The 543,093-nt window shown below is 45.3% G+C and overlaps 1 protein-coding gene and 1 pseudogene across 15 annotated transcripts; one reads left to right on the top strand and one right to left on the bottom strand.

Moving 5' to 3' along the window:
- Positions 1-63,236: 63,236 nt before the first annotated feature.
- R3HDM2 (R3H domain containing 2) lies at positions 63,237-525,512 on the bottom strand. 15 transcript variants are annotated; one of them, XM_033936669.1, is made up of 26 exons: positions 391,406-391,427; positions 355,385-355,582; positions 321,605-321,646; positions 299,650-299,736; positions 296,253-296,379; positions 266,584-266,662; positions 251,526-251,585; positions 250,038-250,178; positions 247,480-247,588; positions 235,466-235,561; positions 233,915-233,946; positions 233,717-233,770; positions 227,764-227,993; positions 227,021-227,163; positions 226,235-226,336; positions 204,251-204,493; positions 162,389-162,515; positions 136,859-137,016; positions 116,900-117,060; positions 113,573-113,676; positions 109,213-109,394; positions 108,712-108,856; positions 66,673-66,770; positions 65,567-65,651; positions 64,645-64,784; positions 63,914-64,052 (listed from the first exon to the last, which is right to left on the bottom strand). In XM_033936669.1, exons 1-25 carry the CDS (start codon positions 391,412-391,414, stop codon positions 64,678-64,680), a joined length of 2,919 nt encoding a protein of 972 aa, XP_033792560.1. In that variant the 5' UTR covers positions 391,415-391,427; the 3' UTR covers positions 63,914-64,052; positions 64,645-64,677. The 15 variants fall into 15 exon arrangements, with proteins under 15 accessions (XP_033792556.1, XP_033792555.1, XP_033792554.1 ...); XM_033936670.1 differs by having other exon boundaries at positions 64,645-64,754; XM_033936665.1 differs by lacking the exons at positions 64,645-64,784; positions 391,406-391,427 and adding an exon at positions 525,408-525,512 and having other exon boundaries at positions 63,237-64,052.
- On the top strand, positions 476,147-476,527 carry LOC117356861 (annotated as a pseudogene).
- Positions 525,513-543,093: the final 17,581 nt, after the last annotated feature.

Below are 543,093 nucleotides of genomic sequence, written 5' to 3'. Positions count from 1 at the left end.
GCCTTAGGAAGGGCTTCCCCAGATCAAGCACAAAAACAAAGATACTTAATTTCCGAGGCACTGACTTCGCACGCATGGGTGATTTCGTCCATTGGACGCTGCAGGACCAAGCTGAGACAGGTAATGTGGAAACTATGTGGTCAACCCTGAAATCAGCCTTACACGAAGCAACTTACCGCTACGTAAAATCGGTACATAAACGGCTAAGAAACAATAAACCCCAATGATTCACCGCAGAGATCTCGCACCTTGTTAAGGAGCAGAAAAAAGCATTTCTTTCCTACAAGCGTACGGAAACAAGAGAAGCTAACATAGAATATAGGACCAGGTCTACAGCGGCCAAAACAACAATTAGGGAGGCCAAACTTCGTGTGGAAGAAACTCTAGCAAAGAATTAGGAAAGGGGACAAATCCTTCTTCAGGTATATTAGTGATAGGAAAAGGAACACAGACGGGATAGTACGCCTTGGCAAACCGGATGGGAATTACTTAGAAGCAGATTCAGATAAAGCTGAACTACTGAATGAATACTTCTACTCAGTCTTCACTTGCGAGGCAACAGGACACGGTCCTCAGTTAGAGGCTAAGTCAAGCGCGGATGACCCGTTTCAGAATTTTGAGTTCACACTAGGTGAAGTTTACAGCGAACTGTCAAGACTCAAGGTAAATAAAGCCATGGGACCAGACAATCTGCACCCAAGAGTGCTCAAAGAGTTGTGTGATGTCCTGGCGGAACCACTAGCCGCGCTCTTCAATCTCTCCCTAAGCACGGGGAGAGTACCCTTGGACTGGAAAACAGCCAACGTCATTCCTCTGCACAAAAAGGGTTGCAGGACAGAGGCTGCGAATTCCAGACTGGTGAGTCTCACATCAATAGTGTGTAAACTCATGGAAACATTAATCAAACGCAAATTAGACACGATCCTGAATGCAGAACATACTCCTTGAATGGAGAAACGCTAGCTAGGACTTCAGAGGAACGGGACTTGGGGGTAATCATCAGTGTAAACATGAAGGCTGCCAAACAAGTAGAGAAGGCTTCATCTAAGGCAAGGCAAATGATGGGATGTATCAATAGAAGCTTTGTCAGCCGCAAACCTGAAGTCATAATGCCACTCTACAGAACCATGGTGAGACCTCATCTGGAATACTGTGTGCAATTCTGGAGGCCACATTACCAGAAAGATGTGCTTCGAGCTGAATCGGTCCAGCGGATGGCCACTAGGATGGTCGCCGGACTCAAGGGTCTCTCATACGAAAAAAGACTGGGCAAACTGCAGCTCTATACCCTGGAGGAGCGCAGAGAAAGGGGTGACATGATTGAGACATTTAAGTACGTCACAGGTCGTGTCGAGGTGGAAAAAGATATATTCTTTCCAAAGGGACCTTCAGTCACAAGGGGGCACTCGCTCAAACTCAGAGGGGGGAAATTTAGTGGTGACACCAGGAAGTATTTCTTCACGGAAAGGGTGGTAGATCACTGGAACAAACTTCCGGTGCAGGTGATCAAGGCCACCAGCGTGCTCGATTTTAAGAATAAATGGGACATCTACGTGGGATCCCTACGAGGGTCAAGTCAAGGTCACTAGCACTCAGACTCAAGGGGGTGGGTTAATAGAGTGGGCAGACTTGATGAGCTGTGGCCCTTTTCTGCTGTCATCTTCTATGTTTCTATGAGGGGAATCTACGGGATCCCAATCAACATGGATTCACCAAGGGTAGGTCCTGCCAATCCAATCTCATCAGCTTCTTTGACTGGGTGACAAGGAAGCTGGACTTGGGAGAGTCTATGGGCGTCGTGTACCTGGACTTCAGTAAAGCTCTTGACAGCGTCCCACACCGCAGGCTGTTGAGCAAAATGAAATCGATGGGTTAGGAGAGACACTAACGGCTTGGGTTAATGATTGGCTAAGTGGAAGACTTCAAAGGGTGGTGGTTAACGGTACCCTCTCTAAAACATCAGAGGTGACCAGCGGAGTGCCGCAGGGTTCAGTCCTGGGCCCACTCCTTTTCAACATATTCATAGGGGATCTGACTCAGGGCCTTCAGGGTAAAATAACATTATTTACCGACGACGCCAAACTATGTAATATAGTAAGTGAATGTAGTTTGCAGGATAGTATGGCACAGGACCTGCTTACATTGGAAAGATGGTCCTCGACCTAGCAGCTGGGCTTCAACGCTAGGAAATGTAAGGTTATGCACCTCGGTAGCGGTAATCCATGCAGAAATTACACCTTGAATGGAGAAACTTTAACTAGTACTTCGGCAGAACGAGATTTAGGAGTAATCATCAGTGCAGACATGAAAACTGCCAATTAAGTGGAGAAGGCTTCATCTAAAGCAAGACAGATGATGGGATGTATCAATAGAAGCTTCGTCAGCAGGAAGCCTGAAGTCATAATGCCATTGTACATAACCATGGTGAGACCTCATCTGGAATACTGTGTACAATTCTGGAGGCCACATTACCGTAAAGATGTGCTCAGAATCGAGTCGGTTCAATGGATGGCCACCAGGAGGATCTCGGGGCTCAAGGGTCTCTCGTACGAAGAGAGACTAAACAAACTACAGCTCTACACTCTGGAAGAACGTAGAGAGAGGGGAGACATGACTGAGACATTTAAATACATCACAGGACGTATAGAAACATAGAAAGATGACGGCAGAAAAGGGCTTCAGCCCATCAAGTCTGCCCACTCTATTGACCCACCTCATTAAGTCTGAGTGCTAATGACCTAGTTCCTTAACTTGATCCTCATAGGGATCCCACGTGGATGTCCCATTTATTCTTAAAGTCGAGCACGCTAGTGGCCTTGATCACCTGCACCGGAAGTTTGTTCCAGTGATCCACCACCCTTTCTGTGAAGAAATACTTCCTGGTGTCACCACTAAATTTCCCTCCTCTGAGTTTGAGCGGGTGCCCCCTTGTGACCGAGGGTCCCTTGGGAAAGAATATGTCATTTTCCACCTCGACACAACCTGTGACGTACTTAAATGTCTCAATCATGTCACCCCTTTCCCTGCGCTCCTCTAGAGTATAGAGCTGCAATTTGCCCAGTCTTTCTTCGTATGAGAGACCCTTGAGTCCGGAGATCATCCTAGTGGTCATCCGCTGGACCGACTCAGCTCGAAGCACATCTTTACGGTAATGTGGCCTCCAGAATTGCACACAGTATTCCAGATGAGGTCTCACCATGGTTCTATAAAGTGGCATTATGACTTCAGGTTTGCGGCTGATGAAGCTTCTATTGATACATCCCATCATTTACCTTGCCTTGGATGAGGCCTTCTCTACTTGTTTGGCAGCCTTCATGTCTGCACTGATGATTACTCCTAAGTCCCGTTCTTCTGAAGTCCTAGCTAGTGTTTCTCCATTCAAGGTGTATGTTCTGCATGGATTTCTGCTGCCGAGATGCATGATCTTACACTTCTTAGCGTTGAAGCCCAGCTGCCATGTCGAGGACCAGTTTTCCAACGTGATCAGATCCTGCGTCATACTATCCTAGAGGTGGAAGATGATATCTTCTGTCTCTGGGGACCCTCGGCCACTAGAGGGCATCTGCTCAAACTCAGGGGCAGGAAATTTCATGGCGACATCAGGAAGTATTTCTTCACAGAAAGGGTGGTTGACCGTTGGAATAGGCTTCCAGCGCAGGTGATCGAGGCCAGCAGTGTGCTGGACTTTAAGAATAAATGGGATACCTATGTGGGATCCCTACGAGGGTCGAACTGAAACATCAGTCACTAGGTATAGACTTAAGAGGAAGGGTCAGTAGGGTGGGCAGACTTGATGGGCTATAGCACTTTTCTGCCGTCATCTTTTCTATGTTTCTATGTTTCATTCGCCACTTTAAGATCTTAGAAAGTTTGCGATAGCCCAAACTGCACATGCGTGAGTGCCTTCCTGCCTGACATAGGGCGCACAGTCCCTCAGTTAAGATAAGCCAGCTAAGAAGACAACCCGGGGAGGTGGGTGGGTTGTGAGAATATCTGCCTGCTGTCCCTGGATAACACCTGTTATGGTAAGTAACTGTGCTTTATCCCAGGACAAGCAGGTAGCATATTCTCACTTAACGGTGACCTCCAAGCTAACAGAAACGAGATGGTGGGAGAGATGGCCTTAAGAAAATAAATTTTATAATACAGATTGTCCTAAGTGCCGATTCCATCTGGAAAAAGACTCCAGACAATAGTGAGAAGTGAAGGTATGATCTGAGGACCAGGTAGCAGCTTTACAGACATCCTCAATGAGAGTAGATCTGAGGAAAGCCACAGAAGCCACCATAGCTCTAATTTTGTGGGCTGCGACATGACTCTCTAGTGCTAGACCAGTCTGAGCATAACAGAGTGAGATGCAGGCAGCCAGCCAGTTAGAAATCATTCTTTTGGAAACAGGATGCCACAACTTGTTTGGATCAAAAGAGAAGAACAAATCGAGTGATGGTCGATCAGGCTTTGTCCGGTCAATGTAACAGGCTAAAACTTGTTTACAGTCCAAGGTATGCAAAGCGTTTTCTCCAGCATGAGAATGAGGCAGTCCAAGGTATGCAAAACGGTTTCTCCAGCATGAGAATGAGGTTTAGAAAACTAAAAAAAAAAAAACCCACTGGTAGAACAATTGACTGATTGAGGTGAAATTCAGTGACAACTTTTGGAAGAAACTTTGGATGTGTGCGCAGAACCACTGTGTCATGATGAAAAATGGTGAAGGGTGGATCTGTGACTAATAATTGTAACTCACTGACCCTTCTGGGAGAGGTGAGAGCAATAAGGAAAACCACTTTACAGGTAATAAACTGAAGAAGAGCTGTGGCCATTGGTTCAAATGGTGGCTTCATTAAACTGGAAAGGACTACATTAAGGTCCCAGACGACAGGTGGAGGTTTGAGAAGTGGATTCAGATTGAAAAGTCCCTTCATGAATCTAGAGAGCAAAGGTTTTCCCTCAACTGGCATATGAAAAATTGTAAAAGCGCTGAGATGAACTCTTGACAGATGTAGATTAGAGGCCAGAGTCAGAGAGATGAAGCAGATAATCCAACACCTAATCCACTGATAAAGAAGTTGGATTATGATGATGAAGACACCAGGAAGAGAACAGAGTCCACTTTTGTTGATAACATTATTGAGTGGCTGGTTTCCTGGATACATCAAGAATTTGACGAACAGGCTGAGAAAGATTTAAGTGAGATGGATTCAGCCCGAGAGAAACCAAGCTGTGAGGTATAAAGATTGCAGGTTGAGATGTAGAAGTGATTACTGATTCTGAGTAAGCAGAGTAGGGGAAATACTTGAAAAGGTATGGACTCCCTGGAGCTGAGTTGAAGCAGAAGGGAGAACCAATGTTGCCTGGGCCACCATGGGGAAATAAGAATCATGGTGGCTGTTCTCTTGAGCTTGAACAGAATTCCGAACATGAGAGGAATTGGAGGGCATGCATATAGAAACAGGCCCGTCCAATCCAGGAGAAATGTATCTGTTTCCAGACAAAGAGGGAAGTAGAGTCTGGAGCAACTGGTGATTATGAGAAGCTGCAAACAAGGCAATTTGAGGGGTGCCCCATTGAGCAAAGATGGAGAGTTGCAGAGTTGAGAGTCCATTCATGAGGCTGAAGAATGCTGCTGAGGTTGTCTGCTAGGGAATTCTTCTCCCCTTGAATATAGACAGCCTACAAGAACAGATTGCAATCTGTCGCCCAAGTCCAGATGTTTTGGGCCTCCAGACACAACAGCAGAGAGCCCGTGCCTCCTTGCTTGTTTATTTAGTACATTGCTACTTGATTGTCTGTGTGAAGGAGGAGGACTTGATGATGAGTAGATGATGAAAAGCCTTGAGGGCATAAAAAATTGCTCTGAGTTCCAGGAAATTGATGTGAAAGTCCGATCCCTGGTGGTACAAAGATCCCGAGTCTGAAGATCGTCCATGTGACCCACCAAGCATCTGATGTGATGACCTTGTGATGAGGGGGCAAGTGAAAAGGAGACCTCTGGGGAGATTGGAAAGAGGACATCCACCAGTGAAGCGACAGGAGAAGAGATGATGTCACAGATATATGTTGGAAGAGACAATTTGTCATTGAGACCACTGAGAAGCAAGAGTTCACTGAGGAGTGCGAAGATGCAGTTGTCAATGGTATTACATGGACAGTTGAGGCCATGTGGCCTAAAAGAACCATCATGTGTCTGGCGGAGATGGATTGAAGAGGAAGCAATTGCTGACACAGTTGGATGAGAGCCTGAAGTCAATCTGGAGGAAGAAACGCTCTCATGAGAGTGGTGTCTAGGATTGCCCCAATGAACTGCAGATGTTGAGTCGGAATGAGATGTGAATTGGGAAAGTTGACTTCGAAGCCTAAAATCTGAAGAAAAGAAACAGACTGAGACGTTGCTTGGACCAGTTCCTGAGATGAGACAGCTTTGATTAACCAGTCATCCAGATAAGGAAAGACTGGAAGGTTGTGTGATCAGAGAGATGCGACAACCACTATGTGAAGGAGACACTACGTGAAGGCTCTGGGAGTAGATGCCATGCCGAAAGGAAGTACCTTGTATTGGTATTGGTAATGACACCGATTGAGTTGGAAGGTACCTTCTGGAAACCAGAGGGATTGGGATATGCGTAGAGGCTTCCTTGAGATCCAGAGAGCAGATCCAGTCATTCCGATTGAAGAGAGGAGAAAGCAGGGCAAGGAAGATCATCTTGAATTTCTCCTGGACTAGAAATTTGTTGAGAACTCTGAGATCCAGGATGGATCTCAGGCCTCCTGTCTGCTTGGGGATCAGGAAGTAACGGGAGCAAAAAAACCTTACCTTGCTGATTGAAGGGAACTTCCTCGATGGCATTCAGCAGGAGAAGAGATTGAACCTTCTGAAGAAAAAGGGAGGTGTGGGATCCAAAACAGACGCGCTGGAAAGATGGGCTGAAGGCAGGGTGTGAAAATTGAGTATTTAACCCTGCCGTATGATGGTAAGAACCCAGAGAACTGAGATGATGAGCTCCTAGTGATCATGAAGAACTGAAGATAGCCATCAATGCGTTGAGGCATAGAGTAGGGAATGGGGATGTTGAACATGTTCTGAAGAAACACGGCAAAAAAAGCTGCGTTGATTGTGACGGAGCAGCCTATGGCTTGTGTTGCCTATGTCTGCTGAACTGAGACTGGAATGGAGTCAAAGATTTTGTAGGAAATCTTCGTTGAGAAGAAGATGGTAGTCATTTTGGGCTGGAGCAGAGTGTCCCACGTGGTCTCATGGGTAGACAACTTCTGAGTAGCCGTGTCCATGGAAGAGCCAAGAGTTTGTCCCCCAAACAAGGTGTATATGCTAGCCTATCCTGGTAGTAAATGTGGATCTGAGACCCTCTAAACCAGGCAAGGCGCTTCTTAACAGCTGACAGTGCTGCTGCAGGAGAGATCAATTCAAGGGTGGCATAAACTGATCTGACCATGCACTTGCAGAGTTGAAGCAAGTCTGATATGAAATGGAAAACTGAGAGCTTATGTTCCAGAAGATATTTAGGAATGTGGCCTGTTTCCTCAAATGCTTCAGATAGAAGGAAAAAATGGAAAGTATAAATGCCTGACTAGTTGGCCAACGTATCATTCTAAGATAGATGTGTGCCAAACCGATCCATAGGCTTGCCCGCTCTACCAGGAGGTACAGAGGCATAGACCCTCACTCTGAAGAGATTCATGAGGAAGCTGTGGGTTATCAAACCTGGAAAGGAGACCATCCTGTATAGTGAGTCCAAATTGCGTGGAGTTTCAAAGTTTGAGGAACTCCTTGGGTGGCTGATCACCTCCAAAAGAATGGAGAAAAAAAAACTCCAGACATCCCCTGGATAAATGAGGTAAAGAAGCTGCCTGAGAAGAAAGGCAAGTAGAATTACCCCCTAAGGAACCCTCGATATCGGAAAGCAAAAGGTCCTGTTCAGAAAGCCCCTAGAGATATGATTCTCTAACCGTGCAGGATGGTGTCGAACAGACGGTACCGAAGACTCCAAATGCTTTGACTTGCGAGACTTCACTGATATTGGTGAAGCAGAGTATCAGCGTTGGGAGGCCGTCGATGTCGGTTCCCGTACCAAAATCAGTGCCGCTACTGGAGACTCCTGGGCAGGGGCAACTGGAGTCGATGGCTCAGACTGTACCGGCACCGAAAGAGTCGATGTCGACATGGGAGTCGGCATAAGTAGCCGAAAATCCACCCGTAAATCCTCTTGCAGCAATGCTGTTGCATTAGAGAAAAGCACTGGTACCATTGGAGTGTTAGCCGGTACCTTCAGCACCGGTCTAAGCTCCGAAGATGAGAATGCCCGTATCGAGGCATTCATCGATACCAGAGTGGAGCTATAGTTGGGGCTGCTAGAGGTCAGCAGGACTAGACTCACTGCTACTATGACCGGAAGCTCAGAGGGAGTAGGGAAAAGGTTGGCAGCCAGCTTACCTACTGTGAGGTGCGACACCGCAGACAGCAGAGGGAGATCCACTCTTGGCAGGATATTGAGGGCGCTCTGAGAGGTTCTGGCGGGTCCTCTTAAAGATTTGTTCAATAGATCTATAGAGACGGGAGAGGTTCCGCGGGACTGAAGAAGAGACGAAGCGGAAAACTACTCACTTCGGTTATTGGAAAAATAATGAAAACGTTGAAGGAAAGGATAGTGAAATTCTTAAAATCTAATGGATTACAAGATCCGAGGCAACATGGATTTACCAAAGGTAAATCATACCAAATGAATCTGATTGAATTCTTTGACTAGGTGACAAGAGAATTGGATCAAGTACGTGCGCTAATTGTAATTTACTTAGAGAGTGGTAGAAATCTAGAACGCTCTTCCAGAGGCTGTTATAGGGGAAAGCACCCTCCAGGAATTCAAGAAAAGGTTAGATAAATTCCTGCTGAACCAGAACATATGCAGGTAAGGCTAGACTCAAATAGGGCACTGGTCTTTGAACTAAGGGCCACCGCGGACTGCTGGGCACGATTGACCACAGCAGTGGCAATTGTTATGTTCAGCAAAGCCTTTGACACGGTTCCTCATAGGAGGCTCTTAAACTCCATGGGCTGAAGTTAGGGCCCAAAGTGGTGAACTAGATTAGAAGCTGGTTGACGGACAGATGCCAGAGGGTGGTGGTTAATGGAATTCGCTTGGAGGGCAAGGTGACTAGTGGTGTGCAGGGCAGGATTAATTCATCGAGGGCCCCTAGGCACACAAGTACACTGGGCCCCCTGCCCCGCCCCACCCTATCATGTGCCCAGGCAGAAACAGGAAGCTGCGTCAGAGGGAAGCTTTGGGCAAGCAGCACCACTTGCACAATTACAGTTCCCGTTGCCTTTCTTACCCACGTTGCTTGCTTGTCTTACTTTCCGTTGATGGGGGACTGCGTTGCCGATCGGGGTGGGGCCCACATTGCCGATCAGGGGGGGGCCCGCATTGCCAATCGATGCTGGAGGGACCCATTGCCGTTTGGAAAAAAACAATGTTGATGCCCTCCTTCATCGGGCCCTAGGCATTTGCCTACTTGGCCTATTGGTTAATTCTGCCCTGGTGGTGTGCCTCAGGGATCAGTGTTAGGACCGATTCTGTTTAATATGTTTGTGAGTGACATTGGTGAAGGATTGGAAGGTAAGGTTAGCCTTTTTGTGGATACCAAGATTTGTAACAGAGTGGACAACCCAGAGGGAGTGGAAAACATGAAAAAGGATCTGCAAAAGTTAGAATGGTCTAATGTCTGGCAACTAAAATTCAATGCGAAGAAGTGCAGAGTGATGCATTTGGGGGTAGAAATCCGAGGGAACCGTATGTGTTGGGAGGTGATAGGCTGATAAGTACTGACGGAGAGAGGGTCCTTGGGGTGATTGTGTCTGAGGATCTAAAGGCATCTAAACAATGTGATAAGGCGGTGGCTGTAGCCAGAAGGATGTTAGGCTGTATAGAAAGAGGAATAACCAGCAGAAGGGAGGTATTGATGCCCCTGTATAGGTTGTTGGTGAGGCCACACTTGGAGTATTGTGTTCAGTTCTGGAGGCTGTGTCTGGTGAAGGATATAAAAAGACTTGAAGCGGTCCAGAGGAAGGCAACGAAAATGGTAAGGGGTTTGAACCAAAAGAAGTATGAAGAGACTGGAAGACCTAAATTTGTATACTCTGGAGGAAAGGAGGGACAGGGAACATGAGACAGACGTTTAAATACTTTAAAGATATTAATATAGAACCAAATCTTTTCCAGAGAAGAGAAAATGGTAAAACTAGAGGGCATAATTTGAGGTCATATGGAGGAAGACTCAGGAGCAATGTTAGGAAATTCTTTTTTATGGAGAGGGTAGTAGATGCCTGGAATGCCCTCCTGAGGGAAGTGGTGGAGAGGAAAATGGTGATGGAATTAAAAAAAGTATGGGATAAACATAGAGGATCTCTAATTAGAAAACGAAGAATGTAAATTAAAGAGCTAGGGCCGGTACTGGACAGACTTTTACTATCTGTGTCCCATTTGTGATGATTTGGTGTAGGATTGGGCTGGGGAGGACATCAATGGGAACTCCACTAACTTGGACCATGAGGATGTTACTAGAGGAGAGGCAAAGGGAGCGCGAGGAGAACAGCGGCGGTGAGGAGCGGGTAGCGGCGAGAGTTAGCTCCGCCCACCCGCGTCACCAGCCGCGACAGGAGGATCGGCGCCCGGACTCCCCCTTAAGAGAAGGGAGCCGGGCGAGGAGGAAGCCACAGCAGCCGCGTGGCAGAGGGCGAGGAGAGGCAAAGGAAGCGCGAGGAGAACAGCGGCGGTGAGGAGCGGGTAGCGGCGAGAGTTAGCTCCGCCCACCCGCGTCACCAGCCGCGACAGGAGGATCGGCGCCCGGACTCCCCCTTAAGAGGGGGAGTGCCAATGGCGCGCGGCCGTTCGGCGCACGGCGAAGGCGAGCGGCAAAGGCGCTCGCCTTAGCGAGATCGCCTTTGCGTAGGAGCCTTGGAAGGAGCCCGAGCAGCCCAACAGCGAATCCCAAACTTCTAACTAAAAAACTTCTAACTAAAAAACTTCTAACTAAAAAAAAAAAAAAAAAAAAACAACAAAAACAAAACAAAACACTTTTTTCTTCTGTTGTCATTCTTCTCTTCTCTCTCTATTCTTTCAGATAGCTGCACGCAGAGTTAACTCACACTCAGCCAACCCTTTCAGATACCCTCAGCTCCTAACTTCGTATTCTCTCAGACACCCAAATCTGTCATAATCTCGCACTAGCTCTCAGTAGGATTTTTTTTTTTTTTTTTCTAACTCTCTTTTCTTTTTCTAATTACTGACAGGCAGATCTCATTTGCAACTCGGAAATGGCAGGGAGGACTAGAAGCGTCAAGGCTACAATCAAATCCAGCATTCCAACCACCATGGGGACCCTGGAAGAGATCACGGACGGCGTACAGAGGGAGGAGGACTTAGGACGGTGGACAGAGGTCTCCGTGCAGACCGAATCCACCCCCGGGCACTACACTACAGTCTCCACGCAAACAGAGGAGGCCGCTCAGCTGGATGGAGCCCTCATGCAGGAACTGTGGAGCCTCAGGGAGGAGGTGGTCCGCCTGAGAAGCATCCGAGAGGATGAAGCCTAAATCGACGGAGTCGTCCAGGAGTTGTCCCAAATTACAGAGCAGACCCACGACAATTCAATTCTAGAGACACCCAAATCATCAGCTTTGAAGCCTACATTTGGGATACAGGAAATGGCTGGCGGCAATGACACCTGGCAGTTGGTGACCTCTTCCACAGGTAAACATAGAAGATCCCCCCCATTTTTCAACCTCTTCATCCTCTTCTTTTTTTTCCCAACAGGCCAACCCTACATCAACCCCTCAACTCGTCCTGAAGAATAGATTCCAGATTCTTCAGGAAGAAGCCGCCGACAAGGTACAGGAGCAGGCCCAGCACGAAGAACTCAAAGAACAGGAGCAGGCCCAACACGCAACCCCATCTGCAGACCGAATTCCCCCTCCACAACGGAAGAAGCGCAGAGTTATAGTCATTGGGGACTCCATGCTGAGGGGCACCGAGGGACCAATCTGCAGACCGGATGCTCACTCAAGAGAGGTTTGCTGTCTGCCTGGAGTCAAAATACGGGACGTCACCACCAGCCTGGGTAAACTACTTACACCTCATGACCATTTTCCTATGCTTCTTATCCATATAGGTACGAATGACACTGCCAGGAACACCCCAGAGACCATCACCAGAGACTTCGGAGCCTTGGGAGAGAGGCTGAAGCAGACAAGTGCGCAGGTAGTCTTCTCATCAATCCTCCCAGTTAGAGGCAAGGGAAGAGCCAGAGATGAATGCATCCGGAGAACAAACGAATGGCTACAAGGATGGTGTCGAGATATGAACTTCGGATTCCTGGATCATAAAGAGGCGCTGCAGGGACTACAGGGACCAGATGGACTCCATTTGACCAGCAGAGGTAAGAACGTCTTCGGACACCGACTAGCCCGCCTGCTTCGCAGGGCTTTAAACTAGGTAAGTTGGGGGAGGGGACCTACTCATATACTGGTGTGGAAAGGAACTATCCTGATGGGACGAGTCGACACTCTGTTTCCGAAGTAAGGACCCGATATGCAAACAGTTCTCTAGGAGCCACACAGACTCAGTCAGGAATAGCCTTACAGGGACTCAGCAAACACAAAGTGTGGAGGGCCATGTATGTTAATGCACACAGTTTAGGCAATAAAATTCTAGAACTGGAAACTGAAATAAGGGATGCCAACCTGGACGTAGTGGCAATATCCGAGACTTGGTTCACGGACGCACATGGGTGAGATATGGCTATACCGGGGTACAATTACTTCGTCAGGACAGAGAGGGGCAGGTTAGGAGGAGGGGTAGCACTATACATTAAAGAGGACATCAAGACCACCAGGATCACTGATGTCAAGTATACCGGGGAATCCCTCTGGGTAAACCTGGCAAGAGGTGGCAAAAAATGCCTGTATCTTGGAGTGGTATACAGACCTCCAAGACAACCGGAAGACATGGACGCAGAATTAATTGAAGACATAGAGAATATAACTCTACGGGGCGAAACTGTACTGCTAGGGGACTTCAACATACCTGATGCAGACTGGAACACATTTTCAGCAACAACCAGCAGCAGCAGGAGGCTTTTGACCTCCATAAAAGGAGTACATCTCAGACAGATGGTAACGGAACCCACTAGAGCCCAGGCAATCCTAGACCTAGTACTCACCAACGGGGAAAGCGTCTCAGAGGTCTCGGTAGGAGATACGCTAGCCTCCAGCGACCATAACATGGTATGGTTCAACCTTGGGAAAGGATCCCCTAAATCAATTACAAAAACAAAGGTGCTCCAATTCCGGGGCACCGACTTCGCACGCATGGGCGATTTCGTTCATCAGAAGCTACAGGACCAAGCAGAGACCGGCAATGTGGAAACCATGTGGTCGTATCTGAAATCATCCATACACGAAGCAACTAATCGCTACATAAAATCAGTAGATAAACGACAAAGAAACAACAAACCCCAATGGTTCACTGAAGAGATCTCGCACCTCATTAAAGAGAAGAAAAAAGCATTTCTTTCCTACAAACGTACGCAGAGAAGAGAAACTAAAGTAGAATATAAGACCAGATCTGCAATGGTCAAAAGAGCAGTTAGGGAGGCCAAACTTCGAGTGGAAGAAACTCTGGCAAAGAACATTAAAAAAGGGGACAAATCCTTCTTTAGGTATATCAGTGATAGGAAAAGGAACACAGACGGTATAGTACGCCTTAGACAACCGGACGGAAACTACACGGTGGCGGATTCAGAAAAAGCAGAACTACTAAATGAATATTTCTGCTCAGTCTTCACCTGCGAAGCACCGGGACACGGACCACAGTTGATGATAAAACAAGACGTGGATGACCCGTTTCAGAATTTTGAGTTCACACCTGGGGACGTTTACAACGAACTGGCAAGGCTAAAGGTAAACAAGGCCATGGGACCGGACAATTTACACCCAAGAGTGCTCAGAGAATTGAGAGACGTTCTGGCAGAACCGTTGGCAGTGCTCTTCAATCTCTCACTAAGTACGGGGAAAGTTCTGTTAGACTGGAAAACAGCCAACGTCGTTCCTCTACATAAAAAGGGCTGCAAGGCTGAGGCTGCAAACTATAGACCGGTAAGCCTCACCTCAATTGTGTGTAAACTCATGGAAACACTAATTAAGTATAAATTAGATACGATCCTGAACGAGGGAAATCTCCGGGATCCCAACCAACATGGATTCACCAAGGGTAGGTCATGCCAGTCAAATCTAATCAACTTCTTTGACTGGGTAACAAGAAGACTGGAATCAGGAGAGTCTTTGGACGTTGTGTACCTAGACTTCAGCAAAGCGTTCGACAGTGTCCCACACCGCAGGCTGCTGAACAAGATGAAATCGATGGGATTAGGAGAGACTCTAGCTGCATGGGTTAAAGATTGGCTTAATGGCAGACTTCAGAGGGTGGTAGTTAACGGTACCCTCTCTAAAATGTCAGAGGTGACTAGCGGAGTACCACAGGGTTCGGTCCTGGGCCCACTCCTCTTCAACATATTCATTGGGGATCTGACTCAAGGGCTTCAAGGCAAAGTAACCTTATTCGCTGATGACGCCAAACTATGCAATATAGTAAACGGATATAAACTACAGGATGCTATGGAACAAGACCTGCGTACTTTAGAAAATTGGTCCTTGACATGGCAGCTGGGCTTTAACGCCAAGAAATGTAAGGTCATGCATCTCGGTAACGGAAATCCTTGCAAAACTTACACCTTGAATGGAGAAACTTTAACCAGAACTACGGCAGAACGAGACTTGGGAGTAATCATCAGTGCTGACATGAAAGCAGCCACTCAAGTGGAGAAGGCTTCATCTAAAGCACGGCAGATGATAGGTTGTATCAAGAGAAGCTTCGTTAACAGGAAACCTGAAGTCATGATGCCATTGTATAGAGCCATGGTGAGACCTCATCTGGAGTACTGTGTGCAATTCTGGAGGCCACATTACCGTAAGGATGTGCTCAGAATTGAATCGGTTCAGCGGATGGCCACCAGGATGGTCTCGGGGCTAAAGGGTCTCCCGTACGAGGAAAGACTGAGCAAATTGCAGCTCTACACTCTTGAAGAGCGTAGGGAGAGGGGAGACATGATTGAGACATTTAAGTACATCACAGGACGGGTCGAGGTGGAAGACGATATCTTTCTTCTCAAGGGGACCCTCGACCACAAGAGGACATCCGCTCAAACTCAGGGGAGGGAAGTTTCGTGGAGACGTCAGGAAGTACTTCTTCACGGAGAGAGTGATCGAGCATTGGAACAAGCTTCCAGTGCAGGTGGTCGAGGCACGCAGCATCCCAGACTTCAAGAACAAATGGGATACCCACGTGGGATCCCTACGAGGTCATGCCAAGGATAGGGTCACTAGGACTTGAATGAGCGGGTCAGTAGAGTGACGGTATAATTACAATGAGCAGGTCAGTAGAGTGACTGTATAATTACAATTATACTTAAGAGGTCAGAAGACCTAAGAGGGTGGGTAAATAGTGTGGGCAGACTTGATGGGCTATATGGCCCTTATCTGCCGTCATTTTTCTATGTTTCTATGTTTCTAGACTTTATGATAGATATCCTGCAAACAGGATGGTTGGATAGGATGGCAACTTCAGCATTTGGAACCTAGGACAATACCAGGTGGGCTTTACAGTCTATGACCCAGAAATATCAAATTAGAGAAGTTAATTTAATCATGTATTTTTAATGGGTATAACTAATGGGCAGACTGGATGGACAGTTCAGGTCTTTATCTGCCATCATTTACTATGTTACCATCCATAATAGCTGCCAGCAAAGCTGTCAATTTGAAGAGGTGGTGTACTAATGAGTCCTCCCCTTGATCAAAAGCCACCACTGTCTCCTGACAAGCAGCCTCTGCTTGAGACCCTGAATCTCCTAAAAGCAAAGATTCATTCTGGGGCAGTAAAGGTATGGACTGTGATCCACAGTCTCCCCAGTTCTTCTGGTTCAAAATCGGAAATCTTCTCTGGGAGAAGCTCACTATAAGAGGCCAGACTCTCTTGCACGGTCACAGGTACACCTTGCATGGGTGCAGACAGACCCCGACAATAAGCATCCATATAAGACTTAAAAATCAGGGGTAAAGCCCTGAGTAGGAAGCTCAGAGGACCCCTTCAGGGACTAACCTTGTCATCTCTTGGGCTTTCCTCTGCAGGGGTTGGAAAGGATTTTCTCCCTGGCAAACAAGCTCCATGTAACTCCCCAGCCCTAGAGGTAGAGGGGGGGGGGGGCTAAGCCCAGGACCCCTGCCTCACACACATGCACCACAGAATGTGGCACATGGATGGCTCCTCAGCTGACCATCTGGCACAAACCTGGCATGATACAGGAGTAGAAAAGTCTGAGAAATTAATAAAAATTGATTGTAAACAAAATCGAGGTGTTTTGACCCAGCGACTTTTTAATTAAAATTGAGAAATACAAGATGACTGCCTTGGCAGCGTGTTGGCACGGTTCATAGTCAGTCATGCGCAAGACACCAGTGCACCGACAATTGAGCGCTGACAATTTGGTGCAAGAAAGAAGTGTACCGCGGGAAAACTTAGTTTTAAAGAGCTCTGAAGCGGGGTGAGTGGGGAACCCCCACCACTTTACTGTATAGTGTTTGCGCTGTTGTTGGGGGGAGGGTTTGGAACCCTCCATTATAGAGAAAATGGAACTTTTTCTGATTTTTTTGAGAAAAGTTCTGTTTTCTCTATAATGTGGGGGGTTGCACCCTCACACACCCCCAACGGCAGTGCAAACACTATGCAGTAAAGTGGGCCCTCCCACACCCTCCGTCAGAGCTCTTTAAAACTAAGTTTTCCCACAGCGCGCTTCTTTCTTGTGCTCGATTGTCAGCGCGCTGGTGTCTGGCGCACGATTTTAGAGACTTCCTCGATTTCCCCATAAGCTGTAATGGCCTTACTCACTGTGATGTGTTGTACTGGTGCTGTAGCCTGCTTCAGCTCTCACTGCAGTTGGATAGTGGAGAAGAGCAGCACAACAAAGAAAAATGGGGAGACCCAATGATACACAGTGAAAACAATCCACCGATGAAAACAAAAACAAAAAACTGTGGATATAAATGTTCTGGAGATAATTTATTATACATTGACATATAAAAACATGAAAATTCAATGAAAAAAGTACATTGATATAAAATACAGTGGTAAAAATCTAACCGGACCCTACACAGTCTGTGTTTCGGCGAACACGCCTTCCTCAGGGGTCCTAAAAGGAAGAGGTAATGATGAATAATGATAAAGAGAAAGATGAAAAGATAAGAAATTACTGTGATGCCAATCTGGAGCATGCATATTAGTGTCTATACTCGACTGCAGGATAAAACGAGTGAGCCAAGTGTGATCATGCTATATAGAGAGGCTTGAAACATCGACAAGAGACACAAGGAAATAAAGTGTGCCAAAAAAGGCATGTTCATGTAGTATATGGCTACTTGGTTGTCTGCTTAGATGACAGAAGAGGCAATTTTGAAAAGTATGGAAAGCATTGCATTGATGTGGAGAGGTTTTTCTTGGGTTCCAGCTACTTTGAATATGGAGGCCATTAAGATGGGCTTCCCATCTGAATATGGAACTATCCGTTGTCAATATTTCCTTATGAAGCAGGGTGTGGAAGAGTAGGCCTCTGGATAGATTGGTTGGTGTTCACCACCACTGAAGGGGCTAACAAAGTGATGAGGTTACCTGCAGTCTCTGGGAGAGTGGATGTAAGGCTTAAGACCATTGGGGTGAGGTTCTCCAAGATGAAGATGGGTGAATGGAGTTACATGAACCGTTGATACCATGTGACCTAGAAGATGCATCATTTGGTGTGTGGTAATGTGTTAGAGTGGAACTTTCTGGCAAATTTGAGTCAAAGCATCAAGTCTCTGTTGTGGTAAAAATGCCCAAGATTGAGTTGTGTCTAGAAGGGCTCCAAAAAAACTCCAGAGTTTGAGTTGATTGGAGATGAGATTTCTGGTAACTCACTGCAAATCCCAGAAGCTCTAGAAGACATACTGTTGAACTGACAATTAACTGAGCTGCCTGAGAGGAAGGGGCCTTGATCAACCAGTCATCTAGATAATGGAATACATGAATGCTGCAAGAGCAGAGTGAAACATTTTGTGAAAACTTTGAGTGCTGAAGATATACCAAATGGAAGTGATGTGTACCCATTCAAAACTGAAGATATTTCCTGTGGGTTGGGAGAATAGGAATGTGAGTGTAGGCCTCCTTGAATTTTTCTTCAAGTGAGGTAACAAGGTTTCCAGACAGACCATTTTGAAATTCTCCTTTAGTATTTGTTGAGAGCACAGAGATCTAGGATTGGACGAAGACCTCCGTCTTCTTCGGTATTAGAAAATAAGAACATAAGAATAGCCTTACTGGGTCAGACTAATGGTCCATCAAGCCCAGTAGCCCATTCTCACAGTGGCCAATTCAGGTCCCCAGTACCTGGCCAAAACCCAAAGAGCATCAACATTCCATGCTACCGATCAAGGGTAAGTGGCTTCCCCCATGTCTTTCTCAACGACTATAGAAACATAGAAGATGACGGCAGAAAAGAGCTATAGCCCATCAAGTCTGCCCACTCTAACAACCCCATCCCCTTGAATTTACCCCCCTAGAGATACCACATGTGTATCCCATTTCCTTTTAAAATCCGGCTCGCTGCTGGCCTGAATCACCTGAAGCGGAAGTTCATTCCAGGAATTTTTCCAAACCTTTCTTAAAATCAGCTACGCTATTCGCTCTTACTACAAACCCTAGTAATGCGTTCCAGACCTTAACTATTCTCTGAGTGAAAATATTGGTTTTAAAAGTATTTCCCTGTAACTTCAAGTGTCCCCTAGCCTTTGTAATTTTTGATGGAGTGAAAAATTGATCCACTCAGGATTAGTAGACTTCAATCATATCTCCCCTCAGCCATCTCTTTTCCAAGCTGAAGAGCCCTAACCTTTTAAGTTTTTCCTCATACCACAGGAGTTCCATCCTCTTTATCATCTTGGTCGCTCTTCTTTGAACCTTTTCTAGTGCCACTATATCTTTCTTGAGATAAGGAGCCCAGAACTGAGCGCAATACTCCAGATGAGGTCACACCATGGAGCAATACAAAGGCATTATAACATTCTTAGTCTTATTAATCATCCCTTTTAAAATTATTCCTAGCATCTTGTTTGCTTTTTTGGATGCTGCCGCACATTGAGCAGAAGGTTTCATTGTATTGTCTACAATGACACCCAGATCTTTTTCTTAGGCACTAACTTCCAAGGTGGAACCTAGCATCTGGTAAATGTGATTTGGCTTATTCTTTCCTATATGCATCACTTTTGCATTTGTCCACTTAAAATTTCATCTGCCACTTGGATGCCCAGGCTTCCAATTTCCTAAGGTCTGCCTGCAATTTTTCGCAATCCACATGTTTAAACAACTTTGAACAGTTTAGCGTCATCTGCATATTTAATCACCTCACTCATCGTTCCAATTTCCAGATTATTTATAAATAAGTTAAATAACACTAGACCCAGTAGTGATCTCTGCGGCACGTGTGTTTACTCTCCTCCATCAATAAAAATGACCATTTAACCCTACCCTCTATTTTCTATCTGATAACCAATTCCTAATCCACAACTGAACCATGATCCTTTAATTCTCTCAGGAGCCTCTCATGAGGAACTTTGTCAAAAGTTTTCTGAAAATCTAGGTAAACTACATCAACTTGCTCACCTTTATCCACATGTTTATTCACACCTTCAAAGAAGTCAAGCAAATTGGTGAGGCAAGATCTCCCTTGACTGAACTCATGCTGACTGTCTGATTACATTGTTTGTCTATGTGTTCCACAATTATTTTTTTATAATAGATTTCAGCATTTTGCCCTGTACTGAAGTCAGGCTTACTGGTCTGTATATTTCCAGATCTCCCCTGGAACTCTTTTTTAAAAAGCAGCATAACAATGGCCACCCTCCAGTCTTAAAGTACTAAAGACGATTTTAGTGACAGCTTACACATAACTAACAGGACAGTAATTTCTTATTTGAGTTCTTTTAGTACCCTGGGATGTAATACCATCTATTCCAGGTGATTTATCACTTAACTTGTCAATTTGCCTTAGTACATCTTCCAGATTCACTGAGATTTCTTTCAGTTCCTCTGCATCATCACCCTTGAAAACTATTTCCGGCTCAGGTAGATCTTCCATAAAGACCGAAGCAAAGAATTCATTCAGTCTCTCCGCTATGGCCTTATGTTCCCTGAGCGCTCCTTTTGCTCCTTAAACATCTAATGGTCCCACCGATTCCCTCTCAAGTTTTCTGATGTACCTAAAAAAATTGTTATGAGTTTTTGCCTCTTTGGCAATTTTCTATTCATATCCTTTCTTAGCTTTCTTTATCAATGTTTTTCATCTAACTTGCCAGTGCTTGTGTCTCTTATTTTCTTCACACCCAAACAGGAGATCCTACCTCCTCAAGGTAGAGCAAAGAAAACCAAACATAAGAACATAAGAACATAAGCAATGCCTCTCCTGGGTCAGACCTGAGGTCCATCATTACCAGAAGTCCGCTCACGCGGCGGCCCAACAGGTCCAGGACCTGTGCAGTAATCCTCTATTTATACCCTTCTATCCCCTTTTCCAGCAGGAAATTGTCCAATCCTTTCTTAAACCCCAGTACTGTACTCTGCCCTATTACGCCCTCTGGAAGCGCATTCCAGTTGTTCACCACTCGTTGGGTAAAGAAGAACTTCCTAGCATTCGTTTTGAATCTGTCCCCTTTCAACTTTTCCGAGTGCCCTCTTGTTCTTTTATTTTTAGAAAGTTTGAAGAATCTGTCCCTCTCTACTCTCTCTATGCCCTTCATGATCTTATAAATCTCTATCATACCCCTCTAAGTCTCCTCTTCTCCAGGGAAGAGAGACCCAATTTCTCCAATCTCTCAGCGTATGAAAGGTTTTCCATCCCTTTTATCAGACGTGTCGCTCTCCTCTGAACCCTCTCGAGTAACGCCATATCCTTCTTAAGGTACGGCGACCAATATTGGACGCAGTATTCCAGATGCGGGCGCACCATCGCCCGATACAACGGCAGGATAACTTCTTTTGTCCTGGTTGTAATACCTTTCTTGATTATACCTAGCATTCTATTTGCTTTCTTAGCGGCCGCTGCGCACTGTGCCGTCGGCTTCATTGTCATGTCCACCATTACCCCCAAGTCCCTTTCTTGGGTACTCTCATTCAATAACATCTCTCCCATCGTATAGTTGTACCTTGGGTTTCTGCTTCCCACATGCAATACTTTACATTTCTCAACGTTGAACTTCATCTGCCATCTCGCCGCCCATTCCCCCAGTTTGTTCAAGTCCCTTTGCAATTCTTCGTATTCCTCTGTAGTTCCAGCTCCACTAAATATTTTTGTATCGTCCGCAAATTTTATTATCTCACACTTCGTCCCTGTTTCTAGATCATTTATGAATATATTAAATAGCAGCGGCCCAAGCACCAAGCCCTGCGGAACACCACTCGTGACCCTCATCCAGTCCAAGTAGTGACCCTTCACCCCTACCCTCTGTTTCCTACCTGCCAACCAGTTTCTGATCCATCTATGTACGTCTCCATCCACCCCATGATTCTTCAGTTTCCGGAGTAGATGTTCGTGAGGCACCTTGTCAAAGGCTTTTTGGAAATCAAGGTATATGATGTCTATGGGGTCTCCCCTGTCCATCCTTTTGTTAATTCCTTCGAAGAAGTACAATAAGTTAGTTAGGCACGATCTTCCCCTGCAGAAACCAAGGGAGAGACCTATGGTGCTCAATCTTTTTATTCACTCAAGGCACGATACTTATGTGTTTCGGCCGTGAGGCCTGCCTCAGGAGGCTTTTCCTCAATATAGACTACTTTCTTTGATTGTCCTTTTATAATATGCAAACAAAACAATATCTGATTCAATGAGGAGTGACTCAATAAGATGGCTTTTAAAAAACCCAGCTGCTGTATGCAGCAGTGTCTTGTCTCTACTGGATCAAAAGTGACATCACTCCCGGTATCAACTCAAATTTGATCATGTCATGATCACTGTTTCCCAGTGGACCCAACACAGTTAACTCCTATATTAAGCCTTACATTCCACTAAGGACTTGGAATAGAACCCTCAGCCCCTCTTCTGTAGAGGAACTTATTCTATTGCGTTAAGCTGGAGGCGGGCTGAGAGCCCTTGGTGAAGAAAGATGATCTGTTGGGAACTGAAAGAAGACTGTTTGGGAGAATGGTTAGGAGTGTGTTTTAGATGAAGAGCATAATCTTGTCTATTTGTAGGACCCTGATGTTATGAATAACCTTCGGTGATAGGAGTGAGACCCCCAATAGGAAGGGTTGGAGGAATAGGCTATAGTATACTGGCTAGGCTCGCTTGTAAGAAGTCAAAAAGACTGCTGAGACTTTTGCTGAGTCTGCGGTTGGGTCTTTTGAGTCCTCTGTTGCTTGGGGTGTTTTTCAGGAGGAGCTCTTGACGAGACAGATGATGGAACATATCTGCGCTTGGAATAGTAATAAAAGCACTTAGAATTGTAAAACTGTTTGATAGGCTGATCTTTTGGATGGACTCCTATTTTCTTCCCAAAGAGCAAATCACCCAAGCATGGGATATTAGCTAAGCGCTCTTGAACATTGGAATCCAAGTCAGAAACTCTCAGCCACACTTATTTCCTCATGGCAATAGATAATGCTAATGCTCATGAGGTGACATAAAAGGCATCAAAGACTGATCTTGCCATATTCATCCTCATTTCCAATAACTCATTTAATTGGTCATTAGGAATAAATTGTTCATAATGAGAGTTTTTGTACTAATGACTTCATGCAAAAGGTCATATAAAAATTGTAACTCAATATTCTACTGATTAACATTGAGTTCAAGTCAAGTTTCAAGTTTATTAGTGTTTTTGATTAATTGCTTAATCACAATTCAAAGCGATGGACATAAATAATAAACAATAAAATTACAGTATTAAGGAGTAATACAATACTTAACATAAACTTAAGATCAAACAGGAGTATGAACAAACTTAACAGACAAGAAAAAAAGGGGAAAAAGGGAATTGAACTACAAAATATTAAAAATAGAATAGTCAGGGAAAAAACACAAGGTAGGGGATGTAAAATTCCATAATCAATGGAATTCTGAAAGTCTATGGCCAAATTTGTCCAAAGTCCTTTCTTTTCTACCTGGAGGGGTACTAGCATAGGTTCTGGACCTGCTAGCATTTTTTAACGCAGACTCTACAAGGAGTGATTCATGTTGGCGTTGAGGTTTATTAAATCCTGGGCTAGATTGGACTATTTATACAGAATCAAACTTTTGTGGAGCCACAGGAACCAGAAGGGGTGCTTCTCAATTTTTAAAGTGTCTTTCATTAAGTTATGAAAGGGAAGCTTTAGACAATCCTTTGATATCTTCTCATAATCCAAAGTGTCAAAGAGTTTTGACCTAGGTTCAGACTCTGACTCCATCTTGATTGGTAGAGCTTGTCTGATAAATTTAATAAACGAGAGGCTCTCTGGAAGTGATCTCCTGCAAGGAGGTGGTGGAGATGGATCTGAAGAAATTCCATATGACTCCTCAGCCAAAAGTTCTGGACATTGAAAGGATGAATGGTGAGACAAATCGGAGTCATATTCTTTGATGTCCTGTGTTGGAGATAGGGAGCGTTGAGATGTCTGATGAGGTGAGCGTTGAGCCTCACATTGAGAAGTGTGTCAACTATAAAGTTGAGTACAGCATTGACACTTGTTCTATGATGTTGATCCGACATAGAACAGGAAGAGGAGGCTCAACGCCTAGATAATGATGTTCTCCTTGACTTTGATTGATGTCAACAAGGAAATTGAAACCTGGATATCGATGATTGCTTAGAACACTGCTCAGACTGGGCTGGTACTGATTGTGTCAAGGCAAAGGCTCGAAGCACCTTATTATGAAATATGTCAGTCAACTCTTTCTGAATAAGTTTAAAGCCACTACAAAGCTTCGACTTAGAAGAAAAGACTGCTGCCATGAGATTAAAGGACTATGGAGAGATCAAGTAAATTTAAACCACATAAAAGGTTGACGCAAACAGGCTTCAAGTGGCCCAAAGGCCTGAAAAAGTTAAAAGTGGAAAAAAAATGAAAATTTTTAAAAGATAAAAAAAGAACTATAAAAATAATGAAAAAAACAATATTGGGAAGACAAAAAAAAAAAACAACAACAAAGCTTGGTGCACTTTGGAGAACTCAAGAACACAACTCAGCTCTGCAGAAAACTGATGGTCCTGTGAGCCAACCTCGGGTGGAAAGGCACCGGCGCATGCGAGATATAGACAATCTCGAGACTTGTAAAAAGTTTAAAGTGACAGTACACTTTTGTACTGTCAGTACCAGGTTCCATGGATGTCACCCACCTGTGAGAATATACTGCTTACTTGCCCAAGGATAAATGATTCCTAACTCTGTGATAGTGTGGCTGTGTTCTGCATGTATGACTAAACTAAACTTTAGGTTTGTATACCGCACCATCTCCGCAAGCGCAGAGCTCGGCACAGTTTACAGAGGTTGAGAGGAAAGGAACTACAAAGAAGGGATATAGGAGAGGGACTGAGAAGATAGAGAGGGACAGGGTACTAGAGAACGGGAGGTGATTAGATATTTGAAAAGAGTCAAGTTTTCAAGTGTTTGCGGAAGGATTGGAAGGAGCTGGAATTTCTGAGCGGGGATGAGAGGTTGTTCCAGAGTTCTGTGGTTCTAAAAGGGAGGGATGTTCCAAGTTTTCCTGCGTGGGATATACCTTTTAGAGATGGGAAAGATAGTTTCAGTTTTTGGGAGATCTAGTAGAGAGCGGGTTTAAGGAATTCCAAAAGAGTGGGATAACGGGAGGAAGGACGCCATGTAGAATCTTGAAGGCTATGCAGGCACATTTATAGAGGACTCTGGAGTATACTGTGAGCCAGTGAAGCTTGGAGAGGAGTGGGGAGACGTGGTCGAACTTTCCTTTTGCGAAAATAAGCTTGGCCGCGGCGTTCTGAATTATCTGAAGTCTATGGAGGTTTTTCTTAGTTAGGCTTATATAGATGGAGTTGCAGTAGTCCAGTCTAGAGAGGATGGTGGATTGAACGAGGATGGCGAAATGAGAATGATGAAAGCAGGATCTTACTTTCCTCAACATATGGAGGCTAAAGAAGCATTTTTTTTACCAGGGAGTTGAGGTGATCATTGAAGGAGAGAGAGGAGTCTAAGATGATGCCTAGGACTTTGCTGGAAAACTCAAGCTGAAGAGTTATACTACTACTGTGTAGATTTTATCTAGGCACCAATAGCAAACTAGCTTGTTCTAGTTTCCAAATAGCAGGTATACAGTGTGATATTTATAGTGCATTTTTTTCATAAGTAGGGTTGTGGCAATTTGAGTCCTGGGAAATAGGATTGTTTTGGGTTGGTAAGTTTGTTGCTTTTTTGGCTGCCGCCGCCACACATTGGGCGGAAGGTTTCATTGTATTGTCTACAATGACACTCAGATCCTTTTCATGGGTGCTAACCCCCAAGGTGGACCCTAGCATCCAGTAACTGTGATTAGGATTATTCTTCCCAATGTGCATCACTTTGCATTTGTCCACATTAAATTTCATTGCAGACATCGAGTCTTCCAATTTTCTAAGGTCTGCCTGCAATTTTTCACAATTCACATGAGTTTTAACAACTTTGAACAGTTTAGTGCAATCTGCAAATTTAATCACCTCACTCGTTCCAATTTCCAGATCATTTATAAATAAGTTAAATTAAATAGCACCAGTCCTAGTATAGATCCCTGCGATATTCTGTTTACTCTTCTCCATTGCGAAAAATGACCATTTAACCCTACCCTCTGTTTTCTATCTGATAACCAATTCTTAATCCAGAACTGAACTTTGCCACCTATCCCATGATTCTTTAATTTTCCCAGGAGCCTCTCATAAGGAACTTTTGTTAAAAGCTTTCTGAAAATCTAGATAGCCACTATTAAATCTATGATTAAAAAGGCATAGTTGGATGGGGCTGTTCTGAGTAATTACAGACTGATAGCGGTGATACATTTTATGGGGAAAATGGAGATGATTGTACTGAGACAATTAGAAGTTTTTGTAGAAAATGAGAAACTACTTGATAACCCTCAATTTGAGTTCCAAACAGGCCATAGCCTGTTGAGTCCTTATTGGTGACAACTGTGGATGACATAAGGAAAGAGATTGATAAAGGAAAAACATTCTGTATGATCTCCTTTGATATATCCTCTGCGTTTGATACAGTAAACACTGATATTATATTGGGTAAACTGAAAAATATGGGTATAGGGGTACTCTATATGATTGGCTTGTGTCTTATTTTCAGGACAGAACGACACGGGCACAGAATAATGATGAAGTTTCAGAAGCTGTACCAATAAAAAAGGGGTTCCTCAGGGTTCCTCACTCTCAATATTGCTGTTCAATCTCTACCTGATGTCATTAGGGGCTATATTTCAGGGACTTCATGTCAGCTATAGATTTTACGCTGATGATATACAGTTCTTTTTCTCCATGTGCGACTGGTATACTGAGCTTCATGTGAAATTATCCACATGCTTACAAGATGTTCATAAATGGATGACTATGCATAAATTGGTATTGAATCTCACAAAGACCAATGTGATGCTGATTGGGAAGGAAGAGAATTTAAAGTGGCCAAAATATATTGATGATTTACGAATATCAATACTTAAGCGATTAAAAAAATCTTAGGAGTTTGGTAGGACTCGACATTGTGTATGAGGGAGCAGGTATTGGCTGTAGTATTAAGTAAGTTGAAGTCTATGCTCTCATCATATGATTTCCAGATTATTGTTCAAACAGTCATTTATTTTGAAGCTTGATTATTGCAATGCATTGTATTTAGGGATGACTGCTGTGAGATGTAGAATATTGCATGTTGTCCAGAATGCTGCAGTGCGATTGATTTGTGGAGGAAACAAATTTGATCATGCAACATCATTGCTGAGATGGCTTCACTGGCTGCCAGTAAAATATAGGATTGTCTATAAAATTCTTATGCTGATTTTCAAAGCGTTACACCTTTGTATTCCCTGGTATTTGAGTCAGTTAACAATATATCAACCAAATTGTCATCTGGGATCAGAAGGGACACTGCCACTGGAGAGTAAGGAATTAAGAACAGTGCATTATGTTAAAATATGATCTTCTGTAATCTCGGTATCAGGGGTGACTTGGTGGAAAAACCTGCCAGGATTACTCAGGGTAATTTCTGATATTCAGAAATTTACAACTCTATTTGTAGAGGCCTTTTTTATGAAAGATGGTTTATGCTATTTTCTTAGAGCGCATTTTAAAGTATGGTCTATTTATTGTTGTAATGTCTAAAAATTATGGACGTACTATGTGGACCGCTTAGATGTAAATGGGAAACAAGTTTTAAAAATAAATATCTCCTTCTCTCCCTAAGATATCCTAAATGCCTGTCCCATGTTTTCTTGAATTCAGACACGGTCTTTGTCTCTACCATCTCTACCAGGAGATTTCACACATCTACTACCCTTTCTGTAAAGAAGTATTTCCTTAGATTACTTCTGAGCCTATCACCTCTTAACTTCATCCTATTCCCTCTCCTTCTAGAGATTTCCTTCTTTGAAAAAGACTCTCTCCTGTACATTAACGCCATGAAGATATTTAAACACCTCTTTCATATTCCCTCATATTAAGGTCTTAAGTCTGTCCCCATGGATGTCAATGGAAAGAATCAGGGACTATAAATCCCATAATGCTTTGGGATGTAAATTCAAAACCAGGATTGACCAAAAAGTCTTGCCTTGCTTCTGGAACTAGATAGCCTAGCATCTCTGGATTTGGTCCAATCTTGTATGGGATTCACTCCCATATATAGCACTATTTCACAAATTCTTGTCAGTTACAATTGTAGTTTTACTGGGTAGCTGAAACCAGCTAAATTCTTGATGCACAGAAAACTCCTGGGACTTTCTTATAGCATCTTTTTTAGTTTATTTAAAGATTTCTGTCTAGAGACACCATTGCTTGGGTTCCTCTTCCATCTCTAGCTTAAAATGAATGGCATCAGCCATTTCCTTAATAAAATTAATAAAGGAGAGGTTTTTGGGAGGCGACTTCTTCTGTGGGGAAGAGCCGAGTCTGATGGTAAAGTAGCATAGACATCCTCTTCGGAAAACTCTTCAGGTTAACAGGCAGAGCCCCAGGAATACACCATACCCAAGTAATTCCAAGGAGGAAGTGTGGGGCTGAGTCTGGTTAGTCCTCGGTACCTCAATGTTTTGACTAAAGATATCTAGACACAGAAGTCCTGCACCTCTGCGAAGCTTCGCCTTTAGTGCTATAGAAATGAATAGTGTTGCGATGGACAGACCCTGGGACCCTTCAAGACCTTGGCATCAACTAGTGTCTTCTAGTAATTACATGAGTCTCAATGATCAGCTGTAAGACACTGTGCATCAACCTCATAGAAGGTCATGTTGAGCAAGGATCAACCCCAGTCCTTTCACAATCTTCTTCTTGAGCTCCTCCTCAAACATCGTCAATGCCAAGGGCACAAGAGGCCTAGTAGAATAGGTCCTGTCTTTCTGAGTAACTTGGGAAGTATCAGTGGTCAGGTCTCAGTTCTCTGGTCCCCAGAGGCTCTTGTGATTCCACTGTTATTGAAGTAGTAATCTGTGTGAGCTTGCTCTGACGGTACAGAAGTAGATGTTACTTAAGATGCTATGATGTGCCTAAATGAAGTACTAAGTCAGTGCTTCCTGACCTCCACCTGCTACCATGAACCTTTTATCTTTGGAAAGGACCTGGTACAGGTCCAGTTCTAGCAGAGTCTATCTATATTAAACAGAAGATGATCAAAGCATTCCTAATACCAATACTGATACACTAAGCCTTAATGTGCCAAAAATCCTATCACATTAATCTTTAAGGCTTCAAATCCCTATTTTTGACATTTGAGAATACAAATAATATTGAGGGTTTATGACTGGGCATAAGGCACTGCAGGCACCAATTTTGTAAATCTACTCCATATATAGACTTGCTAACTTGCCACGTTTTGGTTTTTTTTTTAAGTTACTGGGAGCTTTTTCTACAACATATCGCTGAAAAGTATATCTACTACTACTATTTATCACTTACGGTATATAAAGCTTAAAGGTGTTCACAGCACTGTACATTTTGGCATTTAATAGACGACCCCTGCTCAGAAGAGATTACAATCTAACTTGGGACAGCCAGACATGACATATAGGGTTGAAGATGCAGAACTCAAAGTGAAAGGAGTTAGGAGTTGAAATCAAACAACTTTTTTTTTAACAAACCAAAAAGGGGCTAAAATAGGGGAACACATACATACAAAGAAAAAATAGCAATTCAAAAATCTTAACTAGAGAAACTAAAATGAAATGAAAATTTAGAGGCTACCACTACAGCAAAAAAAAAAAAAAGTACAGTTTTCAATTTTACCACAAAAGAGTGCTGTGAGATATCTGTTTGGCTCTGCAATAAAACTAAGATTGAAGAGGTCCCACATGATGTGTGTCCAGCTGCAGGCATATGTGGCAATGCATCTTAGAAGCTTCTAGAAGAATTCTATGCTGAAAAGACTTATTTGTATATATACACACTATTAGATGTCACCTATCTGTAAGAATTTGCTATTCTGCTTATCCTCAGAGAACCGGGGGGGGGGGGGGGGGGGGTGTTCAAATTTTTATTTATAAAACTTTATTTAAAATGATTTATCCAATCATTTTATGTAAAAAAAAAACACACACACACACAAAAAAAAAACATTCAAAATGGTTTATAAAGTCTACTTCTGCCACTGATTTAATCTTGAGCAAGTCATTTCACTTGTCATTGCTTCAGGGTAAACAAAATGTAAGTCCCCCTTAGGCAGAGACCTATCAACTGTGGGGGAAGGTTATCAATATGAGCTACTGTTAACTCCAGTTAGTAATGACTAGGTCTCATTGCTTAAAATGGGACCTGTGCAAGTAGTAAAACAAAGTTGTCTTAACAGTAGCTCCTGTATCTGACATTGGAGAATGGCACATGGACAAATTTGTCCCTGTTCCCCCAGGATCTATTTCCATGCCCATCCTGTCCCCATCTGTACAAGGACAGGGTCAAAACTCACGGGGACAGGGGCAAATTTGTCCAATCATTTTCAAATTTGACTTGGCAACTTAATAAGCTCAGATGTGGAAAAGTTCAACAATGACACCCTTTCTCTCTGATCCAGCTCAGTAAAACCATTACTTACCTGTAGCAGGTGTTCTCAGAGACACGATACATGTTCCTACATCATGTGGGTAAAATCATCTGATGGAACCCCATGTGGAAACAGCCCTCCAGCTTTATAAGTAATTTTGAGCAAGTTCACGCACTCTCCTACACTGTCATGCAGGACCTAGTCTTAATGTCAACAGAAAGTGGAAGAGTATATGAGAATATGTATGTTGTGTCACCAGAGAACTCCTTCTACAGGTGTAATTTTTTCTCAGAGGATAATAAGGATATCATCTTCTCATATACAGAACTCTAACTAGACTGCCTTCACTCCCCCCCCCCAAAAAAAAAAAGGAACAACGATGGTTATCCCTGCAACAGACAAGGCTATGGAACATAGTAAATATAATTATGTATGCTTCATCTTTCGCTTCTTTTTTTTCCTTTCTCTTTTTGAAAGTCAACCTGGAACAGAAATGAATGGGCTTGGGGGAGAGGAGCTGAATTTGGATTCTAAACACCAACTAAATTCTGGCCAAACTGACTGTCATGTCAGGAGTCCTGTTCCAAGTAATAATTAGATATAAATGTGTGAACTAAAAACCATGTTGCAGGTTTTGTGAATTTTCTATATGGTGCCTGACCTCAAGTGGGCTGTCAAACCATCCATAATTAACATTATAACCTATGACAAGACCCTATAGATTCAGTCCAGACTGGGTATAAGTGAAAGAAATACAGTCTGCTAGCCAATTAAAAAGAGTACTTGCCAATGACAGCCCCTATCTTGTTCAGCAAGGTCAATATGCCGAGCTGTTTGGATGGATAGTGATTGATTCATCAGTGGGGAGGGTGGGCAGAATAGTATGCTACATTTCTCTGCTGTCTACGGAGAACATTGCTTTTGTTGCAGACAAGCAGTCGACATGCAGGCATACTGGCTGGTGATTCACCAGTTGCTGGTTGTCCCATTAGGAGTGGATTGCAACCAGGGCAGGATTAACAAATAGGCCAAGTAGGCACGTGCCTAGGTCCCGAAATGGTCAGGGGAGCCTGATGAAGGAGGGCATCAACATTGTTTATTCCAAATGGCGAAGGGCCACTCCAGCATCGATCAGCAACGTGGGCCCCACCCCATCGACGGAAAGTAAGACAAGCAAGCAATGCGGGTAAGAAAGGCAACAGGAACTGTAATTGTGCAAGCAGTGCTGCTTACCCAAAGCTTCCCTCTGACGCAGCTTCCTGTTTCCACCTGGGCGCATGGTGGGGCAGGGCAGGGGGCCCAGTGTACTTGTGTGCCTAGGGGCCCTCGACAAATTAATCCTGCCCTGATTGCAACCCAAGGAAAGTGGGTAGCTGGACTGTCAATATTCAAAAGAGTTGTGATGGCAGATGTGATGGCTATCAGAAATACTATTTTCTACTGTATTTGAGATACTTAAGAATAGTCATTGCAAGCAAGGACAACGCAAACTAGCTTGTGCAATTTAATGTGAAGTACAGAGTGATGCACTTGGGATTCAGAAACTCAAAGGAAATATACAAGATAGGAAGCAAGAGATTGATAAATACAGCCCAGGAGAGGAACTTTGGAGTGATGGTGCCTGAGAATCCTTAAGAAAATGGAAGAAGAATCCAACTGAAAATAATTATAAATAGCACAAGCAAGAATGGCAAGTCAAATGCAAGGTACTAATAAAGAAGGCAGAGAAAGACCTTGAAAAGAAATTTGTGTTGGAATCAAAAACACACAGTAAAAATTTTTTTAGGTATATTGAAGAAGCCGGGAAGAGAATCAGTTGAGCCGCTAGACAACCGAGGGATTAAAAGGACTCTCAGGGAAGACAAGGCCATAGTGGAGAGATTAAATTAATTCTTTGCTTTGGTTTTCACTGAGGAAGATGTAGGAGAGTTACCGATGCCAGATATGGTATTCAATTCTGATAATTCAATGAAACTCAAAAAATCTCTATAACACTGAAAGATGTAATAGGTAAGTTTGACAAATTGAACAGTAGCAAATTGCCTGGACCGGATGGTATATAACCCAGAGTGCTGACAGAATTGAAAAATGAACTTGTAGAACTACTGTTAGCAATTTGTAATTTTTCTTTAAGATCCAGAATAGTACCAGAAGGCTGGAAGGTAGCCAATGTGATGCCGATTTTTAAAAAGGGTTCCAGAGGTGATCAGGGAAAATTAAACTCCAGTGGAGTCCGACGTTGCTGCTGGGCAAAATGGTACAGACTATTATAGGGACAAAATGACAGAACATATACATAAGCATGGGTTAATGGGAGAAAGCCAACATGGATTTAGTCAAGGGAAGTCTTGCCTCACCAATCTACATTTCTTTGAAGGGGTGAATGAATATGTGGATAAAGATGAACTAGTTGATAATGTATATTTGGATTTTCAAAAGGTGTTTGACAAAGTACCTCTTGAAAGACTTCTGAGGAAAGTAGAAAGTCATGGGATAGGAGGTAATTTAATGCTGTGGTTAGAGCTACAGCCTTAGCACCCTGAAGTTGTGGGTTCAAATCCCATGCTGCTCCTTGTGACCCTGGGCAAGTCACTTAATCCCCCATTACCCCATCTACATTAGATAGAGTGTGAATCCACCAGAACAGATAGGGAAAAATGCTTGGGTACCTGAATGTAAACCACTTAGGCTATAAGTGGTATATAAATACTAAAAATAAAGAACTGGTTGAAAGACAGAAAATAGAGAGTAGGTTTAAATGGTCAATATTCTCAATGGAGAAGAGTAAATAGTGGGGTTCCCTAGGGGACTGTGCTGGAACCACTGCTTTTTATTTAAACCATTTATCAATGCAGAGAGGGCAGTTACGTTCCATTTCATATTTGAGCCAGATACAATCAGGGCTCTGGGGTCCATCACACAGTAACCATCAAGCAACTTGGCGGAGGATAAATGCACAATGATAATCATAGAAGTCAGGAAAGTTAACTCCCCCTTTCTCTTTGGCACATTTCAATTTCTTAAGTGCAATCCTAGGGGTGGAATTATTCCATAAGAAATGCATTAGAGCAGTGTCACATTAGTTTTGCCATCTGTTTTGCCACATTAGTTTTGTATAATGAAGGGGGAAGCAATGATGGTAGCATGCTTAAGGTGAAGATGATTTTAGGCGCAATAACCATTTTGATAGATTCCAGTCGATCCCACCAGGAAAGCTTTAATGGGGACCATTTAGAAACTTAATCATGGATGAGTTGCAATATGTGAGAAGAACAATACTCCACCATTGATTCAATAGTGTTACCAAAGCTTTTGCCTAAATATTTTAATTTGTCAGCAGTCCACTGAAAGTCATGTGCACAGACATCAGATTTATGAGTAAATTTATTCAGGGGCATCACTTCTGTCTTGGTTGAGACAAACTTGTAGCCTGATATTCTTCAGTAAGCTGAAATTGTGGCCATCAGCTCAGGTATAGAATCGGGAGAGGTGTAGATAAGTACATCATCAGCAAAGGCCGAGAACTTGACTGCCAAACTCCTGCATTGAACACCTTTGATGTTAGAGTTATTACGAATTGCGGTGAGGAGTGGTTCCAGTGCCAGGTTGAACAGGAGTGGAGACAAAGGACACCACTGCCTCGTTCCTCTAATGGGGTGGAAAGACGGAGACGCGATACCATTTATTTTACTAGTAGGTGCAGTATAGAGTACTTTAATCATATTAATAGAGGAAGCGTCAAACCCAAACCAAGATAACATAGCATAGATGTAATTCCACTCAACCCTAACGCTTTTTCGGCATCCAACGCTAAAGCCAACAGTGGAGTAACAGATTTATTAGGATGTTGGATCACATTTGCAAACATCCTTGAATTGTCACTTGATAGTCGTCCCAACATAAATCCATTTTGTTCCATTCCTATTAACTTAGGTAACAGCCGCTGTAGTCTAGCTGTCAAGACTTTCGCATATATTTTAGCATCCACGTTTATAAGCGAAAGTGGTCTATAGTTGAATATAAGTAAGGGATTCTTACCAGGTTTGGGAAGAACAATTATGTAAACGTATTCTTTATCTGCCCAGTCTGGATAAAGTGTGCAAAGAGCAGAATAAGTTGAGGTATCAGTAAGTCCTGGAACTCCGTATAAAATTCAGAGGTGATTCCATCCAGTCCTGAGGCCTTTCCGATGATATAGGCGAGGACAGCAATGTATTATCCTCCACCGTAAGACTGGAATGCGGGTTATCGGCCAAAAACTCCACTCTATCCGGTAAAAAACACTCCGAGGTGTATAATTGCTTATAAAATTGTTGTAAAGACTGTGAGATCCGAGTTAGATCGGAAGTCAAATTACCAGCAGTGTCTACAATCGTATGTATGTTTAGTCTTTCTTCTTGTATTTTCAGATATCTGGCAAAGGCACTTTCAGATTTGTTATTAGCGCAGTAATAACTAGCTTGTTGCATAAAGATAGCATTGCCTGCTTTTTTACTAAGTAATAGATTGTAGTCCAGTATTACTTGATGAAGTTTTCGTAAGGTGTTCATATCTGCTGGATTAGCCTGTTGACCCTCCAAATCCTTTATTTCTTTTTCACAGTCTAATAGTTGGTTTGTTAATTCTTTCTTTTTATTAGCTTGAAACGAGATAACACCCCTGATAACCACCTTGAAGGCATCCCACAAAGTTGGCCACCCAGTGCCCTTGACCTTATTGAACAAAAGATATTCCTTGATGACTTTTCTTATATGTTCAATAAAAGACAGATCGTGAAGTAAATGCATTGTTAAATCTCCAAGTGGAACCCTTCTGTATGACCAATAAGTCTGCCAGAGTTAATTCAATGGATGCATGAGCCAAGATGGATATTTCATTAATGACCGAATGAGATACATTGTTAATGAGGTTGTTGCTCACTAGGAAATAATCCAATCTGGAATAGGAGTTGTGGGGAGCAGAGTTTGTCTTTCCTCCCTGTGCATCAGTCTCCACACATCCAACAGTTTTAATTGTGTAATCAAGTTGTTTAAACTCCATCAAGCATTGGATAACCTATGTTGAACTCCTCTACTTTTCAATATTTTTTATCGCCTCTTCTGACGGTTTCACAATCTATCGGCTTTACTACATTTGCTTACGCGGACGATGTCCAACTTCTCCATTCTATCGATTTAAATAATAAGGAAGAATTAGCTCTCAATCACAAATTGGAAAAAATTAAATCATGGTTGGACGTCAATAAACTTTCATTGAATATCAATAAAACCAAATTAATGATCTTTCCGTTAAAAGAAGGTACAACACTTCAGGCTCCATTGAAATTTGAATCTACTCCCATTAAAATTGTTTCAACTTTAAAACTTTTAGGCGTTACTCTTGACAGTAAATGTTCATATCATTCTCATATCAGCACAGTCGTCCAGAAATGTTTCTATAGATTAAGAATGATTCGTTCCCTTTCTAAGTTACTGGAAGCTGCCGCATTGAAAACTTTAATTCACTCATTGGTTATTTCATGTTTAGATTATTGTAATGCCCTCTATAAGGGTATCACAAAAAAGGAGATCAGACAATTACAGATCATTCAAAATCATTAGCGGGACAAAGAAATATGATCACGTCACCCCTCTTTTAATCGACGCTTATTGGCTGCCAATCGAATACAGAATTAATTATAAAATTTTACTTTTAACATTTACAACTAAAATGAATAACCAACCTGATTTTATTGACAGTCTTAATTCCGTACGTAACAACAAAATCCCTTCGTTCCACTTCTCAAAATCTTTTAGTTATACCATCATTAAAATCAATAAATACTTTACGCACCAACAACTTTGCTGTCACTGCCCCTTCACTTTGGAATTTACTGCCTATAAATCTCCGTAACGAATTAGATATAAAACAATTTAAAATAGCACTAAAAACATTTCTATTCCGAGACGCTTTTAGTTAAATGGCCACTTTCTTTCTTTTCCTTTTTCGACAATTTTTTACCTAACCTACTGTTTTAGCCTTTATGACTTATCTATCCTATACTTATTGTAGTTCCTCCCCACCTGCCCTTTTGTTGCCGTATGTTTGAGTAAGTCATTTGTCTTCCCTGTTTTAATATGTTTAATCTGTTTTTGTGTAATTTTATTATGTTAACCGCCTAGAAGTTGGATTAAGCGGTCAAACAAATTTTTAATAAACTTGAAACTTGAACTGTGGATTTCCTATCAACAATAGGGTCAATCACCAAGTTGAAATCTCCCACTAAGATATATGATTGAGAATTATCCTCAAGCAAGGACGACATTATCTCATTAAAGAATTCTGGTTTATCTTGATTAGGTGCATAAATGTTATCAAGAGAGAGCGAAGTGTGGCCAACCATTTGGTTAATTTTGATCCAGTAGCCCTCAGCATCGTTAGTTTGAGAAAGCAATTTAATATCAGCTCCCGATCTAATCAATACAGCTGTGCAATTCTTATTTTGCAAAGACGGTGAGGCAATTACAGGTAGAGACCATTTAGTTTTCAGTTTGGCCGACTCAATGGCATTCAAATGGGTTTCTTGGAAACACACTATGTCAGGAGACTTTGTAGACACGTAATCTAATATCTTTTTGCGATTGAAGGTTTAGTCAATACACAACTTGTGGATTATTTAGATAAATTTTAAATTTTACAAAATTATCAGTCTGGTTTTTGATCAGGATTTAGTACGAAGACAGTACTGGCCTCATTAATTGATCACATTCATACCTTGTTTAAAGCGGGCCCAAGTGCAATAATCTTACAACTGGACTTGAGCAGTACTTTCGACTTGGTTGACCATGACATTTTATCATGTTTGGATTCTATTGGAATCTCAGGAAAGGTATGGAATTGGATCCAAAGTTTCCTACAAAACAGGTCATATCAGGTTGTTAGTACTGGTCAGCTGTCTGCTTGGTGGGTAAACGAAAGTGGGGTTCCTCAGGGATCACTACTTTCGCCAACTCTAATATTTACTTAGCACCACTAGGCCATTTTCTTTACAGTTTACAAGTAAAATTTTTCATTTACGCAGATGATATTTAAATATTGATCCCTTTAACTGCATTTACACCAGAAATTTTAAATCAGATTTCTTTCATTCTTACACAAGTAGAATTCGGGACTTTTAGTTTCAAATTGAAATTGAATCCAGATAAATCAAAGTTTTTTCTGGCTAGCCCTAATGATAAGCTTACTGAAACGATGCTGACGGTAAATGGTCAAACTTATCCAATAGTCCCTACTTTAAAAATATTAGGAATTACATTAGATCGTATTTTATTATTTAAGGTTCATACAGATTTATTAGTCAAAAGATGTTTTATTACTTTTTGGAAGTTGCGTACCATTAGAAAATATTTTGATTTTATATCATTTAAAATACTGGTTCAATCGCCAATTCTTTCAATATTAGATTAATGTAATGTTATTTATTTGGGTGCTCATAAAAAAACTAGTCGATTAAGATTAATTCAAAACACAGCTATTTGTTTGATTTTTAATTTTAAAAAAACATGATCACATCAGCTCATATTATCAAAAACTACACTGGTTGCCGTTCGAGGCTAGAGTGTTGTTTAAATTTGGATGTATTTGCTATAAAGTTTTATTTGGGTTAGCTCCATCTTATCTTGTTGCTCATTTTAGATTTTTTTAAATGTAAAAAAAATATACGTAGAACCGGTTGGTTTTATTTTCCTTCAGCGAAAGCGTGCCATTTTAAGAAATTTTTAGATAGAACTCTGGCTTTTCAAGCAGGAGTAATGAATTCATGTTTGAATGCTCTTATTACTCCAGCCGTCACTTACCATCAATTTCGGAAAGATTTTAAAACTTATCTATTTAAACAATACAATATTTAATAGATTTCAAAATTATTACAATAGGCGGATTTTTTATTATTTTTATGGAGTAAGGTTTACAGTTGCTTATCTATTTTAGTATAAATAATCTGTATTGTGCATATTTTATTTAGAATACGTTAGGGTTGTACTTTGTTAGTATCTTTTATTGAATTGTGTTATTTCCTTTTATAAGACATTGTTATTTGGATCTGTATTTTAATTACTTGATGTAATTACTATTGTGTAAACTGCCAAGAACTGATGGTTTGACGATATATAAAAATTAACTATTACTAAACTCCTTGACCCCTCTCTGCAGTGTTTGCCCTTTATGGCACTCTCTAAAAATGTTGTCTGTAATGACTTACTGCTAACAACGAGAAAGGTAATTAAAGAGATCGAGAATTTGTTGAATACTCCGTGCCATTTGCCAATATCGAGAAATGATTCCATTAGGATTCAGAAAAATGTGATTGATTGGAAATTATGGCAAAAAGCTGACATCTGGCAAATACATCATTTGCTTAACAAGGATAGTTGGGCTACATTTGATTCACTTACTGATCGTTTTTGGTTTACAGTCACATTGCCATTACCAGTGGTTACAACTTTAGACACGCTGTGCAAGTGTTCTTACGCTCTAAAAATATACTGGACAAAACTCCTGACCTCTTGGCCCTCTGTGCTACGATATCATTCAAGAAAAAGGAGGCTTCTCAGTGGTACAAGATTGTTCGAATGCAAAGGGGAAAGAGACCACATGCTGTTGAGGCCCGATGAAATGAAGAGTTGCAGATTGACATCTCTAAAGATGCCTGGAAAGTAATATGGTCACATACTTCTAACATATGTAAACCGGCTTCATTTTTCTTACTGCATAGGGCCTATTGGATGCCTAGCCGATTGGTGAACCTAAACCCGAAAGAAGCTAGTTGCTGGTCCTGTAAATGTTCAACAGGTACATTGCATCATATGATCTTTGAATGTCCGCTTATCCAAGAATACTGGGCGCGAGTGTGGACAGACATTCATGCCCTTTTTCTGATGAATAGTCCTCTGTCCTATACAGTTCTCATTGCTGGGGGAGTTGAAGCCAAGTTACCACTCACTGAGAATAATAACCTATTACATATATTGATCCTCATTGCAATCAAAATCATCTTCTCCAACTGGAAGAATTTAGTAGAAGCTGAATACAATGCCTGGTGGAACATGGTTTGCTTGGTGGCCAAATACAAACGCATTACTGCACAGCAATTGCGGTCAGTGAAAAAGTTTGAAAAACTATGGGCTTCTCTTCTGGAATACTCCACTCTGCCTCACCATTCCTAGGGATGATTCCTTGGACTATCAAATGGGTTGATTGGAAATTACCTTCAATACCAATACTATACTTTTGCAATGCTATGTTTTCCCCTGTATTGAGCTTTATTATTGTAATGAGTCCTTTCTCTCTGAGTGACATCCAGATAATGCTATTTTTCTTTTTATTGACCATGCTATACAGTGATTTTATTTTATTTCATTATTTATTTTATTATTGTACTGATTGTATTGTAGTGCTCTTTTCTGTAACATGTATTATGCATTTGTATTAGCTGGTCTGACCCATGTTTTGTTTTTATAAAACTTAATAAAACATTTTTGAACTAAAAAAAACATTTATCAATGATCTAGAGATGGGAATAACTAGTGAAATAATTAAATTTGCTGATGATACAAAGTTGTTCAAACACAAGAGAATTGTGAAAAATTGTGAGAGGACCTTGTGAGATTGGACATCAAAATGGCAGATGTAATTTAATGTGAACAAGTGCAAAGTGATGTATGTGGGAAAAATGAACCCAAACTACAACTACATGATGCAGGGTTCCACGTTAGGAGTCACTGCCCAGGAAAAGGATCTAGGTGTCATAATTAAGGATATGTTGAAACCCTCTGCTCAATATGCAGCAGCAGTTAAGAAAGCAAATAGAATGTGAGGAATTATCAGGAAAAGAATGGAAAACAAAGATGAAAATGATATAATGCCCTTGTATCTATAGTAAGTCCACACCTCAAATACTATGTGCAATTCTGGTTACCATATCTCAAAAAAACATATAGCATAATTAGAAATGGTACAGAGGACAATGAAAATGATAAAAGGGATGGGGCAATTTCCCTATGAAGAAAGGCTAAAATGGCTAGGGCTCTTCTGCTTGGAGAAGAGGCTGCTCAGGGGTGATATGAAATAGAGGTCTATAAAATACTGAGTGGAGTCAAAAGGGTAGATGTGAATCACTTGTTTATTCTTTATAAAAATACTAGGACTAGGGGGCATGTGATGAAGCTACTAAGTAGTAGATTTTAAAAAACCAGAGAAAAAGCACAGTTACTTACCGTAACAGGTGTTATCCAGGGAAAGCAGGCAGATATTCTTGACTGATGGGTGACGGCACCGACGGAGCCCCGGTACGGACAATTTTAGAGTGATTGCACTCTAAGAACTTGGAAAGTTCTAGCAGGCCGCACCGCGCACGCGCGAGTACCTTCCCGCCCGACGGAGGCACGCGGTCCCCAGTTAGGATAAGCCAGCTAAGAAACCAACCCGGGGACGCAAGAATATCTGCCTGCTGTCCCTGGATAACACCTGTTACGGTAAGTAACTGTGCTTTATCCCAGGACAAGCAGGCAGCATATTCTTGACTGATGGGTGACCTCCAAGCTAACAAAAAGAGGGATGGAGGGAAGGTTGGCCATTAGGAAAATAAATTTTGTAAAACAGATTGGCCGAAGTGTCCATCCTGTCTGGAGAAAGCATCCAGACAATAATGAGATGTGAAAGTATGAACTGAGGACCAAGTGGCAGCCTTGCAGATTTCCTCAATAGGAGTGGAACGGAGGAAAGCTACAGATGCTGCCATAGCTCGAACCCTATGGCCCGTGACAGAACCTTCCAGTGTCAGTCCGGACTGAGCATAACAGAATGAAATGCAGGCTGCAAGCCAATTTGACAACGTACATTTAGAAACGGGGTGACCCAATTTATTCGGATCAAAGGATAGAAAGAGTTGGGGAGTTGATCTGTGGGGCTTAGTACGCTCTAAATAGTAAGCTAAAGCCCGCTTACAGTCCAAAGTATGTAAAGCCTGTTCTCCAGGATGAGAATGAGGTTTCGGGAAGAATACAGGCAGGACAATCGATTAGTTGAGATGAAATTCCGAGACAATCTTAAGGAGAAACTTTGGATGTGTACGCAGAACCACCTTGTCATGATGAAAGACTGTAAAGAGTGGATCAGCAACTAGTGCATGCAACTCACTGACCCTCCTGGCAGAGGTGAGAGCAATAAGGAAGACCACCTTCCAAGTGAGAAACTTGAGAGGAACTGTAGCCAAAGGTTCAAACGGAACCTTCATTAAGGCGGAAAAAACCACACTGAGATCCCAGACCACAGGAGGGGGCTTAAGAGGTGGTTTCACATTGAAAAGACCCCGCATTAATCTGGAAACCAAAGGATGAGCTGAGAGAAGTTTCCCATGAACTGGCTCATGAAAAGCAGCAATAGCAATAAGGTGGACTCTGATGGAAGTAGACTTGAGACCAGAGTCAGACAAAGAAAGCAGATAATCTAACAAGGTCTCCACTGCAAGTGAAGTGGGATCATAATGATGAAGAAGACACCAAGAAGAAAACCGTGTCCACTTCTGGTGGTAGCATTGAAGAGTGGCCGGTTTCCTGGAAGCATCCAGAATAGAACGAACGGGCTGAGAGAGAAGAGAATAAGCTGAGGTCAGCCCGAGAGATACCAAGCTGTCAGGTGCAGAGACTGGAGGTTGGGATGCAGAAGGGTCTCCTGATGCTGGGTAAGCAGAGAAGGAAATAGTGGAAGAAGAATGGGCTCCCTGGAACTGAGTTGAAGTAGAAGGGAGAACCAATGTTGTCTGGGCCACCGTGGAGCGATGAGAATCATGGTGGCTTGTTCCCTCTTGAGCTTGAACAAGGTTCGTAACATGAGAGGCAGAGGAGGGAAAGCATACAGGAACAGATTGGACCAATCCAGGAGAAATGCATCCGCTGCCAGACGGTGAGGAGAGTAGAGTCTGGAGCAGAAGAGGGGCAGTTGATGATTGTGAGGAGCTGCAAAGGGGTCTATCTGAGGAGTGCCCCATTGTGCGAAAATGGACTGGAGAGTCAAAGGATTGAGAGTCCATTCGTGGGGCTGGAGAATTCTGCTGAGATTGTCCGCTAAGGAATTCTGCTCTCCCTGAATGTAGATAGCCTTTAGGAATAATTGATGATCTGTCGCCCAAGACCAAATCTTTTGGGCCTCCTGACACAAGAGGCGAGAGCCTGTCCCACCCTGTTTGTTGATGTAGTACATTGCAACTTGATTGTCTGTGCAAAGTAGCAGAACCTGAGGAAAGAGAAGATGTTGAAAAGCCTTGAGGGCATAAAACATCGCCCGGAGTTCCAGGAAATTGATGTGATGCTTCTTTTCCTGAGCCGTCCAAAGGCCCTGAGTTTGAAACTTGTTCAAGTGAGCCCTCCAGGCATAAGGGGAGGCGTCGGTGGTGATGACTAGTTGATGAGGAGGTAGATGGAACAGAAGACCTCTGGAGAGATTGTAAGATATCAACCACTTTTGTAGAGATTGACGAAGAGATGATGTCACAAATATGTGTCGTGAGCAAGGATCCGTCGCTTGGGACCACTGGGTAGCTAGAGTCCATTGAGGAGTGCGCAGATGAAGACGGGCGAATGGTGTGACATGAACGGTCAAGGCCATGTGACCCAAGAGTATCATCATTTGCTTGGCAGAGATGGAGCGTTGTGGAAGCACCTGCTGACATAGAGACTGAAGAGTCTGAAGATGGTTGGAAGGCAGGAACGCTCTCATGAGGACTGTGTCCAGGACCGCTCCTATGAATTGAAGTCTTTGAGTAGGGATGAGATGTGATTTGGGTAGATTGATCTCGAACCCTAGAAGTTGTAGAAAAAGGATGGTCTGGTTGGTGGCAAGGAGCACTGTCTGAGAGGAAGTGGCTTTGATTAACCAGTCGTCCAGGTAAGGGAAGACCTGAAGATGATGAGAGCGTAGAAAAGCAGCCACCACAATGAGATATTTGGTGAACACTCTGGGAGAGGAGGCAAGACCGAAGGGTAACACCTTGTACTGGTAATGACAGTGATTGATCATGAAGCGGAGGTACTGTCTGGAGGCCAGATTGACCGGTATGTGAGTGTATGCCTCTTTGAGATCGAGGGAGCATAGCCAGTCGCCTTGATTGCGAAGAGGGTAAAGAGTGGCCAGAGAAAGCATTCTGAATTTTTCTTTGACCAAGCATTTGTTGAGATCGCGAAGATCTAAAATGGGTCTGAGATCTCCTGTTTTTTTGGGAACCAGAAAGTAATGGGAGTAGAATCCCTGCCCCTTCTGATCTAGAGGAACTTCCTCTATAGCGTTCAGAAGAAGGAGGGATTGAACTTCTTGTAGAAGAAGGGAGGACTGAGGAGTATTCAAAGCAGACTCTCTTGGCAGACTATGGGTAGGAAGAGTCTGAAAGTTGAGAGAGTAGCCGTGGCGGATGATATTGAGGACCCACTGGTCCGAGGTGATGATCTCCCAACGGCTGATGTACAGAGAAAGACGTCCTCCTATGGGTTGAGGCAGATGGGCGGATGGTAGAACACTGGCTATGCCCTGGAGAATGAAGTCAAAAGGGTTGCGTGGACTTCTGCTGTGGAGGAGGTTTCACCTGTTGCTGCTGTTGCGTCCGAGGGGGTTGCCTTTGTTGCTGACGCCTAGGCTGCTGAGGAACCTGTGGTAAGGGTCTAGCCACATAACGGTGTTGATAGGCTGATTGCTGCCGAAAAGGCCGGACAGGTGGAGTCTTCTTCTTGGTTTTAAGAAGAGTGTCCCAGCGAGTCTCATTGGGTGGTGGAGTCCATAGAGTCACCAAAAAGCTCATCCCCGAGACACGGGGCATTAGCCAGGCGATCTTGATGGTTGACATCAAGCTCTGATACTCTCAGCCAAGCCAGACGACGCATGGCAACAGACATGGCCGTGGCTCTGGAGGTAAGTTCAAATGCGTCATATATAGAACGTACCATAAACTTCCGAAGCTGGAGAAGGGAGGAAGAACAATGACGAAAAGCAGATCTCTTGCGGTCAGGTAGGTATTTCTCAAAAGAAGCCAGATTCTGTATGAGGTGCTTCAAATAAAAAGAGAAATGAAAGGCATAATTACCAGATCGGTTAGCCAACATAGCATTTTGGTATAATCTCTTACCAAATTTATCCATGGCCTTCCCTTCTCTGCCAGGAGGGACCGAGGCATACACACTAGCTCCCGCAGACTTTTTGAGAGTAGATTCCACTAATAAAGACCCATGCGGGAACTGGGGTTTATCAAATCCAGGTACGGGGATGACTTTGTATAAGGAGTCTAATTTACGAGGAGCCCCTGGAATAGTCAAGGGAGTTTCTAGATTTTTATAGAAAGTCTCCCTTAAAATATCATGGAGGGGCAACTTCAGAAATTCCCTTGGAGGCTGGTCGAAGTCCAATGCATCAAGGAACGCCTTGGATTTTTTGGACTCAGCCTCCAAGGGAATGGAAAGAGACTCACACATCTCTTTCAGAAAAGACGTGAAGGAGGCATTGTCAGGTTTAGAGGATGGATTTTGAACAGAAGGATCCTCCTCACCAGATGAACATTCACCCTCCGAGAGAAGTGGCTCTTCGGAATCACCCCACAGATCAGGGTCCCTGATTTGAAAACTTCGATCCCGGGAATCCGGCGTCGAGGGTTCAAGGTGTCGGGATTTACGTACCGACTTGCCTGACCTCAAAGAAGCGGTACCGGGAGAAGTGAGAGGCTGTACCGGTGCCGAAGTTTGGACAGCCTGATGAAGAGCCCTCGGTTCCGGTGCCAGTACTGGCATGGAAGCTGAGGAAGCCAGATGGACCGGTACCGATAAAGTGGAAGCGGACAATAGGGGCTGCCCCACTGTCGGTACCGGTGGCTCAGACTGGACCGGGACTGGAAGTTTCGGTGCCAAGAGAGCAGGGAGGAGCTGCTGCAACTGCTCTTTAAGCTGCACCTGAAGGACGGCTGCAATTCGCTCGTCCAGTGAAGGCACCGGTACTGCTTTCCTTTTCTACAGTACCTGTGGTGCCGCTCAACGCCCAGAGGATGAGGAGGCCGATGATGATGCACTCGCCTCTATGGGGGCGGAGCGTTTGCGCGAGCGCCTCGTGGTCGGCAGGACTGGACTCGCTGCCACAGCGACCGGAGGGCGCTCGAGCGGGGAAGGCTTCTTAGCCGGCTTACCTGACTGGTGCGACGCCGATGCGGTGTTGCGCGGCGTCGAAGAAGTGGGTGCGGTTGTGAAGGAGCCGATGCCGGTGTCGATGCCGCAGAGTCAGCCATGTCGGCACCGAAAAGTAATTTCTGTTGAATTTGACGGTTTTTCAACGTTCTCTTTTTCAATGTGGCACAACGGGTGCAGGTGGAAGCCCTATGATCCGGACCCAAGCACTGTAAACACCAGTTGTGCGGGTCGGTCAAAGAAATGGGCCTTGCACACCGTTGGCACTTTTTGAACCCTGGCTGAGGGGGCATGAAAGTAAAGACGGCCTGTGCCAAATCAAAAGCCGAGGCTTCGATGATGGCAACAGGCCCCGCCGGGGCGAACCCGAACAAAAAAAAGAAGTTTTTTTTTTTTACCAATAAATAAAAGAAAAAGAAAAAAGGAAGATACTCTTCCGATACCGAAATTATGCAAGCGGGAAGGCGAAAAAAGAGCTTTTCAACAGCCGTTGAAAAGAACGCGTCTTCTTAGCTCCGCGGAAACTAAGAAACTGGGGACCGCGCGCCTCCGTCGGGCGGGAAGGCACTCGCGCGTGCGCGGTGCGGCCTGCTAGAACTTTCCAAGTTCTTAAAGTGTAATCACTCTAAAATTGTCAGTACCGGGGCTCCGTCGGTGCCGTCACCCATCAGTCAAGAATATGCTGCCTGCTTGTCCTGGGATAATATTTCTTTACACAACATGTAATTAAACTCTGAAATTCGCTGCCATAGAATGTGGTGAAATCAGTTAGCTTAGCAGGGTTTAAAAAGGTTTGGATAATTTCCTAAAAGAGAAGTCCATAGGCCGTTATTGAGATGGCTTGGGGAAATCCATTGCTTAATCCTATGATAAGCAGTGTAAAATCTGTTTTACCACTTGGGATCTAGCTAGGTTCTTGGGACCTAGGTTGGCCACTGTTGGAAACAGGATACTGGGCTTGATGGACCTTTGGTCCATCCCAGTATGGTAATTCTTATGTGTTATAGTAAGTCAGATGGAATATACCCACCTCAAGCAATGATTGAATCCAGTCAAACAATGTCCTAAAAGTTATTGGGGAAGATATCAAAGAAGGTGGCAAGTACCTAAATTACAATAGGATTAGAATATCTCTGATATAGTGTGTTAAATTCAGCCCAAATTAGAGGTAAAAAATGTAACCGGGTTCTTTCATCCAGAATACCCTCTCGTTTAAACAGATCCTCATCATCCGAAAGAGACGAATCATCTGAGAAAAGAGGCAGATCTGAGGGAGGGATGTTGCTCAATAGTTTTTAAAAAAAAATGGAATTTGGTATGTTAAATCTAGAATATCAATTTTCTCACTTGTCAGTAAGAATCTTTGGAATTCAATTCCAGGTATCATGAGATTATGCAAAGATCATGGGTCTTTTAAGAAAATGTTAAAAACACAATTATTTGTGGATGCCTTTCGTTAGCTGTGGGTATTATTGTTTTAGATTTAAAGAATTAAATAGCACAGTTACTTACCGTAACAGGTGTTATCCAGGGACAGCAGGCATATATTCTCACATGTGGGTGACGTCATCTACGGAGCCCCGGCGCGGACAGCTTTTCAAGCAAACTTGCTAGAAGTTTCAAGTTTGCACACTGCACCACGCATGTGCGTGCCTTCTGCCCACTAGAGGGCGCATCCCACCTCGTGGTCCTCAGTTCCATAACTAGCTTAGAAGCCATCCCCGGGGAGGTGGGCGGGTTGTGAGAATATATGCCTGCTGTCCCTGGATAACACCTGTTACGGTAAGTAACTGTGCTTTATCCCAGGACAAGCAGGCATGATATTCTCACATGTGGGTGACCTCCAAGCCAAACCAAAAAGGGCAGGTGGGAGGATGGCAATTTTAAGAAAACAGATTTTGTAAAACTGACTGGCCAAACCGGCCGTCACTCCTGGACAGAGTGTCCAGACAGTAGTGAGAGGTGAATGTATGAACCGAAGACCAAGTGGCAGCCTTACATATGTCTTCCATCGGGGTGGAACGGAGGAAGGCTATCGAAGCTGCCATTGCTCGGACCTTGTGCCCCGTGACTCGACCCGGGGGAGGAAGGCCAGCCTGAGTATAGCAAAGGGAGATGCACGCCGCCAACCAGTTAGACAGAGTGCGCTTGGAAACTGGGTGCCCTAATCGATTGGGATCGAAGGACAAGAATAATTGCGGGACCTTCCGATGGGACTTGGTGCGTTGAAGGTAAAATGCCAACGCCCTCTTACAGTCAAGCGTGTGAAGCGCCGTCTCGCCAGGATGGGAGTGGGGCTTAGGGAAGAACACAGGAAGGACAATGGACTGATTGAGGTGGAAATCAGAAACAACCTTCGGGACAAACTTAGGATGGGTGCGGAGGACCACCTTGTCATGATGGAATACGGTGAAGGGTGGGTCCGCAACCAAGGCTTGTAGTTCCCCAATCCGCCTAGCGGAGGTGAGGGCAATCAGAAACACCACCTTCCAAGTCAGAAATTTCAAGAGGGACTTGTTGAGTGGCTCAAAGGGTGGTTTCATCAGTTGAGCTAAAACCACATTCAAATTCCATACGACTGGGGGAGGTTTGAGCGGGGGACAAACCCTGAGTAATCCTTTCATGAAGCGTGTCACCAAGGGATGGAGAGACAGAGGGCGTCCATCCAGGTGTTGGTGGAAGGCGGAAATCGCACTAAGATGGACACGCACCGAAGTGGTTTTCAGGCCAGAGCGCGACAAATGGAATAAGTAGTCCAGAACCGAGGGTACCGGGGCCGATACCGGGTCCAGGAGGAAAGAAGAGCACCAGGTGGAAAACCTGGTCCATTTCTGCGAATAGCAAAGCCTCGTCGAGATCTTGCGGGAGGCTTCCAGCACTTCCCTCACTGATTGAGACAGGTCCGGAGGGGTCAGGGAACAAGAAACCAAGCTGTCAGGTGCAATGACTGCAGATTGGGATGTAACATGGATCCTTGATTCTGAGATAGCAGAGAAGGACCGACAGGCAGAAGAAGGGGTTCCCTGGCGCTGAGTTGGAGCAGTAGGGAGAACCAGTTCTGACGCGGCCACCGAGGAGCTATGAGAATCATCGTGGCCGTGGACGATCTGAGGTGTACCAACGTTCGCATGATCAGAGGGAAAGGAGGGAATGCATAGAGGAACTTCCCGTCCCAATCGAGAAGGAAGGCATCCGCCTCCAGACGATCCCGCGAGTACATCCGAGAACAATATAGTGGTAGTTTGTGTGCCTCCGGAGAGGCGAACAGATCTACCTGTGGCGTTCCCCAGCGAGCGAAGACCTCGTGCAGAACTGCTGAGTGTAGAGTCCACTCGTGGGGTTGCAGGAGTCGACTGAGTTTGTCCGCCAGACAATTCAGTTCCCCCTGGATGTAGACCGCCCGGAGGAAGATGTTCCGGGAGGCCGCCCACTCCCAGAGGCGAAGGGCCTCGGAGCAGAGGGGCCACGACCCCGTTCCCCCCTGTTTGTTCACATAGTACATTGCTACTTGGTTGTCCGTGCGGACGAGGACCACCTGGTCCTGTACTACGTGAACGAAGGCTCGAAGTGCTAGGAAGATGGCCCGAAGCTCTAGCACGTTGATGTGACAGCGACGGTCCTCCGCCGACCACAGGCCCTGTGTGCGAAGACCGTCGAGGTGGGCTCCCCACGCGTAGTCCGAGGAGTCCGTGGTCAGAACCTTGCGAAATGGGGGAGTGCGAAACATTAGTCCCGTGGACAGATTTGAAGAGTCTGTCCACCAACTTAGCGATTTCCGCAAAAGCGGAGTCACCGAAATGAGGCGCGACTCCGGATCGCACTCCTGGCGCCATTGTGATGCGAGTGTATACTGAGGGATCCTCAGATGCAGCCTCGCAAATGGCGTGACGTGTACCGTCGAGGCCATATGGCCGAGCAGCATCATCATGCGCTTGGCCGACACCCTTGGTAGTTGAGAGACCTGGCGGCTCATCCGTACCAAGACTTCCAACCGTTGGGTCGGAAGGTAGGAGCGCAGGCGCACCGTGTCCAGCACCGCACCTATGAATTGAAGAGACTGAGCCGGCCTCAACTGAGACTTTGGAAAGTTTATCTCGAATCCGAGGGTTTGCAGGAAGGCAATAGACTGTCGGGTCGCTGAGATAACCTCCTCCCTGGTCGGGGCTTTGATGAGCCAGTCGTCCAGGTAAGGGAACACGTGGAGCCCGCGAGACCTCAGGGCTGCCGCCACTACTACCATGCACTTCGTGAATACTCGTGGGGACGCGGCCAGGCCGAAGGGCAGGACTCTGTACTGGAGGTGTAGGTCTCCCACCTGGAATCGTAAGAATTTTCGGCAGGTGGGGTGCACCGGGACATGGGTATATGCTTCCTTCAAGTCGAGGGAGCACATCCAGTCCCCTTCCTCCAAGAGAGGATACAAGACCGGGAGAGATAGCATTCGAAATTTCTCCCTGGCCAGGCATTTGTTGAGCTTCCTGAGGTCGAGTATGGGGCGCATGTCCCCGGTCTTTTTTGGGACCAAAAAGTAACGGGAGTAAAATCCCGTCCCCCACTGGTCCTTGGGGACCGGCTCGACCGCCCGAAGCTTCAGGAGAGCTTTGGCTTCGGTCAGAAGGGTCGGTAGTTGCGACCGGTTGCACCAGGCTAAACTTGGGGGACTGTCCGGTGGTGAGGACACAAAATTGAGCGAGTAGCCTTCGGAGACGATCCGGAGCACCCAAGCGTCTGAGGTAATCGCGGTCCATGCCTTCCGGAAGGACCGAAGACGCCCCCCGATAGGAAGGGGTTCTGGTGAAGGTGCGGAGGGGAACCCGCCCCGTCCGCTCAGCCCGTCAAAAGGAAGGCGCGGGCTTAGAAGGGCCCTGCGCCGGGGCTTGGGTTTGTCCCCCTCTGCCTCGTTGAGACGAACGTCTCGGAGGCGGTCTTGAGAAGGACGGGGTCGACTTCTGGGGGTACCGGCGCGGCGGAGGCCGGAAAGGTTTCTGTGGCGGGGGCCTAGGTTTGGGGCGGACCAGGGATGCTAAAGAGCGTTCCTGTTCCGACAACCGTTTGGTCGCCGCCTCCAAAGACTCGTCAAATAACTCGGACCCCACACAGGGCAGGTCTGCAAGACGTTCCTGCAGGTTTGGGTCCATGTCGAGGGTGCGAAGCCAGGCCAAGCGGCGCATGGCCACTGCGAGGGCCGACACCCTCGAAACCAGCTCAAAGGTGTCGTACACTGAATGGAAAAGGTACAACCGCAATTGAGACAGGTTGGACATAAACTTATCGAATCCTGCTCTTTTGGAGTCCGGTAACGAGTTCCGATATTGAGGAAGGTCCTTCACCATCCCACGCAAGTAGGAGGAAAAGGTGAAGGAGTAATTTAGAACTCTGGTGGCCATCAGAGTGTTTGAATAGAGGCGACGGCCAAACTTGTCCAGGGTCCGCCCCTCCCTGCCGGGTGGAACCGCCGCAGAAACCCGTGAGGGCTGTGATTTTTTAAGGGCAGATTCCACCAGGAGGGACTGGTGGGAGAGCTGCGCCTTATCAAACCCTTTCGGGGGAATCGTCCTATACTTTGATTCCATTTTTGACGGGACAGACGTGCCTGTAAGAGGGCTCGACAAGTTCTTCAGCCAGGTCTGCAGGAGGACACTGTTGAGAGGGAGTCTAGGTACCTCTCTAGGGGGAGTGGGAAGGTCCTGTTCCTCTAGAAATTCCTTGGAATATTTGGAACCTACCATCAGGTCAATCCCCAGGGCTTGGGCCATGTCCTGGACAAAAGATGAGAAGGAGGACGGCCTAGCCTGGGGGGACGGGGTTCTCGACCGTCCCACCGAGGAGCGGGGGGAGGCCTCATGGGAATACTGAGGATTCCTAACCGATCCTGAATCCCAGGATCCTCTCTCCACGGCCCTCGAGGGGGAGGGTGAAATCATCCTCCTAGGGGAGTCCCTGGGGGAGGATCCCGGGGTCCGTGGGGTCCTCTCCCGTTTCCTCGGCGAGGCGGCGCGGGAAGACTTTCCCCGAGGTGAGCGGAGGAGCCTCGGATTATCGAGGCGCAACTCCGACACCTGCAGCGCCTCGCCCCCGAACGACGAGGAACGATCGCGCCGAGGCGAGCCCCGGGGTCGCTTAGGCTTCCTCGATCGGCGCCTCGTCCGAGGTCGCCTCGAGGGCGAGGCGTCCGGGGAAGATCCCGAAGCCGAGGAGGAAAGTCGGCGCACTCTGCGGAACTTTTCTTTTGGGCGGACACTGCGCTCAGGAGGCTCCCCCGAGGTCGAGGTCCGGGGCGGGGCCGAGACCGAGGTGGACGGGGCCGCAATACCCGAGACCGAGGTCGCCGAGGCCGGGGCTCCCGAGGTCGAGGGAGCCGAGACCGGGGCCTCCGAGGCCGAGGGCGCCCCGGCCGAGGTCGACGTCGCCGGGCCCGCAGCACGCTGCAGCACTTCCAGGGCTCCCGACAGCTCCGATGAGATCAAGGCTCGAAGGAGATCCTGGAAGGCCGGAATCCCCACGAAGGTGGGGAGTTCCGAGTCCGGGGCACACTCCCTGGAGGGCGACCTCGGTCTCGAGTATTCCCTCGGGGTGTGCGGAGTCGAGGTCCGATGCGGGGCCGGGGTCGACCCACCCGCTTTGGCCTGACTCGAGGATGGCTTCTTTGCTGAAGGGGATGGAACAGAGGACTTACCCGAAGCTGGCTTCGATGACGACGGCTTCGAAGATGAGGGCCGAGGCGACGCCGAGGCCCCCGAGGACGCCGAGGCCGAGGTCAAGGCCGGGGCCGAAGCCGGGGCCGACGTCGAGGCCTTGGGCGGCGCGTCGACGGCGAACAATTCCGCCATTCTGGCCTTACGGCGACGGAGGGCCCTGTTCTGGAAGGTAGCACAGCGATCACACGAGGCTGTTGGATGTTCGGGCCCAAGACAGACAATGCACCACCGGTGAGGGTCGGTGATGGAGAGTAGTCTCTCACACCGGCTGCATTTCTTGAATCCCGTAACAGGACGGGACATCGACGAGAAAAAGAAGAAGGCCGGGAACGACCGACGTTCCCCGGCTCAGGCTTCCGGGAGCCCCCGGAGCCCAACGAAAAACAATTATTATTTTTTTTTTTTTTTTTTTTTGTAAGACGGACGAAAAATAAGCAGCACCGCGATTAATCCGATCAATAAACAAACTAAACGCGGCAGCTAGAAGGCAAAAACACTGGAGCTCAGATCCACAGGGCTTTCTTGCTCCGCGGAAAAATTTGAACTGAGGACCACGAGGTGGGATGCGCCCTCTAGTGGGCAGAAGGCACGCACATGCGTGGTGCAGTGTGCAAACTTGAAACTTCTAGCAAGTTTGCTTGAAAAGCTGTCCGCGCCGGGGCTCCGTAGATGACGTCACCCACATGTGAGAATATCATGCCTGCTTGTCCTGGGATAAAGCATTCTTACCAAATTTATTTGGCTAGGTAAAACTGCGAGAATTGCTTTAGTATCTTTACAAAAACCAATTGCGGCAGGTGGGGTAAATTTTCCTAATTTTTATAGGTACCATCAAACCTATATAATGCGTCAAGGTATGTATTGTATTCTCCCCGAGCTCATGGAACATCTCCCTGATTGGTTATATTTAGAGTGGCAACTTATGTCCCTATTACGACTGTATCATGTGTTGAGTATCAAATTACCTAGATATGTTAAGGACAATAATATTTTATTGGACACATGGAAAGCTTTGAAATTTATTAATAAATTAACAGATATTCCAATACAAAGCCACGGAATAGAAGGGGATGTACTCAGATGGATAGGCAAATGGCTAGAGATTAGATTGCAGAGGGTAAGCATTAATGGGAATTTCTCGGACTGGGAGAAGGTGACAAGCGGTGTACCCCAGGGCTCGGTTCTTGGGCCAATCTTATTCAATATCTTCATAAATGACCTGGAAGAGGGAACGACAAGTAATATAATCAAGTTTGCAGATGACACAAAACTATGTCGATCTCTCAATAACCAATTCCAAGTGTATGCTTCTTATTTTTACTCCTATTTCATTTCATTTCAGACCTTCTAGTTATACTTTTTTTTATTTATTTATTATTATTTGCTTTCTTATGGACCTCAGAACCACCCTCCTCCATCCGTTACTTTCGAATCTCAAAACGGGGAGCTTCACAGGTGTATTCTCCTCACTGGTCCATATGAATTATTCAAAAGCAAACTTAACACTATCTTAACACTTTTTCTTATTGTTTTTTCTACATTTCAAATTGTACTTAGCTTTTTTATAAGTGCAGCGGTAGGACCCGACATGTTTCGCATCCGCTTCATCAGGGATCCTTACTGTGTATAAAACAGATAAATTTATCAGTGCTATTGTACAACATAAATGTCCTACTCAGAAATCACACACTACCTCCCTACTTACCAAGCCGCTAACATCCACCTCGCTCAAATTTTAAATCGCAAAGATGGCGGCGGCGTCTTCAGTAGCTTTATTTAAAGGGCTTATGGTAAAAGACCAGCCCCCTTACCTTCTTACCTCAACCTATCAGCTAATGTTCCCGATTTAAAGGGGAACAAACCCCTACCTACACAGGGCCTTATCAAAATAGCGTTTGCCATTCTATGTCCATATTCAACCCTCCAGGATACACTGTATTAAGACGGTGAATCCACCTTGTTCTTTCACATTCAGAGCTGACTCCCTATTGCCACCCACCCTCCCTTCACTCACGCTGTCAATCACTCTCCACCTCAGTTCAGATACTTCGTGATTTTTATATATCATATGTTGGACCATCGGAGCTTCAGTTTTTCTATTTAGTATACGAGACTTGTGCTCGTTTAACCGAACTTTAACTGGCCTGGTGGTTCTCCCTACGTATAATAATTCGCAGGGACATATTATTACATAAACCACCCCCCTACTATTACAATCAGTGATGGATCTAGATTCAATCTTTATATGTTTGCCCGGGGCTTCCCACCAATCCCCCTCAATGGTATTCTTACACCATTGGCATTTACCACAGGCTTGATGATATCCAACTTCAGTTGTCTCATATTCTTGATATTTTTTAAAATTTAGTATCTGTCCAATGGTTCTACCCCGCTGAAAAGCAATCATAGGGAATTCCTGCAAACAATATATGCCAATGCTTCCTCAATATATGCCAATGCCTCAATATATGCCAATGCTTCCTCATGATTTCAATGAGCAACTTTGTTGCCCCTGAAAAAGGCAATACACATATGAGGCGATCCTGTTCATCTTTGCTTTCCTGTTCTTTGATCAGCAAATCCCTATTGGCATAACAAGATCTCAAGTAAGCCTTCCTAAGAGCTCCCCCCGGGTACCCCTTCCCAAAAACCTATCCTCAAGCAATGCAGCCTGACGTTTAAATTCTATAAGCTCAGAGCAATTCCTCCGGACCCTAAAGTACTGGTTAATAGGCAAATTCAGTTTTAATTTTTCTGGATGGTGGCTAGCGAAATGGAGAAGGGTATTGCGAGCCATGGGTTTCCGATAAACTGTAGTGGTAAACCCCTCTGATGTACGTACCATAGAAAGGTCCAAAAACTCAATATTATGATGATGATGAGAATGAGTGAACAAGTCTCGTATACTAAATAGAAAAACTGAAGCTCCGATGGTCCAACATATGATATATAAAAATCACGAAGTATCTGAACTGAGGTGGAGAGTGATTGACAGCGTGAGTGAAGGGAGGGTGGGTGGCAATAGGGAGTCAGCTCTGAATGTGAAAGAACAACGGTGGATTCACCGTCTTAATACAGTGTATCCTGGAGGGTTGAATATGGACATAGAATGGCAAACGCTATTTTGATAAGGCCCTGTGTAGGTAGGGGTTTGTTCCCCTTTAAATCGGGAACATTAGCTGATAGGTTGAGGTAAGGAGGTAAGGGGGCTGGTCTTTTACCATAAGCCCTTTAAATAAAGCTACTGAAGACGCCGCCGCCATCTTTGCGATTTAAAATTTGAGCGAGGTGGATGTTAGCGGCTTGGTAAGTAGGGAGGTAGTGTGTGATTTCTGAGTAGGACATTTATGTTGTACAATAGCACTGATAAATTTATCTGTTTTATACACAGTAAGGATCCCTGACGAAGCGGATGCGAAACATGTCGGGTCCTACCGCTGCACTTATAAAAAAGCTAAGTACAATTTGAAATGTAGAAAAAACAATAAGAAAAAGTGTTAAGATAGTGTTAAGTTTGCTTTTGAATAATTCATATGGACCAGTGAGGAGAATACACCTGTGAAGCTCTCCGTTTTGAGATTCGAAAGTAACGGATGGAGGAGGGTGGTTCTGAGGTCCATAAGAAAGCAAATAATAATAAATAAATAAAAAAAAGTATAACTAGAAGGTCTGAAATGAAATGAAATAGGAGTAAAAATAAGAAGCATACACTTGGAATTGGTTATTGAGAGATTGGTTGAGTTCCAAGTCTTGAGATATCAGCCTTCAATTGCTGGACAAAACTATGTCGGGCAGTTGGATCACAAAAGGACAGCGAGGATCTCCAGAAGGATTTGAACCAGCTGGAGGAATGAGTGGAAAAGTGGCAGATGAAGTTCAACATAGAAAAATGCAAAGTGATGCACCTGGGTAGGAAAAACAAGTAACATGAATATAAAATGTTAGGCGTAATATTGGGCAAAAGCGAACAAGAAAGGGACCTGGGGGTACTGATAGATAGGACCCTTAAGCTGTTGGCTCAATGTGCGGCGGCGGCAAAGAAGGCAAACAGGATGTTGGGCATGATAAAGGGAATCACGAGTAGATCGGCAGATGTCATTTTGCCGCTTTACAGAGCAATGGTCAGACCACACTTGGAATACTGTATCCAACACTGGTCTCCATACCTAAAGAAGGATATAACCCTGCTAGAAAGGGTACAGAGGCGAGCCACAAAACTAGTAAAAGGAATGGATAATTTGAGCTAAAAAGAACGCCTCAGAAAACTGGGACTGTTCTCCCTCGAAAAGAGGAGACTACGAAGGGATATGATAGAGACTTTCAAAATACTAAAAGGATTTGACAAAATAGAGCATGGAGCACCTTTATTCACATTGTCAAATGTGACACGAACAAGAGGTCATGGACTCAAACTAAAGGGGTGGCAGGTCCAGAACAAATGTTAGGAAGTTCTGTTTCGCACAGCGAGTGGTGGACGCTTAGAATGCTCTCCCGGAGGAGGTTGTGACGGAGGCTACCATTTTGGGATTCAAGCGCAAGTTGGATGCATACCTTCTTGCAAATCACATTGAGGGATACGGGTAATCAAGGTCTCCATCAGGGAGCACCTAGCATTGGCCTCCGCGTGTGTGGGTTGCCGGACTAGATGGACCTAGGGTCTGATCCAGTGAAGGCATTTCTTATGTTCTTAGAAATCTACTTTTACATTACATTACATTTGCGATTTCTATTCCGCCTGTGCCTTGAGGTTCTAAGCGGATTACAGTTAAAAGAGATCAGGACATTACCGAGAGAATTACATTACAACGATTTAAGTAAATTACATGTTATGGTATAGAAATACAAGTATAAGATATCTGGATTTGGGTTCAAGTAGTTACAAGGTTCAGTGGGGAAAACAATATAGGCAACTGAAGAAAGATACCTAACTTTGAAGGAATCAGTTAAGTGGATACCTAAGGGAGATGCTTATTTAGGAGAAGGTTAAATGGATACCTAAGGGAGATGCTTATTTAGGAGTTTGGATATTTTTCGTAAATGAGGTTCAAGGGGATGACTAGTGTGTTATTTGCTGGGGAGAGTGCATGTGCGATTGGGGAGGGGAATATTAAGTAAGGACGTGTTTTCAATCCATATGGCTAAACTCCAAGATTCAAATAGGCGGATCTGGGATATTCTGGAAGCATTGGATGCAGACAGGCATTCGTACATTAGATGATGTAATATCTAATGGAAAACTGCTTGATTTTTCATGATTGCAACAATCATTCGGTATTTCAAAGTCTCAAAATTATAGATGGTTGCAGTTGAAGCAGGCCATTCAGAGTGGGTTCCCTGATTGGCGAAACTTAAAAACTCACTATAGCTTACAGATCCTATGCTTCCAGACAGATTTTTTAGGATATCAGGCCGCCCAGTGGTATAGATTAATTTCTGAATTCTTGAATAAAAAAACAATATCTAGGGCTCCTTTTACGAAGGTGCGCTAACGTTTTTAATGCACGCACTGGATTAGCGTGCGCTAGCCGAAAAACTATCACCTGCTCAAGAGGAGGCGGTTAGCACGTGGCATTTTAGAGCGCACTAAGGCCCTAACGCGCCTTTGTAAAGAAACATTTGGAGCATTGAGATAAAGCAGTGTATTTCTGTATCTCGAGGGTCACGAATTTGGACTTGGAGGATGAGGTGTACAGCGTCAGCATCTATGATACAAACATGGTATTTTTTGTTGCATAAGATATTTTGGACCCCAGTTCGTTTGCAAAAGATAGACAGTTCTAAATCTAATAGATGCTGGCATTGTCATCTTGATATAGGGACTTTGGATAATCTGTTATTCTATTGTCCTTTGATACTTAATTTTTGGAAGTCGATATAGGGTCAAATGAATGTTGTATTTGAGTCATCAATCACATTAACTTTGAAGTCATAATATGTGGAACACTATTACGTTAAACCCCCTATGGATTGTTATAAATGCCAGCTTTTCTTAATTATGATGGAAATAGCCATGCAGATGATAACACGCAATTGGAAGAACTAGGATCGACTTAACTTTCCTTTCTGGTGGGTGAACTTATGCTTTAGCTACAAATATGAAAAAATGAATGCTGAAATCTTGGGGCATAGTAATGTATTTAAATTGGCATCTTTTATTCCTTCTATATAGTTGTCATTTCTCTTTAATTGTTGTCTGATTTCCTTACACATCCAGGGTGGGAGGGAGGGGGTGGGAATATATTACTACTTTAAATAAGAGTGGGTTATTGGAAGGATAATTGCATTTATATTATTAATTAAGTAAAGGGGGTGGGGGAAAAGGATTACTTTTGAATATTTGTAAGTTCAAAGTGCTTTTCTTGATTTGTTATACGTTCAGATTCATATGTATTGCACTGTTACTATTTGAAAATCAATAAAGATTTATAAAAAAAAAAAGAATTCTGTATTGAGGAAATTTGTGGGGAAGACTTGTTTACTGCATTTTACAATGTTTGTTTGTGCTTGAAATTGTGGATGTAAATGTTTTGTACATTGCTTAGATTTTAAGCGATTCATAAATGTTTTAAATAAATAAATTAAATAAATAAATAATCTTAGAATAAAGTAATCTGCTAATCAACCAGGAAGCTGTTAGCATATTGTCTCTAGTCATATATTTAGATGAAAAATAATTTTAGTATTAACCGCATTCATCCTTATTTTTTTGGTCTAAAATGATCTCAGTTTTAAATATTTCTTTATACGTATGAATAGCTTAATGCCAGGCCTTATCTTCCAAATTTTTATTCTTACACCATTTACATTCAATTTTCCTGCATAATTATTTTAATTATAATAGTTCATTATCAAAACATCCATTATATTGTCATTATAATTTTGTTTTCACTTGTCTGGGAGCAGTTTCATCAAGAATATTTAAACTGAGCTCATGCTATGATTTTTCAAATGGTGTCTATTCTACCCCTCTCCAGGCCTGGCCAAATCTCCCCCCACCAAAAAAAAAAATCTATTTTACTCCTAATAATGAATTGTCATAATTGTATTTTTCTGGCTTTAATTTGATTCAAATTAATTATGAGTTCAAACGTGTAATGATCTGACCATAATGTAGCAGACCAAGAAATATTTAAGATCCTAATAGAAATTTTTGTATCATAACATGTACACACCAATAAGTGAAGTCAATGTCCTTTTTATGTGTTCTTTGAAAGAAGGGAATGTGATAGTTCATTGCAGAGAGAAATGAAACTAGATTTCTAACTTTAATATCAGTATTGATCTCTAAATGAATATTAACATCTCTTACAATTAAATTGAACAAGAAATGGATAGAATTATGGAAAATAACACTCTTGTGTCTTAGCCAGGGGGCAAAGGTCCATAGGGCCTAGAAGATGATTCTGAGCTCCAGCAGACTGGTGTGGAACTGTGTCTCTGCAGGTGTGTGTGTGTGTGTGTGGGGGGGGGGGGGGGGGCGACCAAAAGCTTTGCGTCTCTGGTCAAGAAGATGAGCCCCTTCACCCTGAAGGTGAGGCAAGGGTGAGTTGAAGAGGAGGTGAATTGAATGGCTGGCCTGCAGAGACTGGAGTCTTGACTGCACAGAAGTGGGATTTTGGTTGTGTGGGGCTGGGACCATTGATTCCAATACATTTTTAGGACACTTTTTTTTTTTTTTTGTTCAATCAGTTTTATTGATTTTATAGGAAAATGAAGTCCAAGACTGGCATATGGAATGATATGTATTGTGGTCACTATATAGCTCAACAGCTTAAGGATGGCTCTGGTCAATGTTTAGTGAGCATGAAGGAGCCAATAAGTTGGATACTGTCATGCATCATTCTTGTGGTATGAATACCATGACAATGGAAGTGTACAGAACCGCTCCAATAAGGTTAGGACTGCTGGAAGTGAGGTTTGGTTTGGTTTTTTTTTTAATTTACACAGAACCCCAATTTCAGTAGGTCAACTGTCATTCAGGGTCTGTAGAATTTGATCCCTGTATGAGGTCACAATGAGCCAGTCATCAAGTTAGGGATAAACTAAGTGTCCCCTTATCCATTGTCAGGCACTAGAACACTCAAGAAGTAGATGAGGTGCCAAGCAGGAAAACTTTCAGCTGGGAGTGGCGATACTGCTAGAGCCAGGCAAGGATGGGGATGCGAGCATAAGTGTTCTTGAGATCCAAGGAGACCACCCAAGCATCCTGAGTGATAACTGGAAGAACTGTGGTGAGGGAATTCATTCTGAATGTTTCTTTTCTAATGAAGCAAATGAGATCCTAGAGTCAAGAATAGGATGGAGGTCTCCAGAATTTTGGGAGACGAGGAAGAAGTTTGAATAAATCCCCAGCTCTCTTTAATCCACTGGGACCTATTCTAACAACTTCCTTTGGAGGAGCAGATAAATTTCACTTGCAAGATTGCTGTATATTGGGAGGAAAGATGGAAAATCTTTCAAAGGGGTCTTAGCAGTTGGTGAGAAAAGTTCAGTTTGTAACCCTGGGCTACAATAGAGAGGATCCACTGGTCCATATCGATTGGCTATCAGGCTTTGTGGAAGTGATCTCCCCCCCCCAAAAAAAATGGTGTCAAAAGCTTAGGTTGTGTTTGGTGAAGGCTACATTATAAGGATAGAATTGTTTGTGCCATCATGGGCACTGTGTGCATGTGTAAGGCTGCAGGACTGGCATTAAGGGGGTGTTCTGGAGTATGGCTGAAATAATCTCTGAACTGCTGGAAGAATTGCCTATTGAAAGGGGGATAGGCTACCTCCTTTATTGTGAGGATTGATGTGTTCAGAGGATAGTTTATGGAGCGTGGAACAATTGCCTGATCTGCAAAATAACATTTTTAAATGCGTCCCTGAAAAGGCTGTTGCCCAAGCAAGGGACATCTGTCAGGCAATCACAGAGATTGTCTTGATCTAAAGGCTCTCAGCCAGCAAATGTGCAAGCACTGATAGACATTGCTGCTGTTTGGATTTTCCATCATAGGTGGAATGTTTGAGGTGTTAAGTGGTTTCCTGGAGGCAGGCTGGCTGTGAAATCCTGGGTGTGACCTTGTAGAATTCATGTCCAGTTGCTAGCGGAAGGAACGCCAATGTGTGATGATTTTGAGTGTCAGCATGGAGCCTTAGTAGGCTATCCTGCTCAAAGTGTCAAGTAGCCAATGGGTCCTCTGATGGGTAATGGAGTTGAGACTTGATAGCCTTCTTAATGACTACTTCAAAGATCGTTGTTCCTGTGTCTGGAGGCACTAGATGATGAGTGGTGGGGACAGGAGTGAGGTTTCTCGGCCCTGCTGTGGTTTCTGAGGGGAGAATCTTCTAGATGAAGTTTTTGAGGAGCTCTAGGATTTTCTGATGTTATGGAGTGAAGTTTTAAAGGAGCTCTTGCTAAAGTTTCTGAGGAGGGCATTTCTGTCTCTGCCAGCAAAGACCTGTGAACTTCTGTGAATGGCCTTGTAGGTTGTGGATCTGCATGCTCCTGGTGTGGTGCTAGGAGAGCATGTCTCTGGCACCTGCTGCTGTTTGCATGGGAGAATATGGGGTTAAACAATGATCAGTTCTGAAGTCACATGTGGCACTGGGTCTGACTGCCAGATTGGGCTCCAATGCTGATAAGTCATGGGGGACACTGCTGGCTGTTTTTTGTACCTCTCCCTATGCTGGGCTCAGGGAAGAGGGCAGAGATGAGGTTTGGAAATCAGAAGCTGCCATGAGGCTGGATACCATGTCCTCTTATCAGGTGATGAATTGATCACTGCTAGAAGATACATGATATTAACAGTACCAGGAGACAGGAAATTTCAACTTCTGATATTTATGATTTTTCTCCTGTTTTTACTGAATGGTTCCACTGAAAGGAAAGGGGAGAAGTGCAAGCAGTATTAGAGCACAGAAAAATTGACCTCACTGGTGCTTCTTCACCAAGAGAACTCCTACACATGCTGTAACACTCAAAAAACCTAACCACCCAACTAGTGTGCTTACATATCTTTTCTTTGTCTGTAGAGAAAAATGGTGATTGCCGAGGTCATGTGACTGCAGCAGGTGGAAAGGTGCATACACATACCTGGTAAATTCTCTCAAACGTTTTTACAAAGTTAAAGAGCTGCTCCCCCATGAAGCTCCATCAAATTATGTCACTCATATATGAGAAGATAATATCCTACTTGCCCTTGGAGAATCACTTTGCCTGTGCTCCTACATAGCTCCTCCATTAGCAGGTGAGTACAGGCAAGGAATAAACTTGAAACCTGAAAAGTATTTGGCTTTTCTCTAATGGATATAACATGGACTATCTGAATTTCTTACATGTATAGGTAAAGATTTCTTTAGCTGTTTAGGTGTGGCAAATGATGTCCCAGGAAAATCTGAAACCATTATTCAACAGATGCTTCAACACAATATTTAAAACACCAGATTCTTTTTTGAGTTTAACCTAGAGGGGACTGCAGGGTGAATTGATAGTAGTCTTCAAATACATAGAAGGAAAGGGTTCTATTTTTTTTTCTTCTTCATTTAAAGACTATGGTGACCAGTTGTTATCTTCACCAGGAACGGTATAGTGGGCCTAAACTCCCACAAGGCACAGTGCTTCCTGATATCTTGCCTCAAAAAATGTGAGGATAAGTGAGCCATCATACTATTTAGATTCAGCCACCTGCCTATGTCATTAGAAAACTTTAAAAGCAGATTAAACAACACTGGTATGGAATGGCTCAGAAGGCCGACAAATAAACTAGATAACTTTAAAGTTCATCTTTCTCAAAGAGGAAATATTTGATACATGCTGCCTGTCAAAAGGCAAAATGAGCTAGCCTTTAGCTATTTAAATATTTCCCTTCTTTCCATCCACTACAACTGCCCCCATCCCACAAAAGTATGATTCCACTCCTTGTATAAAAAAACCACCACCTTAAAGTGACAACCTTTTTTTGTTTTTATATTTAAAAACAAAACAAAAAAAAAAAACACAGATTAAATAAAAACATACAGTGAAACATAACCCAGTCCATATTTCTGTGCAATTAAATAACCTCTCCCAATTCTTCTCCACCTCCAAATCACAAAAAAAAAATAATAAAAAAACAAAAACAAAGATTTACAGATTGTGTCCTAGGGAGAGATAAGTGGGTAGAACCTGTGTCAAATCAATGCAGTCTGCCTGGTTGCTACTCTTTTCTGTGTCTCTTAATTCCATTCATATAAATATATTCAGAAAGACCAAAAAATATATAAGGAACATGTCTGGGGACTTGCAGAGGTCAAAAGAAAACATTAAAAAAATTGTAAAAGGGAAGACAAGGCAGTCTCCCAAAATGTAGGCAGTAGAAATATCCAAAGGAAGATATAAAGAGTGGAGAAGGAAGCTGAGGAAACCCCTGGGGTCCAGTGTGCTTGGTTTGATTTGGTTTTTGTTAGTTTTTCTTCTTGTTCGTCTCCCCACTGTCACTGTGAGCTGGCCCGTTCCAGGATCCGCAGATCATAGTTCTTTTTGGCCATGCGCAGCTTGAACCGACTGACTGCATTGTTAAGTCTGAGGGAGGCATTCTGAGCTGCCACTGTGCTTGGGAAGACAGCCACAATGGTGTATAAGGCAGCAAGGTCACCCGTATGTCTGCCATTCTCCACTGTACTGCGGCCATCACCAGCACCCCCACTAGATCGCCCCTGACTGTCCTTCAGCCACTGGATTTTGGCACCAGACATGGCAAGTTGAGTGAAGAGTTTGTCTGCCTCAGCACGTGTGATTCCCTCTGGGAGATCAGTGACCTCCAGCACGCGGCCCAGGACTAAGTTAAAGAAAGAGGAAAAAAAAAAACATATTAAGTGTGTACAACCAAAGCATGCCTATTAATCACTGAGTGCTCCATCCTTCACTGCCCATTCTCCCTTATCGAGCCACCTATTCATTATCCTTTCCTTTTCTCAAATCCATCTTCTCATTCATGTTCCCTCTATCTCACTTACCCACATTCATCTATCCTCAGCCACCTGCCTCCTGCATCCCATCATCCTCACATCCTTACTTCTTAACCCACACAACCTCCCCCATTTTTGTTATCTCTCACCCAACTTATCCTGGTGGTTCCCTTATACCAACTGAATCACTAACTCTCTCTAAACCCCTATATGCAACCACTCATTTCTGCACTCAGGGCCGGATTCTCTAACATTGCCGGTAAAATCTCACAGGCCGCTATCACGGCCGTAAATGTAATAATTTCAAAAAGACGAGTCATTCTCAAAGAACAGCACATACAAATAAGGTTCACCAAATTTATATGAGATGAGCCACTGGTGATAGCGCATGGTCCAGGAAAAGCATGTGCCAGGAAAAGCTACACCGTAGGCGTGCCTTATTGGAGTACAAAATATACATACATCATAGGCGTGCATCACACTTGGCTATAGCCGTTAGGCACTCATGTCGCAAAATAGATAAAAGCCCAGTGCTTTTATAGCAGATTCCTTTTCATGTTGACTTCTGGCTCCTGCAGTTGAAGTACAGGATCGTTCGGCTACTGTAGCACACATAAGACATGCCTTTAATACACACATCCGAGATGCATACTTTTGAGATTTCCCCCCCCCCCAAAACTATTATACTACTATAATTTAAGTGAAAGGTGTATTTAAAATTTTTTTTATTATCATGGCCACAGCCAGAAACACACGACTGAGAAGCGCTTTTCACAGTACTGGCACCCCCTGACCAACTGTTAAATTTTTGGCCATCAAAAATCGGTGCCGCACTTGGAGAATCACCTGGAGCGCTCATTTTAATATTAATGAGCCCATTTTACTACCACTTTAATAATAATGACCTTGTTGCAATACATTTGCATGGCAGAGTCGGAAGCTACTAGGAAGCACAGAAAAGAGCACAGTGAGCCATTCTGATAATTAGCTGGTGAAATATTGCCACCTTAAACTGGCTGGAGCCAGTTTAGTGACCATTGTTAAAGGCACAGTAAGTTTTGAGAACCCAGTCCTTAATTTGCTAACTGCCTTTCTTTAATCCCTTGACTTCAATTTCTCCCATGCATATCTTCCTACACATTCATCACTCCCATTCCACTCTCACTTGTAAGTGGCCAGCAAAAAAGTAAACTTTTACATTTACGTCCGCGAAAGGACTAGTACTGTACTCAAAGCTGATTTCATTATCAGAATGCAGCAAGGCACAAATGCCTGGTAGACCCTTTCATTGTATTTTTACCACTGAACTCTATTTCCCTTTCTCTATCCTGAATGTCCGTGTGTTCTTATCACTCCCCACAGGTGTAAGATGCTAAACACTTGCCTATGTCAGCAGTTCCCAGGTCTGTTGATGCAGATTTGAGTGCTTGCCTTTTCCCTCTGTTCCCATGCTTCATCCCAGTCTGTCCCTGTGATAAAAAAAGGATCAATAAGAAAGTGTAGTGGGGATGCATGGGACAGTAGAGCTGGTTCTAAGGCTAACCAGCATCCTGCGTAAAAATGAGAGTGCACCTTCTTTTGGTGGTAGAAGCTCTGACAAGGAACACTCTGATCAACAGCAAAGAGACCTACTTAAGAATTATTTAAAGGACCCATTTAGGCAATAACTAGAGCAGTTGGAGCATTGATTCTAACATTGGTATCAAGAATCCTGATGCAGGCCATAGGGCCGAAACACATTTGTGTTGAGTCTTTTGTTTAAAGAAAAGGTATTCCAGCACCATTAGTCGCCTTTACTGTTCTTTTGGTTCCCTCTCCGTTGAGATGGTTTCTCCAGTGGCGGCTTCTGGACAGCATCCTACTTTATTTCTTTCTACCAAGCATCCTTTTCTCTCACCCCCACTTCTGTCCAGTATCCGTGTGTATTTCCCCTGGCCATATGTACATTATAACAGTGTTCCTTCATGCATGGCAGCGTTCTCAGGTGGCATGCACCAAAAACCAGTCCTATGGGGCAGACAATAGGGGCAAAAATGATACTGGGACTTGGGAAAGCTCAAGAGTACAGTGGAGTGGAGGAATAGACTAAATGTTATAAGCAATGGGATGAGAACCAGAGAAGCCCGATTCAAATTCTACTGCGGCTCTTTCTGATCTTGGGCATCACTTAATCCTCTATTGTCTCATGTTCAGACGTAGATTGTAAGCCCTCTGGGGCAGGGAAATATCTAAAGTATCTGAATGTAACTTGCCTTGAGTAAATCCAAATAAATTAATTACTAAAATAAGCAGTGAGGGAGGCAAAGGTAAAGCTGAAGATCAGATAAGGAGACCGGATAAAAACTGGAACTCCATGATATTCACACATTCATGAAACAAGAGAATACACTATGGCATATACTGAGGCTTACAGAAAGTACTATTGTTTTAAGGTCCATTTTTTCATCCAAAATAGATGAGCGAATAAAGGCTGTTCCTAGTTGCGCTTACCTGGTGCACTGAGTAAGAAGGTTGGCTGTGCAGAAGTGGAGGGCACACAGAAAGGTTATACTGCAGTGGCTGACCGAGCAGTGAATATCGACCATCGCCTACAAAGAACACACAGATAGCAGTCTGCATTTTTCCTATTATATAATAACAATGTTACTTTATTGTAATATTTCAGAATGTCTTAAGGCTCAGACAGAACAACAGTTCTTCAGCTCTTGTTGGTGATCGACCATTTTTAATTTGAAGGGCAGATTGTCCAGAACTAATGGGTAATGTCCACCTTACAAATTGAACTCTACTATAAAAGGTAAAGAGTAACGATCGTGCATTTTATATACCACCTTTCTGTGGGATCCTGTGCAGCTGCTCCAAATCAGTTATTTCAATAACAAAGAAGTGGAACATAATTGTGACAGTAATTAACTTCTACTGAATCTGACTGAAAATAATTGTAAAAAGCACATGGAATAGCAAGTCAAATGTAAAGCGCTGATAAGGAAGGCAAAGGAGACCTTAAGAAGAAGCAAAAACATAGTAAAAACATTTTTAGGTATATTTAAAGCAAGAAACCTGGAAAAGAATCAGTTGAACCATTAGAAAGCAGAGAGGTAAAGGGGGCACTCAGGGAATACAAGGCCATAGCAGAGAGATTACATTAATTCTTTGTTTCAGTCTTCACTGAGGGAGATGTGGGGGAGATACCAGTGCCAGGAATGGTATTCAATGCTGATGAGCAAGAAGAACTGAAATAAATCTCTGTAACACCGGGAGATGTAATGGGTCAATTTGACAAACTGAACAGTGACAAATTGCCTGGATCGGACGGTATCAATCCCAGAGTGCTGACAGAACTGAAAAAAGAATTTGCAGAGCTACTGCTAAGTCATTTGTAATTTATCTTTAAAATCTAGCATGGTACCGGAAGACTGGAGGGTGGCCAACCTAACACTGACATCACTGCTGGGCAAAATGGTCATGCACTTGGGTTGCAAAAATCCAAAAGAATGGTATAGTATAGGGGGCAAAGTACTTCTGTGTACGAAAAGAGAGTAGGACGTGGAGGTGAATGTATCTGATGACTTTAAAGGGTGACGGGACAAACGTGCGCCGACAAATCTAAAAAATAGGGATAAAGTTAAGTTTCCAGTATAATATGGGGTTACAATCCCCCCAAAACCCCCCAACGCCAGCGCAATCCCTGTTAAGTAAAGTGGGGGGTTCCCCACCAACACCCCCCGTTGGAGCCCTTTAAAAGAAGGTTTTCCTGCGGTGCGTTGAAGTCTTGCGCTGAATTGTCAGCGTGCGTTTGTCTCACGCACTTAAGACTATGAACCCTTTAAAGTGACAAAACAGGTAGAAAAAGTGACGGTCAAAGCCAGGAGGATGCTCAGATACATAAGGAGAGGAATGGCCAGTAGGAAAAAGAAGCTGACAGCGATGTTCTATAACTCTCTGGTGAGGTCCCATTTGGAATACTGGAGACCACACCTAAAAAATATATATTAGGATGGAGTTTGTGACATTTCCGCTCCCCGAGACGGTCATGTCAGAGTGAAACCCCGGTCTCAGTCTCTTACTCGAGACCAGACTCTCCCTGAGAAGGATCAGGAAGAAGATCCTGAAAGCCTGAGTCTTCTAGCCTAGAGCAGTACCCAGAGTATAGGTTAACTGCACGGCCCAGAAAAGCTTCCAGTCCCACTAGGAGGTTTAATCAAGCTCCCAGTGATATTCTGCCCTGTAGCCTGAGGGGGAGCCCAAAAACACACAAGCTAGGCACACAAACACCCAGTGTAGGGCGTGGCCCTAAGCCTGTTAAGCAGCTCTCCAGAGCATTAAAGGAGGCTGCCCAAGAGAGGCTGGCAGAGAGAGTTCTCCGGGCCAGGAGAAGGCCAGACCTCACTCCAGAGCCAATGGAGTGTGAGGCTCCAATGCCTCAGGAGCCAGCAGAGCCGCTGGATACACCAGAAAGCATGGACCTGGATGAAGGGTGTATGCCAGAGACCGTTATGGAAGAAGCCATGGATGTGGGCTTGGCAACTTTCCACTAAACACTGCAGGTACAAGGCTGTACAGGAATAATAGTGGAGAGGAGTTTTGGCAGAACTGATTTTGATTGTTTGTGCTGTAACACAAGCTTAGAGCAGTGCTGCAGCAGCTTGATTATCTGGCTACACTGCAGCTGTGCAGAAGCTCAAGGGAAGCCCAAAGGACTGTGAGCTAATCAGGGCTGGAAGTTTAGGAGCCTGCAGTAAGGCTTCAGTTTTTGTCTTTTGTTCCTGCTTAAAGTTTACTTTATATCCAAGAATGTAAATACCTGGTGAAGAAACTGGACTGTGTTGGTTAGTAAGCCCAGGACTCCAGCTCAAGGCTGGATAATTGCTTAAGAGACTAATTGTGCTGTGTTTTTCAGAGACTGTGTGATCAGGTAGAGCAAGCCCTAAAACCTGGACTGGCATTATACCTGATAGAAAGCTTGCTGTGCTTTCACTGGACTGGGTGAAAGTTAAAAGTCTTTTTGTTTTCTGTTTTCTTTCTTTTTGCCCTGGTTTGGGAAGAAAGGGAACTTGAACTATGATAATATCTGATATGATTTATAGTTTTGTGTGTTAAGTGACTCATTAAACTTTACACATATTTTTTTGTTCAACTTGACTCAAGGTGCTTTATTTTTAGCAAAGCCCAAGATAGTGAGAAACCAGTGAGGTCTCCCCCTTTGGGAGCCACGTCAGGAGTGTGCTACCCTCTACCGGGGGTCTTCTTAACCTTACCGAGACCCCGGGAGGTGACAAGTTGCAACAAAATTGGTTAGTGGTCTTTGTCATAAATTCTATGGGGACAGACTTATGCATTTCAATATGTATACTCTGGAAGAAAGGTGAAAGAGAGGAGATATTATAAAGATTTAACTATCTTGGCATTAATGTACAGGAGGTGAGACTTTCAAATGAAGGAAAACTCTGGAATGAGAGGACATAGGAAGAAGTTAAAGGCAATAGGCTCAGGAGTAATCTAAGAAAATTCTTTATTACAAAATGGTAGAGATGCATAGAAAAGTCTCCTGGTAAAGGTGGTAGAGACTGGTGTAGCCCAATTCAGGGAAAAACTTTTTGATTCAATTTGGCCTATTGAATCAGTTTTTCGGTTCAATTCGCATTTCCCACCCAATCTGGCATTTTTTTTCATACATCATGGTGGGTTTATTTTGTAGCCTCTTCACCAACTCCAACCCCTTTGCCCTCTCCAATCCTTTGCTGGCACTGCTGTGTATACAAAACAATCAAAAAAGACTTTTCCTCTCTCTGTTAGGTCCCAGCTCATGCTCGCTGTTAACACCAGCTCTGACAGGATACACAATTCAAATCTGATATATTGTAATCACAAAATTGAAAATTATTTTTTCTACCGTTTGTCATCTGGTCACTGTATTATTAAAATCATGTTGGTCCCATGCTCTGATTTCTATTTGTCTTCTGTTAATTCACTTACCAGGGTCACCTGCCTATTTGACGTTTTCTTCTTTTTCCATGCTCATCATCCATCTTCCATCTCTGTGCCTTTCCTTCCACTTTATAACAAAGGTGGACCACTTTTAAAACAACGTTTTATTGATTCAAATAAAATTCCTGCACCCAGAAAGCACAGTTACTTATACTGTAACAGTTGTTATCCAGAGACAGCAGGCAGCTATTCTCACATATGGGTGACGTCATGGACAAAGCCCGGATGCGGAAGCCTCGCAAGCAGACTTGCTTGTAGAAACTTAGAAGTTTCGAGTCAGCTGCACCGCGCATGCGCGAGTGCCTTCCCGCCCAGCGCAGGGCGAGTCTCCTCAGTTCAGATAGCTAGCAGAGAAAGCCAACAAGGAGAGGTGGGTGGGTTGTGAGAATAGTTGCCTGCTGTCCCTGGATAACAACTGTTACGGTAAGTAACTGTGCTTTATCCCAGGACAAGCAGGCAGCCTATTCTCACATATAGGTGACCTCCAAGCTAACCAGAATGGGATGGTGGGAGCGTTGGCAACTTAAGAGAATAAATTTTGTAATACTCTCTGGCCAAAATGGCCATCCCGTCTGGAGAAAACATCCAGACAATAGTGAGAAGTGAAAGTATGAACCGAGGACCAAGTAGCAGCTTTGCAAATCTCAATAGGTGTAGATCTGAGGAAAGCTACTGAAGCTGCCATTGTTCTGACTTTATGGGCTGTGACTTGACTCTGTAGTTGTAATCCAGCCTGGGCATAGCAGAAAGAGATACAAGCAGCCATCCAGTTGGAGATGGTATGCTTAGAAATGGGATGTCTCAACTTGTTCGGATCAAAGGAGACAAAAAGTTGAGGAGCAGTTCTGTGTGGTTTGGTGCGTTCAAAATAGAAGCACGTTTACAGTCCAGAGTATGAAGAGCTGATTCTCCAGGGTAAGAATGAGGTTTTGGAAAGAACACTGGAAGAACAATGGATTGGTTGAGATGAAATTCTGAAACCACTTTAGGTAGGAATTTAGGATGCGTACGAAAGACCACCTTGTCATGATGGAACACAGTGGAAGATGGATCAGCAACTAAAGTTTGCAGCTCACTGACTCTTCGAGCAGATGTGAGGGTGATGAGATACTTCAGATGAGCCGTAGACATTGGTTCAAATGGAGGCTTCATCAATTGAGTAAGAACACCACCGAGATCCCAAACCAGGTTTGAGAGGAGGTTTGACATTAAAAAGACCTTTCATGAATATGGAAACCACCGGATGAGCAGAGAGGGGTTTCCCTTCAATAGGCTGATGGAAAGCAGCAATTGCACTGAGATGAACTCGGATTGATGTAGACTTGAGGCCAGAGGTGGATAAGTGCAAGAGATAATCTAACACAGAAGATAAGGAGGAATGTTGAGGCTTCTTATCACGAGAGATGCACCACGTAGAAAATCTAGTCCATTTTTGGTGGTAGCACTTTCTAGTGGTAGGCTTTCTAGAAGCCTCTAAAATGTCTCTTACAGGTTGAGAAAACTGAAGAGGAGTTATGTTGAGAGGTACCAAGCTGTCAGGTGTAGAGACTGCAGGTTGTGATGAAGTAGAGATCCTTGACTCTGTGTAAGCAGAGACTGAAAAACTGGCAGAAGATATGGCTCCCTGCTGCTGAGCTGAAGTACAAGGAAGTACCAAGGTTGTCTTGGCCACTAAGGAGCAATCAGAATCATGGTGGCATGATCGTTCTTCAACTTGACAAGTCTTGAAAATGAGAGGAACGGAGGGAATGCATACAGGAAGAGATTTGTCCATTCCAGTAGGAAAGCATCTGTCTCGAGGCGATGAGGAGAATATATTCTGGAGCAGAACTGAGTCAGTTTGTGGTTGTGGGGAGCTGCAAAGAGATCTATCTGAGGTGTTTCCCACTGTGAAAAAATGTGATGAAAAGGTAAGGAATGGAGTGTCCATTCGTGAGGTTGCAGAAGACGACTCAAGTTGTCCGCTAAGCAATTTTTCGCCCCTTGGATGTACACAGCTTTGAGGAAGGTGCTGTGGCGGATTGCCCAGTCCCAAACCTTCAGAGCTTCTTGACAAAGGGAGGAAGATCCCGTCCCTCCCTGTTTGTTGACATAGTACACGGCGACTTGGTTGTCTGTTCGAATGAGGACTACCTAGTCGTAAAGAAGATGTTGAAAAGCTTTGAGAGCGTTGAAAATGGCTCTGAGTTCCAACAGGTTGATGTGACACTGATGATCCGTACTGGTCCAGTGGCCTTGAGTACGGAAACCATCGAGATGAGCGCCCCAAGCATAGGTCGAGGAATCTGTTGTGAGGACATTCTGATGGGGGTGGGGGGGTGTCGTTTGAAACAGTAAGCCTCTGGAGAGATTGGAAGAGAGCATCCACCAGCGGAGAGACTGTCTCAAGGAAGGAGTGACTGCAATGTGTCGAGAAAGTGGGTCGCAAGCCTGCGTCCACTGAGATGCCAGGGTCCACTGAGGAATTCTGAGGTGAAGTCTGGCAAAAGGGGTTATGTGTACTGTGGAGACCATGTGACCTAGTAGTACCATCATGTGTCTCGCTGATATTGAAGAGTGGGAAGACACTGCATGACAAAGTTGAAGGAGAGCATCCAGATGTTGTTGCGGAAGGAATGCTCTGAGTTGGATAGTGTCCAGAACAGCTCCGATTAATTGTAGATTCTGAGAAGGCTGAAGTTGGGATTTGGGAAAGTTTATTTCGAATATCAAACTTTGTAGGAACCACGTAGTCTGTTGGGTCGCTACAATAACCCCTTGAGATGTGGAATCCTTGATGAGCCAGTCGTCTAGGTAGGGAAATACCTGAAGACCATGGTTCCGTAGAGCTGCTGCTACCACTACCAGGCACTTGGTAAACACTCTGGGAGATGAAGCCAGGCCAAAGGGTAGCACTCTGTATTGATAATGCAGATTCCCCACCCGAAATCTGAGATATTGACGGGAGGCGGGATGAATGGGAATATGAATATAAGCCTCCTTGAGATCCAGAGAGCATAACCAGTAGTGGATAAAGGGATGCCAGGGACAACATACAAAATTTTTCTTTGGATAAAAATTTGTTGAGAGCCCTGAGATCCAGAATGGGTCGCAGATTGTCCGTCTTTTTCGGAACAAGGAAGTAACGGGAGTAAAACCCCCTGCTCTGGTTCGATGGCACGGAGACAGAACAGAGCTTGAGCTTCCTGAAGAAGGGCGGTCTGGGATGGACCTGAAGGATACTCTCTTGGGGAAGCTCTAGTGGAACTTGAGTGAAATGAAGAGAGTATCCTTTCCTGATGATGGTAAGCACCCAGAGGTCTGATGTAATTATCGTCCATCGGTGATTAAAATGATGGAGACGACCTCCGACAGGGGGAAAAGGGGACAGAGACAGAATGGTGGAGATTATGCTCTGTTTTAAACAGTCAAAAAGGCTGCGCAGCCTTAGATGCAGCAGAAAGTTGAGATTTCTGTTGCTTCTGATTCTGCTGTTTCATGGGATGCGGACGAGTGTAAGGAGCTGCTCTCAGAGCAAAACACCTCTGGAAAATTGGAGGAGGGCGTGCAGGCTTGGCAGGAGCTGGCTTAGGCTTTGGTCTGACAATAGAAGCAAAGGATTTTTCATGTTCAGACAATTTCTTGGTGGCTGCCTCGATAGATTCATCGAAGAGGTCATTGCCTGCACAAGGAATATTAGCTAAGCGGTCCTGAAGATTAGGGTCCATGTCAATGGTACAAAGCCAGGCTAGGAGGCGCATTGCTACAGAACAAGCAGTCGCCCTGGCAGAGAACTCAAAGGCATCATAAGAAGACTGGAGAAGATGTAATCTGAGTTGTGACAGAGTAGCTATGAATTCTTGATATTCGAAGTGCTTTTGTGTATCTAAATAGCTGAGAAATTTAGGAAGAAGATCAATGAGGAACTTGAAATAAGTGACAAAATGAAAATTATAATTGAGGACTTTGGAGGACATCATGGCATTTTGGTAAAGGCGATGTCCAAACTTGGACATGGTTTTCCCTTCCCTTTCAGGAGGAACAGTAGCATAAACTCTGGAAGGATGGGATCTTTTCAAGAAGGGACTGATGAGACAACTGCGAATTCTCAAATCCTTTGCAATGTAGAGTTTTATACCTGGAGTCCAACTTGCTTGGAACAGCAGGAATTGCATAAGGAGTCTCCAGGCATTGTGTAAAAAGTCTGAGACAAAAGCTTATGAAGAGGAAGCTTAAGTGACTCTGCAGGAGGTTGAGGAAGATGCATGACTTCAAGGTACTCCTTAGAGTATTTAGAACCAGCATCTAACTGAAGGTCCAAGTCAGCAGCCATCTGACGAAGAAAAGAAGAGAAAGATAGCTGATCAGCTAATGCCTTGCCTCAAGGGGGACTCGAGAACCTCGAGACAGCCTGGGTTGAAGAAGAAGCTTCGGCAGGAAAATAGGCATCAAAAGAATAAGGAGACTTGGGAAGGAAGTTCTTCCGATCCAAGATGGCGCTTCCATGAACTCGATGAGAGGACACCAGGAAGCTCGCCAATAAATTTCCTTTGTACTTCTTCGTTGAGAACTATTACCTTTCGGTATGCCGAAGCAAAGAGGCAGGAGCGCGGCTGGGGCCTCGCGACGCTCCGGACCAGTAGCAGTTGGCAGTATTGACGAACTCCTGCGGTGGATGCAGGACATCACGGTGACGTCAGCAGTTTCCCCGCTGAAGGCACGGCAACGAGGCGAGATGCCGGCGGCCTCCTTGGGGCTTGAAACAACACTCAGCCCCGATGCCAGAGCACCGCCCCTACAACCTCACATTACTAGCTCCCCGAGGGAGGGAGTGTTGCCAGTAGACGGTGGACATTCTACCCCTGAGGCCAGAAAAGTCGATCCGGAGAGCAGAAGTTTAGGCTCTCAGTTTTCTCAAGAGAGCCTGAACTTAGAAAGTGAAGATTCAACATCTGGTGGAGTAAGAACAGCCCAGATGGAACAGAGACAGGGAGAGACTGCAATTGGTGAGCAATTTGGAATAAATTTACAAGCTTTCTTACCTCAAAAACCCCAGGAAGACACATTAGAAGGGAAAATTAAGAATTATGATACCGAAATTGGGAACTTGAAAAAAGATTTAGAAGTTTCTAAATCATTAACAAATAATCTTCAAGAAGATATAGGACTATCAAAGAAACTTCAAGAGACTTTGATTAAAGATAATATAAGCTTAAGAAGGAAAATTGAATCATTGGAGAACTTTTCTAGGAATAATAACTTAAGATTGATCAACTTTCCAAAAGTTTCTACGATAACACCTAAAGATATGTTGAAACAATATCTTCAAGAAATATTGGAAATACCTGAGTCTGCATTACAACCTATTACGCAAGTGTATTATTTACTAAGACTCGAGATATTCAACAAGTAATAAATCAAGATTCTATGAACATTTCAGCTGTATTAGAATTATCTGATAGAGAAATGTCTGTTCCATCTACTTTACTTTTAACGCTTGCACTTACCCCCGATAAGAGTTGGTTAATGAGAATGTTCTATAAACACAGACAAAAAGAATTTCTTGGTTATAAGATACAAATGTTTCCAGACTTAGCAAGGGAGACTCAAAAGCGTAGAAGAGAATTTCTTTTGTTAAAACCTGGTGTTCTGGACCTAGGGGCAACCTTTTTTCTTAGACATCCTTGTAAATGTGTAATTCATTATAAAACTCAGAAGTATGTTTTCTTTGAACCTCCCCAACTGACGACCTTCCTGTCCTTGTCCTGACTGGAGAAGGAGAGTGCTAAATAGATTAGATGTCCTTACTCTCTGATAGCTTACGATTCTATAAAGATTGTTTCTTTTCGATGTACTCACATTTGATTTACATCTTGGATCCATTTAAGGACTTGAGAAGATTTATGTCAAGTTATTTTAATTGCTTGTTTAATTGTCTTTTGATAATTTTTTTTCTTATCATGAATCCTCTTTCTGTACAAGTTTATCTCCATTGTATAAATTGAAAACTTATAAATAAATAAAAAAAAGAATAAGGAGACTTGGACAAAGCAATAGAAGCCGCTAAGTCCTCGAGATCTGGAAGCAGAGACCTCGATTGAGGAGTCGGAAAAAATTTGATCATGTTACACCCCTTTTAAAAAATGCACATTGGCTTCCAGTTATCCATCGGATAACATATAAACTTTGTTTGCTTGTTTTTAAGTCTCTTTTCTACAAGACTCCAGCATTCATATATAAACTACTAATACCATATCACCCAAGCAGAACCTTGAGATCTAATGAGCAAAATTTGTTGACCATTCCTTCACTTAAGGTTATTAATACTAGACGGCAGTTTATCTTTTCAGTAACTGCTCCTCAGACTTGGAACGCTCTCCCAATTTACTTACGAAATGAGCAGGACTTAGGAAAAATTAAAAGTAATCTAAAAATATTTCTTTTTAAAGATGCTTTTAATATTTAATTGAACAATTCTTAGACCAGTGATTTTATTTTATTATGTTTTGTTGTTATTTGTTTCCCTACTGTGCTTTTCCTTTGTTTTGCTTTTCTTTATTAATTGTATTTTAAACCCCTATCTTACCTTATGTAATGAGAATAATGTACTAGTTATCTACCCAATGTTATTATTTAAAGTTTGTACTGTTTTGTCTCTATTCGAATGTATTTTAAACTGTTCATTGCTTAGAATTCGATTAGGCGATCAATCAAGAAAAATATTAAACTTGAAACTTGTAGTAGAGCTGGAAGGTGTAGATCGAGGCTTAGTTGAAGAAAGACGCTCCTTGGAAGAAGAGCTATGCCTGCAGGAATGCCTCGAGGTGGGTCTCAATTGATGATGAGAGTGGTGCCTAGAAGCAGGTCTCGAGGATCAAGGAGACTTCACCTTGGAGATGGAAGCAGATGTTGCCACCAAGGAATTGCTAGAAGCTGTAGATTGAAGCTCAGAAGGCTTGGTGGAGGAATCTCGAGGCACTCCCAAAGACTGCTCCTTGTATGGAGTGGGAGGATTCCTGTCGAGGCACTTGCAAAGAATTTACTCCTTGCTTAGAGTGCATAGATGCCAGACCAGACACTCTCGAAGACTCTGCTCCCTGCATAGAGTGTAAAGTCTCAGCCCGAGGCACAGGAAGAGGCTCGACCTCCCAGGAGTCTGCAGAATGCCCAGGCTGGATTAGAGTAGCCAGCTTCGGTTCCATTTTGGTTAGGAACAGAATAAATTGCTGCTCTAATATGGTCTGGAAGGAAGCCGGCAAGGATGGATCCGCGTCTGAAACCGGACCACCTGCTACAGCTGGAGGTTCCAAAGAAGCAGTGAAAATGTGCTTCGACTTGGAAGTCTTAGCAAGCTTGAGGACCACTGCTGGAACTTTCTGCTGAGCTATCTGACCTGAGGATCCAGGGGAAGATACAGCAGGTATACTCGAAGCAAGAGCTGCCGCAAACGAGGACGGCTTGATGATGCTCGAGGTCGGAGTCGTGGAGGCAGGAGGACCCTCGGTAGAAGGTGGAACCGAGGCCGCTTTCAAAGACGAGGGCGTGACTGAAGAATCTATCCTGAAAAGCTTCTCCACCAAAATTTGACATTTACGGGCATGAGGTTGAATAGTAGCATAGCGCTCGCACGACTTCGGTTGATGGCCCGGCCCAAGGCAGTTAAGGCACCGATGGTGTGGGTCCGTGAGGGAAACTGCACGCTGGCGCTGGCTACACTTCTTGAAGCCCATTGCTGACCAGGACATAGGAGGAAAAATAGCCACCACAAAGTCGTAGTCCCTGGGCTGCGGCCGAGCAGCCTGCCCCTCCAGCTGAACGGAAGAAAATAACATTTTTTTAAAAATTAGAAATAAAAGAAAACAGTGATTCGTGAAGAAAAGAACACAAATCGCGGTGAGAGAAGGCACAATTTAACGAAGTTGAACGCAGAGAGTCAAAGATGGACTTCTCGGCTCCGTGGAAAACTGAGGAGACTCGCCCTGCGCTGGGCGGGAAGGCACTGGTGCATGCGCGGTGCAACTGACTCAAAACTTCTAAGTTTCTACAAGCAAGTCTGCTTGTGAGGTTTCTGCATCCAGGCTCCGTCGATGATGTCATCCATATGTGAGAATAGGCTGCCTGCTTGTCCTGGGATAACAGGTGTTATCTAGGGACAGCAGGCAGATATTCTCACATATGGGTGACATCGTCCACGAAGCCCCGATGCGGACAACTTCACAAGCAATCTTGCTTGAAGAACTTCAGAAAGTTTTTGACTGCTGCACCAAACATTCACGAGCGTCTTCCCACCCGACTTAGGGTGTGCGTCTCCTCAGTTCAGATAGTTAGCTAAGAAGCCAACCAGGGGAGGTGGGTGGGTTGTGAGAATATCTGCCTGCTGTCCCTGAATAACACCTGTTACGGTAAGTAATTGTGCTTTCTGGGTGCAGGAACTTTATTTGAATCAATAAAATGTTGTTTTAAAAGTGGTCCACCTTTGTTATAAAGTAACTGTGCTTTATTCCAGGACAAGCAAGCAGCATATTCTCACATATGGGTGACCTCCAAGCTAACCATAATGGGATGTTGGGAGTATTGGCGTTTAGGAGAATAAATTTTGTAATACTGTTTGGCCAAAATGGCCATCCCATCTGGAAAAAAAATCCAGACAGTAATGTGAAGTGAATGTATGCATCGAGGACCAAGTGGCAGCCTTGCAGATTTCCTCGATATGAGTAGATCTAAGGAAAGCTACTGAAGCTGCTATAGCTCTAATTTTGTGGGCTGTGTAACTCAACCCTCTAGGTGCAGACCAGCCTGAGCATAGCAAAACGAGATGCAATCAGTCAACCAGTTGGAGATTGTTCTTTTGGAAACAGGGTGCCCCAACTTGTTTGGATCGAAGGAGACAAAATAATTGAGGAGAATATCTATGTGGCTTAGTCCTTTGCAAATAGAAGTATGAAGTATGAAGAGCTGATTCTCCAGGATGAGAATGAGGTTTGGGATAAAACACTGGAAGTACAATTGATTGATTGAGTTGAAATTCTGTAACAACATTTGCTAAGAATTTTGGATGAATGCCGAGTACCACTTTGTCGTGATGGAATACTGTGAAAGGTGGGTCCGCTACTAAAGCTTGTAGCTTACTAACTCTGCGAGAAGAAGTGAGAGTGATGAGAAAGATAACTTTCCAAGTGAGATATTTCAGATGAGCCATAGACATTGGTTCAAATGGAGGCTTCATCAATTTAGCAAGAACATTGAGGTCCCAAACTACTGGAGGTGGTTTGACATTGAAAAGACCTTTCATAAATCTGGAAACCACAGGATGAGCAGACAGAGGTTTCCCCTCTAGCGGCTGATGAAAAGCATCAATTGCACTGAGATGGACTCTAATTGAGGTTGATTTGAGGTCAGTCTGAGATAAATGAAATAGGTAATCCAGAACTGAAGACATGGAGGTAGACTGAGGCTCCTTGTGATGAAGATCACACCAAGAAGAAAACCTAGTCCACTTTTTGTAACATTGCGTGGTGGCGGGTTTTCTGGAAGCATCTAAGATGTATCTGACAGATTGAGAAAACTACAGGTTTGAAGTAATGGCGAGCGGTACCAAGCTATCAGATGTAGAGACTGCAGCTTGGGATGAAAAAGAGAACCGTGATCTGTGTAAGCAGAGATGGGAAAACTAGTAGAAGTAATGGCTCCCTGCTGCTGACTTGAAGAAGGGAGAACAAAGGTTGCATGGGCCACCGAGGAGCTATCAGAATCATGGTGGCATGCTCGTGTTTGAGTTTGACGAGTGTCTTGAGAATGAGAGGGAATGGAGGAAACGAATACAGGAATCTGTCCGTTCATTCAAGAAGAAAAGCATCTGCCTCCAGGTGGTAAGGAGAATAAATTCTGGAGCAAAACTGAGGCAGTTTGTTGTTGTGGGGAGATGCAAAAAGATCTGTCTGAGGAGTCCCCCACCGAGAAAGCACAGTTACTTACCGTAACAGGTGTTATCCAGGGACAGCAGGCAGATATTCTTAATGTATGGGTGACGTCACCGACGGAGCCCCGGTACGGACACTTTTAACTAGAAAGTTCTAGTTGGCCGCATCGCGCATGCGCGGGTGCCTTCCCGCTCGACGGAGGAGAGCGTGGTCCCCAGTTAAGATAAGCCAGCTAAGAAGCCAACCCGGGGAGGTGGGTGGGTCGTAAGAATATCTGCCTGCTGTCCCTGGATAACACCTGTTACGGTAAGTAACTGTGCTTTATCCCAGGACAAGCAGGCAGCATATTCTTAACGTATGGGTGACCTCCAAGCTAACAGAGAGGGAGAAGGGATGGTTGGCCATTAGGAAAATAGATTTTGTAACACAGATTGGCCGAAGTGCCCATCCCGTCTGGAGAAGGCATCCAGACAGTAGTGAGTAGTGAATGTGTGAACTGAGGACCAAGTGGCAGCTTTGCAGATCTCCTCGATGGGCGTGGAGCGGAGGAAAGCCACAGAAGCAGCCATAGCTCTGACCCTGTGGGCCGTGACAGCACCTTCCAGTGAGAGATTGGCCCGAGCATAACAGAATGCAATGCAGGCAGCAAGCCAGTTGGAAAGCGTTCGTTTAGAGACAGGACGACCTAAACGGTTAGGGTCGAAGGACAGAAAGAGCTGAGGTGACGTGCGGTGAGCTCTGGTACGGTCAAGGTAGTATGCCAGGGCACGTTTACAGTCCAGCGTGTGTAACGCCTGTTCCCCAGGATGAGAGTGGGGTTTAGGGAAAAAGACAGGCAATACAATGGACTGGTTGAGGTGGAAGTCCGAGACCACCTTGGGAAGAAATTTAGGATGGGTATGCAGAACCACCTTGTCATGGTGAAAAACCGTGAAAGGTGGGTCAGCAACCAGTGCATGCAGCTCACTAACCCTCCTGGCAGAGGTGATGGCAATGAGGAAAAGCACCTTCCATGTCAGAAATTTGAGTGAAGTTGTGGCAAGAGGCTCAAATGGAGGTTTCATGAGGGCTGAGAGAACCACATTCAGGTCCCAGACGACTGGAGGAGGCTTCAGCGGTGGTTTGACATTGAAGAGGCCTCTCATGAACCAGGAAACCAGGGGATGAGCCGTGAGAGGTTTTCCGAGGACAGGCTCATGAAACGCAGTGATGGCACTGAGGTGGACTCTGATTGAGGTAGACTTGAGGCCAGCATCGGAGAGAGAAAGCAAATAGTCCAGTACAGTTTCCACCGCCAATGAGGTGGGATTGTGATGATGAAGTAGACACCAAGAGGAGAACCGGGTCCACTTCTGATGGTAACATTGGAGGGTGGCCGGTTTCCTGGAGGCATCCAAAATACGACGGACAGGCTGAGAAAGATTCTCTGGAGAGGTCAGCCCGAGAGAAACCAAGCTGTCAGGTGGAGCGAGGACAGATTGGGATGTAGTAGAGACTGATGCTGCTGTGTAAGTAGAGTAGGAAATACAGGAAGAGGAATGGGCTCCCTGGAGCTGAGCTGGAGCAGGAGGGAGAACCAGTGTTGGCGAAGCCACCGATGAGCGATAAGAATCATGGTGGCTCTGTCCCTGCGGAGTTTGGATAATGTCCGCAACATCAGAGGTAGTGGAGGAAAGGCATAGAGGAACCGATCCGTCCAGTCGAGCAGGAATGCATCCGGGGCCAGACGGTGAGGAGAGAAGAGTCTGGAACAGAACTGGGCAGCTGATGGTTGTGAGGAGCTGCAAAGAGGTCCACCTGCGGAGTGCCCCAGCGCGCAAAGATGGAGCGGAGCGTGGGAGGATCCAGAGTCCACTCGTGAGGTTGAAGGATGCGGCTGAGATTGTCGGCCAGGGAGTTCTGTTCGCCCTGGATGTAGACAGCCTTGAGGAAGAGACTGTGGTCTGTGGCCCAGGTCCAGATGCGGAGAGCCTCCTGACAGAGGAGGCGAGATCCGGTGCCGCCTTGCTTCTTTATGTAGTACATGGCGACTTGATTGTCTGTGCACAGGAGAAGAACCTGAGGGCAGAGAAGGTGCTGGAAGGCCTTGAGAGCATAGAACATGGCTCTGAGTTCCAGGAAATTGATGTGATGTTGACGCTCCTGAGGGGTCCAGAGTCCCTGGGTGCGTAGATCTCCCAGGTGAGCTCCCCACGCATAGGGGGAGGCATCCGTGGTTATAATCATGGAGTGAGGGGGTAGATGAAAGAGTAGACCCCTAAAAAGATTGGAGGAGTTCAACCACCATTGAAGAGATTGCTGAAGAGACGATGTCACAGAGAAGGGATGAGAAAGAGGATCCGTGGTCTGTGACCATTGGTTGGCTAGAGTCCACTGAGGTGTCCTGAGGTGGAGTCGTGCCAGAGGAAGTACATGGACCGTCGAGGCCATGTGTCCCAAGAGGACCATCATCTGTCAAGCTGGGATGGTTTGATGAAGGAGCACCTGACGACAGAGGTGGAGCAGGGTCCGGTGTCGGTCGAAGGGGAGAAACGCCCTCATCAGAGTGGTGTTGAGAACTGCTCCGATGAACTGAAGTTGCTGTGTGGGAAGCAGATGCGACTTGGGGTAGTTGATCTCGAACCCCAAGAGATGGAGGAAAGAGATGGTGTGATGAGTGGCTTGCAGAACAAGTGGAGACGTAGTTGCTTTCACCAACCAATCGTCCAAGTAGGGGAACACCTGGAGGTTGTGAGACCTGAGGAAGGCCGCCACCACAATAAGGCACTTGGCGAACACCCTGGGCGATGATGCGAGGCCAAAGGGTAGTACCTTGTACTGATAGTGGCGGTGCTGAATCTGAAAGCGGAGGTAGCAACGTGAATTCAGATTGATGGGGATGTGAGTGTAGGCCTCTTTGAGGTCTAGGGAACACAGCCAGTCGTGTTGAAAGAGAAGAGGGTAAAGCGTGGCCAGGGAGAGCATTCTGAACTTCTCTTTGACCAGACACTTGTTGAGGACCCTGAGATCGAGGATGGGGCAGAGGTCTCCTGTCTTCTTGGGAACCAAGAAGTAGCGGGAGTAGAATCCCTGACCCCTTTGGTCCGGAGGCACCTCTTCGATGGCATTGAGAAGAAGGAGGGATTGGACCTCCCTCAGGAGGAGTGGCGTTTGGGAGGAGTGAGAAGCAGACTCTACGGGAGGATTGTCTGGTGGAAGAGGCTGGAAGTTGAGAGAGTAGCCGTGGCGAATGATGTTGAGGACCCATTGGTCTGATGTGATGACCTCCCAACGGCTGAGGAAAAGTTGGAGGCGACCTCCGATAGGCTGAGGAAGAGCCAATGATGTTGGGAGACTGGCTATGCCCTGGAGAAAATAGTCAAAAGGGCTGAGATGGTTTTGACGGAGGTAGAGGCTTGGCAGGTTGGTGAGACTGAGAGCGAGCCTGAGTTTGATGTTGTTGCCGAGGTCGGCGTGGCTGCTGTTGAGGCGGGTTGAGAGGTCTGGCCGAGAACCTGCGCTGGTAGGAAGACTGCTGTCTGTAGGTGCGAGCAGGTGGAGTCTTCTTTTTAGGTTTAATCAGAGTGTCCCACCTGGTCTCATGTGCTGAGAGTTTCTGGGTTGTTGAGTCCAGGGACTCTCCGAAGAGTTCATCACCCAGACAAGGTGCGTTAGCCAGGCGGTCCTGGTGGTTAATGTCTAGGTCAGAGACTCTCAGCCATGCCAAACGGCGCATGGCCACCGCCATGGCAGATGCGCGAGAGGTCAGCTCAAATGAGTCGTAGATGGAGCGAACCATGAATTTCCTGAGTTGGAGGAGGCTGGAAATATGTTGCTGGAAAAGAGGGACCTCAGGAAGATATTTCTGTAAGGAGGAGAGCTGTTGCACCAGATGCTTCATGTAGAAGGAGAAGTGGAAGGTGTAGTTGTTGGCTCTATTGGCTAACATGGCATTTTGGAAAAGGCGCTTACCAAATTTATCCATGGTTTTTCCCTCTCTGCCAGGAGGGGTGGAGGCATATACACTGGAACCCTGAGATTTCTTCAAAGTAGATTCCACCAGGTGGGACTCGTGGGGCAATTGAGGTTTGTCAAACCCTGGGATTGGAATAACCCGGTACAAGCTATCCAATTTACGAGGGGCTCCAGGAATCGTGAGGGGAGCTTCCCAGTTTTTATAGAAAGTTTCCCGTAAGATGTCGTGGACGGGCAACTTCAGAAATTCTTTGGGAGATTGCTCAAAGTCTAGGGCATCGAGGAAAGCCTGAGACTTTTTAGAGTCGGACTCTAAGGGAATGGAAAGAGCTGCTGACATCTCCCTAAGGAATTTGGAGAAAGAGGATTGCTCTGGTTTTGAGACGGTGTCTGTCATGGAGGGTTCTTCATCGGTTGATGAAGCGTCCTCCTCGGTACCGTGAGGGGAGTCTTCCCACAAATCTGGGTCCCTAACGTCGGGGTGCGTACGTTTGGACATCGGTGTGGAGGGCTCGGCATGGCGGGTCTTTGAAAGAGATTTGCCTGAGCGTATCGAGGTGGTACCGGGTGAGGAAGACCGATGTCGTTCCTGGGACCGGACAGGGTCGGCAGCATCACGGGTATGTACTGTAGGTGTTTCTGCCAAGAGCACCGGCATGGAAGTATTAATCGGTACCGAGGGGGTCGACACCGATGGGACAGTGTGAGGCTCGGATCGGTCCCGTACCGGAAGGTGCGGTGCCAGCAACGCCAGCAACAGTTGTTGGAGCTGTTGTTGCAGCTGCTCCTGTAACTGTGTTTGGAGTATGGCCACGATGCGGTCGTCCAGGGGAGGCACCGGTACCGCTTTTTTCTTCTTCGGTACCATAGGTGCTGCTCTACGCTCCGGTGATGAGGAGGCCGATGATGAGGCACTCACCGAGATCGGAGCGGAGCGTTTGCGGGGCTGGTGCGGTGCCGGGAGGGCCGGTGTCGCAACCGTGGCAGGAGGGCGCTCAAGGGAAGTGGGAGGCTTCTTAGCCGGCTTACCTGGGCCCAACGACCCCGAGGAAGGGTCCGGTGGTGTCGATGTCATCGGTGCTGACTTTTGTGGGGCCGTCGACGTCGCAGCCGGTTCCATGGCAGATCCGGTACCAAACAAAATATTTTGCTGGATCTGCCGATTTTTCAAAGTACGCTTTTTAAGCGTAGCACAGCGGGTGCAGGTGTCAGCCCGATGCTCTGGACCCAAGCACTGGAGGCACCAATTGTGTGGGTCGGTGAGGGAGATCGGGCGTGCACACCGCTGGCACTTCTTAAAACCCGGTTGAGGGGGTATGAAGGGAAACACGGCCTCCGCAAAATCGAATCCGGAGGCCTGTATGGTGGCAACAGGCCCCGCCGGGGCCAGCCTGAAAAAATAAGGAAAACTCAACGAGTTTTTTTTTTTTTTGAAAACAAAAATAAAGGGAATCCGATAAGAAAAATAGGAAAAAAGTGAGAAAATACGCGAGCGGGAAGGCAAAAATTAGTTTTTCAACGGCCGTTGAAAACACATGCGTCTTCTTCGCTCCGCGGAAACGAAGAAACTGGTGACCATGCTCTCCTCCGTCGAGCGGGAAGGCACCCGCGCATGCGCGGTGCGGCCAACTAGAACTTTCTAGTTAAAAGTGTCCGTACCGGGGCTCCGTCGGTGACGTTACCCATACGTTAAGAATATGCTGCCTGCTTGTCCTGGGATAAAAAATGTAATGGAGACGGCAAATTGAGTGTACATTGTGAGGTTGTAGGAGATGACTCAATTTTTCTCTCCTTGAATGTAGACAGCTTTCAGAAAAACGTTGTGAAGAATTGCTCAATTCCAAACCTTCTGAGCTTCCTTGCAAAGGAGGAGAGATCCTGCCCCTCCCTACTTGTTCACATGGCGACTTGATTGTGAAGAAGATGCTGAAAAGCTTTGAGAGCATTGAAGATCACTCTGAGTTCCAACAGATTTATGTGATTTTGACAGTCTGTGTCGGACCAATGTCCTTGAGTATGGAGACCATTGAGGTGAGCCCCCTAAGCGTAGGTTGAGGAGTCTGTTGTGAGGACCTTCTGATGAGGGGGTGTCTGAAATAGCAAATCTCTGGAAGATTGAATGAAAGCATCCATATCATTGAAGAGATTGCCGTAGAGAAGAAGTCACTGTAATGTGCTGAGAGCGTGGATCGAAAGCCTGCGACCATTGAGAAGCCAGAGTCCACTGAGGAATTCTGAGGTGAAGTCTGGCAAAAGGAATCATGTGAACAGTAGAGGCCATGTGACCTAGAAGAACCAGCATGTGTCTTGCTGAGAGTGAAATGAGGGTAGACACTTTTTGGCAAAGTTGAATGAGTGCATCCTGATGTTGCTGGGGAAGGAATGCTCTGATTGCACAGTGTCCAGTATAGCTCCAATGAACTGCAGAGACTGGGAGGGCTGCAGTTGAGACTTGGGAAAATTGACCTCTAATCCTAAATTTTGCAGGAACCAAATAGTCTGTTGTGTCGCTACAATAACCCTGAGATGTGGGGTCTTTCATGAGCCAGTCGTCCAGATATGGGAAAACCTGAAGTCCATGACTTCGTAAGGCTGCTGCTACCACCACCAGGCACTTGGTGAAAACTCTGGGAGACGATGCCAGGCCAAAAGGTATTGATAATGCTGATTTCCCATCCAAAATCTGAGGAATTTGCGAGAGGCTGGATGATTGGGAATGTGAGTGTAAGCCTTCTTGAGATCCAGAGAGCATAACCAATCGTGATCCAGAAGGGGATACAAAGATGCCAGGGACAACATCTGAAACTTTTCTTTGACAAGAAATTTGTTGAGAGCTCCGAGATCCAATATTGGTCGAAGACCTCCCATCTTCTTCAGAATAAGGAAGTAATGGGAGGAAAATCCCATGTTCTGCTGTTCCAGAGGAACTCCCTCGATGGCATTGAGAGCTAGCAGAGCTTGTACTTCCTGAAGAAGAAGGGGGGTCTGCGATGAATTGGAAGGAAACTCTTCTGGAGGATGGTCTGATGGAATCTGAAAGAAAAGAAGAGAATAACCCTCCTTAATGATGGAGAGCACCCAGAGGTTAGAAGTGATTAATTCCTATCATTGATAAAAATGATGTAGACGAGGTAGAGCCCAACTAAGATGGCGACTGGTTGCTCGTGTTGAGACACCACAAACCTGTTGGAGGGAAATTGTGCCTTACCATTCATGGTTAAGAGGAAATCAAATCTACGGGTTTTCCTAGAGAAACCTGCGGTCCCGGTGGGCCCGATGGATCTCTTCCTCAAGTGTGGAAACCGAATGAGAGACCCGGAGAACTCCTTGGCTGTGGGAGGCACATGTGCTTAGAAGTTGACACTCTCCATTGAGGAACATCTCTCTCTCCGGAGGAGCAGAGTCCTCCGAGTCACCCTGGGGCGTTAGAGGGGAAGTTGGAGGAGGAAATGGCCCGGAGCGTTCTCTTTCCTAGCCAGCAGAGTATGGCATTCAACTCTGCAGGAGGGTCAGAGAAGTTTTTTAGACAAACATCGAAGCACTTGGAGGAAAGGGAGCAGCAAATCCCCGAAGATTTCCTGAAGTTGAAAGTGACTCCACTTGAGGCCACAGGTACTGTTACCTTATCAGAGAGCCTTGGAACAAAACATATGCCCATGCAAAGACCCAAGGTTTTTAATATGGAAACATTATGGGAAGCAAAATCTAATTTACAATTATCCTTGGGGACCCATATGTGGCAACTTAGAGTGTTATACAATGGTTGTATCAGAAAATTTGGATTTAAAAAACAGAGTAGCTTGGAAAATAAATTGGATGGACACGAGACCAGAGTGAAAACTGCTGAATCCCATGCCTTAACCTGGGTTAAGGACAGTGGAAACCTTCACTTTAAAGTTGAATTGCTAGAGAATGTGACCAAGAGATGTAATCTTCGGATTATAAATTTTCCTAAGTAACCACTTATATCAGCACATGACACGCTGAAGAAATATTTGATTGAAGTTTTGAAAGTTCCTGAGTCCTCCTATCCGCCTCTCTCTAAAATTTACTACATACCAAATAGAATTAAGGATCAAAAACCAAACCAGCAGAATTTATCTGCTGATAGTTTGGATTAGAGAATGACACGGGGAAAAAATTTGTCCCCGTCACTGCACCGTCCCCGGCCCACCATCCTCTGCACCGCCCCATCACCGCCGTTCCCTTCACCGCCCCATCACTGTCATCCCTTTCACCGCACCGTCACCGCCACTGCCATCCCATTCACCGCCCCCGCAGCATCCATATAAGCCTTAGTACTGCAATATTTAGCTTATTCCTTTCTTATAAATCAAAGTTCTTGCTGCTGAACTAGAGAAAGAGATGTTCAGCTGGCAGGGCTTTGTTTATAAATTTTTATCAACACAACTAATATACTACTTTATCCTAAAGCAAAAAATAAATAAATAAATAGAATTTTTTTTCTACCTTTGTTGTCTGGTTTCTGCTTTCCACATCTTCTCATTCAATTCCTTCCATCCACTGTGTGTCTTCTCTCTGCGTCTTCCATTTGCTGTTACTGTGCCTTTCCCTTCACCCCCTCCCACAATTGGTCTAGCACCCATCTTCTTCCCTCCGCTCCCCCATAGTCTGGCATCTGTCTTCTTCTTCCCTTCCAGCGTCTTCTCCCCACTCTGCCTTCCACATTTCCAAGGAAGAGAAACTTTTCCCTTTCACCTCCTCCTTCCTTGTGTGAGCCAGAACACGCGGTCCCCGCAGCCCCCACCCGCACGCCGGCTCGATCGTTTAACCAGCTTCCTCTCTCCAGCTCTCCTTAGTTTGCCGGCTTTCTTTTTCGGCGACTGGCACGCTTTCAAAGAGCCGCGCATGCGCGGCTGCTCAAAGTTCAAGTCAGAGCAGAAGATTGAATACTGAGCAGCCGTGCATGCGTGGCTCTTTTGAAAGCGTTCCGGTCGCCGAAAAAGAAAGCTGGCAAACTTAGGTGAGGTGGAGAGAGGAAGCTGGTTAAACGATTGAGCCGGCGTGCGGGTGGGGGCTTCGGGGACTGCACGATCCTTTATGCCTCACTGCGGTGACAAGACCATTCACCGCTCCACGGGGTGGTGATGGCCTTGTCCCTGTCCCCGCAGAGGCTGCTAATTTTCATTCCCCGTTTTTGGCGGGTTACCCGCGGCTAAAAGCGGTAGCCGCGGGTAAACCGCCACCATGTCATTCTCTAGTTTGGATTCAACAAATTTCTTAAGAGAGATCTGATAGCGAGGCACCGGCAACTGCTATGCTGCTTGTACAATTTGCTATTGATTCAGACAGGGAATGGATGCTTAAGCTTTATTTTAAATATAAAAATATTCCCTTTATGTCAAAAGTTGTGAGAATGTATCCAAACGTGTCACGATCTACCCAAAAGAGACGAAAACAGTTTCTTATTTTAAGACCTCAGTCTCTGCAGTTGGTGCAACGTTTATTCTAAGATATCCCTGTAAATGTGTTATGACCTATCAAGGGAATAGATATGTTTGTTTTTTAACCTCAACAGTTGTTTCAAGTTTATTCATGGTTTGATATACCAACCATCACATGTATCTGGGCGGTTTACAATATAAAAAATTAGAAAGGTCTAATATAATTTTTGATTTAGATGGGGTAAAATAAAGGGGGTAAACCTAAAACTATGATGAATTAGGACTGATTAGAGACGAAAGGTTTTGGGGGATAGGGAAGTTTTAATTACAATGATAAATAAAAATAAAAGGAAGGGTAGGGGGAAGGGGGAGTAATGAGAGGGAAACAGGGATGTCACTTCTTTAAAAGCTTTCCCCCCCCCACCCCCACTTATTGGTAGGCATCTTTAAAGAGAAATGTTTTGAGATTTGTTTTAAATTTACTTAAGGAATTTTCATTGCGAAGATAAAATGGCATTGCATTCCAGTGCGAGGGAGCAACTACTGAGAAAATGGAATTTCTAGTATAGTGTAGGTTCTTGATTGAAGGTACTGTACATAGGTTTTGATTCGTAGAACTAAGGACCCTAGGAGGGGTATGTGGAATGGGATATTTATCTAGAAAGACAGAGAGGTGAGAGGTCTTGATTTTAAAAGTTAGAAGGAGAATTTTATATGTTGTCAAAATTTATTTCAGCCAAAGGGCAAAGTGTAGTTACTTCAATGTTAGTTCAATGAAGTTAAATTCAGTGTCCACCTGGTCACATCTTTATTTTCCTTAATATAATTCTTAGCGGAATATTTCAATTAATTCATAACTCCAACCTCCTATATTGTGGACTAATTTTACAAAACCAGTAAATTTCTTCTCCTGTATATTTTTGAACTTTTTGAAACCTGGCTATTCTCAAAACTGTAATACTTTCCCCTCCCCCTTTTAGGCCTCTCCCACCCATCTCACCCTCTTACACCTAATCCTTAAACCCTCCACTGGAGTTCCTTTCTCATCCTAATTCTTGTAAACCGTGCCGAGCTCTGCGTCTACGGAGATGGTGCGGTATATAAACCCAAGGTTTAGTTTAGTTTAGTTTACATGTTTCTTTGGTATTTTTGAATTGTTTGAAGGATCTTAAATTGAAAAGCTGGGATTGTAATATTTCTTTGTTTTGATCAAATATGTATGCCCCTCCCCCAACCCGACATGACTTCGCTGAGCCAGTTGGAAGGTTCAGCAAGTCCCCCAGCATCTTTTTTAAAATTTAATTTAATTTTACTTTCGTTGGCTGCCGCATGGAACCGGGAGCAAACAGGGAGGCTTGCTGGCGTGGGAGTGCACTCCGCCCTCCCCCAACCCGACGTGACTTCTCTGAGCCAGTTGGAAGGCTCAGCGATTCCCCCAGCACCTTTTTTAAATTTAATTTTACTTTCGTTGGCACGCCGCCTGGAACCGTGAGCAGACAGGGAGGTTTGCCGGCGTGAGAGCGCACTCTGCCCCTCCCCCAACCCGACGTGACTTCGCTGAGCCAGTTGGAAGGCTCAGCGAGTCCCCCAGCACCTTTTTTAAATTTAATTTTACTTTCGTTGGCCCGCCACCTGGAACCGGGAGCAGACAGGGAAGCTTGCCAGCGTGGGAGCACACTCCGCCCCTCCCCCAACCCGATGTGACTTCGCTGAGCCAATAAAAGGCTCAGTGCCTAACGGCGCACAGCCGTTCAGCGCGCTGTCGAAGGCGTGCGTCAAAAGTGCCTTAGCGAGCGCCTTTACGAAGCGACCCATCCCCACAACACTACCAAAAGTAAAACCAACAGTAAAACAACAGACAAATCATCAAAGACCCCCCACCATCTATTACCTACCTCTAATCACCAAAAATGAAGCTAACATCATGTACCCAGCACTTCCTACTGGTAATTCTTCTTTTAACCAGCTGGAAACAACAGCAAATAACCTCCTCCCAACACCCACTACAGACATAAATAAAACCCTCCTCCCAAATAGGAGAACTTCGATTGACAGAAACTAAACTAAACTAAACCTTAGGTTTATATACCGCACCTTCTCCACAGTCGTGGAGCTCGGCACGGTTTACAGGAATAGTAATGAGAAAGGAACTCCAAGGAAAGGGTTAGATGAAGATCAGAGGGAAGAGGGAAGTTAGAGGGATAGGGTGTCAAAAGAGGAGGGAATGTTAGGTTTTTAAGAATAACCAGGTTTTCAGCTGTTTACGGAAGGGTTGGAGAACACTCAGATTACGAAGAGGGGAGGTAAGGTTGTTCCAGAGCTCGGTGAGTCTGAAGGGGAGGGAAGTCCCTAGTATTCCTGGGAGGGAAATGCCTTTTAGTGAGGGGAAGGATAGTTTCGATTTTTGGATGGGTCTGGAGGTATTGGGGTTTGAGGAGTTCCAAGAGAGCGGAATTAAAGGTGGAAGGATGCCGTGGACGATCTTGAAAGTTAGACAGATGCATTTGAAGTGGACTCTGGAAATTATCGGAAGCCAATGAAGCTTGAGAAGGAGTGGTGAGACGTGATCGAATTTACTTTTTGAGACGATAAGCTTGGCCGCGGCATTTTGAATCCGTTGGAGTCTGTGAAGGTTTTTCTTTGTTAGGCTTATGAAGATAGAATTGCAATAGTCCAATCTGGAGAGGATGATGGATTGGACAAGAACGGCAAAATGTTTTTGATGGAAACAGGATCTTACTTTCCTCAGCATTCGCTAACCTACAATCTAACACTCAACATTCCATTACCACAGCATGGGGAAGAAGACCAACACACACTAAGACTAAACCACGCCAGCACCCTAAATCACTTATATACCCAAATACAATTCATAACTATCACACAGAGATAACCACACTCAAATGCGCCTACTTAAACATCAGAGTGCTAGGCCCAAAAAGCAATGTTACTTACCGTAACAGTTGTTATCCAGGGACAGCAGGCAGCTATTCTCACTAGTGGGTGATGTCATCCGACAGAGCCCCGATACGGACATCTTGCAAGCATGTCTTGCTTGAAGAAACTCAGAAGTTTTGAGATGCCCGCACCGCGCATGCGCCAGTGCCTTCCCGCCCGATGGTCCGGGCGTGTCTCCTCAGTTCAGGTAGCTAGCAGAGAAGCCAACCCAGGGGAGGTGGGTGGGACGTGAGAATAGCTGCCTGCTGTCCCTGGATAACAACTGTTACGGTAAGTAACATTGCTTTATCCCAGGACAAGCAGGCAGGTATTCTCACTAGTGGGTGACCTCCAAGCTAACCTCAATGGGATGGTGGGAGAGTTGGCAATTTAGGAGAATAAATTTTGTAACGCCTGTTTGGCCAAACTGTCCATCCCTTCTGGAGAAAGTATCCAGACAATAATGAGAGGTGAATGTATGAACCGAGGACCAAGTGGCAGCCTTACAAATCTGCTCAATCGGTGTCGATCTGAGGAAGGCTACAGAGGCTGCCATTGCTCTGACCTTATGGGCTGTGACCTTACAGGAAAGGGGTAATCCAGCCTGGGCATAGCAGAAAGAGATACAAGCCGCCATCCAGTTGGAAATGGTGCGCTTTGATACAGGTCGTCCCAACTTGTTTGGATCAAAGGAGACGAAAAGTTGAGGAGCAGTTCTGTGTGGTTTGGTGCGATCCAGGTAGAAAGCCAAAGCACGTTTACAGTCCAGAGTATGAAGAGCTGATTCTCCAGGATGAGAATGAGGCTTCGGAAAAAACACTGGAAGTACAATGGATTGGTTGAGATGAAATTCAGAGACCACTTTAGGGAGGAATTTCGGATGAGTGCGGAGGACCACCTTGTCATGATGGAATACTGTGAAAGGTGGGTCCGCCACCAAGGCTTGAAGCTCGCTGACCCTGCGAGCAGATGTGAGGGCCACCAGAAAAACCACTTTCCAAGTGAGAAACTTTAGTGGAGCCTTTCTCAGAGGCTCAAAAGGAGGTTTCATAAGCTGAGAAAGGACAACATTGAGATCCCAAACCACTGGAGGCGGTTTGAGAGGAGGATTGACATGAAAAAGTCCTTTCATAAATCTGGAAACCACAGGATGAGCAGAGAGAGGTTTCCCATGTAGAGGCTGATGGAAAGCCGCGATAGCACTCAGGTGGACTCGTATAGATGTCGACTTAAGACCAGACTGAGACAGGTGTAGAAGATAGTCCAATACAGAGGATAGGGAGGCTCGCTGAGGCTCCTTAGAATTGGAAACACACCATGAAGAAAATCTAGTCCATTTTTGGGAGTAGCATTGACGAGTAGCAGGCTTCCTGGAAGCCTCCAAGACATCCCTCACCGCCTGGGAAAACTGGTGAGGAGTTACATTGAGAGGAACCAAGCTGTCAGGTGGAGAGACTGCAGGTTGGGATGAAGCAGAGACCCCTGATGCTGAGTAAGCAGTGAAGGAAACACTGGAAGTAGGCACGGTTCCCTGCTGCTGAGTTGAAGTAGAAGGGAGAACCAAGGTTGTCTGGGCCACCGAGGAGCTATCAGAATCATGATGGCATGGTCGGACTTCAGCTTGACCAGAGTCTTTTGAATGAGAGGAAATGGAGGAAACGCATACAGAAAGTGATTCCCCCAATCCAGTAGAAAAGCATCTGCCTCGAGGCGATGAGGAGCGTAGATCCTGGAGCAAAATTGAGGCAGCTTGAAATTGTGGGGAGCCGCAAAGAGGTCTATCTGAGGCGTCTCCCACTGAGCGAAGATCTGATGAAGGGTCTTGGAATGGAGTGTCCATTCGTGAGGCTGGAGAAGACGACTCAGGTTGTCCGCCAAGACATTGTCCTTCCCCTGAATGTAGACAGCTTTGAGGAAGGCGTTGTGGCGAACCGCCCAATCCCAGACTCTGAGAGCTTCCTGGCAGAGGGAGGCCGAGCCCGTGCCCCCCTGCTTGTTGACATAATACATGGCGACATGATTGTCCGTGCGAATGAGGACCACCATGTCGTGAAGTAGATGTTGAAAAGCTTGAAGAGCGTTGAAGATGGCTCTGAGCTCCAGAAGATTGATCTGATGTAGTCGGTCCGCATTGGTCCAGAATCCCTGAGTGCGAAGCCCATCCAGATGCGCTCCCCAGGCATAGGTCGAGGAATCTGTTGTGAGAACCTTCTGGTGGGGAGGAGAATGAAACAGCAAACCTCTGGATAAATTCGAAGAGGTTATCCAACAAAGTAGAGACTGCCGAAGAGCAGGAGGGACGATGATGTGTCGAGTCAATGGATCCGACACCTGATTCCACTGAGATGCCAGGGTCCACTGAGGAATTCTGAGGTGGAGTCTGGCAAACGGCGTCACATGAACTGTAGAGGCCATGTGGCCCAGGAGGACCATCATGTGTCTCGCTGAGATGGTCTGGCGAGAAGACACAGACTGGCAGAGATGAAGAAGAGCATCCATGCGCTGAGGAGGAAGGAATGCTCTGAGACGTATGGTATCCAGGACCGCCCCGATGAAGGGGAGTGACTGGGTAGGCTGAAGATGAGATTTGGGAAAGTTGATCTCGAATCCCAAGCCCTGCAGGAACAGAATCATGGACAGGGTCGCCGAGATGACCTCTGAGGCCGAGGGAGCCTTGATCAGCCAGTCGTCGAGGTAGGGGAATACCTGAAGACCTTGGTTCCGGAGTGCAGCGGCCACCACTACCAGACACTTCCTGAAGACTCTGGGGGACGAAGACAGGCCGAATGGAAGCACTCGATACTGGAGATGGAGATGTCCCACCCGAAATCTGAGGAACTTGCGAGAGGCCGGATGAATGGGAATATGAGTATAGGCCTCTTTGAGATCCAGAGAGCAAAACCAGTCGTTCTGCTCGAGGAGGGGGTAGAGAGAAGCGAGTGTCAGCATGCGAAACTTCTCCTTGACTAGGAATTTGTTGAGGACCCTGAGGTCCAAAATGGGTCGCAGGTCGCCCGTCTTCTTCGGAACAAGGAAGTACCTGGAGTAAAACCCCTGGTTCAGTTGGTCCATCGGGACCGGCTCTACGGCACGAAGCCGGAGCAAAGCCTGAGCTTCCTGAAGAAGAAGGGCGGACTGAGTCAAGTTGGAAGGATACTCTCTTGGAGGGCGGTCCAGAGGGACCCGATGGAAGTGAAGAGAGTATCCTTCCCTGATGATAGTAAGGACCCAGAGGTCGGTTGTTATGGCCTCCCATCGATGATAAAAATGATGGAGGCGCTCTCCGATGGGAAAAACAGGGGGAGGCAGAACAAGGTTGGTTATGCCCTCGACGAGACAGTCAAAAAGGCTAAGTGGCCTTAGGGACAGCAGGCGACTGAGACTTAGGCTGACCCTTCTGAGGAGCCTGTCGCTTCGCCGGTTGCCTCGCAGGTGGAGCTTGCCTCGGCTGATAATGCCGCTGATAGATCAACGGCGGACGAGAGGGTCGAGACTGCTGAGGCTTAGGCTTCGGCCTAAGAATGGATTGGAAGGACTTTTCGTGATCAGACAACTTCTTCGTGACAGTCTCGATGGATTCGTCAAAAAGATCCGCTCCAGCACACGGGACGTTCGCCAGGCGGTCCTGAAGATTCGGGTCCATGTCAATGGTCCGCAACCAGGCCAAACGACGCATCGCCACCGAGCAGGCCGCCGCTCGGGCTGAGAGCTCGAACGCATCATAGGCAGATTGCATCAACTGAAGCCGAAGTTGGGACAGCGAAGCAACCACTTCCTCAAACTCAAACCGAGCCTGGGACTCGATGTACGGCATGAATTTCCGAAACACAGGCAGAAAAAATTCCAAGTAGGCTGCAAAGTGGAAATTGTAATTCAGGACTCGGGACGTCATCATAGAATTCTGATTGATGCGTCGACCAAACTTATCCATGGTTCTGCCCTCGCGGCCCGGAGGCACTGAAGCATAGACCTGGCCAGGATGAGATCGCTTGAGCGAGGATTCGACCAGGAGGGACTGGTGAGAAAGTTGAGGACCCTCGAAGCTCTTATGATGCACCGTGCGGTACCGAGCATCCAATTTCCCAGGGACCGCAGGGATAGAGTAAGGAGACTCGAAGCACCTCATGAAGGTTTGGTCGAGGAGCTTGTGCAGAGGAAGGCGCAAGGACTCGGCCGGAGGACGAGGCAAGTGCATGGTATCGAGGTACTCCTTGGAGTATCGAGACCCAGCATCGAGGGTAATGTCCATGTCATCCGCCATCTGTCTGAGAAATGAAGAAAAAGACAGTTGGTCCGCCGTCGCCGGTTTACGAGAAGGACTAGAAGAAGACGAGGCTTCGGGCTCCATAGAGGCCTGTGAGCAACAGGGCGAGTAGAAAACCTCGGGGTCCTCGAACTCCGGGCCCGGAGGAGGAGACCCAGCCGAAGCAGCATACCCCATCCGAGGCAATTTCTTCTGAGGCGAGACGGTCGAGTGTCGAGAGGAATGTCTCGAAGAGTGTCTGGATCGATGCCCCTCCCGATGCCTGGATGGTGAACGAGCCCGTCTGTGAGAAACCTGGTCAGACGCCTCCAAGGAGCAGATCGGACTTGAGGCTGTCGATCGTAGAGGCGGAAGAGTCGGTGCCTCCCCCGATGCCGCCCAGGCTTGATAGGGGGTTCGGAAGAACTCGTCCTGCTTCCTGCTATGCCCAGGACTGGGAGGCCTCGAAGGTGGACGCCACACCGAGTCATGGGGCGGAGTAACAGGCTCCAATGGAGGCAAATCGCTAAACGAGGCTTTCCTCGAGGGGATAGGCTCCAAGGGGGGCATATCACTAAGGGAGGCCTTCCTCGAGGGAATCGGTTCCAAAGGAGGCATAGCACTAACCGAGGACCTCCTCGAGGACCCGGACACCGCTCGCCGCTCCTCCTCACCGAGCAACGAGGTCGTGTGGTGCGGCGGAGGAGGAGGGGGGCGGTCCGCCTCTCGGAACCAGAACGTCACCCTGGATCGAGGCAATCAGCCGGGGTCCCATGGTGTTCACGAGTTCCACAAACTGAGCCTCCAGAATGGACCGCAACGAAGCCGATATGGAGGGATCCGCACCAAAATGGGGCCCTTCCGCAGGGTCTCCACGTTCTTTCGGTGCCGCGTGCTTCTGCTTGCCAGCCTTCGGCACTTTAAGCACCACCGGTGGAACTGTAGGGGTCGATACCTGCTCCGAGGAGACGGAGGAAGGCACCGGCGCCGAAGTCGAGGCCGAAACCGGCGTGAACGATGCCGGTTTCAGGAGGCCCGAAGCAGCCGGGGAGGCAGAGGGCTTCGCCGATGGAGTTGAAGCACCAGTCGATGTCGAAGCTGAAGGATCCAACGAAGCTTCCATCTTGAACATGGACTCCCACAGCAGACAGCGGCGCTTAAACGCTCTCGCCGTCAAAGTGGAGCAAGGCTGGCACGATTTCGGGAAGTGATCCGGTCCCAGACACTGTAAGCAGCGTCGATGAGGGTCCGTGAGCGAAATCGCGCGCTGGCACTTGCTACACTTTTTAAAACCGGTAATCGGCCGGGACATAGGCCGGAAAAGCTCCGCCACAAGGTCGAAGGCGCGGGGCCCCAGCCACGCGGCCGACCCGGTGTCGGAAGAAAAATTTTTTTTTTTTTTTTTTAAAAGAAATCAAAGAAAGAAACAAATGCACAGGAAAGCCAAAAGAACTCAACCCGCGGCAAAACAGAAGGCAAAAACGAGATTCAATGGGCGCGAAATTGAAGATAGACTTCTCAGCTCCGCGGAAGAAAATGAACTGAGGAGACATTCCCGGACCATCGGGCGGGAAGGCACTGGCGCATGCGCGGTGCGGGCATCTCGAAACTTCTGAGTTTCTTCAAGCAAGACATGCTTGCAAGATGTCCGTATCGGGGCTCTGTCGGATGACATCACCCACTAGTGAGAATACCTGCCTGCTTGTCCTGGGATAAACAGAATGTATAAAAACCTGGATAACACATGAAAACCTGGACTGTCTTTTCCTCATAGAAACCTGGCTAACTTCCGACACAGATCCCAGAATAACCGAAGTCTGCCCACAAGGATACAAAATAACGGTGGTCTGCAGAGAGAGAAAAAAAGAGGCAGGGGACTAGCAATCTTAATCAAACAAGATCTAACCCTTAATATAATTGAAAAAACATCTAACCCATACATGGACCTATTAGCCTGTTAAATCTCAAGCACCACACTAAAAGACACACTAAACTGCATGCTCTGTTACATAGCGCCGGGAAACTGGTCTATAGCAAGAACTGAAGTGGAAGACTTCTTATACCAAAACTCACTAATAACAACCTACAACCTACTCCTAGGAGACCTAAACCTACACCTAGTAGACCAATCATCCAACCAAGTAGACAACTTTCTCTCATTTCTCAAAGCCTTAGCTTTCCAAATGCTAAATCCATACACAACTCATGAAAAAGGCCACCAACTTGATATCGCAGCCTTTATGACACACCAATCATCCCTAACTGAAATTCATACATCCCAAGGAACATGGTCCAGATCCATCTGGTCAGACCACTACACTTGCACCATCAACATCAACTAAACCAAAAACAAAAACAAAAAACACAACAAAACTCAATAAAGTAACATACACCTCACGAAAATACATCGAACCCTCCAAATTCTGGACTAAAATAGATGAAACAATTCAAGAAAACAACCACGAGAACTTCATCTCACAATGGGAAAGATTATGCATCAACACCCTTGATGAACTAGCCCCATTGCAAACCAAAACCAGAACCAGCAGGAGATCAGATCAATGGTTCGACTCTGAACTGCTACACCTCAAAAGACAATTAGACGACTAGAAAGAAAATGGAGAAAATCTAACTCGGATCATACAAAATCCACCTGGAAAAAAATCAACAAACAATACAAATCACAATTAAAGGACAAGAGAAAAGCACACTACACCAACCTAATAGGTACTGAAACCCAAGACACCAAAAAACTATTCCAAATTCTAAAAAACCTAACTGACACCAAACCTTACCTGACCACTAAAAATACCACTCCCCCCTCAGCCACTCTATTAGCAGAACACTTCCAAAATAAAATTACAAATGCAAGAGCTACCCTCAATGACAACCCTATCCCTCTTATCGAACTCTCAGTTCCCCCCACAGATAGAGATTCAACTGCAGCAGACAGAATATGGTCTCAATTCTCCAATATTCAATGGCCCGAATTCAACAAAAAATACAGCCATGCTTCCTGTGACCTCAACAACTGTCCACCATATCTTCTAAAATCATCCAGCACAAAATTCTGTGCTTCTCTTCTAAAATGGATACAAATCACGCTCATAAGTGGCCACTACCCAACTAACCTCAGCGAAATCATCATTACCCCGATCCTCAAAGACCCTAAAGGACCAATAGACCAAACATCCAACTACAGACCCATTGCTTCTATTCCACTCTATGTCAAAATAATAGAAGGACTAGTTGCCAAATTCCTCACCAATTACCTAGAAAACCAAAACATACTCCATCCCACGCAATCCAGCTTCAGAACCATCTTTAGCACAGAAACACTACTAGGATCTCTCTTAGACACAGCCAGACAACATCTTAGCACAGGAAAAAAAATGATGCTCATACAACTAGACCTGACCGCTGCATTCGACCTGGTAGACCATAGCATCCTACTACAAATCCTAGATACAATAGGTATCACAGATAAAGTATACTCGTGGTTTGAAGGATTCCTAAAATCAGGAACCTATAGAGTTAAATCAAAGAAAAATCTGAACCTTGGTCAAACCCCTGCGGAGTTCCCCAGGGATCCCCTCTATCTCCTACACTCTTCAACCTCTATACAGCCTCCCTCAGCAACCACCTGGATAAACAAGGCATTAGCTAATACAGCTATGCAGTTGACATCACCATTCTCTTACCCTTCGATCAACCAAAACCCTCCATGACAGACACAATACACCAAACAATAAAATCAGTAGTGACCTGGATGAAAGATCACAAGCTGAAATTGAACCCAGACAAAACTAAATTCATCCTCCTCAAAAACAACAAAATACCAGCCATAACCAACATTGAAATCAATGCAATCAACTACCCCATACAACCCACGCTAAAATTACTAGGAATAACAATAGACAGATGCTGCACCATGTAACCGCAAATCAATAAAACAGTACAAAAATCATTTTCAATCATGAGAAACTTAAGACAAGTGCGGAGGGCTCTCAGTTGAAGGGTAGCACAGCGTGGGCAGGACTCAGGACAATGTTCTGGTCCTAAGCAAGTGCAGCACTCGGAAGCTCTTACAAAGATCTTCAAGCAAGTCTGCTTTCGCGGCTGTCCGCTGCGGGGCTCCGTTGGTGACATCACCCACTGTTGAGAATATGCTGCCTGCTTGTCCTGGGATAACACTTTATCTGAATATCTTTTCTTACCTAGGAGTTCCCTCTCAAGAGCGAAGCTGTAAGGCAAAAGGGACCCGGATTGAACATTGGAATGGGGCCCTGAGGCACAGCTTACCACACCTGCTTGGAGACTGAACAGACTCATTAGATTAGAGGGAAGCACAGCTATTAGTATTACAGCCAAAGTTTTGTCTTAGTCTCCACCTGCTGGCCATGATGAGCTATTACTCATCAGTGAACTGTATCAGTCTGGAGAGATGCTACAGAATTGCTCATTTACATTAGTTGTGCCTTCAGCCTTTCAGTGCTGCAGTAAAACCATACACCAATGTATTTGGAGTTGCTCTGTGGTAGATTGCAACCACAGCTCATTTTACATATTTGGGCTTGCTTGACTCTTAGTTTTTTATCTCTAATTATTATTAAAAAATACTAAGACACTCCATTAGCACAGTGGCTATTAGAGTTACAAAGGGAAAGACTACCACAACTCTCTGAGTATCATAAATATCTCCCTTTCCACTCTGAAGTCTTTCATATATTGCCCAGTCATCCATCCAATAGGTGGATGCATGCTTGCTTCTAAAGTGAAATGATAAAAACCACTAAAAGCTAGTGGCAGCCTGCCCTATCAGGTTGCTGCCAATATAAACAAACACATAAAGATTTTGGATTAGCAGTTACTGCTATACTGCTAGCTTGCAAACTTGTACACCTTTTAGACAGTTTGCAAGCCAGCAGCATAGCATTAACTGCTAATCCAAAGTCTTTGTGCCTAAAAGGCAGCCTCAGCAAGGACTTACTGATGCTACAGTTTGTTTATATCAATTGCAGGCATGGTTCAAGATGCATGGAATGGGACAGGAAGCAATAGGAAGTCTAGAGCATTTGCACACTGATGCAGTAAGAGCAGTGGTTCCCAATCCTGTCCTGGGGGACACTCAGTCAGTTGGGTTTCTAAGATATCTCTAATGAATATGCATGAGATACATATTCATTAGGGATATCTTAGAATATGCACAAGATAGGGGCATAGCTTGGACACGTAACAAGATGGTCGGGTAAAACAATAGCTCCATAAAGACAAGCTATATTTATAGATAAGCTACAAATATTAGTTTTTGGAAGTTTAAAAGTGTTAAATCCATCTGATTATGGCATCCAGCAAGCAAAACAAAAACGATTTGGTTGGAGGAGGAACCGGGTCGGGCAGTAATAAAAGATCAAAGCCAGAACCGGCAACTCCGTCCAAAGTTCCACTGCCAACGGAAGAAAAAGAAAATCCTGATATTATAACCGAACTTCGACAAATCAAGGCAATTGTTTTAGATAATGCTAAAAAATTACAAGTGGTTATTGATGAAGTTGCTTGTCTCACTAAGAAAATGGACCTGGTCGTTATTAAGCTAAATCTTCTGGAGAAACGGGCAGATCAAGTGGACACAGAAATATTGCAAAGTAAAGTAGATAGGAAGGAAATGGAATCTGTAAAGAGAGATCTTGACGACTGTCTTAACCATGAAAGAAGGAATAATTTAAGAATTATTGGGCTACCGGAAGGGGTAGAGAAGAGCGACCCAGGAAACTGAGTTTTTAAACTACTACGATACCAGCATGTAGCAGAAATCTGTCAGTTAGCAAAGGAAAATAAAAACCTTAAATGTCAGGACTCAAGAATCCATATAGTGCCTGACTTTGCTAAGGCTACAGCAATTAAAAGGAAGCAAATGTTAGATCTACGTCCACAACTGAGGGCATTGGGTGCTAGATTTGGCTTGATGTACCCTGCAGTAATGAGGGTCACACATGCTAACAAAACTTTAAATTTTGTTGAGCCAAGAAAAATGCAGGAATATTTGGAGCAGTGCGAGCAACCTATATCTTCATAATAAATACCCTCATTAGTGCTTATATTTTTATTCTTCTTAAATTACACCGTGAACTATTTTGTTATATTAGAAATTTGAGCTGTGATGTGGCTAAAATGTGGAAATATCGTGGTGGAATGCAAGGGAAGAAAATTGACAGTGTTAATGGAATGACTGCTTCATTTGAAACTTGACAATATTTGAATCCTGGCACGAGCACGAGTGATATGAAGCAGATGCAGGAACGATTCGGTTAAGTGTGATGGATAGATTTAACAAAGATCTTCGTGAAGAAAAATTCACGCTTCTTTCCTTCAACATATTATGGAGGGATCTGCTCTGTTCTAGTAAACGGAGACTCTGACATAATAAATTCTTACAAAGTGGAGATTTAAACAGGCTAAGTAACAGTTAAATATGTTAATTCTTGAATGGGAAAGTAGCTGTACTTCCGAATGGTCTTAGATTGGCTTAAAATGTATGCAAATACTAGTCGCTGACTTGATTGGCTGGATACACTCAATGACAGAGTGATTGGAGGCGTGTCTTGGAGAAACAGTCTGGCCTGGAAATCTTAATTTAACTTATGCCCGAAGACTGAAGAATCGTCTTTAATATTCTGAAAGCTGATGGGAAAGATTTATAAAGGGATTTCTAAAGAGTGGAGCGATTATATGGTGGAGTGGATGGCAATTACAAAGGTTTATTAAATCGTATGTTGTAGGGTGATTCGGATTTAAGCCAAGAAGGGAAGAGGTATGAATGGCTTGTACTATGAGTAATGAATTTAGTTTTTGGACAAAAAACCCAAACTCTTCTTCATTGTGAAAATATTGAATGTAGCTACGTCTGGGTTCATTTTGTAAACATATCGTGAGAAATGTTCAGAAAGTTGACTAAAGAGTTGCCATCTGCTCGCATATAGTTCTTGTTCATATCGGAGGAATGTCGTAGTTTGAATCCCACGCGCTGTCATGGCCTTCTAACCCCTGCAGCGCTACGTCGTACTCTTGTTTGCTGACGTTGTATGCTCTGATTTGGATATGATTCCACATATATTTTGGTTTAAATATTAATCTATTTACTTTTGATATTTCGCTTATGTAATGTTTGTTTGAATCTACAGTCAAACCTTGGTTTGCAAGCATAATTTGTTCCAGAAGCATGCTTGTAATCCAAAGCACTTGTATATCAAAGCGAATTTCCCCATAGGAAATAATGGAAACTTAGACGATTTGTTCCATGACCCAAAAACTTTAATACAAAATACTATACGCACTTGTATTGCAAGACCTCGCTCGTTTAGAACAGTCACTACACTCCCGCAGCGTCAGAGAGAGAAGAACCATTGGCTCAATTATGATCATGTGACGCGTGTATACTGTATGTACTCATATTGCAAGATTTTAGGCTCCTTTAACTAAGGTGTGCTAGGGCTTTAATGTGCGAATAGCGCGTACTACATTGACACGTGTGCTAGACCTTAACACCAGCATTGAGCTGGCGTTAGTTCTAGAAGTGTAGCGCGCGGTAATTTCCTTTGTTTGTTTAGAAGTCACTACACTCTTGCAGAGTCAGAGAGAAGAACCATCGGCTCAGTTGTGATGATTTGTGATGCGTGTATACTGTATGTACTTGTATTGCAAAACATTGCTTATATATCAAGTTAAAATTTAATGAAATGTTTTGCTTGTCTTGCAAAACACTTGCCAACCAAGTTACTTGCAATCCAAGGTTTTACTAAATATAGTAATGGATGAATTTGATATAAATTTTATTCTATTTAATTAATTGATCAAACGTATTGAAAGATTTCCCTTTATATTAGAACACAAAGCTTTCCAGAGGGAAGATTTCTGAGGCAAAAGGTTAATTAATTTTGATCTTTGAATACAAATTTCCTCATAACATTTACATATATATAACTTGTGGGATTGTTAATTGTTTGAATAGATATTAATGAACATATGTAAAGCTAATTAATGAATTCTTTACAGAAAAGTAAAATTGATATAGAATGAATATTATTAATTTTCAGAAAGATATATTAAAATACTTAATTTTATTAAGTTAAAGGTTTTCTTAGGCAAAGTATTGGAGAAGATTAAGAATTAGTACATGAGAAGAAATAAAATGGATTAAAATCTTAAAATAATACTTAAGATTTATGTTAATTTTGAAGGAAATATATAAATAATTTATTAGAAGATTATAGATACAAATTGATATTAATTCATGTTGGAAAATGAGCTTCATAAATTATGTAAGATACAGTCAAACCTCGGTTTGTGAGTAACCCGGTTTGCAAGTGTTTTGCAAGACGAGCAAAACACTCAGCAAACTTTTGACTCGCAAACCGAGTGTTGACTCGATTTGCGAGCACCCCCCCCCGATAACCGGCATCGCTCCCCCCCCCGCTCCAACCAGCACCCCCCCCGTGCAAACCGTCTCCCCCGCCCGAACAACTTAAACTTAATCCCCCCCCCCCCGTCTAGCGCAGTCACAGATCGTGTGCCTAGAAGATCTTCCGGCTTCCGGCTGCCTGCCTTGAACATGCATCTGCGCATGCTCAAGGACTTCTAATTCTCCCTCGGCAAGAGGGGGGGGTGCCGGTTGGAGCGAGGGGGCCTTTGCGAGTGGGGGGGGATGCCGGTTATCGGGGGGGGGGGACGGACGGACATATCAAAGCAAGTTTCCCCATAGAAAATAATGGAAACTCGCTTTGATAAACGAGCATTTTGGATTACGAGCATGCTCCTGGAACAGATTATGCTCGTAATCGCCAGTAGAAGGCCGCGAAGCAGTGTGTTTAAAGTGCTGCCTATGCGGCTGGAGTCCCGAGGTTTGTTGGCGGTGGGAGGGTCAGGAGCAGGCCAGATCGACAACGGCAGTAAAAGAAGGGAGAGGGGCCGAACGGAGCAGGGAAGATAAGGTAAGAAAAGGGAAAGGGGGAGTGGGGGAAAATGCTGCTACTGCTTCTACACAGGAAAGGGGGGGATAGGAGGGAAATGCTGTTGCTGCTGCATAGGCAAGTGGGATGGAAATGCTGCTGCACAGGGAAATGGGGAAAAATGACAGACAGACAGCGGGAGGGAGGGAGACAGAAAGAAAGAAAGACACAGGGCCAGGGAGAGAGACAGAAAGATAGACAGAGAAAGGGGGCCAGAGAGAGAGTCAGCGGGAGAGGGAAAGGGGGCTGCTTTGGGGGGAGGGGTGTGCTTGGGGCAAACAGCTTTGCTCTGGGGGAGAAGACAGAAGGGGCCATGGAAAGGGATAGGGGGCTGCTTTGGGGGGAGGAGTGTGCTGGGGGGAGACAGAAGGGGCTATGGAGAGAGAGGGAAAGGGGATAGACAGCTTTGCTCTGGGGGGGAAGACAGAAGAGGGCCATGGAGAGACATTTGGGGGGGAGGTGGGTGCTGGGGGCAGACAGCTTTGCTCAAGGGGGGGGGGGGAGACAGAAGGATACAGACAGCGGCCAAGGAGAGAGAGATAAAGAAACACAGACAGACAGACACATCTATTCTAGCACCTGTTAATGTAAAAGGGCTTAAAGACTAGTATGTTATATTTAACAAAAGCCATGAAAGATCCGGCCTTTTCTGTGTCTTTGGATGCAGAGAAGGCCTTTGATCGAGTAGAATGGACCTTCATGTATCAAGCAATGGAATGGTTTGGTATAGGTTCAGGAGTTATACAAATGATTCAAACGTTGTATAGCTAGCTCCCCTGTTGCTAGGTTGTATATTAATAATAATTTTTCAGAACGCTTTAGTTTGCATAGGGGGGAGGTTAGACAAGGCTGTCCCCTATCTCCTTTACTTTTTGATATTGTTTTGGAACCCTTGTAATTAGCTATTCAGCAAGTGAGGGAGATACAGGGTATTCCTTATTCAGATTGAAAATATAAAGTATCTGCATATGCAGATGATATTCTGCTTCATTTGAGAAATCCAGAAACAACCATTCCATGTTTACTTAATTTGATTGTGAAGTTGGAAAAATTTTCAGGATATAAGATAAATTGAAGTAAATGAGAAGTTCTTCCAGTAAATGTACACTGTACAAAAGGTTTATTTGATTCATTTTCTTTTGTATGGAAGGAAGATGGACTAAAATATTTAGGAATTTGGATTAAAAATATGCTGGAAGATACAATGAAAGTAAATTAAAAATCTTTATTACAGAAGGTAACAGAAATGTGTGAGCAATGGAATCCTCTACATTTATCTTGGTGGAGAGTACAAACTGTTAAATGATGATCTTGCCTATGGTTTGTTACCAAATGGGTATGATACCAGTTTTTTCCAGGGGTCTTTTTACAAAAAGTTAAATAGTATTCTAACAAAATTTATTTGGCTGGGTAAAATTGCTAGAATTGCTTTAGTGTCTTTACAAAAGCCAATTACGGAGGGAGGGGTAGATTTTCCCAATTTTTATAGGTATCATCAAGCCTATATTATGCGCCAAGGTATGTATTGGGTCCTCCCAGAGCCCATTGAAAATATCCCGGATTGGATATGGTTGGAATGGCGACTCATGTTTCCTCTGTGACTTTGCCATGTTCTTAGTATCAAAATGCCTAGGTTATATGAAAACAGAATATTAGTTGATACATGGAAAACTTTAAGATACGTAAATAATCTAACACCTATTCCAATACATAAATCAACAAATCAAACTATTTGGCTTAACTCCAAGATTCAAATTGCCAGTTTTAAAATCGTTGCTTGAGTTTTCACAGTTGCAACATAAATTTGGTCTTTGTAAATCACAAAGTTTTAGATGGTTCCAATTGAATGGAAAAATCTCAATAATCAATATAGCTTGGAATTCTTATGCTTTCAGGTAGATTTCATGGGACACCAGGCCGCACAGTGGTATAAATTAATATCTAGATTTGTGAATAAAAAAACAAAAACTGGTCTTCAGGACATTTGGAACATTGAGATCAAGCATCAAATTACTGCGTCTCAATGGACACAAATTTGGTCTTGGAGGATGAGATGTACAGTGTCTGCATCTACAAGACAAACTTGTTTTTTTCTTTTACATAGAGCTTTCTGGACCCCTGTTCGTTTACAAAAATTAGATAGCTGTAAGTCTAATAGATGTTGGCACTGTCATCTTGAGGCTGGGACATTAGATCATCTTTTATTCTATTGTCCATTTATATTGATATTTTGGAAATCGATATGGACCCAAATAAATAGGTTGTTAGAAAATCCGGTGGCCTTGACATATGATACTATTTTATTTGGCGTGTCAATGAGAGCGAAAAGTCAGATTTCTTCAAAAAACAATAAGCTTTTATTTATTTTGACTGGAGTTGCCATTCAACAGATTATATTCAATTGGAAAAATCAGAGCAGATTAAATTACAGTTTCTGATGGAGTTCTGTATGTCATATATATAAAATGGAAAGAACATTAGCAATAGAGAGGATATTTTGGTAAATTTCAAGAGGTTTGGGGACCATTAACAGACTTTTGTAATGAGCAACTGAAATGAGGGGATGGGAGTGGGTGGGTGGGATGGTATTTTTTGATATTTTATTAAATCATATAATGTATAATATATGAATATTTTTGATGTAATAGGGATGGAAAGGGTGGTTAAATTTCATGATTTTCAGATGAGATTATAGCAAATCAAGTGATGTTTTACAATTCAAATGTTACTTCTTGTTACACTTGATGTAAGCTGTAAAAACGAATAAAAATTATAACTAAAAAAAAAAAAAATAGAATATGCATGAGATATTTGCATACCTGTCACTTCCATTATATGGAAATCTCTCATATGCATATTCATTAGGGATATCTTGAAAACCCAATTGGCTGGGGGTCCCCCAGGACAGAGTTGGGAACCACTGCAATAGAGGATGTATTGTCAGGGTTAGGCAAGAAAAGGATAGAAAAGAAACTGAGGGGAGAGGAAGGATTGGAAAAAGAATCTATATGCTAGAACCAATTTTGACTCCTCCCCATCAACAACCTTTATGAATGAAATGTGCTGTGTAAATCCAGTTGTCTATGCTTGCTTCTTACCTTGTGCTGGACCCACAGACCGTGAAAACTGTGCAATAACTGGTAGGGGAGTGAGGCCACTGCACACACTGCTGAGGTTGGTGATGGGAGAAGGTGTCGGGGACTGAGCTGGGGATGTGATAGGGCTGCTCATCTGGGTACTGGCCTGAATGAAAAAGAACAGAAACATACTATATACCAAAACACATTGAAGTCAGAAGCATTCCTAGCCTGTGTTCACTTACAAAGGCATACAAATCTTTCCTCCTCACCCCTTCAAACCCATACAGCTTTCTGTAAGAAGAGATTGATGAAATAAAATCCTGCTGTTTGTGGTGTACTCCCAAGGGATGAGAAATTCAGCTTGGGCTCACAAAAGTATTATCAATTCTACAACAAACTTCAGACCCAAGCAAGTTTCACCCTACAATTTTTTCTTCAATGGAACTAAAGAGTATCATTGCTTCTAAAGGAAGCTGCGTCGCTGAAGAGTGAAACCACTCCATGTCTGCCTTGCTTTACCTGAGTGTTGTTATCAGAACTATATAGGTGTTCCGGCTTCTGTCCTCGTTGATCCACTGCAAAATATTTACAGTGACTCCACTGGACCATAGAGGGGTTCTGGGAAGGAGCTTGAGGACTGCTGGGGACACTGGGGACATTCAGTTGCATAACTACCACACCTGGACCTGATGGGTTCACACCTACAAATAAACAAATAGGTTAAATGGCTACATCCGTTAAGTCTTTATGGAGTTCTACTATATCTCTTTAATACTTAAGATTCATTTTTGAAAGGTATTTCCCATTGTTTACACTTGCTAGTGCTATATCTCTTAATTAGTCAATGGATTTCTGGTAAAGGGGACAATTTTTAAATGGAATGAAGTCCAGAGGAACTTTTAACTTGTGGATTTTATGCCAATTTTCAGAAGGAAAAGTACAGTATATGCTCATTTTGAAACTTGCCATGCAAACTACCCAATGACACTTTAACCTATATTTTTCTGCTGTACTTTTTCCATGAAAAGTAATTGCAAATCTAATCTATACACTATCGTCTTCCCCTGATCTAAGGATACCAAGGGGACATATCTTCTAGAAGTGGCTGAAAATATATGCATTGTCCCACACTATGTGAAATTTCCATTACTTTGAGAGGCAATTTTCATCTAGCTATTAAATATGGATAAAACCTTTACATTAAAGATAACTAATTAATATATTTGATGAAATCCATATTTTATGTTTTAAATGGAATAGAACCTGTACATATTCCTATGATTCTTCATATTATTACTGCATTAACAGTGGTGAGTAGCATCAGCAACGTTTTGCTCCTATTTATAAGGACTAGAAAGTTAAAAATGCGTACCTTCTGCAGGCAGTACACGATTCACTAGTAGAGTACAACCAAGTCTCAAAAACAACATCATCAACTTTAGTTAAGATACTAAATCATGTTAGATGTAAGGAGTAATTTTGCTTTTCCAGATGGTGCCAAAGGTTTCCCTAAATTTATTTTATAAAATGTATCTGAATGTTTATATATCTACCCAAGCTATGAAGGCAGCAGGAAGAAGGTTGGTCGTACAACAGATTGGTTGCTACATCTCAAAAAAAAAAAAAAAAAAAAGAAGCTACAGAGAATGGTGATGTGATAAAGGGGATGGCAAGGGAAGTCTAGCTATTAGGGCTACTTACCTTGGAAAACAGCTAAGGGGAGATATGATAGAGGTCTATAAAATCCTGAGTAGAGTGGATAAAGATGACTCGATTGTTTAATCTTTCAAAAAGTACAAAGACTAGGGGACATGGAGTTACTGAGAAGTACAATTTAAACAAACAGGAGAAAATACTTTTTCACTCAATGCAGTTAAGCTCCAGAATTCATTGCCAAAAATGTGGTAAAAGCAGTTAGCATTGCATGGTTTACAAAAATAAATAAATAATAAAATCAAACACTTTTGGACAAATAGGATGATAAGAATTATTAAAAAAGAGATAGTTAACAAGACTAAGAATGTTATAATGCCCCTGTATCGCTCCATGGTGCGACCTCATCTGGGGTATTGCGTTCAATTCTGGTCTCCTTATCTCAAGAAAGATATAGTGGCACTATAGCGGCAGAACAGAGAGGAAGGAATCCTCCATCTTCTCTCCCTACCCTGCCGACCTGACAAGCACAACCAGCTTCGGGGCCTTTGTCCCGCCCCCAAAGACTGACCTGCCTGCTTCTGCCCTTTGAAAAGGGCCACCAAGGGTGCCACAGTTGATTTAAAACCAACAGAACACAGAGGAAAGGATCCTCCATCTTCCCGCCCACCCTACTAAGGTTTTTGCTAAGGTTCTTCTGTTAAGATTTTTTTTGTTCTCCGCAGTTTACTTGCCGGATTGTTAGATGCATGTGTAATTGTTAGATGCATGTGTTAGACGCATGTGTGATTGCTAAACACATGTATTAGATGCCTGAGATGCATGCACTAGATGCATTAGATGCATGTATTAGACACATATGTAATTGCTAAACGCATGTATTAGACGCATGGGATGCATATATTAGACACATCAAACGCATGTATTAGATGCATGAATTAGACGCATGTATTAGATGCATATGTTAGATGCATGAATGATTGTTATACGCATGTATTAGACGCATGCATGACTTAGGTTGGGAGAGCTAACTCCCCAAACACAACCACTACTATTAGTTACTGGATACATCTTAAGAGCTGAATCAATCTGTTTGCTATCAACTAAACCACAGTTCTTCAACTGCCGGTTCGCGGACCGGTGCCGGTCTGTAAAAAAAATCTTGCCGGTCCGTGAAGGATTTGGGTCCCCGCCGCAACGAAAGGTGCCAGCGTCAGCTGACTTGCAACTTCCTGTTGCCGTCGCTGTGCTGGGACTCCTGCCGCATATGCTTCCTGCCTTGTCTCCGCACCTCCAGACCAGCAGCGGCAGCTCTGTGTGCTTTTAACTTCGGCACAGAGCTGCCCCTAAGCAGTAGTTTAGCACGGTTTCATGAGGCAGCCTCGGGGCCTTTTCTAGGCCGGCCCGCTTCGAAGATGCGATGTGGGCCGGCCTAGCAAAGGCCCCGAGGCTGCCTCATGAAACCGCGCTAAACTACTGCTTAGGGGCAGCTCTGTGCCGAAGTTAAAAGCACACAGAACTGCCGCTTGCCTAAAAACTCTTGGGCTGCTGAAGGAGAGCAAAGAGCAGCTGTCCTGGAGGTTTCCCTTCCTCTCACCTTTGCAGGTCCCTTTTTCCACCTTTTTTTTTTCTTCAAACGGCAACGGGCCCCAGCATCGACATCAAGTAAGTTCCACTGTTCCTTGCAAGCGGTTCTGCTCGGCCAAAGCTTCCCCTCTGACATGAGCCACCCTCAGGGGAAAGAAAGTGACCCGCAAAGGTGAGGGGAAGGGGGACAGATGATGGAAGTTGGGGGGGGGGGGGAGAGAGAGAGAAGGGGCAGATGATGGAATGGAGGAGATGAGAGAGAGAAGGGGACAGATGATGGAAGTGAGAAGAAGCTTGGCAAGGAGTGTGGGCTTGGGTACAGAGCCTAGCAGGGAGAATTTGGTTCAGAATAGTTTTTTTCTTGTTTTCCTCCTCTAAATTTAGGGTGCATCTTATGGTCAGGTGCATCTTATGGAGCGAAAAATATGGTAGTTATAACTCAATCTCAGGACTTTTCAAAGGAGGTGGTCGAGAAACTTGAGAACGTTGATTCAAATATAAAAATTCTAGACACACGCACGACTAAGGTAGATAAACAAGTTGCTAACCTACATTGCCGTTTCCATGTCAGCTATGAAGGATTCTCATTCAATTCATGTTTAAACTAGAAATAATGGAATATCACAAGGGTACGGAACTTGCGTTTAATTAATTTTCCTGAAATGCATCTGATATCTCCTGATATCTTTTTTCGTAAGTACTTCAGTGAGATATTAGGGTTGACTAATTCAGAATCAATACCCATTTCATCACTCTATTATATTCCTAAGAAGAAAAAATTACAGTGGAGCAGGGGCTAGATCATTTGGCTTCTATTGATGTAAATTTGACAGAATTTTTGGAAGATTCACAGGATACAATACAAACCAGGTCTACTCTCCTAGTTTCATGTATTAATGAGAGTGATAAGGCATTGATAATGAAATTATATTTTAAGAATAAGCAAGCAATGTTTTCGGCGCAAGAATTCAAATATTCCCAGATGTGGCGAGATCGACACAACTCAGACGAAAGGCCTTTTTGGCTCTTAAATCTAGGGTTGTGGAATCTGGGGCCACTTTTTTTCTGAAATATCCATGTAAATGTTTAATAGCAGCTCAAAATAAGGATTATATGTTTTTCGATCCGCTTCAATTGGAGCATTTCCTTTAACATTAATTTCTTTTGGTATGGTGCTTGAACTGTAAGTTGTGACGTTTCACTGTAGGAGTTTATAATGTTAAATGCCTTTCTTAATGTGTATTTACCTCCTTTTTTTTATTTCCTTACTATTTTATGAAAATTTCTCTCCCCAAATAATGTGGGCATGATGGGATTTCTTTGTTGATTATTTATGATTTATGTTGTATACATAAGTTTGTATCTCCCATTTTTGTATATTTATTTGATTGATGTAAATTGATAAATTTAAAAATTAAATAAAAAAAAAGAAATGCACCCCTCCAGTGATATCAGAAGCTGCATTATGACCATACAAATACATAAATTAAAAGAAAAAAGTAAAACACACTAATCATTGCTACTGGACACCAGGAGTTTCAAAAAGGCTAACAGTAGTGTGATAACCAAAATATGCTCCACTTTAAAGCCTTCAAGTAGCCAAGGGACGAGGATTTGATAATATACTGACATGCTTCACCTGAATACTGCTGCTGCATCTGTGGCGGGCTGCAGGGAGATGAGGACTGAGGCATCTGGTATGGCTCAGAGCCAACAGGCTGAAGAAAACCCACTGCCGATGGGCTGAAATGCAGAAAAGGTTTGACTGATGAGTACCATAGATCATATAGTTTCAACAACTCTCTTATTAAGAGTCAGTTTAAAAAGAGGTTCACAACCAAATACTTAGGACACAAGCCAGTTAGGTTTTCAGGATATCCACAATGAATATGCATGAGATAAATATGCACGCACTGCTTCCACTATATGATATCTATCTCTTGAATATTGACTGTGGATACCCTGAAAAACTGATAGGTTTGGTGTATCACAAAGACTGAGCCGAGAGCCCCTGCTTTAAAGTGACACGGGCTACGGTGGTCTTTTCAAAGCTACTGATTCTGTAATAGAATTCTGGGAAAAAGCTTTCCACATTGACACCTTCTGTAAGACCAACAAAAGGAGAAATTAGGTTCTTACCTGCTAATTTTCTTTCTTTTAGATTCTTCAGACCGGTACAGTTCACTGATGGGGTAATAGTTCACCATGACCAGCAGGTGGAGACAAAACTTTTGGCTGTAATACTAATAGTTGTGCTTCTCTTTATATAACTAGTCTGCCGAATAGCCAAGCAGAACTAAAAAGAGCTAATTATAACGGTAACAACACTCCGAACAGGAGTAACAACTAACATAGAGCAATATACTGTTGGAAATCGCATAGAAAAAAACTCCTTCAACAAATGTCCCCACAGCTCACCAGCTACGGTAGCTGAACCAAAGTTGCTGTTCTTTTGATTTCCCTGACCCTAGAAAAATACTAGAACCCGTAGAAAAAAAAAAAAATAAAAAAATCACACTCTTCACGTGAATCCCATAAGAACCTAAAAGAAAGAAAATTAGCAGGTAAGAACCTAATTTCTCCTTCTTTAGCATCTCTCCAGACCGGTACAGTTCACTGAAGAGATGTACCAAAGCAGTACCCATCATGGGTGGGACCCCTGGAGGGCTGCTACCAGAACATGCTCACCGAACACCGCATCCCAACAAGCCTGAATGTTCACACAGTAGTGTCAAACAAAAGAATGCGAAGAAGACCAAACCGCAGCTTTACAGATATTCACTGGAGGCACAAGAGAAGACTCAGCTCAAGACGCTGCCTGACCCCGAGTGGACTGAGTCTTGAGAAAATCTGGAACAGGCTTTTTCTGAAGATATGCGGAAGCGAGTCTCCTTGATCTAGTGCGCAATGGTAGCTTGGAAGCGCCGACCCCCTTACGAGGACCCGCTCAGAGGACAAAAAGATGATCCGACTTCCGGAACTCCTGGGTCTGCTGAACATGGACCTGACAGACATCTAACTTGTGCAACTGCCTCTGTTCTGAAGAACCCTCCTGGCTATCCAAGACTGGGAGGAACACGGACTGGTTGACATGAAAAGGCGCGATCACCTTCGGCAGAAAGGAAGGAACAGGCCGCAGCACAACCTGCTCCCTAGAAAACTCCAGGAAGGGAGGCCTACAAGAGAAAACTTGTAGCTCAGAAACATGTCTCGCAGAAGTAATGGCTACCAGGAAAACCGCCTTGAGCATAAGGTCCTTCAATGAGAATGAACCCAGGGGCTCAAAGGGAGGGCACACTAACACAGACAAGACCAGATTAAGATCCCAGGCCGGAACCGAAGGCCGCACTGGAGGCCAAAGCAATTTAGCTGCCCTCAAAAAGTGAAACAAGTCCGGATAAGAAGTTAAACGCTTACCCTCCAGCAAACTGCGAAACACAGACAAAGCTGGAAGCTGAACCCGGAGAGAAGACCAGGCCAGGCTCCTATCCAGGCCATCCTGCAAGAACTCAAAGATGTGATGCAAAGAGGCGCAAAATGAAACCACTCCACGCGCAGCACACCACTCTTCAAAATACGCTAAACACACACATAAGCCCGAGAAGTGGAAAGCCTCCAGGACCCCAAGAGAGTGGAGATCACTTTTTCTGAATAACCTTTCTGACCTAGGCTTTCCCTCTCAAACGCCAAGCCATAAGACAAAAGGAATCCGGATCGAACATTGGAATAGGGCCCTGATTCAGAGGTTGGGCAAGAGGGGCAGCGGAAGAGGATCTGCCACGAGAAGATGAACCAGATCAGTGTACCACAGGCACCTGGGTCAGTCTGGAGCCACCAGGATCACACGGCTATTAGTATTACAGCCAGAAGTTTTGTCTCAGTCACCACCTGTTGGTCATGGTGAGCTATTACCATCGGTGAACTGTACCGGTCTGGAGAGATGCTAAAGAAGGGGAAATTAGATCTTACGTGCTAGTTTTTTTTCGAATCCCTCCAGATGCACGGGTACATGTTCTCCTGCCAGCAAGTGGAGACTAAGTACTACTGGCTTATGACATTTTGGGCAGTCTTTTTAAAGCAGTAACTAAGAAATTTTCAACTTAGAAATAAATAACTTGAACAATCCCAGAGAGTATAGGACAGATGAGAGGGAGAGTGTTACTTCTGCCATCCCCTTAAAGAACCCATTTGCTCATCACTGCGCTGACAGAATCTGGACAAGTGTTCTGGACTCAGATGGATGGATACAAAAAAACTAGCAGGTAAAATCTAAATTTCCCCTTCCTCATTATCCCTCCAGATCAGATAAGTGGGATGTCCCAAAGTAGTAGTAAGGGCAGAACATAAACAAACCAGCTGACGAACACACTTGCTAGTCTTGACTTACCAGAACTTTTAATGTATTTTAACACACTCAGGAATGCAACAATGCCCAGGTAGCTAACCTATTAATTTCCGGTGGAAGAATCTGCCTGTGTGTTGGTAACGTTTGCTTACTGAAACAATGATTCTCAGCATCACTCTTATGTTGATACAATAAAATGTTTCAGTCTGCAAAAGGCAAGAAACTACCAATGAAGTTGATCAGTCCATACCATGTGAAGAGAGTCTGGACTATTTTTTGATTTCCAGGAGCAGAATGATTCTTGGCTTAGGTTCTTGTTTCTTCTAGGAGTGCCATCATGGAGAACTACAGTTCCATTGTATACACAAAACCACAACTCCATAACTAATTGCCTCTTTACTGGCAGCTGAGCTAGATATATTATTTATAGTGCTTTTTATTACAGAGAATTTATCAGAGAGATGGGGAGAAAACAACTCTTGATTGCAATACATGAAGGAACTCCATGGTAGATAGATGTAAAGAGTAAGCTTGAGCAAAAAAAGTTGAAGTGAGAAATTTGAACACTTTGAAGTGATTTCTCTACATAATCGTTCCATCATTACCTCTCTCCGTCCTCACCTGGAGCCGTTCTGCTGTGCTGGTGGTATAACACTGTAATAAACAGGCATGCCCCCAGAGGGCAGCCCTCCCTGAACAGACTGGGTCACTGGGATCAGCACAGGCTGTTGAAACGTCTGTGGCACAACACCCGGCGATTCATTACTCACTGGAACCTGGGCCAAAAGAAAAGAAAAGAAGACAACACAAACAGTAAAGAAATGGGTCTTGCTAGTCAACATCTGCATTTTACTGGAATTAACAAGTCATTCTGTGCACATAACTCCATAGATTCAGCTTCAAGCCCTATCTATGATCAAAGGCTGTCTTGTCTCTGTACCATGACTTTCCTTGTTATTAACCTATTGATTTGTACTTGCCTAATGATTCATTTAATATTCAAGCCTTAGCTTTTTCTTACCTGTGACCTGACCTGGGTTAAAGGTCACATCATCTTTTGAAATAATACAACAGAATAATTTCTAGGAAAAGACCATACTGACAGTACTAGGACAATTTAGGTTCTTATCTGTGAAGGGAGTTTTCTGGGTACAAATTATATGACAAGGATAGAGTAGATCAAATTGGAGGAGGGGTTGGGTGGGTTGTGCTATTTGTTAAAGAGGGAATTGAATCAAATCAAATAAACATTCTGAATGACATAGATAGCAGTGTGGAATCCATATGGATAGAAATTCAATGTGTGAAGAGAAGTCAATCAATTTGTACCTTTGCTTAATCTTTGTAAACCGCATAGAACTTCACGGTATTGCGGTATATAAGCTGTTATTATTATTATTATTATTATACTACAGGTAGGGTTATACTACAGTGACAAAATGAGCAGACATATGAAGAAATGTTTTCCGAGGTTAGGAAAGCTGGAGAATTAGGCAACGGAATAATAAATGGGCAATTTCAATTACCACAATATTAGGAAGAGAGTATGCTTAATCACAAAATCAAACAATCATACTCTTATCAAGCAAACCCACAAAAAAGGTGTCCCACTCACATAACCCTTTCCTAAAACCACCAGAGTTCAATCACACAGACACACACAAAAAGTGAAAGAAGTGGAGAGAAACCTTAGTTCCTTTCATTGGTAAAAAAAAATTCCACTTCACAGCACACAATGCTTTTTATATTCACACACTCCTACACTGTACAGTTCTGCTGTTGAAAGGAATTAATTGTAGAGGGAACACCCCTCCTGACATAAAGTGTAATCACAAACACAGTGCAAAGTCAAAGTTCCACATAGGTAAAAGAACAGCACACTTAGCTTGCAAAACCGTGCAATCCTGGGATCTTGAGTTGTCCTGGGGATCATTGTTTGTGATTACACTTTTTGTCAGGCAGGGTGTTCCCTCTACAACAGATTACTTTCATCAGAAGGACTGTGCGGTGTAGGAGTGCATGAATATAAGAAGCATTGTGTGCTATGAAGAGGAGGAGTTGGTTTTTAACCAATGAAGCGGAACTGAGGTTTTTCTCCACTTCTTTCACCTTTTGTGCGTGTTTGTGTGATTGAACTCTGGTGGTTATAGGAAAGGGTTGTGTGAGTGGGGCAGGGGCACCCTTGTGGGTTTGCTTGACAGAGTATGATTGTTTGATTTAGTGATTTCATTTAGTGATTTCAATTACCCCCAACAGGTTAAATGTTACATCAGGGAGTGCTAGGGAGTAAAATTCCTAGACGTTATAAATGACTGCTTCTTGGAGCAACTGGTCCAGGAACAGACAAGAGAGGGAGTCATTTTAGATTTGGTCCTTAGTGGAATGCAAGGCATAGTACAAGAGTTAACTATGTCGAGTCCACTGGGAAACAGTGATCATAACGTGATCAAAGCTGAGCTGATACTGGTAGTGACAGGTAGCCTCTGGTTTGCTGCAGTGATGCAACATCAGCGAGGAATAGAGACTAAAGCTCTTTTACCATAATTCTTAAGCATAATACCATTAGGTCCCCCTGATTTTTCAGCTTGAAAAAAATATCACATAATAGTTCTTTATCAGAAAGCACCTTAGAATTATATGACCCCATGGATCCTTACCTGGGCTGGATTCGTTGGTGAGTCTTAAGAGACTTGCAATCCGAATCACGGCACCAACTGTTTGGTCAGGGAAACCCACTAGGGAAGCCCCTCGGCCCTTTTACTTCCCAAGTTTTTAAGATCCACCAAAGAATGCCTAACCAAATAACCAAGTAAGGGTAAAAATAAAGCAATAAATGTACACAGATAGATTAAGTAGCAATAAGGCCTTATTGGGTACTCTTAGGAACTGCTAAAATGGCAGTGTCCAAACTAAGAGCACCCCGAGACCCTAGGAATCACTCCTTTTATTAATTTCTACATGGTTAATGCAACTTCTAATCAGAGTACAAGCTTGGAAAGGAACTCACCAATCACATCACAGATACAAAGAAAATACATAGTGCTATTCAAACTATTAGTCATATTTACAATCATATGATAGTCTATTTCCTACAAGCTCATCAATATTTGCCCTAACTACATAAGTGGAAGAAAAGCACAGTTACTTATCGTAACAGGTGTTATCCAGGGACAGCAGGCAGATATTCTTAACATATGGGTGACGTCACCGACGGAGCCCCGGTACGGACACTTTTAACTAGAAAGTTCTAGTTGGCCGCACCGCGCATGCGCGGGTGCCTTCCAGCTCGACGGAGGAGAGCGTGGTCCCCAGTTAAGATAAGCCAGCTAAGAAGCCAACCCGGGGAGGAGGGTGGGTCGTAAGAATATCTGCCTGCTGTCCCTGGATAACACCTGTTACGGTAAGTAACTGTGCTTTATCCCAGGACAAGCAGGCAGCATATTCTTAACGTATGGGTGACCTCCAAGCTAACAGAGAGGGAGGAGGGATGGTTGGCCATTAGGAAAATAAATTTTGTAACACAGATTGGCCGAAGTGCCCATCCCGTATGGAGAAGGCATCCAGACAGTAGTGAGTAGTGAATGTGTGAACTGAGGACCAAGTGGCAGCTTTGCAGATCTCCTCGATGGGCGTGGAGCGGAGGAAAGCCACAGAAGCAGCCATAGCTCTGACCCTGTGGGCCGTGACAGCACCTTCCAGTGAGAGACCGGCCCGAGCATAACAGAACGCAATGCAGGCAGCAAGCCAGTTGAAAAGCGTTCGTTTAGAGACAGGACGACCTAAACGGTTAGGGTCGAAGGACAGAAAGAGCTGAGGTGACGTGCGGTGAGCTTTGGTACGGTCAAGGTAGTATGCCAGGGCACGCTTACAGTCCAGCGTATGTAACGCCTGTTCCCCAGGATGAGAATGAGGTTTAGGGAAAAAGACAGGCAATACAATGGACTGGTTGAGGTGGAAGTCCGAGACCACCTTGGGAAGAAATTTAGGATGGGTACGCAGAACCACCTTGTCATGGTGAAAAACCGTGAAAGGTGGGTCAGCAACCAGTGCATGCAGCTCACTAACCCTCCTGGCAGAGGTGATGACAATGAGGAAAAGCACCTTCCATGTCAGAAATTTGAGTGAAGTTGTGGCAAGAGGCTCAAATGGAGGTTTCATGAGGGCTGAGAGAACCAATTTCAGGTCCCAGACGACTGGAGGAGGCTTCAGCGGTGGTTTGACATTGAAGAGGCCTCTCATGAACCGGGAAACCAGGGGATGAGCCGTGAGGGGTTTTCCGAGGATAGGCTCATGAAACGCAGTGATGGCACTGAGGTGGACTCTGATTGAGGTAGACTTGAGGCCAGCGTCGGAAAGAGAAAGCAAATAGTCCAGTACAGTTTCCACCGCCAATGAGGTGGGATCATGATGATGAAGTAGACACCAAGAGGAGAACCGGGTCCACTTCTGATGGTAACATTGGAGGGTGGCCGGTTTCCTGGAGGCATCCAAAATACGACGGACAGGCTGAGACAGATTCTCTGGAGAGGTCAGCCCGAGAGAAACCAAGCTGTCAGGTGGAGCGAGGACAGATTGGGATGTAGTAGAGACTGATGCTGCTGAGTAAGTAGAGTAGGAAATACAGGAAGAGGAATGGGCTCCCTGGAGCTGAGCTGGAGCAGGAGGGAGAGCCAGTGTTGGCGAGGCCACCGAGGAGCGATGAGAATCATGGTGGCTCTGTCCCTGCGGAGTTTAGATAATGTCCGCAACATCAGAGGTAGTGGAGGAAAGGCATAGAGGAACCGATCCGTCCAGTCGAGCAGGAATGCATCCGGGGCCAGACGGTGAGGAGAGAAGAGTCTGGAACAGAACTGGGGCAGCTGATGGTTGTGAGGAGCTGCAAAGAGGTCCACCTGCGGAGTGCCCCAGCGCGCAAAGATGGAGCGGAGCGTGGGAGGATCCAGAGTCCACTCTTGAGGTTGAAGGATGCGGCTGAGATTGTCGGCCAGGGAGCTCTGTTCGCCCTGGATATAGACAGCCTTGAGGAAGAGACTGTGGGCCGTGGCCCAGGTCCAGATGCGGATGGCCTCCTGGCAGAGGAGGGGAGATCCGGTGCCGCCTTGCTTGTTTATGTAGTACATGGCGACCTGGTTGTCTGTGCACAGGAGAAGGACCTGAGGGTAGAGAAGGTGCTGGAAGGCCTTGAGGGCATAGAACATGGCCCTGAGTTCCAGGAAATTGATGTGATGTTGACGCTCCTGAGGGGTCCAGAGTCCCTGGGTGCGAAGATCTCCTAGGTGAGCTCCCCATGCATAAGGGGAGGCATCTGTGGTTATGATCATGGAGTGAGGGGGCAGATGAAAGAGTAGACCCCTGGAAAGATTGGAGGAGTTCAACCACCAGTGAAGAGATTGCTGAAGAAACGATGTCACAGAGATGGGATGAGAAAGAGGATCCGTGGTCTGTGACCATTGGTTGGCCAGCGTCCATTGAGGTGTCCTGAGGTGGAGTCGCGCCAGGGGAAGCACATGGACCGTCGAGGCCATGTGGCCCAGGAGGATCATCATTTGCCGAGCTGGAATGGAGCGATGAAGGAGCACCTGGTTGCAGAGGTGGAGTAAGGTCCGTTGGTGGTCTGAGGGGAGAAACGCCCTCATCAGAGTGGTGTCGAGGACGGCTCCAATAAACTGAAGTCGCTGTGTGGGAAGCAGATGCGACTTGGGGTAGTTGATCTCGAACCCCAGAAGGTGGAGGAAGGAGATGGTGTGCTGAGTGGCTTGTAGCACAAGAGGAGACGTAGGTGCTTTCACTAACCAATCGTCCAAGTAGGGGAACACCTGAAGGTCGCGAGACCTGAGGAAGGCCGCCACCACAAGAAGGCATTTGGTGAACACTCTGGGTGATGAGGGGAGGCCAAAGGGTAGCACTTTGTACTGATAGTGATGGTGCTGTATCTGAAACCGTAGATAGCGACGTGAAGTCGGATGGATTGGGATGTGAATGTAGGCCTCCTTGAGGTCTAGGGAGCATAGCCAGTCGTGGTGAGAGAAAAGAGGGTAAAGCTTGGCCAGGGAGAGCATTCTGAACTTCTCTTTGACCAGACACTTGTTGAGGTCCCTGAGATCGAGGATGGGACGAAGGTCTCCGGTTTTTTTGGGAACCAGGAAGTAGCGGGAGTAGAATCCCTGACCCCTTTGGTCCGGAGGTTCCTCTTCGATGGCATTGAGGAGAAGGAGGGATTGGACCTCCCTCAGGAGGAGGAGGGTTTGGGAGGAGTGAGAAGCAGACTCTACGGGAGGATGGTCTGGTGGAAGAGTCTGGAAGTTGAGAGAGTAGCCGTGGCGAATGATGTTGAGGACCGATTGGTCTGATGTGATGACCTCCCAACGGCTGAGGAAGAGTTGAAGGCATCCTCCGATCGGCTGAGGAAGAGGCGATGAAGGTGGGAGACTGGCTATGCTCTGGAGAAAGGAGTCAAAAGGGTTGAGACGGTTTTGAGGAAGGAATAGGCTTGGCAGGTTGAGTCTGTGGGCGAGCCTGAGGCTGATGCTGGTGGCGAGGACAGCGAGACTGTTGTGGAGGCGGGTTGAGAGGTCTGGCCGAGAACCTGCATTGGTAAGAAGACTGTTGCCTGTAGGGGCGAGCAGGTGGAGTCTTCTTTTTAGGTTTGATCAGAGTGTCCCACCTGGTCTCGTGTGCTGAGAGCTTCTGGGTGGTTGAGTCCAGGGATTCTCTGAAGAGTTCATCACCCAGACAAGGTGCGTTAGCCAGGCGGTCCTGGTGGTTAATGTCTAGGTCAGAGACTCTCAGCCATGCCAAACGGTGCATAGCCACCGCCATGGCAGATGCGTGGGAGGTCAGCTCAAACGAGTCGTAGATGGAGCGAACCATGAATTTCCTGAGTTGGAGGAGGCTGGAAATATGTTGCTGGAAGAGAGGGACCTTATGTTCAGGAAGATACTTCTGTAAGGAGGAGAGCTGTTGCACCAGATGCTTCATATAGAAGGAGAAGTGGAAGGTGTAGTTGTTGGCTCTATTGGCTAGCATGGCATTTTGGAAAAGGTGCTTACCAAATTTATCCATAGTTTTTCCCTCTCTGCCAGGAGGGGTGGAGGCATATACACTGGAACCCTGAGATTTTTTCAAAGTAGATTCCACCAGAAGGGATTCGTGGGGCAATTGAGGTTTGTCAAAACCTGGGATTGGAATAACCCGGTACAAGCTATCCAATTTGCGAGGGGCCCCGGGAACAGTGAGGGGAGTCTCCCAGTTTTTATAGAAAGTTTCCCTTAAGATGTCATGGACGGGCAACTTTAGAAATTCCTTGGGAGGTTGCTCAAAGTCTAGGGCATCGAGGAAAGCCTGAGACTTTTTAGAGTCGGAATCTAAGGGGATGGAAAGAGCTGCTGCCATCTCCCTAAGGAATTTAGAAAAAGAGGATTGTTCTGGTTTTGAGGCGGTATCGGTCATGGAGGGTTCTTCGTTGGTTGACGAAGCGTCCTCTTCGGTACCGTGCGGGAAGTCTTCCCACAAGTCTGGGTCTCTAACGTCAGGGTGTGCACGTTTGGACATCGGTGTGGAAGGCTCGGCATGGTGGGTCTTTGAGAGAGATTTGCCTGAGCGCACCGAGGCGGTACCGGGAGAGGAAGACCGATGTCGTTCCTGGGACCGGGAAGGGTCGGCAGCAGTACGGGTATGCACTGTAGGTGGTTCAGCCAAGAGCACCGGCATGGAGGTATTAATCGGTACCGAGGGAGTTGACACCGATGGGACAGTGCGAGGCTCGGACCGGTCCCGTACCGGAAGGTGCGATGCCAGTAATGTCGGCAACAGTTGTTGGAGTTGTTGCTGGAGCTGCTCCTGTAACTGGTTTTGGAATATGGCCGCGATGCTGTCATCCAGGGGGGGCACCGGTACCGCTTTTTTCTTCTTCGGTACCATAGGTGCCGCTCTACGCTCCGGCGATGAGGAGGCCGATGATGAGGCACTCACCGATATCGGAGTGGAGCGTTTGCGGGGTCGGTGCGGTGGGTGTCGCAACCGTGGCAGGAGGGCGCTCAAGGGAAGTGGAAGGCTTCTTAGCCGGCTTACCTGGGCCCAACGACCCCGAAGAAGGGTCTGGTGGTGTCGACGTCGTGGGTGCCGATTTTTGTGGTGCCGTCGACGTCGCAGCAGGTTCCATGGCAGATCCGGTACCGAATAAAAGATTTTGCTGGATCTGCCTGTTTTTTAATGTGCGCTTTTTAAGCGTAGCACAGCGGGTGCAAGAGTCAGCCCGATGCTCTGGACCCAGGCACTGCAGGCACCAATTGTGCGGGTCGGTGAGAGAGATCGGGTGTGCACACCGCTGGCACTTCTTAAAGCCCGGTTGAGGGGGCATGAAGGGAAACATGGCCTCTGCAAAATCGAATGCGGAGGCCTGTATGGTGGCAACAGGCCCCGCCGGGGCCGGCCTGAAAAAATAAAGAAAACTGGACGAGATTTTTTTTTTTGTAAGTCAAAATAGGGAATCCGAAAGGAAAAATTAGAAGAAAAATGAAAAATTACGCTAGCGGGAAGGCAGAAACTAGCTTTTCAACGGCCGTTGAAAGCACATGCGTCTTCTTCGCTCTGCAGAAACGAAGAAACTGGTGACCATGCTCTCCTCCGTCGAGCGGGAAGGCACCCGCGCATGCGCGGTGCGGCCAACTAGAACTTTCTAGTTAAAAGTGTCCGTACCGGGGCTCCGTCGGTGACGTCACCCATACGTTAAGAATATGCTGCCTGCTTGTCCTGGGATAAACTATGTTTTTATAAACAGACATGTTAATCTCTTTAACCCGTCTAAACCAGTGGTTCCCAACCCTGTCCTGGAGGACCACCAGGCCAGTCGGGTTTTCAGGATAGCCCTAATGAATATGCATGGAGCAGATTTGCATTCCTGGCACCTCCATTATATGCAGATCTCTCTCATGCATATTCATTAGGGCTATCCTGAAAACCCGACTGGCCTGGTGGTCCTCCAGGACAGGGTTGGGAACCACTGGTCTAAACAACTTCTAGAAGCAACAATATTCTAGGTCAGCCTGGTTTCTTCAGTCTATGTTTTAGTCTGTTTCCCTAGGAACAATGATGATGCAGTTATAGCATGCCATCGGGTCCCCTTGATCAGCACTAGCAAAGGTTAAAAACATGTGCACTGAGGACCTGCTGACCTTATTACATGTGTATTATTCTATTGCAAACAAAACTCATGGTAATCAAGCAATATTATTGTACTGCAACTCTGTTTATGACTTGTATGTTATGTCTTGTCTTGTTTTTGAAGACACCGAGGGCTTGCTTCACTGATTCAAATAAAATTGCTCTGAGCAAGCAATGTCCTGTCTCAAAAATAAAGTATATAGTATTGTGCCATAATATGTGTTCTATCCCTCTCACACATTTTTTTATGCCCATCTAAGTCTCCCAGGTGTATCAAACAAAGAGTGTCGCGCACATAAGGGGGTACTCCCACCCCCCTATCTCAGAGAAATCAATACCCTCATCAGTTCTTGTTAATTGATGAAGCCTCCATTTGAACCAATGCCTTCGGCTCATCTGAAATATCTCACTTGGAAAGTGGTCTCTCTCATTGCTCTCACGTCTGCTCACAGAATCAGTGAACTACAAGCTTTAGTAGTGAACCCACCTTTTACAATATTCCATCATGACAAGGTGGTCCTCCGTATTCATCCTAAATTCTTTCCAAAAGTTGTTTCAAAATTTCATCTCAATCAATCCATTGTTCTTCCAGTGTTTTTTCCGCCATCGCTCGGACTTTATGCCCCGTGACCCGACCATGCAGTGAGAGACCAGCCTGAGAGTAGCAGAAGGAAATACAAGCAGCCAACCAGTTGGACAAGGTGCGCTTGGAAACAGAACGCCCCAACCGATTAGGATCAAAGGACAAGAAAAGTTGAGGATCCCTCTGATGAGACTGGGAGCGATGTAGTTAGAAAGCCAACACCTGCTTACTGTCAAGAGTGTGAAGCGCCACTTCCCCAGGGTGAGAATGGGGCTTAGGAAAAAACACCGAAAGGACAATAGACTGATTAAGGTGGAAATCCGAAACCACCTTAGGCAAGAACTTAGGATGAGTACGCAGGACCACCTTGTCATGATGAAAGACAGTAAAAGGCGGATTCGCAACCAGAGCCTGCAGCTCACTGACCCTGCGAACAGACCTGAGAGCAATCAGGAACATCACCGTCCAAGTAAGGAACTTCAGATGGGCCCTATCCAGGTGTTCAAATGGAGGTTTCATCAATTGAGCAAGAACCACGTTTAGGTCCCAAACCACCGGGGGAGGCTTGAGAGGAGGACAGACATTCAAGAGGCCCCTCATGAAGCGAGAAATCAGCGGATGGACCGAGAGTGATTTGTCATCGAGTAGCCTATGAAAAGCAGCAATTGCACTGAGATGAACTCTAATAGAAGTCGTCTTAAGCCAAGATCGAGATAAATGAAGTAAGTATTCCATTACTGAGGACAAGGAGGCAAACAAAAGCTCAACGCATTGGGAAATACACCATGCGGTAAATCTAGACCACTTCTGAGAATAACACTTCCTAATGGAAGCTTTCCTAGAAGCTTCTAGAACATCACACACCGACCGAGAAAACCCTTGAGAGGAAGTCAGGTAGAAAGGAACCAAGCCATCAAGTGCAGAGACTGCAGATTGGGATGCAGTAGCGAACCCTGACTCTGAGACAGCAGAGATGGAAAAACAGGCAGCAGAAGAGGTTCCAGGACACGGAGTTGCAGAAGAAGGGAGAACCACAGCTGCCTGGGCCACCAAGGCGCTATCAAAATCATTGCAGCGTGTATCGAGCGGAGGTGCACGAGAGTTTTCAGAATCAGAGGAAAGGGAGGGAACGCATACAGAAACCTGCCCGTCCAATCCAGGAGGAAAGCATCTGCCTCGAGACGATCCAGGGTGTAGATCCTCGAACAAAATCGAGGCAACTTGCGATTGAGTGGCGAAGTGAACAGATCTATCTGAGGAGTCCCCCACCAAGCAAACACCTGACGCAGAGTCGAGGAATGGAGCGACCACTCATGCGGCTGAAGGAGGTGGCTTAGTCTGTCTGCCAGACAGTTTTGCTCGTCCTGGATGTAGACCGCGTGGAGAAAGATGTTGTGGCGAATTGCCCACATCCAAATCCGAAGCGCCTCCTTGCAAAGCGACAGGGAACCCGTACCCCCCTTGCTTGCTTACATAATACATCGCCACCTGGTTGTCCGTATGCACCAGGAATACTTGATCCTGGTACGTACGGACCAGCAAGTGACGAAAAGCCACCATTGTCCTGTAAATGGCCCGAAGCTCCAGCAGGTTGATGTGACAGCAACGGTCCGCATCTGACCAAGGACCCTGGGTCTGAAGACCATCGAGATGAGCCCCTCAGGCATACGCCGAGGAGTCCATCGTCAAGACTTTCCGAGGCGGAGGCACGAGAAAGAGCAAACCTCTGGAAAGATTGGAAGAGTCATTCCACCAACGGAGCAAGTGTCTTAAAGAGGGAGTCACTGCAATGTGCTGAGATACGGGATCCCGATCCTGCCGCCACTGGGACGCCAGAGTCCACTGAGGCACCCTGAGGTGCAGCCTGGCACAGGGCTTCACATGGATGGTGGAGGCCATGTGCCCCAAGAGGATCATCATCTGCCTGGCCAAGACTGAAGCCCTCAGAGAGACCTGTTGACTTAGCCGAACGAGGGCGGCTTGCCGAGACTGAGGCAGAAACGACCGGAAGCGAACCGTGTCCAGCACGGCTCCAATAAACTTCAGGGACTGAGAAGGACACAGCTGGGACTTTGGGAAGTTGACCTCGAACCCCAGACGCTGAAGGAAAATAATAGTCTGATGGGTCGCTGCAATAACCCCGTCCCTCGACGGTGCCTTGATTAGCCAGTCATCGAGGTACGGGAACACCTGAAGACCTTGGGACCTTAGGGCTGCTGCCATCAGCTCAAGGCACTTCGTGGGGACGAAGCTAACCTGAACGGGAGGATCCGATATTGCAGATGAAGGTCCCCCACTCGAAAGTGAAGGAAGCGCCGAAAAGCCGGGTGAATCGGCACATGGGTATAAGCCTCCTTCAGGTCCAGGGAACACAACCAGTCCCCCTCTTCCATCAAGGGATATAAAGTGGAAAGAGAGAGCATGCGGAACTTCTCCTTGGCCAGAAACTTGTTCAGCCCCCGTAGATCCAAAATGGGGCGAAAGCCCCCGGTCTTTTTGGGAACAAGAAAGTACCGGGAGTAAAACCCGGAGCCCCGCTGACAACAGGGGACCTCCTCCACCGTCCGCAGGCGAAGGAGGGCCTGAGCCTCCCGGAGAAGCAAGGGAAGTTGTGCGCTGCTCGAAGGATACTCTCTGGGGGGCCTGTCTGGAGGTGAGGACCGGAAGTGGAGCAAATACCCCTCCCTGATAACGGAGAGGACCCATTTGTCCGCAGTGATCAGTGCCCAGCGAGGAAAGAAAGTGCTGAGACGGCCCCCGATAGGCAGAGGAGAGGGTTCGAGGGCAGAGGAGGCCAGCCCCCTCCCGTCCAGACAGTCAAAAGGACGGCGCCGGCTTGGCCGCAGCCGGGGTCTACTGTTTCGGCTGGGCCCTCTGCTGCTGTGGGCGCCGCGGAGGTCTGGAAAACGCCGGTGTTGATTTCTGCGGGTAGCGCCGAGGAGGCAACCTATACGATTTGGGGGGGAACAGGTTTCACCTTGGCCCGGACCCCGGAGGCAAAGGAGCGCTCGTGTTCCGAGAGGCGCTTGGTGGCCGCCTCGATGGAGTCATCGAAGAGTTCGTTGCCCAAGCATGGAAGATTCGCCAACCGGTCTTGCAGGTTCGGGTCCATATCAACTATGTGCAGCCACGTCAAGCGACGCAGAGACCCTAGAAGAAAGTTCATAAGTATCATACGAAGCTTGGAACATGTAAAGCCGCAGCATCGACAGGGTATTCAGAAGCCGACGGAAATCCGCACGGTGGTGGACCGGCAGATCATCCTGAAAGGACGGCAGAGATTTAAGGCAGTGCTTAAGATAGGACGTGAAGGTAAAGTTATAATTAAGCACCCTGTTAGTCATCATAGAATTTTGGTACAGGCGCCTGCCAAACTTGTCCATAGTCCTGCCCTCTCGGCCCAGCGGGACAGCTGCGTAGACCTTAGAAAGGTGAGACTTCTTGAGGGAAGACTCCACTACCAAGGACGGGTCCGTCTGGTATCGAGACTCCATTTTAGATGGAATGGCCGGGATAGCATACGGAGTCTCCAGGTTGCGAAAAAAAGGCTGTTGCAACACCGGATTCAAGGGGAGCCGCAAGGACTCCTTAGGAGGATATGGAAGATCCATCTCCTCCCAAATATTCTTTGGTATAGCGAGATCCGACTGGAGGTCCAAATTCAACGCCTTCCCCATGTCCAGCACAAATCTGGTGAAAGAAGAGGGCTTGCTCTCAGACCGCCCCTCAAGGGGGGAGGTCAAGCGAGACTGCAAGGCAGCAGTAAGAGGGTGAAGCCTCCCGTGAGTACTGCACAGGCATGTCAATGTCAACAAGCACAGATGTCGAAGAAGACCTGCTGAAAGAACGGGGGGGGGGGGGGGAGTCGAGGACAGCTTGCGTTTGAAGGGCCCCGCAGGCGAGGACCCCAGGGTCCGAGGCACTGAGGACCAACGAAGCCCCCCTCAAGGGTCCCGGGAAGACGACACATGGTGGGAAAAAGAAGCAGAAGCTCCCGACGTCGGTGCCCGAAGGGATGGAGTCCAAGACCGCACCAGCGACTGCCGGAGACTCGGATCGGACACGACCAGGTCCGAGGCCTGAACGGACCCTGTAGTACGAGGGCCCGGCGATCTACCCCGCCTTGGGGAAACATCCCTGGGCTTCCTAGCGGGTCTCTGGGATGAGGGAGAAAGACGCCTCGACCGGTGCCTCGAACGAGGCTGAGCGGCGGGCGACTCCCGCCGCAAGGGAAGCGGGGAAGAGTCGGATGAGGACAGCCGTCGAGACCGACGCCCCCTGCCTCGAGAGCCCTCGAGGCGACGCTCAGGCTGGTCCGTTGCGAGCGAGGTCGAGGACGGGGCAAGCCGAGCCAAAGCAGAGGAGAGCTGTGAGGAGATGATAGCCTTGAGCATATCCTCGAACATCGGCACTGAGGCCATATTTGGCTCTACAGGTGCGGCAGTGCGCTCCACCGGGGGCAACCTCGAGGAAGAGTATTCCCGTACCGTGGAGGCATGCTTGGAGGCCTTAGAAGGTGGTTTCGCTGAGGTGGAGAGAGGCTCCAAGGATGGCTTCTTAGGTAGCTGACCTGACCATGAGGACAGAAGAGGAGACTTACCCGCAGTGGAAGATTTCGAGACCGAGGCCATCGAAATCTTTGAGGTCGAGGGCGATTTTCCCCGGAGTTGAGGTCTTCGAGGCCGACATCGAGACCGAGGCCAAGACCGGGCCCGCAGGTAGATCAGTCTCCATGATGAAGAGCTCCGCAATCTTTGCTCGCCGCCGGCGGAGAGCCCGAGGTTTGAGGGTAGCACGAGGGCAAGAGCCCGTAGGATGGCCGACTCTGAGCCACAAGATGCACCAGCAATGCGGGTCAGTGATCGAGATCACCCGACCGCACTGAGTGCACTTTTTAAACCCGGTCAAAGGCCGGGACATAAGTCAAAAAGAGAGCCGCGGCCACGGCAAACCGGGAGCCCCTGATTCGCTGAAAACACGAAGTAGTAGAAAAACAATAAATAAAACAAAAAAAAGAGCACAGCAACTCCCGATCAAGAAAAACACGAAGCCGCGGTGCAAGAAAGGCACGATGAAAACGTAGAGAAGAGAGACAGGGCTTTCTGGCTCTACGGAAAACTAAGAACTGAAGACCACGAGGAGGGGATGCGCCCTCTAGTGGAGCTGGAAGGCACACGCATGCGTGGTGCAGCACTAGGAAACTTTGAGATCTTCAATCAAGTTTGCTTGAAAGCTGTCCGCGACGGGGCTCCGTGGATGACGTCACCCACATGTAGAGAATATGCTGCCTGCTTGTCCTGGGATAACTGTGCTTTATTGGAAGCTTCTATACCGCTATTAATGACTGGGGAGTCAATTCAGAGTGGTTTATATGAGCTTCAGTAAAGGTGTTACAATACATGAATTAAATATATGAATATCTTACCTATTTATACCTTTCTGTGCATCATATATTCATCTTTCTTTGTATTATTTGTGAGTTCACCCTTTCATGTTCCAAATGAGTATTAGACTTCTCTGCTCTTTGATGGATCAAAGAATTAAGGGAGGTATCTATTTCCAAATACTGCCTATCCGTCTGTGTGGCCCCAAAATAATGTCTGGTCTGTACCAGCCCTCTCCTGAGTAATACAATTTCTCTCTCTCATCTTGTTTTTGTGGGACTAATAGCTAATTGCCTCCCCCCTCAAAACCGCATTCGCTGTTTCCCAGTAAAGCAGGCGATCTGAAACATACTCGATTGCCGAGAACATAAGATTTCCATTTAGTAACTAAATATTTTTGGAAATTGGTATCTGTGTACAGTGCATGAGGGAACTTCCAATAACTGTCCCTCTTTATCTCTTCCCCCCCACATACACACACAAAATATGCCAGGTCATAATTACCATTGCATGATCTGAAATGGCATAAGGGCCAATTTCCAACAAACTAATGTTTGTGAGGTTAGATGAGGATGTTAATAAAACAATCTATTCTAGATTGTGTAGTGTGTGCTCTGGATAAATGGGTCCAAAGCAAAAAAACTGTGGAGGCCGATGTTGCTGATGTAGACTTTATTAACGTAGAAGAGTCAATAAAAACCACAATTTGAGGTAGTAAAGAGAACCCAACATGGTCCGTGTTTCAACCTTGATAAATGTGTAAAATCTTGCACCATTGGATGCAAAACCTGCCAAATATTAATCAGATTATGATGCTGGCAAAAGGCTGGGAGTCCCCTCGGAGGTGAAGCTTTGTCCATGACAGTGGGTTGTGATCTATCCATCTGGGGATCCTAAGCCATATTGAAGTCGCCGCCTATAAAAAAATGGAAGAGGGGCTGCATTCACACTTGTTTGTCTTCTGAACCTCACTATTTACCTTTCTCCATTGATGTAATATTGTGTTCTTGATGTAAGATGGAAAATGAATAAAGATTTTGAAAAAAAAAAAAAAAAAGAGAATAATGACCATTTAAACCTACTCTGTTTTCTGTCTTTTTAGGCCATTACCTCCTATCCCATAACTTACTAATTTTCTCAGAAATCTTTCATGAGGTACTTTGGAAAATGCCTTTTGAAAATCAAAACACATGATATCAACCGGCTCACCTTTATCCATGTGTTCATTTATCCCTTCAAAAAAATGCAGTAGATTGGTGAGGCAAAGATTTCGCTTGACTAAATCCATGTTGGCTTTCTCTCATTAATCCATGCTTAAGTATATGTTCTATCATTTTGTTCTTTATAATCATCTCTACTATTTTGCCCAGCACTGATGTCAGATTCACCAGTATATAATTCCTGGATCACTTCTGGAACCCTTTTTAAAAACGGCATCATGTTTGCTATCCTCCAGTCTTCTGGTACTATGCTGGATTTTAGAGAAAGATTACAAATTACTAACAATAGCTCTGCAAGTTCATTTTTTAATTCTATCAGTACTCTGGAATGTATACCATTCGGTATGGTATTTGCTACTGTTTAATTTGTCAAATTGATCCATTACATCTTCCAGTATTACAGAGATTTGTTTGAATTTCTCTGATTCATCAGAATTGAATACCATTTCTGGCATTGGAAACTCCCCCACATCTTCCTTGATGAAGATCAAAGCAAATAATACATTTATTCTCTCCACTAAGGCTTTATCTTCCCCGAGAGCCTCCTTTTATCCCTCAGTCGTCTAGCGGTTCAAATGATTCTGTTCCCGGCTTCTTGCTTTTAATATACCTAAAAAAGGTTTTACTGTGCGTTTTTACTTCCAGTGCAACCTTATTTTCAAGGTTTCTCTTTGCCTTCTTTATTAGCACTTTGCATCTGATTTGCCATTCCTTGTGATGTTCACAATTATTTTCATTTGGATCCTTCTTCTACCTTCTGAAGGTTTTTCTTTTGGTTCTAATAGCTTCCTTCATCTCACTCGTTAAACTTGCCGGCTGCCATTTGTTCTTCCTTCCTTCTTTTTTTAATGCATAGAATATATAAAAGATGTTCAATAATTTATCTACTATAGTAGGAAAGGAGAGAGTTTTCAAAAAAATTTTATTTTTCAGTATAGTCCCTGGATAGCTCCATACACTTCATCCAATTTTCCTGCAACAACTAACATCTTTGAAAATAATTCTTCTGTTTGACCTTCAAATCAGGATGTCACAGCTTCCTTGACATCTTCATCACTTGAAAATCGCTGTCCATGGAGAGAATTCTTCATAACTTGGAACAGGAAATAATCCAAGTGAGCCAGGTCAGGACTATAGGGTGGATGGTGCAGCTGCTGAAACTCACATTCTCGTGATGGCAGCCTGTGATTGTTATGACATGTGCACCGGCGTACTGTCATGGAGCAGCAGCATACCTGCTGAGTTTTCCTCATCTTTCCTCCTTGATTGACTCCCGCAAAGTGATCATTGTGTTCTCGTAACTCTCCCTGGTTATGGTTGTCTTGTGTGGCATGAACTCCAGAAGCAAAAGTCCTTCATCATCCCAGAAGACAGTTGCCATGACTTTGCATGTAGATTTTTTCTGTCTTGAACTTTTTTGGGCTGCAGGATGACTTTTGCTTCCACTGTGTTGACTCCATTTTGGACTCAGGATCCCTGATAGATCCAAGTCTCATCTCTAGTCACCAAACGATGAAAAAATTCACAAGGTCTTCACAGAGCATCTCCAAGTTCTCCTGACAGCGCTGGAGCCTTGTGGCCTTCTGATATGGCATCAGCATTCTTGGAACCTATCTTGCACTAAGCCTGGCTATGCCCAACTTTTCATGAATTATTTTCCAAACTGTACCTGCCAAGATGCCCATGTCTTCAGCAATTTGGGAAACCTTAATTTGTCTGTCTGACAAAATTAAATCCTCGACTTTCTTTCACATTCCATGCCTCATGCAAATTTTTGACCTTTGCAGTTGCTCCTCTAAATTTCTTTCTTAACATTCTCCTCATGTTAAGTCTCCTTTTTTTAAGTTAATGTTGTTATATTGGATTTCCTGTGTGAACTTATTCCAGGGATTATATCAAATCTGTTCAAGTTCAATCATTGTTAACAAGCGGCCCTAGCACCATTACCTCCTGCACCAAACCAAGCGCTCCACTAAGAACTAGGTCTAGAATTGCTTTGCCTCTTGTCAGTTCCTGAACCAGCTGCTCCATAAAGCAGTTCTTAAATTCATCAAGGTATTTTATCTCCCTAGCATGCATTGATGTTACATTTACCCACTGAATATCGAGGTAGTTGAAATCACCCATTATTATTGTGCTATCTAGTTTGTTAGCCTCCTTAATTTAAGAACATAAGAATAGCCTTACTGGATCAGATCAATGGTCCATCAAGCCCAGTAGCTCACCTACCACCTGCTGGAGACTGAGAGAAGACTGTTAGATAGTGAGAGGAACAGCTATTATGTATTATAACCAAGAGTTTGGTCTCATTCTCCACCTGCTGGTCATTGTGAGCTATTAGCCGTTAGTGAAGCCTGTACTGGTCTGGAGAGGTGACAAAGAACATATTGCTACTAAAATCCCCATCTACCACTTCTCATCCAGCCTTTGCCACTGCTTCTCTCATTCACTGCTGCTGCTCAGTTTGAAGATGGATGGTTACCCAAGAGAGGGTGGGTTTGGGGGCAGCACTGAAATATAACTATATGAGCTTACAGATTGTCCTCAGGTTATTTGCTAGCCTCCTCCACTGCTTATTCTGCCTGCCACCTCTTCCATCTGATCAGGGAATGGGGAGCCATACCGGCGGAGGCTGCCACAACTGCTCAGGTACCTAGGAAAAGCCATGGAAGTGGCGCCACCATCAGGAGGAAGCACTGTTGGCAGCTGGGGACAGGGAGAGTTCAGCTCCCAGCAAATGTAAAAAAAAAAGATTAGCAGGAAGGGGAGTCAATGGAGCCTATTGCCTATAGTCACCCAAGGAATACTGTGAGGAGAAAGAGCTCAAGGCAGACTGGTGGAGCCACAGTGGAGGTGGGGTGGGAGGAAGGCGGTGACAGTCCCCAGCTCCATGGTGCACTAGCTTTTGCACCACAAGAGCTTCCTACTGTTGGTCCAAATATGCTGCCCTCTGGGACTGGAGCTCTTACCACTAGAGCCCCCCCAGCCCATCCTATAGCCATTGGCATTCACCCAGCAAAGGTTACCACAGTTTAAATGTTTGGCAAGCATTCAAAAGCCGCATGTGCACAAAAGCCACATATCCTCATATATATTGTCTTCTTTAGAGGAAGCCTTACTGTGGACTGCAGTATAATGGTCACTGCCTTGGTGGGGGTACAGAAGGCCCTATATGTCAATCTGATAAGATGTTTGGCACATTAGCATACTCCGAAAGCTGAGGTGGAGATTGAGAGTCACTAGGTGTTGTCGGTCCTGTTTTATAATGGAGTTCTTTTCTATATATTTTAAATTTGTAAACCGCATGGACCTGTTGTAAGAACAAGCAGTTTAACAAGTTTTAATAAAACATAATCAAATAAAAGTATTGAACCATGCAGAACTGATGGACTGCAGTATGCAAATTGATCAAGGAAGCCGTAAAATCTTCTTTCCTAATTAGTTCAGAGTGCATGTGCCTTTCCCCTGAAGTATGTTGTAGAAAGACTAAACTTAAGATTTTTTTTTATAGCTAATAATACAATGACAGATTAATGGTGCAGCCACAGGTTGTTGAATATAGGGGTGGAAAATATCTTATGTTCCAGAACCAGTTGTTTGCTAGTGGAAACAATGGAAAAGGAGCTTTGCCATATCTTGCCCTGGGTTTCAAAATCATATCCTGTGTAAGCAGCCATTTCTCTAAGTGGGCAAGAAAAGTCCTTTGGTAGTGAATATGGCTATGGAACTAGAGGGGATGGGTCAGATAGGAAGCATGGAGAAGGGGTGAATGTTCTAAGGCTCAAAGGCTAAACGGGGGAGTCGATGTCTGGGAGGGAATGACTCTGGAGAGAAGACTGGCTGTGGGATTAGCTGACTTTTCTGCCACTTGGAACAAAAAATGGACTGAGAAAGGGGGAGGAGTACCAACTGAGCTAGCACATGCGTAAAATATTTTAGATTTCTTGGGGCTCTGGGAGGAGTTTTCCATGCTGCACTTTCAAAGATAACATCACCTTCTATTCTTCTTGTTTAGAGAACTAAATAATACTCCACTGCTAGGCAACTGCATCCAAATTCAGTAGGAGGAACACATTCGTATTCCAACACAGAAATTGCTATATGCATAATTCCTCCCATGGAAAACCTGGTCTAGAATGGAAGCTACATAACAAGCTAAGACCCCTGAAGCTTCCCAGAACTAGTTTTAATGTCATGGTACAACAGGGTCTGTAACCTAAATATTGCTCACTTGGTATGATGGTAGTGGAGCATACTGGACCATCACGCCCTGCATCTGGTTGCCCATGCCAGTTCTCTGGTTAGTTATCAGGCCTGGGTTCTGTGACTGCTGAACTCCCATTATGCCTTGGTATGCTGGCTGCTGGCTGGACATCATGGGCTGTAGGCCTATAGGAGAAAAAGGAGAAATTAGGTTCTTACCTGCAAATTTTCTTTCTGTTAGCTTGTATAGTCCTTACGAATGGGTTATATACCTCACTGCTACCAGCAGGTGGAGACTGAGCACAAACATGTATATCAGGCTAGAATCTCCCTAGCAACTCAGTCTGCCAAATAGCCAAGCAGAACCCAGGAAAGACTTCAACTGAAAACAGTATAACACATTCCAAACAGGAGTGGAAAAAATGACAAATACTTATAAACTACTGTTGGAACATGTGTAGAATTTAATCTTGGTATAGAAAACATTCCCACAGCTCACCAGCTAAGACAGCTGAGCCATAGCTGCTGTTCTTACTTTTCCCCGGCACTAGAAAAATTCTAGAACCCGCAGAAAAAACAAAATCTGCACGTGAGCAAACCCCCCCCCCCCCCCCCCGCAATCACTGCACAAAGACAGATGCGGTGGGGGACTATACCGGTCTACAAGCTAACAGACAGAAAATTAGCAGGTAAGAACCTAATTTCTCCTTCTGTATCGCTTGGTAGACCGGTATAGTCCTTACCAATGGGATGTACCAAAGCAGTATCCATTAAGGGTGGGACTCCCGAAGGGCCGACACCAGAACACGTTCACCAAATACCGCATCCCAACGCGCTTGAACATCCATATGGGTAGTGTCTTACAAAGGAATGCCGAGAATACCAAACTGCAACCTGGCAAATATTCCCTGGAGGCACCAGAGAAGTTCAGCCAAGAAGATGCCTGACCCTTAGTACAATGAGCCTTAAGAAATTCTGGAACAGACTTCTTCTTCAGAAGATAAGCAGAAGCAATAGTCTCCTTGATCCAGCATGCAATAGTAGCCTTAGAAGCGCAATCCCCTTTACAAGGACCCGCTAGAACAGGGGTGCCCACACTTTTTGGGCTTGCGAGCTACTTTTAAAATGACCAAGTCAAAATGATCTACCAACAATAAAAAAATTTTAAAACCCCCACAAAGCACACTGAAAGGCAGAGAAAATGTTAATTATCATTCATATTCCGGGTTTTTTTCAAAGAGGTCAAGGCAGATGACTCTATGCAATGTCATCTCAATAACAACCATACAAAAATAGACAAATATAGCCCCTCCCTTTTTACTAAACCACATAGCAGTTTTTAGCGCAGGGAGTTGCGCTGAATGCCCCTGCGCTGCTCTCGACGCTCATAGGCTCCCTGCGCTAAAAACCGCTATTGTGGTTTAGTAAAAGGGAGTCATAGTGCAAAATATAGACAGCAGATATAAATTCTCAAAACAGACACATTTTGATCACTAAATTGAAAATAAAATCATTTTTCCTACTTTTGTTTGATGATTTCATGAGTCTCTGGTTGCACTTTCTTCTTCTGACTTCTTCTCACTTCACTCTGGCTGCACTTCTTCTGACATCTTCTGATTTCAGCCCACTCCTTCTTTCAGCCTCCTATATGCTTTCTCTCTTCCATACCTCATTCTCTCCCCCAACTTTTTCTTTCTTTCTCCCTGCCTCCTATTCTTTCTTTCTCTCTCTCTCTCTCTCTCCATGCCCATTTTCTTTCTCCCTGCTTGCCCCCTTTGTTTCTTTCTCCCTGCCCTCCCCCAAGCCACTAGGTTTGCCGTCGCCACCGGGGAACAGGCCTCCAAGCCACCGCCCCCCAAGCTCTGCATGCAGAAGCCTTGCACTGACCAGCATTCTGCTCCCCTTCAATTCTGATGTCGGAGAGGAAGTTCCGGGCCAGCCAGGCAGCGATTGGCTGGCCCAGAAATTCCTCTTCGATGTAAGAATTGATGTCGGGGAGAGCAATGCTGGTCAGCGTTAGGCTTCTGCAGGCCCAAATCTCTGGATCCCCAGGGCCGAGGAAAAGAAGAGAAAAAAAGCCAGTCTTCCATGAGAGCCGTTCCAGTCTCTTTTTAGCACGACACTCAACTTCCCATTTTCAGGCTCAAGACGTCAGAGCAGCAGCAGCAGCTCCGGCATTTTTGTGCAGAGCACCTCCTGCTCCCGACCGCCTTTCTCCAGTCTGGCTTGTCAATTCCGCCAGAGGCAGCCGGCGCTCAGCTCTCAAGGGTCGTGACTTCCCTAGACCTCCCTCCCGCCTTCTCCCGAAGGAAGTGATATCATCCCCCAGTCGGAAGACGGGTTCTGGCAGTCGGGCAGGAAGGGCGCAGCAAGAATGGGGAACCTTGGGGAGATTCCGGTGGGGAACCTTGGGGAGAGGAAGGCTGATCGGCCGGCCGATTGGAACGGCAACACGAGATCGACTGGCGTTGCCTTCCCGATCGACCGGTCGATCGCGATCGACGTGTTGGGCACCCCTGCGCTAGAAGGACAAAGAGATGATCCAATTTCCTGATCTCTTGGGTCCTTTGCACATAAGAGTGAAGGACCCCTGCCATCCAACGTGCGCAGCTGTCTCTGCTCGAAAGAGCCCTACCGGCTACCCAACACCGGGAGGACCACTGCCTGACTGACATGAAAAGGAGACACTAATTTTGGCAAAAAGGAAGGAACAGATCTCCCGCTCCTTAGAAAACTCCAAGAGAAAGCCTGCAGATCAGAAACACATCTAGCTGAAGTAATAGCCACCAAGAAGACTTCTTTAAGAGTAAGGTCCTTCAAAGAGCAGTCGCCCAATGGTTCAAAAGGAGGGCGCATTAGAATTGACAGAAAAAGATTTAGATCCCAAGATGGAACAGAGGGTTGTATAGGAGGCTTGAGCAACATGGCCGCCCGCAAGAAGCGAATCACATCAGGAATGGCAGTCAAATGCTGACCTTTGAACAACCCACGAAAGGCTGACAAGGCCGCAAGCTGAATCTGGAGAGAAGACCAAGCCAGCCCCCTATCCAGGCCATCCTGTAAGAATAAGATGTTAGGCAGGGAAATGCGAAAAGAGACCACTCCACGCGCATCACACCACTCCTCAAATAGATGCCAAACCCTCACATAAGCCTGAGAGGTGGAAAGCCTCCGGGACCCCAAGAGAGTTGAGATCACTTTATTTGAATACACCTTCTTACCTAGGTGACCCCTTTCAAGAGCCAAGCCGTTAAGTCAAAAGGGACCCGGATCGAACATTGCAATGGGACCCTGAGTTAGAAGGTTGTCCAAAAGAGGAAGAGGATCTGCCACCAAATGCCTCACCAGATCTGCGCACCATGGTCATCGAGGCCAATCTGATGCCACCAGAACCACGAGGCCCGGATGGCGAAATATATGGAGAAGAACTGTGCCCACTAATGGCCACGGAGGGTACATACAAAAACCCCTCCGCTGGCCATGGTTGAACCAGAGCATCCAGGCCCTCGGCCTGACCGTCTCTGCGACGACTGAAGAAGCGGGGTGTTTTGGCATTGACACTTGTGGCCATCAGGTCCATGAGTGGCTGATCCCAAAACTGCACTATCAACTGAAAGGCCACGGAGCTTAGACACCACTCTCCGGGATCTAGCACGTGACGACTTATGAAGTCCGCTTGAACATTCTCCACTATGGCTATGTGGGATGCTGAAATTTCTTGAAGGTACAACTCTTCCCAGACCATGAGCAGAGCCGTCTCCTGTGCCACCGAAATTGTTCAACAGTACCCTGACTGACTTGCCCATTAGAAAGGACTGAAAGGCTAGCAATGCCAAACGGATGTCTCTGGTCTCCGACACTGATCGACCTAGTAGCCTCTTCCGTGGACCAGGTGCCCTGAGCTGTGTGACCTAGACACTGAGCTCCCCAACCGAGAAGACTGGCAACTGTGAGCATCACCGTCCACTGTGGCTGATCCAGACTCGCCCCTTGTACAAGATGGAGGGTCTGGAGCCACCAATGAAGACTGCCACGAGCTAAGACCGGAAGCGGAACAGGGTGAACCAGCATAATGAAGAGGATGCATATGGGCCCGCGACCACTTCACTACTTCGAGGGAAGCTGCCATCGACCCCAAGACTTGGAGGAAATCCTGCGCCCGATGACACCGGGACGCCATAAGTAGGTGAATCTGAGATTGCAATTTGCTTACCTGGGTCTCCTGAAGGAAGACCTTCCCCCCAAGGAGGTGTCGAACAGCATGCCTAGATCCTCCAGGCGCTAAGAGGGAGACAGCCGGCTCCTGGCAAGGTTGACTATCCATCCCAGCGACTGCAAAAACTCCACCACTCAAGCCGTGACCTGGGTGCTCTCCTGTAATGACTTCGCTCAAATCAACCAGTCATCCAGGTAGGGATGAGGGATGAACTAGAATGCCCTCTTTGCGCAACGCCGCTGTGACAACCACCATCACCTTGATGAACGTACACGGAGCCATGGCCAGACCAAAGAGAAGTGCACAGAACTGATAATGTTGCTCCAAGATCGCAAAGTGCAGAAAACGATGATGGGAGGCCCATATAAGAATGTGCAAGAAGGCCTCGGTCAGATCTAGAGCGGTGAGAAACTCCCCCGGCTGAACCACTAGAATCACAGACCGCAGAGTTTCCAAGCAGAAGAAAGGCACTTGAAGAGCCCTGTTGACCCCCTTCAAATCTAGGATGAGCCGAAAGGTCCCTTCTTTCTTTGGCACCACAAAGTAAATCGAGTACCAACCTGTGCCCCATTCCTGCGGGGGAACTGGAACTACTGCGTGGAGAGCCAACAATCTTTGAAGGGTCTGGCGAAAGGCCTGCTGCTTCCTCGCCACCTGTAAGGGAGAAGCGAGAAAACGATCTGACAAGGAACGGGCAAACTCCAGAGCATAACTGTTCTGAATCACCTCCAGAACCCACTGATCGTACGTGATGTCTGCCCACTTTGGATAAAAATCCCTCAGACGGGCGCCCACCGGAACCAAGACAGGTGCCGGCAAGGAGTCATTGGGCAGGACAGGCAGCATGGGACACGATGGGGGCGCTACCTGCACCCCAATGGGCCCCACGAAAGGACTGCATGCGCTGAAGAACCTGCCTCTAGAGAGCCCAGGGGATTGAAAAGAGGCAGCCCCTTGACCAGGGCGGAAACTATGGAAATCATGCCCACGCCCACGAGCAGCGTCACCTTGAGCCAGTGGCCTAGGCCTATCCTCAGGCAAACGAGGCACTATAGAATCAGTGAGAGTTTGAACCAACCTATCCAGGTCCTCACCAAACAAGAAAGATCCCTTAAAAGTAAAATGCCAACTTAGCTTTGGACACTGAGTCCGCTAAACCAGCACGAAGCCACAAGGTATGGCAAGCTGCCACTCCAAACGCCAATGACTTGGCAGAAACTTGCATGAGGTCATACATGGCATTTGAAAGATAAGAAGCACCCAATTCAATCTTTGCCACCTCGCGCTTGAGCAATTCCCAATCCTCAGTTTTACAGTCAAGGACATGCTCAGCCCAGCGAAAACACGCCCGAGCTATAAGCCTGCCACACATCACCGCTTGGACCGCCAGAGCTGTCACATCAAAACTCTTTAAGGAGGGACTCCAACTTACGCTCCTCTGGGTCCTTCAAGGCCGCACCACCTTAAACAGGCACAGTATGCCTTTTAGAGATGGCCGAGACCACCGCGTCCACTACAGGCAACTTCAGTGTGCCCCTATCCCCTTCAGGAATGGGATACAGGCGGGCCATGGAGCTTGCAAAAGGAAAAGGAGCTTCCGGCACTTGCCACTATGCGAGCATATCCCGAATATCCTGATACATAGGAAAAGAGTGGGAAGCAGAGCAGATCTCCTTAAGCAAGGGGTCCACCATACGTGGGGGCTCTGACATGGTGTCCTCAAAGTGCATAACTGAGGAGACCTGAAGAATTAACTCATGAAGCTCTTCCCGCTGAAAATTGCGCAACACAGCGCATATTCGCCAGCTGGGGGTGCTCGAATCCCTTGCTGGTGGAATCAGACTCCCCAAGAGGATCCTGGAAATCTCCCCAAGGGTCCAGGTCCTCATCAATAACATCTTGCTCCTCTGGACAAAAATCCTCATCCCAAGAGACCCTCAGGCGCTCGGGCATTTAGATGAGAGAGGAGTAGAGGGGGGCAAAATCACCACTGTGTGGGGCCGCACCAGGGAAGACGTCGAGGACAAACCCCCTCCCCCACCCCGAGACCCTTGGAGTGGACACGGAACCTCCAGCCACCAGCATATAAACTTTACAAAGTGCTAACATAAATTCTGGGGGAAAATCCCCCGGCAGCCACAAGGGACTCCCTGCCCCAGCAGGGGACCCTGCCATACCTTGCCCCTGTATTTCCAGAACAGGAAGAAGATCACCTGAGGTAACTGAGAAGGAGGTTTCTGCTGAAATTGGACCTGAAACCACCAAATCGGAGCTCCTGCGGCCTGCCGTGTCTGAAAAGCCTGGGACTTTCCTGACACTGAGGCCAAGGAACTGACCAACACAAAAAGGGAATCCCCAGCCGTTCCGGCGGCAAGGGAATCCTTTTCTCCCTGACCATCGACAGCTGGGGAACTCTCCACATGGGCATCGGGGGAAGCTCGGGCTTCCCCGTGATCCGAAGTCGACTCGTGAGGTACATGCGGCGGAATGCCCTGGCCGCCAGCATGTTGCTGAAGAGGCTACCCCACCACTACGGCCTGCACTTTTGTACAAGCCGGCCGCAAGTATCTCGCATCTGGAGCACAATGAGCATTTTTTTCCCTTTAAAAGTGCTCATTGTGCTGAAAACTTCCCTAGCTGAAAGAAAAGTGCTGGTTAAATAAGAAAATACAGTAAAAAGGCAGTTTAAAAGGGAAATGAGCCCTTTAGACCGGCACACCTCAGGATTTTGCCTTTTTTACTGAACAGACACCACAGCTCTCAAAGCTGGAGGGCTGACCAACCAGGGGGGCCAGGCCGCCGGCTGATGCACCTCTACAAAAATATGGGGAGGTGGAGAAATATATTGGGGAGGGACCCAGCACGAGACCCGCTGGGTTTAACACCCCCGAGGTCAGATGGATCCCCAAACAGGACCCGTCCAAGATCTATCTGGCACAAAAGGGAACCCAGGAGTCCAAAACAAAATTCCAACATTACTAAGAGGGGAGCCAATCTAGTCTTACCCACCTGCTATGGAGACTGAGACAGACTGGGTTGCTAAGGAGATTCTAGCCTGATATACAAATTTGTGCTCAATCTCCACCTGCTGGTAGCAGTGAGGCATTTAACCCATTCGTAAGAACTGTACCGGTCTACCAAGCGATACAGAATCTGAATTTCAATATACAAATTACATACACAAAGGACTACAAGTGTTATATAGTATAACAATCTCAGAAGACAAAGTTGCTTATCTGTAATGAGGCCTCTGTAACAGCAGGATAAATGAGATGTATGAGTGATAGCATCCAAAAGTGCTGTCATGGACCATCTCTCAGAAAAATAAGAAGATTCTTCTAAGCATGCACAGGACTTTCTGCACAACCACTACCGTACAAATCCTCATGTCTAACACAGTACTTAGTCAACTCCAAAGGAAGGTGGGTAAGGATGGGAGTCTGGTTCATCCTACTATCTATGAAGAATCTATTACAGGCAGAAGCATAGATACCATTGAGCAAAAATGGCAAAATACCCAGAGCTGTCCAATGGACATTGGGCTGCCAGCGGTAATGAACCCTCACATCCTGTGCCCCACCACCTCAAGTCCATCATCCTTCCTTTTCTCTGTCAACCCCAAACCCCCCTTTCCTCTGTGGGGTGTGGTGTCTCTCCATTCCCCCCACTCCCACCCAGGTCCAGTATCCCCCCTAACTTGTCCCCAACTGGAGTCCTCAAAACACACCAGATCACAGGCAAAAACAGTGACTGGGGGCTAGATGCACTAAACACAGTTGCTAAGACCGCGCAAGTCGCTGTTGGCTTATTTTTTGGCCGACTGTGGAACAGCGATCGATGTTCCAATGTTTCCATGCAAATGATTTGTACGGAGGTTCTCTGTCATCCTGTCACACCAGTCACTCCGACACATGCACAGAGCCAGCTTAGGAAGGGCCTTTTTCTTTTTTTAATGGCACAGATGTTGTGCGTGTTACACATGCATATGTGCCCCATTAAAAGAAAAAAGAAGAAAAAAAATTGGCAGGGATGCCTACTTCCTCCTGCCACAGCGAACCAACAACCCCTGCACTGCCCCCCCACCAACCAACACTTCCCTTAAAAATTGACAGGAAGGATGTGCACTCCCCTCCTGTCACAGCAAACTGACATCCCCCGCACTTACCCCCAACAAGGACCTCCCCATTTTGATACCCAGTCACCCAGTCTCACAAGGTCCTCTTGCAATTTTTCACAATCCTCTTGTGATTTAACAACTCTGAACAACTTGTCATCAGCAAATTTAATTATCTCACTAGTTATTCCCATCTCTAGATCATTGATAAATATGTTAAAAAGCAGCGATCCCAGCACACACTCCTGAGGAACCCCACTATTTACCAAAAAGCACAGTTACTTACCGTAACAGGTGTTATCCAGGGACAGCAGGCAGATATTCTTTACGCATGGGTGACGTCACCGACGGAGCCCACGGTACGGACCTTTTTACTAGAAAGTTCTAGTTGGCCGCACCGCGCGTGCGCGAGTGCCTTCCCGCCCGACGGAGGAGAGCGTGGTCCCCAGTTAGTATAAGCCAGCTAAGAAGCCAACCCGGGGAGGAGGGTGGGACGTAAGAATATCTGCCTGCTGTCCCTGGATAACACCTGTTACGGTAAGTAACTGTGCTTTATCCCAGGACAAGCAGGCAGCATATTCTTTACGCATGGGTGACCTCCAAGCTAACAAAGAGGGAGGAGGGATGGTTGGCCATTAGGAAAATAAATTCTGAAGTACAGATTGGCCGAAGTGCCCATCCCGTCTGGAGAAAGCATCCAGACAGTAGTGAGTAGTGAATGTGTGAACTGAGGACCAGGTGGCCGCCTTGCAGATTTCCTCAATGGGTGTGGAACGGAGGAAAGCAACAGAAGCGGCCATAGCTCTTACCCTGTGGGCCGTGACAGCGCCGTCTAGTGACAGACCGGCCCGAGCGTAACAGAACGCGATGCAAGCTGCAAGCCAGTTGGATAGCGTCCGTTTAGAGACCGGTCGACCCAAACGATTTGGGTCGAAGGTCAGGAAGAGCTGAGGGGACAAGCGGTGAGCCCTTGTACGATCAAGATAGTAAGCCAGGGCACGCTTGCAGTCAAGACTGTGCAATGCCTGTTCTCCGGGATGTGAATGAGGTTTCGGAAAGAAAACAGGCAACACAATGGACTGGTTGAGGTGAAAAGCTGAGACCACCTTTGGAAGGAACTTTGGATGGGTGCGCAGAACCACCTTGTCATGGTGAAAAATAGTGAACGGTGGATCGGCAACCAGTGCATGAAGCTCACTAACCCTCCTGGCAGAGGTGATGGCGATGAGGAAAAGAACCTTCCATGTCAGAAATTTGAGCGAAGTTGTGGCAAGCGGCTCAAAGGGAGGTTTCATGAGGGCAGATAAAACCACATTCAGGTCCCAGACGACCGGAGGAGGCTTCAGAGGTGGTTTGATGTTGAAGAGGCCCCTCATGAATCGGGAAACCAGAGGGTGAGCCGTGAGAGGTTTTCCTAAGACAGGTTCATGAAAAGCCGTGATGGCACTGAGATGGACTCTGATAGAGGTAGACTTGAGGCCTGCGTTGGACAGGGAGAGCAAGTAGTCCAGAACAGTTTCCACCGCTAAAGAGGTGGGATTGTGATGATGACGGAGGCACCAAGAGGAGAACCTGGTCCACTTCTGATGGTAACATTGGAGGGTGGTCGGTTTCCTGGAGGCGTCCAAAATGAGACGGACAGGCTGAGACAGATTTCCTGAAGAGGTCAGCCCGAGAGAAACCAAGCTGTCAGGTGGAGCGAAGACAGATTGGGATGTAGTAGAGACTGATGTTGCTGTGTAAGTAGAGTAGGAAACACAGGTAGAGGAATGGGATCCCTGGAGCTGAGCTGAAGCAGGAGGGAGAACCAGTGTTGACGAGGCCACCGGGGAGCTATGAGGATCATGGTGGCTCCGTCCCTGCGGAGTTTGGATAAAGTCCGCAACATCAGAGGTAGAGGAGGAAAGGCATAGAGGAACCGATCCGTCCAGTCGAGAAGGAAAGCATCCGGGGCCAGACGATGAGGAGAGAAGAGTCTGGAGCAGAACTGGGGCAGCTGATGGTTGTGAGGAGCTGCAAATAGGTCCACCTGCGGAGTGCCCCAGCGAGCAAAGATGGAGTGGAGCGTGGGAGGGTCCAAAGTCCACTCGTGAGGTTGAAGGATGCGGCTGAGATTGTCGGCCAGGGAGTTCTGTTCGCCCTGGATGTAGACAGCCTTGAGGAAGAGACTGCGGGCCGTGGCCCAGGTCCAAATGCGAAGAGCCTCCTGACAAAGGAGGCGAGATCCGGTGCCGCCCTGTTTGTTGATGTAGTACATGGCAACTTGGTTGTCCGTGCACAGGAGCAGAACCTGAGGGCAAAGAAGGTGCTGGAAGGCCTTCAGAGCATAGAACATGGCTCGTAGTTCCAGGAAATTGATGTGATGAAGACGCTCCTGCGGGGTCCAAAGACCTTGGGTGCGTAGGTCTCCCAGGTGAGCTCCCCATGCATAAGGGGAGGCATCCGTGGTGATGGTCATGGAATGCGGGGGCAGATGAAAAAGAAGGCCCCTGGAAAGATTTGAGGAGTTCAACCACCATTGTAGAGATTGCTGAAGAGACGATGTCACAGAGATGGGATGAGAAAGAAGGTTCGAGGTCTGCGACCATTGGTTGGCCAGAGTCCATTGAGGTGTCCTGAGGTGGAGTCGTGCCAGGGGAAGCACATGCACCGTCGAGGCCATGTGGCCCAGGAGGACCATCATCTGTCTGGCAGAAATGGAGTGATGAAGGAGCACCTGACGACACAGGCGGAGCAGGTTCCGCTGACGGTCGGAGGGGAGAAACGCCCTCATTAGTGTGGTGTCGAGAACTGCTCCAATGAACTGAAGGCGCTGCGTGGGAAGCAGATGCGACTTGGGGTAGTTGATCTCGAACCCCAGGAGGTGGAGGAGAGAGATGGTCTGATGAGTGGCTTGTAGCACAAGCGGAGACGTAGGGGCTTTCACCAACCAATCGTCCAAGTAGGGAAACACCTGGAGGTTGTGAGACCTGAGGAAGGCCGCCGCCACAATGAGGCATTTGGTGAACACCCTGGGTGATGAAGCGAGGCCAAAAGGTAGCACTTTGTACTGATAATGGCGATGGTGCACCTGGAATCTTAGGTAGCGACGTGAAGCTGGATTGATTGGTATGTGAGTGTAGGCCTCTTTGAGGTCCAGGGAACATAGCCAGTCGTTCTGAGAGAGATGAGGGTAAAGCGTGGCAAGGGAGAGCATTCTGAACTTCTCCTTGACAAGACATTTGTTGAGGTCCCTGAGATCGAGAATGGGACGTAGGTCTCCTGTCTTTTTTGGAACCAGAAAGTAACGGGAGTAGAATCCCCGGCCCCTTTGTTCCAGAGGTACTTCTTCGATGGCATTGAGGAGAAGGAGGGATTGGACCTCCCTCAGGAGGAGGGGGGTTTGAGTTGAAAGAGAAGCAGACTCTACGGGAGGATTGTCTGGTGGAAGAGTCTGGAAGTTGAGAGAGTAGCCGTGGCGGATGATGTTGAGGACCCACTGGTCCGATGTGATGACCTCCCAACGGCTGAGAAAAATGTGGAGCCTGCCCCCGATTGGTTGAGGGAGAGGCAATGAGGGTGGAAGACTGGCTAAGCCCTGGAGAGAGGAGTCAAAAGGGCTGAGAAGGTTTGGCAGGAGGAAGAGGCTTGGCAGGTTGATTAGACTGTGCACGAGCCTGGTTGTGGTGTTGTTGGCGAGCCCGCCTAGGTTGCTGTGAAGGCGGGTTAAGCGGCCTAGCGGAGAACCTGCGCTGGTAAGAAGACTGTGGTTTGTAAGGCCGAGCAGGAGGGGCCTTCTTCTTTGGTTTAATGAGAGTATCCCATCTGGTCTCATGGGCGGAGAGTTTTTGTGTGGTGGTATCCAGAGACTCTCCGAACAATTCGTCTCCCATACATGGGGCGTTGGCTAGTCGGTCCTGATGGTTGACATCCAGATCAGAGACCCTGAGCCAGGCCAGGCGGCGCATGGCCACAGCGATGGCAGATGCACGAGAGGTGAGCTCAAAGGAGTCATAGATGGAGCGTACCATAAATTTTCTAAGTTGAAGCAGGCTGGAGATGTGCTGCTGGAATAGTGGGACCTTGTGCTCCGGCATGTACTTTTGCATGGCGGAGAGTTGCATTACCAGATGTTTCAGGTAGAATGAAAAGTGGAAAGAGTAATTGTTTGCCCTGTTGGCAAGCATGGCATTCTGGTAGAGCCGCTTGCCAAACTTGTCCATAGTTTTGCCCTCCCTGCCAGGAGGGGTAGAGGCATAGACACTGGAGCCTTGAGTCTTTTTTAAAGTGGACTCAACCAGGAGAGATTCATGGGGCAGCTGGGGTTTATCAAATCCCGGGATTGGAATAACCCTGTAAAGGCTATCCAGTTTACGGGGTGCCCCAGGGACAGTTAATGGATTTTCCCAATTTTTATAAAAAGTTTCCCGTAGGATGTCATGCACGGGTAACTTCAGGAACTCCTTAGGGGGTTGATCGAAATCTAATGCCTCCAGGAAAGCTTGTGATTTCTTGGAATCAGATTCCAGAGGCAAAGATAAGGCCCCCGATAACTCCCTGAGGAATTTCGAAAAAGAAGATTGCTCAGGTTTAGATGTGGTATCGGGGGCCGAGGGCTCTTCGTCCGACGACGATGCATCCTCCTCGGTACCGAGGGGAGATTCCTCCCAGAGGTCCGGGTCTCTGACATCGGTGTGTGCGTGCCGAGAGACTGGAGTGGAAGGCTCGGTATGATGAGCTTTAGACCGAGACTTGCCTGAGCGTACCGAGACGGTACCGGGGGATGAAGACCTGTGTCTGTCTCGGTCCCGGGAAGAACGGTGCCGGTCAGGTTCGCGGGAAGACCGGTGTTCCGCTCGGTCCCGAGGAGGATCGGATGTCGTCAGAGCGACGGCCTCGGCATGGGCATGGATATGCGGTGCCGAGAGAATGGGCATGGATGGGTCCATAGGTACCGATGGCGTGGATACCGGTTGGACGGTGTGGGGCTCGGGCCGGTCTGGTACCGAAAGCAGCGGTGCCAGGATAGAGGGCAAGAGCTGTTTAAGTTGCGTTTGGAGTTGTTCCTGCAACTTATCCTGGAGGATGGCCGCAATGCGGTCATCCAGGGGTGGCACCGGAACCACTTTTTTCTGCTTTGGTTCCATGGGTGCCGCTCTACGCTCCGGCGATGAGGAGGCCGATGACGAGGCACTCACCGATATCGGAGCGGAGCGCTTTTTAGTTCGGCGTGGAGCCGAAAGAGCCGGTGTCGCCACCGAGGTGGGAGGGCGCTCAAGGGTGGAAGGCTTCTTAGCCGGCTTACCTGGCGCCGGTGGCGCCGATGTGATGTCAGGCGGTGTCGAGGTGGTCGGTGCCGACTTCGATGGTGCCGCAGTTGAAGAAGTCGAGTCCATAGTCGGGCCGGTGCCGAACAGCAGACTTTGCTGGATTTGGCGATTCTTCAAAGTGCGTTTTTTAAGAGTGGCACAGCGGGTGCACGAGTCCGCCCGATGCTCCGGTCCCAAACACTGTAAACACCAATTGTGTGGGTCAGTGAGGGAGATCGGGCGTGCACACCGCTGGCACTTCTTAAAACCGGGCTGCGGGGGCATGAATGGAAACACGGCCTCCGCAAAATCAAACCCCGAGGCCTGGATCGTGACAACAGGCCCCGCCGGGGCAAAGACAAAAAACGAAACAAAAAGAAAATATTTTTTTTTTTTTTTTTGGAAATGAAATAAAAAAGCAACCCGAAGGTAAATAAACGAAAAAAGAACGCGAGCGGGAAGGCAAAAAGAGGTTTTCAATCGGAGTTGAAAAACGCACGTCTTCTTCGCTCCGCGGAAACGAAGAAACTGGGGACCACGCTCTCCTCCGTCGGGCGGGAAGGCACTCGCGCACGCGCGGTGCGGCCAACTAGAACTTTCTAGTAAAAAGGTCCGTACCGTGGGCTCCGTCGGTGACGTCACCCATGCGTAAAGAATATCTGCCTGCTTGTCCTGGGATAACTATACTTGCCAATCAGATTTATAATTCAAAAAATATAATTCATATATCTTGCTTCACAAGGATAGTTTCTCCAGTGAAAGGACTAAATCATTAAATTAGTTTCTCTTTCTCTCTTATTATTTAATTTCTTATTTAAATTCATTTCTCTTTATAATCTTCGTTTCTTTGCTTCTTCTTATTCTATCATGTCTTTTACTAACAGGAGGAAAAAGCCTCAGATCCCTGTATGCCGCCAGCTAATAAACTTGCAGGTAATACTTGAAAGGGAAAATACCTCATAGGCTTAAAAAACCTTCAATACCCCCAATTATTACGTGATTAAAGTGTTTCTCTATAGAATCCAAGGCAAAGTGGTTTAAGCAGCTCCAGCATCATTACCTCGTGCACCAATTCATGCACTCCACCTAGAACTAGATCTCAAATTGCTTCACCTCTTGTTGGCTCCTAAACTAACTGCTCTATAAAGCAGTCCTTGATTTCATCAAGAAATTTTATCCCCCTAGCATGCCCTGATGTTATATTTACCCAGTCAATATTGGGGTAGTTGAAATCACCCATTATTATTGTGCTACCTAGTTTGTTAGCCTCTCTAATTTCTGATAACCTTTCAGCATCTGTCCATTCATCCTGGTTAGGCGGACAGTAGTACACTCCTAACACTATCCTTTTCTACTGATAGGGATTCCAAGGTGTGTTTCTGTTCCTGTAGAATTTTCAGTCCATTCGATTCAAGGCCCTCCTTAAAATATAACGCTATGCCTCCACCCTATCATTACGATATAGCTTGTACCCTGGTGTGACAGTGTACCATTGGTTATCTTCCTTCCACCAGGTCTCAGAGATGCCTATTTTATCTATCTTTTCATTTAGTGGGTAAATAGTGGCATTCCCCCAGCGGTCAATGCTGGGACCACTACTGTTTAACATATTATCAATGATCTAAAACTGGGAATAACTAGTGAGGTGAGATAAATTTGCTGATGACACAAAGTTGTTCAGAGTTGTTAAATCGCAAGAGGATTGTGAAAAATTGCAAGAGGACTAGGCATCAAAATGGTTGACAACGTTTAATATGAACAAGTGCAAAGTGATGCAAGTGGTAAAGAGGAACCTGAACTATAGCTATGTGACGCTGGGTTCTACATTAGGAGTCACTGCTTAGGAAAAGGATCTAGGTGTTATTGTTGAGGATATGTTGAAACCATGAGCTCAGCGTGCAACAGCAGCTAAGAAAGCAAATAGAATGTGAGGAATTATCAGGAAAGGAATGGAAAACAAAGATGAAAATGTTATAATGCCCTTGTATTGCACCTCGAATACTGTGTGCAGTTCTGGTTGCTGTATCTCATAAGAACATAAGATTTATCGCTGCTGGGTCAAACCAGTGGTCCATCGTGCCCAGTAGTCTGCTCAAGCAGCAGCCCTTAGGTCAAAGACCAGTGCTCTATTTGAATCTAGCCTTACTTGTGTACATTCTGTTCCAGTAGGAACTTATCCAACCTTGTCTTGAATCCCTGAAGGGTGCTTTCCCCTATAACAGCCTCCGGGAGAGAGTTCCAGACCTCCACCACTCTCTGGGTGAAGAAGAACTTCCTTAAGTTTGTACGGAATCTTTTCCTTTCTAACTTGAGCGAGTGCCCTTTCGTTCTCTTCACCTTGCTGAGGGTGAACAATCTCTCTGTCTCTACTAAGTCAATTCCCTTCAATATCTTGAATATTTCAATCATGTCACCTCTCAGAAGAGGTACAGAGAAGTGTGACGAAAATGATAAAAGGGATTGAATGACTTCCCTATAAGGAAAGATTAAAGTGGCTAGGGTTCTTCAGCTTGGAGAAGAGATGGCTCAGGAATGATATGACAGAAGTCAATAAAATACTGAGTGGCGTGAGAAGTGTAGATGGGAATCGTCTGTTCACTCTTTTTAAAAAAAATACTAGGGCTAGGGGGCATGCGATGAAGCTACTAAGTACCGTATTTTCGCGGATATAACGCGCGCGTTATACGTGATTTTACGTACCGCGCATACCCCTCGCGCGTTATATGCCTGAGCGCGGTATACAAAAGTTTTTAAACATAGTTCCCACCCCGCCCGACGCCCGATTCACCCCCCCAGCAGGACCGCTCGCACCCCCACCCCGAACGACCGCTCGCACGCGCTCCCACCCGCACCCACATCCACGATCGGAGCAAGAGGGAGCCCAAGCCCTCTTGCCCGGCCGACTCCCCGACGTCCGATACATCCCCCCCCCCGGCAGGACCACTCGCACCCTCACCCCGAAGGACCGCCGACTCCCCAACAATATCGGGCCAGGAGGGAGCCCAAACCCTCCTGGCCACGGCGACCCCCTAACCCCACCCCGCACTACATTACGGGCAGGAGGGATCCCAGGCCCTCCTGCCCTCGACGCAAACCCCCCTCCCTCCAACGACCGCTCCCCCCCCAAGAACCTCCGACCGCCCCCCCAGCCGACCCGCGACCCCCCTGGCCGACCCCCACGACCCCCCCACCCCCCTTCCCCGTACCTTTGGAAGTTGGCCGGACAGACGGGAGCCAAACCCGCCTGTCCGGCAGGCAGCCAACGAAGGAATGAGGCCGGATTGGCCCATCCGTCCTAAAGCTCCGCCTACTGGTGGGGCCTAAGGCGCGTGGGCCAATCAGAATAGGCCCTGGAGCCTTAGGTCCCACCTGGGGGCGCGGCCTGAGGCACATGGGCCAAACCCGACCATGTGTCTCAGGCCGCGCCCCCAGGTGGGACCTAAGGCTCCAGGGCCTATTCTGATTGGCCCACGCGCCTTAGGCCCCACCAGTAGGCGGAGCTTTAGGACGGATGGGCCAATCCGGCCTCATTCCTTCGTTGGCTGCCTGCCGGACAGGCGGGTTTGGCTCCCGTCTGTCCGGCCAACTTCCAAAGGTACGGGGAAGGGGGGTGGGGGGGTCGTGGGGGTCGGCCAGGGGGGTCGCGGGTCGGCTGGGGGGGGGGGGGGTTTGCGTCGGGGGCAGGGGGGCCTGGGATCCCTCCTGCCCGTAATGTAGGGCGGGGTGGGGTTAGGGGGTCGCCGTGGCCAGGAGGGTTTGGGCTCCCTCCTGGCCCGATATTGTTGGGGAGTCGGCGGTCCTTCGGGGTGAGGGTGCGAGTGGTCCTGCCGGGGGGGGGGGATGTATCGGACGTCGGGGGGGGGCATCAGGCTTTCAGGATGGGGACAGACCTTCAAGGGGGGACAGGACTTCAAGGGAGGACAGTGCACGGAAAGTCAGGGGGGGTGAACGGAGAGTCGGGACAGCGCACGGAAAGTCAGGGCAGTGCACGGAAGTCAGGGGGGGTGAACGGAGAGTCGGGACAGCGCACGGAAAGTCAGGGCGGGCGAAAGGAGAGTCGGGCAGCATGCGCGTTATAGAAAAGTTTTTGTACATATCATCGTGATTTCTGCGCGCTATACCCCTGTGCGCGTTTTACAATGGTGCGCGTTATATCCGCGAAAATACGGTAGTAGATTTAAAACAAACCAGAGTAAATATCTCTTTACACAATGTGCAATTAAAATCAAATTCGTTACTGGAGAATGTGGTGAAATCAGTTAGCTTAGCAGTGTTTAAAAAAGGTTTGGATAATTTCCTAAAAGAGAAGTATAGAGGCCATTATTGAGATGGCTTGGGGAAATCCACTCCTTATTCCTAGAATAAGCAGCATAAAATCTGTTTTACTACTTGGGATCTAGCTAGGTACTTGGGACCTGGGTTGGCCACTGTTGGAAACAAGATATTGGGCTTGATGAACCATCAGTCTGTCCCAGTATGGCAATTCTTATGCTCTTAAAGTTCGTGATTTACAAGCCCTGATATTGCAGACAGATTTAGATATTGTTTCTATCATGGAGATGCAGTTCAATGACTTATGAATGGGATGCAAACATACCAGGCTATACCCTATTTAGGAAAGGCAGAGCTGGTCAGAAACAACATTGAAGTGGCTGAGATGTAGGAGTCCAGGGGAGAGGAATAAGTAATATGGATTGTCTTAGAAAGAGACCTCTGACATGTACAAAGTCAAAGATTTGGTTATAGATATCCAAAAGTTAAGAATGAAGGGGGAAGTGCTGTTGTGTGGATTTCATCTGCTGGATATGATTAGAAGGTCCTGTCTGTGGAATCAGAAAGAAGCCCTATGCCTTATTTGACCATGGGTCAAACAGGACCCATGTCCTAGTACTAGTACTAGTGGGGGTACAGTAAACAAGATACTCTTATTTGCAGATGATGCACTTCTCATACTGGGGAAGCCACATGAGTCTCTCCTACGGGTAACCTCAGCTTTATAGGATTATGGTAAAGTATCAGGATTTAAGACTAATATGTACAAGTCAGAGATGTTATATCTTACAACTAGATCAGAGGAGCAATTTTGGTTACAGTGTTAGTTTGGATAGGTGGGCTTCAGGTGCCTTGACATATTTGGGAGTTCAGCTTACAGCAGATAGGTTCTCTGAGACAAATTACCCTCCCTTTTTAAAATCAATATAGAAGGATCTGGAGAAATGGGAGTGTTTGCATGTTACCCAGCTAAGAAGAGTCCATGTAAAAAAGATGATGTTTTTACCAAACCTTTATACTTATTTACAGCCTTTCCAATACCTTTATCTAAACAATTTTCTAGCTCTTCACATACAAAAACTTTTCCAATACATTTGGAAACGTAAACCACCCAGATAAGGTCGGTGATGTTTCAGTTATGGGGAAAGGAAGGAATGATGGTTCCCAATTTTAGATTCTATTATGTTGCAGCCCAATTGAAATATGTATTAGCTTGGTGACAAGACATACATAAGAGATGGGTCCAGATGGAGATATGATTTATGGGAGATTTTCCTTTATGTGCCTTTCCTTGGTTTTCCACAGGGGCTATTCATACTGTCACATGAACAGGAAACTCATTCATAAGTTTTGCGTGTAGATTTGGAATTACCTATTTTGTGGGCAAGTGTATCTTAAGAACACCCCAATAATGGTGACCAAAGGGTTTTATCCAGGGCATACAGATCCAAGAAACAAGGTATGGGCAGGAGTGGGATTAACCTGGTTGGGGCAATTTTTGGCAGAGGAAACGGTACAATTTTCAGAACTGGAAGAAGTATACAGGTTAACTCAGAGGTTTAAGAATGCCCGATTTACGTCAGACTCGTACTTATGAACCGGGGTCCTGCTTCTCCCTTCATGGGTGCTACCTTCTGTGGCTGGCTTCCTCCTCCCCACTGTACTTCTCTTCTCAAAGCCGCAGTTCCTATATGTAGCCCACAGCTGACTTAGAAGCCTTCCTGTCCTGTCCCAATGTGCTCCTCTTCCTCCCTTCCATGTCCCAACGTGCCCCTCATCCTCCTTTTCACTTGCCTCCTTCTGTGGGCATTACTTCCTCTGGCCATCTCCCTCCTCCCTGCCATACTTCTCAGAGCCATGACCGTGGGGTCCTGCACATGGCCCGCAGCTGACCCAGCAGAGAGAAGTGCAGCAGGAAGGAGGGAGCAAGTCGGCCAGAGGCAGTAACACCTGTGGAGGGAAGCAAGTGAGAAGGAGGACGAGGGGCGCATTGAGACATGGAAGAGAGGAAGAGTAGGCTTCTGAGTCAGCTGCGGGCCACATGTAGGAACCGCGGCTGTAGCTTTGAGAAGAGAAGTATGGTGGGGTGGAGGGAGCTGGCCACAGAGGGAGCCTGAGCAGTAGTGTGTGGAGCTCATTTGCATATAAGACCTTGCAAAGTCTTTGCAAGGTTTATTTGCATATAAGACCTTGCAAGGTCTTTGCAAGGTTTATTTGAAAAGACCTTGCAAAGACTGCTGGGTTCTGTCCACTCACCTTGAATTAGGGTGCTGAAAAGAACAGCTCCAGAGCAGTGAGCTGAGAAAGACAAGAGCCCCTTCGGGAGGAATGTTGGCTTTGGCTTAACTCCTGGTAAGCCCAGTACTGGCCAGTGCTGACAGGGGGCCTGATGCAGTAAAGGAGCTGTCCAGTGCTGACCGGTATTGACAGGGGGCACAGTGCAGCAGAGAGAGAGGCAGTGAGAGACCCTGCCCTGTACCTACCTGGTAGAGCTTGGAGGGACTGGAGAGATCTCAAGCTTGACAACCAGAGGGATCCCTCTGGCAATTCCCAATGGTTAGTGACCAGCTTCATTATGTCTGGATGTGAGGGAAAAAATGTGATTAGAGCCACAGAACTGCTCATAACTGAGCAATGAGAAGAAGCAGCTGGTGGGACTTCCAGCTTTAACTCCTGTAGTGAGGTGGAAATAATGCTCAAAAGCGCAGAGGCTCTGAGGCGCACTCTGTGGTCTTCCCCCCGATCAGTGTTGCCACCACTTCTTGAATGCTTTCCTCCTACATAGAAGCAGACACTGCCAGGGAGACTTCATCCTGGGATAAAAGTGGCATGGAATCGGTCCTGCTATCCTCCCAGTCCATGAGCTAAGTCTGCATCCTCATCTGATCAGGGCATCTGTCAAGGGGAGAACCCCTATGCCGCCGCCGTCACTAGTGCACTGCTAACAGTCATGGAGGCCCCTTGGCAATTCAAATAAGCATTCTACATAAGGCTCACAAAATCTGGTGTGAAACCTTGTACTGGGGGCCTCTCTGACTTCTACAGGGACCCTCTGCCAGTCCTCCTGGGCTCCACGGCCCCCATGTGACTGTGCTTGGCGAATACAGATTCATAAGGTCCTAGAAGGGGTTGTGCCTCCTGCGGAATTCTAGCCCTGGTGGTTCTGTCACATGCGGGACATGGACGCTCCTCAGCTGGCCATCCAGTGTAAACATGGGGTGAATAAAGGAGTAAAAAGGTTCAAGGAGTCTATCCCAGTCAATTTTGAGCAAAATTGAGAGGTTTTGACAGATAGAGGCAAAAGAAAAGAAAGATAGTTTAAAATCCAACATGTCTGCTGCCAGAAAAATCATGCCAAAAATAGCCCATGGAGACCTCCCTGAAGGAAAAAATCACAACAAAATGGATTTTGGAGGAGGGGAACTTGGACTCTGGGGTAAGAAACCCTCAAAATCAACTTTTAGAGAACCCTCCGATTCTCCACATAGGCTTCAATAGCCTTACTCACTGTGCCATGTGGTGCCTGCCTGCTTCAGCACAGGATTTCAGCTGGAATCAAAGGGAGAAGAAATCTGCCTCACAGATTCAGTGGACAAACTTGGTCTTCTGGCTGTCAATTGGACTGAGGTCAGACTGAACCTCAATCCCAAGAAAACCATGCCACGAAAGGGAGGAATTACCACGCAGCAGGCCCACTGTTAGTCCTGGCCGAGCCGGGAAGGAGCCCACACAGCCTGTGCGCAAGCTCCAAACTGAATCAGGGATGCAAGCAGCTATGCAGGGGACAGCCCCTGAGTTCTAAAAAAATACCAGCAGGCTGGCTAGCTAGGTGTCCCCGAAGGGTTGATCCTGCTAACAGCAGACTTCCACTTTGTGAGTTTGCGTCTTCTCCCAGAGAGAGGTCCCATCAAGTTAGAACTTCTGGACACCGAGCCTCCAAGATCAATGAGCAAAAATACCCCAAAATAATAAAAGAGCAGAGCAGATCAAAAACACTTCTGAGCAACTTGCTTGCAGAAAACAAACTGAGGGGGTAGGAGCAGCTCCCTGGGAAGGAGGTGGAGTTGGAAAACATGATTGACAGTTTTCTGCAAGCAACTTGCTGGCTCAGATACAAGACCCTAGTATTCAGAACCACTAGACACATTACAGTAGAAGGTGGGCTTTTATAAAGGTATGCTGCTGAGCTGCCCATAGGAATATCTTGGGGGGGATGTTCATTCACAATGAGGCCAGGCCTTCAGTTGTATAAATGCAGTCTCAAACTCCAAAAATGCAGGGAGAAGTTTTTCAATGTTCAATTTGATATCTTCTGTAAGAGGAAAGTCACTAAGTGAGAAAAATTTGAAGGCACTTTGTTTCCTCTAGTATAATTTAATGAAAATACTGAATTGTACTGAAATTCTGAATAATAATTAGCAAAAATATTGTTTAAATGTCAAAAAACCTTACAGAACTTTGCAAAATTTGGATTTTTTTTTGCACAGAATTTTGAATTTTTTTTAAACGCAGATTTTTACCAGGAAAGAACTGATTTGCACAGAGCTGCTGTGCAAAATTGCTTTGAACCAAAGGCTTCAGTGCTAAGCTTACAATTCTCTGTGCAAAGTCATTGAGCAGACTGTCTGCAAAGAACATCCCTGATATATACAAGGGCAAATAAAAAATTAAAGACAATTGTTAAATTATGCGATAATAATAATAATAATTCTAGGTGGTTTACACTAAAATGAGCTGGACAATCAGCGAAATACAATAATAATACAGAGCTACATTGCCTGTTGGATAGTTTGTCCATGCACAGTGCAGCGCTCAGCCTTTAATCGTGTGGCAGCCACGAGATCAGAAACATGGACACACTAGTGCAAGATTGCACCATCAAAGAACATTGTGCAATAGTGTGCTTTCTTGGGCAGAGGGAATGTCACCTGTGGAAATTTAGCATCACATATTACATAGCACCATGAATCAACAAAAGGTTTATGAGTGGGTAAAAAGCTTTAAAGCAAGTATAATCGATGAAGGTCGTTCTGGTCACCCCTCAACATCACGCACATAAGAGCACATTGATAGGGCGGATACCTTGATAAGAGAAGACCGGCGAATAATGGTGTGCCAATTGGCTGCAAATTTGGATATTAGCTATGGATATGCATTTGCCATAATGCACAATGACTTGGGATACAGGAAAGTCTACGCATGACGGGTTTCCAAACAGCTTACTGATTTGCACAAACAACAGCATGTGGAAGTTGCGACCTGCGATGGAATGAAGAAGATCCGAGGATTCTGAAGAGAATTCTCTCTGGTGGTGAGACATGGGTGCATCACTGTGACCCAGAGAGCAAATGACAAAGCATGATGAAGTAAAGGAAGCAGTGCTCACCTGGCTTTGGGAGCAGCCAAAAATCTTCTCTGCAGGAATGCAGAAGCTAGTTGAACGATATAAATGTGTCTTCTTTCAAGGGGACTATGTAGAAAAGTGATATGTTCAATTGGTCACAGTTATTTCTATTAAAGCCGTTAAATGTATTTTGCCTTTATACTTTTGATTTACCCTCATAAATACTTTTATATATTCTTTCAGCACAGTAGGCAGTTAAGCCTTTTGCACCAGCAGCATGTACTGTGTAGTGGTTACATTCTGAGCAGATGATCCTGGAATCAAGTTTGGGATTTACTCTGTTTTTTTAGGCATGCTTATCCTTTAAAGGATGTCTTTTGGTGTCTTCTTCCCAGTGTCTTTTGAAATGACTGATTTCTGAAAGTTATATGGTACCTCCTGTTGGAGATGACTGAATCTGAAAAGGAACTGAGGCCTAGATTCACTAAACTCACCAATCGTATCCCAACCAGTTTGCAATCATTCCCCGACCCGATTCACTAATCTTCTGCCTGATCAATCTCCTACCTGATCCAATCTACCCATGCAAATGAGGGGAAATGGCATGCATAAGTAGGAAGTCATCGATTTACTAAGTAGAAGAAGAAACACCGATTAGGTTTGACGATCCGAAATGAAGTGACTGCCGAGGACCAGTCGCTTACTATCCTTGCTGACTCTCCTGCTCTCTGCCGTCCTGAAATCCCAGTATCAAGGATATAACCCCAACCATCAAAATAAAAAATTGCAAAACTGTAAAATATCTATTCACATGCATATGAATTCCCTTTCTGCAAAAAGCGCAGTGCTAGCCCGTGGTTTTAATCCATGGGTTTAAAGCGTGTTCTGTTCCATAATCTGGCTAAAAAAAAATCATTCCTTTTAAAATGTCCACTCATAGGGCCAGCAAGTAAACTGCAGCCACCCCTCACCCTTTATTTTGAGCTCGTTTGTGCGAAGAGAAAGCTCATACACAAATGGCATCTACAACCAACAAGGATATTCAGCGCATGCGTCTTGATCGCTCTACAGCGATCCATGGGATCGCTTGTGGGCATGCGTCCGATCAGATCATTTTGAATACTGAATCTGTAGGGAATCGGTCACTCGGCAAAACTCGGCCACGAATTGCCCAACAACAATCTAGATCAGTGAGTTTAGTGAATCTAGGCCCAAGTCCCTTTTCTTACCTTTTTAAACCTCTTAAATAGCAGCGATAATCCCTTTTGAGAGAACTGAAGAACCATAATCTTGTAGCTTCTAAACTGTTTTGTTCTCTAGGATATCCAGGAACAATGCATACAATTGGGGACACTGTGGTGTAGTGTCAGACAGCAATAAACTTCTGATGGTGGTTGTGGAGAGCATTTGCCACTCATACAAGCATATGCAGTTATTAAAGCCCCAAGCATATAAAAAAATGCAGTTTTCAAGATTAAACTTAAATAGAAAGGGCAGAACAAAAGCAATTTGCCTATTTTTGGTGGAGGACTGAGTTCTACCCCTTTCCCCTAAAGTAGATAAAATCTCTTAGAACAAGGAAACAAACATATGTCATATGCAGGAACCTGTCTACACCATTCATGAAATTGTTTCAACTAGCTTGAATAATATTAGACTGAGGGGATTCTGTGAGAAAGCAGCTGTGCAGAAATTCCTTTGGGTTTTTCTGAGCTGAGACAGCTGTATTGGCTCAAAGATGAAAAAAAGCCCCCAAACAAACCAAAACCCACCACTCGTTACTACTACTACTATTTATTATTTCTATAGCGCTGAAAGGCGTACGCAGCGCTGCACATTTTAACATACAATAGACAGTCCCTGCTCAGAAGAGCTTACAATCTAATTTAGATAGGACATTTCAGGGTTGGGGCGATTATAGTGGGACAGGTATCTGACAGCAGTGAGGGGAGTTAAGAGTTGAAAGCAGTTTCAAAAAAGTGTGCCTTTAGCTTGGATATGAACACTGCCATTCTTTTATCTGGTTCATACCACTCACTAGTGGAGAGGAACCCTGCTCCCTAGCTGGCTGATGAAAGGAACGTCTAGTGCAAAAATAAAGTTTAGACGCAAATCCAAGAAATAAATTATTTGGTTACATATAATTCACATCTGAAATATGGACCTCAAAGATTATGAGGCTGTAGACTACTAGCATTTCTCAAATGGTTGAAATCACATGAATTATGACAATGCCCATCATCAATATTACTTTCTGAATGCATTAAAGATAAAAGGCTGCCATCAACAAATGACGTGAAACAAGAAAAGGTAGGTCAGCTTACCTGGCTGCTGCTGTGCTGCTTGAGGCTGTTGGCCACGCTGAGGACTATAGGCTATCTGGTGCGACAGAGGTCGATATTGCTGGCTGGAGTTTGAGTACTGTCCCTGGGGGTAGTAGGACACCTGGATCTATTAGTAAAAGATGACAGCACATGGAAAAAAATAAAATTAGTGGGGGGGAGGGAAAAAAAAAGAGAAAGATGGTGACAGAACAGTATGGAAAAAGTGTGGAACCTGCTTAAAGATCAGATCTGAAATTCCACATGGTATATTCCTCCCCCTTCTTTATCTTTTTTTCATTCTCCTCCCCAGGGTTATTGATGTGTTTATCAAAATTTGGAGGATATAGTTCTGTTCTATTGTTTCCAGTTCATGGCTGTTTCTGTTGCAAACCTACACTTTTACTACAGACTCACTTATTGCACTTTGTTCTTGTATATGCTGAAAAGAAAAGATACTTATCTGTAGTAGATGTTCTCTCAAGACAGCAGACATATATTCTCATGTGAGTGATGTCATCCATGGAACCTAGTATGGCCCGTGCTAAGTGCACTGCCATTTTAAATCTTTAGCAGTGCCCACACCACACAAATGACAGTGCCTTCCCATCTGACGTCAGCTTATGGGACTTTCAGTTCAGCAACAAAGCTAAGAAGCTAATTAGGGGAGGTAGGTGAGTTGTGAGAATATATGTCTGCTGTCTTTGGAAACACCTGCTAGAGATAAGCATATTTGCTTTCTCTGAGGACAAGCAGACATAGTATTCTCAGATGTGGGACTCTCAACCTGTCAGAATCATGACTCTGGAAGAGGTTAAACATTGAATATACGGAAGCCTGGCGAAGCCCTATAGCACATGTTTCAAACACAAGGCCCGCGGGCCGAATATGGCCCACCTGGCTTTTTTATGTGGCCACGGCAATACTCCCGAACTTCCCTCTCTCAGAGGCCAGCGTGTCCTCCCTCCCGCGCTGGTCCGATGTCGCGCCGGAAAGTCTGCCGGCGATTCGGCGGTGTTGTCCATGGCTCCCTCTCCTGCCTTCCGCGGTCCATCTGGGCGGAAAAAGGAAGTTGAACGTCATTGCAGACAGACCGCGGCAGGCGAAAAGCAGGATGGGGAGCCATGAACAACATTACAGAATTGCTGAGGCTGGCAGGCTCCTCGGCTTGGCAGTGACATCGGACTGGTGCTGGAGGGAAAGACACGCCGAGCTGTGAGGAGAGAGGGACCGGCGCTGGAGGGAAAGGAAAGCTGGGCTGTGAGGAGAGAGGGATTGGTGCTGGAAGGAAAGGCATGCTGGGATGTGAAGGGAGAGAGGTTGGACCTGGGGTAGTGTAGAGAAAGAGAGAAAAAGATACTTGAAGGGAGAACCGTTGGGAAGAGAAAGGGAGAAATGGTGGACCTGGGGTGGGTTAGGGACTCACGCAGAGGAGGACCCATGCCCATAAGCCCCTGTAATCACTGCATTGATACTTAAACATGTGCACTCCCCTATACATCCCCAAACCTTTTTTTGCTGGCATATAAGTGGCTCCTGCAACCATAAGGGCTATTGGGGTGGTAGATAAGTGAGTCTAGGGGATTCTGGAGGTGGTTTGGGGGGCTCACCATGACCTATAGTGAGAAGACACCCTTTTTGTGAAGTTCACAGCAGTGCCCTGTAAGGTACCCCACTATTTAGATGCCATGTCTGGGTGTTCAATCCATCACTTTGCATTCCCCTCCCACATCCAACAGGGCTTGTTCTAGGCGTTTTTGACTTGGACAGCCAACTCTGCGGCATAGCATTATTATAAGATTATAGACACCAAGTATAATTTTACAATAAGGCAAATCAGTATACGGGTATTTGAAATTTCCCTTTTTAACTTGTCCCTTCTCCCCTGAAGGCTATATTTAATTTAGGATAATCCTTTTTATGTCTTTTAACGTTGAATTGTGGTTTTAGATAAAATGGTTTTTCCTAGTATTTGTGAATCATCATGCTTTTTAAGGTCAATGTGTATTTTATTCTGCCATATAATGTGTTTTTTGACGTAATGTCCTTTTAAACCATTTGTTGCCATGACTGTCTTAATTCAATTGTTTTAAGTCTGGAACCTTTTTAGTTGCCTAAATTGATTTATTTTATACTGTTACCTTGATAATATCTTTTCCAGTAGATAGGTGTGTCATTCTAAACAAATGAGTTATCTCCCCATGACTGCGAGACATCTGCAGAAGGAATACACTTCCAAGGACCCTCAGCCACAAGAGGGCATCCGCTCAAACTCAGGGGCGGGAAATTTCATGGCGACACCAGGAAATATTTCTTCACCGAGAGAGTGGTTGATCCTTGGAACGAGCTCTCGGTGCAGGTGATCGAGACAAACAGCGTACAAGAATTTAAGAGCAAATGGGATACCCATGTGGGATCCCTTAGAGGGTTAAGCCAAGGGAACCTGTCACCAGGAGTGGGATCCCTAGGATAGTAGACTTGGGGGTGGGTCAGTAGAGTGGGCAGACCTGATGGGCTATGGCCCTTATCTGCCATCATCTTCTATGTTTCTATGTTTAACATTTACTGTGTCCCTCCTACTTCACTGTGAGCAATACTGCCATCTGCAGTTAGTATCCAAGCATACTAGAGTTCAAACCAAGTATGAAGTTAAGGATACAGATGGGACACTCCTTAACAATAGAAATGTGCAGTTTTAACATAAAACACTAACAGGCAATGAACAAGCATAGAAACATGACAGCAGATAAAAGCCAAATGGCCCCTGTAGTCTGCCCATCCACAGTAACCATTATCTTTTTCTCTCTCAGAGATCCCACATGCCTATCCCAGGCCCTTTTGAATTCAGAAACAATTTCTGTATCCACCACTCTTCTGGGAGACTGTTCCGCGCATCTACTACCCTTTCCGTAAAAAAGTATTTCTTCAGATAACTCTTGGAGCCTATCACCTCTTAACTTCATCCTATGCCTTCTCATTGCAGAGTTTCCTTTCAAATGAAAAAGTCTCAACTCATGCACATTTATATTATGTAGGTATTTAAACAACTATCATATCTCCCCTCTCCCGCATTTCCTCCAAAGAATACAGATTGAGATCTTTAAATCTGTCCCCATACGCCTTATCACGAAGACCACACACCATTTTAGTAGCCTTCCTCTGGACCAACTCCAACCTTTTTATATCTTTTTGAAGGTGCGGCCTCCAGAATTGTACACAATATTCTAAATGAGGTCTCACCAGAATCTTATACAGAGCATCAATACCTCCTTTTTCCTACTCGACATACTCTACCTATGCAACCTATCATCCTTCTAGCTTTCGCCATCACATTTTCAACCTGTTTGGCCACCTTAAGATCATCACATACAATCACACCAAGTCCTGCTCTTCCGTCATGCTCACAAGTTCTTCACCCCCTAAACTTTAACGTTCCCTCTGGTTTTTGCAGCCCAAAGGCATGACCTTTCATTTCTTAAGATTAAATTTTAGCTGCCAAATTTCAGACCATTCTTCAAGCTTTGCCAGGTCTTTCTTCATGTTATTCACACCATCCAGCGTGTATACTCTATTGCAGATTTTGGTATCATCCGCAAAGAGGAAAATCTTACCCAACAATCCTTCAGCAATATCATTTATAAAATTGTTAAAAAGAACAGGCCCAAGAACAGACCCTTGAGACACACCACTGGTAACATCCCTTTCCTGAGTGATCTCCACTGATCACTACTCTGTCGCCTTCCACTCAACCAGTTCCTGACACAGTCTGTCACTTTGGGACCCATCCCAGGGGCACTCAGTTTATTTATTAGATGTCTGTGTGGAACACTGTCAAAGGCTTTGATAAAATCTAAATACACCACATCTAGTGCACATCCTAACAGAAGTATCACAGGGGCCCAGACAGTACCCTAGGAAACACTCAACCTATTATACAGTATTTTTCAAGGCCCAAAGGGCTGACTGGCATCCAAGACCAACTTGGAGAAGCATTAACAGAATGAGACAGCAGACAGGTGCAGGAAGGACAGAGTGGGAGTCTAGAATGACATACCTATCTACTGGAAAAGATATTATCAAGGTAATGGCATAATCTCTTTTTCAGTACAATAGGGGTGCTATTCTAGACAAGCAGGACATACAAAAGCACTCCCAGGAATTTACTGGCAGTGGTGGAGTTTTTCTTTTGGCCAATGATGAACTAAGGACTCACTCGCTCTGCAGCTTTCACTGTTGTGATGAGTTTCTTTATTGGTTGTGAGGCCTTTTTTCTCCACCTTAGTCTGGTTGTTATCCATTTTCTACCTCAGTAAAAGGAGATAAAAGTTTTTGGTGTGTGTGATTATATTTCTCTCTTCCAGTGATTTTGGTAATTGAAATCACCTATCATACATACTGTTGCTCAATTCTCAAGCTTTCCTAATCTCTGAAAACATTTCTTCATCTGCCTGCTCCTTTTGTACCAGGAGATGGTAGTATAACCCTACCTTTATATTCCTTCCCTTCACACATGGAATGTCTATCCATATGGATTCCACACTGCTATCTATGTCATGCAGAATGTTTATTTTATTTGATTCAATTCCCTCTTTAACATATAGTGCAACCCCCCTCCAATTTCCTACTCTATCCTTGCAATTTAATTTGTACCTAGGTAATACAGTGTCCCATTGATTGTCCTCTTTCCACCAGGTTTCTGAGATATCTATTATATCTACCTGCTATATACTCTAACTCTCCTATTTTATTTTTTAGGCTTCTAGCATTTGTAAACAGACACTTCAAAATTGTGTTTTTTCATTGTTATTACAGGCTGCTGAGAAGACAGGGAAAATTTGAGTCTTTTATCTGCCTCTCTCTTAAACCCTCCTGGCTTTCTTTCACCATTATTGGAACCTCTCTACTGGGACTCCCTAAATATCCTGTTTCAATAATATCCTTGAACGATACCTCACACTGAACCATCCACTCCTGGGTGACTGACGATTTCCCCCCGCATCGCAGTTTAAAAGCTGCTCTATCTCCTTTTTAAATGTTAGCACCAGCAGCCTGGTTCCATCCTGGTAAAGGTGGGAGTCTATTGTTTCAGAGCAAGCTCCCCCTTTCTTAGAAGTTTGCCCAGTTTCTAACAAAGCTAAATCCCTCCTCCCTGCACTATCGCCTCAACCATGCATTGAGACTTCAGAGCTCTGTCTACCTCTTGAGTCCTATTCGTGGATCTGGGAGCATTTCTGAAAATGCTACCTTGGAGGATCTGGATCTCAGCTTTCTACCCAAAAGCCTAAATTTGGCTTCCAGTACCTCTCTCCCACATTTTCCTATATCATTGGTACACAAGCACATAAGCAATGCCTCCACTGGGTCAGACCCGAGGTCCATCATGCCCAGCAGTCCGCTCACGCGGCGGCCCAACAGGTCCAGGACCTGCGCAGTAGCTCCCTATCTATACCCCTCTATCCCTTTTTCCAGCAGGAATTTTTTCCAATCCTTTATTGAAATCCAGTACCGTACTCTGTCCTATTACGTCCTCTGGAAGTGCATTCCAGGTGTCCACCACACGCTGGGTAAAGAAAAATTTCCTAGCATTTGTTTTGAATCTGTCCCCTTCCAATTTTTCTGAATGTCCTCTTGTTCTTATATGTTTTGAAAGTTTGAAGAATGTGTCCCTCTCTACTTTCTCTATGCCCTTCATGATCTTGTAGGTCTCTATCATATCTCCTCTTTTCCAGGGAGAAGAGCCCCAGTCTCTCCAATCTTTCAGTGTATGAGAGGTTTTCCATGCCCTTAATCATTCGTGTCGCTCTCCTCTGGACCCTCTCAAGTGTTGCCATATCCTTCTTAATGTACGGTGACCAATACTGAACACAGTACTCCAGGTGCGGGCGCACCATTGCCCGATACAACGGCAGGATGACTTCTTTTGTTCTGGTCGCAATACCCTTCTTAATAATACCCAACATTCTGTTTGCCTTCTTCGTGGCTGCTGCACATTGTGCCGTTGACTTCATTGTTGTATCCACCAGTACACCCAAATCTCTTTCAAGGTTACTTCCCTCTAATACTAATCCCCCCATTTGGTAGCTGAACATCGGGTTCTTTCTCCCTATATGCATGACCTTACATTTCCCTACATTGAATTTCATCTGCCATTTATTCGCCCACTCCTCCAGTTTGTTTAGGTCCCTTTGTAGGTCCTCACACTCTTCCGTAGTTCTAACCCTTCTACAGAGTTTAGTGTCATCCGCAAATTTTATAACTTCACATTTCGTCCCCGTTTCCAGGTCATTAATAAATACATTAAACAGCAGCGGTCCCAGTACAGACCCTTGTGGAACTCCGCTCGTGACCTTCCTCCAGCCCGAGTAGTGACCCAATACAGCTGGCTCCTCCCCAGCACTATCTAAAACCTTATCTATGTGACACGTGAGGTCCGCCACCTTCGCACCAGACAGGCAAGTGACCAGGCAATCCTCAAGACCACCAACTACTCAGCCTATTGATTGAAACAACAACCTCAACAGCTGTCCTAACCCTTCCCTCCTGAGCAGAAGCTCCTGGAGACACATCCTCGGTGCGAGAGGATATTGCATCCTATGGCGAAGATAGTCCAGTGCCGACAGGGCCAACTTGCTCAAGAGACATGAAATGTGAGAGCATAGCTTTTGTCTGCATGCCTTTGGTAGAAAGATGCAGCCTGCAACCATGTCAAACAAGACTCCCAAAAGGATTGTGTCAACATCAAATTGTTCTTGTGGTAATTTACTATCCAACCCAGATCTTCCAGGTCTCGGACCACCTGATCCACTGTGCGCTGACCCTCCAACAACGAAGGGGCCCTGATCAGCCAATCATTGAGGTAGGGATGCACTTGCAAGCCCATCTTGCACAGGTGAGCTACTACCATCACTATTACCTTGGTGAAGGTGCTAGGATCCATTGCCAGGTCAAAGGATAGAGCTGAAAACTGATAATGATTTTCCAGGACATGAAACCTGAGAAACGTCCTGTGATTTGGGAAAATGGGAATATGCAAGTAAGCCTCTGTCAGATCCAGAGAGGCCAGGAATCCCCCGGGGCTGCAGACGTTATCACATATTGAACCATTTCCAAGCAAAAATGTGGAACTCTAAGCGAAGCATTCACATGAGTAAAGTCCAGGAAGGGTCTCCAATTGTATGAGCCTTTTTTTGGCATGATAAAGTATATGGGGTATCAATCTGAGCATGAGTGTTCGGTCAGTACCAGCTCCATGGACCGAATAATGAGCAACCTTCTCACAGTGGCCAGAACCCTGGCTGCTTTCTTTACTGCCCCACGGGAGACCACAAACTAATCTGTCAGAGGCCAGGCAAGCTCCAGCTTGTAGCTAAACTGAATGATATCCAGAACCCATCAGACAGACAAAATCTGAACCCAGGCCTGAAGGAATGTGGAGAGCCTGCACTTATGAAGAGAGGCAGCTCTCGGCCTGGAGTCATTGTGACTTCTTGGCAGATGGAGCTACTCGGGAAGCGGAGGATTGGATATGTCTGGACCCAGAGAACTGCTGCTAGTAGCCCTGGTAGAACCTTTGCGATGTGGAACTGGAATACCGGTGGAAACACCTGGAGCCATAAAAATTAGATCGCCTTGCACCTCTAGAAAGTCTTGGTCTATCATCAAGTAGGGTCTTGGGGCAATGATCCATCACAGAATTCATGAGATCATCCATATCTCTACCAAACAGTAACTGCCCCTTAAAAGGGAATCTGGCAAGATTAGCTTTAGAGGTGGAATTGCCAGCCCATTGCCTAATCCAGAGCATTCAGTGTTCTCCCCAGGGCCTTTTAGCCGGGCGCTGCGCCCGGCTAATTTAGATGACCGCCCAGCGAATCCTGCTGCTACCGCCGATGCTCCTTCCTGGGCTGACTCGCCACCGAAAATTTTGTTTGACGCCTGCCTATTTTTTTTTTTTTGCCAGCATGCTTTTATTTGCTTCAGGCCTTCCTCGTTGCCAGGACCTGCCTACTTTCTGTTTCCACGAAGGCAGGACCCGGCAGTGAGGAAGGCCCGAAGTAAGTAAAAGCAGCAAGTTGTAAGCTTCCCTCCGGGGCTCTATCATGTTCATGCTGGCTTCCCTTCTCTTCCCCCCGCCTCCCCCGGGACGCTACTTCCAGTTTCGGGAAGATAAGGGAAGCCAGCACGAACACGATAGAGCCCCGGAGGGAAGCTTACAACTTGATGCTTTTACTTGCTTCGGGCCTTCTTCGCTGCCTGGATCTGCCTTCACGGAAACAGAAAGTAGGCAGGATCCGGCAACGAGGAAGGCCCCGAAACAAGTAAAAGCAGCAAGTGTAGTGGTATACCATTTGAGAAAAACAAACGCACGGACATCGAACCCGATTCTGCTTGCTCTTTTAAAGCTCCGATCCAAGCAACCTTGGTGCCTATTGTGGAAGATAAAGTGGTCCGCCAGGAAGAATGAAATCAAAAAAGTTCAAGTTTAGTCAAGCTGTGATTTGAACTTTATAGGCATTTGTTTTTCATTCTTTAACTGGCAGGCAGAAGGATGCTCCATTTATTAATCTTGCAAAGTCTGATACAGGAAAAGCTAGAAGTACATCAGGATTTAAGGAGCTTGGGGTGTGCAAATCCACTTAATGCAGAAATTACAGTAAAACGAAATCACTTTTCTATTTCACTGCAGCTCTATGAGGTTTTTCGAGCTAATGTTCTTTTGCACTTAGCTATAGTCAAATGATGGATAGGAATATGTTTATTTCATTTAAGCTAAGGGAAAACAATATTTTTTCTGAGTATCCTTTAAATAATGGTTCACAAATTAATTCAGCCTGTTTTAAGGCTGGGTTTTGTTTTAAGGCTGGGTTTTGCTTCTGTTTTTATAATCCTTAAAAAATAAGGGGCAATTCTCCAAGTGGGTTCTTCTTCGTAGGCACCCTGAGACTGTACAGGGAACGCCTATTCTATAGCAGTGAATGGGCTCCCAGGTTCCATTACAGAATGGTAGCATATAGCCTTAGATTCAGGCGCCTTACAGTTAAAGCAGCCATAGAGCTGACGTAACTAAGCATGTCCAATTGTGGGAGAAATGATTTTATTTTCAGTTTAGTGATCAAAATGTGTCTGTTTTGAGAATTTATATCTGCTGTCTATATTTTGCACTATGGCCCTCTTTTACTAAATCGCAATAGCGGTTTTTAGCACAGGGAGCCAATGAGCATCGAGAGCAACGCAGGGCATTCAGCGCATCTCCCAGCGCTAAAAACCGCTATTGCGATTTAGTAAAAAGGGAGGGGGTATATTTGTCTATTTTTGTATAGTTGTTCCTGAGGTGATATTGCATAGAATCATCTGCCTTGACCTCTTTGAAAACCTGCGGAATATAAATGATAATTAACATTTTCTCTGCGTACAATGTGCTTTGTGGGTTTTTAAAAAAAATTTTATTGTTAGTAGATCATTTTGACTCGGTCATTTTAAAAGTAGCTCGCAAGCCCAAAAAGTGTGGGCACCCTTGCTGTAGAGCCATTTCTTGTATGACTGGATCAGTATATTTATCTTTTTTTTTTTTAGTTGTTTAAATTCATGCAGAAATAAATGGCTAGATTGAACCTAATGACTTCATTAACGCCTTTCGCTTTTTTTAACCTCTATACCATTTGAAAGAGAGCAAATACTTCTTAAATTTAGTAAAAATATTCTGGCACAAGTGTCAAACCTTAAAAAAGGAAGTCATATTGAGCATTGGAAAATAATAATAATAATTAACTAATAAAAATAGTATACATTTAGGGCTCCTTTTACTAAGTTACAATAGTGGTTTTAGCATGCGCTTAGTGCGCGGAGAATTGCCACATGCGCTAGATGCTAACGCCAGCATTGAGCTGGCGTTAGTTTTCCCACATAACACAGGGGTTTGCGTGCACTAAAAATGCTAGTGCACCTTAGTAAAAGAGGGGGTTAATTTTCCCCACCACCAAATTTCCCCATCCCGCCCCACCCGGCTACTTTTTCATGTCACCCGGCTGGAAAAAATTTCTGGGGAGAACACTGGCAATCTACAAGCAGAAATGGAAAAAGCTGATGCTTTGCCCAGGACATGAAGAATGTCATACAGGGAGTCATAAGAACATAAGCATCACCTCTGCTGAGTCAGACCATTGGTCCATCGTGCCCAGCAGTCCACTCCTGCGGCGGCCCCCCAGGTCAGTGACCTGTAAGTGATTTTAAGAACATAAGAATTGCCATCTCTGGATCAGATCCTGGGTCCATCAAGTCTGGTGATCCGCACACGTGGAGGCCCCGCCAGGTGTACCCTGGCATAGTTTTAGTCCCCATATCACTGTATGCTTCTCAAGGGAGATGTGCATCTAATTTACCCTTACCCGTATCACTTTATGCCACTCTTAAGGAGATGTGCATCTAGTTTACTCTTAAATCCTAGAACGGTGGATTCTGCAATTACTTCCTCTGGGAGAGCATTCCAGGTGTCCACTACTTGCTGCGTGAAACAGAACTTCCTGATATTTGTCCTGGACCTGTCCCCCCTCAGCTTCAGTCTATGTCCTCTTGTCTGTGTCACACCGGACATTGTAAATAACTGCTTTCCCTGCTCCATTTTGTCGAATCCTTTCAGTATTTTGAAAGTCTCGATCAGATCCCCTCGCAGTCTCCTCTTCTCAAGGGAGAACAACCCCAGTCTCCTAAGTCGTTCCTTGTAGTCCAGATTCTCCATACCTTTCACTAGCTTCTTTGCTCATCTCTGCACCATCTCTAGCAGTTTTATATCCTTCTTTAGGTATGGAGACCAATGCTGGACGCAGTATTCCAGGTGCGATCTGACCATGGCTCTGTAGAGCGGTATTATAACTTTCTCTGATCTATTCGTAATTCCCTTCTTTATCATGCCTAGCATTCTATTTGCTTTCTTCGCTGCTGCCGCACATTGCGCCGACGGTTTCAGGGTCCTATCTATAAGTACACCCAGGTCCTTTTTCTGTTCGGGCTTTCCCAGAGTTACACCTGACATACTATACTTGTGATCTTTATTTTTTCTGCCTAAATGCATCACTTTGCATTTTTCCACATTAAAATTACATAGAAACATAGAGTATGACGGCAGAAGAGGGCCGGTGGCCCAACAAGTCTGCCCACTCAAGACCCCTCCCTCCCTGAATTACCCATCTCTTATGCATAAGCCTGTAGCACCTCCACCTGTTTGTCCCATCGATTTTTGAAGTCGAGCACGCTACGAGCCTCAACCACCTGGCGTGAAGTTTATTCCATCGATCAATCACCTGCTCGGTGAAGAAGTACTTCCTGGTGTCACCATGAAATCTTCCCCCCTTAAGTTTTAGCGGATGCCCTGTTGTTGCAGTGGGACCCGTAAGAAAAAATATATCTTCCTCCACTTCAATGCGACCCGTGATGTATTTGAATGTCTCTATCATGTCCCCCCTTTCTCTGCCATTTATCTGCCCACTTCAAGTCGCTCTGGAGTTCCTCGCTGTCCTTCTGCAATCTGATTGCTTTGTGTCGTCTGCAAACTTGATGATTTCACTGGATGTTCCTTCTTCCAGGTCATTTATGAAAATATTAAATAAGATGGGTCCAAGTACTGAGCCCTGGGGTACACCGCTAGTCACTTTTTCCCATTCTGAGAACTTCCCATTTATACCCACTCTCTGTTTTCTGTTCTCTAGCCATTTGCCTATCCATCTTAGTATATCTCCCTCTATTCCATGGCTTTGTAATTTCCTGAGAAGTCTTACATGTGGAACCTTGTCGAACGATTTCCTTTACTTAAGACATTTTATCCTATATAGTACCCCTCTAACTATACCCCTCAATCCTCTTTTCCTTCAGGAACTTGTCCAACCCCTCTTTGAAACCCAAAATCATACTCTGCTCTACCACCTCCTCCGGAAGCGCATTCCAGGTATCCACCACCCTCTGAGTGAAGAAGAACTTCCTAGCATTTGTTCTGAATCTGTCTCCCTTCAATTTTCTTGAGTGCCCTCTTGTTTTTGTTTCCCCCGCCAGTCTGAAGAATCTGCCCCTCTCTACCTTCTCTATACCCTTTATGATCTTGTAAGTTTCTATCATGTCCCCTCTAAGTCTCCGTTTTTCCAGGGAAAAGAGCCCCAGTTTCTCCAGCCTCTCAGCATATGAAAGGTCTTCCATGCCATTTATCATTTTTGTTGCTCTTCTCTGGACCCTTTCGAGTGTTGCCATATCCTTCTTAAGGTACGGCGACCAGTATTGAACGCAGTATTCCAGATGCGGGTGTACCATCGCCCAATATAGCGGCAGGATAACTTCTTTGGTTCTGGTAGTGATTCCTTTTTTTGATAATGCCCAACATTCTGTTCGCCTTCTTTGAGGCCGCTGCGCATTGTGCTCCCGACTTCATTGATTGGTCCACTAAAACCCCCAAGTCCCTTTCTAGGTTGCTTTTCCCCAATACCATCCCCCCCATCTTGTAGTTGTACATTGGGTTTCCTTTCCCTATGTGCAAGACTTTGCATTTCTCTACATTGAAGCACATTTGCCATTTATTTGCCCATTCACTCAGTTTGTTCAGGTCCCTTTGTAGTTCTTTACATTCTTCAACAGTTCTAATCCTACTGGAGAGTTTTGTGTCGTCCGCAAATTTTATAACTTCGCACTTCGTCTCCACTTCCAGGTTATTAATGAATATATTGAACATCAGTGGTCCCAGCACTGACCCCTGCGGGACACTGCTCGTGACTGCTTCCCAATCAGAGTAGTGTCCTTTTACCCTCTGCTTCCTGTCCGCCAGCCAATTACAGATCAATCTGTGCACGTCCCCTTCCACCCCGTGGTTCTACAGTTTCCTTAGCAGGCGCTCATGTGGTACCTTGTCGAAGGCTTTTGGAAGTCCAGATATATGATGTCTATGGGGGTCACCTTTGTCCAATTGTTCGTTTATCCCCTCGAAGAAGTGCAGTAGGTTCGTTTGGCAGAATCTTCCTTTACAGAAACCATGCTGGCTGGTTCTCATCAGATTATTTCTTTCTATATGCTCATTGATACTATCTTTGATTAATGATGCGGCCATCTTCCCCGGAACTGAGGTCAAGCTCACTGGTCTGTAGTTCCCCGGGTCGCTTCTGGATCCCTTTTTGAAGATAGGTGTAACATTCGCTATCCTCCAATCCTCCGGTACTACCCCTGTTTTCAAGGATAGGTTGCAAATCTTCTGTAGTAACTCCGCTATTTCGTCTCTGAGCTCCTTCAGTATTCTCGGGTGGATTCCATCTGGTCCCGGCGATTTGTCAGTTTTTAGTCTATCTATCTGTTTGAGTATGTCCTCGAGGCTCACCTCTATTGATAATAATTTTTCCTCTTGATCCCCCTTGAAGGTTTTTTCCGGTTCCGGCATGTTGGATGTGTCCTCTTTTGTGAAGATTGACGAGAAGAACGTGTTTAATCTGTCTGCTACCTCCTTTACCACTCTTTTTCTGCCTCCCTCATCCAGGGGTCCCATTTCCTCCCTTGCCGGTTGTTTTCCTTTCACATATCGAAAGAATGGTTTAAAATTTCGTGCCTCCTTGGCAAATCTCTCCTCATACTCTCTTTTCGCTGTTCTGACCACACGGTGACATTCTTTTTGATGTTTCCTGTACTCTTTCCAGTTTTCCTCAGTTTTATCCTTTTTCACTTCTTGAATGATTTTTTTTTCTTGTCTCCTATCACCTTCTTAACTTCATTGGTTATCCATGCCGGGTCTTTTATTTGATTCTTTTTGCTCCCTTTTCTAAATCTGGGTTTATACAGGTTTTGCGCCTCGTTTACCGTGTCCTTGAATAAGGTCCAGGATTGCTCCACCATCTGTGTTTTCCTGGAGCTGTTCTTGAGTTTTCTCTTTATCATTTGCCTTATGGCGTCATAGTTCCCTTTCTTGAAGTTAAACATTGTTGCAATGGTTCTCTTCCCCTTTGGCATTTCTATTTGCACTTTGAATCGGATCATGTTGTGATCACTGTTTCCTAATGGTCCTACTACTTCCACTTCTTGGGTAGGTCCTTTCAATCCACTGAGGATTAAATCCAGTATAGCTGTCCCTCTCGTTGGTTCCTTGACAAAGCAGCTCCAAGAAACAGTCCCGTACAGCCTCCAGGAACTCAGTTTCCTTTGAACATTTTGAAGTTCCATGGCTCCAGTCTATCCCGGGATAGTTGAAATCTCCCATAATTATGGTGTTTGCATTTTTACATTCTCGTCTCAATTCGGCCCTCAGTTCTTCATTCATTGCTTCTGTTTGTCCAGGTGGGTGGTAGTACAGTGCCATCTTTATCTCGGTTCTCTTTCTTCCTGGTATTTTAACCCATATTGATTCCGGTTGGTCCTTTGTCACTGCTGCGTCCACTCCGATCGAGTGAATGGTATCCTTTATATAAAGTGCTACTCCTCCCCCTTTCTGATGCATCCTGTATCTTCGGTAGAGCTTGTATCCTGGCAGTACTATGTCCCATTTGTTTTCTTCGTTCCACCATGTTTCCGTGATCGCTATGACGTCCAGGTTCTCATCTTTGGCCATGATTTCTAGTTCACCCATTTTGTTCTTCAGGCTTCTTGCGTTAGTGTACATACAATTTAAGTCTTGATATTTTTGTTTTTTTGTTACTTTCCCTTGTGATTTGTTGTTCTTACCGTCCCCTTCCTGTCCTGCAGACTCCTGTTTATTGTCTCTTATGTTATCCCCTTGTGATACGTTCTTATTTTCCTCCTTATGTTCCTTCCCTTCCTCTTGTTTCTTTTCATCCTCCCCTTGTAGTAGACTCCTCCTAACCTCCTCTTGATTTGTCTGGCTCTGTTGGTCTTTCATCGCCTGTTGTGTGTCTTTGGTGTCTTCCCAGCACTTTTCCCACCCAGTATCCTTTCGGGATACTGTCTTCCGAATCATCGACTGCTGGCTTTCCCCTTCTTCTTAGTTTAAAGCTTGTTCTATTCCTCTCCTGATGTTGTTTGCTAGTAGTCTAGTTCCCGCTGTGCTCAGGTGTAGTCCATCTCTCCTGAAGAGCTTGTTCTTGCCCCAAAATGTTGTCCAGTTCCTCAAGAAGTGAAAACCCTCCTCTTCGCAACATTTCCTCATCCACGCATTAATTGATTGTAGTTCTGTCTGCCTCTTTACATCAGCCCTCGGTCCTGGTAGGATCTCCGAGAACGCTATCCTCTTTGTCCTCATCTTCAGCTTCCTTCCCAAGATCTTGACCTGTTCGGTGAATGCATTCCTGTTGTAGTCTCTCCTGGTGACATCATTTGTCCCGACGTGGACTATCACTGCCTTCTCCTCCGTTTCTGCTCCTTCCAGGATCCTATCAATTCTGTTGGCGATGTCCTTAGTCCTTGCTCCTGGGAGACAGGTCACCAGCCTATCCTCTCTTCCTCCCGCTATGTGACTGTCCACCTGTCTTAGGATCGAGTCTCCCACCAGGATTGCAGATTTCCCCTTTTTCAGCCTCCGATGTGGTCGCAGATCAGTGTCCTTGGAGTTTTTCGTTACTTTTCCCTCAAAGTGCTGGTAGGATCTTGCCTCTTCTTCTTGTGAGTTTTCTCCATGGGATCCCTCTGCCTTGGTGTCAGATGGTTCTTATCCTCCATTCATTGCATCCTCCTCGTTCCTGTGCTGCTCGTATTCCTGCTCTTCCACTCTCTTGTAGGCTTCCTCGATGAACTTCTCGAGTTCCCTGACTTGTTCCTCGATGCACCTCTCTCTCATAGGGTACTCGGATGTCTGGAAAGAGTCTTCTGAGGTGTAGCGTCCCTCCAGTTCCCGAATCCTGTTTTTCAGATGGCTGACTTCATTCTTCAAGCTCTTCAGTTCCAGACACTGTCCACACACATACGACTGTCTCCCAGAGGGGAGGTAGTCGTACATGTGGCAGCCCGTGCAGTACACTGGGAAGCTCAACCCCTGGGCTTCTGCAGCTTCCATTCTTGTCTGCCTTCTAGAAATTCCTGTACTCCTTGCTTGTGTGCTCACTCCTGTTCCTGGCTGTTCTTAGTCCTCTTCGTCTTCTGCTTCCTTCCGCTCGTGCGTCACGGTGTCCTCCTCCTCCTAGCCCTCTGCACCTGCCAGTACCTTTTGCTTGTGAATGTGTGTGCTTTTTCTCTTGAGTTTACCTTTTCTTAACCCTCTTCCGTTACTTTGTGCTTGTGTGTGTTCTCTCTGCCTGTGTGTGTTCTTTTTGCTTGTGTGTGTTCTCTCTGCTGCTGCCCTTCTGCTGAGGTGTGTGTAAGCTACCTCTTGGGCTTGCCTCCTGGGCCTACCCTTTTCCTATCTTCTGTTCCTGCTACTTATCTCCTGCGCCTGCCACTCCTCTTTGCTCTTGTGAGAATGCTATCCCTCCTGGGTCTACCTGTTGTATTTGTTTGGGTTTTTTTTTTTTGCCTTCTTGGACGTAGTGGCCCGGCCTTTCTTAAGGCTCTTCGCAAAGGCGTTCTCGCTAAGGCGAACGGCTGCGCGCCATTGGCTCCCTCCTTTTAAGGGGGAGCCCGGACACTGACGCAGCTGGTGACGCGGTGCGAGTGGACGGAGCTAACTCTCGCTGCTGCCCACTCCTCGCCGCTGCTGTCCCGGTTCCTTCCCTCTTCCTCCTGCTACCTCTTTGCTCTCCCGGCTACCTCTCCTCCTTACCTCACCTTTTCCTTCCTCAACCGCTGCCTCTGCCTGCTCCAACATAGTCCACCTCTGATAAAATAAATTTTTATTTATTTATTTTTTTTTTGGGGGGGAGGGGGGGAGCTTAATACTTTCGCTCTCCAAAGTGTGCAGTCTGGGAATACAACTGCCATGCGGTCGCTTGGTCTTCACGCCACGGCTCCCTCCTTTTAAGGGGGAGCTCGGACACTGACGCCGCTGGTGACGCGGTGCGGGTGGACGGAGCTAACTCTCGCCGCTGCCCGCTCCTTGCTCTCCCGGGTACCTCTCCTCCTTACCTCACCTTTTCCTTCCTCAACCGCTGCCTCTGCCTGCTCCAACTGCCACGCAGTCACTTGGTCTTCGCGCCACGGCTCCCTCCTTTTAAGGGGGAGTCCGGGCTGGTGACGTGGTGTGGGTGGGCGGAGCTAACTCTCACCGCTGCCCACTCTTCACCGCCGCTGTCCCGGTTCCTTCCCTCTTCCTCCTGCTGCCTCTTTGCTCTCCCGGCTACCTTTTCTCCTTACCTCACCTTTTCCTTCCTCAACCGCTGCCTGTGCCTGCTCCAACTGCCACGCGGTCACTTGGTCTTCGCGCCGCAGCTTCCTCCTTTTAAGGGGGAGTCCGGGCACTGACGCCGCTGGTGACGTGGTGCGGGTGGGCAGAACTAACTCTCGCCGCTGCCTGCTCCTCGCTGCTGCTGTCCCGGTTTCTTCCCTCTTCCTCCTGCTGCCTCTTTGCTCTCCCGGCTACCTCTCCTCCTTACCTCACCTTTTCCTTCCTCAACCGCTGCCTCTGCCTGCTCCAACATAGTCCACCTCTGATAAAAGAAATTTTTTTTATTTATTTTTGGGGGGGAGCTTAATATTTTCACTCTCCAAAGTGTGCAGTCTGTGAATACAAGTGGGCGTAACAAAGGACGCCACTGAGGCAGCTTTGACTCCCAAAGCCAGTGACTCAAAAATTCTCTTGAGAATTACAGCCACATGGCGGTCCTGCATGTCCTTGAGAACCATGCCACCTTCACTCGGAAGGGAGGTGCGCTTAATGACCTGAGCCACCAATGAATCTACTTTAGACTGACTAAAGAGTTGCTGACATTCCTATGCCATAGGATACTGACGGGACATGAGTCTCACTACTTTGAGAATTTCGTCCAGAGAATCCCACTGTTTGGAGATCAGGGTGTTAATATCAGGATGCTAGGGAAAGGCAGAGGCCTCAGCTCTCATAGCACACATAAGAAAGGAGGAAGTAGAAGGAACCAGCTGAGTGACTAAATCTAACTCTTGCAAAAACTCCAAAATAAGATCCGGTAAGGCAGCAGACTTAAATAAGCACGACACCATAGGATTGCTTCCTGGCTCTAAAGCCAAAGCAGGATCTACAGTGCCAGCGTACATTCCTGAGTCCTCATCCATGAGAAGAGCATCTCTCGAAAATAAGGGATCCACAAAAATCATCATCATCCATGGTTTAAAGGATTTTTAACATTGAGATCATAATAGGTACACAATGAAGGTAAATTTTCTTCTACCTGGTCCTTTGTTTGTGGAGTACCACAAGGTTCTCAGTTGTCCCCCATTTTGTTCAATATATATATCCGACTACATTACAATGCCTCTTCAATGCTGATCTTCAGGTTGCCAGCCAGGCACGAGCGTGACCATACCGCCATCCTTCGCAGGCCAACGAACACGCTTACAGTTTGGGGGAGGAGGGGGCAAAAAAAGCAGCTGGACATCCTGCAAGACATTCTGAGCCTCCTAAGAGTGCATCACAGCTTGCTTTCAAACCCCTGAATATAGTAAGCGAGAAATAAATGCAGGAATGAGCTCCAAAAACACTTGTGCAGGCTGGCTAACAGGTACCACCAGGTACCAGAGTCTGCTTCTTCTTTATACAGGCAGAGTTGTAACCAAGATGAAAGCTGAGAGGTCAAAAACACCAAATAAAAGAATAAAAGGAGAGAGCAGAACAGAAACACTCCTTCTGGCTCACGTGCAAAAGAGAAAACCTGCAGGTGGCAATAGAGCGCACAGTTAAGTAGTAAACCTGGAGTGGATTCCTTCTGCAGATGGCTCATGGCCATGGGAAGATGACCCATTTGTCTAGAATGACACAACTATTACACTGGAATACACATTTTAGTGAGTATACATTATGCTATTAGAAGCTAAAGTATTCATGCAACCTACAAGCATATAGATTTCTGATCATGTTGGCGCACTGTTTAAAAAAAAAAAGGGGGGGGAGGCAATGGGACTTGTATACTGCCTTTTTGTGGTTACACATTCAAAGTGGTGGGCAATGGAGGATTAAAGTGACTTGCCCAGGGTCACAAGGAGCAGTACTGGGATTTGATCCTACACTCTCAGGGTACTGAAGTATCAGTTCTACCACTAGACCATGCCTCACCTCCTTTTTTAAATTTAACTAATTAGGGTGACTGAATGTCACAGATGACAGGCTGAGCTAACGAAAGATTAGGTTCTTACCTTTGCTAATCTTCTTCCTTGTAAATCCTCCCTTTATTCTGGGACCAGTGGGTTCTGTATCCCTTTCCACTAGGACCTGTAGGAAGCCTCAGATGATTGAAGTTTCCCTCTGATAGGATATCCTGGAACATGCCACTTGGACACAAGTCAGCCTTAAAGCAGCTAGGAACCTCTACTGAAGATTTTATTTATTTAAAATATTTATATCCCGCAAATCCAACAATGTTAAGCGGGTTCCAAAAGTACAAACATAACAAAAAAACAAAACAGGACGAAATCACAAACAAGATAACAAACAAGAGAGAGAGGGGAACGGGAAACTCTCTGCTAGACAAATTAAATCTGCTCATAACATCACATGCAAAACAGCAACAATGAAAAACGAGAGAACAGATTATGAAACATTAGAAACCTAAAATAAAACAGTGCTATAGGAAGGCACAACCTGCACTGTCAGAAGGGGGCACTGGAACTAAAGACACTCCCCCCCCCCCCCAATTTAGTGCTAAATCCAGCCAGATGGCACTCTTATAAAGGTTAGTCCGAAACAGAAATCCAGCTTACCAGTACTTCAAGGGAGGCAATCAGCGAATCAGACAGACATAAGGTGGGTTCCTGGAATAAAGGGATGATTTACAAGAAAGAAGATTAGCAAAGGCAAGAACCTAATCTTTCATTCTATTATAACCCCCTTTATTCTGGGACCAATGGGATGTGACAGAGCGGTCCGGGCTGATGAGCTCGCTGCTAACACCGAGGCATCAAAAGCTGCATCCTGCTTGGCTGCCACATCAATTCTGTAAAACTTGGTAGACTCAGTCCAGGAAACATGACGACAGATAAGGCTAAATGGCCCATCTAGTCTGCCCATCCACAGTAACCATTATCTCTTTCTCTCTCTGAGAGATCCTACGTGCCTATCCCAGGCCCTCTTGAATTCAGACAGTCTCTGTTTCCACCACCTCTTCCAGGAGACTGTTCCACGCATCTACCACCCTCTCCGTAAAAAAGTATTTCCTCAGATTACTCTGGAGCCTATCACCTCTTAACTTCATCCTATGCCCTCTCATTGCACAGTTTCCTTTCAAATGAAAGAGACTCACCTCATGCACATTTATATTACGTAGGTATTTAAACGGCATGATTTTGATGATTTTGTGTGTTTTATGTTAGAACACATTCCTGTTACCCCACGGAGGGGCAATGTGAAGAGGCTTTTGTACCAGCATGAACAGCGCTGGATTTTCTTTTTGGATACTATTTGGCCTAATGGCCTTAATCAGCGGGTGGAGTGGGTGGCATTCTTTGGATGAGTGACAGTTTGAAGAATGAATGGTAGTTGTATGGACAAATGGCAGCCGTTTTTTGGCTGTTGCTATGATGCTGTAACCCGGAAGGGCTACCGGAAGTTGGATCCTGCAGTTCTTTTAAGCAAAGGGCGTTTCCTGTGCCGGTGTGCACGGAAGAGGAGTGAAGTTTTCCAGCTCTTACATTCCCTGAGGAACCCTTTGAGGGGCGAAACAAGGCACTTGTTGGAGGATTGGGCATGGATTCTGGACTGTACATCTAAATGGTGCCGTGGAGTTTTCATCTATAGTCTGGCCAGACATTTTATACCAGCACAGCATTTTCTACCAGCACAGCACGGCGTTTCAGACCATGGTCCCAAGCTAAGTAAAAATTTTTTGCTTTTCCTGTGCACAGTGATGGGTATATTACCCTTTTGATAATTACATTTCAGTGGTGGTGGAGTTTTTTTTGCCAGTGATAGTACATAAGCAGCTTGGACTTTAAACAGTATTGAAGTTGTTTACTGCTGCATTGAAATTTTTGAGGCTTTTTCTCCATTGGTTTGTGAAATGGTTATCGGGGAAGTGTAACCCATCTCTGGTGAGTAATATTTTATAGTTAAATTTTGGGATTTAAACATCTCTATCATATCTCAACTCTCCTGCCTTTCCTCCAAAGTATGCAGATTGAAATCTTTAAGTCTGTCCCCATACTCCTTATCATGAAGACCACACACCATTTTAGTAGCCTTCCTCTGGACCGATTCCATCCTTTTTATATCTTTTTGAAGGGGCGGCCTCCATAATTGTACACAATATTCTAAATGAGGTCTCACCAGAATCTTATACAGAGGCATCAATACCTCCTTTTTCTTACTGGCCATACCTCTCCCTATGCAACCTAGCATCTTTCTAGCTTTCGCTGTCACTTTTTCATCCGGTTTGGCCACCTTAAGATCATCACATACAATCACAAGTTCCACTCTTCTGTTATGCACATAAGTTTTTCACCCCCTAAACTGTATCATTCTTTCTGGTTTTTGCAGCCCAAATGCATGACCTTGCATTTCTTAGCATTCAATTTTAGCTGCCAAATTTCAGACTATTCTTCAAGTTTCGCCAGGTCTTTCTTCATGTTATTCACACTATCCAGCATGTCTATTCTATTGCAGATTTTAGTATCATCCGCAAAGAGGCAAATCTTACCCGACAACCCTTCAGCAGTATCATTTATAACAGGGATCTCAAAGTCCCTCCTTGAGGGCCGCAATCCATTCGGGTTTTCAGGATTTCCCCAATGAATATGCATTGAAAGCAGTGCATGCACATAGATCTCATGCATATTCATTAGGGAAATCCTGAAAACCTGACTGGATTGCGGCCCTCAAGGAGGGACTTTGAGACCCCTGATTTATAAAAATGTTAAAAAGAACAGGTCCAAGAACAGAACCTTGAGGCACACCACTGGTAACATCCCTTTCCTCAGAGTGATCTTCATTGATCACTACTCTGTTGGCTTCCACTCAACCAGTTCCTGACCGAATCCATCACTTTGGGACCCATCCCAAGGGCACTCAGCTTATTTATTAGATGTCTGTGTGGAACACTGTCAAAGGCTTTGCTAAAATCTAAATACACCACATCTAGCACACATCCTCTATCCAATTTTCTGGTCACCCAGTCAAAGAAATTGATCAGATTTGTCTTACAAGACCTACCTCTAGTGAATCCATATTGCCTACAGTCCTGTAATCCACAGGATTCCAGAAACTTAACCATTCTCTGTTTTAAAAAGTGTTGCCATTAATTTGCTTACCACAGAAGTCAGACTTACCGGCCTGTAAATCCCTACTTCTTCCTTACTTTCACTTTTGTGGAGAGGGACCACATCTGCCCTTCTCCAGTTCTCGGGTACCACTCACGACTCTAGAGACTCATTGAAAAGGTCAATCAGCAGAGCTAACAGAAACTAAACTAAACCTTAAGTTTATATACCGCATCCTCTTCAAGGATAGAGCTCGTTGCTGTTTACAGGAACTCTAATATAAGCAAGGGAAAACATAATAAGAATTAGTGATTATAAAGAGGGTAGCACCCTCGGATGTACACTACCCGGCCCCATCGCTTTGTCCACCTTTATTTTAGCTAGCTCCTCATGAACACACCCTTTGAAAATCAATCAGGGTCCATTACTCCTATATCTCTATTCACCTTTGTCATATGCGGTCCTGCACCCGGCGTTTCAGCCGTGAACACAGAACAGAAATATTTGTTAAGCAATTTGGCCTTTTCTTTATCAGCTTCTACATATTCCTCCCCTTCACCTTTGAGTCTCACAATGCCACTTTTGCACTTCTTCCTATCACTAATATATCTAAAAAATGTCTTATCTCCCCTTTTTACCGTGTCAGCTATTTTTTCTTCAATTTGCATCTTTGATTTCCTGACTATACGATCAGCCTCTCTCAACTTTTCCAGATATTTTTGCCTGTCTTTGTCTTTCTATGACTTTTTGTAGTTTATGAAAGCTAACCTCTTATTCCTTACCTTCTCAGCTACTATTTTTGAGAACCAACACGGCCTTCGTTTTCTCTTACTTTTACTTACTTGCCTCACAAAAAGGTTTGTCACCCTTACAATCACTTTTAGTTTTGCCTACCGCATTTCTACTCCTTCCAGACGTTCCCACCCACACAACAATTCCTTGACATAAACCTCCATCCGAACAAAGTTAGTTTTTTTTATCATCAAATATATTTTATTGAGCACCTGAAACAACCAAGGAAAAAAGTACATATGATAACAAAGGCAGCTCTAAAGTTCACCCAGAAGCAACCAAACCCTACCCTTAACCCATCCCTCATCCCAACCTACCCCTCTCTCACTGATACCAAACAAAAAGCACAGTAAACAAAACAAAGATACAAAAGCAATTGGTCTAACAGTTCAAAAGGCGACTACGTGCCACCGGTGACATAATGGTCCAAAAGGGTTCCCAAATTCGTTGGAAGGTCCGACCAGGTAAGGAAGAAATATCCTGAACTCCTCTCCGTTCCCAAGAGAGAAGCGTAATCATGTGACAACGCCAGAGGGAATAATCAGGAGCAGCCGCCTCCATCCAATCAAGATACACTTTATAGCAATCATAGCAGCCCAACAGAGGAATGCAGAGGCCCCAGGTCGACGGGGATGGAAGTGTACGGAGGCTCCAAACAACACCAAGGCTGAACGCCGGACTTTAATATTCCAGGTACTGTCCACAAAAAGAAAAACAGCGTCCCAAAAGGTTTGTATGGAGGGACAAGACCAGAACATGTGGTCGAGACCTGTGTCAGGAGCACCGCAGCGCCGGCAATCCGCAGTCGGACAAAGTCCCGCCAGAGAAGCTCTCTGAGGAGAGATATACAAGCGAAGAGTCAGTTTGTAGTGTTGTTCCCAAAAAACAGCGTATTTACTATACAAAGGTAACTTTTTTATAGCATTCAAGATTACTTCCTCAGATAATTCCATATTTAAATCACCCGCCCAAGCATCCCGCAATCTGAGACAATCAAGCAAAGGGGATTCGTCTTTCAAATGTCTATGGTGAAATTTCAAAGGTACAGGCTGTTGAGAACCAAAGGTAAAGGCCTCCGTCAACAACTCCTGACAGGAAGCCGAAAGATGGATACCAGGCAAAGAGGAAATGTAATGGCGAATCTGGAGGTAGGCATAGACATCTGTAGGAGGAAGAGCAAATTCCTCACAGAGCAGGTCAAAGGGTTTTATCTGACCCTCATCATCAACCAGGTGAAACAAGAAATGAATCCCCTTTGCTTCCCAACGCACAAAGCTAGCATTATCCATCCCAGGAGGAAAGTGTGCATTAAAGCGTAATGGTAAAAAGGGAGAGATAATAAAGCTGAGGGAATGAAACTTACAAACCAGGCCTGCCGAAGTGGGCAATGCAACAGCGCACTGGGTGAAGTCTCCCATTTAGAAAGCAAAGGAGAGTGAAGAAAAGCACTAAAGTGAGTAGTTGTAAAACAAGAAAGTTCCAAAGAGGTGTTAGTAAACGTGGAGGTGCTGCAAAAAAGATCATTAATATGGCTCATGCCACAAGCAATCATCAAGAAATGAAGATTCAACAACCCCAAGCCTCCCTTATACCAAGGGGAGGCTGCTCTCCGATAGGAAAGTCGAGCATGTTTTCCTATCCAGAGGAACCGTTGAACCATGCGCTCAAGTCGCTGTTCATCATGAGGGGACAGATAAAGGGGAAGAACCTGAAAGACATACAGCCACTGCGGAACAACAAGCATATTCTAAAGACTCACCAGGCTCGACAAGGAAAGTGGAAGACCCCGCCACAATTGCAACCGTGCCCCAAAGGCAGAAAACAAAGGGTCCACATTCAAAGAGTAAAGGCGGGAGAGATCCATAGGGATTCGGACCCCTAAATATTGTAACTTGGACTCCGCCCACCGCAGAGGAAATGAGCCCCTCCAAGCAGTACGAACTGCCATACAAGAAGATAAAGCCAAGGATTTGTCAAGATTCAAGGAGAGGCCGGAATGAAAACCAAATTCAGAGATAAGATCCAACGCAAGGGGCAAGGAAACCTCGGGATCCGTCAGAATCAAAAACATATCGTCCGCAAAAGCCAACGTCTTCAAAGACTCACCCGTGACTCGGAGACCTCGCACCTCATCAATGAGGCGTAAAGGACAAAGTAAGGGTTTCAAAAAGAGTAAAAAGAGCAGAGGAGAAAGGGGATAGCCTTGGCGAGTACCCCGAAAAATGGGAAAAGAGTCTGTACGGATGCCATTAACCAGAAGGGACGCCCTCGGATTAGAATATAAGGAATGTACCGCCCTAAGGTAAAACTCTCCCAACCCCACGTATTCAAGCGTAGGAAACAAAAAGGACCAATTAACACTGTCAAAAGCTTTAGAGGCATCCAGGCTAACAAACAGCGAATCAATGCCAAAATCTTGGCAATGGGCCAGCGCAAAGAGGACCTTGCACACACATTGTGAACCGATTGCCGACCCCGAACAAAGCCAACCTGGTCCTCGTGAATAACAGAAGGGAGAAGTGGCGCAAGACGAATGGCCAATAGACGAGAAAACAATTTTAAATCAACGTTAAGTAAAGAGATTGGGCGATAAGACCCCGGGTCGTCGGCTGCCTTGTCCGGTTTTAACAACAAAGTGACGAGGGCCTCGTTAACATAGTGAGGAAAGGAGCCCCGAACAATAGCCGCATTATAATAGTCAAGCAAGGGACCACAAACGCGGTGAGAAAGAATACGATAAAACTCACCCGAAAAGCCGTCCGGGCCAGGAGCCCGACCCGGGCGAAGGGATTTGATGGTAGCCTGCAATTCTAATGCTTGAAAGGGTTCATTAAGACGAGTCGCAATGTCCGCAGCCAAGCGCAGCATGCCGGACGAGTGTAAATAATCTAAAATAAGGTCCCTAGGAATCTCATCAGGAGCAGCATAAAGTTGAGAAAAGAAAGCAGAAAGAGTCTCTGCCACCTGTGCTGTTTTAGTCATCCGACCCCCCACCAGGCGTCCTAAGGGTCTGTATCGGTTTGCAGCCCATCCTAACATCCACTAAACACGCCAGCAGACGCCCAGGTCTGTTACCAAATCTATGAAACCGATGTTTATGATAAGCCGCCCACTTCATAGAACGAGAGTGGAACAACAAATTAAGCGTAGCCTGAGTGGACAAATAGTGTTCCCTAGCAGCAGGAGAGGGAGCAGCCTGAAAGGCACGCTTAGCTGCGCCAAGGGCGCGCTGCAGAGCTACAATGCTACGATTAATACGTTTATGTCTTGCACAAAGAAAATAAATTATATGACCTCAGAAGCACAGTTTTAGCTGCTTCCCAAAACAAAATGGGATCCTCCTGATGCTGTGCATTATGTTGTAGATAATCTTCCCATTGGGTCACCAGAAAAGTTTGGAACTCCACATCCTGTGCCAAGTAAAATGGAAAACGCCAAGAAGGACGGACATAGGTCGGGTCTAAATGTATATCGATCCAAATTGGAGTATGATCGGATATGGCCAACGGGCCAATCTCCGCAGACGAGACAGAGGAGAACAGACTCACGGATACAAAAATGTAATCAATGCGAGACCAAGTATTATGAGCTCGGGAGAGATGAGTATAGTCCCTAACCTCAGGATGTAAGAGGCACCAAGGGTCCACCACGGAGAGGGTGTCACAAAGATCAGCTAGTAAATGTCCCCGAGCCCCCAATGAAGAAGTCAAAGTACCTGATTTATCAGAATCGGGATCACTAACCAAGTTGAAATCACCCACCAAGAGCAGAGGATCACCAGAATACCGGGAGTGAAGAGCAACCAAGCCTCGTAAAAAGGAGGATTCTGACGAATTAGGGCCGTAAACCACCAGTAACAGATAACTCCAATCCCCCAGCGAAATACGCAAAAGTAAATGACAACCCTCCGAAGATTTATCAAGAACCTGCACTCCGAGAGGGGGAAGATCTCCGAAGCAACACCGCTACACCACCATGGCATCCAGGAGAAGAAGCAAAATAAACCTCCCCCACCCATGAACGCCGTAACTTAAGATGTTCCTCATCGGTGAGACGAGTTTCTTGTAAGCAGGCAATATCAGCATGATGACGCTGAAGCGCCACTAAAATTTTAGACCTCTTAATCGGTGACGTAATGCCCCCAACATTCCATGAAGTTAGCCTAAAAGGCAAACTTACAGCAGCCAGTAGATAGAAAGAGGAGGGCCCTCATGCAAATGATACCACAAACGCAAAACCCCAGGAGCCCAGCCTCCCCCAGGGCCATCAGTCCCACTAAGTGCCAGGACACTAAACAAAAAGGGGGGGGGGGAAGAGCCAAGAGGCCAGCACCCCACACAGGAGTAATGTTAGGATCACATAGAGAAAAAATGAAAAAAGAAGCCCCAAACTCCCCAATGGGAGTAAACTATACCACAAATACCAAGAACCCCAAAAACAAAACCCAAGTATCAGTGAGAGTAACTCCCCCCCAAAACCCAAACCATTCCCCCCAAAGCCAGAGTCCCCAAACTCCCAACACAAACACACCCCCCATTCCACAGAAGCGGGACCGAGAGAGGAAGTCACGAACTAATGTGAACAGGGTCCCAGAACCCCCCCCCCCGCCCCACCCAGCAATACCAAACTCCAAACACACTCAATTATAGCATACCACACAAACACAAGCCCGACCTCCACCACACTCATTCTCCCTCCAGAGCAACCAACCCCAAAACTACCTCAAGAAAGAAGGAAACAGAGGTAATGGGAGTCAGCACGTACAGGAAACCTCCAGGAGGCCAAACTAACAGCCCCCCCAACCCACCCAATCAGGCACCCCCAAACACCAAACACACACAAACCCTTACCAGCCCCGGAATCCCCCTGTACCAGTCAATCCAAGACCAAAGAGCCACGAAGGAATCACCCACATTCAACCAACCTCACATAGCCAAGCAATCGAGGCCCATACACTCTAAAAACCCCACAAACGCACAAAGAGGAACAAGCAATACAACAGGGGTCAAACTCCCCACAAAATAGGGAGCAGGCAAATAGCCAACAGGCCCCAAGACGAGTCACCTCAGTGGCAAGCACCCACAGTGAGCACAGTCAGGGCACCGAAGAGGGTCAGCAGGCAACAAGTCCAAAAAGGCTTTGGCGTCGTCCACGGTAGCATAGCCCCACCACCCGGCACCGGTCCAGATCTTCAGGTGTGCCGGGTATTGTAGCATAAAACACTGCTTACGGTCGTACAAGACAGAGCACACCCTAGAAAAACGCCGCCGTCGTTCTTGAAGAGCCGGCGAATAATCTTGAAAAATCCGAAGCGGCGAGCACTCGTAGGTAAGGATATTGCGCCGTTGCTTGTAGGTACGCATCAATTCAGCCTTATGTGCAAAATTATGCACTTTTATGATTGTGACCCTGGCACGGGTATGGTCCTCAGAGCGCCTGCCCAAGCAGTGCGCCCAATCAAAATGCAGGGGCCCCATTCCAGTCGGTAAAGGAAATTCAGCGGCGAACCAGAACTCAAGAGTTGACAGGAGACGAGAGTCGGGCATCGACTCCGGGAAGCCGATCAGCCTCAGATTATCTCGCCGCGATCGGTTCTCCAGGTCCTCGAGCTTCTCCACCTGGCGTTGTAGTTGATCACTGAGGGTGAGGAGGTCTGCCGCCGAGGAAGTATGTGCGTCCTCCACCAGCGCCACCAGCGTCTCAAGCTCTCCCGTGCCCCGAGTGGTTTCAGCGAGCAAGGTCTCTAAGGAAGTGAGCTGCCCCGACAAGATTTCAAAGTGGGAATCCAGCGCACAAACCACCGACGCGGATAGGGCCTCAATGTGAGCTTCAGAGAGAGGCAACGTAGCTCCTGACTCCGCCGCCATCTTGGCATCAAGTTTGGGAGGTCTCGATTCTTTATCTTTTCTAGTGGACCGTCCGCTCATCGCCGGGCTAGTGTGTTGGACAAACCTGTCTATGCACCGTTCCAAGCTCCTGAACTCAGGAACAAACGTAGAAGGAGGCTAGGATAGGCGGGGAGGATCGCGGGGCCCAGGAGCTCAAGCAAGACGCGTCTCACTCGGCTCAACACATCACGTGACTCCAAAGTTAGCTTTTTTTTTAAAAAGTCTAGAACTTTTGCTTTTGAATGAGCCCTCTCTATACCCATTTTAATATTAAACCGTACCAGGCAGTGATCACTGGATGCCAGTTGATCACCCACTGTAACATAAGAAACACCTTCCCTGTTTGTAAGCACTAAGTCCATCCTGCGTGGATTCCATTATCAACTGCTGGAACAGTTCTTGCAGAGAATCCAGAATCTCCCTACTTCTAGAATACCCCGCAATAGGCATACCTCAATCAACATCCGGCATGTTAAAATCACCTATTAGCAAGACTTCCCCACTTTTTAAGATATATTCTGAATGTCTACTATTAAATCTCTATCTACTTCTTCTGTCTGTGAAGGAGGCCTGTATATCACACCAATGTAAATATATTCACTATTCAGGAAACCCCTATGATTGAATGAGCCTGCACCCCGAGAGCTGGGTTTTTTCCTGCAGATACATAAGCCGCAGAAATGGCCACACAAATCCATTTCGAAATGGTAACCTTAGAGGCAGGTCTGCTCGGCGTGCAGGGCCTACCAGGACAAACAGGTAGTCCAAGAGACAAAACTTGTTGGTAACCTCCAAATACCGCAGCAAAAGCCTGCGCACATCCAGAGGCCGCAGTACCTGGCCCTGGGCCTTCGAACTAGATGGAACACCCGCCGGCAGCTTGACTTCTGGTTCATATGGAAGACAGAAACCACTTTCGGAAGAAAGGATGGAACCGTGCAAAGCAGCACCTCAGCATCCAAAATACACAGGAAAAGGATCCTGACATGAAAGAGCCTGAAGCTCCGAAACTCTCCAGGCTGAAGTGACAACCACAAGGAAGACTATCTTGATCATGAGATCCATCAAGGAAGCCTGCTCCAAAGGCTCAGAGTGGGTGAGTCAAGGAGCGAAGAACCAGATTCAGATTCCACACTGGACAAGGGAGGTGCAAAGGATGCCCCAGATGAACCTTGCCCTGTAGAAATGGACCATATCCCGATGAACCGCCAAGGAGCCTCTCAAGGCAAGAAGGCCCAGACAGGATAGAACTTCAATCTTAACCTGTAGCGAAGCACTGGAAGCCCCTTGTTCAGGCCATCCTGCAGAAAGTTCAGCACCTGAGGAACCTGTCGGCTGGCACACCATGCTTGGTAGCACCACCAAGCCTTCGTGTAGGCTGCCATCGCAGACTTCCGTTTACTGTGAAGCAACATAGCAATCACCACAGAAGAATAGACCCGGGCCATCAAGGCCGCATACTCAAAAGCCATGCCGTAAGATCAAAGTGGTCCAGGTCCTGCACTGCGATCATCCCTCGAATAAGGAGACGAGGGTGACACTGCAACCACAGCCCTCAATTCCACCAGAGCCGAACTAGGTCAGCATACCACAGTCGCCTCAGCTAGATGGGAGCCATCAGGATCACTGGCCCCCATGCGCTGCTATTTGACGCAACAAACGCCTTATCATGAGCCAAAGAGGGAAGATGTAAAGAAGATCCTCCTAGGGCCAGGGCTGAACCAGAGCATCCAGGCCATCACTACCGGCTTCTCGATGACTGTAAAACTGATCGGCCTTCTTGTTCGCTGCAGTCGCCATGAGATCGAACACTGCGTTCAATGCACTCGAACCTCTCAAGGAGACCATTCTCTGGGGGCCAGTGTTTGATGACTGATGAAGTCTGCCTGAGCGTTGTCCACACCTACCACGTGAGCCGCAGACAGCGATATAAGGTGTCTTTCCGCTCAGCAAAAGAAAGCAACCGAGTCTCCACGCTCTGTGAGGGATTCTTTGTGCCCCCCTGATGATTGATGTAAGCCGCCGTAGCAGCATTGTCCAAGAACACCCGGACAGCTCACTGATGGAGACGACCCTGGAAATGGAGAAGGGCTAGCCAAATTGCCCTCAGTTCCACTTGCGCACCAAGGGCGCCCACTGGCCCTTTACAATTACAGACTGCACCCCCAGCTGGAAAGATTCTCTTCCATGGACAGTGTCACCCAATCTAAACTCTGGAGCAGAAGGCCCTTGGCCAGCGATAGGGGTCGCAACCACCACTCCATGATGCTGTGTGCCACCACCGATCAAGGCAGGAGGGCAAGCAACTGAGCCTGCTGCAGATTCCATCGGGAAAACAGAGCCACCTGCAGAGGACGTAGTCTAGCTCTGGCCCATGGAACTACATCGATTGTCGCTACCATGAGCCCCAGGATCTGGAGATACTGCCAAGCCGATGGGGTCGGAGTGGCCAGAAGGTTTCTGATGACCTTCCGAATCTTCTCTTGACGGGACATGGGGAGGAATACTTTGTTCTGCCCCGTGTACTCCAAATCCTGGGTGGGCTCCAACTGATTCTTCCGAAGGTTGATCACCCAGCCCAGATGCAGCAGCAAGGGAACCACCTGCTGGACCGCCTGGAGCCCCTCGGCTAGAGGAAGACCTGATCAGTCAGTCGTCCAGATACAGATGGACCAGGACACTCAGGGAGCAGAGATGCACCACCACCATCACGTTGGTGAAAGTCCCGGGCGCCATTGTCAATCCAAAGGGAAAAGCTGCAAACTGAAAATGCTGCTCCAGCACGTGAAACTGCAGAAACCTCTGGGCGCCGGAAAGATGAGAACAGAGGTACACCTCCGTGAGGTCCAGGGAGGCTAGAAACTCTCCCGGCGCCACCAAAGCAATGATGGAACGTATTGTTTCCATGCGGAATCGGAGCACCTTCTGCACAGCATAGACCGCTTGAGATCCAGAATCGGTTTCCAATCTTCATAGCCTTTCTTTGGAACGATAAGTATATCGAGTATCTCCCAGAGCCCACGGGCTCAATTGCCGCAACATCTAAGACTGTGGCCTGCACCTGAAGTGCCTTCTTGGGGTGGCCTGCAGAGGAATCCAGAAAATACTCCGACAGAGAAACTCAAATTGGAGCCTTTAGCGGAGAACCTCCAAAACCTAGTGGTTGGATGTGATGGTCTCCCATTCCGCCAGGAAGGCTGACAACCTCCCCTCGAAGTGTGGGAGAGGGGCCAGAGGCCTGGTGTCAGAACTGCTTCTTAGGGGGAGCTGCCGGATATTTAGTCGAGGACTGCTGCTGGCCAGACCTCCGAAAGAAGGGTCTGGAAGACAAAGGGTACCTGTCCTGAAGAGGGAGGGCCAGAAATTTGGCGAGGATGTCAAAATGGACGACAATTAAAATGCCCCAAGCTTCTGGAAGAACGGGATCGGTTTCTTGGTAGAGCCTTGGGTTTGTAAGCTTGGACCCTGGCCTAACAGGAGCTTGGACTCTGACCTAACAGGAGCTGTCCCTTAAAGGGCAACTTGCTCAAGGAGGTTCTCAGTGCGGACATCTAATAAGTGCCCAGCTAGGCAAAAACTTACAAGATGACATACAATGCATCAGCAATATAATCAACCCCAGAGAAGAGAAAATCCAAATCACGCAACACCACAATGTCAAGGTCATAGTGTAGCTTGGAGTGGCACGCCCGAGCTACGAAGGACGAGGCTGTTGCTGTTGTGAAACCGGCCGCAGCCAAATGAAACAGGCGTTTAAGGATGGAATCCACACATCTGAGCTGAACATTTTTCTGGACCACCCTTCCTACTGCAGGAAGGAAGGTACACTTGGTGATCTGAGCCACAGCGGAATCCATCTTCAGAGAAGCACTTGGTAAAACTTACCACCATGGGATAAAGTCTCACCATGGCCCGATCGCATTTCAAAGGATCCTCCTGGTTATCCAAAAAGCACAGTTACTTACCGTAACAGGTGTTATCCAGGGACAGCAGGCATATATTCTCACATGTGGGTGACGTCATCTACGGAGCCCCAGCGCGGACAGCTTTTCAAGCAAACTTGATTAAAGTTTCAAGTTTGCTACACTGCACCACGCATGTGCATGCCTTCTTGCCCACTAGAGGGCGTATCCCCACCTCGTGGTCCTCAGTTCCATAACCAGCAAAGAAGCCATCCCCATGGAGGAGGGCGGGTTGTGAGAATATATGCCTGCTGTCCCTGGATAACACCTGTTACGGTAAGTAACTGTGCTTTATCCCAGGACAAGCAGGCATGATATTCTCACATGTGGGTGGCCTCCAAGCCAACCAAAAAAGGGCAGGAGGGAGGATGGCAATTAGGAAAACAGGTTACGTAACACCGACTGGCCAAACCGGCCGTTGCTTATGGACAAAGTGTCCAGACAGTAGTGGGAGGTGAACGTATGAACCGAAGACCAAGTGGCAGCTTTACATATGTCCTCCACAGGAGTAGACCGGAGGAAAGCAACAGAAGCTGCCATCGCCCGGACCTTATGCCCCGTGACTCGACCATGGAGCGTGAGACCAGCCTGAGCATAGCAAAAAGAAATACAAGCAGCTAGCCAGTTGGACAAGGTGCGCTTGGAAATAGGATGTCCCAGCCGATTAGGATCAAAGGACAAAAATAATTGAGGAACCTTCCGATGAGACTTGGTACGTTGGAGATAAAAAGCCAACGCCCTCTTACAGTCCAGCGTGTGAAGCGCCGCCTCACCAGGATGAGAGTGGGGCTTCGGGAAGAACACCGGAAGAACAATAGACTGATTGAGGTGGAAATCAGACACAACCTTAAGCAGAAATTTAGGATGGGTGCGAAGAACCACCTTGTCATGATGGAACACAGTAAAGGGCGGGTCCGCAACCAAAGCCTGTAGCTCACTAATTTGACGAGCCGACGTGAGCGCAAGTAAAAAGACCACCTTCCAAGTGAGAAACTTAAGAAGAGACTTATCAATCGGCTCAAAAGGAGGTTTCATCAGCTGAGCCAAGACCACATTAAGATCCCAAACCACAGGAGGAGGTTTCAGAGGAGGATTAAAATTAATTAAACCCCTCATGAAACGAACCACCAGAGAATGAAGAGAGAGAGAACATCCCTCTAGATGCTGATGGAAAGCAGCAATAGCACTGAGATGCACCCGGATGGAAGTCGTCTTCAGCCCAGACTTGGACAAATGCAACAAATATTCCAGAACCGAGGACACCGGAACCAAACTCGGATCCAGATGGTGTGAGGTACAGCAGGATGAAAATCTGGTCCACTTCTGGGAGTAACAAAGCCGAGTCGAGGCCTTGCGCGAGGCTTCCAACACCTCCCTGACCTCCGAAGTCAGGGGGAAAGGAACCAAGCCCTCAGATGTAATGACTGAAGATTGGGACGCAACAGCGAACCCCGACTCTGAGACAGCAGAGAGGGAAACACAGGCAGAAGTAGAGGCTCCCTGGCACTGAGTTGAAGGAGCAGGGAGAACCAGTGCTGACGAGGCCAACGAGGCGCGATGAGAATCATAGTGGCTCTGGATGACTTGAGGTGAACCAACGTCCTCAAGATCAGAGGAAAAGGAGGAAACGCATAAAGGAATCTCCCTCCCCAGTCGAGAAGGAAGGCATCTGCCTCGAGACGGTCCTGGGAGTAAATCCGTGAACAATAGAGGGGCAGTTTGCGAGTCTCCGGGGAGGCAAACAGATCCACCTGAGGAGTCCCCCAGCGGTCGAAGACCTCGCGCAGAACTCGGGAGTTTAGGGACCACTCGTGCGGCTGGAGAAGACGACTGAGTTTGTCGGCCAGACAATTCTTCTCTCCCTAAATGTAAACCGCCCGCAGGAAGATGTTCTGGGAGGTCGCTCATTCCCAAAGGCGCAAAGCTTCCCGGCACAGGGACCAAGAGCCCGTTCCCCCTTGCTTGTTTACATAATACATTGCCACTTGGTTGTCCGTCCGTACCAGGACCACCTGATTTCGCAGCAGATGACCGAACGCTCGAGCTGCCAGAAAAATGGCCCGATGCTCCAACACATTGATGTGACAAAGACGGTCCTCCGCCGACCATAGCGCTTGAGTCCGCAGACCGTCGAGGTGAGTCCCCCACGCGTACTCCGAAGAGTCCGTGGTCAGGACCTTGCGATGTGGAGGAACGAGAAAGAGCAAACCCCCGGAAAGATTGGAAGAGCTGGTCCACCAACGGAGCGATCGTCTCAAGGAAGGAGTGACCGTTACAGGAAGGTAGAGCGGGTCTCGATCCTGACGCCACTGGGAGGCCAAGGTCCACTGAGGAAGTCTCAGATGCAATCTGGCAAACGGCGTGACATGAACTGTCGAAGCCATGTGGCCGAGTAGAATCATCAGCCTGTGCGCAGAGACGGAGCGCTGCAGCAAAATCTGACGGGCCAGGCGCAGCAGAGCCTCCAGTCTCGACGAGGGAAGGAACGCACGAAGGCAAACCGTGTCCAGCACGGCCCCGATAAACTGAAGGGATTGAGCCGGGCACAACTGCGATTTGGGAAAATTTACCTCGAACCCCAGACGTTGAAGGAAAATGATAGTCTGTTGGGTCGCTGAGATAACCCCCTCCCGGGATGAAGCCTTGATCAGCCAATCGTCCAGGTAGGGGAAGACCTGCAGCCCCTGAGATCTTAGGGCAGCCGCGACCACCACCATACACTTCGTAAAGACCCGAGGAGACGAGGCCAGCCCGAAGGGAAGGACGCAATATTGTAGGTGCAACTCCCCCACCTGGAACCGTAAGAACTGGCGGAAGGCGGGATGCACCGGAACATGCGTATATGCTTCCTTTAGGTCCAGGGAGCACATCCAGTCCCCTGAGTCTAGCAGAGGGTACAGGACTGGAAGGGATAACATACGGAACTTCTCCCGGACAAGGAACTTGTTGAGCCTCCGGAGGTCCAGAATGGGGCGTAAGTCCCCTGTCTTCTTCGGGACCAAAAAGTAACGGGAGTAAAACCCCCGTCCCCTTTGGTTCGGGGGCACCGGCTCCACCGCCCGAAGGCCCAACAAGGACCTGGCCTCCGACAGGAGAAGAGGAAGCTGGTCTCGACAGCAAAGAGAAGCCCCCGGCGGATGTTCCGGTGGCGTGGCTAAGAAGTTCAGCGAGTAGCCCTCGGAGATGATCCGGAGCACCCACGCGTCTGACGTGATCTCAGCCCAGGCTGGAAGAAAGGCCTGCAATCTGCCCCCGATAGGAAGGGGGTCCTTTGACAGTGCGGAGGGGGCCCGCCCCCAACCGCGCATCACGTCAAAAAGACGGAGCGGGTTTAGACGCTCCTTGCGCCAGAGGCTTTGGGTGGGACGCTCTGCCCTGCTGCTGGGGACGCCGGGGCGGAGGCCTGGAGAAGGCTGGCATCGACTTCTGCGGGTACCGCCGCGGAGGAGGTCTAAACAGCTTCTGCGGCGGAGCCCGGGGTTTAGGACGGACCAATGAGGCAATAGAGCGCTCGTGTTCAGACAAACGCTTGGTCGCCGCCTCCAAGGATTCATCAAACAGCTCTGAGCCAACACATGGAAGATTGGCCAGACGCTCTTGCAAGTTTGGGTCCATATCCAGGGTACGGAGCCATGCCAGGCAGCGCATCGCCACCGCGAAGGCGGACACACGAGAGGCGAGCTCAAATGCGTCATACACAGCATGGAAGAGGTAGAGACGCAGCTGAGACAAATTGGACATAAAGGCCCCAAAATCCTCTTTATGGGAATCTGGCATGACTCCATGATACCTCGGCAACGACTTCACCATCTGTCTCAAATAAGACGAGAAGGTGAATGCGTAATTCAGGACCCTGGTCGCCATCAAAGAGTTGGAATAGAGGCGACGACCAAACTTGTCCAAGGTCCGTCCCTCCCGTCCGGGGGGAACCGCCGCAGAGACCCTGGAAGGCTGCGACTTCTTCAGAGCTGACTCCACCAGTAGGGACTGGTGGGACAGCTGTGCCTTATCAAAGCCCTTGCACGGGACAGTGCGATACTTGGACTTCATCTTAGAAGGCACCGCTGTGACCGTAAGAGGGGAGTCAAGGTTCCTCAAAAAGGTCTGGGTAAGAACCTTATTGAGAGGGAGCCAAGGCGTCTCTCTGGGGGGAGAGGGCAAATCCTGCTCCTCCAAAAACTCCTTGGTGTACTTCGATCCTGCTCCCAGATCAAGGTCCAAAGCCCTTCCCATATCAAGAACGAATCTAGAGAAAGAGGAGGGCTTCGAAGGCGGAGAGGGAGATCGAGACGAGCGCCTCGCCAATAAGGAAGGAGAAGCCTCGCATGAGTAACGAGGTTCCTTCCCCGTGCCAGACCCCGAACCCCAGGAAGCCGCACCGAGCGATCTGGACGGGGTCGGGGACCGCCCATGCCCCGAGGAACCCCTTCGGGAAGTCCCCGGGGTATGGGGCACCGAGGCACGCCCCTTCCGTCTTGGCGAAGAGTCCCTCGAGCACTCAACCTCTGAAGAACGGAAAAGCCTCGGGTTATCGACCGCGGCGTCGAGGAGAGGCCCGTTGGCGTTTGGGCTTCCTCGACCGACGCTTCGCCCGAGGCCGACCCGAGGGCGAGGAACCCCGGGAGGACCTCGACGAGGACGAAGAGGAAGAGATCCTCCGAACTCGCCGCACCTTGTCCCGAGGCCGCACACTTCGCTCAGGCTGGTCAACCGAGGTCGAGGGCAAGGTCGGGGCCGAGGCCGAAACCCCCCCAGGGCCCGAAGTCGAGGGCACCGAGACCGAGGTCACCGACGCCGGGGCAGTCGAGGCCGAAGCCTGCTGAAGGTGCGCGAGGGCCCCGGACAGCTTCGAGGCGATGAGAGCCCGGAGCAAGTCCTGGAAGACGGGAACCCCTATCATAGTCGGCAGATCCGGGGCCGTCGGGTGCTCCCTCGAGGGCGACCTCGGTACCGAGTATTCCCGCGGGGCACCCGACTTCGGCGCTCAGGGCGGGGCCGAGGACGACCCACCCGCCCCCGCCGAGGAACTCGAGGATGGCTTCTTCGAGGCTGAAACTGAAGAAGGAAGTGAGGACTTACCCTTCGCCGACTTCGGGGTCGAAGACACCGGCTTCGATGCCGCGGGCTCCCGGGGCGAGGACGAAGGAGTCAAGGCCGAGGTCAAGGCCGGGGCCGAAGCCGACGTCGAGGCCTTCCCCGCCGCGGGGTCAACGGCAAAGAGCTCCGCCATACGAGCCCGACGGCGGCGGAGAGCTCTCTGCTGAAAAGTAGAGCACCGGGAACAGGCGTCGGTGGGGTGCTCAGGGCCCAGGCAACGCAAGCACCACCGGTGAGGATCGGTGATCGAAAGGAGCCGATCGCACCGGGTGCACTTTTTAAAGCCCGTCACAGGACGGGACATGGGCCCAAAAACCGGCCGGGAACAAGCGAGGTCCCGCGGCCGCGGCTACCGGGAGCCCCCGGAGCCGAACGGAAAAGTTTTTTGTTTTTTTTTTTTGACGAAAACTGAAGGAAATAAAAAGAACAACAAAGAAAAACACAGCGACCGAGTCGAAAAAAGGACACAGCCGCGGTGACAGAAGGCAAATACTAAGAGCACAATTTCCACAGGGCTTCTGGCTCCGCGGAAGAGAATGAACTGAGGACCACGAGGTGGGGATGCGCCCTCTAGTGGGCAAGAAGGCATGCACATGCGTGGTGCAGTGTAGCAAACTTGAAACTTTAATCAAGTTTGCTTGAAAAGCTGTCCGCGCTGGGGCTCCGTAGATGACATCACCCACATGTGAGAATATCATGCCTGCTTGTCCTGGGATAATATCCGACACGATACGAACCACATTGGGGTTATCAGGAAATGAGGCAGTATGCAGTATGAGGCAATATCACTCATGAGAGAACATTCTGCCTGGACCGGCTGATCCGGCTGCAGCTTTAATTCCTGCAGGGATCCCGCAATGAGATTCTCAAGACCTGCAGGTTTGAAAATCTGTGCAGTGGGATCATCTGCCAGATCCCAGGATTGCGAAGCTCCGCCAGATTTGCCATATCCAAGCATTGCCCTCTTGTGGTCTGGGGTCCCTTCTGGAGAACAAACTGAAAGACCTGGGTCCAGCGGAGGATTAGTCCCCACAGATGGCCCAGACGCCAGTGGAGTGAGAACAGGCAAAGACTTCTTAACCAGATATGCCTGATAGAGCATATTCACAAAATCCTGGGGAAAAAGTCTCCCGTGGCGAGAGCCGCCGTATGTGACTCAGATTTAGAGTGCTTGGAAGATTTGTAAGGTTTTTCACCAGAACCAAGCTTGCGTTTCATTGATATGCTGTCAGTGTACTGCCCGGTGCCCCGTACGCAAGTTTCACAGAAACTGGAGCAGGCTCAAGCAGGCTCCCCCCCCCCAGAGGAAGAAGGCACCACATCCGGCCAAACTTCACCCCCTGTAACGGGCCGCAGCGCATGTGGAGCATGGCTGCACATCCGAAACCATTCCACCGCAAACGAGGCATGAATCCATCCCAATCTGTCCTGGGTAGGCCATCTGGGAAGTTTGGAGCAGAAATGAAGCTCCTAAGTATAAAAAATATACGCTCCATAAGACGCACCTGACCATAAATCGCACCCTAGATTTAGAGGAGGATAACAAGAAAAAATACATTCTGAACCAAATTCAGGCTCTGCACCCAACCCCACACTTCCTGCCAGGCTCTGTACCCTGTCCCACCTCTGCTAGTCTACTAGTAGGCTGGAACAGGAGGGATCCATCCCAGCTAACAACTTTTTTTCACCCCAGTACCTTTTAAAATCATCCCCCATACCCCCTAGTACTTTTAAGTTTAAATCTTTTTTTATTAGAAATTTAAAAATATAGAAATAAAGAATGCAAGAATATATTAAATCATCCAGCAGAGGTTACAGAAAGTACCCCAACCCCATCCCACCTACCCTCACCCCCTCTCATGATCAAACAATTTGTTTTGAGAGAAAAATTACAAGCAGAACAGTATACAAAATACACAACAGTGGTAACAAGATCAGAAAAGTGACAATCATAATATCAACAAATATTCACATTAGAACTAGAATATATCCCACCCCCCCAAAGGAACAAGAAAATACACCCCCCCATGTCAACAACACATCTATGTGGCATCAATGCTGGAACTAGCCAAGGCCCTGGTTCCTGAGAGACCCCAGCCCTTGGGGGAGGAAACAAGAGGCATTGAAACCCCATACACAAACAAAGGAGGTAGAAAGGTCCATCTACCACAGTGGCAGCCCCAACCGTAGGACAGCAGAAAAATCTTTAAGCTCCGGTCCTCTCTTTCATCTTCGGTCTGCTCTGCTCCAGTCTGATTCTCCTCCCCCCCCCCCCCGGTACCTTTTTAAATAGATGGCTGTCTTGTCCTATTTCTGCGGCACACAGGTCAGGCGCAAGCTTTACGTGCTCCCGCCTGGCCCTGCGCTGCTATCTGAATGGGTGCCGTGAGTTCCGCAAGAACTCAGGTCAGCCATTCAGATAGTGGCGTGGGCCCAAGCAGGAGTGCAGAAAGCTCGCGCCTGACCTGTGCATTGCTAGCGAGGGAGGGATACACGCTGGACCACCAGGTATTATGATGACGGCAGCGGGTGGTGGCGAGAGACGGTGCTGGACCACTAGGTACTATGATGACAGCGGCGGGTGGCAGCGGATGACGGTGGCAGGTGAATGTTTTAAAAGGTGCGGCAGCAAAGTGCTTTAAAAAAGGAGAGGAGGTAGCGGGTGATTTAAAATGGTGCGAGGGGTTTAAAAATTGTATCTTCGCTTTATAAGATGCACCAAGATTTCCACCCATTTTTGGGTGGAAAAAAGTATATCTTATGGAGCAAAAAATATGGTAGTTTTATTCAAATCAGAAAAAAATCCAAGATGGACACTGTGGGTGCCGATTTGGCAATAAAATAGCCTGGGAAAAGAACAGGAATCCCTAAAAAACTGCAATTTTAGAGATGGGGAGGGGTAGGACATGCAAGAAAACCAACCAAAACCCCCCTTTTAAGACCCCCCCAAAATTGCTAAAATAAGCTGTCAGTCACTGTTCCATGTGCTGTATGAGAGAAGCAGCAGGCAATGCTGAAAATAGCATATAGGGAGATCTAAAGCCTCAGAAAGCTGGATTTCAAATCTTCTGACTTTCCCACCGGCTCGACCACCACTGCCAGTGACCTCCGCCACCCTCGGATATGTGGCGCAAGTACCTCACGGAGGTACGCAGTCCAGCTCCAATCCCGGTTGCACCTCCACAGAACCGCTCAGCCTGCGCTATACCCAATAGCAGACAAACCTGGGGTGAGCTAGCTCCCAATCCTGGAGCCCTGATCTGACTTGCAGGCTGTCCAGGGGGCTTACTGCAGAGCAGGGAACCCCCCAGAAACAGACGTTCTCCAACTGTCTGTGATATCCCACCACAAGGATGTCCCCTGCAGGGAACCTCCATAGCATGAGGGCAAAACCACGAAAGATAATAAAAGAAACACGAGCAGAAAAACTGAGTCCTACAGGCTGGCTTGTAGAAAGACAAGACTGGTGTCCAAGGGGTATGCTCCAGAGTATGCTATGAGAGGGAGGAGTTACGACTTCAATCATCTGAGGCTTCCTACAGTTCCTGGCAGAAAGGGATACAGAACCCACTCATTCCAGAATAAACTTTACATTACATTTATAGACCGCAAAACCTTCCAGATCGATGAAGTTTACATAAGCAAGAGACTGTACAAATCAGTGAATTACAAAATTTGTGACAATCATTAATGTCCCAAAAATCTTACAAAGATGTTTTCAATAGTTTTCGGAAGTGCAGATATGAGCCTGAGGTAGCAAACAAGATACATAACTTGGAATCCTGACTAGCTTTGACTAGTGTGTGCAAGGATATACAAATACTTATTCCCCTGAAGAAAGGAGGGGTAGCCTGACTCTGGTAATAAAGAGAAACCTTATCCTTAGCCTCTTTCTAAACTGTGTGTACCTGCTGAGGTGACTGTATAAAGCCCTGTGGCTGCAGAACTTGCTGGCTAGGAGGAGGATGTCCTGAGGAAGGATAGCTATTAGAAGCCATGGGCTGCCCTGTAGAAGCCATGATGAAGCCAGTCTGCTGAGGATGCTGGGAAATAAGTGGAGGCTGAAATAGTGTGGGGGAACTGTCAGGAGCTTCAGAGGAGCCTTGTCGACTGAGGTTCATCTGCCCAAAATGGCTGTTCAGCTCATCTGCCTGGGAGAGAAAGGGGAGGAGGGAAAGGATGCAAACATTAAATGCAAACTGTAGTATAAATGATATTATTAGATCCATAAATGATATTATTAGATCCATATAAATGATATTATTAGATCAATTATTAGATTAGATTATTTTAGATTAGATTAGATTAGATTAGATTATTTAGATTAGATTATTAGATCAATTATTAGATCCATATAAATGATATTATTAGATCAATAAATGATATTATTAGATCCATATAAATCCAAAAATCTTAGCTCCCACCCAAGAACTGTTCTTCTAGATTCTTTTGCTTATTTCGAGCCACAGCTAAGAGGTAAAAGAAACTTTTAGTCTGTTTGACTCCCTTGTGTCATGCACACAGTCTCAAGGTCCATTAAATTGAGTCAGAAGATATGCTATATTATAGGTGTTGGAACTGGGGGGGACAGAAGCCATGGTCCCTCAAACAAATTGGCAATAGGACCTCTTGTGCGGCTTAAAGCTCCCCACCGGGTTCCAAAGCCCCCCTCACCTCAAAAAATGTGAGGGTGCTGGCATAGCTACGATTCTGAAGTACTGCTGGGGTCCTCCTCTGCACTGTTCTTCTGCCATGGTCCACCCCCTTTGAAGTAACTTCCTGTTTCTGGCTGGGTGGACCGCAACAAAGGAATCGTGCTGACCTGGCTGCGGGCACCGCCAGAGAATCACTGCCTTGCTGGTGACCTTCTTGTACTTTTCATGGTAAGGGGAGCCTTTGGAACCAGGTGGGGAAGTCATTTGGTGGAACAGGGGGAGGGCGAGAAGGAAGAAGGGAGATATGTTGAATGAGAGGAGCAGAGAGGAGAGGAACAGGGGGCATATGGATGGAAGGAAAGGAGATGGTGCATATGAATGGAGAGGAAGAGGAGGGAAGAGATGGTGCACATGGATGCCGGGGAGGGGAAGAGAAGAGAGCGATGGTGCAGAGGGGACAGAGGGGAGGAGAAGAGATGGAAGAGATTGTGCACATGAATGGAGGGGAGGGGAAGAGAAGAGGAAAGAGATGGTGCATATGGATGGAGAGGAAGAGAAGAGAGGGAAGAAATGGTGCACATGGACGGAGGGGGAGGGGAAGAAATGGTGCACATGGATGGAGGGGGAGAGTAAGAGGGGGAAGAAATGGTGCACAGGGATGGAGGGGAGGGGAAGAAATGGTGCACATGAATGGAGGAGAGGGGAATAGGTGGAAACGTAGATAAGGTTTGAGATGGAGGCAGGAAAATAGAAGAAAATTGAATAAGAAAATCAATGCCAAAGATGGATGGATGTGGAAAAAGTGAAGGAGAGGAAAGAAACAACAAATGCAAAAGGAGGCCTTGGAAATGGAGTTAAGAGCACAGAGGGAACAATATGATCAGAAAAATAAAATTGCCAGATAAATATAGGAAAAATGTATTTATTTTCAAATTAGTGATTGAAATATGTCAATTTTGAAAATTTATATCTGCTGTATTTATAATTTGGACTGTTCAGGAAGAAATGCATTTATTTCTATTTCTTTTGTGGTATACTTTGTGCAGAGTCTGGCATATTAGGGTTTCGTTTGTACACAATAGTACTATTAGCGCTCCCTCCCACCCTTTTACAAAACCGTGCTAGTGTTTTTTTAGCGCCAGCAACAGTGGTAACAACTCCGACGCTCATAGTGAGTGTTGGAACTATTACCACCATGTCCGGTGTTAAAAAACGCTAGCACAGTTTATAAAAGAGGGGCTCGTTTATAAGATTGTGTTTGAAAAGGGTTTTTTTCTGTTTTCTGCATGTGACTGAGGCCAGGTGTTCTGGTGAGGAAGGAAGTCCAGAAACTTTGGTTTGTGTCTTGATCCTGGGTAGGAAGATATTTGGCGGCTCTCCTTCAGCATTTTTTGGACTCAAAATAGCCCCAAATAAAAATTAGTAAAGACCACTGTCTTACCGCCTACTGTATTTTTGCGGTGATTTGTGTTGAGAGTGAGCACTGAAGAACTCGCAACACTTCACAGATTGTGCAATGTATGTTGTTTATTAAAATTAGTTAAAAAAAGGAAACATTGGTCTGGACCAGTATTGCTATTCTTATGCTCTTTGCAGGGTTTGTATTACTTCTTGATGTACTTTGGCACTGAAGGGGAATTTTCTGTAGCAGTTACCAAGGTGACATTGCATATTTTAAAGTTCTCCGAAGACAAGCAGGGTAATGCAGCCCCACTTGTTGGTGAAGTCCCTGGACTGAGCCTGCCTGGCGGAACTCTCCCCTAGATACAGTAGGTTTTTTTTTCTACTGGGCATGTGCAGCCACCATGCCTCTGGAGCTCCACCCCCGTAGCCTGTCAGTTTTTTCTCTAACTGACTGAAAAGAAAAAAAAGGAAGATGAGAACCCAAACTGAAAAAAAGTAAAAGTATGAACGCTGAAATTCTACTGTAAAAAAAAGAAAGGGGAATCAAGTAAAGCAGGTACTCAAAGTCGACGATTAGAGCACCTAGAACATTGTGTGTTCTGCCGTGGCAACTTTCCTCCTTAGGCCGGCAGTTTTTAGGACCGTGAAGACTCCTAATGGCTCTATTCCGGCATCGCTTCGTGCCAATGGTGCTGGAAGCTCACCGACGCCGCTCAAGTCCTCAACTTCTCCTCCCCCTCAGGCCCTGTGCCCTGTCTCGGCCTGCCCTGTCCTAGCCTCCCACTAGACCACCAGAGGGGGGACAGGGTGCAGAGCCTGGCAAGGAGTGTGGTGTTGGATGCAGAGCCTGACAGGGGGAATTTGGTTCAGAGTGGTTTTTTCTTGTTTTCCTCCTCTAAATCTAGGGTACGTCTTATGGTCAGGTGCGTCTGGCAAGACTCAAGGTGAACAAAGCCATGGGACCAGACAATTTGCATCCAAGAGTGCTCAGAGAATTGAGCGATGTCCTGGCGAAACCGTTGGCTGAGCTATTCAATCTCTCCCTAAGTAAGGGGAAAGTTCCCCTGGACTGGAAATTAGCTAATGTCATTCCTCTGCATAAAAAGGGTTGCAGAGCAGAGGCTGCAAATTATAGACCGGTGAGTCTCACATCAATAGTGTGCAAACTCATGGAAACACTAATTAAAAGCAAATTGGACACGATCTTGAATGAAGAGAATCTTCGGGATCCCAGTCAGCATGGATTCACCAAGGGTAGGTCCTGCCAATCCAATCTCATCAGCTTCTTTGACTGGGTAACAAGAAAGTTGGACTTGGGATAGTCTTTGGACGTCGTGTACCTGGACTTCAGTAAAGCTTTTGACAGTGTCCCACACCGCAGGCTGCTAAGCAAGATGGAATCGATGGGGTTAGGAGAGACACTAACTGCATGGGTCAATGATTGGCTGAGTGGCAGACTTCAGAGGGTGGTGGTTAATGGTACCCTCTCTAAAACATCGGAGGTGACCAGTGGAGTGCCGCAGGGCTCGGTCCTGGGTCCACTCCTTTTCAACATATTCATAGGAGATCTGACTCAAGGGCTTCAAGGTAAAATAACACTATTCGCCGATGACGTCAAACTATGTAATATAGTAAGTGAATGCAGTTTACAGAATTATATGGCGCAGGACCTGCTTACATTGGAAAGTTGGTCCTCAACCTGGCAGCTAGACTTCAATGCTAAGAAATGTAAGGTCATGCACCTCGGAAGCGGAAATCCATGCAGGACGTACTTCTTGAACGGAGAAACTTTAACTAGGACTTCAGCAGAACGAGATTTAGGAGTAATCATCAGTGCAGACATGAAAACTGCCAATCAAGTGGAGAAGGCTTCATCTAAGGCAAGGCAGATATTGGGTTGTATCAATAGAAGTTTCGTCAGCCGAAAGCCTGAAGTCATAATGCCGTTGTACAGGGCCATGGTGAGACCTCATCTGGAGTACTGTGTGCAATTCTGGAGGCCACATTACAGTAAAGATGTGCGCAGAATTGAATCGGTTCAGCGGACGGCCACCAGGATGATCTCGGGGCTCAAGGGTCTCTCGTACGAAGAGAGATTGAACAAATTGCAGCTCTACACTCTCGAGGAACGTAGGGAGAGGGGAGACATGATCGAAACATTTAAGTACCTCACGGGACGTGTCGAAGTGGAAGATGATATTTTCTTTCTCAAGGGACCCTCGGCCACAAGAGGGCACCCGCTCAAACTCAGGGGCGGAAAATTTCATGGCGACACCAGAAAGTATTTCTTCACAGAGAGAGTGGTTGATCATTGGAACAAGCTTCCAGTGCAGGTGATCGAGGCAGACAGCATGCCAGACTTTAAGAATAAATGGAATACCTACGAGGGTCAAGATAAGGAAATTGGGTCATTAGGGCATAGACAGGGAGTGGGTAAGCAGAGTGGGCAGACTTGATGGGCTGTAGCCCTTTTCTGCCATCATCTTCTATGTTTCTATGTCTTATGGAGCGAAAAATACAGTATTTATTTTTAGCCTAGGAATCCTAATTCTGTTTAGTCCTAAACCCCCCCCCCCCCCTAAAAAAACAAAACAACAAAAAACAGAAAATAAAATGATGCTCCCAGGGCAAGAACTCTTGGGTTTATACATCAAATATTCATGTTTCCCTTTTTCAATCATTTTATAAAGATCAGGGAAATTTGAATACTGCTCATACATATGTCATAAGTGACCACTAGTGTCAGCTTCTGTATAACTAAGTCTAATGCAGTCTCCAAGAAATCCATCACATTTTTGCACATGGTGTCAGGTCAAAAGCGCGCTGGGACAAAGGCGCGCCCAGACAATTGAGCGCAGCGCGCGCCGCCACGCCGCTCTAAATTACTGATTTTAGGGCTCCGACCGGGGGGGGGGCGTGGGGGGGAACCCCCCACTTTACTTAATAGACATCGCGCTGCGTTGTGGGGGCATTGTGGGGGGTTGTAACCCCCCACATTTAACTGAAAACGGAACTTTTTCCCTGTTTTTAGGGAAAAAGTTCAGTTTACAGTAAAATGTGGAGGGTTACAACCCCCCAAACCCCCCATAACGCCGGCGCGATGTCTATTAAGTAAACTGGGGGGGGTTCTCCAACAAAAACCCCCGTCGGAGCCCCTAAAAACTGTAATTTAGAGCGGAGCGCGCTGCGCTCAATTGTTGGCGCGCACTTTTGTCTTTCGCGCCGTTGTCTATGAACCTTTGCACATAATGATCTCCTTTGCCAAAGTCTCTTGCAGACGTTCCAGGGAAGGATGTATACTTACTGAATTCTAACAATAGGTGGTAAATTATCTTTAGCCATTCCTACATATCTCTAAAAAAATTTTGAACCAAATCTAATAATGCAAGTAGGGGTGACACAAGACCTAAATAAAGGTAGTAATAGCCTGAAAGGAAGGCACTATATTTGCCTGAGAGGGCACATGTAGCAGGAAACTTGTACACTCTGTTGTGAACTATTATGACAGCTAAGCAATATACTAAAAGGTTTTATAAAATGTCACCAAGAACCCATACTATTGCTGTTTGTAGCTGTCCATAGAAGATATAGCCATCATTCTTAATTATTATATTCAACTACAATATTTACTCAACAATTTGTGGCGTACGACGAAGAAGCGCGCTTAAAGAGCAGCTAACGCTCCTTAATGCCCGGTTCCATGCAAAAGTCCTTAAATATAGGCCTCATCAATGCCAGATCATTACGCACTAAGCATCACATCCTTAAGTATCTTATAACCAACCTCTCCCTGGATCTCCTCTGCATGGTGGAAACCTGGCTAAGCAAAGGAGCTAAGGCTTACTTAACCTTTGCCAGTACCCTTCAGGTAAGAAGGGGCTCCCTTTCCATGACCGTCAATACATCTCTAGCTAAATGTCCCATCGAATCTATACAACTTAAAATTAACACTAGTCCAACCATTGACCTACTGCTGCTGTATATCCCTCCTCCTATTAGTCAGACCGCTGTCACTCAGGCCTTATCCTTCATTTCTGACTTTTCTACATTCTCACATATATATTAGGTGATTTCAATATCCATTTTGACGACCTAAGCAATCCCTTAACTTTTGGTTTTCTAACCCACCTACATGATCTTAACTTTATCCCACTAATTTCTGGCCCAACTCACTCAAAGGGTCACACACTGGATATGATCTTTGCTCCCATCCCCCAGAACTCACACTTTTCTAAGCCACCCTGGTCTGACCATAGTTTTATCTTCTCATCCTACACCTTACAGTCACCTCCATCTGTCTCCCAAACACCTAAAACTGTCTCTTCAAGAGATTTTCGTAATCTCAATGAGTCTTTAACTCCTTCACTATTCTCTATCGAAGATGAGGACTTTGCAACTACAGACTCAAATGAACAATTAAGAATCTGGAACACTGCCTGTCATTCCCTCTTAGACACCCTAGCACCAATTGTTATTTGAACTATTTCCTCTAAAAAAAACAGCTTAATCCTTGGTTCAACTTGTCTTTACCTCTTCTCAAACGTCAATTGCGTTTCACAGATTCAGATGGCATTCTAATCCCACTCAAACCAATTTTAATAAATACAAGAAGCATTCACAGCATTACCGTGAAACACTAAATGCAGAAAAGAAAGCAATGTTACTTACCGTAACAGTTGTTATCCAGGGACAGCAGGCAGCTATTCTCACTAGTGAGTGATGTCATCAGACAGAGCACCGGTACGGACGTCTCACAAGCACGTGTTGCTTGTAGAAACTTAAAAGTTTCTAGATGCCCGCACCGCGCATGCGCCGGTGCCTTCCCGCCCGGAGGTCCGGGCGTGTCTCCTCAGTTCAGGTAGCTAGCCTGAGAAGCCAACCCAGGGGAGGTGGGTGGGACGTGAGAATAGCTGCCTGCTGTCCCTGGATAACAACTGTTACGGTAAGTAACATTGCTTTATCCCAGGACAAGCAGGCAGGTATTCTCACTAGTGGGTGACCTCCAAGCTAACCTCAGTGGGATGGAGGGGGAGTTGGCGACTTAAGAGAATAAATTTTTCAATACTGTTTGGCCAAACTGTCCATCCCGTCTGGAGAGAGTATCCAGACAATAATGTGAGGTGAATGTGTGAACCGAGGACCAGGTGGCAGCCTTACAAATTTCCTCGATTGGTGTTGATCTGAGGAATGCTACTGAGGCTGCCATTGCTCTGACCTTATGGGCTGTGACCTTACAAGGAAGTGATAATCCAGCCTGGGCATAGCAGAAAGAGATACAAGCCGCCATCCAATTAGAGATGGTGCGCTTTGATACGGGTCTTCCCAACTTATTAGGGTCGAAGGAGACAAAAAGTTGAGGAGTGGTTCTGTGTGGCTTGGTGCGATCCAGGTAGAAAGCCAACGCACGTTTACAGTCTAGAGTGTGAAGGGCCGATTCTCCGTGGTGAGAATGGGGCTTAGGGAAGAATACTGGAAGTACAATGGATTGGTTGAGATGAAATTCTGAGACCACCTTAGGCAGGAATTTCGGGTGAGTGCGGAGGACCACCTTGTCATGATGGAATACTGTGAATGGTGGATCCGCCATCAATGCCTGGAGTTCGCTGACCCTGCGAGCGGACGTAAGGGCTACCAGGAAAAGCACTTTCCAGGTGAGATACTTAAGAGGGGCCCTGTTGAGTGGTTCAAACGGGGGCTTCATGAGACGGGAAAGGACTACATTGAGGTCCCAAACTACTGGGGGTGGTTTGAGAGGAGGGTTAACATGGAAGAGTCCTTTCATAAATCTGGCGACCACCGGATGGGCCGAGAGGGGTTTCCCTTGTAGGGGCTGGTGGAACGCCGCAATAGCGCTCAGGTGGACTCGTATGGATGTAGACTTGAGCCCGGATTGAGATAGGTGTAGGAGATAGTCCAGCACGGAGGATAAGGAAGCTCGCTGAGGTTCCTTTGATTTAGAAACACACCATGAGGAGAATCTAGTCCATTTCTGGGAGTAGCATTGTCGAGTGGCGGGCTTCCTGGAAGCTTCCAAGACCTCCCTCACTTCTTGAGAGAATTGGTGAGGGGTTACGTTGAGAGGAACCAAGCTGTCAGGTGGAGAGACTGCAGGTTGGGATGAAGCAGTGATCCTTGATGTTGAGTAAGTAGTGAAGGAAACACTGGAAGTGGTACTGGTTCCCTGCTGCTGAGTTGAAGTAGGAGGGAGAACCAAGGTTGTCTGGGCCACCGAGGAGCTATTAGAATCATGGTGGCCTGTTCGAGTTTCAGCTTGACCAGAGTCTTCTGGATCAGCGGGAATGGTGGGAACGCATATAGAAATCGTTTCCCCCAGTTCAGTAGAAAAGCATCTGCCTCGAGGCGATGAGGGGTGTAGATCCTGGAGCAAAACTGAGGCAGTTTGGAGTTGTGGGGAGCCGCAAAGAGGTCTATCTGAGGCGTCCCCCACTGTGTGAAGATTTGGTGAAGGGGGCTGGAATGGAGAGTCCATTCGTGCGGTTGTAGTAGACGACTCAGTTTGTCTGCTAAGACGTTGTTCTCCCCCTGAATGTAGACTGCTCTGAGGAAGGCGTTGTGGCGCACCGCCCAGTCCCAGACTCGTAGAGCTTCCTGGCAAAGGAGGGCCGAGCCCGTGCCTCCTTGCTTGTTGATATAATACATGGCGGCCTGATTGTCTGTGCGAATGAGGATCACCATGTCGTGAAGTAGGTGTTGGAAAGCTTGGAGCGCATTGAAGATGGCTCTGAGTTCCAGTAGATTGATTTGGTGTAGTCTTTCCGCACTGGTCCAGAATCCTTGGGTGCGGAGACCATCCAGGTGGGCCCCCCATGCATAATTCGACGAATCGGTTGTGAGAACTTTCTGATGGGGGGGAGAGTGCATCAGCAAACCTCTGGATAGATTCGAAGAGGTCATCCACCAAAGTAGAGACTGCCGAAGAGCAGGTGTGACTAAGATGTGTTTGGATAGTGGATCGGACGTCTGATTCCACTGTGATGCCAGGGTCCACTGGGGGATCCTGAGATGGAGTCTGGCAAAGGGTGTCACATGTACTGTGGAGGCCATATGGCCCAGGAGCACCATCAGTTGTCTCGCCGGTAGGGTTTGGCGAGAAGACACCGACTGGCAGAGATGAAGAAGAGACTCCATGCGTTGCAGAGGCAGGAATGCTCGGAGTCGGGTGGTGTCCAGGACCGCTCCGATGAAGGGGAGGGACTGGGTGGGTTGTAGATGAGACTTGGAAAAGTTGATCTCGAAGCCCAAATTCTGGAGGAAGTAGGTTGTAGCCAAGGTCGCCGAAGTGACCTCTGGGGCTGACGGGGCCTTGATGAGCCAGTCGTCGAGGTATGGGAACACCTGTAGACCCCTGTCCCGGAGTGCCGCGGCCACTACCACCAGGCACTTTGTGAAGACTCTGGGGGACGAAGATAGGCCGAATGGTAGCACTCGATACTGTAGGTGCAGATTTCCCACCCGAAATCTGAGGAACTTTCGGGAGGCCGGGTGAATGGGGATGTGAGTGTAGGCCTCCTTGAGATCCAGGGAGCATAACCAGTCGTTCTGCTCGAGGAGGGGGTATAGAGAAGCCAAAGTCAACATGCGAAACTTCTCTTTGACCAGAAACTTGTTGAGGGCCCGAAGGTCTAAAATGGGTCGCAGGTCGCCCGTTTTCTTCGGGACGAGGAAGTACCGGGAGTAAAACCCTCGGTTCAATTGGTCTGACGGGACCGGCTCGACAGCCCGAAGCTGAAGTAAGGTTTGGACTTCCTGAAGAAGAAGGGCGGTTTGCGTCGAGCTTGAAGGATACTCTCTTGGAGGATGGTCCGGGGGGACCCGATGGAATTGAAGAGAGTATCCTTCTCTTATGATGGTAAGGACCCATAGGTCCGTGGTTATGGCCTCCCATCGATGGTAAAAAAGATGGAGGCGGCCCCCTATGGGAGAGGCTGAGTGCAGAACGGTGTCGGTTATGCTCCCGGGAGGGGAGTCAAAAGGGCTGGGGAGCCTTAGGTGCAGCCGGTGGCTGAGGTTTTTGCTGAGACTTCTGGGGAGGTTGTCTCTTCGCAGGTTGTCTCGCAGCAGGCATTTGTCTGGGCATGTAACGCCGCTGGTAAATCAGGGGTGGCCTGGAAGGTCGAGACTGTTGAGGTTTGGGTTTGGGCCGCAGGATGGATTGAAAAGATTTTTCATGATCCGACAGCTTCTTGGTAACAGTTTCGATAGACTCATCGAACAGGTCAGCTCCCGCACATGGTACGTTGGCGAGTCTGTCCTGGAGGTTGGGATCCATATCGATTGTACGGAGCCATGCCAGGCGACGCATGGCTACCGCGCTTGCGGCAGCACGTGCCGAGAGTTCGAATGCATCGAAGGAGGATTGCATCAGCTGGAGGCGTAATTGGGAGAGGGAGGCTACCACTTCCTCGAACTCGAATCGAGCTTGGGTGTCTATGAACGGAGTGAACTTGCGGAGCACCGGCAAGAAGAACTCCAGATAGGAAGAGAAAAAGAAATTGTAGTTCAGTACCCGTGACGCCATCATGGAGTTTTGATAGAATTTTCTACCAAATTTGTCCATCGTTCTCCCCTCTCGGCCCGGCGGTACAGAGGCGTAGACCTGGGAGGGATGAGAGCGTTTAAGAGAGGACTCGACCAGTAGGGATTGGTGGGAGAGTTGAGGGCCCTCAAACCCTTTATGGTGCACGATGCGGTATCGAGCATCGAGTTTGCTGGGAATCGCCGGTATGGAGTACGGTGTTTCGAAACACTGCATGAAGGTCTGATCCAGCAATTTATGCAGGGGGAGCCGAAGCGACTCCGTTGGAGGGTTAGGTAAATGCATGGTGTCCAGATACTCTTTGGAGTATCGGGAGCCCGTGTCAAGGGTCACATCCAGATCATCCGCCATTTGTCGGAGGAATGATGAGAAAGACAATTGATCCGCCAGCGTCGGTCTGTGGGACGGGCTGGAGGAGGAGGAGGCCTCCGGGTCCATGGACATCGGGGAGTGGCAAGGAGAATCGGGTACGGGTGTCTCCTCGTACTCCGGTCCCTCCGGAGGGGACACCTCTGATGAGGAGTATCCCATACGTTGCAGTTTTTTCTGCGGTGACACCTCCGAATGGCGTGAAGAGTGCCAGGATGAGTGTCTTGATCGGTGCCCGTCTCGGTGGCGGGACGGGGATCGGGATCGTCTGTGCATCGCATGGTCTCCCGAGGCCCCCAAGTGGTGGATAGGGCTGGAAGCGGTGGATCGCAACTGGGGTTGTGATGCGGATTCTTGCGATGCTACCCAAGTCTGGTAAGGAGTACGGAAGAACTCTTCCTGACTATGCCCAGGGCTTTGAGTATCGATCGGAGGTCTGGTCCCATGTTGGCGCGGAGGCGTAATGGGCTCTAATGGCGGCATATCGGTAAGCGAGGCTTGCCGCATGGGCATCGCCGCCCTCCCCCGTTCGTCCTCGTCGGTTTTCGAGGTCGAACGGCGTGGAGGAGGGGGAGGGGGCGGACCGCCCCTTTGGACCGGTACCGGGAGGTCACCCTGTATGGCAGCGATGAGCCCGGGTCCGATGGTCTGCATGAGCTCAACGAATTGAGCTTCCAGCATGGACCGTAGCGAAGCCGATAAGGAGGGATCCGCACCGAAAGGGGGTCCTCCTGCACGGTCATCGCGCTCCTTCGAGGTCGAGTGCTTCTGCTTAGTAGCTTTCGGCACTTTGATGACCACTGGTGGCACTGTGGAAGGAAGAGGTACCTGAACCGAGGAGACCGGGGCAGGCACCGACGTCGAGCTCGTGGATGGTGTCGGGATGAACGATGCCGGTTTCACCACACTCGATGCAGGAGGGGTCGATACCGGTTTCGCCCGAACCGGGGAGGTATCAGATGAAGTGGAGGCTGAGGGATCCTTAGCTGCGTCCATCTTGAACATCGATTCCCACAATAGGCAACGCCGCTTGAATGAGCGTGCCGTAAGGGTAGAGCAAGGCCTGCACGATTTCGGAATGTGGTCAGGGCCCAAACACTGCAAACAGCGCCGGTGAGGGTCCGTGAGTGAAATCGCGCGTTGGCACTTGCTGCACTTTTTAAACCCGGTGATTGGCCGGGACATAGGCCGGAAAATCTCCGCCGCGAGGTCGAAGCCAGTGGGCCTGAGCCACTTGGCCAGCCCGTTCGACCCGCCGGAGGAAATAATCTTCTTTTTTTTTTTTTTTTTTTTACTGAAAAAGAAAAGTACTGTTAACTGTAATTAAAAGAAAGCGAAAACGCGGACAAGGAAGGCAAATTTAACTGAATTCAGCTAGCGCATGATGAAGTTGAACTTCTCAGCTCCGCGGAAAGAAAAGAACTGAGGAGACACGCCCGGACCTCCGGGCGGGAAGGCACCGGCGCATGCGCGGTGCGGGCATCTAGAAACTTTTAAGTTTCTACAAGCAACACGTGCTTGTGAGACGTCCGTACCGGGGCTCTGTCTGATGACATCACCCACTAGTGAGAATACCTGCCTGCTTGTCCTGGGATAAAAATTATTACATAAAGAACATTTCTAAGGCAAAGAACTCATCAGCCCTTTTCTCTATCCTTAAAAAAATTAACTCATTTCAAACATAAACTGGTCATTTCCAATTCATGAATCTCCTTTGGCTCAAAGCCTAGCTGACTTTTTTCAGATAAAAATCAATTTAATTAGGGACAAGATCAAATGCAAAATTTCCACCTCTTCTGCTGCTGGAGTAGACAATCCCATTTCCATCGAAGCAGTGAATAACAACTCCTTAACCGCCATCTGTTCCAATTTCTTTTTACCATCTCTGAAAGACATCAAACGTACCATCCAATCCCTTAACGCCAAGGTATCCAGCTCAGAGCCTATTCCGCCATTCTTTTTAAAACACCACTTTTCCATCTTTGGCTCTTACATCCTTCAAATCAATCACGTCAGCCTGTTTACCAGCAGATTGGAAACACTATCTTCTATCCAATCATCAATAATCCAAAAAATAACTCTTTGGACTGTGCTAATTACCAACCCATTGCCAACTTTCCATTTTTTGCCAAACTAACTGAAAAAATCATTTTTAACCAACTATCTGACTTTGGAATAACACCCAAATTCTGCACCCTAATCAAACAGGTTTCTGAAAGAACCACTCTACAGAACATTCTCTTTTAGGACTTTCTACAACTATTCAATACTATCTTGACCAACAAAAATCAGTGCTTCTTATTTCCTTGGATCTTGCAGCAGCATTTGATACAATAGACCACCAGCTTCTATTTCAAAGACTTGCCTCTATCGCAGGGGCTGGGAACTCCGGTCCTCGAGAGCTGTATTCCAGTCGGGTTTTCAGGATTTCCCCAATGAATATGCATTGAAAGCACTGCATGCAAATAGATCTCATGCATATTCATTGGGGAAATCCTGAAAACCCAACAGGAATACGGCTCTAAAGGACCGGAGTTCCCTACCCTTGCTCTATCGTAATCTCAAATCAAGCTCTTGAATGGTTCAGATCTTACTTCTCAGGTAGAACCTCTACTGTACATTTCAATAACTCTTTCTCTACACCCTTTCATAACAACTTCAGCATCCCACAAGGTTCCATATTATCCCCTCTGCTCTTTAATATCTATCTCACCCCATTATTAACACTTTGCCAGTCAATTGGCTTTTCAGCTTATGCCTATGCCGATGATATCAAAATTCTTCATACCATTGACCCTTCTAACCTAAATGATATCGCTTCCATTAACTCCAAATTGGCCAAAATCCGAGACTGGCTAAACTCAAATATGCTCCCTCTTAGCATCATAAAAACAAGCAATGTTCTTTTCCCTTGGAAAGAGGGCTTACAGCTGGTTTCATCAGTATCCATTGATAATACCCCACTTGAATCTACCTCTACAACTAAAATCTTAGGTATCATCACTGACAATAAAGCACAGTTACTTACTGTAACAGGTGTTATCCAGGGACAGCAGGCAGATATTCTCACTGATGGGCGACGCCACCAACGGAGCCCCAGTATAGACCACTTTAAGAACTTGGAAAGTTCTCGGCTGCCCGCATTATGCATGCGCGAGTGCCTTCCCGCCCGACGTAGGCGCACGGTCCCTCAGTTAAGATAAGCCAGCTAAGAAGCCAACCTGGGGAGGTGGGAGGGTTGTGAGAATTTATGCCTGCTGTCCCTGGATTTACACCTGTTACGGTAAGTAACTGTGCTTTATCCCAGGACAAGCAGGCAGCATATTCTCACTGATGGGTGACCTCCAAGCTAACAGAATGGGATGGTGAGGGAGTTGGCCATTAGGAAAATAAATTTTGTAATACAGATTGGCTGAAGTGCCCATCCCTTCTGGAGAATGACTCCAGACAGTAGTGAGAAGTGAAGGTATGAACTGAGGACCAGGTGGCAGCTTTACAGATTTCCTCAATGGGAGCAGATCTGAGAAAAGCAAAAGAAGCTGCCATAGATCAAACTTTATGGGCTGTGACACGGCTTTCCAGTGCCAGTCCGGCCTGAGCATAGCAGAATGAGATGCAGGTGGCAAGCCAGTTGGAAATCGTTCTCTTGGAAACAGGATGCCCCAACTTGTTTGGATCAAAAGAGATGAAGAGTTGGGGAGAGGTTCTGTGTGGCTATGTGTGATCCAAGTAGTAAGCCAAAGCTCGTTTACAGTCCAAAGTATGTAAGGCCTGTTCTCCAGGAAGAGAACGAGGCTTAGGAAAAAATACTGGTAAAAACAATTGACTAATTGAGGTGAAAGTCAGAGACAACTTTTGGAAGAAACTTTGGATGAGTACGGAGAACCACCTTATCATGATGAAAAACTGTGAAAGGTGGATCCGCTACCAGTGCTTGTAACTCACTGACCCTCCTGGCAGAGGTGAGAGCAATAAGAAAGACTACTTTCCAGGTAAGAAATTTGAGATGAGCTGTAGCCACTGGTTCAAATGGTGGTTTCATCAAACTGGAAAGAACCACATTAAGATCCCAGATGACAGGTGGAGGCTTAAGAGGAGGTTTGACATTGAAAAGTCCCTTCATGAATCTGGAGACCAAAGGATGAGCCGTGAGCGGTTTTGCCTTGTACTGGTTCATGATAAGCAGTAATAGCACTGAGATGGACTCGAATGGATGTAGATTTAAGTCCAGAGTCAGACAAAGAAAGAAGATAGTCCAACACCAACTCCATTGCTAAGGAAGTTGGATGATGATGATGAAGAGAACACTATGACAAAAACCTCATCCACTTCTGTTGATAACAGTGCTGAGTAGATGGTTTCCTAGAGGCATCAATAATTTGACGAACAGGCTGAGAGAGGAGCTTTTGAGTAGAGCTCAGCCCGAGAGAAACCAAGCTGTCAGGTGTAGAGACTGCAGGTTAGGATGTAGAAGGGATTGCTGATTCTGAGTAAGCAGAGTAGGAAACACTGGAAGAAGTATGGGCTCCCTGGAACTGAGCTGAAGAAGAAGGGAGAACCAATGTTGCCTGGGCCACCATGGAGCAATGAAAATCATGGTGGCTGCTTCTCTCTTGAGCTTGAACAGAGTTCTCAACATGAGAGGAAGTGGAAGGAAGGCATATAGAAACTGACCAGTCCAATTCAGAAGAAAAGCATCCGCTGCCAGATGGAGAGGAGAGTAAAGTCTGGAGCAAAACTGGGGCAACTGGTGATTGTGAGGGGCTGCAACTAAGTCCACCTGTGGATTGCCCCATTGAGCAAAGACGGACTGGAGAGTTACAAGGTCGAGAGTCCATTTGTGAGATTGAAGGATTCTGCCGAGGTTGTCTGCTAGTGAATTCTTCTCTCCTTGGATGTAGACAGCCTTCAAGAATAGATTGCGAGCTGTCGCCCAAGTCCAAATTTTCTGGGCCTCCTGACACAACAAGGAGAGCCTCCTTGCTTGTTGATATATTACATTGCTACTTGATTGTCCATGCAAAGGAGGAGGACTTGAGGACAAAAAAAGAGGTTGAAACACCTTGAGGGCATAAAACATCGCTCTGAGTTCCCGGAAATTAATGTGGAATTTCATCTCTACGGTAGTCCAAAGACCCTGAGACTGTAGATCATCCTTATGCACTCCCCATGCATAAGGAAACGTGTCTGTGGTGATGATCCTTTGATGAGGCAAGTGAAAAAGGAGACCTCTGAAAAGATTGGACAAGGTCATCCACCAATGAAGAGACTGCAGAAGAGACGATGGCAATGACATGTACTGTGAAAGACGATCTGTCGCTTGAGACCACTGGGATGCTGGAGTCCACTGAGGAGTTCACAGATGAAGTCTTGCCAGGGGTGTGACATGGACAGTGGAGGCCATGTGGCCTAGAAGAACCATCATGCGCTGGCAGAGATGGTTTGAAGAGGAAGCAATTGCTGACAGAGACGGATGAGAGTCTGAAGTCGATCTGGTGAAAGAAACGCCCTCATAAGAGTGGTGTCCAGAATGGCCCCAATGAGTTGGAATGAGATATGATTTGGGGAAGTTGACTTCGAATCCCAGAAGCAGAAGAAAGGAGATGGTTTGAGATGTTGCTTGAGCCACTCTCTGAGAGGAAACATCCTTGATCAACCAGTCATCCAGGTAAGGAAAGACCTGAAGGCCATGCAAACGGAGAGAGACGGCCACCACAATTAGGCATTTCGTGAATACTCTGGGAGAAGATGCCAGACTGAAAGGAAGAACCTTGTACTGGTAATGATATTGATTTATCTGAAACCGAAGGTACTTCTAAGAGGCCGGATGAATGGGAACATGCGTGTAGTCTTCTTTGAGGTATAGGGAGCAAACAGATAGTGCTTAGATAGCCAGTCGTTCTGATTGAGATGAGGATACAGGAGAACCAGTGACGGCATCCTGAATTTTTCTTTGACTATAAATTTGTTGAGAGCTCTGAGATCCAAGATGGGTTTTAGTCCCCCCCGTCTTCTTGGGTACTAGGAAGTAACGGGAGTAGAATCCCTGTTGATCGAGAGGAACTGCTTCGATGGCATTTAGCAGAAGAAGGGATTGCACCTCCTGCAGAAGAATGGAGGACTATGCAGGGTCCAAAGCAGACTCTCTTGGAGGATGTCTGGAGGAAGAGTCTGAAAATGAAGATTGTAACCCTGACGAATGATGGTGAGAACCCAAAGATCTGAGGTAATGAGTTCCCAATGATTGATGAAGAACTGAAGACGACCCCTGATGGACTGAGGCAATGGGTGAGAAATTTTGAGACTGGCTATGCTCCGAAGAAACAGGTCAAAAAGGCTGTTGAGGTTTAGGTTGTGCAGCCGGTTGCTTCTGCTGTTGTTGGCGAGGCTGCTGTTGTTGAGGCTGCCGTTGTCTGCGAGGCTGAGACTGAGGTGGTTGCAAGGGTCTAGCAGCAAACCGACGTTGGTAGGTAGACTCCCACAACCAATCCCTACCTTTCATAACCCATTTGTTTTTACTTTTTATGTTTCCTTTTCTCCACAAATTGTAGTTCTTTCACTTTTCCTCGCATTCCACCTCCCTCCTCAAGTCAAGTTTGTCACATGTTCATTATTTGTTTGGGTCAAGTTTGGGTCATGTTCATTATTTGTTGTTCATTCCCCATTTATATTTTTTTAATGTACAACGCTTCAAATTTTATGATTAGCGTTCAATCAAATTTTAATAAACTATGAAACATAAAAGCTGGACAGGGAAAAGAGCTAACATCCTGTTGTCATATAGTTTCAGGATCTAAGCACTATCTGTTTGCTAGTTGAGACTGAGCCTCACTACAACTTCAGATTCAGAAAGTCTGACCTCATTGGCTATTGAGTTTTTCATTGTTAATTGTAATTGAAGTTTTCAGAGCCATTGTTTGGATACTTGAAATACTGAGCATACCAGACTGCACGACATCCTTAGGGAGTGAATTACTTGGCACTACAATTCTTCCATCCACTGATATATGGAAGACACCCATTCGTTCTGGACTGGTCCGGTAGGACTAAAAGGCAGAAATTTATCATGTAAGACATAATTTCTCCTTTGTCCAATATCTCGTAACGGCACATTCCTCAACTCAGAGAGGACATTTCTGCATTACTACAGAACAACGCAATAGAGGAAGTTCCTCAGCAAGAACAGCTTCAGGGATTCTATTCCGGGTTTTTTCTCATCCTCAAGAACACGCAAAGTCTTCAGCCTATCTTCGATCTTCGTCCTTTAAATAAATTTCTCACACCAGAAACAGTCTGGATGATTTCTCTTTCAGCAATTCTTTCTCTTCTCAGCCACAGCAATTGCCTACTGGAAATTCCTCAGATTCATGTGTCTCACAAAGATTGCCAATACAAAGTTCTGCCTTTCGGCCTATCATCAGCCCCATGTGTGTTCAAAAAGTGTTTGGCAGTGGTAGCAACCGACCTCAGGGAAAAACATCACATGGTATTTTCCTTGCCTGGTCGACTAGCTCCTAGTAGCTCACTCCAAAGAGCAGCTGTTGCTTACCATTCAAGCCACAGTGCACTCCCTCCAAGCACAGGGCTTTCTAATCAATTCCAACAAATCCAACCTACAGCCTGTGCGCTACCTCATGTATATAGGCGCATGGCTCGACACTGTCACTACAAGGGCTTATCTACCAGAAGAATATCATCAAACAATTATTACTCTGGTGAATCGGATGCAACATTCTTCTGCTCTTCCGGCATGCAGAGTGTTGTGCCTTCTTAGGTCACATGGCTGCATCCCTTCCTCTAGTGCCACATGCCAGACTACAAATGTGACCTCTGCAATGGCATCTCAAGCTAAATTGGAATCAGCATTTTCAGTCTCTGGCCACTTTGATTCCCTATCTTGGTGGATTCACTCTCCAGCCCTCAATCAAGGATGCCGTTCCAGCCTCTACCTCCTCTTCTCACCATTACCACGGATGCCTCCAACAAAGGGCTGGGGAATGCATCTCAATCACCTTCAGACTCAAGAGTCTTTGGTCAACAAGAGAACTCCATTTTCACCTCAATCTGCTGGAACTTTGTGCAATTTTATTATGCGTTTAGAGCATTCAGCGAGTATGTGCGCAACACACAGCTTCTGATTCAAACAGACAACCAAATAGTGATATTCTATCCGAACAACAATGGGGTTCAGGGTCCTTACCCCTTTGCAAAGAAGTCCATCATCTATGGACTTTTTCTCTCTCCCTCTCCACGGAAATGCATGCAGTATATATTCCCAAGAAAACAAATGTCATTGCAGATTCCCTTAGCCGAAAGCTCAATCCTTAACCTTAAACACAGTACTGCAATCCATTTTTCACCAATGGGAAACTTCTGTGATGGATCTATTTGCTTCCAAAAGCAATGTTCAGTGCGCCCATTATTGCTCCCTATGACCTGCTCCTCATGCAGTTGCCAGGGATGCTTTTTCAATTCCATGGACCTCCAATCTGTTCTACACTTTTCCGCCATCTATAAATTTTTCAAAGACCATCAGAAACAGAGCTCAACTGATACTAATAGCACCTCGTTGGCCCAGACAGATCTGGTATCCCATCCTTCTGAACCTTCTAGATGCCCATCCAGTCCCATTGGGAGATCATCTGTCTTTTCTTTTCCAGCAGGATACCCACCTACTGCATCCCAATTTTCGCAGCTTCCATCTCACAGCTTGGAAATTGAATGGTCAATCCTCGCTGATGTTCCATTCTCATCAGCAGTAAATACCATACTTCTTGCAGCCAAAAAGCCACCTACCAGGAAGTCTTATTAGTTAAAATGGAAACATTTTTCCATCTCAGCAGGCTCACAAGATCAAGACTCATTCTGCTGCCCTGTGGATCACATCTTAACTTACTACCCTTATCGAATTCAGGTTTAAGATCAACTCTGTACACCTTCAACTTTCAGCCTTATTGGCCTACCACCATTTTTTTGGATGGAAAACCACTTTCACAAAATTCACTGGTTTCTCTATTTTTGGCAAGGTCTTAACAATATCTGATCTCCATTTTATACTTCACCTTCAGCCTGGGATCTCAACATTGTCTTGGACCGGTTGATGAAGGATCCCTTTGAGCCCTTGGGATCTACTGCACTACAGCTCTTAACAGCTTTTTTAAAGGCCTTACTTCGGCCAGAAGAGTTAGTGAGTTGAAAGCATTGGTCATCTATGACCCATATCTTCAATTTTTTTCCCGATAAAGTACTTCATACTCATCCCAAATTTCTTCAAAAAGTAGTTACAGACTTTCACATCAATCATTTCTTTGCCATCATTCTTTCCTCCTCCACATGGTTCTTTAACGGAGCAAACTCTTCACATACTGGACGGCAAAAGAATGGCACTTTACTACCTAGACAGGACTGCTTCTCTCCGTACCACCAATCAACTATTTGTTTCCTTCAATACAGCTACTCAAGGACACGCAATTTCAAATGAACTATATCTTCCTGGATTGCTAATTGAATCTCTTTTTCTTATAAGAAAGCTTCCATGTCTCCTCTGGGTCACACTGGAGCACATCAAGTACGAGCGACAGCTTCATCAGTTGCAAACTTGAAAGCAGTTCCCATACAAGATATCTGCAAAGCAGTAACTTGGTCTTCAATTCATATATTTACTAAGCATTATTGCTTAGACCAGAGTTCAGCACAAGACACCAAATTTGGCTAATCTGTTCTTTGTAATTTGTTTCCACTTTCAAAAAAACAGAAAGAATTGATTGGCCTCCTCCCATATTCTTATTCAAACTAGTGACTCACCAACAATTGGGGTTGCATTACCCTGCCTGTCTTCGGAGAAAACAAAGTTGCTTACCTGTAACAAGTGTTCTCCATAGACAGCAGGGGAATGCAGCCATACATGCCCACCCTCCATCCCCTCTAAGCTTACTTAATGAGCTAGAGACATACTGACAGGCTATGGGGGTGGAGCTCCAGAGGCAAGATGGCCGCACATGCTAGTAGAAAAAAAACAAAAAACCTACTGTAGCTAGGGGAGAGTTCTGCCAGGCAGGCTCAGTCCATGGACTTCACCAACAAGTGGGGCTGCATTCCCTTGCTGTCTACGGAAAACACCTGTTACAGGTAAGCAACTTCGCTTTATCTGCCTTGACCTCTCTGAAAAAAAGAAGAAATTATAGTTAATTAAAATTTTATCTGCATATAGTGCTTTGTGTAGTTTAATTATGTGGTTACCTTATGCATCGTTAATAAGATTTTGTGTGTATATGAAGAATGAATGGAAGAAATGTCATTACAATTAGTACTATTATTAAAGGGGTGGGGGTCTTGGGTGGGGTCAGAGCATAGGCAAATTCTAGGGCAGAGCTCTCCTCCCAAGCAAAAAAAGTGTTCCGCTGCCTATGTATATCTTAGACAGACATTTAGAATTAAAATTATTTTTTTTCTTTTTATGAATGCTCCCTGCTTTCAAATAGCTTTTATCCAGTTCTGTCTATAAAATATATTCAAAAAGAGGAAAATATTTGTAAAAATTAACAAAATTGAAAATGAAACAAATAATGAAAGAAAAACAATGAACATAAGAGTTACAGAGTTCTAAACAAAGAAAAAAAAATCCAAAAACTACAATAAACTACTTAGATCCTCATTCTAATTTGTAGTTTATTTGGAGGAAATAATAAAGGATTTGACATCATGTCTTTGATCACTCCCAGCATCATGAAGTTCTTTGCCTTAAATCAAGGTTTGCTACAAAAGAAGATTTAAAGCAAGTAACTGTGCATTAATTGTAAAATTAGTTTAAAACAGTCAAACATTTTCAAGCACCTCCAAAGCCAAGTTCACAATATACAAAGAGCACATGAACAGACTAGAAAGAGTAGAGGAATAAGACTTTATACCATGTTATACTGCTGGGGAGAAGAGACAGGCAGAAGGACTTGGGGACAGGGGCTGGAAGAGTACTGCATGGGCTGTGGAGAAGGCTGCAGAGCTGGGAGAGGCTGAGGCCATGCAGAGAGAGAGAAAGAGGGGGACAAAAGAAAGGGGGTATTGGGGAAAGGGAAGATCAGTGAAGGGGAGAGGAAAAGGAGAAAAGAAAAAGACATAATTAGTCATACAAAAATAACCCCAACATCTTTTCAACAAAAGCGCTGTTAAGGGTACACAGCACAGCAAAGAGATGGAACAGGAGTTACTAAAACACTTCAGGGAGGTGTATCTAATAATGTTAGCAAGACTGGGCCATAAAGTCCTTAGAAAGGATTCTTTTTACAGAATAACTTAGGACAGTATTTGGAGGTAAAAAGCTAAGCAGATTCCTTCTGCAGGGATACCAGGTTATACATGAAAGAAACAAATATGTGCCTGATGTAGAAAGGAACTAAGTTTATTTCACACCAATTAAATGATCAGGCAAGGAAAAATATATACTGCAACTTTATTTCCATTAGATTTTATATATACATATATATATAAAATCTAATGGAAATAAAGGTGCAGTCAGAGCCAGGACAAAGAATCAAGCTTCAATGTTTTAAAGCCTGAAAGAAAACACAAGAGGAAGAATAGAGGATGCACTACCCAGCTTTCACCACCCCCAGATGTACTTTCTATCGAAGCACTATTACACTGTCACATTCTGTTTGTGTTTTCGTGCGTTGGAGAGAGCCGGCTGCATGACTCACCTGGGAGATCATGTGAGTGCTGAGGGGCGGCTGGGGAGTGGGAGGAAGTGTCGGATGCTGCTGAGTGGAGCACTGCAGGAGGCTGCGAGTGGGCTGTGAAGAGGAGACCTGGTTGCAGGCCTCTGGGCCACCCAATGAAATACCTGGAAAGCACAAGGAAGTGGCAGGAGGAAGAAATCAGTAAAAGGATGGGTTTATTCACAAGAGGCTGCTCTAGCATGAGTGTGTGTCTGTATCTGCTAACTCTGCTTCATTCTTTTATCCTGAATGCCTCAATGTCATGACATCCATTAATTTAGCTCTGAATGAGGGAAGGGAGGGCTTACTAAGTACATTATAGTTTGCAGAACTTGTGTACTGGGTACTGTAAAACTACAAAAATATTCCTCAATATACTCTTAATAAGGAAGTAACTATATGCATAAAGTTAGAGCTCTTACTGTGATCCTTTCCCTCAACCACTGGAACACGCCAGGCCACTCAAATCATTCAGTACCCCCCAGCTGTGACCAGTCTGACATCTCTTAAGTCTACACTGCAGCACTCATTGCTAATAAAGTATGGCAAATACACTTCAATCCTGCCCTGTATTGTTCCTTGCTATTCCCACATTGAGGCCCACCCTTTGCCCCCCACAGCTCTTACAATGAAACTCATTGTTGTCCACATTAACTACTGCTATTCTAATAATGAAACCCTATATGCTCTTATTCACCATGACCAGGGTTGTACTGATTTCTTACCTGCCCTGCCAGGCCGGCTGGTGGCTCCCTTGTTGCTCCCAATGCTGTCTCCTCGTGTGAGAATGGAGATACCACTGAAGCTGCTGGCCTTGGTTACAGGTGGACGCATGCTGCGACTAGAGCCATCTGAATCAGTGCTGCTCCAGGGCCTTGGCTCCAGGGACCTCAAGTCACCCTCGGCGCTACTTTGCAAACTGCTTGAAGCACGGCTCAGTCCCTCTCGGTTCCCCCTGCAGCAGGAGCATGATTTCAAAGTGAAATGAAGATTTTTACTGAGATAGGCCTTCCTCAGAAAAGGCTACCTATTGCATTGCACATTTATTTTTAAGCAGGAAACATGGTATTTTTAGGCAACTGGTTTGTAAGCTATTACACAAACTACTTTGAAAAGCAAACACCAATCACTGATGACCATGGAAGCACAGTTACAAGATAAAACACAGGACTATATGTAAATAACACATTTACCTGCCAGAGTGCATAACAATGAACTCTTATTAGCAGTGTGTACACAGATTCTTCAGACTCGGGACCAGATTCTCAAAACTTTAACGGTCGCTAAACTAGTTTCTGACTGTTTAGCCTGCACGCATTTTAGCGGTGGATTATCAAAACAGCTTATCTCTGTCTTTAGCGAGCTTTCTAGCAGTCTTCGATACTGCCATGCAAATAGGCTCTTCAAAATGAGCATTCCGGTGGATTCTTTAAAATTGAAAAGCCATTCTTCAAGAGCTGCGTCTGTTTTTGGTGCCAAAAATCATGGACTGGTCCAGGGGTGCCGGTAGTTTCAGCACTGTTTAAAACCCGGCAGCGGGAGATGCTCACTCTCTCCTGCTGCCAAGCGAAACCCCCCCCCCCCCAAGCAGCAGAAGAGATGCCCACTCTCTCCCTCTGCCAAGCAAATAAAAACCTCCCCCTACCCCGGTACCTTCTCCCCCTTACCTTGATTTAGTTGGCTGACCTACAACCTCCAGCCCGCCTCTTCAAAATGGGCCTTCCCCTCCCTGGTGCATTCTGGAATGCATTGGGAAGGGGTCTAAGGCTCTGATTAGCCCAGATTTTTTTAAGTCCCTCAGAGCCTTAGGCCTCTCCCTGGTACATCCCAGGATGCACTGAGGAGGGGAAGGCCCATTTTGAAGAGGCGGGCAACTGACTGAAGGGAATAGGCAACCCTCCAGTCAGTCATCTAAATCAGGGATCTCGAAGTCCCTCCTTGAGGGTCGCAATCCAGTCGGGTTTTCAGGATTTTCCCAATGAATATGCATTGAAAACAATGCATGCACATAGATCTCATGCATATTCATTGGGGAAATCCTGAAAACCCGACTGGATTGTAGCCCTCAAGGAGGGACTTTGAGACCCCTGATCTAAATCAAGGTAAAGAGGAAGAGGGTGCCAGGCGTCGGAGGTGTGTGTGTGTGTGTTATGTGGGCAGCTCTCCCACTGTGGGGAGGGGGGGGTTGCTTGGCAGCGGGAGAGAGTGGGTATCTCTTACACTGCAGGAAAGGGCTCACTTGGCAGCGGGAGAGGTTGGGCATCTCTCCCGCTGGTGGTGGGGGTATTGGTTGGCAGCGGGAGAGATTAAACATATCTCTCGCTGTTGTTTATGTTTTGGTTTTTTCTTTTTGCATTTATTCTGTGCATGTGCCCATTGCTATCACCAGAAATGGGCACATGCAAATTTAGGGAGTCTTCACTATTCTCCGCCAACCTCATTTGCATGAGCATGTTTTGGAGAATGACTCGCTTTTTAAAAATCGCTACCAAAACAGCTGCGATAACAGCCTGTCGTTTAACGTGGTTTTTTGAGAATCTAGGCCTCAATCTTTTTCCAGGCAATGTCCTGTCCTCTGCTAGCCTCACTCTGCTTGTTTGACTGACATTGCTGCCTGGATGTACAGCCGTCATCTGAAACTAAATATGTCCAACACTGAGCTGTTCCTCTTTCCTCCTAAACCCTCTGCTCCTCCTCCTCCTTTCCCCATCTCAGTAAATAATACAATCATTTTTCCAGTCTCCTCTGCTCGCAACCTTTGAGTTGTCTTCGACTCCGACTTCTCATTTTCTACGCACATCCAACAAGCAGCTAAGACCTGTCACTTCTATCTATTCAATATCACCGAAACACGCCCCTTCCTCTCTGAGCACACTACCCAGTTCCTTGTCCATGCTCTCGTAACCTCACGCTTATATTACTGCAATCTACTTCTAACTAGTAACCCGCAGTGTCGCCTCTCCCCCTTGCAATCTGTGCAAAACTCTGCTGCATGACTCATCTTCTACCAACCTCACTGCGCTCATGTCACCCCTCTCCTTAAGTCACTTCACTGGCTCCCTATCTGCCATCGCATACAGTTCAAGATCTTATTGCTGACCTACAAGTGGGTTCATTCTGCTGCCCCTAAATCTCTCCTCGCTTTTCTCTCCTTATACACCTCCCAGAGAACTCTGTTCCTCAGATAAGCTGCTCTTAGCTTTGCCCTTCTCCTCCACTGCCAGTTCCAGACTTCATTCCTTTCATCCAGCTGCCCCCTATGCCTGGCATAAATTACTGAGTTTGTCCATCAAGCCCCTTTCTTTCCCTTGTTTAAAAGCAGACTGAAAATCCATCTTTTTGATATAGCCTTCAATCTTTAACCCTACTCCTCTGCCCTCCAACCCAGCCAGCTAATTAACCGTTCCCCTTAACTGTATTCATGACATCCTGTTTGTCTGTCTTGGCTGTTTAGATTGTAAGCCCTTTCGAGGAGGGAGTTTTCTTCCTCTTTGTGACTGTGCAATGCTGCATGCATCTGGTAGCGCTATAGAAATAATGGTAGTAGTAGTACTCTTCCCCTCAAAATCCTTTCATATTGTATATTTAAGCAATTTTGTTACAAAGCAAGGCTTGACAAATTTTCTTTCAACTTAGGAGCCAGCCCAAAAATACAGATAGCAGCAGCAAAGACCTCTCTTGCTGCTCTCCCTTCTCCACCATCATTTCCAAAGTTTAGAGGAGAGAACAAGAACAAACCCTCTGTGTTTGCCACCGCTCATTAGGGCCTGATTTACTATGCAAGAGAGCTCAGTAAATCAGTCTCTAAACGTGTCACTGCACAACACTAGTTGAAAAATGTTTTCCCCCTCCTAAATGCATGCTTTTAACCTTGAAAGCTGTACTGGGGCATTTGATTCTTGGCTTCACCTATCACTATGAACCATCAATCAGCCAGTCCATCCCCCCCACCCCCACCCCCCATTCTCATCCAGCTCATCCCTACCAGTCTCAACCCACCCAGCTAACCAGCCCAAGCCAGTTGATGCTAGGTATCCCCTTCCTCTTCAGTGCTTATTACTGGTAATCCCACTTAGCTGCCTGAGCTGCAAAAATGTGTTTTCCTTGAATTTGCAATGCCCACTGCTGAGCTCTTAATGAATATGCATTTTATTTTATATGTTATTTTTATTATTGTTACTCTTTCTGTATAAACTGCTTTGATAATTTTTTTTTAAGTGACCTTCACATTGTCATAGGAGTCAACTTTTCAAATGATTGCGAGTGCTAAACCCAATGGAAAATACCCTCCCTGGACATAGCAATGAGTTTTCTCAATATTGGGAGACTTAAAAACACCCACAGAGCTGGCAGCTATGCATATTATGACAATTTCAGCTACACGCTACATGGAAGAGATAGTTAATTTTGTGGTTTCAAATCTTGTGGAAAGCAGTTCTTCCTTCACTACATGGCTCAAATTCATTGAAAGCTCAGTGGTAGCACAATGCAGGTGGGTAAGGAAAGCTCATTTTTGCAGCTGAGGCAGCCAGGCCTGCAATCACCATTTTAGAAGACAAAATCCCAGGCACCAATTTCTAGGAGTTATGGAGCTTGGAATTTTCTTGAGCCCTATTATAAATAAAGAATAAATGTGTCTTTCTGATTTGAGAGTTTTCTTTTAACTACTTTGGGCCTCCAGCTCAATCAGAACCAGGGTTGGGATCTGTCATAATCTACCTTTCTTCTCAACTACATAGGACTTCCCCACCCCCTCCCCTTTAATTAGTTATTTTTTTTAAGCTATACACTCTCAATTTGGCCTCAGCTGAAGCCCATGCATAAGGGTGTCTTTCAGAACCCTACAAATCATGAGCCCTGAATCCACCACTACATATCAATGCATGATGACTAACATCTCTCTCATCCCCAGAGGCTAAAACTACAGCTTCTGGTGCCTGAGCAGGGAATGTAATCTAGGCCCTTCTGATAGTGCACAACAATGCCTCTGAGATGTCAGACCTGCCCGAAGAGAATGCACTAAAAGTCATATAGACTGAATAGTTTTCTGCCTCTCCAGCACTATTCTTTTCCAAAGTTTTGCAAGGGTCTCTCACCTGCTCTTTGGAATGATCAAGAGGTCCATGGTGTAATAGAGCCCCATTAATATATAAAAAGAATACTATGCTAGCCAATCAGAATATAAATTAGCTACACAAAATGAACCAAGCACTTGGGTACAACAAATATGTTCATAAGATTAGTGGATGTTAGAGACAAGCTTTTGAATCACTACTGACCCTTCTTTTATCAACTAATTTAGCATGGTATTTTTCAGGCTGTAGTGAAGAAACCTGTATCTCCTTAAGAAGCAGACACAAGGAAGTATTTTAAAACACCCGTTTTTAAGCTTTTTGTTCAATCTTTGATTTTATCAAGACTGGACAATTGCAATATTGTTTTTGTTGGCTCCTCTAAGTCTCTTCATAGTCAATTAAAAATTGTTCAGAATACAGATGTCCAGTTTTTGGATTACATAGTTACGACTGTTAAAAATATTTTCTTCAATATTGCACTAACTTCCTACAGAAGCTCAAATATAATTTAAAATGGGTATAACAGTTTTTAAGATACTGATTGAAGATGCCCCATCTTACTTGTCTGAATTAATTTCTTGCTTCATGGATCCAAAAATATTCATAACACACTTTTGTTGCATTTCCCCACAATTCTTAAGATACAATTTATAAAGCAATTTTCTTTTTCTTTACCATATCAGATGGCAGCAATTTGGAACTCCCTACTTATTGCCATAAGATTATGTCGAATTTATTTAAGTTTTGGAAAAAGTTAAAAACTAATTTTTTTCATAAATATGGCTTGTCAGGTAGTGTATGATGATTTTATTTCCTGTCATTATAAATATTTATTTTAGATTATTATTATTTCTAGACGCATGGATCTAGTCTCTTACTGCTATAATGCTGCCAGGAACTGTGATAAGACCTGGTTGTAAAGATAGGGAAAAAAGTAAGATCTGCCGTTTTACACACTGCCCTTCAAGATCCAACTCTGATGCTTTTAATTTGTTTTATAAGCATGAGAAAGAGCACAGGCAATGGAGTGAAGACTTTAAATCAGTCAGTACTTTCACTATTTCTGATTATATTACAAAGCCATCAGTTCCTTCTAAAGCAGGGGTTCTCAGCCCAGTTATTCAGGATACATGCAGTTAGTCAGATTTTCAGACTACTCACAATGAATATGCATGAGATATATATGCATACAATGGAGGTAGATTTGCATGTCCTATTTCAAGTATATTCATTGTGGATATCCAATGGAACTGGCTATATGTGTCTTGAGGACTGGGTTGAGGACCCTTTCTGTAAAGGCTTTGTGCAACTTGCAGTGCTGGGGAAACCCATCTATCTCTAGGGACACAGGAGAAATGAGCACACAGGTTCAATCTTTTCCTCTTCACCTCCCCAGAACTTCACCAAAATCGTTTGGGAAATTTAAAAAAACATCAGAAAGAAAAAGAATAAAAAGGAAAAAAATGTGTCAAAATAAAACTCCATCTCAATCCAAGAACTGCACAAGCAGCCATGCACAGAGACAAACACAGGCCTAAACAAAGCAAAAGAAAAAAAAACCAAATAAAAAAAGGGAAAAAAAAACCCCAAAACAAAAAGATACCTAAAAATCTGCCTCCTTTTGTGAGAGCTAGAAGAGAAGACTTCTCGGCAGAGTCTGTTGATTACATTAAAGAAAAGATCATTACAAATTTCTAATGTAATTTCTCCCCTTCCAAAAGTCCCCTCCTCCCCGCTCCCATGTCCCTGTTCTCAGAAAAGCTGCAGCAGTGTGCATCAGGGCTTTCCATGTCATACTGACCTGCTGTCAGTCAGGTATCCATTCTGTGCAGTCTGGGGAGCAGAAAAGGGGAAACAAGGTCAGAGACAGTGTACCAGAAGACTCCAGGGAAGGAGCTTAAAACAAAACTTGAACGAAAATGTAGAGGACAACATATGACCACCAGCCAACATTGTAAAATTTCTACTGCAAAAGCATTCCAACTATTATTACTAACAAAACCACTGGAAGGTGGGCATTTTTCAACTTATGATTTCATGTATTAGGCTGGGTGTTGCCAGCAAGAAGTAATCACTAATTTTAGATTCTCATCCTGGCTGTCAAGGACCACACAGCTGATCTGGTTTTCAGAATATCCACAATGAATATGATTTAAGACATTTGAGTATAATGGAGGCAGTCTATGCTCCTATACCTCAGGCACATTAGAGCTACAAAGTTGCCTGCTCAGCAGGAAGATTTCTGGCCAGTCCTGGTTTTCAACTTATATCCCAAAACAATGTGTCAAATTTTAGACATCATCCCCTCAATTAGGATATTGGGGGTTACATTAGATCGTCATCTATCGTTCGATGATCATACAGATCATATGATAAAGACATGGTTTACGATCCTCTGGAAACTTTGAACTATTAAAAGATATTTTGACTTTGCTTCTTTCAGACTTCTGGTACAGTCTTTAATTCTGTCTGCTCTTGACTACTGCAATATTTGGCATCCTATAAGAAAAATTTAAATCGTAATCGATTATTACAGAACACGGCAGTTCGCCTAATTTTTGGCCTAAAGAAATATGACCACACTAGTCCTTTTTACCAGCAATTACATTGGTTACCTTTCGAAGCACATATCTTTAAAATTTGGTTATTTTGCTTTAAAGCTCTTTTTGGTCTGGTCCCGGGGTACTTATCCTCCCAATTTAACTTTCACAGATCATCAAAAAATACCCGTAACAATTTTATGTTTATGTAATCTTCTGTTAAGGCTTGTCATTATAAGAGATTTTTGAATAAGACATTTGCCTTTCAATTAGGAAAAATGAATTTTTGGTTAAGCCCTTTGATTTCTCAAATGTATTCTTAGAATGTTTTTAGAATGTTTTTAAAAACATACTTGTTTGATAAGTTTGTTACATAACTGTACTTTTACTTCCTATTTTATTATTATGCTCTACAGAATTTTATGTATACTTAACTGATTGTACAGCTCTTCTTCTTTGTGAACTGCCCAGAACCTTATGGATAGGCGGTATACAAGAATAAAGTTATTATTATTATTTTTATTTCTAGTCCCTGATTCTACCCATTAAATCATCTTCAGGTCCCATAATGCATCACAGTAGGGTTGTCTGAAATCCAGATCTAGAAGCTCTGGGCATATTTATTGTGATGTTTTAGGAATTAGATTGGCTGGGTGTCCTCAAAAACTAGGCTGAGATAAACTGCAGTATCCCTCAAGAAACAGGGGAAGATTAACTATAAGCACATTACTACTACTCAAAATGCTAGAGTCACAGGAGGCATGTTTCAACAAAGCTAAATACAGATGGTAGAAAAGAAATCTAGGACTTACTTCCCGGGCAAAGATTCTCTCCCGGACCCTCTGATACTCCTCCTCTCTCTCTTCAATTGACTTGCTTCTCCTCCCATCCTGCAGTGGGATCCGGATCTAAACCACAAATAGATATAAAATAAAAGAAAGATGCTTCCTTGCCAGAATTCTGGGTCCTGCAGTTAGTTAACGTACTTTGATGCCCTCAAAGGGAACACAACTCAAACTCATGTTATGCTCTTTTGGCCAATCAGGCACGGTCAGAAGCTCAAGACTGCTCCCTTGCTGAACACTATAGACAGGGCAATAACCTTCAAAATATCACAGTCTGCTCTGGGCCACAATAGAATAGACATATATTTGGCCAATCTATGAGGATGTGTACTTTATTGTGATATCTGGGAACACTACTGAAATAACAAAAGTGTTTTGTGTGTGTGAGAGAGAGTGTCATTTAGCTATATCACTATGGGGGTCTTTCTACTAAACTACACTCAGGTTTTACACTTAGCATGTCCTCTAATTATTGCACTGAAAACTTCTTTAGCCAAAGAGGACGTGCCAAGTAATCCACACTTTCAGAAACAAGTGACAGTGCGTAGTACTTCCTACGGACTAACTTTAAAATGCAGTCCCCACCCATTCTCCGCCTAGTTCCCACACCCTATAATAGGGGCAGGCAATTCCGGTCCTCGAGAGCCACAGGCAGGTCAGGTTTTCAGGATATCCACAATGAATATATACGAGATGAATTTGCATGCACTGTCTCCTTAAGATGCAAATCTATCTCAAGCATATTTATTGTGGATATCCTGAAAGCCTGACCTGGCTGTGGCTCTCGAAGACCGTAATTGCCTACCCTTGCTCTATAACATGCATTCAGTGTGCAAATTTGCACATGCTAACCAGCATGACACTGTACTAACAAATGAACCAACCCAAGAGAGAGATACATCTGGCAGAACAGCAAATGTCTATCAAAAGAGCAAGCGGAAAAGCAAATGGCTAAGGGTGACAAAATTGTTTTCAGGTATATTAGTGAAAGGAGTAATGCAAAAAACCAGAATTGTGGGACTGAAAGAAGCTTCAAACTGCTATGTGGAGACTGATGAGGAAAAAAGCTAACTTGCTAAACAAATACTTCTGCTCTGTGTTCACAGAAGAAAATCCTGGAAATGGACCATGATTGGCTGGCAATACTTCCATTATTTTTCCAACAACCAAAGTGAGGCTTACCGGCCTGTAATTTCCCGCTTCATCTTTGTGACCACATTTGTGAAGAGGGACCACCTTCGCATTCTCCAATTCCACAGAACCTCTCCTGTCTCCAAGGAGTTATTGAACAAATCTTTAAGAGGACCCGTCAGAATCTCTCTGAGCCCACTCAATATCCTAGGATGGATGCAGTCTAGTCTAGGGGTGGGCTCAAACTTGGATTTTTTTTCCTGGCCCTCGCACTATCTGGTTACTAACCTCCCCTTCCCCTAGCAAGTGACTAGGGGAGGCTAAGTCATTGTGTACCCATGCACTGTGCGGGACACAAATGATCCTCAGATGGCCACTCATCACGAATCTGGCCTGAATCTAAGGTATCCTGGTGTTTTGAGAAAGATAGAGGCTTTTATTTTTAAATCAGAAAATCCAAGATGGCTAACACGATAGTTTTAACGCTCAAAACACCTAGGTGGGATACATTGGGGAATAAAAAATAGCAAATTTTAGAGGTGGGAAAACCTAGCTCTAACCTCAGAATGTATTACACATACACATTACCTCCCACCCCGATTGTCAGGCTGTCAGCCTGTTATTCACTGTGCCATGCTGTGTGCTGGGAGCTGCAAGTATGGAAGCTGTAAATAGGTTACAGGGAGAACCAGTGGCTCAACAAGCCTGGAATCTGGACTGTATGTCTGACTGCCTCTTGGGTCAAACGAACCGGCCGGAGACCTCAACCCCCATCAGATCACACGCACGCAAAAGAGGAGAGGAAAGTAGTTGGCCCCAATACTGGAAAAACCGCTACAGAGTCTGTGCTTAAGCCCACTGAGGACAAACCTGGGGCGAGGCGTACTCCCAAGAAAATGGTCCTTGAGCCCCTGAATTATTAGTGTAGGCTGTTCAAGTGGGTGCACTGCAAAGCAGTCTGCCTCTTGGAAGCATACTCTTGACCTCAGAATCTGCGCTCTCCTGCAGCCAGAGCTGTCCCATAAAAGGAATCCTTTGCAGCATTGAAAAGCCTTGCAAACAGTAAGCAAAAGATACCGAATTTAAATGAAAAGAAACACAAGCAGAAAAGAAATTCCTACCATCTTGCTTGTAGGAAGACAACTGGGGAATGGGGTACAGCCCAGGAGGATAGGGGGAGAGGAGGCAGGAAAATGCAAGTGAGGCTTCCTCTAAGAATTTTTGCAAGAAGAGGTTGACTACCCACAGGTTCAGAAATTGAGTGGGTCGCACTAGAAAACTTATTATCACATTTTGAATTTTTGAAGAATTATGACCTAAGTACCTGGAAGGAGAAATTAGGTTCTTACCTGCTAATTTACTTTCTTTTAGCTTCTCCAGACCAGTAGAGGTTAACTTTACGAATGGGTATATATCTAATCATGACCAGCAGGTGGAGACTGAAAACAAAACTTTGGGACAGTATATCCTAGCCCCTCCTCTCTATTTCCCTCAGTCTGCCGAATAGCCAAGCAGAACCAAGAACTGGAAAACAACAGAGAGAAAAAACAATACTCCGAAAGGAGTAACAAATAACATACCCAAAATGCTGTTGGAAAATGCAGAGGAGAAATTCCCGAAGGAAGAATGTCCCCACAGCTCGCCAGCTAAGCCAGCCGAGCCACAGCCGCTGTTCTTCAATTCTCCCCGGCCCTAGAAAAATACTAGAACCCGCAGCAAAAACCAAAAACTGCCCGCGCAACAGCCCCAACAACAACAACAACAGACAGGGTGGGGACCTCTACTGGTCTGGAGAAGCTAAAAGAAAGTAAATTAGCAGGTAAGAACCTAATTTCTCCTTCTTTAGCACTCTCCAGACCAGTAGAGGTTAACTTTACGAATGGGACGTACCAAAGCAGTCCCTCTCACGGGCGGGACCCCCGAAGGGCCGATACCAGAACACGCTCACCGAACACCGCGTCCCGACGCGCCTGCACATCAACCCGATAATGACGAACAAAGGAATGCAAGGAGGACCAAACCGCAGCCTTACAAATATCCACTGGAGGCACGAGCGACGACTCAGCCCAAGAAGCCGCCTGACCCCGAGTGGAATGAGCCTTGAGAAACTCCGGAACAGGCTGCTGTTTCAGAAGATAAGCGGAAGCAATCGTCTCCTTGATCCAGCGCGCAATAGTAGCCTTAGAAGCGCCAGCTCCCCGACGAGGACCCGCCAGGAGGACAAAGAGATGATCAGACTTCCGGAATTCCTGGGTCCGCTGCACATAAGAGCGAAGGACCCGACCGACATCCAACTTGCGCAGCTGCCGTTGCTCAGAAGAGCCCTCCCGACCACCCAAGACCGGGAGAACCACCGATTGATTGACATGAAAAGGAGAAACAACCTTCGGCAGAAAGGAAGGAACAGGCCGCAAGACGACCCGCTCCCTAGAAAACTCCAAGAAGGGAGCCCTACAAGAGAAAGCCTGCAGCTCAGAAACACGCCTAGCAGAAGTAATGGCCACCAAAAAGACCGCCTTCAAAGTAAGGTCCTTCAAAGAACAGTCGTCCAAGGGCTCGAAAGGCGGACGCACCAAAACAGAGAGAACCAGATTAAGATCCCAAGAGGGAACCGAGGGCCGTAAGGGAGGCCTAAGCAACTTGGCCGCCCGCAAAAACCGAATCACATCAGGAAGAGCCGATAAACGCTGACCTGACACCAACCCTCGAAAAGCCGACAGGGCCGCAAGATGAACCCGGAGAGAAGACCAAGCCAGGCCTCTATCCAGGCCATCCTGCAAGAACTCCAGAATGTTAGGCAGAGAAGCGCGAAAAGAGGTCACTCCCCGCGCCCGACACCATTCCTCAAAGAGACGCCAAACCCGCACATAAGCCCGAGAGGTAGAAAGCCTCCGGGACCCCAACAGTGTAGAGATCACCTTGTCAGAATATCCCTTCTTGCTAAGGCGACCCCTTTCAAGAGCCACGCCGTAAGACAGAAGGGAGACGGGTCGAAAATGGGAATGGGACCCTGCATCAGAAGGTCGTCCGAGAGAGGCAGAGGAAGAGGATCCGCTACCAGGTGCCTCACCAGATCCGCATACCACGGACGGCGAGGCCAATCCGGCGCCACCAGCACCACCAAACCCGGATGATGAACAATGCGAAGAAGCACTCTGCCCACCAGCGGCCAAGGAGGGAACACATACAACAGCCCCTCCGTTGGCCACTGCTGGACCAGAGCATCCAGACCCTCGGCCAGACCGTCCCTGCGACGACTGAAGAAGCGGGGCACTTTGGCGTTGCCACCCGTGGCCATCAGGTCCATCAGGGGCTGCCCCCAAGCCTGCACTATCAACTGAAACGCCTCGGCGCCGAGACACCACTCTCCTGGATCTAGGAAGTGCCGACTGAGGAAGTCTGCCTGAACATTTTCTACTCCGGCTATATGAGAGGCCGAGAGGTCCAGCAGATGGGACTCCGCCCAAACCATGAGCAGAGCCGCCTCCTGCGCCACCTGAGTGCTCTTGGTGCCCCCCTGACGATTGACATAAGCCACCGCCGTGGCATTGTCCGAAAGCACTCTGACCGACTTGCCCAGCAACAGGGAGTGGAAAGCCAACAGCGCCAGACGGACCGCTCTGGTCTCCAACACGTTGATCGACCAGGCGGCCTCCTCCGCGGACCAGGTGCCCTGAGCTGAGTGACCCAAACACTGAGCCCCCCAACCCAGGAGACTCGCATCCGTCAAGAGCACCGTCCACTGCGGGAGATCCAGACCCACCCCCTGAACTAGGTGAGGGGTCTGGAGCCACCAACGCAGACTGCAGTGCGCCAAGCCTCGCAGGGGAACCGGAACATCCATCCCGTGCCTCTGGGGAGACCACCTCCGGAGCAGAGCATACTGGAGAGGACGCATGTGGGCCCGCGCCCACCTCACCACGTCCAGGGACGCCGCCATCGACCCCAAGACCTGGAGGAAATCTCGCGCCCGAGGACACCGGGAAGCCAAAAGCAGGCGAATCTGAGATTGCAATTTGCTCACCCGGCCCTCTGGGAGGAAGACCTTCCCCAAGGAGGTGTCGAACAGCACCCCTAGGTACTCCAGACGCTGAGCCGGGACCAACCGACTCTTGGAAAGGTTGACCACCCAGCCCAGCGACCGGAGAAACTCCACCACCCGAGCAGTAACCCGGGAGCTTTCCTGCAACGACTTTGCCCGAATTAACCAGTCGTCCAGGTAGGGGTGTACCAGGATGCCCTCCGACCGCAAGGCCGCCGCGACGACCACCATCACCTTGGTGAACGTCCGAGGAGCCGTGGCCAGCCCAAAGGGAAGCGCACAGAACTGAAAGTGCCGACCCAAGATCGCAAAGCGCAGGAAACGCTGATGAGAGGCCCGAATGGGAACATGCAAGTAGGCCTCCGTCAGATCGAGAGAAGTGAGAAACTCCCCCGGCTGAACCGCCAGAATGACCGACCGCAGAGTTTCCATACGGAAAGAGGGAATCTTGAGAGCCCTGTTGACCCCTTTCAAATTGAGGATGGGCCGAAAGGTCCCCTCCTTCTTGGGCACCACAAAGTAAATGGAGTACCTGCCCGTGCCCCACTCCGGAGGGGGCACCGGAACAACTGCCCTGAGATCTAGCAAGCGCTGAAGGGTCTGGCGAAAAGCCTGCGTCTTCCCCGGAGTCTGACATGGAGAAGCGAGGAAAAAATCCGGCAGAGAGCGGGCGAACTCCAGGGCATAACCGTCCCGCACCACCTCCAGGACCCACTGATCGGACGTGATCTCGGCCCATTTGGGGAAAAATTCGCGCAGCCGGGCCCCCACCGGAACCAAAGGGGGCGCCGGCAAGGCGTCATTGTGCAGGACGGGAAGCGGGGGAACCGGCGGAGGGATTCCCTGCCCCCCGACGGGCCCCCCGAAAGGGCTGCATGCGCTGGAAGAACCGACCCCGGGAAAAACCCGGAGACTGGAAAGAAGCAGCCCCACGCCCAGGGCGATACTTGCGAAAATCCCGCAAACGCCCCCGGGCCGCACCCCCCCGAGACGCCGGGCGGGCACGGTCCTCCGGCAGACGGGGAACTTTCGAGTCCGACAGAGTCTGAATCAACTTATCCAAGTCCTCTCCAAACAAAAACGACCCCCGAAAGGGAAATTTAGTAAGCTTAGCTTTGGACGCAGCATCCGCCGCCCAAGCGCGCAGCCACAACACACGCCTTGCGGCCACGCCAAAAGCCATAGACTTAGCCGAGATCCGCACCAAGTCATATAGAGCATCTGAGAGGAATGAGGCCGCCATCTCAATCTTCGCTACCTCCTGATCCACCAGAGACCAGTCGTCAGACTCTCGATCCAAGACCCGCTCCGCCCACCGAAACACGGCGCGAGCGACCAGTCCCCCACAAATAGCCGCCTGGACCCCAAAGGCAGAGACCTGAAAATTTTGCTTAAGGATGCTCTCCAATTTGCGCTCCTCAGGGTCCCGCAAGGCAGAACCGCCCTCAACAGGCACGGTATGCCGCTTGGAAATTGCCGAGACCACCGCATCCACAACTGGCGAAGCTAACGTAGCCCGATCCCCTTCAGGAATGGGATACAGGCGAGCCATGCTGCGCGCCAGCCGAAACGGCGTCTCCGGCGTTTTCCACTGCTCCAGAATAATATCCCGAATATCCTGATGCATAGGAAAAGAGCGGGAAACGGAACGGATCCCCCGTAACAGGGGGTCCCCCACACGCGGAGTCTCCGGCGGCGCGTCCTCAAAACGCAAAACCGAAGAAACCTGCTGAATAAGGTCAGGCAGCTCATCTTTCTGAAAAAGGCGCACCACGGACGCCTCGTCACTGGAGAACGGGAAATCCGACAACCCGCCGCCAGCTTCCGTCCCCTCCAGAGAGTCCTGGAACTCCTCAGAAGGGTCCAGGTCCTCCTCCAGACCAACCCGTTCCTCCGACCACAAATTCTCGTCCCACGACACCCGCGGACGCTTGGACAAGGGAGGCGGCGGAGGGGACGTCACGCCAGACGAAAGAGGCAAAGCCGCAGGGAGCGCGGAGGAAAACCCACCCCCCGAAACCCCCTGGGCGCAACCGGGACCCCCAGCCGCCTGAAAATAGGCTCTGCATAAAGAAAAGAAAAATTCAGGAGAAAAACCCCCCGAGGGTCCCAAGGGACTCCCTGCCACAGCAGGGGACCCAGCAGAACCTTGCCCCTGCAAAGTCAAAACAGGGGGAAGGTCACCTGAGGTGGAAGACAAAATGGAGGGGCCAGACAGAGAAGATGGCGGTTTTCCCGCCAAAAAAGCTCCCTCCATAGCCTGAAGCGGCTGAGAAACCTGAATAGTCTCAGCCGCTAAAGCAGGCAAGCCGGCATCAGCTGTTAAAAAATCAGCTGAGAGGGAATCCTCTAAAACCCGACCGTCGGCGGTTTGGGGAATCCCTCCGTGGGCGGACGGAGAAGACCGGGCTTCCCCACCGTTCCCTGCCGACTCGCGAGGCACCATCGGCGGGGAGCTCTGGGCGCCTGCAGCCGCTGCCGACGGAGCTCCTCCACCGCACCGGCCTGAACACCGCTTGCACAGGCCGGCCGCGAGTGCCTCGCGTCTGGAGCACAATGAGCACTTTTTCCCTTTAGAAGTGCTCATTGCTCCATACGTGACCTAGCTGCAAAAAAGTGCCGGTTAGTTGAAAAAATACAGTAAAATACAGTTTTCTTAAAGGGATACAACCCTCCAGACCAGCACTACCTCAGGATTTTTTTTTTTTTTTTTTACAGAACAGACTCCACAGGCTCTCGAAACAATATGCCTTGCTTGATTTAGGGGGCAAGGCTTACTGCTGAGGCTCCTCTAAAAAAATGTGGGGAGGTGGAGGAAGTGGGGGGAGGGACCCCGCTCGTGACCCGCCGGGTTTGATACCCCCGAGGTCGGACGAACCCCCAAACAGAGTCCGCCCAAGCTCCGTCCGGCTAAAAACAGGGACAATAAACCCCCTAAACAAATTCCAACAGCCCTACCATGGGAGATGGGTACAGATCACTCAACACCTGCTGGAGACTGAAAGAAGACTGAGGGAAATAGAGAGGAGGGGCTAGGATATACTGTCCCAAAGTTTTGTTTTCAGTCTCCACCTGCTGGTCATGATTAGATATATACCCATTCGTAAAGTTAACCTCTACTGGTCTGGAGAGTGCTAAAGAAGAGAAGGTTACAAGTTTTGTACATGCAGGATTGGTGCGCTTTTCACAGACAGAAGATAGACCAGAAATTCCTAGGACTATGTGAAAAGTTTTTACTGAGGCATCCATATTTCAATGGAATCTGTTAAAACCTTTATTTATTTCCATTATCAATTATCTTTGATATGAGAAGGCTTTGAATTTTAATAGGTCCTAATTATAAAATTAAAATAGTCTAGGGCAGGGGTGCCCACACTTTATGGGCTTGCGAGCTACTTTTATAATGACTAAGTCAAAATGATCTACCAACAATAAAATTTAAAAAAAACACAAAGCACAATGAAAGGCAGAGAAAATGTTAATTATTCATATTCCGGGTTTTTTCAAAGAGGTCACGGCAGATGACTCTATGCAATGTCACCTCGGTAATAAAATACAAAAATAGACAAATACACCCCCTCCCTTTTTACTAAACCACAATAGTAGGTTTTAGCACAGGGAGTTACGCTGAATGCCTCACACTGCTCTCAATGCTCATAGGCTCCCTGTGCTAAAAAAACGATATTGCGGTTTAGTAAAAGGGAGCTATAGTGAAAAATATAGACAGCAGATATAAATTCTCAAAACAGACACATTTTGATCACTAAATTGAAAATAAAATAATTTTTCCTACCTTTGCTGTTTGGTGATTTCATGAGTCTCTGGTTGCACTTTCTTCTTCTGACTGTGCATCCAATCTTTCTTCCTTTCTTTCAGCCTCCTGTATGTTTCCTCTCCTCCAGACCTCATCTCTCCCCCAACTTTTTCTTTCTGTCTCCCTGTTCCCCCTTCTTTCTGTCTCCCTGTCTGCCTCCTTTCTTTCTTTCTCCATGCCCTCCCCCAAGCCACTCGATTTGCTGCCACCGCCATCGGGGAATAGCCCCCAAGCCACCGCCTTCCCAAGCTTTCCCTGCAGAAGCGTTGCGCTGACCAGCATTCCGCTCCCTGACGTCAATTCTGACGTAGGAGAGGAAGTTCCGGGCCAACGGCATTTCTCCTCATTCCATCCAGCCTGAGCCCCATCTCTCCTTGATCCAGCATTTCCCTTCTGTGTTTGTTAGAATTACCATTCCACCTATTTTCCAGCATCACCCTTCTTTGTGTCCATCTCACCTATATCCCTATCTCATCACTTTTTCAGAATCTTCATTTGTCTCTGTCCTTGTCTTTACCCCATGTTCACCATTTGCCCTTTCAATGTCTTTATCTCCCCCTCCCCACTTTTTCAGCATTACTTCTATGTCTCTATTTCACCTCCTCTTCATGTCCCCTCTGTATCTCTATCCTTATTCAGTAGGTCCTGCTTACCCTTTCTCTTCTTTGTGTCACTATCTCCATTTTCAGCTTTCCCCCCTTTTCCTTTGTTACTGCACCCGGAAGCCAGAATCTTTCCACCCTCCCTCCACTCCGGCCCAGCCCAGTATGAAATATTTCTTTTTGTTTTCCTCCCCTCTCTCTTTCTCTCTCTTCTCCTCCCTCACCCTCGAGTCCTGCATCTGGCCCTCTCCCTTCTACCTGCACCTGGCAACACCCCCCTGCTCCGTGGCTCTCTTCAGCAACTCGTCAGCAGCGGTGATCAAGACAAGCTGCCGACATCGAGGCCTTCCCTCTACGAGTCCCGCCTTTGTGGAAAAAGGAAGTTGAAACAAGCGGGACTCGCAGAGGGTAGGCCCCGACGTCAGAAGCTTGTGTCAATCGCTGCTGCTGAGTTGCCGAAGAGAGCCACGGAGCAGGGGGTGTGGCCGGAAGCAGGTAGAAGGGAGAGGGAGATAGGAAGGCTGTAGAAGCTCCAGAGTATGACACTGACCCCGGCCAGGATGATTTCTTTTTCAGGCTGCTGCTGCTGCTGCTGCCACCCCCACCCGAAATGACAAAAAAAGCCTAATGCCCGCGTCGGCATCTTTGACGTCGGGGAGAGGAAGGCTGATAGGCCCGGTAGATCGGGACGGCAACACGAGTCTATCACGGAGCCCGGGATGGGCTCTGCGATCGACTCACGTTGCCTTCCTGAGCTACCGGTCGATCGCGATCGACGTGTTGGGCACCCCTGGTCTAGGGTATGATTGTATCTTTCTACAGTAATATAGTGGTACAATATTTGTTACTCATTAGAGAGGCATATGTGGGTCACAGAGGAAGATTTGCTGAATTGTATAATTACTGTTATCATTTATTATTGAAGATTGCATCTAAACATGTGTTTATGTGCTTTTGTTGACTGTAGTTAACATTTTTCTCTTTAAATATTATGAGTCACTTTCCAAACAAGGAGGTTATATATGCTATTTTAAATTACATTTAAAAGACTGATTTCAAAATTCTATAAAATCAGATTTTAACAAACGGGACAGATTAAATAACCTCAAAACAAGGGACAAAGATAGCAGTTTATGGAGTCAAACTACCATGCCATCAGTTACCCAACAGTTACATAGTAACATAGTAGATGACGGCAGATAAAGACCCGAATGGCCCATCCAATCTGCCCAACCTGATTCAATTTAAATTTTTTCTTCTTAGCTATTTCTGGGCAAGAATCCAAAGCTCTACCCGGCACTGTGCTTGGGTTCCAACTACCAAAATCTCCGTTAAAACCTACTCCATCCCATCTAAACCCTCCCAGCCATTGAAGCCCTCTTCAGCCCATCCTCCCCCAAATGGCCATATACAGACACAGACCGTGCAAGTCTGCCCAGTACTGGCCTTATTTCAATATTTAATATAATTTTCTGATTCCAGATCCTCTGTGTTCATCCCACACTTCTTTGAACTCAGTCACCGTTTTCCTCTCCACCACCTCTCTCAGGAGCACATTCCAGGCATCCACAACCCTCTCCGTAAAGTAGAATTTCCTAACATTGCTCTTGAATCTTCCACCCCTCAACCTCAAATTATGTCCTCTGGTTTTACCATTTTCCTTTCTCTGGAAAAGATTTTGTTCTACGTTAATTCCCTTCAAGTATCTGAACTTCTGAATCATATCTCTCCTGTCCCTCCTTTCCTCTAGGGTATATATATTCAGGACTTCCAGTCTCTCCTCATGCATCTTCTGGCGCAAGCCTCCTATCATTTTTTCGCCCTCCTCTGGACCGCTTCAAGTCTTCTTACGTCCTTCGCCAGATACGGTCTCCAAAACTGAACACAATACTCCAAGTGGGGCTTTACCAATGATCTGTACAGGGGCATCAACACCTTTTTCCTTCTACTGGCTACGCCTCTCTTTATACAGCCCAGCATCCTTCTGGCAGCAGCCACTGCCTTGTCACACTGTTTTTTCACCTTTAGATCTTCAGACACTATCACCCCAAGGTCCCTCTCCCCGTCCATGCATATCAGCTTCTCATCTCCCAGCATATACGGTTCCTTCCGATTATTAATCCCCAAATGCATTACTCTGCATTTCTTTACATTGAATTTTAGTTGCCATGCATTAGACCATTCCTCTAACTTTTGCAGATCCTTTTTAATATTTTCCACTCCCTCTTCGGTGTCTACTCTATTACAAATCTTGGTATCATCTGCAAAAAGGCACACTTTTCCTTCTAACCCTTCAGCAATGTAATTCACAAACATATTGAACAGGATCAACCCCAGCACCGAACCCTGAGGGACTCCACTACCCTCTCCAGTTAAGAGATGCTGTCCTCACCTGGTTGTCATCTCGATCCACACTTGCATCATCTCGCTTTAGGATGAACCGCTGCTGGAACTCACAGTTCTTCTCATCTTTAATGTGCTCCGAGAATCTCTGCTCAGGGCTAAGAAGAGGAAAACCAAACACAGAAAGGGGAAAACCTATTTAATAGGTTGCAAATTAAGTCAAGAACTATCCATATTCTATAGACCTAGAACAGCATTTAACTAGTCTGACAACACAGGGGGAGAATCCAGTTCCAGACCTTACTCCCCTGGCAGCACTTATATCATAGGTTAACAAATAGACCTTCATTTGCCTCTAACAATCAAAATGACTTATACGCAGACTACATAAGTCCATTGATCTAAAATTACTGCACCAGTCAGTGCTTAATTTCTGATTCTATAAGTCACTATATGGCCAATCGTTAAGCATTTGAATTGGGGTAATCTGGAAGCCAGCTGAAAATTAGTACAGATAGAGGTGATGTTTAGCATCATTGTGTGTGTTCATTAGTGCTGCCCAATTCACGATTTGAATCGGTTCACCGATTCACTTCGGGTGAATCGATTTAAAACAAAACAAAATAAAACAAAAAAAAATCGGTTTCCCGATTCGGCTGACCCTCCCCCCTCCCCTCCCAAAGCAGGAACAGCAGCGCTGCTCTTGCTGGCCGGCCGCTGCCGCACCTGCTTTAAAGGGTATGGGGGGAGGGTCAGCCGGTTAGTGCTGGCGTCCAACTTCCCCCCCCCCCGGCGTCCCTGCACCGTTTACCTTAAACAAGCAGCCTGCAGACAAGATCGCGATGCTAGCAATCTTTGCAAACTGCTTCTGAGCTGTTTCCTCCACCGTGATCCTGCCACTGATGTCAGAAAAGGGGCGGGACCGCAGCAGAGGAAACAGCTCCGAAGCAGTTTGCAAAGATCGTTAGCATTGCGATTTTGTCTGCAGGCTGCTTCTTTAAGGTAAATGGTACAGGGAGGCCGGGGAGAGGGGGGGGGGACCGGACGCCAGGGGGAGGCCAGGGGGAACACGCAGGTCTTCCCGGAGGGGGGGGGTGAGCAGTCCTTCGGAGTGGGGCAGGCCTTCAGGGGGGGGACAAGCCTTCAGGGGGGGGGGAGAAAGGCCTTCAGGGGAGGATGCAGGCCTTCAAGGGGAACAGGCAGGCAGGCCTTCAAGGGGGGACAGATAGACAGGCCTTCAGGGGGGACAGATAGGCAGGCCTTCGGGGGGGATGCAGGCAGGCAGGCCTTCAAGGGGGGGGACAGGCCTTCGGGGGGATGCAGGCCTTCAAGGGGGGGGACAGGCAGGCAGGCCTTCAGGGGTGGGGTGTAGGCCTTCAGGGGGGACAGAACTTCAGGGGAGGGAGGCCCTGGTGTAGAAGTACATGGAGGGAGGGAAGGGGGATTCAAAGAGCAGTGCATATGCTGGACTTTGAGGGGGTAGAAATAATGGGTCTAAAAATAGAGAAGAGGGAGAGAAGATGGAAAATGGGATTTAGGGAGAGAAGAAACCTAAAGGGAGAGAAGTTGGACACAAGGGATGGTGTGGAGGGGGGATAGAGATATTGGATAGGAGGGTAGTTGGGAAAAGAAAGGGAGAGATGGTGGACCCTGGGGTGGTGAGGAAGGAGGGAGAGATGCTGGTTGAAGGGTAGTTAAGAAAAGGTGGATCTGGGGAGGGAGACGAAAAAAAGGAAAGATGCCAGACCTCTGGGAGAGGGAAGGGAAACGGAAGGGGAGGACAGAGATGGCAGATGGATGGTTAGCACTGAGAAAGAAGAAAGAACGAGACCCTGGCAAGCAAGTTTATCAGAAGACAACCAGAGCCTGTTTTGTGAATACAATATGTCAGATTTGAAATGTGTATCCTGCCAAACCTGGTGTTAGACCGCAAATGTGAGCTAGAATTTAACAGAGAGAGGAAAAGTCTTTTTTGTTTTTTTATTTTGTTTACACCACAGCGCCATTGTGGTTAGGAGAAGGCAAAGGGGGTGAAGAGGCTATAAAATAAACCCACCAGAATGTTTGAAAAAAAACACCCAATTGGGCAGGAAAATCGAATCGAATCAAAAAAAACAATTCAATAGGCTGAATCGAATCAAAATTATTTTCCTGAATCGGGCAGCACTAGTGTTCATCACTACTGAAAATTCATATAACTTTACACAGTTTTCTTCTGTGTAACGCTATGAGTCTGAGGAACTAAAAAGTAATTTGCAGTAAATTCAGAATCCGTATCATTTAAATAGCTATCTCTGGAAAAGGTTAAGGAACTTCTGCTAGTCTCCCACTGCACGAGTACTATACCCAGTGGATTAAAATAGCAGCCAAATTCTGCAAGTTCTTTAGAGAAGCATCTGTTGGCTCTTGGTTCTAAGCCTCTGTAGCGGACCTCCATGAAATACTGCAATTTCTATGACAGCTGAGAAGCAGAATGCAGTACAAGGTGAGCAACCAGGACTTACCTTCCTTACTCAAAGGCCCACTGACTGACTGTCATGGGTCATATGTCTAGATGCAAAAAGGCAGGACTTGGAATCAATATCCTAGAAATAATTGCTCACTTACATTCTTGTGTTGCCAGTCTTGTTAATGATGACAGCTTTTCCGGTTTGGTCAACGTTGTGGTCCATGCCAAAATAAGCAGCCACTCGGTGTAAGAGCATCCGGTGATATGAGGTCATCTGGGGAAACTTTTTAAACTGATTACTAAAAGCAAAGTGTGGATAAAAAAGAAAAATGTTTTTCTTTTATATGAAAAATGAAATGCTTTATCACTGGCACATCAAGTGGTGTCTTGTGGACTAGGAAACAGCGAAAGTAGAAAAAAGTGAATTGTCTGCTACCCGTTTCATTAAGAGCAGCTGTTCTTAGGGAATCAATATATGGACATACTGATCTCTCTTGTATGGTAGCATGTATATAGACAAATCATTAACCATGGTAGTCAAGAATGTTAACGAAGATTAGGTTCTTACCTTTGCTAATCTTCTTTCTTGTAAATCCTCCCTTTATTCATAGACCAGTGTGTTTTATGCATCCTTAGCCGCTGCAGTATTTGGAGGTCACCAATGAGTTTAATATTCCTGGTTGCTTAAAGACTGACTAGAGTCCAAGGGGTATGCTCCAGGATATGCTAGCAGAGGGAGGCGTTGAGACTTCAATCATCTAAATCTTTCTACAGTGCCTGGCGGCTAAGGATACATAAAACCCACTGATCCCGGAATAAAGGGAGGATTGTACAAGAAAAAGTCAATAGCAGGTTAACTGCAAAAGTTTATAATAAAATCAACCGTGGTGGTCAAGAGTGTTAAAAAGTCAATAGCAGGTTAACTGCAAAAGTCTATATTAAATGTAGACTTTTGCAGTTAACCTACTATTGACTTTTTAACTCTCTTGACCACCACAGTTGATTTTATTAAGACTCCACACTAGGTGGTTTCATTATATATTCTGTGGAAATCTTGGTTCTTCTCTCTCACGTGGTTAAATCCTATAAAGAAATCATTTTCATTTGACACAGTGTCCATCAATATACAGTAAAGTGGATTACAAATTTATCTCATTATAAACTCTATACTCCTCATTCTATGATCTTGCACACAAAATTGTGCATGCAAGTTTTAGAATACTTACAATTACATGTGCACTTAATTGACAAATTAGCTAACTAGCACTAAACTAATTATTGGTGACAATTGGAATTAATTGGAACTAATTTGCAGTTATGCATGTAACTGCACTTAATTGGTATTCTATATCCCTAGTGCGCAAATTCTACAGAATGTAACTGCAAAAGGTTTGTGAATATTTGAGGGGCAGATCTGCATGGGCAGATCAGAAGCATATCAGCACTTACATGTTAAAGTTATAGAATACTAATGACTACGCTTGCAAATGTAATAATAATAATAATTTTAATTTTTTTATACCGCAATACCACAAACAGCATAGTCAGAAGCTGATATTTACACCAGCCATTCACATGGTGTAACCAACCACCCCTAAATGCTGGTATGTAAATGCTGACATTGTAGTTTTCTTTATGTCACTTACCTATTATCATTAATAAACTCCAGAATTTCTTGTTCTAATTTTAGCAGCATCATTCTATCCCTGTAAAACAGTAAGCACATTTACTATAAATTAAATTTTAAATATTTTTATAGCAATCTAAGAAAATCACAACATACCCAAAAGAAAACTTGATAGAAAACACAAAAATCAAAGGATTGGTATTAGGGTGGTTCGTCTGACCGCAGGGACAGTGGAGCCCTCACATATGGATGTAGTACTAAGAAATAGAGAATGACACATGGACAAATTTTTCCCCTTCCCTGCTTGAACTCAATTTCTCCGCCCCCTGCGAGTTTTATCACTGTCCCTGTCCCATTCCTGTAAGCTCTGTCTTAACTGCACAAGCCTCGAACACTTATGATTTTAAAGTGTTTGAGGCTTGTACAGATGAGGATAGAGCTTGCAGGAATGGGGCAGGGGCAGGGACAGGAAAAGAACTTGCCGGGACAGGAAAATGAGCTCCCACAGGGACAGGGAAAATTTGTCCCCATGTCATTCTCTACTAAGAAACATGCACTTCAGCAGCATGGGATCCCTACTCATAGCAGCCCTGGAATAAAGCTGGGAATGAGGACCTCCTTGAAATACAGCTTTTGTACAGGGGAGTTTTGGTGTCAATAGTATATAATAAACTCCATCATCTATTATATTCAAGTAAACAAAGTTGCTCTCTGAAGACATGGAACAGCTTCTTTTGCTTGGAGTTACTGATAACCATCTTTCATTTAAACCTCATATTTCTAGAGTAGTTTAAAAATGTTTTTTCTCTCTTCAAAAGATTGGGTCTTTAAAACCTTAAGCCCAGAGTCTTAAATTCATGGACTTGTTCTAAATAAGTTAGATTATTGTAATGCCCTGCTAAGCTGATGTTCCTCACTGTGTTTTAAGAAGTCATCAATTAATTCAAGAAATGGCCATACAGATCCATCTTGAAATGATCGCTTTCAAGGCTGGTTGACATTTATAGGCAGCCCCCGCCAATACAAATAGATCTGACAATTGAAAATCATTTTTAACCTCTAGATACTCACCTGCAAGCGAATCTACTCAGATGTTCTGCCTTAATTGTGGAATCTACTCTCACAATCTATTAGTAGAGCATTCTAGAAAGCTCTATGATATAAAATAATGGTCTGATATCAATCTCTATCAGATGACACCTCTCAGAGGATTGATCTCTTGCACTCACAGAATTATCATTTAAAGTATTATGTTACATGTAATCTTAAATCCCGCCAAATCCTCACAAAGCAGAGTTCAATGCAGGTTAAAAATACTATTATTGCTACACAAAAATAAACATACAATGCAAAATCAAAATGAGACTAAACTCCTAACAAAGATTTCTGAAACAGTGGGCTACAACGAAAGATTAGGTTCTTACCTTTGCTAATCTTTCATGTAAATCCACACTATTCTTGATAGGTGGGTTATGCATCTATAGTCACTAGACAGCTTATTTACATAATGTTTTCAGTCCCTCCTCTTCTATCTCAGGACTGCCCCCTAGGACTCTAGTGCAAGCAAAAGTAGACAGTGACACTTGTAGAGGACATAGAGAAGAGAGAGGGGTACAGGGATACTCCCTGACAAATAAGTTAAATTGGACAGGGTAGCTGCAGCGGAGGCCTGAGCTTCAGCGTACCTCACAGAAACCAGATGATGTCAGGATGAGTGGCCAAGGAGCCTCTCAGAGGCTTACAACCCAGATGAGAGAAACCGGCAAACTGGATTCTAAGAGAAGTGACAGCCAATCTCTGTACCAGCCCATCCTGAAGGAACTCCAGCAGTCGAGGCACCGACAGCAAAGATGGATCTTCATTTTTCTGGCTGCACCACGCCTGATAACATCTCCAGGCTTTTGCATAGGCCACCACAGTTGACTTCTTCTTGCTGTGGAGAGGAGTAACAATCCCGGCCAAAGAATAGCCAATTCAGACTAAAGTCACATACTCAATAGCCAAGCCACAAGACCCAAGCAGTCTGGATCCTGAAGCGCAATCGGGTCCTGCATGAGATGAGGATAACAAGGAAGTCTGAGACCCTGATTCAGCTGCAGATGAACCAGGTCAGCATATCATGGATGCCTCAGCCAGTCAGGTGCTACAAGAGGCACCCAACTCCAGTGAGACGCGTTCCGTCTCAGCAGGCAGGCGGCTGAAGAACCAATTTGTTTTTTGATGGACGCAATGCCATGAGGTCAAATATAGGACGACCCCACTTTGCAGTAGAGTGCTCTCTGGGATAGATAGGGATCATTCCCCAGGAACCAGAGTCTGGCGACTGAGATAATCCTCCTGAACATTGTACATCCCATCCACGTGCAGAGCTAAAAATACTACAAGGTGGTCTTCTGCCCACTAAAAGAGAAGCCGGACCCCCATGCTCAAAGAAGCACTCCTGGGGATTGAGGTAAACCACCGCCATGGCATGGTACGGAACCAATGCGGGGAGATACCACTCTTGACCTAATCTTCAACGGACTAGGGGGACCCGCAAAGGAGGTGGCGATATTATCCCCACTAGGAAACAGCGATCACAACACGATCCAGTGCAGGCTAGAAATTGGATCATCAAAGGTGAAAAGAACCACAACGACGGCACTCAACTTTAAAAAAGGGAATTATGATGCCATGAGGAAAATGGTGGGAAAGAAACTCAACGGCAACACAAGGAAGATGGAGTCCGTAGAAAAAGCCTGGACCCTACTCAAGGGCACTGTGCATGAAGCACAGAACCTGTGTGTCCCCAAGTTCAGGAAAGAGTGCAAAAAAATAGAACAAAAACCCCAGTGTGGATAACAAATGCAGTGAAAAAGGCGATAAGTGACAAGAAAGCATCGTTCAAAAAATGGAAAAAGGACCAAACAAAGGACAACCAAAAGGAGCACAAAGAACACCAAAGGGAGTGTCACCGAGAGGTTAGGAAAGCAAAAAGAGAATACGAAGAGAGATTGGCAGAGGAAGCAACAAACTTCAAATCATTCTTCAGGTACGTTAAGGGGAAGCAACCGGCAAGGGAGGAAGTGGGACCCTTGGATGATGGAGACAGAAAGGGAGTGATAAAAGAAGAAAAAGAGATAGCTGACAAGTTAAATGAGTTCTTCACGTCAGTCTTCACGAGGGAAGACATAACCAACATTCTGGAACTCGAGGAGATCGTAAATGGAGACCAAGATGAAAAGCTGGTCCAATTAGAGGTAAGCCAAGAGGATGTCCTCAGGCAAATAGACAGGCTAAAGAGCGACAAATCGCCAGGTCCGGACGGCATTCACCCAAGGGTACTCAAGGAACTAAGGAACGAAATAGAAGAGCCACTTCGACAAATATGCAACTTATCCTTAAAAACTGGAGAGATCCCGGAGGACTGGAAAATAGCAAATGTCATGCCCATCTTCAAGAAAGGTTCAAGGGGTGACCCAGGAAACTACAGGCCGGTGAGCTTGACCTCGGTCCCGGGAAAGATGATGGAAGCGCTGATTAAGGACAGCATCTGTGAACACATCAAAAAAAATGGACAGCTAAAGTCAAGTCAACATGGCTTCTGCAAGGGTAGGTCATGCCTCACAAACTTATTGTACTTCTTTGAGGGGGTAAACAGCCAGGTGGATAAAGGAGAATCTATAGACATCATTTACCTTGACTTCCAAAAAGCCTTCGACAAGGTACCACACGAAAGACTGCTTAAAAAGCTATTGAACCACGGGGTGCAAATGGAGGTCCACCGATGGATCAAAAACTGGCTTGCGGACAGGAAACAGAGGGTTGGAGTAAAGGGCCATTACTCAGACTGGAAATGGGTCACGAGCGGAGTTCCGCAGAGGTCGATGCTGGGACCGCTCCTGTTCAATATCTACATTAACGACCTAGAGGCGGGAACAAAATGTGAGGTCATTAAATTTGCAGATGACACCAAACTATGCAGCAGGGTTAAAACCACGGAAGACTGCAAGGATCTCCAAAAGGATCTAACGATACAGGAAGAGTGGACCAAAAGGTGGCAAATGAGCTTCAACATAGGGAAATGCAAGGTCATGCATGTGGGGAAAAAGAACCCGATGTTCACTTACAAAATGGGTGGATCACTACTAGGGGTAAGTAACCTTGAAAGAGACCTGGGAGTGATGGTAGACACAACACTGAAGGCGTCGGCACAGTGCACCACAGCCTTAAGGAAAGCAAACAGAATGTTGGGTATCATTAAGAAGGGTATCACGACCAGGACGAAGGAAGTCATCCTGCCACTGTATCGTGCAATGGTGCGCCCGCATCTGGAATACTGTGTCTAGTACTGGTCGCCATACCTCAAGAAGGACATGGCAGTACTTGAGGGAGTCCAGAGAAGAGCAACTAAGCTGATAAAGGGTATAGAAAATCTCTCATATACTGACAGATTGAAACAATTAAGGCTGTTTTCCCTGGAGAAGCGGAGACTTAGAGGAGACATGATAGAAACCTTCAAGATCCTGAAGGGCATAGAAAAAGTAGTTAGGGACAGATATTTCAAATTATGGGGAACCACAAGTGCAAGGGGGCACTCGGAGAAATTGAAAGGGGACAGGTTTAGAACAAACGCTAGGAAGTTCTTTTTCACTCAGAGGGTGGTGGATACATGGAACGCGCTTCCAGAAGCTGTGGTAGGCAGGAGCACGTTACAGGGCTTCAAAGAAGGTTTGGATAGGTTCCTAGAGGACAAAGGGATTGAGGGGTATAGATAGGAGTAGAGGTAGGCTATAGAGCTAGTCAGGGACCACTGCTCAGGCAATGGGCCTGATGGACCGCCGCGGGAGCGGACCGCTGGGCGAGATGGACCTCTGGTCTGCCTCAGCGGAGGCAACTTATGTTCTTAAGACGCCCGAAGTGGGAGAGAGCCAGTCAAATCGCCCAAAGCTCCAGGTGATTGATCAACCACTTCTTCTCAGAGGAGGTAACCAGCCCTGGACTGGACTGTCCAGACAAACAGTACTCCAGCCAAAGAGACTGGCATCCAACATTAGAATCATCTAGATTTCCAGAGGGGAAGACCCCTAGACAGGAAAGGGGACGCACCCACCAGGCTAGACCATGCCAAGTTCCCGCCATCCAGGGGAGTCGGGCAGACAACGGGTCCCATTACAAACTCTAGTGGGAAAAAAAGCACGTCCTGCAGTGCGCACACATGGGCTATGGCCCAAGGAACGACATTGATTGTTGCCACCATAGATCCCAGGACCTGAAGATACTGCCAGGTCGTCTAGCCTGGAGAGGCCAGAAAAAAACATCTGTGAGTAACTGACAAACCTTCCTCTGACTCAATGCAGGCAAAATCTATATATACCGCGTATCAACAAGGGATCTATGAGGAAAAAGAACAAGGAACCGGAGTGGCTCACTGTAGCGGTGAAGGAAGCGATCAGAGACAAGATTTTAAGGAATGGAAAAGGTAAAAAACGGATGAAAACTGGAAAAAGCACAAACAACATCAAAGTAGGTGCCAAAAGGTGGTAAGAGGGGCCAAAAGAGACTACGAGGAAAAAATAGCCAAGCAGGCAAAAAACTTCAAGCCATTCTTTCAATATATTAAGGGGAAACGACCTGTGAAGGAAGCAGTGGGGCCGTTGGATGACCATGGAATAAAGGGAATCCTAAAAGAGGACAAAGCCATCGCCGACAAACTGAACAATTTTTTGCATCTGTATTTACCGAAGAGGATATACACAACATACCGGAAGCCGACAGGCTATGCGCAGGAACCGAAGATGGGAAACTGACAGGATTGACGGTCAATCTAGAAGAGGTATGCAGGCAGATTGATAGGCTTAAAAATGATAAATCCCCAGGACCGAATGGCATCCATCCAAGGGTAATCAAGCTGAACTGCTTCAATAACCAATCTGTCAATCAAATCGGAAAGGATTCCGGAAGACTGGAAGGTGGAGAATATTACGCCGATCTTCAAGAAAGGTTCGAGGGGAGATCCGGGAAACTACAGACCGGTGAGACTGACCTCGGTACCAGGAAATATGGTAACGGTGCTGATAAAGGACCACATCATTGATCAACTTGACGGACACAAGCTGATGAGGACCAGCCAGCACGGCTTCAGCAAAGGAAGATCTTGCTTGACAAACTTGCTGCACTTCTTTGAGGGAGTAAACAGGCAACTAGAAAGGGTGACCCGGTCGACATTGTATATCTGGATTTTCAGAAGGCGTTCGACAAGGTTCCACATGAACGACTACTTCGAAAAATTGCAAGCCATGGAATCGAGGGTGATGTACTCACGTGGATCAAAAACTGGCTGGCGGATAGGAAACAAAGAGTGGGGGTAAATGGACAATACTCGGACTGGAAAAGTGCCCCACTGCTTCAGCTTGCACAAAGCTTGCACAGGCTGGCCGCGAGTACCTTGTGTATGGAACACAATGAGCCCTTTTTCCCTTTAAAAGTGCTCATTGTGCTGGAAAATACCCTAGCTGAAAGAAAAAATGCAGGCTAGTTGAGAAAAACACAAATAAACAGGCAGTTTTACAGGGAAATGAGCCAGGGCTGTTAGCCGGCACACCTCAGGATTTTTTAAAATATATATCAGAACAGACTCCATGGCTCTCAAAGCTGGAGGGTTGACCAACCAGGGGGCCAGGCCGCCTGCTGTGGCACCTCTACAAAAATATGGCGAGATGGAGGTAGGTGGGGGGAGGAAACCGGGGGGGAGGAAACCAGCATGAGACCCTCCGGGTTTAACACCCCCGAGGTCAGACGGATCTCCAAAGATGACCCATCCAAGCTCTATCCGGCACAAAAGGGGAACCAGGAGTCCAAAAACAAAGTTCCAACAGTGTTAAGAGGGGAGCCAAAATTAGCCTTACCACCTGCTACTGGAGACTGAGGAAGACTGGATTAGTAGAGGGGAAGCTATACTGATATACAAATTTTATCTCAGTCTCCACCTGCTGGTAGCAATGAGGTATAATACCCATCTGTAAAGGAATTACAGTGGAACCTTGGTTTACGAGCATAATTCGTTCCAGAAGCATGCTCGTAAACCAAATTGCTCGTATATCAAAGCAAGTTTCCCCATAGGAAGTAAGGGAAACTGCTTTGATTGGTTCCACCTCCCCCCCCCCCCCCCCCGAGGCTACCGGCGCTGCTCCATTCTTCCCCCCCTTGAGGAATCCGACGCTGTTCCAACCCCCCCCTGCGATCCGGCATCCCCCCCGCTCGCGTTGCCCCCCCTCGCGTTGCCCCCCCTCCACCGCGATCCTACTTCTCCCCCCCGAGCAGTCAATGACATCCTTTACCCGACTTGGCACCAGTGCCGGTGCCCGAAGATCCTCCCTCTTCTGGCGCGGCTGGGCGGTGCGTCGGAGATCCTCCTTCTTCTGGGCTGGGCTGGGCTGGACTGGCTTTGAGCATTTGCGCATGCTCAAAGCCTTCTGGTCTCGCTCTCAATCTCGGAGAGAGCAAGACCAGAAGGCTTTGAGCATGCGCAAATGCTCAAAGCCAGTCCAGCCCAGCCCAGCCCAGACCAGAAGAAGGAGGATCTCCAATGCACCGCCCAGCCCAGGCCGCGCCAGAAGAGGGAGGATCTTCGGGCACCGGCACTGGTGCCAAGTCGGGTAAAGGGTGTTATTGATTGCTCGGAGGGGAGAAGTAGGATCGCGGTGGAGGGGGGGCAACGCGAGCGGGGGGATGCCGGCTCGCTGGGGGGGAAGGTGCCGGTTCGCGGGGGGCGCTCGTACAGCGAGGCAAGCTCGGTTTACGAGGCATCAAGTTTGCGAATGTTTTGCTCGTCTTGCAAAACACTCGCAAACCGGTGCACTCGTAAAGCACAGTTACTTACCGTAACAGGTGTTATCCAGGGACAGCAGGCATATATTCTCACATGTGGGTGACGTCATCTACGGAGCCCTGATGCAGAAGCATTTTCAAGCAAACTTGATTGAAGATTTAAGTTTGCTCTGCTGCTCCACGCATGCGTGCCTTCCTGCTCCACTAGGGGGCGCATCCCCTCGTGGTCTCCAGTTCACTTAACTAGCAAAGAAGCCAACCTCGGGGAGGTGGGCGGGTTGTGAGAATATATGCCTGCTGTCCCTGGATAACACCTGTTACGGTAAGTAACTGTGCTTTATCCCAGGACAAGCAGGCATGATATTCTCACATGTGGGTGACCTCCAAGCTAACTGAAAAGGGGTGGAGAGAAGTTGGCAATTTAAGCAAATAGATTTCGCAAAACCGATTGGCCGAACCGGCCATCGCTTCTGGACAGTGAGTCCAGACAGTAATGGGAGGTGAAAGTATGAACCGAAGACCACGTGGCAGCCTTGCAGATTTCCTCAATAGGTGTGGACCTGAGGAACGCTACGGAGGTTGCCATCGCTTGGACCTTGTGTCCCGTTACTCGACCATGCAGTGCGAGACCAGCCTGAGCGTAGCAGAAGGAGATGCAATCGGCCAACCAGTTGGACAATGTGCGCTTGGAGACTGGGTGACCTAACCGGTTTGGGTCGAAGGACAAAAACAATTGTGGGACTTTCTGGTGTGGTTGAGTGCATTGGAGGTAGAAGGCCAACGCTCTCTTACAATCAAGAGTGTGGAGCGCCACCTCTCCAGGATGAGAGTGGGGCTTGGGAAAAAACACAGGTAAGACAATGGACTGATTGAGATGAAAATCAGACACTACTTTAGGCAAGAACTTTGGATGAGTGCGGAGTACCACCTTGTTGTGATGGAATACCGTGAAGGGTGGGTCCGCCACAAGGGCTTGTAGCTCACTAACCCGCCGAGCGGAAGTGAGCGCAACCAGGAAAATCACCTTCCAAGTGAGGAATTTTGGATGGCATTTGAGGGGCTCAAATGGAGGTTTCATTAGTTGAGCCAGAACCACGTTAAGGTTCCAAACCACCGGAGGAGGTTTGAGAGGAGGGTGGACATTCAGAAGACCCTTCATGAAGCAAGAGACTAGGGGGTGGAGCGAGAGGGCTTTCCCTTCCAGGGGCTGATGGAAGGCTGAAATCGCACTGAGGTGTACTCGAATGGAGTTGGTCTTTAGGCCGGAGTGAGATAATTGAAGTAAATAGTCAAGGACCAGTTGGACGGGGACCGACACCAGGTCCTGGCTGTGAGAGGAGCACCAGGCTGAGAATCTGGTCCACTTTTGGGAGTAGCAGGTTCTCGTTGAGGTCTTTCTAGAGGCCTCCAATATCTCCTTGACTGATTGAGACACGGGGAGAGAAGTCAGGGGGAAAGAAACCAAGCATTCAGATGAAGAGATTGAAGATTGGGATGTAACAGCGAACCCTGACCCTGTGATAGTAGAGAGGGAAACTGAAGCAGAGGCAGTGGATCTCTGACACTGAGTTGAAGTAGAAGGGAAAACCAAGGCTGGCGTGGCCAGCGAGGAGCAATCAGGATCAGGGTGGCTTGTACTGTTTTCAGGTGGACAAGCGTCCGCAGGATCAGAGGAAACGGCGGGACCGCGTACAGGAACCTTCCCTCCCAGTCGAAGAGGAAGGCGTCGGCCTCGAGCCGGTCCGGGGAGTACATCCGGGAGCAGAAGAGAGGCAGTTTGTGATTGTGGGGGGATGCGAACAGATCTATTTGAGGTGTCCCCCACTGTTTGAACACCTGTCGTAGGGTTTGAGAGTGCAGTGACCATTCGTGTGGCTGGAGGAGGCGGCTGAGTCTGTCCACCAGACAGTTTTGTACTCCTTGTATGTACACCGCTCGAAGGAAGGTGTTGTTGGAGATCGCCCATTTCCAGAGGCGCAGGGCTTCCCGACAGAGGGACCAAGACCCTGTTCCTCCTTGTTTGTTTACATAGTACATTGCTACCTGGTTGTCGGTTCGGATGAGGACCACCCGGTCATGGAACAGATGTTGAAAGGCTACAGCTGCGAGATAGATGGCCCGGAACTCTAGCACGTTGATGTGACAGCGGCGGTCTTCCGTTGACCACATCCCCTGCATGCGTAGGCCGTCCAGATGGGCTCCCCAAGCGTACTCTGACGAGTCCGTGGTGAGTACCTTGCTGTGATGAGGGGCGAGGAAGAGTAAACCTTTGGAAAGATTTGAAGAGTCGGCCCAACAGCGGAGCGATCTTTGCAAGGAAGGAGTCACTGTCACGGGACGGTCAATCGGGTCCCGGTCTTGACGCCAGGAAGGTTCCTGTACGCGTTCCCGCCGTTTCCTCTGATCCTGCGGACGCTTGTCCACCTGAAAACAGTACAAGCCACCCTGATCCTGATTGCTCCTCGCTGGCCACGCCAGCCTTGGTTTTCCCTTCTACTTCAACTCAGTGTCAGAGATCCACTGCCTCTGCCTCAGTTTCCCTCTCTACTATCACAGGGTCAGGGTTCGCTGTTACATCCCAATCTTCAATCTCTTCATCTGAATGCTTGGTTTCTTTCCCCCTGACTTCTCTCCCCGTGTCTCAATCAGTCAAGGAGATATTGGAGGCCTCTAGAAAGACCTCAACGAGAACCTGCTACTCCCAAAAGTGGACCAGATTCTCAGCCTGGTGCTCCTCTCACAGCCAGGGTCCATTGAGGGATTCTCAGATGGAGGCGGGCGAAGGGTGTGACATGGACGGTGGAGGCCATGTGGCCTAGGAGAGTCATCATCTGTCGGGCTGATACCGAGGTCAACCGAGAGATCCTTCGACTCAGACTTACTAACGCCTCTAGGCGCGGAGGGGGGAGGAAGGAACGGAGGCGAACCATATCCAGCGTGGCCCCGATGAACTGTAGGGACTGCGAGGGGCGTAGTTGGGATTTTGGGAAGTTTATTTCGAACCCCAGACTTTGTAGGTAGGTAATAGTCTGTTGGGTCGCTGAGATAACCCCTTCCCTGGACGGGGCTTTGATCAGCCAGTCGTCCAGGTATGGGAATACCTGGAGGCCCTGGGAACGTAAGGTTGCTGCAACCACCACGAGGCACTTGGTGAAGACCCGAGGTGATGATGCTAGGCCGAAGGGGAGGACTCGGTATTGTAGGTGCCAGTCCCCTACCTGAAAACGCAAGAACTTGCGGTGAGCGGGGTGTACTGGGACATGTGTATACGCCTCCTTCAGATCGAGGGAGCAGAGCCAGTCGCCCTCGTCGATCAGGGGGTAGAGGGTCGGTAGGGAAAGCATCCGAAATTTTTCCCGTACTAGAAATTTGTTGAGGCGTTTTTTTCGGTACCAGGAAGTAACGGGAGTAGAAGCCCTTCCCCCGTTGGTCGGGGGGAACCTCCTCCACTGCCCTGAGGCGAAGCAGGTCTCGAGCCTCGGAGAGGAGTAGGGGTAGCTGCGTCCGGTTGGGAGGGCAATTCCTTGGGGGGGTTGTCTGGAGGCATGGCCCGAAAGTTGAGAGAGTATCCTGATGAGATCACGCCAAGGACCCATGCGTCCGACGTGACTTGTTCCCAGCGGGGGTAAAAGGCTTTGAGGCGGCCACCGATGGGAAGGAGGCCTGGGACTATGGCGGAGGGGGCCCGCCCCCTTCCACGAATCCCGTCAAAAGGACGGGGATGGTTTGGAAGTCGCAGGCGGTTGGGACTTGGGCATGGCCCGGTGGTGGGCTTGCGGACGCCTGGGCAGGGGCCGCGAGAAGGCAGGAGTGGATTTTTGTGGGTAGCGGCGCGGAGGGGCCCTGAACGGCCTGGACGCGGGCGGTTTAGGCTTTTGCCACACGAGGGAGGCAAACGAGCGTTCGTGTTCGGAGAGGCGTTTTGTAGCCGCCTCGATCGTGTCATCGAACAGTTCTTTTCCCACGCAGGGTAGGTTAGCCAACCGGTCCTGTAAGTTGGGGTCCATGTCGACCAGGCGCAGCCAAGCTAGTCGGCGCATGGCGATAGCAAAGGCTGCCTCTCTAGAGGAGAGTTCGAAGCCATCGTAGGCCGCGTGGAATAGATGGAGGCGCAGGTTGGAGAGGGACTCTAAAAGCAGGCCAAACGCTCCTTGGCGGGGGGCCGGTAGGTCAGTCTCAAAGGCTCTCAATAGTCCAATGAGGTGTTTGAGGTAGGATGTGAAGGTGAAAGTGTAGCTTTGCACCCTAGAGGCCATCATGGCATTTTGATATAGTCTCCTGCCAAACTTGTCTAGGGTTCGGCCTTCTCGGCCTGGGGGGACCGCGGCTGAGACCCGGGATGGGTGGGCCTTTTTCAAGGAGGATTCTACTAGCAGCGACTGGTGGGAGAGCTGTGGTTGTTCAAATCCGGGGTAGGGTACTGTGCGGTACTTGGCCTCCATTTTGGAGGGTACGGCTGTGACCATGTAGGGGGTCTCCAGGTTCCTGAAGAAGGCCTGTTGGAGTACCGGGTTAGGCGGTAAGCGGAGGGACTCTCTGGGTAGGGATGGCATATCTATCTCCGCTAGGTATTCCTTGGAGTATCTGGAGTCGGACTGGAGGTCTAAGTCCAAAGCGTGGCCCATGTCCTGGACAAAGCGAGTGAAGGATGGGCGAGATGTTCCCGAGATCCCGTGCGGGGTCGGTGAACGAGACCTCCGTCGGGTGGAGACAGATGGGGAGGCTTCCCTCGAGTATCGAGGTTCCTGCTCTGATCCACGCTCCGAGACCGGGGAAGTACTGAGAAAGTGTTCCGGGGTCGTAGATCTCCGACGTCTCGAGGAGCCCCTCGGAGATGATGTCGGGGTTCGAGGTACCGATTGATGTCGAATCGGTGACCTCGACCCGGACTCCCTCGGTGAAAACCTGCGACCTCGGGTCAGAGTCCCGGTCCGAGGGGGAGTTCGGAGGATGCGCGGGTTGGAGACTGATAACTCAGCCACCCTTAGTGGTCCCGTACGAGGTGTAGGTGAACGGCCTCGTAGAGTGGGGGAACCCCGGGCCTTCTTAGAGGTACGGCGGTTCGAGGTTTCTGTCGTTTTAGCGCGACGTTTTGCACCGCGGCGGTCTGTGGAGGGAGAGCGCCTCGGGTGCCTCGGTGAGGAGTCCGAGGAGGATGGAATGCGGCGAAGCTTGCGCGCTTTTCTTCGAGGTGGCTCGACGCGAGGCTCAGGCTGGTCTGGCACATGCGGGGTCGAGGTCGAGGCCGGTTGCAAATGGGCCATTGTAGCGGACAGCTCCAACGAGATCATTGCTCGGTGTAGGTCCTGGAAAACGGGCACGGACAGCATCGAGGGCATGTCCACTGCCTCGGTGCACTCCACCGGGGGCGACCTCGTATCAGAGTATTCCCGTGTGGTGGAGGCACGGCCCGAAGGCTTGGAGGGCTTCGCCGGGGCTATAAGCATGGGACTTCCACCATGCGTCGCCGGTGTCCCCGAGGCCGGTTTCTTTGCTGGTACAGAACCTGAAGAGGGAAGAGGGGACTTACCCGGAGCCGAGGTTTTCTGTTGTCCCGAGGGCTTCGGGTTCGAGTCTCGAGGCGATGCCGAGGTATTCGGGGCCGAGGTCAAGGCCGAGGTAGAGGGTTGGTCCGGGGCGAAAAGATCCGCCAGCGGGCTTTCCTTCGACGGAGAGCCTGGTTCTGGAAAGTAGCGCACTGGGGGCAGGAGTCGGTTGGATGAGCGGCCCCCAGGCAGAGGATGCACCGGCGATGCGGGTCTGTGATGGAAAGAAGCCGCTCGCACCGGGAGCACTTTTTAAAGCCGGTCAAAGGCCGGGACATAGAATCGAAACTGGCCGCGGCTCGAATAGCCATGCGGCCACGGGGACCCGGAAGCCTCCGGGTCGGTGAAAAATGAGCAGGAACAGTTGAAACAAGAAAAAAACTCACGCACAGCGACTAAATCGAGAAAAACAAGAAAAAATCGCGGTGCTAGAAGGCAGTTGGGGCAGAGCCTGAAAAAACACGACTTCTAGGCTCAGCGGAAAATTTTGAACTGGAGACCACGAGGGGATGCGCCCCCTAGTGGAGCAGGAAGGCACGCATGCGTGGAGCAGCAGAGCAAACTTAAATCTTCAATCAAGTTTGCTTGAAAATGCTTCCGCATCGGGGCTCCGTAGATGACATCACCCACATGTGAGAATATCATGCCTGCTTGTCCTGGGATAAACCGAGGTACCACTGTATATCGGTCTACCAGGCGATACAGAAAGAAACATTTTTTCATCACATTGCTAACTTGAGATGAAAAGGAGAGTGTAGAGTCCAGGATGAAACCTAGGATTTTAGATGTAAACTCAATTTGTAATGAAATATCCTAAGGTAATGATACTTTGGAGGGCAGTAATTCCAAATTAGGACCAAATCATAAAAGTTTTGTTTTTGTGGTGTTTAATTTTATACGAACCAACGAGACCCAATCTTGAATCCTTAAGATGCAAGAATTAACAACTGCAAACTGGCCTGCTGGTCTTCTGATTGCCCCTCCGGCCCAACTACTCCTGGAGACCTCTGACACTACTGGACACCCCCATGGATACAACCTGGCAAGGAACACAGTTGGCCCCAATCCTGGACACGCCTCTACGAAGCCATGCAGCCTGCACTCCTACTTACACTCAGACCCACTAGTGGATGAACCTGGAGTAAGCAAGTTCCCAAGGGAAGAGTTCCCGAGTCCCAATCCAAAAGTGCAGGCTGTCCAGAGGCAGTCAACCCCATGGAAACAGGCTTTCCACGAAGTCTGCAATCTCTTGAAGTCAGAGCTGTCCCGGCAGGGAACCTTTTTGCAGCACAAAGGTGTGAAGTGCAAAACAAAGACTGAGTTAAAAGAAAAATAAACATGAACAGAAGAGACGAGCTCCTACTGTCTAGCTTGCAGGAATGCAACTGGAATCCTGGGGGGCAGACCTGAGGTAGGAGAAGAGGGACTGAAAACATTATGTAAATGATGTTACCTACAAGCTGTCTAGCGACTATAGATGCATAACCTACTTATCTAGGTATAGAGCATAATTGTACAAGAGACAGCATTTCACTACACACAAACACATACCTAACAAAGATCTCTGAAAAGCCATGTTTTCAGATTTTTGTGAAACAGAGCATACATACATAGTGGCAATGCAAAATCTCTATAGGAAGTAAATTCCAAATTTTTGCAGTTTGATAGTTAAATAATTTGCAGTGAGTCAACATCTTGTTCACAATGTGCTCGGTATCTTACCTTGGGTTATTTTTCAGTGTATTTACTAAAAATTCATGTACATCTATTCCAGTGGAGTCTGTGTATTCTTGGCTAGAATCTGTGAACCAAACCCCCCCCCCAACAAAATTAATTCACATGTAAGGAAAGATTGGGTACTTACACCTTGATAACCTTTTTTTTATTTTAAACATAGTGTTGTCGTTTTGCATATTTATATAACATTTAATGTGATATTTTCTTTATTTTTTAGGACTTTTTGTTCTTATTTTTAAAGTGCTGTTGATTTTATTCCATCTATGCTCATCCCACAGGTTGGCTATGTTTTTTCCATGTTATTTTATATTTTTTTGATTAGTTTTAATTAGGTCTGTAAAGCACAGTTACTTACCATAACAGGTGTTATCCAGGTACAGCAGGCAGATATTCTCAACATATGGGCGACGTCAACCACGAAGCCCCAATGCGGACAGCTTCACAAGCAGACTTGCTTGAAGAACTTTTAGAAAGTTCGAGACCGCCACACCGCACATGCCCAAGTTCCTTCCCGTCCAACGTAGGGCGCACGTCTCCTCAGTTCAGGTAGCTAGCTAAGAAGCCAACGAGGGAAGGCGGTTGGATTGTGAGAATATCTGCCTGCTGTCCCTGGATAACACCTGTTACGGTAAGTAACTGTGCTTTATTCCAGGTCAATCAGGCAGCATATTCTCAACATATGGGTGACATCCAAGCTAACCAGAAAGGGATTGTGGGAGTGTTGGCAATTCAGGAGAATAAATTTTGCAATACTGCCTGGCCAAAGTGGCCATCCCGTCTGGAAAAAGAATCCAGACAATAATGAGAGGTAAATGTATAAACTGAGGACCAAATGGCAGCCTTGCATATTTCCTCAATATGAGTAGATCTAAGGAAGGATACAGAAGACATCATGGCTCTAATCTTGTGGGCTGTGACTCAACAAGGTTCCGCATGAACGACTACTTCAAAAAATTGCAAGCCATGGAATCGTGGGTGAAATACTCACATGGATTAAAAACAGAGAGTGGGGGTAAATGGACAATACTCGGACTGGAAAAGCGTCACCAGTGGAGAGCCGCAGGGTTTGGTGCTTGGACTCGTGTTCTTCAACATATTTATAAACGATCTGGAAATTGGTACAACGAGTGAGGTGATTAAATCTGCAGACAATACTAAGTTATTCAGAGTAGTGAAGACGCAGGAGGATTGCGAAGATCTGCAATGTGTTATAAACACACTTGAGAAATGGGCCGCGACATGGCAAATGAGGTTCAATGTGGATAAGTGTAAGGTGATGCATGTCGGTAACAAAAATCTTATACACGAATACAGGATGTCTGGGACGTTACATGGAGAGACCCCCCAGGAAAAAGACTTGGGAGTGCTGGTCGACAGGTCGATAAAACCATCTGTACAATGCGTGGTGGCAGTGAAAAGGGCAAATAGGATGCTAGGAATGATTAAGAAGGGGATCACGAACAGATCAGAGAAGGTTATCATGCCACTGTAATGGGCCATGGTACACCTTCACCTGGAATAATGCGTCCAGCACTGGTCGCCAAACATGAAGAAGAACATGGTACTACTTGAAAGAGTCCAGAGAAAAGCGACTAAAATGGTTAAAGGGCTGGAGGAGTTGCTGTACAGTCAGAAATTAGAGAAATTGGGTCTCTTCTCCCTTGAAAAGAGGAGACAGAGAGGGGACATGATCAAAAAATTCAAGATATTGATAAAGACAGGCTGTTCACCCTCTCCAAGGTAGGGAGAATGAGAGGGCAATCTCTAAAGTTAAAAGGGGATAGATTCCGTATAAACGTAAGGAAGTTCTTCATCCAGAGAGTGGTGGAAAACTGGAACACTCTTCCGGAGGCTGTTATAGGGGAAAACACCCTCCAGGGATTCAAGACAAAGTTAGACAAGTTCCTGCTGAAACGGAACGTACACAGATAGGGCTGGTCTCAGTTAGGGCACTGGTCTTTGACCTAGGGGCTGCTGCAGGAGCGGACTGCTAGGCACGATGGACCACTGGCCTGACCCAGTAGCTGCAATTCTTATGTTCTTCGAGGTGCATCTCAGCCTGAGCATAGCAGAATGAGATGCAAGCAGCCAACCAATTGGAGATGGTTTTCTTGGAACCAGGATGTCCCAACTTATTTGGATCAAAGGAGACAAAAAGTTGTGGAGAAGATCTATGTAGCTTGGTCCTTTGCAAGTAGAAAGCCAAAGCATGTTTGCAGTCTAGAGTACGAAGAGCTGTTTCTCCACGGTGAGAATGAGGCTTTGGAAAAAACATTGTAAGTACAATGGATGGATTGAGATGAAATTCTGTAACAACTTTTGGTTAGAACTTTGGATGAGTGCGGAGTACCACCTTGTCGTGATGGAAAACTGTGAAAGGTGGATCCATTACTAGCTCACTAATTTTCCAAGTGAGATATTTCAGATGTGCCATAGACATTGGTTCAATAGGAGGCTTCATCAATTTAGCAAGAACGATATTGAGATCCCATACCACTGGAGGTGGTCTGAGAGGCGGTTTGAAAATGAAAAGTCCTTTCATAAATCTGGAAACCACAGGATGAGCAGATTAAGGGTTTCCCTTCCAATGGTTGGTGAAAAACAGCAATCACACTGAGATGGACTCTAATAGAGGTTGATTTGAGGCCAGATTGAGATAAATGAAGGAGGTAATCCAGAACTGAAGACAAGTAGTTGGACTGAGGCTCCTTGTGATGAAGATTGCACCAAGCAGAATACCTAATCCATTTCTGGTTATAACACTGCCTGGTGGAAGGTTTTCTGGAAGCATCTAATATATCCTTGACAGGTTGAGAAAACTGAAGTTGTGAAGTCATGTCAGAGGTACCAAAGCTGTGAGATGTAGCGATTTCAGATTGGGATGAAGAAGAGAACCCTGACTCTGTGTAAGCAGAGACAGAAAAACTGGCAGAAGTAGTGGCTCCCTGCTGCTGAGTTGAAGTAGAAGGGAGAACCAAGGTTGTCTGGGCCAGCGAGGAGCTATCAGAATCATGGTGGCATGTTCGTGTTTGAGTTTGATGAGTGTCTTCAGAATCAGAGGAAATGGAGGTAACGCATCTAGGAATTTGTTCTTCCACTCCAGGAGAAAAGCATCTGCCTCCAGGCAGTGAGGAGAGTAGATCCTGGAACAAAACTGAGGCAGTTGGTTGTTGTGGGGAGATGGAAACAGGTCTATTTGAGGAGTCCTCCACTGAGAAAAAAATGAGTCGGAGAGACGGAGAATTGAGTGTCCATTCGTGAGGTTGCAGGAGATGACTCAATTTGTCTGCCAATGCATTTTTCGCTCCCTGAATTTAGACAGCTTTGAGAAAGGTGTTGTGATGAATTGCCCAAATCCAAATCTTTTGCGCTTCCTGGCAAAGGGGAAGAGACCCTGTACCCCCTTGAGTACAGAGACCGTCGAGATGAGCTCCCCAAGCATAGGTCGAGGAATCTGTTGTTAAGACCTTCTGATGAGGGGGCATTTGAAAAAGCAAACCTCTGGAAAGATTGGAAGAAAGCATCCACCAGCAAAGAGAGTGCCGAAGAGAAGGATTCACTGTAATGTACTGAGAGAGAGGGTCGAAAGCCTGCTGCAATTGAGAAGCCAGGCTCCACTGAGGAATTCTGAGGTGAAGTCTGGTAAAAGGAGTCACGTGAACTGTAGAGGCCATGTGACCTAGGAGAACCATCATGTGCCTCGCTGAGAGAGAAGTGAGGATAGATACTTATTGACAAAGTTGTACGAGGGCATTATGGCGTTGCTGAGGAAGGAATGCTCTGAGTTGTACAGTGTCCAAGACAGTTCCAATAAACTGAAGAGCCTGAGAAAGTTGTAGCTGAGATTTGGGAAACTTGATTTCAAATACCAAACTTTGTAGGAATCAAATAGTCCGTTGGGTCGCTACAGTAACCCCCTGAGACATTGTGTCCTTGATAAGCCAATTGTACAGGTATGGGAATACCTGGAGACCATAACTGCAGCTACCACTACCAGGCACTTGGTGAAAACTCTTGAGAGATGATGCCTGCCTGAAAGGTAGCTCTCTGTATTGATAATGATGATTTCCCACCTGAAATCTTCTGAATCTTCAGGAGGCTGGATGAATGAGTATGTGAGTATAAGCCTCCTTGAGATCCAGAGAGCATAACCAATTGTTTTGATCTAGAAGGGGATACAATGACACCAAAGACAGCATCCGAAACTTTTCTTTGGTGAGAAATTTGTTGAGAACTCAGATCCAAAATTGGTCGCAGACCATCCGTCTTTTTCGGGACAAGAAAGTAATGGAAATAAAATCCCATGCTCTGCTGCTCCAGAGAAACTGGCTCGATGGCGTTGAGAGCTAGCAGAGCTTGCACTTCCTGTAGAAGAAAGGGGGTCTGTGAGGAATTGGAAGGACACTCTCTTGGAGGATAATATGGTGGAATTTGATGGAATTGAAGAGAGTAACCCTCTCTGAGGATGGAGAGCATCCAGAGGGGTCCAAAGTGATCACCTCCCATCATTGATGAAAATGATGGAGACAACCTCTGATGGGAAGAGGGGAAGACAGAAGCAGAAAGACTGATGTTATGCTCTGTGCAAGATTGTCAAAAAGGCTGCGGCGGCTTGGTCGCAGCTGGAGCCTGGGGTTTGTGTTGACGCTGCTGTTGCGGCTGTTTCCTAGATGGTGGTCTGGAATAGGCCGGTGTTGACTTTTGCCTCTGATAAGACGAGGGTGGCTTATAACCGTTAGCAGACGAGGATCTAGGCTTTGACCTGATGAGAGAGGCAAAAGACTTTTCATACTCAGACAAGCGTTTTGTGGCTGCCTCGATGGACTCGTCAAACAGCTCGTTTCCTTGACAGGGTATGTTGTCAAGACGATCCTGGAGATTTGGATCCATGTCGACAATCTGCAGCCAATCCGAAGACGTCTCATAGCCACGGAAAATGCAGTGACCCGTGATGACATTTCAAATGTATCGTATGCTGCTTGGACCATGTGCATTCGAAGCTGGGACAGAGTGTGGTGTAAATGCTGAAACTCAGGCAAACGATGTTTTGGTAAGTCTGGAAAGAAAGAAGGCAAGGTCTTAATCTAATGTTTTAGATAAGATGTAAAAATAAAGTTGTAGTTCAAAATTCTATTTGTCATCATGGAATTTTGATGTAGACGACGGCCAAATATGTCCATGGTCCTTCCCTCTCGACCTGGAGGAACTGTTGCATAGACCTTAGGCAAGTTAGTCTTTTTTAAAGAAGATTCAACCACCAAAGATTGGTGAGATAATTGTGGTTTCTCAAACCCTTACAATGAATCATCCTATAACGAGATTCCATTTTCGCTGGCACCGCTGGAATGGCATATGGGGTTTCTAGATTTCTCTTAAACGTCCGACGAAGGAAGCCATTCATGGGTAAGCCACGAAGAGTCTTTGGGAGGATGTGGCATTTCCAACTCCTCCAAATATTCAGGTGTATATTTAGAATCAGATTGCAAATCAATATGAAGATCTTTACTCACCCGATAAATAAATTTGGAAAAAGACACCGGGCCCAAAAGATGCTTGTTCTTTTTGAGAAGTGTGAGACTGAGATGTCACAGAAAAAGAAGGTGAAGCCTCTCTGGAGTACTGGAATTGAAGATCAGGATCCAAAGTCAGGGACACAGAAGAGCCGCCACTCTGTGAAGGAGGAGGGATAATCGAGTGTTGTGCTTAGAAGAATGAGCTAGAGATCCATGAGGAGGTTGAGATACCAAATGCTCCGGGTCATGCCTCGGTGAAATAGGTTTTGATAGATAGGAACCAGACTTTTGAAGCTGATGAAGGTCCGCTGGATAATGCTTCGAGATAGGCGTATGGAGCCACGAAGAGCCTCGAGTTGCTGGTGAACGAGGCGTGTGAGCTCACCGGTCTCGAGAGGAAGACCTCCATTGAGAAGAATGCCTGGATAGGCTATGCTACCTGGAAGAAGCAGTATGAAAATCCTTGAAAAGTCTCGAAGAACAAGGTATAGATGTATCCGTGGCATGCCTCGTGCAAGAGGCATCTCGATGGCGAGAGATGCCTCGATGGGGACTGAGAACGAGACCTTTGGGAGCTGAAGCGAAGTGGAGACTGAGACCTTCTGACTTCAGTGGTAGCAGGAGATCGAGACCTGCAGGGCTTGGATGAAGCTGAAGGTTGAGACTTCTGAGACTTGAGATGAGCTGGAGTTTTAGACCTGGAGTGTCGAGATGAGGTCTGACTCAAGGACGAAGATCAGGGTCTCACAGATGCAGCTGCTTACAAATCGGTTGAATGCTCAGGCCGAACTGCAGGAAGCAGTGTCGAGGCTGGAGTGAATTTGGCAAGCATAGTACTGAACTCTTTATGCAGGATAGCTTCCAGCATATCCTGGAAAGCAGACACTGATACCAATGAAGCTGGTAATGTTTGTGCAGCAGTGCACTCCTGAGAGGGCGACCTCGAAGATGAGTATTCCCTAACTTTGGAAGCACGCTTCGTTGGAAGTCTCGAAGAGGTCGGCATGACTACACTCGTTGCCTGGATTGCCTGAGACTCTGCCTGGAGGACTGGGGGCTTCTTAGCTAGCATACCCGAAGAGACTGGCATAGACTTGCCTGAAGATGAGGCTTTAGGCGTGGTCGAGGTTTTCACTTGCGAGGGTGATTTACTCGAGGCCGAGGTTGAGGCCTTCACTAGCGAGACTGAGGTCGAGGTCTTCTCTGTAGAGGGATCCATGACCCCGAAGAGCTTTTGAAGTTGGACTCAACGTCTCTTCAAAGCTCATTTTTGATGAGTAGCACAGCGTGCACACGATTCGGGATGGTGTTCTGGTCCCAAACACTGAATACACCAACAGTGCGGGTCAGTGATGGAGATCGCACGATTACACTGGCTACACTTCTTAAATCCCGTAAGAGGCCGGGGCATGGAAAAAAAGATAGCCTCAGCCAAGTCGAAGATTGCCGGCTGAGACCGCGGGTCAAACCCCGCCGTTGAAAAAAATGACAAAGTTTTGCTTTTTTTTACGCGCCACGCAGAGACTCATTACTGAAAATAAAAAAACAAAAAAACCAAGAAAAAAACAAAAGCCTTGGTGATTGAGAAGCCAACAAATTTGCGCAGAGCCAGAAAAAAGGGCTTCTCAGCTCCGCGGAAAAACTAGAACTGAGGAGACGCGCGCCCTACGTTGGGCAGCAAGGCACTCGCGCATGCGCGGTGCGGCGGTCGTGAAATTTCTAAAAGTTCTTCAAGCAAGTCTGCTTGTGAAGCTGTCCGCACCGGGGCTCCGTGGTTGATGTCACCCATATGTTGAGAATATGCTGCCTGCTTGTCCTGGATAAGTATTTTTATATTTGTTTAATGTTTGTTTTGATTTTAGTAGAGTCCAACTTCGGTTTGTGAGTAACGCTGTTTGCAAGTGTTTTGCGAGACGAGCAAAACACTCGAGCAAACTTTGACTCACAAAACGAGCATTGACTCGATCAGCGAGTGAGTCTACCCCGAGAACCGGCTTCACTCCTCCCGGGCCAACCCTCAAACCCTTACCTCTAGCGGACACTGGCACTGGACGTGAAGAGCAGGAGGCTGGTGGCAGAGAGCAGTACACACCCGGAACAGGAAGTACTCCTTCATGTGGGCCTGCAGGATCGGGTCGCGGATGTTTAAGGGCCATAGGGTGGAGCTGGGGGAACCTGGGGGAGTAAAGGGCACCTCAACGATATCGACCTCAGTTGGCAGCAGGGCTGTGGGGCTGCTTTCCAAGTTCTTCAGCTGCAGCATGCTGGCCATGATTCCGAGCTCCCCTCCCAACTCACTTCCAGCCTCTCTCCCATTGCCCGCATCACGGACGCGGCTCGGTATGTTGGGCTGGCTTGTTAGCCAGAAGTTGGAGAGAAGCACAGGAGATTCCCCCGCCCAATACAACTTTTTCCCCTTCCAGATTGGAGTGTTTCTCCTGACGTCGCCCCAGTAATTTTGAACACCAGGTTTGAATGTTGGCAACGCGGTGATGGTAGCCTAATGATGATGTTCCCTGAGAGCGCTTAAATGTGGAGGGGAGAAACCATTCGCCCACTGCACGAGCGCAGGCAGTGTGGCTGACATTCTTTCTAGAGTTGTGGGTTACGCTTGGCATCAGAGCCAGGGAGGTGGGTTGGCAGTAAGGGGGCTGGTTTGTGCTTAGAGAGGAGAGAAAGAGGCGGGCTGTAGGTAGAGGAAGGCTTTCTTGAGCAATAGTGCACAGAGGGAGGAGGGAAAGCTGTTCAGGGGCCAGCGGCTGATGCTGTGTTGTTCGGTACGGGTGGGGGGTACTGCAGGAGATACTGAAAGTTTGCAGGTGAGGGTGAGCTTTTATTTGCAACATAGGCCTGTTTTTGGGATGTGGAACAAATCGTCCAAGCTTCCATTACTTGCTATGGGGAAAGTTGCTTTGATATACGAGCACTTTGGATTACGAGCATGCTTCTGGAATGAATTATGCTCGTAAACCAAGATACCACTATATTTGTGATCCCTGAGGCAGGAGTACTTTATGCCGAAACACTATACTGTATCAGGTCCATACCATTGTGATTAGACATAATAAACACTTTACATCATTCTGTGGGCTCTATTCATTGTGGAAAGTCCATTTGTCCCATCCCACTATTTGCAAGGCTCCAGCCCTAAAGAAGAAACATAACAGGGAGGGATACAGGGACTTTTCCTGAGAAACAAGTCTATTCTGATCATATGACAACAAATAACATGAAACAATCATGAAACATTTAAGCATTTAACCTTATGAGGTGAATGAAAAGGCCTCCTAACTGAATACAACCTGCACTAATAATCTTGGAGTTCTGAAATATACTCCATGGCAGAGGTGCCCAAATGGTCGATCAGTAGATCGCAAAGGCAGTAGATTGCGTTGCCTTTGTGATATTGTTCTTCCTGCCTCCCCGAGCCAGGCCAGGCGCGTTCAAGCGCCTGTCCCACAAGCCTTCACCTCTGATGTCAATTCTGACGTCGGAGAGGAAGTTCTGGGCCAGCCAATTGATGCCTGGCTTGCCTGGGGAGAGGCTTGTGGGCCCAGCGCTTGTACATACCATGCCTGGCTTGGGGAAGCAGAGAGAAATCGGTGTGGTGGCTTGGGAGGGGAGCAGGGAGAGAGAAAGAATTGGGGAAATGGAGAAATCGGCGCAATGGCTTGGGGGGCGGGCAGGGGGAGAGAGAAAGACAGGGGGAAGAGAGAAAGAAAGACAGGCAGGGGGAGAGAGAAAGACAAAAATAAAGAGGGGACAGGGGGAGAGAGAAAGAAAGAGAGACAGAAAGAAAAGGGGAGGGGGAAGAAAGAAAAACATATTGGATTTACAGAAGAAGGAAGTGCAACCAGAGACTCATGAAATCACCAGACAAAAAGTTAGGAAAAATGATTTTATTTTCAATTTAGTGATCAAAATGTGTCCGTTTTGAGAATTTATATCTTCTGTCTATATTTTGCACTATGGCCCCCTTTTACTAAACTGCTATAGTGGTTTTTAGCACAGGGAGCCTATGAGTGTCGGAAGCTGCGAGGGGCATTCAGCATAGCTATTGCGGTTTAGTAAAAGGGGAGGGTTTGCATTTGTCTATTTTTGTATAGTTGCGTATTCTACCTTGACCTCTGAAAAAAACTCTGAATATAAATGATAATTAACATTTTCTCTGCGTACAGTGTGCTTTGTGTTTTTTTTTAATTTTATTGTTGGTAGATCATTTTGACTTGGTCATATTAAAAGTAGCTCACAAGCCAAAAAAGTGTGGGCACCCCTGCTCCATGGTCTCTTCACAATAGTAGTAGATGTTCCCAGGGTTGGATTAACGGGTAGGCCCAGTAGCCACGGGCCGCCGGAACCACCCTCCCTATTCTGATTTCCTTAACCAGCAGCAGCGGCAGCAAAACTTTAAATCAGAAGTGTCCAACCCGCAGCCCAGCTTGTGCTCCCTCTCGAGTCCCAGCACAACCTTCTCCCTTCCTTCCTTCTGTGCCTCCCTCTGGTGAATGCTTTGTTTCTGGTCGGCTCCTTTGCTGCCTGTTCAGAGCAGCGGGTGTCAGCTTCTCACGAAATCCGCAACAGCGTCAGAAGCATTCAGGCTTCCGACGCATCCACGGATCGCGTGAGAAGCCAACTCGCGCGGCTTTGAACAGGCAGCAAAGGAGCCGGCCAGAAACAAAACACTTGACAGACGGAGGCACAAAAGAAATACTGCTGCTTTACAGGGAAGGGGGGATGGGGAGAGAAATGCTGCTGCTGCACAGGAGAGGGAAGGGGAGGTTCTGCTGCTGCATGGGGAAGGGGAGAGGGGGTAAAATGCTGCTGCTGCACAGGGGGGGAAGAGAAATGCTGCTGCTGCACCCAATAAGGGAGAGAGAGGGAAGGAGGGAGAAGGAAAAGGGAGAGGAACGAGAGATGCCAAGTCCATAGGGAAGGAGATACCAGACCATGGAGGGGGAGGGATAGATGCCAGGGCATGGGGGGAGGGAAGGAAGGAGGGAGGGAGAGAAAGGAAGGAAGGAGAAGAGATGCCAGATAATGGAGGAGGAGGGAGAGTTGGAAGGAGAGGAGAGAGATGCCAGGCATGGGGCGAGGGAAGGGAAACTAAGGAGACAAATGCCAGACCAGAGGGAAAGGAGGGAGAGGAAGTGCCAGAGCATGGAGGGAGAGAGATGCCAGGGCAGGGGGGGAGGGCAGGGAAGGAAATAGAGATGCCAGACCATGGGAAGGGAAGGAAAGAGATGACAGACCATGGGGTGGAGTGGGAAGGAAGGAAGGAAAGGAGAAGAGAAAGATGTCAAAGCATAAGGGAGGGGTTGGAGACAGAAAAATGGAGAGGGGATGAAGCTGAAATGAATCATGTACAAAGGAGAGAAGGGGCACAGGATAGACAGTTTATGGAAGGAGCATAGAAAGAGGGAAGATATCTTATGGAACGGGGAGAGGGCGAACAGTGGATGGAAAGGGCTGATGCTGCATGGAAGACAGAGAGAGGATAGGCGCTGGCTAGAAAGAAGAGTGAAGACAAAATATTTAAAGCAGAAACGACAAAAGGTAGAAAAAATATTTTTTTGTTGCTTTAGAATAAATTAGTATTGTAGTTGTATTGATAAAACTTTTATAAACATAAAATAAGGTAATCTTAAACTAAACTAAACTAAACCTTAGGTTTGTATACCGCATCTTCTCCACAGTCGTAGAGCTCGGCACGGTTTACAGGACTAAGATAAAATGGAACTCCAAAGGATGGTTGTGGGTTGAACTAATTTTAATACATTTTTTATTAACTTTTAGAGAACAAAACCCCCTTTCTCAGGTCAGGACAGCATAACGTAACAGCAGTATACTATATTGACCTGAAGGAGGCTATGGCCTCTGAAAGTTAATTGAAAAATGGATTAGTCCAATAAAATGGTATATTCTTATTTTCAATTTTTGTTTTATTTCTATTTGTTAATTTGTAAAGTGGTGATTGTCAGTTTCTTCAAATTTACATCTGCTATATTTATATTTTGCAGAGTATTAGGGGGCTATGTCTCATTGTTTCTGTTTAACCTTTATCTATATATTTCTATTTCTAGTTTATGACTAGAAATAGTTTATGACTTATTCCATACTGGGTGAGGGTGTATCTGTGTTCTGTGTGTATGAAAAGACATGGTTTTCTGTTAGCGTTGACTAGCCTTGTTTGGCGAAATGCATCGGGCATGGTTCTTGGGAGCATCTTGAATAAACCTGATTTGAATCTCCTTATTTTCTGTTGATCTTCTTTTGTTTCATGTTGGATTCTTTGGTGGACTGCTTGCCTTGTTGTTTCATAACAAGTTAACATATATGGAGTGGAACATACTAGAATAGTTACAGATTTGGTTGTTTATCCATACCCCAGATCACCTGGATCCTCATCAGCTCCAATCACACACTCAATCACACTAAAATCCATTCATCTGCCACTAACAACTACCAAAAGAGAAAACTACATCCTAACCCCCAAAGAAATCATTTGCTACCTCACACCCGATCACCCCTTGCCTCCTATCTTTCACAATGAAAACAATACCACAAAAACAATTACAAACTATCTTATTGATCACCTTGCTCCTAACAAGCCGGAAGGCAGCAGCAAACACCACCTCCCCAATACCAGTTATTTTAACCGCAAACAGAGTTTACCACCCAGCCAGGAGAATCATTGCAGACAGAAACATAATTAACTACCAGACCCACATACAACACATCATTTCACCAACATGGGGGAAAAGACCAACAAACCCACCCAGGACCAATCCACACCTACAACCAAGATCAATCATCCACCCAAAAATGACAAACAATGCTCAAACAGAATACACCACACTATCATGTGCCTACATAAACATCAGAGCACCAGGCCCAAAGATAGAACGCATAAGAGACTGGATAGAAACCGAGAATCCAGACTGCCTCTTCCTTACCGAAACCTGGCTAACCTCAGACTCGGATCCCAGGATTACTGAAGTCTTCCCGCAGAGATACAAGATAAAGGTTGTCTGCAGAGAAAAAAAAATGAGGAAGAGGTCTGGCCATAATAGTTAGAAACTCTCTAAACTTAAACATACTAGAAAAAACATCCACCCCATACATGGACCTCATAGCTTGCCAACTATCATGCTCCACACTAAAATAATTCATAGCCTGCATGTTCTGCTACATAACACCAAGGAAATGAAACACAGTAAGACCAGAATTTGAAGATTTTATATACCGAAACTCACTAATGGCAGTATACAACCTAATCCTAGGAGATCTAAACCTCCATCTCGAAGACCATTCTTCTAAACAAGTTGAAAACCTACTATCCTACCTCGAAGCCTTAACCTACAAGATCTTAGACCCGCAAACCACACATGAGAAAGGCCACTAACTTGACATCGCAACCTTCATGATCCAACAGCCCACTCTACCAGAGATTTACACCTCAAACGGAAATTAGTCCCAGTCTCTCTGGTCAGATCACTACACATACACCTTCAATATCAACTGGGCCAAAGGCAAACTCAAACCAAAATCCCAAAGCTTAACTTATGAATCCTGTAAATACATCTACCCCTCCATATTCTGGAATAAAGCAGACGCAACAACCCAAGAAAGTAACCTCAAAAATTTCATCTCACAATGGTGCACACTAAGTACAGCTATCTTAGATGAGCTAGCCCCAAACAAACAAAAACCAGAATCAGCAGACGATCAGACAAATGGTTCAACAATGAACTCCTATTCAAAAGACAATGCAGACGACTAGAAAGAAAATGGAGAAAAAGCAACCAAGAACACACTAAAATATCATGGAGAAAACTAAACCAACAATACAAGCAAAAACTAAAAGAAAAGAGGACACACTATACCAACCAAATAGGCACAGAAATTCAAGACACAAAAAAACTATTCCAATTATTTAAAAAACTCACAGACACTAAATCCTTCCTAGCCAATAACATCTCTCCACCCCCTTCAGCCACCCTTTTAGCTGAATACTTTAAAAACAAAATTACAACCGCCAGGACTACCTTCACTGGAATCCCAACTCACCTAGAAGAGATCACAATGCCCTCCACAGAAAAAAAAATCAGCTGCAGCAGACAGAACTTGTTCCCAGTTCTCCACTATAAAATGGACTGACCTTAACAAACTCTATAAAAAATACAGCCACGCAGCCTGCATCCTCAGCCACTGCCCTCCAAACCTGTTAAAAACCTCTAGCACTATATTCCGTGCTCGCCTCTTACAATGGATACAAACCATGCTCACAGATGGCCTTTTCCCACAAGACCTCAGCAAAATCATCATTACCCTGATCCTAAAAGACCCTAAAGGAACAACAGATCAACCATCTAACTACAGACCCATAGCCAACTACCCAGAAAACCACAATTTACTCCACCCTACACAGTCTGGTTTCAGAACCAATTACAGCACAGAGACACTACTAGGATCCCTCGTTGACACAGCTAGACAACACCTCAGCACAGGCAGAAAAATGCTGATTATACAACTATCTCACTGCAGAATTTGACCTGGTGGACCATGACATCCTACTACAAATACTAGATTCAATAGGAATCACAGGTAAAGTACACACATGGTTTCAAGGATTCCTACAATCATAGAAACATAGAAGATGACAGCAGATAAGGGCCATAGCCCTTCAGGTCTGCCCACTCTACTGACCCACCCCCAATTCTACTATCCTAGGGATCCCACTCCTGGTGACAGGTTCCCTTGGCTTAACCCTCTAAGGGATCCTACATGGGCATCCCATTTGCTCTTAAATTCTTGCACGCTGTTTGCCTCGATCACCTGCACCGGGAGTTCGTTCCAAGGATCAACCACTCTCTCGGTGAAGAAATATTTCCTGGTGTCGCCATGAAATTTCCCACCCCTGAGTTTGAGCGGATGCCCTTTTGTGGCTGAGGGTCCTTTGAGAAAGAGAATCTCTTCTTCCATCTCGATACGGCTGGTAATATTCTTAAACATCTCGATCATGTCTCCTCCCTCCCTACGTTCCTCGAGTGAGTACAGCCGCAAATTTTTCTGCCTTTCCTCGTACGATAGATCCTTGAGCCCCGAGACCATCCTGGTGGCCATCCGTTGCACCGACTCTACTCTCAGCACATCTTTTTGGTAGTGTGGCCTCCAGAATTGCACACAGTATTCCAAATGAGGTCTCACCATGGTTCTGTATAATGGCATTATGACTTCAGGCTTACGGCTGACGAAACTTCTGCGGATGCAACCTAACAACTGTCTTGCCTTAGATGAAGCCTTCTCCACATGATCAGCAGTTTTCATGTCTACGCTAATGATCACTCCCAAGTCTCGTTCTGTTGAAGTTCTAGCTAAGGTCTCACCATTCAAGGTGTAAGTTCTGCACGGATTTCTGCTGCCGAGGTTCAGGTCCAGGACATAAAGAGTAAAGACAAACAAAGAAAAATCTGAACCATGGTCCAACCTCTACGGCGTACCCAAGGATCACCTTTATCCTCAACACTCTTCAACCTCTACATTGCATCCCTCGGCACATGCCTAGACAAATTAGGCTTAACCTCCTATAGCTATGCAGATGACATCACCTTTCTCCTTCCTTTTGATCAACCAACGCCTTCTATGACGGACACACTACACAGAACACTAGAAACAATAGCAACATGGATGAAAAATCATAAACTGAAACTGAATCCAGACAAAACAAAATTCATACTCCTCGAAAATAACAAAACCCTAACCATAACAAACCTAGTAATAAACTCTATCACATACCCCATTCAACCTACTCTAAAACTTCTAGGAATGATTATAGACAGATGCTGTACCATGCAGCCACAAATCAACAAAACAATACAGAAATCATTCGAAGTCATGAGAAACCTAAGGCAAGTTCGAAAATTCGACAGAAAACAATTCCAGCTCGTGGTCCAGTCCCTAGTCCTAGGTCTTCTAGACTATTGCAACATCCTCTATCTCCCCTGCACCGCAACCATGATAAAACAACTACAAACAGTACAAAACACAGCTCTGAGACTTATCTAGTCACTGAGGAAACACGACCACATCACAGTGGCATACCTCGAATCATACTGGCTCCCAATACAAGCAAGAATACTATTCAAATTCTACTATCTACTATTTAGAACCATTAATGGAGACAGCCCAGCCTGCTTGAACAACTGCCTAATCCAAACTACCAGATATAGGAGAACCCACACACCATTCACGCACCCTCCTATCAGAGACATCAAATGAAAAAAAAATGTACGATGGCCTTCTAGCCACACAAGCAGCAAAACTAGACTACCAACTCTCCAATTTACTGATCACGACCCCAGACTACAAAACTTTCAAAAAAGAAATAAAAACTATGCTATTCAAGAAATCCTTAAAGACAAACTAACACCGCAAGAATCATCTCAATCCCCTGTAGCAACTCGTTCCACTCTGTAATACCTCTGGAAATGTCCAGATAACTTCTTATGTAATCCACCTCGAACCGCAAGGTAATGGCGGAATAGAAATCACTAATGTAATATAGGTTACAGTTGGTTGACAGAGTGAGGCAGATGAGAGGCATTGTAAACTTGGTTATTAATATAAACTTATACAGTATTTCGAATAGTATTACTGCTTTACAATATATTTGAACACTTTTATATATGTATGGAAAAGGTTCAGAGTTAATGTCCTGGGTAAGTAGGTGGGAAGGGAAGGAAGGGGGATTTGTTCAGAGATGTTTGGGGGTTGCATAGAAGAAAAACTGTGCACTGGTTTAAAAAAAATAAATACAAGTGGAAATAAAGAAGTAAATAAAAAAAACCAGATAATAGGGGCGGGGCGGGATGTGGGCGGGCCCAGTGTACTTGTGTGCCTAGGGCCCTCAAAGAATTAATCCTGCCCTGGATCCTCCTACCCCTGACTGTAGTAGACAGAGGAAAGAAATGAAATATCCGGTAATACAGACATGTCTGACACAGCAAGCAGGCTAATGAACATCTGACAGGGCAGGCTTTCAGAATGATATGCCTATTTACTAGAAAGATTATCAAGGTAATTACCTAATCTTTCCTTCTAGTGCAATAGACACCTCATTCTGGAACAGGTGGGATGTACCAAAGCAGTCTCCTAGAATTTAGGGTGGGACAGATGAGCCTGCTGAAAATACTGAAGATCCAAACACAGTATTCAATTTGGCCACTATATCCACCCTATAAAACATTGTGAAAGTATGGAGGACAGAATGTGGTCCCTCTACAATTTTTCTCATGGAAAACTGCTTTAGACTAGGAAGATACACTCTTAGTGGAATGGGTCCTTATTACTACAGGTGATTCCTTTCTGCTGCCAATGTAAGCTGAAGAAATGGCCATAGGAATCATTTGTCACTTCCAAATAACGAAGCAACATTCTGCAAACATCCAGCAATTTCAGAACTCTCTCACTCTTCTTGGACCCCATGAGCATGAAGGCCATATTTCCTGGTTGACGTGGTAATTGGAAACTACCTTCAGCAAGAAAGAGCAGACTGTCCTCAGTGAAACCCCCATCTCCGAAACACTGAGGAAAGGTTCTCTGCAGGATAAAGCTTGTAGTTCAGACATCAAATGTGCTGATATGACCACCACTAAAAATACTGTTTTGACTGTCAGGTCCATCAATCCTATATAATAAAGAGCTAGCCGCGCATGCGCACTCCTATTTGCGTGTTCTGTGCAGTGTAGGTCTGTGGCCGCAGGAGTGCGCATGCGCGAGTCCCCAGCCTTGGCCGCGGCTTGAGGCGTATGCGCCAGTTAGCTGCATCGGGCGACAGGAGCGGCTCTGGCAGCGGATGGCGGGAGGAGGGCTCATGGTCCTACCGCCGCTGCCGCTCCTGTTCACAGCGGCCTGCACGTCACCGACTCCCTCCCTCCCGCAACAACCGCTACCGCTCCTGTTCTTCCCCTCCCTCCAGTCACCGCTGCCATTCCTATTTAAAACGGCCTGCTGAGGTTTGCGGCCGGCTGTAGCGAACCTCGCAGGCCGCTCTCCACGTGGTAGCACGTTCCCTCTGACGCGATCGCGTCAGAGGGAACATGCTACTGAGGTGAACAGCGGCCTGCGAAGTTCGCTACAGCCAGCCGCGAACCTCAGCAGGCCGTTTTAAATAGGAATGGCAGCGGTGACTGGAGGGAGGGGAAGAACGGGAGGGGAAGAGGAAAAAGAAGGGCCATGGAGCAGGCAGGAAAGGGGGCTGTTTTGGTGGGAGGGTTGTGCTGAGTGCAGATAGCGGAGAGTTGGGCTAACCTCTCCTTCCTCACCGACGCCAAAGAAGCTGCAGGCCCCGCTCCCTGTCGAGCTCTAAGCACTCACGATTGGCTGAAGGGTATCGTGCCAGTGCTGCAGGTACAGGGGGATGCTTTTGTTGGAGAGATGTGCTGAGGGGTAGACAGCTTTGCTCGGGGGGGGGGGGAGGGGGAAGACACAAGGGGGACAGGGAAAGGGAAAGGGGGCTGCTTTGGGGGAAGGGGTATGCTGGAAGCAGACAGCTTAGCTCTGGGGGGGCAGGGGAATGACACTAGGACACAGACACAAAGAATGACACACAGGGGGCCATTGAGACAGACAGAAAGGAAGACATTCAGGCAGCATCCAAGGAGAGACAGCCAGTGTCCAAGGAGAGAAAAACAAATAAACATAGACAGACAGACAGCGGCCAAGGGGAGAGAGAGAAATAAAGAAAGACAGACACACACATCTATTCTAGCACCCGTTAATGTAACGGGCTTAAAGACTAGTAAGAACATAAGAATAACCTTACTGGGTCAGACCAATGGTCCATCAAGCCCAGTAGCCCATTCTCACGATGGCCAATCCAGGTCACTAGTACCTGGCCAAAACCCAAGGTGTAGCAATATTCCATGCTACCAATACAGGGCAAGCAGTGGCTTCCCCCAAGTCTTTCTCAATAACAGACTATGGACTTTTCCTCCAGGAACTTATCCAACCCTTTCTTAACTTTTTCCTATTGTGTGTCCCGGACGACAGGACATTCCAAAAATGACAGACAGTGGATAAACAGTCTGTATGGACTAATAAAGAGCCAGGAACACAAAATATTTGAATTTACAGACTTATGACTTATTTACATTATGTTTACAATAGCCATAAATGATTACGGTGAATAATACAAAACTTTGCTAAAATAATTATGATTGGAACCAGCGTAACGTAAAATTTATTACGATAGGAAAAGGTTAAAACCAGCTATGCTATCCGCTCTTAACACATACTCTGGCAAAATGTTCCAGAGCTTAACTATACTCTGAGTGAAAAAAAAATTTCGTCCAATTGCAGACCGTAAAGCACAGTTACTTAGCCCTGTGTTCTTCAACCGCCGGTCCACAGACCGATGCCGGTCCACAGAATAATTCTTTTATTTCTGCCAATCCATAGGTGTAAAAAGATTGAAAAACACTGGCGTAGATCGTTTTCTTGATGCTTCCAAAATAAGTCTGACAGGCTGGGAAAGATGAAGGTCAGCCGACATCAGGTCAAGAGGTCAAGCTGTCAGATGCAACGACTTAAGATTCGGATGCCGAAGAGATCCGTGACTCTGTATGAGAAGAGATGGAAAAATCTGAAGTGAGATTGGTTGAAGCAGAAGGGAAAACCAGGGTTGTTTGGGTCACCACGGAGCTATGAGAATCATGGTGGCTTCCTCCCGTTTGAGCTTGACAAGCGTCTTGAGGAAGAGAGGGATTGGAGGAAATGCATAGAGTAACTTGTGTGTTCAATCCAGCAGAAAAGCATCCGCTTCTAGCTTTTGGGAGAGAGTACTTCCTGAAGCAAAACTGGGGCAGCTTGTGGTTGAGGGGGGACGCAAATAAGTCTATCTGAGTAGTCCCCCACTGAGAGAAGATATGATACAGGACTACAGAGTTGAGCATCCACTTGTGTGGCTGAAGAAACCTGCTGAGTTTATCTACAAGAGAATTCTTTTCTCCTTGAATGTATATTGCTTTCAGGAATATGTTGTGAGCAATCGACCAGGTCCAAATCTTTTGGGCCTCCTGACAAAGGCGGAGAGAGCCCGTGCTGCCCTGCTTGTTTATATAATACATTGCAACCTGGTTGTCTGTGTAAATAAGAAGGACGTGGTTGGTGACAATGTGCTAAAAAGCCTTGAGAGCATTGAAGATCGCTCAAAGTTCCAACAGATTGATATGGCAAAGGCAGTCCTAGGCTGACCAGTGACCTTGAGTGCAAAGACCATCCAGATGAGCCCCCCAAAGCGTAGGTGGATGAGACCGTGGTCAGAACCTTTTGATGTGGAGGGTGTGTGGAACAACCACTCTCTGGAAAGATTGGAAGAGTTCATCCACCTCTGCAGAGATTGTCGAAATGCAGGAGCGATGGTAAAGTGTTGAGACAGTGGGTCGCATGCTTGAGACCACTGAGATGCGGGAGTCCACTGAGGTATCCAGAGATGAAGTCTCACAAATGGAGTAACATGCACCGTGGAAGCCATGTGATCCAGTAGCACCATCATTTTCCTGGCAAGTGAGAAGTCTGCATGCAAAGCTGAATTAAATTTTCTAGTCTTTGCTGAGAGTCTCCTCTCTTGAACATAATAAACTCCGAAGGGAGTTTTATAGGTGCTTCTCCACCTATAATAGCAGGAAAAGAGGAGTAGCTATACTGTTTCATAAACAGTTGCCACGGTTTTGCAGGATAAGGATGGAAGATATGTGATTGTATTGGGGGAATTGTGGGAACAAAAATGGTTGTTTTGCAATCTATATGCACCTAATGTATACAGCCACCGTTTCTTTTCTGAACTGTTAGCCAAAATAGCCATGTACCAGATTATCAACAGAGAGTAGAGGGGGATTTTAACGTCACTGGTGACCCTGCCTTGGATTATAATCCGGCAAGGAGATACCCTGCAGATCATGGAGCCAAAGGAGTTAAATTCTTAACAGGCCAGCTGCATCTGCTGGATATATGGCGGATCTTACATCCCACTCAACAAACCTACACTTTCTATTCTCACCCTCATGATGTTTATGCCTGCTTGGATTACTTGTTGGTCCCACCCTCTCTGCTCTCTAGGGTGGCTGGTGTCACAATTCAGGAGGCTCCCTTGTCCGACCATTTCCCGATAGTTATGAAGTTGCAAATTACATCAGACTGCTGGAGATTTTTGAGCTATTTATATTTATATAGGGATATAAAGTTTCATCAATTTCTTAGGGCCATGAGTAAGAACAACCCTCCCCTTCCACTCCTTTTTGTTTTAACCAATTTATTGTAGTTCTACCCCGTTCCCTTCTGTGTAAGTGTGAGTCTGTCTTGGTCATGTAACTTGTTTCATATGTTCATGTTTTGTTTAGTACATTGCCTAGAAACCATGATAGTTGATCAATCAAATTATTAATAAACTTGAATGGATGGATTACTGTCACTATAACTAGAATCCGGATACAGACATGGTATTCTTTTGGAAGGCTTCCAAAGTGGCAGTCCAAGAATTTATCATAGCTTATTTGTCCAGAAAGAGGAAAAGGCAAGAAGCGGATCTTTTGACATTATCTGGGGAATTACAAATGATGAGGTGGAGACATTTGGATACCATGGGTGTTGAGGATAAATCTCATCTGAAAAATATTAGGCACACATAGATGCTATTCTGACTCAGAGAGCCTCTAAGGATCTATATTATCAAAGGTAGAAGCTATATAAGTGGGGCGGGAAGATGGGAAGACTTCTGGCTAACTTAGGGCGACCACATAGGAAACAACAGGTCATATTGTCCATTAAAGATACCCAAGGAATCCGTTATACCCAAGAACAGCAGATTCAGCAACAGTTTTGTTAGATTCTATGAGGCTCTTTACTCGCAACGATCTTTTCAGAGCATCATAGGGATACCTTCTTTCAGGATCTTGATTTATCTAAACTGACGGTTGACCAACTCGCTCTGTTTAAAGCCTTCCGGAGTAGGCGAGTTTGGACTACGCCTGGCTCACCTGCTCCGGAAAGCTTTAAACTAGATGAGCAGGGGGAGGGGACCCACTCTCACACTAGTTGGGTAAGTAACTCCATCTTGGAACCTGAGGTAAGTAATAGCATGTATACTAGAGGGGACAGAGGCTATACCAAAGGGTACAAAGACATGATCAAGGGGGACAAAACATCTCGCGTCAATATGGAGGGAGGAAGTGCGAGAGACAGAGATTCCATACTGGAATCTGAGGTAAGTAATCGCGTCGATAAAGTGGGAGACAGAGGGAAAGATGGAAACTCTATCCGAGAGTCTAAGATAAGTAATCAAGTGTATACCAAAGGGGACAGAGGCAGGATAGAGGGGGACAAAATACCTTGGATAGAGAACACTTCATACAAACAGAAAGAATGGACAGCCATGTATGCTAATGCCCGAAGCTTGGGCAATAAAATTCTGGAACTGGAAACAGAAATGAGAAACACCGACCTTGATGTGGTGGCGAAATCAGAAACATGGTTCTCGGAGTCCCACGGCTGGGACATGGTCATACCAGGATATAACTTACTCCGTCACGACAGAGAAGGTAAATCAGGAGGAGGAGTAGCTCTATACATCAGAGAGGATATCAAAGTTACTAAAATCACAGACAACAAGTATACGGGAGAATCTCTCTGGGTGAACCTTGCCAGGGACAATAACAAAAGCCTGTATCTTGGCGTGTGTACAGACCACCAAGACAAAAGGACGATGCAGACAAGGAACTAGACACAGTGCTGTTGGGAGACTTCAATATGCCTGATGTAGACGAACAAACTTTCCGCTACAACCAGTGGCAGCAAGAGGCTACTAACCTCCATACGAGAAGCACGCCTCAAACAGATGGTATTAGAACCCACCAGGGATCAGGCGATCCTGGAACCTGCTGCTCACTAACGGGGACAGTGTCACAAAGGTATCAGTAGAAGCTTTGGCCTCCAGCGACCACAACATGGTGTGGTTCCACCTGAAGAAAGGAATCACTAGGTCAAATACATCGACTAAGGTCCTAAACTTTAAAGGAGCTTTCAGTGCATGGGAGACTATGTCTACAAAGAGCTTCAAAACCAAAGTGCGACGGACAGTGTGGAGGTACTATGGTCGGCTCTGAAATCAACCCTGCAAGAAGCAACCAACATATAAAGACCGTGAGCAAACGGCGCAGAAAAAATAGACCACAGTGGTTCTCTGCAGAGATCTCAGAACTAGTAAAGCAAAAGAAAAAAGCATTTGTAACATACAAACAATCACTACGACCGGAAGATAAAGAAAACTATCTGACGATATCTAGAAATAATAATAATAATAACAACAGCTTATATACCGCAATACCGTGAAGTTCTATGCGGTTTACAAAGATTAAGCAAAGGTAAAAATTGATTGACTTTAAGAGGGGAGGAAGAAAGAGGGTTAATAGGACAGGAAATCCATTTTTGAGGAGAGAGTGATCAATAGAACAAGTTAATCGCTATAGAGGGGAGAGAGAAGAGAGGATCAGTTGTCTTGATACTTTAGGAACAGGTGTGTTTTCAGACGTTTCCTAAATTCCTCATAAGTAGTGGGCGAAAGCAATTGTTCTAGGTCTTTACCCCATGATGCTGCTTGGTGCGAGAGAAGATGTTCATGGTGTTTTTTCAGTTTACAACCTCTCACTGGGGGGGAAACGAAGTTGGAATGTGAGCTTCTCTTGTGTCTGTTGGCTGAGAAGACGAAAAGGTCAGTTATATATTTAGGGGCAAGTCCGTGTAGTGCTTTGAAGCAGAAGCAGGAAAATTTAAACTTTACGCGCGCCTCCATTGGCAGCCAATGCAGCTGCCGGTAGTAGGGTGTCACGTGGTCAAACTTCCTCAGCCCAAAGATCAGTTTGACCGTTGCATTTTGCATCAAATGTAAACGCTGCATGTTCTTTTGGGAAATGTTAAAACAACAGTAGTCAGGGCGGCCAAACTACGGATGGAAGAAAGTATAGCAAAACAGATTTAAAAAGGGGATAAATCCTTTTTTAAGTAAGTTAGCGACAGGAAAAAAAACACAAGCGGTATCGTGCGCCTAAAGAAACCCGACGGAAACTTCGTAAACTCAGACGCAGACAAAGCAGAACTACTCAATAACTACTTCTGCTCTGTTTTCACCTGCGAAGCGCAAGGGTCCGGACCTCAGCTACAGGCATAGGGGTACTCAGAGGACCCATTCCGGGACCTTGAATTTACCGCAAGCAATGTCTACCACAAACTATCAAAGCTAAAAGTAAACAAAGCTATGGGCCTGGATAATCTACATCCCAGAGTACTTCGGGAATTAAGAGACGTCCTGGCAGAACCGTTAGCTGAGCTTTTCAATCTTTCCCTATGCAAGGGAAAAGTCCCTCTGGACTGGAAAACTGCCAACGTTATTCCGCTCCACAAGAAGAAGCGATGCAAGTCAGAGGCTGAAAATTACAGACCAGTGAGCCTCACATCAATAGTGTGTAAACTCATGGAAACATTGATAAAAAAACAGATTGGACGCAATTCTGGATGACGAAAAATTAAGGGACCCACACCAGCATGGATTTACAAAGGGAAGATCTTGTTAATCCAATCTGATAAGCTTCTTTGACTGGGTAACAAAGAAACTGGATGGGGGAGAGTTCCTGGACATCGTGTATTTGGACTTCAGTAAGGCCTTTGATAGTGTCCCACACCGTAGGTTATTGAACAAAATGAATGCAATGGGCCTAGGAGTAACACTGACCACATGGGTAGAAGACTGGCTTAGCGGCAGACTTCAAAGGGTAATGGTAAACGGTATTCCCTTAAAAACATTGGAAGCGACCAGTGGAGTACCACAGGGCTCGGTCTTGGGCCCGATACTATTTAATATCTTTATAAGGGATCTGTCTCAGGGACTTCATGGCAAAATTACATTATTTGCCGATGACGCTAAACTATGTAACATTGTGGGCAACGCAGCAGAACCAGGCAGCATAACCATGCCCGACACTATGACCCAGGACCTGCTTTTACTGGAGCAATGGTCCAGTACTTGGCAACTGAATTTTATTGCCAAAAAATGTAAGGTTATGCACCTTGGTAGCGGAAATCCATGCAGAACATACACCCTGAATGGTGAAAACCTAACAAGAACTGTAGCAGAATGGGACTTATGAGTAATCATCCGGGAAGACATGAAAGCTGCCAATCAGGTGGAGAAAGCTTCAGCAAAGGCTAGACAAATGCTAGGTTGCATCAGAAGGAGTTTTATTAGCTGAAAACCTGAAGTTATACTGTTGTTGTTCAGATCCATGGTGAAACCTCACCTGGAGTACTGTATTCAGTTTTGGAGGCCACATTATCAAAAGGATGTGAAGAGAATGGAGTTGATTCAGCGAATGGCCACCAGGATGGTCTCAGGACTTAAAGATCTCCCATATGAAGAACGTTTGAGCAGACTACGCTTATATTCTCTCGAAGAGCGCAGAGAAAGGGGGAACATGATAGAAACATTCAAATACATCACGGGTTGCATTGAGGTGGAGGAAGAAATCTTTTTTCTTACCAGTCCCACGGCGACAAGAGGGCATCCACTAAAGCTCAGAGGAGGAAGATTTCATGGGGACACCAGGAAATACTTCTTCACTGAAAGGGTAATTGATCAATGGAATGGTCTTCCACGTCAGGTAGTCAAGGCCAGTAACACGCTCGACTTCAAGGGACGATGGGACAGACAGGTGGGGTCACTCAAGAAGAATGCTTAATAGATGGATTCTTGTGGGAGGGAAGGTTCTTGAGTGGGCAGACTTGTTGGGCCGTTGGCCCTTTTCTGCCATCATACTCTATGTTTCTATGTTAAATGCCCCTATTTCTACTAGGGAGGTACAGGAAGGTATAAAGGTGCTGAAACTTGCGAAAACACCAGGCCCGGATGGTTTTAGGCCAGAGTATTATAAAATATTGTCGGACTTGATTTCACCTGCAATGAGAGCGGCCTATAATGCATTGGGCTCCTTGGCTGGGGAATCCTAATATGGTTAATCCAAAAATAAATACAATTGAGAGAAAAAAATTTTAACTAAATGTATAACTCAATTCTCAAAACAATATAGTCACAAAACAAGAGAATTCAAGCAGATTCATAAACACATACAGAAAAATGACAAAAAAGATAAATATAAATGTGTGCTCAGTGGAATCAACATCAGAAATGCCATAGACAGGCTAAAAAGATGTTAAATATGTGCATCATAGCACATGCCCTCCCTACCTCCAATTGAATAAACAGAGTAAAAAGATAAGAAAAATACTTCTCATCTGTTTTCTCTGATGTCCTGATCAGGAAGGCAATAGTTAATGTGCCATGGCGTTCTGTCTTGTCTGGCAAACAAAATCTTGTGTTCCCCAGTCCCCATATCTTTAGTGAAAATCAAGCCAAAATCAAAAACAAAACTGCATCCAAAAAATAGTCAATACACACTCCACATCCAAAACAGTAAAATCCAAATGCTTCTGAAAGTTCCCCTCAACTTCCTCGACACAGATCGTGTTTCAACTGTTCTTTTTCAAAAGGAAGAATCCAATGCAGGAAGGGAAAAAAACGCCACCAACTACCAAGCACAGCAGGAACCACACCCACCGAGTCTAGTCTTTCACTGAAGATTTGGGGACTGGGGAACACAAGATTTTGTTTGCCAGACAAGACAGAATGCCATGGCACATTAACTATTGCCTTCCTGATCAGGACATCAGAGAAAACAGCTGAGAAGTATTTTTCTTATCTTTTTCAATTGGAGGTAGGGAGTGCGTGTGCTATGGTGCACATGTTTAACATCTTTTTAGCCTGTCTATGGCATTTCTGATGTTGATTCCACTGAGCACACATTTATATTTATCTTTTTTGTCATTTTTCTGTATGTGTTTTTGAATCTACTTAAATTCTCTTGTTTTGTGAATCCTAATATGGTCCATGTGGTCCTATTGCCTAAGCCTGGGAAAGATCCTATGCAGGTGGGCTCCTACCGCCCTATCTCCCTTCTTAATCAAGATGCTGAACTTATAGCCAGGATACTAGCTAAAAGACTGAATTCCTTTTTGCCCTTGTTGATACATGAAGACCAGGTGGGGTTTATTCCAAGCAGGTATGCGTCTATGAACCTTATAAGGGCCATGATGGCAGTGCACTCTAGGTGGGGGGTGAATGGCATGGCAGCCATAGCCATATTGGACATGGAAAAGGCATTTCAATGTATCTCGTGGCAATACTTATTTTGGGTATTGAACAAATACGGGATGGAGGGGCAAATTCATGAATGGATTTATAGTTTATACATCCAACCACAGGCTAGACTTTTAGTGAATGGTCAATATACATATTCCTTCTTTTGGGGTAGAGAAAAAAGGCAGGGATGTCCATTGTCTCCTGTTCTCTTTGTGCTGGCTATAGAAACTCTGGAAATTAAACTTAGAGCAGACCCCTATATTAGGGGCATTCGGATAGGGGAAAGGGAGAGCTGAATCAATCTATTTGAGGATGACATTTTGATGTATCCAGATCAACAGTCCCATGTTGATCTGGATAGGGCATTGGAAATTGTATGCTCTTTTGATAAAATCTCAGGTTTGAGAGTAAAATGCGATAAGTCTGAGCTTTTGCTTTTAAGTACCTCTAAGCGGGAGGCTTGGCACACTAACCCTAATATTCCCCCGGTTAAGAAGCCGATGAGGTATCTTGGAGTATATCAGAGCCCTAATTCCAAGCTTATGTATCAATACTATGATCAGCACTATACTGAGACTATAAGTGCATTGTGTGTGAAATGGAGAGAGTTGCCGCTGGGCGTGTGGGGCCGAGTAGCCCTGACCAAGATGGTGCTCCTGCCAAAGTTGTTGTATCCCTTGCAGACCCTCCCTATATGGATAGTCAACAGGGATGAACTGGCATTTAAATTCATTATATCCTCTTTTATATGGCACAATAAGAGAGCCCGCATCTGTCACAGCAAGTTGGTGTTGGATAGGCGGATGGGGGGCTTGATTCTCCCAGATATTCAGCTCTATAATATGGCTCCCCTATTCCGTTTTATACACGAGGGGTGGATGGGCCATTTTAAATACTGCTACGAGGCTGGCTAGCATCTTGGTGCTCGACTCACTCTATGCTGAACCTTATACACTTGAAGTCCTCCGCTATCCCAAGGGGGGGTGTCATTCAAAGTACAGCTCTTACAGCCTATTTGTTTGGCATGGAGATGGTGGAGGGGGTGGCAGCAGGTGCCAGAGGCTTCCCCACCGTTGCAGACGATTGGTAACATAGAATTCCCTCTGGGTATTGGTTGGTCATGGTTTCATATGTGGGATCAGAGGGGGTTGTAGCACCTTGAAAGATCTTTGGGATTTGGGGGGGGGGGAGGAGTGTTTCTTACATTCACTCAAGAACAGTCCAGGTGGGCATTACCTTCGACTTATTTTTGGGCCTACCTCCAGGTTCAACATTATTATAACTCTTTATAACAGAAATAGGGGAGCTGCTTGGATCTGTGGTCCACTGGACACTCAAATTTTACAGGTCCCAATATGAACAAACTCTACCTGATATCAAGTCCTGAAAGCTGCTTATAAATTACATCCTATGGACAAAGTAGCTGCCATATGGCGAGGGGCTATGGATAGCCCGTATGCCAGGAAACAATTTCTGGATCTTTTTGATAATGTCCATTCTATAGGGGGCACGGCTGATCTTAAGGAAATGCAATATAAGATAATACACAGGGCATATATATCCTGGGTCCAGGGGGCATGAATGGTATTATGGGAAGGGGATCTTTGTCCCAAATGTAAAAGATCCCCGGGTACACTTCTCCATCTCTTTTTGGAGTGCCCTACTACAGAATTATGGTTGCAAGTCCTCCCCTTATTAGAGCAGATATTGAAGCGCCCTATCCCATGAGATAATGGTATGTTACTGTTTGGGGACCAGAGAGAGCTGCTGCAGGATGGGTTCTCCTTCCCTCAGTGGAAATTTATTTACCTGGCTGTTTTGGTAGTTAAAAAGGTTTTGTTGCAACATTGGGTGTCGGATTGTGCGGCCTCTTATTCCCACTGGCTTAATCAGATAGAAGAGGTAGCTTGATACGAGATACAAAGGTCTTCCTCAAAGGTAAGGATAGAACAATTGTGCTATGTAGCCCTCTGGAAAGAATTATTGATCCTCTGCCCTGGAGATCATCCTCTGTAGTTGTACTCTGTGTAGCAATGAGCTTACATGGTTTTCCTGATTTCCACGGAGATCCTAGAGGTCCGGATGGACAGGTGGATGATTGAGTGAGGTTGAGTGAGTGTGGAGTGTTTGATTTGTGCTGGGTGGTGAGCAAGCGTGTCAGATTGCACGAGGGGTGGTTGAAAGGGTTGAGTGCTTGTGGGGAATAACATAGAAAATGCAAGTTGCAAAGGGGCTGTTGACTAGTTTGTAGATGCTATTTTCTTACCATCATTGCATAGTATTGATCACAATTGTATTGTTTGCTGGTTGTACAGTCTGTATGGCAATTCACAATAAACATAATTCTTTAGAAAAAAGATAGGTTATAAAAAGAGTATGGATCCAGCCCACTACTCTTGCTACATTATTGTGCACAGGGGATATGGATCCATATCACCATCTGGTAAAAGTTAGTTGGGCCTGTATGCACTGCAGCTGAGATGAACAGAGATGGGGAGGGAAGGAAAATGGCTGCTGCTGCTGCTGCTGTTTTATCTCTGAGGGTGTATTCAGAGAAGCACCTTTCTAGACCTTGGAGTGGGCAAGGGTGCACCATACTACCTATGCATGCAATCTAGAGAAGACTTGTCCAAGTTCAGTCTGCAAGTCCTCAGGATATTCCTATTGAATTCAACAGGGTTATCCTGAAAACTTGGACTGTTTGTGACCTTGAGGACTAAACTTGGACTTGCCTAGTTTAGAGAGATAGGGAGAAACTTAAAACCAGAAACAAATGTTTGGTTTTGTGGCAGTTTCAGAGTTTAAGCTGTCCTCAGTGTGTTTGGACTATATAACAGAGTAGCGGAAAATCAGCTTAAGGTTTACGAAGGAAAATAAAAATTATGAGCTCTAGGTCTTACCCCTTGAGAGCATTTTCTTTGGGCACTTTTCTTTTGTTTTATCTCGCTCTTCTTTCTCAGAGCCATCCTTGGAGGATTTTTCTTCTTCTTTATCAGATGGGCAGCTGATATGCAACTGAATGACATCCTGAAAGAGGAAAAAAGCTATTGCTCATACAACACAGTAGACAGGCAGAATACCAGATGGATCTTACACAGCCATTTCCTATGCCTGAGGCTGGCATCATATTCCTGTGAAAACCATTCTGGAGTAAATGCATCTCAAATATCGCTGCTGAGCACAGCTCTAATATATACTAATTTGTAACAAAAATAACACTCCATCAAGGAAGGAAAAAACTGGCAGATGTCAGTGCAAATCCATAAAAACGGTTCATTTCTCTATAAAGTGAAATGCTGGGGACTGCCCAAGTGCACAATTGAGTGCATCTATAAATAGAGCTATTTAATTATATATATATAATAATTGTCTGGACCATGATGTACTTGAAGCTCACCTTCATTTAAAGGGCATTGCCAAGTTCCCACTGCAAAGACTCCTCAACTCAAAGATAGACAAAAGAAATAGCATAAGAATAATATACAGACTTCTCATGAGGTTAGGAAGATTTTTAGACAAATTTCTCTTCCTCCCTTTCGTGTTCCAACACACCCCTCGTCCTCCTTCTTACTTGCTTCCCTCCCGCGGGTGTTACCTCCTTTGGTCAGCTCCCTTCTCCCTGCTGTACTAATCTTCTCAAAGCCGCGGCCCATAGGTGACCCAAAAGCCTTCCCTCTCTGCTAGGAGGGAGGCAAATGAACAGGATGAGGTGCACATTGGGACATGGGAGGAAGAGAGGCACGCTAGGACACAGAAGGGAAGGCTTCCAAGTCAGCTGCGAGCCGCATGAAGGAAGCACAGCTTTGAGAAGTATGGTGGGGAGGAGGGAGTCGACCAGAGGAGGTAACACTCATGGGAGGGAGGCAAATGAGAAGGACGAGAGTCACTTTGGGACACGGAAGGGAGGAGGAGGGGTACATTGGGACACATAAAGAATGGAGGAAACTTCAAAGGATGGAAGGAAGAGACATGAACTTGGGACACTGGATAGAAGAATGGAGGGAGTGAGGGAAAGGGATGCTGAGGTGGAAGAGGGAATAGAAAAGAAGAATTGTAAGGTATGGGAGTCAGTGAGAGGGAAACAGATGTTGCACAAGGGAAAATGTAGAAAGAGGAGAATTGGGCACAGGGAGGGAGAGAGAAATATTGGACATGGTGCTGGGAGAGGCATGAGGTACAGATGCATGGGGAAAAGAGCGATGAGAGGGAGAAATGTTGGATGTGATAGTGGAGAGGGAACATTGTTATGGAAGAATTAAAGTGTAAACTGTCAGTTTTGTTAGTGGCCCCCCCAATGTATGGTGGTAGGGGTTAAGTGAAAGGCGTACTGACAAACGCTGGTCCCAGATTCAGTTCCCTCACTGAAGTTTCACCAGGAAATAGAATCAAATAATAGGCACAGCCAGAGGTGATTGCATAAAGAATATATTATAGAAATAGGCTTACAGAAAAGCAATATTTATAATCATTACAATTAAGCATTACAATTAAATAGAGAGCAAAGCAGTTTCCCTGCCATACATAGTTCAGAAGGAAGCGTGAAGTTCCAGGGAAAGGCAGAGAGAAAAGGGGGATGGTCTAAGCTTCGTGTTCCATAGATAAAGGGAAGGATAGACAGAGAAATAGAGAGAGCTCAAGAGAGAACCAGAGTGCCAAGCCAAGAGATAGCTAGATAGAAAAAGATAGATGTGTGTTGCAGAGAGGAGGCTTTTATACCTTGGAATCTTATTCTGAATAGAAAACTATTGAGCTTCAATAGAAGTTAAATCTTCCCCTCCTTAGTAAACAGCCGAAGAATAGGCTATGGGCATATATGTATTTCCAGTCTGTCTCTGACAATAGTTTCTGATTAAGTTATCTGTGCACCTGGACCCATTGTCCTAAGCACCCTCTTAATCAGACATTAACACCTTTTAGCTAGTCATGATTCAATCAGGGCTACTTAAAACATATCAAGGATACTTAAAACAGTTTCCCTGCCCTCAGGGTCTATCTGCATTCCCATGCCAGAGTCAGATTGATATAATTTCCCATAGGCCTTCGCTGACGTAAGTAATGCCAACTGAAAATGCTGAATGGTAGCGATAGCTAGGCTGACATAAACCTCTTATCTTTTCTATTTAAACTACAGTACAATGGTACCTTGGTTTATGAGCATAATTCGTTCCAGAAGCATGCTCGTAAACCAAAATACTCGTATATCAAAGCGACTTTCCCCATAGGAAATAATGGAAACTCACTTTGATACGTTCCCCCCCCCCTCCGAGGCCAGTGACGCTGCTCCCCACCCCCCAAGAACCGGCATTGATCATTGCTCCCCCCCATTCATGAAGGCCCCCCAGCGTGATCTGCCATCCCCCCGCGATTCGGCGACCCCCCCGCTCACGTTGCACCCCCTCCCCGCCGCGATCCGGCATCCCCCAGGCATCCACCCACCCACCCGATCACATTTCTTACCCCCGTTTGGCACCGGCACCAGCACCAACGCACAGGACATGCTGGTGCCCGAAGATCTGCCTCCTTCGCGCTGGGCCTTGAGCATCTGCTCATGCTCAAGGCCTTCGGGTTCCTGTTCTCTCCGAGATTCTCGGAGATGCTCAAGACCCAGCGCGATGGAGGCAGATCTTCGGGCACCGGCACCGGCATGTCCTGTGCGTTGGTGCCGGTGCCAAACAGGGGTAAGAAATGTGATCGAGTGGGTGGGTAGATGCCTGGGGGATGCCGGATCGTGGCGGGGAGGGGGTGCGACGCGAGCGGAGGGTGCCGGATCGCGGGGGGAAGGGTGCCAGATTGTGGGGAGGCGCTCGTAAATTGAGGCGCGCTCGGTTTCCGAGGCGCCAATTTTGCGAATGTTTTGCTCGTCTTGCAAAACATTCGCAAACCGGTGCACTCGCAAACCGAGGTACCACTGTACTTTATTTTGAGGACTGTTTCTTTAATATTTAATGTTTTTTAGACTGTGTACTATATAGGATCCAAGTAATTGTGCATACAAATTCAACTTAAGAACAGGTTAAAAAACGGAACCCGTTCTTAACCCGGGGACTGCTTGTATTTGTAATCAGGCAGTATTTGTAATGCATATGGGGCAATTTCCGGTGTGGGGAGCCAAATAAACTATGGAAAGTGTATGAAAAGTTAGAAGAGAAAGAAGCTGAAGAAAACTGAACTGATCACTGAGAATAATATAGAGAGCCTGCGACAGAGCCAGGATTGGTAAGTGTCACTCAAAACTAATCAGAGTCAACTATTCAAGCAAAAACATAGCAGCTCTGATTACTGACAGCACACACCTACCTGTGTTTCTAAGTGGCCATCTATAAAAGGATTTGAGGACTCTTCACAAACGGCCAAACTCCGAACAAGCTTTAGCTTCGAGTTGGACTAAAAAAAAATTGCTAAGATTAAAATAAGTAGAAAAACTGCAGAAGCCTTTTAGTCACTAGGCAAATGCCATCCTCATCCTTAGTTTAATGAAATCCATTGCAAACCTTAGTTTAATGCATTCCTCTGCTAGCATTGTATACACAGTTAAACAAGTAGTCAGACTACAAGCACCAAGACTGCACTTAGGGCCCCTTTTACAAAGCCATGGTATCAAGTCCCGCATGGCAAATGTGATGCAGTCCATTCAATTCTTAAGGGCTTTGTCGCATTTGCTGCACCAGAACTCACTACCAAGGCTTGTAAGAAGGGCCCTTAATTTTGTTATTGTGTGCAATTCAAATGTGTGTATATTTTGGTTTAATACCCACTTTTTTCTCATTCTCCAGGATCACCTGGTGAATTTTATTTGGGTTCCATAACATTTGTAGGAAACCGACCCTTAATAGCTAATTAATAAACTAACAGGTAAGAGCTGTTTACAACTATTTACTGCTTTCTTCCTGGGGTAGTAAAGCAAAAAACAATTTGCTCTCAACTAATACTTTGCATATGATAAAAAATAAAGTGAAAAACTAAAGAAAGATAACAGCAACATATTCAGGAGGTATGTGCACCCCTTCATATTTCCAAGAGGAATTCACTACAAACTGGTTCCAGCTAGTTTAGCATGCATGTATTTTAGCGGCGGATCATCAAAACGGCTTACCATGGTCTTTGCTTTGCAAATGCAGTACAATGAGCTCTCCGAGTAATTCTCTATCATCGCCAAGTGATTCCCTAACCTTATTGTGCCACATTTGCAGCCAAAATTTGTCAACGGGTCTGAGCTGTCATAGCCTTACTTTCTGATCAGTGCCTGAGTGCTGATAGTGAGCCACTGACAGGAAAGTAAGATTTGATAGCTCAAACATCCCCACCCCAATGCAAATTAAAACAAAAAAAATACAAACCCCCAAATCAAAAATCAGCAGGAAAGATGCCCGCTCTCTCCCACCACGCTTGCACAATCCCCCAACTCTACCCCATAGGAGGGGCCTTAAGCAACCTGAGCCAATCAGAACCTTAGGCCCCTCCCTGGCGCCTCCCACAATGCACCAGGAAGGGGAGGCCTGCCATTTTGTAGGAGGTGGGCCTGCTAGGCAGAGGGCAGGCATAGCCTCCGATTGGACTTCCTGAATAAAGTAGGGAGGGGTGAGTCGTCAGGGACATGGGGTGGTTGTCGGGGGTATTGGGTGACAGCAGAAGGGGGGGTAGAGTCAGGGGATTGTAGGAGTGTGGCGGGAGATATTGGGCATCTCTTCTGCTGTGGGGGGCAGGGGGAGGAGGTAGAGTCAGGGAATATACGAGCATGGTGGAAGAGAGTGGGTATCTCTTCCACTGCCAGGGATGGGCGTCCGGAGGTTGTGCGAGCTTCCACCCCACAGCCGCTCCCAAATCTCCGAGTTCCTTTAGAATAAAAAAGGAGAAGGAGGAAAGGGTGTTGTGGGTAATGTCCATTAAACAATAGGAAAAACCCAAGTAGGGAAAGATACTTCAAAGTAATTATATAAGCCTTCTGGAAAATACTGTATGAACATTGATGGTACAATGAAAGGCGTGTTTCAGCAAAAAAACCTAGTTGATCCAGCTTATAAGATAAAGCAGAGAACCATTCTGCTTCAATGGATAAAATAGAGAAAGAGAAAATCCCTTGATAGTGCATAAGCACAAAAGTAAACACTGTTTTTTGTTTTTTTTTTACATGGTAAGGAAACTAACTTAACAGGCTCTACACCCATGTTAGATACTGCCACTTATTTTCACATGTTAGAAACATAGAACATAGAAAGATGACGGCAGAAAAGGGCTACAGCAATTAATGCTCTGTCAAAAGTAAATAGGTCATAGTCGATGAAAACGATGCAGGGCAATGTGCATAAAGTCATCGACCCTGGAACCAATATCCTGTGAAGGTTGTCGAGGATTTCAAAGAGGATGAACGTCCAATAAGAGACACAATCAGCACAGAAGGAGACACCAGTGTCGAAGTAGAGTTATTTCTCAATGATGTATTCTGGACAGGTACTATTAATGTTTGTATCCAGAGAACAGGAAAAAGACCATCTTACAGGCTCTACACACATGGAGGATTTCCTGAAGCAGTATGGAAAGGTAGTTGCAACGTGGATCGATGCTGGTTGATCCTGGTATCTAACTTAACAGGTTCTACCCCCATGTTAGATTCCCCCACTAGTCTGTGTGTAATTGAATCCAAACAAGAGGAAAAAAGATCACCTTACAGGCTCTGTATTTCCTCTAAATATCTACTTATTGTATTTCGCTGAATGTCCAGCACTCTTGATTGTAAACCGCCTAGAAGTCGCAAGATTGTGGCGGTATAGAAGAATAAAGTTATTATTATTATTATTATTACACCCATGGTGGATTCCTGTCATAGTAACCTGATGAAAATCATTGATGTTGATGCAGGTTGTTTTGGACTCATGCTGACGTTCCAAGATAAGCAGCTATGCCGTCTAAGACAAAACATCAATTTCTTTTCTTATTCACTGTTTCATGACGATGTTTAGATGAAAAACGTCAAATTTTTTATTTTTTTTGCAGACAACGATGATGTTTTAACGATGCTCCGATGCTCTGAAGACGAACATCGACAATAACTTGAAGAACAGAGGCTGTTATGGAACTGATATCTTTGGTACCTCTCTGATGAAATACTCCCTCAAACAGCAATTAATGTTCTGTCAAAAGTAAATAGGTCATAGTCGATGAAAACGATGCAGGGCAATGTGCATAAAGTCATCGACCCTGGAACAATATCCTGTGAAGGTTGTCGAGGATGTCAAAGAGGATGAACGTCCAATAAGAGACACAATCAGCACAGAAGGAGACACCGGTGTCGAAGTAGAGTTATTTCTCAATGATGTATTCTGGACAGGTACTGAAGAAAAACTGCTATATGCAAGGAAATACTGCATAAAGGTTCGATGATCATCAATGCTACTATGTAAGAAGAACCTGGAGAAAGTACCGTTGTTGAATATGGATCGGTACTGATGGAACGATGTATGAAGAGGAGGCATTGCATTTCAAAACAACAATCTGAATCGATGTTCATTGATGAAGTGGAAGCACCATGACCATATAGCATCAAGTGGTATCAAAGGTGTCACAGGTGTCAAAGCATGTATGCAAAGGTGATGTGCTTCAGAATGACACCTGTATCGTCCAGAAAGCCATGCATAAAATGGACACGATGTTTAATTGACAGGGCACTGTCCACTGTGATGCATCTGTGTCAATGTGGTTAAAACATTGGTATTGAAAGGCATGCTTCAAATAGACTCGATGCTTATATGCCACCGATGTAAGCAGATGGAGGTATCAATGTCACTGCGATGCATCTCTGTCAACATGGTTGAAACATCGGTATAAAAAGGCATGCATCCAATAGATTCAATACTAATATGCCACACCAATGCAAATAGACGGAAATATCGATGTCACTGTGATACATGTGCGTCGACATGGTTGAAACATCGGTACAGAAGACACGCATCAAATAGACTCAATGCTAATATGCCACTGATGCAAGTAGATGGAAGAATTGCTGTTACTGCGATACATCTGTGTCGACATGGTTGAAATATTGGTACAGAAGGCAAGTATCAAATAGACGCGATGCTATAATGCCACCAATGAAGGTATGGATGTCTACCGGTACTGGCAAGTCCCACTTGCTGGAAATCCGATTCCAGAACTATATGTTGAAATAAGAAACAAAAGAAGTAAAGCTGACATTAAACAATGTTGCTTCTTTTCTCCTAAACCACTGCTCCAGAGACAGATATAGTCGAAGAGGGCAAGCTGGAGTAAAGTAGAAATAAGGCTGAAAATCCATCAATGATCCTAGTATGAAGTAAGGATGGAACTTTGCGTGTTTAAAGAGAGTCTAAAATTTCTGTCAACTATTTTTCTTCACTGATTTTCAAAAGTAAAGAACAGAAGAAGAAACTGAAATACTTGAAAAGGTTTGTTAAAAAATTTAAACAGGAAAGCAACTCAGTGAAGAAAAAAATATATGTCTTCTTCACTCCTTGGAAAACAAAAAACTGATGACCTCGCGAGCTGGCGTCGGATGGGAAGGCACTCACGCATGCGCAATGCAGGCAGTCTAAAAGTTTGCTAAAGCTTAAAGTGATACTACACTTTTCACTGTCCGTACCGGGACTCCATGGATGACATCACCCACATGTGAGAATATGTTGCCTGTTTGTCTAAGGATAACTTTGCTTTCTCTAAGGACAAGCAGGCATAATATTCTCACATGTGGGACTCCCAAGCTGCCAGGATCTGGAAGAGATTTAACATTGAATATACAGCAGCTCGGCAAAACGATATAGGGTTGGAGGAAATGTTGGCTTTAAAGTAGAGAACAGATTCTGCAGAACTGCTTTGCCCAAACCAACTGACCCTCTTTTCTGGAGTTATGTTCTAAATAATGGTGAGAAGTAAACGTAAGGATTGAGGACCAAATTGCTGCTTTGCATATTTCACCAACAGATGCAGAGCAAAAATGAGCTACCAAAGCAGCCATAGCCCCTACAAGTAGGCTGCTACACGGCCTTGCAGTGTCAGCTTGGCCTGAGTATATGTGAAGGAAATACAGTCCTCTAGCCAAGTGGAGATTGTTTTCTTGGAAACAGCAACTTTTAGCCTATTAAGATCAAAGGTGAGAAAGAGCTGGGAGGACCTTCTATGTGGTTTAGTCTGGTCCAGGTAGTATGCCAGAGCACGCTTGCAGCCCAAGGCTGTTTCTCTAGGATGGGAATGTGGCTTTGAAAAGAAATAGGCAAAATGATAGATTGGTTGAAGAAAAATTCTGAAACTACCTTAGGGAGGAATTTTGGATGTATTCGAAGCACTAACCTGTCATGATAGAATCTTGTATAGGAAGGATCCAAAACAAGGGCTTCAAAAGTTCACTCAGACAGCATGCAGACATGAGGGCTATGAGGAAAGTAACTTTCAAAGTGAGTAGTTTGAATGAGCAAGACATAAGTGGCTCAAAGGAAGATTTCAAATGAGCAGAGAGAACCAGGTTAAGATCCCAAGCAATTAGGATTCCTATTTTAGATTCTCTTTCTCAAGTCACCTACATAGTCACAGACATATTTAGGCTAATGGAACAATGGATGACCAAATTTAGACAAATTGAATTCAGAGAAAACTAAATTCTTTTTCGCTTCTCTATGTCAAAATTACACCGAAACATCTCTGACTATAAACAATATAACATATCCAACTGACTCAACCATTAGGATCTTAGGTGTAATCTTGGACCAGAATCTGACCATGAAGAATCAGGTGGATGCTCTGGTAAGGAAGGGTTTTCACACTTTATGGAAGCTCCGCTCAATCAGAGCATACTTTGATGTCACCTCATTCAGACTCTTGGTTCAGTCCCTGGTCCTGAGTCAACTGGATTACTTGGCAGGAACATTGAAAAATTTGCAGAGATTGCACATTGTCTAAAATGAAGCGGTAAGACTTTTCAAGTTAATTTTCAAGTTAAAGAAGTCCAACCATGTCACTGCCTTCTTTCGTGAATTGCACTGGTTGCCAATGGAGGCTTGAATTAAGTTTAAGTTCGGGTGTTTTTGCTATAAAACCCTATTTGGTCTTACCCCTAGTTACCTCGCAAATTCATTCTCACTTGCCACTAGTAAATATACTAGACGTTCACATGCCACTTTCATTTTTCCATCTGTAAAAGGATGTAAATTTTAAAAATTCCACCAACATCTTTTATCCTATCAGGCAGCATTCTGGGGCAAAAACTTAAATTTCTTAATCATGATTTCCAGCACTTATTTAGATTTCAGGAGGCATTTGAAAACATATTTGTTCACCAAGTAACAGCTTTCTCTTTTGTAAACCGCAAAGAGCTTCACGGTCCTGTGGTATATAAGCAGAATGTTATGTTATGATTTTGTGTGGAATAGGCCTTTCATGAAACGAGCTACCAAGAGATGTACTAAAAGAGGTTTGTTTTCCAGGCAGAAATAAAAGCACCGAGATGAACTCTGACCAAATTGACTTTTAGTCCAGAATTAGAGAGGTGGAGAAGGTAGCTGAGGATGGATGGAATGGACATGAGATAGGCTCCAGAGAATGTAATGCACACCAGGAAGAGAACTGTGTCTACTTGAAGCAATAACAGCACTGAGTGGAAGGTTCAATGACAACGGATACTGCAGCTGAGAGAAAGAAAGCATTTACCTGTTCGGTGAAAGAAACCAAGCTGTTAGTGCTAACGATTGGAGGTTAGGGGTTGGGATGAGCTAGCAATGTTAAAAATTGTTGCAGTTTCCTGCATTGCTCACAGCTCTACAAGATTGATATGGAAGGTCTGATCATGGTGAGACCACATTCCCTAAGTGTGGAGACGATCTACAGCCTAGCATCAAATATCTGTGACTAGAAGTTTTTGGTGGGGAGGAGGCTGGAAAGGGAGAATCCAGGTAAGATTTTGTGCTACCATCCACCATTAGAGAGTGTGTCATAGATCTGGGTGACATACTGGAGCAGAAGCGGATCCTGTGGCTTGGGACCATTGTGATGATAAGGTCCCAAGCCACAGGAATTCTGAAATGAAAATGTGAAAATGGGATCACATGAACCATTGATGCCATATGATCAAAAAATGGCATGCAGAAATACGCTTGAAAGTGGAGATCGTTGATCCTCTGGCTCAGTTAGAAAAGCTCCTATTAATTTCAAGGTTTGAGACAGCTGTAGATGCGACTTTTGGTAGCAACAGCAAACTCTAAAAGCTTGAGGAGCAAGCTGTTGAGATTATGGAATGTTGGGCTGCTTGCAATGAAGAAAGGCTCGTGGGCACTGGGATACTGCCCGTCCGTCCAGAATGACACACCTATCTACTAGAAAAGATATTAGCAAGATAAGAACCTAATCTCTTTTTAGTGTTCATATATGCTGTGGAAGATATTTTTCTATATAATCTTATTCCACACAGTTTTTGTTTAGAAAGAAACAAAGGATCAATCCCTAAATAGAAAGAGGATAGTATCAATAAAAAATTCAAAAGATCATCAGATCAACAACTATAACTTCATTTCTGATGAACAGGTGTGATGCTTAAACACAGCCAAAGGAGTGGAGAAGTGAAGCTGACTTATACAGATTGGGAGAGGCTGGAGTTAGTTTTGATGGTGATGGCAGCACTGGGTTATTATGGCCGATGCTGGATGGACTTCTACGGTCTTTGTCCTTTATATGGGAAAACGGATCAGGATCAAGTATATATATTTTATATCACATTCATATCATCCAAGTACAGGTCTTTCTTATCTTGGGAGTAGGGAGGGGTAGGATATCTTATAGAGCAGTGGTCTCAAACTCACGGCCCAGGGGCCACATGCAGCCCGCCAGGTACTATTTTGAGGCCTTCAGTATTATAAAGAATGATTCTTTATGGAAAACTTGTGCCTAAGTGTCCAGCAATCATGTCTGGCGGTCGTGTTCTCCAATGTTATCTGCCTCACTGCTGTAACCTCACGCAAGCGCTTTCCTGCGTCTGTACGCGATTGTCCTCTCCACTCCACCTCACAATCACGTACAGATGCAGTAAAGCACTTGCGTGAGGTTACAGCAGGGAGGCAGGCAACATTCCAGAACGTAAAGTAATTATTGGAGGCAGTCAGCTTGTGCGTGTGTCCAGTGCTAGAGGAGGTAAGAGCTGACGCGACCACCGGACACTTAAGGTACAATTTTTCCATAAAGAATCATCCTTTGTAATACCAAGAGCCTCAAAATAGTTGGTCCAAAATCTTGTCTCTTGCAGTTGATACTTTCATAGTTTTTCACTTTCTGCATGTTGCACTGCTTTCAGCTGTCTATAGCTGAAATTATCAGAAGCAATTAAGGAAAGTTTAAGGAACTTAGTAAATAAAATGAATAATTATGAGATGAGTGTGAGACTATTGGGCAGACTGCTGTTATTTACTATGTAAGCCTTGATCAGCCAGTTATCTATAAGTAGGGAAACATATGAAATCCCCGTTAGCGAAGGGATGTCACAACTACTACTATCAATAGCAACATATAAACATGTCCTACATTTCTTCTATGCTTTTGTCAGGACTCTTCAGAAGTGACCGTTGTCTGAAAAATTCATACAGACAACTCTGGCCAACTAACACCTCATACATCCAAAAATCATTTGTACTGGTATATATTTCATAATAGTTGTTTCTTTGTGCACTTCTCACAATATCTTATGTCTTACAGAAAACCAATAACTTATCTTATTTCAGTGCAGGAGAGCAAGTTGCCGACATAGCTAAGTTTTGTACCGATTTAACTGGTTAGTGTACATCATGTGATGCATCCCTTTAATGGAACTGAAATACTGGTTGCCATCTTTGAATGAATGTGCCGTGGAGAGCAACTGAAAGCTGAAGGTAACATATGCGAGGATGTTGTGTGATATAAATTAATTTAAGCTATACTAAATTTTTTTTTCTTTCCTTTTTGAAAGTCTAAATGTGTTTAACTGATTTGAGTGCAAGTGATGATGACTATGTTGCTGTTTTTCAGAAGTCCGTTTGCCCTGACACAGTGTGCAAAACTTAGCTATGTCGGCAACTGGATCTCCTGCACTGAAATAAAATAAGTTATTGGTTTTCTATAAGACAAAAGATATTGTGAGATGTGCATAAAGAACGAACTATTATGAAATATACACCAGTACAAATGATTTTTGGACATATGAGGAGGTGTTAGTTGGCCAGAGTTGTTTGTATGAATTTTTCAGCCAACGGCCACTTCTGAAAAGTCTTGACAAAAGCATAGAAGAAATGTATGTTGCTACTGATTTTAGTTATCCTACAACATAAGTTTTTGTTTGACCTTTAATTGACAACTACTACTAGGCATTTTGTGAAAACATGAGGAGCGGAGGCTAGTCCTAAGAGCAAGACCTTGTACTTGAAGTATTGGGGATCTATGCAGAAGTGGAGATACCTCCTGTGAACAGGTAGGATGGATATATGAGTGTAGGCTTCTTTGTGATCTAGACAGCAAAGCCAATTTCTTTTTTGTAGCAGGGGTAGAAGGGTTCCCAGAGAGACTATTTGAAACTTCTCCTTCAGTAAAAATTTGTTTAGGCATCAGTGGTCTAGAATGGGTCAAAGGCCTCTGGTCATTTTTGGTATCAGGAAATACTTGGAGTAGAACAACCCCCCCCCCCTCCCCAAGCCCTCTCCTGCAGAGGAGCAGGCTCTATTGCATTAGCTGCAGAAGAGTCAAATGTTTATGGTGAAAGAGGGAGTTCAAAAGACATCTTTTGGTTGGTGGTTTGGAGGCTTTTTAATCAAACACAGGGCACAGCCCTCAGCAACAACATGAAGCACCTACTGATCTGTTGTGATAAGAGTCTAACAGAAGTCAGTCCAGCATCATCTTCCTTCCCCGCTGCTGGTCTTCTATTTAAGCACCACTCCTGCACATCATAAATGAAAATATAGTCTTAGATCTGTCAAGTTTTATGTTGAAACTATCCTCTTTCTGTTTAGAGATCCTTTGTGTTTATCCCATGCATTTTTGAACTCCGCTACTGTTTTTGCTTCCACCACCTCCAGAGGGAGGGCATTCCAGGCATCCACCACACTCTAGATTTAGAAGTATTTCCTGACATTACTCCTACCGCCCCGCAACCTCATATTATGTCCTTTAGTTTTACTGCTTCTCCCTCTCTGAAACAGATATGTTTGTAGATTAATAAACTTCAAGTATTTAAACATAAGAACATAAAAATTGCCGCTGCTGGGTCAGACCAGCGTGCCCAGCAGTCCACTCATACGGCGGCCCTCAGGTCAAAGACCAGTGCTCTAAATGAGCCCAGCCTCACCTGCATACATTCCAGTTTAGCAGGAACTTGTCCAACTGTCTTGAATCCCTGAAGGATGTTTTCCCCTATAACAGACTCCGGAAGAGCATTCCAGTTGTCTACCACTCTCTGGGTGAAGAAGAACTTCCTCACGTTTGTACGGAATCTATCCCCTTTCAACTTTAGAAGGTGAACAATCTGTCTTTATCTGCTAAGTCTATTCCCTTCAGTATTTTGAATGTTTCTATCATGTCCCCTCTCAGTCTCCTCTTTTCAAGGGAGAAGAGGCCCAGTTTCTCTAATCTCTCACTATACAGCAATTCCTCCAGCCCCTTAACCATCTTAGTCGCTCTTCTCTGGACCCTTTCGAGTAGTACCGTGTCCTTCTTCATGTACGGTGACCAGTCTATCATGTCTATCATATCTCCTCTATCCCTTCTTTCCTCCAGGGCTTACATATTCAGGTATTGAACTCTCTTCTCATACATCTCTTGGCGCAATCCTGATATCATTTTCCTCTGGACCGCTTCACATCATCTTAAATCCTTAGCAAGCTACGGTCTCCAGAACTGAACACAGTATTCCAAGTGGGGCCTCACTAATGTACAGAGGCATCTTCTCTTTTTCTGCTGGTGATTCCTCTCTATGCAGCCCAGCATCCTTCTGACAATGGCCATTGTTTTAAAACCTTGAGATCCTCAGACATTATCATGCCAAGGTCCTTCTCCTCGACTGTGCATAATTACTTAAAATCTTTATCCCAGAAAGCAGCTTGATATGACAATGTATGTTCGAGATACCTTTTAAACCTACAAACCTTCACTGACGGGTAGGTGAAAAGAGCATGAGCTTTACAAGAATGTTTTGGATTAAAGACCGTGAATACATTTAACAAATATGAAGGGGCCTGACCTGTTATAATTCTGTAATAAATACAACCAAACTTGAAGATGATACGGGCCTCCATGGATAGCCATGCAATTCACGATAGAAGGAAGATACATGATCGTGAACAGAACGGGCCCCAACACCAATTCCTGAGGCATACCATTACTCGCCTTTCTTTCCTCCAAGCAAATTCCATTCACCACCACTTTCTGTCGTTGTCCATCAACCAATTTCTAATCCAGGTCACCACTTTAGGTCCTAACTTCAGCCCACCAAGCTTATTGATGAGCCTCCTATGAGGAACCTTGCCAAAGGCTTTACTGAAATTCAGGTAGACTACATCTAGGCACATCCTCTATCCAATTCTCCGGTCACCCAGTCAAAGAAATCGACCTTGATTTGTTTGGCACAATTTCCCCTTGGTGTAACCATGTTGTCTTGGATCTTGCAATCCATTGGATTCCAGGTAGTTCACTATTTTTTCCTTCAACAGAGTTTTCATTATCTTTCCAACCACCAAAGTGAGACTTATCAATCTGTAGTTGTCAACTTCTCTGTTCCCACTTTTGTGAAGAAGGCTCACATTCGCTTATATCCAATCCCGCAAAACCTCTCCCGTCTCCAAGGATTTATTAAACAAATCTGCAAGAGGTCCTGCAAAAACTTTCCCGAGTTCCCTCAATAGGATGCATCTCATCAGGTCCCATGGCTTTGTCCATTTTTAGTTTTCTCAGTTGTTCATAAACACTTTCCTCCATGAACAGAGTGATATCTACTCCATTCCCATATATACCTCGGTTAGCCAACCAAAGTCCTTCTCCAGACATTTCTGAAAACAGAACAAAAATATTTGTTTAGCACATTTGCTTTTTCCTCCTCACTTTCCACATAGTTCTCAACATCTTTTAGTCTCACAATTCCATTTCTAGTCTTCCTCCTTTTCCCAATATACAGTACCTGAAAAGTTGTCTCCTCTTTTTACCTCTCTAGCCATTTTTTTCTTCCACCTGCGCTTTTAACAATTGTATTTCTCTCTTCACTTCTTTGGAGTTTTATCTGGTATTCTTTTATATGTTTCTTTCTTGTGTTCTTTTGCATTTCTTGAATGCTGAATCTTTTGCCTTTATTTTTTCTGCAACCTTTTCCTCTTGTTTTTATTAACTTTCTTTACATATAGTTGTTGCCATTTTTATAGCTCCTTTCAGCTTGGACCACAGGTCTTTCTATTTCCCTTATATGCTCCCATACCTTCAGTTCTTTCTTCAGGAATGCTCTCTCTTTTTACTGAAATCATCATGCTTGAAATCCAAGACTGAGTTTAGTGTGTTCACAGTCCGCTTTAGCTCTTAAATCAACCATACTATATGATGATCACTATTACCAAGGTGGGCAAACACTCAGACACACTTTCTTCATTTGTGAGCACCAAATCTAGTGTCGCCCCTTCTCTTATTGGTTCCATAACCATTTGTTTGAGCAGAGAGCTTTGAAGGGCATCCCCATCTCTTTGCTTCTTTCTGATTCTGCAGTCGGGACATTCCAGTCCACATCAGGCAGATTGAAGTCTCCTAGTAACAGCGGCTCCCCTTTCAGACTCAACTTATGGACATCGGCAACCAGCTCTTTGTTTATGTTCTCCATTTATGTCAGAGGCCTATAGATCACTCCTGTAAATATAGAGGTTCCATCTTCTCTCTTCAAGCTGATCCTTAATCAGTTCTTAAATAGAGTATCTTTCATCATTTTATATATAGGTACCTTGACATAGTCCGTTGGTGGCGATTCATAGTTCAGAAGCTCAAAATGCTCAAAGTGAGGTTCTTTCTTTGTTTCCATTTTAATGGGAAATGATTTGACACATTTGCCTTATAAAGCCAGTAAAGGATATGTTCTCTGATGGAGACTATGCCTTTGAGGTGGAGAAGGATCAGAAGGTATGCCATAGGATTCTTCTGCTGACAAATTTGGCAGATCCTCATCAGAGTGGTTTGAGATATCCGATTCAGATTCCTCAAAATACTCTCCTCTATGGAAATCTGGGCGTTTGATCAACTATGCATCGAGGAGCATCAAGGCAGAAGTCAATGCTCTAACCCAGGAGATAACTCCTCTGTCAATGACAACACATGCGTGGAATGGGTCCATGCCAACCTCAATGTTCAATGTCAAGTAGGGGTGTATGACCTCATCCTCAATCAACGCCTCAACATATCCTAAGGCTGGGCAGAGGCACTAAAGCACAGTTACTTACCGTAACAGGTGTTATCCAGGGACAGCAGGCATATATTCTCACATGTGGGTGACGTCATCTACGGAGCCCCGGCGCGGACAGCTTTTCAAGCAAACTTGATTAAAGTTTCAAGTTTGCACACTGCACCACGCATGTGCGTGCCTTCTCGCCCACTAGAGGGCGCATCCCACCTCGTGGTCCTCAGTTCCATAACTAGCAAGGAAGCCATCCCCGGGGAGGCGGGCGGGTTGTGAGAATATATGCCTGCTGTCCCTGGATAACACCTGTTACGGTAAGTAACTGTGCTTTATCCCAGGACAAGCAGGCATGATATTCTCACATGTGGGTGACCTCCAAGCTAACCAAAAAAGGGCAGGTGGGAGGATGGCAATTTAGGAAAACAGATTTTGCAAAACTGACTGGCCAAACCGGCCGTCATTCCTGGATAAAGTGTCCAGGCAGTAATGAGAGGTGAATGTATGAACCGAAGACCAAGTGGCAGCCTTGCATATGTCCTCCATCGGAGTGGATCGGAGGAAAGCTATCGAAGCTGCCATCGCTCGGACCTTGTGCCCCGTGACTCGACCCGGGGGAGGAAGGCCGGCCTGAGCGTAGCAAAAGGAAATGCAAGCGGCCAACCAGTTAGACAGAGTGCGCTTGGAAACTGGGTGCCCTAATCGATTGGGATCGAAGGACAAAAACAATTGAGGGACCTTCCGATGAGGCCTGGTGCGTTGAAGATAAAATGCCAACGCCCTCTTACAGTCAAGCGTGTGAAGCGCCGTCTCGCCCGGATGGGAGTGGGGCTTCGGGAAGAACACAGGAAGGACAATGGACTGATTGAGGTGGAAGTCAGAAACAACTTTAGGTAAAAACTTAGGATGGGTGCGGAGGACCACCTTGTCGTGATGAAAGACAGTGAAAGGAGGGTCCGCAACCAAGGCTTGCAACTCCCCAATCCGCCTGGCGGAGGTGAGGGCAATCAGAAACACCGCCTTCCAAGTCAGAAATTTCAAGAGGGACTTGTTGAGTGGCTCAAAAGGGGGTTTCATCAGTTGAGCCAGAACTACATTCAAATTCCACACGACAGACGGAGGCTTAAGAGGGGGGCAAACCCTGAGTAACCCTTTCATGAAGCGTGTCACCAAGGGATGGAGTGACAGCGGGCGTCCCTCCAGAGGTTGGTGGAAAGCGGAAATCGCACTGAGATGAACCCGCACCGAAGTGGTTTTCAAGCCGGAGCGCGACAAATGAAATAAATATTCTAAAACCGAGGATACCGGAACTGATACCGGATCCAGGTGAAAAGACGAACACCAGGTGGAAAACCTGGTCCATTTCTGCGCATAGCAAAGCCTCGTCGAGATCTTGCGGGAGGCTTCCAACACCTCCTTCACCGATTGAGACAGGTCCGGAGGAGTCAGGGAACAAGAAACCAGGCTGTCAGGTGCAATGACTGCAGATTGGGATGTAACATGGATCCTTGACTCTGAGACAGCAGAGAAGGAGAGACAGGCAGGGGAAGAGGCTCTCTGGCACTGAGCTGGAGCAGCAGGGAGAACCAGTGCTGACGCGGCCATCGAGGTGCTATGAGAATCATCGTGGCCGTGGACGATTTTAGGTGTACCAACGTTCGCATGATCAGAGGGAACGGAGGGAATGCATACAGGAACCTCCCTTCCCAGTCGAGTAGGAAGGCATCCGCTTCCAGACGGTCCTGCGAGTACATCCGAGAACAATATAGTGGTAGTTTGTGTGTCTCCGGAGAGGCAAACAGATCCACCTGTGGCGTTCCCCAGCGAGCGAAAACCTCGCGTAGAACAGCTGAGTGTAGAGTCCACTCGTGCGGTTGCAGAAGTCGACTCAGTTTGTCCGCCAGGCAATTCCGTTCTCCTTGGATGTAGACCGCCCGGAGGAAGATGTTCCGGGAGGCCGCCCACTCCCAGAGGCGAAGAGCTTCGGAGCAGAGGGGCCATGACCCCGTTCCTCCCTGCTTGTTCACATAATACATTGCCACCTGATTGTCCGTGCGGACGAGGACCACTTGGTCCTGCAATATGTGAACGAAGGCTCGAAGTGCTAGGAAGATGGCTCGCAGCTCTAGCATGTTGATGTGACCCTGACGGTCTTCTGCCGACCACAGGCCCTGCGTGCGAAGACCGTCGAGATGGGCTCCCCACGCGTACTCCGAGGAGTCCGTGGTCAGGACCTTGCGAAAGGGCGGAGTGCGAAACAATAGCCCCATGGACAGATTTGAAGAGTCTGTCCACCAACGCAGCGATTTCCGCAATGGCGGAGTTACCGAAATGAGGCGAGACACCGGGTCGCACTCCTGACGCCACTGGGACGCGAGGGTCCACTGAGGGATCCTCAGATGTAGCCTCGCAAACGGTGTGACATGTACCGTCGAGGCCATATGGCCCAGCAGCATCATCATGCGCTTGGCCGACACCTTCGACAGTTGAGAGACCTGGTGGCTCATCCGTACCAGGGCTTCCAACCGCTGGGTCGGCAGGTAGGAGCGTAGGCGCACCGTGTCCAGCACCGCACCTATGAATTGAAGAGACTGCGACGGCCTCAACTGAGACTTTGGAAAGTTTATCTCGAACCCGAGAGTTTGCAGGAAGGCAATAGACTGTCGGGTCGCTGAGATAACCCCCTCCCTGGTCGGGGCTTTGATGAGCCAATCGTCCAGGTAGGGGAACACGTGAAGTCCACGCGACCTGAGGGCTGCCGCAACCACCACCATGCACTTCGTGAATACTCGTGGGGACGCGGCCAGGCCGAAGGGCAGTACCCTGTACTGGAGGTGGAGGTCCCCCACCTGGAATCGTAAGAATCTTCGACAGGCGGGGTGCACCGGAACATGGGTGTATGCTTCCTTCAGGTCGAGGGAGCACATCCAGTCCCCTTCCTCCAAGAGGGGATACAGAACCGGGAGAGACAGCATTCGAAACTTCTCCCGGGCCAGGAATTTGTTGAGCTTCCTGAGGTCCAGTATGGGGCGCAGGTCCCCGGTCTTTTTTGGGACCAAGAAGTAGCGGGAGTAAAACCCCGTGCCCCACTGGTCCCTGGGGACCGGCTCGACCGCCCGAAGCTTCAAGAGGGCTTTGGCTTCGGTTATAAGGGTCGGTAGCTGCGAACGGTTGCAGGGGACTAAACTTGGGGGACTGTCCGGCGGCGAGGACACAAAGTTGAGCGAGTAGCCCTCGGAGACGATCCGGAGCACCCAAGCGTCTGAGGTAATCCCGGTCCATGCCTCCCGGAAGGACCGAAGACGGCCCCCGATAGGAAGGGGTTCTTGTGAAAGTGCGGAGGGGAACCCGCCCCGTCCGCTCAGCCCGTCAAAAGGAAGGCGCTGGCTTAGAAGGGCCCTGCGCCGGGGCTTGGGGTTGCCCCCCTCTGCCTCGCTGAGACGGACGTCTCGGAGGTGGTCTCGAGAAAGCCGGGGTCGACTTCTGAGGGTATCGGCGCGGCGGAGGCCGAAAGGGTTTCTGCGGCGGGGGCCTAGGTTTGGGGCGGACCAGGGATGCTAGAGAGCGCTCCTGTTCCGACAAGCGCTTGGTCGCCGCGTCCAATGTCTCGTCGAATAACTCGGACCCCACACAAGGCAAGTCTGCCAGGCGTTCCTGCAGGTTTGGGTCCATGTCGAGGGTGCGAAGCCAGGCCAAGCGGCGCATGGCCACCGCGAGGGCCGACACCCTCGAAACCAGCTCAAAGGCGTCGTACACTGCATGGAATAGGTACAACCGCAATTGAGACAGGTTGGACATAAACTTGTCGGATCCTGCTCTTTGGGAGTCCGGTAACGAGTTTCGGTATTGAGGAAGGTCCTTCACCATACCACGCAAAAAGGAGGAAAAGGTGAAGGCGTAATTTAGAACCCTGGTGGCCATCAGGGAATTTGAATAGAGGCGACGGCCAAACTTGTCGAGGGTCCGCCCCTCCCTGCCTGGTGGAACCGCCGCAGAAACCCGTGAGGGCTGTGATTTTTTAAGAGCAGACTCCACCAGAAGGGACTGGTGTGAGAGCTGCGCCTTATCGAACCCTTTAGGGGGAATCGTCCTATACTTCGATTCCATTTTTGAAGGCACAGACGTGACTGTAAGAGGGTTTGACAAGTTCTTCAGCCAGGTTTGCAGAAGGACACTGTTGAGAGGGAGTCTAGGCACCTCCCTAGGAAGAGTGGGGAGGTCCTGTTCCTCCAAAAATTCTTTGGAATACCGAGAGCCTACCATCAGGTCAATCCCCAGGGCTTGGGCCATGTCCTGAACGAAGGATGAAAATGAGGACGGCCTAGCCTGGGGGGAGGGGGTTCTCGACCGCCCCACCGAGGAGAGGGGGGAGGCCTCATGGGAATAATGAGGGTCCCTAACCGATCCCGAATCCCAGGATCCCCTCTCGAGGGCCCTCGAGGGGGAAGGGGAAGTTATCCTCCTCGCAGAACCCTTGGGTGAGGACCCCGGGGTTCGTGGGACACTCTCCCGTTTCCTCGGCGAGGCGGCCCGGGAAGACTTCCCATGGGGTGAGCGGAGGAGCCTCGGGTTGTCGAGGCGCAGCTCCGACACCTGCAGTGCCTCGCCCCCGAACGACGAGGAACGGTCGCGCCGAGGGGAGCCTCGGGGCCGCTTGGACTTCCTCGATCGACGCCCCGTCCGAGGTCGCGTCGAGGGCGAGGCGTGTCTGGAAGACCCGGAGGAAGAGGAGGAAAGGCGGCGCACTCTGCGCAACTTTTCTTTGGGCCTTACACTGCGCTCAGGGGGTTCCCCCGAGGTCGAGGTCCGGGGCGGGGCCGAGACCGAGGTGAACGGGGCCACAGTACCCGAGACCGAGGTCGCCGAGGCCGGGGCTCCCGAGGGAGCCGAGGCCGGGGCCTCCGAGACCGAAGGCGCCCAGGCCGAGGTCGAGGCCGCCGGAACCGCAGCACGCTGCAACACTTCCAGGGCTCCGGACAGCTCCGATGAGATCAGAGCTCGGAGGAGGTCCTGGAAGGCCGGAATCCCCACGAAGGTGGGGAGTTCCGAGTCCGGGGCACACTCCCTGGAGGGCGACCTCGGTCTCGAGTATTCCCTCGGGGTGTGCGGAGTCGAGGTCCGATGCGGGGCCGGGGTCGACCCACCCGCCTTGGCCTGACTCGAGGATGGCTTCTTTGCTGAAGGGGATGGAACAGAGGACTTACCCGAAGCTTGCTTCACTGACGACGCCTTCGAGGAAGAGGGCCGAGGCGAGGCCGAGGCCCCCGAGGACGCCGAGGCCGAGGTCAAGGCCGGGGCCGAAGCCGAGGCCGACGTCGAGGCCTTAGACGGCGCGTCGACGGCGAACAATTCGGCCATTCTTGCCTTACGGCGACGGAGGGCCCTGTTTTGGAAGGTAGCACAGCGATCACACGAGTCTGTCGGATGTTCGGGCCCAAGACAGACGATGCACCACCGGTGAGGGTCGGTGATGGAAAGCAACCTCTCACACCGGCTGCACTTTTTGAATCCCGTAACAGGACGGGACATCCACGAAGAAAAAGAAGAAGGCCGGGAACGTACCAACGTCCCGCGGCCACGGCTTCCGGGAGCCCCCGGAGGCCGACGAAAAACGAAAGACTTTTTTTTTTTTTTTTTTTTGAAAAGAAACGAAAGGAAAACAGCACCGCGAACTAATTCGAAGGGAAAAACAAACTAAACGCGGCAGCTAGAAGGCAAAAACACTGGAGCTCAGATCCACAGGGCTTTCTTGCTCCGCGGAAAAATTTGAACTGAGGACCACGAGGTGGGATGCGCCCTCTAGTGGGCGAGAAGGCACGCACATGCGTGGTGCAGTGTGCAAACTTGAAACTTTAATCAAGTTTGCTTGAAAAGCTGTCCGCGCCGGGGCTCCGTAGATGACGTCACCCACATGTGAGAATATCATGCCTGCTTGTCCTGGGATAATGGACGCATTTAAAGCCTATGTAGGCTGCAACTGCAGATTAGAACCCCAAAAACTCTTGCTTGTGCATAGTTCGGATCTTCTACTGGAGAGTTGGTGTTTGCACCAGAAGAGACATCAAAGTGGAATCAGTCTGTGGTGCATGTTTGGGCATAGGAGACCTCAATGTTGAGGAAAGCCTGGGCGGAAACATGATCTGCAGCAATGGAGAGAGATGTACGATGTCTGGGATGACACAATGTCATGCCTAGAAAGGAAAGAACATTTATGCTTCTTAGCTTTCTTATGTACTGCTTCCCCTGATGAATGAGGCAAGGAGGAAAACAACTTTGATTTCTGTCTTTGGAGAAAGCCCAATGCTCTATGCTCTCTATGTAGTGTCAATACCAATGTTGATGAAGGCTGTGCGTCAGGTTCTGAATGTCTAGCCATGCTTGATTTTGATGCCAAACCAAAAAGTCTTTCATAGTGAAGTTGTTGGGCTTTAAGGGGAAAATTGTATAAATGGTGTCCCAATTGTAGGCGGCAGTAGGCGTCCTACCCTGTCTAACCAGCCAATTGGGACCAACTTTTTTTTTTTTTTTAAATATCCCGAGGCCGGCTGTCTACATTGTAGGCATCTTCATAAGCCTAGGAAGGTGCGTAGGGCCACCTAATCTCGCCCAAGGCTAGGCGTGGGCATGGTGTCACCCGGAAGTGGCATTAGACGAGCTTAAGCAGCCCTAGGCGCCTCCCTAGGGCTGCGATTGATGTCTGAAATGTAGGTCAACAAAATGCTGGCCTATATTTCAAATAGACACAGCTGCTGAATTGATCACGGCAAAGGAATCTCCCCTAAGGGAATGGCCTAAGGGATCTGGCCAATCTGAGTCTTCCCAGAATGCACTAGGAGAGAGTCCTAAGATTCTGGTTGGCCCAGATGCCTTTCCTAAGGGAGGGGGTCTTATGCGCCTGGGCCAATCGCACGATGCACTGGGAAGGAGCAGACCCGCCATTCGGTGGAAGTGGACCTGCTGACCGTAAGAAGGAAACATCCCTCCAGCTGTCCAACTTCTAAAAAAGGTACTGTGGGGGCCAGGTGGGCTTGGGAGTGGGCGGTCGGAGGGCATGCACTTGGGAGGGTTCTGGCAGGAGGGACTAAGCATCCCTCCTGCTGAGTTCCGGCAGGAGTGAGTGTGCATCCCTCCTGCTGGGGGATGGTGGCAGGAGAAATTGGGCACTCCTCCTGCCAAAGACACTTGGAGGTGGGGGGGGTGACATTCGGGGGTTTCAGCAAGAGGGACTGGGCATCCCTCCTGCTAGTAGTCTTCATGGGGGGGTCCCTGCCATGGATCCTAAACTAATTGCTGCAGGGAGATTCCCCTTGCTGCGATCAGCTCAGCAGCAACCCGATTCTCTAACCAATGCCTGTGACATGGACGCTGGTTAGAGAATTGTGGTGTTAGGAGGGCTTATGTGTCTGTCCATGAGGACAGACACGATTCTATATAGGACGATTCTCAAACGCCACTTAGGCAGCTTCTGAGACCGGGCGTCCTATACAAAATCTGGCCCTAAGTGTCCTCTTTTGCCTATGTAGACAGAGGTCTTAGTGAATGTTCAGGACCTAGACACTGAACACAGTAATTATGGGGTCAGAGCCTGAAATGGTCCAATTATATTTCTTGAAGCCATTTGCCACCCTTTTTAACATGAAGGGAAAAAAGGCCAATACAAAAATTGTTCAATGGCCCAGGGAGCTGAAGTGAAAAGTATGCCAAAAATCATTGACACTTCCTGAGGAGAAAAAGGTCTCTAAGTGGCCTGAAGGCCCAAAAATTCAAACATGAAGAAAATGTAACATTTGAGCAAATTAGTAAAAAAACAAGAAAAAAATGAAGAATTATAAAGAAAATTACAATAAAATAAAAACAGGAAGGCATAAAAAGATTTCAAAGTTTGACGCACTGCAGAGAAACTGAAGACACAGATTTTTGGCTCTGTGGAAAACGGTGTCAGGTCAAAAGCGCGCCGGGACAAAGGCGCGCCCAGACAATTGAGCGCAGCGTGGAGGCGCGCACCACTCTAAATTACTGTTTTTAGGGCTCCGACAGAGGGGTGTGGGGGGGAACCCCCCACTTTACTTAATAGATATCGCGCCGCATTGTGGGGGCATTGTGGGGGGTTGTAACCCCCCCACATTTTACTGAAAACTTAACTTTTTCCCTGTTTTTAGGGAAAAAGTTCAGTTTACAGTAAAATGTGGAGGGTTACAACCCCCCAAACCCCCCATAACGCTGGCGCGATGTCTATTAAGTAAACTGGGGGGGTTCCCCAACAAAAACCCCCGTCGGAGCCCCTAAAAACTGTAATTTTGTGCGGCGCGCACCTCCACGCTGCGCTCAATTGTCGGCACGCGCTTTTGTCTTTCACGCCGTTGTCTATGAACTGTGGAAAACTAAGATGTCAGGTGGGAAGGCACTGGCACTAGCTCGCATGCAGTATGGGCACTGCCTAAAGATTTAAAGGGTCAGTTCACTTGGCAGTGTCCATACTGGATTCCCTGGATGACATCACCAATATGTGACAATATTAAGCCTGATAGTCTTCGAAGAATGTTCTTTCCACTCTAAGCATATAAAGGACTTTACCAGGACTACAATCACTCAAGAAGGAAAAAATGAAAAGTCAAGAAACCGGAAAAAGCCTGGCATTAAATGAAAGTCAAGGAATGACGACACAGGAGACTCAACAAGCGAACTGGGGGTGGGGGATAACGACTGGAGAGCTACTTAAGAGCCAGAACATGAAATCATATGGCAGGAGCAGAGGTGGGAAAACATGTAATTCCACCCATTTGTTTCTCTCCCCTAGAACATGATGAAGTACAAACAGACAGAAATGTGAGGACAACGAGAAGGCTGAAACTCGCATACCTTGGCTCTCTTCCTAGCATGGCTGTGGTGCGGAGCCCGCCTCTGCACAAGTGGAGAGAAGAAAAAACAAGCAAGGAAATGTTAGAATGGGTCAGACTATCACAACCTGTTTGAAATTATTTCCCCCCCTCAATACTCCCTAGAAAAAAATGTGATGCAACACAGGACTGCAAAAAGAGCAGTGATAAGAGGGTGGAGGTTAATTTATTTTCATAAGAGTATATTTTGTTATAGGTTGTTGGTTTATGTCATAATTTACAGTTAAAATTTAGTCTTTAAAACAGGACTACAACAGCCAAAGTGTACTATGAGCAGAGTGAAAGGGAATCTCAACATAAGAACCCATGATGGTTAGAAAAAGCTGTCACCAAATCCATTAACACTAATGTTCACTGTCTACCTGCATCTCCGTTTGCTGGAAATGTGGCATATACATTCCAATCCATGTGTGACAGCCTATCGATATGATCCATTGTGAGAAATAGCAACTTGTAAAATTCCACAGGAAGCAAGTAAGAGAGCTGAAGGAGAGATGGTCAGACTGAGAAGCATTCAGGAAGGTAAAGGTTTTAATAAAGATCATATCCATTAGGAAAAGTCAAATGCAGAAGACAACAGAGGAAACAGAAAAGGCGTAGACATTGCATCCAATTTACATGAAAACTGGAAGACAGCTACCTTCTAGAAGCAAAGAACCTATAATCACTCAGCCCACTTATGCAGTTAAGGAACAGATATGCAGTACTAGAAATACTGGAAAACACACACACAGACATGAAAAGTGCTGAAGAAGAGAATCAGAACATGGTTAAAAGCTCAACAAAGGAAAGGTAAAAGATTGTTGGTGACTCCCTTCAACATAGGACCAAGACTGATCTACAGACTAAACATGTTATCTAAAAGTCATGCTACATATTAAGAGCCTGAATTCAAGACATTATAGAAAGGTTGTCAAAACTATCAGGCTTTCTATTAACTATTGCTACTCATCCATGCAAGCACCAGTAGTATAGCCAGCCCTAAAATTTAGGGGGGAGCCCAAAAGTAGACAAGAGGGGGACAAAGTATTTCTCTCCCCCCCCCCCCAGGTGAACTGGCGGGAATGCTGAGCCCCACCAGTGAAATCAGTACAATGCAGCCACTTTCTGCTGCTTCATTTCTACTCAGAACATGCTGGGACTTCTCATGCTTGCTCAAAAGCATGTACAAGATGTCCTGGCATACTTTTTGAGGAAGAAGGAAACAGTGGGGAGCAGAAGCACTGTACGTATTTGGCTGGCGGGGCTTAGCATCCCTGCCAGCAAGGTAAAATGGGGTGCTGGAGTTCTGGATGGGGCCTGAGCCCAAAGTGGAAGGAAGGGAGGGGGGGACCAGGCCCCTAAGACCCCCCCCCTTCTCAGTGGCTGTGTTCCTGGCAGGCACCCATGATAACACAAGGCAGGACCTTGACCAAAAAACTACATGACCCCAGAAGTACAGATGAAAGACAGCAGCCCAGACCTATCCTAGTCGAAACTACAGGCACGGTTAGGGATAGACTCAACTTGAAAAGAAATATACAGCTGCATGGATCCAGTATTCAATGAAGATTTGCTGAGAAAAGATGAGATATGCCTCTCAAGATTCAGAAAGAATGATTTCGCTGAATGGATTGCCAAAATAAAGAGGAGGACTTCAAGCTAAGTTCATTGAGGACAGTGACAAAAATCCACATGAACACAGGACACCCAAAAACTGTAATGAAGTTGTGGGAATGAAATAATGTATAGAAGTTTCAGGATTAGCAGGTGAATATAAAGCAGCTGTACAAATTGGAAGTTAGAAAAAAAGATTGATTTTAAAATCCAAGATGGCCACCCTTACGAATTTGAACCAAAAACAGCAAAAATAAACAAAAAATGAAAATAAAAAAATAGCGATTTGGGGTCTGGAGAGGTGGAGGGACCTGAACCCTACCCTAAGAAACTGTGAAAAACAACTTTAAAATCATTTTACAAGCCACCCTCAAAGTTCCCATATAGGAAATAATGGAGGTTTATTCACAGTTATGCTGTGCTAGACTGTCAGCAGCTTTAAACAGCATTAGAACGAAGGAACAGGATTTTCTGCCTCAGAAACAGCTCCAAATGGATCCAGCCTTGAAATCTTTGGACTGCCAGTCGGCCAAATACTGACTATGACCTCCACCCCAACGGATCCTCATCTGAGCAATCGAGGGCAGAAAAGGCTGCCTGCATCTTGAAACCCAGGTGGCTTTCACTCCAGACGCAGGCAGCATGCATCTTGAAACCCGTAACAAGGTCACCGGAAAGCAGACTCCCAAGGGGAAGGGACCCCACATTTAGAAATGGTGGTACACAGCAAGCTGGCTCCACAGATACACCTGTTTTTTCTGTGAAGCAGCAGACCGGCACCATGGGACTGCATCCTTTCCTCCGACAGGGGATCACCTGGAAGGGGGGTTTCAAAGCAATGAAGCAACCGAGAAAATGAATTTTAAATGAAAAAGATAAGAAAAATTAACAGAGCAACTGCAAAGACTTCTGCACAGATTGCTTGCAGAAATTGTAACTAGATATGTTTGCTAGCTCTCATGCTAAGGGGGTGAAGCATGTACTCAGAAAAGTTTGTGGATTTCTGCAACTCCCAGATTGAGGGTTGGGATTGAACACCTGGAGGGGCATAATCAAAAACAACGTCTAAGTCCCCTTTTGGCCTAAAGCACAAGGCACACAAAGTAGGAGGCAGGGAAATATCAATTCTCAAAACATCCAAAATGTGCTTTATTTCGAGAATGGCCTACCTGTACGTTCAGCAGTTTAATCACCTAGACCGACACTAAGTGTATGTTTAGAATACATCCTGAACAAAAACTCGTCCAAATCCCAAACACCCAAAACAAGACCTTTTAGGCGAAGGAAGGGCCAGTCCTTCGCCTAAAAGCACGATTCTTTAACTGGCATCTGTCAAACAACGTCAGTTAGAGAATCATGGAACTGTCCTTCCCCCCTCCCCTCACCCCTGCAACGATTGCAGCAGGAGAGATGTCTAATCTCTCCTGTCAGAACCCCTCTGAAACAGCGTGATCTTCACTGGCAAGAGGGATGCCTGGACACCTCCCCCCCCTTGAATCCATGCGATCTTCACCGGCAAGAGGGATGCCCAATCCCTCCTGCTGGACCCCCTAACCCCACCCGAACCCCCCCTGACCTCCTTCTAACCTTTTCTTGATGGAAAGACGGATGTGTCCTCTCTCTGGCTGGCCGGTGGGCCTGCCTTCATCTGAATGGCGGGCCTGCTCCTTCCCGGTGCATTGTGAAATACACCAGGGAGGGACCTAATGCCTGATTGGCTCAGATGCCTAAGGCCCCGCACATAGGAGGAGCCTTAAGTACATGGGCCAACCAGAATCTTAGGTTGGCCCAGGTGTCTAAGGCCTCTCAGCCAATCAGGCCCTAGGCCCCTCCCTGGTGCATCCCACAATCCACCGGGAAGGGGCAGGACCGCAATTCAGACAAAGGTAGGCCTGCCGGATGGACAGAGGACCCATAAGCCAGCCATCAAATAAAAGGTACGAAGTTGGGGGTCCATGTGGGGTATGGGGGGTTTGGATGGGATTAGGGGGGGTCCTGGTGGGCGGGCTGGATGGCCCGGGGGTGGGGGATGTCTGGGAGGAAGGATTGGGAATCCCTCTTGCAAGTGATGGTCACGCAGGTTCAGCGGGGTAACCAGCACAAAAGACTGGGCAGCTCTCCTGCCGGTGAAGATCTTCTGGTTCCGGGAGGATTCTGGCAGGAGATTGAGCATCTCTGCTGCTGGTGAAGATCTGCTGGTTCCAGGGGGGTTCCAGGAGAGATTTGGCATCTCTCCTGCCAATGAAGGTCACGAGGATTCGGGGGTTCCGGCAGGAGACATTGGGCATCTCTCCTGCCACAATATATCAGGTGGGGGGAGGGGGTCGTGGCGGGTGTGGCAGGAGAGATTGGGCGTCTCTCCTGCCATGATCGTTACAGGTACGGGGGGACGGGTTGCCTGGGCCACTGAGCTAATCGCGGCAGCCTCATCTGGAACTTAAACCTGTTTTGATTTCGTCTAAGTCTAAACGTATAAGTTCCTTCTAGCAACCTCTCATACTTTTTGATTATGGCTGACAAATGACTAAGTCTAGGACGACCTACATCCCGCCCACCTTCCACCCTATCCACGCCTCCAGAAATGCCCCTTTTCTGGGCGTACAGCAGCACTGAAAAGGCCTAAGCTAGTTTTAGATACGTCTAAAACCAGTTTTGATTATCGGTACTTGGCTACAAGTCTTTGATCGTCCAAGTACCAACTTAGGCTGGTTTTTGGATGTTTTGTTGTTGTTGTTTTATTATGAGCCCCCTAGCGTATGGAATCCGGAAGGGACATAATAGAAGAGGAGTTATTTATAATATGAGTATCCAAGAAACATCCATCTGTAATGTCAACTATAATAAACTTCAGAGCCAAGGGGTAACAATTCAAGAAATATATTCTGTATTTTCCGATGATGTTTTAAAGAAAGTCACACCAGTAAACTGGTGGAGGTCACTTTTTAAGCTTCTTCTGCTGGCATAGAAAGAATATTCCCTTCCTTTGGACTCATTCATTCCAAATTGAGAAATTGTTTGGACCTGAGAAAGCTTGTTTTTCTTTTCCAGATTATTAACAAACAAGAAGATTAAAGTGAATGAGCTACAGAAGAAAGTATTTTAAGTTTTCATGTGTGGCCCTGGCTGATAGTCTAAGTTTGGAGGGGGGATGTTTTGTTTTAAGATATTTTGTTTAACCACATCAAATAAACTATAATTACTTACTGTAACAGGTGTTATCCAGGGACAGCAGGCAGATATTCTCAACATATGGGTGACGTCAACCACGGAGCCCCAATGCGGACAGCTTCACAAGCAGACTTGAAGAACTTTTGGAAAGTTCACAACTGCCGCAGCGCACATCCGCGAGTACTTTCCCGCCCAACATAGGGTACGCGTCTCCCCAGTTCAGATAGCTAGCTAAGAACCAACCAGGAGAGGTGGGTGGGTTGTGAGAATATCTGCCTGCTGTCCCTGGTTAACACCTGTTACAGTAAGTAACTGTGCTTTATCCCAGGATAAGCAAGCAGCATATTCTCAACATATGGGTGACCTCCAAGCTAACCAGAAAGGGATGGTGGGAGCGTTGGCAATTCAGGAGAATAAATTTTGCAATACTGCCTGGCCAAAGTGGTCATCCCATCTGGAAAAAGAATCCAGACAATAATGAGAGGTGAATGTATGAACCGAAGACCAAGTGGCAGCTTTTCAGATTTCCTCTATAGGAGTAGACCTAAGGAAAGCTACAGATGCCGCCATGGCTCTAACTTTATGGGCTGTGACTCGACCCTCTAGATGCAGTCCAGCCTGAGCAGAGCAGAATGAGATGCAAGCAGCCAACCAGTTGGAGATGGTTCTCTTGGAAACTGGATGTCCCAATTTGTTTGGATCGAAGGAGACAAAAAGTTGAGGAGAAGATCTCTGTGGCTTCGTCCTTTGTAAGTAGAAAGCCAAAGCAAGCATTCAGTCCAAAGTATGAAGAGCTGTTTCTCCAGGGTGAGAATGAGGCTTTGGAAAAAAACACTGGAAGTACAATGGATAGATTGAGATGAAATTCTGAAACAACTTTTGGTAAGAATTATGGATGAGTATGGAGGACCACCTTGTCGTGATGGAATACTGTGAAAGGTGGGTCCGCTACTAAAGCTTGCAACTCACTGACTCTGTGAGTAGACGCGAGAGCAATGAGAAAAACCACTTTCCAAGTGAGATATTTCAGATGAGCTGTAGACATTGGTTCAAATGGAGGCTTCATCAATTTAGCGAGAACCACATTGAGATCCCAAACCACTGGAGGTGGTTTGGGTGGTGGTTTAACATTGAAAAGTCCTTTCATAAATCTGGAAACCACAAGATGAGCAGATAAAGGTTTCCCTTCCAACGGCTGATGGAAAGCAGCAATTGCACTGAGATTGACTCTAATAGAGGTTGATTTGAGGCCTGATTGTGATAAATGAAACAGGTAATCCAGAACTGAAGACAAGGATGTAGACTGAGGCTCCTTGTGATGAACATCGTACCAAGCAGAAAACCTAGTCCATTTCTGGTTATAGCATTGCCTAGTAGCAGGCTTCCTGGAAGCCTCTAAAATGTCTTGAACAGATTGAGAATACTGTAGATTGGTAGTTACATTGAAAGGTACCAAGCTGTCAGGTTGGGATGAAGTAGAGAACCCTGACTCTGTGTAAGCAGAGATGGAAAAACTGGTAGAAGTAGTGTCTCCCTGCTGCTGAGTTGAAGTAGAAGGGAGAACCAAAATTGTCTGAGCCACCGAGGAGCTATCAGAATCATGGTGGCATGTTCGTGTTTGAGTTTGACGAATGTTTTGAGAATGAGAGGAAATGGAGGAAACACATACAGAAATTTATTTGTCCATTCCAGGAGAATAGCATCTGCCTCCAGGCGGTGAGAATAGATCCTGGGGGGAGACACAAAGAGATCTATTTGAAGGGTTCCCCACCGAGAAAAAATGTGATGAGGGAGAGGTCCATTCGTGAGGTTGTAGAAGACGATCAATTTGTCCGCCAAGACGTTTTTCTCTCCTTGAATATAGACGGCTTTCAAATAGATGTGAAGAATTGCCCAATTCCAAACCTTCTGAGCTTCCTTGCAAAGGAGGAGAGATCCTGTGCCTCCTTGCTTGTTGACATAGTACATGGCTACTTGATTGTCTATATGAATGAGGACTACCTGATCGTGAAGAAGATGTTGAAAAGCTTTGAGAGCATTGAAAATTGCTCTGAGTTCCGAAGATCTGTGCTGGACCAATGCCTTGAGTACGGAGACCATCGAGATGAGCCCCCCAAGCGTAGGTCGAGAAATCTGTTGCGAGGACCTTCAAGGTTTTATTAAAATTTGATTTAATTGCTTATCTAATTTCTAAGCCAATTTATAATATATATATATATATATTTATTATATATATATATATATATATATATAAAAAGCATGAACATAATAAAAATGCCATTAACAATACCATTAATAATTTAAAAAAAAACCAACAACAACAAATTACAAAGAAACATCAACTAATAACTGATGAAGGGGCGTTTGATAGATTGGAAGAAACCATCCACCAGTGGAGACACTATCTCAACAAAGGAGTCACTGCAATGTGTCGATCAGAAGCCTGCGCCCACTGAGATGCCAGGGTCCACTGAGGAATTCTAAGGTGAAGTCTGGCAAAAGGAGTCACATGAACTGTAGAGGCCATGTGACCTAGGAAAACCATCATGTGTCTCGCTGAGACTGAAGTGAGGGACACCTTGAGATAAGGCTGAATGAGAGCATCCTGATGCTGTTGAGGAAGGAATGCTCTGAGTTGTACAGTGTCCAGTACAGCTCTAATGAACTGTAGGTTTTGAGAGGGCTGTAGCTGGAATTTTGGAAAGTTTATTTCGAACCCCAAATGTTGGAGGAACCAAATAGTCCATTGGGTCATTACAATAACCCTCTGAGATGTTGAATCTTTCATGAGCCAGTCGTCCAAGTACAGGAAAACCTGAAGACCATGGCTGCACAGAGCTGCTGCTACTACTACTAGGCACTTGTTGAAAACTCTGGGAGATGATGTCAGACCGAAAGGCAGCACTCTGTATTAAAAATGATGATTTCCCACCCAAAATCTGAGAAACTTGCGAGAGGCTGGATGAATGGGAATGTAAGTGTAAGCCTCTGAGATCCAAAGAGCATAACCAATCGTGATCCAGAATGGGATACAAGAATGCTAGAGACAGCATCCAAAATTTTTCTCTGACAAGAAATTTGTTGAGAGCTCTGAGATCCAAAATAGGTCGCAGATCCCCAGTCTTCTTCGGAACAAGGAAGTAATGGGAGTAAAACCCCGTGCTTTGTTATTCCAGAGGAACTTCCTCAATGGCACGGAGACAAAGCAGAGCTTGAGCTTCCTGAAGAAGGGTGGTTTGTGACGGATTTGAAGGATACTCTCTTGGGGGAAGATCTGATGGAACCTGAATGAAGTGAAGAGATTAACCTTTCTGGATGATTGTGAGGACCAAGAGGTCGGATGTAATTAGTTCCCTTTGATGAAAAAATGATAGACGACCTCTGATGGGAAGAGGAGAGGACAGAGGCAGAACGATTGAAGTTATGCTTTGTGTTAAGATGGTCAAAAATGCTGAGTATATTTGGGCGCAGCAGGAGTCTGAGGCTTACGCTGTCTTTGTTGTTGCTGCTGTTTCTTAGGAGGCGGTGGCCTTGAATAAGATGCTGCCTTCTGAGGATAATACCTCTGATAAGATGGAGGAGGTCTGTAACTCTTAGCAGTAGAAGGCTTCAGCTTCAGCTGAACTATAGAGGCAAACTATTTCTCATGCTGAGACAAGCGTTTGTAGCTGCCTCAATCGAGTCATCAAACAGCTCATTCCCTTGACATGGGATGTTGGCCAGTTGATCCTGCAGATTTGGATCCATATCTACGGTGCGGAGCCAGGCTAGACAGTGCATTGCCACTGAGAATGCAGTGACTTTGGAGGACATCTCAAAAGCATCATATGCAGCCTGAATAGAGTGATCAGGCTTAACTCGAGGCACTCTCAAGGACTCAACTCCTTGTATTACTGCTGATTGCTCAGGCTGAACTGCAGGAAGCAGGGTCGAGGCAGGAGTTAATTTGGCAAGCATGTTACCAAACTCCTGATGCAGAATAATCTCCAACATAGTCTGCAAAGCTGGCACTGAGACCACTGGAGCTGGTACATTTGGTGTGGCTATGGACTCCGAAGAAGACGACCACGAGGAAGAGTGTTGCCTCGATTCTGAGACACGCTTCCTGGGAAGTCTCGAAGCGACCTGGTCCACCAATGTCGCTGTTGAAATATCCTGTGACTCCTGAGGGGTTGGCTTGGATAGTTTACTTGATGGAGACTGAGGATAACGGCCCCTCCGGAGAGGATTTAGCTGACTTTTTCACGGATGAGAATTTCCCCATCAAGGAAGGTTTTAGCGAGGTCAAGGTTGAAGCCTTGGGCCCCACAGAAGACTTTAACAGAGTCGAGGACGAGGTCGAGGCCGCAATCGGGATCGAGGCATTAGTTGAAGAAATATCCATTCCCCCAAAGATTTTTTCAATCTGAACTCGATGACGTTTAAGGGCTCGGTTTTGAAGTGTAGCACAGCAGGCGCATGACTCCGGACAATGCTCAGGTCCTAAACACTGCACACACAACTTATGTGGGTCAGTAATGGAGATCGCACATTGACACTGGCTACACTTCTTAAATCCTGTGACCTGCCGGGACATGGAATGAAACATGGCCGTGGCGAAATCGAAGCCCACAGGCTGAGGCCGCGGACCAGGCCCCGCCGTGACACAACCGAAAAAAATGTAAAACTTTTTTTTGAACACGTGCAACATAGCGACCCTGTAAATAAAATAAAATACACAAGTGGTGGTGAGAGAAGCCACGAGTAGAACTAATTCGCGCAGAGCCTTGAAACGAGGGCTTCTCAGCTCCGCAGAAAACTTAGAACTGAGGAGATGCTGAGGAGACATGCCCCTATGTCGGGCGGGAAGGCACTCGCGCATGCGCGTTGCGGCAATCGCAAACTTTCCAAAAGTTCAAGCAAGTCTGCTTGTAAAGTTGTCCACATCAGGGCACCATGGTTGACGTCACCCATATGTTGAGAATATGCTGCCTGTTTGTCCTGGGATAACAGGGATATTTAAGCAAATACAAGAACACACATGCTGCAATGTTATTGATTTGGTGAAATAAAACTATTTAAATTAAGGCAATGTTGTTGTTTTTTCAATACAGTACAGCAGAATAGTTGTCCAAATATGAATGATAAACCGATTAAACTGGAGATGGCTCACCTCGAAATAATTTCATAATTATTTATCTACTGTATGTATTTCTAATAGTATAACCCAGTCAGTAATTTTTTTATTTAACTATAAAACTAATCTGAAAAGTTATTTTTCAAAACCTGAAACCTTCATCTGGTTGTAAATATTAAGATACCATCAAGACATGATTCTTTCTGTAGAAAATCATGATTTAAATCAAATCCACCCTGCTCAAATGTATAAAATAAAGATAAAACTCAGTTTAATTATACCATCCTAGTCCTGTACCTCACCTATACACCAAAGTTAACTCCCATAAAATTAGTTTCTTCATTATTACACTCTGAGTCACATACATTCATCGATATTTATACTGCCCTAAGCAGGAACATTGCATCTGCAGTAAATCAAATTTCAAGGAAATTAAACTTTCCTAATATTCCTTTGCCAATCATATAATACATTTTTATTTCATAGGAGTAGGTGTCTCTAATCATGACTCAAGCCTATGCAAAACTTAATTTAGTTTCTCCTCCACCATTCAGCTGTGCACCTGTTTGTATGTTTTGGATCAATGTCTTGCTACATAACTCAATTACACTTCAGCTTCAGCTCAGACAGATGACTGGATATTAAGAATTTTCTGGTACAATGCAGGAAATTTATGGTTCCTTCAACCATGTCAAGTTTTCCAAGTCCTGAAGCAGCAAAGCATCCCCACACCATCAAACTACCACTATCATGTTTGACTGCAGGTATGATGTTCTTATTGTAAAGTGTGTATTTGTTTTTTAAGGCAAAATGGGGCCTGTGATTCTACTACTCCTACTTAGCATTTCTATAGTGCTACCAGATGCATGTAGCACTGTACATTAAATGTCCAAAGAGTTCCACTTTTGACTCATCTATCCATAGAACATTATCCCAAATGGCTTGGGGATCATTTGTGTGTATTTTTCCAAACGAGACTAGTGCTGATATTACTCTTGGACATCAGTGATTTCCTCTTGCTACTCTTCCATGATTTACATTTTTGCTGAGTCTCTTTCTTATTACGGAGTCATGAACACTGACCTAAGCTGATGCAAGAGAGGTCTATATATGGGTTTTGCAATCCAAACAGTGGGTGCGGTTTCCTTATATTGGGCGGCCTATCTAATGACATTGTAGATAAGCTGCCCCATTAGTAGATCCCCCTGTACTTTTTAAAATAATGTAGCTCCCTCGCTGGCCTCCTGCAATGTCGCAGCCGTGGTGAAGGGCAGGAGCAATCTTTTCAGTGTCCAGCCGGCCCCGCGTTATATTTGTGAGCGCGTTGTACACATTTTTTTATACATAGTTCCCCCTCCCCGACGTCTGATTCACCCCACAGGACCGCTCGCACCCCCACCCCGAAGGACCACTCGCACCCCCCCATCATGGAGAAGCTGCCTACCGTTGTCCTGCTACTTCCTCTGCCGGCGGTCCCGCCCCTTCTCTGAGCCCTGCGTCTGCGCTGCTTCCTCTTCCGGCGGTCCCGCCCTTTCTAATGCTCTATTCTTAGTTTAGCCTACCTTGCTTTCTTTTGCTTCAAAACACGATGCCACATATGAAGTGGAAAGGTGTGGTGAGAAACGGTCCCTCATTGACCGTGACATCTTTCCCTGTTCAACAATGGATCAAGCATTATGCCACCGGGACCTCTCGTGCTGCCAGAATAGCCCTGTTGTGTTGGTAGCTGAAGGAGCATTTGCTACTGAAGGGACCCAATCCATCTTAGTCTCCTCCTGAAACTACTACCCCACTATGTCCAGCGTTGCTGATGGCAATTGGTAAGGGAACTCTGGCTGCTGAGGTAAATATGTGGGAGATCCCTTTAAAGGGTGTCACACCTGTTCCAAGATCACTGAGTGAAAAATGCATGAAGATTGGAATATGGAAGAAGCATGCATCGGTGCTGACCCTGGATATTATCTGGAAAGGACTGGAAAAACTGGGCCAGGACCATTTCTAAATCTACAAAAGATATTTCTGCTCTAGTAAGCCAAATGGATTTATTATCTAAAACTGTTGAGGGTATCAAGCGGGAAAGGTCAACCCAGATTAAACAAATGCAAAAAAGAGAAAACCCCTTTAAGCTGTTACAACAGCTATTCTACATAGAATAGAGCAAATTGAAAATTATAATATAAGATTAAATCTTCAGTTACTTAATTTCCCTAAATTATCATTTATGACCATTGGAGATTTGTTTATCAAGTATTTGACTGAGAATTAAAGATTTCCTCAGATGCTATGCCACCCTTAAATAAAATTTATGTTTTACTATTTCCACTAAGAATTCTTCAGAAGAAAATTTAAGGCAGTAGACTCAGGAGAGAAGATCAATGTTAACAATTTATCTGCTATTTTGGAGGAATCTGTAACAGATGTTAATTAGAGAGCCACTTTGTTGGCTTCAGGTGTTATCCAGGGACAGCAGGCATATATTCTCACATGTGGGTGATGTCATCTACGGAGCCCCGATGCGGACAGCATTTCAAGCAAACTTGATTGAAGATTCAAGCTTGCTGGCTGCACCACGCATGTGTGCCTCCTGCTCCACTAGAGGGCGCATCCCCTCCTCGTGGTCTCCAGTTCACATATCCAGCAAAGAAGCCAACCCTGGGGAGGTGGGCGGGTTGTGAGAATATATGCCTGCTGTCCCTGGATAACACCTGTTACGGTAAGTAACTGTGCTTTATCCCAGGACAAGCAGGCATGATATTCTCACATGTGGGTGACCTCCAAGCTAACTGATAAGGGGTGGAGGGAGGTTGGCAATTCAAGAAAATAGGTTACGTAAGACCGATTGGCCAAACCGGCCATCGCTCCTGGACAGTGTATCCAGGCAGTAGTGTGAGGTGAAAGTATGAACCGAAGACCACGTGGCAGCCTTGCAGATATCCTCGATAGGCGTGGACCTGAGGAAAGCTATCGAAGCTGGCATCGCTCGGACCTTATGTCCCGTAACTCGACCGTACAGCGCGAGACCAGCCTGAGCGTAGCAGAAAGAAATACAAGCAGCTAACCAGTTGGACAGGGTGCGCTTGGAAACTGGGCACCCCAACCTGTTGGGGTCGAAGGACAAAAACAATTGGGGGGGCCGTCCGATGAGACTGGGTGCGTTGGAGGTAGAAGGCCAACGCCCGCTTGCAGTCGAGAGTGTGAAGCGCCACCTCTCCGGGATGAGAGTGGGGCTTGGGGAAGAACACAGGTAGAACAATGGACTGGTTGAGATGAAAATCAGACACCACCTTAGGCAAAAACTTAGGGTGAGTGCGGAGGACCACCTTGTCATGGTGGAATACCGTGAAAGGTGGGTCCGCCACCAAGGCCTGCAGCTCGCTAACCCTCCGAGCAGAAGTGAGAGCGAGTAGGAAGATCACTTTCCAAGTGAGGAACTTAAGATGACACTTATCCATAGGCTCAAATGGAGGTTTCATCAGTTGAGCTAGAACCACATTGAGATCCCAAACCACCGGAGGCGGTTTGAGGGAGGATGAACATTCAGAAGCCCCTTCATGAAACGGGAAACTAAGGGATGGAGTGAAAGAGCCTTCCCTTCCAGGGGCTGATGGAAGGCAGCAATGGCGCTGAGATGGACTCGAATGGAATTGGTCTTCAGGCCAGAGTGAGATAAATGGAGTAAATACTCCAGAACCAAGGACACAGGGACCGACACCGGGTCCTGGCGGTGAGAGGAGCACCAGGACGAGAATCTAGTCCACTTCTGAGAATAGCAGAGTCTGGTCGAGACCTTCCGAGAAGCCTCCAACACTTCCCTGACCGACTGAGATACAGGGAAGGAAGTCAAGGGGAAAGAAACCAAGCAGTCAGATGAAGAGACTGAAGATTGGGATGTAACAGTGAACCCCGACTCTGAGATAGCAGAGAGGGAAAGACAGGCAGAAGCAGAGGTTCCCTGACACTGAGTTGAAGTAGTAGGGAGAACCAAGGCTGGCGGGGCCATCAAGGAGTGATCCCGTGCCTCGGAGAGGAGGAGGGGCAACTGCGCTCAGTGGACTGTCGGGGGGTACCTCTTGAAAGTTGAGCGAGTACCCTGATGATATCACGCCAAGGACCCATGAGTCCGACGTGATGGCTTTCCAGTGAGGGTAGTAGGCTTGAAAGCGGCCCCCGATGGGGAGGGGGCTCGGTAGAGGTGCGGAGGGGGTCCGCCCCCGTCCGCTCATTCCGTCAAAAGGACGGAGATGGCTTCGCCGACGCCGTGGGCTGTGACTTTGGTGGAGCCCTAGAGTGAGCCTCGGGGCGTCGCGGCGGTGGTCTGGAAAAGGCCAGTGTGGACTTCTGGGGGTAGCATCAAGGTAATCCCCGGAAGGGGCGAGAGGTCTGTGGTTTAGGCTTCTGTCGGACAAGAGACGTGAATGAGCGTTCGTGTTCAGACAGCCATTTCGTAGCAGCTTCAATGGTGTCGTCAAAGAGTTCCTTCCCGACGCAGGGGAGGTTGGCTAGTCGATCTTGCAGGTTAGGGTCCATATCGACGAGTCGTAGCCATGCCAGCCAGCGCATGGCCACCGCGAAGGCTGCGACCCTGGAAGATAGCTTGAAGCTGTCGTAAGCAGCGTGGAACAAGTGTAGCCTGAGGTTGGAAAAGTCCTCGATGAGGAGGCTGAACTCTGTCTGGCGAGGGGTGGGTAAGCTCTCCGAGAAGGAGGCGAGCCGCCCAATGAGGTGCTTCAGGTAGGAGGAAAAAGTGAAGGTGTAGTTCAGGACTCTGGCGGTCATCATAGAGTTCTGGTACAACCGGTGTCCGAATTTGTCCAGTGTCCGGCCTTCGCGTCCAGGGGGGACCGCCGCGGACACCCTCGAGGGGTGAGCTTTTTTCAAAGATGATTCCACCAGCAGGGATTGGTGGGACAGCTGTGGTTGCTCAAACTCCGGGTGAGGTACCGTCCGGTACTTAGACTCCATTTTGGATGGGACCGCTGTCACCATGTAAGGAGTCTCGAGGTTCCTGATAAGGGTCTGCCCGAGTACCAGGTTCAGTGGTAGCCGGAGGGACTTTCGGGGCGGGGAAGGCATATCCAGCTCCGCCAGGTATTCCTTGGAGTACCTTGAGTCAGATTGTAGGTCCAAGTCAAGGGCACGTCCCATGTCCTGGACGAACCTCGTGAAGGATGGTCGATGGGGTCCCGTGGCCCCTTGCGGGGACGGTGACCGAGACCGCCGTTTGGCTGAGAAGGAAGGAGAAGCCTCCCTCGAATAGCGGGGCTCTCGCTCGGATCCTCGGTCCGATACCGGAGATGCGCTGTGAAAGCGCTCCGGGGTCGAGGACCTGGGTCGCCTCGAGGAGCCCCTCGGGGACGCCGCCGGGGTTCTGGGGACCGACCGGTGCCTGGTCGGGGATCCCACCCCGGACTCCCTCAGCGAAAGCCTAGGGCCTCGGGCCGGAGCTCCGGACCGAGGGGGAGTCAATAGGAGCTGTGGGTTGGTAAGAGACAGCTCTGTGACCCTTAGCAGCTCCCCCGATCGAGTCGAAGGGGTGCGCCCTCGTACCGGAGGGGAACTCCGGGCTTTCTTAGAGAGGGGTCTCGATTTTCGTTTTGAAAGCCTCGAATGCTTCAAATGCCTCTGGGAGGAATCCGATGAAGAGGAGAGGCGACGAGAACGGCGCGGTTTTCCTCGAGGGTTCTCGGCGCGTTGCTCAGGCTGGTCCGGTGCATGCGAGGTCGAGGCCGAGGCCGGTTGAAGGTGAGCCATGGCAGCGGATAGCTCCGTTGTGATCATCGCTCGGAGCAGGTCCTGGAATACGGGCACGGACAGCATCGATGGCATGTCCAAGGCCGCTGTGCTCTCCACCGGGGGTGATCTCACTTCGGAGCATTCCCGAGGGGTGGAGGCACGTCCCGAGGTCTTCGGGGTTTTTACCGGGGCCATGGGTAAGGAGTTTCCACTCTGTGTGGCCATTGTCCCCGAGGTTGGCTTCTTTGACGATGTGGAACCTGAGGAGGGAAGAGGGGACTTACCCGGGGCAGAGGACTTATGAGAGCTCGAGGTCTTCGAAGTCGAGTCCCGAGGCGGGGCCGATGCACTCGAGGCCGGGGCCGATCTCGAGGTCGAGGGTTGATCGGTAGCAAATAGCTCTGCCATGCGGGCCCGTCGGCGGCGGAGCGCCCGCTGTTGAAAAGTTGCACACCGGGGGCAAGATTCCGTTGGATGGTCGGCCCCCAGGCAAAGAATGCACCAGCGATGCGGGTCTGTGAGAGATAGAAGACGCTCGCACCCGGTGCACTTTTTAAAGCCCGTAATGGGCCGGGACATCCAGGCGGCCGCGGCCAATCAGGCCTCGCGGTCGCGGCGATCCGGGAGCCCCCGGATCGCGAGAAAAAGGCGCGAAAAGTGCGATGAGCAGGAAGAAAAAATTTTTCGTTATGCACAGCGACTTTTACGAAGAAAAGAAAGAAAAGGAAAACTAGTAAATCGCGGTGCAAAGAAGGCACTAGGGCAGCGCTAAGAAAAACGTGTCTTAGCACAGCGGAAAAAATCGAACTGAAGACCACGAGGAGGGGATGCGCCCTCTAGTGGAGCAGGAGGCACACATGCGTGGTGCAGCCAGCAAGCTTGAATCTTCAATCAAGTTTGCTTGACATGCTGTCCGCATCGGGGCTCCGTAGATGACGTCACCCACATGTGAGAATATCATGCCTGCTTGTCCTGGGATAATTTGGATTTATTCTGATATGTCAAAAGCACACAAGATAGAAGGAAAGCCTTCTCAGCTATGAGGTAGGAGACAAAGAATTTGGGAGCAACATTCCTGCTGAGTATCCCTGCAAGTGTTTGATCTGTTATGCTGGAGATAAATATATTTGGAGGTGGAAGGGGGTCCCCAGAATAATTGAAAGTCTTTTTGGTATGAAGATCATCACAGTTGAGACTGGTAGTGTTACTGATTCTACCGAGGGTTAATTCATGTTAAAGCTTCTTATAGTTTATCTTTTTTTCTTCTATTACACTCCTTTGTTTACTTGACTCTCTTCCCCTACATATTATGGGCTAAGAATAATTTTGTTTCCTAATTTTATTTTCTTATTGTATTTCTTTTTTTGCTATTCAAGTTTCTTTAGTAAGATTAATACTTATGTTGTAAGTTTCTATAATGGAAAAAAAAACAAAAAAAACAAAAAACCCCAAAAACCCTTCACTCTTGAATGAACCCCAATCTTAATATAGAGCCAAACCATCTGCTAATCACCCACTATAACATGAAGGAGGCAGCATATACACAGCAATCTAATATTCATTGTGGATATCCTGAAAACTTGACTGGCTAGGGTTCACCCAGGACAGGTTTAGGAATCACTGATCTAGAGTAAGTGAAGGAAATGCAGTCTGCTAGCCTGTTTGAAAGTATGTTTTTGCTGACGGCAGCCAAAGAAACAAAAGGATGACTGGACTTTCTATAGGCTTTAGTACACTTCAGAAATAAGGACAAGCCTCTCTTATATACCAAAATTTGCAGTACACTTTTACCTTTATGGTTTAGCAAAAAGGCTGGAAGGACTATTGACTGGTTAAGATGGAACTCCATTTTAGAAAGGAAAATTCAGATAGGTGCACCAAACCAATCTTATTAAAAGCTTAATATAAGAGTGATCATTTATCAGGGCCTGGAGTGCACTAAACCTGTGTGTTACCACCACCAAAATAAGACCTTTCAGGTCAGGTACTTCAAGTGGCTCAAAAGGAGTTTTCATCAGCTGGGTATGAGTTTCCTGAGGTCTCATGACATGGTGGCAAGCTTGATTGGATAGTTCATAAGTTGCCAATCCCAACTAAACAAACCCATCTCTGTACAGATTTTAGTTATTCATCTTCTAGTGTATTGCAAACTGTGTGCCATGGCATCTCCTGAGATTTCAGGTGTGCTGCGACACACTGGCAAGGAGAGTCATCCGTGCCAGCTGACTGCCTTCAGCGAGAGGCATGTCCTGTAGGCAGTTAGCCAGTGCGGATGACTCTCCTCCTTGCCGGCATCTGTCCTCCTCTCACCATACATCCCCTCCTCCCAGATCCCTCCACCAAAGCGGCAGATGGGCCTCCGCGCATTTCGATGCAATGACGTCACACATGTGTGTGACATCAGCACATCGACGACCGCGCACCTCCAGGTGCCTTCCGGTCGGGGTACTGCATTTAGTATGCCACCAGCCGGAAAGTATGTTACACACTGTTCTAGCCAATAAGTTCCACCTGCACTAAGGTGCCCTCTTAATAGAAGCTTTTTTAGCAGCTAGCAAGACCTCGTCAGACACTATAGCAGTTACACATTCTCACATGTGGGTGATGTCATCCATGGAACCTGGTATGGACACTGTGCGTGCCAGTGACTTCTTGCCCAAAGTTGGCTTGTGGAACCATCATTTCAGTAACAAAGCTAGAAAGAATTGCTGGGGTACTGTTTCCTGCACCAGGCTCCACTGGTGACCCACATATGAGGATTCGTATTTCTACTTTTCTTCTCGAAAAAACTAAAATTCTTGCAAAGAAATGTGTAAGCAACTAACTGAGGAGATCACTTGGGTCAAAATGACATTGGCCTCGTTACTGACAGAGATAATTTATTCTAGAGCCCTTACTTGGGTAGTCAGTGGCTTATAAGCTTGGATTTAAATATATTTAAAATACAAGGGGTGGTGAAAAGTTCTCAACCCAACCAACTTCCTAAATTCTGAGCGTTATTTTGCTTCTGTAGCTGAAAAGAGGGTTATTTTATTTTGTAAACTGCCAATCTGCAAGATCATAATGCTATGTTTTGACATTGTTTCAAATCATTGAACCACGTAAACGAAGAGTGTGGAATTTTCCAAGTATGAAACTCCAAGCAGTCATAAAGTTCCTATTCCTGCAGAAGAAAACTCCAAAGGAAATCCACATTGGGTGACAAATGCCCATCATAACCAACAGTGAAGAACTGGTGTGCAAACGTTCAGCGTGATGATTTCAAGATCGAAAATGCAGCAAGTTCTGGAAGGTCTCAAACTTTCAACTCCTGAAATTGTTGACAATATCCATGATTTGATTTTGGCAGATTAGCGAATATTGGCTAAAACAATTGCTGAGACACTACAGATATCCAGGAAATGTGTTGGGTGTATAATCCATGAGCAGCTGGATATGCAGAAGCTGTCAGTCAGCCAAATGGGTGCCCAAATGTTTGAATGGTGATGAGAAACAACATCAAGTGGACGCTTCCAAGTTGATTTTGAAGCATTTTCAGCGAGCTGGTGCCAACCTTTTGGAACAACTTGTTACTGTTGATGAAACATGGTTACACCACTATGATCCTTAGACAAAAAAAACAGTCCATGCAACGGTGGCACTCAGGTTCTCCAAGGCCAAGGAAATTCAAGACCCAAAAGCCAAAGAAAAGGTCATGTTTTGGGGATCATGAAGATGTTGTAATGACTATCTTCCAAAGAGTCTGTAATTTGAAGTGCCAATTAAAGGAGACATAAAAAAAGGAAAGGGAAGCTGCAGAAAGGCTGGCAAAGTGATGGATGTTTTGATACAATTCGGATTTCAGTACATAAACCATCCACCCTACTCACCAGATCTTGCTCCATCTATTTCCTGTTTCCAAACCTTAAAAGAGCTCGACAGGGTAACAATTTTTGAGCAATTCGGAGGTTATTGCAGCAGTGGAGCCGTATTTCAGTGACCAGACATCAGAGTATTTTTGGAAGGGTTACAGAAACTTTAGACACGATGTGCCAACACGATGTGTTTTGAACTTAGGGGTGAATACGTGGAATAACTTGTAAGTTTCACAGCTCCACATCATTCCCTTCTTGGTTGGTCTGAGAACTTTTCAGCACACCCTCATAATTAGACTACCTTCCAAGCCTTCAAAGATCATCCAAAGCAGTCCACAAACATACTTAAAAATATAGTAATTTATTAAAGCAGAACCATAAGATTGGCCATTGGCTAACTGCTGTGAAACTTATTTATAATGCTAAGAGATACGACCATGTAACTCCATTATTAGAAAAATCTCACTGGTTCCCGATCAATCATAGAATCACGTTCAAAATTTTACTTCTAACATTTAAAACCCAATCTTCAAAAAACCCACAATTCATAGATAAATTACTTATTCCATAAACTACTTCACATACACTTCGATCTATGGATCCCATCACTAAAAATAATAGGATCACAAAGGCTAGATATCTTCTCTGTGAACGTTCCTCAACTCTGGAACACTATGCCAACATACTTAAAGAGAGGAGGAAAACTTAAAATGTTTTAAAAGTAACCTGAAAAGCTTTCTGTTTAAAGATGCCTTCAACTTATAATTCCTCCCAAACAGATAATTCTGTTTTCCTCTTTATATTTTCCCTCTCCCTTCCATATTGTGCTTTCCATATGTGTTACCTCTTCTCTTTTCTTAAACAGATTGTAGTTCTACCCCCGCTATCCTTATGTACCAGTTGGTATATGTACTTGTAGCGTTTAAATGATTTTATTGTTAACAATTTTTTAAGTTGTATGACTTTATGTTCTTAAATTTTTTCTATTCTTGTATTTCACTTAGTAACACTTGATAAGCGATCAAATCAAATTTTAATAAAACTTGAAACTTAAACTTGAATTACTTAGCTAAATCCTTAAACAGATTAAGAAAAATATCATGAGGTTTTGGCAAGGGACAATCTGTAGTCCAAGTTCACAATGCTATCCAAACTCAGCAAGTGCTGGATGAAAACCAAACTATTCTGGAGGTTCTAGACTGTTCCAGTAGTTATCTATTCCACAGAAGAAAAGGGGAAAGGAAAAGTATTTTACATTTAGTTCACACCAAGTAATATTCAGATACAATAATTATTTTCCAGGTTTCCAGAGGACTTACAATCTAACTATGCCCTAAGATAATGAAGGATTAGGAAAGGGTAAAGGAAAGGAGTTGGGATTTGATATACTGCCTTTCTGTGATTACAATCAAAGCAGTTTTATATATTGTATATGAGTACTTAATTTGTATCTAGGCAATGGAAGGTTAAGTGACTTGTCCAGAGTCACAAAGAGCTGCAGAGGTAATCAACCTTCCTTACCCTGGTTCTCAAGTCACTGAATTAACCATTAGGCTACATCTCCACTCTTGCCTAAGATCAGAAAGATCAGTGGGATCTGAACTTTGGCTTCTCTGGTTCATAGCCCACTACATCTTCATTCCAGAATATGGATAGCAGCAAGGAGAAAATAAAGAAGCAACCACTATGCTTCAAAAAGAAAACAAAATTACCAGGAGCAAAGCAGTTTGATTGTAGCTTTCACTTTAAAGACCACAAAGTTCTTTAGCTACTAGCCTAATTTGGTTGTTCAATTTCTGTTTTTAATCTATCCGCGTTTTGTGTAAATTCAACCCTATGATATATCAGTTTGATTTCACTATATAACATGATTTTTGTTCCTGGGCAGTAAGTGTAATTTCCTAATTGTTCTTGCCTTAAAAGTATAAAAAATGTCTTATTTCCATAAAACTTTGCTTTTGTGACCAGGATAGTCAAATTTTGCCATTCATCTATTTAAAATGTGAAAATGTTGAAATGTTCATCTTTTCATTTTATAGTCATAAAAGGCAACATAATCACAATTACCAGCATGTATTTATATTGAAGTAACAAAGATGACCACAGAAAATTTAGAAGTGAGTAGTTTTTTTTTTTTGAGATTTGTGATTATATTATGTCACTTTCATGAATCAGCCGTCAGATGTAGTCTCCCATCATGTTCTCATTAAATTGTCCTTGGTAGCAGTATTTGAAGTCCAATAAATCCTGGCAGAAGCGCTCACCTTACTTCTCTGAATATGCTCCCATGTTCTCCTCGAATTTCTCAAGATGAGCATCAAGGACAAGGACTTGAGAGACATCCTACAGTCCATTTTATTGTAATTCTTCACCAGGTTCTCAACCAACTCCACATAGTTTTTGGCCTTGTGATTGTCCAGGAAGACCCAAACCACTGTGACAAACATGCTGCAAACCACTTTCTCCTTTCTAATTAGATTCTTGGGAAATTCCTTGCACTCCAGGATCTTCATCTGTAGCCTGACGAAGACGCCAGTTTTGACCTTTGCCCCAGATAGAGTAGGGAAGATATCTTGAAGGAACTTAAAGGCTGCCAACTCCTTATCTAGAGCTCTGATAAATTGTTTTGTTAGGTCCAATTTGATGTGCAGTGGTGGCATCAGCACCTTCCGGGGGTATACCGGTGGTTCCTTTTTGATGTTGTTACTCCCCACAGAGAACTCAGTCCGCAGTGGCCAGTCACACCTTTGGTAATACAGCTTTTGTGTGACTGCTGTCCCAAAGGCAGAAAAACTTGATAAAACATCTTGGAGACCCAATAGGAATACCACCATTTTGAAGTCTCTGATGAACTCCCGGTCATGCTCATCATACTTCAAGGTGCCTAGTAAGGTGTCTTGATGCTGTTGTAATCCTCTTTGAGGTGCACTGAGTGAGCCAGCTGGTACTTGTTCCTATTATGGGCTTTGATGCTCCTGGATGAGTGGTTAATGAAGAGATGCCACTCTTTTGGGTTACAGGAAATTCCAATTGCTCAGACTGGTCACACTATGGTAGAAGCAGAGCCCATCTTGATGGGTTATGGTGGTGGAAAAGCTTGATGACACTTTCTCTATGACTTGCACACTTTTTATCCAAGTTCCAAGCTCGGCACTGGAGATCTCTTATCAAATCATTGAGGTCTTTTTGTTTTGGATAGTATGGGTTTCTCTCATCAGCTCCATCACTGATATTGTAAAATGGATCTACGTCTCACTCTCCGACTTGCTGCTCTCTTCTGAAGACAGCTGCTCTCTCTCTCTGGGGAGGAGTAGGCATGGGTAGCTCAGGGCAATGTGGCACACCAGGGTGATGAAGGAATGTCCAAATATGTGTTGACAGATGTATGCTTGCCAATTCGATATTTGGAAGGGTCCACCATGCAAAAGAAGCAGTTGCTTCAGCGGCAGTGGGTTTCTGTCAAATTCTTGTGATAGCTAACTTCATGGCTCTTTTCCACTCTTTAGCATCCTGTAGAAAACCAAAATGAAACTGTGGTAATGAAAATAATAAATTTATTTTATCTATGACTAATGTGTATGAGATTCTCGCAACATATTTCATACATGATATTTTAAATAACATTGAAATTTTTAAAATATTAAAACAATTTTAAAAATTAAACATTCGATGAAATTTTATAACAGAAAGTTCCAGCATTCTAGTGAGAAACAAAATTGTCTTACCTTCCAGAGTTTTTTGGCAGTGCTTACATGTGAAATGAGGTGCCCGTTTGTTTGATCCCCAATGAGAATGCCAAAATATGCATTGTATGCAACACACATCTTAGCAGATGCTTCTGTGGAGTACTTTTTCCCTTGGCTTTATAAATTGGTCACATACATAGCAAAATGTATCGGACAGATGTTTGTGCCTTAATGACAGGGCCCCTAAAGTTTACTCAGCTTGGAATCAATCTGGAAAGTTCTGTTTAAAAAAAAAAAAAAGGTAATTTCAAAATATCAATGTCCTAGTCACAAAAGCAAAGTTTGGGGGGAATGATAGCCATTTTCTATATTTTTGTGGAATAGGCAATTAAGAAAGAACACTTATTACCCAGGAACACACAAAACAACCAACATATTGTTACATAGTGTTTTCAAATGGTTGTTCAAAGTTTGGTCTTGTCCAAATCTGGATAATTTTAACAGCTTACATTTGGCTTTGTCTCAATCATGCTTCAGGGTTCTACATGTGTTACGATATACTGCACTGTGATTGATTGTAGGTTTGAAAAAGGACCACTGCTTGCCCATCTCCCACAGAATCACATTTAAAATTCTCTTTCTTATGTTCAGCGTTCAAGCCAATAACTCTCCTTCATTTATCGACAGACTTCTGATCCCGTACGAAACCTTGCATACTTTACGATCATCTCAGCAACATCTTCTTTCGGTTTCATCTGTTCATCAGTTATTTTATGACGCAACTCACAAAACTATTTATTCTGTAGTCGCTCGTACTCTATGGAAGCCCTCCCCTTAGTGTTAAGACTGGAAACTAACTCTAATCATTTTAACACTAATCTTAAAACCTCTCTCTTTAAGGATGCTTTTGAGATTTAGTTAAATGGATTACCTAAGTCTTCCCCTTCTCCGTATCATTTTTCCCATTACCTTTATCGATTTTTTTATTTTATAAATTGTAAACCCTCCCCTTTTTTCCTCTTGTGCCATTTCGTGACAATTCAAATTCACATATATATGTCCTCTCCCCATTATTATTTTTTGTTTTAAAAATTGTTTTATATTGTAAACCGCTTTGGCATTAAAGTAGTATATCAAACCATAATAAACTTGAAATGTGACCATGTTATTTGCTCAATTAAAGCTTTACATTGGCTCCCAGTGAGGTTTAGAGCACAATTTAAATTGTTGATGCTTATTTTTAAAACTTCAACCAGTATAGTTCAAGAGTATTCTAGGCAAGTCCGGAAACTCTAGGACCTGGCACGTTTCTTGAGACTGGCAGAGACAAGGCAATTAGGCGCCGATTCTCTAAACGGCATTGTTGTCAGCAGCCGCCTAAAAAGCGGTGGCAGATCGTGTGTAAATCACACAATTGTGCCATTTGGAGAACTGCACCTCAGGCAAAGGTAGGGGCCAGAAATGTAGACCAGGGTTTTCAAGGTTTACATTTCCGGCGCCTACCTTTAACATGAATCGCACCTAATGCCACTTCTGGCAGTGGCCATACCTACAGTGACATTAGGCACCATAAAGTGCCTCTAGAGGTGTGATTCCGGAACCATTTATTAAGCGCCAGTAGGTGCTTTAAAATTTCTTTTAAGTCCTCTTTTTAAATGGAGTTTTGGACTTAACTTAGGTGCCTACGATAAGTTAACATTTAGAAAATATGGGCCTTAGTGCTTCCATCACTAAGGTCCATATTTGTTATTCTAATACCTGTGATAGTGCAATCTCCTTAATTAGGCCCTTGCTATGGAAAAAATACCCGGCAATTCGTGCATGTTATCATCTTTAAGTGAATTTAGGAAAAGGTTAGAAACACACTTCTTTGTACAGCTTACGTTTGATGTGAAGTGGGATGATGTTAGCAGGTTTATATTATGCTGTTTTGTAGGATCCACACCTAAATTTTATACAAGCGTTAAAAAAAAAAAAGGGCGAAAAATGAAAGGGTCAAGGGCAGATTGGAGGTGTTCCTTGGATTTACGTGCAAAGTTATAAAATATGGGAGATACGCACCTAATTTAGACATGAGGATTTGAACCACATTTCAGTTGTGCAAATGGATGCACAAAGTTAGGCATGGCTCCTGGGCATAAGTACTATCCTTTAAACCATGCCTAACTAAGCACCATTTGTAGAATAGCGCTCAGTGTTATTTCTTCAACAACATATATAGAATCTCTGTTTACTTCTTCTGTCTGTGAAGGAGGCATGTATATCATTTCCAACTTATCCCCAAATGATGTCTGGATTTATCAGACTTGAGGTAGAAGTACTGTCCTATATCTCCATAAGAAAGAACTTATTCTATCCCTGTTCAAAGATTTGACTTAGTCAGTGGTCTCCAACCTATTTAAAGGACCGCAGTGTGAATACAAGAAAGCTCTGCGAGTCACCACAAGATTTCAAGCTTACACAAACTACTAATTTGGTAAACCACCCTGACTTGCTAGTTCAGACTGGGTATTAAACATTAAAAATTAATACGTAGTAATATTGATCCTTCAAGGTTATACAGTGGAACCTTGGTTTACGAGCATAATTCATTCCAGAAGCAAGCTCGTAAATCAAGTTACTTGTATATCAAAGCGAGTTTCCCCATAGGAATGAATGGAAACTCGCTTTGATTCGTTCTACCTCCTCCTCCCCTCCCCCCCGAGGCTACCGGCGCTGCTCCATCACCCCCTCCCCCGCTCTAACCGGCATCACACACACCCCACCCCCCCACGAACGCCCCTCCGCGAGAACCCCATTGCACCCCCGTGCTGAAAGCGGCATCCGCCCGCCCTTCCTCCCAAACATGCTCCTTACCCCATCTGCCGGTTGTGCCACTGAAAGAAATCTCCCGCCTCTTGCCTGGGCTGGGCCTTGAGCATCTGCGCATGCTCAAGGCCTTCTGGCTCTCGTTATCTCCGAGATCTTGGAGGTAGTATCATAAGCCTCCGTTGTAGACTCAGGTAAGTCTTCAGGTGAATCAGACTGTAAATCAGAGTCATAAAAGGGTCTTGGTGAAGGAGTGCATCGAGAAGATCGATGGTGCCATCGAGTCCAGTGTCGATCTGATGACAAGGATGATGCATGAGGTGACACACTTTGAAGACCGTGAGGGAAAACGATATTTCCTTTTTGAAGCTCCTGAAGAGAAACAATGCTGACTGGACTTGGAGCGACGTCAAAGATTGTGTCCATGCCGGTGCCAAACAATTTTTCTTGCTGAAGTTTCTGGCTCTTGATGGAATGTTTCTGCAGGGTATAACACAGAGCACAAGATTCTACAACTGTGGGTGTAGCCACCAGGCCATGCTGCAGCGGGCCACTATCATCCAGGGTAACAGAACATGCAGTGTGACCCTCTGCAGAGACCAGCAAGACAGAAGGGAGTTTTGTAGGGGGATGCATATGCGCTCTCACCCAAGGCACCACTTTTGTCATGGCAGCCATCAATTCCAGAACATGAAGATAGTTCCAAGCCAATGGACTCTGTTGTGCTAGAAGAGCTGAGATTTGGTTCCAAAGCTTCTGTTTGTGTGCCTCTAGAAGAAACACTTGGCCTCCTTCCATGTCGAATCTGACACCCAGGTACTCCAGTGACTGAACTGGCTGAAACTGGATCTTTTGCAGGTTGACAACCCAGCCCAGACTCTGAAGAGTCACCATGACAGCCTGGACTGCTCTCACTGCTTCCACCCTCAAGGAGGCTCTGATGAGGGCGTGGGGAGTGGCCTAAGGAAGATAGCTGCGGGAGTCTGGAGCTAGACGCCACGGATGTTCCCTGACTGCTGTTTCTTTTTCTAAAGTGGAGAAATGGTGAAACGAAAATCCAAGATTCGGATTTTCCCTGACGAATCCTTACCAGCAGCAACGGGCCCGATGGACGCCTTCCTTCAGCGAGGGACGCCAACACAGCCGGAGGCTTTCTCGGCTGGGAGAGACACGCTGGCTGAAGCGTCGCAGCTCTCCCTCGAGGCAACATCTCTGACCCCGGAAGAGCGGAGTCCTCCGAGTCGCCCGGGGGTGTTTGTCCGATTGACTGAAGATCAAAGTCCTCCAAGTCCTCCGAGTTGCTCGGGGGCGTTTGGCCAGTCGACGGTGGAGGAAATGCACCAGGGTGTTTGCTCTCCAGGCATGCTGAGTTCGGAAGTCGGCTCAGTAGGAGGAGGAGTGAAGCCACTATTATCTGTGCATTCGGAGGAGCTGGGACAGAAACTTCCTCAGGATTTCCTCACATTAACTTAATCACCTGCTGAAGTTCCAGGTACTTTTTCACCAGAGGTTCTGGGGGCTGAACTGACACCAATGCAGAGGCCCAAGGTTTTCAATATGGAGACAATTTGGGAAGCAATATCTAGTTTGCAAATCTCTTTGGGAAATCAAAAGCAGCAACTTACTACACGTTATACCTCTGTTGTGTCTGAAAATTTGGAAATGAAAAATAGGATATCCAGCGTTGAAAATAAAGTGGATGGATATGAAACTAGACTAAAAACAGTGGAGTCCCAGGCTTCAGTCTGGGTAAAAGAGAGTGGAAACCTTAATTTTAAGGTGGAAATGTTGGAAAATATGACCAGAAGAAGTAATCTTCGGATTATCAACTTTCCAAAATTACCACTTATCTCAGCACAGGATACATTTAAAAAGTATTTGAAAGAAGTTTTGAAAGTCCCCGAAACCTCCTATCCGCCTCTCACTAAAATATATTATTTACCAATTAGAGCATCTGTTCAAAAACCAAACCAGCAGAATTTGTCTGCTGATAGTTTGGATTTGACAAATTTCCTGGAGAGGACAGGTGAAGAGATTCCGGTAACTGCTACGCTACTTGTACAATTTGCCATTGACGCTGACAGGGAATGGATGCTTAAATTGTTTTTTAAGTTTAAAGATGTACCATTTATGACTAAAATAGTGAGAATGTATCCAGACGTGTCACGAATAACCCAAAAGAGAAGAAAACAATTTCTAATTTTGAGACCAAGGGTTCTGCAGTTAGGTGCGACGTTTGTACTCAGATTCCCCTGTAAATGTGTAATGACCTATCAAGGGAATAGATTTATTTTCTTTGAACCTCAGCAGTTGACAAAATTTATTTCTGCTAAAGAGCAAACTTAAAACTCCTGAGAGAAGTTCAGTCTCAACCTGCTCAAGTATAAGGTTTTTGGTTATGTTCTCTCCCGCTACCATTTTCATTTTTCTTTGTACTATTTGATTAAGATTTCAGCAATTTTAAAGCTTTCTCCCCCATGGATTGAGGTCTAACGATACAACCAGTAAAAATTTATTTTGTGTTTAATGTTATGCCGTATGAGAAAAGGAAAAATTTTGCCTTGATTCCTTTATTTCAATTGTAAATGTTTATTATTACCTATTGTCTCATTTTAATCTTTGAACTGACTTGTATTATTTTCTTGTTTTGACTAATATTATGTCAATACTATAAAATGAAAATAAAGATTTTTAAAAAAAAAAAAAAGGAGGCTCTGATGAGACAGTTGTCTAAGTAGGGGTGGACAAGCCAGCCCATTTTGCGGAGGTGGGTCATTACCACTACCACCACTTTGGTGAAGGTCCATGGCTAATTGGCAAGCCCAAAGGGCAGAGCCAATAACTAAAAATGCTGTTCCAAGACATGAAATCACAGGATGTGCCTGCGATCCACAAAGATGGGCATGTGCAGTTATACCTCCTTCAGGTCCAAAGCTGTCAGAACATTCCTGGCTGTACAAAGGCAATAACTGACTGAAGTGCCTCCATCCAAAAACGAGGCAGGATTAACCTCCAATCCTTGGAGCCTTTCTTAGACACAACAAAGTATATGGAGTATCTGCCGGAGCCCACCTGGCACTCTTTCGATTGCCTGGATATTAAGAAATCTGCTTAGTGTCACCTTGACTTGGGCAGCCCTTTCCGGCCAGCCTGCTGGGGTGTCCACGAACCAGGAAGAGGGGATGGGTGAACTCCAACTTGAAGCCATCCCTGATAACCTCTAGTACCCACTAGTCAAGATAGCTTCCCATGCCTCCAGAAAGTCCCACAGCCTGCCTCCGATTTTGCACAGAAGGGCTGGAGATCTGGCATCATTGGAATTTCTTGGGCTGCCCCCAACCCCCTCCACCCCATGTGGGGTGGCATCCTGGGACTTTCTAGTCCCAGGGAGCCTATGTCATGGGCTCTGAAGGGATTTCTGGGAAGAGGATCCAGAGGAGAAAAGCACTAATGAGCCTCGAAAGGACCCACAGGATTGCCCTTTCGCAGCCCGAGGCCTGCTGTTCAGAAGTGATTTTGAGTATCTATGATGGCATCTGTGGTGACCAATATCCCTAGGGTTACCAGATTTTCCATCTGGTAAGAGACAACGGATAGCCATGATATCCAAACCCTGGTCGAATAGCATATTGCCCCTAAAAAGAAGCCTGATGAGCGTGGCTTTGGACTTGGAGTCTCCAGCCCAATGTCTGATCCACAAAATCCGACAGGCAGACACAGAATACTTAAATCTATTTTATTCATTTTCACATCAAAGATCACAAAAAGCACTTTGATACATGTAACTAAATACATTCAAGAAATTATTATCAAATCATAAATTCCAGTACAATGATTATAGTCCACATTAAAGGAGAGTGAAACCATACACAATCAAGGGTAGTTGAATTAAAGAAAACTAAACTCGGTCATATTTGCATATGCCACAAATGTACAGGGTTCTTTGGTTAATTACATTAGGTCCTAAGTGGTTGAAATTACAGAGGGGTCAGGAGCCTTAATGGCAGCCTTACCTTCCAAAAAATATTGCAATTGTTCTGGATCATAAAAAATATACTTATTTGTTTGATAGGTAATACAACATTTACAAGGAAACCTAAGTTGAAAGGTAGCTCCCAAAGCCAAAACTGACTGACGGAATGTCAGAAATTTTTTCCGTCTAAGCTGCGTCCACTTTGAAACATCAGGAAAAATTGCAATTTTGTGATTGTAAAATTCAACATTTTCAGTTCTATAATAGAGGCGGAGAAGAGCTTCTTTATCTTGTAAGAAAACAAAAGTTACTAACAAAGTGGCTCTCGCTGAAATCTCAATCCGTGAAGATTCTAACATCCCAGTGAGGTCTAATTCTCCAGGATGAACAATTGACTTGTCCTTATCCTCTTCAACCATATTTAGATAATATAGTTTTTGCAATGGTGGCATATTTGTCTCTGGAAATTTTAAAACTGAAGTCAAAAAAGAATGAAAAAGTTCTCTCGGTGATAATATTCTAGATACAGGAAAATTTAAAAGTCTCAGATTTAAATTCCTATTTGCATTTTCTAAGTTTTCAATTTTCCTGATCATTAAGTTTTTTTCTTTCATTTGAGAATTTGATACAAGTTTTATTTCAGAGACTGTCTTTTCAATATTATCCATTCTAGTTGCTTGTTGTTGAATTTTCCCTTCACAATTTTTAATTTGAATTGCAGTTTGTTGAGTTGAGGAAATAAATTGGGAGCATACCTGGTGAAGGCTCTCCATGGCTCCCCACAACGCCTCCATATCCACCACTTTAGGCTTAATCAGGGGTTTCAGAGGTTGAAGTGGAGAAGAGACTCCATTTCCCACACTCATTGTTCCCTGAACGCCTCCTCCTCCCTCTGCCGTTTGCTTGCGACCCGGCATAGCTTGAATTACCTCCGGGGTCAAAGGCAGCATCATCGGTTCCAGCGGGGAATCACTCCCCGATGTCTCCCGTTGATCCGAGGGACTGCCCGACATCGTCCCGGGACGGGGAGGGATCACAGGACCCAGCGGGCTCAGCGAAAAGTCACTGTCCAGTTCCGAGGTCTGCCCCCCTCGGAGCACAGATTCGCCCAAACCAAAGGGAACAGCAAAAGCTGTTATTGCTGTCTGGCGTGTCGCCGATGAGGCCGAGGATGCCGGGAGATTGCTCCTCTGTTTCCCCCTGCGCTTCGGCATTCCTTCAAGCAAAACCGGTAAGTCAATCTCAGGGAAAAAAGCTTAGAACGCCGCTGGAAGGGGAGCCTCTCACGACACGTCTGTCCCTGACGCAATCTTGGTTTCTCTCCCTTCGGCAGACACAGAATAAGAAGAAACCTTACCCACTACCTAAGCAGATCATACAGCGCATCAGCCACATAGTCCACTCCCACTAGCAACAGCTGGAATGGGAGCTCTGAAGACACTCCTCCTGAGTCACCAATTTAGAATGACATGCTCGAGCAACAAAGGAGGCTGCCACAGCAGCCTTAACCGCCAGCCTCAAACTGCCTTTTTAGCAACATGTCCAGCCTATGATCCTGCTGATCCTTGAGCACCATGTCTCCCTCACTGAACAGGAACATGCGCTTTGTCACCTGAGCCACCAAAAAAGAGTCCACTGTAGGCATAGCAAACATCTACTGGAACTTCTAGTCCATAGGATATAACTTGGACATTGCTTTTGCCACCTTAAGGGAGGCCCCGGGGTTCTCCCAGTGTTCAAAAATCAGGACTTTTGTATCTGGATGCCATGGAACGGCAGTAGGCCGAGAGTGGACCTCATTCAACAGAATACTGGGAAGTAGGCTGAGGATCAATTTTGAGCTTCTTCAGAAACTCAATAAGGAGGTCCTTAAGGGCAGCAGATAAACAGTCTGCTAACAGATGGGTCCTCACCCTCGTCCACAGCATCACTTACTCCCTGTCTACTTCACTCAGAAACACATCATCCTTAACTGAGATTTCTCTCGACATAGGCTTGCCAGAGCAAGTTTACAAAGTCAGATGTAAAAGGCATAGAAGACCGAGAACCCCCCTTCAAGAGGAGGGTTAGAGAACTTTTGTTTCAATTTAGAGCCATCTATGCCCTTACTAAGCACTAGCACAGCATTCCAGGACTCAGAGGCTAAAATCATCCCTCAAATGTCCCAACAATCTCTTGGCAGCCTTAATGAGATGGTTAGAGGCTGAACCCAAGGTCCCCACCTCCCCATTTTTTGCAGCAGTACATGCATAAGAGCGCTCTTCCAGCACAAGAGCGCTCTTCCAGCACAAGAGCGCTATTCCAGTGCCCAACCAAAGCAAATCAATGGAATTCATGATATTGGAGCTCGAGAGCTCCATCCCTGATGGTTAGAATTGAAAATGAGGCTTTTCAAAGAAGTTTGAGAACTCAGAATTCAAATCAGGAAAAATCTAAGATGGCCGCTGAATAAACGCCTGTAATTTCACCAGACGACAGCCAAAACCAGTAATTTTAGGATTTTGGGGGTGGGAGGAACAAGGCTACACCAAAATATAACACAAATTCAGATTCTCTCCCCCCTCCCACTCCAAATTGCCCTGTGGGCTGTGACAGCCCTACTGACAGACCAGATGCTGGGAATGAGTGTTACAGCCTGCCTCAGCTCCTCTGAGAATAGCTGGAAACCAGAGAGGACCTCTGCCACCAGGAAAGCTGCCTCTTCTGAATCTTCAGCTGTCAGTCGAGCCCCTGCCAGACTGAACCTCAACCCCCAAGACTAGGATACAAATGCCACGAGGAGGGGGGAGGAAAATGCAGCTGACATCATGTGCGCTCCGAAGAAATGTAATTGGTGTCCATACAGCCTGCACTAGGATTCCTAATCAAGTGAAGGAGTGAGAAAACAGTGGGGGAAAACTCCTAGCTCCACAATTCAAGCAGGCTGGCTGAGCAGGTCCCTGCAGGATCCACCTGTCAGCTACAGACAAAAGTCTGCTCCTCTTCACGCAGGCTAGAAAGTCACTGGAGATGTACTGGAACATGAAGTCCAGCAAAAAAAAAAAAAAAAAAACTCGTAGAAAGCAAAAAAGAAAACTGAATAGATCATAGTTGCTCCTGCAGGCTTGCCTGCAAAAGAAATAACTGACTAGGGGAAGCAGAGAGCAGGAAGAAGGAGGAGGTGCTGAAAGCAGTGACTGAAAGACTCACGGCAGTGGATGGAAGACTGTTGGATCAGCATACCATCCCTATTGCATAGAATGTCTATTGCTTATGTTTGACTTATTCTTGCTGTACACTGCCTTGACTGAACTCCTTGAAAAAGGCGGTAAATAATTCCTAAGAAATAATCAATTGAGATTTTGCCGTAACATCCTATAGGACAGCAGAGGAAGGAAATATATATATGATGGAGAAATTCAAAACACCTCAATATGATAAATAATGGACAAGAAACATGCCTTTACAGGTAAGATCTAGGAAAGGTTATGATACAAGACTCAGAGGTATACTCAGGAGTTAAAATCAGAAAACATTATTTATGGATAAAGTAATGAATGCACTGAATAGCCTTCCATGGGAGCACATGGAGGCAACAGCATAATATAAGAAAGGATGGGGGATAAGCACCACAGTCACAAAAATTACTCAAAGCCTGAAATATACTTCAGTCTATATAAAACATGCAACAGGATCCAGTATGGGTAGACTAGATTGTCCCTGTAGGTTTTTATACACCATCACACTGAATTTGACTAAGTACTTAGAAGTTTACCGAAAAAACAAAAAAAAAAAACATCTGTTCCTACTTCCAGAGCTCTGCTATTACCTGAGATTCCTGCCGCTGGCTGATCTCATCTCCCTCTTTCTCCACTTCTTTACTTGGTGACCTGGAAACAAATTTGCTTTTGTTCACAGATTCCTCTACCAGCCTCTTCTCTGACTCCTTCATTATCTCCAGCGTTTCTTGCGTGGTGTTACTGTTGGACATCTTGGGCACCACAGGAAGGGCAACACCTGCAGAATCCTGCTTTAGGAAAAGAAAGCAAGTAAGATAGCTATTAGAAAACCCAACCAAGAAATGCAGTATCAAATCCTATCATCAGAGATTTATCTTCCAATGGATATGTGGGAAAACTAGCTTGTTTCTAGTTAGGTTAAAAAAAGACCAGATGTCCCTTGAAGTCAGCCTTCCTCAGATTCTCTGAAAGATCCCTCTAGGCAGGAATTCAAGGAAAGCTAGCACCTCCCCTAAAACAATGTATCTGTATTCTGCAAAGTGAAGAATGTCCTTCCTGACCCTAAGGCTATGGAGTGGCAATCAGCTCAGATCGGCTGAATTTCCTCTTCTCTCTAGTATGTACATGCATTAATTTTCATTTTATTACATTTTATAGATGCTACTAACATACTTATAACAACTTACAATATACTGTATAACATTATACTATAAAATACATAGTATATCCTCCATGTCTACATAAATCCATAACTGAGCTATTAAAAAGTCTCATCCTCCTATCACAGATTACCATAAACTGTGGATAAATGTTTATGAAAACATTCTATACTTAACACTAATCTCAGTTAACCTAGGTGATGTTTTCCATAAAAATAGTGCCACTAGGGCAAAAAGCCTGGTCATGAAGTGACCAATATATAATCCCGGTTCCTGGGAGAGATCAGTAAACTTTTATTCTGAACTGACATGAGGGCCCGGCCAAGAAATACACTTACACCAATTCTTGCACACATGCAAGTGGTGTCACCATTAAAACCTTAAACATCAAGTTTCAAGTTTATTTACAATTTGATTAATCACCTATTCCAAATTCTAAGCGATGTACAGATCAGCAAAATACATAGTTAAAATATACATAAAATAAACATACATAACTAACAAGGGACTAAGTTTGCAAAACATAATTTAAAAAACCTCATTTACAAACAATGAAACAATCGGTAAGGCAAGGAAAGAAATACAATCTAAGTAATATAGGAGTCAACAATTAGAGGTTAAGCACAACAGGAAGGGAAAGACAAAAATGAATTGAAGGTTTAAAAATAAACAGAAGAGCAGTAGGCAAATCAATTAAATATTGAATGCATCTTTAAAAAGAAAACTCTTAAGTTTGCTCTTAAACTTTTCCAAGTTCTTTTCCTCTCTTACGTAAAGTGGGAGTGAATTCCAAGTCTGAGGCGCCGTAATAGTAAAGATAAATTGCCGTCGAGTATTGACAATTTTAAGTGAAGGAATGACCAATAAATGTTGGTCATTTGATCTCAATAATCTAGAAGAATTATATGGTATCAATGCTTTATAAATAAAAGCTGGAGTTTTAAATAAGAGAGATTTGAATGTAAGCAGACATAATTTATATAGAATACGATGAGACACTGGAAGCCAATGAGCTTTTTTTGAAGTAGAGGTATCACATGATCAAACTTATTTGCTTTCATAATTAGTTTAATGGAAGCATTCTGGATTATCTACAACCGCCTAATTTCCTTTTGAGCCATTCCCTTAAATAACGCATTGCAATAATCAATTTTTGAGATAATCATTGAATGAATTAGTATATTCAATGATTTTGGACATAAAAATTTGGATATTGAGCGAATTTGGCGTAATCTAAAAAAGATAGTTTTGACAACATAACTAATGTGGTCATGGTAGGTTAATTTTTCATCAAAAATCACCCCTAAAAATTCTAATTTTATTAATCTGCTTAAGGGTGACACCTTTGATGGAAATTGGAACAACAAGTTTATGATTATCTTTCCAAGGAAAGAGCATAATATTTGTTTTGTTGATATTAAGGGATAGTCTATTGGTGTCAAGCCATAAGTGAATCTGTTTTAGTTTCTCATTAATAGCTGAAATTTCAGAAGAACTGTTAGGGTCCAGAGGATGTAAAAGTTGTATATCATCCGCTTAAGAAAAATACGGAGAAACCAATAGATTGGCAAAGAGTCATGAGAGGAGCAAGAAATATATTGAAAAGAAGAGGAGAAAGAATCTTAAAACATCTAACCTGCATTGGAGCCAATGAAAAGACTGAAGTACCCAAAATTTCACACCCATCCCCCTGCAAAATAATCTCACCACAAAATTTTTAACTAGTTGGAGTCTACATAACTTCCAATGTAGCAGGACCAAATAAACCACATTACAGTAATCCAAATTAGCAAAGTCAAATCTTGGATCATTATGGTATATGCAATTTCTCCACTGAGAGAGATCATAACAGGCATATTCATGTGAAGAATCCGCCCCAAAATGCAAATTACTGCAGACATCTAATTTCATAAATATCCAAAATTCTGAACCATATCACTGAAAGGAATTTGCTCCCTCTTCCCACCAAACTGATTTTAAATGACAAATTTAAAATCTGCTTACCCATAAAGTTCAGACTTTTTCACAAATTAATTTCAACCTATTTTGTATATTTCTATTCCATTTTTCCCAATCAAGGTTCAAGGTAGATTACAAAAAACAAGCCAGATAAACACTAGAAGAACATTAGATCAAAACTCAAACTCAGCCATAACAATTAAACCTTGTATACAATATTTATACAAAAAATGCTATACGAGGAGGATTTACTAATAGGTAAGGCAGGCCTACTTGAATGGCAGACCAAGGTCCAAACTCCAGAGCCCTCTCAAGTGGACCCTAGGGGTGCCTTATTTTCAACCTTGTATATCTAGATTTTCAGAAGGTGTTCGACAAGGACCCGCGCATGTATGACTACTTCAAAAAAATTGAGAACCATGGAATCGAGGGTGATATACTCACGTGGATTAAAAACTGGTTGGCGGATAGGAAACAAAGTGGAGGTAAATGGACAATACTCAGACTGGAAAAGTGTCACAAGTGGAGTGCCGCAGGGTTTTGTGCTCGGTCCCGTGCTCTTCAACATATTTATAAACAACCTGGAAATTGGTACGACAAACGAGGTGATTTAATTTGCGGACGATACAAAATTATTCAGAGTAGTGAGGACACAGAAGGATTGCGAAGACCTACGACGAGACAAACACACTCGAGGAAAGGGCCGCGAAATGGCAAATGAGGTTCAACATGGATAAGTGCAGGGTGATGAATGTCGATAACAAAAATCTTATACACGAATACAGGATGGCCGGTGCAGTACTCAGATAGACCCCCAGGAAAGAGACTTGGGAGTACTTGTAGACAAGTCAATGAAGCTGTCTGTGCAATGTGCGGCGGTGGCGAAAAGGGTGAACAGAATGTTAGGAATGATTAAGAAGGCGGATCACAAACAGATCGGAGGTGGTTATCATGTCGCAGTACCGGGCCATGGTGCGCCCCCATCTGGAATTCTGCGTCCAGCCGTACATGAAAAAGGACATAGTATTACTCAAAAGGGTCCAGAGAAGAGCGACAAAAATGGTTAAGGGGCTGGAGGAGTTGCCGTACAGCGAGAGGCTAATGAAACTAGGCCTCTTCTTCCTTGAAAAGAGGAGACAAGAGGGGACATGATCATAACATTCAAGATAATGAAGGGAATAGACTTAGTAGCTGATGAATCTAAGATGCATTAGCACGCATGTGGCTGGAAAAGTACTGTGCTGCCTTCTGAGGATGTCTGGCCATTGCCTGCATATCTTCAGTTGATACGTTGCAAACAGCAGTGGCATTAAAGAAGGGAGTGACTGGCGGTCTGCTGGCTTCCCCCCTGGGAAAAACAGCAAGGCCAGCTGCTGCTGGTCTCGGGGAGCTGCTGCAGGGGACAGGAAGATATGGAGAAGATTGAAGGAGGGAAAGAGAAGGGAAACCAGCAGGGAAATGTGACCTAGAGGAAAAATATATGGGCACAAAGATAGAGAGGAATAGGGACATATGATAATAGGGAAACTGAAGAGATGCTAGATTTGGGGGGAGGGGTTGGGTGGGAAAGGGAGGATCCAGTTTAAATGTGTAACTGTCATTTTTAAAACCCTATATGGGATGTTTTCCCCTTTGGTCCCTATTTCGTTTAATTCACGAAAAAATTCTAATTCCAAGAGTTCTCAGAAATTTAAACTTGGCTTTCTCACTATTAAGAGAATAAAAACTATAGCCAATTTCTTTTTTTATATATATATTTTTATTGAAAATGACAAGTGATCCAGACAAGGAGTCATAAACAAGGTAACCGTATAAGAAGAACAAAGAGAGCAATAAAAGATCCATCAAAGACTATCCACCCTGAAGAGAGAGTCCAGCAGTGAACAGGTCCGTGTCCAGCAAAGAGAAAAGGAGTAGAGCAGCCCAGACCAATATCACCTCAGGCAGGCATAACTCCAGACCAGACCACCAGCCATAGTATTTTTGCTTTAGAAACCCACCAATCCATAAGCCAACCACCCCAAACCACGCAACAGACACACAGCATACATACGACAACCAACGCAAACGTGCTACACAGACAGACCACTCATTCATATCCCCCCCCTTGGAGTACAGGTAGAGGAAGCCCCCGCAGGCAGTACCAAGACAAAAATAAGAGTAAAAAGCAATTAATTAAGTATCAAGGAGATCCAGCAAGCCCTCCCACAAAGTAACATAATGCCTCATGTCCAATCGGTGGGATGTATCATAAGAACGAATCTCAAATTGAGCCATCTCTCTCAGCCTGGCCCGCCATTGAGCAGCTGGGGGGGAGTCCTCGGAAGCCCAGTAGGTCAGAATCATCTTTTTTGCCACTAGAATAGCATTGTACAGGAAATGACATTGGGGAGGGGAAAGGCCCTGAGCCTGTGAGGAGCCCTGAAAGCCCAGCAGTAGGGTGCCATAATCCCATTCAATAGACCGATGGAGGACTGAGTTGAGGAGACCCAAGAGTCCTTGCCAAAGAAATAACTCAGTGCACTCTAGGAAGGAGTGGATATAGGTACCAGGTCTACATTTACATTTGACACAAAGATCACTGCTCTACAATCCTAGTTGTGCCCCCCCCCCCCCCACCATGCCATGTGATATGGCTCTGTGTAAGATTTTATACTGCAATTCCTGATAATCTGCAGCCTCAGAAAAAAGGTAGAGAATCCGGAAGCAGTCCAAAAATTGGGAATCAAAGTGCAGGCCCAAATCCCTCTCCCAACGCTCCCGCAGTTTGCTTATCCCAGGGATCCGGGAGGAGAGCTGCAAAACACCATACCAGTGGGACAACCGGTTGAGTACAGGTGGAGTAGCTGAGAAGATCTGGTCCAGGGATCCAGAGTCCCAACCTCCTCAACATTCCTGGTTCGTAGTGGCCCAGTAATGGCGAAGTACCTAGAGGGGAGTGCCCATTTCACTTGCACCTGTTGAAAAGATGGAAAGGAAGCCCCTGAGGTATCCAACAGCTGGCCCATAGAACGGCAGCCTCGCTGAGCCCACTCCCAAAACACCGATCGTCCCCAACCCGGGAGAAATCCCGAGTTGCCTTCAAATAACAAATAAGGGGAGACCGCAGACGGCAAGCCCTGGTGTCTCCGCCACCACTGCCAGGCCTGCTTGAAGGGCGACAAAAGGCGAGAGCAGCCCCCGGATTGGGCAGTATGATCCAGCTGAGAGTGTAGTAAATTGAAGAACTGAAATGGCTGGCTCCAGCCAGCAACCCACCCAGAGGGGAAATAACAATCCTGCCCTGTATAGCTCTCATGGATCCAGCGCATAAGGGCAGCAACATTGTACAGCCATGTGTCCGGGACATTCAGCCCGCCAGCCCTCTTAGCCAGGGTCAGCTTGGCCAGGGCCACCCAAGGGGCTTTAAACCTCCAGATAAAACAAGAAATGAGAGATTTAAAGCGAAGTTCGTCCTGGCGACGAAGACACAGTGGCACCGTCTAAAGGGGGTAAAGCAGTTTAGGAAGCATGACCATTTTTACCAGTGCCACACGCCCCAGCAGACCCAGTGGAAGATCTTGCCAGGCCAAACACAGTTTCCCAATAACATCGAGATGGCGAAGGACGTTCATGGAGTAGAATGAGACAGGGTTAGTGCTCAAATAGATGCCTAGATAACGAAAAGGAGTGGCCAAGGGCAGTATAGGGAGCAAAGCACGCCAGAGTTCCACGGGGCCCCCAGCCAGCAACAAGAGCTCAGACTTACTGCAGTTAACATGCAAACCCAACAATGCCACAAAGTCCTGTACAATCGCCAGCACCTCAGGCAAGTGAATGGGCACCTGATCCAGATACAGTAAAATGTCGTCCTTGAACAGACTGATTTTGCATTCCTGGCCCCCCACCCAGATTCCCCGCACACTATGTGCCTGTCGAATCTTGTGTGCCAAAGGCTCAATAGCCAAAATAAACAGGAGGGAAAGTGGGCAACCCTGTCTGGTCCCCCGCTGCAGCCCAAACGTCGCTGTCAAACTTCCATTGATAAGCATATAGGTAATATAGGTACTAGGGTGAGTATACAGTGCTTTGATCCAGTCTAAAAAGAGCCCCCATGAACCCCAAACCTTCCAAAACCCAAAATAAGTACTTCCAGGAAACACTATCAAACGCTTTCTCCATGTCCAAGCCTGCCACTGCAGAGTGCCTCCCTTACCCTTGTGCTCGTGAATAGCCCCTAGTACTTTCATCAAATTCATCGAGGCATAACAACCAGGCACAAATCCCACCTGGTCCGGATGAATCAAAACGCAAGAAACGATTGAGGCGCCGTGCCAAAGTCATGGCTAGCAGCTTAATATCCTGGTCCAAGAGAGAATTGGGTCGGAAGGAGCCCACCAATTCAGGGTCCTTCCCTGGCTTGGGCAGCAGTACAATATGGGCCAGATTCTCAGGAAAGCAATCAGCCACTCCTGCTACTGCATTACACATGTGACTGAGCGGACCAGCTAACAGGTCGTGAAGCATCTGATAATATTCTGGACCAAAGCCATCTGGGCCCGGTGCCTTGGCTAAAGTGAGGGAGCCAATCGTGGTGGACATCTCGTCTGCCGTTATGGGTGCATTCAAGGCCGCCACTTGATCCTCAGTCAGCCGGGGGAGCCCCAAGTCCACAAAGAAGGTAATCAGGGCTGCTTTGTCCATGGGCCTACGCCCATACAAGGACTGGTAGTACTGGACAAATTGTTCAGCGATGATATGCTCTCCCACATGGCGCACGCCCTGGGCATCTTTAATAGTAGTGATAATCTATCGCTTTTTGTGTGGGCGAATCAAATTCGCCAGCAATTTCCCAGCCTTACCCCCCACCTCCCCCAGCGATACAGCTGGTACCTCTGAAAAAACAAAGAGTGTTCCGCATGCTTAGAAAGGAGTTCCTCAATCTGACACCAGACCTCCTTAAGCTCCAAGTGATCCGCCTCTGACAATGTACCTATGTGAGATTTCCGGAGGTCATGTAGCCTCCCAGACAATCGCAGGAGCTCCCCCTCTCACTTCTTCCTCCGGCCGGCCAGGTAGGCGATGATATGCCCACAGAGAACCGCTTTGGAAGCATATCAGAAAGTAACGGGGCCCATCTCACCTGTGTCGTTTGTGAGTTGGTAGTCTACCCAGCGCGCTCGCAGAAAGGTGCGGAACTCGGGGTCATGATAAAGGTGGAGGCAATTTCCAAGAGGAGGTCCAGTTTGTGGAAGCAAGACTCAACCGAAGTCCCACAGGCGCTTATCCAGGAGAATGTAATCCAGCCTGGCATACACCCAGTGGGCATGGGAGTAGAAAGTGAAGTCAGTGTCATAAAGGTGCAGGGTATGCCAGAAATCCACCAAGTCTAAATGTTGGGCAAGGAAGCCTACCCCCCCCCCCCCCCCCCGATTGTCATGGTCCTTTGAGTGGCGGCTTGCGGTGATATTAAAGTCTCCTCCCAGAACCAAAAGATACTCAGGATACTTGGAGATGTGGGCGAGTACAGAGGAAAAAAATTTATGGCAGTAGACATTAGGAGCATACAAGTTACACAACAAGAGCTTTAAGACCCCATAGCTCCCCCAAAACCAGCACAAATCGGTCTGCAGTATCTTGGATTTGTTTGTGAAGATGAAAGGATAAACTCTTGTGGATGAGAATGGCAACCCCTCGCTGCCTGCCCACAAAGGCCGACGAATACACCTCCCCCACCCAGCTGCGGCGAAGTTTGGCATGTTCCAAGCAAGAGAGATGGGTTTCTTGTAAGTAAGCAATATCAGTACTCAATTTGCGCAAACTGGACAAAATTCTGGATCTCTTTACCGGAGACTTGATACCATCTACATTGAATGAGGTCACAGTCAACTCAGCCATAATCACCCTGGTAGAGAGTGAAGTCAAAAGACAATACATAAACCTCGACCACGCCAGGACCTCCCAGCTGAGCCCTGTGGTGGCAGAAAAGAAACAAGTAAGCACAGCAGCGGTGCAAAGGCCCCCCCCCCCACCCGCACTCCAAGAAGCAACCCAATGCCATACAAAGATGCCACTATCCACCCCATTCCCTCAGCCCCCACACACGCAACCCACCAGCACCCCCACCACCACCCCAAGGCATGCTCTCCCCACCAACATACCAATCCATTGTCAAGCCCCGCAGCCTACCCGGAGGAGACCCCTCTCCCCCCAAGAAACCCCAAATCCACAGCCCTACAAGGCTACATTGCAAATACAGAGTGGAAAACAGGTCAGAACAGAAAAACCCAAAACTTAAGTCCAAACACAGAAGCCAATCCCTGCAAACAACGAAAGAGCAGGGAGCTCAACCGGACTATTCAAGGCTTCGCTGGGCCCAGCCTCTCCAAGGTGCTGGCGGGATGCAGCACAGCTGCGTACAAGTAAAACTCAGGCCCCCTCAAAGGCCCCTGGACAAGAGGGCTGGCCACAGCGCCCCGGAGGCCGCAACTCCAGCCCGCCAAAATGAGCAGCAGGCCCAACACACCACCTCGCCAGGGAAACGCTCATAGGAAGGTCCATGGAAGACACAGAGCCCAGACCTCTTCCCCGGGAAAGGCAAAAGACAGTGTCAAAGTCCGATCGCGGCGTCCCTCTGTCCAGCAAAGCGAGGCATGTGTCTTCAGACAAGGAGATGCCACCAGGATAACTCAGGGACCTCTACAGTGGGCCAATAGGCGGTATTTGCCGGCAGGCCTTCGGGACTCCCTGCAGACACCACACCTCCGAATCAGGGGGGTAGGAAGTCAAGGCATGCCGCTCGAGCAGAAAACACAAAGCAGAGGACCGGAGACCCCACACAGCATGCAACCCAGGAGTCAGCTCGCGAAGGACAGAGAGATCCACTGGTCCAGCAAGCCATAGACAGGGCTCAGGCAGGCAGCCGTTCTACAAAAGCGCTGGCCTCATCAGCAGTAGTAGTGGTCACACCAGCATGCCAGACACGCAGTTTGGCAGGAAAGACCAGGGCAAATTGAATGCCCTTATTGTGCAGGGCTGTGCAGAACGGAGACATGGTTTTATGTTGAGCCACCATCCGGACAGAGTAATCATTAAAGACCAGGATTTTATGGCCCTCATACTCCAGTGCCCCTGCTCTCCAGAACGCTTTGAAGAGCTCTTTAGCACACCAGTTGGTGTAACGGGCTATGGCTGTGCGTGGTCTCCCCGCACCCGTCAGTTTCACTCCAATGCAGTGGGCCCGCTCGCATTCAAAACGCGCTGGGCCATCAGTCAGTCCCAGTTTCTCTGGAAGCCACTGGCTGAAGATTTTGTAAAGGTCCGGGTCGGGCACCAGCTCCAGGAGCCCCACCAAACGGAGGTTGTTGCATCGGCTCCGATTCTCATATTCCTCCAGTTTGTCAGCCATCTTCCCCGACTGCCTCTTCAGGTCTGCCACCTACGCTGCTAGGCCTGTACACATGTCCTCTTGATCAGACACTCGCCGCTCCACCTCCGTCAGCCACCAACTATGGGAGTCAAATTTCTCGTGCGTCTTGTCGACTGTCGACTGAATTTTGTTGAGCCGGTCCACCAGGGCGGCTGACACGGATTTGGTGATATCGGTGATCCAGCTGCCGACTAGTATCGTGAATGTAGCCTGGTCAGCCGCCATCTAAGAGGGAGAGGGAAGTTGCGTGGCCACACAAAAAAAAAGCTCCCGGTAAAACAGAGATTCTTTCCCTGCACTCAGACTCAAAGGAAACTCCGGGGAATGGCAGGGAACATAGAATAAGTGGCAGATTTTAGCGGGGGAGAAGCGAAGCTCTCCTCACACAGGTCCGATCAGGTAGGCTGCATCACTTGACCCCCCACTATAGCCAATTTCTATCGATCATTTTCCTTTCAGTTTGTAAAAATTTGAAATGACCTTCCTTTTACAGTTCTCCCTCATTTATCAACTTTCTGTAAAGTATTGAAGACATACTTATTTCAGAAATTTATTACTGACTCCTCTTCTTCAAGCTAATGACTATAGAAGATAAAGTTTTGTTCTAATCCCTTGTATATTCTACTAACATTTTGTTAACCAAGTTGAGCCCTCTTATAGGGATGAATCGGTATATAAAACCAAAAATTAGATTAGGAAGAATATAGAGAAGGAATGCTAGATGTGAGTGAACTGGGGAAGATTCTAAAACAGGGAAGAGAAATGCTTGGAGTGGCATTCTGGCAGGGAAGGAAGGGGGTGAAGAGTGTTGCTGGACACAAGGAAAGGAATGGTGAAAGATTCTGGATATAGGGAAACATTGCACTCAAAGAGAGGATGCTAGAGGAGGAAAGGAATGGGTGGAGATTCCAGACTCAGGGAGATAAAGGTCCAGTGTTCTCCCCAGGGCCTTATAGCCGAGGGCATCGCCCAGCTAATTTAGATGAGCGCCCGGCGAATCCTTCTGCTGCCGCCGATGCTCCTTTCTGGGCTGACTCCGCCAAAAATTTTGTATAACTGCTTTTTTTTTTTTTTTTTTGCCAGCATGGTTTTACTTGCTTTGGGCCTTCCTGTTGCCGGGTCCTGCCTAATTTCTGTTTCCATGAAGGCAGGACCCGGCAGCGAAGAAGGCCCGAAGCAAGTAAAAGCAGTAAGTTGTAAGCTTCCTTCCGGGGCTCTGTGTGCGTGCCGGCTTCCCTTCTCTTCCCTCCCCCCCACGGGACGCAACTTCCGGTTTCGGAGAGAAGGGAAGCTGGCACGCAAACAGAGCCCCGGAGGGAAGCTTACAACTTACTGCTTTTACTTGCTTCGGACCTTCCTCACTGCCGGGTTCTGCCTTCACGGAAACAGAAAGTAGGCAGGACCTGGCAAAGAGGAAAGCCCGAAGCAAGTAAAAGCAGCAAGTTGTAAGCTTCCCACCATCGCTGATCTATGAAAGGTAGGTCAGCGATGGAGGGAAGCTTACAACTTGCCTAGCGACTACCGGGTTTGTGAGCTGGGAGGGATGGGAAGAGAAATGATGTTGCTGCACCGAATAGGGGAGGGGAGGGGGAAGAAAAATATTCTGCTGTTGCACCCATTTTGGGGGAAAGGGAAGAGAAATGTTGCTGCTGCACCCAATTTTTTTTGGGGGGGAGGGGGAAGAAAAAAGCTGGTGCACCCAATTGGGGGGGAGAGAATAGCTGCTGCTGCACCCAAATGGGGAGGGGAAGAGAAAAGCTGGTGCACCCAATTGGGGGGAGAGAATAGCTGCTGCTGCACCCAAATGGGGAGGGGAAGAGAAGTGCTGCTGCTGCACCAATTGGGGAGGGGAAGAAAAGTGCAGCAGCAGCAGCACCCAATTGGGGAGAAGGAGGGGAAGAGAAGTGCTGCAGCAGCACCCAATTGGGGAAGGGGAGGGGGATGAGAAGTGCTGCTGCAGCAGCAGCACCCAATTGGGGAGAGAGAAGGGAGAAGGAAGACTAGGGCAGGGAGAGGAGAGGCAAGAGATGCCAAGACCATGGGAGGGAGGGAAAGGAAAGGAGCTGCCAGACCATTGGGGGGGAGAGATGTCAGCGCATATGGAGGAGGGGGAGGAGGGAGTTGCTAGGGCATGGGGAAGAGAAGGGAAGGAGATAGAGATGCCAGACCATGGGGTGGAGTGGGAAGGAAGGAAGGAAAGGAGAAGAGAGAGATGCCAGAGCATAGGGGAGGGGTGAAGCTGAAATGAATTATGTACAAAGTAGAGAAAGGGCACAGGATATACAGTTTATTGAAGGGACATAGTAAGAAGGAAGATGCCATATAGAACAGAGAGAGGGTGGACAGAGAATGCAAGGGGCAGGGAGAGGGTGGACAGTAGATGGAAGGGGTAGAGAGAGAGAGAGGGCAGAGACTGGGTGGAAGGGGCAAAGTGAGGACAGATGTTGCATGGAAGGGAGCAAGGATAAATGCTGAAGAGAAGATAATTAAAGCAGAAACGACAAAAGGTAGAAAAAAAATTTTTTTGTTGCTTTACGTAGAATCAAGTAGTATTGTAACTGTATTAATTAAAGTTTATAAATAGGAAATTGAAATAAGGCAGTTTTTTTGGGACTAAACCCCTTTCCTCAGGTCAGGACAGGATACCATAACAGCAGGGGTACCCAAATGGTCGATCGCGATCAACCAGTAGATCACAAAGGCAATGTGAGTCGATTGCATTGCCTTTGCAATCTTTTTCTTCCTGCCTTCCCGAGCCAGGCCAGGTGCCAGACTCACAAGACTTCACCTCTGACGTCAATTCTGACGTCAGTGAAGTAGTTCTGGGCCAGCCAATCGCTGCCTGGCTGGCCTGGAACTTCCTTTCCGACATTATAATTGACGTCAGAGGTAAAGTCTTGTGAGTCCGGCGCTTGTACGTGCCTGGCCTAGTTCAGGGAAGCAGCAGGGAGAAATCGGTGTGGTGGCTTAGGGGATAGGGAAAGAATGGGGGAAGTGGAGAAATCGGCGTGATGGCTGGGGGGGACAGGGGGAGAGAGAAAGAAAGACAGGCAGGGGGAGAGAGAGAGAGAAAGAAAGGCAGAAATAAAGAGGGGGCAGGGGGAGAGAGAAACAGGCAGTCAGGGGGGAGAGAGAAAGAAAGAGAGAAGAAAGAAAAGGGAAGTGGCAGAAAGAAAGAAATACTGAATTTACAGTCAGAAGAAGGAAGTGCAACCAGACTCATGAAATCACCAGACAAAAAGGTAGGAAAAATGATTTTATTTTCAATTTAGTGATCAAAATGTGTCCATTTTAAGAATTTATATCTGCTGTCTTTATTTTGCACTATGGCCCACTTTTACTAAACCGCAATAGCGGTTTTTAGAGCAGGGAGCCTATGAGCATCGAGAGCAGTGCAGGGCATTCAGCACATCTCCCTGCGCTAAAAACTGCTATTGTGGTTTAGTAAAAATGGAGGGGGGTATATTTGTTTATTTTTGTACAGTTGTTCCTGAGGTGACATTGCATAAAGTCATCTGCCTTGACCTTTTTGAAAACTCGTGGAATATAAATGATAATTAACATTTTCTCTGCGTACAGTGTGCTTTGAGTTTTTTAAAATTTTATTGTTGGTAGATCATTTTGACTTGGTTATTTTAAAAGTAGCTCGCAAGTCCAAAAAGTGTGGGCACTCCTGCTATAGAGCCATTCTTCTATGACTGGATGAGCTATATTTATCTTTTTTTTTTTAGTTGTTTAAATTCATGCAGAAATAAATGGCTAAATTGAACCTAATTACTTCATTAACGCCTTTCCCTTTTTTAAACCTCTATACCAGGGGTCTCAAAGTCTCTCCTTGAGGGCCGCAATCCAGTCGGGTTTTCAGGATTTCCCCAATGAATATGCATGAGATCTATGTGCATGGATTGCTTTCAATGCATATTCATTGGGGAAATCCTGAAAACCCAACTGGATTGCGGCCCTCAAGGAGGGACTTTGAGATCCCTGCTCTATACCATTTGAAAGAGGGCAAATATCTAATTATTCCCTTCTAGCATTGGATGCTTCTTAAATTAAGTAAAAATATTATGGCACAAGTGTCAAATCTTAAAAAAGGAAGTCATATTGAGCATTGGAAAATAATAATAATTAACTAATAAAAATAGTACACATTTAGGGCTCCTTTTACTAAGTTGCGAAAATGGTTTTAGCGTGTGCTTAGCGTGCACAGAATTACCACATGCGCTAGACGCTAATGCCAGCATTGAGCTGGCGCTAGTTTTCCGGTGTAGCGCGGGAGTTTGCTAAAAATGTTAGCCCACCTTAGTAAAAGAGGGGGTTAATTTTCCCCATCACCAAATTTCCCCATCGCGCCCCACCCGGCTACTTTTTCATGCCACCCGGCTGGAAAAAATTTCTGGGGAGAACACTGCAGGTCATATGAAAAGCTGGGCATGAGGTAAGGAATGGGGGAGATTCTAGACACAGAAAAGGATAAGGACAGGTCATAAAGGTGAGCAAGGAAACAGATGCTGGACACAAGGGAAAATAAGGACAAGGACACAGTAGGGAGATGGATGGTGGAAATGGAGAGAAAAGGAATGCCAAATTGACAGGAGATATTTAACAACAACAAAAAAAAAGAGTTAAGAGAAAACAGAGGAACACAGATAATGCAATTAGAAAAATAAGGTAATCAGACAACAAAGTTAGAAAGAATAATTTTATTTTCTAGTGACTGGAATTTGTCAAGTTTTGGGGATGTATAGAGTTGGTAGGTATTAAACCAAAAATAAAAAAGATCCACTAAATATATTTTTTTATAAACAAACTCAATCAAATAAAAATGAATGTGGGGCAGTAGGGTCAGATCGCAGCAGAGTTTAGTGCAGTAGGAGAGAGTGGGCATCTCTCCTGCTGCAGGGGGAGAGGGGCGGTGGGGTCGCAGCAGGGTTTAGTGCAGCAGGAGAAAGTGGGCATCTCTCCTGTTGTGGGGGGTCGCAGCTGGGATTTTAGGGAAGGGGTGTTGTGATGCAACAGAGAGAATGGGCATCTCTCTTGCTGCATCACAACACAGGGTTTTCTAGAAGTCTCTGACACTGACTGACACCCCTGGATCAGTCACTTTTTATTTGTTGCCAAAAGCCGATAACACTTTTTGAAAAAGGCTCAGCATTTTTTTAAGAATCCACTGGAGGACTCATTTAAATGTTGAAAAGTCCATTTGCACATCAGTGTCAGAGACTGCTAGAAACCTCACTAAAAAGGGAGATACAGTGGAACCTTGGTTTACGAGCATAATTTGTTCCAGAAGCATGCTCGTAAACCAAAATACTCGTATATCAAAGCGAGTTTCCCCATAGGAAACTCACTTGATACGTTCCCATCCCCCTCCCCACGGCCAGCGGCGCTGCTCCCCCCTCCACCCGCAAAGGCCCCCCCACTGCGCGAACCAGCACCCCACCCCCATCCGAACAACTTGAAACTTACCCCCCGTCTGGCACCGGCATACAGCCCACAGGACGTGCCGGTGCCGCTTGAAGAACTTCCTGCCTCTGTCAGGCCTTGAGCATGCACTGCGGATGCTCATGGCCTTCTAATTCTCCCTCTCGCCGAGATTCTCGGCAGAGGCAGGAAGTTCTTCAAGCGGCAACGGCACGTCCTGTGGGCTGCGTGCCGGTGCCAGATGGGGGGGTAAGTTTCAAGTTGTTCGGGCGAGGGGTGCCAGTTCGAGCAGGGAGGGGCCTTTGCGAGCGGGGGAGGGGAGTGATGCCAATTCTCGGAGGGGGGTGTGCTCGCAAATCGAGTCAACACTCGGTTTGCGAGACAAGTTTTAAGAGAATGTTTTGCTCGTCTTGCAAAACACTTGCAAACTGGGTTACTCGTAAACCGAGGTTTGACTGTAATCCCTTTTGATAATCCACTGCTAAACTGTGTACAGGGTAAACCACTGGAAAACAGTTTAGCGACGGTGTTAAACTTTTGAGAATCTTGCCCTCAGTAGTTTCACCATGCAGTTTACAACAAATTTTAAAAATTGATGCAGACTTTCAAGGAAGCAAATGCAGCCAAATCAAAAAGGGGTGATTTCGTATTTTTTTCAAACCAAAGATAATTCTAAAGGCTATACTTTGTAGTATCTGTATGTTCCTCAGTACCTTGGCAGAATGTGTTAAAGTAATTTGTTAAGAGTAATTTAAGTGAGCAACAATACGTACATGGTTATACAACTAGAGCAAAGCAGACTCTAAAATAAGAGCAAATAGATCTTAATTGCTTATTCCCAAGAAAAACCTTTTTGAAAAGGATTTACTTGATATTCTACTGAAAAAGAGGAGTGCAATATAACCCTCAGAACTCTAGAATAGGTTTCCACTAGTAGTATATCTGTGTTCCCCAAAGGAATGGAAGAAGATGGAAAAATTATGTTCTTACCTGTTAATTTTCTTTCCCTTAGACGCAGCAGAAGAATCCAGAGACCAATGGGATAGCACACATCTACCAGCAGGCGGAGATAGAGAAATTGGCTGGCACTCCTCCTGAATCTCCAGTATAGCTCCTTGCCCAAGCATCCGTAACCATCAATAGGCATAGCATAGAAAAAAAAACTTCTTTCCCATAACAAATCTAAAAAGGCAATAATACAGAATACAACCCTCAATAATAACAAACTTCGAAAGTTACAAAACAAAAAACCGACAGACAATATCCAGAAACGATGGGGCTCTGGATTCATCTGCTGCGTCTAAGGGAACGAAAATTAACAGATAAGAACATAATTTTTCCTTCCCTAGCAACAGCAGCAGATGAATCCAGAGACCAATGGGATGTAGCAAAGCAATCCTCAATCTGGGTGGGAAGCAAACGCCGCCTCCGCAACAACCGACGCACTAAACCCATCTACCGCATGCGCCCCCACATCCAAAGAGTAATGCTGAGAGAAAGCATTCTCAGAAGACCAAGTAGCCGCGAGACAAAACTCCTCCAAGGAGAAAACCTCTGGACCGAGTCCAAGAAGTAGTCATCACTCTGATGGAATGGTCATGAAGTTCTTTCGCCAACCGCTTCCCTGCCATCAAGCAAGAGTAAAGAATGTCCTCCTGGACCCTTTGAGCGATGGAGGCTTTGGACGCCGCCATATGTTTGAGGCGTCCCTTGAAGAATACAAAAAGGTGATCTAAACAACTAAAAGTCATTAGAAACCTTGCTCGTGGAGAACGCTATGCACTTTCAAAAAATGCAGTGAATAAAAGCACGTCTCCCCATTTCTCCTCCCAGGAAGAAGGAAGGAAAAGGGAGCGTGTCATAAAAGAAAGGATGACACCTCCTTAGAAAGAATTGTAGTACCGTCTGAACTGATACCCCAGATTTTGGAAATCAGAAATAGGAATTCCCGCTGAACAAGGCCTGCAACTCGGAAAACTGCAGAGCCGAAGCCATGGCCACAAGAAACCCCGTGTTCAACTGCACAAGGAAGAAATGAAGCCTTTGGTAAACTGCGAAGAAGTACAATCGTACTCCAGACAGGGCTTTCTATGAGGTGTACAAATATACCGTACTCCGTTTAGGAACTGAACTACATGAAGCTGAGAAGTAATCGAAGAGCAATATATCTAGCCCTTGTAACAAGCTAAGAATGGCACTTGAAGCCGAAGGGAATTGAACACTAAGCCCTCAGCAATACACCTGTGCCAAAAAGGAACTCTGGAAGGGTGCAAGAAAGGATAAACCTCCAAAAGGAAGCAGAAGCCACAGATGAAGGCGTCTGTAGTGCCTGGATAAGAGAAGAAACAACCTGCTTCGCATAAACCTTACACGTCAGTCATGATTTCTCAAAAGCTAGGTTGTAATACCAAAGTAGTACGAATATCCATGTTGATCGGACCCTAGATGAGCAAATCCGGAGATACCAGGAAACTTCTTAGTCCGGCTGTCGAAAGACTCATCAGATCCGCATAGCAAGGAGGGCACAGCCAAGCCAGAGATTCTACAAATACTGTGCCCGGAAAGCGAGCTTGAGATGGCAAATCCAAGCCATCATCAGCCAGGGGAAAACACTGAAAAAGAAAAACCAGAGGTGAGAAAGAAACCACGCTGTTACCCCCTCTAACTCCCACTCCCTGTGCCCACCGAAGAAGCTAGGAAGCATTGAATTGTGAGACGAGGCCATAAGGTCTAGTTCTAGGAGATCTCAAGTCCATAAAAAGAGCTGGAACGCCTGAGCCAAAATTCCCAATATCCAGGATGTAGAAGATTTCACTATTACTAAGATTTACACTTTCTAGAGCGTACACAGTGCTGTACACTGTAACATACAATAAATGGGCCATGCTCAGATTTCGCGGAGAGAAAGACTATCCAAATTCTTTTCCTGACCCTTAAAATGATCTGCCAACAGAAGAGAAAGATGAGGGTCCACCCATTGAAGTAGAACAACAACTGTACCTGGCAACTGAGTACATCACCTACTGCCCAAGCTGTAGAGAAATACTCCCATCATAATACTGACTGAAAGGACCCTCAGCGGCATTCTGGAAGAATGGTCTGAAGCTCCAGAAAGGTAGCCTGACCAAGCTCAAGAGTAGAAGAATGAACAAGTACTGCGTCGCCTCTTAAGACCAGACTCCAGGAGCTGAGGATGGAAGGCACCGAGCCCCCCCAACCCGACAGCCCGTGATGTTTGGTGGCCATGAGCTAGTCCAGTAAAGATCAAGGCATGCCTTTGAAAAGAGAAATCTCGCTGAGCCACCAAATCATTCAGAGCGATGCATGAGGAGCCTACCAAATAATTGGAGCCCTGAGATACCGGGAACCACCGGAACAAAAGCGACTGCTGTAGCGTTATAATGGGAAAGCAAGCCGAAGTTCCCAGTGGAGTCAGCAACATGGATCCTATAACCTGTACAGAATCCCATACTCTGGGTCATGGTGACCAAAGAAGAATGCAAACCTGAGACTGTGACCCATCGCCCTAGTCTCTGGAAAGAAACACATTTCTCTCCTATATGAATAAAAACATCTACCCGATATACCTATAAATAGTACAGGAGAAAAGAGCGCTGTGCAAATTTGAAGATTCACGTCCAAAGAACTGAGGAAAAGAAACCACCCTTTTCGTGTCAGTCAAATGGCCCAACTGGAAGACGTCCGAATCAAGCAGTCAGTCAAGAAGAAATTAGGTGAATCACCTGGTAGCGCCAAAACGGTACCACCGCCCACATTTTCTAAAATGTTCTTGAAGCCTTGGGTAGGTGAAATGGCATGTACCAAAACCGAAAGCGCTGCTCAAAAAGAGGTAAACAAACCTAGTGCCGATTCGGAGTCCATAGGGAAAATGTAAATATTCTCCCAGTTTTTCTGCAGAAATATGTAACCCTGAGAAACTAATTCAGCAGAATGGGGTCCAGCCTGCCCAATGCCCCCGTCTTGGGCACCATGCAGTAAGTGGAACAACGTCCCTTAGTTCCCGAAGAACTACAAGAACTGCCCTGAGGACCAGTAACACTGAAAAGGGAAACACAAAACAGAGAGACTCCAAGAACGAACTGGAAACCTGAGGAGGATGCAAAGTTGCAAGCATCCTGAAAAATCTTCACAGTCCCCTGACCTGACATTATAGCGTCTTCTCCCTCATGAGAAAGCCTGAAGAGTCATTGGAAGAAGTCAAGATCCCCTCAGAATGAAGTGCAGAAGGTCAGGGAATGGCAGGATGAGAACTGTAGGATCTGCAAGAAGATTTTCCTAGGAAAAACCAAGTTTCACAATGAAAATAGGAATATACTGGAACCATGAAAACAGTACTAACGCCATGCAACATGAGCGAAATACGTATGTCCTTTAAAGTGAATACGTACTAGACTCAATCAAGATGCTGCATCTACCGCCCCATGGAAAACAACAGCATCCTTACAGGTATCAGACAAAGTTCACATCGCTGAGAGCTTCAGGGATGAGGCTAACAGCCACATAGCGTGTGATCCTCCGCAGGTTTGATAGAATAGGTAACTGGCTCCTGGTTAAAAGGAGCTGTACAGCCATTCCTGTCTGGTCAGGGGGCCCGTCTAGCATGTGACATGAGGAAATGGCACAGGAGAAACCAGCGTGATAAGATGTAAATCTGAAGTCCAGGCCCCCTCAGAAATAGAGAAAGAGAATCCTGGCCGCAGGAAGATGCGCAGTGTCATTATGCCCATAGAGACAGCCCGAACTTGAAAACTGTTGTACTACCTTTAGGCATATATATCCTGTGCCGCTACTAGACACATGCAGCTCAGCACAGAGGCCCAAATAAGGACAGTTACCAACAGACAAAGGCTCAATCTGCAGGGACCCCAAGAGAGACAATGAGATACCTGTGTGAAATATAGGGCACTATCTTACTGCTGATCTCACCGTGCCTTGAGTTGCCGTATGTCGCCCCAATCCGGAGACAAATCGAGACTGGGTGACCTAGCACAGGTCAGAGTCTCTCTGGTAAACTCCTTGAGTGCTAACCCCAGAGTCCGATTAAACAAGCAGCTTCCTTCAAGGGAGTACAGCAGGAACACAGACATAGTCATATAAATCTGCCCAAGCTTGTCCCAAAGCTGGTGAAACACATACAACTTGTCTGAACCGGAAAGGAGAGAAGCCCCGGCATACCCTGACCAAAGTCAGCTGGAAACAAACTACCGGAACGCTGCAGCTCTCCCGCCATCGCCAGAGACCCAAGCACATGCCTGATTCTCGCTGACACGTCGTCGCTGCATCAACGCTCCTAGAAACATAGTTGGATTCAAGCCCTGCAAAATTTACCCTGCCGCGGCTTGCATAGAAAGAAAATCAGACTCGTGGAATAACAGAAGAACGGCCCACAGCGCCGGAAAAATCATGTCCCATCTCATGCGCGCTGCTATAAACCGGCACCTGCACAATCAGCTGCACATGGCCGTGACAAACACCGATGAAAGAGAGCCTCAGAATAAACAGGACTACTGTTGCACTGAAACTCAACAATGAGAACAAGTGCGAGCATTAAATCGCACCGCTACTGCCGCGCTGTAACCAACAAGGAAACCAAGCGCATGCATGCAAAGGGCGGGAAGTCCCGGCTCCCTCCACGGATTTCTAGTCATAAAACTTAGCCTCAATAAAATATCCATTCCTTAAATGTACGATGACCGAACCCACAGTACTAAGACTCCCAAACAGAACCTGAAGTTCAAACGACAGTAAAAACCAGACATACTCACAAGCTTGTTGTTAGGGTCGGTTGAAGCCAGTTAGAGCTAGTAGTACAGCAAAAGCAGGCAAAATGTAGCAACTGTGGTCTCTATTTTTTTTTTTTACAGAGAAGGGAAAGAAGAAAAAAATTGAGACCCAGTCAGACCCTCTAGCAAAGGAGGGAGGGTGAGGCAGGAACCTGGGGGGAGCCCAGGTGTAACCCCTAAAGCCAGATACCCCTGTCTCACTGAAGAGAAAATCTCAATAGGTGAAATAGCATTGCCAGCTCACTGAAGAGAAACCTCAACAGGAGAAACAGAATGGCAGTCTCACTGAAGAGAAACCTCAATAGGAGAAAATAAAATTTCAGTCAGTCAGAATTCAGGAGCTAGTTGAATAGCGACCATTTCCTGCTGGGAGATAGAGAATACTGGAGATACAGGAGGAGTGCTAGCCAATGGAACCACCTGTTAAATCAGTTTCTCTATCTCCGCCTGCTGGTAGATGTGTGCTATCCCATTGGTCTTTGGATTCATCTGCTGCTGTTGCTAGGGAAATAATAGTAAGAACATTAGAATTGCCATACAGGAACCGACCGAAGATACATCAAGCCCAGTATCCTGTCTCCAACAGTGGCCAACCCAGGTCCCAAGTACCTAACTAGATCCCAAGTAGTAAAACTTGTATTACTAACCATAAGATTTTAGTTTTATTTGTATTTAGTTTGAGAAAGTGAGAGGATGATCACCTATTCACGTGGTCTATACAATTGATAATACTGGTATAAACAGACATTAAGGTACCATCAAAAAGACGGGACAGGGACGGAGACAAATTTTTTCCCCATGTCATTCTCTAGGCTCTGCCACAAATTGATTTCAACTATGTGCGGGCGAGCGGGGTGTCAGTCGGGTTGACGTAGCCGTCGCAGCGCAAGCGGGCGCAGGGTATGGCTCTCAAAAGAAATCTAAATCGTTGTACTGCTGATCTTTGGCTCTTTTGACAAATGAGTTTGCCTACCATTAGTCTAGGCGGTGTACATATATATTTAAAAGCAGAACACAGGTGTTCAGGGGTCTCAAAAAATACAAATGTTAGACAAAGACATTGAATAGGTGGTAGGAAGGAAGAAACTAATTGCAATATATGCCTAATAACCAACACAGACAACAAAAATTTCCAAGTCACTTAGGGCTCCTTTTACAAAGGTGCGTTAGGGCCTTAACGCGCAGAGTAGCGCGCGCTAGCCGCTACCGCCTCTTCTTGAGCAGGTGGTAGTTTTTCAGGTAGAACACGCTACAGCACGCGCTAATTCGGTGCGTGAGCTAAAAAAGCTAGCGCACCTTTGTAAAAAGAGCCCTTAATGTACAAGTCATTTTTTTCATGACTGACCATATCAAAAGCAGAACAAATATCAAAATGTAATAAAACATTGGATGTCCTTCATACAGTAAGATTCCAACACTGTAAGAACTATGCTATGTAAAGGCCTAAAGCTGAATTGAAATGGATGTAGAATATTGAAATCTTCATTGTAGGATTACAATTTGCTGGTCTATTTAGTGAAGAAAGTAATATTCGTTATTGGTCTATAACTGGAAACCAGTGATAAATCAAGGTCAATAGCTTTGGGAATAAGCGTTAGACCAATATTTCCCATGGACATTGAAAGACTGCTTAAACTTAATATGTAATTCACAAATATTGTTATCCAGGAGACCATGGAGGAAGGAGGATCTTTCAATAGAAAGGAAAGACAGAAATCCAAAGTCCAACTTGAAAAGGAGTTTGTTAAAAATGGCTTTATTTCGAGTTATGAAATAGCTCTTCCTTCAATTTTCAACCTATTAGGATCACAATCTCCAATATTATTTTAAAAACTTTGAGTTATCACAAATTATGTAAAATAAAAAATTGATGTATCAAATTAACTATTTAGCATGTTTATATTTATTGAGCATTCACAGACCACTATTCAGTTAAACATCATAGCAGTTTACAAACAATAGTCAGAAATACATAAATAGAACAGTAAAAATATAAAACACATTAACAGGTTATAATACCAAACTCATGCTGTACCACCAGAATAAAAACTCAGTTCTTCATGCCAAAAGCTCATTGGAAAAGGTGAGTCTTAAGGAGGGCTAAAAATTTAGGATAAGTTAACCATCTGTAGCAGGACAAATATCACATTTGGATGATATCACCAACAGAGCCCTGGTGTGGATGCTGTCCAGTGCAAGTCACATAAAAAAAGCATAAGAATGCAAGTCACATTAAAAAAAGCATAAGAATGCAGCTCTTAAGGGAGGTAGAAGGATACAGAAACACAGAAACATGATGGTAGATAAGGGCCAAATGGTCCATCAAGTCTGCCCATCTGCAGCATTCACTATCTCCTCCTCTCTCTTAAGAGATCCCAAGTGCCTGTCCCAGGCGTTTTTGAATTCACAGCCTTTGTCTCCACCACCTCTAACGGGAGACTATTCCATGTATCTGCTATACCATCCTTTCTGTAAAAAAATAAATATTTCTTTAGATTACTTCTGAGCCTATCACCTCTTAACTTTATCCTAAACCCTCTCATTCCGGAGCTTCCCACATAGGTATTCAAATGTCTCTATCATATCTCCTCTCTCCTGCCTTTCCTCTAAAGTATACATATTGAGATCTTTAAGTCTGTCCCCATATGCCTTATGATGAAGACCACCAACCATTTTAGTAGCTTTCCATCCTATTTACATCTTTTTGAAAGTGAAGTCTCCAGAATTGTACACAATATTCTGAATGAGGTCTCACCAGAGGAATCAATACCTCCTTTTTCCTACTGGCCATCCTTCTAGCTCCACCCTATCCATCCTCGACTACCACCTGTTACAGGTGAGTACTTCACTTTCTCCAAGAACAAGCAGGGCACAGATTCTCACATTTGAGAATCCATAGCTACCAGGCTCACCAAAAACCACAATGAGTGGTCAATAGGACTTGCAATGGCAAGGCCAACCAGAACTAATAATACTAACAACAAACACAGGTCTGTTGTAAAAGTTCAGCCTTGAACAAAAAAGAAAGAATGGGCCTAGGAGAGTGGAGTTGGAGTCTAGACTCCAAAGAAATTCTGCAGAGCTGAGTATCCAAACCAGCTATCATAATGGGTATTCTGCTCAAAGCAGGCATGAGAAGTGAATGTGTGGATTGAAAACCAAATTGCAGCTATGAAAATCTTTTACATGAAAGTTGTCCTAAAGTGGGATGCAGACACTACTATGGCTCTGACATTGTGAGTCGTGACATGACCCTTCAGGGTCAGCCCAGCCTGGACATAGATGAAAGAGATGCAGTCTGCTAGCTGATTGAATAAAGAATGTTTACCTGTGGCTGCCTCTATCTTGTTTGGGTCAAAAAAAAAAACCAAAAAACTCAAAAGCTAGTTCACTCCAGCTAGAAGATCAAAGCTCACTTTCAGTCCAAGATGTGCACACTGTGCATCTACCAGAATGGGCACTAGGTTTTGGAAAAATGCTGGGAGAAGAATTGACTGATTAAGATGGAACTCTGAAGCTACCTTAGAAAGGAACTTAGGATGTGTGTGGAGAACTATACTGTTATACTGAAGCTTTGTTTAAGGAGAATCAGGTTCACCACCAAAAATAAGACCTCAAGTCATTTCAGATGACAAGAAACAAGTGTCTCAAAAAGAGCTTGTTTCTCTATAGCTAGACCATTTATGAGGAATGCATTGTCTGGTACTTTATGGTTTTATAGAAATCTATTGCAATTTAGAAAGTTGTTCAAGACCCATTTGTTTGTTCAAGCATTGTAGAGCACTTGGAGGATCACAACCTGATAAGAGCTAGTCAACACGGCTTCAGGAAAGGGAAGTCATGTTTGACAAATTTACTACAATTTTTTGACAAGGTGAACAAACCAATGAATAGGGGAGATCCAGTGGACATAATTTACTTGGACTTCCAGAAGGCATTTGACAAGGTCCCGCACGCAAGGCTCATGAGTAAATTACAAAGTCATGGAATAGGAGGAGAAGTGCACAGATGGATCAACAAATGGTTAGAAAACAGATTGCAGAGGGTGAGCATAAATGGGAAATTTTCGGATTGGGTGAAAGTGACTTGCGGCGTGCCTCAGGGCTCGGTTCTTGGGCCTATCTTGTTCAATATTTTTATAAACGACCTGGAAGAGGAAACAACATGCAATATAATCAAGTTTGCAGATGATACAAAATTATGTCGGGCGGTTGGCGCTCAAAGAGACTGCGAGGATCTTCAGAAGGATCTCAACCAGCTGGAAACGTGGGCGATAAAGTGGCAGATGAATTTTAACTTAAACCAATGCAAGGTGATGCATCTGGGAAGGAAAAACAAAGAACATGAATATAGGATGATGGGGGTGACATTAACCAAATGCGAACAAGAAAAGGATCTGGGGGTAGTGATTGATAGAACGCTAAAACCTTCAGCTCAATGTGCGGCGGCGGCGAAAAAAGCAAACAGGATGTTGGGCATGATTAAGAAGGGGATCACGAGTAGATCGGAAGAAGTTATAATGCGACTTTATAGAGCAATGGTCAGACCACACTTAGAGTACTGCGTCTAACACTGGTCTCCATATCTTAAGAAGGATATAACTCTGCTGGAGAGGGTGCAGAGGAGAGCCATGAAACTAGTCAAAGGATTGGGGAATTTGAGCTACAGAGAACGCCTCGAGAAACTGGGACTGTACACCCTCGAAAAGAGAAGACTGCGAGGGGATATGATAGAGACTTTTAAAATATTAAAAGGTTTTGACAAAATAGACCAGGAATCAGCATTACTAACATTTTCAGATGTGACACGGACAAGAAGTCATAGCCTGAAATTGAGCGGCAGCAGGTTCAGGACTAACGTCGGAAAGTTCTGTTTCATACAACGAGTGGTGGGCACTTGGAATGCTCTCCCGGAGGAGGTTGTGATGGAGACTACTGTTCTGGGTTTCAAACGCAAGTTGGATGCATACCTTCTTGCTAATCATATTGAGGGATACGGGAAATCCGGGTCTCCATAAAGGAATAGCTAAATGGGCCTCCGCGTGTGCGGATCGCCGGACTAGATGGACCTAGGTCTGATCCGGAGAAGGCATTTCTTATGTTCTTTTTTAAAGCTAATATTCTGCTTCTTGAATTAATTTTTTACTTTCTGAATATCATCTTTTTTGCAGGTTATTAGATTTGTGCTGTTGATTGAAGTAATGTAGTAGATGAGTGGTTGAGATGATATAATCTTATGATTTTTGCTGATGTAGAGGATCTTTATGTTGTGCAAGTCTTGAAATATGTATGTAATATTGTGATCCGCGGCACTCTACTGGTTACTCTTCTCCATTGAGAAAAATGACCATTTAACCCTACCCTCTGTTTTCTATCCAATAACCAATTCCTAATCCACAACTGAACTTTGGCTCTCATTTTCTCAGGAGCCTCTCATGAGGAACTTTGTCAAAAGCTTTCTGAAAATCTAAATACACTACATCAACCGGCTCACCTTTATCCACATGTTCATTCACACCTTCAAAGAAGTCAAGCAAATTGGTGAGGCAAGATCTCCCTCAGCTGAACCCATGCTGACTCCATCTCATGAAATCATGTTTGTCTACATGTTCCACAATTTTATTTCTATATAATTGTTTCTACCATTTTGCCCGGCACTGAAGTGAGGCTTACCGGTCTGTAATTTCTCAGATCTCCCCTGGAACCCTTTTTAAAAATCGGCGTAACATTGGCTACCCTCCAATCTTAAGGTACTACAGACAATTTTAGTGACAGGTTACAGATCACTAACAGCAGGTCAGCAATTTTATGTTTGAGTTCATTTAGTACCCTGAGATGTTTGGACCAGGTGATTACCGGTAGTCATTTTTTAACTTGTCTATTTATCTTAGCACATCTTCCAGATTCACCGAGATTTCTTTTAGTTCCTCCGCACATTTCTAGACTGACTAATGCAACTCCTGGGACATAACGATGAGCCAACGATGACCTACTTGGACTTATAACTAAGTATTTGTAACTATGAACTAAATGTATTAGTAACTGTACTGATCTACCTATACAAGCAACTCTATTGAATGTCCATGTCAAATTATCCATTGTAACTTCCTGGATAGCTGACCCAACCTCTTGTAATGTAATCCAACCTTGAACAGAATAAGTTAAGGTGAAATAGAAAACCTGATTAACATATAATAAATGATCCAAACAGCTTTTTCACTAAATTGTAAAGCATCTAGTTGATATCATTACAGTTATTGACCATGCCACAAACACAAGCCTCATTTGGAGAAATCACATTTGAGAGCAGGACTTTGAAAGATCAGATATTATCTTTGGATATTTCTTATGTTTCACAATAGAAAGGTATCACAGTCAACAAAATCTTATTGAAAAAAATTAGATGTGTGCATTAGAGATATACTCAGAATGTGTTTTGTAGAGAAATGTTTTCCCATTAACATAACTAGAATATACCTCTAATACATAAATCAGCAGATCACACACATACACACACAGTCTTTCAGGATCATGTGGGAGGCTGAGGATAGATAACTGACAAGAATAGCTATGATGAACAAGAGTGGGCTGGAGAGAGAAGAAAGGAGAGGGGGTTGCAGGAGAGACAGACTTTATGAAAGGGATAGAGCAGGAGGAGGAGGAAGCAGCATATACTACAGAAACTGTGCATGAATATAAAACAGAAAATCTGGTGCTGGTTTCCAAGCTATTGATCTGAAGGAGTGTTAAAAATGATCGACACCCATGCCATAAACATAAAAAACAAACATAAAAATCAACTTATAGATTGCATAACCGTGAGGATCTAAGTGGTTTACAAAAGATTAACTTGTAAATACAAATAGAACAATTAAGAAATTTAATTACCCAAAAATCTAGAAAATAGATGGGTCTTCAAATGTCTTCTGAACTTCAAATATGAAACAGATACAAAGAATAATTGCCAAAAATCTTTGCCCCAAAGAGCAGCCTGATATGATAATGTACGTTCATGTCTTTTAAACTTGCAACCCTTCACTGATGGATAACTGAAAAAAGCACAAGCTTTGCAAAAATATTTTGGATTAGGGACTGTGAATGCATCTAACAAATAAGAGGGAGCCTGGCCTGTTATGATTCTATAGTAAATACAGCCGAATTTGAAAATAATACAGGCCTCCATGGGCAGCAAATGCAATTCACGATAAAGTGGAGATATTTGATCATATTTTTTCAAATCATAGATCAATCTCATCACAGTGTTAAGAACTGCCACTGCTGGGTCAGACCAGCAGTCCATCCTGCCCAGCAGTCCACTCACGCGGTGGCCCTCAGGTCAAACACCAGTGCTCTAAATGAGCCCAGCCTCACCTGCGTATGTTCTAGTTCAGCAGGAACTTGTCCAACTTTGTCTTGAATCCCTGGAGGGTGTTTTCCCCTATAAAAGACTCCGGAAGGGGGTTCCAGTTGTAACATAAGAACATAAGGGATGCCGCTGCTGGGTCAGACCAGTGGTCTATCACGCCCAGCAGTCCGCTCACGCGGCAGCCCTTTTGGTCAAAGACCAGTGCCCTAACTGAGACTAGCCTTACCAGTGTACATCCTTGTTCAGTAGGAAATTGTCTAACTTTGTCTTGAATCCGTGGAGGGTGTTTACTCCTATGATAGCCTCCGGGAGAGTGTTCCAGTTTTCCAACACTCTCCAGGTGAAGAAGAACTTCCTTACGTTTGTACGGAATCTATCCCCTTTCAACTTTAAAGAATACCCTCTCATTCTCCCTACCTTGGAGAGGGTGAACAACCTGTCCTTATCTACTAAGTCTATCCCCTTCAGCATCTTGAATGTTTTGATCATGTCTCCTCTCAATCTCCTCTGTTCGAGGGAGAAGAGGCCCAGTTTCTCTAATCTTTTGCTTTATGGCAGTTCTTCCAACCCCTTAACCATCTTAGTCGCTCTTCCCTGGACCCTTTCGAGTATTACTGTGTCTTTCTTCATGTACGGAGACCAGTGCTGGATGCAGTACTCCAGGTGAGGGTGCACCATGGCCCGGTACAGCGGCATGATAACCTTCTCTGACCTGTTTGTGATCCCCTTCTAAATCATTTCTAGGATTCTGTTCGCCCTTTTCGCCGCCGCCGCACATTGTGTGGAGGGCTTGATCGACTTGTCAATCAGAACTCCCAAGTCCCTTTCCTGGGATGTCTCCCCAAATACCACCCCGGACATTCTGTACTCTTGCCTGAGATTTTTCTTAACGACATGCATTACTTTACATTTATCCACGTTGAATCGCATCTGCCATGTCGATGCCCATTCCTCGAGCCTGGTTATGTCACATTGTAGATCTTCGCAATCCCCCTGCGTATTCAGTACCCTGAATAACTTCATGTCATCCACAAATTTAATCACCTCGCTCGTCGTACCTATGTCCAGATCGTTTATGAAGATGTTGAAAAGTATGGGTCCAAGCACCGAGCCCTGCGGCACCCCACTGTTGACGCTCTTCCAGTCTGAGTATTGCCCATTCACCCCCACTCTCTGTTACCTATGCTCCAGCCAGTTTTTAATCCACATGAGTATTTCTCCCTCGATTCCATGGCTCACAATTTTCCGAAGTAGTCATTCATGCAAAACCTTGTCTAACGCCTTCTGAAAGTCCAGATATACAATGTCAACTGGGTCACCCTTATCTATCTGCCTGTTTACTCCCTCGAAGATGTCAACCGGGTCACCCTTATCTATCTGCCTGTTTACTCCCTCGAAGTGCAGCAAGTTCGTCAAACAAGATATGCCTTTGCTGAAACCGTGCTGGCTGGTCCTCATCAGACCGTGTCTGTCAAGGTGATCAATGATACGGTCCTTTATCAGCACCTCTACCATCTTTCCCGAGGTCAGGCTCACCGGTCTATAGTTTCCCAGATCTCCCCTCAAACTTTTTTTGAAGATCAGCGTAACATTCGCCACCTTCTAGTCCTTCCTTCCACTCTCTGGGTGAAGAAGAACTTCCTCACGTTTGTACGGAATCTAACCCCTTTCAACTTTAGGGAGTGCCCTTTTGTTCTCCCTACCTTGGAGAGGGTGAACAATCTGTCTTTATCTACCAAGTCTATTCCCTTCAGTATTTTGAACGTTTCGATCATGTCCCCTCTCAAGTCTCTTCTTTTCAAGGGAGAAGAGGCCCAGTTTCTCCAATCTCTCACTGTATGGCAACTCCTCCAGTTCCTTAACCATTTTAGTCGCTCTTCTCTTTTCCCTTTCGAGTAGTACTGTGTCCTTCAAGTACGGCGACCAGTGCTAGACGCAGCACTCCAGGTGAAGGCGCACCATGGCTTGGGACAGTGACATGATAATCTTCTCCGATCTGTTTGTAATCCCCTTCTTTATCATTCCTAGCATTCTGTTTGCCCTGTTCGCCGCCACCGTGCATTTCGCGGACGGCTTCATTGACTTGTCGATCAGAGCTCCAAGTCTCTTTCCTGGGAGGTCTCTCCAAGTACCACCCCCGGACATCCTGTATGAGTCGCAATCTGGAGATATTCTTCTTTACCCCTGCTTGATATATTATATTGCAATAATCTAGGTGTCCCAAAACCAGCAATTGAACTAGTGACTTAAATGCAGCGATATCAAAATAAGCCATACCAGACTATATGTTTCTGCTTTTGAGTGTTCTCTTAGAATGATCTTAACCATGGAAGTGGACATAACCACCTCCCCTGTTCCCTTTGGGGCTTGTGTACTCAAACTTGAATTGCCTCAAAAAGGCAGCAGAGTATCTCCCCTGACCCTCCCATGTGGCAGTCCTCACTAACTTTCTGATCCCCTTTATGCTCCACTTGTCCAGCAGCAACCTCTCTAACATCTCATTTATCTTTGCTTTGCTTGCTCAGTCTTTTGCCTCAACTGTTCTTTTTCTCCCCTTTCTTAATGCAGCATACCAGGACAAGTTGAGTCAGCCCAAAATGCATATGGCTAGTGTTTGATATCAGGAGATCACAAAGATAATGTCAATCAGAAGAAAACCACCTTCTGTTCTAGGTTGTCTCATTTTCCAAATTGAGAACATTCAGGTGCCATATAAAACATTGAGAGACATTTATTGTTCTGTGATATATAAAACCAATTATGATTATTGTATTCAAGCAGCAATAGCATACAGTGCTTTAAAAAAGTCTTTGCTATAACACTAGAAGGGATTGTGATATTGCCCTATTATGAATAAAGGAAATTCAGCGAGCAAGTACTTTCACTACACTTTGGTTTGCCTGATGTAATGGATATCCTGCATAGAGATCCTCCCCCTCCCTCCCTCCCTTAGAGAACAGCTAGTCTACAGACTACTGAAGATGGGCTATTCTAGTATATCACAGGGATGGTAATTCAGTGAAAAGGTATGGATAAAAATCATTTTTTGTATGGCAGACCATGGTGATCTAAAAATGAAAACAAGATGTTCCAAATAAACTAAGGAAGACTAGAGCTGTAAAGGAACCATGGATTTGATATATTTCCTTTTCTGTGGTACAACAAAGAAGCTTACATATATTATATGCAGATATTTTCTCTGCCCCTACAGAGCTTACAATCTAAGTTTTGTGCCTGAGACAATGGAGGGTTAAGTGACTTGCTCAGGGTCACAAGAAACTGAAATGGGAAGCAAACCAGGTTTCCCTGACTTTCAGCCCACTGCACTAACCATTAGGCTACTCCTCAACATCTGCACACAAAACGATCTTCATTCCCCCCAAAAGTACACATCAGGATTAGAGAATGACACGGTGGTAGTTACCCGCAGCTAGCCGAAACGGGGGGTGGGGGGAAGTGCTCACTGCGGGCACAGGGACAAAGCCATCCACCGCCCCATGGAGCGGTGAATGGCCTTGTCCCCGCAGTTAAGGGAGGGAAGGCGCGCGGTCACCGATTGCGCACAGCCCCCTCCCTACCTCCAGCCAAATCTATCTCCCTCTCCTCCTCCCCTTGCCTTCGCAGCGCTTTAGAAAATAAACTGAAGCCAGCGAAGCCTGCCTGTGCCGCCCTGCAGTTGCGAGTATGTGGGCGGAAGCTTCTCCTCTGATGCAACTTCCAGTTCCGTCAGAGGAGAAGCTTCCACCCACACACACGCGACTGCAGGGCGGCACAGGCAGGCTTCGCTGGCATCAGTTTCTTTTCTAAAGCACCGCGAAGATAAGGGGGAGGGAGGGAGGGAGATAGATTTGGCCGGAGGGAGGGAAGGTGACCGCAAGCTTTCCCTCCCTTAAGTTTCTTTATGCCGTGAAGGTAAGGGGGAGGGAGGGAGATTCTCGGGCCGCTGAAGGGCGAGAGGAAAGGGTGGATGCTGCGGGGACGGGGCAGTGGTCCAGTGACAGGGCAGTGACAGGGACAGATTTTTTTCCCCATGTCATTCTCTAATCAGGATCTTTTTGGACACTCTGATGTGTCTTGAAAAGTTAGGGATATTCAGCTACCGGCATTATTTCTGGATATTCTGCTGAGCCAAGCCTGGGTACTGAATATCCAGGGTTTATGTGGCTCGCTATCTCGTATACTGTTACAAGTAATTTCAGCATTTAATCACCTAAGTAATGTCACATAAAGGAAGGACTGTGTTTTATGCAGTCCAATATGGCCACTTAAGTTAACAGTTTAGTGCTGAATATTGGCACTAAAAATTGCAAAAGTGCCATCTTTGCCCTTGGCCCATCCACATAACAGCCAACTTTCAGCAGCACCAACCAGTTTAAGTGCCACTGAATATCAGCAGATAGCGCTACGTACGCTTTTCAGCGCTATAGAAGTGATAAATAGTAGTTGTAGCCCCACACAAGTGATTTAACCAGCCAGGAGGCATTTCTAGCAGATTAAACTATTTTAAATGATCAAATCTATTCCCAGCAATACCATAAATTTCCTGAACGGTGCCTCACACATAAATCATGCATCATGATCATACCTATGGCAGTCCCTCACTTAAGAGCTAACTGGTCAATATTGAAAATGATTTAATCAACCAGAAACAAATCCTGACTAAGTGGCTTGTTCGGAGCTTTCTGTTGATATTCAGTGGCACTTAACTGGTTATAACTGCTGACAATTAGCAGTTACGCCTAAATGAAAACCAGCTATTTCCAGGGACAGATTCGGGACTTGGCTGGTTAAGTGACAATATTCAACACTTAACCAGCCAGGATAACTGCATAAACGGGCTCACATAAAACACAGTTTTATGCAGCAACCCATGACCAATTAAGTTCTGAATATCAACTTAACTGGCTAAGTGCTAGCCGTTATCACATAAACCAGAAATTTAATGCCAAAGCTTGGACATGGCCTGGCATTGAATATCCAGGAATAACACTGGCGGTGGTTAGCAAAATGCTCACTGACACCACCTGATAATTTACCCCAAAGTTGTTAAAATGATTGGGGGTGCTAATTGCAACACAAATTATTTGAGGAGTTCCCAATATTAGGAGTACTAAGCACCCACAGACCCATTGAAAATACTACCAAAATCAAAACAACTATCCCTGCCAACTTGTCAATAAAGTGGGTATGGATTTATGGGGATACTCTGCACCAGTGATTGGTGAGCTACTTCCAACAATCCAGACTGAAGAACTTTGGTAAGTAAACCCTATAGAAATTCAGTCATTCTTACTTGTATGAAAAGAGAAAACAATTAGCTTTTGACTGCTTGTAAAACTATACAGGGCAGATGATAGACAACTTCAGTCTGAGCAGGGGCATATAACCATGGGTGGGCCTAAACGGGCCTCATCTGCCGTTTGGGATCAGGCCCTTCCACCCAGCAGCTAGTCCTACATGTTGCAGGTGGCTGACATGGGAGCCTTCCCTCTCTTTCCCTCCCTCCCTATTCCCTCCAGCCTGTGCAGCAGACTCTCTCCCTCCCTTACCATCACCCAGCCTGCCTACCTTTTCTTCAAGTCACCAGCAACTGTTCCTACATGCTATCGGCAGCTGACCCAAAGGCCTTCCTTCTGATGCAAAATGCAAATGTGTCAGAGGGAAGGCTTCTGGGTCAGCCACAGCCAACATTTAGGAACTGCTGTCGGTGACCTGAAGAAAAGGTACACGGGCTCGGGGGTGGGAAGGGAGGAGAGTCTGCTGCAAGGACTGGAAGAGGTGGGAAGGGAGGGAGAGAAAGAATCTTCTGCACGGGCTGAGGGATGGGAAATGAGGGAGACACAAGTCTGCTGTACAGGCTGGAGGGGAGAGAGAGAGAGAGAGTCTGCTGCTCGGGCAGAAGGGGGTAGGAAAGGAGGGAAAGAGAGTGATGTCCACCCACTTTGGATTCATGCCCACCCAAAATTGGCTGTCAGGATATGCCACTGGATCTGAGTCTAGTATGCCAGCATGTTTCTTAAGTAGCCGATTCCCCTGTCTACAATTTATTTAATGTTTGGGACCCTCTTTCAGAAAAAAAATTATATACATTGGAAACCAAGTCAACAGTGGATGAAAAGCACAAACACACAGACATGATCTCATAAGCCTCCTTTCCAGTGAAAGATTTCTGCCAGGTTGCTCATCTGGACTCTCTTTTAAACTTGCATCCTTTTTACCCATTGTAACTAGAAGTTAGAACAGAACATGGAAGCCACAATGGTCCCTAATCTGGTGGTGCTTTTTATTATTATTATTATTATTACCACCACCACTTCTCTTCAGAAAATACACAATTAAGGCAGCAAGCCACCAGATGAAGATGAGTTAACCATGCTACAATTTTTCACTGAGGAGGTAATGTTTCCATTTGGTTTAGTTTTGCACATACCATGAGGGTAATGAACCTCACTCCTAAACCAGAGTATAATTTCATCTGTCAAATTTACTGCAAATACTCGCCTATGTTATAGCCTTGGTAGTAATTCTCTGTCATCTATACTGTTTTCTTTTGGATGCCAGAGTGCCGTGGACTACCGAAGACATAAGTTACCATCTACCAACACAACTGGAAGACTGCTGGGACAAGGTCTAAGATGGCCAGATAGGGGAAAGGGATAGGAAAACATGAAGGACTAGAGAGAAGAGCAAACATTACGCAAGGGAAAAGGATATATTCATTCCACTACAAATGTTTTGCTGATCACTTACAATAAAGATATGAGAGGGGCATTCAATAATTTATCTACCTCAGTAGAAAAGAAAAAGGATTTTTTTTTTTTATTATTAATTTTCAATATAGTCCACTGATAGCTCCATACACTTTTCCTGCAATGACTTTAATCCCTTTTGAAAAGAATTCTTCTGTTTGAACTTCAAACCAGGACATCATAGCTTCTTTGACATCATCACTTAAAAAATGCTGTCTACGGAGAGATTTCTTCAAAACTTCAAACAGAAAATAATCCAAAGAAGCCAAGTCAGGAATGTAGGGTGGATGATTCAGCTGCTGACACCCTCATTCTCGGATAGCAGCCTGTGATTGTTGGGACATGTACACTGGCGCATTGATGTGAAGAAGAAGCACACCTGCTATGAGTTTTCCTCGACTTTCCTCATTGACTCCTGCAAAGCAATCATTGTGTTGGCATAACTTCCCCCAGTTATGGTTGTCTTGTGTGGCATGAACTCCAGAAGCAATAGCCTTCATCATCCCAGAAGACAATTGCCATGACTTTGTCTGCAGAATTTTCTGTCTTGAACTTTTGGGGGGCATGACTCCATTTTAGACTCAGAATCTCTGTGATAAACCCAAGTCTAATCTCTAGTCACCAAACAATGAAAAAAGTTTACTTGGTCTTCACAGAGCATCTCCAAGATCTCCTGACAGCACTGGAGCCTCGTGGCCTTCTGACATGGCATCAGCATTCTTGGAACCCATTTTACACTAACCTTGCACATATCCAACTTTTCATTAATTATTTTCCAAACTGTACGTGCTGAGATGCCCATTTCTTCAGCTATTTGGGAAACCTTAATTCATCTGTAACTTTCTTGCACATTTCTGTGGAAGTTGCTTCCACAGGCCATTCAGTGTGAGGGTCATCTTCAATGGACTCTCTACCACACTCTTAAACTGTTTGCTCCAAAATTTAACTTTGTAAGATGATGGGGCAGACTCATCATAAACTGCAGTCATGTGTTCATGGATCTGCAATCAAAATCATTACAAATATGAAGAAATTTGATCACGTCACCCCTTTATTAATAAATGTACATTGGCTACCAATATCACACAACATTCTATATAAAACAGTTATTCTTTCATTCAAAACCACAAATACCAAAGAACCCGCTTTCATTCATAAGCTCCTAATCGCACACGATCCCCCTAGAGCCCTAAAATCCTCTTCTCAGCATCTCCTGCACATACCATCTTTAAAAATCATCAGTACACCGCGGGCCTGTTCATTTGCTACAATGGCACCCACTGTCTGGAACTCGTTACCACCTTATATCAGGGCCAAACAAAACTTAGATAAATTCAAAGGAAATCTTAAATCCTTCCTTTTTAAAGATCCATATGAAAGCTGAAACGGTTCTGCTGTGTTCCTATTCTGATCTCCTTTACCTCCCTTCTGTTATTTACTTTTCATGTCCTCATTTCTTTTAAATTGTAATTCTCCCTACTTCCCTTTTGTTTCTTTGTCCGGTATATATTTAGAATTTTTTAATGTTTTCCCCTATTTTATTGTAAAACACTTAGAATTTACAATTAGTGTTATATCAAAATTTTAATAAACTTGGTAACTTGATCTCCTTTGGCTTTTTCCCCTCTTTTGTGAGAAATTTTTATCACTGAACGGTGTTCCAAATCTAGCAGTTTCTTACTTGATTCACATGAGGACTCTCCTAATATCCTGTCTCTTAGAATGTTAGAATCGACCTGAGCAACAACTGTGCATGAGTAACTTTGAGATATGTCACAACATGCTTGCTTCTTTCTTTCATACTGTTATAGCAGTGGTCTCAAATTTGCGGCCCGCCAGGTACTATTTTGAGACTCTCGGTATGTTTATCATAATCACAAAAGTAAAATAAAACAGTTTCTTGATCATATGTCTCTTTAGCTATAAATTACAATATTATTAAGACTTAGCCAAAAGTTAAGATTTATAAACTATAGAGTTTTACCTCATGCAAAATTGTCATTTCTTTAATAAGACATTAACTATTTTTTCTGAGGCTCTCCATGTACCTACAAATCCAAAATGTGGCCCTGCAAAGGGTTTGAGTTTGGTGTTATAGGTAGATAAAATATTGAATGCCCCTCATGTGCTTCACCCTGAGATTACTCCCTGACATTGTTTTCTGTCTCAAATTTTAGAAGTACTCAGAATTACAAAGTTTTGCTCCTGCAAGGTATTCTTGTTGGTATATGAGTCACTTGCCAGAAAAAAAATTAAAACACTGTGAAGAGAGAAGGCAAAAGGAACTCCTAAAGTCATGGTTTTCAAGCCTGAAACTAAACCTGCAGGTGCTGCTACAATGTTGTCTGATCACAAACACAGCAAAGTATGATCAGCTAAAATACACAGGTAACGTGGGGAGGGGGAACAATTTAGTATTTTTTTTATTCCCAACACATGGAGAACCAGTTTGGTATCACATACATACTGTAGAACAAGCAAATCCTGCAAAGTTCAATGGCAATGCTTGAAAATTCTGTTTGTTCAATGGCCTCAAGGTTGGCCAATCACAAACAGGGCTCCATGGCAACAGGTTCTATCACCAAGAGCAGCTAAATGAGGATCCCACCTTCTCTCATTTACAAAACTGCTTAAAACCTTTTTCAGATTGTATTTTTATAACAGATTGAAGTGGGAAAAAGCAGTCTCCCACTCCAAATAAGCGGTGTATATATATATATATATATATATATATATATATAATAAAACCGTAGGCGGCGCATGCGCATTCTTATCGGCGTGCTTCCATGATCCGTATATCCGTGGCCGCCAAGAGTGCAGCATGCCCCGCGCGCAGCTGAGTTCGGCACGGTGGTTTCCCCAGATAGGGGAAATCGAACATCTCACTCCCGACACGCAGCTGACTTCGGCACGGCGGTTTCCCCAAATAGGGGAAGTCGCAAAACTCACTCCCGGCTCTCCTCGGCACGGTGGTTTCCCCAGATAGGGGAAGCCGAACAGCTCACTCCCGCCTCATGGTCCTGCCGCCGCTCCTGTTCACAGCGGCCTGCACGTCAACGACTCTCCCCCCCCATCCTCCCGCAACAGCCGCTTCCGCTCATGTTCAAAGCGGCCTGCTGAGGTTCGCGGCCGGCTGTAGCGAACCTCTCAGGCCGTTCTCCACATGGTAGCACGTTCCCTCTGACGCGATTGCGTCAGAGGGAACATGCTACTGAGGTGGACAGCGGCCTGCGAGGTTCGCTACAGCCGGCCGCGAACCTCAGCAGGCCGCTTTAAATAGGAGTGGCAGCGGTGGCAGAAACCATGGATGCACAGGCACAACTAAGTGCCAGCTCCTCCCGAACTCACACACACACCTAATTGTCAGCTCATTTGAAGAGCCCGAACTCACAGCCACACCTAAACATGCAGACCGGGATCGTGGGAGGATGCGCCCTGGCAAGTGGTGCACAGGGACTTGAGAGGGAGGGAAATTGGCTGGGGAGAAATACAGGCAGACAGCTTTGTGATGTTCCCAGAACAAATGTGGCAGCTCAACCTAACCTGAATGGAATTAAAGAGGTATGTACGTTAGACACTCACAGAAGGACAGGAACACTGGACAAGAAGAGAGAGACACACAGACACTCACAGAAGGACAGGGGGCTAAAGAGACAGATTTAAAAAAAAAAAAAAAAAAAACAACCACAGAGGACAAGGACAGAGAGACACACAGACACTCACAGAAGGACAGGGGGCTAAAGAGACAGATTGAAAAAAAAAAAAAAAAAAAAACATACAGTGGACAAGGAGAGAGAGAGACAAAGACACTCAGAATTTCTGGACAGGGATCTAAAGAGACATTGAAAAAAACCCCACAAGAAACACTGGACAAGGAGAGAGAGACACACAGACACTCAGACTTATACAGATTTGCAGAAAAAATGGACAAAAAAACAATTTATTAAGCACAAAGTATGCAACAAATAGGAAAAATATAAAAACTTTAAATAAATCAACCATACGATGGATATTAAAGCTCTCACATTAAGTTTTCAGTAATTTTCACATATATTCTAGCATCCGTTAATCTAACGGGCTTAAACACTAGTATATATATATATATGTACACACAACTGTCTTCATATGACATCTACATATCAGACAGTCTACAAGAAGCCCAAATTGTAACTTGGCTGGGTCAATAAACATTTTGAAGAATAAACTGCTTGCTATTACATACACACAAAAAACATCCACCTCTCCTCCATTTTGATGTTGAATGTGATTGTGTCTATTGATACATAATATGCAACAGCAAAATGGAAGTGAGCAGAGAAATCTAGAACACTTTGCTCTTTTTGTTGCTGCAATATATTCTAAAAAAAATGCACTATTTCATACTGATAACAAGACTGAAACCCTTAAAGTACCACTGAATGGAAAAATACTAGTCCCTCTTCTGCCTACCAAACACAAAGATTTGCTCTGCTAGGGCACTGCTTTTAGTCCCACGGTATTCTTTACTTCCAGTTCTGAAGGCCTCAAATTAGCACAAAACTGAAGTACTTCAAATCCCACAATGCTTTGTGATGAGATTTAAATGTAATCCCTTTTCACTAAATTTTCAAGATATATCAAGGTGTCCAAAAGGATATCGATGGGTGTTTTTTTTGAGGTGTGAGTCTCGTCTATGTGTGGGGGGAACACTCTAGGGCAGAGGCTATGGATAGAGTTGACCTTCAGAAATCACAGTAGATGTTTCTGCAGTGTCTAGGAACAAGTTCTGGAATGGAATCAACAGATAGAAGTCGATCAAAACCAAACTAGCAACCAAAATTTGCAGTTTGATTTCAGCCTGATTCAGTTTGATTGAACACCACCCCAGCCCCCACAAACACTCTCAGACCTCCACCCCAGACCTACCTTTAAACCTCCTTGTGGTCCAATGGGTCTTCAGGGCTAGAGTGATCCTCAGTCAGTCACTCTTGGTTTCCGCTGGTTCTGCAGCCAAAATTGCTGCTGGAACTTCCCATGGCAGCCTCGCAAGGAAGCTATAAGGAAGCCATCTTTGAATTGGAAGCAGTAGAAACAATCTCCAGTTCCTCCTGCTTTTGCTGCTTCTAATCTCAAAATGGCTACTGGGAGGCTGCCGCGGGAAGTCCTGGTATCAATGCTGCTTCCAATCCCAAAATTGACACTGGGAGGCTGCCTCGGGAAGTCCCAGTATGCATTTTGATTGTAGAACCAGTGGGAACCAAGAGTTATTGGAGATCGCTCTTGCTCTGAAGACCCATTAGACCAGTGTTCTTCAACCACTGGTCCATGGACCAGTGCCGATCCACAGAAATTTCCTGCCGGTCCACAGGGCCAGCACGTGCATCAGGCCCAAAACAGTGTTCTTCAACCGCTGGTTCATGGTGCGATCGATGCGGCGTTATCTTCGAGCCAGCTCCCTCTTCCTAACTGATTCAGTGCACAAAGCCACGGGCATCCTGCGCCTGAACCGGAAGCCTTCTCTCTGACGTTGCAACGTCAGAGGGAAGGCTTCCAGATGAGGCACGGGATGTGCAAGGTGCAATTAGTACTATTATGGGGGCGGGGTCTGGGGTGGAGATTGGGTAGAGATGGGCGGGGTCTGGCCCACGACTTAGCCCAGTGTTCTTCAACCGCAGGTCCACGGACCGATGCAGGTCCACAGAATAATTCTTTTATTTCTGCCGGTCCATAGGTGTAAAAAGGTTGAAAAACACTGCATTAGACCACCAGGAGGTTTAAAAGTAGGCTAGGCAAGGACTTTCGAGTGGTGGGAGGGTGAGGTGGACAGGGATCTTGGAAGGGTGGTTTGGTTTTAATTGAAAATGCACTTGCATTTTCAGCCAAAACCCAAACTTGGGTTTTGGGTCAGTTTCAGTGCTGAAACTCACTGACATTTGATTGGGCTCTAGCCGCAGATATTGAGGGACTGGGAGATCATGTGTATTGCATACATTACACTTCCACAAAAATTAGTTCAGTTCAAGTTTCATTCCATTGCTTAGCAATGGAATTAGCAAAAAGAAAAACAGAACTACCAAATCTACAAAGTCTATATTTCAAGGTTTCTGCACTACCACTGGAGTTGGAAAAAACACAATCCATAAGCAATGTTCTTACATAGAAACATAGAAGATGACAGCAGAAAAGGGCTACAGCCCATCAAGTCTGCCCACTCTGCTTACCCACCCCCTGTCTATGCCCTAATGACCCAATTTCCTTATCTTGACCCTCGTAGGGATCCACATGGGTATCCCATTTATTCTTAAAGTCTGGCAAGCTGTCTGCTTCGATCACCTGCACTGGAAGCTTGTTCCAATGATCAAGCTTAATGTTCTTAATGTTCTTGCAATCTTCTTGAGCACAAAATAACTGAGACTTCAGCCTTCCAAAAATCCTGCTGAGGTCTTCTCCACTCTGTCACCCCATGAACGTTTCAGAAGACCTTCTCTATACTCCAAACACATTCTGTTACATAAACAGGCTACACAATCCTTTTGATTCAGGATCTTTCCCTCCAAAGCACTACTACCAAGATTTCCCAAACCCCTTCACCACTCGGAACACTCATTTCCTGGAAAACCCCTAACAGCACATCCATTCTGATGGCATCAGGTCCATGACAGGAATGGTGTACACGATGCAAAGTCTTTATTCAATAAACAAATATGAGCATAAAACAGTTTGTATCACTTTTGATTTTGCACTGCAGAGGAGCCCACCCAGCTCTCTACACAACTGCCATTTCTAGTTGTAATCCATATGGTACCTTAGTATGTGATACTTTTTAGGACCCCTGAGGAAGAAGTGTTTCTTCGAAATACGGACCATGTCAGGTTCCGGTTCATCAACTTTTGGACCATATTTTGGTTATAAACTGTTTTATGCTCATATTTATGTTTAGTGAATAAGACTTGGCATCTTGTTCAACATTCCTGCAGTTTTCCCTTTGTTTGTTATCAGGTCTATGACACCCAGAGATTACTGACAACCACCCACCCCCCTCCTTTATATTGCTATCCTTCTGCCTAGGTATGATAATGCTTTTTTATTTACATAACCTTTTCTGAACCCTCTGAAACATGGAAAGTTCTTAATTTAAAGGGCAGAAAAACACTATCTTGGGGCTCAGAGATCTTCACATCAAGTAAATAGTTCAGCAAGAAAATATTGCATATTTAGATAGTATTATTATTATTATACTTTTACCCACTTGCATTTGTCCGTGATTAAAATGCATTACAGGTGGCACACAGTGTTTCTTAAAACCACATCTAACCAATGGAGGAAGACCCACTTCCCTCAAACTAATCTGCATCCAGGACAAGATTAACCTTTTGGTGGGCCATAGACAACTAACTGCAGTGGGCTCAGTCATAGCAAATATGGTAAACCCAGCCCTTAAAACATACCCAACCAGTAAGGTTTTCAAGATAAATTGGTACACAATGGAGGTAGTACATACAAATTTATTTCATACATATTCATTGTGGGTATCCTGAAAACTAGACTGGCTGGGTCTGTCCCAAGGATGTGTAAGCACCAATACAGTAGGCTCCACATTTAATTACATCCCTCTCCTTATCTCTACCACCCCCCCCCCCCAACACACATAAAAACATCTCTTGATCCCAGAACCGACATAATTACTTTCATCATCCACTCTAATTCCTCCCAATCAGCAGCAGTCAGTGTTTCTACCTGCTACTCTCATATCAGGGTTTGCTCTTTTCTGCAGTCAGAACAGTGTGGGTCCAGTGTGTCTCAAGAGACTACAGATACCCTGTGCAGTTCTGAATGTAGAAGAAAAGTCATCTGAGAAAGAAACAGTAGGTATCAGTAGGTTCAGAAACCTCCTGCTAGCTATGCAGGGGAATAAGCAACACAGGCAAAGTCCTCCACAAGCAGCTCTGGCTTACCCCTTGGTTCACTTTCTGCTAGGTGATGGACAACTTAATTGGGCAAAAACTTGCAGGCATACCTGAGGACACAGGTTGGAATGGGAACTGCTTAATTAGCATATCTGCTAGGTCATCCTCCTCTCCCCAAAATACTTAGGCTCTAAGCATAACCCTAGTTTGCCTTAACAGTTACTCATAAATTAATCATTTATATTCCACTACTGCCAATAAATAGTTCATAACGGATAACATACAAAGAAATAGATAAATTCAACTTAGGGATTAACTATTTTTTATTCCCGCACCTCTGTTTAGGAATGGGGTGCAAGGGTTTCACTGAACTACACGTCCACTAATGACTATCAACAGCTACATTAACTGTTAACTGCTAAGAGTACTACTGTTGTTCCTAAAATTGCAGTACTACACAGTTGTACTTTTACAAGCAGCACATTTTATGTACAATTTATGTAGCATTGTAGCTTTATGTTGCTGTTATAAATGATATGGTAAATATTAAGTGAAATTTTCAGCCCAAGAAATTTACCCAGCTATTAAGTTACTTGAGAAAATGCTAGTGATAACTGTTCTAATAACTGCCTTCACTCTGTCTACAAAATGTTTCAATAAATTGACTCAGATTTCAAGATACTTTGCCACACCCTGATTGATTTCTTACCAAAGAAACCCCGCCTTAACCCAACCCTAAATCCACAGCCTGATTTCTAGGTCATAGGAGAAAGCTGTAGTGCTTGCCCTGCAAAGTGGTGAGAGTAGTGGATTAAGCTGGTACAACACTTAGGGATCAATGCTCAAAAGTCCCCATTAAAATCCTGTGTGCAGTTGTAATGCCAGTAAATTTTCCAATTTCTAGATGAGTGATACTCAAAAAAACTGCATGCAAATAAGGTTCACAGAAATTCCATTAGACAAGTTGTTGAAGAAAGTGCTGCTGTTAAATTGATTCATAATGGCAAAAAAATACAATCATATCACTCCTTTTTTAATCAAATCTCATTGGCTCTCAGTTAACCACGGTATCACTTTCAAAATTCTGCTCTTAGTATATTCAAAACCCTCTCATCTAACGAACCTCAATTTATTAATAAATTACTTATCCCTCATAGTACACCACGTCTACTTCGATCTACTAATCAAAAGCTCATAGTAGTTCCTTCCCTGAAAGTTATTGGAACTCAATGAAATGATATGTTTTCCGTAATGGCCCCACAACTATGGAATACTTTACCACAATATATGAGAGGAAAATAATTTGAGTCGTTTTAAAAATAATTTAAAGAGTTTTCTTTTTAAAGATGCTTATGACCTTTAAACTAAATTCAAAGTTAATCTTAGCTCTTTCTTACTTTTTACTCCAACCTCCCCAACATTACTTTCCTTTTACGGTTCTCTTCTCTAAAATTATTGAATTGTAGTTCTTCCCTTTTTTTACCTTGTATATCCATTAGTCTGTAAGTCTGTTGGTCTAACTCATTATTTTAATATGTAAATATTATGTTTAACTGTATGTTTACATTTTTTACCAAAGTTGTATCTCGCATCAGTGTTCTCCCCAGAAATGTTTTCCAGCCGGGTGGCAAGAAAAAGTAGCCGGGTGGGGCGAGATGGGGAAATTTGGTGGTGGGGAAAATTAACCCCCTCTTTTACTAAGGTGCGCTAGCATTTTTAGCGCGCGCAAACCCCTGCGCTTTGTGGGAAAACTAGCGCCAACTCAATGCTCAATTCCTCCGCACTCTAAGCGCACACTAAAACCACTATCGTAACTTAGTAAAAGGAGCCCTAAATGTATACTATTTTTATTAGTTAATTATTATTATTTTCCAATGCTCAATATGACTTCCTTTTTTAAGGTTTGACACTTGTGCCAGAATATTTTTACTAAATTTAAGAAGTATTTGCCCTCTTTCAAATGGTATAGAGGTTTAAAAAAGGGAAAGGCATTAATGAAGTCATTAGGTTCAAACTAGCCATTTATTTCTGCATGAATTTAAACAACTAAAAAAAAAGATAAATATAGCTCATCCAGTCATACAAGAAATGGCTCTACAGCAGGGGTGCCCACACTTTTTGGGCTTGTGAGCTACTTTTAAAATGACCAAGTCAAAATGATCTACCAACAATAAAATTAAAAAAAAACCACAAAGCACACTGTATGCAGAGAAAATGTTAATTATCATTTATATTCCGCAGGTTTTCAAAGAGGTCAAGGCATTCAATTCTATGCAATGTCACCTCAGGAACAACTATACAAAAATAGACAAATATACCCCCTCCCTTTTTACTAAATTGCAATACTGGTTTTTAGAGCAGGGAGATGCACTGAATGCCCTGCACTGCTCTCGATGCTCATACTCCCTATGCTAAAAACCGCTATTGCGGTTTAGTAAAAGGGGGCCATAATGCAAAATATAGACAGCAGATATAAATTCTTAAAACAGACACATTTTGATCACTAAACTGAAAATAAAATCATTTTTCCTACCTTTTTGTCTGGTGATTTCATGAGTCTCTGTTTGCACTTCCTTCTTCTGACTATAAATCCAATATTTTTTCTTTCTGCCCCTCCCCTTTTCTTTCTGTCTCTCTTTCTTTCTCTCTCCCCCTGCACGCGCAAGCCATCCTGCCAATTTTTCCACTTCCCCGATTCTTTCCCTATCCCCTAAGCCACCATGCCGATTTCTCCCTGCTTCCACGAGCCAGACCAGGAATGTACAAGTGCCGGACTCACAAGACTTCACCTCTGATGTCAATTCTTACGTCGGAGAGGAAGTTCCAGGCCAGTCAGGCAGCGATTGGCTGGCCCAGAACTACCTCTCTGACATCAGAATTGACGTCGGAGGTGAAGTCTTGTGAGTCCGGCGCTTGTACGCGCCTGGCCTGGCTCAGGGAGGCAGGAAGAAAAAGATTGCCAAGGCAACGCGATCGACTCACATTGCCTTTGCGATCTACTGGTCGATCGTGCTCGATCATTTGGGCACCGCTGCTATTATGGTATCCTGTTCTGACCTGAGGAAAGGGGTTTAGTCCCCAAAACACTACCTTATTTCCATTTTCTATTTATAAACTTTAATCAATAGATACAATACTACTTGATTCTACATAAAGCAACAAAAACACTTTTTTCTACCTTTTGTCGTTTCTGTTTAATCATCTTGTCTTCACTCTTCTTTCTAGCCAGCATCTGTCCGCTGTTTTCCATGCAGCATCAGCCCCTTCCATCCACTGTCCGCCCTCTCCCCGTTCCATATGGCATCTTCCTCTTTTTATGCTCCTTCAATAAACTGTCTATCCTGTGCCCCTTCTCTTCTCCTTTGTACATGATTGATTTCAGCTCTGCCACCTCTCCATTTTTCTCTCTGTCAGCACCCCGTTCCCTATGCTCTGGCAACTCTCTCTTCTCCTTTCTTTCCTTCGCACCCCACAGCCTGGTATCTTCCCTTCCCTGATTCTCTGGCATCTCACTTCTTTCCTTTTCTTCCATATCTCCCTCCCCCTCCATGCTCTGACATCTTCTCCTTCCTTTCCCCCTTCCTTTTCCCTTGGTCTGGCATACTTTCCTTCTTCCCTCCAATCCCTGGCATCTCGTTTCATTCCCTCCCTCATCTTCTTTCTCCCTCCAGTTGGGTGCAGCAAGTCTCTCCCCCTCTGCTCCCTTTCCTCCTTCTGTCACCCAAGGCATGGCGTCATGAACTTCTTCAGGCAGCAGCATTCACAATTCGCTGCTGTTGCCAGCTTCAGGCCTTCTTCTCTGTTGGGTCCTGCCTTCATAGAAACAGAAGTAGGCAGGACCTGGCAGAGAGGAAGGCTTGAAGCTGGCAACAGCAGTGGATTGTAAATGCTGTTGCTAGCCGAAGAAGTTCATGATGCCCGGCCGAGCACCCGGGGCAGACTGCTACTCTCCCCCCCCCCCATGACCCTCCTTTCTCTCCCTCCCTCCCATCACGAGACTCTAAACAGCAGTGCTCTACTCTAAGCAGGGTGCTTCAGGGCTTTCTCCTGCCGTGATTCCCTCTGGCACGTCACTGATGAGGGAAGGAGGGAGAGATAGGAGGGTCAGATCGGGTTGAGGGGGTGCCCAGGATGATGATGAGGCTGCTGCTGCTGCTGCCAGCGAATCCAGCAAGGGTGAGGCCCCAAAGCACAGCACTGGCGGGCCCCCCCTGAAAATTTTAGGCCCTAGGCCTGTGCCTACTGGGCCTATCCTTTAATCCGGCCCTGCTTCCCCCCCCCATATGCCCTGACATCTCTCTCTTCCACTCCATGGTATGGTATCTCCTTTTCCTCCCTCCCATGGTCTTTGCATCTCTTTCCTCCTTTTCCTGATCTTCCTTCTCCCTCCTTCCCTCTCTCCCCCCAGTTGGGTGCAGCAGCATTTATCTTCCCCTCCCCCATTGGGTACAGCAGTATCATCAGCATTTCTCTTTCCTCCCCCCAATTTGGTACAGCAGAAGCAGCATTTCTCTTCACCCTCCCCCCTAATTGGGTGCAGCAGCATGACTCTTCCCCCTTCCCCTATTGGGTACAGCAGCAGCAGCATTTCTATTAACCCCCCACCCCAATTGGGTACAGCAGAAGCAACAGCATTTATCTTCCTCCTCCCCCTCTAATTGGGTACAGCAGCATTTCTCCTCCCATTCACCCTCCCCCCCATCTCACACACCCGGCAGATTCGCTACAGACAAAGGCAAGTTGCAAATTTCCCTTCGTCGCTGACCTATCTCCCAAAGGTCAGCAACAGAGGGAAGCTTACAACTTGCTGCTCTTGCTTACTTCAGGCCTTTCTCGTTGCCGGGTCCTGCCTTCGCGGAAACAGAAAGTAGGTAGGACCCGGCAGCGAGAAAGGCCTGAAGTAAGCAAGAGCAAGTAAGCTTCCTTCCGTGGCTGGCCTATCTCCCGTATGCTCCGGGGCTGTAATGGTCCGCGCCGGCTTCTCTTCCCTACCCCCCCCACCCCCGACGTAACTTCCGGTTTCAGAGGGAAGCCGGGTTCGAGTCGCTTGCTGGGTTTGGTTTTGTTTAAAGTCCGGCAGGAGTCTTTCGGCGGCTCTTCAGGCTGTGCGTTAAGCAGTGGTGGCATCAGGATTCGGCAGATGACAGCCAGGCAGTAATCTAAATTTGCTGGGCGGAGCACCCGGCTGAAAAGCGCTGGGGAGAACACTGCGCTTAGTAAATTTAAATAAGTGATTTATCAAATCAAAAATAAACTTTAAACTGCCACATGCACAGAAAGATTTAATGGTAAGAAATAGGACTAGATACCAAATCTTCTCTTAAAGTAGTAATTGATTAAATGCACAGAAAGAGGCATGTACATGTGCCAGGAAAAGCTACATTACAGGCATGCATGAGCGTCCATCATAAGCGTGCCTTATTGGTATGCATCATAGGTGAACGTCATAAGCTTCGGTAAGACATCCGAGTTATATGGTGCCCCCCAACAGTATAATGAACGTATCCTGTATTATTTTTTTTTAACTTCCACCTCTCAGACAGTTGGCAGCTCCTGACCTGCCGATATACACTATTAATGAATGTGCATAAGATGCCCCTTTAACACATACGACAGAGACACACATTTAACACACACATATATTATGTTAGATCATAAAAACAATCTTACTGAGTCAGACCAATGGTCCATCTAGCCTAGCAGCTTGTTCTCACGGTGGTCAATCCAGGTCATTAGTACCTGGCAAAAACCAAAAAAGTAGCAATGCTACCAGCCCCTCCAGACCTGCAGGTAATTTTGGCACTTCATTTTGTGCATCACCCGGCAATGTCTGGGTGTCACCCAGAATGCTCATTTTAATATTAATAAGCTTATTCTAATACATTTCCATAGTATTCTCAACGGCTGCTACAAGGCATGGTAAAGATCATGCAGAGACATTTTGTGCATTGGAAGCTACAATGCTTGTACGCTAAACCAGTTACAACAGGTTTAACATCAAACATTACAGGCACGGTAATTTTTGAGCATCAGGGCCTTAGTTCTGCTGATGAGACACAAATGAGAAAGAGAGAATGCATGATGACACTAATGAGAGCAGAGTGAGGAGTGAAAACATGGCTGAAGACTACTTGATGAGAGCTGGATGAGAAAGTAAAGAGATCTGGCCAAGTAAAATTATTATCTGGAGCTGGAAGAGGACCTAGGCAGTGGCCTATGGCTACCTGTTAATAGCCTGGCCTTTAGTCAAGGAGCCACAATGAGTGACCCTAATACTTTTCCAAGTTTTGCATACGCTGCTTTCTGTACTAACATCTGGTTTCTCTTCAGATGGAAGGGTCAGGCATTTATGAAACAACAACAATTCTAAAGCTAAGCATATCATTTCCACCACCTAATTCTAATAATTACTGGACTCACAGAAAGAAAGCTGTGGCAGCATAAATTCAGACAAAGTGCAGTGTTGCTAGATTTTCCCCATACCCTAAAAAAAAAAAAAAAAAAAGTAGCCCTACAGCAGTACTGAAAATTTTCACTTTATAATCTTCATGAATAAATTCAGGGATAATATGAAAAGTCTCAAAATAGTCTTATTTTAGAAAAAGTGTTAATTCTCTTGGTTTAGCAAAGGGAAATAAAGCAATTTAAATGTAATCATTCTATAACATCATTCTCTAATCAAAATAAAGTTCAGTTCTCATTCTCCTATTAAAGTAGAAATGCAGGCTTTAAGAAAAAAAGAAAAAAAAAACACCCACACCTCCTTAATTTTATTTTTAATTTTTAAGAAAATTCAATTAAGTAAAAACAAATACGATCAGTAAGATCCCTCCTCCTCACCTCCTAAGAACATATTTTTTATTTTACTTCTATATGCAAAGCAGAATGAAGTGTTTAAAGTTTGGAAACTCCAAATTAGTTTCAGAAAATCCAGCAGATCAATATTCAGTCAGTGCAGCTAGTAGTTCCTTTACATGCTGACCATATTTATTTAAAAATTATACTCAATGCCACTATGCATAAGACAAGCACTACTGAATACGTATAGAGACTGATGACCAATACTGGCTGTAAAGCACATGGCGATATTCAGCAGCTATTTTGCTGTCATAAATTGAACCTCATAGCTTTGGGGATAGCAGCTGAACATCTATAGTCACGTAGGTGGGAAGCTTATACTCTGCTACAGCATTACCCAGATAATGCAGCTGAAAATTCTCAGATAGAGGCATTCATCTACAGAGTGGCTGCCGCTACACACAACTGCTTTTGAATATCAAGCCCCAAGATGCTACTGCACTGATTTCCCTTCCCCTTTCCCCCCAAAACTGAATACACTCACCACTTTGATCTACATACTTAGCAGGACTTAGAGAATGAACTGACTAAAAATTGGGTTAGGGGGTAGAAATGAGTACATCAAGTTCCAATCAGCATTGGACAGTAACAAGATGTTGTACTGGCCAGAAACCAAAACCAGTACCATGAGGTATCCAGTTAGCACAGGCACTTTAAAAAAAAAAAATTGTGAATAGTTCTATTGCTTGCACTATAAAAAAAAATTGTATGTGGGGGGAATCTGAATTTTATTTTAAATCAAAACCACCTCTTAAATTATCTTCTTTCCCCTCCCCACACACAAACAGTCCTTGTTAATAACAAGAAGTGTCATCATTCACACCAACACTCCACAAAAGGAAAAGGTGTTAATTGTATAAACAAGATTCACACTGGCTGTTCTAACCAATGTGAAATCTGCACCGCTTACATTCCCAGAATACAATTCAGGTGGACCTAAAGAGCAACAAAGCATGAACATGATAATTGGGTGGGGGAGAGGAGGGGGTAGTCAATTCACAGTGCAGGGTAAATCCCCAACTTCCCACATTAAAAGAGAATGTGAAAATAATAGACTGATACTTCTATATTCTTGTGTTCAGATGGTTTAGGGGTTTGATCATTAAGCCATGGTTAAAGATGCTAAGGAAATGAAATATCTCGGAAAGCTGAATAAGTATACTTTGATACATCAACAATAAATATACACATGAAGAGACAATCCTATGATTCAGGTACCCATATTTCTCCAATGACAAGAGGGGGGGTGGGGGCAAGGACACATCAAAAACTCCCTATTTCCTCTCGATTAATGTCTTTTGGGAAAGAATTAGACAAACCCATTGTAATGGCCAGTTGCTCCCAAATGTAATACAGTTACTCCTCACTTAACCACTGCACCAGCCCAGAGAAGCAGGGAGCCAGGAGAAGTCGGGAGGCAGCAGGAGAGAGAAGTAAACCGGCAAAGAACAAAAAGGAATCAGAGTGAGGGCAGGAGGAGAAGGCAGGCAAGAGGGGCAGTGGCAAGAGGTAGCACCGCCCACCCCTCTGACGTTGGCGCTCGAATCCGGAGCTCCCCCTTAAAAGGGACGAGGGGCCAACGGCAGAACACCGCATCAGTTATCATGGGTGATTTCAACTATCCGGGAATAGACTGGAACCTAGGCACCTCCGGCTGCGGTAGGGAGACCAAGTTCCTGGGTGCTGTAGGCGATTGCTTCCTGGAACAACTTGTCAAGGAAAACACAAGAGGAAATGCAATTCTGGACTTAATTCTAAATGGACTATGAGGACAGGCGCAAGATATAGAAGTAGAGGGGACGTTGGGAACCAGTGATTACAATATGATCTGCTTCAACATGGATGAAGGGGCAAAACATCGATCCAGAACGAAAGCCATGGCACTGAACTTCCGAAAAGGGAATTACAAAGGGATGAGACTCATGGTGGGTAAAAAGATCAAGAGAATAAGCACTGTAAAAATGCTAGAGCAGGCATGGTCCCTTTTTAAGGACACAGTCACCGAGGCGCAAAATCTATACATACCGCATATCAACAAGGGATCCAAGAGGAAAAAGAACAAAAACCGGCGTGGCTCACTAGCGGTGAAGGAAGCAATCAGAGACAAGAAGACTTCGTTTAAGGAATGGAAAAGGTCAAAAATGGACGAAAACTGGAAAAAGCACAAACAGCATCAATGCAGGTGCCATAAGGCGGTAAAAGGGGCCAAAAGAGACTACGAGGAAAAAATAGCCAAGCAGGTGAAAAACTTCAAGCCGATATATTAAGGGGAAACAACCCACAAAGAAAGCGGTGGGATCGTTGGATGATCATGGAATAAAGGGAGTGCTAAAGGAGGACAAAGCCATCGCCGATAAACTGAACACATTTTTTACATCTGTATTTACCAAAAAGGATATAACCGACAGGCTATATACTGGAGGTGAAGACGGCAAACTGACAAAGTTAACAGTCAGTCTAGAAGAAGAATGCAGGCAGATTGATAGGCTTAAGAGCGACAAATCCCCAGGACCGGATGGCATCCATCCAAGGGTCATTAAGGAACTGAAAGGGACTTTAGCTGAATTGCTTCAACTAATAGCCAATCTGTTGATCAAATCAGGAAAGATTCCGGAAGACTGGAAGGTGGTGAATGTTACGCCGATCTTCAAAAAAGGTTTGAGGGGACATCCGGGAAACTACAGACCGGTGAGTCTGGCCTCGGTACCAGGAAAGATGGTAGAGGCGCTGATTAAAGACCGCATCATTGATCACCTTGACGGACACAATCTGATGATGACCAGTCAGCATGGCTTCAGCAAAGGACGATCTTGCTTGACGAACTTGCTGCACTTCTTCGAGGGAATAAACAGGCAGATAGACAAGGGTGACCCAGTCAACATAGTATAGCTGGATTTTCAGAGGCGTTTGACAAGGTTGTGCATGAACGACTATTTTGGAAAATTGAGAGCTATGGAATAGAGGGTGAAATATTCCCATGGATTAAAAACTGGTTAGCGAATAGGAAACAGAGAGTGGGGGTAAATGGACAATACTGAGACTGGAAGAACGTCACCAGTGCGATGCCGCAGGGCTTGGTGCTTGGACACGTGCTCTTCAACATATTCATAAACGACCTGGAAATGGATACGAGTGAGGTGATTAAATTTGCAGACGATACAAAGTTATTCAGAGTAGTGAAGACGCAGGGGGATTTTGAAGATCTGCAACGCGACATAGACATAACCATGCTCGAGAAATGGGAAGTGACATGGCAAATGAGGTTCAACGTGGATAAGTGTAAGGTAATGCATGTCGGGTACCAAAAATCTCATACACGAAAACAAGATGTCCGGGGCGGTACTTGGAGACCCCCACCCAGGAAAGAGACTTGGGAGTACTGGTCGACAAGTCAATGAAGCCGTCTGTGCAATGTGCGGCGGCGGCGAAAAGGGTGAACAGAATGCTAGGAATGATTAAGAAGGGGATCACAAACAGATTGGAGGTTATCATGTCACTGTACCGGGCCATGGTACGCCCACACCTGGAATACTGCGTCCAGCACTGGTCGCCATACATGAAGGACACAGTACTACTCGAAAGGGTCTGGAGAAGAGGGTCTGGTTAAGAGGTTGTAGGAGTTACCGTATAGTTAGAGATTAGAGATTAGAGAAGCTGGGCCTATTCTCCCTTGAAAAGAGAAGACTGAAAGGGGACATGATCGAAACATTCAAGATAATGAAGGGAATAGACTTAATAGATAAAAGTCAGGTTGTTCACCCTCTCCAAGGTAAAGAGAATGAGAGGGCACTCTCTGAAGTTAAAAGGGGTTAGATTCCGTACAAACGTAAGGAAGTTCTTCTTCACCCAGAGAGTAGTGGAGAACTGGAATGCTCTTCCGGAGTCTGTCATAGGGGAAAACACCCTCCAGGGATTCAAGACAAGGTTAGACAAATTCCTGCTGAACCAGAACGAACGCAGGTAGAGCTGGTCTCAGTAAGAGCACTGGTTTTTGACCTGGGGGCCGCCGCATGAGAGGAATGCTGGGCGCGATGCACCACTGGTCTGATCCAGCAGCGGCAATTCTTATGTTCTTATAACAACTAAGTTCCGTTCATACAACCAGGTCATTAGATGAGAACTGCCTGAAGATCGTTTCTGGCCCCCAAACCTTAAGTCCTGGACTCCTCCACAGTTTACCTTAAAGCCCTGGTGATCTAGCGGGGCAGGAGCAATCTTCCTATGCTCCTGCCCCGTGAAAGCTGCAATTAAATTTGGCTGCAGCCCCACTTGACACAGTTCAGAGAGCTGGCCATAAGTCCAGGCTGTAAGTCCCCCCAAAATGGAAACAGGGATGAAGTGCGAAGTTATAAAATTCGCAGATGACACAAAACTCTCCAGTAGGGTTAGAACTATCAAGGAATGTAAAGAACTACAAAGGGACCTGAACAAGCTGAATTGGGCAAATAAATAGCAGATGAGCTTCAATGTAGAGAAATGTAAAGTCTTGCACATAGGGAAAGGAAACCCGATGTACAACTACACAATGGGGGGGATGGTATTGGGGGAAGGCAACCTAGAAAAGGACTTGGGGGTCTTGGTGGATAAAACAATGAAGCCGGCGGCACAATGCGCAGCGGCATCCAAGAAGGCGAACAGAATGTTGGGCATTATCAAAAAAGGTATCACTACTAGAACCAAGGAGATTATCCTGCCGCTGTATCGGGCGATGATGCTCCCGCATCTGGAGTTCTGCGTCCAATACTGGTACCTTAAGAAGAATATGGCGATACTCGAGAGGGTTCCGAGAAGAGCAACAAAAATGATAAAGGGCATGGAAAACCTTTCATATGCTGAGAGGCTGGGGCTCTTTTCCCTGGAAAAGCGGAGACTTAGAGGGGATATGATAGAAACTTACAAGATCATGAAGGGTATAGAGAAGGTAGAGAGGGACAGATTCTTCAGACTGGCGGGGCAACAGTAATAAGAGGGCACTCAAAGAAATTGAAGGGAGACAGATTCAGAACAAATGCTAGGAAGTTCTTATTCACTCAGAGGGTGGTGGACACTTGGAACGCGCTTCCAGAGGAGGTGGTTGAGCAGAGTACGATTTTGGGTTTTAAAATGGGATTGGACAAGTTTCTGAAGGAAAGGGGGATTGAGGGGTATGGTTAGAGGGATACTATACAAGGCCAAATGTTTTAAGTAAAAGATCACTAACAGGTCTTTGACCTGGGGGGCCACCGCAGGAGCGAACTGCTGGGCACGATGGTCCTATGGTCTGACTCGGCAGAGGCGATGCTTATGTTCGAGACTATCACCATAGTTTTTTTAAAAACATCCAAATTTAAGCCTTCCGGGCTGTGGGGAATGGAGTCGCAGATCAGGGACAGGCTCAAATTGCGAGGCAGGCAGTTGATCCCTCCTGACAGTGACCACGACAGCCCTCCATGCTGTTTGTCAGCTGCTGGGAGGATAGGAGAATGAGGGGTCAGCAGCGCATCCAGATTGTGAGCAGCCCTGCCTTTGGTCCTGTCCCAATTCCGCTAAACCGGCTGGCTATAAAGAAGCTAGATGCCGCAGAGGCCTTCCCTCTTGCCAAATCGCTAAAGGCTCTGCCAGTCTCAATCCCACCCCCCTCTGAAGTTACTTCCTGATTTTGAGGGGCAGGATTGAGACCGGCAGAGCCTAAAGCGATTTAGCAAGAGGGAAGGTCCCTGTGGCATCTGGCTTCATTACTGCCAGACAGTTTAGCGGGGCCGAGACAGGACCAAAGGGAGAGTTGTTCAAAATCCAGATGCGTCACTGACTCCTGACTCTCCCCTCTTTCCGGCGGCTGGCAAACAGCATGGAGGACCACCGTGGCCACAGCCAGGAGGAACCAGCTGCTTGCCTCGCATGTCGAGCCTGCCCCTGACCCGCAACTCTGTTGGAAGCATCAAAGGGTTAAAGGTGATAGGGAGGGAACTTGGATGTAAGTGGGGAGAGAGAGAGATGGTGTTGGAGGATAGAGAGGATATGCTGGAGGGAGGGAGCAAGACAATAGATACTGGTTAGAAGAATGAAAATAAAGGGGGAAAGAGAAAATGAAGATGCTAGAAAGGGGGAGACAGGGAAGAGTTAGCAAATGAACTGGAGAAATAGAAGCATATAGAGATGCAGAAAAATAAATGGAGGAAAACTGAAAGAAAAAGGTTAAAGTCATAGATGGATATAGGAGAGGAAGTGAAGACAGGAATGAGAGAAGAATCAGATAGACTAGACAGAAAATTAAGACAGAAGAAAGCAGAAACTGGGATAAACCTGAATAAAATGGCCAAACAAAGATAGAAAAAAATAATTTTATTTTTAATTTCATGAACAGAAAATGCAGTTTTATTGTAAATTTGCATTGCTTTCTTTTTAAGTATATTCTAAAGTATAGAGTGCTGTTTCTCTTTCTCTGGTGTTTTCCCATATTCTCAGTTTTTTTCCCGATAGAGGGAGATTTTAATGTGGCTTCATTGCACTTACAATCAGTTGTGGCGGCTATCAAGATCTGGATGGACTATAACAGGCTTCAATTAAGCCAGAAAACAAAGGTGTTGTATATTGGGAGGTCACCGGGTCCTGGTGTCCCAGAAATGTTTGAGTTACTGGGGGAAATAGTGCCATTTCTGCAAGAGGTGAATTATTTAGGAGTGTTTGTGGACTCAGGGCTTACCTTTAAAGGGCATGTGTTGGCAGTGGTCCGGAAGGTGTACTTTCATCTCCGCTTGGTAAATGGTCTTAGGCCATATTTGTCAGTCCACTTGTTTAGGATTAGAGAATTACACGGTGGCTGTTACCTGTGTGTAGCCGTGGGTAACCCTCCAAAATGGTGGGGAAAAAACTGTGTTTACCGTGGAGCGGTGAATGGCTTTATCCCCGCAGTTAAGAAAGGGAACATGCGCGGTCACCTATCGCACTCCCTCCCTCCTTACTGCCGCTACCGAATCTAAATATCTCCCTACTCCCTCCCTGCCTCTTACCTTCGTGGCTGCGATTTCTAAACTGCCTTCTTACAGCAGCCAGAGGGGTGAAGCTGCGTGTGGCTGCCGTAAAGGTCATCTCTGACGCAACTGAAGTTGCAGCAGAGTCGACCTTTCTGGTAGCCGTATGCAACTTCAACGCTCCGGCAGCTGTAAGAAGGCAGTTAAGAAATCGTCAGCAACGAAGGTAAAGGGCAGGGAGGTTTGTCGGCACACTTGTCGGGCCGAGCCTGTTGTCGGGGGGGGGTGGGAGCGGGTGCATGGTGGAAGCGGCTAAAAGGTGTTCTCGCTGCAGAGGGGGGGGGGTGAAAGTACCACAAAGGTAAGGGGCAGAAAGGGAGGAAAGGTGGGGTGGAGAGGAACAGACGTTGAAGGGACATGGGGAAGACAGAGTGGGGAGAAGGACGCTGAAGGGACATGGGGAAGACAGAGAGGGGAGAAGACGCTGAAAGGACATGGAGAAGACAGAGTGGGGAGAAGATGCTGAAAGGACATGGGGAAGAGAGAGTGGGGAGAAGATGCTGGCAGGGAAGAAGACAGAGATACCAGACTGGGGGGAGCAGAGGGAAGAAGATGGGTGCCAGACCAATTTGGAGGGGGGGAGAAAGGGAGAGGTACAGTAACAGAGCAAATGGAAGACGCAGAGAGAAGAGAGACAGTGGATGGAAGGAATTGAATGAGAAAATGAGGAAAGCAGAAACCAGACAACAAAGGTAGAAAAAAAATTCTATTTCTTTTTCACTTTAGGATAAAGTAGTATATATTAGTTGTATTGATAAAAATTTATAAAGAAAGCCCTACCAGCTGAACATCTCTTTCTCCAGTTCAGCAGCCAGAACTTTGATTTATAAGGAATAAATAAGCTAAATATTGTAGTACTGAGGCTTGTATGGATGCTGCAAGGACGGTGATGGGGCGGTGAATGGGATGGCGGTGACGGGCAGTGAAGGGGATGGCAGTGACGGCGACGGGGCGGTGAAGGGGATGGCAGTGACGGGGCGGTGAAGGGTACTGTGGGCCGGAGATGGGGCAGTGACGGGGACAGATTTTTTTCCCAGTGTCATTCTTTATTTAGGATGGTTTTGCAGACAATTGTTCTGTCAGTTCTTGACTATTGTAGTTTGGTGCTCCTGGGGGTCGGCACTAAGCGCGCTCCAGGTTGCCTAAAATTCAGTGGGCAGAACTTTGTTTAGATTGGGAAGACGGCAGCATGTGACAGAATATTATGTAAGCCTGTACGGGTTGAAGGTGAGGGATAGGATATGCTACAAGTTATTGTTAACTGTTTACAAGTGTCTGTACAATCTAGCTCCCAAACATCTTGTCCAGAGTAGTGCTGCCCGATTCAGGAAAAAAAAATTTGATTTGATTCAGCCTATTGAATTGGTTTTTCGATTCAATTCGATTTTCTTGCCCAATTGGGTGTTTTTTTCAAACATTCTGGTAGGTTTATTTTATAGCCTCTTCACCCCCTTTTGCCTTCTCCTAACCACACTAGCACTGTGGTGTAAACAAAATAAACAAACAAAAAAAACAAAACACAAAACTTTTCGTCTCTCTGTTAAATCTTAGCTCACGTTTGCAGTCTAACACCAACTCTGGCAGGATACACGTTTCAAATCTGACATATTGTAATCACAAAACAGAAAATAAAATTAGTTTTTCTTTCTTTTGTTGTCTGATCATTATTCAAATCTTGTTGGTCACAGGCTCTTGTTGGTCCCAGGCTCTGGTTGTCTTCTGATAACTTGCTTGCCAGGGTCTCCTTCTTTCTTTGTGCTAACCACCCATCTCCCATCTCAGTCCTCCTCTTCCATTTCCCTTCCCTCCCCCAGAGGTCTGGCATCTTTCTTTTTTTTCGTCTCCATTCACAGATCCACCTTTTCTTAACTACTCTGTCATCCAGCATCTCTCCCTCCTTCCCCACCACCCCAGGGTCCACCATCTCTCCCTTTCTTTTCCCAACTACCCTCCTATCCAGTATCTCTATCCCCCCTCCACACCATCCCTTGTGTCCAATTTCTCTCCCTTTCTGTTCCTTCCCTCCCTAAATCCCATTATCCATCATCTCTCTCCCTCTCCTTTATTTTTAGATCCATTATTTCTTCCCCCCACCAAAGTCCGGCATATTCACGTCTCTGAAACCCCCTTCCCTCCCTCCGTGTACTTCTACACCAGAGCCCCCCTCCCCTGAAAGTCTGTCCTCCCCGAAGGCCTGAACCCCACCCCTGAAGGCCTGTCCCCCCCTTAAAGGCTTGCCCCCTTGAAGGCTTGTCCCCCCCCCTAAAGGCCTATGTCACCATCCCTGGCCTGTCCCCACCTTAAAGGTTTGTCCCCCTAAAGGCCTATGCCACTATCCCTGGCCTGTCCCCCTTAAAGGCCTGTCCCCCCCCCCTTTGAAGGTCTGCACCCCCCCCCTTGAAGGCCTGCACCCCCCCAATGCCTGTCCCACCCCAAAGGACTGCGCATCCCCCCCCCCCCCCAGGAAGGCCTCCGTGTTCCCCATGGCCTCCCCACACTGTTTACCTTATAAGTGAAGCCTGCAGAGCAGATTGCGGTACTAGCATCTTTGCAAACTGCTTTGAGCTGTTTCCTCTGCTGCGGTCCCGTCCCTCCTCTGACATCAGAGGGGGACGAATGTTGGGCTAAGGGGCCTGAATGGGAGGGGCACAAGAATAAAGGTCTGCCTAGGGCACCTAATATCCTTGTACCAGCTCTAGTAAAGCCTTACCAATGGCCTATAAAAAGATGTTACCACCCCTTTTTTTCTGTTGGTTATACTTCACCCATGTTGCTCAGCATTCTCCAGAGTCTAACAAACTCTGTATCACAGTTTTACTACCTTGACATCACTAAGATAATGTTTTTCATTGAGTGGTCTCTCCTGGTTGGTGCACATCAGCTATTCACCTCCCAATGTGTTCAGCTCCCTCAGATGTGTGTGGGCATTTGTTTATCTGTATGGATGGATAGATAGATATACTAACAATATACCATATCAGTATACATATACTGTAATATGAATATTTTACTGTTAATTGTATATCGACCTAAGTCCAGGTTATATTTGCTGTAGAGTCTTGGGTAAATTACTTCAAGAAAGTATACATAAAACCTAATAAATAATTAAATTTAACTATAAAGAGAAAGATCGACTAATAAAGAAACACACAACACCCTTTTAGAGAGAGCAAAATATAAAATGATAGGATGACATATAATTTATAATTCACAACCAATGCTAGGCATCTGTGTTTTCTCCATTCTAAACTCCAACTGGCAAGCTTTTTAATTCAGCAATACTGCTATGCTTCCATTCCTTTCCCCAAGAATTTCATTTCTGCCCGCCCCACGTTACAAAAGGCAGTTGCTGTACTCGCTATCAAGACAGGGAACTGCCACTCCTGACGTCACAGCTGTCTCCCAGCAACCATTAATGAGGGATGTCCACCACAGGGGTTTCCTGAAATGCTTGAAAGGAAGGAAAATAATATATAAATATTCAACTACGCTGAAAATTATCACCATCATCGCTCTTTGTACTCTGCAATTTCTTAACCCTTTCAGTGGGGGAGGGGGGAGTAATTGATTTGTAATGGTGCATATTTCTAACCATTCTATAAATATATCTCCAACAATTTAACTTCCTGCCTTTGGTACTGAGTTTCAGCACTTGTACAAAGAAATATATATGTATCACTGAAACATAAATCCTCAGAAGCAATTTATTAATTATGTTTAATAAGCAATTTTTTTCTTCTGTCCTTCAGGTTTTGTGGGTGTCAGGAGTACCCTTTGGTCCTCTGCTGCAAAATTTTAAAGACAGACAGACCCCTGTCTCACCCACAGGGGAGATCCCATAGAAAATTTTAACTTCAAAGAGAATAACTTTGCACTGATTTTTTTTTACCTCTTAAATGCCTAATATTATTGTAACACTATACATCCATGGCCAATGTTTCAACTTCAAATAATCAAGTCAGCTAGAATAAAAACCCTATTCTTATACACACAAAAAAATCTCAACACAGTGCATTTGTTTCATTGAGAATGTCTCTGACTAGCAAAATATTTTCCTTTTTATACAAATGAGAGACTTGCCTCTCTTACACAAGGTTCCCAAGTTATCTATATAAAGTTTATTTTTTAAATAAAAATGGTTGGGAAAATGGCGAGAACTACTCCATATTTGGCGCAGAAAAACAAGTTTTCACCTCTCGGCTTTTTAAAGGTTATTTCAGGCATCATACATTGCGTCCCCCTTGGTAACTGAAAAGTGATCATCATGAGGGCACTAATAGTACAAGGAGAGAGAAAAGCAAACTCTGATACTGAAATCCAGAAATGAATCGTAGCATTTAGTATTTTGTGTGCATCCCCAAAAAATTTTTCATGGCTCTGAAGAACAAACAATTGTTTCTTTTTTCTAAAAAAGATTTTTCTCCAAGATATGAGAATAAAACACAATAAAAACCACAACATTGATGCCTACAAGAGTTTCTTCCAGCATTCATAACAGATTACAGGTTTATTTATTTAATATACCACTATGTCACTTTACAGAAAATATAAGCAGTTTATAGCATTAAAACAACCATTAATAAGACCCACCCAAGAAACCATCCCAAAAAGTAACCCTAATTAAAACCCCATTTAAACATTTAATAAGAAATCAGAGGCATAATGAAAAATCACACAGCATGGTTTGACCTAAATGTGTCAAACCACACCACCAGAGTCCACTAAGGAATCGTTAACAGTATAACATGTAAACAAATTCCAGTTATACACAAAAAGTAAATATGATTATTCCATTTTTCTGGGTTGGTAAGGGAGTAGCTCCCTTTATTACAGTCACATCTTTAAGAAAGGGGAATCCCCAGTTTCCTCAAGGTAGAACATCAATCGTAGCAACCAAATCAGGCTCTCCACGCAGAAGAGTGACGAAAGATGGAATGTTCAATGAAAAACACCCACAGAAACAGGGATACCCTCAATATCTTAAGCAAGGACAGCTTTAAAAAATAACAATTATCTATTTCTGAAAACTCCCCCCTCCCCCCCAGTCAACTGTGCATTCCCAAACTGCATTTTAACTGGTGGTCTGGCTTATTTGACCAAAATAAAAATTACAATACATTTTTTCTGAGAGTGGGGGGGGGTATATGGTCTTGTCAGCTATTACCAACAGTGTTCTTGATTTTTTTTTTTTTACGATAAAAATATACAAAATAAAATCCACTCACCCTGGAGGATCTGCAATCAGAACAAATCAGCTATTTGGTATTATTATGGGAGCTCCCATTGTAGCAATGAGCTGGTGTCTGGATTCTGGCAAAGCCTGCTGATCTGTCCCGTCTGCCCTGGGATTTTTTATTTTTTCCGTGAATGAAATGCTAGCCAGCCTCTCTAGCTGACTCCACAGCAGGCTAATTGCTCTGACAAGGAACTCGGAGGCAGGAGCACACAGCAGCTGTTCCCAGAGATGTCACAGGCAGCTTTCTGCCAATCGACACTCACACACCCACCCGTTCTCTTCTCTCTGCACCCTCTCACTCTCATTCAGATGCCTCAATGGAAAATAGCCCTGACAAGCTTCAGTAAAATATTTAAAGCTACAGCGCTATTTGTATTATTTTTTTTAACTTCCTTATTGCAAGAAACCATTACAGGGTTAGATGATACTGTGTATGTAAATATATATATATATTTCTCAATTTTGAAAGAAATAATTTATGCATGTGTGTTATTTAGGCTATAAAAATGCTTCATGGTCGTCATGGAGACCATGTTGGTTTTTTTTTTACATGATTATTTTCTATCTCCCCTCTTAAAAAAACACACACACATCTCTTGCGATACATTAAAGCTGATCCATGTCTAGATATAAAGATCATTTCTCATTTCCAGGAGGGATTTCTAACCCTCTTAAACTTAAATTGACATAAATATGGCACTTTTAGATCACTAAGCCTATGTCGTCTCACCTTTAAAAGAAGGTACGTGAAACTTTTAACATTTCTCTCATGACACCAAGTCCCAATACTGGAGATTTTCATGAGTTTCAGCATAAATAATGAATTCTGACATAAGAGAATGATACCATGGACTTTGTGGAAAGCATGGTTCAAGAAATGACTTTCAGCATGGATGCTTCCCTTAAAGAAAGGTGTTAAGGGTTATTCTCTCACCAATATATTATTTCAACTCCATTAACAAAGGCTTTTCCCTCAAACAGGCACAACATCCTCTATAATAAAAACCCTAAGCGCACATGCGCTCTTAGGACGGCGTGTTCCCTGCCACCGTGGTCCCTGGGTCCTTGCTGAATTTGATTTTCGAACACGGAGGCAGGGAACACGCCGGCGACTCCCACCTCCAGCCCTCACTTTGTCTAACAGCGGTGTCAAACTCATGGCCCCCAGGAACTGTTCTGCGGCCCGCGGTCTGGCTGGTTCCTTTACCCTTGCCAAAGTTATTTTTAAGGTCAAAGCTGCCGCTGTGGCTCCTCTCACAAGCCGCACCTGCGTCAGAAGCCTCTCTGACATCATGTCAGAGAGAAGGCTTCCTAGGCAGGCGCGGATCATGAGAGGAGCCGCCACGGTAGCTTTAAACTCAAAAATAACTTCGGCAAGGGTAAGTGAGCCAGCCAGAAACACTGCTGCACAGGAAGTGGGGTGGAGGGAGGGAAATGCTGCAGCAGCACAGGGAAGTGGGTGGGGGAAGGAAATGCTGCTGCACAGGGAAATGGAGGGGGAGGGAATGCTGCTGCTGCATAGGGAATGTGGAGGAGAGGGAAAGGGGGCCAGGGAGCGAACTTGCTTTGCTTTGGGGGAGAGGTGTGCTGGGGGAAGGGAGCAATCTTGGTTTGCTTTGGGGGGGAGACAGAAGGGGGCCAAGGAGAAAGACAAAGAAAGGCAGGCAGGAGGCCACGGAGAGAGACAGAAAGACAGGCAGGCAACGCACGGGAATGAAAGACAGCGGGCAAGGAGAGAGACAGACAGACAAAGGGGGCCAGGGAGAGAGAAAGACAGACAGACAGCGGGAGGGAGAGAGACAGAAAGAAAGAAAGACAGACAGACAGCGGGAGGGAGAGAGACAGAAAGAAAGGAAGAAAGAGACAGCGGGAGGGAGAGAGAGAAAGAAAAGGAAGAAAGAGACAGGGGCAGGGAGAGAGACAGAAAGAAAGAGACAGACAGACATCTAATCTAGCACCCGTTAATGTAACGGGTTTAAACACTAGTACCTTTACAATTTAATATTTTGTATTTAGTTCTAATCTTTTTGTTCTATATCAGGGGTGTCAAAGTCCCTCCTCAAGGGCTGCAATCCAGTCGGTTTTTCAGGATTTCCTCAATGAATATGCATGAGATCTATTTTCATGCACTGCTTTCATTGTATGCTAATAGATCTCATGCATATTCATTGGGGAAATCCTGAAAACCCGACTGGATTGCAGCCCTCGAGGAGGGACTTGACACCCCTGTTCTATGTCAGTAGTACAACAGACAATCTACTTCACTAGGTAGACAAAGATTTAAATTGTGTTAAATTAAAAACATATTTAACCATTCCTTATCCTTCAAACATAACTACCAGCCTAACATCAAAATATGCAAATAGCGCAGACTTCATTATAAACAGGTTATCATCTAAAAATCTCAACATGGTGCAATATTAATATTTTCTGCCTGTACAGGTAAAGAAAGGTCCCAGATCTGAAGTTGCTCTATTAAAGAATATATATCTATCTTTTCATAATAGTGAATAAAGACTCCCATCTATTGCAATATATACAGGGCTTTCAGAAACACAAAGGAAAAATTACTGACATGGAAAACTACAGTCTTCCTCAAAATACACTATTCCATCATTTTAGTCACATTCCCTCCTGTAATTATAGAAACAGGAAAATTCTCTCAAAAGAAGCAATAAGAAAAGATCCTTTAGATCAGTGTTTTTCAACCGCTGTTCCGCAGCACACTAGTGTGCCGCGAGATGTTGCCTGGTGTGCCGTACGGTGCAGACACTGATTAGGCCTCAGGCCGGGTCCCGCACGTACTCCCATGAGACTCCCCCGGTCCCCGCTGCTGTTCAGTTTCGATCGTCTGCTCTGACGCAACCGGAAACAGAAGTTGCAGCAGAGCAGAAGATTGAACACTGAGCAGCCGCGCGTGCGCGGCTCTTTAGGAAAGCGTGCATGTCGCCGAAAAACAAAACCTACAAACTAAGGTGAGGCGAAGGGAGAGAGCTGGCTAAACAGTAGGATCGATTGGGCAGGCGAGTGGTGGCTGCGGGGACCGTGCGATCGCTCGTGTTCCCGGCTCAAATTGGAAGGAGGGAGTGAAAGGGAAAAGGATTCTGGGCCAAGGGGATGAAGACGGAAAGAAAAACCCACAGCAGGAAAGAAAGGGAAGGACAGGCAGGTGAGCCAGATGCTAGAAGCAGGGGGGGGGGGGAAGAAAGAGGGAAAAAAGCTAGATGGGGTTGAAAAGAAGAGACACACTGGTATGGAAGAGGAAGATAGGGGAAATCTGGACACAGGAAGGTAACAGAAAGAGGGGAAATTATGTGCATGGGGCATAGGGACAGAGACATAAAGGGGACATGCCATGGGGATAGTATATGGACACAGGGGGGGGGGCAATGACAGATACATAGGGGAGATATTAGAAATGGAGAAAATAGGAGCACAGAAGCGAGATGGTTTGTGGGGATGGGACAGGGACCGAGCTCGCAGGCTCCAGTGGCTTGCACAAATTACATTGTAACGTGCCATGAAAATAAGAGGGAGGAAGGTAGATAGATAAGCCACGTGAGAGGAGCTGAAGGGTAGTAGAAAGGAACAGATGGTAAAGGAGTGAGGGAAGGGTGTTGGTGGAAAGGAATAGGACAGACATTGAAGGAGGGTGGAGAGGAACAGACCCCGAAGGGAAATGTGGAAGACAGAGTGGGAAGAAGACAGATGCCAGACTATGGGGGAGCGGAGGGAAGAAGATGGGTGCTAGACCAATTGGGGGGGGTGAAGGGAGAGGCACAGTAACAACAAATGGAAGACGTAGAGAGAAGACACACAGTGGATGGAAGGAATTGAATGAGAAGATGTGGAAAGCAGAAACCAGACAACAAAGGTAGAAAAAAAATTTATATTTATTTATTTATTTTTTGCTTTAGGATAAAATAGTATATTAGTTGTGTTGATAAAAATTTATAAACAAAGCCCTGCCAGCTGAACATCTCTTTCTCTAGTTCAGCAGCAGGAACTTTGATTTATAAGAAAGGAATAAGCTAAATATTACAGTACTAAGGCTTATATGGATGCAGCGGGGACAGTGACGGGGCGGTGAATGGGATGGCAGTGGCGGTGACAGGGCGGTGAAAGGGATGGGGGTGACAGTGACGGGGCGGTGAAGGGAACGGCTGTTGACGAAGAGTTACGTGTGTGTCTTTCTTCGATTCCAGCCAGAATATCAGCTTTGTGTTCAGCCAAACAGGCCCAGGTTTCGCACTGAATAAAGTATTTTATAATTTTTCACTATTCTGTTTACTTAATATTTCATAATAAAGTAATTATAAAATACTTTCTTTGTGTTTATTTGATTCCTATTCAAGAGAATTACTTTATATATAGTAAATATAGGCACAGAGTTAAATTTTTTAACATTTTCTAATGGTGGTGTGCCTCGTGATTTTTTTCATGAAACAAGTGTGCCTTTGCCCAAAAAAGGTTGAAAAACACTGCTTTAGATCACCACACTAAGACAAATGGCCACTTATAGAATACCAGCTGCCACTACACATGATAGGTAAACAAAAATTATGTTTGTAAGTTGAATAAAAACCTGAATGTAATTCTCTTAACACTTTCTACCAATATGTATGTAGAAGAATGGTCCTCAAAGTATCTACAAAGATTTTTACTCCCAAGTCATTTGCCATTCTAAAGACAGTTCAGTTACATATGAGTCAATCTCAGGCTAGTTTTAGCATTAGACAAAGTGACAGCCATCTTAAGTGGCAAAAGTTGGGGGGAGGGCTGCAAGCACACTCCAAAATACCTCTACCTACAGGAGATGCATAATGAGCAGTGCTGCCAGCAAGGGATAGAACATAAGAACATAAGAAGCGCCATCTCCGGATCAGACCTTCGGTCCATCAAGTCCGGCGATCCGCACACGCGGAGGCCCCGCCAGGTTTATTTTATAGCCACCATATCTTTATATGCCTTTCTCAAGGAGATATGCATCTAGTTTGCTTTTGAAGCCTGGGACTGTCGATTCCGCAATAATCTCCCCTGGGAGAGTATTCCAGATGTCCACCACTCTCTGTGTGAAGCAGAACTTCCTGACATTAGTCCTGAACTTGTCCCCCCTTAGCTTCATTTCATGTCCTCTTGTCCGTGTCAAATTGGACAATGTAAATAATCTTCTCTGCTCTATTTTGTCGATTCCTTTCAGTATTTTGAAAGTCTCGATCATATCCCCCCGCAGTCTCCTTTTCTCAAGGGAGAACAATCCCAGTGTTTTAAGTCGATCCTCATATACCAGTTTCTCCATACCCTTCACTAGTTTAGTTGCTCGTCTCTGCACCCTCTCCAGCAGTTTTATATCCTTCTTTAGGTAGGGAGACCAATGTTGGACGCAGTATTCCAAGTGAGGTCTGACCATTGCCCTATAAAGCGGCATTATTACTTTCTCCGATCTACTCGAGATTCCTTTCTTTATCATGCCCAACATTCTATTTGCCTTCTTTGCCGCTGCCGCGCATTGTGCCGACGGCTTCAGGGTCCTATCTATCAGTACACCCAGGTCTCTTTCTTGTTCACTTTTTCCCAGAGTTGCACCTGTCATTTTGTACTCGTATTCCTTATTCTTACTGCCTAAATGCATTACCTTGCATTTCTCCACGTTGAACCTCATTTGCCATTTCTCCGCCCATTTTTCTAACCGACACAAATCGCTCTGGAGTTCCTCACTATCCTCCTGCGATCTGATTGCCCGGCAGAGTTTTGTGTCGTCTGCAAACTTGATGATCTCACTGGATGTTCCGTTTTCCAAGTCATTGATATAAATATTAAAAAGGATCGGCCCAAGTACCGAGCCCTGGGGTACACCACTAGTCACTTTCTCCCAGTCAGAGAACTTCCCATTTATGCCCACTCTCTGCTTTCGGTTTTCCAGCCATTTGCCTATCCATCTTTGTATATCTCCCTCTATGCCATGGCTTTGTAGTTTCCTGAGAAGTCTTTCGTGTGGAACTTTGTCGAACGCTTTCTGGAAATCCAAGTATATTATGTCCACCGGCTTTCCACTATCAATTTGCTCGTTCACGGTCTCAAAGAATTGGAGTAAATTCGTCAAACACGATTTCCCTTTCCTGAATCCATGTTGACTGGGTTTCATCAAGTCGTGTGTGTCCAAGTGCTGAACTATGCTATCCTTGATCAGTGATTCAATCATCTTGCCGGGGACAGACGTAAGACTCACAGGTCTATAGTTGCCCGGTTCTCCTCTCGATCCTTTTTTGAAAATTGGTGTGACGTTTGCTTTCTTCCAGTCGTCTGGTATCTGTCCAGTTCTGATTGACAGGTTTGCAAGTTTTTGCAATAACTCTCCGATTTCAACCTTCAATTCCTTCAAGACTCTCGGGTGAATTTCATCCGGTCCAGGGGATTTGTCACTTTTAAGTTTGTCGATCTGGTAGTATATCTGATCCAAGTTCACTTCAACTGTGGTGAGGCTGTCCTCTATTTCTCCTGTAAACAGTTTCTCCGCTTCAGGTATTGTTGAGGTGTCCTCCTTAGTAAAGACGGAGGCAAAGAAGGAATTTAGTTTGTCTGCGATTTGTTTATCTTCCTTGATGTACCCTTTTATTCCCTTGTTGTCCAGGGGTCCCACTGCCTCTTTTGCAGGTTTTTTCCCCTTCACGTATCTAAAAAAGGGCTTGAAGTTTTTGGCCTCCCGGGCTATTTTTTCCTCATAGTCCTGTTTTGCATCCCTCACCGCTTTGTGACATTTCTTCTGCTCATCTTTATGTTTGTTCCAGGCTTCGGTTGTCTTCGTGCATTTCCATATTTTGAAAGAGTCCTTCTTTTCTTTTATGGCTTCCTTCACCTGTATGGTAAGCCATGCCGGTTCTCCTTTGCCTTTAGTTCTCCGATCTTTAGAAATCCTCGGAATGTAGAGATCTTGTGCTTCTGCAATAGTATTTTTCAATAGGCACCATGCCTGATCTACTGTTTCAAGTTTGTCCACCATCTTCTCGAGTCGTTTTGTTACCATGGCTCTCATGCAATCGTATTTACCCTTTTTAAAGTTTAAGGTGGTGGTTAAGGTTTTGGCATGTTTCCTTTTCCCGATGTCCAGTTTAAAGTTGATTACATTGTGATCACTCGTTCCCAATGGAGCCCTGACTTCTACTTCTGTTATCGGTCCCTTGAGACCATTTAAGACTAAGTCCAAGATGGCGTCGCCTCTTGTCGGCTCTTTTACCATTTGCTCCAGGAAGCAATCCCCTAGCACCTCCAGGAACTTGGCCTCCTTGCCGCAATTGGAGGCTCCTAGTTTCCAGTCTATTCCTGGGAGATTGAAGTCTCCCAATATAACTACATTGCCTGTCTTGCATACTTGTTTGATTTCCTCCATCATTTCTGAGTCAGTGTCTACCGCCTGTCCTGGGGGACGATAGTAAAGGCCAATTTTTGTATCTGCGCCATTTTGACCAGGAATTTTGATCCAGAGGGACTCCAGCTTCTCTTTCCTGTCTGTTGTAATCATTCCAACAGAATCTATTTCTTCCTTAACATATAGGGCAATACCTCCACCTTTCTGCCCTTCTCGATCCCTTCTATATAGTTTGTATCCCTGTAGTACTGTGTCCCATTTGTTTTCTTCATTCCACCATGTTTCTGTTATGCCAATGATATCCATGTTCTCATGTCTTGCTATCATCTCTAGTTCTCCCATTTTGTTTCCTATACTTCTAGCATTTGTATATATGCATCTAAGTTCCCTTCGTGTTACCTTTTTGGACCTTCTACTCTTGGCTGTCCTTACAGTTTTATTTACGGTATCCTTTACTGCTCCTGTGTTATCTTCCATGTTTGCTGTGTGGTCTTCCCCAGAAAGGGGACTACCTTTTTCCCTCCATATTTGCGGTTTCAGCAGTCACGATTTCAATTATTCACGGTTTTTAGCTTTCTGGCTCCTCCCTGCAAATTACATCAGCTTGCATAGAGAAATCGCTGATTCTAAGCATTTACAGAGAAAATTGCAGATTCCCAGCACTTTCTTCACCGTGTTTTGCCTTTCCTTCAGGAACAGGCCAAGTCTCCCACCATATTCATGATGGTTTTTTTATAGAAAACAGCGAATAACATGAAAGTTATTTGTGGTTTTGCTGTATTTGCAGGTCTGTTAATCCCCTATCACAGCGAATGCGGAGGGAGAAGTGTATATGGTCAAGCAGTATGAAGTATATGCCGAGTCATTGTAGCCTGTGCTACTGGCCATGAAAATTGGGTGGAAAGCTGTGTTGCGAAGGTGAAGATAGAATGAGAGAAAAAGATGAAGGAAGTCAATAAGAGGCAGCAGAATAAAGGGGAGGAAGCAGAGAAATGGCAGGGGAGAAGAACAGGGAAGTAGAAGAGATGAGAGTGGGAAAAGAAGGGGAAAGGAGGACAGAGGAGATAACAAATGAGGAACAAATGTGAAGGATATATGAAAGGTGAGGAAGAGACAGTGTTTATAGCTCCTGGAGAGAAAGTCAGGTTATCACTTAACCCCACCCCCACCTCCCCTTTTACAAAACCACACAAGAGGTTTTTTGCAGTGGCCAGCTGAGCACTACTCCACCACTCATAGGAACTCTATGACTATTGGAGCAGCACAGAGCATTCAGTGCGCCAACTAGCACTAAAAACCTCTTGTGCGGTTTTGTAAAAGGGGGAGATAAAGATAATATCTGAGAGTTGGATATAGAGAAACAATTAAAATAGAAAATCCAAACACTTTTATACAAAACACTGAAGGCTTACGGATAGCTATTCACTAGCTCTTTATCATTACCTAAAAGTGGAGAGAGAAAGACCTGAGATTATAAAGGGGGAGGATTAGCAATTATTCTTAAGGAAGGAATTGAGTTTGAACTATTGGATTCCAAAATGACCAATCAGTTAGAAATATCAGCCTGTAAAATTAGCAATAAGGAACTAGAAGAATCCCTCTCTTGCATGTTATTTTACGTCCCACCGAAAAGCTGGCCAAAAGCCAAAGAGGACTTCTGTGAATTTGTTCTACATAATTCATTAACTCATTCATATAATATCATCGCAGGTGACATAAACTTACACCTAGATGAAGAGGACAATCCAGATGCGAAAGACTTTAAAAACTTTCTATCTTTGCTTAATTACAATCTCCCTTTACCCACACAAACACATGAAAAAGGTCATCACTTAGATGTGGTAGCTATGTCCACAAAGGAGATTCTAGACCTTTCCATCTCTCTACCTGATGGCACCTGGCATCACGATATCTGGTCTGACCATTTTACTTATTATTTCACGTTAATCTGGACTCATTTAAAATCTAAAACACATCCAAGGATAAAAAGAGAACATCTCACAAGGGGTCATATCAATCCAGAGGAAAATTGGTCACAACATGAACTACAAGCAGAGATAGGAGAAGGAGTCGATTTTTGGGATCACTGGATGAAAACTAGCACATCCATTTTAGATAAAATTGCCCCTAAACGAAATAGCAAAAGCTGCACAAATAAATATAACAAGTGGTTCGACACCAAACTTCTAAAAATGAAACTAGTAAGACTAGAAAGAATTTGGGAAAAAACCAGGAAAATTGTCAGACCATAACAACTGGAGATCCAACATAAAAATCTACAAACAACTGATAAAAGACAAACGTAAAGCATTTTACTCCTCTAAAATCGACTTATCTAGCACTAGCTCATAAGGAATCAATACAAAAGAGCTGTTCAACTTGGTTACAAGTTTATTTGACACCACACGCTACACTCAACTCATGCACATTATTAAACTACCTTCAGCAAATGATTTAGCACAGCATTTTGATTCAAAAATTAAAAACCTAAGGAACAACTGTTCGACAAATGACATTAATGATCATCAAATAGCTAACATACAAAGAAATGAAATACCAGTGGACATGATCTGGAATTCCTTTCAAGATTTAAAATGGAATAATTATATCAAACTATATAACAAATACAGTCAAACCTCAGTTTGCAAGTAATGCGGTTTGCGAGTGTTTTACAAGACAAGCAAAACACTTGAGCAAACTTTAACTCGCAAAATGAGCATTGACTCGATTAGCGAGTGAGTCCACCCCAAGAACCGTCTTCTCTTCCCTCACGGCCCACCTCCAAACCCTTACCTCGAGCAGACACCGGCACCGGATGAGAGGAGCAGGAGGCTGGCGTCAGAGAGCAGTAGCACCCGGAACAGGAAGTACTCCTGCAGGGTCGGGTCACAAATGTTTAATGACCATAGGGTGGAGCTGAGGGGGGCCAGGGGAGTAAAGGGCACCTCCATGCTATCAGCCTCAGTTGGCAGCAGGGCCACAGGGCTGCTCTCTGAGTCTTTCAGCTGCATCATGCCAGCTGTGATTCCGAGTTCCCCTCCCACCACACTGCGACTGTTTACAACCACCTCTTCTGGCCTCTCTCCCATTGGCCCACGTCACAGTCGTGGCTTTGTGCGTCGGGCTGGCTTCTCCGCACAACGCATTAGCTGGACGTTGGAGAGAAGCATGGGAGCTTCCCCCACTGCCAGATTGGAGCGTTTCTCCTGACGTCACCCCGGTAATTTTCTATGCCAGGTTGGAATGTTGGCAGTGTGGTGATGGTAGCCTGATGATGAGAGTGTTAAATGTGGAGGGGAGAAACCATCCACCCATCGCACGAGCACAGGCAGCTGCCGGGGGTGTGCGGCTGACATTCTTTCCAGAGTTGTGGGACAGCTTGGCACCAGAGCCAGGGAGGTGGGTTTGGCAGCGAGGGGCTGGTTTGAACGTCTGAATCATATCTCCCCTGCCCCTCCTTTCCTCTAAGGTATACATATTCAGGGCTTCCAGTCTCTCCTCATGTGTCTTGTCACGCAAACCTCCTATTGTTTTCGTCACCCTCCTCTGCACCGCTTCAAGTCTTCTTATGTCCTTCGCTAGATACGGTCTCCAAAACTGAACACATTACTCCAAGTGGGGCTTCACCAACAACCTTGTACAGGGGCATCAACACTTTAATTCTTCTACTGGTTACGCCTCTCTTTATACAGCCCAGCATCCTTCTGACAGCAGCCACCACCTTATCACACTGGTTTTTTTTTTTGACTTAAGATCTTCGGATACTATCACCCCAAGGTCCCTCTCCCCATCCATGCTTATCATACTCTCACCTCCCAACATATACAGCTCCTTCTGATTATTAATCCCCAAATGCATTACACTTCCCCCTCCATATTCGCGGGGGTTCGGGGCAGAGCCAGTACCAGAGGACTGGAAAAGAGCAGATGTGGTCCCTCTCCACAAAAGTGGAAGTAAGGAAGAAGTAGGGAATTACAGGCCCGTAAGTCTGAATTCTGTGGTAAGCAAATTAATGGAAACACTTTTAAAACAGAGAATGGTCAAGTTTCTGGAATCTTGTGGATTACAGGACCAGAAGCAACATGGATTCACTAGAGGTAGGTCTTGTCAGACAAATCTGATCAATTTCTTTGACTGGATGACCAGAGAATTGGAGAGGAAGTGCGCTAGATGTGGTGTATTTAGATTTTTAGCAAAGCCTTTGACAGTGTTCCACACAGAATAATAAATAAACTAAGTGCCCTCAGGATGGGTCCCAAAGTGACGGGCTGGGACAAGAACTGGTTAAGTGGAAGGTGACAGAGGGTAGTGATCAGTGGAGATCACTCTCAGGAAAGGGATATTACCAGTGGTGTGCCTCAAGGTTCTATTCTTGGGCCTGTTCTTTTTAACATTTTTATAAACGATATTGCTGAAGGTAAGAATTGCCTCTTTGCGGATGATACCAAAATCTGTAGTAGACATCCAGACTAGAGAGCTGCACGGGAACGGGGATGACGGGAATCCCGCGGGTTCCCCCTTTGGGTCACGGGGATCTCGTGAGAATGCCCCCTAGGGTCGCGGGGATCCCGTGGGGACGCCCCCCTAGGGTCGCGGGGATCCCGTGGGGACGCCTCCGAGGGTAACGGGGTTCCTGCGGGGTTGGATCGCAGTGCATTCAAGCCGCGAGGGTAGTCTCCTCCTCCTTACCTGCACTGTCGCAGCACACAGCCGAAAGGAAGTCTTCCCGATGTCAGCGCTGACGTCGGAGGGAGGGCTTAAGCAAAGCCCTCCCTTCCTCCGACGTCAGCGCTGACATCAGGAAGACTTCCGGTCAGCTGTGTGCGGCAGGGCAGGTAGGAAGAAGGCAATGGCGAATGAAAGAGGGGGGAGGGGGCGGTCCGCCCCGAAGAATGTGCACAGCCAGTCAGGTCCCCCGATCGACCGACAACAGGCCCGGCCGACAAACCTCCCTGCCCTGTAGCCGCGAATTTAAATTACCTCTTACAGCAGCTTCAATACTCCAGCTGCTGTAAGAAGGTAATTTAGATTCGCGGCTACAGGACAGGGAGATTTGTCCGACCGGGCCTGTTCTGTTGTCGGTCGGGTGCTGAAACGCCACAAAGGTAAGGGGCAGGGAGGGAGGAAAGGTGGAGTGGAGAAGAAAAGACGCTTAAGGGGGGAGAAGGCCGCTGAAAGCACTGGGGAAGACAAAGGGGTGGAGAAGGACGCTGAAAGGACATGGGGTAAACGGGAGGAGTGGGGGAAGGATGCTGAAAGCACATGTGGAAGACAGAGGGGGGTGAAGGACCCTGAAAGCACTGGGGAAGACAAAGGGGTGGAGAATGCCACTGAAAGGACATGGGGAAAACAGGGGTGGAGAAGGCCACTGAAAGGAAATGGGGAAAACAGGGGGGAGAAGGCCGTTGAAAGGACATGGGGAAGACAGATGGGGGAGAAGGCCGCTGAAAGGACATGGGGAAGACAGAGGGGGGAGAAGGACGCTGAAAGGACATGGGGAAGGCAGAGGGGGGAGAAGGATGCTGCCTGACAGGACATGGGGAAGATGGTGGGTGAGAAGACCCTGGCAGGGAAGAAGACAGAGGTGCCAGACTATGGGGGGAGCGGAGGGAAAAAGATGGGTGCCAGACCAATTTGGGAGGGGGGAGAAAGGGAGAGGCACAGTAACAGAGCAAATGGAAGACACAGAGAGAAGAGAGGCAGTGGATGGAAGGAATTGAATGAGAATATGAAGAAAGCAGAAACCAGGCAACAAAGGTAGGAAAAAAATTCTTTTTTTTTTTTTTTTTTTTTTGCTTAAGGATAAAGTAGTATATTAGTTGTGTTGATAAAAATTTATAAACATTAGAGGCTCTGGTAGAAACCCGTTTACAAAGTATGTATTCTTCCCAATTAATATTTCCAAATTAATAAAGTCTTTTTGCTTATTTTTAAATGGGTTTCTACCAGAGCCTTTAATTCAGTAGCATAATTAAATGAAATAACTATTTCTGTAGTTTATAGGGACGGGCGGGGACGTAGGGGATTCCTCGCGGGAACGTAGGGGATTCCTCGCGGGGACGGGCGGGGATGGAGGGATTCCTCGCGGGGACGGGTGGGAGTCCTCACGGGGACGGGTGGGGACGGGTGGGACTTTGGCAGGGACGGGTGGGATTTCTGTCCCCGCGCAACTCTCTAATCCAGACTGGTGTGAACAACATGAAGAAAGACCTGGCGAAGCTTAAAGAATGGTCTGAAATTTGGCAGCTAAAATTTAATGGCCCAAAAATAGCTAGAATAAAGGAAAATTTACTTTAAATTAGTAATTTAAAGATAGGGTAAGGTTGGGTAGACTGGATGGACCATTTGGGTCTTTATCTGCCGCCATTTACTATGTTACTATGTAGGGCTGCAAAAACATGAGGGAACAGTACAGTTTAGGGGATGAAGAATGTGTACGACAGAAGAGCGGGACTTGGGTGTGATTGTATCCGATGATCTTAAGGTGGCCAAACAGGTTGAAAAGCTGATGGTTAAAGCTAGAAGAATGCTAGGGTGCATAGGGAGAGGTATGGCCAGTAGGAAAAAGGAGGGATTTGGGTTTTTTAAAACTTTATTTTGTTTTTAATGCCAACAAAAAGTGCAATACAATTTATATACAAATAATGATAATCAAGCACTTATAATCAATCAGTATCTATACAAAAGATAAAAATTCCCTCCCCCATCTATCATTACCATCAGAAATAATACCATAACAAAAGATATACCCCCCTCCCACCCCCCTGGATGTGGGTGAAAAACAACAGAAAATAAAGATAAAGGACAATTATAGCAAATCTACAAAAGACGTCAATGGACCCCAAACTAATTTGAATATCTTATTATGCTCCAGCATGTCAGCATTCATTTTCTCATATTAATAAGTTAAACATAAGCCTCGCCCACCAAAAAGGAAAACTAAGGTAATCCCAATTCTTACAATTGTGAGTAATCATTTGCATGGCTATCCCAGTTATAATAAGGAAAAGCCGGCATTTATTGTGATCCATGGTGGGCTTAATATGCAATAACGTTCTGTATTTAACTACTTTGTATGTCAATGGAATTGATGCCTCCAGTATGGCATTAATCTGTCCCCATATTGACTTCCAAAAGTTAAGTATCAAAGGACAATAGAACAGCAGATGATCCAGTATCCAGCAGATGATCCAGTGTCCCTACATCAAGATGACAGTGCCACCATCTATTAGATTTAGAACTATCTAATTTTTGTAAACGAACAGGGGTCCAGAAACTTCTATGTAACAAAATAACCCATGTTTGTCTCATGCTGATGCTCTCAAGGGGCAGGACGCATAACTTAATATTGGCAAACATCCTGAGAAACCTTGAGAAAGCCACGTGAGTGGTGAAATGGATCCCCGTCGGGCTTGTCAGCAACTCTGCATCTTTAAGGTAAGTAATTTCTTGCTGATATAAAGAAAGAACATTAAACAATTAATGGATCAGTAAGAAATAAGTTGACGAACAATAAGAGGAGGAGGCCAGAGGGTCAGTGATTTAAACTTTGAACCACTGAGACTTAGTATTGGGTGTATTCCCTTAGCCAAGTAGGTTTCTGAGACACCTTATCCTCCATTCTCTTGATGAGCACCCTGTAGTGGGATTCTTGTGTATATTTGAGAGAGGATAATGCCCAGTGATGCAGGGAGGTGGAGTCGAAAATGTAAGATATCTTCTGCATCCCTCGCATGGTCAGAATCGTGTGCTTTTTGCATTAGAACAGCAGCTAGTGTAGCTAGGTTTAAAAAAGGTTTGGACAAATTCTTGGATGAAAAGTCCAAAGTCTACTATTGAGAAATCTAGAGGAAGATGCTGCTTGCCCTGGAATTGGTAACATGGAATGTTGCTACCATTTGGGTTTCTGTCAGGTACTTGAGACCTGGATTGGCCATTGTGAAAACAGGATACTGGGCTAGATGGAATGTTTTGCCTTCACACCTGCGACATGAATTCACATTACACAATTTCAAATCTGCTTTAACATTTCTTTTTAACGATGCATATGATTAATCTCATGTTCTTTTTTCTTTTCCCCTTTAGTTAAGACAATCTGTGCTAACAGTTATGACATTTATTTCCATCCCCCTTCCAACTTGCCTATAAATTACCCCTTACTATCTATTTGTCCTCTTTTTATTCTCTTCTTATTTTACTCTCCCCATATTATTGTTGTATACCACCCAGATGTTTCTACGATGGGAGGTACATACTGTATAGTCTGAATAAACTTGAACTTGGTTAGTATGACCCAGTATGGTTATTCTTTAGTTATCTGTGGCAAGACTTGAAAATACAAAACAGATTTTCTTTTAGTGTTGCCCGATTCGAATCGATTCGCTTTTAAAAAAAAAAAATCGGCCTAGCCGATTCAGTGACCAACCTTCCTCCCTGTGCCTTCAGGTCTCCTAAAGCAGGAGCAGCAGCGCTGCCTCTTGCTGGCTGTCCACTACAGCTGCCGCTCCTGCTTTAGGGGGCGAGGGTCAGTCCAGAAGTGCTGTAGTGATTTCCAGCTTCCTCCCTGGCCTCCCGCTCTTACCTTTACAAGGGGTCATGGACTGAAATTGAGGGGCAACAGGCACAAGACAAATGTCAGGAAGTTCTGTTTCACACAACGAGTGGTGGACGCTTGGAATGCTCTCCCGGAGGAGGTTGTGACAGAGACCACCATTCTGGGATTCAAGGGCAAGTTGGATGCACACCTTCTTGCAAATCGCATTGAGGGATACGGGTAAACAGGGTCTTCATCAGGGAACACCTAGCTTAGCCTCCGCGTGTACGGGTCGCTGGACTAGATGGATCCAAGGTCTAATTTGGTGAAGGCATTTCTTATGTTCTAATTACAACAGCAGAGTAGCCTGCAGAGAGGATCGCTGGTGCTGTAGCGATCCTTGCAGGCTGCTCTGCTGCTGTAATTAAGCAGGAGGCCAGGGGGGAACATGCAGGCTTTCAGGGGGGGGAGCAGGCCTTCATGGGGGCAGGCCCTGGTGTAGAAGTACACAGAGGGAGAGAGGGAAGGGGGGTTTCAAAGAGACGTGCATATGCCAGACTGGGGTGGGGGGAAGAAATAATGGGTCTAAAAACAAAGGAGAGGGAGAGAGATGGTGGACGATGGGATTTAGGGAGGGAAGGAACAGAAAGGGAGAGAAGTTGGACACAAGGGATGGTGTAGAGGAGGGGAAGGATAGAAACACTGGATAGTAGGGAAGAGAATGGGAGAAATGGTAAACCCTGGGGAGGTGGGAAAAGAAGGAGATGCTGGATGAAAGGGTAGTTAAGAAAAGGAGAGATGGTGGATCTGGGGATGGTGGGGGTCCATCGCTGCAGCTGTGGGGATGGAGACAAAAAAGGAAAGATGCCAGACTTTCGGGGGAGGGAAGATATATGGAAAGGCCAGAGCGTGGGACAAACATGATTTGAATAATGACCAGACAACAAAAGGTAGAAAAAATAATTTTATTTTCTGTTTTGTGATTACAATGTGTCAGATTTGAAATGTGTATCCTGCCAGAGCTGGTGTTAGACAGCAAGCGTGAACTAGGACCTAAAAGAGAGAGGAAAAGTCTTTTTTTTTTTTTATTTTGTTTACCCCATAGCGTCAGTGTGGGTAGGAGAGGGCAAAGAGGGTGAAGAGGCTATAACATAAACCCACCAGGATGTTTTGAAAAAATAAATAAATAAACCACCACCACCCAATTGGGTAGGAAAATCGAATTGAATCAAAAATCGATTCAATAGGCTGAATTGAAATAAAAATATTTTTCCTAAATCGGGCAGCAATTTTAAAGATTGTGAGTAAATCTTTAGTCAATTTTAAAGAGTGTGAGCTATTACATCAGAAAGAATAGGCAGTTTACCTTATCATCGCATTAAGTAATATCAGTGGACATGGTTGTTATTATTGCAAATGGGGCTTTTACTAAGTATTACATCAAGAGGTGTCAGACTCATGCTATCAAAACTGTTTAATTACTTTTTGAAAACTTCTGTAATAATTAGTATTGTGGTTGTCAGAGTATCGCCACGTTGTGAGTAAGCGGAACCAAAGTTTCAACCACTTTTCTGCCACAGCACAATGGCTGAAATGTTGGTTCCAGTTACTCAGAGATGGCAGAACCCAGACAACTAACAATCATGGTGCCAGGCACAGAAGTCTAAAAAAGGATTAGGTTCTTACCGCGATAATCCTTTTTCCTGCAGAATAGCATACAATTCCTTAGGATGGGTTAAGTACCCCAACTCGCGAGTTGCTTGTAGAAGATATCAATCATTTTCTTCTCTCCGTCCCCTCGCCTCTCTGGGTAGTGCCCCTCTCCACAGTCCATACCAAAGCAAGTGAAAACCCCTAGGAAAGGAAATGGAAATGAAACAAGGGGGGTAGGGTTTGGAGAACTCCCCAATTCAGATGTTTGATCTGCTCTGCAATAATAAACAAGAGTTAATAAACAACTACCCAACAAGACAACAAATAACGGTGGAAAAAGCAACCACCTACCCGCGTGTAACCAGCATTAACACTTGAACAGTTCTTAGCAAAACAAAATGTGCTGATATCAATCTCAGCACTAATATGCTGGCATTCGAAGGACTCCGTTTCTCTTCCTTGGTTGCCTCAAGCCAAACCGCTGGATACACTTCCTAGCCTACAAGTCAACGCAGGCATAACAAACTTCTGACAGGAAAGTATTATCAATGTAAGAACCTAATCTTTCCTTCTTGTGCAAACAGCATACGATTCCTTATGGATGGAATGTACCAGAGCAGTCCCTTGATTCTAGGATGGGACAGATGAGCCTGCGCCCAGCACAAAGGACCTGAAAGTCTCATCCATTTGTGCAGTCACGTCCACTCTGTTAAATTTTGTAAAGGTATGGCGAGTAAACCATGTGGCTGCTCTACAAATTTCATCAGGCGGTTCTTGACCCAGGAGAAAGCCACACATCAGGTAGAGTGAGGTTTCACAGCAACTGGAAACTGCTTGCCACAGTCACCGTAAGCCAAGGAAACAGTCATGCGGATCTATTGGGAAATGGAAAATTTTAAAGGCTGGTTTTCCCCAACAGCTAGAACTGGTCAAGACTAATAAGTGATCAGACAAGCAGAATTCATTTGTCACCTCAAGATAAAGAACTCTCCTGACATCCAGCAACTTCAATTCTCTGTCCTGAAATAGCAGAAAGACACTTCCTAATTGCATGGAACACCCAAGCCATGAGATTGAAAGTGGACCACCCCCAGCATTTCACAATGTAGTTTAACACTCACTGAGACAGAGACCATTCCCCTAGATCCAAGGTCCGCCAGTCAAAATAGTCGGCTTGGACATTGTCCACTCCTGCTATGTGAGACGTAGTGAGCACCTGGTTCCTCCTTGTCTGTTGACAAACGTCATGCCTGTGACACTGTTTGAAAAGACTCATACTGCTTTGCTTTCCAACCTCGCTCGAAACAGCTGAAGAGCCATCCAAATGGCTCTCAACTCCAGTCTGTTGATGCCCTCTGTGAGGGCTACCAATGCTCCTGTATGAAATAACCAATCCATAAAGACCTCCCTAGCCTTAAAGACTGGCATCAGTTGTCAGGATCATCCAAGACTCTATGCGGAGAGGGAAATCTTTGGATAAAGCCACTGGCCGGAGCCACCTGGCGTGCCTCTGTCATCCAGGATAACTCTGACTGGAAAGAATCCTTCTGAGGTGACCAATGCACTAGCACAGCGCTCTCTAGGGACATAGGCTGGCTTTTGTCCATAGAAACACTTATATGGTCACCACCATGGAGCCTAGTACCTGCAGATAAAGCAAGTTATTTAGTTCTAACAGGTGTTATCCAGGGAAAGCAGGCAGATATTCTCGTAGATGGGAGATGTCATCCACAGAGCCCTGGTATGGACAGTGCAAAAGTGAACTGTCACCAACAGTAGAAGGCAGAAAATGATGTATATACATGATGAATTGGTTCAAATGCTTCTAGTATTTGCTAAACTAAAAAAGCTTTCCCAGTAGGACTCTACTGGTTGCGTCACCCATGCTGTGGGCCAGGGTCCACCCAATCTGGATTCACAGTCACAACCACCCAAAACTGTAGCAAACTTGCTGTGACTGGCAGGGATTCCTAAGCCCCGCCAGCTCTAGACATCCCCAGAGTTTTCCAAGGTGCAGCTAGCAGCATGTCCCCAAACCGATGCAATGTTGTCTCCTCCCACTCACTCTCACCATATACATGTTACATGTACAAACACTAGATCTGAAAACGTTAGAGAAAATCCAACATTTGTATTGCTCTTCATTAACCCATTACCATATCTGTCTCACTGATCCTCAGCCAGGCCACTAAGTGCCATAGGCTAACATGTACAAACACAGCATGAGCAGCCTACTGATGGCAGCAGAGGCCTAGAGATACTACCACAGACTACACTTGAAAACCTTAGGGGCACGAAGTCTTCAGCTGGTGGGTGCCTGGCAGCTGAGATATTTAGAGAGGACAGTGAGAGGGGAAATTTTGGGGGGAGAGCAACACAGAATTTCATGCTCACCCACCTAAAACTGGCCATCTAGCTACATCACTTCTGTGAACTTGCTATCATACTTGTCTTCCAAGAAATACATATTACAGTATATCTATATACACACATGCCCCAATGTAGGGTCATGAAATGGTTAACTGTTGTTTAAAATATTGCTCTGGTCTACATAGCTGAAGAAAGTGTACAATCTATTGACTTCATCTGCCTAAAATGTATGTCCCTACCTTACCACATTGTAAGCTGAATAGATAAGAGTTTGAGCCATGATGTACCCTGTCCTTCTGTACATTTAACATTAGAGTTAGATAAGTGACCTGCTAGTGTGAGCTTAGGACCAATAATAATTGTAGAAAAGTTATAGAAGTAACAAATGAAAATTGTAGTTTTTGCATATAGTTTGCAAAAAGGGCATAAAAGTCCGTGTATTTCCTGTTTCTGACACTCTAGTAGGCAGGCTATTAACTGCACTAGAGTCCGGTATACCGTAATAAATTTCTTGTATTTTCTTCACGCCTCTGACTTTGTGTGTCCAAGTGACCTTTCACCACCACCAAGCAACCCCACCAAAAAAGGCTGAAGAAAAGTAAAATACCTCCTTGGCAGCAGCAGAATATCTTTTTGGTTGGAGGAGCCACTCAAACCACCTCCAAGCTAGTGGCTGATACTGTCTTTGACAAAATATTGGTGGGACCATCATGGCTCCAGTGGCCTACCCCATTCTACCGCTCATGTTCAATATCATTTATGATCTTCGAGTTCCCTCAAGTAAAAAAAAAGCTGCTCATGCTGGGAAAGGTAGGCGCTGGATTAACTCCCAGGGCTTCACAAGAAAGTACACTATTGATGTAAAAGGACGAGTGGCTCCAAACTCCAGCTGAACTGAATCAGCCATTTGGTGGGGGTGGGATGAAGGCTTAGCTTTATACATCTCACTTTTGAGCAGACTTTTGAAATGTACATGTGCAGTCATCTAACGAAGCCCCGATTCCTTATTGTTCAGTTTGTTTATTCAAGTATCACAGTAGTACTTGTTTGACTGTTAGGAAGGGAATGGGTGGGAGAGGAGTTTTTTCTGGTCGCGGTTTTCTGGTCCGTAGTTTAGGACTAGTTTAAATTGTGCTGCCGAACAAGATATAGTTTATCTCTAAGGATTCCACTACAAATCAGCAAAGACCCATAGAGCAGTGCTCCTGGAGTAAGGATTTCCAATCTTCGCTGCGCAAATCGGTCACTCCCCACCCCCACCTATATGGGAAGAACAGGAAGTCACCGAGTCTCCTGCTGAACCCACGCCGCCACAGCCCTAAACAGACCTAATCCACTTCCTGGACAAATCTGCTCAAAAGGAAGCAAACTAGAGCTCCTCTCTCTTTCTCTAGCCCTTCGCTCAGCAAGGGAAGATTTACCGGCCCTCCCCCCTTTACAGAATACAACCCGCTTCTCAATTAATCCTTTGCAGCTCTCCGAGTTGGGTGCGATCGTATTTTGACATGAACCAAATATGTCAAAACGGTGCAAAATGGACCACGTGGGCTTTAATGAGCGATGGAAAGGGGGGGAGGAAAACCCACCAAATTCCGTTCATTCAGCTTCACAATGCTAAATAATTCAAGGAGAAAAAAAAGCCGCATTACCAGAGCAGGAGCGGCAGCTAAAATTAGAAGTCGCGGAGGAGGTTGAGAAGTGGGGAGTAAAATAAAAAAACATTGCACAGAAGACAAAAAAAAAAAAAAGCCACCAAACAAAAAAGGAAATTACTTTGCACAGGGAAGAGAAGCAGCATTATAAAACGGTCAAGACACAATCTGGAACTTACGCAATATCTAAGCTAGTAACCCGGCTACTCACGCAGCCATTCATTGCTTTGTTAAGGAGTACAAATCTAAACTTTAAATATTTCCTGAAATGATGTGGAAGTCGATATGTTCAGACGCTGAAAGTGAAACACCTCCTGCGCCTACAGGTACAATGCTCGAGACGGATGCAAAAGTATTTTGATGTTCCCTGCAAAACATTGTCGATGCATTGTCACAGAACAAGGCCTAAAATCTCACTCCATTTTTTTAAGTCTTCCATAAAACTTCAAGTGCCCTCGGTATAAGCTAAACGATTTAATATCCATGCAGCAGACTCATTTGATTCCAAGCATAGCACTCTATTCGCCTTGCTCTGTAATAGAAAAACCATCTGCCAATTTACCTCTACTCCAACACAGAATGGATCATACTGGCTGCCCTGACAACTAAGGTCTCACTGAAAACCAGGGCAAGAGATTTCATCTGAACACGGTCACAAAGACTCCTAACCTCAAATTTTATCAGTCGCCACCTATGGCCTGTTCATCTGGTTATCGTTTGATTCGATTGTGTGTGTTTGTTTTTATTCTGCCTCCTATTACTCTTCCCCCAAATAAAAATAAACCTATCTTTCCAAATCCAGATAATCCTATAATAATCAAAACACCAAGATGCAACTCCCTTCTCCAGCACTTCCTGTTCTGTCCTTTGATAATCCACTAGGTGCAGGTATATAGTTATACAAATGCATTTATTACCCAAACGAAATTCCATAAATATTTTGTGTTGAGAACACACACACTGAATAGGAATTTTAAGTCCACTGCACATTGCCAACATTATTGGGATACTGTAGATCAGTGGTTCCCAAACCCTGTCCTGGGGGACCCCCAGCCAGTTGGGTTTTCAAGATGTCCCTAATGAATATGCATGAGAGAGATTTGCATACCTGTCACTTCCATTATATGCAAATCTCTCTCATGCATATTCATTAGGGACATCTTGAAAACCCGACTGGCTGGGGATCCTCCAGGACAGGGTTTGGGAACCACTGCTGTAGATCAATGTTCTTCAACCTTTTTACACCTATGGATCGGCGGGGAAAAAAAATTATTTTGTGGACCGGCAAACTACTAGGACTGAAATTTAAAAACCCCGTTTCCGCTCCGTCTCCGCGAGCTCGGTCCTCGCAAACCATCTGATCCCATCTGCACAAGCCTCAGTTATGATTTTATACTGAATGTATTTTATTAAAGTATAAAAAGAAACAATATTCTGTACAATTGTCATTTTATAAATACAAATAATACAGAGCAAGGATCAACAAAACCCCTGTCTCCCCTCCCCTTCACATATATCCCTTCTATCAAGAAAACTGAATAAGCCAAATTATTACAGAATGCTACACAGAAATATCATGCTAACAGAATACCGCAGTCACACATAGCAGGAATAGGGTTAGGGGAGTGCAACTAGGGCAACTGCCTCCTTGGTCAGAGAGAGCCCTAAGCCACTGCCTGAACTTTGCAGTCCCCAGTTATGTCTAACACCAGCTCTAGCAGGATATATATTTCAAATCTGATATATTCTAATCACAAAATAGAAATAAAATTATTTTTTTCTACCTTTTGTCGTCTCTGGTTTCTGCTTTCATCTTCTTTTCACTCTCTTCCTTCCAGCGTCTGCCCTCTCTGTCTCTTAAATCCAGCATCTGCCCCTTCCATCTACTGTCTGAACTCTCCCCCTTCCATATGGTATTTGTCTTCTTTCTATGCCCCTCTCCCCTTTCCATCCAGCCTATGCCCCTCTCTCCTTTTTACATGATTCATTCCAGCTTCACTGCTCTCTTCATTTTTATGTCTCCTACACCAGATCTAGCATCTTTGTTCCTCTCAATTTCTCTGCTGACCCCCTTCCCATCTCATTCCTGTCTCTCCCCTTCCCCTCCTCTAATCTCCCTGCCAGCTGTTTCCTTCCTTTTTTCTTCTCCTTTCCCTCCTCCCCCTGTCCAGCAGTAACTCTCTTCCCTTTCCTTTCCCTCCTCCCCTCCCAGCAGCATCTCTCCTCCCTCCCTCCAGGTCCAGTAGCAGCTGTCCCTTTTTCCCCTTGCCCAGCAGCTTCCCAGACTCCTTTCCCTCCTCCCCTCCCAGCAGTATCTCTCCTTCTCCCTCTCCAGGTCCAGTAGCAGCTGTCCCTTTTTTTTTCACCATGCCCAGCAGCTTTCTCCCCTCCCAGCAACTCTCCTTACTTGCCAGCGCTGCAATTCAGTAAGGCAGCCTCGGGTCCTTTGTTGGGTCGCACCGCCTCTGAGGAAAGCGGAAGTTGCATCATCAGAGGCGGCCCAAGTCAGCAAAAGCTCCAAGGCTTCCTTCCTGAATCGCTGCGCTTGTAAGTAAGGAGAGCTGCTGGGAGGGGAGAAAGCACACTGTCTGAGGCTCCCCATCTCTCTGGCCCTGCGCGAACTACAGCTCCTCGATCTTGCCAGTCCGCGAAATTGAAAATGTTGATTTCGCCGGTCCTGCGCAGACCGGCAGGAATTTTCTGCGGACCGGCAGTTGAAGAACTGTGCTGTAGATCTCAAAGAATAGTCAAGACACCTTGCCATCCATGCAATAAATAGGCTGGATGTAACCTGGTTGCCAGCTTTTACCTTTTGTGCTTAGATTCCCCCAAATTATTTCAGAACTCCAAATGCTTTCTTTGTACAGGTCATTAGAAAAAAAAAATGCAAGTGCCTCATGAGGAATAGTAGCATTTACTTTAAAATCAGGTCAGCTGTAAACCAGGCAAAAACAAAGCCAAACCAAGCTCCAAAGGGTTAAAGTAGCAGGACCTAGCAATTGCAACCATTTCCTCAAAAGAACCAAGAGCCTTAACAGCTAAAGTTCTGATCTGTGCTCTGAGCAGGGCCAGCCCAAGACATCATACACCCTAAGCCAGAACTTACACCTAGCCAATCACATTTTCAGGATATCCACAATGAATATGCTTGAAAATTTGCATGCACTGTAGATAGTTCATGCAAATTTCTTATGCATATTCATTGTGGATATCCTGAAAATCTAATTAACTGGGTGAATCCCAAGGACAGGATTGAGGGATTGAGAAATCATATCCTATCCCCCACCCCAATGATCACCATAAATTTCTCCTTTCCTTCCTCTTACCACCTATTCTCCCTCTTCTGTGGCTGAAGAAACAAATTAATAAATACAGTGCTCATATAGGGTCTTTAACTACAGGCTCCACACACACACTGTTTCTTCTTGAAGGGGGGATAGGGGAAATGGCAGCGCCTGAGCATAGCCCTGTAGTTAAAGACCCTGTGCTGGTGCTGAAATCCCATCTGTCTCTTTGGCCCCCGGAATGAGGAAAAAGCAGCAGCAGGGGAAGAGGAAAGGAGGGAGACAATATGCTGCACTCCTACTGCTCTGATGCTCCCTAAATGTCCCTGGGTGAGAGTGAAATCTGCAACATTATTTAGGGATCCTCTTTTCCATAACTGGGCTATCTAATCCTGCCCTTATTTCCTCACGTATGCATGCATGCTTTCTCTAGAAACAGCCCAACTGCAAGTCTCCGTATGTACAGACAACCACTATGACAGTATTAACTTATCTTGAGGGTGGGGGGAAATAAACAAACAGCATTTAGCAGGAATCGATCCCGGTTCTCCAAGCCCTTCACATCTGTTTTTCAGGTGTTTTAGCAAGCTATATTGGCTTTTTTTCCCCCATTGAAAAACTAAGGAGTCCTTTCATCAAGGTGCGGAATACCGCGCATTAAACCGCCTGCCGCGCTAGTCACTAACGCCTCCATTGATGAGGCGTTAGTGTTTTGGCTTGCCATGGGGGTTAGCGCGTGATTAAATGTCCGACGCGCTAACCCCGCTAGCGCACCTTGATAAAAGGAGCCCTAAAATTTGGCCTCAAGCAAGACCAGATAGAGATAAAAAAAATAAGTGCTTGCCAAACATTTAGTGAAGTAGCCATGTTGCCTGGTCATATATTTTATTTCACCAAGACAATCAAAAAATTATGTATATGGATTTAAGTGGCTCCATGTATCATCAGAAAAAAATCAGTCACATTAAAACTAAAAATAACACAATTTAAAACCACATGTATGTTCTGCTCATCCCCCTACTTCTCAGTAGGCAAAAGCACCAGCCAACTGGAAGGCAGTTGCTATGTGGGCAGAGTTTTAATTGGTGGACCCAGACTGGCAGCTCCTCTCTGATTGCTTTGCTTAAGCTGGAAGTAAAAACAGCCTTTACAGCAAGCTTTCAGTGGAAAAATGCTTAGCACCTGGCTACCACAAGTTTAGCACTTAACAGGCAAAAGTGACTGATTTTTAAATCATTACCCGAGTACAGTCTATTTGATAGCAATAACTCCAGAAGCAGAAAAAAATCAGTACGGAATAACCCACTGGTTTTAGATATAGCTATTAATAGTGCAGAGTCTACTTTACCTCTCCCCCCCCAATAAAAGAGGACTTTACTGCCAGAACAGGAATGCCGAGAATACTGTCAAACCTGCAGTTTTAATGGGATTATAATCGAAAACTTGCTATCTTCATGAAAGCTGGCTGCTATTCTCAAGATCCAAAAGAAAGACATTAGGAATACAAACTACACATATCCTTTGCAGAGGTCAGAACTACTCAACCCTTCCCCCATCAATAAAAAATAGACACCTAAGAATAGTCATTTCTGATGACCTCAATGTGCAAAGTGGTCTGTCAGAAATCAGCAGAGCAAGCTATAACTATATAATATTTGGGGGGGGGGGGGGTGTTTCTAATCAGGATGTGTATCACCAGCTAAAAAAAGGAGCCAGCATTACTCTTATGATGTGTCATTAATAAGACACCATTTAGTACTTCATTCGTTTGTGGACCTTACCACAAAAGGGAAAAAAAAACACTTGTTTTTAATCCCAAACCCTCTGCATGCTGCACCTCAGGGTGACAGATTCTCTACCCCCTATGTAAAATAGTTTTCTTTATATCTCTTGGGTTGTAAATAATAATAAAATGAAACTAAATGTTGATGATACATCAAGCAATTAGATGTCACTGCCAGATTTCAAAAAATGGATTTTACAGAGTCTATCCACAGGGGGACACTATCTACATAAATAGCTATTAGTTGGCAGTGTGTATAACAACCATTAAGAAAGCAGTAGGGTTGCCCGTATCTCTTGGTTTTGCCAGCTCAATGTTGCAACATGTACCACTACAGATCTCACCATTTTGTTTCCCTCCAATAGAATTTACAATACACATTTGAATCAAAAGACAGCTCTACAGAAATATGGCTGTGGCAAGCACAGGAATGGGTGTGTGTGTGTGAGGGAATGCATGATGGAAGAAGCATTTAGAGCAGGGGTGCCCACACTTTTTTGGCTTGCGAACTACTTTTAAAATGACTTAAGTCAAAATGATCTACCAACAATAAAATAAACACAAAAAAAAAAAACACAAAGCACACTGTACGCAGAGAAAATGTTAATTACCATTTGTATTCGGGGGGGGGGTGTTCAGAAGTCAAGGCAGATGACTTTAAAATATGCAATGTCACCTCAGTAACAATTATACAAAAATATACAAATATACCCCTCCCCTTTTACTAAACCACGATAGCGGTTTTTAGTGCAGAGAGCTGCACTGAATGCCCCTCGCAGCTCCCGACGCTCATAGGCTCCCTGCACGAAAAACCACTATTGTGGTTTAGTAAAAGGAGGCCATAGTGCAAAATATAGACAGCAGATATAAATTCTCAAAATGGACACAATTTGATCACTAAATTGAAAATAAAATAATTTTTCCCACCTTTTTGTCTGGTGATTTCATAAGTCTGTGGTTGCACTTCCTTCTTCTGTAAATCCAATATTTTTTTCTGCCTTTCTTTCTATCTGCCTTCTCCCCTTTTTCTTTCTGTCTCTCTTTCTTGCTATCTCCCCCCTGCCCCCCTCTTTATTTCTGTCTTTCGTTCTTCCCCTGCCTGCCTGTCTTTCTTTCTCTCTCCCCTTGCCCCCCCCCCAAAAAAAAAAAAAATTGTGCCGATTTCTCCACTTCCCCATTTCTTTCTCTCTCCCTGCACCCCCCCCCCCTCCAAGCCACCACGCCGATTTCTCCCTGCTTCCCCGAGCCAGGCCTGGCATGTACAAGCACCAGGAACACAAGCCTTCCCTCCCCCCCCCCCTTTCCGACGTCAATTCTGACATCAGAGAGGAAGTTCCAGGTGGGCCGGCCTAGCAAAAGCCCCGAGACTGCTTCTGCTAGCGGATGCTGAACAGGGGGAGCAAGGAAGGAAAAGAGAGAGAAAGAAAGAGAGAGAAAGAGAAAGAAAGAGAGAGAAAGAAAAAGAAAGAGAGAAAGAAAGACAAGCCAAGGAGAGAGAGAAAGAGAGAAAGACAGACACACACATCTATTCTAGCACCTATTAATGTAACGGGCTTAAAGACTAGTTTGCTATAAAATAGAATCACAAGGATTTAAATTAAACTATTTATTGAAAATTCCAAAGATACAAACAATAAAATCCAAAGACAGCTCAATATTTTAACAATGCTTATTCACATCTTGGAATACTGCGGTTTCTGAAATCAAAAGTCACAGTGGTTTGCAAATTAATCTTTTTCAGAAACAGCAATTCAGCAGCCCTGAGGTTACAAGCTGAGGTGTAGCTTAGGGCCTCTTTTAGGAAGTCCAATAGAGATTTAAAGGGCTTCAGTAAAAGGGGCCATTAGAAAACACTTTTTCACAGAAAAGGTGGAAGATGCCTAGAATGCCCTCCCATAGGAGGCTGTGAAGACAAATATGGTGAGGGAATTCAAGATAAACACATAGGAATGCTACATTAAAAAAGGATGGAATCCAATTAAAGTAAAACTTAAATGACCTCATAGCTGGAGTGAGTTTGACAGAAACTTCAGAGGTTGGGAAATAAGAACAATCTTGGGCAGATTTCTATGGTTTGGGCACCATAAATGAAATGGTGCATTTTTAAAACAACCATTGTATTTACAAGACAAATGTAGAAAAACATGGCCCCAAAGTTATAACTTTCTGGTAAATTTTATTCTGAGTAGCTAAACTTTCATCTGGGAACAGCTACGCTATTATCCAAAACAGATTATCCTCATTTCTGAATAAAAGTCCGAAACCAGCATCTAACAAGTTCTAAAGTCTCCTTGACTGGTGATAGTTTAAAGCAAGCATGTTAAACTCAAAGGCTGACATGGGCCAAATAAACAAAGTTCAAGTTTATGTAGGTCGCAAAAAACGCAAAAACAATTTCTCATAGAAACTTAGGGTTATTTTGAAAAGTACAGTATAAAAGAAACAAACAAGAACGATAAAATTAATGTTTTCTTCCTGACACTTGGCATCAGTTCAGGATGGTGATTAATGGAATTCGCTCGGAGGAGAGAAAGGTGAGTTGTGGAGTCCCTCAGGGATCGGAGCTGGGGCCGATCCTTTTCAATATGTTTTTGAGCAACATTGCTGAAGGGTTAGAAGGAAAAGCTTCCCTTTTTGCAGATGATACCAAGATTTGTAACAGAGTAGACACCGAGGAGGGAGTGGAAAACATGAAAAAGGATCTGCAAAAGTTAGAGGAATGGTCTAATACATGGAAACTAAAATTCAATGCAAAGAAGTGCAGAGTAATGCATTTGGGGATTAGAAATCGGAAGGAGCCGTATGTGCTAGGTGGTGAGATACTAATATGCACGGATAGGGAGAGGGACCATGGGGTGATAGTGTCTGAAGATCTAAAGGCGATGGCTGTTGCCAGAAGGATGCTAGGCTGTATAGAGAGACGTGTGACCAGTAGAAGAAAGAAGGTGTTGATGCCCCTGTGCAGGTCGATGGTGAGATGGGAAATGGGAGAGCTAGGGACTGGGAGAAGATGGAAAATTGAGAAGTAGCTGAACATTTAAAAAGAAGAAGGGTGAGAAAGGAAGGCAAGATTTGAGTAGGAAAGGAGTGAGATGGGAAATGGGAGAGCTAGGACTGAGAGAAGATGGAGAATTGAGAAGTAGCTGAACATTTAAAAAGAAGAAGGGTGAGAAAGAAGGCAAGATTTGAGTGGACAGAGGCAGAAAAGAAAAAGTTAAGAAAGCTGAAACGGAAAAATCAATACACTGGAGACAAGCATAAGGAGGAAATGGAACAAGAGAGGAGAAAAAACTGAACAGCAGACACTGGAAAGAGAATTAGTTGAAGATAGAGAAAAAGCAGAAAGAGAAACTGGGACCAAGATGATGGAAAAACAAAACATTCAGAAAACAAGATAGAAAAAATTGTTTTATTTGGAATTTATTAACTGGAATGTGTTAGCTTTGGGATATGTGCATCACAATTATTTTTGTATTCAGTGGCGTTATCATATACAGCTAATTTGGGGGAGGGACTGGAGCCCAAAATTAGTGGATGAGCACCAAAGTTTCTCCCTGCTTGAGTGCAATTTATAAATACTTGAGCTAGTGGGGATTCCAAAGCCCTGCCAACTGAAGACATCTTCCTCCAGTCTGGCAACTCAAAATCTCCAAGCTTTGCAGCCAATGGCAATATCCTCAAGCTGCCCCTGCCTTCATGCATGCATGAAAGCCAGGGAGGGCAGGGAGGAGGGAAGGCAGCAGCTCTGTAATATTGCTACCAGCTGCAGAACTTGGGAAGTTGGAGGAAGAGGTGGTGGCTGTCAGTTGGTGAGGCTTGGGGATCCCTACTAGCTACAGCAGGGGAGATATTCATTTTGAGGGAGCCTAAGCTCAAAGTGGGAGGCCCAAAAAAGCAATAATATTTACCCTGATTAAACAATCCTCCACATGTGCTGCCGACAGCTGATTCAGCATCCCCACTCTGATGAGGCTCACCTCTGAAGAGGCTCACCATAGCTGTAATAGAAGTGAATGGGAGAACTAGGAGCGTGAATCCCTGCTCATCAGAATGGGGATACAGAAGCCTGTGGCTGCTCCCACTGTCAGCGGTGTACATGGAGGATCACTCAGTCAGGGTAAGTATTACTGCTTTTTTGGGTTCCTCTCCACAGTGTCCCTTTAATTAAGGTTTATTATTAGATACGTACATCTTCTATATTAGTGATTGCAAATTTGAGACCTGCTCAACCTTTTTTTTGCTCATCAGCTGATGTTAGTGTTTGTGTGGCCTCAGAAAAAAATTTTTGGCCAATGCAGCCCAGGGAAGCCAAAAAGGTTGGATACCCCTGCCGTAGAGGAAAGGAGGGACAGGGGAGATATGATTCAGACGTTCAAATTCTTCTTTACGGAGAGGGTGGTTGATGCATGGAATGTACTTCCAAGGAAGGTAGTGGAGAAGAAAACGGTGACAGAGTTCAAACAAGCATGGGATTAACACAGAGGATCTCTAATCAGAAAATAATGGGTATACATTGAAGGAACTAGGACAGGCTAGGGAGGGCTTCGATGGCTGGGATGGTTAAAATGGGCTGGAATGAGCTTTGATGGAGATTCCAGTAGATAGAACCTAAGCACACTACCAAGCAGAACTCTGGGTTTCTGGCCTAGAAATATCTAAGAAAAAGGCCCATTTAAATTACCATATTTTTTGCTCCATAAGACGCACCCTAGATTTAGAGGAAGAAAACAAGAAAAAAAACATTCTGAACCAAATTGTGTACTAATATATACCAGGCTCTGCACCCAGCCCTCCTCACTCCCTGCCATGCTCTGCACCTAATCCCACACTCCTTACCAGGCTCTGCACCAAATCCCACACTCCCTGCCAGGCTCTGCACCAAATCCCACACTCCCTGCCAGGCTCTGCACCAAATCCCACACTCCCTGCCAGGCTCTGCACCAAATCCCACACTCCCTGCCAGGCTCTGCACCAAATCCCACACTCCCTGCCAGGCTCTGCACCCTGTCCCCCTGCCCTGCCCCATGTACCCCCTTTGGTGGTCTATTGGTAGGCCAGGACAGGGTACAGGGCAGGTCTAAGTGGTAGGCGGTCCTGTGAGAACTGACGGCAGCTATTCAGGAAGTGGCGCGGGCCCAGGCAGGAGCATGAAAAGTTTGCTCCTGCCTTGTGCGCCGCTGGCCCTGACATAAAGAGAACTCAGGAGGAGGCCCGTCCAGTGAGAGAGGGGCAGGAGCACAGAAAGCTCACTCCGGCCGATACACCGCTGGACCAGCACAATTTAAAGGTATCGGAGGGGCGTATTCACTCCATAAGATGCACCCTTATTGCCACCCACTTTTTGGGGGAAACGAGTGTGTCTTATGGAGTGAAAAATATGGTAAATTAATTTATGGAGCATGTATTGTTGGGCAGACTGGATGGACCATTCAGGTCTTATCTGCCGTCATTTACATTGTTTATATATTTACTATGTTTTTATTTTTCTTATTTCAGGGGAAATTTTGTCCGCAGTGATTATTTTTAAAACTGTCCATTATCTCCTTTGCTATTTGATATTGTTCTGGAACCCTTGTTATTGGCTATCCAACAGGCAGAGGAGATACAGGGTATTCCTTTTGCAGGTTTGGAATATAAGGTCTCTGCTTATGCAAATGATATTTTGATTCATTTGAGGAATCCTGAATCTACCATTCTGCATTTACTGGATCTGATTGACCGATTTGGAAAATTTTCAGGATATAAGATAAGCTGGAGTAAATCGGAGGTTCTTCCACTTAACGTACACTGTCCAAAAGGATTATTTGACACATTCCTTTTTCTTTGGAAGTTAGAGGGTATAAAATATTTAGGTATTTGGATTCAAAAAAACATTGGAAGAGATGATGAAAGTAAATGAAAAATCCTTATTGCTAAAGGTCACAGAAATGTGTTATGGAACCCTTTACATTTGTCTTAGTGTTCAAACAGTTAAAATGATGATTTTGCCTGTGGTTTGTTACCAAATGGGTATGTTGCCAGTTTATTTTCAGGGGTCCTTTTACAAGAAGTTGAATAGCATTCTTACCAAATTTATTTGGCTAGGTAAAACTGTGAGAATTGCTTTAGTATCTTTACAAAAACCAATTGCAGTGGGTGGAGTAAATTTTCCTAATTTTTATAGGTACCATCAGGCCTATATACTGTATCAGGGTATGTATTGGGTCCTTCCTGAGCTCATGGAACATCTTCCTGATTGGCTGCACTTTGTAAAAGGAGCCCCTAGAGTTGCAAATTATGTCCCCATCACGGCTGTCTCATGTGTTCAAGTTTTATTAAATTTGATAAATCGCTTATTTCATACTAAGCGAGTAACAATTTAAAAAATATGTTATACACAACCTTAAGAGGGGGTAAGAAGCCTCTAACAGACAGTACAGACGAACTGTGGAACAAGTTACCTAGTTAAGCTAAGGACAATAGTATTATATTTGACATCTGGAAAATCTTGAAATTTATTAACAATTTAACAGAAATTCCAGTAGAGAAGTCCATGTGTCAATCCTTATGGCTAAACTCCAAGATTCAAATTGGCGAGTCTAAGATCGCCTGGAAGCACTGGATGCAGGCAGGCATACGTACACTAGATCACAGTTCTTCAACCGCCAATCCGCGGACCGGTGGCGGTCCGCAGAAAATTTCTGCCAGTCCGCGCAGGGCCAGCGAGATCAAGCGGCAGTTAAATTTCCTGACGACTGCGGTCCCTGCTGACTAATGTTCCTCCCAGCCTCAGGTGATCAAGACAGGCTGCCGACGTCGGGGCTTTCCCTCTGTGAGTCTCGCCTGTTCGGAAACAGGAAGTTGAAACAAAATAGGCGGGACTCAAAGAGTGAAGTTCCCGACATCTGCAGCCTGTCTTGATCGCCGCCCCTGCCGAGTTGCTGAAGAGGGCCGCGGGGAAGTTGCGATTAGAACAGAGAGAGCTGCAGATTCAGGTGCAGGTGGAGGGAGATCATCAGCGTGTGCGAGCAAGATCCTGGGGAGCCTTCACAGTGGCTGTCTCCCCTCCCAACAGCTCTCCTACTTGCCAGGGCAGTGCTTTACCGGCAACTTCCTGCAGGCAAGTACTGAGAGCTGCTGGAAGGGGAGGAAGCCACTGTAGAGGCTGGGAAGCTGCTGGATAAAGGGAGAGCTGTTACTGGACTTGAAGGGAGTTAGAAGGAGAGATACTGCTGGGAGGGGAGGATGGAAAGAGAGTTAATGTTGGATAAAGGGAGGAGGGAAGGAAGAAGAAAGAGAGATGCTGCTGGAAGGGGAGGAGGGAAAGGGATGGGAAGAGAGTTAATGTTGGATAGAGGGAGGAGGGAAGGGAGAAGAAGGAAAGATGCTGCTGGAAGGGGAGGAGGGAAAGGGATGGGAAGAGAGTTAATGTTGGATAGAGGGAGGAGGGAAGGGAGAAGAAGGAGAGATGCTGCTGGGAGGGGAGGAGGGAAAGGGATGGGAAGAGAGTTAATGTTGGTTAGAGGGAGGAGGAAAAACAGGAAGGAGGGAAGGGAGAAAGAAAAAAGGAAGGAAACAGCTGGCAGGGAGATTACAGGAGGGGAAGGGGGTCAGGGTGGAATGGAGAGATCATATGAGGGAAAGGGGAGAGAGAGGAATGAGAAAGTAGAGAGACATTGATGCTGGAAAGGGGGTCAGCAGAGAAATGAGAGAGGGATAAAGATGCTAGATCTGGTGTAGGAGAGATAAAAATGAAGAAGGCAGTGAAGCTGGAATGAATGATATAAAAAGGAGAGAGAAGGAACAGGCTGGATGGACAGGGAAGAGGGGCATAGAAAGAAGTCAGATATATATGGAAGGGGGAGAGGGCAGACATTGGATGGAACGGGCAGATGCTGGAAGGAAAAGAGTGAAAAGAAGATGAAAGCAGAAACCAGAGACAATAAAAGGTAGAAAAAAATAATTTTATTTCTATTTTGTCATTAGAATATATCAGATTTGAAATATATATCCTACTAGAGACATAACTGGGGACTGCAGTATTCTGTTAGCATGATATTTTTATGTAGCATTCTATAATAACTTGGCTTGTTCAGTTTTCTTGATAGTAGAGGGGATATATTTGAAGGAGAGGGGAGACAGGGGTTTTGTTGGTCTGTGCTCTGTATATTTGTATTTGTAAAATCACAATTGTTCAGAATATTGTTTCTTTTTATACTTTAATAAAATACGTTCAATATAAAATCATAATTGCGGCTTGTGCAGATGGGATCAGATAGTTTGCGGGGACCGAGCTCGCGGAGATGGGGCGTAAACGGGGTTTTTAAATTTTATTCCTAGTAGTTTGACAGTCCACAAAATAATTCTTTTATTTCTGCCGGTCCACGGGTGTAAAAAGGTTGAAGAACACTGCACTAGATGATCTTATATCAAATGGGAAAATGCTTGATTTTTCACGACTGCAACAATCATTCGGTATTTCAAAGTCTCAAAATTATAAGTGGTTGTAGTTGAAGCAGGCCATTCAGAAGGGGTTCCCTGAATGGCGAAATTTAAAAAATCATTATAGCTTGCAGGTCCTGTGCTACCAGACGGATTTCCTTGTGCATCAGGCCGCTCAGTGGTATAAATTAGTATCTGGTTATATGAATAAAAAAACCAAAAACTAGTCTTAAAGACATTTGGAGCATTGAGATAAAGCAGCATATTTCTGCGTCTCAATAGCCACAAATTTGGACTTGGAGGATGAAATGTACAGCGTTAGCATCTATGAGACTACCATGGTTTTTCTTGTTACATAGAAGCTTTTGGACCCCTATTCATTTACAAAAATTAGACAGTTCTAAATCTAATAGATGCTGGCACTGTCATCTGGACATAGGGACATTGGATCATCTGTTATTCTATTGTCCTTTGATACTCAATTTTTGGAAATCAATTTGGGGACAGATTTATACCATATTGGAGTCGTCGATTCGGCTGACATATGAGGTAGTCATATGTGGAACATTATTGCATATTAAGCCCCCCATGGATCGTTATAAATGCCAGCTTTTCCTAATTATGACCGGGATAGCCATGCAGATGGTCACTCATAATTGGAAGAATTGGGATCGCCTTAATTTTACTTTTGGGTGGGCAAATGTATGTTTATGTTATAAGTTTGAAATAATGAACGCTGACATGTTGGGAAATACTAAGATATTCAAATTAGTTTGGGGTCCACTGACATCTTTTGTGGAGTTGTTATAGTTGTCTTTTATCTTTATTTTCTGTTTTAGTACAACATCCAAGGGAGGGTGGGTGGGAGGGAGGGGATGTATCTCTTATTCCCCGTTTTAAATATTTGAGGGGGAGGGGGTTATTCTTTCTATTTTGTTACTAATGGATTATAAGTGTTTATTGCGAATATTATATATATGTATAATGTTGCACTTGTTGATAGTTTGAAAACTTAATAAAGATTTAAAAAAAAATAATAATAATTTTCTCATCTATAATCTTAATCTTAAGATACCACTTGATCTGAAAAAGCACAGGTTTTGCACTGGACCCTGTAGCAACATCTCAGACCTCTTAACCACTTTCCATAAATCCAAAAGTGTTATTTTTTCAGGTATATCCTCATTAAATGAAATCTCAGAGGGAAATTCAACTGACTGAAGTTTATTATCTAATGACGGTAATCCAAAAGTGATTGATATAATAACTGATCTGAGTTCAACTTCCCTCCTACCACCATCTCGGGAGATCACCCTTGAAGAGAAGCGAGAGGCTGGTGGGACTGGGGAGATTCTCTCCCCTGAACTTATGGAGGCACATGATACATTCCCTGCAGAGGAAGAACTAGGATTCATAACTGTTATAAAATGTTTTTCTATAGGGCCTGGTAAAACTGGCATACTTGTTGACAATGATTTTGGCTTGACTTTACACTTCCCCTCATTAAGTTAAAATTCAATCAAATTTATCAGACCTTATTCAATGCTCCATCGAGGCTCCAAAGGGGCTTGGTGTGCCCCTTAGGGCACACCCCTTTGGCCACGCCCTGTGGCCATTCCGCTGGAAGCGGTGAGATTTTATCTCCGATGTCGGCCCTTCCAGATGATGTCAGCAGAATGCCTCTCGGGAATCCAGATACCAAAAAAGCACCAAAACTGCTGGATACCGCCTCTCCTCCAGGCAGATTGCCTTCTTCACTCTCCTACATAATTTATTTATAAGTTTATATACTGCATACAACTATGCAATTTCCATGTCTCATACAAAAAAAATCTTGTTTCCCTACGATTATCACAAAAAACAACATCATTAATTGTCCCTGTTATAAACAGGGAGAGAGCGCAAATTCAATCACTTCAGAAATACAAGCAAGCTTTAAATTATACATTGGTGTAAAAAAAAAGATTCTAAAAGGCTACTAAAGTGACCGGGATTAGTCACTATTTGAAATGGGATATTGGGCTTTATGGAACTTGAGATGGTGCTCTGGCTAACATGGCAGAGAATAGTGTCCCAATAAAGCTAGGTCCTGGCATATAAAGAAAGGCCTAGGCTAATGTGGATCTTTCAACATACAGTGCATGTACAGTGCAGTACATGCATGTACTTTGGCTGAGCAGACTTGCCACAAGAACAACAGTGTGTATGAGAGACACATGGGCCTGATCCAGCACAGTGCTGGGAAAGGTAAGTGTTTATCATAACTCCCGACACAGCTGTTCTTTAGGAGTTTAGAGTAGGGCTCCCAGCGCATGTGGATGGAAATCTATTGAAATATTTGGAAAACTATTTATTACTGAAAAAATATTTATTACTAAAGGTAGGAATACTTGGAGGAGGGGGTTTATATGCCGATAAGGTAACTCTAATAGTAGCCTGAATGCTTATAAAATTAGCAGCTGGCATGAGTCTGAGGTTTTTTTCTTCCCCTTTACAAGATTCCTGAAGCATAGTAGTGGCTTTTTGAGTTTTAAATCCACAGTGCGTTGTTGAGCCTTAGGAAGAGGTTTAAAATGATGCTATTGTAAAGGAATAAAAAGTGAAATCTCTTTTTTTGAGAATAGGGTATCTGAGGTTTTTAAATAATGGGATTCCCCAGGGGTCTGTGCTGGGACTGCTGCTTTTTAACATATTTATCAATGATCTAGAGATGGGAATAGCTAGTGAGATAATTAAATCTGCTGATGAGAAAGTTGTTTAAAGTTGCTAAATCACAAGAGGATTGTGAAAAATTGCAAGAGGACCTTATGAGACTGGGAGTCAAAATGGCAGATGATGCTTAATTTGAGCAAGTGGAAAGTGATATATGTGAGAAAAAGGAACCCAAACTATAACTACGTGATGCAGGGCTCCACATTAGGAGTCACTGCCTAGGAAAAGGATTCGACCATTCCAGAAGAAAAGCATCTGCCTCGAGGCGATGAGGAGAGTATATCCTAGAGCAGAATTGAGGCAGTTTGTAGTTGTGGGGAGCTGCAAAGAGGTCTATCTGAGGCGTTCCCCACAGTGAAAAAATGTGATGAAGAGGGGCGGAATGGAGTGTCCATTCGTGAGGCTGCAGGAGATGACTCAAGTTGTCCGCCAAGCAATTTTGCACACCTTGAATGTAGACAGCTTTGAGGAAGGTGTTGTGGTGGATTGCCCAGTCCCAAACCTTTAGAGCTTCTTGACAAAGGGAGGGAAACCCCGTCCCTTCTTGTTTGTTGACAATACATGGTGACTTGGTTGTCTGTCCGAATGAGGACTACTTGGTCGTGAAGCAGATGTTGAAAAGCATCGAGAGCTTTGAGGATCGCTCTGAGTTCCAACAGATTGATATGACACTGACAATCCGTACTGGTCCAGAGGCCTTGAGTATGGAGACCATCGAGATGAGCGCCCCAAGCGTAGGTCGAAGAGTCTGTCGTGAGGACCTTCTGATGGGAGGGGGGGGCATTTGAAAAAGCAAGCCTCTGGAAAGATTGGAAGAGAGCATCCACCAATGGAGAGACTTCTTCAATGAAGGAGTGACTGAGAAGGAGGGTCGCAAACTTGCGTCCATTGAGATGCCAAGGTCCACTGAGGAATTCTGAGGTGAAGTCTGGCAAAAGGAGTCACGTGTACTGTGGAGGCCATGTGACCCATGTGTCTCGCTGAGATGGAAGAGCGGGAAGACACTGTATGACACGAGTTGAAGAAGAGCTTCCAGACGTTGTTGTGGAAGGAATGCCCTAAGTTGGACAGTGTCCAGAACAGCTCCAATGAACTGTAGATTCTGTGAGGGCTTAAGTTGAGATTTGGGAAAGTTGATTTCGAATCCCAGATTTTGTAGGACCAGGTAGTCCGTTGGGTCGCTACAATAACCCCTTGAGATGTAGAATCTTTGATGAGCCAGTCGTCAAGGTAGGGAAATACCTGAAGACCATGATTCCTTAGAGCTGCTGCTACTACTACTAGGCACTTGGTGAACACTCTGGGAGACGAGGCCAGGCTGAATGGTAGTACTCTCTATTGATAATGCAGATTCCCCACCCGAAATCTGAGGAATTGACGGGAGGCTGGATGAATGGGGATATGAGTGTAGGCCTCCTTAAGAACATAACCAGTCGTTCTGCTCGAGAAGGGGATAAAGGGATGCTAGGGACAACATTCAAAACTTTTCTTTGACTAGAAATTTGTTGAGAGCCCTGAGATCCAGAATGGGTCGCAGATCGCCCGTCTTCTTCGGAACAAGGAAGTTAACGGGAGTAAAATCCCCTGTTCTGCTGCTCCAAGGGAACTGGTTCGATGGCATGGAGACGAAGCAGAGCTTGAGCTTCCTGAAGAAGAAGGGCGGTCTGGGATGGATTGGAAGGATACTCTCTTGGAAGAAGCTCTGGTGGAAACTGAGAGAAATGAAGAGTATCCTTCCCTGATGATGGAAAGTACCCAGAGGTCATAAGAACATAAGTATTGCCCCCGCGGCGGCCCCTCAGGTCCATGACCTGAAACTCATACCCTAAAACTCTCATACGCTTTTCGCTTAATGTCATCTAGAGTAACCCTCTATCTGTACCCTGCAATCCCCTTCGCTTCCAGGAAGTCATCCAGTCCCTTTTTGAACCCCAGTATTGTACTCTGTCCTATTACCTCATTTGGAAGCGCGTTCCAGGTATCCACCACCCTCTGAGTGAAGAAGAACTTCCTTGCATTCGTTTTGAATCTGTCCCCTCTCAATTTTTCTGAATGACCTCTTGTTTTTGTTGTCCCCGCTAGTCTGAAGAATCTACCCCTCTCCACCTTCTCTATGCCTTTCATGATTTTATAAGTCTGTATCATGTCTCCTCTCAGTCTCCGCTTTTCCAGGGTAAAGAGCCCCAGTTTGTCTAACCTTTCGGCATATGAAAGGTTCTCCGTTCCTTTTATCATCCTAGTTGCTCTCCTCTGGACCCTCTCAAGTATCGCCATGTCTTTCTTAAGGTACGATGACCAGTATTGGACGCAGTATTCCAGATGTGGGCGCACCATTGCTCGATACAATAGCAGGATAACTTCCTTCGTTCTGGTAGTGATACCTTTTTGATAATGCCCAACATTCTGTTCACTTTCTTTAAGGCCGCTGCACATTGCGCCGCTGGCTTCATTGTTGTATCCACCAATACCCCCAGGTCTTTTTCTAGGCTGCCTTTCCCCAGCACCCTCCCTCCCATCGTATAACTGTACATGGGGTTCCCTTTCCCTATGTGCAAGACCTTACATTTCTCCACATTGAAGCTCATCTGCCATCTTTTTGCCCACTCACACTGTTTGTTCAGGTCGCTCTGCAGTTCTTTGCATTCCTCAACAGTTCTGACCCTGCTGGAGAGTTTTGTATCATCCGCGAACTTGATAATTTCGCACCTTGTCCCCGTTTCCAGATTGTTAATGAATATATTGAACAGCAGCGGTCCCAGCACTGACCTCTGCGGGACACCACTCATGACCCCTTTCCAGTCAGAGTAGTGTCCTTTTACTCCTACCCTCTGCTTCCTATCCGCCAGCCAATTTTGGATCTATATGTGGACGTCCCCTTCCACCCCGTGGCTCCACAGTTTCTTCAGCAGGCGCTCATGGAGTACCTTGTCAAAGGCTTTTTGGAAATCCAGATATACTATATCTATGGGATTACCTTGGTCCAAATGTTTGCTTATCCCCTCAAAGAAATGCAGTAGATTCGTTTGGCACGATCGTCCTTTACAGAAACCGTGCTGGCTTTATCTCATCAGTTTATTTTTTTCTATATGCTCATTGATACCTTCCCTGATCAGTGATTCGACCATCTTCCCCAGAACCGAGGTCAAGCTCACCGGTCTATAGTTCCCCGGGTCGCCTCTCGATCCTTTTTTGAAGATCGGTGTAACATTTGCAATCCTCCAGTCCTCCGGGATTACCCCTGTTCTCAAGGATAGGTTGCAAATATGCTGGAGTAACTCCGCTGTTTCGTCTCTGAGCTCTTTCAGTATTCTGGGCCAGGAGATTTGTCAGTTTTTAATCTATCTATCTGCCTGAGAATGTCGTTGAGGCTTACCTCCGTGATGATAATTTTCCCTCTTGATCCCCCTTGAAGATTTTTTCCGGTTCCGGCACGTTGGATGTGTCTTCTTTTGTAAAGACCGACGCAAAGAACTTGTTTAGTCTATCAGCCACCTCTTTTTCCTCCTTCACCACTCCTTTCCTGTCTCCCTCATCCAGAGGTCTCACCTCCTCCCTCGCTGTCCGTTTTCCTTTTACATATCTGAAAAAAAGGTTTAAAATTTCTTGCTTCCTTGGCTAGTCTCTCCTCATATTCTTTCTTGGCTTTTCTGACCACTCGGTGACATTCTTTCTGATGCTTCCTGTGCTCTTTCCAATTTCCTTCAGTTTTGTCCTTTTTCCACTTCCGAAATGATTTTTTCTTGTCTCCTATTACTGTCTTTACTTCATTTTTTATCCATGCTGGGTCTTTAGTCTGATTCTTTTTGCATCCTTTCCTAAATCTGGGTACATACAGGTTTTGTGCCTCGCTTACCGTGTCCTTGAGTAGGGACCAGGCTTGCTCCACAGACCGAGCTTCCTTGGAGCTGTTTCTGAGCTTCTTCTTCACCCATTTGTCTCATGGCATCATAGTTCCCTTTCTTGAAGTTAAACGCTGTTCCCTTTGTTCTCTTCCCCTTTGGTAATCCTACTTCCACTTGGAACAGAATCATGTTGTGGTCACTGTTTCCTAACGGTCCCATTACTTCCACTCCCTTTGCAGGTCCTTTCAGCCCGTTGAGGATCAGATCCAGGATCGCTGCCCCTCTGGTTGGAGTCTGGACAAGTTGTTCCATGAAACAGTTTTGGACGGCTTCCAGGAACTCAGTTTCCTTCGTCAGATGTAATTATCGTCCATCTGTGGTAAAAATGATGGAGACGACCTCCTATAGGGGGAAAAGGATACAGAGTCAGAATGGTGGAGGTTATGCTCTGTTGTAAACAGTCAAAAAGGCTGAGTAGCCTTAGGTGCAGCAAAAGGTTGAGGTTTCTGTTGTTTCTGAGGCTGCTGTTTCTTTAGAGGAGGGCGATTATAAGGAGCCGTCCTCGGAGTAAAACGCCGCTGATAGATAGGAGCAGGGCATGCAGGTTTTGCAGGAGCTGGCTTTGGCTTGGGTATGGCAATAGAAGCAAAGGATTTCTCATGGTCAGACAATTTCTTGGTGGCTGCCTCAATGGATTCATCAAAGAGGTCATTGCCGTCACAAGGGATATTAGCCAAGCGGTCTTGAAGATTAGGGTCCATGTCAATGGTACGAAGCCAAGCAAGATAACACATAGCCACAGAACAAGCAGCTGCCCGGGCAGACAACTCGAAGGCATCGTAAGATGACTGCAGGAGATGTAATCTGAGTTGGGATAAAGAAGCCAGGACTTCTTGAAATTCAAAATGCTTTTGAGTATCCAGATAAGTCAAAAACTCTGGCAATAGAGAAATAAAGAATTCAAAATAAGTAATGAATTGAAAATTGTAATTGAGGACTTTAGAGGACATCATGGCATTTTGATAGATGGCGACGTCCGAATTTGTCCATAGTTTTCCCTTCCCTTCCAGGAGGAACAGTGGCATAAACCTTGGAAGGATGGGACCTCTTCAAGGAGGACTTGACAAGCAGGGATTGATGAGATAACCGAGTTGTCAAACCCTTTGTGATGCACAGTTTTATACCTAGAGTCCAATTTTCCTGGAACAGCTGGTATGGAAAAAGGTGTTTCCATGAATCGACCAAAAGTCTGATTCAAAAGCTTATGAAGTGGAAGCTTAAGAGACTCTGCTGGAGGTTGAGGAAGATGCATGACTTCTAGATACTCCTTAGAGTATTTGGATCCAGTATCTAATTGAAGATCCAAGTCCACAGCCATCTGACCAAGAAAAGATGAGAAAAATAGCAGATCTGCTAATGCTTTGCCTCAAGGACGTCGAGGCAGCCTGGGTCGAAGATGAAGCTTCGGCAGGACAAAAGGCATCAAAGGAATTTGGTGACTTGGACGAGGCAATCAAAACCGGGACATCCTCGAGGTCCGGCATTGGAGACCTCGAACGAGGAGTTGGTGGTCTAGTCGAGATTGGAGTAGATCGAGGCTTAGTGGAAGAAGGTTTTCTTTAGAAGAAGAACTATGCCTGGAAGGATGCCTCGATCGTCGATGAGAACTGTGCCTGGAAGCAGATCTCGTAGATCAAGGAGACTTCACCTCGGAGATGGAAGCAGCCGATGGTATCAACGAATGTATGGGACTGGAGGCTGTAGATCGAAGCTCCAGAGGCTTAGTGGAGGAACCTCGATGCACTCCCAAAGACTCTGCTCCTTGTATAGAGTGTGAGGATTCCTTCCGAGGCACTTGCAAAGACTCTGCTCCTTGCTGTACGTGCACTGATGCCAGACCAGACACTCGCAGAGACTCTGCTCCCTGCAAAGAGTGTGTAAGGTCAGCCTGAGACAGTGGAAGCGGCTCAACCTCATGGGAGACTGCTGAATGCCCAGGCTGGATAAGAGGAAGAAGCTTCGGTCCCATATTAGTAAGGAACTGAATGACTTGCTTCTCCAACATGGTCTGGAAAGAAGCCGGCAAGGATGGATCCGCGTCTGAAACCGGACCACTTGCCTTGGCTGGAGGTTCCTTCGAGGTAGTGCGAGTGTGCTTCGACTTGGAAGTCTTAGGCACTTTAATCACTACCGCTGGAATTGACTGCTGAGCTATCTGACCTTAGGAAACAGGGGAAGATACAGAAGATGTCGTCGAAGAAAGAGCCGCTGCAAACGACGAAGGTCTGATGAGGCTCGAGGTGGCAGTAGAAGCAGGAGAAACCTTGGTAGGAGTCAAGGCCGAGGTCGCCTTTGAAGTCGAGGGATCAGTAGAAGATTCCATCTCGAAGAGCTTGTCCACCAAAATACAACGATTGAAAGCTCGAGGCTGAAGCGTAGCACAGCGCAGGTACGACCTAGGATGATGTTTCGGCCCAAGGCACTTGAGGCAGCGAAGGTGTGGGTCCGTAAGAGAGATCGCGCGCTGGCACTTGCTACACTTCTTGAAGCCCGTGACAGGCCAGGACATAGAAGTAAAATTAACTGCCGCAAGATCGAAGCCCTCGGGCTGCGGCCGAGCAGCCTGTCCGGGAAAATGGACGGAAGAGGAAAATTTTTTTTTTTTTTTAAACTGAAAATAAAATAAATAAAATACGAACAGCGATTCGTGAGGAAAAAAGTTACAAACCGCAGTTCAGAGAAGGCACAAGTAACGAAGTTAACGCAGAGTCAAAGACGGACTTCTCGGCTCCGCGGAAAACTGAGGAGACGCGCCCTACGCTGGGCGGGAAGGCACTCGCACATGTGCAGTGCTGGCGACTCAAAACTTCGAGTTTCTTCAAGCAAGTCTGCTTGTGAGGCGTCCGCATCCAGGCTCCGTCGATGACGCCACCCATATGTGAGAATACCTGCCTGCTTGTCCTGGGATAAATAGTAATAATAGTATTAGTATTTGTTTGGCTTTATGCCAATTTCTCCTTAAAGGCAGTGTGAGTGACGTCCAACAAGCTTTAGAGACTGATAAAATGGTAATTTAACAAAAACTTCCTTGAGCTTAAAGGTTTCCTTACATTCCCAGAACTAGTTCAGCAAGGATTAAAGACAAATTCCTCCCCAAGCTAATGGCCATGTTTACATTACATTGGTGTCTTTCATTCTGCCAATATCTTGCAGGTCTAGGCAGATTACAAAAAGAGGAGATTCTGGTCATATTCAGAAGATTAAAAGATAGCTATTTTGGTTAGAATGTTTAGGATCTGGAGATAGATTGAGGTAATCGATTATATCATGAGCTTGTCTTGATAATTTCCTAAACATGATTTTTATTTCTCTTCTGAAGGTTTTGTAGTTTAGTGCTGAGGTCAGTAAACTAGAGAGGTGGCTGTCTAGTTTTGCTGCTTTGCCCTTTCATATTTCCCATTTCCTCTGTCTGGTTACTATTAATGTTAGCTATTTTCTACTAACATTTTTTGTTAGATGTATATTGTTCTGGATGTCCCACCTGTATCCAGATCTGCTCCTTACAGTGAGATGCCTATTCTGTTATGAAATAATATAACAAGGGGCTACTGGGAGCCCACTCCAGTGTATCTTCAGCTGTACTAGTTTACTTAGTTTGATTTATGATGCATAATATAATGTTAATTGGTAATGGGGTGTGGAAAATTGTGGTTGATTTTTGTTAAAGCAGAGTAAAACTGAATAAGAGCAGAGGTGGTATGGCTCTTGGAGGGGTTAACACCTGGCTCCCACAGGAGGGGAGACTATAGACAGAAACTGAAATGCAGGGCCACTACTACAGCACAGTCTGCAGTAAACCAGTTGTGGTGTAATCGGAAACAAATGCAGGATCTGCAGGGAAGATAAGTATAAAAAAATAACATAAGAGGGAGAGGTTCCATTAGATTATAAAGTTATTTTTTCCTGACTTGGAAGGGAGAGGTGAGCATACTTTACATTTAAAGAAATTTAAAAGGGTACTTTAACATTTTTTTGTGTGTAAAGCATGTTTTACATACAAAAAGAGGTTCTTATAAAACTATGCTCAAATATGCTCATAAGTACATACGCCAAAGTTACACATGGGTATCTCCAGGGTGTCGTTTAAAGATTTGAGAGAAAGCATCTGCATGCTGCTAGAGCTGGTTCTGGGTGCCTATTTTATAAATCCATATACGATAGGAACTTATGTTGTTCTCAAAATACACACCTTTTGACATTTTTGACAAAATGTCATTTCAGGAAATCAAGTCCTTAATGTAAAACTTATAAATCAACTTTACGACATTGCAAATCAAAGTGATGTACAAGGTAGAGAATGGTAATGGGACAAATTTTTCCCCGTCCTCAAGGGAACTCATTTTCCCATACCATCGAGTTCTTTTCCTGTCCCTGCCCCATTCCTGCATAAGCCTCAAACACTATAAAAAAAATCACAAATATTTGAGGCTTGTGTGGATTGATTTTTCAATCTGTCAAAAATTACAAAGCCTAGGGGACACTCAATGAAATTGCAAGGAAATACTTTTAAAACTAATAGGAGGAAATATTTTTTCACTCAGAGAATAGTTAAGCTCTGGAACATGTTGCCTGAGGTTGTGGTAAAAGCAGATAGCCTAGCTGGTTTCCTCCAAGTTCCTGGAGGAAAAGTCCATAGTCTGTTATTAAGATATGGAGAAAGCCTCTGCTTGCCCTGGATTGGTAGCATGGAATGTTGCTAATCTTTGGGTTTTGGCCAGGTACTAGTGACCTGGATTAGCCACCGTGAGAATGGGCTACTGGGATTGATGGACCATTAGTCTGACCCAATAAGGCTATTATGTTCTTAAGGCAGAGCTTACAGGAATGGGGCAGGGACAAAACTCAGAGGGACGGGACAGGGAAAAATTTGTCCCAGTGTCATTCTCTAGTACAAGGCAACATTATCTGAAAAGCATATGGAAAAAAAATATAAAAATAATGGTACACATAATGGCCACACCTAAACCTATAAAAATATCTACCCCAATACAAATTCTTAAAAATAACCACATTCTTCATATTAACAAAATTCAAAATGGGGCCATGGGCTAAAGTTGCTAGGGCTCTTCAGCTTAGAGAAGAAACAGCTCAGGGGTAATATGATAGAGGTCTATAATATACTGAGTGGAGTGGAAAGTGTAGAAGTGAATCGCTTGTTCACTCTTTCCATAAAGCACAGTTACTTACCGTAACAGGTGTTAACCAGGGACAGCAGGCATATATTCTCACATGTGGGTGACGTCATCTACGGAGCCCCGGCGCGGACAGCTTTTCAAGCAAACTTGATTAAAGTTTCAAGTTTGCACACTGCACCACGCATGTGCGTGCCTTCTCGCCCACTAGAGGGCGCATCCCACCTCGTGGTCCTCAGTTCCATAACTAGCAAGGAAGCCATCCCCGGGGAGGCGGGCGGGTTGTGAGAATATATGCCTGCTGTCCCTGGATAACACCTGTTACGGTAAGTAACTGTGCTTTATCCCAGGACAAGCAGGCATGATATTCTCACATGTGGGTGACCTCCAAACTAACCAAAAAAGGGCAGGTGGGAGGATGGCAATTTAGGAAAACAGATTTTGCAAAACTGACTGGCCAAACCGGCCGTCACTCCTGGATAAAGTGTCCAGACAGTAATGAGAGGTGAATGTATGAACCGAAGACCAAGTGGCAGCCTTACATATGTCCTCCATCGGAGTGGATCGGAGGAAAGCTATCGAAGCTGCCATCGCTCGGACCTTGTGCCCCATGACTCGACCCGGGGGAGGAAGGCCAGCCTGAGCGTAGCAAAAGGAAATGCAAGCGGCCAACCAGTTAGACAGAGTGCGCTTGGAAACTGGATGCCCTAATCGATTGGGATCGAAGGACAAAAACAATTGAGGAACCTTCCGATGAGGCCTGGTGCGTTGAAGATAATATGCCAACGCCCTCTTACAGTCAAGCGTGTGAAGCGCCGTCTCGCCAGGATGGGAGTGGGGCTTCGGGAAGAACACAGGAAGGACAATGGACTGATTGAGGTGGAAGTCAGAAACAACTTTAGGTAAAAACTTAGGATGGGTGCGGAGAACCACCTTGTCGTGATGAAAGACAGTGAAAGGAGGGTCCGCAACCAAGGTTTGCAACTCCCCAATCCGCCTGGCGGAGGTGAGGGCAATTAGAAACACCGCCTTCCAAGTCAGAAATTTCAAGAGGGACTTGTTGAGTGGCTCAAACGGGGGTTTCATCAGTTGAGCCAGAACCACATTCAAATTCCACACGACAGACGGAGGCTTAAGAGGGGGACAAACCCTGAGTAACCCTTTCATGAAGCGTGTCACCAAGGGATGGAGTGACAGAGGGCGTCCCTCCAGAGGTTGGTGGAAAGCAGAAATCGCACTGAGATGAACCCGCACCGAAGTGGTTTTCAAGCCGGAGCGCGACAAATGAAACAAATATTCTAAAACCGAGGATACCGGAACTGATACCGGATCCAGGTGAAAAGACGAGCACCAGGTGGAGAACCTGGTCCATTTCTGCGCATAGCAAAGCCTCGTCGAGATCTTGCGGGAGGCTTCCAACACCTCCTTCACCGATTGAGACAGGTCCGGAGGAGTCAGGGAACAAGAAACCAGGCTGTCAGGTGCAATGACTGCAGATTGGGATGTAACATGGATCCTTGACTCTGAGACAGCAGAGAAGGAGAGACAGGCAGGGGAAGAGGCTCTCTGGCACTGAGCTGGAGCAGCAGGGAGAACCAGTGCTGACGCGGCCACCGAGGTGCTATGAGAATCATCGTGGCCGTGGACGATTTTAGGTGTACCAACGTTCGCATGATCAGAGGGAACGGAGGGAATGCATACAGGAACCTCCCTTCCCAGTCGAGTAGGAAGGCATCCGCTTCCAGACGGTCCTGCGAGTACATCCGAGAACAATATAGTGGTAGTTTGTGTGTCTCCGGAGAGGCAAACAGATCCACCTGTGGCGTTCCCCAGCGAGCGAAAACCTTGCGTAGAACTGCTGAGTGTAGAGTCCACTCGTGCGGTTGCAGAAGTCGACTCAGTTTGTCCGCCAGGCAATTCCGTTCTCCTTGGATGTAGACCGCCCGGAGGAAGATGTTCCGGGAGGCCGCCCACTCCCAGAGGCGAAGAGCTTCGGAGCAGAGGGGCCATGACCCCGTTCCTCCCTGCTTGTTCACATAATACATTGCCACCTGATTGTCCGTGCGGACGAGGACCACCTGGTCCTGCAATATGTGAACGAAGGCTCGAAGTGCTAGGAAGATGGCCCGCAGCTCTAGCACGTTGATGTGACACTGACGGTCTTCTGCCGACCACAGGCCCTGCGTGCGAAGACCGTCGAGGTGGGCTCCCCACGCGTACTCCGAGGAGTCCGTGGTCAGGACCTTGCGAAAAGGCGGAGTGCGGAACAATAGCCCCATGGACAGATTTGAAGAGTCTGTCCACCAACGCAGCGATTTCCGCAAGGGCGGAGTCACCGAAATGAGGCGAGACACAGGGTCGCACTCCTGACGCCACTGGGACGCGAGGGTCCACTGAGGGATCCTCAGATGTAGCCTCGCAAACGGCGTGACATGTACCGTCGAGGCCATATGGCCCAGCAGCATCATCATGCGCTTGGCCGACACCTTCGACAGTTGAGAGACCTGGTGGCTCATCCGTACCAGGGCTTCCAACCGCTGGGTCGGCAGGTAGGAGCGTAGGCGCACCGTGTCCAGCACCGCACCTATGAATTGAAGAGACTGCGATGGCCTCAACTGAGACTTTGGAAAGTTTATCTCGAACCCGAGAGTTTGCAGGAAGGCAATAGACTGTCGGGTCGCTGAGATAACCCCCTCCCTGGTCGGGGCTTTGATGAGCCAATCGTCCAGGTAAGGGAACACGTGAAGTCCACGCGACCTGAGGGCTGCTGCAACCACCACCATGCACTTCGTGAATACTCGTGGGGACGCGGCCAGGCCGAAGGGCAGTACCCTGTACTGGAGGTGGAGGTCCCCCACCTGGAATCGTAAGAATCTTCGACAGGCGGGGTGCACCGGAACATGGGTGTATGCTTCCTTCAGGTCGAGGGAGCACATCCAGTCCCCTTCCTCCAAGAGGGGATACAGAACCGGGAGAGATAGCATTCGAAACTTCTCCCGGGCCAGGAATTTGTTGAGCTTCCTGAGGTCCAGTATGGGGCGCAGGTCCCCGGTCTTTTTTGGGACCAAGAAGTAGCGGGAGTAAAACCCCGTACCCCACTGGTCCTTGGGGACCGGCTCGACCGCCCGAAGCTTCAAGAGGGCCTTGGCTTCGGTTATAAGGGTCGGTAGCTGCGAACGGTTGCAGGGGACTAAACTTGGGGGACTGTCCGGCGGCGAGGACACAAAGTTGAGCGAGTAGCCCTCGGAGACGATCCGGAGCACCCAAGCGTCTGAGGTAATCCCGGTCCATGCCTCCCGGAAGGACCAAAGACGGCCCCCGATAGGAAGGGGTTCTTGTGAAAGTGCGGAGGGGAACCCGCCCCGTCCGCTCAGCCCGTCAAAAGGAAGGCGCTGGCTTAGAAGGGCCCTGCGCCGGGGCTTGGGGTTGTCCCCCTCTGCCTCGCTGAGACGGACGTCTCGGAGGCGGTCTCGAGAAAGCCGGGGTCGACTTCTGAGGGTATCGGCGCGGCGGAGGCCGAAAGGGTTTCTGCGGCGGGGGCCTAGGTTTGGGGCGGACCAGGGATGCTAGAGAGCGCTCCTGTTCCGACAAGCGCTTGGTCGCCGCGTCCAATGACTCGTCGAATAACTCGGACCCCACACAAGGCAAGTCTGCCAGGCGTTCCTGCAGGTTTGGGTCCATGTCGAGGGTGCGAAGCCAGGCCAAGCGGCGCATGGCCACCGCGAGGGCCGACACCCTCGAAACCAGCTCAAAGGCGTCGTACACTGCATGGAATAGGTACAACCGCAATTGAGACAGGTTGGACATAAACTTGTCGAATCCTGCTCTTTGGGAGTCCGGTAACGAGTTTCGATATTGAGGAAGGTCCTTCACCATACCACGCAAAAAGGAGGAAAAGGTGAAGGCGTAATTTAGAACCCTGGTGGCCATCAGGGAATTTGAATAGAGGCGACGGCCAAACTTGTCCAGGGTCCGTCCCTCCCTGCCTGGTGGAACCGCCGCAGAAACCCGTGAGGGCTGTGATTTTTTAAGAGCAGACTCCACCAGAAGAGACTGGTGTGAGAGCTGCGCCTTATCGAACCCTTTAGGGGGAATCGTCCTATACTTCGATTCCATTTTTGAAGGCACAGACGTGACTGTAAGAGGGTTTGACAAGTTCTTCAGCCAGGTTTGCAGAAGGACACTGTTGAGAGGGAGTCTAGGCACCTCCCTAGGAAGAGTGGGGAGGTCCTGTTCCTCCAAAAATTCTTTGGAATACCGAGAGCCTACCATCAGGTCAATCCCCAGGGCTTGGGCCATGTCCTGAACGAAGGATGAAAATGAGGACGGCCTAGCCTGGGGAGAGGGGGTTCTCGATCGCCCCACCGAGGAGAGGGGGGAAGCCTCATGGGAATAATGAGGATCCCTAACCGATCCCGAATCCCAGGATCCCCTCTCGAGGGCCCTCGAGGGGGAAGGGGAAGTTATCCTCCTCGCAGAACCCTTGGGTGAGGACCCCGGGGTTCGTGGGACACTCTCCCGTTTCCTCGGCGAGGCGACCCGGGAAGACTTCCCATGGGGTGAGCGGAGGAGCCTCGGGTTGTCGAGGCGCAACTCCGACACCTGCAGCGCCTCGCCCCCGAACGACGAGGAACGGTCGCGCCGAGGCGAGCCTCGGGGCCGCTTGGACTTCCTCGATCGACGCCCCGTCCGAGGTCGCGTCGAGGGCGAGGCGTGTCTGGAAGACCCGGAGATAGAGGAGGAAAGGCGGCGCACTCTGCGCAACTTTTCTTTGGGCCTTACACTGCGCTCAGGGGGTTCCCCCGAGGTCGAGGTCCGGGGCGGGGCCGAGACCGAGGTGAACGGGGCCACAGTACCCGAGACCGAGGTCGCCGAGGCCGGGGCTCCCGAGGGAGCCGAGGCCGGGGCCTCCGAGACCGAGGGCGCCCAGGCCGAGGTCGAGGCCGCCGGAACCGCAGCACGCTGCAACACTTCCAGGGCTCCCGACAGCTCCGATGAGATCAGAGCTCGGAGGAGATCCTGGAAGGCCGGAATCCCCACGAAGGTGGGGAGTTCCGAGTCCGGGGCACACTCCCTGGAGGGCGACCTCGGTCTCGAGTATTCCCTCGGGGTGTGCGGAGTCGAGGTCCGATGCGGGGCCGGGGTCGACCCACCCGCCTTGGCCTGACTCGAGGATGGCTTCTTTGCTGAAGGGGATGGAACAGAGGACTTACCCGAAGCTTGCTTCACTGACGACGCCTTCGAGGAAGAGGGCCGAGGCGAGGCCGAGGCCCCCGAGGATGCCGAGGCCGAGGTCAAGGCCGGGGCCGAAGCCGAGGCCGACGTCGAGGCCTTAGGCGCGTCGACGGCGAACAATTCGGCCATTCTTGCCTTACGGCGACGGAGGGCCCTGTTTTGGAAGGTAGCACAGCGATCACACGAGTCTGTCGGATGTTCGGGCCCAAGACAGACAATGCACCACCGGTGAGGGTCAGTGATGGAAAGCAACCTCTCACACCGGCTGCACTTTTTGAATCCCGTAACAGGACGGGACATCCACGAAGAAAAAGAAGAAGGCCGGGAACGTACCGACGTCCCGCGGCCACGGCTTCCGGGAGCCCCCGGAGCCCGACGAAAACGAAAGACTTTTTTTTTTTTTTTTTTTTTGAAAAGAAACGAAAGGAAAACAGCACCGCGAACTAATTCGAAGGGAAAAACAAACTAAACGCGGCAGCTAGAAGGCAAAAACACTGGAGCTCAGATCCACAGGGCTTTCTTGCTCCGCGGAAAAATTTGAACTGAGGACCACGAGGTGGGATGCGCCCTCTAGTGGGCGAGAAGGCACGCACATGCATGGTGCAGTGTGCAAACTTGAAACTTTAATCAAGTTTGCTTGAAAAGCTGTCCGCGCCGGGGCTCCGTAGATGACGTCACCCACATGTGAGAATATCATGCCTGCTTGTCCTGGGATAAATATTAGGACTAGGGGGAATGCGATAAAGCTAATTTAAAATAAACTGGAGAAACTATTTCTTCACACAACATGTAATTAAACTCTGGAATTCATTGCCAGAGAATGTGGTGAAATCAGTTAGCTTAGCAGGGTTTAAAAAAGGTTTGGATAAATTCCTAAATGGGAAGTCCATAGGCCATTATTGAGATGGCTTGGGGAAATCCACTGCTTATTCTTAGAATAAGAGGCATTAAAATTTGTTTTAATACTTGGGATCTAGGTAGGTACTTGGAACATGGGTTGGCCATTGTTGGAAACAGGATACTGGGCTTCATGGACCTTCAGTCCCAGTATGGCAATTCTTATGTTCTTATGGGCTTTTAACCAGACTAGAAGTTTCTAAAGGACAAATATTGTATATACTCGAATATAAACAGATTTTTGGGCCCAAAAATGGGGGTCTCAGTTTGTATTTGAGTCAGCACTGACCCCCCCCCTCCCAAACCTGTTTGCAGGCCTGCCATGAGGCCTGGTGGTCCAGCGGTGGCTGGTACAGGCGAGATCCCTTCCCACCTCCTGTCCCAGCCCAATTCTAATTAGTTTTATCTCCCCCCAGATACCTTAAGTATCCCTGATGGTTCAGCAGTGAATTGCAGCAGGAGTGACCTTTCTTCACTCCTGCCCGTGCAGAACCGCTAGCTGATTGGCTGCTGTGAATTATCGTGGTCCTGCAAGAACTTACAGCAGCCAGTTAGTGGTTCTGCATGGGCAGGAGCAAAGGAAGGTTGCTCCTGCAACGATTCACCATTGGACCACAAGGGATACACTTAAGGTATGCGGGAGAGACATGAAGGAAATAAAAACAATAAGAATTGGGCTGGGACAGGTGGTGGGATGGATCCCTCCTGTCCCAGCTACCACTGGACTATCAGATCTCACGGCGGAGGCCTGCAAGGCACCAGGAGGGAGGAGGAAAAGGATACAGAACTTAGCAGGGAGAGAGGGGGGTCTATATGCAGAGACTGGCAGAGCAGCAATGGAGAGGGGAACAGGGTGCAGTACCTTGAAGGGCAGGGTGAGTCAAGGCACTGCACTTGAATATTAAACCCCCCTGGTTTATATTCAAGTCAACCTTTTTTCCTCCTTTTTGGGGTGAAAAAATGGTTACCTTGATTTATATTCATGTCGGTTTATATTTGAGTATATATGGTAATCCTTTTCTAGTTGGCCATTAACTAGTAGTGCATTTAAAAAAAAAAACCAACCCCCAAAAAGCTATGTCTGAGCCACCTGGGAGAATCTCAACTGCCTGGTCAAGAGATAATTCTCTAGTCACTATGACAGATATCTGGGACAAATACCACGAAGTACTTTAAAAGACAGAAGAAGGAATTTGTAGATTATGAGCTATTTTTGCCATTGTTATTATTCAATACTTATTTTTCAATAAAATTAAAAAGTCAGAAGAAGAATCTTAAAATTAATAGTGGTATCACTGGCAGTGTAGGTCATACAGCAAGAGATGCTACCTCAGCCACCAAACGTGACTACCAAGACACTGTTTATTGAATATGCACACATTTCTTCAGCAAACCTACAAATAACGCATTATAGCAAATCTGTCTGAAATATTGCCAGTATGCACATAATTTACAGTTCATATAGTTTATTATTTGTAGCCCGCCCTTATAGAGTGGAAAACAATCATAGATAAATTAAAACATGCAAGATTGTCTTAAGATGAACCTGATCTAAATAATGAGGGGAAAAAAGTTTAAAAAAAAGTGTTTTTTAAAAAGTGTGAGCCATGGCAGAGGGAGTGGGTTGCATCCACCCACATCCTGAACAAGTGAGTATAGTCAGGAATGAGTCACCCTGCAGCATGGAGTGACAGAATCTTTTAGCTAAGCCTGTTTGGCTGAGCCACTAACAAGGGAATCCTGAGTTCAGCAACATTGATAGCAAGAGCTGAAGAACAGTTCTTTGCTTGACTTCTACCCCTTGTACAGCCAAGGAGAGCACAATAAAATACAAAATCAACCCTCTCTCGTGTACTTGCTTCTCAGAGATATACCTGACTGCTTTATCACATTCTGAAGTTGCTTGGGTTTTGTTTTTTGTTAAAGCATTAACCCTTCACTTCTGAAAGCAGACTTAACTAATGCTAGAGAAGTGTAGCTGCAGGTGCCAAAACACCCACAAAGTCCCTATTCCACTTAATTTAAAAGAGATCCCTGCAAATCATTGATGGTAGCTTTTATCTCACTCTGTTAGCCACCATTTTCTTGGCTGTCAGTTGGATATAAGCAGCAAGTATAATGTAATGGCTCCATGATGAAAGACAGATTAGAAGGAAGATGAGGGAAGAGGCAGGTAGGTGAAAAAACGCAAAATCAACAGGTAAAAAGAAGTCTGAGAGGATGATCTAATTAAATGCTCTAGACTTTGTGCACAAGCTTAGCTAGGTTTTTGTATACAATTTGTGTGCATTAGCATGGCCACCATATGTTAAAAGGTAGAATTAGGTCTTGGATTTCCTTTCCTTTAGTCGGCTGCACAATTTTAAACAAGTGGGTGTTATCCCTTCTTACCAGCAGATGGAGGTAGAAAACAACTGATCGCTTCTAGCGAATTCACCGATATAACCTGCTGGTATTCAGTGAAAAATTCCAGTATACCTCTGCCAAAGCAGCAGCAGATCCCTTTTTATCACGCACCATGTCTACCAGTTGGTTGTAGCGAACTATCAGGCTGTCTCAGCCACCACAGCACGTTCCCTCTGCCGCAACCTTACCCCTCCTCTGACACACGTGATCGTGGCAGAGGGAACGTGCTGTGGAGGTCAATGGCAGTCTGCTAGGTTTGCTACAGCCAACTGGCGATCCTCAGCAGGCTGCATAGAAGCCGGGAGGGAGGAAAGAACGGCGGCCAAATATGGCCTGCAGTTCTGAGTTTGACACCCCTGCTCTAGCAGCAGAGAAAATGGCCACAGTTCTCGCTAAAGCCATCAGGACTGCAAGTCCCGATACCTCCATGCAGAGAATCTGAATATGAGGAACAACGTGCCAAAGAGGCAAAAACTCCTAGTAACATTTTTTTTTAGGTACATCAAAAGCAGAAAACCTGTGAGGGAATTCATTGGACCGTTGGATGATCAAGGAGTAAAACGTGTGCTCAGGGAGTTTAAGGCCATAGCAGAGAGACTGAATTAATTCTTTGCTTCAGTCTTTATGGAAGAAGATATAAGAAATCTTCCAGAACTGGAAATGGTTTTCAAGGGCGATGAGGCAGAGAAATTGAAAGAAATCTCGGTGAACCTGGAAGACATACTAAGCCAAATCGACAAGTTAAAGAGAGATAAAACACCTATACTGGATAGCATACAAACCAGGGTACTGAAAGAACTCAAACATGAAATTGCTGATCTGTCGCTAAAATCATCTGTAGTATCTAAAGACTGGAAGATGGCCAACGTTAGGCCAATGTTTAAAAAGGGTACCAGAAAAGATCTGGGGAATTACAGACCGGTAAGCCTGACCTCAGTGTCGGACAAAATAGTGGAAACAATTATAAAAAATAAAATTGTGGAACATGTAGACAAACATGATTTAATGAGACAGAGTCAGCATGGGTCCAGCCAAGGGAGATCTTGCTTGACTTCTTTGAAGGTGTGAATAAACATGTGAATAAAGCTGAGTCAGTTGATGTAGTGCATCTAGATTTCCAGAAAGCTTCTGATTAATTTTCTCAGGAGCGGGATAAGAGGCAATGTTCAATTGTGTATTAATAATTGGTTATCGGGATTCCAGAACTTGGAGACACAGCTGAATGGATGGGTGACTGTTGAGCTCCTGCTCCTAGGCATCCTTTGAACATTTTTAAAGCGTTTTGAATTGTTCCCTGAGAAGCTGTTCTACCTAAATCTAATTAACAATGACATCTGTCAAACAAAACAAGGTTGAAGTGCCTGGAGGAAAAGCTAGAAGGCAGAGCCATCTACACCTTCTAAGGCTATGCTACCTTTGGATGCCCTGGATATGATTGAACTGATAGAGGATATAAGAAGTATTAAAGCAATGGTTACAGAAAATACTGATCAGCTGGCTGAAATGAAAGAGGAATTGGCAAACTTATCACAGAAGATGGAAGTGGTATGCAGCAAAGTGGGACAGTTATACACATGAATTGAAAAACTTGAAATGAAACAGGTACAATGTAATAATGATCAAAAGGCTATGGTGAATAGGTCAAGGAGAAATAATTTAAGAATATTAGGTTTGGCTGAGGGGATTGAAGGGAAAGATGCAGTAGCCTTTCTGGAGAAAAACATACCAAAGATGCTCCCCATTAAATTTAAAATGCCACTTGAGATTGAAAGGGCACACAGAGTGCCAGGCAAAAGGTCTAACGGGCAGTCAGGTCCTAGACCATTGATTTTCCATGTGCTGCGTTTCCAACATGTTTTGGAAATTTTAAAAATTGCAAAGGAAAATAGAAATTTAATTTATAAAGATTCAAAGATCCTTTTTGTTCAGGACTTTGCAAGGGAAACTGCAAACAGACAGACAATTTTTAGCAATGAGAACAAAATTACAGGAGCTTTATTGCCCTGGGTTCATGCGAGTTACATACAAAGGTAAAAGTTTTCAATTTGAGGAGCCGGAACAGCTGAAGGAATTTTTAGAACAGCAAGAAACACCAGTGAATTGAACTAGCTGTCCTATGAGTTGTGGAATAGAATACGAGGATATGTCTCATATACAAAATCGGATTTTATGTTTTGTTTAGATGAATATATATAAACATGGTTGGACTGGACTTAGTGGACATGAATTTTATTTGAATTAAATAATAACAACAGTTACTTTAAACTTACAACTGCAATGGACAGAATTCCCCTAGGACATCATAATTATCTCAGAAAGCCTTGTGATTGGACAAAAATCGATCTCTGACTTATTCTCAGCAAATGGAAGTTTAGAAGTATGCTTCCTTCTTTCCATTGGAGCATCTTCCAATTAAAATAGATGTTCAGAAGCTGGATATGTCAGAAGAGACAGGAAAATTTTCAGCCACTGCTAAATCGAGTTCAATGCAGATCAACGGAGAGATACCCAAACAAAATCATCAGGTTTACCCCTGCCAATAACCTCACTCAGCGGTGATTAGACAACTGCCAGCCCAGTGCAGAGAAATACCGAAACTGGGTAATTGAGCACCAAGCTGAGTTTTTATAAAGTGTCATGATGTTGAACAGGAAAGACCGCCTACCTAAAACATGCTATGTGTAGAAAACAAAACAAAAATGAATTCAGGAGGAAAATCCTTACCGAGACCAACTGCAGCATTATTGCCAAAGACTGCTGCGATACCGCCGGCGCAAGCATCTGTAAGAACCAGAGGAGTGCGGCAGCCACTGAGTAAAATCAGGTTCAGGGAGACACTCCATTAACGCCTCGGAGGACACGTCAGCGTAGAAGAACCAGCATAACCAGTAGAAACTATTCCAGCGGAGAGGATGAGACGCTTGACAAATGAAGTTCATGTTGAGAACCTGCTATTAGTTTTGTCTTGAACTTTAAAGGGACCAGCATCTTAGTTTCAGCAGCAGCCTTAAATTTGATTTGTGACATCAGAGCAAGCTAATCTCGCTCTTTCTGCCTGCCCCTTGGAACCTGAGAACTGTCACATGATTGGCTGCGTTGCTCTGTCTCTTCCTTTTCAACGTCCGGAGTGAGGAGGTTGCAGTTAAGATGAACGACACACTGACCATCAGAACTCGCAAATTCATGACTTCTACAGTGCAAGCAGATGGGCACTGATGTTCTTCATCCTGGAAAGACCACCATCCCCAAGACAGAAATCCGGAACAAGTTGGCAAAGATGTACAAGACAACTCCAGATGTCATTTTTGTGTTTGGCTTCAGAACTCATTTTGGTGATGGCAGGACAACCGGTTTCAGCATGATTTCTGATTCTTTGGACTTTGCAAAGAAAAACAAATCAAAACATAGAATGGCCAGGCATGGTTTATAGAAAAAAAAAAGACTTCCAGGAAACAACATAAGAACAGGATGAAGAAAGTCAGGGGGACAGCAAAGGCTAATGTTGGCGCTGGCAAGAAGGAGGATTAAATTATCCTGGAGCGATATCAGCTATCAAGTTCTTTTCTATCTTCTGGAGCTCTTCTGTCCAGTATTCTCACACTGTCTATACTGACGAAAGTCAGCTTCAGGCATAAATTTTAATGAAGAATGTGGCGCTCTCACCATCACAGCAAAAGAAGCTCATGCACACAGATGCGGCAGACGCTGTTCCAATCCTACATTATCACTGATCCGGACAATGAGAGAGAGAGGAATTCTATTGGTTAAAAGATTCAAGAGAAATAGAAAATCCAGAAAGAAAAAGCAGAAGTGGAACAGATAGCATGGAATTTATGTCCACTGAAGCTAGTTTGATAATATAGATAGAAATTGTTTTTAAAAAGCATATACTCAAGGAATGAAATTTAATTCATTTAGGATTTTAGTCTAATTAATATAATATAGGATATGTGTTAAATAATTATACAAGTAAATGAAGTGGGGTTGTTTTATGAATTAATAAGTAAAATGTGAAAAATCTAATATACTCGTCACTTTACTCTATACTATATTTATATCTGGGGATGTTAGAAAATCATAATTAGTTTTTGATCTGTTAGGTTCTTTTAATTAATATTACATGACTAGTAGTTAGATGAGGGATTTATGAGATTAAAACTACTTAGGTAATTCTATAAATTGCTGTTATTTATATAAATGATCATAGTATTCATTTTAATTTTAATCATTAATTTGCATTTTGGTAACTTAAGAATTAAATTAGAATCATTCTATTTATTACATGTATTTAAATTTTTCTTGTATTGTTATATTCTAGAGTGGATGTTAATAAAATTCTTTAAGGGGAAATGCTTAAGATGCCTGGGGGTTGGGTTACTTGTCTATATGTGTGCTTTCAAGATGTCAAATGTTTTTGGGGGAGGGCAGGATGATTTTATGGTAGGGGTGAGGACGTGTATTGATAAATGTAACTAAGCGATATATCTTGTGGTACCATTTTTTTTTTTTTTTTTAATACAGCATGATTCTGAAAATATTTTCTCTAAATGTCAATGGTCTCATTCATCCGATAAAGAGGAAAACAACACTTAACTTCTTTAAAAAAACAAAATGCGGATATATACTATATATAAGAGATTCATTTAAATGCCACTGAAGCAAAAAAACTAAAAGGTGGATGGGTTAAACATTGTTTTTCTGCTCCTGCGGTGGGAAAAAAAGCTGGGGTGGCCATTTTAGTTAGTGGAAAGTGTTTGGCTACATTCAAATTGATGTCTGCGGATCTCACAGGGAGGTGGGTACTGGTGGATATGAGCTTGGGGAAAGATACTCTGAAACTTGTTAATGTTTACGCACCTAATTCAAATCAAAATATATTTTTTAAAACACTTCAGCAGTTGATTCTGCCGCTGGCTGCTTCTAATTTAGTGGTAACAGGGAACTTCAATGCAGTTGTGGATCCGATATTGGATAAAAAACCTAGAATAATACTAAAATCTTTAGAGCTAGATATTTTGGTACAATCTTGTGGTTTAAAGCAGTGGTTCCCAACCCTGTCCTGAAGGACCACCAGGCCAGTTGGGTTTTGGGGATAGCCCTAATGAATATGCATGGAGCAAATTTGCATGCCCGTCACCTCCATTATATGCAAATCTCTCTCATGCATATTCATTAGGGCTATCTCCAAAACTCAACTGGCCTGGTGGTCCTCCAGGACAGGGTTGGGAACCACTGGTTTAAAGGATATTTGGCGAATTCTTCATTTTAATGACCGGGAATTTTCTTTTTGCTCCCAGGTACATAAATCATTTTCCAGAATAGACTATATATTTGTATCAAATCATTTAATGCAACAGGTTGCAAAGGCCGCCATAGATCCAATCATTTTGTCAGATCATGGTGGAATTTGGATTGAATTGAAAATGGATGAGCAAGATTATAGTAGACCTGTCCAGAAATTCAATAATACATTGCTTGCAGATTCCAACTTTATTGAGGAATTTCAATCAAAAATTACTGAATACTTTCATATAAATGCCTCAGATGAAGTCTCTTTAGAAACCTTATGGGATGCTTTTAAAGCTACTATGAGAGGACAAATAATCTCATATTCAGCACACATTAATAAATAATTTTCTAATTTGGAACAAAATATTAAAGATTTGGAGGCACAATTGGCCCTGAAATGGGACCCAACTACACTGCAGGCCCTCTTAAAAGATAAATATAAGTACAATGAGCTTTCCTCTCAAATGGCTAGGAAAGAGCTGTTCTCTCAGCAAGCTCTGTATTATGGAAACTCAAATAAAGCGGGAAGATTATTAGCTAATTACCTTAAAGCTAAAAAAAGGAAAGTAAAAATTGTGGCTATCACAGATAAGAATGGGGATACTCAATCTCAAATTGGAATTATCTTAAAACAATTTTTGAAATATTATAAAGCTTTGTATTCTTCCAAGCCTTATTCAAATAAAGAACTAGAGGGTTTAGAATTTTTAAAATTAATTAAGGAACCAAAAATTCCTGAGCACATAAAAGGAAGTCTTGAGGAGCCTATATCATTGAAAGAATTAAAAACAGCGTCGAAGTCCCTTAGAGTTGGATCCGCTCCAGGTGGTGGTGGTTTCACTGTAAAGTTTTACAAATCATTTCAAAGTACCCTATTACCTAATCTATTAAATTTATATCAGGTTCAACTGACTAAAGGTTGCGGTACAGTTACTATAGCAGAATCCCTAACTATTGTTTTGCCGAAGCCAAATAAAGATCCTATGTTGGTTTCAAATTAAAGGCCTATTTCTTTGATAAATGTAGATGGTAAACTTTTGACTAAGTTATTGGCTTTGCGCTTGGCCAAGGCTCTCCCTTATATTATTGGTATGCAACAAACGGGGTTCGTTGCTCAAAGACATTCTTCAAATAACACCAGGCTGGCTTTTCACATGTTAAATTTAACAAAAGTCATGGATGATCCAGCCTTCTACGGTATCCCTGGATGCAGAGAAGGCCTTTGATCGGGTGGAATGGACCTTTTATATCAAGCAATGGATTGGTTTGGTATTGGTTCAGGATTTATACAAATGATTCCCCTTCTGCCAGATTATATATAAATAATACTTTATCGGAGCATTTCTGTCTGGAGAGCGGAGTTAGACAAGGATGTCCGTTATATCCTTAGCTGTTTGATATTATCTTGGAACCCTTGTTATTAGCTATTCAACAGGCAAAGGAGATCCAGGGTATTCCTTACGCAGATTGGGAATACAAGGTCTCTGCTTATGCAGATGACATATTGCTTCATTTAAGGAATCCTGAAACAACCATTCCACATTTACTAGATTTGATTGAAAAATTTGGAAAATTTTCAGGATATAAAATAAATTGGAGTAAATCAGAGATTCTTCCGCTTAATGTACTTTGTCAAAAAGGATTGTTTGATTTATTCCCCTTTCTTTGGAAGGAAGAGGGTATAAAATATTTAGGAATTTGGATTTACAAAATGCTGGAAGAAACAATGAAAGTAAATGAAAAATCCTTATTGCTAAAGGTTACATTAATGTGTGAATAATGGAACCCATTACATTTGTCTTGGTGGGGGAGAGTTCAGATGGTGAAAATGATGATTTTGCCTGTGGTTTATTACCAAATGGGTATGTTACCAGTGTTGTTTCAAGGGTCTTTTTACAAAAAATTAAATAGTATTCTTACAAAATTTATTTGGCTGGGGAAAACAGCAAGAATTGCTTTAGTATCCTTACAAAAGCCAATTGTGGAGGGTGGGGTAAATTTTCCAAATTTTTATAGGTATCATCAAGCCTATATAATGCATCAGAGTATGTACTGGATACTCCCTGAGCTCATGGAAAATCTTCCAGACTGGTTAAAGTTGGAATGGCAACTCCTGTCTCCACTGAGATTGTGTTACGTTTTCAGTATCAAAATGCCTAGGTTGTATAAGGACAATAGAATTTTAATGGACACTTGGAAAACATTAAAATTTATTACTAATTTAACAGATATTCCAATTCATAAATCCATTTGTCAGTCCCTTTGGTTGAACCCCAAGATTCAAAATGGCGGGTTTAAGGTCATCTGGAAGTACTGGATGAAGGCGGGCATATGTACTTTAGACGATGTAGTATCAGATGGAAAGCTGCTTGAGTTTTCACGACTGCAACAAAATTTTGGTATTGCTAAATCTCAAAATTATAGGTGGTTGCAGTTGAAGCAGGCCATTCCCTGATTGGAAAAATCTTAAAAATCAGTAGTTTGCCGTTCCTGTGCTTCCAGGCGGATTTCCTGGGTCACCAGGCCGCTCAGTGGTATAAATTAATATCTGGATTTTTGAATAAGAAACCAAAAACTGGTCTTTGTGACATTTGGAGCATTGAGATAAAGCATCAGATTACTGCGTCTCAATGGCCACGAATCTGGACTTGGAGGATGAGATGTACGGTGTTTGCATCTATGAGACAAACTTGGGGTTTTTTGTTACATATGTAATGTAATGTAATGTAATGTAATGTAATTTATTTCTTATATACCGCTACATCCGTTAGGTTCTAAGCGGTTTACAGAAAATATACATTAAGATTAGAAATAAGAAAGGTACTTGAAAAATTCCCTTACTGTCCCGAAGGCTCACAATCTAACTAAAGTACCTGGAGGGTAATAGAGAAGTGAAAAGTAGAGTTAGAGGAAAAATAAAAATAAAATAAACATTTTAACAAGACAACATAGAGCAGTTTGGACTCCAGTTCGTTTACAGAAATTAGATAGTTCCAAGTCACTGTCATCTTGAACCTGGGACATTAGATCATTTATTATTTTATTGTCCCTTTATACTTCAATTTTGGAGATCCATTTAGGATCAAATAAACAAAGTAATGGAAAATCCACTGGCACTTACATATGACTCTGTGCTATTTGGCACTATGATTAGAGCTAAAAGCCAAATATCATCTAATAATAATAAACTTCTATTCATTATGACAGGGGTTGCCATTCAGTTTATTTAAGGAATTGGAAAAACTGGGATAGACTGAACTATACTTTCTGGTGGGAATCTATATGTCATATTTTTAAGATGGAATGAAGTATGGCTATACATCAGGGACATTATAAGAAGTTTCTGAAGATTTGGGAGCCATTAACAAAATTTTGCAAAGAGTGAATAGTGATTACACCCTTTGGTCATACACGTCAAGGGTGGGTGGGTGGTAGGGCGGGTTGGAATATTTTTTTCAATTTCTCAATTTGAGTGTATTTTTTTAATATAAGGGGGGGTGATATATCTATTTGTCATAAATTATAATTGTAAATGTATATAAGTGCTTTTATAGAGTTATGATTGTATTATATCCTGCACTTAATCATGGCTTTAAAATGAATAAAGAAATTTTTTAAAAAGCTTTTATAGAGTTATATGATTATATTATATCCTGCACTTAATCATGGCTTTAAAATGAATAAAGAAATTAAAAAAAAAAAAGAATTGGTTATCGGACAGAAAATAAAGGGTAGGGTTAAATGGCTATTTTTCTCAATGAAGGAGGGTAAATGGTGGTGTGCCATAGGGATCTGTACTGGGACCGGTGCAATTTAACTTATTTATAAATGATCTGGATCTGGAAATTGGAACTAAGAGTGAGGTGATTAAATTTGCAGATGAAATTAAGCTGTTCAAAGTTGTTAAAGCACATGTGGATTGTGAAAAACTGCAGGAAGACCTTAGGAAATTGGAAGACTGGGCATCCAAATGGCAGATGAAATTTAATTTGGACAAACGAAAAGTGATGCACATTAGGAAGAATAATCCAAATCATAGTTACCGGATGCTAGGGTCCACCTTGGGGGGTCAGTGCTCAAGAAAAAGATCTGGGTGTCATTGTGGACAACACGCTGAAACCTTCTGCCCAATGTGCGGTGGCGGCGGCAGCCAAGAAAGCAAACAAAATTCTAGGAATTATTAGAAAAAAGATGGTAAACAAGACTAAGAATATTATAATGCCTCTGTATTGTTCAATGGTGGATTCACTTTGGATTCAGTTCTGGTCTCCTTCTCTCAAAAAAAGATATAGCGGCACTAGAAAAGGTTCAAAGAAGAGTGACCAATATGATAAAGGGGATGGAACTCCTCTCGTATGAAGAAAAACTAAAGAGGTTGGGGCTCTTCAGCTTGGAAAAGAGATGGCTGAGGGGAGATATGATTGAAGTCTACAAAATCCTAAGTGGTGTAGAACGAGTACAAGTAAATCAATTTTTTTCTGCATCAAGATTTACAAAGACTAGGGGACATTCGATGTTACAATAGGAGTTTCCAATAGGAGGAAATATTTTTTCACTCAGAAAATAGTTAAGATCTGGAATGCATTGTCAGAGGATGTGATGAGAATGGTTAATGTAGTTGGTTTTAAAAAAGGTTTGGAAATGTTCCTGGAGGAAAAGTCCATAAACTGCTGTTGAGACAGATATGGGAGAAGCCACTGCTTGCCCTGGATCAGTGACAAGGAATGCTACTGCTATTTGGTTTTTTGCCAGATACTTGTGACTTGGATTGGTGTCCGTGAAGACGGGATTTGTGCTGCCCGATCCAGGGAAAAAAATTTTGATTCGATTCAGCCTATTGAATCGATTTTTCGATTCCATTTGATTTTCCTGCCCAATTGGGTGTTTTGTTTTTTTTTAAACATCTTGGTGGGTTTATTTTATAGCCTCTTCACCCCCTTTGCTCTCTCCTAACCACACTGGCGCCGTGGTGTAAACAAAATAAACAAACAAAAAAGACTTTTCCTCTCTCTGTTAAATCCTAGCTCACGTTTGCGGTCTAACACCAGCTCTGGCAGGATACACGTTTCAAATCTGACATATTGTAATCACAAAACAGAAAATAAAATTAGTTTTTCTACCTTTTGTTATCTGGTCATTATTCGAATCTTGTTGGTCCCAGGCTCTGGTTGTCTTCTGATAACTTGCTTGCCAGGGTCTCCTTTCTTCTTTCTCTGTGCTAACCATCCATCTCTGCCATCCCCTTCCGTTTCCCTTCCCTCTCCCAGAGGTCTGGCATCTTTCCTTTTTTTCGTCTCCATCCACAGATCCACCTTTTCTCAACTACCCTTTCATCCAGCATCTCTCCTTCCTTCCCCACGACCCCAGGGTCTACCATCTCTCCCTTTCTGTTCCTTTCATCTCTAAATCCCATTGTCCACCATCTCTTTCCCTCTCCTCTGTTTTTAGACCCATTATTTCTTCCCCCCAAAGTCCGGCATATGCACGTCTCTTTGAACCCCCCCTTCTCTCCCTCCCACCATGTACTTCTACACCAGGGCCCCCTCCCCTGAACGTCTGCACCCCCCTGAAGACCTATACCCCATTTCTGAAGGCCTACACCCCACCCCTGAAGGCCTGCATACCCCTGAAGGCCTGCCTGTCCCTTCTGAAGGCCTGAACCCCCCCTGGAAGGCTGCACACCCCCCGAAGGCTGCACACCCCCCGAAGGCTGCACACCCCCCGAAGGCATGTACCACCCCCTGGAAGGCCTGCACCCCCCTGAAGGCATGAACCTCTCCCCCGGAAGGCCTGTACCCCCCCTCCCCCCGGAAGGCCTGCGCGTTCAATTTAACTAAATTCAGCAGCCTGTCCTGCAGAAGATCACTGGCTCTAGCGATCTTTGTAAGCTGCCATACGTCGTCCGAGTTGTCTTCTCTCTGCCGCAGTCCCACCCCTTCTATGACTGTCTGGGGAAGCCAGACAGACATTAGCGGGTAAGCCACTTCCCAACTGACCCTCCCCACTCGCCCTCTAAAGCAGGAGCGGCAGGCCAGCAAGAGGCAGCGCTGCCGCTCCTGCTTTAGGGGCAAGGGGGGAGGGTCAGTCAACGAATCGGGAGGCTGATTTTTTGGCGTGGCAAATCGATTCGAATCGATTCACCCAAAGTGAATCGGTGAATCGATTTGAATCATGAATCGGGGCACCACTAGACGGGATACTTGGCTAGATAGACCAGTAGTCTAATCCAGTAAGGCTATTCTTATGTTCTTATAAAGAACCTATCTGCTTTCTTGTTTTTCACTGTCACCATGAGGTCAAAGTGTGGACAACCCCAGAGCTGATCAATGACCTGAAACACTGCAGTTGACAGCATCTACTCTCCTGGATCCAAGGTCTGTGAGCTGAGGAAGTTGGTTTGAACACTGTCCACACCCACAACATGTAATGCCAATAGCATCTGAAGATGACACTGCCCACTGGGAGAGCATGTGGGCTTCCAGATAGAAATGCACTCTTGGTGCCTCCCTGGCAATTGTCATATGCCACAGGTGTCAGAGAAGACTCTTGACAGCTTGATCTTTGAGAGTATTTTGCAATTTTATCAGAGCCATCAGAATGACACACAGGGCCAGCCTGTTGACCGACCAATTATTCTGAGAGGGAGTCTTAACGCCCCTGAATCAGACAATGGTTGCAATGAGCTCCCCAGTCTAGGAGACTGATACGTCATTACGATCATCCAGGAAGCAATCTGAAGAGGCATACCTTTGGAGAGGGACTGAGGATGGAGCCACCATTGCATGCTGGTTCAAGACTCCTGCATCTAGGGTAGACACTTCTGTAACGCATCAGTCTGTGGAGACCAGTGTGAGAGTAACGCATGCTGGAGAGGATGAATGGGGGCTCTTGTCCAAGGCACCATGTCTATTGTGGCAGTCATGGACTCCAGGACTTGAAGGTAGTCCCATGCTGACAGAGCCGATTAGATAAGAAATCTGAGAGCACGGCTTCTGTCTGCGTGCTCTGGTAGATAAGACACAGCCAGCAGCCATGTCAAACAACATACTCCCAGGTACTCCAGGGATTGAGTCGGCATCAAATTGCTCTTTCTTTAATTTGCAGTCCAATCCAGATACTTCAGGACTCAGATTTAACTGATCCATTGTGTGTTGTCCCTTAGACAACGAGGGTGCCCTGATCAGCCAGTCATCCAGTTAGGGATGCTAACACAACCATCACTTTGGTGAAGGGGTGAAAAGTTGTTTTTTAACTTGTGAGACGACAACACTAGTGACCTAAAGGTGCACACTAAGGGCCAGAAGATCAGACAACAGCACAAAATTTAGCATGAAAGTCAATAAAAAGAGGAAAACTGCAGTGTTTTACATACTTTTAAAATGAAATTCACACTTCCATGTTTTTAAAAATTGTGTATAGTCTCGCCTCTCAGTCAGTATCATGAGATACCTAAAATATTGCCATTGTTCTCTTTTGAGGGCCAGTACAAGGATTATCGCTTGTAGTTGAAAGACATTCCAAAGTGGTTTAGACTGTCATCTCCATGTTTGCAGAATGGAAAGAAGCCAGAAACGTGTGCAGGATGATGAATAGTAAAGTTAGGAGTGAAGCATTCCCCAAAGACAGAAACAGTCTATGAACCACAAAAATCCAGTTCCAAGCCTGATCAAACCTCTGGAGATAACCTCCTATTAGAATCACCTTGGTCAGGGTCCTGGAACCATTGAGGGAAGCTGCCTCGCGATGCCCTCCTTTCCTGGAGCCTCAAACTGTTATCCTATCAGAGGGTCTAATCCTTTGGACCACTGCATAATTATTTTGCCTAGAATAAATCACATGCTTCCCAGTAGGCATACCTCAATTAGTCCTCTCAGTTTAAACTTCTTTTCCTTGCTGCCAAAAAAGTGAACGGAATCTCTTCCAAAGCCCTGAAAGTCATTATCAAATGAAAAGCCAGAACCTTCTACACTATCACTTGTCAACAGTAAATTTTTAACTTAGAACACAACACAAATTACCAGTGTTTAAGTACCCAGAGAAACAAAGAAAAGTTTGGTCAACAACATAATTTGGTATCACTTAAATCTGTAAATGCACTGAACCAAATATGCAAATACACTGCTGTTCTCACCAGGGGTTGATAAAGCAGATCACACAGTGACAGCTTCCCCTCCAGTTCCTATATAGAAAACAAGTTCCCACATCCAATTTGGCTCTTTCACACTGTCTGCTTCCTGACGGCTCCTTCTGGTACTGTCAACATTTTTTTTAAATAAAGGAAACTTAAGTCCACCTGCCCATCTTATTAAGCCTGTTCCTTCTATAGAAAAAGCAAGCTATATTTTCAAACTGTAGGCCCTGTGCCTACAGTTTAGGTAAGGTGAGTTCAATAGCTGGATCTCACTCTCATAATATCCTTGTCACAAATCAGTAAAACCTACTGCAGGAGAATTCACTGATTTATGGCAATATCAGTGTTCTCCCTAGGGTGTTTTAGTCAGGTGCTCCGCCCAACTAATTTAGGTGACCGCCCAGCTGTCTCCTCCAATGACATGATGCTTGAGTCATCACAGGAGTAATAGTTTCCCCTTTTGTCTGTTTTTGTTTGGTTACATGCAATAAAGCGTGCAGCTGTCAGACGGGAAGAAGGGGGAAACACAAGTCAGGGGGCTGCCCTGTTCTAGTCTAGCCACTGGCATGCAGAGGCCCATAACCTGAAAGCACCGTTACTTACCGTAACAAGTGTTATCCAGGGACAGCAGGCAGATATTCTCAACATGTAGGTGACGTCACCTACGGAGCCCCCTAGCGGACCTTTTTGCAAGCAGACTTGCTTGAAGACCTTCAAGCTTGAGAGTGGACCGCGCATGCACGAGTGCCCCTCTCGCCCGACCTAGGGCATGCGTCTCCTCAGCGTGTCCTCAGTTCAGATAGCTAGCAAAGAAGCCAACCCGGGGAGGTGGGTGAGTTGCGAGAATATCTGCCTGTTGTCCCTAGATAACATCTGTTACGGTAAGTAACTGTGCTTTATCCCAGGACAAGCAGGCAGCATATTCTCAACATGTGGGAGACTTCCAAGCTAACCAGAAAGGGATGGTGGGAAAGTTGGCAATTTAGGAGAACAGATGTTGCAAAACTGACTGGCCAAAATGGTCGTCAAGCCTGGAGAAAGCATTCAGACAATAGTGAGAGGTGAACGTATGAACCGAGGATCAAGTGGCAGCTTTGCAGATTTCCTCAAGTGGATTCGAGCGGAGGAAAGCAACAGACGCCGCCATCACTCTGACCTTGTGGCCTGTGACTCGACCCGGCAGGGAGACACCAGCCTGAGCATAACAGAAGAGATACAAGCGGCCAACCAGTTAGAAATGGTCCGCTTAGAAAGAGTGACCCAAGCGATTTGGATCGAAAGAGAGGAACAGCTGGGGAGCAGAACGATGAGGAGCGGTGCGCTGCAAATAGAAGGCCAGCGCAAGCTTACAGTCAAGAGAATGCAGAGCCACTTCTCCTGGGTGAGAATGGGGCTTCGGAAAAAACACAGGAAGAACAATGCATTGGTTGATGTGAAAATCCGAAATAACCTTAGGCAAGAATTTAGGATGGGTACAGAGAACCACCTTATCATGATGGAAAACCGTGAAAGGAAGGTCCACAACCAAGGCCTTCAGCTCACTGACCCTACGAGCAGAAGTGAGCGCAATAAGAAACACAACTTTCCACGTGAGAAACTTCAAGTGAGCCCACGCCAGCGGCTCAAAAGGCTGTTTCATCAATTGAGCAAGGACCACGTTGAGATCCCAAACCACGGGAGGAGGTTTAAGGGGCGGATGAACTTGAAAAAGGCCCTTCATGAATCGGGAAACCACAGGATGAACAGAGAGAGGCTTCCCGTCAATCGGCAGATGAAAAGCAGCAATGGCACTAAGGTGGACTCTAATCGAGGTGGATTTGAGGCCAGCCCCAGACAAGTTCAACAGATAATCCAGGACAGAAGTCAAGGAGGCGGACTGAGGATCCTATCGCTGCGTAGTACACCAGGAAGAAAAGCAGATCCACTTCTGATAGTAACATTGGCGAGTAGACTCCTTCCGAGACGCCTCCAAGACATCCAGCACAGACTGAGAAAACTGGAACAAGGGCATTAAGTCTCGAGGAACCAAACTGTTAAGTGCAAAGACTGCAGGTTGAGATGAAGCAGAGATCCCCGACTCTGCGTAAGCAGAGAAGGAAAACAGGCCGAAGAAGAGGTTCCCTGGAACTGAGTTGTAACAGCACGAACCATGGTTGTCGGGGCCACTGAGGAGTTATCAGAATCATGGTGGCGTGAATTGACTTGAGCATGACGAGAGTCTTCAGAATCGGAGGGAAAGGAGGAAATGCATACAGAAACAGTTTCGTCCAATCCAGAAGAAGGCATCCGCCTCGATCCTGTGAGGGGTGTAAACCTTGGAGCAGAAATGGGGCAACTTGTGATTGAGGGGGGGACGCGAAAAGATCAATTTCCGGAGTCCCCCACCGAGCGAACACCCGATGCAGGGTCGAGGAATGGAGAGACAATTCGTGAGGCTGCAGAAGGCAGCTTAACTTGTCTGCCAGGCAGTTCTGCTGACCCTGAATGTAGACAGCACGAAGGAAGATGTTGCGGCGGGTGGCCCAATCCCAGAGCCGCATCGCATCCTGGCACAGGGACAGGGACCCTGTGCCCCCTACTTCATGCTTTTATGATTTGTCGCCTAGATTATTGTAACTCATTATATAAGCAAAAGCTCTTAAAACTACAATTGATCCAAAACACCACAATAAAACTTATAACTGAACATAAAAAATATGATCATGTTACTCGTTAGTTAATCAGCCCACTGGTTACCTGCTACACACCGTATCACTTACAAAATTCTTTTACACTTCTCCCTCTGTGAATAACTTTTTCACATGTTATTTCCTGTTCTCTATTAAAAATAATCGTGAATATGAACTTTGGCCACATCGCTGGACCTAGGAGCAGGCAGGGAGGCTTGCCGGCGTGGGAGCGCATTCCGCCCCTCCCCCCATCCGACAAGACTACACTGAGCCAGTTGGAAGGCTCAGGAAGTCTCTCAGCACCCGTGTTTCTGTTAGTTTCTGTTTACTTCTTGTTTCTCGTTTGAAACTCACTTTGGCCACATCGCTGGACCCAGAAGCAGGCAGGGAGGTTTGCCGGCGTGGGAGCACACTCCGCCCCTCCCCCCTCCCGACGGGACTGCACAGGGCCGACATCGCTGGACCCAGAAGCAGGCAGGGAGGCTTGCCGGTGTGGGAGCGCACTCCGCCCCTCCCCCCACCCGACGAGACTACACTGAACCAGTTGGAAGGCTCAGGGAGTCTCCCAGCACCCGTTTTTCGTTTGTCTCTTTTTCTTTTTGCTTTATTTGAATCTCACTTTGACCGACATCGCTGGACCCAGGAGCAGGCAGGGAGGCTTGCCGGCGAGGGAGCGCACTCCGCTCCTTCCCCCACCCGACGAGACTACACTGAGGCAGTTGGAAGGCTCAGGAAGTCTCTCAGCACCCGTGTTTCTGTTAGTTTCTGTTTACTTCTTGTTTCTTGTTTGAAACTCACTTTGGCCACATCGCTGGACCCAGGAGCAGGCAGGGAGGCTTGCCGGTGTGGGAGCGCACTCCGCCCCTCCCCCCTCCCAACGGGACTGCACAGGGCCGACATCGCTGGACCCAGAAGCAGGCAGGGAGGCTTGCCGGCGTGGGAGCGCACTCTGCCCCTCCCCCCACCCGACGAGACTACACTGAACCAGTTGGAAGGCTCAGGGAGTCTCCCAGCACCCGTTTTTCGTTTGTCTCTTTTTCTTTTTGCTTTATTTGAATCTCACTTTGACCGACATCGCTGGACCCAGGAGCAGGCAGGGAGGCTTGCCGGCGAGGGAGCGCACTCCGCTCCTCCCCCCACCCGACGGGACTACGCTGAACCAATAAAAGATTCAGCGTCTAACAGCATGCTGTCTAAGACGCTCATAGCACCTTTGTGAAGCGACCAAGACCCCACAACACTACCAAACGTAAAACCAACCGAAAAACAGCAGCCAAACCACCAAAGTCCCTTCTACCACCTTTCACCAACCACCAAACAAAATAAATTAATTCAATTAAATTAAAATTTTAAAAAATCCCAAAATGAAGCTAACCTCACGAGCCCAGCACTTAATACTGTTAATCCTTCTTTTAACCAACGGGAAGACAGCAGCAAATAACATTACATTACATTTGTGATTTCTATTCCGCCTGTGCCTTGCGGTTCTAAGCGGATTACAGTTAAAGAGATCAGGACAACCTCCTCCCTACACCCGCTACAGATATAAATAAATCTCTCTTCCAAAATAGGAGAACATCAAGTGACAGAAACTCAAACCTACAATCTAACACTCTACACTCCATTACCACAGCATGGGGAAGAAGACCAACACACACTAAGACCAAACCACACCGGCACACCAAATCTCTTATATATTCAAACACAACCCACAACTATCACACAGAGATATCCACACTCAAATGCGCCTACTTAAATATCAGAGCGCTAGGTCCAAAAACAGAGCTTATAAAAACCTGGATAACACAAGAAAACCTGGACTGTCTTTTCCTCACAGAAACCTAGCTAACCTCCGACTCAGACCCCAGAATAACTGAAGTCTGCCCACAAGGATACAAAATTACAGTGGTCTGCAGAGAAAAAAAAGACTTTGCTCCAACACACTTGATGATTTAGCCCCACTGCAAACCAAATCCAGACCCAGAAGGAGATCAGATAAATGGTTCGACTCCGAACTGCTACAACTCAAAAGACAATGTAGACGACTAGAGAGAAAATGGAGAAAATCGAACTCGGATCATACAAAATCCGCCTGGAAAAAAATCAACAAACAATACAAATCACAATTAAAGGACAAGAGAAAAGCACACTACACCAACCTAATAGGCACTGAAACCCAAGACACCAAAAAACTATTCCAAATTCTAAAAACCCTAACCGACACCAAACCCTACCACTAACAATACTACCCCCCCCCCTCAGCCACTCTATTAGCAGAACACTTCCAAAATAAAATTACCAATGCAAGAGCCACCCTCAATGATACCTCTACCCATCCTAACGAATTCACAATTCTCCCCATAGATAGATTCTACTGCAGCAGATAGAATATGGTCTCAATTCCCCAACATACAATGGCCCGAATTCAACAGATACTACAAAAAAAACAGCCATGCATCCTATGACCTCAACAACTGTCCACCATATCTCCTAAAAACATCCAGCACAAAATTCCGCGCTCTTCTTCTAAACTGGATACAAATCTCGCTAATAAAGGGCCACTACCCTACCAACCTCAGCGAAATCATCATCACCCCGATCCTCAAAGACCCCAAAGGACCGATAGACCAAACAGCCAACTACAGACTCATTGCCTCTATTCCACTCTACGTCAAAATAATAGAAGGATTAGTTGCCAAATTCCTCTCCAATTACCTAGAAAACCATAACATACTCCATCCCACACAATCCGGCTTCAGAAACAACTTCAGCACGGAAACATTACTAAGATCTCTCTTGGACACAGCCAGACAACATCTCAGCACAGGAAAAAAAATGATGCTCATACAACTAGACCTTACCGCTGCATTCGACTTGGTGGACCATAACATTCTACTACAAATCCTGGATTCAATAGGTATCACAGATAAAGTATACACATGGTTTGAAGGATTCCTTAAATCAAGAACCTATAGAGTAAAATCAGACAAACAAAAATCTGAACTTTGGTCAAACCCCTGCGGAGTTCCCCAAGGATCCCCTCTATCCCCGGTTCTCTTCAATCTCTATACAGCCTCCCTCAGCTTTCACCTGGACAAACAAGGCATAACCTCCTACAGCTATGCCGATGACATTAACATTCTCATACCCTTCGATCAACCTGAACTCTCCATGACGAACACAATATACCAAACACTAAAATCAATAGCAACCTGAATGAAAGATCACAAACTGAAATTGAACCCAGATAAAACGAAATTCATCCTCCTAGAAAACAACAAAATACCAACCATAACCAACATTGAAATCAACGCAATCAACTACCCCATACAAACCACCCTAAAACTGCTAGGAATAACTATTGACAGATGCTGCACCATGCAACCGCAAATCAATAAAACAATACAAAAGTCATTCTTAGTCATGAGAAACTTAAGGCAAGTTCGGAAATTCTTCGAGAAAACTCAATTCCAGCTCATAGTTCAGTCCTTAATACTAGGCCTACTTGACTACTGTAATATCCTCTACTTCCCATGCCCTACAATCATAACAAAACAACTACAAACTATCCAAAACACAGCACTAAGACTCATCTACTCATTAAAGAAACATGATCACATTACAGAGCATATCTCCAATCGCACTGGCTTCCGATCCCAACAAGAATACAATTTAAATTCTACTGCCTACTATTTAAGACTTTATACGGAGACAGTCCAAACTACCTGAATAACCGCCTCATCCAGAACATCGCAACCAGACATAGGAAAACTCACACCCCAGTCTCATACCCCACCAATTAAGGAGGTCAAACGGAAAAAACTATATGATGGCCTCCTGGCCACTCAAGCAGCCAAACTAGACAACCAAATCGCCAATCTACTGACGGCATCCCTCGACTACAAGATTTTTAGAAAAGAAATAAAAGACCATACTCTTCAAGAAAACTCTGAAAAAAGAAATAATACCGCAAATCTCAAACTCTACCTCTCACTAAAGCCAACTACCCCAAACAAATAACCTTACCCATTTCTTACTCTTTTTGAAAATGACCAATTTTTTTTATTTTATTTTTTTTTGTAAGTTCTTGTTGTAATACATCTTGAATAATTCTTTTGTAATCCACCTTAAACTGCAAGGTAATGGCGGAATAGAAATCCCTAATGTAATGTAATGTAATGTAATATGGTGAAACCGCAAATAACATGGTGGGAGACCTGGCCTGTTCCTGAAGGAGAGGCAAAACACGGTGAAGAAAGTGCTGGGAATCAGCAATTTTCTCTGTAAACGCTTGATATCAGCGATTTCTCTATGCAAGCTGATGTAATTTGGGGGGGGGGGAGTAGCAAGCTAAAAACCGCAATTGCTGAAACTGCGAATACAGAGGGAGAAGTGTACTAGTATTCAAAATCCGCTCTATGGATACACCTTTATTTCTCAGTAATATTTTAACATCTTATACTCCCCCACCGGACACTGAGATCTCTCAGTCAAAATCAGTTAGTAGTTCTAACATTTAGAGAGATATTTCTAGATTCTACTCAAAATTCCATTTTTTTTTAGTTCAGGGTCCCAATTATGGAATCTGTTTCCCAGAACTCTTAGACTTCAAATCTCATTCAATTTTAAGTAAGACTTCAACACTTTTTTATTTAGAGATGCGTTCTTCTGAACTTTTAAATTTGTAATACAGGATACCTATGATGAGCAACTAGACCTCACCCCTGACCTTATGTGTTTTTCCCTTCCCTCACTTTCTATTATAAATTGGATTTCTTTCCCTTTACCCTTTTGTGCTGTATGTTGTTGTTGTTGTTGTTTTTTTAATACTGTACTTTTAGATTTTATTGATGTTAATTTTATTATAAGCCGCTTAATTACAAACTTCAAACCTAAGCCAAGACAGTAATGATGTCATAAAGAGCATCAGCTATGCAATCCATGTCCTCCTTAAACATGTGGGGATAGGAGTCTTGAAGCTCTGAGGGACTCGTCAGCAGTCTGGTAAGTCAGGCGCGTGACACGAAGGAGGCAGATGCAGCTTAGATATCCAAAGTCAGCGCTTCAAACTGTCTTTTCAGGATCACATCCATTCTGCTTGTTTAGAACAGTCAGAATTCCTATTAACTGCATATTTAAAATCCCCAACAACCAAGAGTCCCAGATTGTGCAAGGACTGATAGTACCGAGCTGTAAATACATCCATAAATGATTACTGGGGGAGTGCTCACTTGGTCTGTACTTGGGAAAATGTGGGAAAGGTTCCTTCCCCCACCTTTAACAAGTGTCGCTGGCTGCTGCAACCCTTCTGTGCTGTGCCCATGCTTGAAACCATGATTTCCCTACACTCGAAGGAAAGTCCACATTTCCCACCAGTTGTAAAAATAAAGAGGCTTCATGTGTCTTCTGTTGTCTCTTACACCATCCATTTCCATGCTAATTGTATTAGTTAGAAATCTAACTTTGTGACTTACTGCTGGGAATTTGCTCAATTTCATATGTAGTAAATTCAAAAAGGAATATTGAGCACACCATGTATTCATCCAACCTGGGGGACAAAATCTAGTATGACTTGTAATTCCCTCATGTTATCAGCTGCATCAGTGCTGCAACATTATAATGGAAGATTATGTCCTTATCTTTGGTACTCTTCTTTCTGTTAATTCCTGAAGGAGTCATTACAAGTCTTTCATTCCAACCTGCAAGCCAGGTGTTGCAGAAATCCAACACTTTTTTCTCCTCTGCTCCTCCTACTTGGCAGAGGAATACAGAGCCCCTTGCATTACCGTCCAAAAGCAACCAACTTCATTCTGATCTGCTCTGCAATATAAAGAACCAATTAATAAACAAGAAATAGAAAACATAGGCAACAACATAGAACCAACCTGCCGTATGCAACGAGTACAAATTGGTAACATCTGCAAAAGAGATACATACTCACATATTCAAAAGGATTCTCCACAGGATCCTGTCTGCTGCCTGAAAGATACTGAGGCCTGAAAGGAGAAACATCCAAGAAATATGCAGGCAATACAATAAGATAGAGTAGACTGAGGGAGGGCTGTAATGAATCCTCTGTGGATTAACAGAAAGAAGATTACCAATGGTAAGAACCTAATCTTCCATTCTATTACATCCATTTTGGAGTCATTAAAAACTCACCTCCAAAACAGATCTAAATAAAGAATATGATTCCCCTGCTCAAGACCTAGCCAACTACTTTATTGATAAAATACAAAGGATCCATAACAAAATTTCCTCTTTCTATGACAAAAACTGGCATAAATTCACCTACAGAAGTTTCGCACATTCTCCATATTCTCTATACCCTCCATGGAAGAAATTCAATGTCTTATTCATTACATTACATTAGTGATTTCTATTCCGCCATTACCTTGCGGTTCAAGGCGGATTACATTCAAACTAAAAACAGGAATTACATACAAATTAAAAGGAATAGAATAAGCGATGACATAGAATTTTTTAAGGTAATAAACATTGGATAAAGAGTTACCAAAGGGAAGTGGAGGTCTTTAGGAGGTAAGAATATGGTGAAATTATGGGTTTTAGATAACATTTGATAGATAAAAGTGTTGTTAAGAGTAAGAGATTTTAAGAGTAGGTGTGGTTAGGACTGTTTCAGGGCTTTCTTGAAGAGTATAGTTTTTATTTCTTTTCTGAAAATCTTGTAGTCTGGGGTGGTTAACAGTAGGTTGAAGATTTGGTTATCCAGTTTTGCAGCTCGAGTGGCTAGGAGGCCGTCGTATTGTTTTGACCGTTTTACTTCCTTGATCGGGGGAGGTGTGAAAGGGGAGTGCGTTTTTCTATGTCTGGTTGAGGTTGCTTGGATGAGGCGACTGTTTAGGTAGGCTGGGCTGTTTCCATTTAGGGTTTTGAATATCATGCAGTAGAATTTAAATAACATTCTTTCTTGGATTGGTAGCCAGTGTGAGTTGATGTAGGCCTCTGTGATATGATCATGTTTCCTCAGTGAGTAGATGAGTCTCAGAGCAGTATTTTGGATTGTTTGTAGTTGCTTGGTCATCGTGGCAAGGCAGGGGAGGTAGAGGATGTTGCAGTAGTCTAGCAATCCTAGGATTAGGGATTGCACTATGAGCTGGAATTGTATTCTTTCAAAGAATTTCCGGACTTGTCTCAGGTTTCTCATTATTGCAAAGGATTTCTGTATGGTTTTATTTATTTGCAGTTGCATAGTGCAGCATCTGTCTATTGTCACTCCTAGTAGTTTTATGGTGGTTTGGATTGGATAGTTTATTGAGTTAAGTTCTAAATTGGTTATAGTTGGGACTTTGTCATTTTCGAGGAGGATGAATTTAGTTTTATCTGGGTTGAGTTTTAGTTTGTGTTCTTTCATCCAGGTTGTAACTGTTTCTATTGTTTGGTGTATTATGTTTGTCATGGTGGTCTTTGGCTGATCATATGGTATGAGGATGGTGATGTCATCTGCATAACTATAGGTGGTAATGCCTAGGTTATCCAGGTATGCCCCGAGAGAGGCAGTGTATAGGTTGAAGAAAGTAGGGGATAGTGGGGATCCCTGTGGTATGCCGCAAGGGTTTGACCAAGGATCTGATTTTTCTTTGTTTGATTTTACTCTGTAGGTTCTGGATTTTAGGAAGCCTTCAAACCAAAAATATACTGTATCTGAGATACCTATTGCATCCAAGATTTGGAGAAGGATGTTATGATCAACTAGGTCGAATGCTGCAGTCAGGTCCAGTTGTATGAGAAGCATTTTTTTTCCTGTGCTGAGGTGTTGTCTGGCTGTGTCCATAAGGGAGCCCAGGAGTTTCTCTGTGCTGAAGTTGGTTCTGAATCCTGATTGCATGGGGTGGAGTAGGTTATGGTCATCTAGATAGTTTGTGAGGAGTTTGGCTACTAGGCCTTCTGTGATTTTGACATATAGCGGTATAGAGGCAATGGGTCTGAAGTTGGATGGTTGGTCCGTTGGTCCTTTTGGGTCTTTTTGAATTGGGGTGATGATAATTTCGCTGAGGTCAGTAGGGAAAAAGCCATCTGTGAGTGTTGTTTGTATCCATTGCAGAAGTAGAATACGGAATTTTACACTGGAGGTGGTAAGGAGATATGCTGGGCAGTGGTTGAGGTCACAGGAGGCGTGGCTGTATTTTTTGTAGAGTTTATTGAATTCGGACCATTGTATGTTGGGGAATTGAGACCATGTTCTGTCCGCTGCAGTAGATTCTTTATCCGTGGGTTGAGTTGTGATTTCGTTTAGGTGGGATGGGGTAAAGTTGAGGGTGGCTCTGGCGTTAGTGATTTTGTTCTTGAAATAGTCTGCTAGGAGGGTGGCTGAGGGGGTTGGGTTGTTGTTAGTGGTCGTGTAGGGTTTGGTGTCAGTTAGGTCTTTTAATATTTTGAATAGTTTTTTGGTATCTTGGGTTTCTGTGCCTATAAGGTTTGTGTAGTGAGTTTTTCTCTTGTCTTTTAGTAGGATTTTATATTGTTTGTTAATTTTTTTCCAGGCGGTTTTCGTTTGATCTAGGTTTGTTTTTCTCCATTTTCTTTCTAATCTTTTGCATAGTCTTTTAAGTTGGAGCAGATCGTTGTCAAACCATTGGTCTGATCTTCTACTGGTTCTAGTTTTGGTTTGTAGTGGGGCTAGTTCGTCCTGGATGTTGGTGGCTAGAATATTCCAGTGAGAGATGAAGTCTTTTGGGTTGCAGTCCTGGAGTGTTTCATCTATTTTTTTCCAGAATACAGTTGGCTCGATATGTTTGCGTGAGGTGTATGTTATTTTTTGGGATTTAGGTGTGGTTTTGTTCTTGGTCCAGTTAATGCTGAAATTGTAAGTGTAGTGGTCTGACCAGAGGGATGGGGACCAGGTTCCATTGGGTGTTTGAATTACTGGGGTGGTTGTTTGGTGGGTCATGAAGGCTGCAATGTCAAGTTGATGTCCTTTTTCATGAGTGGTTTGTGGGTCTAGGATTTGGAAGGATAAGGCTTTGAGAAATGCTAGACAGTTTTTTGCTGGTGTGGATTTTGGGTCTTCTAGGTGGAGGTTTAGGTCTCCTAGGATAAGGTTATATTCTGCTGTTAAGGAGTTTTGGTAGATGAAGTTTTCAAATTCAGGTCTCGTTGTGGTCCAGTTACCCGGTGTTATGTAACAGAGCATGCAGGTTAGTGAGTTTTTTAGTGTGGAGCTTGTGAGATGACAGGCAAGGAAGTCCATTTGTGTGGTGGATGTTTTTTCTTGTATATTTAGTGTTAGGGAGTCTTTGAATATTATTGCTAGTCCTCCTCCTCTTTTTTTCTCTCTGCAGGTCACTGTTATTTTGTTCCCCTGCGGGCATACCTCTGTTATTCTGGGGTCTGTGTCTGAGGTTAACCAGGTTTCTGTGAGGAAGAGACAGTCTAGGTTTTCGGTTTTTATCCAATTTTTTATATGTTCTGTTTTAGATCCTAAGGCTCTGATGTTTAGGTAGGCACAAGTTAGAGTAGTGGTTTCTGTTTGATTCTTGTGGGTCGTTTCAGGGTAGATGAGTGTTTTAGGAGGAGGTTGAGGTTTGGTCTTGGGAAGAGTTGTTCTTTTTCTCCAGGTTGTGGTGATGGAATGTTGGGTGCTGGTCTGATGGTTCGAGTTTCTTGTTAAAAAGGTTCTGCCGTTATGGAGTTGGAAATTGGTTACAGAGGAGCTTGTGGGTGTGGTGTATAAGTTGTTTGCTACTACTTTCCAGCTGGTGATGAGGAGGATTATTATTAGGGTGGCTTGAGTATGTGTTTGTGGGGATAGCTTCATCTTTAGTGGCAGTGGGTGGGGGTCTGGACTGGTTCTGAAAGTCGTTTGTCCTGTTGTTATTGGTGAGGGAGATAGATCTTGCTGTTTTGTGGTAGATGGGTTATGCTATATGTCTGATCAAATGATTGACCTGTTCGGGACTTCGGGAGGGGGGGGGGCGGAGTTGGACTTCCACGCGGCCGGTGTTCCTACCCTGCGGCAGGCGATCAGATTTTTGTTTTCGTTGGGGCAGCTCCCGGTTTCAGTGGGGCTGCCCTGAAGAGAAGAGGCTGTGTGAGCTGCTCTGCAGGGGGCTTCGGGGGGCGGAGCTGGACTCCCACGCGGCCCGAAGTTCCTTCCCTGCGGCAGGAGGTCTGTTTTTCGTTGGGGCAGCTCCCGGTTTCAGTGGGGCTGCCCTGAAGAGAAGAGGCTGTGTGAGCTGCTCTGCAGGGGGCTTCGGGGGGCGGAGCTGGACTCCCACGTGGCCCGAAGTTCTTTCCCTGCGGCAGGAGGTCTGTTTTTCGTTGGGGCAGCTCCCGGTTTCAGTGGGGCTGCCCTGAAGAGAAGAGGCTGTGAACCTCTCTGGTTCCTCCTATGATTCAATCTCTCCAACAATGCTAAAACGCTTCTTCTCAATCTTTGGACCTTACATCCATTCTATGATCACTAACAGCTTAGCATCCAATATAATGCCTAAACTATGGAAAACAGCAACGATTCATCCTAAGATAAAAGACTTCAAGGACCTCAAAACCAACTGCTCAAATTATCGCCCCTAGCTAATCTTCCATTTCTTGCACAGATTACGGAAAAAATTGTCTTTAATCAACTTTCAGACTTTGTGGAGAAAACTAATGTACTCCACCCAAACCAAACCAGATTCAGATTGAACCATTCAACAGAATACTCTTTGATTGGTCTTACGTCTTCAATTTTCTATCATTCACTAGACCTCTCACCTTTGAACTCATGGATTTCAATCTATTGGAGTATCAGGGAATGCCTTGGACTAGGTTTCTTCTTACTTTTTCGATCACTCTTACAAGGTCATTACTAAAGGAAGGCCTCCTATACACAGAAATACGGGGTACCTCAAGGATCAATACTGTCTCCACTGCTATTTAATATTTTTCTAGCTCCCTTAATGACCTTGAACCAATCCATTGATTCACTATCTTTGCTTGCACGGATAATATTAAACTGCTTCATCCATTAAACTCCCAAGATCTGTTAGACATTCAAGAGATCAATAAAAAATTGGAACAAATAACTAACTGGTTAAACGATGATATGCTCTCTCTAAACATAAGTGATGCATTTCCCAGTAATAAATCAGAAAATCTAGTCTACCCTATTTGTCTGACTTCTACAACAATTCAGTCAATGACTAAAATCAAGTTACTCAGAGTGACATTAGACAATTTATCTTATCAACAAATCAGCACCGTAGTTCATAGACTCCACATGATTTGCTCGCTCTCTCTCTCTAATCTCCTTGAAACTTCTTCTTTAAATATTCTCATACATTCACTAGTTATTTCTCAGTTGGACTATTGCAATGCCTTATATCAAGGAATTAGCCAAAATGAACTCAGGAAAATACAAATAACTCAGAATATAGCCGTAAAAACTTTCATTCAAAGCAAAAAAAATTTGATCACGTAACCCCCCTTCTAATCAATGCACATTGGTTACTCATATCTCATTGACCTATTTATGATATTCTACTTCTAACTTTCAAATCTAGAATGACATGAACCCCTGGATTTATTAATAGATACCTCACACCATGTACATCACATGTATCAAAAACAAGGCTCGTGAGCCTGCTTTTGTTCTGGGGGGAGAACTGCCCTTGGTTGCCCCTGTCCCTCGGGCAGCGCTTGTTTGTATAGGAGTTATAGTACTACTGCGCACGCTGGGGCCCGGACTGCTGCCAGCGTGGTGTTGTGGGGTATCGCTTGGGAGCGGTGAAAGACTTGCGAGGTTGATTCCTCTGGTGTCTTCATGGGTGTGCCCAGCATTCTAAGCCATTGGAGGCGAAGGTTTGGAGGGTGGTGAGGTCGTCTTTGGTGCCATCGACTGTCTCTTTAACCTTGTGCCCGAACAGGTGCATTTGCTAGAGACTCGTGGAGGTCATCATGAAGTGCCAGGGCACGAAGCTAGGCTAAGCGCTGGGCTAGGATGGCTGTTCCCCAGTGCAGCTGGATGTTTCAAAGATGTCAAAGGCTGACTTGAAGAGATGCTTGCTGCATTCCTCTAAATCATGGAGGAGGCGTGAGAGAGACTCCTGGACTGGCTTGGTGGCGAGCTGGAGGCCCTGTTTTATTTTTCTCTCTATGGCCTCCTGATAAAGCAGCATCTGGAACTGGAGCGCAATGATTTGTGCGCTGAGCATTGCACCCTCGAAGGTCTTTTTCCCCATGGAATCCAGGATTTTTCCTGGATTCCCTAGCGGGGCATTGGAAGGGGGTCGTGCTGTCTTGTTTCTCTTGAGCGCTGAGGCTACCACAATTGGCTTGTGTGGCAGCTGCAGTTTGTCGAACACTGGGGCCAGAAGGATCAGGTACTTCACTTCCAGTCTCTTAAATGTTGGTCGCCCTGAGGAGGGGGTCCGCCAAATCTCATCTCTGCAGTCCAGGTGGTTCTTGTCGACTGGAATCGCCACCGCCTGCCTGGAATTGTCCAAGCACTGTAGGAGTCTGTCTTAGGTTCTGGTGGTTCACCCACGTGGATCTTGAAAAGAGCTATGAGTTTCTGGAGGAACTTGGGGTAGGTCCTAATTTTTTTTTTTTTTGTGGGTGGCGACTTGGGGGCGCAGCTGAAGGCTGGTTTGCTCGCTGATTGGCTGTTCCTCCGATACTTGGGTGCATGGCCTGCCACTGGAACGCATCATTATGGATCAGTATGAATATTTACCTTCAGGAAGATTCTTCTCTTACTAAATTCAAATCAAATTTTAAAACATTTTTATTTAAAGATGCATTTGATCATTAATACTGTCTATATGCTTCTCTTATTGGATTTTAATACCCTCCCTACTGTGTTTCCCTCTTAATGTCTCTCTTTCCTCTCAATTATTGTATTTCTCCCCCCTTTCCCACTTTTGTGTTAGTCTGTCCTGGTTATTGCGATTACCTTTTTTTTTTTTTAGCTTTTAAATTATGTACACCACTTAGATATTTGATAAGCACTATATCAAATTTTTAATAAACTTGAAACTTGATTACAACAGGTGAAGTACCAAAACAATAGCAATATCTAGGGTGGGACTGAAGAGCCTGCCCGTAACACCAAGGCCCTAAAGCACAGGTGTCAAAGTCGGTCCTCGAGGGCCAGAATCCAGTCGGGTTTTCAGGATTTCCCCAATGAATCTGCATGAGATCTATTTGCATGCACTGCTTTCAATGCATATTCATTGGGGAAATCCAGAAAACCCGACTGGATTCCGGCCCTCGAGGAGGGACTTTGACACCCCTGCCCTAAAGGAAGCATCAGATCGAGCTATCACATCCACTCTGTAAAATCTAGTAAAGGTGTGAAGAGAGGACCAAATGGCCTCTCTACAAATTTCAAACGAATTAATCGCTTGAGACTCCACTCACAAAGTGGTGACACCTCTAGTCGAGTGGGCTTTGAGCAAAACCGGAGGCTGCTTGCCACGCCGATGTAGGCTGACGAGATGGCCATGCAGATCCATCAGACAACAGAGGCCTTAGAGGCTGGCCTGCCCCATCTGGACTGACTAGTCAGGACAGACAGATGATTTGACAGAAGTCATTGGTTCTCTCCAAATAGTGAAGCAAAACTGCGCACATATAGCTTAGCTTAGCCTTCTTTTCTGACCCCATAGAATGAAAAGCAAGCAAGCAGCTGAACTTCCTGGTTCACATGAAACTCGGAAACCACTTTTGGAAAAAAAGGAAGGAATCGTATGGAGGGACACTCCTGCCTCTGTGAACAGAAGAAAGGGTTCCCTTCAAGAAAGGGCCTGCAGCTCTGAAATACGCCGAGCCAATTGCCACGAGGAAAAACATCTTGACTGTAAGATCCAACAGAGATGCCTCCTTGAGCAGCTCAAAAGGAGGTTCAGTCAGGCTTTTTCAGCACAATATTTAGATTCCATGTAGGAAAGAGCAGATGCAGAGGAGAGCGCAAATGAAGCACCCCTCTGAGCCATTGAGCACTCTGAAACAGGAAAGGCATGCCAAATGAACCTTGAGGGAAGCTACCGCCAGGCCCTTGTCTAGACCAGCCTGCAAGAAGGCTAGGACAACTGGAACAGGAGCCCGCAATAACTCACCTGGCCTCTGGCACAAAACTGCTAGAAAGCTTTCAAATCCTTTGTATAAGCCACCATAGTAGATGGCTTCTTAGACTTTATAAAAGAGTGGTAATAACTAATAATAATAATTTATTTCTTATATACCGCTATACCGTGAAGTTTGAAGCGGTTACATCAGAGTAGCCTCTTTGGGTCATGGCCTTGCGCTCAAGAGGTATGCCGTACAACCAAAACGCTGGGGGTTCTCTATAGGAACTGGCTCCCCCTGAGAAGGACCATCTTGCTGAAGACGAAGAAGGTTCGCATACCAGAGGCAATGAGGCCAGTCCAGGGCCACTAGGACCACTAGGCCTGAATGAGTCGCAATCCTGCAAATGACCTAATCCACCATGGGCAAGGGCAGAAAGACGTAAAGGAGCTTCTGAGTTGGCGAGGGCTGAACCAATGCATCAAGACCTAAATTTCCTGGTTCTTTTCTTCGACTGAAAAATAGCTTGACATTGGAATTCTTAGCCAAAGCCATCAAGTCCATCAAGGGCCTGCCCCAGCAACTGGCAATGAACAGAATGCTCTCTGCAAGAGCAATCACTCTCCCGGGTCCAGAATTTGGCGACTGAGAAAGTGCGCCTAAACATTGTCTATGCCGGCCACATGCGCTGTAGAAAGAGCTAGAAGGTAAACTTCCACCCAATGGAGCAGCATCCGAGCCTCCTGACTAATGGGAGCTCTTCTGGTGCCTCCCTGTTGATTCAAGTATGCTATTGCTGCAAAACACCCTCACTGCCTTTCCTTCTAGGGTGTTTTGCAGATCTCTGCGTGCCAACCGAATGGCCCTGAGCTCGAGACAGTTGATCAACCAACACCTTTAAGGGAGAGAGCACGGCTCTGGATGGTGCAATCTCTGCAATGGGTCCCCCGACCCAAGAGACTCGCATCTGTCGTTAGATTGATCCACTCCTTGATTCTGAGGGACATGCTCTTGTTAAGAGCAGCTTCCTGAAGCCACCAGTGCAGACTGCTCTGCATTGGCTCCATCCAAGGAAAAAAACATCTGAAGGGAATGATGTTGCAAGGACCACCGGGAAAGGAGAGACTGCTGCAGCGGCCGCATATGCACCCGAGCCCAGGGTATGACCTCCAGGGAGGCCACCATGGATCAGGACCTGCAGACACTGCCAAGCCATTGGACTTGGAATCGTCAGAAGATCCCTGATCTGTTTCTGGAGCTTCTGTTTGCGTGGCTCAGAAGAAAAAGACAGCCTTCAAGCATATCAAAACAAACTCCTTGTCAGTGGTTCCCAACCCTGTCCTGGTGGATCACCAGGCCAATCGGGTTTTCAGGATAGCCCTGATTAATAAGCATGGAGATTTGCATGCCTGTCACTTCCATTATATGAAAATCTCTCTCATGCATATTTATTAGGGCTAGCATGAAAACCCAATTGGCCTGGTGGTCCTCCAGGACAGGGTTGGGAGCCACTGTCCTAGATAATCTAACATCTGAGATGGGATCAGCTGGCTTTTCCTGAAGTTTACAATCCAGCCCAAACACTGCAGGAGAAACACCATAATCCCCACTGCCTGCTCACACTCCAGTCTGCACCTTGATCAACCAATTTTACAGATATGGATGAACCAGGACCCCCCCATTCTGTGGAGATTCGCTGCTACCACCACTCTGATAAAGGTGTGTGGGGCCATTGCCAATTCTAAGGCCACAAACTAGAAATGATGCTGAAAAACATGAAATCTCAGATACTTCCGGTGTCTGGGGAAGACAGGCTTTCGTTAGATCCAGTAAAGCCAGAAATTCTCCCGGAGCCACCACTACAATGACAAAATGCATTGTTGCCATGCAAAAGTATGGAATTCGTAGAAATGCATTAACCAACTTGAGATCCAGGATGGGTTTCCAGTTTTATGAGAATTTCTTTGGCATGATGAAGTATAAGGAGTATCTGCCGGAGCCAGATTTGCTTTTGAAACTGGTTCTACAGCCTGAATGTCTAAGAGACTCTGCAGAGTCACCCCAACTTTCAGTGTTTTCTACGGTCTTTGCACCAGAGAGTAATCTGGAGGGAGGCAGAAGTCTATCTTGTGTCTCCCCCATATGATGTCCAGTATCCATTGGTCCGAGGAGATTTGCTCCCACTCCTGCAGAAACACCCTCCAATGCGAGGAAGTGTGGCTGAGGCCCTGGCATCATTGTGACATCGTAGAGGAAGTGCTGGTGCAAGAACAAGAAGCCTGTTGGCATCTAGGGCTAGAATAGCACATGTAGTTTTGGGAATCTCTCTGGCCAGACAAGCCTGAAGAGCCTTGACAAAACCTGCGGGTGGGACGAAAATTGCCACAACCTTCCCCAGAAATACACCGAGGCATGTTACTCGGAAGAGACTTAGGATAACGGTCCAAAACACTGGCCATCAAGTCATCTAATCCTTTGCCAAAAAGCATTTGACCCTTAAAGGAAGTCTGCTGAGAGTCAACTTAGAGACCGAATCTCCAGCCTGGTGGCAGAACCAGAGCGTTCTGCGAGCCGAAACAACATAAGCTAAAACCCTGCCTAACACCCGAATAACTGTCACATAATCAAACTGTCACATAATCAAACCCTTCCAGCATCAACTAGAGGGAGGCCTAGTCCTCCACTGAAGGATCGCAGTGCAACTTAGTGTGACAAGCCCACGCTGCAAAAGAGGCAGCTGCAGCCACCTTAATACCAAAAGCTGCCACCTCAAAAAGCTTCCTCAGAACCAGATCTAACCTGCAATTCTGAGAATCCTTCAGCATAACTCCTCCCTCACTGAAGAGGGAAGTGCACTTGGTCACTTGAGCCACCGCCGAATCCACCTTTAGCTGCTCAAATAGTTGCTGAAAATCCGGCACCATAGGATAAAGCTTAACCATTGTCTTAATCAGCCTACAGGAACTCTCCAGAGCCTCCAACTGCTCCATAACCAGAGCTGCGAGATCTGGATGTGACGGAAAAAATGACATCTGAGTATTAGATCAACTCATGACAGTACATTGAGACATGGAGACATGGAGGGCTGGGCCTCCAGATTCAGTTCGTTTATGGTGTCTGCTATAAAATGATGGACAGATGCCGACTTAAACAGCCGATGGACAGAGGAGTCATCACCACATCAGGGCTGTCTGACCGTAGCGCAAACGGTATCCAGGTCAGACAGAGTATCCATGATATCAGCAAACAAGTTCAGTCTGTCCAGATCTGTGATGACAAAGGGAATTGGAGGCCTGAACAGGAACCCCCCCAAGGGAAGGTCCTGACAGCGAAGCTGGCACAGCACCCATTGGTTACGACATGTGGGTTGGATCCATGAGAAATGCTCTCCATATGAGCTGACCAAATTCTGCAGAAAAACCACAGATCGGGGCCGACACTGGCTCCTTGCGAGACCCAGAGAAGATATGCGAGAGGTCTCCAAACTCTGTACACCTGTGTTTCATGTCACCGCCAGAAAGGCATAAAGCGAGATTTTCTGCCTATTTCTCATTCACAACCTAGCTCCCCAACCCTGGAGGACCCTAAGGAGGCAAGGCTTGAAGCTCCCACCTTCACCCCTCGTGCACCGCAGTACAAAAATGCTCCTCTGCCGGTAATCCGGCGCAATCCAGACATTAATTCACATCTACAGAGGTGGAGGAGTTCATTCCTAACGATTTTCAATTAAATTGAGGGGTTGTGAGACACAAATTTGAAGTTGAAAATTAGATTGCTAAAAATCCAAGATGGCCACCACCAGAAAATTCACACCTAAAACGCCTCGCAGAGACCTCCCAAAAGTTCAAAAACCTGCAATTTTGAGGGGTGGAAGACCTAACCCCTATGCCCAGAATGACTGAAAACACCGTTTTCAGACCCCCCCCCCCCCACCCCCCTCCAATTCTCCCATAGGAAGTAATGTAGCTGTACTTAAAGTCTCCACAGTTCCTGCCTATCAGCTCTGTCTTTGTAGCTGAAAATCATTAGTAACTTGAAGATAGTGCAAGAGCATTCTCCTTACATCGAGCAAATGCAAGTCAGGAAACCTTGACCCCAATCCTCTTCCCGAAAGGATGGTAGAAAGAGGACTTGAATGACATGAAAAGGAGACACCACCTTTGAAAGAAAGGAAGGAACAATCCGAATCGAAACGCCGGCTTCCGAAAAGCCTGCAACTCAGAAATCCACCTGGCTGAAGCCAGGGCCACCAGAAAAATTGCCTTTAAGGTAATATCCTTGAGTGTCGCGTTATCCAAAGGCTTGAAAGGTGTCCCATGTAAACCTTTAAGGACTCCAATCCGGACATGGCCTCCACAAAGGTGGCCTAATGCAGTTAACACCCTTAAGGAGCCATACTACATAGGGTGAGACCCTACAGACAAGCCTGACACCTTCCCTCTGTAACAGGTAATAGTCACTATCTATACCCGAATGGAATTGTAGGCCAACCCTTTAGCAACCCCTTCTTGCAGGAAGGAAAGAATCTGAGACAGGGAAACCTGAAAAGGAAGAAACTTTAATTGAATGCACCAAGCTTCAAATACCCGCCAGATCCTAGCATAAGTCGTAGAGGTAGATCTCATCCTTGCCTGCAGCAGAGTACAGATAACCTGCTTGGAATACCCCCTACACTGCAACCTCGACTGTCAATAGCCAGGCCGTAAGACCACAATGGAAGGGAGCATCCCCATGAACCTACTCCTGTGGGACGCAGATGGGTGTCCCCTGAACCTACTCCTGTGGGACGCAGATGGGTGTCCCCTGCAACCAAAGCGGAGTGACCGGTGATCACCTCCCCCTAGGAGTCTAACCTGAGGGCTGCGGACAACCCCGAAATATCCACCCCGCTGCACAAAAAGGGATGCAGAGCAGAGGCTGCGAATTAAAGACCAGTGAGTCTCACATCAATAGTGTGTAAACTCATGGAAATACTACTTAAAGGTAAATTAGACACGATTTTGGATGAGGGGAATCTAAGGGATCCCAGTCAACATGGTCATGCCAATCCAATCTTATCAGCTTCTTTGATTGGGTAACAAGAAAACTAGACTCAGGAGAATCTCTGGACATAGTGTACTTGGATTTCAGTACAGCTTTTGACAGCATCCCACACCGTAGACTGCTAAGCAAGATGAAATCGATGGGGTTAGGTGAGACACTAACTGCATGGGTTAATGATTGGCTGAGTGGTAGACTTCAGAGGGTGGTGGTCAACGGCACCCTTTCTGAGACATCGGATGTGACTAGCGGAGTGCCACAGGGCTCAGTCCTGGGTCCATCCCTTTTTAACATATTCATAAGGGACTTGTCCCGAGGGCTTCAGGGTAAAGTAACACTATTCGCCAATGACGCCAAACTATGTAATATAGTAAGTGAAAGCAATCGGCAGGATAGTATGACGCAGGATCTGCTTACATTGGAAAACTGGTCCTCGACATGGCAGCTGGGCTTCAACGCTAAGAAATGTAAGGTCATGCATCTCGGCAGCGGAAATCCATGCAAAACTTACACCTTAAATGGAGAAACACTAGCTAGGACTTCAGAAGAACGAGACTTGGGAGTAATCATCAGTGCAGACATGAAGGCTGCCAAACAAGTAGAGAAGGACTCATCCAAGGCAAGGCAAATGATGGGATGTATCAGTAGAAGCTTCATCAGCCGCAAACCTGAAGTCATAATGCCACTATACAGAACTATGGTGAGACCTCATCTGGAATACTGTGTGCAATTCTGGAGGCCACATTACCATAAAGACATGTTTAGAGTTGAGTCGGTTCAGCGGATGGCCACTAGGATGATCTCCGGGCTCAAGGGTCTCTCGTACGAAGAAAGACTAAACAAATTGCAGCTCTACACACTAGAGGAACGCAGGGAAAGGGGGGAAATGATTGAGATATCACAGGACGTGTCGAGGTGGAAGACGACATCTTCTTTCCCAAAGGACCCTCGGTCACAAGGGGGCACCCGCTCAAACTCAGAGGAGGGAAATTTAATGGTGACACCAGGAAGTATTTCTTCACAGAAAGGGTAGTAGATCACTGGAACAAGCTTCCAATGCAGGTGATCAAGGCCACCAGCGTGCTTGACTTTAAGAATAAATGGGACATCCACATGGGATCCCTACGAGGGTAGAGTTAAGGAACTAGGTCATTAGCACTCAGACTTAATGGGGTGGGTCAGAAGAGTGGGCAGACTTGATGGGCTATAGCCCTTTTCTGCCATCATCTTTCTATGTTTCTTTCTATGAAGCAGCGAGCCAGATGAAGTAATATGTGCCCCTTCACCGTCCGGAGAGTTAGAGTTAACCCCCCCCCCCACCACTCTACTTCCTGAGCCTTCTCCCCATGCCTGTTGGGGAGCTGGGGAACTTGCCACAAGGGAATGAAAGGACATACCACCTGGAGTCCCAATCTCCTGGGGAACCAAATGACCCACTGGTGGGCCTTCAAAACCCTGGAATAGAGCCTAGAGCCCTTCTGACTGCCAGGAACCACAACCCCTGGCTCTAAGGCTCGCTGGCCCCGGAGTGAACTTCTCACAATCTCCTATTCGGTCCCTGGCCACAGGGATGCCCAGAAAGAATCTGCGCCTGGAAACAAGAATTCTCAACCGTAACCTTCGTGACCTATCCAGAAGATCTCCAGGATCTACGTAATCTTGGCCCATTCTGCCAGAAATGAGGCCAGCCCCCCCTCCCCTTCCCTCCCCATTCACTTGGTAGAAGGAGCCAAAACCCCGTCATTATGGAAATCAGAAGGACTGAGGAGGATCTACCCTCAAGGCCGAGGGTTTTTCAGGGCGAGAACGAAAGTCACCGCTGCTTAACCCTGGACCTGGCACTATATGCTGCCAAATAGGAGGCCCTAAATGCTGATTTCCCTGGGCTATAGATGAGGGATACTGAGTTGCCCTTCTGGACCTATCTTCTGGCAACCTCTGAGACTTAAAGACTCCAAAATCCTTCACCAATTTATCCAGGTCCTCGCCAAACAGTAACCTGCCCCTAAAGGGAAGACATACCAGGCGTAACTTGGAGGCAGCGTCCGCTGCCCAATGCTGCAGCCATAGGTGCCGCCTAGATTCTACTGCTAGAGCCATCTGCGTAAGCTGAAGCCCTAATCAAATCATATAAGGCATCAGCCAGATATGCCAGCCCTGATTCCACATCAGGAAAGTCTGGGGACAGAGCCCCACCGGACTCTACCACTCCATCAGTAAACAGCTGGATCCACTGAAGACAGGCCCGTGCCGCATCTTTCTCTCACCTTTACTTAGTCTCAGTCAATCTATAGGTTTCACTACTTATACCTACGCTGACGATATACAACTAATACACCCATTCAACCCCGAAAATCCTAACGAAATAATTCAAATCAATCAAAAATTAGAAAAAATCAAAAACTGGCTCACACAAAACAAATTAGCTTTAAATATATCAAAGACTAAAGCTCTACTCTTCTCATCAAAACAGAGACTAAAATTATCAACTCCTTTTTTAATAGACAATACAATTATTGAATTAGTTACTTCACTTAAGTTATTAGGAGTAATTATCGACGACAAATTTTCTTACCAAGAACACGTCAGCAACTTAGTTAAATGCTGTTTTTATCGTCTACGTCTAATCCGTTCAATGTCTAAGTACTTAGAACCGCAATCCTTAAATATCTTAATACACTCCCTCATTATATCCAAACTAAACTATTGCAATTCACTTCTGTTAAATATCACTCAAAAGGAAAAAAAAAACACCTACAAATAATCCAAAATATTGCAATTAAAATAATTCATAATGGAAAGAAATATGATCATGTAACACCTTTTTTAATAGAATCACACTGGCTGCCCATTAACCAACGAATAACATATAAAATAGCACTATTAGTATTTAAAACATTAATTACCAATGAACCACAATTCATAGATCGGCTTCTAGTTCCATATACTTCGAATCGTTCCCTGCGGTCGGATACACAAGGGCTGCTAATGGTCCCTTCTCTAAAAATTATAGGGACCAGACGTCATGACATCTTTTCAGTCATGGCCCCCCTCATCTGGAATACTCTTCCCTTATATATTAGAGAAATTAAAGACCTTAATTTATTTAAAACCAATCTAAAAACTTTTCTTTTTAAAACCCATTTTAATCTCTAAAATACCTCTTTTATTCACTTTTCCTTAACTTTCAACATCCAAAAACAGTTCTTTTTATTTATCAAACCCTAATCCAAATGTTTTCCCCGCCCTCCAGATACTCTTTCTCTTCCCTCTGGGAAACAACACTTTGTAACTTTTATCCCCTTTTGTTCTTCCCCAACGTATCTTAGTCAGTCCGTATTGTCAGTCTGTCGATTAGGTGGAGTTAGGTGGAGTCCGTCTGGTCCTTGTAGTCCCCGAGACGCTCCAGGGACTACAAGGACCAGACGGACTCCACCTAACCAGAAGAGGTAGAAACGTATTTGGACATCGATTGGCCCGCCTACTCCATAGGGCTTTAAACTAGGTAAGTTGGGGGAGGGTACATACTTATATCCTAGAGCAGTAAGAAACCACCCTGAGGAGGCAAGTCACACTCACACTACCAAGTCTAAGGTAAGTACAAATGATATCCACAATAATTCAGGGAGAAATATCACTGATAATTTAGGAGCCACACTAGCTCGTAAAGGAATCTCTTCACAGATATGGAGGGCTATGTATGTTAATGCACACAGCTTGGGCAATAAAATTCTAGCATTAGAGACTGAGATAACAAACGCCGATCTTTACGTGATAGCGATATCCGAAACCTGGTTCACGGAATCGCATGGGTGGGATATGGTTATACCAGGGTACAACCTACTTCGTTGCGACCGAGAGGGTAAATTGGGAGGAGGAGTAGCGCTATACACTAAGGAAAGCATCCAAACCACCAGAATCACAGATGTTAGATACACCGGGGAATCCCTCTGGGTGAACCTGGCCAGAGGGAATGAAAAATGCCTATACCTTGGGGTGATATATAGACCTCCCAGGCAACAGGAGGACAAAGACATGGAATTAATCGAGGACATAGAGAACATCACACTGCGCGGGGACACAGTAATGCTAGGAGACTTCAACATGCCAGATGCAGATTGGAACACACTCTCCGCGACTACGGGTAGCAGCAAAAGAATATTAACCTCCATAAAGGGTGCACGTCTCAAGCAATTGGTATTGGAGCCCACCAGGGACCAGGCGTTACTAGACCTAATTCTCACCAACGGAGATAGCATCACAGAAGTCTCAGTAGGAGACACACTGGCCTCCAGCGACCATAATATGGTATGGCTCAACCTCAAGAAAGGTTTCCCTAAGACAAACACAGCAACAAGGGTTCTCAACTTTAGAGGCACAGACTTCAACCGCATGGGAGATTTTGTCCATCAGGAGCTACATAAACAAGCAATATCTGACAATGTGGAGGATATGTGGTCGTCTCTGAAGTCCATCCTACACGAAGCAACAGACCGATACATAAAGACAGTAAGTAAACGCAGGAGAAACAAAAGACCCCAATGGTTCAGTAAAGAAATTTCAGACCTAGTTAAACAGAAAAAAGACGCATTTATCACCTACAAACATTTAGGCAGAGATGGGGCGAAAGAGGACTATCTAGACAGATCTAAAGCTGTCAAAACAGCAGTCAGAGAAGCCAAACTCCGAATGGAGGAAGAGCTAGCACGGAAAATTAAGAAAGGGGATAAATCTTTCATCAGCTATATTAGTGACAGGAAAAGAAACAAAGATGGGATAGTACGCCTGAAGCAATCGGACGGTAACTTTGCGGAATCAGATTCTGAGAAGGAAGAACTACTAAAATACTTCTGTTCAGTGTTCACCCGCGAAGCGCCGGGAGCTGGTCCACAGCTGCAGACGGGAGATAACCAGAAAGACCCGTTTCAAGATTTTGAATTTACGCCCAGTAGCGTCTATGACGAACTATAAAGACTCAAGGTAAACAAAGCCATGGGACCGGATAACCTACACCCCAGAATGCTCAGGGAGTTAAGGGAAGTCCTGGCAGAACCATTATCTGTTCTTTTCAATCTTTCCCTAAGCACAGGAAGGGTCCCCTTGGACTGGGAAAACCGCCAACGTAATCCCACTCCACAAAAAGGGCTGCAGGACAGAGACAACAAACTACAGACCAGTGAGTCTCACGTCTATAGTGTGTAAACTCATGGAAACACTGATCAAACAGAATCTTGACACAATCCTAGACGAAGAAAAACTGCGTGATCCACACCAACACGGGTTCACCCAGGGCAGATCCTGCCAATCTAATCTGATTAGCTTTTTTGACTGGGTTACTAGACAACTGGACGCCGGAGAGTCACTGGACGTGGTATATTTGGACTTCAGTAAACCATTTGATAGCGTCCCTCATCGAAGATTACTGAACAAGCTGAAATCGATAGGATTAGGAGACACTCTAACTACATGGGTTGGGGATTGGCTGAGCGGTAGACTTCAGAAGGTGGTGGTGAACGGTACCCCATCCGAAGCATCGGACGTGATCAGTGGAGTGCCGCAGGGCTCGGTCCTGGGCCCGATTCTATTTAACTTATTCATAAGAGATATGACGCAAGGACTTAGAGGAAGGGTATCACTGTTCGCCGACGACACCAAACTTTGCAACATAGTAGGCAAAAGCTTATTACCTGATAATATGACACACGACCTACTGTTGCTGGAACAATGGTCAACTACTTGGCAGCTAGGCTTCAATGCTAAAAAATGCAAGATAATGCATCTGGGTAAGAGAAACCCGCGTAGAACTTATGTACTAAATGGTGAGACCTTGGTTAGGACCACGGCGGAACGCGACCTAGGGGTGATCATTAGTGAGGACATGAAGGTTGCCAATCAAGTGGAGAAGGCTTCCTCCAGGGCAAGACAAATGATGGGGTGTATCCGCAGAGGTTTCGTCAGCAGGAGACCTGAAGTTATGATGCCGTTGTACAGAGCCATGGTGAGGCCTCACTTGGAGTACTGTGTTCAGTTTTGGAGACCACACTACCGAAAGGACGTGCTGAGGATCGAGTCGGTTCAGCGAACGGCCACCAGGATGGTCTTGGGGCTCAAGGATCTCACGTATGAAGAAAGATTTAAAAAATTGCGGCTGTACTCACTTGAGGAAAGAAGAGAACGGGGAGATATGATTGAAACATATAAGTACATCACGGGACACATCGAGTCAGAAGATGATATCTTCTGGCTCATGGGACCCTCGACCACCAGAGGGCATCTGCTGAAAATCAGGGGAGGGAAGTTTCATGGCGACTCCAGGAAGTACTTCTTCACCGAAAGAGTAGTGGATCATTGGAACAGACTCCCACTCCAGGTGATAAAGGCCAGCAGCGTGACGGATTTTAAGAGAAAATGGGATACTCACGTGGGATCTTTAAGGGAGTAAATTCAGGGGAGGGGATACTTGGAATGGGCAGACTTGGTGGGCTATAGCCCTTTTCTGCTGCTTTTTTCTATGTTTCTATGTTTCTACCCCCTTTTAATGTAGTACAATATATATTTTAATGTTGTATGTTTTATATTTTTTCTTTTAATGTTACTCGCTTAGATTGTAATAAGCGAATCATCAAATTTAAATAAACTTGAAACTTGAAACTAAGAACTGCACACAGCTGCCTGCAGTCAGGGCTGCCACATCAAATGAAGACCTTAAAGAAAACTCAATCTTCCTATCATGAGGGTCCCTCAGAGTTATACCTCCCTCGATCGGAAGAGTAATTTTCCTAGTGACTGCCGCCACTAAGGTGTCCACTTTAGGAAGTTTAAATTTATCCTGCTCCTCGAGAGCCACAGGATACAACAAACACATAGCCCTTGCCACCTTGAAGCCCGACTGGCGCAGTCCATTGCTCAGAAATCAACTCCTGCATGGCCTCATGCACAGCAAAGGTCTTAGGCGGCCACCTAGTGCCCGCCATAAGGGGATTGGGCACCCCCTCCCCCCTTTTGTATCCAGAAGGGAAATGTGCAGACAGTGCATAGCTTTAGAAATAAAGGCCACCAGTTCCTCCCTATGGAACAGGTGCAACGCCAAGGGATCATCCCCTCCAGCCTCCTCCACATCCATGTCTTGCACCCCAGCCTACGCCCCCCCCTCCCCCCGGAACCAAACAGAGGTAGAGGGATCTCCGTGTAGGCAAAGTCCTCAGCCTCAGGCACTCTACGCCTCTTGGACCCGTTATGACCAAACAGTGGCTTTAACACCGCCCCCTAGGCTAGGCCTCCCACGGAGAACCTCTCCCCTTGGTCTGGGATTGCCTTCTAAAGCGAGGAAACCTTATGCAGCAAAAGCACAAACTCCGGCAAGAGGCTACCTAAGGCCACCACCATTCCTGGCGCCCGCACTTCTGCCACCGCAGCCGAGGTGCACGGCCGCACCTCCACAGGCGCAGTCAAAACCAGTCCTGCCTTCTTCTCCCCAATTGCGTCTTTGGCGCGAGGAGGAGGTGCACCCTCCGGTGCTGAAATAGTTGCTGCACCCGCGTCTCCTGTGCAACCAGCCGAACAAAGCCCTAAAATAGAGCAGCACTTCCCACACCACGAGCAACGTTTCACTGCCTCCACTGCCATGTCTCTCCCCAGCAAACAAAACACAGCGGTACTCACGTGCTCCTGTCCTGAAAGGCCCAATCCGGCACAAAGCCACAACACTGTGCAGGCAAACCTGGTTCCAAGCAAAACGGCAGGGGTTTGTTTGGGTTTTTTTCTTATGGGAAAGAAGCCCTCCAGACCAAGAAACTTTCTTCACGGGCGGTGAAGGTAGGGAAGGGACCTGGGAGGGCCCAGGTGTTGCCCCCAAAGTCAGAACTGTAATCTGCCGACACCCCTAAACTCAACTGGAGCCGAAGCAGCAGGAGAAACAGCCTTCCACAAAGGAGCCCACAGAGATCCAGGAACTATCGGAACAGCAACCATCCAACCTGCTGGAGAGAGAGACTCCATCCAAGATATACACCTGTGAATCAGTTCTCTATCTCCACCTGCTGGTAGATATGTGCTATCCCACTAGTCTCTGGAGTCATCTGCTGACGATGCTAAGGAATTAATATTTCCATATGAATAAAGGGGTCCTTTTACTAAGGCACGCTAACCGGTTTAGCGGGCGCTAAATGCTAATGCACCCATTATATTCTATGGGCATGCTAATCTTTAGTGCGCCTTAGTAAAAGGACCCCAAAGTGTCTTTGCTTATTTGTAAATGGGTCTCTACCAGAACCTTTAATTCAGTAGCATAATTAAATGAACTAACTATGTTTTATGGGGACAGATTCAATTTCTAGCGGGGACAGGTAGGGATGGGCTTGATTTCTGTCCCTGTGCAACTCTCTAGATTGCACTAAAATTCAGAAAGCCTCACAATTAACCCTCAGTCCTCAGATTTTTCCCCAAATCCTTTATCAACTCCAAAGCTCTATCCAGATGTTTAGTGCACTGTTCTAGATATAAAAGTATGTTGCCTGCAAATAGGTTTAATTCTGCTTTCTTGGTCTCCTATTTGTATGCCTTTAATATGAGAGGCCTCCCTGATCTTAGTAGCTGACTGTTCAACAGCTAACAAATAAAGAAGTGGAGATAGTCCCCCGCTCCATATCAAAGAAGTCGGTGAGTTTTTCATTTACTAGCAGACAGGATGCAAATACAAGTTCTACACCCAGTCCTTGAAGCTCCCCTCTAGTCCATACTTGCCTAAAACCTAAAATAAATATTGCCATGATATACTATCAAATACCTATTCCATATATAGGCTTACTTTAGCAGCAGTCTTTGCTGTTCATACACAGCCAGCAAAGCTCTAGTAAGATTAATAGAGGTGTACCTCCCCGGACAAATCTAGCTTGGTCTTCAAATTTTTAGCCAAAATTACTGCTAATAGTTTAGCATCTTGATTAAGTAGTGATATAGGACAATAAGACACTACCTGTATAGGGTCTTTTCCCAGATTAGGTAGCCAGGTTTGGCATTCCAGACCTCCATCTGCACTCAAATTGTTATAAGCTTCACACATGGATGAGGATATTAAGTCTGACAAGAACTTATAACATTCTGGCCCATACCCATCTGGTCCTGGGGGCTTTAGTTACTTTTAGATATTTATTTTCAGATTATTTTATTACCTACTACTTCCCTCTGGGTTATGGGCACATTTAATATACTGAGTTGAGCATTTCGTTTTCGTACTATAACATTTTGAAAACATGCACTAATATTGTATAAATTGTGTTCCTATATGGTGCTCATTGGTACGAATATTTCCCTTTGTATCTTTAATTGATAAGATCGCCTGGTTTTTCCTATGTGAAAGGACTAAATTGGCTAGCAATCTAGCTGCTTTCTTCCCTACCTATACATTCTATATCTTTGATAGTATAAATCCCTTGATACCCTTTGGGAGAGAATATCATAAATCTTCCTCCTGACTTCATTTAACTTATGCCTATACACATCATTCAGACTAACGATATGTTGCCTATGCAGCATTTGGAGTTCTCTAGAAAGGTTAAAAAGCTCATCTTCTTGCCTTTTTCTCCTCCCAGAAACATAGGTGATAATATGGCCTCTAAGGACCACCTTAGAAGCCTCCTAAAACACAACTGGATTAATGCCAGACATATGATTAGTGCAATAATATAATATTCCATCTATGATTGACAGTTTTCTGTAAGCAACTTGCCAGTTGAGATACAGAACCCTATCATTTCAGGACCACTAGACACATTGCACAGAATGTTCTTTTATATATACAGCATTTCCATTGTATTCTTGATAGGATGTCTATGTATATCAGAAGTATGGTGATTCTGTTTTATATAGTGATACCTTAAATAAATAATTAAAAACAAATTACAGCAATCCGTCTGCTGGTAGGTGAACACAACCCATTCGTCTCTGGATTCATTTGATGCTGATAAGGAAAAATAATCCAAAACAAATTAAAGCAAAATCATACCTGTAGCAAACTCCATGGACAAAAGTACTTGTGGTATTTGCACCAATGCAGGAGATTTGAATACTGCCCCTCAAATCAGATCTAGACATGAAGCTCATTGATTCATGAAGACAATGCTTCAGAATAGTATGTAGTTAAAATCAAGAAGCTGCTTTTTGCTTATCTCCCTCCCCCCCAATCCAATGCTCTCTGGCAAAGTAAGAAAGTCAAAACAAGAGTAAGAGGTACTCAAAAATTTAGGACTTAATTAAAAAAAGCCAGAATCCCCTCACCCAATCCAGTTATTCTTATAGATTCCATACCATGTCATACCTAACACATCCTGTCATGCACTGTCACTGCCAATACTTCCACACTTTACCAGACATTCATTCCATGCTATAGCATACCTAGCGTATCATTCACAAGCATGTATTGTCCTGCCATGCAAATGTACTGTCATATTCCTGTCATGCTCCTGTTTGTATTGTGTGCCATACCGTGTACATGCATCCTAATGCACTGCCATGCAATGCCTTACCACACTTTGTACCGTCAGGCACAATAATGTACTGTCAAGCTCTACTAGTTACCATAATGTCATACTAAACTCAACCTCACCACCTCATGCCTGTCTTGTCCTGTCATATCCTATTAAGAATTGCCATGCATTTTGAATACTATCATGCTCCCCTATGTATTGTGCTATCATGCCATGATCTAAAATGTGCTGTCAAGCTCAACATTACTATACTTTCTTATGTAAACCCTGTTACGCTTTATTATGTATGTAAACTTGTAATCCATTCTAAGCTCTTTTGGGAGGATGGGATATAAATCAAAATAAATAAATAAATAAGAATAGCCATACTGGGTCAGATATATAGGTCCATGTAGCCCAGTGGTCTCAAACTCGCAGCCCACCAGATACTATTTTGAGGCCCTCGGTATGTTACCATTGTTCTGTAATGTTGCCCGCCTCATTGCTGTAACCTCAAACAAGCGCTTTTCTGTGTTTGTACGCGAATGTGAGGTGAAGTGGAGAGGACAATCGCATACAGTCGCAGGAAAGCGCTTGCGTGAGGTTACAGCAGTGAAGCGGGCAATCAGGCAGTGCAGCTTGTGCATGGGTACGTAATCTCGTGAACTCTCGCAAAATTCGGCACCTCTCCTGGCGGTGACTGCTTGATGTAAGAAGGCAGTTGTATCCGGTGTTGAAGGAGGTGAGAGCTGAAGGCGGTTGCGGACGCAACCACAGGACACTTAAGGCACACTTAAGGCACAAGTTTTCCAGGCACAAGTCAGATATTGATTCTCCCCGCTACAAAAAAGCCTAGAAGATTACACCAAAGTCTTGTCTCTTGCAGTTGATACTTTAGATTAGAATCTACATCACAACTTTGCATGAGGTAAAACTCTTTATAGTTTTATAAATCTTTCCTTAATTGCTTCTGATAATTTCAGCTATACACAGCTGAAAGCAATGCAAAATGCATAAATTAGAAACTATCTAAACTTCACTTTCTGCATGTTGTACTGATTTCAGCTGTGTATAGCTGAAATTATCAGAAGCAATTAAGGAAAGATTTATAAACTATAATGAGCTTTACTCATGCAAAGTTGTCATTTCTTTAATAAGACATTAACTTCTTTTTCTGTGGTCTTCCAAATACCTACAAATCCAAAATGTAGCCCTGCAAAGGGTTTGAGTTTGAGACCGCTGATCTAGCCCGATATCCTGCTTCCAAGAGTGGCCAATCCATGTCTTAAGTACAGTACATTTTGGTAGCTTTGACAATAACTGTCAAATATGATGCATTATGTATATTTTCAAAGGTAGGTTGATATAACCTGTTCAAAGGTACTGAAATCAAGTAACACACCAGAAATTTGAATGGAAAAAAAATACTAATTTACCCTCCAAAAAACCCAACATTCAAATATATTTATACAGTATGTCACAAAATAAAACCAAAGAATGTTAGAGCTAATCTAATATTTATGCAGCACTTCATTCATAAAAAGTAACCACTGTCTTATAGATACTCAGCGGGCCACCAGGCACTCAAAACTTCTTTCATAGTGCCATGCTTTATGCTCCCCATCGTCATTGGATTCAGTTTTATAAATTTTTTAATATTTTTATTAAATGCTTTTATTAAATTTAAATAAATATGTACTAAAAGTACTTAGCTGTGCAAAGACGCTTCATGCGGGGATAGAGTCACCAACATGTTTCGCCCATTAATCTCAAAGGCTTTTTCAAGGCTACCACTCCCTAATTTAACCATTCCAACCAACCATAGAGTCGTGAGTGGTAGCCTTCGAGATTCATGGGCGAAACATGTTGGTGACTCTACTCCCACATGAAGCGTCTTTGCACAGCTAAGTATTTTTAGTACATATTTATTTAAATTTAATAAAAGCATTTAATAAAAATATTTAAAAAGTTATAAAACCGGATCCAATGACGATGGGGAGCATAAAGCCCAGCACTATGAAAGAAGTTTGAGTGCCTGGTGGCCCGCTGAGGATCTATAAGACAGTGATTACTTTTTATGAAAAAAGTGCTGAATAACTGTAAGATTAGCTCTAACATTCTTGGGATGATAATAATAATAATAATTTATTTCTTATATACCGCTATACCGTGAAGTTCGAAGCGGTTTATAATAAAGATACGTTTAGTCAGTACATGGGATGCAAGTGGTTTACATTAAAGAATAATTTTGTCAGTACATGGGATACAAGTGGGTTACAGTAAAGATATATTTTGTCAGTACATGGGATGCAAGTGGGTTACAATACAAGTGGTTTACTATCAAGGTGCATTTTGTCAGTGTATGGGATACAGGTGGGTTACCATAAAGATAAATTTAGTCAGTACATGGGTTACAATAAAGATACGTTTTATCAGTACATGGGGTGCAGGTGGGTTTTACAATAAAGATACATTATGTCAGTACATGAGATTCAAGGTGGAAAGTATAATTAGTTTTGGGCCTTGGAATTAGGGGGCGAGGTTATTTAATGGTTCTTCATTTAAGTGTGTTTAAATAGTGCCAGAGGCTAACAAAATAGAACCAAAACATAGGACAGATGTCTATGAAAAGGTAGAGAAAAGACATCAGTGTCGCCAAAACAGACAGGCAATCAGTTTGCATGCAAGATGAATTATCTTAAAATCTTTTAAAGAGATCAGACACATAACAGGTCTTTAAAAACACCACTAAGTTCTTCAATGCAGAATGCATATAAATTCCTCAAAGTCAAAAATATATATAATAAAGTCTGTCTAATAAAGTTCATCTTAGTATCAAATAAGAGAATAATCCAGTGTACTTATTTTTATGAAGACTTATCCCACGAACACCAAAGAGGTTCACTAGTATCACAAATGGAAAGGCATATAAAAATGGGTAGTACAATTACATCTTCTTGGTCAACAGGCCATTAATTCCAATGGCATCTTCATGACATCACTAAACCATTAATCCACAGCCACTTGGCACTCTCAAGGTATGCCATTTTCCTCTTACTGAGCATAACCTCCAGAGAAGGGTTGCAACATGCAACAATCATATTAGTAATTACAGCAATAAAGATTCTATAAACAAAATAGTTACATTAACTGCCTTCTACACACCAATCTGTAGATATATGGCATAAGAATTCAAACTAAAAACACAACACTTGTGGTGTCAGAAATCCACAAACTCATGTGGCTGTTGAAGGCAAAGTTGGCATTAGCTAATGAACAGTATTAACACATGATCTAATTATATCATTTTTAACAATCTGAACTGTATTTAAACCACTACACCAGAAGGTAACCTGATAAATATATTTTTTTAAAAATCACGTCCAACTTTAACCAACCTACCTATCATCAAAACATTTTGAGCAAAGAAAAGACCACTACTAATGTACTCTTCTTCACCTTTTATACACAGTCAAGTCACATTATTATGACCACCACCTACCTCTGACATTAGGGGCACACAGCCAATGAACAAATGCATGTGTCTCATGCAGACTTTGTGGGTATATAAAGTGGGATGTCAGCAAGTTGCCACTATAACAACCATGGCTGTCGTGGAGAAAAAAAGCGCAATTTATCAGACATTGAAAAAGGCATGATCATCTGTTACTGGGACAAGGGTGGCAGCATTTCATAAACAGCAGAGTTTATGAACTGTTCACAGGCTGCTGTGGTTAAAGTGTACCATGAGTTGATGAATGAAACCTTTTTGATGGTGGGACAGCATGAGCCATCAACACAAGAGGTGAATGTTGACTGCGCAGGTTGGTGCAGGCCAATAGGCAGGCTACATGGAACAACTCACCTTCCAAACAAACCAGGGGGCTTCCAGATGTGTGTCAGAAACAGCTGTGCAGTGAACCCTGTTGCGAATGGGGCTCCAGAGCAGGCGGCTGGTGACTGCACCCATGCTCATGAGGGTTCATCACAAAAAAATGTCTGCAATTTGTTCAGGAATACCAACACTGGACTTGCACAGTGTTGGTATTCCTGTACAGGATGGGTTGCCTTCTATGATGAGTCACATTTTGGCTCTATCAAACAGATGGACATTGGCATGTCAGGCAGAACAAACACCCAGCAAACATTGTTGGATGTACACAAGCTAGTGGCAGGATGGCTTGGGGGACTGTTTTCTTGGTATGATTTGAATCCCTTGAAACCTCTGGAGGCGCTCTCAGCCGATATGGTATCTCTCCATCCTTGCATATCAAGGACACCTGTACATGTTAACGGTCTTCCCTATGGCCGATGGGATCTTTCACACGACAATACATCATGTCATATCACCAGAATTGTTCACAGAGCATGACCAAGATTTCTAGCTACTTCCTTGGCCTCCAAATTCTCCAGACCTTACCCCAATAAAGCACATTTGGGACCACCTCGATCGACATGCTTGACTGGACCCACCACCACACACACCCGTCAGCAACTATCAGATGCACTGCAGTCTACATGGCTCCAGATATCTCTAGCAACCATCCAGCATCTTATTGAGTCACTCCCATGGTGTGTAGCTGCCATCTATGCTGCCAGAGGCAGTTATTCTGGATATTAGCAAGTGGTCATAATAATGTGATTCGACCATGTATTTCCCTGTATATCATAAAATCCTTGTAGTGTCTTCTCTGGGGATCACATCCATATATCATTTATTGTCTATACAATTACCACATTATGAACATCTGTAGGATATTTTTCTGCCTCAAATGTTCCTGTTAACTGCTCTCAATTGTTTACAATCATTTGTATTACATATGGCTACAAAGAATCCCAATGTATTTCATGAGCATTATGATTTACAAAATGTCACTGCAGCCACCTTTTAAGTACACAGCGGCATCTCTTTTTGAACAATAAAAATAAAGCTTCCTCCTCTCCCAAAATAAAAAGTCAAAAAGAAAAAAAAAAATTCTATCCATATTCAAATCCACTTGGATAAACTGACTTGAACTCATACCTTAGTAGTGTTTCTGATAATCAGAACTAGACCATCAATGCCAAGAATGGCTGTAAGTCAACAGAACCAGATCTAGCTTAAAATTGCAATCCCACTGTACATTTAGCATTATAAATCTATTTTTCTTAGGGAAAACCCTATGAACGCTACTATTTCATGAGCATCCTCCCTGGCTTAAGAAAACCCCCTTCATGTAATATATGTAACATATAGTAATACGATTAACTGATATGATCGTGGAGATTATTTGCTATTTTTTAGCTGAAAGATTAAAAATAACAATGTTTATCATTTCCTTCTAATAACCCCCCAAAATAAGTACTTTGTGACCTTGCCTAACCATGCCTAAAACTTTTATGAAAATAATCCTAATGACTATTACAGGACCCAAAAAACACAACCGATATTGACTGCTGTTACAGTCACAGAATAGGAATGAGTGAAAAGATCACTAATTAAGTGAGGAATTTCTCCCATTCTGCATATAAAAGAAACATACTAAATTAGGCATTGAATGTTATTTAACTACCTTTCATTATACAAGAGCACAAAAATCACACTGCTGAACTTTAAACAAAGATTTCACAGAAATCTTTAAAGAAAAAGCATTAATGATTAGGATACTGGGGCTTTACAGACAAACTACCTAAAGTACTTGGATGATTGTATTCAACTGAAAAGTTTACAATATCTATTCATTTATTGGGATTTATTAACTATGTTTATAAAGAGATTCAACCAAGGCAGTGTGTAGAAAGTTATTACAGCATAGATTTTAGGGCTACAAAAAAAATCCCTCACAGATTCCAAAGGCAATGGAATACCTTTTTTTTTCTTTGTTAGGAAGCAAACAAACTAAACTAAGTCTATGATTCACCCAAACTCCCTAGTTACCAATGTCATGTGAATAAGGCTGGCATTGGGAAGCGATATGGAGGTGGAGATGGGGAGCCAGTCTCAATACCCTGGGCCCCTATATCATAGCAGGCCTCAAACCTGCCTGATACTTTAAAAAAAATGATAAAAGTTTGCAGAAAGGGTTTGGGGCATGAAGGACAAAAAGTTGATCATGCCATGACCCAAGCAGCCGACCTTGTTCCACTACCCATGCCAAAACCCACAACGTATATTAGAGGACTCGTCAGGAGAAAAATTCCGAGGCTAGTTGCAAAATGTGAAAACTTATAATGTAATATTATGATTACTAATATCAACAGAATGGAAGAAGGTTTGTTTTAAAGGTTGGGAGTGGGTTAGGACTTGAAAGGGGGCTGGACTAAAGAGACTATTTGGAGAGGAGGGCTAAAGAATTTGAGGTTGAATTTTGAAGAGCAGCAATGAATTTAATATAGATGGGACTGGTTTGGTTTCGAGAAAGATTAAAGCAGAGTGTACTTAGAAAAAATGAGATAAAGGCCAAGGATATACACAGGCCTAAGCTTTAAAAGAAGAAAAAAAAAATACAACAAAGCAAAGCTCACCTTCCTTCTTAAGTGCTGCGTGCGGCCCGCTCTCTGCAGGGCCCAGAGAAAACCAGATTATAAAAGAAGCCGTGAAGGAGGGAAGGGGGGCCGGAGAAGCAGAGTAAACACAAACGCACGCCGTCAGAAAGAAAATTAAAAAAAAATAAACTAAAATACCAGGAGGGGGGAAAAGAAAGAAAAAGAAAAGAAAAAAAGAAAAAGAGAAAAGAAGGAAAACGCCGAGGCCCCCTCCTCCGCCTCCTCCTCCTCCTCCTCCTGGCAGTGAGCACTACGTCAACACTTCCCGCATAATACCTCACCCAGTCGCCTCTACGGCAGGCCGTGATGTAAACTCTTCCTGTGCTCCTTCCCACCCCACTTTCTGTTCGTCATCGTGCAGCGCGGGGTCGAAAGGGTTCGCTACCCGGAAGTAGTTTTAGTCTCACCACCCTCTTGTTACTATGGCAACCAACGGTTTTCCCTTGTCCGTCTCGTTCTCTGCTGGAAGAATAAGGAGACTTGGAGATAGGGGGTGGTTTGTGACTACAGGAAGAGCTTCTATTCATTTCTCTACTTTTCTGGATGGCTGAGAAGGCTTAGGGCAGAGCGGTCCTTGAGGATTACGCTCCTTTTTCAAATTTCAGCTCAAAGCCAGTTACATTAAGTTAAGATATATAAGCTTTTTCTCTGCCTAAGTGGGCTCGCAATCTAAGTAATCACTGCTCTAACAAGGTTGAAAGACTATTAAGTGCGAAAAAGTGGGATTTAAACTACTACTAATACTTTCTATAGCGCTGAAAGGGTTCGCATCGTTGTACATTTAACATTCCTGCTCAGAAAAGCTTACAATCTAATTTGGACAGACAAGACATATTAAGGTCGGGGAGTTTCTAGCAAAAGGAATGATATGATGGGTATAAGTATCTGATGGTGAGTGGGCGTTAAGAGTTGAAAGCAGCTTCAAAAAATGTGGGCATTTAGCTTGGATTTGAATATTGCTAGAGATGGAACATGAGATATTGACTCTGGCAGCCTGTTCCAGGCATAAAGCACAGCAAGAAAGAAGGGACAGCGTCTGGAGTTGGCAGTGGAGGAGAAGGGCACAGATAAAAGGGACCTACCTGATGAACGGAGTTCAAGGGTGGGGAAAATATTGAGGGGCTACAGAGTGAATGCACTTGCAAGTCAGTAACGGGAGTTTGAATTGTATTCGGAAATGGATGGGGAGCCAATGAAGTAATTTGACAAGAAGGGTAATGTGAGTGTGGTGGCTCTCGTGGAAAATGAATTGGGCTGCAGCATTTTTAATGGATTGAAGGGGAGACAGATGGGTGAGCTGAAGATCTGAGAGAAGTATGTTGCACTAATCTAAGCAAGAGGTAATGAGAAGGTGAGGAGAGGAGAGGTCAGATTTTTGTAATAATATGGAGGAGGAAGTGACAGGTTTTAGCAGTTTGTTGGATCTGAGTGGAGAAGGAGAGAGAGGAGTTAAAGATTACCTTGAGGTTGGGAGCTGACAAGGCAGGGAGGAGGAGAGTGTTATCCAATGAAAAATACCACATCCCCTAGTACTCTCATTCTGTCCCTGGTTTACAGTATTCTGAAGGTCGCTGGTAAACCTTAAAAGAAATTACCTCACACTGACAACCCAATCGCTGTATATAATATAAGTTTATTAATAAACAAAAGTCAGCTTACATGAACCAAAGGTACAGCAGATTGAGCCAACGGATGACATACAGAATAGCCAGCGTATCTGATATGTAATATCCGTCCTCCAGTTATAGATCAAATGGACTACTTTTATACTCTTAGTCAGTAGCTTAAAATGGAAGGTATTTCCTGGTTACAAATCACATGATTACTTTCTATTGGATTATTTTTGTCACATTTGTTGATTGGATAGTATACATGTTGGTCATAGAGCCATATTGAAGCATTATGTCACCTAGTGCCAAATATGGCTTTTCTATTTTCCCCTGACAATGCATTATTAATGCTGCGTCAATAATTTCTGGGAGCGAGTCCTTTGATTGTGGGTCTGTCAGCACTTTTCATTTGTGGTTGATAAGACTTCTGGTAGGCCATCTTGACCTGAAGTTGTGTGGTTTGGTGACCCAAACATACACTTCTTTGGAAAGTACAGAAGTGTCCAAAGTTGCCACACTCAGGAAGTATCACAGTCAGCAGGTGTCTTTGTCAGTCTCTTGAATTCCTGAATAGGTTCTTATTAGTGCTGACACAATAAGATAAGATTTCTGCAATGTGTATGAGACCTGGACAAGTTTTAATGCAGCTACACAATAAATGTTCCTTTTCAGGGTCTGCATCTTCACTTTCATTTTCAATGAAGGTCTTACTCCTTATTCTCCTTCTTCACCTTCATTCTTATGAAGGTCTTAATACTCCTCATACTACTCTTCTAGCTTTTATTCTGTCTTGCAGTTGGCTTACATCTCTCAAGTCAAAGAGACTCATGAGGAAGGTACAGTGCTGAAACATGGACCGTGTTTGGTCCTCTTTGATTATATTGCCTGTTTCATTTTGAACACTAGATACATTTTTAATTGATTTCTCAATAAAGACACTTTTATTTTTTCCTTTTACTTGTATTGGCCTTTTTTACTATTTTCATCTCCACCACTTCCCTCAGGAGGGCATTTCCGGCATCAACCATTCTGCGTGAAAAATAATTTCCTAATATTACTCCTAAGTCTACCACCCTACAACCTCAATTTATATCCTCTAGTTTTACTATTTTCCCTTCTCTGGAAATGATTTGTTTCTATATTAATACCTTTCAAGTACTTAAATTTCTGTATCATATCTCTCCTGTCCCTCCTTTCCTCTAGAGCAGTGGTCCCCACCCTTTTTGACACCAAGGACCACTTTAATAGAAGCAAATTTTTCCAGGGACTTGTGGGGGAGAGGATTTGGGCGGGTTCGTAGGGCAGTTTTATACACAATTTTATACATTAACAAAATAAATAAAAAAAGCTTTTTCTCTCTTAGGTCCTGGTTTGTGCTTGCTGTCTAACACCAGCTCTGGCAGGATACATATTTCAAATCTGACATATTGTAATCACAAAATAGAAAATAAAATTGTTTTTTCTACCTTTTGTTGTCTGGTCATTTTGTTTTTCCATCATCTTGGTCCTGATTTCTCTGTCTGCTTTTTGTCTATCTTCTACTAATTCTCTTTCCAGTGTCTGCTCTCCATTTTTCTCCTCTTCTGTTCCAATCCTTATGCCTGTCTCCGTATTGATTTTTCCCTTTCAGCTTTCTTAACTTTTTCTTTTCTTTTTTGCCTCTGTCCACTCAAATCTTGCCTTCTCTCACCCTTCTTCTTTTTAAATTTTAAGCTACCTCTAAATTCTCCATCTTCTTTCAGTCCCTAGCTCTCCCATTTCCCATCTCACTCCTTTCCCAGCCTCCTATTTCCTTCTATCTACTCCCCATTACCACTGTTCTACCACTGTTCTCTCACTAGTTATCTCCCTTTTGACCACATGGCTTCCCACCACTTGCAGAATCCCCTCCCTCTCTCCACTGGTCAGGCTATATCGCCCTTTCCCTTTCTCTCCATCCCCTAGCATCCCCAGCTCTCTTCCCTCTTGCCCTCCCATGGGTCCATCTCTTTTTCTTTCTCCCCATGATCCAACATTTTGCTCCCGATCTTTTCTGTTGTTCTTCCCTCCCCCCTTGATGCTGAACAATGAGATAGAAGAAAAATAAAAGAGATGCTACATCTCTCCCTTCCACACCCAGGCCTTCCATCTCTCTTCCACCCCAGATCCAACTTCTCTCCCTTTCTCTTCCCAACTGCCCCCCCCCCCATCCCACCTCTCCCATTGCCTGCCTGCCTTCCTCCCCCAGGTCCACCATTTCTCCCTTTATTTTTCAACAGTTCTCACTTCAAGTATCTCTTTCCCTCTCCAGGTCCAATTTCTTTCCCTTCAGACCATTGCCCACCATTCCTGAGGACCGTGCCCGCACGCTTGTTCGGGGATGTTTGTGTGATTTCCGCAGATATTGCCCTGGTCGAGGGGCTGCTTCCTTCCTGGCCTCTGGGTCACCCCGAGGCTGTTTCTTTCAGCACATGCAGTCCTTTCTCAAGCAGTTTTGGTTACGATGGATATTACAGCGCTGTATACCAATATCCCCCAACAGACTGCCATTGAAATGAATTGTCTGGGAATTTCTTCTGACAATATTCCTCCTTTAAATAAGATTTACTATTTGCCAAATAAAAAGATTCCTCAAAAGAATATGGAGAAAAATAATGGACAAGAGGAACAGATTGATTTTGCTAATGTTACTGCTCTTTTAGAACAAACTTTGAATCCAGATACTGAGAGAACTACGCTTCTAATATCTTTTGTTTTTGAGCAAGATTTAAATATGGTCTTAAGATTATATTTTAAAAATTCTCAAAAATTATTTGGAGCACAACGTATCTGGATTTATCCAGATGTTTCCAAAGTGACTCAAGAGCGAAGGAAAGATTTTCTTTCCTTAAGTCAAGAAACTCTTAAATTGGGTGCTACATTCCTATTAGCTTATCCCTGTAAATGTTTGGTAAGGTACTTGGGAACCAAATATGTTTTTTTTCTTCAGACCATTTAAAGGAGTTCCTAAGAGTTAAAAAGATTACCAAGGATTGATGTAGAATGGAATATAATTAGAAGGTAGCCGTGCCTCACTAAGCCTTTTCCTTTGAAATTAATTCTTTAATTTATGTCTCCAATATTATTTGATTATCACACCCCTTTTTATTGTGGTCTAAGGAAGGGATAAAATGTGTTTCTTTCTCTGTATTGCATGGAACAAGATTACTCTTGTGAATTGTAGTTAAAACTTAAATAAATAATTTAAAATAAAGAAATGAATTGTCAACATCTTAAGGTATTATCTTTGTCTAGTGCTCAGATCCAGTTTTTGATCAACATAGCCACCTTAGTTCTTGAATATAATTATTTTAAATTTGATCAATCAATATTTTTAAAAATACGGAGAACAGCTATGGGTGCCAAGATGGCACCCACAGTAGCGTGCTTATATATGGCCTCATTTGAAGATAAATATCTGTACATTTCACAATATTTTGAGTATATGTATTTTTGGGAAGCGTTATATAGATGACATCGTCATGGTATGAACAGCATCATAACAAGAACTACAGAACGTTATGGTATGGATAAACACATATCCTCATTTGCACCTCATTTGCTACATATCAATCTGAGATAGCTTTTCTTGATTTAGTGATTAACTAGCTGATGGCCCGGCGTTGCACGGGTATTTAATTATAGCAATAACACAGTAAATGGATTGAAATAAAGATACTTTATAGTGGTGTATGAAATTATTTTTTACAGCTTTATAAAAAGTACAATAATCAAATTATAATGTGAAATATTTGACAAAATGAATACAATACAACTAACACAAAACTTGATTATAAGCAACAATTTTAGTTTCACCTCCAGGAGCAAGAACATATAAATTATTGGGTGAACCCACCCTTGATCAAGCAACATAGAGTTGTCCATGGGAAAAACAGGGGGATCTTAAATCCACTCCACAGTATGTAATAGTCTGTCCCTGTGATTTGTTGATTGTGATAGAGAATGCAAGTCTCACTGGAATTTGCAATCTCTTAAACTGAAAAGGAAGATCTGTTGGAATAAGTGGCATCCAAAAGTTTCAGTATTGATTTAAACAACTCAATATGTGGAAACTCAGGTTGAAAAGAAACTCCATGCAGTTTGTTCCCGGTTCAGAATGGAACCTGTGTTCCTTGTTCAGGATATGTGAGTACTCATGTAATGTAATAACATTATGAACTGGGGTGCATGAAGGAAACAGTTACAAACACAGTTAGAACATACAAACTCTATATGTATGGTGTCCGTGGTAGAATAGAAATGATGTCCCTAGTGGTTATAGTGACATAGAAAGTGTTTTATAGTTGGAATTACTGTGAGAATGGCAGCTGTTTACATTTTTTCCATTGACATGAATGGGTGAAATCAGATTTTCAGTTAGTAGCTCCGCCCACGTGTGCAGGTGGGCCGCGAGACCCCCAGAACATATCACCCCAGGTAGTGAGGGATCTGCATACCAAGTTTTGTTCAAATCGGTCAAGCCGGTTTTGAATTACAGTGAGAATGGCAGGTTTTTACATTTTTTCCATTGACATGAATGGGTGAAATAAGATATTCTGTTTGTAGCTCCGCCCACGTGTGCAGGTGAGCCGCGAGACCCCCAGAACATATCACCCCAGGTAGTGAGGGATCTGCATACCAAGTTTCGTTCAAATCGGTCAAGCCGTTTTTGAATTACTGAGAGAATGGCAGCTTTTTACATTTTTTCCATAGACATGAATGGGAGAAATGTGAATTTCTGTTTGTAGCTCCGCCCACGTGTGCAGGTGGGCCGTGAGACCTCCAGAACATATCACCCCAGGTAGTGAGGGATCTGCATACCAATTTTCGTTCAAATCGGTCAAGCCGTTTTTGAATTACTGTGAGAATGGCAGCTTTTTACATTTTTTCCATTGACATGAATGGGTGAAATCTGATTTTCTGTTTGTAGCTCCGCCCACGTGTGCAGGTGGGCCGCGAGACCCCCAGAACATATCACCCCAGGTAGTGATGGATCTGCATACCAAGTTTCGTTCAAATTGGTCAAGCCGTTTTTGAATTACTGAGAATGGCAGCTTTTTACATTTTTTCCATAGACATGAATGGGTGAAATGTGAATTTCTGTTTGTAGCTCCGCCCACGTGTGCAGGTGGGCCGCGAGACCTCCAGAACATATCACCCCAGGTAGTGAGGGATCTGCATACCAATTTTCGTTCAAATCGGTCAAGCCGTTTTTGAATTACTGTGAGAATGGCAGCTTTTTACATTTTTTCCATTGACATGAATGGGTGAAATCTGATTTTCTGTTTGTAGCTCCGCCCACGTGTGCAGGTGGGCCGCGAGACCCCCAGAACATATCACCCCAGGTAGTGAGGGATCTGCATACCAAGTTTCGTTCAAATTGGTCAAGCCGTTTTTGAATTACTGAGAATGGCAGCTTTTTACATTTTTTCCATAGACATGAATGGGTGAAATGTGAATTTCTGTTTGTAGCTCCGCCCACGTGTGCAGGTGGGCCGCGAGACCTCCAGAACATATCACCCCAGGTAGTGAGGGATCTGCATACCAAGTTTCGTTCAAATCGGTCAAGCCGTTTTTGAATTACTAAGAATGGCAGCTTTTTACATTTTTTCCATAGACATGAATGGGTGAAATGTGAATTTCTGTTTGTAGCTCCGCCCACATGTGCAGGTGGGCCGCGAGACCTCCAGAACATATCACCCCAGGTAGTGAGGGATCTGCATACCAAGTTTCGTTCAAATCGGTCAAGCCGTTTTTGAATTACTGTGAGAATGGCAGCTTTTTACATTTTTTCCATTGACATGAATGGGTGAAATCTGATTTTCTGTTTGTAGCTCCGCCCACGTGTGCAGGTGGGCCGCGAGACCCCCAGAACATATCATCTCAGGTAGTGAGGGATCAGCATACCAAGTTTCGTTCAAATCGGTCAAGCCGTTTTTGCGTGATCGCGGCACATACACACACACATACATACATACACACATACATACCTCCGATTTTATATATATAGATTTGGAAAATGCAAAGTTTCGGACCACTTTTTACAGAAAGGATATGGATAGAAATAATCTATTACTGTATGACAGTTTTCACCCTAAGCATCTTAGGAATAACATCTTTGTAGGACAATTCCTACATTTAAAGCAAATATGTTGCAAACATCATGATTTTGTTACACAAGTATCAGAAATGTGGAAAAGATCTGATGAGAGGGTACCCACGATCAGTCATCAGAAAAGCCTACAAGAGAGCAGTATTTGCTCAGAGGTACATAATCGAAATGGAAATACATCTAAAAAACCGCAACACTTGGACAATCAAATATACAGGTCATCCAAGTCCCAATAATAGAACAGAGTTTTAGATGTATCTAAAACCAGCTTAGGCCTTTTCACTGCTTCTATGCGCCCAGAGCGAAAAGGGGCGTTTTTGGAGGAGTGGGTAGGGCGGGATGTGGGATGACCTAGATTTAGTCGTCCAGCAGCCATAATCGAAATTTTGATGAAGTTGCCTGTATGCATCTTATCCTTTTTGTGTTAGACCAAGTCAAAACAGGTATAAGTTCCAGATCGGGCCGTTGAGCTGATCGCGGCTGCTGCGATCAGCTCAGCGGCCCAGGCAACCCATCCCCCCACCCCCGTAATGATCACAGAAGAAGGGATGCTCAGTCCTTCATGCCCAGCACCTGCCACAACCCCCCCCCCCCCCCGAATGATCGCAGCAGGAGAGCTGTCTAATCACTCTTGCCCAGCATTTGCACAACCCGCCCCCCCAAAAAAAAAAAATTCACTGGCAGGAGAGATGCCCAATCCCTCCTGCGGACACCCCCCACTCCCCCAAAGGTGCAGCGGAGAACAGAAGTCCAATGGGAGGGTCTGCGGGGACCTATACACCAGCAGAGAGAGAGATATATATATATCTGGGAGAGATATCTGGCCCTGTGTGGCTGACCAGCCCTGATGGGGTACTGGTGCAGCAGAGAAAGCCTAGTGGTGGGAGAGTCCCCAGGGACCTATACACCTGCAGGGAAAGAGCTGAAGAAGAAGCCGGGAATCTGGTAGAACCTGGAGTCGAGGGGCTAAGGCTTAAGTTTGACCAGAGATGTGACCAGTGAAGAAGGATTCAGGCGAGTTCTCAGTGCATGCGTTGGCAAGAAGACAACTGAGGGACTAGGAGAACCCTCAGTGCATGTGTACTGGATAAGACAACCGAGTGACGGAGAAGCTGAGATAGTCCAAGGACCCTGGGAACATTGGCCAAAGGACTGAGGAGCAGTCCAGCGGAGAGACCGGCTGAGGGACCAGTAATGGCACTGGATGCTGCTGAAGACCTGGAGGACTAATGGAGGGTCAGGAGGGACTCAGAAGAATCCTATAGAGACGGAGTCCAGGGAGGACCTGGGGACTGACCAGGAGAAGTTTGGAAGACCTGGTCAGAGATTTTAATGGAGTGTTTGCTGTATGGTTGTAACCCTGTATTTGTGTTTTTACAGAGAACAAAGGTGCTTGGGGGTATTGATATGTGATGGGTATACCAGCTCAGCCCGGTCGCATGATGACACTGCCCTTCCAACTTTGTCCTGTCTCCCTCCTCCTTCTTATCCAAGCTACTTGAACGTGCTGTTCACCACCATTATCTTGATTTTCTTTCATCTCAAGCTATCCTTGACTCGCTTCAATTGGGCTTACACCCTCTTTATTCTATAGAAACTGCCCTTATGAAAGTCTCCCATGACCTTCTCTTCACCAAATCTAAAGGCCTCTACTCCATCCTCATCCTTCTTGATCTATCCGCATCTTTTGACATGGTAAATCAGCACCTACTCACCGATACACTGGCCTTGCTTGGATTTCAGGGCTTTGTTATTTCATGGTTTTCTGCCTATCTTTCCCATCGCACCTTTAGCATTTGCTGTGGTGGATCCTCCTTCACCACCATCCCGCTGTTGGTTGGTATACCTCAGGGCTTTGTCCTGGGACGACTACTTCTTTTTTCCATCAACACTTCTTCCCTAGGTTTTCTAATTTCCTCCCATGATGACTCACAGATCTATCTACACCTGATATCTCAAGACATTCAATCCCTTTTTCAACCTGCTTGCCTGACATCGCTACCTGGAAGGCTCACCATCATCTAAAACATGTCCAAGACTAAGCTTCTTATTTTTCTTTTTTTTTTTTAATTCAATAAATTTTTATTCAGTATTTTAAAAAATACAAGGAGCAATTCAAATACATAAAAGTAGTATAACATTTTGCATTAATATATAGTTATTTATAAAGGCCCATATTATTAAGAAAAGCTCAGAGTATTGGATTTGTTTGTGGTGATGTATGACAATAGAAAGTGAAATAGGACAAAGTAAAAATTGAAAGAGAGAGGAAAAAAGAAGAGAAAGAAAAAAAAAAAAAAAAAAAATTTAAAGAGAGGAGAAGAGAAGACAGGAGTGTCTACATAGTAGAATGTACATATAAATCTAAAAATGACCAGGGTGATTTTTTGTTTTTCCAATGCATGGATTTACGGAGTGAAATTTTTTTTTCATATGCATATGATTCAAATCTGTGGTACATACATAGAGAGTTCCACCAAAAAGTATAATCTAATAACGAAGATGATTTCCAATTTTTCAGAATATGCATGAGAGCAGTCACAAACATGGTATCAATGAGTTTAGGAGGACAATTTGATTGCGCGAAACAGGGGTGTTGAGATCGAAGGATTATAATGTCCATAGAAATCTCTTCTGAGCAGTTGGTGATAGATTGTATGGTATTCCAGATTTTGGACCAAAAAGAACGGACCAGAGTACAATGGAAGAACATATGATCAAGAGTTCCTTCCTCTTTCAAACAGTTCCAGCAGATAGAATCTTGTTTTAATTTGGCTTTCCACATACGAAATGGGTCCATATTGCATTCCACATTACAAAGAGCATTGATTGTGAAACTCTAGAAGATAAAAGTGGGCGGTTTGTTGAAGACCAAAAGAGTTCCCAGTCAATGTCAGAAAGTGGAATGGTTATTATATTATCCCAGTGTTTCATAGCATGATATGAGAAAGTGAAGGATTGGTCTCTTAGAATATTATAAAAAAAAGATATAGCTTTCCCTTTTGATAGAGACCGTAAAGACCAATGGTAAATAGTATTTTTAGAAGATATGAAGTCATATTGTATCAGTACAGAAGACAGTATTTCACTGAGTATGATCCATTGTGAATAAGCAGAGGATGTTAGTAGGTATGTGGAGCAAAGTATATCAAAAGGGATTAGTTTATTAAGAGTATATAATTGATGAACAAACCATATACCTGTCCGTTGCCACCGTTTCCATGAAAGGGATTTGCCTTGGTTTTGGATACTGGGATTATTCCAAAGGGACATGAGTGGGCTAACACTAATTGAGATATCAGCTATTTTATCTAAATGATGGAGAGCATGCTGCGTTGAATTCAAAAGAGAGTATTTTCTCAAATGTCTGGGTATTGATATCGTTAATAGGCAAGAGATGTGTAAAGGTTTGCATAGAAAACATTCCATTTCATACCAATTAGGAGGGTCTTGAGAGAAGGAGTCATTGACCCAATAAGCTCCATATTTAGTTAATGAAGCAATATAGTAGTGGTAGAAATCTGGAAAGTTAAGACCACCGTTAATTTTAGAGGCCTTCAGCTTGGCTAGAACAATTCGAGGTTTTTTCTTGTTCCATATAAATTCAGATAGCTTCTTATTTAGCCAATGGAAAAATGATTTCTGGCATAAAAGAGGAAGCATTGAGAGGATGTAATTAATTTGAGGTGCTAGGGTCATTTTGATGGATGCTATTCTACCCCACCAAGACAAATAAAGTGGAGACCATCTAGATGTAGTGTTAAGAACTAAATTTTTGATTTTGGATATATTAAGATCTTGAGCAAAGACTGGATCTTTGTGTATTAAAATCCCTAAATATTTCACAGCTTCATTTGACCATGTGAATGGAAAATTAGCCAAGTCTGATTGAAGAATGTTATTGTTCAGAGGAAAGATTTCTGATTTCTCCCAATTTACAGAATATCCTGAGAAGCTAGAATATTGTTTGATGATATGTATAAGATGAGGGAGAGAAGATTGAGGGTTCCTTAGAAAAATTAATACATCATCAGCATATGCTGCTAGTTTGAAGTCTCGATCAGAGGAGGGAATACCATTAATTAGCGGGCATTGTCGAATAGCAGAGAGAAGAGGCTCCAACACTAAATTGAACAATAGTGGTGAGAGAGGACAGCCCTGTCTAGTGCCTCTGTGGAGGGGAAATTTATTGGATAAAGAGTTATTAATTAGAATATGAGCATTAGGACTATGATATAATGTTTTTATTCTTATTTTTCAACATAAATTTGTCTCTCCTCTTCCCCCGTTCTCTATTTCTGTGAACAACACCCTCATCTACCCTGTCTTAGGGTAATCTTTGATTCATCTCTCTCCTTTTCACATATCCAACAGCCTACCAAAACCTGTAATTTCTTTCTCTACAGCACAGGTGTCAAATAGAGAATGACACAGGGAAAAAGTTTATCACCGTTCCTGCCCCATCCCCGCGAGCTCAGTCCCCGACCCATTCCCGCAAGCTCAGTCCCCGTCTCTGCCCTGCAAACTGTCAGATCTGATCCGCAAAAGCCTCAAATAGTTATGATTTTATACTGAACTTATTTTATTAAAGTATAAAAAGAGACAATATTCTGTATAATTGTCATTTTATAAACACAAATAATAGAGAGCAAGGATAAACAAAACCCCTGTCTCCCCTCCCTTTCATAAATATCCCCTCCACTATTGTGAGAACTGAACAAACCAAATTACTACAGAATGCTATATAGAAAAATCAAGCTAACAGAATATTTTAGTCACACATGGTAAGAATAGTGTTAGGGGAGTGCAACTAGGGCAACTCCCCCTGGTCAGAAAGAGAGCCCTAAGCCAGCTATAATCTAAAGAAGCACAGCCTGGGCTTTGTGGTCCCCAGTTATGTCTAATACCAGCTGTAGCAGGATACATATTTCAAATCTGAAATATTCTAATCGCAAAATATAAACTAAATTAATTTTTGTTGGCTGGTAATTTTATTCTTCAAATCACATTGGTCTCAGGCTTTGGTTTTGGGTTCCTTCTGTCTTCATCGTGGCTTAGCTGGCTTCTGAAGGAAAAATAGATGCAAGAGGAGCTGGGGAGGAGATGCCGAGTCTGACACAGGCACAATTTTTTTAACCACAGGAGGAAGACTTATCACCGCTCCCACGGGGCGGTAAAAGGTCTGTCCCCATTGGGCGATGAATGGTTTTGTCCCCATTCTTGCAGTAAACCAGTTGCGAATGTCTCCATTCCTGCAGATTTACTGCGGTGACCACAGTTTACCGCGGTAAACGATCCCTTGTTATTCTCTAGTGTCAAACTCAAGGCCCTTGGGCCGAATCCTGCCCTCCTTGCCCTTTTATGCGGCCCATGGTGCGATGCGGCATTTTCATTGCCGCCCCCGGTGTTATATTCTGCCCGGTTCCCTCCTCCTCACTGCCACATTGTGCACAAAGCTGCAGGTGGCAGCTACTATGCGTGTCTTGCGCCGGAACAGGAAGCCTTCTTTCTGATGTCACAACATCAGAAGGAATGCTTCCAGATGAGGCGCAGGACATGCAAGGAGCCGCTTCCCGCGGCTTTGTACACACTTCGGAAATGAGGAGGAGGGAGCTGGCCAGAAGATAAAACACCCGGGGGCGGCAATGAAAACACCGCATCGCACCAAGGGCCGTATAAAACTGCTAGGCGGGAGCGGCCAGAAGATAAGATACCCATTGGAGGGAGGCACCTAGTTGAGGCACAGCATGGAGGGAGGGAAACAACAAAGGTAGGGGAAATTATTTTATTTTCAATGTATTGATTGAATTGTGTCAATTTTGAGAATTTACATCTGCTGTTTATATTTTGCCTTTTCAGGAAGAAATGCATTTGTTTCTATTTCTCTGGAGTTGTACTGCATGCAGTCTTGAATCTTAGGGTTTCGTTTGTATATATTAGTACTTTTAGTTTTTGGTCCCAGATTTGCAAAGGGGTTATCTGTGTTCTGGTAGAAATGAATGTTGAGAAGCATACAGTGTGCTTTGTGTAGTTTAATTCTGTGATTACCCATTATGTGTTGTTAATAAGATTATATTGTGTGTGTGTGTATATATGAAAAATGAATGGAAAAAATGGTGCTACAATTAGTACTATTATGGGAGAGGAGATTGGGTAGGATCTGGCTTGTGACTTAGCCTGTGTTTTGGATTTCAGCCCTTTAATGTGACTGAGTTTGGCACCCCTGCTCTACAGTATCACTAAAATCAGACTCTTCTTTTCTGAGCGCACTGCCAAGACCCTCATCACCTCTCGCCTAGACTACTGCAACCTGTTTCTCACTGGCCTTCCATTAAAACCATCTCTCTCCCCTTCAATCTGCTGCACACCTCATATTCCATCAGTGTCGCTATGCCCACATTACCCTTCTTCTCAAATCACTTCACTGGCTCTCTGTTTCAGCATACAGTTCAAACTCTTCTTACTGACCTAGAAGTGTATTCGCTCTGCAGCTCCTCAGTATTTCTCCTCTCTCATCTCTCCCCACGTCCCCCCCCCCCTCCCCTTCAGCACTCTGCTCACTGGTAAGTGTCTCTTATCTGTACCCTTCTCCTCTACAGCCAACTCTAGATTCCGTCCCTTGCTACATTACATGCCTGGAACAAACTGCCTGACTCAATACGTCAGGCTCTGTCTCTGGCAGTATTCAAATCCAGACTCAGAGCCCACTTATTTGAAGATGCTTTCCAATTCCAAACTCTAAGCACCAATATCTGTCTTATCATTCCCTCTGTAATACCCTTACCTGAGCACAGTGTATCGATGCACCTTTTTGTCTAGTTTGTCTGTCTTGACCAGATTGTAAGCTCTTTTGAGCAGGGACTGTCTCTTCTGTGTTTTGATGTATAGTATAGAAATGATTAGGAGTACTACTAGTAGTAGTGTTGGCCAGGTGAGAACGAGCTACTGGGGTTTATGGTCCTTTGGTCTGACCTAGTAAGGCTATTCTTATGTTCTTAGTACCTCCAGTTCTGTTACTCTACCATTAAAGTTTCCAATAGATTGAGTGAGCCCCACGAGCTATTGTTTGATGTCTGATAAACTATTGTACAACGTCGAGACTATTATTACATTACATTACATTAGAGATGTCTATTCCGCCATTACCTTGCGGTTCAATCTCTCTTATATGTCAAAGTAAGCTTTCATGTACCTAACCTTCCAAATCATTTCCTGCCGCCATATTGGCATCCATAGAGACCACCCGTCACCTCTTCTTTATCTTTGTTACCAGCTTTTATTTGCCATTGCTGCTTTGTATTAGTTAAATACCTGTCCATAAAAATGCAAAGAATAATATCAATTGAAAGAACTCTGAAAAATATGCTGTATATCACCTGATGGAGATGGAAAGCAATGGAAGTACAGGGAGCTGAGCAAAAACCCGAATGCTCAGCTCAGTGCATCAAATTATCTCCCACTCATTAATGTTTAATACCCACAAGAAACTTTATTATCACCATAAATTTCAAGATGCACGCACTCATGTTAGATTATTGGAGAGAGATTTGAGAGGGTACTGAAGAGTCTTTAAAGCCTTTCTTTGTATGGACAAGTAGGTCTATAATAGATATGGTTGTGAAGTTATGTTCCTTTTGTATTTCAGATAGGTTGAATTTGATAGTTTCATGCAAACTTTGTATCTGGTTATATCCTGTTTATAATAAAAATATTATTTAAAAATAGATGATACACTTTGCATGGTGGTGGGGCAGTTGCAGGAGGTATTTTTGGGTATGGGGTAGATAGTGGGGTCATGGGGTTATTGCAGGGATAGATTTTGGGTGTGGAACAGTTTGCAGAGTAATACGTTATTGGGGGCAGTCTGCAAGATAATGATGGGAGCAATATGTAGGGCTTTGGGCAAATTGTATCAGTTTTAAAGGTGGGAGCTTTTGGGGAAGGGCAATTTTTTAGGGGGATGGGATACTTGGGAGGAGTAATTCTTGGGAATTGAGCCATTTGTATGGGGCAGTTGGGAGGTAAAGTAGAAGGTGGGGAAGATTGAGGGTGGGGCACTGGGGTAGTTCTAGGGGATGTAGCAGTTTGTGCAGGGGTATTTTGGGGGGTAAGTGTAATTTGGGAGCGTAGAGAATGGGGAGAGGAAGTTTGAAAGGAGGAATTTCCTAACGCCTATATTTAATTGTTTGGAAGTTTTTATGGTTTAGAAACTTGAACTCTTTCACTCCTAGAAATGTACTGGGATTGGGACTTGTATACCACATTTTTGTAGTTTTACAACCACACTCAAAGTGGCTTACATATACGGTAAGTATTTCTAGCATTTTCCCTATCTGTTTCTGTGGGCTCACTATCTAATGTACCTGGACAGTGGAGGATTAAGTGATTTGTCCAGGGTCATAAGAAGCAGTACAGGATTTGAACCCAGAACTCAGGGTGTTTTGAAGTTGGAGCTTATTTGTCTGGAACTTCCAGTCCAATTTGGCCCATTTTCAAATTTGTCTTTTTACCAATTTTTCCTCATGCCAAGTTTCATCCTAAACATTAATCCATTACATTTTCAGATAATTATTTTGCCCTTAGACAAATGGACAGACAAACATGTTTTCAAACACTTTTATATAATTCTTTCCAACTTCCATTTGATTGGAAAGAATGTAAAAATCCTTACATAGTTTGGGAGTAATTCTATAAAGTAGGCACCAAATACATATGTAAATGACCAGAATGCTGGCATTTGTACACATATGTTTGTGCTTATTAAAATATTTATATACCGCTCCTTGGAAACCTCAGAGCAGTTTACAACAATTAAAAACAGAAATGAAAAGAACTACAATAAAAATAGAATAGCATAACAAGAAATGAAAGGGAAAAAAAAATGTGCTGTCATTGTCCCAGTCCTCCAACATCCTAGGGTTCTCTAGAGAAGGCTGAAAAGAGTCTTAAGTGATGCCCGGAACTTCAAATACAAGAATTCAGTATGGATCTCTAATGGGACAACAGACAAATGCTGTAACTATATGCATATCTTCTGTAGTGTGTACTTTGCAGGTGGGTGTTCACATGGTTGGCATGTACACTTAAGTGCATAACTTACAGAATACTGTAAGTTACAAGCATATCTCCTGAATCTAGGTGAAAACATTTACACCAAATCTATGGCTGGTATAATTGCTCACACCTAACCATGCACATGCATATGTACTCAGTTAGGCTAGTAGTCCATAAAGGAATCCCTTTACAGAATAGGCTCATCATAGGTGCCTAAATATAGGTACTGCTTTAAAGGATTGCCCTCTTTTGGAGTTGTTATCTTCTCTTACAGGATATACTCCTATGCTGGAGATATAACAAGATAGGGAGAGAAAGAAGGAAAGTCACACTATGTATATAGTAGTAAGAAGGTGATAAGTCTGGAGATAATTTCTTGTTTTATTCTTAATTAGCATGTCATTTCAGCTTCAAGGGTGAGTGGGTTATGCAGTCTGTATGTCTATTCTGGTTTATCTTTTCTGCCAAGACTCCCAAGGAATGGTGATCAAGAAGCTACAGTGTGAACCAGGTATGGAGATACAGAATGGTTTAAGATCAAAAAGGGTACAAGATGCATTCTCTCTCCTTTTCAACCTCTATGTATAACAGGGGTCTCAAAGTCCCTCTTTGAGGGCCGCAATCCAGTCGGGTTTTCAGAATTTCCCCAATGACTATGCATGAGATCTATGTGCATGCACTGCTTTCAATGCATATTCATTGGGGTAATCCTAAAAACCCGATTGGATTGCGGGCCTCAAGGAGGGACTTTGAGATCCCTGATGTAGAAGTAATCATGAGGAAGCTGGACATAGATGATTCAAGATCATGTTGGGGTGAAAATAGGTGGAAGAACCATCAGCAACCTGAGATACACAGATGATACTACTCTGCTGACAGAGAGTGAGAAGGACCTCAAGAAGTTGATCTTGAAGCTAAAAGAATAAAGCAAGCAGACAGGACTTTACCTGAACATCAAGAAGATCAAAATCATGACTATCGCCAACAATAAAGTCCACATAAAGATCAACAATGAAGAAACAGAAGTGGTTGACAGCTTCATTTTCCTTGGGACTCTCACTGATCACAGTGGCTGTTTGACAGCAGAGATCAAGCGTTATTAGCACTGGGGCTTGCAGCCATGGTGAGCATGGACTAAATATGGAAGTGCAAGGATGTCTCAGTCACCATCAA

This window comes from Geotrypetes seraphini, chromosome 3 (genome assembly GCF_902459505.1).
Source record: "Geotrypetes seraphini chromosome 3, aGeoSer1.1, whole genome shotgun sequence".
Lineage (NCBI taxonomy): Eukaryota > Metazoa > Chordata > Amphibia > Gymnophiona > Dermophiidae > Geotrypetes > Geotrypetes seraphini.
This window is presented reverse-complemented; position numbering and strand designations above follow the sequence as displayed.

Excerpts from the sequence above, each read along its gene's own strand:
- R3HDM2 (XM_033936659.1), bottom strand. Across the intron at positions 266,663-296,252 it reads AAAGAAAATGCTCTCAAGGG|ATTCTAGCCAAGAATACACA; the intron begins GTAAGACCTAGA and ends TTTGGTTCACAG. Across the intron at positions 227,994-233,716 it reads AAAAGGAGGCAGATTTTTAG|GGGGAACCGAGAGGGACTGA; the intron begins GTATCTTTTTGT and ends CTCCTGCTGCAG.